Consider the following 560,253-nt stretch of genomic DNA (forward strand, 5'->3'; position numbering starts at 1 on the left):
CCACTCGATGTGTCCCTTTCACATCGATGTTTCTCTCTCTCTCTCTCTCTCTTCCTCTCTCTCCTTCCCACTCTACCTGAACAAAAAATGTCCTCGGGTGAGGATAAAAACAAAACAAAACAAAACTTGTGAAATTGACAAATTAATTGGTTAATCCACTCCTTCAGCCAATACGTACTGAGTGCCTACGAAGTGACAGGCCCTTTTCTGGATAGTGGGGATCTAGAAGCGAACAAACGTCTGCATGGAGCTAGATTCTAAACTTATCGCTGACATAGGATGAAGCGACGTTTGTGCTGGTTTAAGTACAAAATACATGACTGTGCTGCCAATGTTTAAATAATCCAAATAGTGTAAAAAGATCACTTAATAAATACACATTGCAGTTGACAGATATTCACTATCTTTGCCTAAAAATTAAACTTACAATTATAGGAATGTCAGGTTGTCCTTAGAGATTAAGTTTTTGTTTTTTTTAAAAATTGATTTTTAAGGAGAGAGAGAAAATGAGGGGAGGGGAAGAGAGAGAAACATCGATGTGAGAGCAAAACATCAATGGGATGCTTCCTGTGTGCCCCCTACTGGGGACTGAGCCTGCAACCTGGGCGTATATCCTGAGTGGGAATCCAACCAGCGACCTTTAGTTGCCTGGGACGACACCCAACCAATTGAGCCACAGCAACTAGGGATAGAGGTTAAGTTAATATTTTGTTCCTTTTCTTCTTAAGAAGGTTCCAGAAAGCCCTGGTCATGTGGCTCAGTTGGTTGGAGTGTTGTCTCATACACCAAAAGGTTATGGGTTCGATTCCCGGTCAGGGCACATACCTAGGCTGTGGGTTTGATCCCTGGTCGGGGCACATATGGGAGGTAACTGATCGTTTCTCTCTCACTTTTTCCTCTCTAAAAATCAATAAATAAACATATCTTTGGGCCGGCCGGTGTGGCTCAGTGGATTGAGCATCACCCCGTGAACTGAGAGGTCCCAGTTCCATTCCCGTCGGAGCACATGCCCGGGTTGCGGGCTCCATCCCCAGTAAGAGGCATGCAGGAAGCAGTCAGTTGATGTTTCTCACATCGATGTTTCTCTCTCTCTCTCCCTTACTCTCTTTCTCTAAAAAAGTCAATAAAGACATATTTTAAAAATATATATCCTTGGGTGAGGATTAAAAAGACGAAGGTTCCAGAAAGCCTTCTTGGTCTCACTGAGGGCTGCCCCTGCCCACCTCAGGGGAGTTTGCATTGAGGAGAGAGACTGATTTGGGTGAAGGGAATTGACCAGGGCCTCGGTCCAGGGGAAGGAATCAGATGCTCTTGTTTCACAGGTTAGAAGAATATAATCTGATCACCCCTCGGAGAGTCCCAGAGAGAAACAGAGGACGTTAGTTATTGTGGGGCTGCTGGGAAATTGGCCGCAGAACAACTCTGATGGGAGGTCTTGGGCCAGCTGGGCCTGAGATGTGGTCAGGTGTGTGCCTCACACCCTGGCCCGCCTGGAGGGGGAGGGAGCCAGACTGAGACCCTGCCTCTGTGCCCCATCCCACCAGCAGACTGGGCCTTCGAGCCCCTGGCTGGTCACTGCAGAACATGGTGACTTCCAGGCTCCCAGAGCAGTGCGGTCAACCCCAGTCTCACCTGGCACTTGAGAGTCCCAGGGGTCAGGTGGATGGAAATAGATAGTACAGGGGTGGGGACCCCAACACCTGCCACTGAACCGGGACATGGAAGGGGCGGGGAGGACTTGCTTACTTGGTGATTTAAAACATTGTGATTTTCCCCCCTCACCCAAGGACATTTTTGCATTTATCTTCAGATAGAGCTGGAGGGAGAGAGAGAGAAAAAACATCGATGAGAGAGAGACACATTAACTGGTTGCCACCCACACGACCCCAACCAGGGCGGGGACAAACCGCAGCCGAGTTACGTGCCCTTAGTGGGAACCGAACCCGGGACTCTCCGGTCCACAGGACGACACTTTAACTGCTGAGCCAAACTGGCCAGGGCCATTGTGTATTTTTTAATGGACACAAATTATTGGCTCCAGTCAGGCAAAACGCTGTGTGACCACCTAGAATGTTAAGGCCTTTCCCCACCTGCATACAGGCGCGTGTAAGCTAACGTGTGTTGGTTGAGGGGGTCTCATGGCCCTGGGACTTGATAAAAGCTCAGCTTGGGGCCCTTCCACGCCCTGAGCAGTTCCTGAGGAGTCCTGTGCAAGATTTGGCTTCTCCTGGTCACTGCTGGAGGCCACCCTGCTGGGTAAGTAAGCAACTCGGGCCTTTCCTTGTTACCCAGCCCCCCAAAGCCCACCCATGAGGAGGATCTCATCCCAGCAGAAGCAGCCCTGGCCGGTTGGGCTCAGCGGTTCGAGTGCCCACCTGTGGACTGAACGGTTGCAGATTCAAGTCCCGGTCAAGGCACATACCTGGGTTGCAGGTTCGATCCCTGGCCCTGGTTGGGGTCGTGTGGGTGGCAACCAGTCGATGTATCTCTCTCTCTCCCTCCCTTCCTCCCACTCTATCGGTCTATCTGAGAAAAATCAATGGAAAAATATCCTCCGGTGAGGATTAAAAAAACAAAACTTTACACTGATCCTTAGACCTGCCTCCCACCATCCTGCCAGTCCTGACCTCCCCCCACCAAGCTTCTCTGTCCCTCTTTCTTCGTTCTCTTCCCTTTCTGGAGCAAAGCAAGTCTCCCTTGTCTCAGACAGAACAACTCAGCCAGCTCTGAGACTGGGTGCCCGTCCCCTTCCCGGCTCTTGAATGTCACCCTTCCCCCAGCGCATCGCGGTGTGTTCCTAGGCAAGGCAGCCCCCTCCCAAGGGGCTCCTGCTCCCAGCTCTGAGCTGACGAGCCGCTTCCTTCCACCTGACATTGAACATCTGAGTCAGGACGCACAACTGGACATGGATGAGCGGTTTGATATCAGCCATTGATTTAATAACCACTGATAAGGTGCAAAAATATTGTATATGAGCCTCCGGAGATGTACTTGGGAGTTGGTTCTAATGGATATTTCGGAGGTTAAATTGGCGGAGACCATTTCCAGAGGTTGTACAACAACCCCTTAAAATTCAATGGGGGGGAATGCAGACTGGTGCAGCCGCTATGGAAAACAATATGGTGCTACCTCAAAAAATTAAAAATTGAACTTCCATTTGACCCAGTGATCCCACTGCTGGGAATATACCCTAAGAAGCCTGAAACACCAATCAGGAAGAATATATGTACCCCCATGTTCATAGCAGCACTATTTACAATAGCTAAGATCTGGAAACAGCCCAAGTGTCCACCAGTAGACGAATGGATCAAAAGCTGTGGTACATATACACAATGGAGTACTATGCAGCGGTAAGAAAGAAAGATCTCTTATCCTTTGAGACGACATGGAGGGACCTGGAAAGTATTATCCTAAGTGAAAGAAGCCAAGCAGAAAAAGACAAATACCACATGATCTCACTTATATACGGAATATAATGAACATAACAGTCTGAGGAATACAGTAGACCCAGACACATGGAAGTAGGGCACAGACTGACATCCCTCAGAAGAGGGGATGGGGGGTGGGGGGGTGGGAAGAGATAAACCACAGAACTTATATGCATGTATGCATGACCAATGGACATGGACAACTAAGCCGGGGACAGGGTGGAGGGGGTGGGGTGGGGGGTGCCAATGGGGTAAAAAGGTAAAATATCTGTAACAAAAAAATAAATAAAAATTCATAAAAAAAAAAAAAAAAAAAAAAAAAAAAAAAAAAATTCTATGGGGAATTGTACACTTTAAGTGGTGAATTGAACGACACGTGAATTATATCTCACTAAAGCCGTTACAAAACAGCACAGTTCTTTGGCGGCTCTGACGTGTTCTCCCTCCGCCAGCCAGGCCCCGGACACCTGAGTATCCTTCCTCCCGCTGCAGGAACAAGCACCAGAACGCCGCGGCCTAACCGCAGGTCTGCCCTGCAGTTCTGTCCTGCGACATGGGTCGCACTGCTGCAAACCAAAGTGTTGGCAGGGCGGCGTTCCTTTCGGAGGCTCTAGGGAGGATGTTTCCCTGACTTTTCCAGCTTCTAGAGGTGTCCACATTTGCCTCCATTCAGGGCCCCTTGTCCATCTTCAACCAGCGAGGTTGCTTCTCTGTGCCTCCTTCCGTAGCCCCTAGCCCTCAGACTTACTCTCCTGCCTCCCTATTCCACTGTCCAGGACCCTAGTGACTGCATTAGGCCCACCAGAGAGTCGCGGGTCATTTCCCCATCCCAAGGGGCCCCTCTGATCTGGTCAGGTGGTATGGAGCATTAACCGCAGGCTCTGCCCCTTCTCCAGCGCCCCCATCCACTGCAGGAAGGGGCAGAGCAGCCTGGTGCAGAGCCCAGATGGCTTATGTTGGGCCACAGTGGGAGGGAGATCCAGTCACAGAGGGAGGAGCCCAAGCTCCTGGATGGGGACTGCTTGGGACTGGAATCAAGCTTCACCCCCTGGGAGCCAGGGGAATCGCGTCCCAGCCACACCCAGCTGCTGGGACACTTTGTCTGCCCAGCCCCTTTGGGAGGGCGAATCCTGCCCCAAGCTAAGCAAGTGGTCCTCATGGGGGGGTAGGAGGGGTGACCATCAAAGACCCCTGAACTCTGGTCACCGTCAGTTGGCCTAAGGTGAATCCTGGACCCCAGCTAGGCCAACTGAGGTCCATCCCTGGGATATGTTTCGACTGCAGTTCCTCTCTTGATGGTAGAGTTGGGAGGAGAGAGGTGTGGAAACTGCCAAGCTCAGGGTTCTAGCAGGTCTGAGAGAATTCAGCTGACCCCTAGCGAGAGTGAGAGAGTTGATGCAGGAAGGGTCCCTGCGGTCTTGGTGAGGCTGATTCCAAGGACCCCCCACCCCCGATGCCGGTTTTCCCTGGTCTCTGAGGTGTCCGGGAGTTCTCCTTTCTGCAAAGCAGTGGGAGATCACTGGCTTCACCTCTGCAGCCCCAAACTTCACCCATCAGCAGACAATAGGGTGAAGGCCAGGCCTAGGTCTCAAGAACTCTTGGAGGAGCAGCGAGAAGAACTGGAGAGCAAGGACCTGGGGGCAGCAAGAGGAGAGGCCCCTGGAGTTCCTAGGCAGAGGGAGCACCAGCCTGGAGGAAGAGGGGTCCTCCCATGTTCGGGGAGCCAGCCCCACAGGGTCCCAACCCTCATCCTCCAGTTGGGGACTTTGCAAGAACAGGATTTTTGACAGAAGGTTATTAAAAAGGCAGGCAAGTGTCCTGGCTGGTTTGGCTCAGTGGTTAGAGCATCAGCCCACGGACCAGAGAGACCCGGGTTCAGTTCCCACTAAAGGCATGTACCTCGGTTGCAGTTTGTCCCCGGCCCTGGTTGGGGTTGTGTGGGTGGCAGCCAGTTGATGTGTCTCTCTCATGTCAATGTTTCTCTCTCTCTTCCTCCCTCTCTCCCTCCTGCTCTATCTGAAGATAAAGGCAAAAACAAAAATAAAAAATGTCCTCAGATGAGGATAAAGTAAATAAATAAATAAATAAAATAAAAAGGTGGGCAAGGGCCCGGCCAGAGTGGCTCAGGGGTTGAGCCTTGACTTGTGCACCAGGAGGTCCTGGGTTCGATTCCTCACCAGGGCACATGCCTGGGTTTCGGGCTTGATCCCCACCCAGTAGGGGGCGTGCAGGAGGCAGCCAATGGATGTTTCCCTCATCATTGATGTTTCTATCTCTCTCTCCCTCTCCCTTCCTCTCTCTGAAATCAATAAAAACATATTTAAATATAAATTAATAAATAAAAAGGCAAGCAGGGGCCCACGCCATGAAGTGCCCAGTCAATCTCCGCCTGCCTCTTGGAAGGACATTGTGGTAACAATTCTCCGACAACAGCAATACGCTTTGGGTCTTTTTGCTTTGCTTGAAAAGAAAAAAAGTTATAACCAACCCCATTGCAAAAAATCACTCATAAACTGTCAAGAGGTAGAAAAATGCTTGCTTTAATTAATGTCCTAGCGTTCAGTCTAATACGACAGATGCAAGGTATTGGGGGAGATAAACCTAACCCAGTGACTCTCAGTGTGGCCTCAGGAACAGCAGTAGCAGCAGCTGGGAACTTGTGATAAGTGCTCACTCTCAGGCCCTACCTCAGATCTTCTAAGGTAGAAACAGGGTGGGGCCCAAGCTGCTCTGTGTTTTTATTTTTTTTTAAGAATTGTTGTGAGTTTATTTGAGCCAAAACTGTCCACAATTGTCGAGAAGCAAAATCTCAATGGATTGAGATAATGGCAGTTTTGCACCTTATTTTTAAAATTTTTATTGTTGAAAATATTACAGATGCCCCACCCCCACCCCCGCCGCCGCATTGACCGTTGACCCCCTCCTCCCACTCCCACCCTCCTTAGCCTGCTGTGCTTTAACAAACTGATGAGCTGGTCTGGGAACCACGGGGTTCAACCTTGGTCACCCCATGCAGTCCTGGCACGTGACCACCAGAGGGCACCAGCAGGCTGTGGTTTTCCCTGCCGTGCCCGCTAACTGAAAGACCTCCTTAGACTTCTTTCTTCTTCTTTTTGAATAAAGAATAATCGATGATTAGTTGAGAATTATTGGCTGACTTTAAACGCCACCTTGTTTGGACCAAATTGTACTGTCATTCCGGTTCTTGCTGAACTGTGGTCCCAGTGTGTTTCGGTGACGGTGGAACATGGTGGACAGCTGGTTTTGTTAGAAACATAAAGAAATGTAGAAGTATCAGGGTCAGCAACAAAGATGACCTAATACCTAATAAACATTTATATTCTACAAAAAGCAGGATAGAGCTCCATTGTGACCCGTTCCCTCTTTTTCTTTTCCAGTGGTCCCTGACGTACTTCTTTCCTCCAGGAGCTGAGTCCCCAGGGCTGAGCGCCCGGCTGTCATCCGTGACTCACCTTCCTGCTTCTCTCTGGTTACCTCTTTTATTTTCCAACCAACTGTCCTGAGATATAATTTACATATGAGAAGTGTGCCCATTGGAAGTGTTCAATGTGTTTTAAATTCATTGAATTCTGACAAATGTAGCCACCACCCCACTGAAGTTTTAAAAAGTGAAACTTGTAATAGACCTAGTTGTTTGTGTCTCCTCTGTCCCCACTTTAAACACAGGCTTTGGCTGCTGTGTTAGCGCCTGAGGCCTCTGAACTTACCTGTGGGAGGGGGAGCTCCAGGCAGGGGAGGCTCCCTTGGAGGCGCGCTGTGGACCGTTTGGAGAGCAGCCCACAGAAGGACAGGTCCAGGAATGACAGCGGATCCAGCCGGCGCTGCCTCCCTGGGGCTTCAACTTTCTCCTTCACGGCTCTGAGTCCCCCTTTCTGAGAACAATTCAGACTCCAGCGATTTCTCTGAGTAATTCGCAAAGCCCTCAGACACCTCCCTGAGATCCCAGGCCTTGAGTGTGTTTTTGAAATTTGCTGGTAACTGAGTGGTTACCCGAGACTGGGCTGTAAACATGATTTATTCACTGGACAAATATTTATTGAGCATTTGTCATGTTCTAGATGTTGGACTTTCAGTGAAAACAAGACAAAATCCTGCCTGATGAAATTTACATTCTAGAGGGAAAGGAAAGCAATAAAAAAAATAAGCACATAATATAATGTTAGAAGAAAAACAATGCAGGGTAAGGGGTAACCAGTGCGTGGGGCGTTGAGGTAGGAAGGTATTCCTGACGAGACGGTCGGGGAAGGCCTGTCTGAGATGTTGGCATTTGAACAGAGATCTGAATAAGCAAATCCACTGTGAAGATATCTAGGGAAATTGTTGTCCAAGCAGAGAGAACAGCAGGTGCAAAAGCCCTGGAGTGAGAATGGTCACTTGGGCTTCTGTGTGAAGAGAGGGGAGTAAGAAAGGAAGCATGGAGACCTACTAGGAGTCTTTTGTGACTGTCCAAGCACGAGACAGAGGTGGCTTCAGCAGGGTGGGAGCAGAGCAAGGGCAAGATGTGGTCAGATCTAGGATGTTCTTGGCAGATGGGGTTGATAGCATTTGCTTCTGCATTAGCTGAGTTTAAAGCTCTGTACTTAGCCCTGTTGGTGTGGCTCAGTGGTTGAGCGTTGACCCATGCACCAAGAGGTCACTGGTTCGATTCCCAGTCAGGGCACGTGCTCAGGTTGTGGGCTAAATCCCCAGTGGGGGGCATGCAGGAGACAGCCAATTGATGTTTCTGTCTCTCTCTCCCTCTCTCTAAAAAATCAATAAAGAAAACAAAAAAACTATCCTCCTTAAATTCTGTTCCTGTGAAATATGGTTTTACATGAAATAATCATAACCTAGGAAAGACGATAGCTTCATAGTCATTCCTGTATTCAATACCCTTTACCAGCTCAGCCCGTGAACATTTTATTGTTCTTTTGGTCATTTATTAAGTATTAACTGTGCCGTCAGCTAAGGAACTCAATGGCATCCAATCTCCACCATAGCCTTCTGGATTAGGGGTCACTTCCACTTTACAGATAAGGAACCGAGGCTGAGAGGGGCCGAGAATTGACAGCCACACGTATCCTGAGATGTTTGTCTCGTTACAGGAGCTACCCCAGGGTGGGCACGTTGCCAGAAGGCAGATAGAAGCAGTGAGCCAGGGAAATGGACTTTGCAGAATCCTAAAGGAAGTCCTGAATCTCTGATAGTGACAGTGACAGAGATGGAGAAGCCATTTCTGTTGTTTTTGAGCATTGAGATGGGCAGGGAGGAAGCCCTGGCTGGGAAGGAGTGTTTTCTAGAGGGGTCTCTCCTTAACGATGGCCTTCAAATGAGAGCTGCCCCGAACAGTCCTTGTTTCTGAGACCATCTCAAGGGACAGAAGCCAGCACCCCTAGGCCAGACACTTTGGTTTCACTTGCTGATAACAGAATGTGGCCTGCACACGGTCCCCTGCTCCTACTGTGAACGCCACCCCCAGAGTCACCCCAGGGTCTCACCCACCAAGAGGCACCCAACTTCCCCTCTTCAGGATCAGCCGAAGGCTTCAGTTTGCCCCTTGTTTTCACAAACTCTCGCTGAGCATCTAAGACAAACCAGGCAGGACACTGAACTTCAAAACCACACAGACCCACCCGTCCTGGCCCTTGAGGGACTCACAGCTGCTTTGGGGCTGGCAGAGCATCGGCTCTGCCCAGGCTGGGAGCTGATAGCCCTCTGGCATCTGTCAGCAGGTGTTGAAGCAGAAAGCCTTTGTCATTTGTGAGGACTGTTGGGAGGTGTTGGGTGGGTGTCAGGACAATCAAAGGACAGAGATAAGAGTGTGATGAAGAAGGAGAGGATGGCCCGGGGTCATCTGCTCCCCCCCCAACATGGATCGACTTCAGGGCCCGAAGGCCTGAGCTCTGGTGGCAGCAGCTGAAGGAGCAGCTCACCGAGAAGGCCGACCTGGCCCAGAATCACCGCTTGGAGACCCAGAGCCTCGTCTCACCCCGTCCCGAGTCAGGGTGGCCCCAGTGGGGAGTTCTGTGCCCCCACAGAGCAGCGTCCCTGGGGGGTACTGACAGCATGGCCTCTGGGGTTTCCCTGGGACCAGGGGTGTGTCTATGAGGGGGTGGCACGGTCCTACAAGCTGTGGGCATCCATTCAGTTGTCCTGTTAATGGGGCTGGGAAGCCTGCCCCTCTGGCAATCAGAGCGCCATGTTTGCGGGGCACGGAGCAAAGGCCCAGACATGCTCCTCTCCGGTCCCCCTCACAGCAGCCCTCCCACGTGGGCTGTTGCTCCCACTCCATGGAAGAGGAGGCTGTGGTTTCAAGTGCCAAGGCTCCCAGCTGGCAGGGGTGGTGCCAGGAAAGGGGGCCAGGCTACCTGACACCTGGGCCGCCCGCACACCTGTGCGTGCAGCTTCGCACACACCAGCCCTGGGACAGGCCAGCACAAACAGGGCTGGGTGCCGATACCTGATTTCATTCCGAGTCTTTTGAAAATTTTGAACCTTCTTTTTAAAGTAACAGCTTTATTGAGATATAATTCACATACCACACAGTTCACACATTTAAAGTGTATAACTCAGTGGTTTTAGTATATTCACAGAGTTGGGCAACCATCACCACTATCAATTTTAGACTTTAAAAAAAAAAAAAAAAGACTTTTATTGATTTTTAGAGAGAGAGGAAGAAAGAGATAGAAACATTGATGTGAGAGAGAACCATGGATTGGCTGCCTCCTATACACCCCATACTGGGGATCGAGCCCAAAACCCAGGCATGTGCTCTGACTGGGAATCAAACCAGCGACCTCTTGGTGTGTGGGACGATGCTCGACCATTGAGCCACACCAGCTGGGCCAGACTATTTTCTTAACTCCCTAAAGAAATCCCACATCGATTAGCAATTATTTCCTACTTCCGCATACCCTTCCACTCCAGCTCTGGATGACCACTCAGAATGGACTTTCTTTTTTGGTACATTTGTCTCTGGAGGGCCTTTTATGTAGATGGAGTCACACAACATGTTACCTTTTGGGTCTGGCCTTTTGCACTTGGCCTAATGTTTTTTGCTTTTCGTTTTAATCCTCACCCGAAGATGTTTTTGTTTATCATCAGATAGAGTGGGAGGGAGGGAGGGAGAGAGAGAGAGAAACATTGATGTGAGTGAGACACATCGACTGGTTACCTCCTGCATGACCGGACCAGGGCCAGGATGAACTGCAATCGAGGTATGTGCCCTTGTGTGGGAGACCATTTGCATGGTATCCATCTTGTTAAAGTCTGCTCTGCTGTCTCCGGCCCCAGGGCGGGGTCTCTCCGCGTGCAGTGCCTCTCCACGTGCAGTGCCTCTCCGCGTGCAGTGCCTCTCCGCGTGCAGTGCCTCTCCGCGTGCAGTGCCTCTCCGCGTGCAGTGCCTCTCCGCGTGCAGTGCCTCTCCGCGTGCAGTGCCTGCATTCCTCCAGATAATTGTTTACTCCATTCTTTGCTTATCATTTGTTCCACCTGGGGTATTTACTGGAATTGGCTTCAGGTGGGATACTCATGAACTGTTTCACCTGTTTTCCCCCTATATATAATGTGAACTCCCCCTGAATAAACGAGACTTGATCAGAATCCTGTCTTGTCTCCATTTCTCGTGTCTCTTGTCCCACCTCATCCTCACTCCCCCTCTAGAGTCCTCGTTGATCGACCTGCGGGCCGGGTCACCCTTGACCAGAATCAAACCTGAGACTCATTGGTCTGAGGGCCAATGCTCTAACTGCTGAGCCAACCGGCCAGGGCAATTTACTTTATTTTTAAAAAGTTGCCAAGTAAAATCCCATTTAATAGATATACCACCGCTTATTTATCCATTCACCAGTTGATGGACATTGGGGTTGGTTCCACTTTTTGGTTATTGTGAATAATGATGCTATGAGCATGTGTTTGCACACACACACACTACCTTTTCATTGCAAACAAGACAACCATAATTTAAAAAGTACAAAAAATAAAAGGTCAGAGTCACCTGGAATCCCCATCTAGAGATAGTAGCTGTTGCCTTTTTGGCAAACATTCTGCCAGATGTCACCCCATTTTCAGCCTCAAAAAATGATCAAAACCTTTTCCTTGAGTTTAGGCCCAGCTTCCCCCAGTTTCATGGCTGGTGCAGGAGCTGACAGCATCCCCCCCCCCCCCCCAAGGCCTTCTATGGAAAGGCCCTGAGGGCTCTTGGAGTCTAAGCTATCTCCAGCTGTCTCCTCCACCTGGGTGTGGGTGTAGCTCAGGGCCTGGGAGGAAAGAATGAGCATATATATAACCGTATAGGTCATTTTATTAACACAGAAGTGCTTGTATTTATTTTTTTAAATATGTTTTTATTGTTTTTTTAGAAAGAGAGGATGGGAGAGAGAGAGAGAAACATCGATGTGAGGAAGAAACATGGATCAGCTGCCTCCTACACCCCTGTACTGGGGAGCAAGCCCACAGCCTGGGTATGTACCCTGACCGGGAATCGAACCAGAACCTCTCAGTTCATGCTCAGTCCACTGAGCCACACCTGCCGGGCAGAAGTGCTTGTATTTAAATAAATACTTACACCCAAGTTTTTACTGATGGGGTGCTTGAGGCCACAAGTTTGCCCAGGCTGCGCTGGGTCATGAAAGGAGGTAGGTCCCAGCCACTGGTTCCTGCAGGGGCGTGTCCACAGGCTCCCATCCTGTCCCCGGCACCAGCCCAGGGTCCGGGCTGCAGCGTGCCTGCCTTGCTCTCTTTGCCCCCACCCAGAATTCACCCCAGCACTGGGAAGGACGCCAGAGCCGCGTCCGCAGACCAACTGACCGGAACACCAAGCCAGGAGAGGGAGTCGCGCGGTCTTCCCAGGGTTCAGAGCCCCCCTGTGGTCCCTCATCTTACCGTGCGCACCCAAGCTTGCAGTCCACACCCCAATCGACGCATGCTCCACGCGGCACCTTGACGTCCCCCACCCAACACCTTCAAACTTATCTGCCTTTGTCCGGGGGAACTGTTGATCCTTCCAGAGCTGTCGCGCCCCCTGGTGTCCAACTAGGTGCGGAGCGCCTGCGGATCCTCCTTGACGGTACGCACAGGACACCTGGAACCTGCTCCCAGCTCAAGGCTGTCACAGGGCTCCGTAGGAGATGACACGAAGCGCGTGAAGACCTCGGAGTGACACCTCGGAGAGTCGGCCAGCCCCGGGGATGACAGATCTGTCCTTTCTCCAGTCCCTCATCTGCGGTCCCTCGATCAGAGCAGGATGCGCAGCAGCTGCGTGTTCCTCGCCGGGCGCAGCGTAGAGACGGTGCTGCAGTCCCGCTGGTGAAACGGAAGGGTTGGCAAACCAGCGTGATGCACAGCACGCAAACCGCTCCTACACGCGCGCCACATACACGCGCGCACCCGCACACACGCGCGCGCACACACATGCACACACATGCACACACACACCATAAGCTGCTGGGGGCAGGCAGTGGGCGGAGAAGCCAGCCGGGACTAAGAGATACATGTGCAGTGGGGCCCCCGTCCGGGAATACAGTTAGGATGGAAAATCCAAATATCTGGTGGAAATGGCGCAACAAAAAGAAAGCCGAAGAAATTTTGGAGAGAGGATGTTTCCGTGGTTTTAACAGTGCACTTAAGGAGAGCGTCCTCAGAGGATGGTGATGGAGCCTAGAAAAGGCAGAGGAGGCCAGGGAAGCAAAAGGGCTACCTCTTCTTTCTCCCTGGTGAAGGAGCCCAAAGCTATTTTTTTTTGTGATGGTGCTATTCATAATAATATAAATGTGTGTTTAATAATTTTCATGAAAAATCGAATGAAACCACTAACAAAGACAGGATGTCTTCTTTCCAACTCATTGCAGAAGGTAAAAGCAAGCACAACAGTCTACAGGAAAAAATAAATAAAAGGTAACAAAAAATTAAAGGACCCTAAAAAAACACAAAGTTAAAATTCAGGTGAAGTCAACCCAAGCACAAGCAATAATGACAATAAATGTAAACAACCTAGTTTTCCTTATTAAAAGGCAACATGTCTCAAATTACATATATTTTAATTCAATACCTTATTAACATACCTAAATACAAAAAAATACACATGAAGGGAAAGAATAAAAGTGTGGGCAAAGATATCAAGGGCACATAGAAATGAACAGGGGGGATGTTCACATCAGATAAAACAAACTTTCCTAGGAACTGAGTAGCACACAATGAAGTAACCATTTACGTGGTAGGTATGAGTTGGTACAGATGCATTCTTGTCCCCAAGATGTGGGTCTCCTCCAATTCTAGGAACAAGTAAGCCATGGCCATGTGACTTGTTTTGGCCAATCAGTATGAGTAAGTCTCAGGCATCACCTCTGGGTAGAAACCCTTGGTTTCTATTTGACTTCCCAGTATGTTCTCTTCTATGCCCATGAATGGAGGAAACATTCCTGCTTTGGAGGTGCGACACTGAGCCACCCTGTGGTGAGGAGCTGCCCAGAGCTACCAGACTCTGCGTGAACCAGAAATAAATCTTTATTTTAAGCCACTGGGGTTTGGGGGTTGTTTGTTACCACAGCCAAACCTCACATATTGAATCTCACAGACATATCAATACTGAACCTTGATGTAATGAGTAAATAACTATATAACTAATAAGCTATACGGATAAAACAAACAAATCACAGTGCATTTTTCCAACATCATTTATCAGTCTTCAGTGAATCAAACAGAGAGAGGGCTAGAAGATTTGGGCATAGTACTGTAAAAGGTGAAATGGATTAAATGTTTATAGAATTTCAAACTGTGCAAACACATATCCATCTTATTTCCAAAGTATCCATAAAGCATTTACAACATTGATTAAAACATAGGAAGAAATAATTTAATAAAGCAGAAAATTTACAAGCATTGAACCTAACCTCAATAAACCTAAAATTAACAATATAAATTAAGAAACAATTAAACTCCACTTTGAATTGTTTAATTAAAAATCAATTCAACAGACTACTTAGAAGATAAAAAAAGTGAGAATGGAATAAGTCAGAACTTTGGGTTAGGAATATGGCCATATTCAGAAATAAATGTTCAATTAAGAACTTAGAAAAGGTACAAAAAAGTGTTAAGAAAACCAATATAAACACCAGTATTAAGTAAAAAAATATGTAAGCAAAGATAAACTATTTAGAAAATAGCAAAATAATGACATTAATATAAGACCTTGTATCCTGGTATTTTGAAAAAGGGAAAAAAAGAAAAAAATGAACCTCCGCTCCTCACAAATCTAAATAGAATTTGTTAGCAAAACAGTGCCTGGCTCCAAGCTGCTTTGGAGGAGCCACATACTCAGGAAGGTGAGACGAGGACCCAGACTCACAGCATCCAAAGTGACACTGCCGGGCAAGGTGAGGCCAGAGCCAGGAAGAATCAGGAAGAAATGACACTAATCAGATGCCAGAGAGAGGAACACCCAGCCCATCCTTGCTTACGGCCCCTGGGCCAAATGCCTTCATCAGGATCAAGCAAACATCCAGCTCCCCAAGGTCTTGTCTCCACTCAGAGCCACAGGCTCTGAACCACCCGGAAGTTGGTCAGGGACTCTCTGATCTCCTAGGTGATACCTTGTAAGTATCAGGCTATTTTCCTGCCATTTCTGAGGTTCTGCCACTTTCCCAACATCTTTCTCACACCTTCAGAATGTGCAGGGGACTGGCCTCTGAAATGCATTTGCAGAAGGACCGAGAAGAAAGTTCAGGAAGTTGTGGTGCATTCTACACAGGGTGCAGGAGGATGTGGTGTCTATGAATGAGGAGCTGGAATGAAAAGGCAACAGAGTCAGAGGAAAAGGGAACAAGATGAGATGAAAAGCGAATGGGAGACATGAAAAACTTTCTGCAAAGAAATGAAAAAAATGCAGACAATGCAATGGTTGGGCTCGGGCAGGCTACTTTATGTAGGTCTGCCCTGGAGGGGACTGGCACTGGGGACTGGCAGGAGCTCACCGGGTACCCTTTCTGCTCCTGTCCCTTCCCCGCAGAAACAGTATCTGTCCAGAGCCCGGACCAGGATAGGACAGAGAACATCAGGCAATGCGCCACCGGGGAGGGGACCTTGTTGACTGGCACTCCCGGTGGGCATGGAGGGAGGAGGGGTGACCCTCCAGGAAGCTCAGTGAAGCTGGGCCCTCTCCCAGAACCAGAGCTGAGGTCACACAGTCACACGGTGGCCACACTTCTGCCCCAGCTAATCCTCTGTGTCCTGCCATCAAGACAAGGGACTGGCTCTGGGGAGGAGCCCTCAGCCCCCCATCTGCCAAAGGGAGACGCACCCCTGCTGAGACCAAGGCCCTCTGGGGCTGTTGAGTCTGTTTGCCCGGCACCTCCCTGTCCTGAGGGCTGAGGCCGCATTGCCTGACCCCCTGCGGGCTGGTGCCTGCTGGGTGCAGCCAACTGGACACACCAGCAAGGGGAACTTGGGTATTTCCCCCTCATTCTGCCCTGCTTTGGCCATGCATCCTGCATCACGGTGCAGCTCCCTCAGGATGACCCCTCCACCCGGGTCCCACCCAGGGACAGCTCCCTGCCTTCACCTAGCGGAGAGACTGGCTTCCCACAGCGCTCCTGGGTCGGCCCTGCCCCGCCTCAGAAAAGCATCATCCTGTGAACCAGCTGAGTCAGATTCCCGTTCTGAGGGACTCTGACTGTTGTTTCCTAACCGAGGGTGGGGTACCCTCAGTCACCACCCCACCAGCTGCCTGAGGAGAGCTCTTCCTACAGAAGGGCAGGCCTCTGACCACCTGCAGGCCCCCCCTCCCCCCCGCTGTGCGTAGCCCCAGGTCTTGGGCAGTGGGGGAGGCAGGCTCCTGGAACCATGTGCCCAGCAGAGGACCCGGAGGCCCTGCCTCCCCCACACCCCATCACCTCGTGGTAGGGGCTTGAGAGACCGGGCCTCTGCTGCACTCATGTTTCGTAGCCTGAGGTGGGCTCCTGGGCCCAGATCTGCAGGGCTCCTCCATGTCACCCACTGTGGCCCAGCACCAGGACGCCTCCACCAAGCAGGGTCTCCGCTCCTCTCCCTGCTCCACCCTGAGTCCCCAATAACCGAGCACCTCAGGGAAGGGAATGGCTTCCTCTGGGACACCCTGAGGCCTAAGGACTTCCAGCACCCAAAGTCCTCTTTGCCTCCGCCCAGCGCCGCTGACCCTTCGCAGGGACCCTGTAACACTGTGGAGTGCTGTCTGTCCCTGGAGCCGTTTCTCCCAGCTGGTCCTGGCTGCTGCGGTCACCCGTGTTCGTGTTCGTGTTCGTGTTCGTGTTCGTGTTCGTGTTCGTGTTCGAGAGAAGCTGCAGGTCCTCCAGGCTGTGGAGGGGAGATGCCCGTGCCGAGGGAGGAGGCAAGACCCCTGCCAGAGGACGGGAGGCTCTTGGCTAAAACCACCTGGGCCATCTTTGGAAGTTTCCAAACTCTTCCTGATCCTTAGGGGATATTTGTTGATCCTTCCTGGCTTTCCAGCAGAAATTCCTGGCTGGATGACATGACCCTCTGGTTGCTAAGGAAGCAGTCTCGGGATTTCAGGTTTGCATGTCAAAGGAGAGCTGGCCTCCAGTGACATTCTAACAGCAGGCTGGGGGGCGGAAGTTGGCACGAGAGGGTCGTGCATGTTGTTGTTCGCGGGCAATCGAGGTGATGCGAGTCTCTTGGGAGGACAGCGTGTGCAGCCTAGGCCCGAGTGTCCTACTAGCCCCAGAAACTGTCCACAGGAAGAACTTAGCTTCTGGAGGTGGCTCCCTGAGTCCCAGATTTGCCACCTCTGTGTCACTAGACTTTGGGAAGATGTGCCTGACTCGCCACCAGCAGAGCCCACAGGGCACCCGCTTCCTCTTGCCACTCCCTCCCTCCCGCCCTCCCTCCTTGCCTCTGGGTCGCCCACACAGGTCTGTGCACAGCACCGGGAGCTGACCCACGGGGGACCTGGGCGCTGGAACCCCTCTCCCGGCTCTCACAGAACCCGAGTTCTGTCCCCTGCGGCAGTGGTGGAAGCTGAGGATATGGGAAGGCCTGGAATCTTCCCCAGTCAGAACTTCTTTTAAAATTTTTATTTATTTATTTTAAAATATGTTTTTCTTTATTGATTTTAGAGAGAGGAAGGGAGAGGGAGAGAGAGATTGAAACATTGAGGAGAGAGAACATCAATTGGCCGCCTACTGCATGCCCTCACTGGGGATCGGGCCCACAACCTAGGCATGTGCCCTGACTGGGAATTGAACCAGTGACCTCTTGGTGCCTGGGTCAGCACTCAACCACTGAGCCACACAGGCTGAGCAGAACCTTTCTTAAAAGTGGTTTCCTTGCCTGGGTGAGGTCACTGTGTTGGCCACCCACGCACCTGAGAACCGGCTGCTGGAGGATGACTTGGGAACAAAGGTTATGGGGCTCAGATGCCAGCAGGAGGGCCGGCTCACTGGCCACCTCCCCCAGAGCTGATTTTCCTCTGGAACTGCTCAGCGGGGCCTATGACGCCATGATCCTGGGGTCACAGCTCCCAATGCCCTGAGTGGGGTCAGGCCCACCTGCTGTAATGAGCCTGAAGGCTCTTAATGTCCCCACTTTTACCAAATGGGGGGCAGAAGACATACGAGGGAGGCTGTGTCAGAGTGTCACCATATCAAGGATGTAGTGAGATTACCTGGGAATTACTTCAAGTTTCCTGCTGGTTCTAGGAAGAGATCCTAAGTACTCATTTCGCATTCAAGGCTCCGTGGGCACAGGAACCATAACTGTCAGCGGCTTCGAGTGGAAAGAAAAACCACAGCCCCCTCGCACAGCACCCCTCGCTGTGCAAGTGTGATACCGGGGGTACGTCCCCTTTCTCTCCCAGGGCTGGGACCCCCTCCCACACTGACCATGGCATTCCCGATGAGGTAAAAACTGCCCACCCCGTGCTTCCGTGAGCAAGTCTATGACAGAATTGCTAAGCTTCATAAGGTGACCTGACCAATTCTGCAAGACACAGGGGAACCTTCGAAATCTCCCCCAAACAGAGGGAAGGTGCAATAGAAATAGAGGACCCTCAGTCAGCTAAATCCAATTTTAATTGAATTAATGGCTTCTGACCTCCCAGCTGTCAGGTGCTCTGGGCAGGGCTTCTTGACCTGGTCACCTGATCAGAACCATTCGGGACAGGATCCACAGGCCAACCCCATCCCGGGAGACGCAGATTCAGTAGATCAGGGATCTGGTACAGAGAAACGCAGAACCGGGAGCCCTGCCCTGAGATCTGCTGAGGCAAAAGGCCTTGTCTTCTACACTTCCCTCTTGCTCAGACTACTTCCTGCAAGTAAATGCAATGAGTAAATAAAGACAGTTTCAAGTTGTTCACGGAATGAGTTTTTTTTACACTTTTCAACTAGATAAGACAAAAACATTACAATGGTTGACTTCTTTCATTTAGTTACATAAATAAAATTTTTATAAATATCTCTTTATAAACAATATAAATAGCTTTACAACATAAATACATTTATGCATGACATGAATTTACAAACAGCAATGTTTACAGCTGGTTTTGTCAGTCTCTTAAAAACTGTCCCTTGTCATGTCGGTGTAGGTGTGTTTCATGTATATCATATATATATATAATATATAACTTTTTATTTTTCATTTTCAAAAACAAACAAACAATAGAATCATACCCCCCTCCCCAAATCATAATAACACAGCTGGTGTCGTGTATTCCCAGTACCACAAGGGGGAAAAAAGAGAGAAACGTAAAAGCCACATTGCCTTGGAGGTTCTTCCCCACGACCACGGATGACCTCAGCACAACGGAGCAAGTTCCCAATCCTGAAACACAGAGGGGACACGAGACGCTCAGTGCTGGTCCCTTAGCTGAGAAAGCCCAGCCTGCCAGACAGTTCTAGAACCTTCCTCCCCTTTCCCGAAGCATCAGGAAGCAGTGTCCCCCAACCTGTGCCCCTGGTAGAAGGAGAGGGGCCCTTTGCTCTGCCTTTTTCAAGCCGCACCTCCCCTCCTGCTGTGAGCTCTGCCCTTCCTGCCCCAGCCCAGGTGGAACCAGGGCTCCTCCCGCCCCAGCCCTCTCCCCTCAGCTAACTGCAGGGAGGAGGAGGGAGTGGAGACGGCCCATCTCTTCCTTCCCTGCTATACCAGACCCTCGTGAGGTCCTTGCCTCGGCTTCAGGTGTCTGGGTGCCAGTGGCGGGAAAGAAGCATCCGAGGAGTCAAACCTCAGCTCTGATATTTATTTCCTGGACAGCCCTGGAAAGCTTTGGGTATCGCTTTCCTCACCCATAAAATGGGATAATAGCCACTTCCCAGGACCGGCTTTAAGATTCAACAAAGGGCCATGCAGAGCATCTGGGTCACAGCTGCCACTCAGTAAACAGCTTCCTTCCCCAGCTAGCGTCACCTTGAAAAGGGTCTCCTGCAGAGGCAGAGGAACTGGTGTCTCACCAGCCTTGGGAAGTGCATGGGCACACCGGGTTTGCTGGGGTTAGTTATCAGTCATTGGATGAGGCCCGTGCAGCTTTGCTAATGGGCGCACAGGTGCCCGGGGCTGCAGGAAGGCTCCTCCTGAGATGCCGCGGTGCCCCATAGAGCAGCACGTGCCCTACAGAGCAGCACGTGCAGAGGGGCCCGGGCCTCAGCGGCCTGAGGACCTCTCCCACAGCTCCTTTCTCTGGCCATCTCATGTGTTTAAACGGATGACAGATGTCTGTGATGTCCCTGGAGCCCTTAGGCAAGGTGTTCATTCAGGCATGGGCCACACCCTGTCTCTGTCATTAGTATTTTATAATCAAGACTATAACCATCAGCGACAGTCATTATGGTGGCTGCTTAGAGCTAAGGCCACAGGGATGGGGTGGTGGTGAAGGTGGGATTCAGAAGGTTAAGGGCATTGCAGGTGGGTGTTCAGCTAAAATAACTTTCAGAGGTTGACCAATTTCCCTGGACAAAGGGGCTGAGAAGTCTTAGCAATCTGGAGCCTCCTGCACAGCGCCCATTGGATCATCATCTGGTACCAACAGCCGCACCCAAGAACAAGGAGCCCGTGGGGACATGCATGCCAGGTACCTTCCAGGCCCTCATCTCATCTGCTGCTAACCCACGGAGTAGCATTTGTTTACATTCTCAAGTTTGAGCTTGGTGCTTAATTCACAAGTGAAAAACTCGAAGCCCGTGTCTCCAACTCTTTGTTGTTTAGACTGGAGAAAAGAGAGCAAAGCCATTGCAGTGGTAGCTACCAGAGTCTGGGCCCCAAGTGACAGAATCATCTATCTTCGTGCAGGGCTGAGTCAGACAAACAAAGCAAGTCTGGCTGCAGAGAAGAAAGGCACCAGCTAAAACCTAGGGCAGGTGGGGGAGGTGTGCCCCTGAGCTGGGTGGGGCAGGGTTCTGTGAGGTCACTGACACAGGGGTGCTGCAGGTCACCTTCAGTTGCTCATGGATTATCTGAAGAGGCAACTATAGCTGAGGTGACAAAGTGTTCTGGTTGTGTGGACAAAAAAGGGGCGCTGTAATAAATGTAACAAAATGTAACTTCACAGAGTGGTCTGACCATAAATTCCTAACTGGGCAGGTCATGGTGGGCAGTCACCTCCCAGGCCTATAACTACCCTAGTAAAATGTTTATCTTTGCTCTAACCAGACCTGCCCATTTTTGTGCATCCAGCTTAACACCCCTTGGAAATGCTAGAGCAATCCTCTTTAGACCCCTCAGGGGCGTAACCACCCTCAAGAGAACAGTAATTCTGCCCTGGCCGGTTTGGCTCAGCGGTTAGAGCGTCCGCCTGCGGTCTGGAGAGACCCGGGTTCGGTTCCCGCTAAGGGCATGTACCTCAGTTGCAGTTTGTCCCCGGCCCTGGTTGGTCGTGCGGGTGGCAGCCACTCGATGTGTCCCTTTCACATCGATGTTTCTCTCTCTCTCTCTTCCTCTCTCTCCCTCCCACTCTGTCTGTACAAAAAATGGAAAAATGTCCTCGGATGAGGATTAAAAAAAAAAAAGAGAGAACAGTAATTCTGTTAACTACTCTGTAATCCATCCCTGCCTTGCTGTCTCCCACCTTCATGTACTCTTCTTCAGTTCCCTCCTTAATTCCACGTGCATAAAAGAAACTACAAATTGTCACTCTCTGGAGCATTTGAGACCTTGCTTCCTGGCAATGTTGTCAGTTTGGCTCAAATAAACTCATACAAATTCTCTGCAAATTTGGACGTTTCTTACATCAACATGTACTTGGCATTGTTGGCAGGATTCTGAAGAAGCCCACCCAGAACTTCCCCACAGACCCAGACCCAGTGCTTGGTACCAGCATGGGCCCCTTGTACCCCACCGGCTCCTTGTTTCAAATCAGGTGAACCTGGATGAGTTTTCTCTTGGAATTCCGGATCTCCTTCTTTAAGTAGCAGGTCCTGTCTTTTTATTTATTTTTATTTTATTTTTGCAGGCCCTGTCTTTATTCGAGCTGTTCTTAGAAAATCCTCAAGGTAAATAAGGATTGGGATAACCCAAGAAAAGGATAAGAAAAATGGGTTGCTGCTTTTCATTTCCGTTTTTAATTGGATAGATCACTGAAGGTCTGAACAAAATCTGTGCAGGTTAAATGAGAGACAGAACTCTCTTTAGCTCCAGAAGAGGAAGGACACTTGCTTCCCCAGCCCGAGAGCCAATGCTGACGACAGTTGCTGCAGATCCCAGTCCGAAGGGTGGAGATGGGCTCTGTGAGGCGTCCAGGGCAGTAATGCAACCCGTCCGGAGAAGCCAGTGGGAGCCCTGGGGGAGAGTTCTTTGTGAAGGGAGGGCACCCCGAGAGAGGGACCCATGCTTGGGGAGCATCGTGGTTCTGGTGGCTTCGGGAAGCTCTTGCTGGCCCTTGCTCGGGTATTTTTAGATGACTAGGAATCTTTGAGGGGTTGCCGGAGGGAAAATTCCCTGCAGAGCATGAAGCAGCCCTAGAGGGATTTCCACAGCATTTGGCTCGTCCAGAGACGGCACGTGAAGGCTGGTTTTCCCTAGAAGCTTGTTCAGACTCTACAGATCTCAAAATTAACAAGGGAAATTGTGCCTCTGAGGCCAACAAGCCCACAACAGTCAGCCTCCCACTGTCGTGCCTGTAGCAAGATGCCTGAAATGAGGATCCTTTCCATACTTCTAAATTAATCTCGTGAGTGCACAATTAGAAAAAGCTGACTGTAAAATTAGGGGGAATGAATGGAAAGCATATTTTAATCGGTTTCTCAAAGTTTCAAAAAAAAAAAAAAGGATCAACCTATGTTGTTTAGGTGGTAACTCAATTCTTTGAGGTATTAAAAACCAGCTGTCCTTGCCTGGCTGGTGTGGCTCAGTGGATTCAGCACTGTCCCATGGACTGAGAGGTCCTGGTTCAATTCCCAGCCCGGGCACATACCCGGGTTTTGGGCTTGATCCCCAATGGGGGGCGTGCAGGAGGCAGCCGACCAGTGTTTCTCTCTCATTGATGTTTTTATCTCTCCCTTCCTCTCTCTCTAAAAAGTCAATAAAACATATTTAAAAACAAAAACAAACAAAAAACCAGCTGTCCTTATTTTTAAACGAGGAAGGTCATTTGCAACTTGACTTGTCAAGGACAGATACAAATTGTGTCACAAAATATGGATCCACTGTTTTTTATATAAACTAGTGATATTTTTCTCATGGCTAAAAGGTCTCTGCATATGTGTGTGTACATTGTAAATATGAGATGATTTTCTACCTCTGGAAGGTATTGTTAAAATTAATTTAATAAGTTAATTGATTTGAAAGCAAACGCTTATAAGGATTGAGAATTCTAAAATTCTTAGAAATAAAGAAACTAACCCATTTTTTTTCTCAAGTTCATGTGATCTAAGATTCACCTTTAGTAAAGTTAGTTTAAGTTTGTTGGCTTAATCCATGTTACTAATTGACTTTAATGTTTATCAAATACGTTTCTAGAGTTTATAAAATGTCTTCATAAATGACTTGTTTGTTTCCATTAGAAATTGAGGTTTTTAAGGTTTAAAATCTCAATATACCTTTGTAATTAAAACTACAGTAACTTTGCAGTATTCCTGAAGGCCCTGCAACACCTGCAAAGATTTGTTTTTATGTAATACTGCGTGGGCTGCTTTGGAAATAAGTGACTTGGGAGATGGGAACCCCAAACAGCCGCCTGCTTCTCCAGGCGCCCTGGCACACCCCCATTTTCCAGATTTGTATTCCTTCATGCACCATAGTGGATTCCAAGCCGTATGTAAATGAGATGAAGGAACTTATGACCTGACATTATTGAAAGGAGGCATCATACACTATTGCAAAGTTTTGATAAAATACTTCAAGAAAATGCTAAATTGATAACAACTTTCTTTCACAGAACGCTCCCTGAAGACAAAGAGTCCAGATATTGTTTTTTAGAAAGGACATCAAATAAAGGGACACTCTCCAACATCCTTGGAAGGGACCTTCTCAGGCACCTAACCACGAATGACACCTACACTTGCCTCCGCCTACAAGGCACACAAAGGTACCTGTAGGATGTGAAGCTGTTGACAGCAGAGGCAGACAGCTATACCAAGACATCAACAAGGTCTGAATACCTATGGATTGATGTTAAAGTCAGAGACCATTTTGTTTGATTGCTAACGGTATTAGCCATCAAAATAGTGATACTTATTCTTTGAGTTATAGTCCAACTATTTAAGATTACTGAACATGTACAAAATAACTGTTGATACTCTTTTTATGGCTTATGTAAATGTTACATTAGATGCTAAATTCAGAAAAATAAGACAGACAGCAAAACTCGTATCATGATAGTTCACAGGATAGAAATGATCCAGAGTGTTTTTTCACAAGGTAGGCCACACAACCTGACTGTCTTCCATTTACCTGCCCTTTCCTTTTTGGGAAAATTCATCCTCAGCTGACCTCCCATGGCTACAGTATTGCCCCATCCCAAAGGTCAACAAGAGGCTCTCGATACTGAGACTAGACTACCTAGGACTGAGACTTCTTAGTGCTGTGAGACCAAACTATCCAAACAAAAGCCTGGCCATCAGTGCATCCTTCGGATTGATTTATAGCCAAAACGGGGAATTGTGGACAAAGAAGGCGCTCTGTGGAAAGTAATGTCACAGGATAATATGATCATAAATTCCTAACTGGGCCGGTCATGGTGGGTAGTCCTGCCTCAGGCCTATAACTTCCTCAGTAAAAGGTTATCTTTGCCTTAAGCAAGCCCTAAACTCTGCCATTGTTTCTGTGCATCTAGGTTAACACCTTTGAAATGACTCTTTCAGACCTCTCAGAAGCATAACCGCCTTCAAGAGATCATGTGATCTTGTTAGCTGTCCTGTAATCCAATCTATGCCTTGCTTTCTCCCACCTTCATGTAATTTTTAGTTCCCTCCTGAATTCCGAATGTAGAAAATCAACTGCAAAACTGTTATTCTTCAGAGCGAGATTTGAGATCTTGCTTCCTGGCAATGTTGTCAGATTGGCTCAAATAAACTCATAAAAATTCTTTACAGATTTGGACATTTCTTACATGGACAACCGTAAAAAAAAAAAAGGCTTAGGCAATGTGCTGGAGCGTTTCATAAAGGGTGTGCTTGTTACCCTCTGGGGGAACAGAGCGTGGACACTGCTCAGGCTTCGTGGGTGAGAGAACAGCGTGGCCTGGAGTGGAACAGACAGGCTGTGTGTGGGGTAAGGAACGGCAGCAGCCGGGCTGCAGGAAGGCTGGAAACCAGCAGCAGTCAGATTCTAAAGCACTGGAATGTCGATTTTAAAGATTGGGATGTGGCTTTTCCTTGGGCACTGACTGGCAGCAGGAATGGAAAGAAGGTAAGGAGAGGAGGTTCTCTAGTCTCTTTTTCCTTGACCTGAAATAGTGCCACAGACACTGAGGTTCAATCCTGAAGTCACAGGGGCTGCAGCAGCATCAGGACCCTGGACAGACCAGTTTGCCCACAGTCACTGTTTAGAGAAGGGACAAGAATCAGAATGCTCTGGAGGCAGAAAAGCTCTCTGGTGATGCCAACAGAGGGCTACTCTCTCTACAGTGAGGAGGCAGATATTTCTCAAAGTCTGTCCCACTTTAGGAACAAAAGACCTAGGAAGCATCCTGACCTCTGGGCTGCCTACTGCCTGGTACCAGGATACAGTGGTTGGCAGATCAACTTACCCTGGGCTTGTGTGTATGCCTTTCCTCTCTGTTCCCACAAACCCAAGACCGTCCCTCAATGTTCCCATTTGGCAAATTGGAGCCAGTGCTGCGGATCTACTTATGGTCCAGAGCCCTACTTATGGGTTGGAGCCCTCCAAACTGTCTGCTTCTCCAGAGGAAGCCAGGTGGGTTCAGCCATCCTGGGCCATTTCTGACCTTTCGAAAGTTCCCTCACTACTTCATCCCTCACTTCATCCATCTGTAAAACGGGATGATAAATAGGGTTGGGGGCAAATGCGTAGCACACACACGTCATCTCATGACCGTATAGCCTGGTTCCCCTCCAAAGGTCACTGGGAGGCCTACCGATCCCGGGGCTAGGGGATCAGAGGAACGGCCTGCGGGTGGGGGTTCAGGCTAAGTTCTGGCGGGCGCTGCGGGGGAGCTAGGTGTGTAGGAGCGCCAGGCGGCCAGGTTGGTGGTACTCACCGCCGCCAGGGGTCGCCGCACTAACATCCCAGGCCGCTCGTGGAGCCGATCCGGTCCAGCTTGAGGCCGAAGCAGCCCTTGGACGAGCCCTTCTTGGTGCCTTTGTTTTTGCGTGAGTTGGAGTTCTCCTGCAGAAGGCGGGCCCATCGAGACTTGGTGTCCACGCGCAGGTCCCGGAGCAGTCGCGACTGGTCGCCCCTGATGTTGGCGCCACCGCCTCCGGGAGTCTTGTCGCGCTTCTTCTGACCGCCGCCCTCAGCATGGGACACGGCTGACACCTCCCCTAGCGGAGTTCGCGGGCCCTGTCCGAGGAAAAGAGCATGTAGGTGAAGGGACGCACGGCCGGGGACTTTGCGGGGCCCCTGATGTTCCAGCCTGACGCGCCGGACAGCGCAATTTGTCCCTTCCGAGTCCTGAGCGCGCCTCTACAGATGCTGGACAGCTCGGCCCTGCATCCACCTGCCACGCGGCCGCCGTTTTCCGCTCCCTCGGGGAGCCCCTTACCCTCCCTTCCTTTGCCACTTGCTCGGTTGGCCACACTGGGGTCGGGGCTGCGCATCTGTCGACGTTCTCCCGAGGCTGGGGACGTAGACCGCCCCCCGCCCCCGCCCCGAATCTGAGCTTCCAGGGCTCCCGACTCTCACCCGAGCGCATCTCAGGAAAGGGGGGCACCTTACCGCCCTCTCTGCTTCCCCTTGTAGGCCGCATCCTCCTAGACGCCCCAACCCTCCCACACAACCCTCTCACAGTCCCGACATCCCCGCGACTGCACCCACCTTCGGCGCCACACCGGGCTTGGCTTCGGAGGGCCAGAGCGAGAGTAGGGTGAGCAGCAGAGCGCAGGCCAGCAGTTGAGAGAGGTGCATGGTGCTCTTGGGGCAGAGGGGCACACGCCGAAGGCAGCGAGGGCAGATGCTCAGGCAGAGGCGGAGCGGGCTGGCGGGGCTGCTGTGCGGACGCGGGTCCCAGAGCTGCGCGGCGCCGGCTGAGTGCGCTCTGAGCCCGCGGCTCGTCTCGCGCCTTTATAATCCAACCTGCCGCTGATGTCATCCCCCCGCCCACCCGGCCGCCAGGGCCAATGGCACGCGCGCCGACGGCTGGGAGGGGGCCGCGGGGGCTCCCCCTCTGCCCCCACCCTCGTCTCACCCCAGAGGGATCCCGCAGCTAGGCCGGCTCTCTCCCGACTGCACTCAGAGCTGCAAAGTGGCGCGCACAAGGGAACTCCATTTGCAGCAAGCGTGCGCCCTGGCGTGCCAAGCGTCGGCGCTCCGGATGCCCTGCATACACGCTTGGACCTCAGTACACACCCTCTCCTGGAAGGGATCACTTTCCCGCTTTGCAGGTGCAAAGACAGACTCAGAGGAATTAAGTCACTTGCCCGAAGTCACACGGCCAGAAAGTTGGCACAGCTCGAAATCTACGCAGATCTGCTTTGTTGCCAAACTCTTCCCAGGGTGCCTGACAGGCTCAGACCTGGCGCTGAGGCTCCTCGTTTATCTGCTCGCCAGGAGTTCAGATCGCGCGGAAGCCTTTGGAATGGGGAGGCAGAGAACGGGGTCGCGGTCTTGGGCGCAGGGGTAGCGGGGTTTGCCCTGGGCCGCAGGGGGGAGCGCAAGTCCTACATTGGAGAGTGCAAGCTTTTCGCCAGAGGTGTGTTTGAGAGCAAAGAGCAACGGGGTGGGCCACCAGGGCAGGCCGGAGATGCAGGTGCCTCCGCGTGTGTTCGATAGCATCCTGTGCCCGCCACTGTGGTTCCAAGTGCTCCTTCAGCCCAACTCCGTCGTACAGACAGTCCCTGTATCTGACCCTGCGGTGGCTTTCGTCTGCACCGACGGGGGCGCACCTGACCCTGTCTGCACCCACTCGAGGATCCACAGGGTGGGGTTGTGCGCTCCAGTGTCCTGTGCACCTGCACACGCTGGAGAGGGTTCTTTAGCCAGTCTCGAGCCTAGTATGGCTCTGGCAAGCCGTGGCAGGTGGTTGCCTTCGCGTTTTCGCCATAGAGAAGCTCTGTTGTAGCTGCTCACGACTCCCTCTCTTCGGGCAAAGTGTCTGATCCTTCGGGTCTGAGGAGTTCCTTTGAATGGGCCACGGAGGCGGGGAGCCCAGCCGCTCACGAACTGAGTGGGGTGCGGAAAACCATGCCTCAGCTGCCTCTCAGCAGGACTGGGCTGGAGGGAACCCGGGAGAGGGAGGAAGCTCCAGGTGGGCTATGGAATTCCCTCTCCTCTTTGCCTGCTGAACAAAGAATGTAGCCAACCTGGAATTTCTCTTTAGACCTGCTTTATTTACATGGATTTAAGGAGCCCAGCAGACTGACTTTAGAGCCAGGCACTGGGCTAGTTTACAGGGGTCAACAGCCAGGGCGTAGTGACAGTTTCCAGTCTGAGACCCCGGGGTTGTGGGAATGAGCCTTTTTTTCGGGACAGGAAGCTGCACCAGAGGAGGAAGGGCAGCTGGAATCTAGAGATGTGGGAGAATCAGGTACTAGGAGGTGGATCTGCAGCAGCTCCTGGGCCCAAAGCTGGGAGGTAACGGCTCTCTACATCCTACCCTGGCACACTGAAAATGCCACCAACCAACCATGCTCTAGGACCCTCTGTTTAAAATAACCTACACCTGAGGTCTGAGTTTGGGTAGAAAAATCTCCTGCATTTGAAGAGGATCCAGACACAAACAGGCTACCCTACATGAGTTCTGGAAAGTTGATTCACCACCTCTATGCAGCCCCCTCAGATTGCCTCTTCAAGGTAACATCAGTAGAGTGGCACCACTCTTTTATTGGAGGAGAAAGGAAGAGGAAAGATCTACAGATGGGCAATGAAAGCCCTCTTTCCTTTTTGCCTACTGGACAAAAAGGAATGTAAGCAATCTGGAACTTAACTCTAAGACTTGCTTTATTTACACGAGCTATGTTGGGCAGACTGTCTCTAGGGCCAAGCACTGGGCTGGTGTCTGGGGGCAATAGCTACATCCTCTGAAACCCCTTATTAAGGACAGTTTGGAAGCTTCCAGTGCTCCATAGTTGCCTCCTTCTGTCTGAATGTCTGTAGGCTGGTTCTTCTTGTCTTGTGTCTCTTGGATGTGCTTGGTGACAACAGGTAACTATCCAGGTCTCCCTGTCTTTGAGCTTTGAGAATAAATTAGAGTGAATTGTGGAGCAAGGCTTCCCTGGGGCAGGCTGTACAGCAGCTCCTGCTGAGCTGGGGCCTGGGAGGTGGGGTGGGTGGACATTCTAGGCCTGGGCTGGAGGGACTCTCAGGGAGGGAGGTGGTCAGCACATGACTGCAACAGAAGTTTTCACCTGCCCTTCCCTCTTGGTTTTGTCACACGAGAAGCTGCAGAGAAGACTCTGTGTCCCTCCTGGGCCTAGACTGGGCACTCAAGTCCCTTCCAGCTTTTCCTTTATGAGATTCACTTCTTCTGCTCTGGCCTCAGGAGCCAGTCCTGGGAAAGTTGGACCCACTGAGCAGCGGAACAAAAGCTGTTCGTGGCACTTTATTGAATGCTCAGTGTGAAAAGTCCTGGTGGCAAAGGAGAGAGAAAAGGCCTGGCAATTCTGCAGGGAATCCTGTCATTTGTCACTTTTCCACCCACTGATTCCCCAAGTATCCACTGAGTATCCCTGCAGCCTGCAAAGTTCCATCGGCTGGAGAGAACCCCAGGAAGCAGACACTAGCTCTGTAAGGATGAAGAGGATGAGGCAGGGAGGGAGGGCAGCTCCCCCAGCCTGGACTACAGCATGGTCTTCCTGGAGAGGGAAAAGCCTGCGCCGACCCAGGAACGGAGACCCTGCAGGAGGAAAGAGGGGGATTCTAGATGGAAAACAGCAACTTCCCTTTGGGCTGAGGGAGAATGCATTCAGGTTTAGAGCGGGTGCATAAAAGAAAAGCAATCAAATGAGAGCTTGCCCTTGCTAAAGGGCAGCCCAGCAAAACTGAGGGAAGCAGGAGGGCAGTGATGTTGCAGAACCCAGAGTGCCCAGACCTAGGGAAGCAGGGGCGTTAGCATTCAGGTAGGGATGAACAGAGGAGGCAGGCTTGAGAGAGAGGCAAGTCTGTGGTGGACGGTTCTGGAGGCAGGATATGTGATAAAGTTGGGGAAGGGGCTTGGCTTCCAAAAGTGGGAGCCTACTGAGCTCTTGGAATGGGGTGCATAAAAGAGGAGGCTGAGAGAGAGTGGTCAGTTGTGGGGGACACAGAGAGGGAGCAGGGAGTGGGGAAGTCCGAGCCAGGCTGAAGCGTGCCAAGCCCCAGGCATTAGAGAATTGCATGCCGGGACCCTTCTCCCTCCTGGACTTCTGAAAGGTGGTGACATGGAGAGAAAAGATCTCGTTCTTGTGGGTCCCTTTTCCCTTTTCCCCTCCTCCACAAAGGGCAGGTGCACCTACCATGGACAGGCCCTTCCTTGGGACAGTCAATGTTCAGTTTTTTAGCAGGACCCTGTGGAAGACGAGAGGGCCTTGATGAGGGTACCTGTGGTGAGAAAGGGGTACATAGGGCTTCTGGGAGGCTGGGGAAGGGATGGCTAAGGCAGGATTGTCCTGCCCCCCTTCCCAGAAGGTGGTCACCAGGTCCCTGGGGAACAGCGCCCCCTCCTGGCCCTGGGGCCAAACAGGAGGGTTCTCAGGCACACTGAGGAGGGGAGGATTGCTCAGCCGCCCATCTGTTTTCTCTGCAATTATTTCATCCCAGGGGCCTCCTTCCAGCTGCATAACTTCCCAGAGAGGACACTGAACAGGCGGTGAGCAGATCTCATGAAGGCCGGGCAGGGAAATTGCAGCAGGATCCTGGCCAAGTCCCATCACTGCATGGGGCCTTCAGTTTCACCACCTATAATTGGGGAAAAGCAGAGTGAGTGCGGAGGCCGGATGAGAAGCTCTGACCCCTGCATGAAGCAGGACAAAGCAGCTGTGGCAGAAGAGAGCTCCGAAAGTTAGTGCACAGACACACACACTCCGGGCTCGGGGACCCTGCACCCTTGAGACTCCCCGAGACTGTTTGGTGGCGGGGACCCATGGAGGACACAGAGACCACGGCCTGGCCAGGTCTCCTTGAGCTTGGAGCCTCCTCCAGGGGTCCTGCACCTACAGGGCTTGGCCTTGGAGAGGAGTTGGAGGCCAAGGAAGTGTCATCCATCCTTCCTGGGCCAGAAATTCCAGGAAAGCTTAACCTCATCGTGACATGAGGTCTTTGTCTGACCCCAGGACACCCCCACCTGATGAGCCAGCTGCTCTCCTTTTCCTTTCCCAGGGGCCCTGCCAGCACCTGCTGCAGATGGCCTCCAACCCTGCTGTCCTACGCAGGCCCATGACGTCAGAGTTTATCCCTCCTTTCCCACCCCCACCCCTTTCAAATAAAAGACAGAGAAGCTCCACAGATAGCCTCAGCAGACAGGTTCCGCTTCCTGTGAGTGGGGGGACAACTGCTCCCCACGAGACTATCAACCAGCAGGCGAGGCAGTAGTAGCTGAGGCCTAAACCCCGAGGAAGTGAGCAGGGTGGTGAGGGAGAGGGGCCCTCCCCCCAGAGGACAGGGCGGCATCCTACCTCAGCATGGAGCATGCACCAGTTGTCTGCAGAAGGAATGGATCTGCTGCCCGCCCCTGTGCCTGGGGGCCTGGCTGGGCTGCGGAGCTTTTCCATGTAGGGGGCCTCCCCTTGCTGCTCTGGGGGTCCCAGCAGTGAGTCCACCTTGGTGTGTACCTGGAGGAAGGTGTCTATTGTCTGGTCTCGAAGACCGTGTTTCAGATTTGTTGGAGATCAGTCTTCCAGGAAGGGGGCTTCTCCCTGTGGATAAAAGGGGCCTCAAAGAGTTCAGGGATGGGCCTGCCAGGGTCCAGGGCTACCAGTCAGCTCCGGGAGCCACACCTCTGGGTTTTCCAAGCCAGAGACTCCTCTGTAGATTTCTGCCCCAGGAGTGTGTGATCACCAACTATTTTCTGGTGAGAAGTCAATTTCTAAAATGAGAATGACCAGAAAACACTAGCAACAAAGAGATAGTCAGATGCTAATGAGGGTTAGGGAACATATTTTTTGCAATCTTGGTTTCATGGGAATTGGAAAATACTTTTAAGCCTCAAGCCAAAAAAAAAAGCCCATAAATTGTTTGAAAACCACCCTTGTGCTTGTGTGACTTCTTTCTGGGCCCAGTGTGCAACATCATACAACAAACCTCTTCTCCTGGATTGCCTGGGAGGGGCCCTGCTTCCCAGTGCTGGCTGGGCAAGGAGAAGGGTCCTGCTCTCCAAATGATGGCCTCTGCCTTGTGGGTGAAATGATTTCAGAGAGAAGGCCTGGGCTTAGAGTTCAGCAGGGTTCAGAACTTCTGAGAAGCAGCTGATGGGGGAGCCTGGGCTCCATGAAGGTGGAGAGAAGGGGAGGCAGTCTGCGTGTGCAGTGGACACATCAGTGTGTTTTTCTGTTTGTTTGTTCTGCCTGGCTTCTCAGCCCGCTGCAGAAGCTGAAATGCCAAATGCTTGCTTGCCTGGTCACCCCTGCCTGATCCCTGGGGCCACCCATGGCCTCAGTGCCAGGTCACTGCTTAATCTTTCCAACATTTCCTTCCTGAATACCAGGCTGCCAGAGCCCAGCTGCCCAAGACAGCCCCTGATGTGAGGGTGAGCACAGGGGCCTCTGCCTGCCTCTTCCATGAGGCTGGAGGGCGGTGGGGACCACATGGAGAGAAGCACAGTTGGGAGGGACCGGGGGTCCTCCACGGAAAGAGCGAAGCAAATCATCTGGACGTCTGATGATTGGGTCCAGGCTGACCGTGCTGGCCGTGTTGTCTAGAAAAATCATGTTTTAAATTATTTTATGGGGTGATTAAAAAGATCACACTGACGCTATAGCATGAGACAGTTCCTGACCCTAGCTCACAGCCTGGTGAGGGAGAGTTAACTTGGGTGAAATGAATGTAACATATGCTCATACATATTACAAAACTGAGCAAATATTTCTAACTTCAGCACCTTCTTACCCCATTAGACCCAAATGTGTTTCTCAAGCAGAACAGGCTTCACGGAGCTAAGAGAAATGGTGTGATGAGTGATGTGTTATGAGACAATCCAGAAAGCTGGGTGGTGGCTGAGCTGAGAAGTGGGGGTGGGAGGGCTGGAGTCTGTGGGCTGGGCTGGGGGATGGGGCACCTGGCTGTAGAGTGCCCAGACCACGGAGCCCAGATAGTAGGGTCCTGCCCCTTCTTTTTAGCCCAAGAGATCTCGGACTCCCAGGGATTAAGTGTCATACTCTGGACATCCTGGCCCCACACCTCCAGGTGCTGCAGTCATCCTCTCTGTCCCTTCGAGTTTTCATTGGGTGCAGACCGGATGACCGCAGGGCAACCGAGCAGTGGTCAGAGTGGGGGGCGTGCTCAGGGCTGCTCACCCAGAACCTCGTGGGTGGTGAGGCTCATGAAAAAGATGTGTGACCCTCAGGACAGTGTCTGAGCCCTGCCAACACAGGAGACCCTCCAGGACAGCCTGGTTTCTGGCAGAAAAGCCTGGCCAGGACCTGAAGTGATGCGGGGCGGCCTGCGTGTCTCTTGGTGTGATGACACTGCTGAGCACTGAGGCTCGTCCTGGGCCTGTTGGTTCCCACGGCCTTCCCCTCTGGTTCAGCAGAGACAGTGGGGGAGCCTCAGCCTCGGAGTGCCACAGCCCTCTGAGTGTGTCACTGTCACAGCCCTAATCCCATGGGGGCCTCCTTCTCTCCCTCTGTCAGCCTTCTGGGGGACTCCTGGATCTATCTCAGGAGCCCCAGCTCCTTGCACACTGCCTGCCACACAGTAGGTGTTTAATAAATGAACAGGGACTGAAGTCCAGCACTGCGCTAGGTCTCAAGGGGACAGCAGGACAGAGACAGCCTCTGCCCTCACAGAATGAGGGTGCTAGCTAAGTGACCAGTCTCCCCATTTTGCAGATGGGGTTGCAGAGGCCCAGATTGACCACCCAATCCGCCCTGAGCCACACACTGGGCTCGGCAGGCTGCTCTGGCCTGGGTGAGCTAGCTGAACTCCAGTGAGTCATGGGGATCGGGCTGGGGAGCAGCGCCCCTGCTTCGTTGGAGAACATCTGCTGAGAGGAACAGCTGTCTCCACCCTGCGCTGAGCGGCTCCCGTGGGAATGTGGTCTGTGGCTTGGCAGAGAAGCGGACACAGCTCCTGCGCCACCGGTGGCCATTTTTGGGGTGGGGGTGCTCAGAGTTCTGGGGCCTTTGTCATATCTGCCAGCGGCCCTTTCTCCGCGACTGCTCTGTCTCCTCTTCCCATTTTTTCCTACTTTAATTTCTGGGAGGTCTGGAAAGGGCAGGGCCAGGTTGGTTGGGAACACAGTGGTCGTAGGTTTGGGGAGATGGAGAGATCTAATGTCAGGAAACCAGCGTGGCTCAGGTGGTCTGGGGCCAGAGCTGGCTGGGACAGGGTTTGAAAGGGTAAGGATGGTTGGATTGGGGGGTAGGGGGTAGGGAGTGAGTACCCTCCCCTTAATTATCCTTGAAGAAGACCACTGGGACTCACCTTGAGTTCCCACAGTGAGGGCCTGGCACAAAATAAGATGGAGTGAATAAACCAGCTCTGACCCATTAGACAAACTGCACCCCCACCGGCCGTGGGATGGGAGGTGGAGCTGAGGCTGCAGGGAAAGGAGGCTGGCACCTGGGCAGCCTGTTTCTGCCCTGGGGATCCTTACAGCTTCTGATTCTCCTTTCTAGCCTCTCCTCCGGCTGACACTCACCTGGGAGGTAGCTGCCGAGTGTGGGACTGAGATACAAACGAGACAGTGGCTCAGATGGGCGGGGTCTGGACTCCCAGAGGCTGAGCAGTCCCCAGACCAAGGCAAGGCCATGATGGGGATGGAGTGAGTGGGGGGTGTGGGGGCAGGGCTGGGTGGGGAGGAGGGCCTGTTCAACCCCCAGGATTTCAACTGAGCTTCAGCCCTCCGGCTAAACAACCCTCTGTCCAATGTGGAACCACAGTGTGGGAGTCAGGGCAGCTCTGTCTCCTGGGGGCACAGGGCAGGGCAAGAGTGGGAAAGGAGCTACCCCCGAGCCAAGAACCTGCCAAGCAGTGCTGAGCTCACTGGCACCCACATAGAGCTGGGTGGTGACAAGAAAGAAACAGCAGACCTGGAGGCCTGGAGCTTTCAAATGAGCTCATGCGATAAGATGCTCCCCAGGTCTGGCAGGGCAGGTGTCCCGAGGAGGCGCCCTGTCGGCCGTGCCAGCTGCTGCCCTCCACACACCTGCTCTCACGTGCGTGGGAACCCTAGGGGTCCAGCCTTGAGATGACCTGGACCGCGTATAACTATTTGAGTGATGTGATGAAAGTTTTTTTTTTAATTGATCCTTTTATTTTTTGTATAGACTATTTACCCAGTGTTACAGTGCAAAAACCCCCATAAATGTGAAACGAACAGAAAATACACCAGTATCTCCATCAATATAACACAACATGCCTATTACTCTCCTAGGTTTTCAGGTCCTCCCGGAACAGTGCGTGCCTAGTTGCAACCTCAGTGCACATGATATCTTGTGATGGTCTTTTCCACGGAACGTTATTGTGTAACCTTTTCCATGCATCTGTGTCGTCTGCAACAAAACAGTTCACAGTCAGAATTTTCGCTGTATTTAGTGTCCTGTGCTTACAAAGTACACAGGTGGAACCATCTCTACACAAATTAAGGTTTTTCTCTTTCCCTCCCTCCCTCCCTCCCTCTCCCAGCCCCTTCCTTCCATCTCTCCTGGCCTCTCCTGTGGTCAGAGGAACACTGGGGCAAGGGGCTGTGGACGGGAAGCAGCGGCTGGCGGATAGGCTCCGGGCTGGTCGGCGGCGGGTATTTAGGGTACTTCTTGCTGTGCCCCTTTCTGTGTTTGCTAGGGATCCTCAGAGGTGCCTTAAGTTGTCTTCCTCTACCTTCTAAGGACTTTCTTAAATATTTTTATCAGTTTGCTAGGTATTTCGACATTATTATCATTTTTCACATTTACCATGAAGTATTCTTTCACACCATTGCTTTTCTGTTTATATACGGATGTTTACACATCTTTAAAATGCATTATATTCTTATAGCCACCTGTACCTTTTTTTTAGAAATATGTTTTTATTGATTTTTTAGAGAGAGGAAGGGAGAGAGAACTCTCACATCCATTGGCTGCCTCCTGCATGCCCCATACTGGGGATCGAGGCCCTAACCTGGCATGTGCCCTGATCGGAAATCAAACTGGGACCTCCCAGTCCTTGGGACAACGCTTAGTCCACTGAGCCACACCAGTTGGGCAGTACTTTTTTTTTTTTTTTAATGATTTATTTTTTTAATCCTCATGTGAGGATATTTTTACACTTATCTTCAGACAGAGTGGGGGGGGGAGGGAGAGAGAGAGAGAGAGAGAGAGAGAGAGAGAGAGAGAAAGAGAAACATCGATGTGAGAGAGACACATCAATTGGTTGCCACCCGCACGACCCCATCCGGGGCTGAGGATGAACTGCAACTGAGGCATGTGCCCTTGGCTGGAATCGAACCCAGGACTCTTTGGTCTGCAGGCCAACGCTCTAACTGCTGAGCCAAACTGGCCAGAGCAGGCTGTACTTTTCCTTAATTTTGTGCTCAGTTTCTTGACTCTGATCTTTCTCCTTGAGGCCATCTGTTCTTAGAGGCACCTCCAGGCATCTGTCTATCCAGCCTGGGGATGTCCACTCCAGAGGCTAAAAGTGTGGACCACAGAGCGGGCTCAATTCTTATGAACTGGGTGTTTTTGTTTACCTACATCATAGATAGGAAGCTGAGCTCAGAGATGCTAAATGTTTGAGTAAGCGCCTCAGGTGGGACCGAAACTCAGAGATCTGTCTGCTCTCAAACCCACACTTTGTCCTGACACCCGTCTCAGCAGATTGAGTGAGCATACACTTTCATGTTCTTGTGTTGTGGGTTTTTTTAATGCTGTGTGTGTGTGCATACCTGTGTATATTAAACTTCAACCTGTCTGGAATGTTCTGTGGTAAATGGTATGAGTAAGGATTCGCTATTCACATCATTATTATCTATTTAGCCATCCCATATGAACGTAGTGATACTTTTTCTTTCATTGTATTTGCACTTGATGTGTTATACATTGAACTCAAATACATGTATTCACATCTGCTCTACCGTAAAGTTTTGACAATGGCCACATGTGTTCTACAGACTGGTAAGTAGGTATTTTCCTGGTTTTGCCTTAAATAAAAAATTTTCTGAACAGTTGTTTTTCCATATAAATGTTTTTATTACTTTATAAACTTTTACAAAATGAATTTTATTTTCTTATGGATTTTTAATTTTATTGCATTGTGGTCAGAGAATAGAACTCATAATATTTCTGGGATTTGAATTTTACTGAGATTTTCTTTGTACCTGAATATGTTATTTTTATAATGATTTCCTGGGCACTTAAAATAGGGCTATTCTTTGTAGTTCTACATAACTACATATGGGTTTATGTCATCATTTCCCATGGCATTCTAATGTATGGTGGCCTCATAATTTATTTAGTCACTTCCTTATTGATGGATTTGTAGGTTGTTTCCACATTTTTACTATTATAAATGTAATGACATGACCACAGATGAGCTTAGATCTTGTAGTATATTGTGATTATCTGACTGGAGCCAGAGACTCAGACCCCATCCTGGTCTGGGGGGAGGGGCTGCTCCTGCAGTGACAGGTATTTCTACTGTCTGATAATGACCTGGGGCAGGAAGTGAAGAGTAGGGAGGGTAGTGGAAGGACATGTCATTTTGGAGCTGATGATCATTTGGCCCTGGCTTTGCCATCAGGAGAGGCCTGGGCAGCTCTGGAGGGGGTGATGCCTGCCTGTGGCCACATGAAAGCAGGTACTTCCCATGAGTGACCCTGGGCTGGGGCTCAGCCTGCAGTGGCCATTAGGTTGCTGTCTGTGCTGTGCTTGTTGTCTAGTCTCCAGCACATTCCAAGAGCCAGCATAGAGCTGTATGGCATCCTGAAGGGAAGCCCAGCCTGTGGTCACACTGAGAAACATCAATTTCTTTTAAAAAAAATTTTCAGATAGAGTGGGGGTGGGTGGGTGGGGAGAGAGCAAAAGAAACATCAATGTGAGAGACACATCGACTGGTTGCCTCCAGCATGACCCCGCCAGCGCCAGGGACGAACCACAACCGAGTTACAGTGCCCTTGACCGGAATCGAACCCATGACTCTTTGGTCTGAGAGCCAAAGCTCTAACTGCTGAGCCAAACCAGCCAGGGCAGAAGCATCAATTTCTTTACCCTAGTCTAGGGAATCGAGTCTTCCAGGTCAGGAGCTCACTCCCATCCTGTGATCCCCCAAGAGTGCTGGCGCGGGACGGGCAGGGGCCAGGCCTAGAGGGCTTGGCTGTGTTTGACTTGGAAAGGCTGCTTTGCCCTGGGGTGCTGGTGTTCTTCCTGGACACCTGGTCACATGGTGTGTCGGGGGGCACTTCTTCCGTCTGCTCTCACCTAAGGGGTCCAGAGCCGGGGGAGGTCTGGTTTCATGGTGGCAGCAGAGATGGTGGAGCAGGCAATGGCACCCTGAAAAGAGACCCTACACCTCTTAACCATCAACCCCGATTCTCCCATGCCTCCCAGGCCTAGGCAACCACCAGCGTTTTTTTGTGTCTATAGATTTGTCAGGTGGTTTTAATAAACAGAGAAGACACAGTTGCTACACTGTCAATCTCCAAATGTATGTGACAGAAATTTTATTAATGACTACAAACTCTGGAACTAGACTTCCTGGGTCTGAATGCTGGTTCTGTCATTCCTAGCCATGTGACCTTGGAGAAATTACTCAACCTTGCTGGGCCTCAACATCCTTATCTATGAATGTGTGGTCTGATGCGTCAGACTTCTTAACATAATGGTTTTAAGACGCAGCTATGTTGTAGCATCTATCTGTACTACAATATTTTTTATGGTTCAATAATATTCCATTGCATGGACATGCCCCATTTTGTTTATCTATTCATCAGTTGATGGGCACTCGGGTTATTTCCACTTTTCAGCTATCATGCCACTATGAATATACATGTACAAATTTTTCCATCAACATATGTTTTCACTTTCTTGAGTATGTACCTAGGAGTGGAATTGCTGCGTCTTATGGTAACTCCATGTTTAACTTGGAATTGCCAACTTATGTTGGTAGGTTAAGCATGTCTATACATTCTATTTTCTGTATATGCAGTAGCAGCAAACTTTCAGGATTGTGCAAGTGTAAACGTATCCCAGTCTAATAAAACTGTGGTAAATTACATATAGTAAAATCTAAACGAGAGATGTTGCTACATATACTTTCATGATGCTCTTTGATCGTCACCTTTCACACAGTGAAAATATCTCCACAGATCCTGCACCATTCTCCATTGTGAGCAGTATCAACACAGACACTGGTGAAGAGTAAAGTGTGGGGAAACTTGGAAGGAACAATTTATTATATTGGATTTTTTTCTTTATTGATTTTAGAGAGAGAGGAAGGGAGAGGGAGAGAGAGAGAAACATCGATGAGAGAGAACACTGATTGCCCGCATCCTGCATGCACCTCCCTGGGGATCGGGCTCACAACCTGGGTATGTGTCCTGACCAGGAATCAAACCAGTGACATCTTGGTGCATGGGTCGATGCTCAACCACTGAACCACCCTGGCCTGACTCATAATGGATATTTTTAAAAGAATGCTTGATCGTGGCCTGTTTGGTTTAGCGGTCAGAGCATTGACCTGCAGACCAAAGGGTAGTGGGTTCGATTCCTGGTCAAGGACATGTACCTGGGTTTCAGGTTCGATCCCTGGTCCCTGTTAGGGTCATGTGGTAGGCAACCACTCCATGTGTCTCTCTCACATTGATGTTTTCTCTGCCTCCCTCCCTCCCTTCCACTCTGTCTAAAAATCAATGGAAAAATATCTTCAGGTGAGGATTAACAACAACAACAACAAAAGAATGCTGATTGTATAGGACAGGTACTGTTCTAAGTGTTCACTAAACACTAATTATTATTATTATTTTAAAAAATATTTTTTTATTGATTTTTTTTTTTTTTTTAAGAGAGAGAGGAAGGGAAAGATAGAAACAGGAATTGAACCAGGACCTCTCAGTCCATAGGATGATGCTCAATCCACTGAGCCACACCAGCTGGGCGAGACGCTCATGATTGACTTACTTCATCCTAGTAGCTATTTTCACCTCATTTTGTAGATAAGGGCACTGAGGCACAGCAAGGTTGAGTAATTGGTCCATGGTCACATAGCTAGGAATGGCAGAACAGGGATTCAGGCCCAGGAAGTCTAGTTCCAGAGTTTGTACTTATTAATAAAATTTCTGTCACATACATTTGGGAGGTAGACAAAGTGTATCAAATGTGTCTGCTCTGTTTATTGAAATCATCTGGCAAACCAAACCTCTTGTAAAACTGGGACAAACTAACTCCCAAGGATCATATAAAATTGCCTCAATTCACACTATGGATCCCCAATGACCCCAGTGAGGTTCTCTTCCAAGACAAAGAAGGGACTGATGACCTTAGAGCAAGAGTGAGACAGCTTCTGACTTCTTCCTGGCTTTTGCGTCTCTCCAGGGTTGGCTAGCCTGCTGCTTTGGGCTGCCTGATAGCCTTTAAAGGCCCATCTCATACTTGCAGATGAAAGTGTGCTCAATTTACTGACCGTCTGTTAGTAAGAGGTGAGAGAAGATATACACCCCTTGAGGCATGCCTGGAAGAACTTGAAGAAAGCCTCATAGCCAAACAGTTCCTAATAGAATTTGAAAGAAGTTTGACCTCCTTAAACCTTCGCAAAGCAGTAATCTCACCTGTTCATCCCAAAGGCAGTTTGTAGCAAGGATGGCTTTGAAACGGAGCAAGGAAATAGAGATGTGTGTTTTGGGGGAGGAGAGGAGCAGGGACAGGAGGAGAATGCCATGAAGGATGGTGGAAGCAGGCGTGCCTAAACAGCAGAAAGTCAAGGATGCTCACCCCAGGATAGACATCGAAGGGACATCAGCATTCCATCAAAGCACCATCTCACCCCAGGTTCGTTCTGTGCATCATCCATCAGCACTACCAGGTTATGCTTGAATTATTTTGCAAAGAATTGTTGGTTAAGATTAGTCTATCTGCATTTGGAAAAGCGTCTAAGAGACAGGACATTTCTCATTCTTCAGTGACTCTAGCCACTGAAATATTTATGTATTTTTAAAATTTTTGCACATTCTACTTTAAAAAATTTATATATTTGATTTTTCTGGAATGTATTTGGGTTTAAAGTGATGAATACAACGATGTTTTCCCTGGATAGGTCACCAGTTGCCCCAACATCATTTGTGGAGTTTTATAGCACATTTGTTGAGTTTTTCTCTCAACAATTAAAACTTACATTTTTCTTATGCTGAATTCTCATTATACTTATGTAAAGTTTTGGACTCTGTTTTATTGCTTTGCCTGCTTATTTCAAACCATACTGTTTTATTCACTGTGGTTTTAAAATATGCCTTAACATCTAGTAGGGTGTATCACTCCTGAGATTCTCTTCTTTTTCAGGATATTCTCTACTATTTTTCAATATTTATTTTCCAGAAGAACTTTAGGATAATTTATTCAAGTTCCCCAAATATCCTGCTATGAGTTTATTGCAATTACACAGAAGTTAAGACAATTTGACTCCCATTCAATATTGAGTTTTTTAATCCAAGGAAAAGGCATGCCTTTCCATTTTCCAAGCTTTAAAATTTCCTCATATCGGTCCTACACATTTTTATTAAGTTATTCCTGGCTTTTTATAGGTTTTGTGGTTATAATAAGTGGAATTTTAAAAATGCTATTTTTTTAACTGAGAATTTTTATAAGTAACTGGTTATTGCTGATATAAATAAAGCTATTAATGTTTACATATTAATTTTTTTATAATCCTCACCCAAGGATATGTTTTCTAAAAAATTGATTTTAGAGAGAGGTGAAGGGAGAGAGAGAGAGAAACATTGATGTGAGAGAAAAAAATCAGTTGGTTGCTCCTGTACACACCCCAATCGGGGATTTAACTTGAAAACTTTTTGGTGTACATGACGATGCTCCAATCAACTGAGCTACCCGGCCAGTGCTGCATATTAATTTTAAATTTAGATTGATAACTAAATATTTGTATTGTATTAATAGGTGTTAATTCTACTCTCTTGGTTTTCTTTTTTTTTTTTTTTTTTTGGCATACAATCAAATCATGGTAAATAATAGTAGTATGGTTTTCTATTTTCCAAGTCTTATCCTTATTATTAGGTTTAAAAAACCATTTAAAGGAAATATAAAAGTAGCCCTACACAAAAAACATTTAAAAATATTTTCATTTATTTTTTAGAAAGAGAGATAGAAACATCGATGTGAGAGAGATACACTGATCAGCTGCCTCCTGCACGCCCCTTACTGGGAATTGAACCTGCAACCCGGGCACGTGCCCTGACTGGGAATTGAACTGGGACCTCTCAGTCCATGGGATGACACTCAATCCATTGAGCCACACCTGCTAGACCACAAAAAAATTTAAAAAAATCAAATACTTTCCTTTATGACAATAACTCATCAGCAAATACATCTGGAATGCTCATTAACAATAGTCATATAAAAAATTAAACATAATTTAATGTTATGGGACATAAAAGAACACTTGACTAAATGAAGAACTGTAGCATGTGTCTCCATGGGAAGACATGCTATTATAAAAATGTTAATTTCCCCCAAAATACTGCATAAATTTAACATGACCCCAAACAAAATCTCAGTGGCTTTGTGACTGCTGAAAAACTGATTCTAAATTTTCTCAGGAACTGTAAGTTCATGAAAATGGTCAAGAAGAATTTTTCAAAAAGAAAAATCTTAGGCGTATATGTCCTCTTAGATACAGAAATTTATTATATATGCTAATTAAGAATGTGTTACTGGTAAAGGACTAGATAGGTTTTTAAAAAAAAAACACAGGAGGTTCAGAGTAGACCAAGGTTATTGAGTAGGTCTCAACTATCTGGAGCAGACAAACATTTAAAATAATAATAGCACATTGGCAAAATGTCCATATATAAATCATAAAACGTATTAAGGCATCCTCTGTGAACCAGTGACACATCCTGTTGCTGTACTGGGCATCCCTGCTCACTCTGCCAGTCTATGAAAATAGACCCTTTGGGGGTTCCTCACAGCCAGTTCCAAGAGAAATACCTTAGACCCTGGAAGGCCATGTCCTAGGTACGCAAGGCCATTAGCTTTGCAGCTGAGATTCTACTAAAGTCTCAGTTCTCGGTGGAGCTGCTCCCTAGGTCCAGCTAGTGCAGTTCCTCTGACCTGGATGGAGTCGTCTATACTGCACCTGGAGAGAAGGGAGGTGGGTGTCCCTCCCAGGCCTGGCTACCTGCACTTTCAAATATTGGGCTGGTGGTGCAGGGAGCCAGCAGGCGGTGTTGGGGTGGTGAGGAGAAACCTCTCAGCTTCCTCTTGAGGCTGAGTGGTTTGGGGGACAGCCTTGTTATCTCACAGGTGGCAGGAGGAACCAAGGGCAGGAAAAGGGGGAGTGACTAGTTCCCCCAGATGCACCAGCATCCTGTCTTGCCCTCTCAAAGACCCCTCCACCCCTCAGAAGGTGCCCCTCCCTCAGGTTTGCTTAATGTGTTCAGTAGCACAATGAGAACACTGTTAAAAAATAATGTGTTTGGATATAGGTATTTTCAGACCAAAAACTTGCTTTTCTTTGCAGACAGAAGGCTCAGCTGGTGAAAATGTTGGCCAGTATTTGCAGTGTTCAGTGACTATTTTTCTTCAAGAAGAACAAAAAAGATGACACATGAATTAGGTGCATGAGTTCATTGTTTATCTTAACTTTTTCCCCCGTGGCTGAATACTTGCCATCCATAACTTTGAGACAAAACTGTAAATGTTTTTACTGCGTCTGACAAGATAAATCTGGTGAATATGAAGTTTGAGAATTTGGTTAAAAGTTCTCACAACCAGCCCTGGCTGGTTTGGCTCAGCAGGTAGAGCGTCAGCCGGCGGACCAATGAGTTGCGGGTTCAATTGCAGCCAACGGCACGTACTTTGGTTGCGGTTGTCTCCGGCCCCGGTCAGGTTGTGTGGGAGGCAGCCAGTTGAGGTGTCTCTATCACGTCAATGTTTCTCTCTGTCTCTCTCTCTCCCTCCCTCCTTCCCACTCTATCTAATGATAAATGGAAAAATATCCTCAGGAGAGAAATGAAAAAAAAAAGGAAAAAGAAAAAGTTCTCACAGTCAGTGTGAGGCAGGGGAAGGTCCCAGCTTCCACCTCATGGCTATCTGCAGGGCCTGGCCCTGTGGACGGGCTTCTGTGCAGAGGGAGGAGAGCACATGGAAGATTCTAGAGCAGCAGCAAGAGAAATAGCATGATCCACAGGGGGAAAGAGAAGGGCGAACCAAGATGCAGAACTAAGGGGACGCTTGAGCAGAGCCCTGGAGGACAGGCAGCGTCGAGCTTGTTCACATGGCATCTTTAGGACCCAGGTCTCTGCCAGGTACCTCATCTCCATGTCCCAGCTGAGGAAACTGAGGCTTGACCAAGTGGTTTGCCCAAGGCCATGGGCTGTCGGAGGTAGAGGTGGGATTCAAACCTCTCTGAATCATGGTACCTGCTTCCTTCACACAGAGCAGGCAGCATGAAAATGCTGATGGGATGGAGGGTTGGATGATGGATATTGGGGTGGAGGAAAGTGCTAACAGAGAGGGGACCTGAGTACTGTTGGACAGGGATAAAGGAAATCTTTTCACTAGCTGGTACCTTCTGAATTTTGCACTAAATGAGTGTAATACTTCTAAACACAAATCATAAAATAACAAGGACTAATATCTCCCAGGCAGAATAGAATAAAAGGCTACTTTTGAAGGATTGGAAATAAGCTTAGCTTTAGTTTTCATTTTTTTCCAAAATAAATCTTCTAAGCCCAGCATGACGCCCTGGCTGCTGTTATATTCTTGTACATTAAAAATAAATGAGGCAAAATGAACAGGAAATTGTTTACACAAAGAATGACAGAAAATGGTTAACATTACATTTTAGTAAGAGACTTTACAAATTAGTTCATTTGAAGGCCTTAATAGAAGATTCTTTAAAGTCATGAAAAAACAATATACTCAGAGTACATTTATAGCATTGAGAAGTCAAAACATCTCAATAATCATACAAATGTATTAAAACATAAATTAAATGCTATTTTCAATCACTAAAGTGATTTTTTAAAACTAAAATATCAATCTGACAAAGTTTTGACCAAACTTTGGTGTACATTGTTTGGGGGCACCATTAAATTGGTACAATATATATTTGAAATATGAATTAAATATACACCAGTTGTCAAAATAGTGTTTATACCTTTTGATTGTGGAATCTCAAGTTAGTATATTTTATCTAAGGAAATTATACAAAAGGAGCTTAACCAAATATACAAAAATGTTACTATACCATTATTTATAACGCTTAAATACTAAATGAAATAATTGTACATAAACAATGGAATATTATACAGTCTTTGAAATTAATACAAATAATTTTTTCAAACAAAATAAATGAATGCATGTGCAAAGATTTAGTTGCATGAATGTTTATTAAACATTATGATAACAAAAGATTGAAAATAGCCTATATATTTAACAATACGGTGTAATTTTTGTCAAATAACTAATGGAAAATTTATAATGTGGAATACTACATATTTATTTAAATTAATGCTATAGTATTATATCTACTGACATGTTAATGTGAAATTTTTCAAGTTTATGAATTGAAAATGTTACAAAACAATGTTAAAGTCTTCCATTGGAAGGCTTTCAATTTGAAACTTACTATAAAGCTATAGTAAGCAGGACAGTGTGGCACTGGCATACAGACAGACAGATCAGTGAAACAGAATTGAGAGTCCAGAAATAAACCCATATATTTATGGCTAATTGATTTAGACAAGAATACCAAAATCATTCAATGAGAGAATAGTCTTTTTATTTTTTTTAAAATATTTTTATTTTTTAAAATATATTTTCATTGACTTTTAGATAAGAGGAAGGAAAAGGGAAAGAGAGAGATAGAAACATCTATGAGAGAGAAACATCAATTGGCTGCCTCCCACATGCCCCTCACTGGGGATGGAGCCTGAAACCTGGGCATGTGCCCCGAACAGGAAACGAACCGGTGACTCTTGGTGCATGGGACAATGCTCAATCCACTGAGCCACACCGGCCAGGCGAAGAATAATCTTAAAAAAAAATTTTTTTTTTATCCTCACCTGAAGACATTTTTCCATTTTTTGTTCAGATAGAGTGGGAGTTAGAGAGAGAGAGAAACATCGATGTGAAAGGGACACATTGAGTGGTTGTCACCCGCACGACCCAATCAGGGCCGGGGACAAACTGCAACCGAGGTACGTGCCCTTAGCGGGAACTGAATCCAGGTCTCTCCGGACCGCAGGCCAATGCTCTAACCACTGAGAAAAACCAGCCAGGGCGAAGAATAGTCTTTTTAACAAATGGTGCTGGACAACTGAATAACCTCTCCTAAAGTTAGACCCCTATCTCATACCATAAACATAAAGTAAACTAAAATGGATCAAAGATGTAAATGTAAGAGCTAAAAATATTAAACTCCTAGAAGGAAACATAGGTACAAATCTTCATGACCTTACATTAGGCAGCAGTTTCCCAGATATAATACCTAAAGCACAAGCAAGATAGATAATTTGGAATTCATAAAAATTAAAACTTTTTTGGCACCAAAGGTCATCATTAAGAGAGAGAAAAGACAACCCACAAGATGGAAGAAAATATTTGCAAATCATATATTTGATAAGGGCCTACAATTCAACAATAAAAAGACAAATAATGCAATTAAAGATGGGCAAAAGACTTGAATAGACATTTCTCCAAAGAAGATACACAAATGGTCAATAAACACATGAAAAGATACTCACCATCACTGGTCAAAAATGCAGCTACAATGAGATACTACTCTACTAGATGGGATACTACTCCAGTAGAATGGCTATAATAATAAAATGGACAATAATATGATCATGGTTAAAGAGAAATTGGAACCCCATACATTGCTGGTGAGAATGTAAAATGGTGTAGCTACCATATGATTTAACCCATATGACCCTGCAATTTCAATCCTATGTATATGTATACCCAAAAGAATTGAAACCATATGTGCATATAAAAAATTGTACTTGATGCCCGGCTGGTGTGGCTCACTGGTTAGAGCATCAACCCATGCTCTAACCAAGAGGTCGCCAATTCGATTCCCGGTCAGAGCACATGCCCAGGTTGTGGGCCGAATCCTCAATGGGGAGCATGTAGGAGGCAGCCAATTGATGTTCTTTCTTATTGATGTTTCTATCTCCCCCTCTCCTTTCCTCTCTCTAAAACCAATAAAGAAAGAATATTTAAAATAAAAGTTGTACTTGAATGTTCACAGCTGCATTAGTCATAATAGTCACAAAGTGGAAACAACCCAAATGTCTATCAACTGATGAATGGATAAACAAAATGTGGTTGTATATACAATAGAATATTATTTAGCCATGAAAGCAATGAAGTACTGATTCAGGCTACAATATGAATGAACCTTGAAAACATTATGCTAAGTGAAAGAAGCAGTCATAAGGGACTGCCTATTGTCTGATTCCATTATATAAAATGCCCAGAATAGGGAAATCCACAGAGACAGAAAATAGTTCATTAGCTGCCTGGGGTGGGGGGGGAGGAATAGGGGAGACTGTTAATGAAAATGGTGTTTTGGTGTGATGTTCTAAAATTGATTGTGCTGATGACTGTACAACATTGTGATTATACCATAAATTACTGAATTGTACATTTAAAAATGATGAATTTTATGTTATGCAAATATCTCAATTTAAAATTTTTCAAAAAGTATATCCAATCAACTACAAATGTCTGTTTGTCTATCTATCTATCTATCTATCTATCTATCTATCATCTATCTCTGGGTGGTGAAATTACACATACATTTTTACTTGCTTCTTAATAATCAAATGTACTATCTAGGTTATTGCCAATAAATATTTATCATTTGTATAAGAAAGAAAAAGAGATAAAAGAAAACAGAAAATACTAAAATACTAAGATATAATTTAAGAAAGAAGGGTTGTGAAATAGTTATACATTCTGCAATTGTGCAACATAAATGTATAATACTGGGAAGTAGAATAAAATAAAAATAATTATGTAAAAGTAGTAAAATTATGTATGAAGTAGGTTATTTTTGGAAATTCTTTTTGTTTTTTTATTTTTTTATTTTATTTTATTTTTTTATCCTCACCCGAGGACATTTTTCCATTTTTTTGTACAGATAGAGTGGGAGGGAGAGAGAGGAAGAGATAGAGAGAGAGAAACATCGATGTGAAAGGGACACATCGAGTGGCTGCCACCGCACGACCAACCAGGGCCGGGGACAAACTGCAACCGAAGTACGTGCCCCTAGCGGGAAACAAACCCGGGTCTCTCCAGACCGCAGGCCAACGCTCTAACCGCTGAGCCAAACCGGCCAGGGCTCTTTTTGTTTTTTTAAATACTCACCTGAGGACATTTTCCAATTTGTCTTCAGATAGAATGGGAAGGAGGGAGAGAAAGAGAAACATTGATGTGACATTGACTGGCTGCCTCCCGTAGGGCCCCAACCAGGGCCGGGGACAAACCGAAACCCAGGTACATGCCCTTGACTGGAATTGAACCTGTGACTCTGGTCTGTGAGCTGACGCTCTAACCACTGAGCAAAGCAGCCAAGGCTGGAAACTCTTTTTGTATTGTCATCATTATCTTTATATTTGTCTCACAAAATGAATTTGTGTTTTGTTTATTTATTTGATATTGAAAGTGTTAATGATAACATTATCAAGTCTAGGTGCTTTTTTCTAAAAATTCACTCATTCATTCTACAGATCTTCACTGAATATTTTCCCTGTTTGTTCTTTCCTCTTACTTTTGCTATTCTTTTCTAGTTTGACCTGAGATTGCTTTTCTTTTTTGTGTTAATTTTATTCAAAATTGTTCATGTTCTTTAATATTTTAAACTATGGTTTAACTTGGAATGGTATTTCCTAATAATGTAGTCTTTTGAATTTTGTTTCTCTAGTCTTCTCTTGGTTATACCTGTGGTTTGTAAATATTATATTAATTATATAATTAGTTATCTCACTTTTTCATATTAAACATATTATTTTCTAATTTCTTTATTTCATATTTATTATTTTTACCTTTTAAATTTGTTATTTGTATCTTTGAAATTTAGGTGTGGATTTAGTTGATTTTTTTCTCTTTTTCTTTCATATTACCATAGGCATGAAAGATACAAAAGTTCCTCCAATATAGTTTTAACTGTGTGGCCTGTATCTTCCTTTCTTTGTCTTTAAAATAACATCCCCATATTTGCTGTTGTCCTTTCAACTCATTGTTCCACCACAGAGTCTTTCTTCCATTCTTGCTTGGTCTTGTACATACAGGTGGTGCATCGGATTTCTCTCCAATATTATTGTATGGAAATCTGAGAAAGTATGTATGAAATTTTTGTGTGCTTATTGTGAATATCTTTATCTTGACAATTGCAATTTTTGTGGAAGCTTAATGTACACTTGAGAAAGCTCTGTATTTCCCAATTTTTCCTCTTTGGAGCAATTCCTCCAATCGCCTCCTTTTGCAGAAGAAATGGACGTACAGGGGCTTGCCAAGGGCCCCTCAGTGAGGCTGGGCAGGGCTGGTGTGTGGGGCCAATGAATGGAGTATTGTGGAGAGTTTACTCCAACATGCTCCAACAACACCCTTCCCCTGCTGGTGCCCTGTTCTGTTGAAAAGCTCCAGAGAAGGCTGGCTTAGGCCAAACAGCTTGTTTTGCTGGAGTTCTGGGATGAACATAACATCATCAGTCAAGCTGGGGCCCACTACGCTGGCTTTGCAAGCAGGAGCCAGGCTTTTAAATTCTTCTATCTCCCTGTTTTTAAAATGTGTTTTTAATAAGATTCATAGGTGTAGATTTTGTCTTTTAAATCCAGTCTATGATTCTGTTTTATAAATAGGAGAATTTAGTCCATTTCCATGTAATCGTGTAATTGTCATAATTGTGTGATTCTGTGTTTTTCTCAATTAGTCAAATTTGTTGTTTCTCTTTAACTTAATATAGGATTTCTATTGATGCTGGTTTTTTATTCATTTATGTGAGATCAAATGTAACATTTTCTGAACAACCCAATTTCCTAGTGTTTTACTATGTTTTCACTTACCTAACAAAATACAGACTGTGTTCATTTCGTTATATCTGTTCTAATTAAAAAATTTTTTTCTTATAAACAGGTTCAGAATTATTTTGTCATTCACTCACCTTCTCTAAGTCCTCCTTAGTCAAATCCTCTTAGTTTTGTTTTTGCTTTCTGAAGTTTTTTTCTCGTTAAATAATTTAAAATATAATCATCATTTAATGACAACTATTCTTTATATCCTTGCTACTAAGACTAGGATACGATTATCTGTCGAGATAGGCTATATACTGCATAAAATGATCACACACAGAGCCACTAAGGAAGGTGTAAACCTGAGCAGTCATAATTCTACTGGGTGTGCCTGTTTGCTTGGCTCAGCTAATAGGCTCCAGTGGACCTCTAACCCAATTCATAGGCTGGCCTGAGCCAATCAGATGTTTTCTGTCTAGAATTCTAGAATGCAAAGACACAGTCAGTGCTGGGCACTGGAAAAGGAGTAACAGCAGACTCAGCTTTCATTGAAATTGTTCCCCACCCCCACCCAACATGCACACATGCACAGCATGCCACCCCTCACCATGACTCTTTTGGAGGAGTGTTGATATCTGAAAAAACATCAGGGTTCTGTTAGGAAGAGAGACTGCCAAAGAGCAGTTTGGTAGGCTACAATGTTTGCTATGAGAGGAAGAATGAAAGCTGCTCCATCAGGACCATCATCCACAAGATATTTGGTTGTTTTATACCCCTGAGAGTGTCTGCTATTTAGGATAACTTCTTATTAAATCGGCATTTTAGCAAAACATACATTTACTATATGCCAGGCACTGTTCTAAATGCTTTACATATATTGATTCATTTAAACCTCACATCAACCTTATAAGGTGGTACTGTAATCATCCACATTCTGTAGGTGAGGAAAATAGCCACCGAGAGGTTGAGTCACTTGCCCAAGGTCATACAGTGAGGAAATGGAGAAGATGGATTTGAACCCAGCAGTTTGGTTCCCCTTGTCTTAAGAGCTATGTTGCATTGCTGCTGTATGAGGATTACAACATGAGAGAGATCTTTATAGCTTCATATGAGGTTAGTATCTGGCAGAGGGCAAGGTATAGGAGAAAAGTCAAATCTTGTCCTATAAAAACCTCCCACTGCAGTGAATTCTCCCACACAACAAGGGTATACGCATTCTGGGATTGGTGAATTTAATGCCATTCTTTCTCTATTTACGTGTATTTATTTTTAATCCTCATTCATCTGAGGATATTTTTCCATCTATCCTCAGAGAGAGAGAGAGAGAGAGAGAGAGAGAGAGAGAGAGAGAGAGAAAAGCATCGATTGGTCACCTCCTGCACGAACCCAACCAGGGCCAGGACAAACTGCAACCCAGGTACGTGCCCTTGACTGGAATCGAACCTACGACTCTTTGGTCCGCGGGTCGACACTCTACCGCTTAGCCAAATGGGCGAGGGCCATTCTTTCTCTTTTAAAGTGTAATAGCTGTTAGATGCCATTTGTAGCTGCTGCGATGCATCTGTGATTCAAACAGAAAGTTTGAGACCAGAAAAAATCTGCAAGATGATGGATCAGAGAAAGGAAACATTAAAATAGGACAAGAAAAATATAAAAATGAAGACAAAATTTAAAATGTGGGAAAGTTTAAAAAGATTAACATTGCATATGAAAAAATTTTTCAAAAGGTTAAGAATAATATGTTGATAAAATCCCGACAGAATAAAATTAACAGTTAAAATTTATTTTATTTTATTTTTTATTTATTTTTCCTCACCCGAGGACATTTTTTCATTTTTTTGTACAGATAGAGTGGGAGGGAGAGAGAGAGAGAGAGAGAAACATCGACGTGAAAGAGACACATCGAGTGGCTGCCACCCGCACAACCAACCAGGGCCGGGGACAAACTGCAACCGAGGTACATGCCCTTAGCGGGAACCGAACCCGGGTCTCTCCAGACAGCAGGCCGATGCTCTAACCGCTGAGCCAAACCGGCCAGGGAAACAGTTAAAATTTTAAATAGGAACTAGAAGGTAAAAGAGAAATTAAGGTAAAGGCTAAGTAAGACCTATTAGGCAAAAGAAAGGGAAAAAAAGGGGACTGTCTTAGAAGTATTTATATTTAAGAACTTAAGAGAAAAACAATACTATAAAGGTAGAAGGAAAAGAAGAATCGAGTTTTTAAAACTGAGTTTAAAGTGAGACCAGAACCAAAACAGGCTATACTCAGACAGAGCAGCAGGTGGGAATAGTGGTCTGGGTGGGCCCAGTTGCTGCAGTGAAGGAGGCCAAGACAATGGATAGGGTGTTTGATGAGAAATGTTTTCTGCTTACCCACAGCACTGTCAGCACACAGCACTCAGCCTGCAGAGGTAAAGACGGGGCTCCTGGCACTTTAATGCACCCCACAACTGAGCTGGGGCCTTCCAAAGTCGCAGCCCAGGCCAGCGAACACACTTTTACTTTTGGTTCATTCTACCTTAGTTTTTCTTGAATCTATTTAATAGGTCCTTTCATTATCTTTTAGTTTTTTCAAGGTGAAATTAGCATGTGAAAGGCAAGCAAAACAAGTTGTTGAGTAACTTTATTCCACCTTTTTATTTTTATTTTTTATTCTTTATTGACTTTAGAGAGAGAGAGGAAGGAAGAAGGAAAGAGAGATAGAATCATTGATGAGAGAGAAACATCAATTGGCTGCCTCCTGCATGCCCCCCACTGGGGATCAGGCTCACAACCTGGGCATGTGCCCTGACCAGGAATCAAACCGGCGACCTCTTGGTGCATGGGTCGACGCTCAACCACTGAGCCACACCAGCTGGGTGACTTTTTTCCATCTTATCTCCTTAAGTTCTTGTGGTGTTGGTTATTACACTGTTTTCATACACGGGCACAAAAACACAGGGACTGCCTTTATCACCTGGCTTCATCTTTGAGGTTGCAACACTTCTTACTGATTCTGAGTTGCTTGGTTATTTGTTCCTTTCACTGCAACTGGTGGCAGTGGAATTGGGTGGGGAGGATGAGACAATCTACAGGACTTGTTCTTGGACTAGGCTGTTAGAGTGAGGGTGAGGTGGTGAAGGAAAGTAGGGGTGTCAAGAATGACTCCTGGGTGTCTGCCTTTGTGACTTGGTGGATGCCAGTGTAGGAGAAAGCCAAGTAAGTGGCGGTGGGGGTTAGGAATCAGGGGTGGGCTGGCACTGGAAAGCTCTGGGGCAGTGATAGCTGTCTGTAACCCCTCAACTCAACTCCCCGGAAGGCTTGGACAGACACAATCCCCGAAATGCCAAAATGGAATTCTCTGGAGGCAACAGATGGCTTACTTCATATACAAACAAGGTGTGATAACCCTGGTCCTCCATTTGTATATTGGGGGCATTCTTCAAAGCATTTTGCATCATTAATTGGCCATCATCAATCATCCAAAGACCAAAGTCAGACAAAGCACCTCACCTGAAACCTTCCATGCCCTCCTCACTGTCCCGAAAGTACAGACTTCACCCACAACTCTCTTCAGTTCTCTAAAATATGCCCTTTACACCTTTTTACACCATATATAAGAATGAACTCAAAATGGGTTAAAGACTTAAATGTAAGACCTGAAACCATAAAACTCCTAGAAGAAAAGATAGGCAATACAATCTCAGACATTTCTCTTAGCAGTATTTTTTCTCACATATCCTCCTGGGCAAGCAAAACAAAAGAAAAAAACAAACAAACAAATGGAAATACATCAAACTAAAAATTTTTGTGCCCTGGCTGGTTTGGCTCAGCAGTTAGAGCGTGGCCCACAGATCAGAGAGTCCCAGGTTCGGTTCCCGCTAAGGGCATGTACCTTGGTTGCAGTTTGTCCCTGGCCCCTGTTGGGGTCATGTGGGTGGCAACCAGTCGATGTGTCCCTCTCACATCGATGTTTCTCTCTCTCTCTTACTTCCTCTCTCCCTCCCACTCTATCTGAAGATAAATGCAAAAATGTCCTCTGGTGAAGATAAAAAAATAAAATAAAATAAAAAAATAAAAGTTTTTGCACAGCAAAGGAAACCATTAACAAAATGAAAAGATGACAGCCTATTGAATGAGAGAATATATTTGCCAATCTTACATCCAATAAAGAGTTAATATTCAAAATTTATAAAACTCACAACTTGCCCTGGCTAGGTAGCTCAACTGGCTGGAACATCATCCTGTACACCAAAAGACTGTGGGTTTGATTCTCGGTCAGGACACATACCGAGGTTGCAGGTTCAATCCCGGTAGCGGTGCATACAGGAGGCAACTGATCGATGTTTCTCTCTCACATTGATGTTTCTTACTCTTTAAAAATCATTAAAAAGAATATATCGCCCTGGTCAGTTTGGCTCAGCAGTTAGAGCATTGGCCTGTGAACTAATGAGTCACGTGTTTGATTCTGGTCAAGGGCACGTACCTCGGTTGTGATTCGTCCCCGGCCCTGGTTGGGATGGTATGGGAGGCAGCCACTCAATGTGTCCCTTTCACATCAATGTTTCTCTCTCTCTCTCCCTCCCACTCTATCTGAATACAAATGGAAAAATGTTCTCCAGTGAGGATAAAAAAAAAGAACATATCATCAGGTGAGGATTTAAAAAGAAATCTTAACAAAAATCTTAAAAATAAGGAACTCACAACTCAATACCAGAAAAACAAGCAACCAACTAAAAAGTGGGCAGAAGACCTGAATAGACACTTCTCCAAAGAAGACATACAGATGACCAATAGACATATGAAAAGTTGCTCAACACCACTAGTCATAAGAGAAATGCAAATCAGAACCACAATGAGATACTACCTCTCACCTGTCAGTATGTCTATCATCAATAAATCAACAAACAACAAGTGTTGGCGAGGATGTGGAGAAAAGGGAACTCTAGTGCATTGTTGGTGGGAATGCAGATTGATGCAACCACTATAAAAAACAGTGTGGGTGTTCTTCAAAAAATTAAAAATAAAATTGCCTTATGATCCAGCAATTCTACTTCTGAGACTAAATCTGAAGAAACCCAAACCACAAATTTGAAAGAATATATGCATCGCCATGTTCATTGCAGCATTTTTTTACAATAGCCAAAATATAGAAGCAACCCTAGTGTTCATCAATAGATGAGTATATAAAAAAACAGTGGAATAGATACATACAAGGGAATACTACTCGGCCATAAAAAAGAATGAAGTCTTACCATTTGTGACAGCTTGGATGGACCTAGAGGATATTATGTTAAGTGAAAAATAAGTCAGACAGAGAAAGAAAAATACTATATAATTTAACTCATGTGTGGAATCTAAAGAACAAAACAAAACAAAAAAAACCCAGACTCATAGATACAGAGAACAGACAATTGACAGAAAGGAGGAGGATTGGGGGTCTGGGTGAAAAAGGTGAAGGAATTAAGAGGTACAAATTGGTAGTTACAGAATATTCACTGAGATGCAAAGTACAGCATAGGGAATAGAGTCAATAGTATTGTAATAAGTATAGATATGGGGCCAGATGGGTACTTGAAATATTGAGGGGACCACCCTGTAAAAAAATACGCCCTTGCCCTGGCTGGTTTGGCTCAGCGGTTAGAGTGTCAGCCTGGTCCAGAGAGGCCCGGGTTCGGTTCCCGCTAAGGGCACGTACCTCCGTTGCAGTTTGTCCCCCGTCCCTCTTGGGGTTGTTTGGGTGGCAACCAGTCGATGTCTCTCTCCCACATCGATATTTCTCTCTTTCTCTTCCTTTCTCTCTCCCTCCCGCTCTATCTGAAGATAAAAGCAAAAATGTCCTCAGATGAGGATTAAAAAAAAAAAAATGCCCTTGACTTCCGGTCAAGATGGCAGTGTATGTAAATGTGGTACTTGGCTTCTCTAACAACCACATCAAAATTACAACTAAACAACCATCATTCAGACCTGCATGACATTGAGCTGAAGGGAAGTCCTACAACTACAAAATTAAAGAAGCCACATTGAGACTGGGAGGAGGGGCAGACGTGGGGACAGGCTGGTCCCACACCTACGTGTGGTGGATTAAAAACCAGGAGGGCTAACTCAGCTGTGAAGGTCCTCCCTGAGGAGTGAGGGGTCCCTGTCCCACACCAGGCCCCCCAGCTCAGGGTCCCAGTACCAGGAAGAGAAGTCTCCAGAACTTCTGGCTGTACAACCAGGGGGAACTGAGGCTAAGGGAAGCTGAGGCTTCTGGAGTCCCAGGCAGCTCCTATTAAAGGGACCGCACATGGACTTATTTGGACTGTCACCCTCTGGGCTCCAGCATGGGGGAGGCACCTTGAAAGGCACCAGAGACATAAAGGGAGGAACTGAATTGTTTGGCATCGGGGGCGAGAGCTGGAGAGGCAGCTGTCTTTAGGACAGAAGTGCTGGTGGAGGCCATTGTTTCTTTGGTGAGCCCTTCCCCCACTGTGCAGGCAGAGGGGCACCATATCTGGGACTCCAGCAACATGGCTCATACTGTTGGCCCTGCCCTGGTCATTCCCTGAAGATCTGCCCCATCCAAGTTTCGGGCCTACACAAGCTGTTTGCGGTGGCTTTACCATAGGTTTGGCCTGTCTCGGCTCCTGCTTCAGATTTTCCTAAATTCTCTCAAACAAGCAGCATCTGGCCTCAGCGAGCCCCAGCATCTTGCTAAGCAGCCCAAACCTGGCACTAGAAGCAGCCAGCCTTGGTTCACAACTTTGCTTTGCCTGGACACCTCCAAGCCCAGCACAAGAAGCAGCCATCTGCAGATCACTTTGTAGCTTATGCCGGGTGGCTCCAAGTAGAACACAGGCAGTGGCTGACCTGGCCCCAGAGCCAGCACACCCGGTGGACAGCTTCAGACCACATTGAAACACCACCACCCAACCACCTCCACAAGTGACACACTCAGTGAGTGGACTCAGTGGGTACCAGAGCCCTGCTGAAGTAAGTCTTGCTCTGTGTGGTGGGCCCCTGCACAGCTGATCCTCCAAGGTACTCAGAGGTCAGAGGTCAGTGGGCACAACCAGTCCTTGCAGTTGATCAGCCTGAGTAAATCCCTCCCATTGATGTGCCAACAGCAATCAAGACTCAATTACAGCAGAAGGGTGGACAGTCCACAGGAGGGGTACAATTCAAGGGCCCAGCTGGGGTGATCAGGGAGGCTGCGCCACTCGACCCTACAGGACACCTACTACCACAGGCCATCCTACCAAGCCTAGGAGACAGAGCAACTCGACCTAATACATAGAAACAAACACAGGGACGCAGCCCAAATGAGGAGACAAAGAAACAAGTTCCAAATGAAGGAACAGAATAAAACTCCAGGAAAAGAATAAAATAAAATGAAGATAAGCAATCTAAATGATGCAGAGTTCAAAACATTGGTTATAAGGATGCTCAAGAAACTTGGTGAGGACCTCAAGAGCATAAAAAAGGACCAGTCCAAAATGAAGGATGCACTAACTGAAATAAAGACCAATTTACAGGGCATTAGTAGAGTAGTTGAAGCCAAGAAGAAAACCATCGATTTGGAATATAAGGAATCAAAAAACACCCAATCAGAACAGCAAAAAGAAAAAAAGAATTAAAAAAAAAATGAGGATAGTATAAGGAGCCTCTGGTACAACTTCAACAATAAAGATAAAATTTTAAAAATATATGCCCTTCATAGCTATAAGTTTCTCTCTCTCTTTTTAAAATCTTTATTGATTTAGACAGAAAGGAAGGGAAAGAGATAGAAACATCAATGTGAAAGCCCTGGCTGGTTTGGCTTAGCAGTTAGAGTGAGGGCCCATGGACCAAAAAGTTGCAGGTTTGATTCTGGTCAAGGGCACGTACCTCGGTTGCGGTTTGATCCCTGGCTCTAGTTGGGGTCGTGCAGGAGGCAACCAATCAGTGTGTCTTTCTCACATCAATGTTTCTCTCTCTCCCTCCTTCCCACCCTTATCTGAAAATCAATGGAAAAATATCTTCCAGTGAGGATTAAAAATCAATCGGCTGCCTCCTGCATGTCCCACACTGAGTATAGAGCCTGCAACCCGGGCATATGCCCTGACTTGGAATTGAACTGGGACCTCTCAGTCCATGGGGCAATGCTCAATCCACTGAGCCACACTGGACAGGCTCTTTTTTTTTTTTTTTTTGTTAATCTTCAAAGGAGAATATTTTTTCATTGATTTTTAGATATAGAGTGGAAGGGAGGGAAGGAGGGGGATGGGGGAGAGAGAGAGAAAAAAAAACATCGACATGAGACACATTGATTGGTTGCCTCTTGCATGACCTGGAATGGAGCAGGGATTGAACCTGAAACCCAGGTATATGCCCTTGTCCAGGAATCAAACCCATGACCCTTTGGTCTATGGACCAATGCTCTAGCCGCTGAGGCAAACCAGCAGGGGCTGTAGCTCTTGAAGCACCATTGAAATCTCCCAGAACTCCAGCCATGTTGAGCCTCATGAATCATCTTGCTTCTTCAACAAAAGTTTTTTTTTTTCATGGCACCTTCCCTCTGCTTGTATCTGTCCATATTACCCCTCTGTATAGGGCCCACTCTGATGACCTCGTATTACTTAACTTGGTTGACTCTGCAAAGACCCTCTTTCCAAATAAAGTTCTGTCTGAGGTCCTGTGGGTTAGGGTTTCAGCATATCTTGGGCTCCAACACAGGGAGGGCCACTGGACTGGAACTGTGTGGGGACACTTGGGATTTGGATGGCGCTCAGGGTTTTTGCTGAGTTGCGGCCACGCAGGATGGTGGCCATCTTACTCCTTCCCAGGGCTCTGGGGAGAGGTTGCAGTCCCTCCCTTGGAGATCAGAACAGTTCTTTAGAATAGGTGCTATATTCAAGGCCGCTGGGAGAATGTGGGATAAGCTTCACCTACTATACTTCATGTATTTGGGTCTTCTTTTTTTTCCACCTTAAAGGCTGACTTTGCCCCTTCTGCTCACATAATTGATTTAACTTCCTTTATCAAATTATAACAGTTTTCTGGTTCTGCCTTGCTGGTGTTATATCTATGCCCCCTTGGCTGATATTTCAGGTGTTTTTAAACTCTTCAGCCACACATTTAGAATTTTGTGGTTTATTTCCACAGATGGCTGGTGGAATAGATTTATAGTCTTTCAGAGAAGACTATTCCTCTTTTGGTGGCGCTTATTGTATTATTTGATATAATGGAAATGCACTGGAGTTAAGAACTAGAATACACTCGTGAGGCAAGCCTCTCCCTGCAAGTCACTCCAAAGTGTATTGTGGTTTTCCTTTGGCCCACATGAGGACGTACTGGGCTCACTGGACTTAGATGTCGGGATCTACCCAGCCCTGCAAAGGAGACTTCACACTGGCTGACACCATACTTTCTGCCAGATGGCCGGCCAATCAGAGCGGGATCAGCTTGTTGAACTTATGTACAATGATTGTCCTTCCTTGCCCGGCAGGAGTGGCTCAGTGATTGAGCGTGGACCCATGCACAAAGAGGTCCCGGGTTTGATTCCCGGTCAGGGCACATGTCCAGGTTATGGGCCCGATCCCCAGTGGGGGGCGTGCAGGAGGCAGCGAATGGATGTTCTCTCTCATCTATGTTTCTCTCGCTCCTTCTCCCCTCCTTTCTCGCTAAAATCAATAAAGAAAAAAAAAAAATTGTCCTTCTTTGCTCTTGTATTCTTGCTTCTATCCTGAAATTCTGTCCTGTCTTGCCTTATCCTCAGAAGTCCTTCAACCCAACATGGGTCTGGCTGCTGTTTGGAGGTTCCTCATCCTTTGTTCACACCCACAATGTTTCCTTCGCCAGGTTCCACCCTCGGCCATTCTTTCTTCTCTAGGCACGTCCCTGCGTGCACCACACTGGCCTTTTCGTGGGGGTCTCCCCTGAGCCTACTCTGACCTGAAGCACTTTCTCCCTTACCCTTTTTATGGATGTCTCCACCATCAGCGTTCCCCACCTTGGGTCTGGATAGGCCCCCTCGGGCAGGCTCAGGGAGTTGTTTTCACTTGGCCAGCCTGGCATTCGGAGGGCAGGGACCTCGCCTGGGTCGCCTCCTCTGTATCCCCAGTGCCAGCCCTGCCCCTAGCCCTGAGCAGGCGTCGTGGAGTAAAACCCTGTCATCGGAAAGGGGGCCAGAGCGGGTGAGACGCCCCAAGACTGGCGGCGCCTGCGGGGTGAGGGTCGGCCCCAGTTCCGAGGGCCTGGGCAGAAAGGCCCGGTCCCAGAGGCCGCCTCGCTAGAGCCACCGGCTACCACCCGGCGCCGCCGCGGGGGCTCCCGCCCGGACCCCGCCGCCGCGGAGCCGCAGAGCCGCGGAGCCGCAGACCCCCGCCTCCGCCGCGCACGCCCGCGCCTGCGCTCGCGCCCGGGCCCTTCCGGCCTCCGTTGCGCTCTAGGGCGCCCGCGACCCGGAAGAGCATTCTCCTTAGCAACTGCGGGACCGCGGCGGCGCCGGCCTCCCGGGAGCTACGGTGAGGCCTCTCGTCCCCGCCCCGCGAGCCCACCTCGACCCCCGCCTCGACCTCTTCCCGAACCGGCCGGGTCTGGCCTGCGGGGCGTCCGTGGCCACTCGGGGGCACCTGTGGCGCCCCGGGCGAGCGCCCTCCGCCTCTGGCGTTTCCCGGGGCCCTGGCGTCGCCCCTGCCCGCCTCACGCCCCCCGCTCCCGGCAGACGCGGCCTCCGGGCCCCGGCTCCTCGCCGCCAGCCCTCCTCGTGGCCCGCGTGGTGCGCGGGGAGGAGACCGGCCGGACAGCCGGTGGCCGCGTTCTCCCGCGTCCTGGCGCGACGTTCGGGGCGGGCAGGCGCGGGGCGCCGCCGGAGCCGGAGGGCAGCCGCTCAGCCCTATTACTTCACGTCTGCCAGCCGCTTTGTCGATCGTGGAGACTCATTTAATTGAGTATTTTGTACCGGGCGTTTCCCCGGGAAATTAGCTTTCCAGTCTCCAGTGGTGTGCAGTTAGTGTTGTGTAGCTAAGATTTTGTATTTTCCAATTTTCTACGTGGGGAACTCTTCCCTGGGACTGAGTAGGTTTAGGAATTTGCTACGTTGAGGAAAGTAGGGACAGGTGTTGTTAATGTCTTTGATTTACATTTGAAAACAGACTCAAAACAAGCTGTCAAAATCCCAGCCCCCCCCCCCCCCCCGGAAATCCACAAACTGAAATGTATATGGAACTACTGTACAAGGGACTAAACCACTTCCCTTAACTGAGTATGAAGGAGTGGCAACGCTGTTGGATAATAACTTGTGTTTAATCCAATTATGATGGAGCCAAAACAGGCATATGAACAATTTTTGGGAATGACATTATTTGGGAATAAAAAAACAAGAGTTCGTATCTCAAAATTCTTTGCTCAAAACAGTATAATTTCATTTCAGGTCAGTAACTATTTATTGCCCTGGCTAGTGTGGCTCAGTGGTTAGAGCATAGTCAGCCGCATACTGGAGGGTCAAGGGTAGGGCGCTCAATACCTGGGTGCTCTCCCACCCTGGTGGAGACACATATGGGAGACCACCAATGGATGTGTCTCCTCACGTGGATGTTTCTCCCTCCTTCCCTTCCACTCTCTAAAAATCAGTGGAAAAATATCCTGGGGTGAGGATTCACACCCCCCCCCCCACGCCCCGCCAGCTATTAAGCACCTACAGTGTTATGTACACCTAAAAGGATACATGTAAGAAATGAGACTGCACACATTACATTTTAGGAAAACTATAAAATCACTTCTTTTTAAATGCAAAATCAGCCAGAGTAGAGATCAGTATGGGGCTGAGATTTCAGGAACATGTTTTGGATTATATCTCTGAAGTATAGATACTATTTTTCTCCTTTTTAAAATATAGATACAACCTATATTCATATTGGAGGGTGATGGAATCCTAAATAGTTTCTTTCTTTATATTCTTAAGTGTTTGGGAAATAGTCTCACCTGATATTTTGTAGTATTTATTTAAATTTTAAGGCCACTTGATTGCAGTATCTATTTCTTCCACTCTTAGTACAAATCTATTTGGCATTTTTTTTGTGTTTGAGACCTAATATAATGAGGCTAATAGAGAGTGCTTTGCCACTAGAGATTCTTTCCTGTGCTTCTGCAGTTGATCTTTTTTTACATAAGACACCACAGTTTAAGTAGAGTTACTTACTGTTTCATGTTTACTAGTCTTGTGAAATGTTGCTCTTTCTTCATTTGACAGGTATTTCCAGAATGCTTACTGTGTATCAGGAAATATTAAAAACAACAGTTACTCAGCAACTAATTGCTCTGCTTTACTTATGGTGTGTGTGTGTGTGTGTGTCTGTCTGTCTGTCTGTCTGTCTGTGTGTGTTTAAACTACCTACCTTGGATGCTTAGTATTTGCCTAGAGACACAGAAGGGCTAGAGAAATTTATACAGGTACACCTCATTTTATTTTGCTTTGTTTTATTGTGTATCACAGGTTTTGCATTTTTACAAATGGTAGGCAAGACCCTCCACCAGCAAAAAGCGGGTGACTCAGTTTATTGTGTGATTTGCTTTATTATGGTTGTCTGGAATTGAAACCACAATATCTCCAAGGTATGCCTGCATGTGCATCTGAATTGACTTATTTTTCTTTTTAAAGAGTTGAATAGGGCCCTGGCCGGTTTGGCTTAGCGGTTAGAGCGTCGGCCTGCAGTCCAGAGACCCGGGTTTGGTTCCGCTAAGGGCATGTACCTCAGTTGCAGTTTGTCCCCGGCCCTGGTTGGGTCCTGCGGTGGCAGCCACTCGATGTATCCCTTTCACATCGATGTTTATCCCTTTCCATCTCTCCCTCCCTCCCTCCCTCCCTCCCTCTCTGTCAGAATGGAAAATGGAAGAATGTCCTTGAGTGAGGATTAAAAACAAAAAACAAAAAACAAGTTGAATAGGGATTTTAGACTCAATTGCTTTTGGCATTCTCCAAAAATTCCTTTTGTGAAGATGCACACTCTTAAGGAGACCTAGTTGTTTCTTACAGGTTTCGTGCCCATTTATTCACTTAGTCAACAAATTGAGTGCTTACTTGGTACGAGGCATTATGCTTGGTCTAGGAAATGGGGGAGAGTGAGTGCATACAAGGTGCCTGTCCTCAGCAGATGATATCATATAATCACACGAATATAAAACTACAACTGTGACAAGTATTTGAATTAGGGAAGTCACAGAAGTGACATTGGACTGAAATATGAAGGATGCACAGGAAGGAAGAGTGTTCCAGTCAGAGCAACCAGTAAGGGCAAAGACTCTGTGATGTCACAGTTCATGAAGAGGCCTAACGAATTGCAGTGCAGTTCTAAGTATGGAGCAGGAAAAGTGTAGAAGAATCTGGTGGGAGAAGAGGCTGGAGAGGTGTCTTGGAGGGTGCCAGGCCTTGTAAGCCGGTTGAGGAGTTTTTCTTTATCTTTGGAGTAAAGAGAAGCCTATATATGGTTTTATTTAATGAATTTAGGTTGGATTATGGGTGGGGATGACACAATTAGATCATGTTTGAATAGTCTGCTTTGTATTTCTACTGTTGCTTAGTATTTGTATTGTCTTTTCTTTCCTTGTTTTTAAAAACATATGTCCTACTAGCAAGACATGTTCACGTTTTTTTTTTTTTTAATTTGGAGAAAAGGAATTTTAGGGATTAGGATTGGACACTAGAAGTTAGTTGATTTGAAATATTTTTGTGTTAGTGTGACCTCTAGGACACTAATTTCTGTGACTTCTTTTCATTTTTTGAACAGAATTTAATTTATTTTTGTTACAGATGTTTCTCCCTTTTCCCCCATTGACACTCTCCTTCTGTCCTGCCCCTCCTTCACAGCATTGTTGTGTGTGTCCATTGGTTATGTTTAAAAGCGTAAGTTCTTTGGTTTATCTCTTCCCTCCCCCCGTACCCCTCCTCTGAGGTTTGTCAGTCTGAACCCTACTTCTATGTTTCTGAGTCTATTTTGTTTATAAGCTTATTTTGTTCATTATATTCCACAAATAAGTGAGACTGTGTGATTCTTGTCTCTCTCTGACTGGCTTATTTCACTTAGCATAATACTCTCCAGGTCCCTCCATGTTGTCTCAAAGGATAAGAGATCTTTCTTACAGCTGCATAGTATTCCATTGTGTATATGTACCACAGCTTTTTTATCCACTCATTTACTGATGGACACTTGGACTGTTTCCAGATCTTAGCAATTGTAAATAGTGCTGCTATGAACGTAGGGGTGCATATATTCTTTCTGATTGGAGTTTCAAACTTGTTGGGATATATTCTTAAAAGTGGAATGTGGAACATCTGTAATACATTTTACATCCAACAATAAAGATTTGAAAAAAAAAAAAAAAAAGTGGGATCACTGGATCAAATGGCAGTTCAATTTTTTTTTTTTTTTTTTTAAATCCTCACCCAGGGGCATTTTTCCATTTTTTGCTCAGATAGAGTGGGAGGGGGGAGAGAGAGAGAGAGAGAAACATTGATGTGAAAAGGACACATCGAGTGGCTGCCTCCCGCATGACCCAACCAGGGCCGGGGACAAACTGCAACCGAGGTACATGCCCTTAGCGGGAACCGAACCCGGGTCTCTCTGGACCGCAGGCCGACGCTCTAACCGCTGAGCCAGACCGGCAAGGGCCAATTTTTATTTTTTGAAGAAACATCATATTGTTTTCCATAGTGGCCGCACCAGTCTGCATTCCCACCAGCAGTGTACTAGAGTCCCCTTTTCTCCACACCCTCGCCAGCACTTGTTTGAAGATTTGTTGATGGCAGCCATTCTGGTAGGTGTGAGGTGATACTTCATAGTTGTTTTAATTTGCATCTCTCTGATGATTAGTTATGTTGAGCATTTTTTTCTTTAAAAAATTTTATTTTGATCCTCACTTGAGGATATTTTTCTATTTATCTTCAGATAGAGTGGGAAGATGGGAGAGAGAGAGAGAGGGAGAGAGAGAGAGAAATATCAACATGAGAGGGACACATTGACTGGTTGCTTTCTGCTCAACCCCGGCCCTGGTCGGGGACGTATCACAACTTAGGTACATGCCCTGGACTGGAACTGAACCCGTGACCCCTTGGTCCACAGGTTGATGCTCTGACTGCTGAGCCAAACTGACCAGGGCCTCTGCCCATTTTTAATTGGATTATCTGTCTTTATATTTTAGAAATTCACCTCTTATCTGATGTATCGTTGGCAGTTATGCTGTCTCATATAGTGGGTTCCCTTTCCATTTTGATGCTTGTTTCTTTGGTATGCAGAAGCTTTTTAGTTTGATGTAATCCCCTGTATTAATTTTTTCCTTTGTTCCTCTTGCCTTAGGCGTTGTATCAGTGAAAATTCTGCTGCTAGTGATGTCTAAAATTTTGTTGCCTACATTTTCTTCTAGGATTTGTAGGGATTCACGAATCACATTTAAGTCTTTTATCCATTTTGAATTTATTCTTGTGTATGGTGTAAGTTGGTGGTCTAGTTTCTTTTTTTTTTTTTGCATGTAGCTGTCCAATTTTCCCAACACCACTTATTAAAGAGGCTGTTTTTATTCCATTGTACGCTCTTGCCAACTTTATCAAGTATTAATTGAACATAATGTCTTGGGTCAATTTCTGGGTTCTCTGTTCTGTTCTGTTAGTCTATATGCCTGTTCTTGTGCCAGTATCAGGCTGTTTTGATTACAGTGGCTTTGTAGTATAACCTGATATCCGGTATTGTGATCCCTCCTACCTTATTCTTCTTTTTCAAGATTTCTGTGGCTATTCGTGGTCTTTTTTTGGTTCCCTATAAACTTTTGGAGTGTTTGTTCTAGTTCTGTGAAATATGTTGTTTGCATTTTAATGGTGATTGCACTGCATCTATAGATTGCTTTGGGTAGTATGGACATTTTAAGGATGTCAGTTCTTCCAATCCATGAACAAGGTATATGCTTCCACTTTTTTATATCTTCCTTTATTTCTTTTTTCATTGTTTTGTAGTTTTGTGTGAACAGGTTCTTTACTTCCTTGGTTAAGTTTTTTCCTATATATCTTAATTTTTTTTGTTGCAAAGGTAAATGGGATTTTTTAAAATTTCTCTTTCTCTGTGTTCATTATTGCTGTATAAAATGCCAATGATTTCTGGATGTTGATTTTTAGATCCTGCTACTTTGCTGAATTAATTTATTAAATCTATTAGTTTTTTGATGGAGTCTTTAGAGTTTTCTGTGTACAGTATCATGTCATCTGTGAATAATGACAGTTTCACTTCTTCCTTTCCAATTTGGATCCCTTTTATTTTTTCTTCTTGTCTGATTGCTGTGGTGAAGACTTCCTATAGTATGTTAAATAAGAGTGGTGAAAGTGGACATCCTGTCTTGTTCCTGTTCTTAAGGGAAATGCTTTTTTTTGCCCATTGAGTATGATGTTGGCTGTAGGTTTGTCATACGTGACATTTATTATGTTGAGATATGATCCTTCTATTCCCACTTTGCTGAGAGTTTTTATCAAAAATGGATGCTGGATTTCGTCAAATGCTTTTTCAGTGTCTGTTGATATGATCACATAATTTTTATCTTTCATTTTGTTTATGTGATATATCACATTTATTGATTTACGAATATTGTACCAGCGTTGCATCCCTGGGATAAATCCCACTTGGTCATGGTGTATAATTTTTTAAATATATTGCTAGATTCGATTTACTAAGATTTTGTTGAGGATTTTGGCATCTGTGTTCATCAGGGATATTGGCCTGTTATTTTCTTTCTTTGTAGTGTCTTTATCTGCTTTTGGGATTAGGATTATGCTGGCCTCATAAAAAAGAGCTTGGAAGTCTTCCTTTCTCTTGAATTTTTTGGAGTAGTTTGAGGAGAATAGTTTGAATAGTTTGAATGTTTGGTAAAACTCCCCTGTGTAGCAGTCCGGGCCAGGGCCTTTGTTTGCTGGGATTTTATTGATTACTTCTATTTCCTTAATTGTTACTGGTTTTTTTAGGTTTTCTGACTCTTCCCAGCTGAGTTTTGGAATAGTATATGATTCTAAGAATTTGTCCATTTCACTTAGGTTGTCGAATTTGTTGGCATATAATTGTTCATAGTATTTTTCTTACAATCCTTTGTATTTCTGTGGTATCCATTGTTACTTCATCTCATTTGTTTCTGATTTTATTAATTTGGGTTCTCTCTCTTTGTATCTTGGTGAGTCTGGCTAAAAGTTGATCAGTCTTGTTTATCTTTTCAAAGAACCAGCTCTTGGTTTTATTAATCTTTTGTATTGTTTTTTTAGTCTCTATGTCATTTATATCTGCTCTAATTTTTATTATTCCCTTCCTTCTACTAACTCTGGGTTTTTCTTTTTGTTCTCTTTCTAAATCTTTAAGTTGTTGGTTTAGATAGTATGTTAGAAATTTTTCTTCTTTCTTGAGATAGGCCTGTATTTCTATGAACTTCCCTCTCAGGACTGCTTTTGCCATGTCCCATAGATTTTTTAATTGTTGTGTGTTCATTTTCATTAGTTTCCAGGAAGTTTTTGATTTATTTCTTGATCTCATTGGTAACCCATTTGTTGTTTAATAACATACTATTTAACCTCCATGTATTTAAATATTTTTGAGTGTTTTTGTTGTAATTGATTTCTAGTTTCATGCCATTGTGATCTGAGAAGATGCTTGATATGATTTCAATTTTCTTGAATTTGTAGAGACTTACTTTATGTCCTGACATGTGGTCCATCTTTGAGAATGTCCCGTGTGCATTTGAGAAGAATGTATATTCTTCAGCTTTGGGGTGAAATGTTCTGTATATATCAGTTAAGTCCAACTGATCTAGTTCATCATTTCAGGACTCTGTGTCCTTGTTTTTGTCTAGAAGATCTATCCAGTAGGGTGTTAAAGTCACCCACTATGATTGTATTGCTATTGATTCTCCCTTGAAGTCCTCCAGAAAATTTTAAATTTTGGTACTTTTATATTCGGTGCATATATGTTTTTCAGGGTTGTATCTTCTTGTTGGATTGATCCTTTTAATATTATGTAGTGACTTTCTTTGTCTCTTATTATGGCCCTTGTTTTGAAGTCTTTTTTATTATTATTATTATTTTTATTTATTTATTTTTTATCCTCACCCGAGGACATTTTTCCATTTTTTGTTCATATAGAGCGGGAGGGAGAGAGAGGAAGAGAGAGAGAGAGAGAAACATCGATGTGAAGGGACACATCGAGTGGCTGCCACCCTCACGACCAACCAGGGCCGGGGACAAACTGCAACCGAGGTACATGCCCTTAGCGGGAACCGAACCCGGGTCTCTCTGTACCGCAGGCCAACGCTCCAACCGCTGAGCCAAACCGGCCAGGGCGAAGTCTTTTTTATTAGATATGAATATCTAATTCATATCATCATTAACTACACCAGGTTTTTTTCATTTCCATTTGCCTGGAAATTTTTTTTCCATTCCTTCACTTTCATCCTGTGTGAGTCTTTTGTTATGCAGTGGGTCTCTTGTAGACAGCATATATATGGGTCGTGTTTTCTTATCCAACCAGCTACCCTATGTCTTTTGATTGGAACATTTAAGCCATTTACATTTTAGATTATTATTGATAGATACTTATTAGTTGCCATTTTTATTTTATGCCTGTGTTCTTCTCTCTCTATTTCTTCTTCTTACAACAGTCCCTTTAGCATTTCTTGCATTGCTGGTTTGGTGGTGGTAAATTTCTTTAGCTTTTTTTTTTTTAATCTGTAAAGCTCTTTATTTCACCTTCAATTTTGAATGATAGCCTTGCTGGATAGAGTAGACTTGGATTTAGACCCTTGCCTTTCATTACTTTGTATACTTTATGCCACTCCCTTCTGGCTTTGCAGTGTATCTATTGAGAAATCAGCTGACAGTCTAATGGGAGCTCCCTTGTAGGTAACTTTCTGTCTCTCTCTTGCTTCCTTTAAGAGTCTTTCTTTGTTTTTAATGTTTGCCATTTTAATTATGATGTGTCTAGCTGTGGGTGTTTTAGGGTTCATCTTGCTTGGTACTCTCTGTGTTTCCTGGACTTGTGTGACTTTGTCGACAACTTCACAAAATTAGAGAAGTTTTCTGTCATTATTTCTTCAAATAGGTTCTCTATTCCTTTCTCTTATTCTTTTCCTCTGGTACCCCTGTGATGTGAATGTTGTTATGTTTCGTATTGTCCCAAAGCTCCCTTAAACTCTCCTCCTGCTTTTTAATTTTTTTCCCCATTTGCTACTCTGTTTGGGTGTTTTTTTCTACTTTGTCTTCTAACTCACTGATTTGGTCTTCAGCTTCTTCTAAACTACTATTGAATCCTTCTAAGGTAATTTTCATATCAGCTATGTTATTCTTTATTTCCACTTGATTTTTATTCATAGCTTCTACCTCTTTTTTTATGCCTATGTAGTTCCCACTGAGTTTTTTATAATTCTAAGTTGCTTGTAGTTCTCACTAAATTGTTTGAGTGCCCTTAAAATCATTGCTTTGAATTCTTTATCTGACAAATTGTTTGCTTCCATTTCATGTAGTTCCTTTTCTGGTGATTCCTCCTTTCCTTTCATTTGGTGATTGTTTCTTTGTCTCACCATTTTAGCAGTCTGGTAGTTCCAGGCCTTGTGAGGGATGTTGGGATGTGTATGCAGGTCAGTGTGTATCAAATAAGGCTGCTGCACCTCCCAGACTGTTTTGGTGCATGGTGCCTCTTGCCTGCCATGAGTCCTGGAGGATTGACAACTGGTGGCTGGTATTGGTCTGTTGTGGTAGGTGCTTCTGGGGTGTGGGTCCAGCTGGTGTGCTGCTAGGTTGCGCTGCTGCCTGGTGGGGTTCAGCTCCTGATCAGTCGCTGCTGATGCTGCTGGGGGCGAGTGTCAGCTCCCGGTTGGTGCTGCTACGGCTGCTGCTGTTGTCAGGGGGTGCTGTCAGCTCCCAGTCCTCTGTTGCCATTGGGGGCTGAGGATACTCAGCTCCCAGGACTTGCTACTGCTAGGGGAAGGGCTCCACTCCAAATCCACTGCTGCAGTTGTCAGGGGTGGGTCTCTGCTGCTCGAGCCTTGCTGCTGCTTGGGCTAGGGCACTGCTCCTGATCAGCCTGCTGATGCTGCTGGGGATGGGTCTCAGCTGCCGATCTGCACTGCTGCTGCTGCCTGGAGATGGATGTCCACTCCTGAGCCTCTGTTGCTGGGGGTGTGTCTCGGCTCCCTAGCCTCAGTTGCTTTTGGGAGTGGGGCTCCACTCTTGCTCAGTCACTGCTGCTGTGGGGGAAGGTACTGAGCTCCCAAGCTGGTGCTACTGCTGCTGCTGTGGAGGATGGTGCTTGGCTGCTGAGCTGGCACTACTGTTACTGTGGGGTATGATGCTCGACTCCTGGCTCGTGGCTCCTGCAGCAGGCACCTTGACAGTGCCACTACTGTGTGCTGGTCCACATTGACACAGCGGGGTCCACTGGTCCAGTGGTGCAAGGTGCCCTGGTGGACTCAGGTTGCTCAGCCTTAGCCTCTCCCCACTGCCTCCTCCTAGAGAAGACCAAAGGATCTTCCAGAATGGCGGGCCTTCCAGCCGCACAGGGGGAAGTGCCCTGACAAGCCACTTAGCACGGTAGCCAGGTACTCCCTGGTCTACAGCACCAGAACCCTCTGCCCCACGTTTCTGCACTGCTTGAGGTTGCTTATTGACTCTCACGTCCACTTATACTCTCTCTTACACTCGCACACACTCACCCTCACTCTGGTCTTGCCTGCTGCCATCTTTTTTCTCCCTTTTCTTTTTTGTTTTAAAAAATATTTTTTCTTTGTTGATTTTAGAGAGAGAGAGAGAGAGAGAGGTAGAAACATCGATGAGAGAGAATATCGATGACCCCCTCACTGGGGATTTGGCCTACAACCTGGGCATGTGCCCTAACTGGGAATTGAATTGGTGACCTCTTGGTTCATGGGTCGACGCTCGACCACTGAGCCACACTGGACGGGCATCTCCCTTTTCTTTTTAATTGTGGTAATAAAAATATTAAATTTACCCTCTTAATTATTTTGCAGTATATAGTTCTTTGGTGTTAACTATATTTACATTGTTGCATAATAGATCTCTAGGACTTTGTCATCTTGCAAAATGGAAACTCTACCTATTTTTTTTTTTATCCTCACCCGAGGACATTTTTTCCATTTTTTTTGTTCAGATAGAGTGGGAGGGAGAGAGAGAGAGAGAGAGAGAGAGAAACATTGACGTGAAAGGGACACCGAGTGGCTGCCATCTGCACGACCCATCCAGGGCTGGGGACGAACTGCAACTGAGGTACATGCCCTTAGTAGGAACCGAACCCAGGTCTCTATGGACCGCAGGCTGACGCTCTAACCACTGAGCCAAACCGGCCAGGGCGAAAACTCTACCTATTGAACAACCAACTCCCCAATTCTCCTTCCCCTAGCTCCTGGCACCCACCCTATTACCTTCTGTTTCCATGATTTTGACTACTCTAGATATATAAGTAAAATCGTACAAGGTATGTTCATTTTCACCTTCATGCTCCTTCCCTGGAATATCCTTTCTTCTCTCATAGTCAATTTTAATCCTTCTAGTTCTTTAAGGCCCATTTCTTCTTCCTTGTTCTTCAACTTGGATTAATAGACCCAGAGTGGAATGGGCCTTAGAAATTTTCTTGGTGAGAAAATTGAGTCTTGTAAAAGTTTCAATGATTTGCTTAGGGACAGACATCTAATGAGTTGGGCAAATTTGGGACTAGAGCTCTAGTTTTTCAACTCCTGCGTGGGTGCCTTTTCTGCTTCAGCCTGCTTACATGTTGTGATTTACTGCTCTATTCTTTCTTTAAAAACTTTATTTATCTTTATTGTTGAAAGTATTACAGATATCCCTCCTTTATTCCCCCATTGACCACCTCCTTCTTATTCCTGCCCACGCCCTGCCTTCACCACACTATTGTCTGTGTCTATTGGTTATGCATATAAATTCTTTGGTTTATCTCTTCCTGCCCCTCCTTCCCCTTCCCTTTGAGGTTCCTCAGTCTAACAACTTAATCCTTTCTTAATCCTTTTACATTTTTCACCCATTCCCCAACCCTCATCCTATCTAGTAACCAAAAAAAGTTCTTCGTATGTATAAGTTTGTTTCTGTTCTGCTTGTTCTTTTGGTTTGTAAATTAAATTGTTGATAGATATGTATTTATTGCCATTTTATTCATATTTCTGATCTTTTTAAACAAGAAGACACTTCAACATTTCATATAATGCTGGTTTGGTTGTGATGAACTCCTTTAGCTTTTTCTTGTCTGGAAAACTCTTTATATGTCTATCGATTCTAAATAATAGCTTTGCAGGGTAGAGTAATCTTGGTTGTAGGTCCTTGCTTTTCATCACTTTGAATATTTCTTGCCTGCAAAGTATCTTTTAAGAAATCAGCTGATAGTCTTATGGAAGCTCCCTTGTAGGTAACTGCTTTTACAATTCTCTCCTTGTCTTGACCCTTTTGCTTATGATGTGTCTATGTGTGGGCCTCTTTGAGTTCATCTTGTTAGGAACTCCCTGTGCTTCCCGGACTTGTATGTCTGATTCTTTTACCAAGGTATGGAAGTTTTCTGTCATTATCTTTTCAAATAGGTTTTCAGTTTCTTGCTCTCTTTCTCTTCTCTTTCTGGCACCCCCATGATGTCAATGTTGGTACACTTGAAGTTGTCCCAGAGGCTCCTAACACTATTCTCATATTTTTGGATTCTTTTTTCCTTTTGCTGTTCTGTTTTTACTTCCTTATATTCCAAATAGATGGTTTTCTTCTCAGCTTCACCTACTCTACTAGTGATTCCCTGTAAATTAGTCTTTATTTCAGTTAGTGTATCTTTCATTTTTGACTGGTCTTTTTTATGCTCTTGAGGTCCTCACTAAGTTTCTTGAGCATCCTTATAACCAATGTTTTGAGCTCTGCATCATTTAGATTGCTTATCTTCATTTTATTTCATTTTCCTGGAGTTTTATTCTGTTCCTTCATTTGGAACTTGTTTCTTTGCCTCCTCATTTGGGCTGCGTCCCTGTGTTTGTTTCTATGTATTAGGTCGAGTTGCTCTGTCTCCTAGGCTTGGTAGGATGACCTGTGGTAGTAGGTGTCCTGTAGGGTCGAGTGGCACAGCCTCCCTGATCACCCCAGCTGGGCCCTTGAATTGTACCCCTCCTGTGGACTGTCCACCCTTCTGCTGTAATTGAGTCTTGATTGCTGTTGGCACATCAATGGGAGGGATTTACTCAGGCTGATCAGCTGCAAGGACTGGTTGTGCCCACTGACCTCTGAGTACCTTGGAGGATCAGTTGTACAGGGGCCCACCACACAGAGCAAGACTTACTTCAGCAGGGCTCTGGTACCCACTGAGTCCACTCCTTGAGTGTGTCCCTTGTGGAGGTGGTTGGATGGTGGTGCTTCAAGGTGATCTGAAGCTGTCCAACGGGTGTGTTGGCTCTGGGGCAAGGTCAGCCACTTGCCTGTGTTCTACCCGAGGCTACCAGGCATAGCTTACAAAGTGATCTGCAGATGGCTGCTTCTTGTGCTGGGCTTGGAGGTGCCCAGGCAATGCCAAGGCTGGCTGCTTCTAATGTCGGGTCTTGGCCACTTAGTGAGAGGTATGGGGCTCACTGAGGCCAGATGCTGCTTGTTTGAGATCATTTACAAAAATCTGAAGCAGGAGCCAAGATAGGCCAATCCTAAGGTAAAGCCATTGCAAATAGCTTGGGTGGGCTTGAAAGTTGGGTGGGGCAGGGCTTCAGGGAATCACCATGGTAGGCCAACAGTGTGAGCCAGGTTGCTAGAGTCCCAGATATGATACCCTTCTGCCTGCCCCTTGGGGGAAGGGCTCACCAAAGAAACAAAGGTATCGATAGCACTTCTGTCCAGGAGAAAACTGCCTCTCCAGCTCTGGCCCGATGACAAATAACTGTTCTTCCCTGTATGTCTCTGGTGCCTTTCAAGCTGCTCCCTCCCCTCCCCCAACGCTGGAGCCCAGAGGGAGCCAGTCCGAGTAAGTCCATGTGAGGACCCTTTTTAAAAAACATTTTTTTTCTTTATTGATTTTAGAGAGAGTGGAAGGGAGAGGGAGAAAAAGATAGAAACATTGATGAGAGAGAACATCGATGAGAGAGAACATAATTGGCTGCCTCCTGCATGCCCCGCACTGGGGATCTGGCCTACAACCTTGGCATGTGCCCCAATTGGGAATCAAACCAGCGACCTCTTGGTACATGGGTTGACGCTGAACCACTGAGCCACACCCGCCCGGCCATGTGAGGGCCCTTTAAGAGGAACTGTCTGGCACGCCAGAAGCTTCAGCCTCCCTCAGCCTCAATTCCTGCTGGTTTTTACAGATAGCAGTCATGGGGACTTCTCTTCCTGGCAGTGGAACCCTGAGCTGGGGTTCCTGATGTGGGACAGGACTCCTTACTCTTTAGGGAGGACTGTCACAGCTGAGGTATCCCTCTTGATTTTTTATTCACCACTGGTGGATGTGGGACCAGCCCATCCCCACTTCTGCCCCTCCTCCCAGTCTCAGTGTGGCAGCTTCTTTAATTTTGTAGTTGTAGGACTTCCCTTCAGCTTGATTTCAGGCAGTTCTGAAAGATGGTTGTCCTGTAGTTTAGTTGTAATTTTGATGTGGTTGTGGGAGGAGGCGAGTACCTTGTTTTCTTATGCCACCATCTTAACTGGAAGTCTAGTGCTCTATTCTTCAGTTAAGTCAGAAGTACCTCTGAGGCACAGAACATTTTCCTATCTCCATAACATTATCCTAAAGCATATTAGGTACCTAGGAAATTTGTTCATGAATTGATTATCTTCAAGACTTTGTTGCCTTAAGAGTGACCCTACAGAAAATTTTGAATTGCATTGATTTTTTTTTTTTTTGTAATCCTTAACCTAGGATATTTTTCCATTGATTTTTTTTTAAGGGAGAGTGGAAGGGAAGGAAAGCAAGAGAGGGAGACAGATCTATTGGTTGCCTCCCACACGACCCCAACCCTGCCTGGGGATTGAACCTGCAACCCAGGTACGTGCCCTTGATCAGAATTGAACCCATGACCCTGCTGTCCATGGGCGATACTCTAACCGCTGAACTAAATAGCCAGGGCTTCATTGATTTTTAGATCTTTGATTATGTTAATCAAATTTACATTAGTCCCTCTGCAGTTCAATAATTCTTTCACTTTTGCAATCAGAGTTTAGGCTTTCTCACCTTTTCCTGACGCTTTCTATATTGCATGTATTTGTTTATGGCACACGTACTTGGGTTTCCTTGAAAATTTTGATGAAAATCTAATGAAAAAACAATCTGAAATGAAAAACTTGATGCATTAAACTTTTTAGGTTAGCTGACTTATTTTGAGGCAAAGGTTTAATGCTTCTGTGTGAGCTTTATTGCTGCTAAATATTTTGAAAAGAATCATATTTGTACTACTCTTTGTAGTGCTCATCTCAGACTGCCTATGGATCAGTTGATTTTGGGTATTGGAGATATGGCTCAATATTTTTAGGGCTAAAAAAGTGTAACAAAACATTTTCTTATGTGAGGAAGATTTGTAAACTTTTATTTTTAGTTTCCCCATTTATCCCAGACTTTGCTTTCCTGTAATGTATGACCAGCCTTATAGAATCCAACTTTTAGAATATCCTCCTATCTTAACCTTCAAGAAAGTTTTTTTGTTTTATATGGGGAATTAGTGTGAGAAATAAAGTTCATTTCACTCAAAAACTACTGAGCCACATGTGCACATCAAACTGTGGGCCTGGAATGGGTCCATAGATCCCTCTGAGGTCTAGCCATCTAAACCATTGTCGGTGATGTCCGGGAGACTTGGCCAGAATTCTTGTTGTCTTGATTAGACTGAGGGTGGTGGTGGAACTACACGAAAAATGCTCCTTTGCATCATGTGACAGGAAATAGAAAGATTTGACAATGAGGATTTTTCAGATAGTTTTTTTTGGAACCATAGCAAGAACTTGATGCCCAAGAACTTGGTACCCCAGAGTTGCAATTATGTGATTAACTCTTGTGTTGAGGCTAGAATTGGTCAAGTTTAGTCAGCTGCTACTCCAAAAAAAAAAAAGCTACATTTCCCCCTCTATATTTAAAATGATGGTGTATTGTGGGAATTATAATTGATGGATCCCCTCCTATGTGTCCAGTAACTCACATACATTGTGTCATTTTTTTTTTAAATCCTCACCTGAAGACATTTTTCGATATTTTATTCAGATAGAGTGGGAGGAAGAGAGAGAGAGAGAAACATCGATGTGAAAGGGACACATCGGGTGGTCGCCACCCACATGACCCAACCAGGGCCAGGGACAAACTGCATATGTGCCCTTAGCAGGAACTGAACCTGGGTCTCGGACCGCGCAGGCTGTTGCTCTAACCGCTGAGCCAAACTGGCCAGGGTTGCGTTGTGTCATTTAATACCAGTATTTGTCTAATGAGAAAGTTGATTAGACTCTTATTGATAAAATTGAATCATAAGGCAATAAGTGTTAGAACCAAAGTATGGATTCATGCCTGTCTGATGCCAAAGCCCATATTCCTTTCATTACACTAAATCATGCTACTCCCCTATATCAGGTTCTGATTTCAGTATTTAGACTGGTCATGAGAACATAAACATAAATATTGTAGTAATAATAAAGAAAAGGATAGGTAGTGAAATAGGCTGATATAGTAGGAAGTTACCTGTTCCCTGTGCCTTAAAAAAATCTTTCAAATGAAGTAAAGTAATTGTTGGAGTATCTGGTAGACTTGGGAGCTGGGTACCTAAACCAGGAGGAGGCAGGAAATTATATAATGCTAAGTGAAGAATTCTGTTCTTTAGGTTCCTCTGTAGGGTTCCTTTCATGAAATTGGATTGTTTCTCCCATTAGGCTTTGATGAGGAGGAGAGGTTTGTGGTGATTGTGTAGGTGCTGAGGGATTCAGAGAGAAGTCCCAGACATTTCTGTTTAACTTCACCACATTTAGAGAGTATTTCATCATGGGTAATAGTTGCTCCTTTCTCTCTTTGCCATGATCAGCTTAAATCAGTTACAGAGGATTGACGATAAAATTGTAGCATGCCGGGCCAGTGTGGCTCAGTGGTTGAGCACTGACGCATGCACCAAGAGGTTGCTGTCAGGGTACATGCCCCTGTTGCAGTTTGATCCACAGTGGGGAACATGCAGCAGGTGGCCAGTTGATTAATGTCCTCTCTCATGATGTTTCTGTCTCTCCCTCTCTTTCCCTAAAATAAATAAAAAATATATTTAAGCCCTGACCAGTTTGGCTCAGCGGTTAGAGTGTCAGCCTGCGGTCCAGAGAGACCCGGGTTCCATTCCCGCTAAGGGCACGTACCTTGGTTGCAGTTTGTCCTTGGCCCTGGTTGGGTTGTGTGAGTGGCAACCACTCGATATGTCTCTTTCACCTCGATGTTTCTCTCTCTCTCCTACTCTATCTGAACAAAAAAATGGAAGAAAAAAAAAATATATATATATATATATATTTAAGAAACAAACAAAAAACTAGCAGCAGTTATACCAGAAAGAAGATAATAGCACATGGTTCTTTTTGTTTAATCCTACTTAAAATAAAAGAAACAGTTTACATGGTTTGTTATTATTTTTTAGTTATTTTAGGTTTTTTTAATGAAAAAATTTTGTTCAGAGATCTTTTGCATTTATTTTCTTTGATTTACTGAATTTTGCCAGTTCAACTCAGTCTTTCCTAATAGTATGGAAGTAAGGATGGCCTATGAATTTTATGACAAAATATACATTAACAAGGAACAATTATTAATGAATGAATTAGGGCCCAATTTGTATTATGGAAGATTATTAATTATTGGTTAAAGCCTTATTTGTTAAAAGCTGATTTATTGAGGTATAGTTGACATACTACATAAACTCTACATATTTAAGGTGTATAATTGGTTAAGTTTTGATATACAAGACCATCATTACAAACAAGAGGGTGAACATATCATCCACAAAGCTTTCCTCATATCTTGTCTCTTTGACCACCATCCCAGACAACCACTAATCTCTCATTTCCTAGAATTTTTATATAAGTGGAATCATATAGTATGTAGTTATACTTGTTTCATTCAATATCATTATTTTGAGTTTTATTCATGTTTTTAGTATATCAGTAGTTCTTTATATATTCTGGATATAAGTTATTTATTTCCCTTTAATTCTGAGTAATATTTCTTTGTATGTATATACCACAGTTTATTAATACATTCACCTATTGATGGACATATTCCCAGTTTGGTAACAAATAAGGCTGCTGTAAAACTTTGTGTACAAGACTTTGTGTGGACATATACTTTTATTTCTCTTGGCTGCATAAATACCTAGGAGTAGAGTGGCTAGATCATATGGTAGGTATATGCTTAACTTTTAAAGAAACTATCCAAGTTTTTCAAAGCAGTTGTACTATTTTGTATTCTCACCAGCACTGTATAAGAGGTTCAGTTCCTCCACATCCTCATCAACCCTTGGTATGTTCAGTCTTTTTTTGAAAAATATATTTTTATAGATTTTTAGAGAGAGAGAGGAAGGGAGAGGAGATAGAAACATCGATGTGAGAGAGAAATATTGATTGGCTGCTCTCTGCACATGCCCTACTGGGGATTGAGCCCACAACCCGGGCATATACCCTGACTGGGAATCAAACCGGGACCTCTCAGTCCATGGGACGATGCTCATTTCACTGAGCCATCCTGGTGGGGCAGTTTTAAATTTTAGACATTCTAATTTGTAGTGGTATCTCACTGTGGTTTTAATTTGTATTTCTCCAACAATTAGTGATGCTGAGCATATTTGCTATTCATATAACTTCTTTGGTGAAGTGTCCACATATTTTGGTCCATTTTTAATTGGGTTTGTGTTTTCATATTACTAAGTTTTCAAAGTTATTTATATATTCTGGATGTAAGTCATTTTTCTGATATAAGATTTGCAAATATTTTCTTCTACTTTTTCCATTCTCTTAATAGTGTCTTTTGAAGAGAGATACTCATAATATTGATAAAGTCCAATGTATAATTTTTTCTTTTATGGATTGTGTTTTTATTGTTTTATCTAAGAAATTTTGCCTAAGTTAATATCACAGAGATATTCTCCTGTATCCTAGAAGTTTTAGTTTTAGTCTTTACATTTAGATCTGTGATACACTTTGAGTTAATTTTTATGTATAGGGCAAACTATTGATCAAGTTTCATTTCTTTCATATCTTTTCATATGGAATACAGTTGTTCTAGAAAAAAGATCAATTGTTGAAAAGACCAGTCCTTCACTAAATTGCCTTGTAGGTTGAAAATCTATTTATATATGTGTAGTTTTATTTCTGGACTCTCTTTTCTGTTTCATTATTGGTTTAGTTGTCTGTCTTAATGCCAATACTTCACTGACTTGATTACTGTAGTTTTATAAGAAGACTTGAAGTCAGTGCAAATCCTTCATTTTTGCTGTTTTTTTTTTTTTTTTTTTCAGATTTGGCTCTTTGAGATCCTTTCATTTGTATATTAACTCTAGAATCAGCTTGTTAGCTTTTCCAAAAAATCTGCTTGAGGATTTGTTTGGGATTGTATTAAGCACGTAGATCAATTTGGGGAGATTTATCATCTTAACAATGTTGAATCTTCTAAACCATGAACATGCTATCATCTCCATATATTTAGGTTTTCTTTTATTTCTCTTAGTGATATATTGTAGTTTTCACTGGGTAAATCTTGTATATTTTTTGTCACAGTTATGCCTACATATTTTATATTTTTGATGCTATTGAAATAGTTTTTCAAATACATATTTTTAATTATTGCTAGTATATAGAAATATGATTGATTTTTGTACATTGATCTTCTCTGTCAACCTGGTTATGCTAATTTATTCTAGTAACTTTTTTTATAGATTCCATTGGATTTTCTACATAAAGATTATGTCATCTGTGAATACAGATAATTTTATTCCTTTTTTTCTGATTTTTTTTTTTTTTATTGCACTGGCTATAATTCCCAGTAAAATGTTAAATATAAGTGGTGGGAGCAGACATATTTTGTCTTGTTCCTGATTTTAGGAAGAAAGCATTCAGTATTTTATTATTAAGTATGATGATAGCTGTAGGGTTTTTGTATATGCTCTTTGTCAGTCATTCCTAGTTTGCCAAGAGTTTTTATCAGAAATAAATGTTGGATTTTGTCATACTTTTCCTGAGTCTGCTGAGATGATCACCTTTTTTTTGTTTGTTTTTAGTTTGTTAATATGATGAATTACATTGACTTTGAATTTTTCTTAATATGTTTATTTTTGTTTTGATATCAGAGTAATGTTGGTAATCTTGAATGAGTTGAGAAGTACTATTACCTTTCCTTTAATTTTCTGGAATAGTTTGCATCTGTTATTTTCTTTCTGCTATAAGTGCTTTCTTACTGTTTCTGTTAATACAGATTTGCTGGTGATGATTATTTAAGCTTTCACATGTCTGAAAAACTTTTATTTTGTGTTAAAATTTTTTTTATTGATTTTAGAGAGAGAGAGGAAGGGAGAGGGAAAGAGAGAGAGAAACATTGATGAGAGAGAACATCTATTGGCTTTCTCCTGTGTGCCCCCTACTGGGTATACGGCCTACAACCTGGGCACGTGCCCTTACTGGGAATAACCTCTTGGTGCATGGGTCGACGCTCAACCACTGAGCCACACTGTCCGGGCTTGCGTTTGTTTTTGAAAGATATATTGTCGCCCTGGCTGGTTGGTTCAGCAGTTAAGAGTGTCGGCCCCTGGAACTAAAGGGTCACAGGTTTGATTCTGGTCAAGGGCATGTACCTGGGTTGCAGGTTTGATCCACAGCCCGGTCAGGGTTGTGTGGGAAGCAACCAATTGATGTGTCTCTCTCACATCGATGTTTTTCTCCCTCCCCTCCTTCCTCCCTCCCTTCCATTCTGTCTAAAAATCAATGGAAAAATATCCTTGTATGAGGTTAACAAACAAACAAACAAAAGATATATTTGTTGCATAAAGAATTCTAGATTGACAGTTTCTATCTTCTACTTTCCTTGTTTGCGACAAATCTGACATCCTTATCTCTGTTTTCTGTACCTAATATCTCTTTTCTCTGCCCTGCTTTTAAGTTTTTCCCTTTAAACTTTTTTTTTTTAAATCCTCACCCGAGGACATTTTTATATTCATCTTCAGATAGAGCTAGAGGGAAAGAGGGAGGAAGAGAGAAACATCGATGCGAGAGAGACACATCGATTGGTTGCCACTTGCACAACCCCATCTGGGACTGAACCGCAACCCAGGTACATGCCCTTGGCGGGAATTGAACCCGGGACTCTTTGGTCTGCAGGCAGCACTCTCACCGCTGAGCCATACTGGCCAGGGATAAACTGGTTTTAAGAAAATGGATTATGATGTGTGTGGGTATAGTTTGCTTTATGTTTCTTGTGATTTGTGTCATTGGACTTTTTGGATTTGTGGTTTTATAGGTTTTTATCAGGTTTGGAAAATTTTCAGCTATTTCTTCAAATATATGTTTTTTTCTCTACCTCCCTCTCTCCTTACTTTTGTAGATTTCAGTTATATATGTATTAGGTTGCTTGAAGTTGTTCCACAGCTTACTGATGCTTTCTGTTCATTTTTCTTGCTGTGTTTTATTTTGGGTAGTTCCTAATGCTGTCATCAAGTTTACTAATTTTTTTTCAGCATTGTCTAATCTGCTGTTAATCTCATTCAGTCTGTTTTTCATATCAGGCATCATAGTTTTTATCTCTAGAAATTTGATTGGAATCTTTATACCTTTGATGTTTCTTAACTTGTTTAGTCTTTCCTCTTACTTTGTGAACATATGGGATACCTTTCTAATAACTATGTTCTTTTTATTCTTCCCATATATTTTTGAAGTCTCTCTCTCTCTGTCTCTCTGTATCTCTCTCTCTCTGTGTCTCACATAAACACACCATGTATTTAAAGAAGTAATGCAAGTTACATAATAATCTCCCTATTTTTGTATTTTGAAATAAGCTTAAGAAAGTTAGGTAGTTTGGTTTGGTCAAGGTCAGACAGTTCAAATTTAAATCTAGGTTTTTCACAACTTCTGCTGTTTCCTTTACTCCTATTTCAGTAGAAGGGATAAGACAAGTATGGAACTAAAACAGGAGTAAGAGTAGGGAAGGCACCATAATAGAAAGAGAAGAGTTATGAAAGATCATAAGGGAGCATGTAGGCTATAAAAGACTTCCAAGGATGCAGGAAGATTTTGGGATGAACCTCGAAGGACAGGTCAGATTTTGCAGGTTGCTCTAAGGAGGGTAAAACATCAGAGGAGAAGAGTATACTGCAGAGTGGGGTTGGAAGAATGGGGCATGTGTTAAGCTGAATTGGGTGTGAATATGGAAAGCAGATGACTAGGGAGGTTGGACAGAACTGGGGAGTATTTTCGATGTCTGGCTTTAACACATCTTTTTTATATATGTTGTCTCTTCAACTGCTGCATGCTTCTCACAAAGGAATGGTGTCTTAAATTTTTCTTTCATTACTTAGTACAGCCTTGCACATGATTAATTTACAGGTTTATTGATTGATTAATAACATTTTCATACTGTAGCATTCTTAGTTTTACTTTATTAGTATTTGTGATTGCATTGTTTATTGTATAAGAAGTCTTAAATCCGTATTCATAAAATTCGTTCCGAGGAACTCAGCATACTTGATGCTAGTTCATTTATTAATTGTCTCAGCAGTCAGCTTATCATACTCAAAGAGTAACCCACTTCCTCAGGCATTCAGAAGAAGCCTGCTTCAATTTACGAGTCATTGTGTCATCTTGTACTGTTCTAATGAAAGGAATGCTCAGATGATAGTGTTGTGGGTAGAGCCTAGGCCAGTTCTATGGGACTTTTTAACTTCTGGCTGGTAGGAAGGAGTATGTTGGTACTGTCCTTGAACTCACAACTACCCACCACATGCAGAATTGGCTCTGACAAGGCAAGTGCTCAACTGGACTCACTCTAATCTTTGTATCACAAAAGAATTGAGGATTGAGGTTTCAACTACGGCTTCATTGAATTTGTATCAGTTAAAAATAATAAATGAAAAAATATCTTACTGTTCAAATCAATCACATCATTAGTCCTGCAGTGCTTTTGATTATTTTATGCAAACCTTTTGACTCTTGAGTTCTGGCAAGTGCCCTCTTTGCTGGAGCTCCCTGAAGTGAATGATAATTGTTCTCAGTGAATTTGATCAGAGTGCTTTACTCTTTGCTGTAAGCCCTCCCTACCCCCATGAATCTCCTTGTTAATGCAACTTCAGAAAAAAAGATGAAAATCAAGGATTTTGCTAATTCCTAACAAGTAACCAGTTAGGAGGACATGATAGAATCATACAGATTTTCAGTGGCAGAAATTAAATCTAGAATTAAAAGACTACCTGTGTCTTTACATGCATTCTGTACAGTCTTATTTATTTGTTTTAAAATTGTGGTCTTTCATTAAATACTGAAAAGTTAAAAAATAATGTATGTAAAATACATGTAAGTTATACAGAAATAATACAGTAGTGGATACTCATGTACCCAGACATTTAGTTTAAGGAAAAATAATCATTGCTATTGAAATTCTCTATGATTCTGTTCCTGATCCTACCTCTTCCCCTTTCAGAGGTAACCTGAGTTTTGGTATTTTCTTCATACTTGAACCACATACTTTATATCCTTAAGGTGTTTAATTTTGCATGGTTTTGAAATCTATAAAATGGAATCACAATGCAAATGTTTTTCAGTAATATTTGAAAGTAAGTTTTATACACCAAACAGCCTGTTGTCTTAGAAAATTGGAAATGAGAGTTTAGAGGAAGCCCTGTTAAGTTATCTATCCTTCAGGCCAGGTAAGAATGTGTTTCTTCCAGTACATTCTTTAGTGCTTGGTCCAGTCTTTGTTAATTGTCTCAAAGAAAGTGTTCCACTGTTTCAGAAAGAAGGTAGTTTTGTAATCTCTGATCTGTCTGGGAGTTGTTCTTTGTAATTAGATATGGAAATTAAAGTATGCTTTATTCTTTCTAAATTTCTTTTAAGGTCACTACCATCTAAAGTAATACAGAATACATGTATATGGATTTGCCAAGAGTACAGTTGCTGTGGGAATCATAACTTTGGATTTCTTCACATCTGAATCAATGAATTGTGCTCTGTATGAATATAGGTTTTATATTTAACGTGCATATATAGGAAGCAAGATCTTAGTGATGTAGCTTCCCCATAAATGACAAGTTGAACACTTGCAGCATGAAGTTTTAAAATAATCCTAAGATCCTGTCTGTACTTTGCTGTAGAGCCAGTGTCCCACACTCTGCTCCTCTGCTCAGGAGGCTTGCATTGGCACTGGGAAACTGGGGCTCTGGATTGGAAGTAGAGGCCTAGCATACTTCCCTGGCACCCATGGGCTTCAGGTTCATTTTGTCTCCCCAAGAAGCAGGGATTCCAGTGTTGCTGTTTTGAGTTTTCTTTTAGAAGCAGCAAGGAGAAGAAAGGCCGCAGGTTGTCTTAGTTGCATTTCAATATTTTTGGAGTTATTTTGGTTAACTGTTGATTGCCCGATTTCTCGCTATTTACCTGAAGTTATTAACTATTAAATTCATGGTGATGCCCTTGTGGGTGGTAGAGGTTTTTATCTGGGAAATGTAGAATTTTATTTATTTATTTTAATTTTAATTTTTTTGTTAATCCTTACTTGAGGATATTTTTTCCATTGATATCCTCCATTGATATTCCATGGAGAGAGAGAGAGAGAGAGAGAGAGAGAGAGAGAGAGAAAGAGAAAGAAAGAGAAACAAATATCGATGTGAGAGAGACACATCGATTGGTTGCCTTCTGCATGATCCTGACTCAGGCTGGGGATTGAGCATGCAACTCAGGTACATGCCCTTGATGGGGAATCAAACCCAAGACTCTTTGGGTCTCAGGCTGCCGCTCTAACCACGGAGCAAACTGGCCAGGGCAACACCATGACATTTGAGTTACCCTGTATTATAACCTTGCTCCATAAAATTTATGCCTTATGTAAGTAAAAGCCCTAAGTGATGATAGTAGTTGTGAATAGAATATTTGCCATTTATGCCTTGTAATTTAGATTTTTTAAAAGGGGATTTAAAAGTCTTCCACATGCTTCAGTATAATTTACTGAATTTACAGTATAATGGGTATGTGTATGTGGGAGAGATGAAGTGTGGGTGTGTAGGAGATGAAATAATATTGACTAATTAGTTGGTAATGGTTGAATTTCAGAGATGAGCCTGCAGTCATTACATCATTTGTTTACTTTGTATGTGTTTTTAAATATTGAAAATAAAAAGATTAAAAAAGTAATTAAGAAAAGGGGTAAGATCCCAGACAGACTTTATCTGATAGAAAGGACTTAAGAGTTAATGGAATAGATATCACTATTTTCAGTACCTTCTACAGTGGCCTTTTCAGTGCTGCTGAAGTACTGCCCCTGAATTACTTCAGGAGAGAGAATATCATTTTATCCTGTTACTGCCCAAGTATACTGATCATGGCAGAGATATTCCAGTGTGACTGCTCACACATTATGAAAATAAAACCTTTTGTTTTTATATAAGACCTGTTCTTTTGCCATTTGGAACTGAGCATGGATTCTAACCTCAGTGGTGCCTTCCTGTGCTTCTTTAGGCTCTGACTTCCATTAAAAACTAAAGTTTTAATTTGGTTCCCATTGTCTTATATTGCCCAGGTTTCTCTATCTGTTCCTTTCCTCCACTGGATAAAGAGACATTTCTTCTAGTCTCTAAAGCAGTGGTTCTCAACCTTCCTAATGCCTCCAACCTTTAATACAGTTCCTCATGTTGTGGTGACCCCCAACCATAAAATTGTTTTCGTTGCTACTTCATAACTGTAATTTTGCTACTGTTATGTCTTAGGCGACCCCTGTGAAAGGGTCGTTCGACCTCCAAAGGGGTCGTGACCCACAAGTTGAGAACTGCTGCAAGTCTAAAGATACTTGTGTTTAACTTGAGCCTTTTGCTGCTTTGTCTAGAATTTGTCTCCAAAGCCTTCCTAAAAATAGAAGATAAAATAAATTTTACTGGGTTGGAAATACCAATTGGTATGAAAGTCTTTAAAGCATAAGAAGTGATCTTATTTGTTCTAATTTAGTAATTCTGTAGATAACTTTAATTGTAGCAATAAAATATGGGAGAGAAACATGAAGTTGAATTTAAAATAAATACTGTACAAAGTACACATGAGAAATGAAGCTATTTGTTGAAAAATGAAGCAATTTTCACCTCAGCGTTTTGGGGCCTTATTTGGTAGTAAAGATTATATTTGAGAAGACCTCTTTCAGTTTTGGTTTTGTATGCTGCCTCATTGCAAATCTTATTTTGTTGTGTTATTTATGACCAGAACTCTGATACTTTAGTGACAGAAATATGATTCTGTCTTGCTTGGCAGGTGTTGCTCAGTGGTTTGAGTGCCATCCCTTGGACTGAGAGGTCCCGATTTGATTCCTGGTCAGGGCACATGCCCAGGATTCAGGCTCGATCCCCAGTAGGAGGCGTGCAGGAGACAGCTGATTGATGTTTCTCTCTCACATTGATATTTCTATCTCTCTCTCCCTTCCTCTTTTTTAAAAAAAATCAATAAAAACATATCTATCTGTCTATGTCTATGTCTATGTCTATGTCTATGTCTATGTCTATGTCTATGTCTATATCTATCTATCTATATTTTTAAAGATGATTCTTTCTTTGTTAGGCAGGGAGATGATACTTAGGTTCACCCTAATAATATCTTTAATATATCTCCTGCCTTTACTAATGTGCTCCTGCATATTATCAAGGTGTGAAAATATTAGACTCCAGCATTCATATACCTTTTATAATAGGCACTGTGATTTTAGAGTGTATACAAATTTATAAAAGAATTTTACAAGCAGGGGAAAGATAGTTCAGTTGTCTTTAAGGGTTTTCTTAAATCCTGTAATAAATATGGGAAAATGTTTTAGTATTTTGAGGACAACTGTTATTATCTTTTGAAATTAGAGTTAAGAAACATACAGGGGCTTTTCATTCTTTTTCATCAATGTCAAGGTATATTGTCAAATTGTGTCTTTTTAATTCCATTGTGATATTAGGCCACAGTCATCATCATGTTATAAAACTTATTCAACATATTTTTTCTAGGGGGCACTCTGTATAAATAGGCATAAGACATAGTCCCTACTCTTCAATAATTTATAGTTGAGGAGGAACAGAGCATTTCTTAATTACTTCATTCAATAAACATTTCCTGGGTGTCCACCCTACTAGGCACTGGGGATACAGTGGTGAACCAGACAGACAAGGCCCCACACTCTTGGAGCTTACATTCTAGGATCTTAAATATTTAATGCTAAATGATGTAATTATTCAGGACTTTACAGGGGAGGTTTACTTGCTCTGGTATGGTTAGAAAAGGTTGTATTGAGGACATGAGTTGGACAGGAAGAAGTAGGATGTTCATTTCCTAGTGTGTATTCTGTGGAACCTACTATTAAAGGTTTTGTAGTCAAATAAACGTGGAAAACATAGTATACCGTGGGGTGGCAGAGAAGGGATCCCAAGAGCTAGAGAAATTAGGTGAGATTCACAGAGGGGAAGGGCATGCATGGAATTTGAGCTGTTCTTTATTGGGTATAATTTTAAGAATGAGGTTGGAGTGGAAAATGAGTGAATTGTGTGAGCTTGAGGGTATAGGACATGCTGGGGGAGTACTAATCAAAATATCCTCATTCCCTCCCTCCCCTCATTGAAGGTATCATTTATCCTTGGCCCCACCTTCTCAACTCTTCCTTCCTATCAGTATTTGAACACACTCAAGGTTCTTCTTTAATGAAAATAATAGCATCAACAACAAATGGAAACTAGTTTTTTATTTTTGTTATTTCACCTGACCCTCTTCATAGCCAATCATCACAAAGAGTCGACTATGCTCATTAGTTCTACATCCTCTCTACCCATTAATTCCTCAGTTTATTTCTGTTTGGTTGTTATTCTCATTGCTTTACTAAAACAGATCTCACCAAATTTCCTGTGACATTCATGTTGCTAGGTCTAATGAACACTTAATTTTTTATTTCACTTCTTGCCCACTAAATTCTTGAAACCTTGATTTTCTCGACAACATATTCCCAAATTTTCTCTTATATATCCTTCTGAGACCATTCCTTCTTTATCTTTGCAATTTTGATTTTCTTTTTCCTGGCTACTGAACTTTGAGGCTCCTCAAGTCTCAGTTCTAGGCTCCTTCTCTTTTTTACTCCATACACTCTCCCTAGGCTGATCTCATCTGTGTTCACAACTTCAACTACTGTTTGTTCTCCTGTGGCTCCCAAATTTGACCTTAGCTCAGATGTTCTGAGAGCTCCAGACTTGTATATCCAGCTGCTTGTTTGATATCATCTGTTGGTGTTGCAAAATTACCTCATTCTCAGCATGTTCAATACTGGGCTAATGATCTCTATCCTACCCCAATCCAGTAATCCTGTTCCAGTGAATGTCACCATCATCCATCCAATTGTATAAGCCAGAAAATATGAAATTATCCTTGATCATCCTTTTCTCTTCACCTTTACTGTCTAACGCCTCATCACGGTTTGTTGATTTGGTTACCTAAATATTTCTTGATTAACATTCCTTGGTCTTAATATAATTTTTTTTTTTTTTTATCCTCACCCGAGGATATTTTTCCATTTTTTGTACAGATAGAGTGGGAGGGAGAGAGAGGAAGAGAGAGAGAGAGAAACATCGACGTGAAGGGACACATCGAGTGGCTGCCACCCGCACGACCAACCAGGGCCGGGGACAAACTGCAACCGAAGTACGTGCCCCTAGCGGGAACCGAACCCCGGTCTCTCCGGACCGCAGGCTAACACTCTAACTGCTAAGCCAAACTGGCCAGGGCTTACTATAATTTTTTTACATGGACTGCTCAAATACTCTTCTAACTGGGGGTCCCATTCATTCTTGCCTCCCTATTTCCTGTGCATTTTCTTCCCTAAAGCTAAAGGGATCTTAGAGCCCTGGCCGGTTTGGCTCAGTGGTTAGAGCGTCGACCTGCGGTCCTGAGAGACCCGGGTTCGGTTCCCGCTAAGGGCGCGTACCTCGGTTGCAGTTTGTCCCCGGCCCTGGTCGGTCGTGCGGGTGGCAGCCACTCGATGTGTTCCTTTCACATCGATGTTTCTCTCTCTCTCTCTGTTCCTCTCTCTCCCTCCCACTCTACCTGAACAAAAAATGGGAAAGTGTCCTCGGATGAGGATAAAAAAAATAAATAAAGGGATCTTAGAATATAAATCTAATCATGTCATCTTCCTGATTGAACTACTTCAGGACCTCCCCATTGCTTGTAAGATAAAAAAAAAAAAAAACACACCAAAATTCTTAATCTCCCCTGCAAGTTCCAGCATGGTGTGACTCCTGCTTTCCCTCCAGTCTAATCCTGTCCTATTTGCCTCTTTGTTCTCTAAGCTGTAGCTATGCTCCTTGAGTGTGTTGTATACCCTCCTACTCCAGGGTATAAGTTTCAGTTTGAAATTATGCATCAATTTGTATAATTGCTTGATGAGCATCTTTCTTCTACCCTAGACTGTAAGCTTCATGAGAGGAAGCTTCATGAGTCTCTTTTTCTTCTTCTTTTTCCCCATTGTATTCTTTAGGGCCATGCATAATACCTGGTCCAATGTAGGAGTGCAATGCATTTTTGTTAAATGAGTGAACAAGTGAATGGTTCAGTCAAAATAATAAGACATGAAAGGATGTATGAAGTGAAACAAAAGTAGCAAGTAATGTTAGCAGATGCTGAAGGCTCTTCTGAGGCAGTGCATGAAATTTAATTAGGGTGATGACATGATCAGAGCCACACATTAGGAAAGGTAAACTGGCTTTGTGATTAGGGTATTAACAAAAATTTCAGAAGAAGTTAAGAGTTTTATTCACATATAATTTATAAATCAGGGCATGTTGCCCTCAGTATGAACTGAAGATACACTCTGAGGTGGGAGCTGGAGAATAGAGTTTTTGAAATGAATAAGTTGCAAGGAGCTGATCATTAAAGAGAAGGATTGCTATAGGTTATAAACTTATATCATTCATTTTCTGATTGGTGGGGGACACTGAACTTTCAATGGTAAAAAAAATGGGTAACATATGAGTAAGTATTTATCATTGTCCTGGTTTTAGTTGTGGCTCACAGAACAAAGGCTTTTGGTAGCAGTTCCAGTATAGGAGGTGTTGCTTACCAACCACACGATCACTGCAGGGAGGCTGTTTACCATGCAGGCAGTTTAGAGTTCAAAAGACTGAAGTCATGCCTTGTATGTAGCTTTAGAGTTTAAACTACAAAATGTCCACGTTGGGCAACGAATTATCATATTAAAGCTCCTATAAGTTCTAATTTCCCCCTTTCCATCAAACTTTGCAAATTGCGATGGTGTTGATGAATTTGGGTTTTGTTTTGCTTTTTAGTCCCATTATTGTTGCCAGAGTGGTATGGGCTCCCTGATCTGCGTCCCTCTTATCCTATGTGGAGACCAAAGTTCAGTAGAAGTTTTAGACCTGGTGGCCGAAGTCTGTAAAGGTTGAATTACTGGGATGCAAGAAGTTAAAAGGCAGTCTGGCCGGTGTGGCTCAATGATTGACTGTCGACCATGCACCAAGGGGTCACTGGTTCAATTCCCGCTCAGTGCACATGCCCAGGTTGTGGGCCTGATCCCCAGTGGGGGGCATGCAGGAGGCGACCAGTTGATATTCTCTCTCATTGGTGTTTCTATCTCTCCTTCTCTAAAATCAATAAAGGAAAAGATAAATTAAAAAAACAAAAGTTAAAAGGCAGAAGATAGAAGACTTTAAGCAAAATGGATAGCTAAAACATGAGGGAATAGCTAATTAATCAGGATTATAAGAGTTCAAGTGACAGCTGTTGCCTTAAGGCAGGGGAGCAGGCCCTGGGCTAAGGGGTCTAACTGTTGGTTCTAGTACCCTATGCGGCAATATAGTCCACCTGGGGGCTTAGTACACAAACCTAATTCCTTTTATTAGTGAAAAGAGAGAAGGGAAGATTATAATTCAGATGTCCTAGTTTTGGTGCCTATGTTAGTTCTTTAAATTACTAAAATGTTATTCAGCCTTATTCCATTGTAGGGGGTCTGGAAAAGAGGCTTTCAAAAGCTCATATAAGGGTTGGGAGAGTAAAGAAAAATTGAAGCCAATTACAGTAGTACCCTGCAAGTCTCAGGAACCCTCGATATTGCCCTGGCCGGTTTGGCTCAGCGGTTAGAGCATTGGCCTGTGGTCTGGAGAGACCCGGGTTCGGTTTCCGCTAAGGGCATGTACCTTGGTTACAGTTTGTCCCCGGCCCTGGTTGGGGTTGTGCAGGTGACAGCCACTTGATGTGTCCCTTTCACGTCGAAGTTTCTCTCTCTGTCTCTTCCTCTTTCTCCCTTGCACTCTATCTGAACAAAAAATGAAAAAATGTCCTCGGGTGAGAATAAAAAAAAAGAACCCTCGATATTAAAATGGGGGACAAATTATTTAGAGCTTTGATAGATACAGGAGTCCTCAACCCTGATGCCCTTTCAATGTTCTCTCCCTAGAGTCAAAAATATGTACAAATGCTGGGGGAAACTAATAATGCTATGACAGTCCTCAAATCTTTACCTGTCTCTTTTCAAATAGGACCCCCTCTCTGATACTCATAAATTTTCACTTGTCCCTTCCACACCAATTCATGTGTTAGGAAAAGATTTTCTAGAAGTCTATCAAGATCATATTTCATTTTCTCCAAAAGGAGAGATATTGGATATAACCACCTTAAATGATAAGGCAAAATCAGAAATGAACCATTTCCAAACCCCTACCTATACCTTAATTTTATTTGTTTCCTCACCCAACCTTCCAAGATCTGCCTATCTCTGGACACAATTCTCCACTGATACAGAGAAAATACATTTGGCACTGCCCCTCCCATCAAGATTCAGATAGATCCTAATAAACCTTTTCCTAACATAAAATAGTACCCCCTAAATCCTAAGGCACTGGCAGGAATTCAGCCCATAATAGAGGAAATTTTAGTTCAGGGACTCATTGTTCAGGGACTAGTCCCTGTAACACTTCTATCCTCCTGGTTCAGAAGCCTAACTGAAGGGAATGGCGATTTGATCAAGACCTTAGAGCCATCAATAGTATAGTTATACCCTGGCATCCTGTAGTTCTTGATCCCCATACCCTCCTGTCTAATATCCCTCCTGAGACTTCTTTTTTTCTCTGCCATAGACCTCTTAAGTGCCTTTTTCAGTATTCCAGTTGATTCAGAAAGTCAATATTCATTTGCTTTCACTTGGAAAAATCAACAATATACCCCCACTGTCTTACCCCAGGGGTATACGGAAAGCCCTACTTACTTTTCTCAGATTCTTAAGGCAGATATCACAGATATTGTATTTCCCTATAAATGTACCTTACTTTAATATATAGATGGTCTACTACTCTGCTCCCCCTCTGAACAGGTCTAACAGTCTCCATTTACTACATATTCTAGCTCTAAAAGGACTTAAGGTCATTAAAGAGAAGCTTCAATTCTGCCAGCTTTCTGTAAAATTTTTGGGGTATTTTCTTACCCTAGAGATCCTAAACCTTGACCATTTCTGGAGTCTGTTTCTATTTTGTTTGTTAGTTCATTTTGTTCATTCCATTCCACATATGAGTGAAATCATATGGTACTTGTCTTTCTTTAACTAGCTTATTTCACTTAGCATAATGCTCTCCAGGTCCATCCATGCTGTCATAAAGGGTAAGATTCCCTTCTTTTTTTATGGCCAAGTAGATTTCCATTGTGTAAATGTACCACAGCTGTTTTATCCACTCATCTACTGATGGATACTTGGGCTGCTTCCACACCTTGGCTGTTGTAACACTGCAGTACACATAAGGGTGCATATATTCTTTTGAATTAGTGTTTCGGTTTCTTTGGATAAATTCCCAGAAGTGGAATCGCTAGGTCATAAGGCAGTTCCATTTTTAATTTTTTGAGGTAACTCCATACTGCTTTCCACAGTGGCTGCACCAATCTGCATTCCCAGCAACAGTGTACTAGGATTCCCTTGCCAGCACTTGTTTGTTGATTTATTGATAGCCATTCTGACTGGTGTGAGGTGATATCTCAGTGTGGTTTTAATTTGTATTTCTCTGATGATTAGTGACTTTGAGCATCTTTAAAAAAAATGTTTTTATTGATTTTTTTAGAGAGAGAGGAAGGGGGAGAGAGAGAGAGAGAGAAACATTGATGTAAGAGAGAAATATCGATTGGCTGCCTCCTGCATGCTCCCTACTGGGGATCCAGCCCACAATCTGGGCATGTGTCCTGACCAGGAATCGAACTGGACCTCTCAGTCAATGAGATGACCCTCATTCCACTAAGCCACACCAGCTGGGCTTGAGCATCTTTTCATATGTGTATTGGCCATCTGTATGTCTTTTTTGGAGAAGTGTCTATTCAGATCTTCTGCCTATTTTTAAAATTGGCTTTTTTTTTTTTTTTATCCTCACCCAAGGACATATTTTCATTCTTTATCCAAACAGAGTGGGAGGAAGAGAGAGGAAGAGAGAGAGAGAGAAACATCGACGTGAAAGGGACACATCGAGTGGCTGCCACCCGCACAACCCAACCAGGGCTGGGGACAAACTGCAACCGAAGTACATGCACTTGGCGGGAACCGAACCCGGGTCTCTCTGGACCGCAGGCCAATGCTCCAACCGCTGAGCCAAACCGGCCAGGGCTTTGGTGTTGAATTTTATAAATTCTTTATAAATTTTGGATATTAACCCCTTATCAGATATATCAGTGAGTATGTTCTTTCATTCAGTGGGTTTTTTATTTTGTTGATGGTTTCCTTTGCTGTGAAAAAACTTTTTAGTTCGATGTAGTTCCATTTGTTTATTGTTTCTTTTGTTTCCCTTGCCCAAGGAGATTTATGAGAGAAAAATATTGCTAAGAGAAATGTCTAGATTTTACTGTCTATATTTTCTTCTAGGATTTTTATGGTTTTGAGTCTAACATTTAAATCTTTTATCCATTTTGAGTTGATTCTTGTGTGTTGTGTAAGAAGGTGGTCTAATTTCATTATTTAACAGGTATCTGTCCAGTTTTCCCAGTACTGTTTATTGAATAGACTATCTTTACCCCATTGTATGTTCTTACGTCCTTTGTCAATATTAATTAACCATAAATTAAGTGGTTAATTAATATGTATTTATTTCTAGGCTCTCTATTCTGTTCCATTGCTGTTTAGATCACTGTGGCTTTGTAGTATAGTTTGATATCAGGTAGTGTGATTCCTCCAACTTTGTTGTTCATTCTCAAGATTGCTGTTGCTATTTGGGGTCTTTTGTGGTTCCCTATAAATTTTTGGAATATTTGTTCTAGTTCTGTAAAATATGCCATTGGTAGGAAAAAAGTTGAATCTATAGATTGCTTTGGATAGTATGGACATTTTATTAATGTTAATTCTTTTTATCCATGAACATGGTATATGCTTCCACTTATTTGTATCTTCTTCAGTTTCTTTCTTCAATGTCTTATAATTTTCTGAGTACATGTCTTTTACATCCTTAGTTAAATTTATTCCTAGGTATTTTTGTTGTTGTTGTTGAAGCAATTGTGAATGGGATTGTTTTCTTTTCTGATAGTTCATTGTTGGTGTATAAAGTGCAACTGATTTCTGGATATTTATTTTATATTCTGCTACTTTACTGAATTCATTTATCAGTTCTAATAGTTTTTTGGTGGAATCTTTAGGGTTCTCTATATACAGTATCATATCATCTGCAAATAATGACAGTTTTACTTCTTCTTTTCAATTTGGATGCCTTTTATTTCTTCTTCTTGTTTTATTGCTGTGGCTAGGACTTCCAGTAAGTACTATGTTGAATAAGAGTGGTTAAAGCGGACATCTCTGTCTTGTTTCTGATCTTAAGGGGAAACACTTGTAGTTTTTGCCCATTGAGTATGGTGTTGGCTGTGGATTTGTCATATATGGCCTTTATTATTTTGAGGTATGTTCTCTTTATTCCCACTTTGCTGAGAGATTATATCATAAATGGGTGCTGGATTTGTTTGTTTTTTTAAAAGAGAGTGGAAAGGAGGGAGGGGGAGGGGGAAGAGAGAGAGACAAATAGATTGGTTGCCTCCTGCACATGGCCTGACTGGGGCGGGGATTGAACCTGCAACCCAGGTACATGTTCTTGACTGGGAATTGAACCTGTGACCCTTCAGTGTGTGGGCTGATGCTTTAACCACCGAGATACACCAGCCAGGGCTGGGTGCTGGATTTTATTGAATGTTTTTTCTGCATCTATTGATATGATCATGTGATTTTTATCCTTCATTTTGTTAATATGGTGTATCACATTTATTCATCTGTGGATATTGTACCAACCTTGCATCCCCAGAGTAAATACCACATGGTCATGGTGTATGATCTTGTTAATGTATTGCTGGATCCAGTTTGTTAATATTTTGTTGAGGATTTTAGCATCTGTGTTCATCAGGGATTTGGCCTATAATTTATTTCCTTTCCTCCCTTCCTCCCTCCCTCCCTTCCTGTTTTTATTGATTTTTTTTTTTTTTTTTTTTTTTAGAGAGAGAGAGAGGAAAGGAGAGAAAGATAGAAACATCCATGTGAGAGAGATACACTGATGGGCTGCCTCCTGCATGCCTTGTACTGGGGATTGAGCCCACAACCCAAGCATGTACCCTGACTGGGAATTGAATGGACCTCTCAGTCCATGGAATGATGTGCAATCCACTGAGCCACACTGGCCAGGCTAATTTTCTTTTTTTTTTTTAGTGTCTTTATCTGGTTTTTGGATTAGGATAATGCTGGCCTCATAAAATGAATTTAGGAGTCTTCCCTCTGCTTGAATTTTTTGGAATAGATTGAGAAGAATAGGTGTTAGTTCTCCTTTGAATGTTTGGTAAAATTCACCTGTGAAGCCATCTGGTTCAGGTTGTTTATTGGGAATTTTTTTGATTAGTACTTCAATTTCACTAGTTATAATTAGTCTATTCAGATTCTTTGATTCTTCCTGATTCAGTTTTGGAGGATTGTATATTCCTAGGAATTTATCCATTTTGTCCAGTTTGTCCAATTTGTTGGCATATAGTTGTTCTTAAAATCCTTTGTGTTTCTTTGGTATCAGTTATTACTTCTCTTACATTTCTGATTTTATTTATTTGGGTCCTCTCTCTCTTTTTCTTGGTGAGTCTGGTTAAAGGCTTGTCAGTCTTATTTATCTTTTTAAAAAATCAGCTCTTGGTTTCATTGATCTTTTGTATTTATTTTTAGACTCTGGTTTATTTCTTCTCTGACCTTTATTATTTCCTCCCTTTTACTCACTTTGGGCTTTGTTTGTTGTTCTTTTCAAGTTCCTTTAAGTATAAGACTAGATTGTTTAAGTGATTATTCTTTAATAGGGGAAATGTCCCCTTTATTTCCCTGGAACATCTCTATTTTTGTGCTCCAGCCTGCAACTCGCGGCTGGCCCTATCTGATGGAGCTGTAGCCATTATATTTGTGGCAGTCCTTTTAAAAATGCCCTGACCTTTCACAAAAGAAGCACGCCTTTGGATCTGGGCCCTGGGTATTTTTATTATTTGATGGGTTTACCGTATTCCTCAGACTGTTATGTTCATTATATTCCACATATAAGTGAGATCATGTGGTATTTGTCTTTTTCTGCTTGGCTTATTTCACTTAGGATAATACTCTACAGGTCCCTCCATGTCGTCCCAAAGGATAAGAGATCTTTCTTTCTTACAGCTGCATAGTACTCCATTGTGTATATGTACCACTGCTTTTTTATCCATTTGTCTACTGATCTGTTTCCAGATCTTAGCTATTGTAAATAGTGCTGCTATGAACATGGGGGTACATACATTCTTTCTGATTGGCGTTTCAGGCTTCTTAGGGTATATTCCTAGAAGCGGGATCACTGGGTCAAATGGCAGTTCAATTTTTAATTTTTTGAGGTAACACCATATTGTTTTCCATAGTGGCTGCACCAGTCTGCATTCCCACCAGCAGTGTATTAGAGTCCCCTTTTCTCCACACCCTCGCCAACACTTGTTGTTTGATGATTTGTTGATGGTGGCCATTCTGACAGGTGTGAGGTGATCCTCATTGTTGTTTTAATTTGCATCTCTCTGATGATTAGTGATATTGAGCATTTCTTCATATGTCTCTTGGCCATTTGTATGTCCTGTTTGGAGAGGTGTCTATTCAGCTCCTTTGCCCATTTTTTAATTGGGTTCCTTGTCTTCCTTTTGTTGAGTTGTATGAGCACTCTTTATATATTGGAAATTAACCCCTTATTTGATATATCATTGACAATATTGTTCTCCCATATAGTGGGTTGCCTTTCCTTTTGATTATTGTTTTTTTTGCTGTGCAGAAGCTTTTTAGTTTGATGTAATCCCATGTGTTCATTTTTTCCTTTGTTTCTGTTGCCTTAGCTGATGTATCAGTGAAAATTCTGCTCCGTATGATGTCCTCTTGTTTTTGAAGTCTCTTACTCAGCTGATAGTTATTTTCATGCAGAGAAACTATACAGTGGCCTCTGGTTTCTTTTGGAAGTTTCAAAATACCTATTGAACAAAGCTTCCCATGGCTTTTGGGAGGCCTAGAAACCTCTTTGTTTTAATTGGGCCCTTAAATAAACTAATTTAGGAATATCAAAAGACCCAAGAAGGGCTAGTTTAATTTAAAGTCATCATCTCAGGTGATTTTAGTCCACAGACCCAGCTGGTTGCAGATATCAGTCCTATAATGTTTTGCATGTACCCTGTAGGGGTGCTGGATGAGTAAGGGTTACCCATTTAGAGTAAGGGTTATTTGTTCCCAATACTTATCAGATGAAGTTATCTCTTCAAGAGCAACCTGGAGACAGACTATATAGCCCAGAACCTTATGGGTTGAGTCTAACTCTTGTGATCCCTTATGGAGGCATCATCCCCGCAAAACCTAATAGAGGAGTCCCTCCCTTAAGAAGAAACATCTCAGATCTTTACTGAAAGAGTAGATAGAGGATTTGAGAGGACTAACCAGTGGATGCCTCCCAATGGCAGAAGAAGACAATTTGAGCTCTAGGGGCTCTGCAAGTACCTGAATGCATTAAGTTCTCTCCTGGGAAGAGAGATCAGGGGGTCACTTTAAATCACATCCTTTGTCACCAGTAATGTTAACCAAAGTTCCTGAAGAAATTAAAAGAGAGTTTTATTTATACATCATTTGTAAATCAGAGAACATAGCCTTTGGTATGAACCGAAAACAGGTTCTAAGGTGTGTGTGTGTATGGAGAGGGAACAAGATTTTTAAGATGCATAGGTTGTAAGGAGCTGATTATTAAAGAGAAAGGTTGCGAGTGTGGACAAAAAGGGGATGCTGTAATAAAACTGACAAGCCAGTGACAGAAAGTAACCTTACAGATGATCTGGTCATAAATTCCTAACTGGGCAGGAATTTTGCTGTTTTTCTAAATTGGTTGAGTAGTCATACCTCAGGCCTATAACTTCTTTAGTTCAGATCCCTAAGAAGCATAACAACCTTCAAGAGAGCATATTAAGCTTGTTAACTGTTCCATAATCCAGTCCCTGCCTTGCTTTCTCTCACCTTTATATAATCTTCTTTATGATTCCTCCTTAATTCCATATGTGTAAACAGAACTGCAAAACTCATTATCTCTGGAGCATTTGAGACCTAGCTTCATGGCAATGTTATCAGTTTGACTCAAACTCATAAAAATTATCTATAGCCCTGGCCAGTTTGGCTCAACAGTAGAGTGTTGGCCCGTGGACCAATGAGTCTCAGATTCGATTCCGGCCAAGGGCACATACCTCAGTTGTAGTTTGTCCCCGGCCCTGGTCAGGGTTGTGCTGAAGGCAACCAGTTGATGTGTCCCTCTCACGTTGATACTTCTCTCTCTCTCACTCTACCACTCTCACTCTGTCTGAAGATAAATAGAAGAATATCCTTGGGTGAGAATTAAAAAAAAATTATCTACAGATTTTGATGTTTCTTACATCGACACTAAGGAAATACATGAACGTACATCATTCATTTTCTGATTGGTGAGGGCAACTGAACTTTCAGTGGTAATGATACTGAGATGGGCTGCTGGCTGCTTGAGAGACTGGTGTTGATGATGTAAGGAAAGATGGTTTATTCAAGTGCTGGCAGCCTGAGAAGATGGACTTCTGTCCTAAAGATCATCTTAACATCTTAGTGCAGGCAGCATTAAAAAAAATTTTTTTTTCTTTATTGATTTTGAGAGCGAGAGAGGAAGGGAGAGGGAGAGAGAGATAGAAACATCAGTGAGAGAGAACATCAATTGGTTGCCTCCTGCATGCCCCCCACTGGGGATGTGGCCCACAACCTGGGCATGTGCCCTGACCAGGAATCGAATGGGCGACCTCTTGGTGCATGAGTTGATGCTCAATCACTGAGCCACATCAGCCAGGCCTCTGTTTTATCCTTAACTAGCTAAGTGGACAGGTAAGAGGGACTTATATATATAATTACTTCATTTTAATGACATTGGCTTAACACCATTTACCTACAACCTATCATTTTAGGATCTTTGTGAAAATGTTCAGGGAATTAAACTTAAGCTTTTCAGACCCCCAGGGCCGATTTTGGGACTGCTGATAACAATCAAGGTTACTGATTTTTTTTCAAAAGCCAATTCATGTACTTGTGAACAAGGCTGACACCGAATCATCTTGAACTCTAGCTTTCAAAAGCTTCTCTAACTTGTAAAGTATTGTAATGCTTAGTAGAATTTAGGTTTTTATAGTTTTGTTTTTTGTATGTTTGTTTTCTTTATTGATTAGAGAGAGAGGAAGGGAGAAAGAGAAGGAAATAAAAACATCGATTGGCCGCCTCCTGCATGCCCCCCACTGGGGATCGGGTCCACAACCTGGGCATATGCCTGACCAGGAATCGAACTGGTGACCTTTTGGTACATGGGTTGATGCTCAACCACTGAGCCACACCAGCCAGACTATTTTGCTGTTTTTCTAACTCTCAATCATGATGGCTGTCTTCCTCAGGCTTTCTTCCTCATGTATTTTGTAAGCATTTACCAGGCCTTTGTGAGAATATTCTGAATTGGATAGGTCTGAGAGGAGGTTTTTTTTTTTTTTTTTATCCTCACCTGAGGACATTTTTCCATTTTTTGTTCAGACAGGGCGGGAGGGAGAGAGAGGAAGAGAGAGAGAGAAACATCGACGTGAAAGGGACACATCGAGTGGCTGTCACCCACATGACCCAACCAGGGCCGGGAACAAGCTGCAACCGAGGTACATCCCCTTAGCGGGAACTGAACCCGGGTCTCTCCGGACCGCAGGCCGACGCTCTAACCGCTGAGCCAAACCGGCCAGGGCTGAGAGGAGTTTTTAATTCAGCCAGCACCCTGGAATTCTACCAACCTAGGGTCACTTGAAGTTAGTGTATGTGCAGTGGATGTGACACTTGTCCTTAAAAGGGAGGAGTACGATCATCTTTTGTTTTGCTGTCATGTCTGCTAACCAAGTAGAGAGGCTCAAGAAGAGGGGGAATGTTCAGCTGTGTCAAGTGCTACAGTAAGGTCAAGTAAGACCAAGACTGAAAACTGACAGTGGTATTTCACAATCTTTGCCAAAGAAGTCTCCATGGAACAGAGGGGGAAGAAACCTACTGGGATTTTGTTTTTTTTAATACTCACCCGAGGACATTTTTTTTTATGCATTTAAGATAGAGGAAGAGGGAGAGAGAGAGAGAGAGAGAGAGAGAGAGAGAGAGAGAGAGAGATCGATGCGAGAGAGATACATCGACTGGTTGCTACCCACACAACCCAACCAGGGCCAGGGACAAACTGCAACTGAGGTACATGCCCTTAGCGGGAACCGAACCCGGGTCTTTCTGGACTGCAGGCCAATGCTCTAACCACTGAGCCAAACCGGCCAGGGCAAGCCTACTGGGTTTTTTAATCTCTGGGAAGAAGAGTCTTATCCAGGCAATTCCCATGTTTCTCAGAAAGCAAGACTTGTTTATAAGTAGGTGGCTATTTATTTTATATTCTCTCATTTTAGTTCTGTCTGGGTTCCAACCCTGCCTTTGGTCGATTATCTTTGTCTGTAATAGAAACTGGACTCAGTCATCAAGTGTAGGACCTGTCCAGTGTGTGCCTATCCTTAAAGCTTTCATTTTATCTCCTCAAATGAGGTAATCAGAAGACTGATATGGTAAGAGCTGAGCTGGGGTGTGCAAGTAGGAGAAAGAAGGTATGAGATACTGCCAGTTTTAACATGAAGTTCTGTTTTGTGGAGTTTCCAAAAATTTTTATGAAAAATGCCCTGGCCAGTTTGGCTCAGTGGTTGGAGCGTCAGCCTGCGGACCAGAGAGTCCTGGGTTTGGTTCCCGATAGGGGCACATACCAAAAAAAAAAAATTTTTTTATGAAAAGTTTTAAATATACAAAACTAAATAATAGTTTATCACCCCCCCATTGATCTATTTCCCAGATGCAAGAATTTTTGCACATTTGCCTCATTCATCCCTTTTTTATTTCTCTTTCCTTTGTTGAAATATTTAAAAGAAATCCCTGACATCATTTATTGTACTTTCATGTCCCTATACATATACATGCTATGCAATATGATAGTTGTTATCCACAATCGTAATGTCATTGCCATACCAAATACAAAATTGACAGTTCTTTGGTATCACCTACTATTCTGAGAGTATTATTGAGGCTTTAAAAAAAACTTTGAACATGCTGAGATTGTTTTTCCTTTGTTGTTTTTTGTGCTTGTCATGCCCTCTGCCAAGAAGGCTCTACCCCAGACCTTCACGTGGTGGACTTCTCATCATTTGGATCTTGGCTACAGTATTTTTTCCTCAGTAGAGGCTTTTTCTAATCACCAAAGCTAAAGTAGTGCCCTCTTTCCCCATTCCATTTGTCACTATCTCATCAGTTTGTTTCATGGCCTTGTCTGTTTACTCGTCTTCTTCACTCCTTAGATTGTCAGTACCATGTGAGTAAGGACTTTGTAGGTCATATTGTATTTATTGCTCTTTGCCCAGAGCCTGAAGAGGTTCTAGCTTATAGCAACGAAGCACATGTTTAGAAACAAGTCAGCTATTACATTAATAAGAAAAGATTCCAAAGTTTTCTTAATATTTTATAACCATTATCTCTTCCTACAACTGAATCCCATTCCAGAACTTTTCTTTTCTCAAGGGCTTTAACCAACAGCTGTGTTTGCAAAAAGTGCTGGATTGTTGTCCCTTTCAGGACATTTAATCTTTTAAATCCTCAAAATATTTTGTAAAATGTGAATAAAGTCACTTCTGACCTGTTGAGAGGCAGTATTTTTACTGACATAACTCTCATTTGAGATCACTTTATTTGAGCTTGCAGCTAATAAATCTGTTTTGTCCCATATGAAACAGGATGAAATGATTTTGTAGCCCACATATCCTTAACTGGTTATTTGAACTTTTTAAAATTTAGTACATCATTTGTATTCTCTGTTAAGGGGGTGTTTTAATTGTTATATTGTCAGTTGTTGGGAATGTTCTTTAGCATGAGAAAAAATGTAACTCAGTAAACAGATATGATTTTATAATGAAAGACTTGGATTCTTGTTGGAAACATAATTTCAGACCTACAGAAATGATTGAAATCAGGAAATTAACATTGATGTAATGCCATTGATGTAATATATAGGTTTTATTCAATGTCTTCAAGTTTCTCAATCATGTTTTTTTTAAATCATTTTTATTTTATTATTTAAATTAATTAATTTTTGTTGCCGATGTTTCTCCTTTTTCCCCCATTGACACCCTCATCCTGTTCCTGCCCCTCCCCCCAGCATTGTTGTCTATGTTCATTGGTTATGCTTATATACATACGTTCTTTGGTTTATCTCTTTCCTCTCTCCCGCTTCCTCCTTTGAGGTTTTTCAGTCTGAACTCTACTTCTATGTCTCTGTGTCATTATATTCCACAAATAAGTGAGACCTTGTGATATTTGTCTTTCTGTGACTGGCTTATTTTGCTTAGCATAATACTCTCCATGTCCCTCCATGTCATTTCAAAGGATACGAGATCTTTCTTTCTTACAGCTGCATAGTATTCCATTGTGTATATGTACCACAGCTTTTTTATCCACTCATCTATTTAAAATTTTTTTCTTTATTGACTTTAGAGAAGAAGGGAGAGGGAGAGAGAGATGGAAACATTGATGAGAGGGAATATCGATTGACTACCTCCACTGGGGATCTGACCTACAACCTGGGCATGTGCCCTGACCAGGAATCGAACTGGTGACCTCTTGGTGCATGGGTCGATGCTCAACCAATGGGCCACACCAGCTGGGCTTATCCACTCATCTATTGATGGACACTTGGGCTATTTCCAGATCTTAGCAATTGTAAATGGTGCTGCTATTAACTTGGCGGATATATATTCTTTCTGATTGGAGTTTTCGGCTTCTTAGGATATATTCCTAGAAGTGAGATCACTGGGTCAAATGGCAGTTCAACTTTTAATTTTTTGAGGAAACACCATGTTGTTTTCCATAGTGGCTGCCCCAGTCTGCATTCCCACCAGCAGTGTACTAGAGTTCCCTTTTCTCCACACCCTCACCAGCCCTTGTTTGATGATTTGTTGATGGCAGCCATTCTGGCAGGTGTGAGGTGATACTTCATAGTTGTTTTAATGCATCTCTCTGATGATTAGTGACGTTGAGCATTTTTTCATGTCTCTTGGCCATTTGTATGGCCTGTTTGGAGAGGTGTCTATTTTGGTCATCTGCCCATTTTTTAATTGGATTGTGTGTCTTCTTATGTTGAGTTGTAGGAGTACTTTATAAATTTTGGAAATTAACCCCTTATCTGATGTATCATTGACAATTATGTTCTCCCATACAGTGGGTTCCCTTTCGTTTTGATTCTTGTTTCTTTTGCTGTGCAGAAGCTTTTTAGTTTGATGTAGTCCCACTTATTAATTTTTCCTTTGTTTCTCTTGTCCTAGGCATGTATCAGTGAAAAGTTTGCTGTGTGTGATGTCTGAGATTTTGCTGCCTACATTTCTTTCTAGGACTTTTATGGATTCACAAGTCACATTTAAATCTTTTATGCATTTTGAGTTCATTCTTGGGTATGGTGTAAGTTGGTGGTCTAGTTTCATTTTTTTGCATGTAGCTGTCTAGTTTTCCCAACACCATTTATTAAAGAGACTGTCTTTACTCCATTGTATGCTCTTGCCACCTTTGTCAAATATTAATTGAGCATAATGTCTTGGGTCCGTTTCTCTGTTCTATTCCATTGACCTGTCTGCCTGTTCTTGTTCTAGTACCAGGCTGTTTTGATTACAATGGCTGTGTAAAAATGATTTTTTATTTTTTAAAATGTGTTTTTATTGATTTTTTTTTTAGAGAGAGATGGAAACGTCAATGTCAGAGAGAAACATTGATTGGCTGCCTCCTGCATGTCCCACACTGGGGATTGAGCCCACAACTTAGGCATGTGCCCTGACCAGGAATCAAACCGGGACCTCTCAGTCCATGAAATGATGCTCAATTTGCAGAGCCACACTGGCTGAGCTCAATCATGTTCTTTCTTTCTTTTTTTTTTTTGGTGGTATGTGCCCCTAGCAGGAACCGAACCCAGGATTCTCTGGTCTGCAGGCTGATGCTCAACCACTGAGCCAAACTGGCCAGGGCTCAGTCATGTTCTTTACATGAAAAGAAAATCCTGGCCTGGGCCTGTGTGGCTTGGTTGAGCATCATCTCATGCACTGAAAGGTTACTGATTCGATTCCCAGTCAGGGCACATGCCCACGTTGCCGGTTTGATCTTTGGTTGGGGTGTATATGGGAGGCAACCTATCGTTGTTTCTTATATCGATGTTTCTTTCTCTCCCTCTCCCTACCTTTCTCTCTAAAATATATATGTGTGTGTGTGTATACATATGTGTATATACATATATGTATGTATATACAAAAGATATACATATATATGTATACATATATACAAAAGATATATATTTATGTATATATATTATATACACACACACACACACACACACACACACATATGAATGAAAAGAGCCTTAGCTGGTTTTGCTCAGTGGTTAGAGCTTCGGCCCACAGACCAAAGGGTTTTGGGTTTGATTCTGCTCAAGGACATGTACCTGGGTTGCGTGTTTGATCTCTGGCCCCAATGTTATGCTCGGGTGAGGATTAACAAAAAACAACAACAACAACAAAAAGAAGAAAATCCTGGATCACAAGTAGCATAGAGTTGTCATGTGTCTTTAGTCTTTCTTAATTTTAGCTTTTATGAATTCAGCGTTTTTGGAGATTATAGGCCAGTTATTTAGTAGCAGGTGTAATTCATGTTCACGAGTGACATTTTTTTTTTTAATCCTCACCTGAGGACATTTTTGCATTTATCTTCAGATAGAGCAGGAGGGAGAAAGAGAGGAAGAGAGAGAGAGAGAGAAACATTGATGTGAGAGAGAGACATCAACTGGGTGACACCCACATGACCCCAACCGGGGCCAGGGACAGACTGCAACCGGGGTACATGCCCTTAGCAGGAACCGAACCCGGGTCCCTCTGGTCTGCGGGTGGACACTCTGACTGCTGAGCCAAACTGGCCAGGGCCACAAGTAACATGTTTTTTTAATATATCAGGAGGCATGTGATGTTGACTTGTCCCATTATAGGTGTCTACTTTGATTACTTGGTTAAGGTGGTCTGCCAGATTGCTCTACTGTCAAGATATGCTTTTCCTCTTTGTAGTTAATAAGTATCTTTGAGGCTATTTTGAGACTATTTAATATGTTTTTACTCTTCAAAAATTTTACCCATTAGTTTTAAGCATCCATTGATGAATCTGAATTAATTATGATGATGTCGATTGTCAGTGGTAATTATCTAATTCTATCATTTTTTTCTACATTTACTAGTTGGGATTCTGATATAAGGAAGAACTTTCCCCTTTTATTTATTTATTTGTTTGTATCAATATGAACACATGGATTCTTACTTTATTTAATGGGTTACATATAAGCCGTCATCATTTAAAATATTTAATCCTTAAATTATCATATATTTGGCCAGTAGGAACCTTTTCAATTGTTTCCTGTAAACTTTTGTCATGTCCCCATCATTTTTTGAGCGTTTCCTTACTTGTTGGAACAACAAGATATTCTAGGCCAGGACTGAGCAAACTTTTTCTGTAAGTGGCCAGATAGTAAATATTTTTGGCTTTATTGGCCATACAGTCTTAGTTGAAACTACTTAATTCCACCCTCACAGCAGGGATGCAGCCATAGGCAGTATGTAAGTGAATGAACGTGGCTGTGTTCCAATAAAAGTTTATTTATAAAGAAAGGTGGCTGTCTTGCCCTGGCCGGTTTGGTTTGGCTCAGCGGTTAGAGCGTCGGCCTGCGGTCCTGAGAGACCCGGGTTCGGTTCCCGCTAAGGGCGCGTACCTCGGTTGCAGTTTGTCCCCGGCCCTGGTTGGTTGTGTGTGTGGCAGCCACTTGATGTGTTCCTTTCACGTCGATGTTTCTCTCTCTCTCTGTTCCTCTCTCTCCCTCCCACTCTACCTGAACAAAAAATGGAAAAATGTCCTCGGGTGAGGATAAAAAAAAAAAAAAGAAAGGTGGCTGTCTGGATTTAGCCTGTGAGCTGTAGTTTGCCAGTCCCCCTCTAGACTCACATTGTACTTTCCTTAAGCCAGTCTCAAAGTTGGCCATTTTTTCTAAGGAGCCCTGGATCCTTTTTACAGTGAATAGTATTCAGAAACTGAGACCTGGGTTCTAGATATGTTCATTGCTACTGGGATGTTGTTGATTCTAGGCCCTTTTAGTAGAGAATATAAGAATATATACATAACTTGTAAACATTTGTGTGTATGTGTGTCTGTGTGTTTGTGAATAGACACATCTGTATTTCTGTATCTTTTTTCATGTATTATAAACCATTGAGTTATAATGATATCCCCAATTCCATTTCAATACCACAGATTTTACTTTAGTTTTTATACTTTCTATATTTGTACTTTCTTTCTCACATTGACAAGTCTGACTCCTATTATCCACACTATATTTACTTATTTGTTGACTCTTAGAATATACAGAAAGTAGTTTTAGAATTGCTAACCCATACCTCTGTGAAAAACCATTAATTTGAATTTAATTTTTATTTACTTCATTTTTGTCTTTAACCTTAGGGTTTAAATACTGTGTTCAAAAGGTATTTGGGTTAGTTCTCCCCTATCACTGTAGTATGTTATGTTTTTCATTTTAAATATATTTAGGATCATTTGTTTTTTATTTGCATTGCAGTTTAGGCTATTTCTGCCATTTTTATTTTGTTATATGTTGATTTGTTTGATTATGTGAAACATGAATGTATTTTCAAAAGTCAGAACATGCAAAAAGGCATGTACAGTGAAGTTATTCCATACCTGTTTCAACTTATCCTCTGTAGGTAACCATTCTTATTAGTTTAATTTATTGTTCTGTGTGTCTTTTTTTGCACAAATGTATGTGTGTGTAATTCTTGTTTTATCTTCTTTAAAGGAAGCACACTGTAGATAATAGATCCTGTAATTAATTTACAAGCCCTGGTGAGCCACTCTTATTTGGATTGGAACACTGAAGGGCTACCATCGACAAGTAAGGGCAAACTGGATGTGTGCAGGTCCTCAGAGGAACTGCAGCTCCACTTTGAATACATTTAAGGAGTGGTTATTGAGTACCTGTTCTCTCTTAGGTACTGTGGGAACCAATGGGGTTGTAATGATGAACCCAACTAAACATTCCTTATCTTTCTGAACTAGAGTTATACCAACTGGGATATTTGCCATGAAGGAAAGTTACAGATGCAGCCAACCTAGGGGCATTTAAGTTGAGATCTCTGTACCTCCATCTCACTTAACTGGCAGTAAATGCCCCTTAATTTTAAAGTCTTGCCTACATCAGGACTTGCTATGAAGTGCCCCCTTTTCAGTTCTGGCCCTTGTTTGGGATTGTCTTTCTCCTGCTTGCAGTTTGCCCCTAAACATTTGCCCCTACCCAAGGCTGCTATTCTTTGTAGTCTTATTTGGTAGTGGGTGCAAACCCTGACCATAAACCTGTCTTAGTTATTTTCTTCCTTGTGTGTGTGTGTGTGTTTTTTTATACATCTGACTTCATTGGTTCTTTTCCTATATCCTATTAGCTTCTTTGTTATATTTTCTACTTCTTCCTCTTTGCATTTTCTAAAAGTTGCCCTAACCCAGATTTTGTCCTAGGCACTCTTCTATATGGTTTACCCTTTCTTGGCAATCTCATCCATTCTAGAAAATTTTGGGGTACCATCTTTATGCAAATGGCTGGCTAATTTATCTCTCTAAGATATGCTCTAGTTTCTAAGTATTTGGTGTAGAGTTGTAGGTAAAAGTATATATCTTCATGTATAGAGTTATTTATAAAGTTATGTATTTCCATATGGAGGTATATAATACCCCAAGTAGAATTCATCATCTTCTCTAAGTGATGTTATCATTCCTCAGTCTCCTTGTTTGAAATGTCACACAATTACCACATTCTTACTGTCCTCCACATCTTCCTGGTTGCCAAATGGTGCCACTCTGTCCTGTGTAATAGCATGTTAAGGGTCTCGTTGTTTCAGTGTCTGCCTGTACAACTGTAGTTCAGGCCTTCCTTTTCCCCAGTCTGTTCTAGTTCTTTCCTAAGATGCAGCTGCTGCTAGATTTTCTCAACTGCAGATGAATCCTACATAGGTTAATTTTTCCTGAAACACAACCCTGATCTATCTTCTTTTCTGGTCACTCAGAAATTCCCTACTGCTTTTCTAGATCTTCCAACTTGTTTTTTTTTTTTTTTGTTAATTCTCACCTGAGGATATTTTTTCATTGATTTTTATACAGAGTGGAAGGGAGGGAGAGAGAGAGAAACATCAATATGAGAGAGACACATCAATCACTTGCCTGCCACACGACCCCAACAGGCGCCAGGGATTGAATCTGTAACCCAGGTACGTGTCCTTGACTGGGAATCGAACCTGCGACCTTTGGTCCTCGGTCTGATGCTCTAACCGCTGAGCCAAACCGACCAGAGCCCAACTTGTTTTAATTTCTTTGCCACTGTTTTCCTTCATATAGGCTGGGCTTTGTCCAAATGGAACTAATGTTGCAAGAACGTGCCTCTTTTTTTCTGTTTGTGTCTTTTTTTTTGGTTTCCTTTTGCCAGCAGTATGCTTTTCTCACATCTCAGTTCTTCCTTAAATTTTTTCCTGAGGCTCTCTTGGATTTCCTGACCTGGAGATACCCTTTTTCTCCCAACATATGTACATTTACCCATACTTAGAAAAAATTTAGTGCTATCACTTCCTAACTTGTTAGTTCAATATGATTTTTATAAATTAACTTTTGAATCCTTCATTGTGCCTAGTGCAGTGCCTTGCAGAAGTATTTGTTGAATGAATGAATGGGTGAATGCATGTCTGGATTCCTGTATGTGCCTTTTCTACTACCTTGTTGTTTAAGACAGCAATTTTCAACCAGTGTGCCACTGCAATACCAGACTATTTAGTCAGGGACACTGACCCCTTTTCCCTTAGATTATCAAATAAAAAAATGACTGCAGCCAGCCCAACAATAGCCATCCACTGTGAATAAATCAAATTATACCTATTGTTTTTGTCAGATAGGTAAAAATATATTTTTTGATGTGCCACAGAATTTTAATAATCAGTTTATGTGTGCCATGAGATGAGAGAGGTTGAGAATCGCTGATCTAAGACCATCTATTTCTCTCCCTTTTTGCACTTTTTGACTTTATCTCTGAATATGTATCACTAAATGGCCTATTAATTTTTGTCTCTTGCTTCTCTTCTCCTGAGTTACATTAATTTCATTTTAAAGAAAAATTACATCATTTTGGTAAGGATGTTTGTGGGAAATTTAGAGGAAATGGAAGCTAGTGTTCAGAAAGACATCTTGATCCATTTTATGGGAAAGCATAAAGGCTGCTTACCAGGATTTTGGAAATTTGCAAGTATAGGCTTAAATCCTGGGCTGGTGGCCAGCAGAGAGTAAAATGTAGAAGTTGTGATGACATGTTCAGTATCCAGGTGGAAAGTCAGGGGGCCAGCTGCAGGGCCCCATATTCCAGTCTGTTGATCCAGGCAGCTGCTTTGTATTCCTTAAAAGCAGCTGTCCAAGCTTCTGGTCAGATGACTGGTTTGAAGTGATGGCAGGTAAGCATAGGGTAATAGATGCTAAACTACAATATTACTATTTTTTGAAAGCTAGTAAACCATCTGGGGTTCCCTCCATAGTTCTGGATTGTGATTATGGCAGTGAATTAGGTTTTTTTTTTTTTGTTGTTATTAATCCTCACCTGAGGATATTTTTCCATTAGTTTTTAGCTAGAGTGGCAGGGAGGGAAGGAGAGAGAGAGAGAAAAACATCGATGGTGCCTTTGACCAGGAATCAAACCTGAGACCTTTTGGTCCATGGGCGACGCTCTAACTGCTGTGCCAGATGGGCCAGGGTGGGTTTTGTTGATGAATTCTAAGAAATTGATTACTTGGTTTCACAGAAGAATGTCATTTTGTCCAAGGTTAAACTTAGTTAATGCCATGTCTCTTGAGCCCTAGTTTAGTACCTATTTCACTATAGAGTTTAGATTCAAGATCTTGAAACCATTTTTCAAAATTGTATTCCCTGCTGCTCTTGTGCATTTCACAAGCTGATAGAACTGCAGAACTCCTTAATTTCCACCTCATTGCCCATTTGTGGAAGTTTTTAGTTGAAGTGTCCCGAACAAGCAAGCTAGTGATACCTGTAAAGGTGAATGCTTTGAAAAGAAACACAGGACAGATGGTGTGCTTGACTAACTTGCCCAGGAGAAAGTGACGCCAGGACCCAGAAAGGGCACCACATTGCCTTTGCCATCCAAGTACTAAATTTCCAAGAGCACAGAGGAGGCTACAGGTTAATTGCTCTTCAATCACCCGTTTCTCTTTGGTTTCAGCTTGTGACAGCCAAGCTGCTCAAGGCAGGAAGAACTCTGAGCCTGAGCAGTGTAGCCGCCCTGGATCTGGAGAGAAGAAGCAACCTTGGAACCAGTAATGAGCCATCCTGACTGCAGGCTGAACCTGGGGACCCTCAGAGGTAGCAAAAGGAAAATAGAGTCTACTCTAGTAATTAGAGATCTGAAATACAAATGAAATGGAGGCACAGGGCGGGTCTTAGGACTGAGGGGGATTATAATTCTTTTGATGACTTGTTAAATATTCTCCTGTTTTATTTATTCTATGGTTTCTTGTCTTAATTTATTGTTATATTGAGCACAGCTATTTAATTTCCTCTTGAAAATGGCAATCTTTTAGTAATTCCTATTTTTAAAAAGTTTATGTCTATAAACAGAAAACATATTAAACTCATTATTTAGATTATGTTCCATGCATATTGTGGTGCTGATTTAAAACTCAGGTCTCATCTGTATACATTTTATTCATGTTTTCTTACCTATTCTTTCCTTCTTGTGATTGTTTAAAATCTTTATCATAGAGCTTCATTTTTTTTATTGGTCTTTCTAAATTAAAAAGAGAAACGTTGTCCTGGCCAGTTTGGCTCAGCGGTTGAGCGTCGGCCTGCGGACCAGAGAGTCCCGGGTTTGGTTCCCGCTAGGGGCACGTACCATAAAAAAAAAAAAAGAAAAAAAAAGAGAAATGTTAAATGTCTTTAGTTTTAAAAATACAGATTGATTGAGGAAAGAATTGATTACTGCCTCATGTTTCTAGGTGTGTCCTCTGTGGTTGGCCCACGTGGTGTTGGTACTTCGCCAGGTGACAAAAAGTCAAAGAACAAGTCCATACGAGGGAAGAAAAAGAGCATATTTGAAAATTACATGTCCAAGGAAGATGTTTCAGAAGGCTTGAAGAGAGGAACACTTATCCAGGTTCTTAATTTATACTATAAGGCTATTCCTTGAATATGTGGAATCAGAAGTAATTTATTTACTCAGTAAAGTGTTTATTTTTTTGTGCTGTGTGTTTTGAAGAAATAATGACATAACAGGCACAGGGCTTCCCACTTCTTAGACCTACAGTCCAATTAGAGGTAATAGGTGCCCCAAGACAGAGACAGCATAATGCTCTGAGATTTGAGAGGTGGGAGCTGTTACTTCCAGTTAGGATTGTCCAGGAATGTTTTATTGGAAGGGATTTTTTTTTTTTTTTTTTTTTTAATCCTCACCCGAGGACATTTTCCCATTTTTTTGTTCAGGTACAGTGGGAGGGAGAGAGAGGAACAGAGAGAGAGAGAGAAACATCGATGTGAAAGGAACACATCGAGTGGCTGCCACCCGCACGACCGACCAGGCCGGAGACAAACTGCAACCGAGGTACATGCCCCTAGCGGGAACCGAACCCAGGTCTCTCAGGACCGCAGGTCGACACTCTAACCGCTGAGCCAAACCGGCCAGGGCTGGAAGGGATATTTTTGATCTAGGCAATGGATTGGTGCAATTTGACTAAGTAAAAATAAGAGAAAGAACTTTATCTCAATCCTTTTTTTTTTTTAATCTTCACCCGAGGACATTTTTCCACTTTTTGTTCGGATAGAGTGGGAGGGAGAGAGAGGGGGAGAGAGAGAGAGAGAGAGAGAGAGAGAAATATCGACGTGAAAGGGACACATCGAGTGGTTGCCACCCACATGACCCAACCAGGGCTGGGACAAACTGCAACTGAGGTATGTGCCCTTAGCGGGAACCGAACCTGCATCTCTCTGGACTGCAGGCTGATGCTCTAACCGCTGAGCCAAACCAGCCAGGGCAAGAGAAAGAACTTTATAAATGGAGGGACCAGTGTGAACTACTCAGACAAAAGTGGGAAATAGGGTTTGGCTGTAAGAAGCATTGATAGTTCAGTTTGCTTTGAGCACATGAAAGCTGAATGATGGAGAATAAGGCTGAAAAGGAAACAGCAGCAGACAATATTTGTTGAGTGCTTTATAGTTTACAAGGTACTTTTACAAACTTGTACAGCAGTCTGGCTCAGCAAACGTTTATTGAGAATCCACTGTTAGCCAGGCACAGTTTATAGTTAAGAGCATACACGTGATTGCTCTGGAGATGAAGGTGGCTGAGGCTGCCTTTGTGTACTTTGAGCTGGCAACCCAGTGAGGGGCAGGCAGTCATGTGAATAGATGATTTGGGGATAGATGTTAAGTGCTCAGATGAAAGTGTGACCAGGGAGTATGGGAGAATGGTTGAAGGAAACTGTGAAACTGTGGGAGCTGACATCTGCTGTGGATATTGAAAGATGACTAGTTTGGCTCTATTAAATGAGTGATATGTGTGTGGGAAGAAGCTGTGGAGAGTAGTGGCACTAATGAAAACATGAATTTGTGAAACAATGTGGAATTAGGTCTCCTTAGTGAGATGGAGAGGTGGGGAGAGCCACATATGCTTTGACTTAAGTTCATTTCATAATTCTTGGATTAGTAGAGAAATAATTGCCATGCATTACCTGGCTTTCTGGCAAATGTTGGCTGTGTTCCATTTTTTCTCATTCTGAGAACTCAACTTCTCTCTGTTTTTGGCTGAAGAGCTAGTCATTTAATAGATACTATATCTTCTTTTCCTCTTTCTCACCTTTTTGTATTTACCTGGGGTCAAGTGCACATGTGATTAATATAGACTCTTGAATGGAAAACTGTTTTTAACAAATGAGTTGTTCTTTCTGACTTTAGAACTCCTACAGGCTTTCTTTTTTTTAGCTTCCTTTGGATTTCTTTGACAAAGCCTCTCTTAGGAGAGTTAGACATTTGCTCATTCATTAATCCACTCATATGTTGTTTATCATTCTGCCCACACACTGAACTCCAGTTTATCTACAGTTTCTTGACCTTTATATTATTCCATGTAGAGGACCTGTTGTGCATTTCCCATTCTTATCTCCCACACTGCCCTCCAGGTACGGTCTGCTCCATTCACCCTGGTCTTCAAACTTTTCCTGTAAAGCTCCTACTCTTTGATTGCTCTGTGACTCTATACATGCTGTTCCTGGTGCTTAGAATGCCTTCTCCCATTATCTTGATGTCATTTTGCTTGACCTTTAAGTCCCTATCTAAATGTCACCCCTCTTTGAGAGGCCTCACTTTAATTCTCCACAGAATCTGTCATTACCATGTTCCTTAAGTTGACTTCTTAGTTTATCTTTATTTTAAACCTAATACCATTTCCTAACATTTATGTTTTGTTAAATAGACTGTTCCTTCCTTGTGGGCAGGGTCATGTCTTATTCCTGCATACCTGACATTTGACTGATGTGTAATGAGTTTATATTGAATAAATATTTATTTATTGACTGAATAAAGGATCAAGGTACTTACTGTCTTTAAGTGAGGGGAATCTCAGTTGTTATAACTTGAAAGAAAAGTTGCTTATAATTTTGGTTATAGAATTTACATATAACATGAGGGAAATATTCTGTGATTGTATTAGTTTTTGCTTCCTCTTATTAATTTTTGCTTTTGAAGCAACTCTTTGCTGATAGCAAAATAATACAACAAAAACCTCATCAATACAACAACTCTCATTTCCAGGAGTTTTTAAGTGATTACTCCTGGCCTGTGACATCATGAGACTCTAGCCAGAGCCTCCCCCCACAGATGTGAACAGTTGTTCTTTGCAGATGGGGAAAGGAATGGGTTCCAGATATGAGGTCACTGTGTGAAATATACAACACTGTAAATAAAATTTTCTTAGGCAAAGAAATAGAATCCATCTGCTTTCTGATATAAATTTTATGTGTGCAGGCCTTGATGGGTAAGGTAAAGAGCCAGACAATAAAAGATCTTTGAATGTTGTAGGAGAAAATTAAGCTTATTATATATACTTATAAGCATTTAACTTTTGTATTTAAACATAAGTATATTGTTACATCCCTTTTCTTTACCCCATCCAGAGGAGCAGCTTTTAATGAGAGATATTGAGATATTTTAAAATAGGAATAGAATAGTATTTTTGTTTCCTTTCAGTACTTCAACCGATGATAATTTGACATTTCATTGGTGTTTTGTCCTGTGTGGGGAAGAGGACCAAGAAGTCTCTTTCTTGTATTTGAACTGGGCAGCAGTAACCCATGATTATGTTCATGTAGTTTTGAAAAAATTTTTTTGTCAACAAGTCCTCACATCAAAGAATGTATGCCCTTTCTCTCTCTATAGGTATAGTGTTGGGAGGTTGTTATAGGCAATGTTGGGAGAAATTGAGAGTATGAGACAGTCTTGGAAGGGGCTCAGGTTTGGGGTGATGACCAAGGTGATATGGGTAGGAAGATGGTAGAATTAGCTGGTTTTATAATCCCAAGTGTTGCTTTGTCTAAAGGTGGTTCAGGCTGAGCCCCCAGAGCTGCCCAAGACATGATGTCAGAGTTCCCCCTAGGGAACTCTGTTGGTGTAAAACTATTCTATTGGTGTAAAACTTTTATTGGACCTCAAAAGAAATCCTAGTTCAGGAAGACAGAACAGGATGGCCTAGTTTGTAGGACCTTCGTCATTTGTTAAGAGTGAAATCCGCTGGAGAACATTTGGGTGTGAATTAAAGAGAAGAACAGAGGTGACATTACAGTGGACTACCCAGTCATTTAGAAGGAACAGATGACATTCATAACATTAATGCTAGGAGTGGTGGGAGAACTTAAACTCTGCAGACAATTAATTAGCTCAACGAATGTTTCTTGACTGCCTACTAAGTACCAAGCATATAACAGGCAATGTACTGGGGAGATAGGCAAAAACAACTAAAGAAATAAAGAGGAAATTACAGCCTGTAACAAGAGCTGTAATTACCTCTGAGAAGGTAATCTCTGAGTTGAGATCTGAAGGGTGAGAGTGAGTTGACCATTTGAAGAATTAGGAAAAGAACATTATAGGCAGAGAGATCAGCTAGTGGAAGAATAGCCAGCAGAAAAAGGCTTGGTATTTTTGAGGACTAAGGAGGAAGCCTATTGGACATGGTGAGCAAAGGGATTTACCATATGGGAATAAGTTAGAGAGTTAGGCAGCTCCCAAATTATGTAGGGTCTCTGGGTTGTGTTGGAGAGTTGGATTCTATTTAAAGACAAGTAGACTAGAGTGGAAGTGGAGAGACCATGTAGAAGGCCATCAGAGTACACCAGGCAAGAAAATATGGAGATGTGAATAAGCCAGTGAAGAGGAGAGAAGTGAAGGGATGTAGAGCTAGAACTGGCATGACATGATGATGGATTAAATGTGGAAGGTGAGGCAAAGGGAGGAATAAAGGATGGCTCTTAAGTGTTTGAATCGAGCAACTGGATGGATGATGTTGCCATTCACCAAGATCGGGAAGACAGGGTTAGAATTGGTGCAGGTTTTAGGGGGGAAGAGAGCAGATGGAATAAGTGAGTGAAGAGGCCCTGGGGGTGACCATGGCAAACAGAGAGGCAGTCTGCAGTAGTTAAGAGCAAGGTCTCTGGAACCAGACTGCTTACGCTTGAATGTGGTGTGAAAGTGGGCACCTCTCAGTGTCTCAGTTTCCTTATTTGTAAAAGAGGATAATAGTACCTACTGCATAGGGTTGCTTTGAAGGCTAAATTAGTTCAATAAATATAAAACTCCTACAACTATGTGTGACACCTAGTATATTGGTATAAGTGTTTTTTGCGATTGTTTTTATTGCTATAAGGGAAGCATTTGTTATTAAACTCAGGTGGTTGTTGCCATGTGGGGTTAGTTAATGTTTCAAGAAAATCTGGAAATACATATTTGTGTGTAAAATTCTTCAGTTTTGAGTATTTTCAAATATCCTCTAAGCCAGCGGTTCTCAACCTGTGGGTTGTGACCCCTTTGGGGGTCGAACGACCCTTTCACAGGGGTCACCTAAGACATAACAGTAGCAAAATTACAGTTATGAAGTAGCAACGAAAATAATTTTATGGTTGGGGGTCACCATAACATGAGGAACTGTATTAAAGGGTCATGGCATTAGGAAGGTTGAGAACCACTGCAAGTTAAGCCAAGTAAAAACATGTTTGTAATTGCCAAGTTAGGCTAATTAGCCCAGTTGTGTGGCATTTTTCTACAGTAACATTCAGCTCCACGGGTTTAGGAATGGAGAAGGCAGATAGTTGGGGTCAGCTGAGAGTGAGGTTTTGCTAGTTGCATATAAAAGGAAGAGTGGACCCAAGGCTCCAGGTTTGCAAAGGCAGGAGGTAATGACAGGCCATGGCAACTAGGTAGCCAAGGAAGGGAATAAACATAATAGGAGAAGGATGAATGGTCAGGTCCATGGGTTGGAGGTCCTAGTGAAGACAAAGAATTGTTGAATTAGTGTTTCTATCCTAATTGAGGTGGAAGGCCAGAAGATTTTAATTAGAAAGTGTGATACTTGATTTTTTTGTGTTTGGAGGTGGTATCATTAGCAATGATTACAAGACACAGGCTGTAAACATGGGAGAGAGTGAGTAGGGTTGGGTGGAGGAAAAGGTGACTAGAGTGATTGGTTGGAGTTGCCTGGTCCTTCATATGGATGTGAATGCCAGGCCCGTGTGGCTCAGTGGATTGAGCATTGTCCCATGGACTGAGAGATCCCAGTTCGATTTCCGGTAGGGGCACATGACCAGGTTGTGGGCTTGATTCCCACTAGGGGGTGTGCAGGAGGCAGCTGATCTATGTTTTTCGCTCACATCGATGTTTCTATCTCTCCCTTCCTCTCTCTTTAAAAAAGAAAATCAGTAAAAACATATGGATGTGAAGTCCCATTAGGTGTTAATAGGGTAGGGAGTGGAGAGGAAGACAGTGAGCTACAAATCAAAGCATTAGTGAATTAGGGATATGATCAGTTTTGAAGATGACAGCACTAGGAGATATGGCAGGAGCTAGTAACATGAACTTCAAAGGATCTGGGGGCTTTGAAAGAGAATGGAGGGGAAAAATGTTAAAGCCACAATGGGGAAGCAAGGGGGAAACATTTTTTCTCTGGGACCTGAGAGACATGGATTAGGAGAAAAAAAAAAAGGTTTCCTTTGAGAGCCCCCATTCAAGGAAAGTAATTGTATCAGAGGATGGCCAGGTTTCAGTTAAGTCAAGGAGGCTCAGGAGCATTCAGAGAAGAGATGGACATGTTTTACTGACAGCTTCTTCCATCAGGCTGTGAAGGTGACTCTGGTCTGCTCAGGACCCTTGTTAGAGTGTCGTTCGTCCTCCTTAGTGTGCTCTCAAAGTGGTCCTGAGGGCCAGTCCTTAAGAGTATACTCCAGTGCAATTGCAAATGTTTCCCTAGTACAAGGCTTCTATACTTCCCTGGATGCTTTTATACATTAGGAAGTTTGGAATAGACAATCAAGAGGAGAATCTTTAAGTTCCTTTTGATATCTATTCTTTTAAGTAGAGCCTAGTTATAGCCCTGAGCAACCTGTCTCTCCCCTGAACCTAGCCTTGACCTCTCTAAGTGCTCTGTAATTAAAGGCACATTCAAAGCAGAGAGCATTGTCATCTCTATCTTCATGTACTAACCATTCACTGAGCTAGAAGGGATGAAAGAAGAATAACAACTGGAAAAAATAAAAACTTAGGTCAGAAAAAAAAATGACTGGAATCAGAAAATAAAATTTAAAAATTAACTTCAATTAATTTACTTTTTAAAAATTGATACATTATTATTAACTAAAGTCCATACTTTACATTAGGATTCACTCTTAGTGTTGTACATCATATGGGTTGACAAATGCATAATGTCATGCATCCACCCATCACAGTGGCATACAGAATAGTTTCACTGCCCTGTGTTCCCCCTATTCATTCCTCCCCTCTTCCTCTGGACCTTGGGCAACCACTGATGATTTTTATTGTTCGAAGTATTACAGATGTCCCCCCTTTTCCCTCCATTGACCCCCTCCTCCATGCTCCCATCCCCCTTCTGCTTTCCCCAAACTATTGTCTGTGTCCATTGGTTATGCATATATGCATATAAGTTCTTTGGTTTATCTCTTTCCAACCTCCCCACCCCCCTTTCCTCTGAGGTTTGTCAGTCTGGTCTCTACTTCCATGTCTCTGGATCTAGTTTGTTTATGATATTCCATAATAGATTAGGTGGTACTTGACTTTCTCTGACTGACTTATTTCACTCAGCATAATACTCTCCAGGTCCCTCTATGTTGTCTCCAAGGTTAAGAGATCTTCCTTTCTTACAGCTGCATAGTATTCCATTGTGTATATGTACCACAGCTTTTTAATCCACTCATATACTGATAGACACTTGGGCTTTTTCCAGATCTTAACAATTGTAAATAGTGCTGCTATGAACATAGGGGTACATATATTCTTTCTGATCAGTGTCTCAAGCTTCTTAGGATATAGTTCTAGAAGTGGGATCACTGGGTCAAATGGCAGTTCAATGTTTAATTTTTTGAGGTAACACCATATTGTTTTCCATAGTGGCTGCACCAGTCTGCATTCCCACCAGCAGTGTATAGGGTCCTCTTTTCTCCACACCCTTGCCATTACTTGTTTGATGATTTGTTGATGGCGGCCATTTTGGCAGGTGTGAAGTGATATCTCATAGTCATTTTAATTTGCATCTCTCTGATGCTTAGAGATGTTGAGTGTTTTTTCATGTCTCCTGGCCACTTGTATGTCCTGTTTGAACAAGTGTCTATTTAGGTCCTCTGCTCATTCTTTAATTGGATTGTTTGTCTTCCTTTTTGTTGAGTTGTATGACTACTCTATATATTTTGGATATTAACTCCTTATCCAATATATCATTGGCAAATATGCCATTTAACCTAGAGAGTGGGTTCTCTTTTATTGTGATGCTGGTTTCTTTTGTCATGCAGAAGCTTTTATCATTACTCTGAACTTTACATCTGATAACTTGCTTATTTCCATTTCATTTAGCCCTTCTTCTGTAGAATTCTCTTGTTCTTTCATTTGGGATTTGTTTCTTTGTTTCACCATTTTGGCTGTCTTTGCAGGATTTGGAGCCTGCCAAAATCTCCCTGTGGGTATTGATGTTCTACAGATTGTGGCTCCCTCTGCTGCATTTGGATGAATATGGAAGGGCCAAGCCGAACACCAATGTCTGGTATTACTTTCCTGGGTAGAGTCACAGGCCAGGCAAAGATTCAAGTTCTGACAGTTAATGAGTCTCAAGTTGTAGTAGTTCTGTGCTAGATGCTGGGTGAGGTTAAATTCAAAGGGTGGGTCAGTTGCTTCTCCTGCCCCCTGGCTATAGCTGCTTTGATGGACTCTGCTTGAGAAGAATGTTCCTGTAGCCTGGGTTAATGGCTCAGCACAGGGGACCCAGAGCTCATTTGAAAGCTCAGTCCCCAGAGCCATGAAACCCAATAACTGAGAGCCAGGTCCAAGACTCAAAGCCTTCAGAGACTCCTCTCTGCCTATGGGCTGGTTGGTAGTCTCTGGCAGTTAGTGAGCCTCAGGTTCAATGAATTTCCTTTTTTTTATTTGGAGTGTCTTCCACTCATTAGACTGTAGGTTCTATGAGGGTAGAGACTATTATTACTCTCCATTGTGTCCTTATGACATAGTGTAGTGCCTGTCATGCTGGTCATAAGGAGTATTTTTTGAGTGAGTAGATGAATGTTTAGGACAAGGTTTTCCCCTCCTTTATCCCAGCAGGAAACAACTGTCCTAGAAGTGAAATTGCTTTGACAATCATGAAAAGGGTCTGGCCTCAGCAAGCTTTGCCAGCCTTTTCTTCCAGCCCCTCTGTCTCTTATCCTAAGCAGAGTTACAGCATGAGGAGAAGAGCATTTGCCCTCTTTTTAAAATTTTTCTTAAGTTCCATCCAAAGATATGTTTTTATTTATTTTTTATTGGTTTTTAGAGAGAAACTTTGATGTGAGAGAGAAACATCAATCAGTTGCCTCCTATACATGCCTTGACCAGGGATTGATCCTGCAACCTAGATATGTGCTCTAACCAGGAATCGAACTTGCAACCCTTCGGTGTACTAAGGATGCTCCAACCAACTGAACTACCCAGCCAGGGCAGCTTTTGCCCCCTTAATCACTTTTGCTTACAGTGTCCTCTGCCTGTATTTCTTTCTGATTTACTGGCAAAATTTTTTTCTCTATCAAGGACCAGTTCAGACACTGTTTCTGGAGCCTTTCCTAGTGCCTCCAGCTGAAAGGAAGCTGCACCCTGACAGCATTTATGTTTTGCTTTAAACAAGGACTGAGCTTGGTTATCATTCTCTCTCCCACATCTCAGGATCTTGAACATAGTCAGAATTCAAGAAATAATTATTGAATTAAGGACTGAATGAGCATTTGTAGTAGTCTTATTGGGATGTTAACTGTATTAGAAACTGTTGCATGGAAATTTAAACATGGTGTGTCAATGAAAGAAAGAATTATTTTCTGCTTTATTTTCTGCCCTCACCTATTTTGTTAATTATGTATCTTTGAGTCTTTCAACCTTTTAGGGGGAAATGTTATTTAAAATCTTTTCTCAAGACACTCTTTGAGTCTGGCTCTTAAGAAAATAACTGCCTCCATCCATGTGTTCCAGTGGCCTTCAGATGCAGCTGGGACGTGGAGAGGGTTACAGCTTCCTGCAAGAGCCTAAAATACTAAACTGTTATTGAAGACAGCCCCCACCTGCACCCCTGTGCATAAATAGAAGCAGACCCTGATTTGGTGCTGGAATAACATGAAGTTGAAGGCAGACTGGGTGGCCTGGCTGTTGGAGCCAGGATTCCCATTTATATTAAGAACTGGTTCTGGACCATTCTAAATCATTGACTCATTCAGCTCTGCAGAGGGGCCAGAGCAGAAAATATGCATCTGATCCCTCTAGGCTAAGTATCCAGGTTGGAAATCAACCTGCGTCACTTTGAAAATTGCCCCAGAAACAAGCAATTGTGGAAAGGTCTTAGAGAATTAAAAATGTCATTATTTAGTGAGGCATAATTTCCTGATCACCTTGTTCTTAAAGTAAAAGTTTAAATTTGAATTCTAGCATATAGGGGCATATAAAATCCCAATAGCTGCCACTTTTCCACTCCACTCCAGGCTCTGTTGCTTCTCACATCTGCCTGTTCACAGCAAGGCGCTGGTGAGAGCTTTCCGATTTTGATGGAACCCTGTGTTACAGGTACCAATATAAATCATGTTTCATGCTCTTAATGAATAGTTCTCAGAATCTAACTTGTTTTCTAGAGTGTACTGTTTAATTAATTTAAAAACTGTTTATTGGAGAATAACATAAGTATGGAAAAATCATGTGTGTATAACTAGTTAACTTTTCTTATATTTTTAAATTTTATTTTAAAGGGTGTATTGAGAATTAATCCAAAGAAGTTTCATGAAGCCTTCATTCCTTCCCCGGTAAGTTCAATAATTTTATAATAAACTTAATGTCACATTCAATTTTTTAGATGTGCTCTGAAACTGAAATAATATGTTCTAACTAAAAAGTGGAGTAGTAAAACGAAATTGAGAATGGGCAAGGATTTGTTTCAAACTTAAATAAGGAAAATTTGCCTTTGGTTAACAACCCTTTCTGCCAGTCTTAAAATTACACTTCAAATGAAAAGCGTGGCATTTGTTACTAGGCTGCAGAGCAACTGAACCCACGCAGACACCCACCAGTTTGTGTAATTGGATGCCCTTGGTTTATAGTTTAAAAGGATTTATGGGTTTTCCACTGATTTACATTAATCTTTCCTAAACAAATATACTATCTACTTTCGATCTACTGCATGAGCTAATCTGCAAATTTGTCCAAAAATATGTGTAATGCTTTTTTTTTTTTTATAGTCAGAGTTTCTCACATCACTTTTATGCAGGTGATAGGACTTGGTACAAGGCTCTTTACCATTGGGTTTTTAATACTCTTTCTTATGTTCATGACCTCATTTTAGCAGGCTCTCTCCTGTTAAGGGAAGTTCACCCTGACATATAGTTAGCAGCAGACCTCTGAATAAGGCTTGATTGTACAAAGCTGGGAGAGCAGTGTTCTTAAATTCCTGACCTAACTTTTCCAGGACACCATAAATAGGATAGCAGTAGAATTACAGAATTTTCAAGGCGGAAGAGACCATAGGAATAAACTTGCTTATAGATGAGAAAATGGAATATATATATTTCAGTTAACATATTTCATTATGTTACATGACAGGTTTAGTAAGAATACAAGTTTAGTCATGTACTTCATATTTATTGTTATTGTTATTAAACAAACCTTAAGACCTATTCTTAAGCTCAGTTTAGTTCTGATTTTTCCTTCTCCAGAAGCCAAGGATTCATTTGTATCTTAGGTTCAGGTCTTACCCTTTGGATTAGATAAAAAGCATTACTGACACAAACAACAAGTGTAGGTGAGAATGGGGAGTAAAGGGAACCCTTGTGCACTCTTGGGAGATGGTGCAGCAACTATAGAAAACAGTGTGGAGGTTCCTTGGAAGGGAGGCACATGGAGTGGTGAGGGGCTGCACATGAGCGATGAGGGAGGAAGGGGATGCCTGCCTAGCCAGCCAGATCATCTGAATCATCCCTGGTGATCAGTGTGGTGACAGATATCACAGCCAGATTGCCCTCACATCCAGGGCTGTATCTTTTGGCCTTAAAAAGTAGTTAAGGTGGATGACTTAAACTTTTAACATTGAGTTGTTTTCATGTTTTGTATCTTTAAAATAAGAGATTCTGCAATAGATATAGGCTTCTGAATGAATGAAGTAAGAGCTGAGTAGTGATGCAATATTTATAGATTTGTGTGTTGTCTGAGGTTCAACTCAGCTCTGCTTCTCTTGGTTTCCTGGGATAGAAACATGACAATACCAGCGTCTTGTTATCTTAAATCTCTGAGCTGTCTAAGGGTGATGTAACTGCTTTTGAAAGAGGCATATCATTGCATATGTTTTGACACATGATAATGGGTTGGATGACCTACATGCAGACAGCTCTTTTTTCATTCTTAGGAAGTCAGAGACATCCTGTTGCTTTATAAATTGCAGAAGGCAGGGATTGATGATGTTGTGCCACACTTCAGTCGTTCACTGTCTGTGTACTGGTTGCCTCTTTCTTATTTCTCAGAGAAGCTTATCTTGAGGTCAACTGCAGCAGTTCTGTCTTTGTGGCTAACATAGTAGCTGTTCCACAGGGACGAGGGTGGGTCAGGTTTGGCAGAGTATGCAGGCCACAGCTGCCAGCCATGGCTAGATTGGAAGTTGAACAGAAAGATTGTTCTAAAAGATTTCTAATGGTTTGTAACCAGAACCTATAAAAACTGCTGAGTGTCTAAAATCCCACGAGGGTGGTGAATTTGGAATGCTAATTTTAACTTTGACTAAAATGTCATAGTAATCACCTGTAGTCATCTGTTGAGTGTTAAATCTATTCTGTATCAAGTGTCTATTAGAAAATTTTGAGTTTCCAAGCCTGCTTGCTATTTAAGAAAAATGGACAGTTTATTTTTCTCTTATCCTCTGAAAATAAGTATATAGTATAAACTTTTGGAGGGATAAAAGGATAAGAGCACATTTTGAAAATACTTAATTTTGCCACTTACTCTTGAAGGCATGCTTTTCCTTAGCTGTGCTTTCCATTTAAGTGTTTTGGTAAAATTTAAGTGTTTTGGTAAAATTTAGCTTATTTTTGTAAAGTAATCTGGCACTAATTTAAGTTTAGCAATCGACACCTGGGAGTTTTTTGGGGGCTTAAAGTGGGTTGTTTATAAACATGTGATTGAGGGTAAAGGTGTCTGTGCCTTGTATTCAGTTTGGAGTTTTACCCTGCTCCTAATCAGTGAGAGGAATGTGAGAATGCTCTATGAATGCCATTGTATGTCCCTTTCCTTTTCTTCTTCGCTGTCTCCTTAGGTCTCCACAAAAACAACCCCAGTTTTCTCTCTGCCACTTTCTTGGGGTGTGTCTTGGGAGAGTATGATTTTCCTGGTTTCTTAGAGAACCCAGAGCTGGTTGCTGCCTCCTGTTCTCGGTGTTCTTGAGGGATTATATGTTGTTCTTCTGTTTTCTTGTAAACCTTGTGTTTTATTTTACTCTTACCATTGTTTAAAAAAAATTCAGCTAGTGTAGAAAAGATATCAGCATGCTTTATTTTATTTAAAACAAAAAAGGTTAGCCTAAGGATAACCTACTCTTTTCTTATTTTAGTTATGAAAGCATGCAATCCCAGTTTTTTGCTTCATGTGTTTCTGTTTGTTTGTTTTTGGCCTGCCTGTAGTACATCTTCTCTTACTTGGTGATTTGTTGTTATTCTTTTAATCTGCTCTTATGTGCTCATCACCATTTCTATTAGTTCCAAAGGGACTCAGCTCCCTCTAGGTCTGCTTGTGGCTATGGACTAGTGTTCCTATTAAATCGCTGGACAGATTGTGGAGTCTGCAGTTTTTTATTTGTTTGTTTGTTTTCTATTTATTTTTTTCAATTTTTATTAATTTATTTTTGTTACAGATGTTTCTCCCCCCTCCCCTAGACCTACTCTGCCCCATCCTGCCCACCCCTCAGCATAGTGTCTATTCCATTGGTTATGCATACATGCATGTAAGTTCTTTGGTTCATCTTATCCACCCCCCACCCCCACTCTGAGGTTTGTCTGCCCGAACCATACTTCTTTCTTTTTCTTTTTTTCCTCACCTGAGGACATTTTTTCATTTTTTGTTCAGATAGAGTGGGCGGGAGAGAGAGGAAGAGAGAGAGAGAGAGAGAAACATTGCCATGAAAGGGACACATTGAGTGGCTGCCACCTGCACGACCAACCAGGGTCGTGGACAAACTGCAACCAAGGTACACACCCTTAGGGAGAACTGAACCGGAGCTCTCTGGACCGCAGGCTGATGCTCTAACCGATGAGCCAAAGAAGCCAGGGCATCCATACTCCTTTCTATGTCTCTCGGTCTATTTTGTTCATCAGCCAACCTTGTTCATTATATTCCACAAATAAGTGAGATCATGTGGTATTTGTCTTTCTCTGACTGGCTTATTTTGCTTAGCATAATACTCTTGAGGTCCCTCCATGTTGTCTCAAAGGAGAAGAGATCTTTCTTACAGCTGCATAGTATTCCATTGTATATATGTACCACAGCTTTTTTATCCACTCATCTATTGATGGACACTTGGGCTGTTTCCAGATCTTAGCAATTGTAAATAGTGCTGCTATGAACATAGGGGTACACATATTCTTTCTGATTGGCGTTTCAGGCTTCTTAGGATGTATTCCTAGAAATGGGATCACTGGGTCAAATGGCAGTTCAATTTTTAATTTTTTGAGGTAACACCATATTGTTTTCCATAGTGGCTGTACCAGTCTGCATTCCCACCAGCAGTGCACTAGAGTCCCCTTTTCTCCACACCCTCGCCACACTTGTTGTTTGATGATTTGTTGATGGCGGCCATTCTGACAGGTGTGAAGTGATACCTTATCGTTGTTTTAATTTGCATCTCTCTGATGATTAGTGATATTGAGCATTTCTTCATATGTCTCTTGGCCATTTGTATGTCCTGTTTGGAGAGGCATCTCTTTAGGTCCTTTGCCCATTTTTTAAATTGGGTTCTTTGTCTTCTGTTTGTTGAGTTGTATGAGCACTCTATATATTTTGGAAATTAACCCCTTATCTGATGTATCATTGGCAATTATGCTCTCCAATACAGTGGGTTCTCTTTTTTTTTTTTTTAATTCTCACCTGAGGACATTTTTGCATTTATCTTCAGATAGGGAGGGAAAGAGGGAGAGAGAGAGGGAGGAAGAGAGAGAGAAAAACATCGGTGTGAGAGAGACACATCGAGTGGTTGCCATTCACACGACCCCAACTGGGGCCGGGGACAAACTGCAACCGAGGCACGTGTCCTTATCAGGAACCAAACCAGGTCTCTCTGGATTGCAGGCCAATGCTCTAACCGCTGAGCCAAACCAGCCAGGGCCAGTGGGTTCCCTTTCTATTTTGATGCTTGTTTCTTTTGCTGTGCAAAAAGCTTTTTAGTTTGATGTAGTCCCATGTGTTCATTTTTTACTTTGTTTCTGTTGCCTTAGGTGATTATCAGTGAAAATTATGCTGCATATGACGTCTGAAATGTTGTTGCCTACATTTTCTTCTAGGATTTTGATGGATTCACGAGTCACATTTAAGTCTTTTATCCATTTTGAGTTTATTCTTGTGTATGGTGTAAGTTGATGGTCTAGTTTCATTTTTCTTTTTTTGCTTGTAGCTGTCCAATTTTCCCAACATTATTATTAAAGAGGCTGTCTTTACTCCATTGAATACTGTTGCTACTTTTGTCGAATATTAATTGAGCATAATGTTTTGGGTCAATTTCGGGGTTCTCTGTTCTATTCCATTGACCTACATGCCTGATCTTGTGCCAGTACCAGGCTGTTTTGATTACAGTAGCTTTGTAGTATAACCTGATATTCTATATTGTGAACCCACCTACTTTGTCCTTCTTTTTCAAGATTGCTGTGGCTATTCGGGGCCTTTTTTGGTTCCATATGAACTTTTGAAGTATTTGTTCTAGTTCTGTGAAATATGTCGTTGGTATTTTGATGGGGATTGCATTGAATCTATACATTGCTTTGGGTAGTATGGACATTTTATCAATCTATCTATCTATCTATCCTCATCTGAGGACATTTTTCCATTTTTTGTTCAGATAAAGTTGGGAGGGAGAGAGAGAAATATTGACGTGAAAGGGACACATGTAGTGGTCGCCACCTGCACGACCCAACCAGGGCCAGGGACAAACTGCAACTGAGGTACATGCCTTTAGTGGGAACCGAACCCAGGTCTCTTTGGACTGCAGGCTGATGCTCTAACCGTTGAGCCAAACCGGCAAGGGCAGTATGGTCATTTTAATGATGTTAATTTTTCCAATCCATGAACAAGGTATGTGCTTCCACTTTTTTATATCCTTCTCTGTTTCTTTTTTCAATATCCTGTAGTTTTCTGCAAATAGGTCCTTTACTTCTTTGGTTAAGTTTATTCCTAGGTATCTAAATATTTTGCCACACTGGTATATGGCATCTTTTTTTAGTTTCTCCTAGTGAGTTCATCATTGGTGTATAAGAATGCCGTTGATTTCTCTCTCTCTCTCTCTCTCTTTCTTTCTTTCTTTCTTTCTTTCTTTCTTTTTCTTTCTTTCTCTCTCTCTCTCTTTTCTTTCTTTTTCTCTTTCTCTCTCTCTCTTTTCTTTCTCTTCTCTCCTCCCCTCGCCTCCCCTCTTTCCACCTCTAGAGGGAACTGAACCCAGGACTCTCTGGTCCGCAGGCCGACGCTCAGCTGCTGAGCCAAACTGGCCAGGGCAGAATGCTGTTGATTTCCTGATATTAATTTTGTCTCCTGCTACTTTGCCAAATTCATTTATTAAGTCTAGTAGATTTTTGATGGAGTCTTTAGGGTTTTCTATGTATAATATTGTGTCATCTGCGAATAATGACAGTTTCACTTCCTCCTTTCCAGTTTGGATCCCTTTTATTTTTTCTTCATGACTGATTGCTGTGGCTAAGACTTCCAGTACTATATTAAATAAGAGTGGCAAAAGTGGCCCTGGCCGGTTTGGCTCAGCGGTTGGAGCGTCGGCCTGCGGTACAGAGACCCGGGTTCGGTTCCCGCTAAGTTCACGTACCTCGGTTGCAGTTTGTCTCCGGCCCTGGTTGGTCGTGCGGGTGGCAGCCACTCGATGTGTCCCTTCACATCGATGTTTCTCTCTCTCTCTCTCTCCCTCCCACTCTATCTGAACAAAAAATGGAAAAATGTCCTCGGGTGAGGATAAAAAAAAAAGAGTGGCGAAAGTGGGCATCCCTGTTTTGTTCCTGTTCTTAAGGGAAATGCTTTTAGTTTTTGCCCATTGAATGTGATATTGGCTGTAGGTCTTTCATATATGGCCTTTATTATGTCCAGATACAATCCTTCTATTCCCACATTGCTGAGCGTTTTTATCAGAAATGGGTGCTGGATTTTGTCGAATGGTTTTTCAGCGTCTATGGATATGATCATGTGGTTTTTATCTTTCATTTTGTTTATGTGGTGTATCACTTTTATTGATTTGTGAATATTGTACCAGCCTTGCATCCCTGGGATGAATCCCACTTGGTCATGGTGAATAATTTTTTTAAAGGATTGCTGGATCTGATTTGCTAGTATTTTGTTCAGGATTTTGGCATTTACATTCATCGGGGATATTGGCCTGTAGTTTTCTTTCTTTGTAGTGTCTTTTTCTGGTTTTGGAATTAGAATTATGCTGGTCTCATAAAACGAGTTTGGAAGTCTTCCTTCCCCTTGAATATTTTGGAATAGTTTGAGGAGAATGGGTGTTAGTTCTTCTTTGAATGTTTGGTAAAACTCCCCTGTGAAGCGGTCCGGGCCTGGGCTTTTGTTTGCTGGGAGAGTCTTGATTACTTCTTCAATTTCCTTAGTTGTTATTGGTCTGTTCAAGTTTTCTCTCTCTTCCTGGTTCAGTTTTGAGAGACTATGTATTTCTAGAAATGTGTCCATTTCGCTTAGGTTGTCTAATTTGTTGCCCTATAATTATTCATAGTATTTGTTAACGATCCTTTGTATTTCTGTGGTGTCAGTTGTTACTTCTCCTCTTTCATTTCTGATTTTGTGTATTTGGGTTCTCTCTGTTTCTTGGTGAGTCTAGCTAAGGGTCCATCAATCTTGTTTATCTTTTTGAAAAACCAGCTCTTTGTTTCATTGATCCTTTGAATTGTTTGTTGTTTTTTTTTAATCCTCACCCGAGGACATTTTTCCATTTTTTTTTTTTTGTTCAGATAGAGCGGGAGGGAGAGAGAGAGAAACATCGACGTGAAGGGACACATCGAGTGGCTGCCACCCGCACGACCAACCAGGGCCGGGGACAAACTGCAACCGAGATACGTGCCCTTAGCGGGAACCGAACCTGGGTCTCTCTGTACTGCAGGCCAACGCTCCAACCGCTGAGCCAAACTTGCCAGGGCTTGAATTGTTTTTTTGTTTGTTTTTTTTTTGTCTCTATGTCCTTTATTTCTGCTCTGATCTTTACTATTTCCTTCCTTCTACTTGCTCTGGGGTTTTCTTTTTGTTTGCTTTCTAGTTCTTTAAGTTGTGAGGTTAGATAGTCAATTAGGAATTTTTCTTGTTTCTTGAGGTAGGCATGTAGTGCTATGAGCTTCCCTCTCAGAACTGCTTTCGCTGCATCCCATGGATTTTGTGTTGTGTGTTCATTTTCATTAGTTTCCAGGAAGTTTTTAATTACTTCCTTGATCTCCTTGGTAACCCATTCATTGTTTAATACTGTTATTTAGCCTCCATGTGTTAAAATGTCTTTGCATGTTCTTGTTGCAAATAATTTCTAATTTCATGGCATTGTTATCAGAAGACGCTTGATGCAATTTCATTCTTCTTGAACTTGTAGAGACTTAGTTTGTGCCCTAACATTTGGTCTGTCTTTGAGAATGTCCCATGTGCACTTGGGAAGAATGTGAATTCTGCAGTTTTGGGGTATAATTCTCTGTAGATATCTATTAAATCCATTTGATCTAGTGCTTCATTAGAGTCTCTGTATTCTTGTTAATTTTTTGTCTAGAGGATCTATTCAGTAATGTCAGCGGGGTGTTGAAGTCCCCTGTTATGACTGTATGTTTACCAAGGTTATATTGGATAGATCCTTTCAATATTATGTAGTGGCCTTCTTTGTCTCTAGTTATGGCCTTCATTTTGAAATCTATTTTATCAGATATGAGTATTGCTACCCCAGCTTTTTTTCCTTTTTGTTTGCTCTGAAGATTTTTTTCCATCCCTTTACTTTCCACTGGATTTTTTTTGTGTGTGTGTGTGTGGTACGTGCTCCTAGCGGGAACAGAACCCAGGACTCTCTGGTCCGCAGGTCGACACTCAACCGCTGAGCCAAACTGGCCAGGGCTTCCATCCCTTCACTTTCAACCTATGTGAATCTTTTGTTGTGAGGTGAGTCTCTTGTAAACAACATATATATGAATCACGCTTTCTTTTTTTTTTTTTTTTATCCTCACCTGAGGACATTTTTCCATTTTTTGTACAGATAGTGTGGGGGGTGGGAGGGAGAGGGAGAGAGGGAGAGAGAGAGAAACATCGACGTGAAAGGGACACATCGAGTGGCTGCCACCCACACGACCAACCAGGGCGGGGGACAAATTGCAACCGAGGTACATGCCCTTAGCGGGAATCAAACCCGGGTCTCTCTCTACGCTCTAACTGCTGAGCCAAACTGGCCAGGGCTGCATCACGTTTTCTTATTTAATCAGCTACTCTGTGTCTTTTTATTCAGTCCATTCAATCCATTTACATTTAAGGTGATTATTGATATGTACTTATTTATTGCCATTTTTGTTTAGTGTGGTTATATTTTTCTTCCTATTTCTTCTACTAATTACAGCAGTCCTTTTAACATTTCTTGCTGGTTTGGTGCTAATATATTCACTTAGCCTTTTTTTTTTGTCTGGGAAGCTCTTTATTTGCCCTTCTATTTTGAATGTTAGCCTTGCTGGGTAGAGTAGTCTTGGATTCAGATCTTTGTTTTTCATGAACTTGATGACTTCATGCCATTCCCTTCTGGCCTGCAGTATTTCTGTTGAGAGTCAGCTGATAGCCTTATGGGTGGTTCCTTTGTAGGTCACCTGTTACTTATCTATTGCTGCCTTTAGGATTCTCTCTTTGTCTTTAATTTTTGGTATTTTAATTACTGTGTGTCTTGGTGTGGGCCTGTTTGGGTTCTTCTTACTTGGGGCTCTCTGTGTTTCTTGAATTTGAATGCCTTCTGCCTTCACCAAATTAGGGAAATTTTCTGTCACTATCTCTTCAAATATATTCTCTAACCTGTGCTCATTTTCTTCTTCTTCAGGGACTCCTCTGATGTGAATGTTGTTATGTTTCCAGTTGTCCCACATTTCTCTTAAGCTGTCTTTCTGTTTTTTTAATTGTTTTTTCCTTTTTGTTTTCTGATTGGTTGATTTTTTTCTACCCTGTCTTCTGATTCACTGATCCGGTCCTGATCCGGTTCTCAGCTTCATCTACTTTGCTGTTTAGTCCTTCCAATGTGTTCTTTATTACTATGTCATTCTTTATTTCCACTTGTTTGGTTTTCAATATTTCTATATCTTTACTTGGTGTAGAGGTCCTTATGTTGTTGAGCTTCCTCAGGATCAAGACTCTGAACTCTACCTCTGATAACTTGCTTAACTGCATTTCATTTATCTCATCTTCAGTAGAGTTCTTTTGTTCTTTTATTTGGGATTTGTTTCTTTGTTTCACCATTTTGTCTATCTCAGTGGGATCTGGAGCTTGCCAAATTTTCTCTGTGGGTGTTGGTGTTCTGCTGTTTGTGGCTCCCTTTACTGGGTTTGGATGAGTGTAGGAGGACTCATATTAAACACCACTGTCAAGTCTTACTTTCCTGGGTAGACTTGCAAGCCCAGGAAAGGTTCAGTTATCCTCTAGCGTTTTGCCTGGAGGCTATTAGTCTCAATTACTTGATGAGCCTTGGGTTGTATCCCTCAGCTGAATGGAAAACTCCCTCAGGTGTTCAGCATAAGAGAAATTCCAGAGGGTGGAGCAGATGCTGATTGTTAATGAGCCTGTTTGCATTTCTCTGGTCCAGCTGGGTCGGGTTAAATCTTTGAGGCAGGGGCTGCTGCTTCCCCCCAGAGCTCTGGGAAGGAGCAAGATGGCCACTGTCCTGTGTGGCCACAACTCAGCAAAAACTCAGTTCCCTCCAAATCCTGAGTGTCCCCACACAGTTTCAGTCTAGTCTGCCCTCCCTTTGCTGGAGCCCAAGGTGAGTGGCTGTAGCTAATTTAGTGCTGTGTCCTGGCCCTCTATGCTGTGGAGTTGGCTTTGGATTTTAATCCCGAGGGAGCTGCTCACAGCTAAAACCGCTGCTCTCTGTGGGCTCTGAGCCTGCCCTCTCATGCCTCCTCAGACCTACCAGGCTTGATTCAGTGTCCCTGGTTACATGGTCTTCTCCAGCTGCTTTTTTGTTGTCTTTGCCCGAGGATTTGTCTTTATTTTAGTTGTAATTTCAGTTTGGTCCTGGGAGGATATCTATGTAGATTCCTTTCACTCTGCCGCCATTTTGGAATCTGAGTCCACAGTTTTTTTTTGTTTTGTTTTGTTTTTTATCCTCACCTGAGGACATTTTCCCATTTTTTGTTCAGGTAGAGTGGGAAGGAGAGAAAGAGAGAAACATCGATGTGAAAGGGACACATCGAGTGGTTGCCACTCGCCCGACCCAAACTGCCAGGGACAAACTGCAACCGAGGTACGTGCCCTTAGCGGGAACCGATCCCGGGTCTCTCTGGACCACAGGCTGAGGCTCTAACCATTGAGCAAAACCGGCCAGGGCAAGTCTACAGTTTTTAAACCAAGGAAGTAATTTTTGGTTCCAAGCTTTGGTAAGCTGATTATTTTATTTCTGTCTCCAACCTAGGATGGTGATCGAGACATTTTTATTGATGGCATTGTTGCTCGTAATAGAGCCTTGAATGGGGATTTGGTGGTCGTGAAGCTGCTTCCGGAGGAACAGTGGAAGGTGAGTTAAATTTTTATTTTCTAATTATAGACTTTTCAGGGCCCTTTGCACCCATCGTGCATCAATGAGGCATCATAAACTGCAGCATTTATGGACCCCTGAGGCCCTGTGGTTGCCTCAGAAACAGGCCACATAATGCTTGATATTTAGAAGCTTCTGGTGACCAGACATCAAATGATTATAGTTGTTCTCCTTGCTCTCTCTCCTGTGATCTGTCTTCCTTGTCACATGCTTTGTAAATTATATAACCTGTCTGTGCCTCATATGCCTCATCTGTAAAATGGGAATGATCATAGTACCTACTTCATAGGTGTGTCATGAGGATTAAATGAGAATACCTGTAAGAATCTTAGAAGGGTGCCATATCAATGGTAGCAGGTCAGGAAATACTAATTCTTATTATTAACTGATCCAGAAATATGGAAAGTATTACTTTATACCAGAGCTTTGTTGAGGTATAAGTTTAATTCTTTTTATTTGACAGGGCTAGAGTGTATTAGACCTATGTGCCAGGGATTTGTAGGGCACAGGGAAATTAGTCATGATCAGAATGGCATAGTTTTTGCCTTCATAGAGCTTTCAGTCTGGTAGGGAATGCAGGCAGGGAGAGACACATACTAATCGCACTTATACAAATTAAAGGATAATTTAAAAGTATATTTTTCTCTATTGATTTTAGAGAGAGAGAAAGGGAGCAGGAGGGAGAGTTAGAAACATCAATGAGAGAGAACCTTGATCACTGCCTCCTGCACACTCCCACTGGGGATCAGCCCATAACCTGGGCATGTGTGACTTCTTGGTACATGGGTTCATGCTCAACCACTGAGCCACACCAGCCGGGCAGGGATAAATATTTTTAATTCTCACCCAAGGATATGTTTTTTAAATTGATTTTAGAGAGACACAGCTTATTGTTTTTCTATTTCACAGTTAATATCTGTAAAGTATTGCCATTGATACAGAGAAAGGCCAAGACTGTCAGGGAGGACCCTACCTTTTGAGTTACTGGTAGGAGTAGAGTAGGGGCAGTGTCAGAGGGCTGGCCTTGGTGTATGCATAGGCCTCTTCAGCTTTCAGAAGATTTGAAATGTAGAGGATGGTCCAGGGTTCCTAACTTGTACTGTTTCTGTGGAGCCCCTAAGGGTCTTTATGTGGCTGCCTGACAATTGTTTTTTGTTTTTAATCCTTGCCTGAGGATGTCTTTTATTGATTTTGAGAGAGAGAGAGAGAGAGAGAGAGAGAGAGAGAGAGAGAGAAAGAGAAACATCAATTGGTTGCCTCTTGTACGTGCCCTGACTGGGGTTGGAACCCACAACCTGGGCATGTACCCTAACCAGGAATCGAACCTACTACCTTTTTGTGTAGGGAAGGGCACTCCAGCCAACTGAAGCACACTGGCCAGGGCAACAGTTGCTTTTCATATTCAAGTCAGCCCCATTAGGTATGTCTCTTAGGACTCATTAGTTAAGAGTATTTCTCAGCTTCCCATTCTGAAGATGGGAACTCTTTTCCTGTAGCCTACACGGTTCAGTTGTTAGTGATGGGGTCAAATTAGAGAGAAGAGAATATTCAGACTGTCATCCTCGAGGTTGAATTTAAACATCTCAAAGCATACTGGTCAATTGTATTATAGGTTTGTTAGTACAAAAGCAAATTGTTATCAGAGGAATCTGTAGTCAGTGGTGTGAACAAATGTGAATTAATTGAATTATTCATCTTTGCTTCTTTATACTTGTGCTCACCCCTCTTGGATATGTAAACTACAGGGCCTTTGGGATTTTGGAAAAAAACAACAGTTCTTTTAGCTGTTGTAAACAGTCAATTTATTTCACAGCATGCTTTTTGGCAGAATAGACAGCTGTAAAAGTATCAAGCTGTGGGGCAACATAAAAAATAATTTGCTCATATATAACACTTTTAATTTCAAAACTATCCCACATTTTTAGTATTTATGAATTTTTTTTATTGCAGACATCTAATGAAGGATAGTTGAAGGGCAAATGATAGTTTATTTTCACGTTGTCAGAAGAGAAATTAAGTGGCTTCTTTGAGAACTTGGAGTTTTTGGCAGAACCAGAGAGTAGAATCTAGAATCCAGATCTTTTGACTTTTAGCTTAATGTTCTTTTCTTCCTTTGTTTTTTTGAGTGTGTGTGTGTGTGTAGGCTGAGCATCTGTGGCTTTCCTCAGGTTTTTAAAACTAGGGGGGCATGTTGCCAAAATGGTTAGGAGCCATGATCCTGATGTTTCTGCCTATAGCAGTGCAGGGTTCTAGGAGCTTCTCATCCTCAACCCATCTTGCTTTGTGCTAGATATTGGAGGTACAGGTTTGGATAGGTTATGAGCTTTGCTCTTAAGGACCTCGTAGGCTGGATGGAAGGGTATGGGAACAACTGTAGTAGAGTTTGCAGGATAGAAAGAGAAATGTATTGTAGAAGCATGAAACTATCTGAGTGAATTGAGGAAGGTTTCATAGAGGAGATTAGATTTGAACTAAGGTTTGATGGATGGGAATGGAGAAGGAGAGAGGATTTATTTTGTTTTAGGAGGAGAGTGATTTGGGCTGAGGATGATTTGGCAAGAGAGGATTATGAAAATTTCGCCTTTGAGGAGGAACATATGGAATAAAGCTTTTTTCTTTCTGCCATGCCATTGGCTACAGCCCCTCAACCAACTCTCCTAGACACTGGCAAGAGCAGGGGATTCCTAACTTCTCTAGATCCCGCCCTCCAGGAAGACAAGTGTCCTTGGCCCCCCTTTTACAGAAGCTCACGGAATACTGCATTTTGCTTTGTTAAGTCTTCTGTTTGCCATTTATTTGATCTTTATTCTGTCTTTCCATTCTCTTTCCTTTTCCTTTCTCCCATCAAGTTCACCTCCCATAGCTGTTAAACAAATGTGTCATTCATCCTTTTTGTTAACTATAAAAAGTTTAAACTATTATTTTTCTTCTCTTAATACTTTAATTATTTAGTTATTTTAATTCTCACCCAAGGACATACAGAGAGAGAGAGAGAGAGAGAGAGAGAGAGAGAGAGAGAGAGAGAGACAGAGAGAAACACCGAATGGTTGCCTTTTGGACGTTGCCCTACTGGGAATCAAACCCAAAACCCAGGTATGTGCCCTGACCAGGAATCGAATTGGCACCCCTTCCGTGAGCCACAACTAACTGAGCCACTCTGGCCAGACTCTTCTCTTAATACTTTAATACTTTACGTTACAAATAAGCAATGTAAATCTGTGGATGTTGCTGTTGATTGCTAACTTTTTAGTGCTTATTATGTACCAGGAACTGTATGTAGTGCCTCACACCATTCTTTAGTTTTGCTGTCATCTCTATCTCAGTTTTGTGAATGAGAAACCTGAGGCTTAGCTTAAACATCTTACTTATTTAGGGGACTAGGGAGTAATAGAGTTGGGATTCAGATTCACATCTTATTTCATGGTCTCATTGCTGCTTCTTAGTCCAGAGATATGAAGAAGAAAGATATTTGATCTGTAGATATTGTCAGGTATCACAAAAATCTGCATAAATAAAAAAAATAGTAATATATGCTTTCGGATTAGCTAATATTTTAAGTTGCCATCATGGGTAAAGAAGATGACTTAATTCAAAACACCAAAGGCCTAGTATTATTTTTAGGAAAAAAACAGTTTAGGAAAAAGTAATTAGAATTCTAGTAGTTCTATCTTAAGTCTAGAGAGGTATGATGGCTTCTCAGGGCATTACGGAGGCAGATGTTTAGAATGCCTCACAACCTTACCAGACACCTGTCATAGACAGTGGATCAGATATTGAGAGAGCTGACCCAATTCAAAAGTCTAATCAAGAGCTGGACAAGGTGCAGAGTCAAAGGGGTAACAGACCCAGATGCCATCCTGACTTGTTGGCAGCAGATCCCCCATTCATGGGGCATGCAGCACAGGTGTTCAGAAAGCAGGTAGGCAGTTGTCATGTAGGAGGTGGGTACTTCTGGGGCTTTGGGATAGGGTTCTAATTTCAGAAATGTGGGACTATTGTATTACAAACAGACTAGTAGAGGCAGCCACTGGGCTTGGAGTCAAGGGTAGGATTCGATCCCCAAGGTAGAATTTGCTAGAGCATTAGTAGGAGCAAGAACCAAAGCAGAAGACCAACCCTAACATTCAGAATTCTGGGCCTTTCTAATTGTATAAAGGAAATTTGGGAGCCCATATTCAGCTCTGATATATTGGATCTGAGAGATGGGTTAAAAGCTAAGGCCTCCTATAGGAGGAGCCTAAGCTGTTGAAATATTGCCTGTCTTGCTTGATTGGGAACTAGGGTGAGCAACCATAGTGAGTGACCCTGAGAACATTAGAGTGAAGGACGCCAATAAGAGCATATTAAAATTACACTCAATCAGGTAAAACTGTGTGAAAGAGAAGATGAGTAGCTAAAGAGTCAGGGTGGATTTCAAGTGAAATTTCTACTCATTGGAACTTAGCTTCTATATTCTTTTGTTTGAATATTTAAAAATATAGTAAGATAGCCTGGAATTGATTTGATAATTGATACCCAATGGAAAAGTATCATGCTATTCATTTATCCCCCAAGTATTTGTCGAGCCTCTGCATTGTTCTGACAGGATACAGTGCAAATCAATCAATCAAGCACTTTGTTAGTTAAGTCTAAATTTCTCTTGAGACAGGATTCTTTTACCTAACTTACAACAGAGCAAAGGCTATATATGAATTAAGGAGGGTGTAGAAGCAGGAACAGTTATTCTATATTTTCTAACATGTCTATTACCAAGAAAACATTTTTATTTAATGATGCTAACATATTAGCAAGGGAATAATAGTTATATGGATGGGTATTTTGGAAGAGATTGGCACAGAAAGAAAGAAATAACTTGAGTTTGGAAGAATAAAGGAAGCACTGATAGGAGTAACTACTCTTATTCTAAATTAAACAAACAATAGGGAAAATCAAAGTGCGCATTTAATCTCTGGTTTTCAACGGCTGTTCCAAACCTTCTTATGGTCACATGAAATTGGTCTAGTACAGTAAATTGTTTCCTTTGACAACTAACTTTTTCTTCAAATGATTGTTTTAAAGTTTTGTCTTCCAAGTTCTTCTTTAAATATGCACCCATCATATTAAATTATATTTAATCCAATCTCTTATATAACTACTATCATTTTGGATTGTCCTCAATTCCAGTGGAATTAGGATTTCTTAGAATTGTTTGGTTTCTTGGCCTGGATGGCAGGCCCAAAAAAAGACTTGGAAGGTAGTTAATGATGGAGGGCAAGGTCTTTGGAGCCTCCACCCACAGCAGTATGGTAGGTAAGGTATATCTACTACCATGATCAGATTTTCCCCAAATTGTTATATACACAAATCTATTTTTAACAACCATCTTTTCTTCTTCATTATTGCCAGCTCTGGGATCAAATACTTCAGGTTCTTTACTGCCTTAAACATGCTTTCAGATCTCTGTAATTGAAATTGAAATGTCTGAAATAAGGAATGTATCATTTAAGGATAGAGTAGCTTATTTGTGCTGGGAAACTCCCAATTAATATTTCAGGATTATTTGCTAGAAAACGAATTCATTCCTTCTTAACTTCATGAAGATGGTTTGATGAAATTCATGCTCATATTGTAAGGAGTGAGTCAGTATAGATAAAGTACTGACAGCAATGTTGACACATTATAAATGCTTGAGAAATGTCAGATATTACTATTGTATTCTTTTTTGAAATATGAGGACTGAGAGTCATAGTTTGGCCAAGATCATGGAATAACTCAAATTTATGGTTTCTTGCTCTTGAATTTACCACTGACGACATTTACTCATAGTAGAATAAAATATTGATGTAAAATGTTGACATAAAATGTTTACGATTTAATAAGCATTTCTTTGAAGTGCCTAAATTGCTGGACAATTATGTGGTAGGTAAGGTCATGCTGTGGAATGACTTGCCTTATTTCTTCCTCATGGTCCTTGCCCATCAAGATCATTTAGAGCTTTGTTCCAAGTGAATGGAACAGCTGCCATCAGGAGTATTCCCCTGTCCTGTGACAGAAGGAAAGAGAATCCTTGAGGGCCACATTTAAAATGCCTTTCTTGCCCTGGCCAGTTTGGCTTAGCAGTTAGAGAATCAGCCTGTGGTCCAGAGAGACCCAGGTTTGATTCCTGCTAAGGGCACGTACCTCGGTTGGTTTGTCCCCGGCCCTGTTTGGGTCTTGTGGGAGGCAGCCACTCAATGTGTCCTTCACATCGGTCTTTCTCTCTTTCTCTCTTCCTCTCTCTCCCTCCCACTCTATCTGAACAAAAAATGGAAAAATGTCCTCAGGTGAGGATAAAAAAATAAATAAATGAAATACCTTTCTTGCCTGGCCGGTGTGGCTTAGTGGATTGAGCATTGTCCCATGGACTGAGAGGTCCCGGTTCGATTCCTGGTCAGGGCACATGCCTGAGTTGCAGGCTCAATCCTCAGTAGGGGGCGTGCAGGAGGCAGTCGATCAGTGTTTCTCTTTCACATGGATGTTTCTCTCTCTCTTTCCCTTCCCCTCTCTCTAAAAAAACAATAAAAACGTATTTAAAAAAATAAAGTGCATTTCTCCAAAAGTGACTATCAGTTCTGCTCACAACTCACTGGCCAGAAAGAGTCCTCAAAAAGAGTTATATGTCATTGGTTGTTACAGAGATCAGGCAAAAGCTTGTATAACACTTACTACAAATTCATTGCCACTAATGAAAAAATAATTCAGAAGTACTTGAAAATGATCTAGATGGTCTCTCCTTTTTGGCATAGATTAAGCATTTGCGGTTACAGAAGCAGATCATCCTTAGTTATGTAATTCTTGTTTTAAAATACAATGGGTGATGCAGAGTAAATCTATTGATCTTTGAATTATGTTAATGGTGTAATTTTTGTAAATGAAAGGCAAGGAATGAAATGTACTGGCATTTATTTTGTAATATTCATAAACCATAAAGAGTTTGTAATTAATAGTAGTGTGATATTGTTGCTTGTTACTGCCGTTAAAATTTTGTTTCTTATTTTAAAAAGTTTCAATAGGTATATCTTATCTTATGTTTTATAGAAGCTAGTTATGATTTAGGGCATATATATAACTATATTATGAATTTAGGCTTCTGTCCAAGTAGGGGAAAGATGACAGCTTGAAAATGATTCATATAAAAGCTTTGTGCTCTTAGAAAATTGTTGGTTTAAAAAAGTTTACCATCATGAGACTCACCATTGGCTTAAATATAAAAAATAATAGTGCCACCAAACCCAGCATAAGACCCAAATCGAGATGACTTTAGAATAACTCTGTTAAGACTAGATTTTTTTTTTTTAAATAGATTTTATTTTTAGAGCAGTTTTAGTGTCACAGCAAAACCAAGCAGGAACTACACAGTGTTTCTATATATTCCTGTCCACAAACATACCTCTCCCACTATTAACATCCCCCATCAGAGTGGTGCATTTGTTACAAATGATGAACTTGCACATCATTATCACCCAAAGTTTATAGTTTACATTTGGATTCATTTTTGGTATACATTCTATGGATATTTATTTGTTTGTTTGTTTGTTTTTGTTACAGATGTTTCTCATTTTTCCCCCATTGACACCCTTCTCCCCTCCACCCCCCGCCCCATCCCCAGCTTTGTTGTCTGTGTTCATTGGTCATGCATACATGCATGTAAGTTCTGTGGTTTATTTCTTCCCCCCATCCCCATCTTCTGAGGCTTGTCAGTTTGTACCCCACCTCTATGTCTCTGGGTTAATTTTGTTCAGTTTATTTAGTTCATTATATTCCACAAATAAGTGAGATCATGTGATATTTGTCTTTCTCTGCTTGGCTTGTTTCGCTTAGCATAATACTCTCCAGGTCCTTCCATGCCATCTCAAAGGATAAGAGATTTCTTTTTCTTACAGCTGCATAGTATTCCATTGTGTATATGTACCACGGCTTTTTAATCCATCATCTACTGATGGACACTTAGGTTGTTTCCAGATCTTAGCTATTGTAAATAGTGTTGCTATGAACATAGGGGTACATATGTTCTTTCTGATTGGTATTTCAGGTTTCTTAGGGTATATTCCTAAAAGTGGGATCACTGGGTCAAATGGAAGTTCAATTTTTAACTTTTTGAGGTAACACCACAGTGTTTTCCACAGTGGCTGCACCAGTCTGCATTCCCATCAGCAGTGTACTAGAGTTCCCTTTTCTCCACACCCTCGCCAACACTTGTTTGATGATTTGTTGATGGCGGCCATTCTAAGAGGTGTGAGGTGATACCTCATAGTTTTAATTTGCATTTCTCTGATGATTAGTGATGTTGAGCATTTCTTCATATGTCTCTTGGCCTTTTTTTTGTCCTTTTTGTATGTCCTTTTTGGAGAGGTGTCTATTGAGGTCCTCTGCTCATTTTTTTTTTTTTTAATCCTCACCCAAGGACACTTTTTCATTTTTTGTTCAGATAGAGTGGGGAGGGAGAGAGAGAGAGAGAGAAACATCGATGTGAAAGGGACACATCGAGTGGCTGCCACCCACACAACCCAACCAGGGCCGGGGACAAACTGCAACCGAGGTACATGCCCTTAGCGGGAACCAAACCCGGGTCTCTCTGGACTGCAGGCTAACGCTCTACCGCTGAGCCAAACTGGCCAGGGCTCTCTGCCCATTTTTTAATTGGGTTCTTTTTCTTTTGTTGAGTTGTATGAACACTCTATATATTTTGGAAATTAACCCCTTATCTGATGCATCATTGGCGATTATGGTCTCCTATATAGTGGAATTCCTTTTCGTTTTGATGGTTGTTTCTTTTGCAGAAGCTTTTGAGTTTGATGTAGTCCCATGTGTTCATTTTCTCCTTTGTTTCTGTTGCCTTAGGTGATGTATCAGTGAAAATTCTGCTGCGAATGATGTTTGAAATTTTGTTGCCTACATTTTCTTCTAGGATTTTTATGGATTCATGGGTCACATTTAAGTCTTTTATCCATTTTGAGTTTATTCTTGTGTATGGTATAAGTTGATGGTCTAGTTTCATTTTTTTGCATGTAACTGTCCATTTTTCCCAACACCATTTATTAAGGAGGCTGTCTTTACTTCACTGTACGCTGTTGCCATCTTCGTCAAATATTAATTGAGCATAATGTCTTGGGTCCATTTCTGGATTCTCTATTCTATTCCATTGTTCTATCTGCCTGTTTTTGTGCCAGTACCAGGCAGTTTTGATTACAGTGGCTTTGTAGTATAACCTGAAATCTGGTAATGTGATCCCTCCAACTTTGTTCTTCTTTTTCAAGATTGCTGTGGCTATTCAGGGTCTTTTTTGGTTCCATATGTGCCGCAGTCCAGCTGCAGCAGGATCCAGGAGGTCCCGAAGGTGGGTAAGGCGGCACCAGGAGACAGATGACTACACGACTCAGAGGCAGTGTGACACTGTTCCGATTTATTGTAATTTTCTTTGTGATTATATACTCTCCTTTTTGGCATAGATTAAGCATTTGCGGTTACAGAAGCAGAAAGTTAAGTATCATAGTTCCAGGAGGTTAGTTTCAATTAGACAAAGGAAAGGAACAGAATAATAGGTAGACTTATTTTTGTAACAGTAAAATATTGGCACTAAGATACGATTTTTTGATTCTTTGTCTAAGGTTATTGATTAACTTTATTCTAACCCCTATTTCTTTTCTCTTTCTCTAGATCAGCTATGTTTTGTTTAAAATCTCCAAGGAGATAAGGGCAACATTTCTTATAATATCTATTCAATTGAAATAGAATCGAACATTCTTGTTTTTTGGACCATAGGCACCAGGGAGGACCTTGGCATGCTAACTGTTTCATGAAAGGCAAGCTAGTGTAAGGGACATGTAGTCCGTCTTTGTTAACTATTCTTAATATATTTTCATTGTATACTCTTGTAAAGGGCAAGGGAGGGTCAGGAATTCTTTGTGAAATACTCCTTTTATCTGGGGAGGAGGCACAGGAGTATAGGGTGCCTCCATTAGTTCTACTTGTTGCAATTCATCTATGACTTGTTTATTAGAGACTTTTGGGGGAAATATTTTACCTAATTGAATTAGTAAATTGTTAAAAGACATTCCGGTCATGCAGTGGTGACTGTTTCAGGGGAAGCTGGCATTTCTTCAGAATTTAATTGAAAAGGCAAGATTTCAAATATTTTGTTTGCTGTTCCCAGGTTAGTCATCAGGTAAATCAGAATAACAACTCTTAGTATATTTCCCGTAATACCAATTAGTCCCACTCCCATGCCATGTCCTCTTCCTAGCAGATGCATCCTTGAAGCTTTCCTCTCCATGTCCAGACCTTGTCAGACAACATGGTTAGAAGAGGACGCAACACATATGAACTTTTGAAGTATTTGTTCTAGTTCTGTGAAGTATGTCTTTATTCTTTTTCATTAATCTTCATCCTCTTGACACGTGCGGTTACCACCATCTTTCATAAACACTTCTTTGGTCATTTCTGTAGGAAGCAGTCAATCCTTTTTCTTGCCTAGAGCTTATACCATTGGAATGATGTTTACTTCTACTTAAAGATATTGGGGATATGCTTTGTGGTCCTACGTATGTCCAGGTAGCAGGGCAGTACTAGTGATGATAATTTTGAAAGTGTTTTATGAAGTGTCACCTCACTGTAAGGAGGAGTTAATTCCTGGTAGATGCCTTGTACATTATAAGATTTTGATAAATATTTCTTGGATTATACATTTTGCCAGAATAAAAAATACATATTTGGTATCATCAGTTGATAACTTCGGCTCATACTTTTGATGTTTCAGTTGAGTTTTGCTGGCCCCTAGATATAGATGCTAAGCTTGTTTGGGTACAAAAGAGATTTATTTGGTTTACATACTTACATGTAGTAAAATTTACACTTTTTAGCATCCAGTTCTGTGAATTTTAAAACATGTATAAATTTGTGTAACCACTACCACAGTCAAGATAGAAAACAGTTCCATTGTACCCCCAAATTTTCCTGTGACCACTTCTAGTTAACACTTCCCTTTACCCTACAACTTCTGTCAAATACTGCTATGTTTTATGTCCCTATGGATTTGCCTTTTCCGGATTGTCATATAAATGGAATTATTTTGAGTCTGGCCTTTTTATGTTAGCATAATTATTTGAGATTCATTCATGTTGTTTAGGATTTTTGAATAGCGTTCCATTGTATGCATGTCCCAGAGTTTGCTGAAGGACATTTGGATAATTTCCAGTTTTAGACCATTAAGAATAAAATTGCAGTGAACATTGCAGTACATTTCTTTGTATGGACATATGTTTTTATTTCTTTTGGTTAAATACCTAGAATTGGAATTGCTGGGTCATAGTAAGCATATGTTTATCTTTATAAGAAACTATGCAGCTGTTTTCCAAAGTAGTACACCATTTTTCGTGCCCATTAAAAATGTATAAGAGATTCAGTTTTTTCACATCCTCACTGGGACATAGTATTATAATTTTTACCATTCTGGTGAGTGTATAAGTAATATGTACTTTTTGTTGTTATCATTATTTGTTGTCTTTTGTTTTGCATTCCCCTGTTGACAAAAGGATGCTGAACATTTTTTGCCTGTGTGTTCATTGGTCATTCATATATATATATATATATATATGTGTGTGTGTGTGTGTGTGTGTGTGTGTGTGTGTATGTATATAGTGTTTTCTGAAGTATTTGTGCAGTCTTTTACCCATTTTTTAATTAGTTTGTCTTAGCATTGATGAGTGATAAGTCTTCTTTTATAACACAGATGGGATATTATTCTGAAGCTGCTGGGATCCTTCTTGACACTGAGGAGGGAGGCCACTCTGGGAATGGAGCAAATACTGAGGAAATCTGAGCGCGCGCGTCCTCTCTCTCTCTCTCTCTCTCTCTCTCTCTCTCTCTCTCTCACACACACACACACACACACACACACACACGAGTCACACATTCCTACAAATATCAGCTAAACCTCTCAATCTGATCAGATTAGCTCAATAGCCTAAATCAATAAGTTACTTTAAAAAAGCCAATTCTGTCTGGTTTTTCTGTCTCTACCAGCTAAAACGATCATAATTAATACATTGTGTATGTTTTAAAGACTTAAGTCAAAATACAATAAAGAGTAAGAATCAAACAAAAGCAACCATGATGCACAGTTACATGTACATGCATATATTCTTTCTGAGTAATCATCTGTTCCTTCCATGAGCTCGATTGAAAGTGCTCTCTCTCAGGAACTCATCTTTAGGACTTGCCTTCCCTGATTTGTCTCTATCCAGCTTCTTTTCTGACTTTTTAAAAACTGTTGCTGAACTTCAGAACTTGGTGTTATGGTCTCCCAAATTCTCTTCCCTACCTCTGTGCTCATTTCTGGCGTCAGCATATTTATCACCTTGTTACTGAGATTGCTCTAGTTGGATTCTGCTGTATTCTGTGAACTGGGTTTCCTCTAGGGGATGCATACCTGCTTTTTACTCTCCTTGGAGACTAGGTACAGAGACTTGGTTGTACCAGAGTTAGGTTGTAGTTAGTTGTTTGTGGTGGCCATGCGGAAGAGAAAGGAAGACACATGTTATAGGACACCCTTAATTCTGATTCAAGTCCTGTGACCTCTTAGAAACAATGTCCAGAAACCCAAAGGCCTGATGACTCATACTTCTGCATTCTTCTCCTAAAACCCAAGCATGGTCTTCTCCTTGACAGATAGATGTCATTGTTGCAGGAACCCTCTTCTTTTTTCTCTTAAAATAGCTAAACCATTTTAAAAGAGAGTTATATAGTTTTCCTTACTGCAGTCACAGAGAAGTAGAAAGAGGAAGACAGATTATATTGTTCTAAGTTGTTAGAAACCTATTCATGGATTGCTGTGATCTAAGCCAGGAAAGAGTTTGCAGTTGTCTCTGATCAGTTTATAATGGAAAACATTGGCAGGTAAGGTTAAAATAGTTAAAAGGTCAGTGGACATTGAGAAGGTCAAGGTCTTTGAATGGTAAGCCAAAGAACAGTTAGTTTCTCTAGGGAAGAGAAATCTATAGAAATTTTTTGAGTCAGAAGATAATTTAATCAGATATTTATTTCTAGAAATTTGTAGGATAGTGGCATTGAGAATACCGGGGAATTTGTGGAGATATAAGAGTGCTTGTAAGCCCAGCTGGTGTGGCTTAGTGGATTGAGCATTGTCCCATGGACTGAGAGGTCCCGGTTTGATTTCTGGTCAGGGCACATGCCTGGGTTGTGGGCTCTATCCCCAGTAGGAGGTGTGCAGGAGGCAGCTGATCAATGTTTCTATCTCTCCGTTACTTTCCCTCTAAAAAATAAAAACATAATAAAAAACAAAAATATAGTGCTTGTAAAAAGACAAGTGAAGGGTTTGGTGAAGCAGTATATTCAGTAGTAGGAAGAGTCAAATGTGGTTGTAGGTTTGAAAGGTTTGAAAAAGTGGTCCATGTGGTGTTAAAAGGAGACCAGAATGGGAACTTCTGTGAGAGGAAGGACTAGAGTAGTTTTTGATGCTTTGAATGTAAGGAGATAGTAGCATATAAAGATGGAATTGTCTAGAAGACACTGTGTTAGGTACTATGTTCAGTGTTGGGCTAGAATAGTGAGCAAATAGGCAAAAAATGTCCCTGCCTTCATGGAGCTTGCATTCCACTGGGACAGACATAATAATGTAAATACAATTCTATGCTTAGTGTGCTCAATAGTGATAAGTACTGAAGATGAAAAATAAAATAAGAGAGATAAGAATTTTGGGGATGTGATTGAGATTTTAAATAGGGTGACTGAAGAAGGCCTCATTGAGAAGGTGACTTTGAGTAAGAACCGAAGGAAATGAGGGAGCTGTCCTTGTGGTAACCTTGAGGAACAGCAGATATGAGCCTAATGTGTTCAAAGGACAGCAAAGAGGCTGAGCTGGAGAATAGTTGAAGATGACATCAGAGGGCTCGTGGGGTTGGGGTATATAGATTAGGTAGGGGCTATGTATCAGTTAGGAGTTGGGTTTTAGCTCTAATGGAGGTGGAAAGCCTTGGGGGATTTAGAGTACTGACATGATAGGACTTGTGTTTCTCTGTCTGCTTTGTTGGGAATAGACTGAAAAGGGGCAAGGGTAGAAGATCCCTTACAAGGCTGTTACCTATATCCAGGTGAGAGAGGTGATGGACCATGGTGGCAGTGAAGGTAGAATTGACAGGATGAGCTAACAGATGTGATGGTGGTGGTGGTGGTGGTGGTGGTGTGTGTGTGAGAGGGGGGGAGCGAGAGGGGGTGGTTAATTGACATAGAAGGATAACAGGATTTTGGCCTAAGTAACAGAAGAATGGAGATAATTTGTTCTGTTCCTATTAACTAAATAAAAGGTATTTTTGGAACTACCTTAAGTAAACAAAGTTCCCAATAACAGATACGCCTTTAAGAATGTCTGTAATACGTCTTTAAAACGATAGTGTTCATGGTCATATTTTATAATGAAAGAAGCTATTGGCAAGCTTTGTCAGGAATTCTCTGTGGAAATATCAATTGCTTTTCTTGGCTCCAAGGTATTTCCTGAACAGTGTATTATACTTTGTCCCAAGTGTGCCATTAAGGGATTTGAAAGTTTGTTCAAACATGTGTGGCATGTGAGTGCTGTCACTTAAGCCTGGCTGGAGGAGCCAAGCAAAAAAAAGTAGTTCCTAGGTGGACTTTGACATGCATTAGGTCTGAACCAGAGGCTCAGGTAGTGGGATGGGCAGGGCATTATCTCCTGTGCACAAAGTCTCCAGCCAACACCATCTAAATTAAACAGCCCTGTCAGCAGAAAGTGTAGGTGGACAGGTATATGTCAATCTTCTAGAAAAGCTCCATTATACCAAGTTGATAGCAACCCCCTTGCTAGGGGAATGTAATAGAATTTATTTGCTGGAACAGAATTTTCCAGTGCTAATATAGACTTTCTCTTTTTTTTTTTTTTTCCTCATTCGAGGACATTTTTCCATTTTTTGTACAGACAGAGTGGAAGGGAGAGAGAGGAAGAGAGAGAGAGGGAAACATCGATGTGAAAGGGACACATCGAGTGGCTGCCACCCGCACGGCCCTACCAGGGCCGGGGACAAACTGCAACCGAGGTACATGCCCTTAGCGGGAACAGAACCCGGGTCTCTCCGGACCGCAGGCGGACGCTCTAACCGCTGAGCCAAACTGGCCAGGGCGACTTTCTCTTTTTTATAAGATTTAAAATAGCACTCTTCAAAGATGGCTTTTATGTCAAGGAAGGGCTTTTCTATATCAGTAAATAAGGAAACTATGAATTGTTTCACGTTTGGAGTTTGGGTAGGCCATGTGTGATGGAAGAGTTACTTGGCATTTTTATTTGGGATTCCATTGGAATTGTTTGGTTACAGGGACTCTTTCTGTTGCTGTCCAGTGCAATACATGATTACTATATTAATTTTAAAAAGAAGGGGATGAAAATCTAATCAATATCAAACAGTTTTGAAGTGGCCAGATTATTGATTCTGGTAAATTTCAGTTGCTATTTGCAGTTGATCTAATTTACAGCTCAGTGTAATTGTCCCCCTCTCCCCTCCACCCTTCAGGGAATGGATCGGTCTTTACAACTCTGAAGGAATCAAGAAATGCCCTTGGAAGTTGTGCTCAGATCTATACTTTCTCTTTATGTAGGCATTTGTGACTTTTCTTGTTAAAATAGTTTGTTTTTTCAAATTGGGGAATGGTCAACTGTATGGTTACTTTGAGTTTATATTGAAATTGGAGTTATAATTTAGATATGAAGCTCTAGGGTTATTTTAGAAAAATGCATTTATTTAAATGGCTTCCAGTTTTATTGATTTGCATGTATTTATATTTCCTTCTTATGGTGATAAATTTCAACAGTGATAAAATAACTGATGACTCCTGGTCTCCAGACATGGTTCATGGGGGAGAGTGCAGTATCGTGCTGACAAGCATCTCAGGTTAGCTGACTCTTGCTGCTTGGTGGTTATTTCACTCATATCTTGCAATTTTTAAAGAATGTTTCTTTTAGAGCTGATTCAAGCCTTTCTCATTCCCTTCAGAAGAAGAGAAAAGGAAACCAATTTTCATTAAGCATGTTTTATATGCCAAACATTTTGGGACCCTCTGGGCAATATAAAAATGAACGTGACATGGTATGCTGCCTGGTTGGAAAGAGAAATATGCAAATTAATAAATGGAATATAACCTGGTTAAGAAACCTTAGGATGAAAGAATAGTTAAGGAATAGCAGTGAAACATGGGAAGGAATAGAATATTTCTTAAGAGAGGGAGAGTAGTCAGAGACACATTCACAGAAGAGCTGGGACTTGAATGTTGATTATTTGCCAGTCAGACAAAAGATTGAGGCATTGTGTGCAGTGGATGTTAGTGGTGGGGAGCTGTCTGCAAAGCTCACTCTGAATCTATTTGCAGGAAATCTCTCATAGGAGTGTCCAGCTTCAGAGCATTGGACCTTGAGCCCTAGATATGTGTGCTTGTCACAGCTCTGCTATTTATTAGTTGTGGGGTTGTTTTTTCCTTTGTGAGATGGAGATAATTATTCTCCTCTCTATCACTTGGGGTCATTGTGTGGGTCAAATCAGTTAGTATATGTAAATATTAAGAGTGATAATAAAAGCCTTAGTGTTTATTATGATTAACATATTTATAATTATATTAAAATGATCTCTACTTCATTAACTCCTCTCCCTTGTTGAACTTCTATATTTTAGTCTTTAATCAGGGCCATAGTCTCAGCTTCTCTTTTCAGTTGACACTTGGCCCTGAGACACCTTTACTTTATTGTTAACCCACTGTGGTTAGTTCTCTAATCTGGATTTTGGTCCCCCAAGGCACTCTTCCATCTTCATACCTACATTTCCAGCTGCCACCTGGATGGTCCTTTATCACCTGGAATTCTAAGGTCTAAAAACTGAATTTGTATAAATTCACTTATTAAGCTCCCTATCATGTTTCATGTACCTGTGCTAAGAGCTTTCATATATTATCTTAGTGTTCACAATAACCTTATGATATTGGATACTCTTGTCCTCATTTTAAAGCTAATGAATTCAAAGGGATTAAATAACTTTCCCAAAGTTATTTAATGGCTAGTAAGCGGCAGAGCCATGACGCAAACCCTGTTTGTGTACTAGAGTTCCTGCTCTTAACTACTTTTTTCTACTTCTTTACTTTAGTTGTTTTACAGTAGACCAGACTCATTAAGTTGGCATTCTGGACTTTTCATGTCTTCTTCATCCTCCCTTCTCACTCTTAATGTACATTTCAGTATTATTTGCCTTTCCTAAAGGAAAGTCTGAATTTTCTTACCTCCTTGATTTTGCATCTCTGTCCTTTCCCAGCTCAGTTTTCCCCTTTCCATGTGCTCACCTGTCAGAACCCAGAGGGAAGCAGGCCAGGGCAGCAGTCGAATGGCTCTGCTTTCTACACCTCACAGTCCTCGTCTGTTCTACAAAGGGCTGGGTTAGTTTACATTCATACCAGCACTATGTTGCTATACATTTTTGCTAACATTTGCTGTTGTCAAGATTTTTAGTTTTTGCCCAATTGTGGGATTATAGTGATATCTCATTGTGGTTTTATTTTGCATTTTTCTCATGATTAAGGAGGCTGAGCACTTTTCCGTCTTTATTAGCTATTTCGAATTTCCGTTTTGTGACATGTCTTTAAGCTTTCCCCCATTTCTCTCTATTGGGTTGTCTGTTTTTCATTGGTCTGTAGGCATTCTTTATACATTCTAGATATGAGCACTTCTATGGTTTATCTTTAAAATTTGTTTATGTTATCTTAGAATGAAAGGAAAATTTTAATTTTTAACGGAGTTGAATTTATTATTTTCTTTTATGGCAGTGCTTTTTATGTATGTTTAAAACATATTTCCCTATATATTTTCTCATATATTATTTTCTAAAATTCTGGAAGATTAGCATCTTCCTTAGCCATTTTCCACTCACATAATTGCATAGTGTCTCTGACTCAGCAAATGTTCTTGTCTTTGAAGGAGGGGGATTCTACAAGGCATTTTGCCATTCTATTTCTAACACTAGGTTTATGTTCCTCTTAAAGTAGAGAAGTTATGCTACACCTACCCAGCTTTTCCCAAAGGTCTATCTGTCTCCTCTCTTGGGTCCCTCAACTCAAGATTCTGACCTTAGGCCTCCTTCCTTTTCCTTTCAGTGGTAAGCTTCTCATAGCCTCCCCTCAACTTCCTCCCTAATGGTTTTCAGGGTTCCTCCCAGTGCAACTGAAGAGGCAAGATTATTGCTCTCCATCCCCCAGAGAGTGAGGATTGCAGCCTGATGGAGAAAGGGGATCACCTTTCCTTATCATAACTGCACACTACTCTATCACCCTGTTTTACCGTCCAAGAGGAGACAATAGTAGATTACGGATCTATCCTTGGTAAAACTAACTGTAGGTGTATCTAACATATGTTACTGAGTGTGTATATGCATATGTGTGTACACATTTGTGTTTGGGGAAGGGGAGTTAAAGGAAATTAAATTAAGTGTTGTAGAGTGCTATTTCTTGAGCATTTTTAGTAGCTGCAAGTGACACTTTAATTTCAGATCAGTACTCCCCAGTTGATCTCTCCTATATTTATACTGTTGAATTTTATTAGCAGGGTTTATGTGATGCTTATCCCACCCTGTTCATGGAACAAGACTGAGAGTGAAAAAGTTTTGTATGACCCAGTGATTTGATCTCCTCACCAACCTGTTTCTGTCCTGTCCTCCAGAGACTAGACTAACTCTCCAAGGGAGAACTATTCCCAGCTGCAGCATACACTTGGAATAATACATGCAGTCAGCTGCTTCACTGTCTCAGGCGTGTGGAGGAAACCAGAGGAATTTTTATTTTTTTTCATTATTTTATCTTATTTTTGTTACAGATGTTTCTCCTTTTCTCTTCAATGACACCCTCCTTCCAATCCCGCCCCTCCACCCCCAGCATTGTTGTCTATGACCATGGTTATGCATACATGCATATAAGTTCTGTGGTTTATCTCACCCCACCCACCCTGTCCCCCTCTTCTGAGGTTTGTCAGTCTGTACTCTACTTCTTTGTCTCTGGGTCTATTTTATTCATCTGCTTGTTTTGTTCATTATATTCCACAAATAAGTGAGAAATCATGTGATATTTGTCTTTCTCTGATTGGTCTTGTTTTGCTTAGGATAATACTCTCTAGGTCCTTCCATGTCGTCTCAAATGATAAGAGATCTTTCTTTCTTACAGCTACATAGTATTCCATTGTGTATAAGTAGCACAGCTTTTTTATCCACTCATCTATTGATGGACACTTGGGCTATTTCCAGATCTTAGCGATTATAAATAGTGCTGCTGTAAACATGGGGGTACATATATTCTCCCTGATTGGTGTTTCAGGCTTCTTAGGATATATTCCTAGAAGTGGGATCACTGGCTCAAATGGCAGTTCAATTTTTAATTTTTTGAGGAAACACTATATTCTTTTTCATAGTGGCTGCACCAGTCTGCATTCCCACGAGCCATGTGCTAGAGTCCCCTTTTCTCCACACCCTCACTAACACTTGTTGTTTGATGATTTGTTGATGGCGGCCATTCTGGCAGCTGTGAGGTGATACCTTATAGTTGTTTTAATTTGCATCTCAAACCAGAGGAATTTTTAAATTCCTAAGTTTACCAGGTCAGTAATGTATCCATTCTCCTCAGGCTCCTTGCCTCTTACTCGGAGCCCAGAGCTCTCCAAAATATTGACCAACCTGAACTGGTAGCCTTTAGCACCAGACTCTTTACTTTCCTTACTCTGTACTTGTTTACGGAGTATTTTCTCTCTTTTTGTAGATATGCATTTTTCTGTGGAGGAAGGGTTCATAACTTTTATCTGATCTCAGATTTAGGGATCTGCTAAACTTCAAAGTAGGGAACTATTGAACTCGACTTTTCAACTTTTTCTAGGTCAATCCCACAGAAGAAGCCCTCCTCCTTTACATATTCAAGGAAAATTGGGCTTCTAATTTCTGACTCACATACTCTTATATTTGGAAACTGTTCTGAAAGCTCTCTTTCATCCTGATGACCTTTTATATTTATTCATTGTTCTACCCATTTATTCATCTGTTTATTAACCAAATATTGAGTACCTAGATTGATTATGCAAATTGCTGTAGAATATACAAAGGTATAATAGGTGAGCATATAGTCTTAACAGATGAGGTAAATCATATATATAGATGATACTAATATAGTGAAGAAATTGAGAAGTGCCATAGAAGAGGTATAGATAAATTGCTTTGGGACTTCAGAAAAGGGAGAATTTATTTGCCTCAGGCAGGTGAGGGTGATGGGATGGGGAGGAACTGGAAGACTATGTGGTGGATTCTGGGTTATAAAAAATCCAAGCCATTTGGATTAGGTTTTGTGAGATGGATAGATCAATATATGGAAATGTTAGATGTAGTGTGCCATCTCTGGTTCTTTATTTATTCCAATGAGACTTGAGTACATGCTGTCAGGCCTAACCACAGTCACTTCATGGAGTTTACAGTTTATCAGGGAAGATCAATTCCATGTAAGTAATTTCTTAATTAATTAGTATATTCATTCATTCAATATATATATACATATATATATTTGAGTGATTACTAAATGCTGTTCTCAACTCTTGAAATTCAGCAGTGAGTAAAGTAGATAGCCTCTGTGCTCATGAAACCTAAATTCTATTTGGGAAACAGAAAGTAAGTAAGTATGTAATGCATTCGCAGGTAGTGATAAGTACAGTGATGAAAAATAAACCAGGGTGAGAGGGTAGAGTAATGACAGTGAGGTGGTGCTGTTTTAATTAATCAGGGAAGACCTTTCTGAGAGGAGGATATTTGAGCAGGGACCTGAACAAAATGAAGAGAGCCAGCCCTGTGAATAGTTGGACAAAGAGTTTTACAGATAGAGGGAATAGCAAATGTGAAAACCTCAAGATGGAAGGCTTTAATATTCTAGGAATAGAAAAACAACTCTAGGATTGTAATATAATTAGCAAAGGAAGAAGTTGTAGAAAGTGAGAATGGAAGAATAGACATGGGCCAGATTTGGCAAGGCCTTGTGGCATGGTGATAGAAGGCTGTTCGGAAGCCAATGGGAGAAGGACATGATCTGATTTATGTTTTAAAATGATCACTCTAGCTGCTTTGGTCCAAAATGGAAACCAGGAGACCAATTATTGTAGTAGTTCAACAAGAAGGTAAAGGTTGCCTGGATTTGTGTAGTAACAGTGGAAATGGCAGGAAGATGGATTATGAAGGAAGGGCTGATGGGCTCTTCTGATGGATTAGATATGAGGCATGAGAGGGAGATCCAAGGGTAATACCATGGTTTGGTGCCATTGGCTAAGAGAGGGAGTGCTGGGAGAGGAGTGGGTTCTGGTGAGGACCCAAGAGTTCTCTTTTTGAGGTGCCACCTGACATCCAAATGAATATCTAGTAGGGAATTGGATATGAGCCTGGAATTCAAGGAAAAGGTTGAGGATAGGCATTTAATTTGGGTAATTAATAGCACATAGAGACATTTAAAGCCATGAAACAGGATAAAATCACGTAGGGATTAAGTATAAAAGGATCCCTTTCCCTGGTGATGTTGCATGCGTTTCTCTGTTTCCTTTATCAAATCAGATTCAAGTTCAACTTTTGGGGGAAAGGTACTTCATAGTTAGTTGTATGTACTTCCGATTATGGTGCATGAGGAAGCACTTTGGTTCTTTCTTTTTTAAAGATATTTATATTGACTAGTGGGTTCAGGTATTGCCACCCTGGTACATCTGTTATAAAACCCTATCCCCATCAGGTTATGACATTGATTTTAGTAATCATTGATGATCATATCCTGAATCCATTATTTCAATAGGTATAGTAAAATGGTGGTATTGAATGTCTTTCCTTCCATTTTAATTAGCTAAAACTCTTCTATGAAGAACCACTTTACTTCATCAACTATTCGGTTAACTTGAGATACAGGAGTTAGGATAAATACTTGGAATTTTCTAAGGTTGACCACAGAGAGCCCTTTTATGATGATTCCTAAGTCCTTTAGACAAGATTGTATTAGCCTTTGATAATTTCCTTGTTTTCCTGTTGTGATAAGATGGTCCAGGATAATCTTGTTTGTTTTCTATTCCAGACTTGAATTAGCCATTTCTCTAAGGAACCCCACAATCCTCACTCTTAACCAATATGGAATGGTTTTAGAGTACCTTTTGTGTCCTGTGATCTTATGATGATTTCCCCCTACCCCCAAAACATGTGTTCTATTCTTGTGTGTATTGGGATAACTCAATAAGAATGAAAGTACATTTAAAATGCAGGATATTAATTTATATTTTAATTTTTTCTCTTTATTGATTTTAGAGAGAAAGGGAGGGGGAGAGAGAGATAGAAACGTTGATGAGAGAGAACATCGATTGGCTGCCTCCTGCATGCCCCCCACTGGGAATCGGGCCCACAACCTGGGCATGTGCCCTGACCAGGAATTGAACTGGCAACCGCTTGGTACATGGCTTGATGCTCAACCACTGAGCTACACCGGCTGGGCTTAATTTATATTTTATTTTATTTTTATTTTTATTTATTTTATTTTATTTTTGAATATCTTACAATTTTATTTTATTTTTTAAAAAATCTTTATTGTTGAATGTAGAATGTGTTACAGATGTTCCACATTTTCCCTCATTGACCCCCTCCTCCCCACTCCTGCCCCTCTCCCGCCCTTTCCCATACTATTGTCTGTGTCCATTGGTTATGCATATAAGTTCTTTGGTTTATTTCTACCCCCCCAACCCGTTTCCCTTTGAGGTTTGTCAGTCTAGCAATGAATTTGTACTTCTTAATCCCCTCACCTTTTTCACCCATTCCCCCACCCCACTCCCATCTGGTAACCAACAAAATGTTCTCTGTATCTATGAGAATGTTTCTGTTCTGTGTGTTCATTTTGTTTGTAGATTCTATTGCCGATAGATATGTATTCATTGCCATTTTGTTTGTTCATATATTTTATCTTTTTCTTCAAAAAGACTCTTCATCATTTCATGTAATAACGGTTTGGTGGTGATGAACTCCTTTAACTTTTCCTTGTCTGGGAAAGTCTTTATATGGCCATCGATTCTAATGACAGCTTTGCAGGACACAGTAATCTTGGTTGTAGGTTCTTGCTTTTCATCACTCTGAATATTTCTTGCCACTCTCTTCTGGCCTGCAAAGTTTCTTTTGAGAAATCAACTGACAGCCTTATGGGAACTCCCATGTAGGTAACTAGCTGCCTTTCTCTTGCTGCTTTTAAGATTCTCTCTTTGTCTTGAACATTTTGCATTTTGATGATGATGTGTCTTGGTGCGGGCCTCTTGGGGTTCATCTTGTTTGGGACTCTCTGTGCTTCCTGGACTTGTATGTCTGTTTCCTTCACCAAGTTAGTTTTCTGCCATTATTGTTTCAAAGAGGTTTTCGATTTCTTTTTCTCGCTCTTCTCTTTCTGGCACCCCCAAGATGCGAATGTTGGCACGCTTGAAGTTGTCCCAGAGGCTCCTTACACTATCCTCATTTTTTTAAATTCTTTTTTCTTTTTGCTGTTCCGATTGGGCGTTTTTTGCTTCCTTATATTCCAAATCAGTGGTTTGCTTCTTGGATTTGTGTACTCTACTATTGAATCTGTGTAAATTATTCTTTATTTCAGTTAATGCTCCTTCATTTCTGACTGTGCATCCATCATTTCTGACTGGTCCTTTTTTATGCTCTTGAGGCCCTCACTAAGTTTACTGAGGTTCTCACTAAGTTCATTGAGCATCCTTATAAGCAGTATTTTGAACTCAGCATCTATTAGGTTGCTTATCTCCATTTTGCTTAGTTCTTTTCTTGGGGTTCTGTTCTGTTGTTTCATTTGGGACCTGTTTCCTTGTCTCCTCATTTTGGCTGCCTCCCTGTGTTTGTTTCTGTGTATTACTTAACGAGAGGTATGGTGCTATCTGAGACCAGATGCTGCTCATTTGAAAGAATTTAGGTAAAACCTGAAGCAGGATCCAAGACAGGCCAATCCTATGGTTAAGCAAGTGGCAACAGCTTGGGTGGGCATGAAAGTTGGGTGGGGCAGGGCCTCAGGGGCTCACCAGGGCGGGGCTACCAGTGTGAGCCAGGTTGCTGGAGTCCCAGATATGGCTTCTGTCTGCCGCCCAAGGGAAGGACTCACCAAAGGAACAAAGGCCTCTGACAGCACATTTGTCCCGGAGAAAGCCCCCTCTCCAGCCCTCGCTCCAGTGCCAAACAGCTCAGTTCTTCCCTGTATGTCTCTGGTGCCCCTCGAGCTGCCTCCCCTCCAAGCTTAGAGGGAGAGAGTCCGATAAGTCCGTGCGCCGGCCCTTAAAGGAGCTGCCTGGGGCTCCAGCCGCTTCAGCTTCCCTGAGCCTCAGTTCCTGCTGGTTTTTCCAGCCAGAAGTTATGGGGATTCTCTTCCTGGCACTGGAACCCTGAGTGGGGCACCTGGTGTGGGATGGGGACCCCTCAGTCCTCAGGGAGGACCTTCTCAGCCGAGGTGTCCTCCTGATTTTTATCCACCACACGTGGGTGTGGGACCAGCCCGTTCCCTCCATCCCTCTTACCAGTCTGGATGTGGCTGCTGCTTTAATTCCGTAGTTGTAGGACTTCCATTCAGCTCGATTTCAGGCAGTTTTGAATGATGGTTGTTCTGTAGTTGTAACTTTGATGTGGTTGTGGGAGGACGTGATACCGCGTTTACGTACGCCGCCATCTTGACCGGAAGTCCCTTAATTTATATTTTAATTACACAGTTTCAAGTGACTTGATGTGTTCATTAATTACTGCTATTTTATTGAAACTATTTGACATTATGTAATGTTTTCTCTTTTTTTTTTTGTTTAGTGAATTATTCTACACATCAACAACTGCCTCACGCACATAGTAGACAGTTAATAAATCTTTGCTTAATGAAGGAAAGAGTAAAGAATAATTGCAGTGCTTACATCCTGGTAGCTAGACATGTAGATTCTAAATGAGTACATATTCTTCCTGATTGGTGTCTCAGATTTCTTAGGGTATATTCCAAGAAGTGGGATCACTGGGTCAAATGGCAGTTCAATTTTTAATTTACGTTATTTTGGGAGAAAAGAATAAAACTTACTAATAATTGCTTAAGTTTCTAAGTTTACAGAATTATTATATTGCTATATCCTGCCTCACATAATATTTTTTTAATTTAATTAATTAATTTATTTATTTATGCATTTTTATTTATTTTTTTGTTACAGTTATTTTACCTTTTTACCCCATTGGCACCCGCCACCCCACCCCACCTCCGCCCCGTCCCCGGCTTAGTTGTCCATGTCCATTGGTCATGCATAGATGCATATAAGTTCTGTGGTTTATCTCTTCCCACCCCCCCACCCCCCATCCTCTCTTCCGAGGGATGTCATATTTCCATGTGTCTGGGTCTACTGTATTCCTCAGACTGTTATGTTCATTATATTTCGTATATAAGTGAGATCATGTGGTATTTGTCTTTTTCTGCTTGGCTTCTTTCACTTAGGATAATACTTTCCAGGTCCCTCCATGTCGTCTCAAAGGATAAGAGATCTTTCTTTCTTACCGCTGCATAGTACTCCATTGTGTATAAGTACCACAGCTTTTTTATCCATTCGTCTACTGGTGGACACTTGGGCTGTTTCCAGATCTTAGCTATTGTAAATAGTGCTGCTATGAACATGGGGGTACATATATTCTTCCTGATTGGTGTTTCAGGCTTCTTAGGGTATATTCCCAGCAGTGGGATCACTGGGTCAAATGGAAGTTCAATTTTTAATTTTTTGAGGTAGCACCATATTGTTTTCCATAGCGGCTGCACCAGTCTGCATTCCCACCAGCAGTGTATTAGAGTCCCCTTTTCTCCACACCCTCGCCAACACTTGTTGTTTGATGATTTGTTGATGGCGGCCATTCTGGCAGCTGTGAGGTAATACCTCATTGTTGTTTTAATTTGCATCTCTCTGATGATTAGTGCCTCACTTAATATTTTTAAAATTTTTATTTATTTATTTATTTATTTTGTTACAGATGTCCCTCCTTTTCCCCCCATTGACACCCTCCTCCCCACTCCTGTCCACCCCTGCCTTCACCATATTGCTATCTGTGTCCATTGGTTATGCATATATGCATATAAGTTCTTTGGTTTATCTCTTCCCACCCTCCCCCACCCTCCCCCACCCTCCCCCACCCCCTCGAGGTTTGTCAGTCTGTTCCCTACTCCATATCTCTGGATCTGCTTTGTTCATCAGCTTATTTTGTTCACTATATTTCACAAATAAGTGAGATCATGTGATATTTGTCTTTCTCTGATTGGCTTATTTCACTTAACATAATACTCTCCAGGTCCCTCCATGTCATCTTAAAGGGCAAGAGATCTTTCTTTCTTACAGCTGCATAGTATTCCATTGTGTACATGTATCACAGCTTTGTTATCCCCTCATTTACTGATGGACACTTAAGCTGTTTTCAGATCTTACTATTGTAAACAGCACTGCTGTAAACATAGGGGTGTTTATATTCTCCTTGATTGGTGTTTCAGGCTTCTTAGGGTATATTCCTAGAAGTGGGATCACTGGGTCAAATGGCAATTCCATTTTTAATTTTTTGAGGAAACTCCATATTTTTTTCATAGTGGCTGCACCAATCTAATGCTTCATTCTTATTGCTGGTGTAAATGTCCATCAGTTGTGTGCTTTCTGTACCCATTTCTGGCCTCAGAATGGAGAATTAAGAGTTTATGTTTTATATGAGAACATTTTGTAAACTCTTATTCACACGTAACTTTGTTTTTGTGGCTTCATTGGGAGTGCAATGACATGCTTTGTTGAGTTCTTTTAACATTACCTAGCATACTTGTTGGTCCCATGTGATGAAACCTTTTGAAGCAGTGTGATACTTCTGGTACTCGGGGCCTTTAAGGGAGAGGGGGTGAAAATGCATGTCAGGAAAATGAGAAGTGGATGTGGCATTTATGTAGGGTATCTTGTAGAGCTGAGTGCCAACCTGGCGTTGCTGCATCGCTCATCTCCATAAGGTAGTCTGTGTCAAAAAATAAAAATCCTTTTTCAGACTACATGGTGACTGTCCAATGTTGGAGTTTCTGAATGTGTAGTTTTTATCCTTAGGAAAGAAAAATGAAAAAAGAAAAATCTGCTCTTTTCCTTTCTTCCCTCTAGTGATTTACTAGAACTTTTCTATTTTCTTCAGGTAATTAAACCAGAGAGTGGTGACAAAGAAACAGAAGGTGCCTATGAATCAGATCTCCCTGAGGAGCTCTGTGGAAGCCATCTCCTGCAGCAGTCCCTGAAAGGCCATAATGACAGTCCTGATGTCATTACAGAGGCTCAGTTGGATGACAGTGACTCCGAAAATGGACATGGCAACACACAAAATGTTGTGGTTGATGGTGTTAAGAAACACTCAGTTTGTGTTCATGAAAAAGGTGAGTACCGGACTGCCTTCTGACATTTTATTTTACTAAATTGATAATCTTAGGTATTGGAATTCTCTCTGTGCTCCAGAATTAATCACATAACACATTTGGTATCTTCCCAGTTTCTAACCTGTGTCAGCCTTTAGGAAAGAGGGATTGGTGACTGACTTCTAGCTGCTGTTTATGAAGCGGGACAACGATGCCATTGGTGGTTTGTGTGGTCAGTGGTGGCTTTTGCCATTTCCTAATAGGTTTTGGGTTGTATTGATAGCTAACCCTCTTCCCCATCACCCCCACCCCATACCCGGCTTGTTGTCCGTGTCCATCGGTTATGCATACATGCATATAAGTCCTGTGGTTTATCTCTTCCCGCCCCCCACTACCCCCTCTTCTGAGGGTTGTCAGTCTGTACCCTACTTCCACATCTCTGAGTCTACCCAGTTCCTTAGATTGTTCTGTACATTATATTCCATAAATAAATGAGATCATATGATACTTGTCTTTCTCTGCTTGGCTTGTTTCTCATAGGATAATATTCTCCAGGTCCCTCCATGTTGTCTCAAAGGATAAGAGTTCTTTCTTTCTTACAGCTGAATATTACTTCATTGTGTATATGTACCACAGCTTTTTTATGCATTCATTTACTGATGGACACTTGTGCTGTTTCCAGATCTTAGCTATTATAAATAGTGCTGTTATAAAAATGGGGGTACATATATTCTTTCTGATTGGTGTTTCAGGCTTCTTAGGGTATATTCCTAGAAGTGGGATCACTGGATCAAATGGCAGTTCAATTTTTAATGTTTCGAGGTAACACCATATTGTTTTCCATAGTGGCTTCACCAGTCTGCATTCCCACCAGCAGTGTCCTAGAGTCCCCTTTTCTCCACACCCTCGCCAACACTTGTTTCATGATTCGTTGATGGCAGCCATTCTGACAGGTGTGAGGTGATACCTCATTTGTTGTTTTAATTTGCATCTCTCTGATGATTAGTAATGTTGAACATTTCTTTATATGTCTCTTGGCCATTTGAATGTCCTTTTTGGAGAGGTGTCTATTTAGGTCCTCTGCCCATTTTTTAATTGGGTTCTTTGTCTTCCTTTTTTTTTTTTATCCTCACCCAAGGACATTTTTCCATTTTTTGTTCGGATAGAGCGGGAGGGAGAGAGAGAGAGAAACATCGATGTGAAGGGACACATTGAGTGTCTGCCACCCGCACGACCAACCAGGGCCGGGGACAAACTGCAACTGAGGTATGTGCCCTTAGCGGGAACCGAACCTGGGTCTCTCTGTACCGCAGGTCGACGCTCCAACCGCTGAGCCAAACCAGCCAGGGCTGTCTTCCTTTTGTTGATTTGTATGAGCACTTTCTCTCTATAGATATAGGAAATTAATCCCTTATCTGATATATCATTGGCAATTATGCTCTCCCATACAGTGGGTTGCTTTTCCATTTTGATGATTGTATCTTTTGCTGTGCAGAAGCTTTTGAGTTTGATGTAGTCCTATGTGTTCATTTTCTCCTTTGTTTCTGTTGCCTTAGGTGATGTATCTGTGAAAATTCTGCTGCGTATGATGTCTGAAATTTTGTTGCCTACATTTTCTTCTAGGATTTTTATGGATTCATGGGTCACATTTAAGTCTTTTATCCATTTTGAGTTTATTCTTGTGTATGGTGTAAGTTGATGGTCTACTTTCATTTTTTTGCATGTAGCTGTCCAATTTTCCCAACACCATTTATTAAAGAGGCTGTCTTTACTCCATTGTATGCTCTTGCCTCCTTTGTCAAATATTAATTGAGCATAATGTCTTGGGTCCATTTCTGGGTTCTCTGTTCTGTTTCACTGGTCTATATGCCTGATCTTGTGCCAGTACCAGGCTGTTTTGATTACAGTAGCTTTGTAGTATAACCTGATATTCTATATTGTGAACCCACCTACTTTGTCCTTCTTTTTCAAGATTGCTGTGGCTATTCGGGGTCGTTTTTGGTTCCATATGAACTTTTGAAGTATTTGTTCTAGTTTTGTGAAACATGTTGTTGGTATTTTGATGGGGATTGCATTGAATCTATACATTGCTTTGGGTAATATGGACATTTTAATGATGTTAATTCTTCCAATCCATAAACAAGGTATATGCTTCCACTTTTTTATATTTTTCTCTACTTCTTTTTCAATGTCCTGTAGTTTTTTGCAAATAGGTCCTTTACTTCTTTGGTTAGGTTTATTCCTAGGTATCTTAGTATTTTGCTGCAATGGTAAATGGGATTGTTTTTTTAGCTTCTCTTTCTGTAACTTCATCATTGGTATATAAGAATGTCATCGATTTTTTGACGTTAATTTTGTATCCTGCTGCTTTTCCAAATTCATTTATTAAGTCTAGTAGATTTTTGATGGACTCTTTAGGGTTTTCTGTGTATAATATCATGACATCTGCAAATAATGACAGTTTCCCTTCCTCCTTTCCAATTTGGATCCCTTATTTTTTTCTTCATGTCTGATTGCTGTGGCTAAGAATTCCAGTACTATGTTAAATAAGAGTGGCAAAAGTGGGCATCCCTGTCTTGTTCCTGTTCTTAAGGGAAATGCTTTTAGTTTTTGCCCATTAAGTATGGCTGTAGGTCTTTCATATATGGCCTTTATTATGTCGAGATATCCCTCTATTCCCACATTGCTGAGCATTTTTATCAGAAATGGGTGCTGGATTTTGTTGAATGCTTTTCAGCATCTATGGATATTATTATGTGGTTTTTATTCTTCATTTTGTTTATGTGGTGTATCACATTTATTAATTTGTGAATATTGTACTATCCTTGCATTCCTGGGATGAATCCCACTTGGTCATGGTGAATAATTTTTTAATATATTGCTGGATCTGATTTGCTAGTATTTTGTTCAGGATTTTGGCATCTATGTTCATCGGGGATATTGACCTGTAGTTTTCTTTCTTTGTAGTGTCTTTTTCTGGTTTTGGAATTAGAATTATGCTGGTCTCATAAAACGAGTTTGGAAGTCTTCCTTCCCCTTGAATATTTTGGAATAGTTTGAGGAGAATGGGTGTTAGTTCTTCTTTGAATGTTTGGTAAAACTCCCCTGTGAAGCGGTCCGGGCCTGGGCTTTTGTTTGCTGGGAGAGTCTTGATTACCTCTTCAATTTCCTTAGTTGTTATTGATCTGTTCAAGTTTTCTATCTCTTCCCAGTTCAATTTTCAGAGACTATGCGTTTCTAGAAATTTGTTCATTTTGCCTTGATTGTCGAATTTGTTGCCATATAATTGTTCATAGTACTTGTTAACGATCCTTTGTATTTCTGTGGTGTCAGTTGTTACTTCTCCTCTTTCATTTCTGATTTTGTGTATTTGGGTTCTCTCTGTTTCTTGGTGAGTCTAGCTAAGGGTCCATCAATCTTGTTTATCTTTTTGAAAAACCAGCTCTTTGTTTCATTGATCCTTTGAATTATTTTTTTGGTCTCTATATCTTTTATTTTTGCTTTGATCTTTACTATTTCCTTTCTTCTACTTGCTCTGGGGTTTTCTTTTTGTTTGCTTTCTGGTTCTTTAAGTTGTGAGGTTAGATAGTCTATTAGAAACTTTTCTCGTTTCTTGAGGCAGGCCTGTAGTGCTATGAACTTCCCTCTCAGAACTGCTTTCGTTGCATCCCATAGATTTCGTGTTGTTGTGTGTTCATTTTCATTGGTTTCCAGGAAATTTTTAATTTCTTCCTTGATCTCGGTAACCCATTCATTGTTTAATAACATACTATTTAGCTTCCATGTGTTCCAATGTCTTTGCATGTTCTTGTTGCAATTGATTTCTAGTTTCATGCTATTGTAACCTGAGAAGATGCTTGTGTGATTTCAATCTTCTTGAACTTGCAGAGACTTAGTTTGTGTCCTAACTTGTGGTTTATCTTTGAGAAGGTCTCATGTGCACTTGAGATGAATGTGAATTCTGCAGTTTTGGGGTGTAATTCTCTGTAGATATCTATTAAATCCATTTCGTCTAGTGCTTCATTTAGAGTCTCTGTTTCCTTGCTAATTTTTTGTCTAGAGGATCTATCCAGTGATGTCAGTGGGGTGTTGAAGGCCCCTGCTATGACTGTATTGCTGTCGATTTCTCCTTTGGAGTCCTCCAGAAGATTTTAAATATATTTTGGTGCTCCTATATTGGTTGCATATATGTTTACCAAGGTTATATCTTCCTGTTGGATAGATTCTTTCAATATTATGTAGTAGCCTTCTTTGTCTCTAGTTATGGCCTTCATTTTGAAATCTATTTTATCAGATATGAGTATTGCTACCACAGCTTTTTTTTCTTTCCGTTTGCTTGAAAGATTTTTTCCCATCCCTTCACATTCAATCTATGTGAGTCTTTTGTTGTGAGGTGGGGGTCTCTTGTAAACAACATATATATGAGTCATGAGAATTTCAATCTAGGCACTGACCAGGCCAGTCATTGAAAGATGATGAATCTTTTTTTTTTTTTTAATCCTCACCCGAGAACATTTTTCCATTTTTTGTACAGATAGAGTGGGAGGGAGAGAGAGGAAGGGAGAGAGAGAGAGAAACATCGATGTGAAAGGGACACATCGAGTGGCTGCCACCCGCACGACCAACCAGGGCCGGGGACAAACTGCAACCGAAGTACGTGCCCTTAGCGGGAACCGAACCCGGGTCTCTCCGGACCGCAAGCCGACGCTCTAACCGCTGAGCCAAACTGGCCAGGGCGAGTCATGCTTTCTTATCCAATCAGTTGCTCTGTGTCTTTTTATCGGAGCGTTCAATCCATTTACATTTACGATGATTATTGATGTGTATATATTTATTGCCATTTTTTGTTTAGTGCGGTTATATTTTTCTTCCTAGTTCTTCTACTAATTACAGCTGTCCTTTTAACATTTCCTGCAGTGCTGGTTTGGTGCTAATGTATTCCCTTAGCCTTTTTTTTTTTTTTGTGGTCTGGGAAGCTCTTTATTTGTCCTGCTATTTTGAATGATAGCCTTGCTGGGTAGAGTAGTCTTGGATTTAGATCCTTGTTTTTTATGACCTTGATTGTCTCATGCCATTCCCTTCTGGCCTCTAGTGTTTCTGTTGAGAAGTCAGCTGAGAGCCTTATGGGGGTTCCTTTGTAGGTAACCTGTTGCTTATCTCTTGCTGCATTTAGGATTCTCTATTTGTCTTTAATTTTTGGTATTTTAATTACTATGTGTCTTGGTGTGGGCCTGTTTGTGTTCTTCTTACTTGGGGCTCTCTGTGCTTCTTGAATATAAATGCCTTCTTCCTTCACCAAATTAGGGAAGTTTTCTGTCACTATTTCTTCAAATATATTCTCTAACCCTTGCTCATTTTCTTCTTCTCCGAGGACTCTTATGATGCGAATATTATTGTGTTTCCAATTGTCCCACAGTTCTCTTAAGGTGTCTTCCTGTTTTTTAATTTTTTTTTCCTTTTTGTTTTCTGATTGGTTGATTTTTTCTATCCTGTCACCTAATTCACTTATCCTGTCCTCAGCTTCATCTACTGTGCTGTTTAGTCCTTCCTATGTGTTCTTTATTTCTGCTATGTCATTCTTCATTTCTTCTTGGTGGTTTTTAATTTCCAATTGGTTGATTTTTAATGTTTCTAAGTCTTTACTCATGGTGCTCATGTCCTTACACATGCTGTTGAGCTTCATCAAGATCATTGGCACCCCCATGATGCTAATGTTGGTATGCTTGAAGTTGTCCCAGAAGCTCCTAACACTATCTTTATTTTTTTAGATTCTTTTTTTTTTTTTTGCTGTTCTGATGGATGTTTTTTACTTCCTTATATTCCAAATTGATGGTTTTCTTTGCAGCTTCACCTACTCTATTATTGATTCCCCGTAAGTTAATTTTTATTTCAGTTAGTGCATCCTTCATTTTTGACTGGTCCTTTTTTATGCTCTTGAGGTCTTCACTAAGTTCCATGAGCATGCTTATAACCAATGTTTTGAACTCTGCATCTGTTGGATTGCTTATCTCCATTTCATTTAGTTCTTTTCCTGGAGTCTTTTTCTGTTCTTTTATATGGAACATGTTTTCTTTGTCCTTCATTTTGGCTGCCTCCCTGTGTTTTTTCTATGTATTAGGTAGAGTTGCTATGTCTTCTAGGCTTTATAGGTCCAGTGACACAGCCTGTCTGATCACCCCAGGTCGGCCCTTGAGGTCCACCCTTCTGTTGTAATTGAGTCTTGATTGCTGTTGGCACATCAATGGGAGGGATTTACTCAGGCTGATCAGCTGCAAGGATTGGTTTTGCCCACTGACCTCTGACCTATGACCACCTTGGAGGATCAGCTATGCAGGGGCCCAAGACACAGAGCAAGACTTACTTTAGCAGGGCTCTGGTACCCACTGAGTCCACTCCTTGAGTGTGTCACTTGTGGAAATGTGGTTGGGTGGTGGTGCTTCAGCATGGCCTGAAGCTGTCCACTGGGGGTGCTGGCTCTGGGGCCAGGTCAGCCACTGCCTATGTTCTTCCTGGGGCCACCAGGCGTAAAGCTACAAAGTGATCTGCAGATGGCTGCTTCTTGTGCTGGGCTTGGAGTTGCCCAGGCAAAGCCAAACTGTGCACCAAGGCTAGCGGCTTCTAGTTCTAGGCCTGGGGCCACTATTGAGGAGTGTGGGGCTCACTGATACCAGATGCTGCTTGTTTGAGAGAAGAGGAAAATCTGAAGCCAATATAGTGGTAAAGCCACTAGAAACAGCTTGGGTGGCCCCAAATTTGGGTGGGGCAGGGCTTTAGGGAATCACCAGGGCAGGGCTAACAGTGTGAGCCAGGGTGCTGGAGTCCCAGACATGGCGCCTGTCTGTCTGCCCCATGGGGGAAGGGCTCACCAAAGGAACAATGTCCTCTGCCAGCACTTCTGTCCAGGAGAAAGCTGCCTCTCCAGCTCTTACCCTGATGCCAAACAACTTAGTTCTTTCCTGTATGTCTCTGGTGCCTTTCAAGCTGCCTCCCCCACACTGGAGCCCAGAAGGAACAAGTCGGAGTAATTCTGTGTGCGGGCCCTTTAAGAGGAACTGCTTGGGACTCCAGAAGCCTCAGCCTCCTTCAGTCTCAGTTCCCGCTGGTTTTACAGCCAAAAGTTCTGGGGATTCTCTTCCTGGCAATGGAACCCTGAGCTTGGGGCCTGGTGTGGGACCGGGAACCCTCAGTCCTCAGGGAGGACCTTCCCAGCTGAGGTAGCCTTCTGATTTTTATCTGTCACACGTGGATGTGGGACCAGTTCGTCCACCTCTGCCCCTTCTACCAGTGTCCATGTGGCTTCTTTTTTTTTTTTATCTTCACCTGAGGACATTTTTTTGCATTTATCTTCAGACAGAGCAGGAATGAGAGAGGGGGGAAGAGAGAGAGAAACATTGATGTGAAAGGGACACATCAAGTGGTTGCCCCCCACATGACTCCAACTGTGGCCGGGGACAAACTGCAACCGGGGTATGTGCCCTTAGTGGGAACTGAACCCGGGTCTCTCTGGTCTACAGGCTGACGCTGTAACCACTGAGCCAAACCAGCCAGGGCTCCATGTGGCTTCTTTAATTTTGTAGTTGTAGGACTTCCCTTTAGCTCAATGTCAGGCAGTTCAAAATGATGGCTGTTCTGAAGAGGCTGCTACTTTCTCACTGGTGGTGGGAGGAGGGAAGTACCTTGTTTTCTTATGCCGCCATCTTGACTGGAAGTCTCAACCAATCTTTAAAATTCTTACTAAAAGCCCTTCATTTCACCCTGTATTTTTCTTTAACTCTGCACATTTGAAAAGTATTTATGTAATTGGCAGTGGGAATGGATCACTTTAAATTTGATAAGTAGATTATTTTTATGTCGATGAAAGAACATCCAGCCTAAGAAAAAGTCTTACAAGAGTTTATTTGAGCCAAACTTATGACAACTCTAGGAGGCAAAATCTGAACAGATAGAAAAAATGTTCCAGAGAATGGCAGTTTTCCAGCTCATTTTATACATGAGAATCAGGATGGAGACATTACGTGGTTTACATGAAATTCATTGGTGGTAGATTAAGGGGGTAGGAGAAAGCCAAGCTGGGAAACCTCTGAGATTGGATAAAAAGCAAAATGAAGAGACACATACTTTTTTTTACTGGTGGGTACAGGATAGTTAACATTTACAGCACCTAGAGATGGTATGCAGGGGAACAAGATAACAATGAGGGGTTCTAGGGTCTGGAAAAGAAGACTGCTCTGAAATTTCAAAGGTATTTTGTTTTAGATGCACAAAGACAGTGGACAATTTCAAAGTTAAAGATTGATCTTTGTCAAGGAAGCAATAGGCCTAGGACATCACTACCTACCATGACCCAAGCACTACCCACCATGTCCTACTTTTATTTTTATTTTATTTTTTTTATCCTCACCCGAGGACATTTTTCCATTTTTTGTTCAGATAGAGCGGGAGGGAGAGAGAGGAAGAGAGAGAGAGAGAAACATCGACGTGAAGGGACACATCGAGTGGCTGCCACCCGCACGACCAACCAGGGCCGGGGACAAACTGCAACCGAGATATGTGCCCTTAGCGGGAACTGAACCCGGGTCTCTCTGTACCGCAGGCTGACGCTCCAGCCGCTGAGCCAAACCGGCCAGGGCCCATGTCCTACTTTTAGTTAGGAAGTTTTACACTGAGACCACCCTGTATGGTTACTTTAGGTCTCTGAGTTTGTAGGGCTGCCATGTAGGCCTCCTCATAGCTTATCAGGTTTAGTATGTGACCCCTTTTTCTATCACATTTACAAAGTATTGTTTGATTTCAAACCTTTAAGAAAAAACTAGTCTTATTTTTTCTGATCAAAATCTAAGCCATGGGTCCTCTGAATGCAGAAGATAACAATTGCAAACACATGGCAAGGAGCTCTGATCAAGGGCTCTACCTGACCACACACTGGGAAATGTAAGGGAAAGTAGCAGTGAAAATTGGAATATTTCAATGTATAGATTTCTAAGATGTTTTAAATTCAGGGTGGATATTTTCCAGCCAAATTGAGTTTTATGTATATTATGAAATGGAAAAGATTGACTTGGCTAGACCGACTAGATTATTAGTTTTTTTTATCAGGAAGAAGTTTCTGGCACAGTCCCCATGAAAGGCTAGAAGAAATGCCAGAAGATTACTAATGGAGGATATTCAGCAGACACCCTGTGATAGGGACTGGTGAGCACACCTCATTGACATCCTGAATAAAGCAGGGGGTGATTTCAGGTGACTACAGAAGAATCAGGCTGTTTCTCCACTGCTGACTAGCTAGTGACCTAGGGCAGCGAACATTTCTGAAAGCATGTATGGCTTAACTTTCCAACTTTGCAATTCTTTTTGAATGAAGAGGCTGCTATTTTCTCACTGCTCTACCAGGTGTGGTGACCTGAGGGCACCCAGGTTCTTTTTGTTTTATGGCCTGCTTAGATAACTAGTGGTTTCACTGTTCAGGGCCCAGCCAATTTTCTTTGGATGTCATCCTTTGACATTTCATTCTTCTGTTGTTGTTGTTTTTTTTCTTCTTTTAAAAACGATTGGATACTGTGACCCTCTTCTGAGAGTGCATATGTATTATCATAATGGCGTCAGTACTGTGAGTCATGTTTTTTCTATGAGAAAAGAGGGAAATAACCAGGACCCTAACTAGCCAAATCCTTCATCATTAAGATCACCAAGGGAGAGAGATACTTGCAGTCCAAAGTCAGGCAAAGGAGCACTTTAAAACTTACTGAGTATTTGGCCCAAAACTACTTCATGCAAATGGAGCTCTGATGATTGGACTTGGCAAACCTCAGCAGCCCCTTTCCCCCTGGGCTCTGAGGTGAGTGGATAAGATGCCTTGATTTCCTGTTAGTGGTTGGTACCAATATAAGGGCAAGGAAATATTGATGGATGGAAGTTGATGGCAAAATCGATGCCTGCGGTGGATACTAATAATTCACTTTGCCTTTTGTTTGTGGAAATGTGCTCTTGATTTGCCCTCTGTTGTAATTCCCCTCCTTCTCTCTTACAAATAAATATCATTGAGTGCTTTACAAGTCCACCGTATGCATGTTTTTTCTTTACTCTTTTTACGGTCTTTCTATCCTACCGTTATTTATATTGCTTCCTTACTAGCCCTGACTGAGGGAACAGCTTAATCCTTCCCTCAGTATCTGGTACAAATTTCTCTTTCCTGCTAGCCTCTAAATAGAGAGTTTGTGAAACCACATGGCTGTTTCTCATTTCTTGCCCTCTTGATATTTAGGAAAATTGCAATTTGCTCTTTTAAAAATCACGGTGTTTTTTAGGATATTTTAACCAGATTCTCTTGTCTGGATAATATAAAATCTGGTTACAGTTAAGATGTTAGTACTTTTTGCACCATTTAAGGTTTTGAAATTTGTTATTGAAACAAACCATAACCTTAAGAACATTATAAACTTTTCCTTAGACTTCTAGAAAGGTTCTTTGCTTTGTGTTGTAATTGCAAAAGGATTATTTATCCTATTTCACACTTATGTTCAAAAGAGTGTTTTTCATTTGCTTACTTAAAAAAATTTTTTTTCCCTTTATTGATTTTACAGAGAGAGGAAGGGAGAGGGAGAGAGAGATAGAAACATTGATGGGAGAGGACATAGATTGACTGCCTCCTACCACCACCCCCCCCCCCCCCGCCCCCAATCAGGCCCAACAACCTGAGCATGTGTTCTGACCGGGAATCAAACCAGCGACCTCTTGGTGCATGGGTCGATGCTCAACCACTGAGCCACACTGGCTGGACTGCTTACTTTTGTTTTAATATTATGTTTCTTTACCCAAAGCAAACGTTACATAGTGCATGTGTATGCATTATATATCCCTGTTTGCCCAGGAAACATTCATATCTTTAAGATAACTGCCAGTTTCTCTGGTAAGTGAGTAGTTGCTCCAGCTGTCTGCAACAAGTGCCTGTTGTTGCTTTAAGAGAAAAGTTTCTCTGGGCATCTCAGACCTACACAATAATTTTTTCTAGGAAGACAGCAAGATCTGCATCATCCTTAGTCCCTGAGAGACAATGGGTCAAAGACCTGGGTCCCTTTTGTAGGCCCAGTCCACATCCTCCTGACTCTGAGTTTTACCACTTCCCAGGCAGTAGTGTTTTTGTCAGCACAGAAATATGCCATCTGTTTAGAGATTGGAGACAGTCCAAATAAATTTTCTTTGGTATCAAATGAGTAGGTAATGGTTGCCTGATTTGCAAACTCCAAAGAATAAAAATCATCATGGCTAAGTGATACAGCTTGCCCATTGTAGCTCTCTGTGTTTTTCATCATCAGAATTTTAAGAACAGTTTTGGCTTCTGAATCTTGGTGACTATGCTCCAATCAGGTTCTGATGTACATTTCCTCTTATTTTCCTAAGTAGGGTCTACAAAAGATCTTGTTCAGTTTTTTGGTCTGGAGATAAACCTCTGCCAGTACCCTGATGACTGAACATGGGTTTGAATGTGGAGTTGGTGACCCATTCACTATTCTCTTCTACCTCCTGGCCACCGTCAGCTCTTTTCTGAAGGGCCAATCTACATGTAAATTCTTGATCCCTTCTGAGGTTTGAATTGATCTACTACTGACTTCAGGATTCAGGATGAAGCTTTTTTCTCACTCAAGATTCATCATCTTTCTTTTTCCCATCTTGCAAGATGGCGGGGGAAAAACCTGAATAGCCGGACACTAAGGAGAAGAAACCTGATACTAAGGAGAAGAAACCTGGAGCCAAGAAGGCTGATGCTGGTGGCAAGGTTAAGCAGGGTAACCTCAAGACCAAGACGTCTAAGAAGGGGAAGCCCCACTGCAGCCTAACCCTGTCCTAGTCAGAGGAATTGGCAGATATTCCCGGTCGGCTATGCATTCCTGAAAGGCCATATACAAGAGGAAGTATTCCACAGCTAAACCCAGGATTGAAAAGAAAAAGGAGAAGGTTTTTGCTACTGTCACAAACCAGTTGGTGGCGACAAGAATGGTGGTACCCGAGTGGTTAAACTTCGCAAAATGCCTAGATATTCTCCTACTGAAGATGTGCCTCAGAAGCTGCTAAGCCAGGGCGAGAAACACTTCAGCCAGCATGTGGGAAAACTGCAGACCAGCATCACTCCCAGGACCATGCTGATCATCCTCACTGGGTGCCACAGAGGCAAGAGGGTGACTTTCCTGAAGCAGCTGAGCAGTGGCTTGCTACTTGTGACTGGGACTCTGTCCCTTAATTGAGTTCCTCTGCGTAGAACACATCAGAAATTTGTCATTGCCACCTCCACCAAAATTGGTATCAGTGGTGTGAAAATCCCCAAATATCTCACTGATGCTTGCTTTAAGAAGAAGAAGCTGCGCAAGCCTAGGCACCAGGAAGGTGAGATCTTCGACACAGAAAAAGAGAAATACGAGATTACAGAGCAGCGCAAGGCTGACCAGAAGGCCGTGGACTCGCACATTCTGCCAAAGATCAAAGCTGTTCCTCAGCTCCGGGATCCACCTCTGCTCTGTGTTTGCTCTCACAAATGGGCTTTATCCTCATAAAATGGTGTTCTAAATTTCTTACAAAGAACCTAATTAAATAACTGATCTATTGTTAAAAAAAAAAAAAAAAAAAAAAAAGCCCTGGCCGGTTAGAGCGTCGACCTGCAGTCCTGAGAGACCCAGGTTCGGTTCCCGCTAAGGGCATGTATCTCGGTTGCAGTTTGTCCCCGGCCCTGGTCAGTCGTGCGGGTGGCAGCCACTCGATGTGTCCCTTTCACATCGATGTTTCTCTCTCTCTCTCTGTTCCTCTCTCTCCCTCCCACTCTACCTGAACAAAAAAATGGGAAAATGTCCTCAGGTGAGGATTAAAAAAAAAAAAAGATTCATCATCTTTCAATGACTGGCCTGGTCAGTGCCTAGATTGAAATTCTCATTCCTTGGATAAAAAGTAACTGTATTTCCCTTTGGCTGAGAAAACAGACCTATATAATTAGTCTTCTGTAGATACTTCAGGCTTACTGAAATCCCAAGAATCCTTTCTTCCACCTATCAGGAGCCCTTCTTCTTTCTTGGAGATAAATTTCTTCTTCTTCTTCTTTTTTTTCTGCTAATATTTAAAGATTCTGAAATTAAATTTTTCCTATTCTTTCTGTTTTCCAGCTCTCCACTGCGTATAATGATGATTATTACAACAGAATGCACTCATGTTTGCTTCAGAAATTATATTAAAAATTAAATATATAGCATTTCTCATAAACCACAATTTTTGGACAGTATTTTGTGCCAATGTTTTAAAATCTTATAAAAAATGTAAATCCTTGTCGAAACCTATGTTAGAAAGATACAGTAGGAGTTTTTGCTTCTCTCTCTTTTAGATTGAGTGGAGAGTACAATTATATCAGTGTGATTTAGGTAGAGATGAATGGTTAGGACCTATAATGTCTAAGACCTAAATCCTGTAGTAGACCAGCCATTTTTCCCTGTTTCCAAACAAAATATATGCACAGAGAATAAGCAAGTCAGAGGAGAATTTCTTTATTAACTGAGGCTTTGACTCAAGCCAGAGTGATTATGCTAGTCTGTACTTCCACTGCCAGTACATGGGGCTGTTGATGTTTCCTCAGTCCTGACAACAGTCACAATTATTCACTTTTGTCATTTTTGTAGTCTAGATTAAGTTCTGTTAATAGCCTTTTTATATCATTTGCTTATTGTTCTCTCCAGGTTACTGTTCTATTGTTGATTTCAGGTATTTCTTATATATTCTTTACAGCAGTCCCTTTTCCATTTTAGACATTACAAATATCTTTCCCATTCTGTCATTTAGTCATTTGCCTTTTTGTCTATGATGTCTTTCATTGAACAAAAATCCTTAATTTTAATATGATAAAATTAATCCTATACTTTATGGGCTTTAAAAAAGTGTTTCCCTGTTCCTAGCTCACATAGATATTCTCTCATGTCATCTTTTATTAATTCCACAGTTTTGCCTTTTTTATGATGCTGATTCTTTAATGATTGAGATTGTCATCTGGTTTCTCTCTTCTAAATCTAATTCTGATGTTGAACCATCCTTGAATTCCTAGGAGAAACCTACTTAATCCTGATGTATTATTATTTTAAAAATGCATTCTTGGATTTACTTAGATAATATTTAGTGTAGGATTTTTGTGTCATGTTAAATGGACCTGTCATTTTCTTGGCATTACCTGATTTTTAGAATCAAGATTACATTAGCTTTGCCCAGCAGATGTGGCTCAGTGGTTGAGTGTTGACCCATGTACCAAGAGGTTGCTGGTTCGATTCCTGGTCAGGGCACATGTCCAGGTTGTGGGCCTAATCCCCAGTGGGGGGCATGCAGGAAGCAGCTAATCAGTGTTCTCTCTCATTGATGTTTCTTTCTCTCTCTCCCCCTCTCCCTTATTCTCTTTCTAAAAATCTATAAACAAAATAAAACAAAAAAAGATTACATTAGCTTCATGAAATGTTCTGGTCATTTTTGACTATTTTCTATTTTTCCAGAACAGCTTGTATAAGACAGGAATTAACTGTTCCTTAAAATTTAATAGAACTCATTGTGAAATTGCCTGCACCTGCTGTTTCTCAGAAGGCAAGATCTTTGCTTTTTTAATCTCATTCATAATAATTGATCTGTTCAAGTTTTCTCTTTTTGTGCCAGTTTTGGCATAACTTAATGGGAATTTATCCACTTGAATTTATTAGCATATAGATATTCCTACTCTTTAATATTCTCTAATTATTAAAAAAAAATCTGTGTCTGTACTTTTGCCTCCCTTTTCATTCTGTATTTTAATTATTTGAATCTTCTCTCTTGATAACTCTTGCTTGCCAAAGATTTATCTTATTAATCTTTTTAAGGAATATGCTTTTTAGTTGTGTTATTTTTCTCTGTTTATAGTTAATGTTATTCTGTATATTATTGATATTTGCCTTTATCTTTATTTCTTATTTGGGGGGGTTGCTTTTTTGCCCTCTTCCCAATTTCTTGAGTTGAATACTTATTATTTCTAACCATTTTTGTTGTCTTAAAGGATTTCCAAAGTTATAAATCTCACTCAAAATACTTTTTTAGGTGTATTCCACAGATTTTTGACTTGTAGTATTTTTATTATTAGTTTTAAAAATTTTTTCTATATATTTGAAAATAGAACTAGAATTGTTATTTATTAAGGCTGTTTTATTTCTTTTTTCTTTATTTTGCTATTCTTTTGATGTCAGTGTTTAATTTTTTTCATACTATCAGAAAAAAGAGTCTGTTATGTTGTTAATTCCTTTTTTATTTTTTTGTTAATCCTCACCCAAGGATATTTTTTCATTGATTTTTTTTTTTAGATAGAGTGGAAGGGAGGGAGGGAGGGAGAGAGAGAAACATTGATGTGAGAGAGACACAACAGTTGGTTGCTTCCCACAGGATCCTGACAAGGGCTGGGGATCAGACCTGAAATCCAGGTATGTGCCCTTGACTGGGAACTGAACCTATAACCCTCCTGTCCATGGGCCGATGCTCTAACCACTGAGCCAAACCAGCCAGGACGTTTTTTTTTTTTTTTTTTTTTTTTTTAATTCTTATCTGAGGACATGTGTAGAGAGAGGAAGGGTGGGGGAGAGAGAAAGAATCATGATGAGAGAGAGAAACATCAATTGGTTGCCTTCCACACGCACCTTGATCGGGGATCAAACCTGCAATCCAGGTACGTGCCTTAACCGTTAATCAAACCCCAGACCCTTCGGTGCGTGGGCCGACTCTTCAGCTACTGAGCCACACTGGCCAGGGCCAGGTTGGTATTTTAAAAAAACTCTCCAGAGCCCTGGCTGGGTGGCTCAGTTGGTTGGAGTGTTGTCCCATATGCCAAAAGGTTGCAGGTTTGATTCCTGGTTAGGGTGTGCATACGATAGGCAGCCAATCTCTCTCTTATTATCTCTCCCTTCTTCTCTCTAAAATCAATATACATATCCTCAGGTAAGGATAAAAAGTAAAAAAAAAATACAAAACCAACTCTCTAGAGATTCAAGAATTCTACTACATAGCCAGAATTGAACAGTCCTAGACTTATCCTTTTAACCATTATGCTGTATCTCTCCTCATATAAAACAGTGCACAGAGCACAGGTTAAAACATTTCATGGCAGTCCAACTCTCAGTGTAATAATTGAGCCTGTCAAGATCGTCAGTAGATACTAAAACCATTGGGTGAAAAGTTGTTGGAGACTAAGACATTCACATAGACTCAAAGTATCATGCCACAGTTGACTTACTTAATTACAGAGGGCAAAATGTCCTTTTATCGTGGACAGATTTGATAGACACTATTTTAACCAACTGGTCAAACTTAGCATCACTAGTAATAGGACAGCCAGACATTTTGTGCCTCTGATGGGACGCATTATTACACAACACAGTCTGTGACATGTTCATGCCAAAAATGTTTCACCTGAATCAAGCCTCTAGCCCTCACTTCTAATATACTGGAAATGTAGGGCATGCTAGAACAAGTTCAGTGACACCATGGGAGAAATAATGAGGTGGATCCAGTGTGTGGAATAATCTATAAGACAACTAGCTTGTACTGTTCAAAAAACATCAATGTCATGAAGAACAAAAAATAAGGGGAACTGTTCTTGGGGAAGAGGGACCAAAGGGAACATAATCAGAAATAATATGTGAACTTTGATTTGATCTTGGGTTGAGAAAAAAATCATGGTTAACAACAGTTGGGGAAGTTTAAATTTAGGTTGTATATTAGATGATGTTTTGGAATTATTGGAATTTTCTTAGTTATGATAATGATATTGAAGGTATATATAGGAGAATGTCCTTATTCATCTGTACACTCTTAAAAATTATTGAAGACCCCAAAGTGCTTTTGTGTATATAGGTTATATCTATCAGTATTTCTGTATTTAAAATTAAACTAAGAAACATTTAAAATATTCTTGCAAAATGAGTGTACTTCTAGTTGTATTTCTGTGTACATTTAAGAAAAACTTCAGATTTCAAAATAATGATTCCTTGGATGTTAATGAGATTAATGAGATGATAGTAGCTATAACCACAGTTGAAATACTGAGGAAAAAATGGAATTAATCTCTAAAATATTCTTGTTTATACTTTAAACCTAATCTCTTAGAAAACACAAGAATACATAAGTACACATTCCATTAGTCATTCAAGCAGGGACTAGCAAAGGTATTCTGTAAAGGGCCAGATAGTTCATATTTCCAGTATTGTGGGCCACAGAGAGATAGACTTCTCTGTCACAACTACTCAACTTTTGCTGTTGCCTGAAAGCAGCTGTAGAGAATATGTAAATGAATGGACTTGGCTGGATTTTACCAGCTGGCCAGTTTAGTTTGCTGATCCCTACTTTACACTCATGAGAGAATGAGAACCAAAAACGAGAGAGAGAGAGAAATAATGTCTTAGTATTATTATGAAGAGAGTCTTGACCTGTAGACCCTTTGACAAGGTCTCAAACCACACTTGGAGAACCACTGGTTTAAGCTATTGAAATTGATAGTTGATGCTTAACAGGACTTTAGTGCATGCCTTAATTATTCTTTACTCTTAGGATATTCAACACTTCAGTTCCTTAGTTTTAAGTGCTTATTGCTTTTTTCCCCCTTGTTTACTCTTATGGGATGCTATTTATAATAATTTAGACTAAAATCTCTTGCCTCAATTCTTTCACTCAATTGTGGGACCTTTTTTGGGGACTGTTTGTGCCCTATTTTGCTGTTTTGGCTATAGCCTAGGTACATCTTCATTTATCAAAACTAGTCATACTGTGAATCATAGACTCTTAGAACTTCTTAATATGTATAGTAGTTTTTATATAGCATTGTCTTGCATATTTCTTATTAGAAAAACCTTGAGTATTTTGTGTTTTTTGGTATTGAAAGAAAATTTTTTCTAGCATTTTCCACGGGTCATTGTTGATATATAAAAAAGCTGTTGGGATTGTTTTTGTGTATTTTTTAACTTAATGTGTGCTCTTATTATTTCTAATAACTTTTTAGTTGGTTATTTTGATTTTCTTATTGTAAAATAATTTTATCTGCAAACAATAATTTTCCCCTTCCTTTCTAATTTTGTGCTTCATATTACCTCATTCTATTGGCCATTGCTTTAAGAACTGTATTACATAATAGTGGTGATTGCTTTCTTCCGGACTTTAATGGGACTGCTTCTAGTATTAAACCCTCAAGCACAATGCTGGTTGCTGGCTTGAGACCAAGTTAACCAAGTTTCCTCTTTCTTTTTTACTAAAAGTTCCTATTAGGAGTGGATATTGAAGTTTTTTTTCAAGTGTCTTTTTAGCTTCTTTCAAAATGCTGTTTTTCCCTTTGGCTTGTTTGCATGATGACATATAACATTGAATAATTCGTGCATCCCTCATATGACCATGACCCTCATTTGGTCATGGTATATAACACGTTTTGTAACTTGGTTCTGTTTGCTAATTATTTATGGTTTTTGTACTTATAATACAAAATGTGAGATTGGTCTGTGGTTTATTTCTATTGTGGTGTCTTTGTTGTATTTTGGTAGCAGGCTCTAATAACTTTGGAGGAAGAATTGGGGAGCCTTTCTTTCTCAGTGCTTTGGAGCAGTTAAATAGCATTGAGAATGGTCAACTATTCTCAGTGATTGAAGTGTTTAAGAACTTGCACTTGAAACATGGGCTAGGGCTTTCTTTAGCTGGCAACTTTTTCCATCTCTAATGATTGTTGGTTTCTGTAGGGATTTTTTTTCTGTTTGTGCATTAATTTTGATGATTTATGTTTCATAGGAAATCATATATTTGAACCACGTATTCTAATATATTAGAATAGAGTTGTACAAATTTTCTCAGTTGTTTAATTTCATGTGCATCTATGATCACAACTCCTTTCAGTTTTCCCCTTATTTTTTATTATACTAGCTAGTGATCTAATTTTTAACAGAACTTTTTTACTCTTTATTTATTACAAATAACTAATTTCTAATTTTATCTTTTATTACTAAGAACTTTCAGACTCAAGTCTGAGGTGATTGTATGTAGTTGAAAATGCAGGTTGAAGTTTGTGACAGAAATTTGACAGAGGATGCAGTTTAAGGAGTCATTGGCATCTAGTTAGATCCTCAAAGAACCCCTCTATTCTAAGAGTTCCTTGAAGAGACTGAGAGGACAGGGGCCTACCTGTTCTCTTCTGCCCCTGGGTTCCCCTTTGTGAAAGCAATAAATGTTGTTTATCAAACTACCGCCTGCCCTAGAGGCTCTGTAACAGAGACTCTTGTGGGTTCAAAAATTGTTGTGTGTGTGTGTGTTAAAAGATTTATACCATAAATTTTGCCATTTTAACAATTTTTAAGTATACAATTTGGTTGCGTTAATTGCATTCATGATGTGCAACTGTTACTACTGTCTATTTCAAAACTTTTTCATCACCCTAAATAAAAACTCTAGAACCATTAAGCCATAACTCTTCATTTCACCTACCCTTATCCCTGATAACCACTGCTCTACTTCTTCGGTGTAAACTTGTCTGTTCTCAATATTTCATATAAGTGGAATCATACAATATGTCTCCTTTTGTGTCTGGCTTATTTCATTTGGTATAATGGTTCATCCATGTTGTAACATATATAGGAATGTCATTCCTTTTTATGGCTGAATAATATTCCATTATACTGTATTTGCCACATTTTGTTTATCCATCCATATCGATGGACACACTTGAGTTGTTTCTACCTTTTGGTATTGAATAGTGAGTAGTGCTGAAATGAACGTTCATGTACAAGTATCTGAGTACATGTTTTCAATTTATTTGGGTACATACCTTGGAGTAGAATTGCTGGGTCATATGGTAATTCCGTATTTAGCAGTTTGAGGACTGTGGGTTTTTAAAAAGGATTTTTGATATTAAAATTATATTTATTAAAAGGGTTAATAGAAATATAAAATCATGGTGAACTATAAGACATTTTGAAACAATAATAATTACATCTGTTCGTTATTGAAATATAACTGAAGCTTGCCCAGTTCTTTTTCTGGCTTGTCCTTTTCACTTCCTCCTTTTCCCTTTTTTTTAAAATCATGGAGTTACTTCTACCTAATTGCCTACTTTACCTTTGACACATCAGCAGACCTAGGGGGCTTGGGTTTCAGAACAATTTTTTTACATTACAAGTAGTTTATTTTATAAAATAAATAAATAAAGTACCTAGGAACAGACATGTCTGTAAGCCTTCTTGCTGGCAGCTTTAACACAAAATTTTTGGAATAGAACTTTAAATAAAAGGAAATAATAATGCACATCATTTATACTAGTATTTGGAAATGGGAGTTTCCAGGCCTCTAGCATGTCAGTCACTATGTGTGCCTGCCCTTCTCTTCAGTCGAGGTGAATGAAGACTTGAAGGTGTTTGAGGTCATCCTCCCTGTGGTCCTTCTGGCATCCTTTTCTCTATGGTACTCCTGATTCTCTTGCTTATTGTTCACTTTTAGCTTTATACTTGGTCCCTGGACTATTTAACCATCCACTTTTCTTGGACTTACTAATAAAAAGGGAAGATCAACATCTTTATGTGATGGTATCATTTTCTTCTTATTTTTTTCCCTTACTTTGTAGATTTCAGTCCTTGTGGTCTTTCTTACCAGTCCATCCACTCATTCCCCTCTGGTACTTTCCAGACTGGGCAAGGTTATGTTAGTGACAGGGGTCATAAATATTTATAGTTACATTGTCATAGAAATAATAGAATTTTGGACCTGTACAGGTTCTACATGATCATGTACTTGACATGTGATGGTCTACCCCTAGGGACTTTCAGTGGAGCCTTTGATATTATTTATAAATATTTCATAACACTAAGTGAAAATAATAAATTTGTTTTCAATAAGACTGCAAGGTAAACTTATTTCACTTTTGATACAAATGATGTCTGCCCACCATTGTAACATTAACTTTTTTTTTAGCTGATTAGAAGCTCTAATTAACAGTTATATATTTTTGGTAAAAAAACAGGATAGCAAATTAATTTTCAATGCAGTTAAGTTACTAAAAATACTTCAAATTGTGAGATCTGGGCAAAAATTAATTTTTAAAATGTACTTATAAAAATCTGCTGTGATTAAAAGGTCAGAAACAACTGATCTAGTTCATCCCTTTTGTTTTACAGACGAGGAAACTGAGACTCAGAGAAGTTACTTGGCTTGTCCAGTGTCCTGCAGGAAGTTAGTGAGTTCATAAAAGAAAAATACCTTATAATATCAACAGACAATTTCTATACACGTGGGTCATATTTTTTGAAGAGCAAATCATGCCAGATCAGTTGAATATCTCTTTGTAAGAAGATATTGGACATTGTTCATTGTCCACCTTCTGTCTGTTTCCCCTTTTCCCATTCCCATATATTCCCAGCTTTCATCTGGACATCTTTCTTTCCTAATTCCCTCTACTTTAGGCAAAGTTGACCCCGGCTGCCGAGCTGAGTCTTGGTTGTCTTATATGAGTTGCTTGGTATATGCTTGGTTACCTTATGCTAATAGAACTTTCCACAGCAGTGCAGCAATGGAAATGTCCTAATTTGTACTGTTCAATACTGCAGCTAATAGCCACATGTGGCTGTTGAGCACTTGAAATGTGGCTAGTGTGACTGAGAAACTGAATTTTTAATTTTAGTTAATTTTATTTTAAATAGCTATATATGGTTATTGGCTGCTGTATCAGATATTATAGCTTCATATCATTCTTCTTCCCATAGACACATGATCTAAGCAGTCTAATCATGGTGACGTCTGCTAGGAGTTCTGGGATGTAGGTAGTTTCCTGATGGATATGAACAGGAAACATTTATCTTTAATTGCTATTGCCAGCTATTTTATGTCTTGCTAAGTGTTGTGGATAGAAGAGTGGAGAACCAGGAAAAAAACTGGGCCCCTAAGTGGGTCCTGGATCAACTGACCTTGAACTTTGCCTTACCTCTGGACTTCCAATTGCATGACCCAGTGAGCCATCTCAAGTAAGAGTATCTAAGAGAATACAGAGAGAGGGACATGCCAGGTATTATGCTACTTGCTGGGAAAAGAAAAATGAATAAAGATAAAAATCTAGATGCTTGTCCTTGAGGTAAAATGAGCCTGTAAGAGGAGTTACAGTAAAGACATGTGTTCTGGGTCTTGCCTGCCTTTGTTCCCTTCAATAGGAATTGCCTTTTACTAAAGCAGTACATACCGTCTACCACTGCCTCTAGGTCTTGGTTAGACCATGAGTGGATTCCTGACCCAAGGACCATCAACACATGGACAGGCCAGTGACCCATTAGATTTTTTCCTTCATAGCTTGAAGACTCTGAAGCTAAAATGTCACATAGTGTGAGGGCTGGAGACAGTCTTTAGGGAACAGAGGCTGCTAGTAACCACACAGTGCACACAGAGAAGAGAAACTGATTAGCAGAGGGAGGGAAGAACCATACAGAGAGGAGGGTGGAGAACAGGAAAGGAGGAGGGGAAGAAAAGGGAGAGAAAAAAGACAACTTGTTCTCTGGGCCTTGAAGGATGTATAGGGTTTGCCAGGTGAAGAAGGGTGAAAAATATTTTTGGTATGAACAGGGGCACAGAGTTGGATGGTAGGTAGAGTAATATCTATAGTGGAAATAGTGCAGGATGCTCAGTGGGGAGTCTGGAGAGGAGGTTAGAAAAGTAGGCTCTAGTGACGTTTTGCCCAGTTACCTGGCTGCTAAGAGATCTGGGTCATCCAAGAGTCTTGGATCCAAAAATCATGCAAGGTTGTTAAGGAGAGAAGACTGATTGATTATTAGAAATAGGGAGAAATTGGGACACAGCATGGAACCAGTTAAGACTAGAGATGCTTGAAGACCTGACTGAGAGCAGTGGCAGAATACAGAAGGGGTAGAGTTGCAAGCTGTTTCAGAGTTTAGTGGCAGATCAGATACGGGACTTAAAGCAGAGGAACATTCAAGAATGAGATTAACTTGCTATCTAGCTTAGCAACTGCACAGGTGCTGAAATTCTTAAATGAGAAAAAGATGATCAGGGATAAGAAGGACTGTGAATTCTGATCATATATTGGATTTGAGTTACTGGGGGGACATTGAAGTCATGACATCCAATAGGCAATTAGAAATAGAAATGTAGATCCAGAAGATGGAGGGTGAGAGTTGTAGCTCTGAACATTATCAACTAAAGCTATGGGAAATCAATGAGATTATCAAGTATGTGGCTCAAAGTTGGAATTACATGTAGCAGTCATTGTCCCATGAAACCAAGGCATAAGCTGGTAGATATGGAAAACTCAGGGACAGTGGTGGAGGTTGGGAAGTAACACTGATAAAGATTTTGAGTGTTGTACAGGATCTAACAGAAAAATGTATAGAGCTAAGAAGGAAGTGATGAGTATTTTCAAGAAATGAAAGAATGTCTCTGTTTCAAGGGTATCAAATGATTAAAGATTATTTTTATTTAAAAAGACTAATTCTCGCCCTGGCCGGTTTGGCTCAGCGGTTAGAGGGTCAGCCTGCGGTCTGGAGAGACCCGGGTTCGGCCCCCGCTAGGGGCATGTACCTCGGTTGCAGTTTGTCCCCAGCCCTGGTTGGTCGTGCGGGTGGCAGCCACTCGATGTGTCCCTTTCACGTTGATGTTTCTCTCTCTCTCTCTCTCTCTCTTCCTCTCTCTCCCTCCCACTCTATCCGTGCAAAAAATGGAAAAATGTCCTCGGGTGAGGATAAAAAAAAGACTAATTCTCACAATTATTTTAAATCAACTTTATTCAGGGAGGGCCCTTCTCTCTTTTGCATTTAAACATTATTTTGGAAGAATGAATTGCAAGAGAAAAGTTCAATTTGGTTATTATTGAGCTGGGAAACAGAATCGACTGTGGATGGGGACTGTTAATGTCTTCATCCCACTTTCTTCTGCCTGGGATTCTGAGCACTGCTGCCTGTGAAGTTAGTTTTCAGGTCTTCACACTTCAAGAAGGGAAGGCCTGATCAGGTAGATCTTCCCGATTCATCCCTTTGGTCAGCAAGTTCCAGTTTTATTCAGTTAAGTAATGAAGCCTTTAAAAAATTTTTAAGCCCTGGCCAGTTTGGCTCAGCGGTTAGAGCGTCAGCCTGCGGTCCAGAGAGACCCGGGTTCGGTTCCTGTTAAGGGCGCCTACCTTGGTTGCAGTTTGTCCCCGGCCCTGGTTGGTTGTGCGGGTGGCAGCCTCTTTCGCGTCGATGTTTCTCTCTCTCTCTCTCTCTCTTCCTCTCTCTCTCTCTCTCTCTCCCACTCTATCTGAATAAAAAATGGAAAAATGTCCTCGGGTGAGGATAAAAAAAAAAAATTAAGTGTTTAACATGCTTCCTTAAGGGTTCATGCATTTTCCCCCCTTTGTTAGAGACCCTTTCATTGCCACTGTGCAGAATTACGTGCCTACAGATTCATCTTAATGGCATTGATTTCCCCTTTGGATCACTCTAAATCAGTGGTTCTCAACCTGTGGGTCACGACCCCTTTGGGGGTCAAACAACCCTTTCATAGGGGTGGCCTAAGACCATCAGAAAACACATATTTCCGATGGTCTTAGGAACCGAGACACCGCTCCTCTATCCGTCTCCAGGTGGGTTCGCCCACATGCAGATACACCCACATACAACATAAGGACCTGTGTTAAAGGGTTGCGGCATTAGGAAGGTTGAGAACCATTGCGCCCGTTCTCCCTTAAGAACTACCAGCTAGGTTTTTCAAGTCATGCAGAAACATGTCAGGGGAAATCTTTGCCTGACAAATAGAGTAATGTTGAAGATTCCAACTAAGCCTGTTGGGGAAAGAAAAAGAAAAAAAGATAAAACTGTGTCTTGTGGCTCTGGATGGGGAGAGGAACTGACAGCTGTCGTACTCTGGGTATAAAATGTCCAACATTAAGGACAGATCTTACTTAACATTTTATGGTAGAAAATTGTCCCTGGTTTTCTGATATTAGTTTAAAAAACCCTAAGAAATGAGTGAGTTATCCATATCCCTTTAAGTGGAACCAGCCTCCCCAACCCCCACTCTTTCATTAGCCCCCTGAGTGAAAGCTCAGCTTCATGGTAAAGTCTGTCATCTCTGCTCCCAGTTGGCTGACCCCCATTTGGCCAGCACTCCCCACCCCCACCCCCAGCTCTGACTCATTTGTTTGAGCCAGAAGCAGCAATCGAGTATGAACTTGATAGGCTTGACTTTGGCTCTGACGCTTATTTTGACCCTTCTTATTTCAAAGCCCCTTTGATACCAACTTCTGCAGTTGAGACTACATTCAATACTCTTGACTGTTCAGTACACTCGGGCCTCATTGCACCTACTGTTTCAGGTACAAATGCTCCTTGGGCCCTCCACCCTGGTGCTTTGGTGCCTGGATCCAAACCTGCCTGGCTAGCCCTGTCTAAATCTCTACCAAGAAAGGGGAATCCAACAAAATGTGGCAGCACTTTTAGGGAAAAAAAGGTACTGAACAAGAGCTTTTGCCAGTCTTATTTACTCTTAGTGCTTGTATTTCTTATTTGTTAAACACACACACACACACTCACACACACACAACCTTCATAATAAATACTTCCTTCTTGGCTTCTTCATAGGCTCTTGCATAAATCAGTGAGGTAATGGAAGGGATAGTGTCTTAAAAAGGAGAAAGCATAACATTCCATTATGGGCAGCGTTCTCCTGTCAGCCTCTCTGGCATGTGTTCTTGCACCTGCCCATTCAGACCTTGGGTCCAGTCACACCAGACTTTGTATTGTTCCTAAGCACACTCTTCCCTCTTCTGCCATTGTGCTTCTGTGTCTCCTTCCTGCCATGAATACTACCTGATTCCTCATCCCCTGTGAAAATTCTTCCAATCTTCAAATGTCAACTGTCTTTTTACATGTGTATTAATTATTTATGGCTGTTCCATAAATGGAGTGGCTTAAAACAACACATTTATTATCCTGCAAAATTTTCTGAGTCGGTGTAACATAATAAGAAATATTTATTTGGCCTCTGCCTCTGGTTCCTGACATAGAGCTCTTAAAGCCTTTGTAATTTCCTGAGTGATAGCAGTGCTAGGAACATGTTTTGTTCTAATATTTGGTCTTTGACCCTGGTTCCCGACACAGAGCTCCTAAAACCCTTGTAATTTCCTGAGTGATACGCACATCTATTGTTCTATGAGGCAACCCTTGGTGGACTTCTAGACAGCTTCAGGATGGAGGCTGGTCACCTGAACGACAAAGCCATGATTAGAAGCTTGACCTTTTCAGCCCCACCTGCCATCCCCCAGGGAGGGGAGAAGGACTGGAGATTGAGTTAATAATTGATCATGCCTACATGATGAAATTGATCATGCCTATGTGAGTTCATAAAAATTTCTGAACTATGGGGTTTGGAGAGCTTCTGGGTTGGTGAATTCATCTATGTGTTGGGAGGGTGGTCTGTCTCTTCTTCACAGGGACAGAAACTACTGGGCTCAGGATCCTTTAAGACCTCACCCTGTGTATTTCTTCATCTAGCTATTTATCTGTCTTTTATTATGTTCTTTGTATTAAATCAGTAAATGTAAGTTATGTGTTGCCCTGAGTTCTGTGAGCCATTATAGAATTATTGAACCTAAGGAATGGGTCATGGGAATCCCTGCACCAATTTGTAGTGAACTCAGAAGTCTGGATAACCTAGAGACCCATTTCTTGCATTTGGTATCTGAAAGGAGGTACAGTCTTGTGGGACTGAGCCCTTCACTTATAGGGCTGTGCTAACTCTGGGTATTTAGTGTCAGAATTGAGTTAAAATTGTAGGACACCCAGGTGGTGTCTGTAGAGAATGAGAGAATTACTTGGAATGGAAAACCCATGTATTTGGTATCTGAAGTGTTGTGAGTAGAGGAAGGAAACAAGGTTTCCCTTTGGACATGGCTCAGCTCCGTCCTCTGCTTCAGGGTTTCTCATGAGGCTTCAATCATGGTGTTGCTCATCTGAAGGCTTGACTTGCAAAGGATCTGCTTCTGTGATTGTGGGCCAGATTTAGTTCCTGTGGGCTTTTGGACTGAGGACCTTGGTTCCTTGCTTCATGGACCTCTCTATATGGCAGCTGGATTCATCAGATCCAGAAAGGGAGAGAGTCTGCTATCAAGACTGAAGTTACAGTCTTATGTAACCTAATCATGGAAGTGACTGACATCCCATCATCTTTTCCAAATTCTGTTGATTAGAAGCAAGACACAGGTCCTTTTCACACTTGAAGGGAGGGGATTATACAAGGGTGTGGACACTAGGAGGTGTGGGGAGCATTTGGGGCCATCTTAGAGTCTGCTCACTATAAGATGTTTTCTCCACAAGCCTTTGCTAATTTATTCCAACCAAAGGTGTGATCTGTCCTGTGGCTCTTATTCATAGGTACTTTTTTTTTTTTTTTTAATATTCCATGACTGATATTATAGTTGAATGTTTTTATTATTTCCTTCATGTAACTTTTGGCTTATCTTTCATCCACTTGCAACTCCCAGAACAGAGCCTTGTATTTGCAACTGTTCTGCAAAAGACTCCCCTTCCTTCCCTTTTTTATTTTTATCCTCACCCGACGACATTTTTTTTTTTTGCATTTATCTTCAGAAAAAGTAGGAGGGAGAGAGGGAGGAAGAGAGAGAGAGAGAGAGAGAGAGAGAGACATTGATTGGTTGCCACCCACACGACCCCAACCAGGGCCGGGGACAAACTGCAACCAAGGTACGTGCCCTTAACGGGAACTGAATCCGGGACTCTGTGGTCCACGGGCCAAAGCTCTGACCGCTGAGCCAAAGTGGCCAGGGCCTTCTTTCCCTTTTTTGAAACTAAAGAAGGACCAGGCTAGTCACTCTCCTGGTTAACACCTAAGTCCTTTTTCTCCACAGTAGCCACATAAGTAAGATCCATTATAAAATTTTTAGATTTGCCAATTTGGCATCAGAAGCAATGACTCATCCACATCTATATAATCTGGCCTTAGTCTGATTTGCATTTAGAGCTTCATATGTTACCTTATTAAGGAGTAGCAGTTTTCCATCAAAGATGCTTCAAACATGAGCTGTTTCTGAGTGGTGCATTGTTCTGTTTCCTAGGTGGCCTGATGGATCTCAGAAGTGATTCAGTCTATAAAAATCAACTTCTTTAAACTCCTTTTCTATTTTGTCTGGTCAGGATCACTTTGGTCCTGCTATTGTAAATGAATGATGAAGAAGACCAGCTCTTAGAGAAGCAGTATTTTCATTTTTTCCCCAAGCAGTGGGCTGGATCTTATTATCTGTTGTAGATATTTGGTAGGATGAAATAGTGCATGTGCTTTAAGAGTCTTGGAACATAGGAGAGATATAATGCATGTTTGATATATATGGGATCACATACTCAGAACACGGCAAAACCCATCTAGTTTAGCTTCCCAAGCTTTGAGCCATTCTCTAATTAACTCTTTAAAATAGCTTAGCACCTTTTTCTTTTCTTTTTTCTTTTCTTTTTTTTGAAGTTCTGATGGATAGGTAGTCCTTAGAAGGCAGATAAAGAAATATCAGTTTGATTTGAGTAAACACTGTTTCTGGTGTTGAAATGATCACATCACAGCAAGATGTGAAGCTTGGCTTCTTTAAGGAAAACCCATGGGAGTCGTTCATCTGTTGGGAAAGATGCAGAATTAGTAAGTTAAAGCCAGCTATAGATGGGAACACAGAAGTATGTGTGCCTACATTTTGGGTCTTTTGGGAACCATGAGGCTAAAAGCCAATTAAAGCTTTAGTAGAGAGAAATTTAAAAGTGGTTTCTCCTGGGCAAGAGAAAGATTTGGAGCAGAGAGTGCTCGAGAAAAGCAGGGGGTGTTGATGATGTAATTAATACACTTAACAGCTGGGAATGGAAGTCAGTTCAAAGCCCTGTTTAAGAAGATGACCCTGTGAGGTACTCAGGCTTGGGCCTAAAAGCCACGCCATCCAGGTCTGGGCTCCAGCTCAGGAACCTGAAGGCATCTGCATGGTCAGCCTGATGAGATGGTGAGTAAATCCTGCCACAAAGAGTACCTCCTTTTTTAAATCTCTCACCAGTCTGTAAATCAGAACAATGCAGGAAAATTGGGTAGTAAAGGGATTTTTTTCCTCTTAATGCTTGAATATTAATTTTCATTCATTTAGATCTTGTTATTCTTAGTATGTGAAGTCCTTTCTTCCTCAGTCTCTACACATGTGTCTACTTGATGTTATCATCTAATTGATATTTCCAACCTCTACCCCAAGACGTAGAAACATGTCTTCAGCTTGGTTAGAGGACATCATCATACTTACATTTCATTGTCACCCCAAACTCGAAATGTACACCAGAGTTGATTGACTTCTCCCGGGCATGTTGTCATCACTCGGGCATGTTTCTCCAAATTCATGTGTTCTTCTCCATTCTCACTTCTGTCAGTCCTGTGCAGATCTTGAGGGTTGAATGGCATCATGGGAAGAGGGTGAGGTTTCAGCATTCATGAGACTTAGGTTTGAATCCTGTCCTGCCATTCCCTAGCTGGCAACCATGGGCAAACATGTTATTTGACCTTTGTGAGCCTCATTTTCCTTATCTCTGAAATTGGTATGATAATATCTTCCTACCTTTTTGGATTATTGCAGAATATTAAATATGGTAGTATATGTCAATCACCTAATTGTGCCTGGCATGTTCAGGGCCACTGTTTTGAGATGCCATTTGCATTTGATTCTCACCTGGAATTGCAGAACCCAATTTTGAATGTAGCATGGATCCTCTACCTCCCCTAGGACTTTCCGACAAGATGAGTTTGGCTTCTATGTTTCAGAGAAAATGAAAGCTGCCTCCGTGTGCCCCCTCAGCTTTCGGCTGCCAGACTTACAAAATGGCTTGTGTCTAAACTTGTCCCCTCCTCCATTTACTTAGATACAATGTAGTTGGCATCTTTCCGTCCTTGTGCCTGAAGTTAATCCTTTCCTCTGGGATCTGGATCCCATCCCTTCCTTCCCAGGGACCTCTCCCTTTCCTAATTGTGCCCTCTTTGACCGCACCTTCTTTAATGGATCCTTCCTATCAGCAGTGAACCATGTCCATGCCTCCCTTATCTTAAAACAAAACAAAACAATAAAAACCTTGTCTCTCTCCCTCTAGAGCTAACACCCTGTATTATTCCACTTCTTCTCAGCAAGACTTCTAGAGCCTAGTTCACACCGTCATCTCCACAGTCCACCTCCCACTTAATTCTTGGAGCACGGCATTCTGACTTCACTTTTTTCTTTCTTTACAATTAGTCTCACTAGGGTCGCCTGTTACCTTGTCAGTAAGGCCACACTGCTGACCATGTTTTTCCTATGGAAACCTTTGCTTCTCTGACCCTACATTAGCCTAATTTTTCTCAATATAACCTCCACCACCTCCAGTTCCCCACTAGCATATAAACAATCTTGTCAGGTGTACCTTCTAAATACGTCTTTATCCAGAACCATCTATCCCCTCTGCCACTGGTCTGATTTATTGCAACCTGCTAACTGGCCTTTCTGCCTCCAATCTCACTTCTCCTAAATTTGTTCCCCATACAACAACCAGTGTGAGCTTTTTAAAGCATAGATCCTGTTAGTCTCCTGCCTACTTTCTTTCATAGCTCTCCATTGCCCTTGGGATAAATCCACACCTTTAATGTTGACCTGGCCTCTGCCTACCAGATAGCACCACCTCTTGCCTCTCCTTACTTTGCACAGAATGCACCAGCCATACAAAAGGTATGTGGAATTTGAGTATATGTATTATATAGTAGTTATTGAGTACTTACTGTGTTCTAGCCACTTTAGCACTTTTACACACATTAATTTTATTTAATCTTCCCATTAACCCTGTAAGATGAGTTACATTTTACAGATGATGAAATGTGACTCATTTATTTATTTTAAAAACATCTTTTTTTCCTTTATTGAGTTTAGAGAGAGAAGAGGGAGAGGGAGAGAAAGAGAGAAACATCGATGAGAGAGAACGTCAATCTGCCGCCTCCTGCGTGCCCCACACTGGGGACTGGGTGCACAACCTGGGCGTGTGCCCTGACCGGGAATCGAGCTGGCGACCTCTTGGTGCATGGGTTGATGCTCAACCACTGAGCCACACCAGTCAGACGTGTCTCATTTTATAATATAGCTGTTGTTCTGTACATTAGTACTGTTCAGTTGTGAATAGGGATGGATTCACTCAAAACTTACTTTGGGAGCTAACTACAACAACAACATTAATAATATCCACACTACATGTAAACAGAACTCATGTAAACTATTCCTGATTTACAAAGGAGGACATTCAAAGGAAAGAAATAACTTGTTCAAAGCCACACGGTTTTGCATTTAGGTCTTGTGTCTCTAAAGCTCATACTTTTAACTTTGTCATCTCTATGGGTAGAAACATTGAAATTACATAGAGAACTGTTTGTCACTTGGCATCTTCTAAAATTTAAAATTCTTCCTTGTCTGTCTGTAACTGAATTATGAAATGTTCAGCAATCCTCCCATTCTCATTGGGATGCACCCATCTTTCCTCCAGATCTCATCATACTGTGGTGGGAAGAGTTTGGATTTGGAGTCAAACTGGCTTATGACTCCCCCTCCACTAGCCATCTCCTTGGATGAACCCTGGGATAAGTTACTTTACCTCTTTGATACGCTGATTGCTATTCTCTGAAACTCAGAATAGTAAGACTTTTTTCATGGGGTTGCTGAGAAAAATAAATGTGTAGATACCTGCCTCTTTTCTCTATCCCTTGTGTTTCTGCCTTAGTGTAACACTGGGCAGTTTCATATTAGCTTCCTTACTGTTTTCCTGTTGTGTTTTCTTCACAGATTACTGTGGTTCCCTACCCTGACCTCACCCCTGTCACTGCTCCCTAACTATGCATTACACTGCCACCTGAAACACATTTCTCAAACAAATAAACAAACAAACAAACAAACAAACAAACAAACAAACAAATCCTAGGTACTCTCTGTGAATAGTAACGGTGGGCTGTTATTCAGACACATACCCTCCCACTGAAACAAACCAAAATACAGTATTTGGATAAAATACAAAAAAATCCACACCCTTTCTTTTTAAAGCATCAAAGATCTGACAGGCGTTGCCAGGTTATAATTGGAATGGAGAACCCAGGTAGCATTGCAGATTTGACCAGCAGTTATGGGAAACACAAATAAAGCCCAGATTCCTCACATGAAGGTGGGACCCCAGATGGCTATACACCATCAGGGTGAGGGTAAACCTGAAACCTACCAGCTCTTCATGGAATTGTAGCCCAGATTCAAACTGATTAGGTCAAGCAAGAGATCACAAGTCTTGATGGGTTTAAAGGCTGGGTAGTGCTTCCAGGTATCTGGCAAAATCAAGTGGAAGTTTTTTCAAAAGGAAAATTTCCTCAACCTAGGCATCAAATTATTTAGTAGCCAGCACCCAAGGAAACCATAAGGGCAAGAAGCATCAGCAACCACAGACAACAGAAACAGCCTTTCATAAGCATCATCAGATATTGGAATCATCACCATCTATTTAAAAAAGGTGGCTGAGGGGGGGAGTGGGAAGAGATAAACCAAAGATCTTATATACATATATGTATAACCAATGGACACAGACAGTAGTGTGGTGAAGGCGGGGTGTGGGGGAGTGTGGGGTGGGAGCGTGGAGGAGAGGGTGACTAGTGAGAAGAAGGGGGACATCTGTAATACTTTCAACAATAAAGGTAAAATTTAAAAACTTAAGAAATAGCCCTGGCCAGTTTGGCTCAGCGGTTAGAGCGACGGGCTGCAGTCCGGAGAGACCTGGGTTCGGTTCCCGCTAAGGGCACGTACTTCGGTTGCAGTTTGTCCCCGGCCCTGGTTGGTCGTGCGGGTGGCAGCCACTTGATGTGTCCCTTCACGTCAATGTTTCTCTCTCTCTCTCCCTTCCTCTCTCTCTCCCCCACTCTATCTGTACAAAAAATGGAAAAATATCCTCGGGTGAGGATAAAAAAAATAAATATAAAAACTTAAGAAATAAAAGATAAGTTTGAAGATATCTGTAAAGAATAGGATAACTGTGAAATACAACAAATTGGAAAAGGAATGAAATAAAACTTCTAGAAATAAACATAACTGTAATGAAATTAAAAACTCAATGAATGAGGAAAAGTATGTATTCAAGTTTAAAGAACAATACCTCAGCCCTGGCCAGTGTACACAACTCAGTGGTTAGAGCATCGGCCCTAGGCACTGAAGGATTGTGGGTTCGATTCCTAGTCAAGGGCACATACCTGGGTTGCAGGTTTGATCACCGGCCCTGGTTGGGGCATGTGCAGGAGGCAACCAGTTAATGTGTCTTTCTCACATTGATGTTTCTATTTCTCTGCCCCTCCCCCCCAACCTGCCGCACACTCCCTTCTACTCTCTCTAAAAATCAGTGGGAAAAATATCCTTGGATGAGGATTAACTAACTAACTAACTAATTAAATAACTGAATAAATAAAAAGAAAAGAACAAAACCCCAATGGATGGATTTAACAGAAGATTGGATAAAACTGAAGAGGAAACTAACAAACTGGAAGACACCGAGAAAAAAATTACCAGAGACACAAATAGACAGAAACTGTCTATTTGAGGGAGAGAGAATAGAGTAAGAAAGTCTTAAGTTTAATTAGAATCATAGGAGGAGATGAGAAAGAAAATGAGCAGAGGTCAAATTTGAAGTTAATGGCTGAAATTTTCCTTAGCAGTTGAGATACTAAACTAAAGATTTAGGAAGACTAGAGATCGCAAGTATAATTTTTTAAAAAAAATCTAAACTTAGATATATCAAGATGAAGCTATAGAAAATCAAGGGCCAAGAGAAAATCTTAAAAGCAGCTAGAAAAAAAGATGACCTTCAAAGGAGCAATAGCCTGACAGTTGACTTCGCACGCTATTCTTAAAATTTTCAGTGGCTGTCCATCCCTAAAATATAAAAGACATACTCTTCAGCATATGAGGCCTTTTGTGGGCTGGTTCCTGCAGCTTGTTTAGACACAACCTTCCTCCTTCTCACTTTACTTCTGATGGTGTGCCTTTGCAAATGCTCTTCTCTCTTTTCTGGAATGCTCCCCATGCCCATTGTGTAGCCAACTCTTACTCAGCCTTCCCATTTTACAGCTCAGGAGTTCACTGTCAAACTGCCTAGCACCCTTGTTACTGCTTTTGAGCACAGTGTTTGCTAGCTGTCATCAACACCATGTACTTCCAATGTTTGTTGTCATCTTTGTCTCATTACTAGCACATGAGCTCTCTGAGGACAGAGACAGGGTAGTTTGCAGTGCCTTGCACTTTATAGTTACTTAGGACATTTACTGGGTTAACTCCAGCATTTCAGGGGATCCCATCACCACTTACACAATATCTTGATGTGGATTTTCATGGCTCTTTCCATGGTGCTCTGATTCTGCTTGTATGCAGAACTGGTCACCATGGTCAGCACCAGGAATCTCTGCATACTGTCATGGACTGGGTCTGTCTGTTCATTACTCTCATTTCCTTGGCGAAACTGTAATAACAATATCCACTCTATCCATAGTATGAAGTTGTGGTGTGGATCAAATGAGGTAATATATGTGAACCCACTGTGAAAACTTTCTGGCATCATGCAATTTCATTAGCTTTATTTCAGAGTGAGAGACTTGTTTGGGTTGGGGATTTTGTGAAGAAGAGAACTCATTGGTGTCTGAGCCTTGGTCCTGGAAAGGGTTAGATGTGGGGTCCTAGAAGAATCATCAACACTCACTATGCCTTGCAGACTTGCAGCATAGCAAATGACTACAGCATAAGTGTTACCTGCCTCTGTGAGGACAGGTGTTGTCATTTCTACATTTCATTGGGGAGAGGGGCTCATAAAATACATTTTTGTGGTTGATGGATTTTGAGAGATCTGAAGGGACATGTTTTCATTTACAGAAAACAACCACAGTTTTCATTGAAAGTTGTACATTTCTGTGGCCCTCATTCAGAGATGGAAAAAGCTTAGATTTGGCGGTTTGTTACTTTTTTCTTTTTGTCATAACCAGGTCTTTATTTAAAAATCTGATATGGAATCGATGCTCAGCCACGGAGCCACATCAGCCAGGTTGTGGGCCCAAACCCTAACGGGGAGCATGCAGGAAGCGGCCAATCAGTGTTCTCTCTCATCAATGTTTCTATCTCTCTCGCTCTCCCTTCCTCTCTCTCTAAAAATCAATAAAGAAAAAAAATTTTTACATCTGATCTGCCAGCTTAGCGTTTTTCACCCACACGGGGAGCAGAAACCTTCACAGGCTTCATAGTCTTTTGCTTAGGTGCTGCCTTTGTGGAAGCCTCACAGCAGCCATTGCTGTCTTTTAGATGCTTGCTTAGCCTTTTTTTGCTTCCTTGGCAGCCCTGATAGCCTGTTCTTTCTTTTTAATTCTCACCCGAGGACATTTTTCCTTTTTTTTATTTTTTTTTATTTTTTTTTTATGAATTTTTATTTATTTTTTTGTTACAGATATTTTACCTTTTTACCCCATTGGCACCCCCTACCCCACCCCCCCTCCACCCTGTCCCCGGCTTAGTTGTCCATGTCCATTGGTCATGCACACATGCATATAAGTTCTGTGGTTTATCTCTTCCCACCCTCCCCACCCCCCATCCCCTCTTCTGAGGGATGTCAGTCTGTGCCCTACTTCCATGTGTCTGGGTCTACTGTATTCCTCAGACTGTTATGTTCATTATATTCCGTATATAAGTGAGATCATGTGGTATTTGTCTTTTTCTGCTTGGCTTCTTTCATTTTTCCTTTTTTAAATTTTGTTCAGATAGAGTGGAAGGGAAAGAGAAGAAGAGAGAGAGAAACATCGATGTGAAAAGGACACATTGAGTGGCTGCCACCTGCACAACCCAACCAGGGCTGGGGACAAACTACAACCCGGGTCTCTCGGGACTGCGGGCAGAGCTCTAACCACTGAGAAAAACCAGCCAGGGCCTGATAGCCTGTTCTTGTTGAGCTTTCCTAACTTTAGGTTTCTGATTCCTCTTGGCCATTATATCAGCAAGAGATGCACTAGTGATGGCCCTCTGGAATTTGACTGCGCAGCGTGTTCTTTTCTTTTGAATTTCTTCCAACTGTCCCTGTTTGTGCTTCCTTCTGTAGAGGACAGTCCAGTTATCTGTTGAGGATTCCTCTTGGAAAGAAATGCCGATTCTCATTTTGCATTAAGAAATTGGAAAACATTCCCGTCGGTCCTGGCGTGGCACCTCCCATGTCCAGGATAGATCTTGTACCCTCTGAAACTGTACAGCTGGATCCTGTAACAAAAGCCACAGCCCGTCAGGGAGGATGTCTACAGCAAGGACAAGCTATGTGCGGGATGCTATAGAGGCAATCCGCCCAAGATGGAAAAGGATTCAGTTTGTTACTTTTTTTTTCTTTATTGATTTTAGAGAGAGAGGAAGGGAGAGGGAGAGAGAGCTAGAAACATCAATGAGAGAGAACATCGACTGGCCGCCTCCTGCATGCCCCCCACTGGGGATCGGGCCCACAACCTAGGCATGTGCCCTGACCAGGAATCGAACCGGGGACCTCTTGGTGCATGGGTTGACGCTCAACCACTGAGCCACACTGCCGGGCCAGTTTGTTACTTTTTTATATTGGATAAATTGAAACACCTTTTTGCACAATTCCTTGCTTTTCTCTTCATATTGCCCCCACTTAGCATCACAGGCTAGTTATCTGAAAGCCTTCTGATGTGTTTATAAAGTTTTAAGAATTATCAGACTTGTCAGTCTACTGTTTATTTATGAGAAGGCCGAATCAGAATCATTTTGCTTACCAAAATAGATGTTGGGTTTGTATTTGTTATATGTAAGTGGCAATGCCAACCCCAGCAAACCATGACATTTTATTTTATTTTATTTTATTTTATTTTATTTTATTTTTATTAATCCTCACCCAAGGATATTTTTTTTCCATTGATTTTTACAGACAGAGAGAGAGAGAGAGAGAGAGAGAGAGAGAGAATAAATGAATAAATAAGTGATCTGTGATTAAACAATGCAATAGATTCTCTCATTGATTTGGCAACTTCGCTATTCAGGGTGGTGAAACGTAGTTATGGGAAACCTATTAAGGTGATTCACCTTTCTAACCTGGCATTGTGTTTCTTCATATTTATTGAACATATCTGTAATGCCCACCCGCAGGGCTGTAAACTTAGTCTAATTTAATAGTTCAACTCCAAAATGCATCTTTGTCTGAACAAAGCCTTATTTTTGCCAGGATATTCTTATGAACATAGACCTGAAAAGGTCATGTTCAGGTGTGATATCTGAAAGTAATGATTAGGCCTACTGCCATGGCTTGCTCCTTTTCTTTGGATATAGCCTATCATAACCTTTGCAACTAAGACTTGCTTGTTGATGGGGTGGAATTTAAACCAGCAGTCATAAGATGGAGCCATCAGTGACTGTCACAGAAAGCTGCATGCACAGGATTTGGGATGCCTTGGGAAAACCCTCACTACCTATTTTGACTGCCAGCTCTTGAGTGCAGGTATTAGATATCTAGGTAGACTGTATTTCTTCATGATAAGTCCAGCCTCCTGATCCTGAATTACCTTGTTCTGCAGAACACATCAGCAAGATATATATGGAACAGATCAACACCATGTGTGGGTTTTTCTCCCAAAGAGTATTAAGAGGTGGTGTTCTGGAAGCATCTATTGATTTTTGGAATCCTGAACTGTGGTCTAAAATAAAAGATGAACTTGGATGGTGCTTCTCTTTTGCTAATGGACAGGATGATCAGCAATGGGAATGTTTTTGTTTGTTTTTTTCTTTTTGGAAAACAATGAGAATTTTGCTTTCAGTGGGCACTATGGTAGGTACATTTCAGCATAGATGGAAAAGCAAACAGTTGGTCATTCTTAAGCCTCAGTAGGTCAGCTCATGTCAGTGTTTCCAGAGTATGCTCACAATGGCAAAAGTTGGCTTTGAGGCTTTGCTAAGAGGCAGCTGGTCCTGAGAAGGATTTATTTATTTATTTTGGCCTTGGTAATGTCTAAATGATGATAAGTACAAGCCTTTCTTAGCTCTCAGGAGTGGGTCCCACATGAACTGGTTGTGACCCCTAGAATCCAGAGACTCCAGTATAGTTGGCTAAGAATATTCTGTGGTATGGGGGGTAATCTAATATAACACATGAAAATACAAAATATTAAATGTTCAGAAGTGTATAATTTGCTGCTTTTGTTCATGAGTGGTTTTTAATACTTCTGGTACTGAGCCTAACGCTCTTTACTGGGGCAATGTGGTTTCAGTTTCTTGGGTGAATGTGCATTTTATAAGTTTTTAAAGAAAGGAAATTAAACATTAAAAGACTTTAAGTACTTTACTCTTTATATAATGTAACTAGGAAAGCCAGGAAAATCAGGGTTGGCATTTTCATTTATTTATTTAATAAATATAATCTGTTTTCCACTATTTTGTTTGTTATGGCTGATACCAAAGTACTCTTGAAAGTTAACATTTACTTTGATTTTGTTTTATTTAAGCAGATGTGCATAATAAATTAACCTATCTCTTGTTCATTATGGGCAGGGCAGTATTTAACATCTAGTTTTTTCACATTTTGACACACAGGCGATTGAATTTAATTAAACAGCTTGATGCTCTCCACATGTATGATGTTTAGCATGTGAATAATGTTAAGTAGATAAAATGTGGCTTGTTGAGTGTGAGCATTAATTGAAGTTGGTGATTGACCTCAGCCAAGTCACCTAACCACTGGGGGCCTGGATTTCCATTTTCATAAAATGAGTAGTTTGGAGTAAATGGTATCCAAGAATCCTGTAGCTCTGAATTAAAAAACCCTATGAGTCTCTATGCCTAGCAGATTATGTCTAATACATATGCATCTAACTGATTCCTCCTCTTCTCTTTCTTTCTGTTTTTAATGAAGGAAAAGAGAGTGCTGGTGCGCCAGTCACAGAAGACGAGAGCACCTCCATGGCACAGGACACGAGTGCTTTACCAGAGAAGTCCCTGCAAAGAGCAGCAAAGGTCATTGCCTGCACATTTCTCCATTTGTCTAAAATGGTTGTCACCTGAGCTACCTGTCAAAGGTCTCTCATGTGACACTTAGGACTGTAGTTGGTCAGTTAATCAGAACAGTCAGTGGAAGCAGGGTATCATAAAAAGTGAATCTTTTTTATAGCTGTAAACATGTACATATATATTAATTTGCCTGTCTCTGGATGATAGGCCAACATCTTTTCTTTGCATGTGGGTATGTTTATTCAAGTTTTGCATTACTTTGTTCTGCTTAAACCACACTTGTAATGGGCATCTGTGGTTTCTAGTTTGGGTTATTTTAAGTGGAGTGAAGGAATCACTATTAATGTTGATTCCTTCTAGATTTTTATACTTTTTTACTCCATTGTTATATGTTGTCCATCCTCACCTGAGGACATGTTCATTGATTTTTAGAGAGAGGAAGGGGGGAGAGAGAGAGAGAAAGACAAACATTGATCGGTTGCCCTCATATGTGCACCAAAACAAAGGATCAAACCCGCTACCTAGGTATGTGCCCTGGCCAGGAATCGAACCTACAACCTTTTGATGTACAACACTCCAACCAACTGAGCCACACCAGCCGGCACGCCATTGTTTTTAAATTATTGTCATGTCCATATCTAATTCAAAAGTAAGCTTTTAAGAAGTCTTTTTTTAGTTTTGCCAAAGTATTTAATTATTTTAAAAACAAAAACAATTGCTTTTGTTGTTTTGCATAACTGAATTTTATTTTTTAATTGCATGTGCTAGTGTCATAGTCAGATATGGAATCAAACACAGCTGACCCCAGCTAAATAGCTCACGGTGGAGGAAGTGGTACTCGGCAAAGAATGAAGTGGCGGGATGGCGTGAGGCTTCCTCGCCCGAAGCATGGGCAGCACGTTGAACTGGGGAATGCAGTTTTACTGCTCGGCCTAGTGAATTGGTTAGGAGAGTGTCTCCTCATAGTGACATGAGAAATTTCTAAATTATATTGCATACATGTTACCCACAATTGCCTGTCCAGTTATCTAGATCTTTATTTTAATAAGCATTTGAATACTAACCATATGACAGGCAGCATGCTAGGTGTGGAAGATTATAGTGCATGGAAAGCCTATGGGCTAGATCTGGCTCACAGACTTGTGTTTTGTTTGATCTGTGCAGTATTTAAGAATTTTGACTTGGTAGCTTACATGAAAAAAAAATTGGAGCATTCACATAAAAAAATTAGACTTCTGGCTCCTCCTGACAAAACAAAACATCCGGCAACACTGGGCCACATTCTGAAATGACTTTAGTCAGAGCTGAGGAGAGGCAACCCTCTGGGGATGGAACTTGTGTTCTGTAATTTGCTGCTGCCCTCCAATGGTGCCCTCTCTCTGACTGTTTTCTTTTTTTGTTGTTGTTAGGTAGAGGGCAGGGGATAATTTCTTAATGAATCCAAACTAAAATTACAAGGCCGAACAGCACTTGTATGCAAAACCTACACCGTGGTCAAGTCATTTCTATGACAACTAACGTATGAATCATAAGTAATGTCAAGCTGCTTTATACACTTCTCATGCTGTCAAATATTAAAATAAGGAGCAAGGACTTCTGGTTCAGTCAAGCTGCCATAGACTCCCTTCTTGCTCTTCCCTGTGCTAAGTACAGCTATGAACCCTGGAAAACAACAAGAGACAACCAAAGGAGAATTCTGAAAGGGACAAAGAGGAAAGCAACTAGTTAGGGACCCCAGGACTAGAGGAACAAACATAGCAGCAGGGGACTTCACAGTCCCCCACCAACAGTAATAGTGATTCCTTAGTAACACAGCTTCACTGAGAGGCACTTCACGTGGACCCAGCTACTTGACTAGACAGTTTCTTGCTGACTTCTCCCAACTGTTACCCAGTTCTGTAGATAAACAGCATTGAGTATATCTTTGGTGTTTGCAGGTGGTTTACATTGTGGAGAAAAAGCATTCCCGAGCAGCAACTGGCTTCCTCAAACTCCTGGCTGATAAGAACAGTGAACTGTTTAGGAAATATGCCCTGTTTTCTCCCTCGGACCACCGAGTGCCTAGAATATATGTGCCTCTCAAGGACTGTCCCCAAGACTTTGTGACCCGGCCTAAAGATTATGCCAACACACTGTTCATCTGCCGCATCGTGGACTGGAAGGAGGACAGCAATTTTGCCCTTGGGTAGGTGAGCTCTGGCAAGAAAACCACAGATCCCAAACAGAACTTGGTTTAAAGGGCCTTTAGGTAAACTTTTATTTGGTATATTGTAATTATTATTATTTTTATTAAAGCATAGGTACTTGACAGATTTTGGTCCTGATTCTTAAGAAATTGACTTGAGCTACTACCTCAGATGGTCACCTGTAGGTTCCTTGAATTGCTAGGCAACCACCTTTTTGGTTTGTTTTTGTTTGTACTTGTGAACTGCAAAGAATTCATCGCATCAAACAATCAGATCCTTCCTTTCAGATTCTAGTGTTAAGTAGGCAGATTCCAGGTATATTCAGGAGGCCCCTGTCTCCATGCTTTAAATATGAATATGAAGGTGTGTTTGAATGATGTGCTTTTTTGGTATTGCCGATCAGAGGTTTCACATATGGCATTAAAAACTAAATAGCCTTTCTGTAAGTAGAAAAATGGTACCATTTTTTAACAGAAGCTGTCAGAAACCAATCTAACTTAAATATAGATAACCACTTTATTTTGATTTGAAGAAACTGCTGAACCAGCTGTTTGATCAAATGCTGTCCTGTCTTCTTTTTACAAAAACCTTTAGCTTTTTATTATTGATGGTGTCTGGTTTATATGTCACAGGAAATGAAAATAAAAGCATACAAGCTAGAAAAGAGTTTGTTCTGACACTTTATTTTGGTGACTTGTGTGTTGGTCATCTAACTTGTATAGGATGGAGCCTCCTGGGAATGTTCTGTGGTGGTGAGTGCCAATAATGTGCTGCTTTGCTCGGGTTTATCCTGTACCTAGCTGCTTATGCCTAGTGAAGTAAGGCAGGTCAAATCTGTATGTCATGCCCAGTGCAATTTAGGGAACGCTGTCCCGTGCCACTCTTTCAGTGACATGCAGATCAGTATGATTTACATGATCTCAGACCCACTCAGGAGCAGTTGCACTTTCTTTTTTGCTCTCAAGTGGTATGCTTGCAATGTCATCATTTTTAAGCCTAATTCATTATCCAAAAGTGACGTCAACCCCTTCAGCCCTAAATAGTCCTTCTTCAGAGGCTTGCCAGATTCTCACCATTCACTCAAAAGGCCCGATAGTAGCTGTGCCACCTGGCCTCTGTTGATTGTGGCTGCCACACTCTGCTTGGCAGTGAGAAGGGAAGGCTTTCACATCACAGCAGGAAATCCAGCCTTGAGTTTTATCTGCCTTTCTGTCGCGTCCTATTGTGTGTACTTGATTGGATTTTCCCTTAGTTTTCAAGTTGTAAGGGTGTAGTCAGGAAATCTTCAGGGTGTGAGTTTCTCTTAGTGCTTGAATGGTCTTACAGGCGCCCCCCCCCCTTTTTTTTTTTTTTTACAGCTGAGCCATTACTTCATCAAGATCTCTTACTTGTGAGTTAAAGTACAATAATAATTGAAAAAGGAGTCAGGTCTTTGAAGCAGCGAGGACATTTGCCGAAGAAAGAATATTTAAAAATAATAACCGTATGTTAATTATGTACTTTTCAAAAGAAAAGAAATGGAAGATTCTCATATTAGATGGAAAACTGCTAACTTTTCCTCTACTGTCTTACTATAAAGACCTTAAAAATGATATTTTGTGGAAATATGCCTTTTAAAATCTTTGAGTAAACGTATCTTAAATAAAATGTGGCAGGTCTTCATGACGCAGTTCTCAGATGACGCCTGTCTCATGAGGGGAGCGGGCTGCAGCTGCTGAGCATGTTGGTGGTCGCCTTGCCTTTGGTTCTGGCTATCAGTTACTGATCTTTAGGGACTGAGGTCACTGTTTCCCAATCAGAACATGCTGTGCTGGGACTGCCTGGGTTCTTCCCTCCTCCCGGCCAGACTTCGACCAGGAGCGTGAAGGTAGTACTTGATGTGGGTTTGAATGTGTCTGGTTAGCTTCTGCAGAAACTATGCCTAAAAACTGAATTAAGCCAAAACGGTTTTCTTTTGAATTTTTCCCTGCCCCTACACTCTACCTTTAGAAGTATTAAACTTCTCCCAAGTCATTTACTTCTGTAGTTAAATTTAGGTCATGAGACAAGTGTTGATCAACTGTGTGTAAGTCACTGTGCTCTATATTATGTGAGAAATAGAAAGGTAGAAAGCTATGGTTTCTTTATTCAAAGAAATTATTGCCTAATGCAGAAGGACTTGTACATAAATGTCACAAGATTAATTTGATTCTAAGAAATGGAGTCCTACTTGAACTGGTTTAAATAAAAGTGGTGATTAATATAAGAGACTGGTGGTTCTCCTAAAACCCAGGGCCAGAAGTATTGACAGGTCTCATGAGGAACTCAGAACTAACAAGGCAGCAAAGGAATCACAGCTTCACTCTCAACCACCCTGACCAGTCAGCCTCCACATGGTATCATTTCTCTACCCCTTTCTACACACAGGCTGTATTATTCTGCTTCTTTCTTCACAGTAGCCACCTACCTGTGAATGACATACATGGCCCCAAAATGGCACAGTTGGGCCTCTGCAGGTCACATACTGAAGTCTGGATCACAATACAGAATTTCTAGGGTTGAAAATATTACTGATCTAGCTTGAGACAGTTATTTGCCCAGGTCAGTAGTTTTAACCGGAGGTAGGAGTCCAAGGTCCGATGACCCACTGCCCAGTTAGCAGGGACTGTGGGACTCAACTCTGTATAAGAGAGTGTGGATAAAGCAGACAGATGGAATGGCCTGTGCCTTTGAGCTCTAATTATAGTACAAAAGAGAATGTTCTAAATTCTTTCACAGGAACAAAGTAATTTTCTGGAAATTTAGAGGAGATGGGTGAAAAAGGAAATCCAGGATTGTTTCTTGGAGAATGGAAGCCTCTTTGCTGAAAGATTAGTCACTGAGAGTCCAGAGTGGATGAGAAGGGACATGACTAGAATCAAGCAGTCATAATGGGCTATTGCAGGAAGGGGAGATGGGAGAACCTGCAGGAAAGGCGTTGCAGTGAAGAAAACAAGAGAAAGGAAAAGATTCAGGGGAGATGAAGGTCAGTTCTCCCAGGCATGATGACCGATTACAAATGGGGCATGAAGAAGAAGGACAGAATCTTGGATGGACATTCAGGCTTCCAACTTGGGTGATCGGGAAGGTGATTAATGCATTTAACCATGGTTCTCTGAGAGCAGCCTCAGCTCCTACCATTCCCTTCACTTATGCCTCATTGCTTGCTGTTTTGTTTCCCAAGATGACTATGTTTGTTCATAGCTCCAAACTTTTGCACACTGGACTTCCTTTTCCAACAGTGGTTTTCTCCTCTCAGAGTTTGTTTAGTGAAATACTCAACTTTTAAACTTTTATCAGCTGTCCAGCCGAAAAATGTTCCCTGACTCTGAGTCCTCCCTCTTGGCTGCTCCCAAAGTTTATCTAATAATACCATTATTGTATCTCGTCTGTTTGTATTATAATTGCTTATGTAAGTTATTTACTTGGCCATGGGAACCTTTAGGACAGAATACTCAGTGAATGTTTGCTGGCTGGTCAGATGGGTAGGTCAAAATGATTTGCTGGCCCCCTGACATTGACTAGGAAGATGTACTAATAAAACAAGCTAGAAAATACAGGATAAGGTGTTTGGAACAGAAAATGATGAGAAACAAGGTTCTATGATTTCAAAATCAGCACTTGTTAACAACATACAACTAGTATATAAACTCAGGTGGAGAATCCCTAATTTAGAATCTTTAACAAGAAGTTTAAATAGAAGCTACACATTACTAGAGTATGTAATTTCTTTTGGAAGGGGTCTTCAGGAGGCCATCAATCTTGGTGACCCCTTTGGCGTAAGCATTGCTTTTCTGGCACTCCCAGTGGCACTCTGGTGTCTCTAGTTAAGGGAAGCCCCAAGATTAGTGTTGTACTGGAAACCTCTAGTTGTTAGAAAAGTTGTTTTTCATCTTGTTCTCAGAATTGTCATGAGAGATCTCAGTTGAGCCTTGTTCACCTCTATACCTCACCCCTACCATGTTTTCGTGAATCTTAGTCCTATAATGTTATTAAAAAAAAGCCTAAACGTAATCATTCTTGATGAACCCTTGCTGGCTTTTAGAGATTGCAACATATTTAGTACTTGTCATATTTAGTACTGGATAGTCCAGGATATTTAAAAAGCCACGTTGACTTCCTAGCTCAGATGATCTGTAATTGTGTGATCACATATACAGCTCTATGAGCTTCCCAACCTTCTTAAATCATCTTTCCCTGTGAAACCCGTGCAGTGGAATTCATGCCTGTATTTTCTTAGACCTTTGTGAAATCTGTTGTCCCAAAGTCTAGAATTTATAATTTCATATTTCCTTTCCAGGAGATATTATATGGTCTCTTTCTCCTAGATTTGTCATGGTTTCTTTTTCTTGAATATTTAATGATAAATCTTGAAGAAAATTGAAGAGTTTTACAGCAGCTACTGTGGGGAACATAATAGTGTTTCTTGGCAGCACTGAAGACTAACTGAAGATGTACCACATGAATTGACCTAGAGCAAATTGACATATTTATATTATTTTCTCTAGCAAACTTTGGTAGCTGTAAGGGATGGGGAGGAAGGAAAATGAATAGGTCAGTGTAGGTATAGCAGGGTTGAAAAAATTTTGGTTGAATATGGTATGGCCTAGGCTTAATGGGAGGCTGTTGAAATGAGAAATAGAGAATGGGTCACAGTACTGCTCACTTCAATGAGAGTGAAGGACAGCAGGTGCCATTGCAGAGAGTGCCTGGGCGCAGTGAAAGAAGAGGAGGGACGTTCTGATTGACGATGTGTGTGGCGAGGGAGGCAGTGTGGCCAGTGGAGGGAAGAGGGCGTCTGTTCTGGTATTTTCTTCATCTCTCAGTTTTGTACTCATAAGGTGTTAGTTATTAGACAATCAGAAATATGTGTTGACTGATGGAACCAAATACTTTTATTATTCCATTCAGTTTTGATAGACACTGAATTTCTTATAAGGTAATTATGAGTTGGGGAGGTGGTCATTAAATTACATTAAATTGTATTTAGTAGGAAAATGAAAGAGTAACTAGGTTAGTATTAAAAAACAAACAAAATAGCCCAGCTGGTGTGGCTCAGTGGTTGAGCATTGACCCATGCACCAAGAGGTTGCCAGTTGGATTCTTGGTCAGGGCACATGCTCAGGTTGTGGGCCCCATTCCCAGTGGGGGGCATGCAGAAGGCCGCCAATAGATATTCTCTCTGATTGATGTTTCTATCTCTCCCTCTCCCTTCCTCTCTCTCCCTAAAATCAATAAAGAAACAAAAAAATTTTTAAAAACCCCAAACAGAATAAATTAGTTTGTTTCATCGAGGCATAGCCTACAAGATTAGCAAATTGAAAAAAACTCTCTCCAATCTTTCTTCTTGTGCAAGAGGACTAGTTCACCTTTTTATGAGTATGTTTTCCTTATCTGAAGATTTTTCTGAGGAAGAGGCTGAGTTATGAAGTCCTATGAACTTGCGTTATCAAACTTAGATGTTGTATATCCTTTCCAGCGGGTATGGCTCTAGCTGGCTAGTAGACAAAAAGCAAATCAGGCTGAGGAGGGGGCTCTCTTTTGTGACTGTTGGGCTCCACCTGGTGGCCTGCAAGGGTCAGCTTTGGAGAAAGATTCTTCACATCGAGAGCATCCTCACTGGTCAAAGTAGAGCAAATGTTAAAGGAATGGAGGAGAATGGGCCTGATCCAGGCTTTGATTACCAAATTGTTCCTTTCCTCGCACTGTGTGCAATCATTAACACACCATCACGGTTGTCAGCTTCACCCACAATTTCTAGTGCATCTTCTTGAATATAGTAGTATAAAGTGTAAGAGAATTTTACTACCATCAGCCTTCTCTTTTATCCTTAAATGCTTTCAGCTTTCTCTGTACTCCCTTTATATCAGCATTAAATTCTTCATTCTCAAGCTTCAGGGTCTTTTCTAAAATCATTCAGTATTGTTGAGCCTTGCTTCTTTTCCACATTCTGCAGTCTGTTTCATTGATCTGCCCACAGTTTGCCTGAAGTCCCTTTCCTTACTTGCTGCCTTTTTCTATGTCATAATATGGAGCCAGAAAAAGGGGGAAATAGCATGTTCTCTCCTCCTGATTATAGGAAACATTATGTAAATATATGCAGCCAAAGACATTGTGTATTTGCCACACTTGGTTTTCACTATGTTCTGGGCCCTCTGTGTGCTGATGTTCAATTGCTGTCCACTTGCAGGTTCTTATTGTATCTGTCTGCATGGAGTTTTCAACATGGACTAATATGCATGAGAGCATTTATTTAGGAGCGATGATGACAGTGATAATCACTACAAGGATATATGACTACCTTCCTGGGTATAGCCTAGTTCTAAGGCTGAAACGTTTAGGAATATGTGGTAGAGAAAGGAGGATGAATGACTTAGCACACTAATGACTTTTTTTTTTTTTTTATCCTCACCCGAGGACATTTTTTGATATTTTGCTCAGATAGATAGAGTGGGAGGAAGAGAGAAAGAGAGAGAGAGAGAGAGAGAGAGAGAAACATCGATGCGAAAGGGACACATCGAGTGGCTGCCACCCACACGACCCAAACAGGACCGGGGACAAACTGCAACCGAGGTACATGCCCTTAGTGGGAACCGAACCTGGGTCTCTCCAGACCGCAGGCCAACGCTCCAACCACTGAGCCAAACCGGCCAGGGCACACTAATGACTTTTAAGTGCTCCTATTTCCTTAAGGTAAAGAGGCCAATTTGGAGGTTTTCTTGTCTTAATTTTTACATCTATAGCTGGTTCCTTCCCTCAAGAAGCTTTTTACGTGCACATCACCCAAACAATGGACCTAATGCTTATTTATATAGAATTTTTACACACACACCCCACTTATCATCTACAGGAAGTTGGGAATATTGCTTCAATATTATCTTTTTTGTTTTGTTTTATCCTCACCCGAGGACATTTTTCCATTATTTGTTCAGGTAGAGTGGGAGGGAGAGAGAGGAAGAGAGAGAGAGAGAAACATCGATGTGAAAGGGACACATCGAGTGGCCGCCACCCGCACAACCCATCCAGGGCCGGGGACAAACTGCAACCGAGGTACGTGCCCTTAGCGGGAACCGAACCCGGGTCTCTCTGGACCGCAGGCCGATGCTCTAACCGCTGAGCCAAACCGGCCAGGGCCAATATTATCTTTAAAGTAGGACCCGATTGTAATATCATTGACTATTACTGGGAACAGTATTTATGGAGGAGTTCTGGTGAGTGAGAAATTTTGAGGTGGTGATCATTATAAAGTACTCTAATGACTAAAGTTTTCTATCTCACAATTATTTATTATTGCAATATCAAAATTAGGAAAAATTTAAAATTTTTTCAAATACATATATATTATATATTTATTATCAAAATTATTTAAAACATATGCTATAGAAAGCGAAAAATTCCATAATTTCACTTTTTTTATTTTATTTTATTTTTTTACCCTCACCCGAGGACACGTTTTCATTCTTTATTCAGATAGAGCAGGAGGGAGGGAGGGAGGGAGGCAGGGAGGGAGAGAGAGAGAGAGAGAGAGAGAGAGAGAGAAAGAGAAACATCGATGTGAAAGGGACACATCGAGTAGCTGCCACCCACACGACCAACCAGGGCCGGGGACAAACTGCAACCGAGGTACATGCCCTTAGCGGGAACCGAACCCGGGTCTCTCCGGACCGCAGGCCGACTCTCTAACCGCTGAGCCGAACCGGCCAGGGCCATAATTTCACTTTTTTGAAATAATCACTATTAAGAGTTTGGTATATATCTAAAATGTGTTTTAAAAATATTTATTAACAATTGCAAAATATGTTTCACAGATAAAAAATATGTAACACTTATGTAATTTATTTAATTTTATTTTTATCTTTATTATTGAAATTATTACAGATGTCCTCCTCTTCCCCCCATTGACACTTAGGTAATTTTTTAATTCTAATATTAAAACCAACTCATGAACTTACCACCCAAATTAAGAAATATAGCACAATGCTGTTGAAGATCCCTGTGTGTTCCTTTTTATCGTAATCCCTAATTTTTTCTGAACCATGAGTGCTATCTCAAATATGCTAATTGAAATGTGCTTTTCTTTTTAATTTATCCACATTTAATATTCCTAAAAGTGTTAGATTTGTTTGTTTTTTGAACCTTTAAAAAAAAATACCATGTTAACCCTGGTTGGGTAGCTTAGTTGGTTAGAGTATTGTGTACAGTATGCCAAGTTGTGGGTTCCATCCCCAGTTAGGGCATATGTAAGAATCAACCAATGAATTCATAAATAAGTGGAACAACAAATTGGTTTCTCTCTCTCTCTCTCTCTCTCTCTCTCTCTCTCTCTCTCTCTCTTCCTCCCTCCCTTTCTCTCTTCCCCTTCCTCTCTCCCTAAAAAGAAATCAATAACAACGACGACAAAGAATACCATACTACAGCCCTGGCCGGTTTGGCTCAGTGGTTAGAATGTCGGTCTGTGGTCCTGAGAGACCCGGGTTCGGTTCCCGCTAAGGGCATGTACCTCGGTTGCAGTTTGTCCCCGGCCCTGGTTGTTTGTGCGGGTGGCAGCCGCTCGATGTGTTCCTTTCACATCGATGTTTCTCTCTCTCTCTCTCTCTGTTCCTCTCTCTCCCTCCCGCTCTACCTGAACAAAAAATGGAAAAATGTCCTCGGGTGAGGATAAAAAAAAAAAAAAGAATACCATACTACATATATTCTTCTGTGACTTGCTTTTTTATTTAACATTATATTTCTAAGATATATATTTCATTCTTTTTTTTTTTTTTAATCCTCACCCGAGGACATTTTTTGATATTTTGTTCAGATAGAGTGGGAGGGAGAGAGAGAGAGAGAGAGAGAGAGAGAAGCATCGATGTGAAAGGGACACATCGAGTGGTTGCCACCCACACGACCCAACCAGGGCTGGGGACAAACTTGCAACAGAGGCACGTGCCCTTAGCGGGAATCAAACCCGGGTCTCTCCAGACCGCAGGCCAATGCTCTAACCGCTGAGCCAAACTGGCCAAGGCTATTTCATTCTTTTTAATTCATAATATTCCCATTTTCTGACATATACCATAATTTATCTCAGTGGATAAAAAAAAAAAAAAAAAAAAAAAAGCATTGCTGTTATAAACAATGCTTTTACAAATATTTAAGTGCTTATGAACTCAAGTTGCTCTAGACACTGAGTATAGTTATTGTATCACACATATATGTACATGTTTAACTTTATAATTTTATAGCCAAACCATTTTCCAAAGTGGCTGCACTCATTTTTAGTCCTACTGGCATTGTATAAGAGTTTCCATTGCTTCACATTGTTATCAACACTTGATATTGTTACTCTTCAGTTTTTGCCAATCAAGTGGGTATAAAATGGTATCTCATTATTATTTTAATTTATATTTTCCCAATTACTAATGAGATTGAGCATCTTTTCCTATAGTATGGTCATTATGTTTCTCTTGTAGAAAATGTTGTGTCTTTACATTTTTTTCACAGTTAATTTTTTTGTTTAGATAATTTAAATTTACAGAAATTTTTAAAATGGCACAGAGAGTTCCTATATATCCTTTACCCAGATTCTTCTTATGTTAACACCTTAAATTACCTTCGAATACTTATCAAAAGAATACTTATAAAAAGAAATTAACCTTGGTACAATACTCTTAAATAAAGTATAAAATTTATTCAAATTTTACCAGCTTTTTCACTCCTATCCTTTTTCTGTTTGAGCATCTGGTCCAGAATCCTACATTGTAGTTACTTGTGATGTTGCAGTAGTTTCTTCAATTGTGATGATTCCTTACCTTATCTTTCATGACCTTGATACTTTTTTGTTGTTGTTATCCTCACCTGAGGATTTTTTTTCATTGATTTTTATTTTATTTAATTAATTTATTTTTTAATTTTTTAAATTGATTTTTTAGAGAGAGAGGAAGGGAGAGAGAGAAAAATATCAATGTGAGAGAGAAACATTGATTGGCTGCCTCCTGCACACCCCTTACTGAGGATCGAGCCTGCAACCCAGGCATATGCTTTGACCGAGAAATCAAACCAGGACCTCTCAGTCCATGAGGCGATGCTCAGTCCACTGAGCCACACAGGCCAAGCTCCTTTGATCTTTAGACAGAGAGGGAAGGACAGAAGGAGAGAGACAGAGAGACAGAGAGACAGACAGAGAGAAGCGATGCTCAATCCACTGAGCCACACAGGCCAAGCTCCATTGATCTTTAGACAGAGAGGGAAGGACAGAAGGAGAGAGAGAGACAGAGAGAAGCATCAGTGTGAGAGACCCTGCACGACCCTGACCAGGCCGGGGATCAAATCTGACTGCGGGCCAATGTTCTAACTGCTGAGCCAAACTGGCTAGGGCATGACCTTGATACTTTTGAAGAGTACTGGTCAGTAATTTTGTAGAATGTTCCTCAGTTTGGGTTTGTCTACTGATTTCTCATGATTAAATTGAGGATCTGCGTTATTGGGAAGGGTACCACAGAGCAATGTGCATCGCATAGCGGGTACATTGATGTTGATCACTTGGTTAAGCTGGTATCTGTCAGGATTTCGAACTTATTTTTTCCTTGTAATTCCTATACTATATTTTTGGGAAGATTTTTTTTTTTTGAGACTATGCAATTATTCTGTTTCTCATTAAGCTTTCACCAACTCATTTTAGTATTCACTTTTAATTGGGCCCTTTGGCATTTGATTTTTTAGACTTAAAAATATTCTAGAGCCCTGGCCGGTTTGGTTCAGCAGTTAGAGCATCAGCCTGTGGTCCCAAGAGACCCGGGTTCGGTTCCCACTAAGGACACGTACTGTTGCAGTTTGTCCCTGGCCCCAGTTGGGGTTTGGGTGTATCTCTCTCACATCGATATTTCTCTCTCTCTCTTTTTCTCTCTCTCTCCTTCTCACTCTATCTGAAGATGAATGCAAAAATGTCCTTGGGTGAGGATTAAAAAAAAATTATAGAAAATAATCCTTCTAGCCCTGGCCAATTTGGCTCAGCAGTTAGGGCGCCAGCCTGCAGTCCCGAGAGACCTGGGTTCGGTTCCCACTAAGGGCATGTACCTCGGTTGCAGTTTGTCCCCGGCCCTGGTTGGATCATGTGGATGGCAGCCACTCGATGTGGCTCTTTCACGTCGATGTTTCTCTCTCTCTCTCTCTCTCTCTCTCTTCCTCTCTCTCCCTCCCACTCTATCTGCTCTCTCTCTTCCTCTCTCTCCCTCCCACTCTATCTGCTCTCTCTCTTCCTCTCTCTCCCTCCCACTCTATCTGAACAAAAGTAAAAAAAAAGGAAAAATGTCCTCAGGTGAGGATTAAAAAAAAGAAAAAAATCCTTCTAGCAGTTACTACATGGAAGATACCTTCTCAGTTTATGAGTTGTCTTTTCATGTTGTTAATGTTAACTTCTGAAGAACAGGATTTTAAGTTGCATTTTCTAACTTTTTAGTACTGGTGTGTAGAATTACAATTAATTTTTGTATATTAATTCTAGCTCTAGCCATCTTACTATATCCCCTTATTAATTACTTTAGATATACTGTTGTTTGCTTTGGATTTTTCTATGTAGATAATCACATCATCAACACATAATGACAGATTTGCTTCTTCCATTCTAATCTCTATAACATTTTTTTCTTATCTTACTGAACCGGCAACTCACAATTGGTACTTTCCACACCAGTAAATGAGAGCAATAGAGCAGGCATTTTTTCTTATTCCTGATATTTTTGGATTTGTTAATAATTTTGATAATGTGGCAACTGGTTATTAAAGGACTCAAAAGTTTACCTAAATACCTGTCCTTGGGTTTTGTTTGCTTTATTATCTTCAATTTTCTTAGTTTTCCTTTGGAGTTTCAAGGAAGATGAGTATGCCTTTTCTCCCCAGGCTCAAAAGCATTTATTTATTCAGTTGTTCACTCAACCATCATGTAATGAACAAGTCTTGTTGTAAGATACAGAAATGTTTATTCTCTTTAGTGATTATGGTATCTCCCCTGACAGGTAAGTATAGAAATGTTTATTCTCTTTAGGATGATCCTCCTCATCTGTTGGTAAAGAAGAGATGCACCAAAAAACACTGTAACACATCTAGAAAGTGGCATGTGCCAGGAAGGAGATATAACCAGAGGAGAGTGATAGTACTGAGGGGAGAGATCTGTTCTGGGGGACAGGGATGACTTCCTGGCCTTCCTCCTATATCCCATGAGGTGAAATGAATTTGATTTATGTTTTGTGGTTTGAGTTCAACATGAAGTCTTAAAGGGAGTGTCTTTAAGATAGTAATATAGCCTTGGCCAGTTTGGCTCACTGGCTAGAGCATTCACCCTAGGACCAGAGGGTCATGGGTTTGATTCCCAGTCAATGGCCTGTACCTCAGTTGATTACATCGGTTGTGATTTGGGTTGTGCAGGAGGCAACCAGTTGATGTGTCTCGTGTCTCACATAGATGTTTCTTTTGCTCCCTCTCTGTCTACTTCCCTTCCTCCCTGCCTCCCATTCTATCTGAAAAACTCAATGGAAAAATATCCTTGGGTAAGGATTTAAAAAAACCCAGCTGGTGTGGTTCAGTGGATTGAGCATTGTCCCATGGACTGAGAGGTTTGGGTTCGATTCCAGTCAGGGAACATGCCTGGGGTTTGGGGTAGGGGGCGTGCAGGAGGCTGCCTATTGATGTGTCTCTCTCACATTGATGTTTCTATCTCTCTATCCCTTCCTCTTTCTCTAAAAATCAATAAAATGTATTTTTAAAAAGATAGTAATATATTGCGTTAGGAACAAGCCTTTATAGAATTTTTATGCTGTAGAACCAGCAGTACTGTGTCAGTGTGTACAGTCCTGAGATTCTATTTTTGGTAGTAAGAGCTTTACCTTTTCTGCTGTAGAGTGAAGGAAGGGAAAGGGAAGTTTTCTTTTCATGGAAGATATTTTATATTTGTCAGGATGCTTGTAGCACCAAGTGATAGAAAACCCTAACCCAAATTGACTTTAATAGTAAAGGAATTTATTATCTCACATATGTGGGAATCCAGGCCCAGTAGTTAGCGACTTCATGGTGTTATCAGGTGGCCTTTGTGCTCTTCAGTGATCTAGTTATAGATTCCCTAAGGCCACATAGACAGCGGCTACATGTAAGTATGGTCAGGCTCTATGTGCTTTTTGACCACATCCAACAAGAAAGGAGTAAAATGCATCTGCCTGTCATGATATTGATTACAGTCCCCAAGGGAGACATGCACTGATTTTATTAGAATAATGAAGCTCTGCCTTTGAAACTGAAGATGAGATGAAAAATACTAGGTTTCTGTTAGGAGAGAGGAAAAGGGGAATGAATCTTAGATAGAAAACCAATACTGGGCACCACAGTTTTTTATTAGATTATAATAAATGTTTCTGTAATTTTAAATAAGCAATGTTACAGTATTAAAGGAAGTGTGGAAAATAGAGAAGAAAGTCACTCATAATCCTCCCTCTATAAAATAACTAACACCATTTTTAGGTATTCCCTTTTAATCTTATCCTGAGTTTTTTTGCATCTTAAAATTATACTATACCTACATACAAATTCTTTTCTTTCATTTTATGTCATAGTCATTTATTATGTTGCTATATCTTCAAAATTATTTTTCTAAAATGCATAATAATTAATTGAACAAATATACCATGATGGCACATGCCCAGGTTGTAGGCCAAATCCCTAATGGGGGACATGCAGGAGGTGGCCAGTCAATATTTTCTCTCATGGATGTTTCTATCTCTCTCTCCCTCTCCCTCCTTCTCTCGCTAGAATCAATAAAGAAAAATAAACTTTATTTTTAAGAATAATTTCAGATTTACAGAAAAATTGTCAAGATAGTACAGAGAGTTCTCATATACCCCTGCATCTACTTTCCCTATTATTAACATATTAGTATGTTGAATTTATTTGTTACAATTTATGAACCAATGATGCTAAGTTATTTTTAACTGAAGTCCATACTTTTATTCAGAAATTCTTGATTTAAAAAAAAAACACTTTTTTTTTTTTTTTCTGTTCCAGGCTCCCATCCAGGATACCTATATGTTACATTTAGTTGTCATGTCTCCGTAGGGCCCTCTTGACTGTGAGGATTGCTAAGTTATTTTTGAAAGACATTTTTAAATGCAGAGTAGGCTGAAGTGTGGTTTTTAAGAGAATGGGCCAGACCTTTTGTTGCAACAGTTAATTAGAGTTGTCCTAAGCAATTGTTGCCATTTCTTTAGACAGTGAATAGAAGACAGAGTACTTCAAGAGCTATAATATTTGAACTGTAACACACAAAAGGGTAAGTTACTTTAAGTATTCATTTTAAATGAAATTAACACTGAAATTAAAATATAAAAACAAACTCTTCTGTTAGACAACTACACAATATATGTCAGTTCCCTAGTAGATTCTGCTTTTGTTTAGACCCTAAGATATTCTGCCTTTTAGGGTGATGGCAGAATTTATGCGCAAGTAGACAGCGTGGGATTCTTTCTGGAGGCATCTAAGGCCCAAATGCATGAGCTTTTTCAGCATGCTGACCTTTTAAATTTTTATCTCCTGCAAACTGCCCAGTCCGTGCTGCTATCAAATAGATCTCCAATGAAAATCGATAATAAATTTATTTAAATAAGGTACTTGAGAAATGTTCTCTGGAACTTAGTAAAATAAATGTTAATTACTATAATAGAAACTTGGAGTCATTGATCACATTTGGAAGCCATACCGAAATGTAATTTTGTCTTTATGAGCCATGTTGTACTTTCAATAAATAAATCAAACTTCTTTGGATTCAGAATATAACCTGATGACAATTTTTGCCAGGACACAAAGTGCCAATAAAATTGAAAAAACAAAAGAGCAGTTTATTTTTCTTTAAATTTCAGTAAATGTCCAATGACTGGTATGACTTATTCTGACAATTAATATTAGATCTATCTTCACCTGCTTTCTGTTGTCCTGCTTCTTTTCACCTGCCCACCCACAGAAGTGATCCAGTAGTAAGCACCAGTCTTCTTGGAGAGACTTCTCCACATCTTGGTAGGCCATAGTTCCTCATCCAGTAGTTTCTCAAAAAAGGTTTGTGAGAACTATATTCCCTGAGTTCTTGCATTAAAATTGTCATCTTCGAAATCCAATAACTTCACTAGAATATGTTCCAGTGGTGATTTTCTGCATTAGTTTTTTTCCTGAAACATGGTATACCCTTTCTGTCTGTAAAATTTCTTTAATTTCAGGAAAGTTGTCTTAACTGGTATCTTGGAAAATGGTTTTCTGTTCCATATATCTGTTTCCTTCCTTCAGGGATACAGTTATGCCAATGTTGGATCTCCTTCATCTGCCTTTAGTATCTGTTTTCTCTATAATCTTTTAAAAAACTTTTTGTACTTTTCAATTTTATTTTTCTCACTTCTCTCAAGCTTTTTCTCTGTCATCCTTATTTTTTCAAATAGTGTCAGTTATTCATTAGTTATCTCCAGTATACACTGCATGTCTGTGATGGTTTTATTTTTCCTTTCTTCTTATTTTCTAGGTCTAAAACACTAGTTCTTGCAAATATCTTTGGTCAAGATAGTCATTTCTATGACCACATACTTGTAACTATGTTTTATCCTTCTGCCATTTCTTTTGGTGGTTCCTTTCTTCCTTTTTGCATGTAGTACTTTTTGTTGTTGTTAATCCTTACCCAAGGATATTTTTTACATTGATATTTTTTAGAGAGAGTGGAAACGAGGGAGGGGCAGAGAAGGAGAGAGAGAGAGAGAGAAACATTGATGAGAGAGAGAGAGAAAGAGAGAGAGAGAGAGATATCAATTGGTTGCCTCCTGCATGACCCCCGGCTGGGGCTGGGGATTGAACCTGCAACCCAGGTAAGTGTCCTTGACAAGGGAATCAAACTCATTACCTTACAGTCCACAGGCTGATGCTCTAACCACTGTGCCAAATGGCTAGGGCATGTAATTCTTTTTAATAGAGCACCTGGGATGGCTCCTCCTTCCGTCATCCTTAAATAATGAGTTCTTCATGGATGTTACTATTATGCTTTAAAAGTTGGACGTTATAAAATGCCTTCTGTTTAAGTGTTTTAGGCCCTTTCTTACTTCAGGCATATGATAGTCATTTTTGGCCACTCCAGCCTCACTGGGTAAGAGTAGGATGGCCATTGTGTTTTAAGTCTGCCTCACAAATACTGTTACTGAGACTCCCAACACATACAAGAATGTATTTCTTTGAGTATTAGTCTAATTCTCTAATAACCTCTGTATGCTGTACTTCATTGCTTATACTTTTCCAAGAAACTATACTATCTGATTATATATGTGGTTAATTATTTTATGTGATTTTTGATGCTGTAGGGTAGAATCATGTGAAATTGTATTTTACAGGTAAAAAGGGTCAAATATATTGGCAATTTCATATTGTCTCAACATAATATGTGAGTTGCTTCTTTATATTATTACTTGCCATTCTTGGATCCTTACTTCTGAGTCATCTCTCAGCTGGTTTGAGTTGCAAATGTTTTTTCAGGAAGGAAGTGGGCAGTGTATTTTATGCCTTGTTCTATTAGTCAGGTTTCTTAGAGTCTTAGCTTCCAATTCAGAGGAACCACTACTGTGTCCTGGAGGTACTAAACCTTTCAGCTATGAAGGTGAGTATTATTGTGATTATTGTGAGTGAGTCTTAAGTATGATATTGAAAGGGTCAATTCCTCCCTGCCCAGACCAAGGGCACAGCTCTAGTGTATTGAGAGCAATGTTCTATGTGAAGGGCAGTACTGCAAAGATGTTGCTTACCGATTTTGTCCATCAGTATACCATTGCACCATTCTAATTGGAGAATTCAATGGGCTGTGCTAATTCTATGAGGAGAAATTGTTGACTACAAACAATGTTGAATGTGATAACATAATGGCTTAAGAGATATATGGTAAGTCTATGGATTATGGTATTTATACAAGCAAGGTAGGTAGAACCAGTGAAGGTAGCAAACCTAAACCCAGAATGAATGTTGTTGTTTTTATTAATGGAGAATACTACCCTCTCCATCACAGAAGAGCTCAGCAAACTTAACCCGCTATCAAGTAGTTGGTGGGTCCTCCTGCTGTGCTTTTGTGTCAGAGGCTCAGAGTTGGTGGCTGGCACTGGCAAACTGGCATTCTGCAAGGGTGCTGGCCAGGTCATTGTTAGTGAGAGGAAGTTCATACTATGGAGATCATTTCCTGCTACCATGTACTTTGTACTGATGTCCATTGAACAAGCACTGCAGTGACTGGGGAATGAGGTTGGTTGACTTTCTTAGGGCAGGTTATTCTGCCTCCAGAATGGAAGTCTTTTGCTGAGCATTCTCATGGAATACAAATAGTCATGCTCTGGGCCCATTCCAGTAGGCCCATTTCATCCATATGTCTCTTCCCCAGGTGTCCTTGTCAACTTGCTTCTTTCAGGTCCTTATCCCTCTGGCTAAACTTGTAGCCACTGCCCATCAGGCCATCTTTCCTCCGCCAAAGTAGACCATGGATATATTGCTTGAAGTTCTGTTGCAGGGAGAAAGTTTCTGCTCTGCTGTGTCTTTAGAGATCACCCTTAGAATGGATACAATGGTATCATAGTCTACTTATGACTTGTGACAATGGAAGGTCAGTTGGAACTAACCATCCTCCAATACAATATCGTGTGTGTATGTAAATCTGTTTCTCTGAGTCTAACTCCATCTGATTAGTACCCCCACTTCTCACATAAAAAACTTAGTGAAACCCTGACTTCTATGATGTAACCATTTATCACCCTTTTAATTTTTTTCCATCTTATCCTGTAAGAGGTTCAGAGTATCTTTTTGATATACATAGAAAGTCCCTGAGTTTCCCATTAGCCTGGAATCAAGAATTTAGAGTTTGAACATGTAATTCTTTGTTTCCACCCCCTTTTCAGGTTCTCCAAGTCTCTCACGATTTCTGTGAGCTCTTTGATATCTTTCCAATAAATTCCTTCCCCAACCAGAGTTCCACTAAGAACCTAGACAGGTAAAGGCGGTAGTATTAGGAGATGTATGTAGAAAACAGAACCTCAGTAACCTGTGAAAATAATAAATGGTTTTAGATGGGTTAGAGGTAATTCAAGTTTCATTAATTTTCAAAATACTAATGAATTTTCAGAATGCCCTTCAAACTTCAAAGACAGTGACAACAGACTCCCCAGATACTCAGTGAGAACTTCATTCTAGAGAACACAGGTAATAATGTAGTCATTTTGAAAATTAATTAACATTTTAATTAATTAACATGAATGAGACCTGAATCTTTAACTGTCTTGATTTTTGGTGCAAACAAAAGAAACCAACTGTGGTTGGAAAAGGAATTTATTGGAAGCATACTGAAGAGTTCACAGAAATAGTTGAGTCTTGAACGCCCTGAAAGAGTCATGTGTAGGAACCAAGGCAAATCTACAGAGGCAAGAGCAAGAAGTCCTGCCATCGTCTTTTTATCAGGATTAGTTTGGCCATGATATCAACAATTCTTACTGCTGCCTTTTCAGAACAGCACTGCCACCAGACACTGCTAGGCCACTACTTTCACTAGAAACCACTTAAGAGACCATGAATGAATCCTAAGCACTTCTTTGTCTTTGTGTCATTCTCTTCACATTCAAAGTCTTGAGGCAGAGTCCAAGTCATACGCAGCATGCTGGCTCCAGGACTTTCAAAGAATGAAAATGTCTTCTATAAAGAGTCCAGGCATTATGTAGGAGGTTGGCCACTTCTGTAATGGGAAATGGTAGTCCTTTGGCCCACTTACATGCATTGTGGAAGTCATCCTTTCCAGTTTGTATGCCTTTTCTTTCTTTTTCTTGCTTAATGGCATTCTCTAGGACCTCCAATACCATGTTTAATGGTATCGGTGAGACTAAACACCCTTGTCTTTTTCCTAATCCAGAGGAAAGGTAATTTAGTCTTTTCCCATTGAGTTTGGCATTAGCTCTAGGGTTTTTATAGGGCTATTAATCAAGTTGAGGATGTTCTTCTTTATTACTCATTTGCTGGGAGTTTTGATCATGGATTGATGTTGAATTTTGTTAAATGCCATTTCTGCATCTTTTGAGAGGATTATATATGTTTTCTCATTGTTTGCTAATATGATGAATTATATTGACGTTTAATGTTGGACAAACCTTGAATTACTTGCTCATGATGTATTATTCTTTTCACATATTGATGAATTCTATTTGCTAACATTTTATAAGAATTTCACATCTGTGGAACTTAAAATATAAAAACTTACTCAAGCCCGGCCGGTGTGCCTCAGTGGATTGAGTGTTGTCCCATAGACTGAGAGGTCCTGGTTTGCATATGCTTGGGTTACAGGCTCAATCCCCAGGATGGGGTGTGCAGGAGGTAGCTGATCAGTTTATCTTTCTCACATCAATGTTTCTATTTCTCCCTCTTGAAAAAATCAATAAAAACATATAAAAATAAAGACTATCAACTATTTTTTAAAAACTTACTCAAAATTTAGAAACTTATTTATGAAGGATTCTTGGTCTGATTTTGGTATTAAGTTAATACTGGCTTCATGAAACGAGTTGGAAAGTATTTCATTCTATATTTGAAAGCTTGTGTGGAATCAGTAATAATTTTTTCTTAGATACTTGGTAGCATTCGTCAGTGAAGACACCTGGGCCTGGAGTTTTCTTTGTGAGAAGGTTTTAAACTGTGAATTCAGTTTTTGGTTTTTTTTTTAATTCTCACCCGAGGACACTTTTGCATTCATCTTCAGATAGAGCAAGGGGGGCGGGGAGAGAGAGAGAGAAACATTGATGTGACAGAGACACATCGACTGGCTGCCACCCCCACAACCCCAACAAGGGCCAGGGACAAACTGCAACTGAGGTACGTGCCCTTAGCAGGAACCTAACTCAGTTCTCTCTGGACCGTGGGCCGATACTCTAACTGCTGAGCCAAACCAGCCAGGGCTGAATGCAGTTTTTAAAATAGATACAGGAATATTTCGATATGGGTTTCTGCCTGAATAATCTTAGGCAGTTTTATCTTTCAAGGAGAGTATCCATTTCATCCAAAATGTTGAATTTATTGGTTTAAAGTAATTTATAATTGCTTTTAATGCTTGCAGGATCTAAAATGATGTTGCCTCTCTCATTCCTGATATTGGTCATTTGTGTCTTTCTTTCCTTATTTTTCTTGATCAGTCTCACCAGAAACTTATCTATTTTCTTTTCTTTTTAAAGAATCATTTTTTTTTTAGTTTATTTGGTTTGTTGTTGTTGTTTATTCATTTCATTTTCCATCCATTGATTCTTGTTTCTTATTTTCTTCTTTCTACTTACCTGGGATTTAATTTCTTTTCTTTCTTACAGTTTTTTAAGGTAGAAGCTTAGTTCACTGATTTGACACATTTCTTTCTTTTTTAATCTCATCATTTATTGTTCTAAATGTTCCTGAAATCACTACTTTAGCTATTTTTCACAAATATTGATGTTTTGTTTTAGTCAGTTCAGATTCTCTCTTTAGTTCTTTAACTCATGGTTTTATAATTTCCAAATATTTGTGGATCTTCCAGATAGCTTTCTGTTATTTTTCATCTTGTGTATTTGCTGTCTTTGGCTTTTTTTTTTTTCCCTCACCCGAGGACATTTTTCCATTTTTTGTTCAGGTAGAGTGGGAGGGAGAGAGAGGAACAGAGAGAGAGAGAGAAACATCGATGTGAAAGGAACACATCGAGTGGCTGCCACCCGCACGACCAATCAGGGCCGGGGACAAACTGCAACCGAGGTATGCGCCCTTAGCGGGAACTGAACCCGGGTCTCTCCGGACCGCAGGCCGACGCTCTAACCGCTGAGCCAAACCGGCCAGGGCTGTCTTTGGCTTTTTGATGTGCTTTCTGGAAGATCACCATCTAGGTTTGAGGAGAAGACACTGGTCGGAGCCCACATTGTATGCAAGGAGCCTACAGGCTTCCTGGAGCCTATGCTGGTAGGCAGGTGGATGTGTCGACTCTCTTGGCTGGCATGTGAGAAATGGGACCAGCCCTGCTGCCACCACTGCTGTGTTCTAGTAGCAAGGCTGAAATAGAAATTTCAGCATATGAGGCAACCACCTCCCCCACTGTGCTCCTAAGTACTCTGGCAGGCATTTACCCTTAGATCGGAAACAGACTCTTTTCCAAAGAAGGCCCTAATGTAACCCCTTGCAGAAAGAGCTGAGGGCGGATTTCTGGTTCACCCTGGTAGACCTACAAAAAAGATGAGGTAGCCAACCTTGGTCTCCCCAAAACCCTCTACAAAGACATCTGCTTCATATATTGCATTTCCTATGGACTGTTTGTATTTAACATATAACTTTAGATTTGTGGCCTGTATATGGTGTGCCAATATTTATGAGAATGGGAATGATCAGTTTTGACACATGTATAGATGACCTACAGATAAAGAGTGAGATCTGCCCCTTAGAAGGTGGAACCCTACTCATGATGTCAGAACTATCTTATTACATGCAATCTTACTTTTAATGGACCAGAACCCTAAAATGTGAATAGTATTTTGCCAGGTGACTGGATTACAGATAATTTTCATCTTAGTGCATTTCTGTCTTTTCTAACTTTTCTACAGTGAACATATATTACTTTTGTGTTCAGATAAAATATTTAAAAATATTAAGGTAAACATTTGTAGAATTATGAAATATAAACATCGAATCTTATCTAGTGAGCATGACTTAAGGTATAGGCACTGTGACACTATTGATCAACCCAGTTTGCTGTTAAATCATAATTGTCTCTGAAGGTGTTTGCAAGGAGAAACAGACAAAACTTTTAACAATATCAATTTGACTTCTCCATGAAAAACAACTGCAGGACTCCCAAGGAAAGCTGTCTGGCCCCATTTCCCAGGTCAGAATTCCTGAAGAAAGGTAAAATTACACTGCAGTCAAGGGTTTACAGGGCAAGAGGATCATTGTCTCTTCTGCTGAGCCCCAGTTCACTGATGATGGTGTTCCTGCTGGGGAAGGGCGGGAGGTTTTGAAGACTTTCCTACTACCCTCTGTTTTAGAGAAGAAATGGGTACTTATCTTCCAGTGACTCACTAACACACTTGTTTCTCTCTGTCCTGTCCACAGGCAGCTGACTAAGAGTCTTGGGCAGGCTGGTGAAATCGAGCCTGAAACAGAAGGAATACTAACAGAGTATGGTGTGGATTTCTCTGATTTCTCTTCAGAAGTTCTAGAGAGTCTCCCTCAAGGCTTGCCCTGGACAATACCACCAGAGGAATTCAGCAAGAGAAGAGATTTAAGGTAAAGATCTGAAACTCTTTAAGAAAAACATGTTTCTACCTTTCTGCTTTCTAACTTAACTTTCCTAAGAGCTGGGCTCAGATGTTTCCATCTTTCCATCAACATTCAAGACCAGTTCAGCTGAGAATTAAGATCTCTGTACCAGAGGTTGTCAAATTATGGCTTGCCAGCTAAGTCCAGCCCACTGCCTGTTTATGTACAGCCCATGCGCTAAGAATGGTTTCATAGTTTTAAATCATTGGGAAATAAATCAAAACAATAATGATCTTATGTGAAATGCAAATTTCAGCATCCATAAAGTTGCATTGGAACACAGCCCTGCTTATTCAGTATGTATTGTTTCTGGGTGTATTTTGACACTACAGTGGCAGAGTTAAATAGCTGCAACAGAGACCTATAGCCTGCAAAGCTTAAGAGATTTGCTCTCTGGCCCTTTATAGAAAAAGTGTGCTGACCCCTGCTCTAGACCATCCCGATTTCAAAAGATACAGTTGCCACCTTCCTTTCTCATTGCTCTGCACTGTAGGTCTGGTCGAATAAAGACACTGTTATCTGGTTAGAAGTGCCTTCCTTTAAATGGGCCTCTTCAGGCACAAAGCAAAGGATTCAAGACTCTGTGCTTGGAGCTTCATTTTAAAGCTTTACTTTTAGGTCTGGAATTTGTTGGAAAGTACTTTTGTGGTATTTTTATAACAACATCTTCTTTGAAGATGTTTCTTCATTGTGGGATGTTAGTTCTTTTCTGATATTTCTCTTTAGAATTTGGTTTCAGTACTGGCATTCATTTTGGATGCCACATGGAGATAGTTAGAACCAAGAAACTTTTCAGACAACCCACTGAGGCTGTGGAAGGTTTTTTGCTAAGGTCATCCCGTGTCAGAGTCTTTTCCACCACACTTGCTCACTTTATGCAGCTGAACTTATGATACCTTCAGCTCTTGGTGCCCATTCCTCCACGTAGTTTGAGAACCCTCCCTCTGTGCTCCCTCTTGCTATTGTATCTTTTAGGAATTTACTGCCTTTTTTTCTTTTCTTGCCGAGGGTACGCAAGGAAAAGGAGATGACAGTTAGTCCCCTTTTCTACTGGTTAGTAGCTCTGGTGGAACACGTTATATCTGAAGTTCGTTAACTGAAGTTGCTATCCTGGTTTTCAGCAGTAATCACCATTCTTGGAACTCCTGCTGGCCCGTTATTTCGTCTTGGGGGCTTTGAGATCTTGAGCCCATAACCTTACATTTTCTGAATCTTTGTTTTCTCAGATATAAATTGAGGAGATTATTTTCTGAGACCTTTTCTTAAATCTAGGAATCTATAAAAAAAATGTAATAAGAAAAGGTCAGAGTGAATGGTTGAACTTCATTGTTTGAAATATAAGTTACTATAGCTATTCTGTAGTCACTACCAACATTTTAAATGTACCTACCATTTTACCCCAAAACTCCACTTCCAGGAATCCGTCCTACTCAAAGACATATACAAGGTTGTATGTCCATTATTGTAAAGGTGATACCTCTAATGACTATCAATAAAGGATCATTAAATAACCTATGTCATATCAATAAGTTAGCATTCCCTATAGCTACAAAAAAGGAGCGAGATCTGTGTGCTCCTGAAATGATGGCTGTTACAGATTGTGAAGGAAAAGAAACAAATTTCAGAACAATAGGAATATGAGCCTTTTTTTATATAGTCAAATAATATAAAATCTATATAAATGTATATGCATACATATACATATATATTTACACATAAAAGTATATATACATAAAAATTCCTGGAAAGAAATCTAGGCCTTTTTCTATGGTTATTGACAGTGATTAGCATGTGTGGACTCAGTAGAGTAGTAGGAGGTAGGGAGGCAATATTTTACTCTTCATTTTATAAATTGCTCTATTATTCAGATTATTTTGAAATAACTTTTATAACTTAAAAAATTATAAATGGGACTATCAGAAAAGAGAGGTACTCAATCATTTCTAGTCTTACTCCTAGCCTACAGAAAAACACGGCACTTCAACAGTCATAAAGCCCAGTGTTGCTCTCAGTCCCCTCTCCTGGCTCCACCTTGCCTTTTTCTTTGGTCCCCATTGCCTTCTAGGTAGGACACAGAGTTAGAGGCCTTGCTCTGCAGAAAGCCTCTGTTGAAATATACCATGTGGCCCAGCCAGTATGGCTCAGTGGTTGAGCATCGACCCATGCACCAAGAGGTCTCTGATTCGATTCTTGGTCAGGGCACATGCCCGGGTTGTTGGCTCAATCTCCAGTTGGGGGCATGCAGGAGGCGGCCAATTGATGTTCTCTCTCATCGATGTTTCTATCTTTCTTTTTTTTTTTTTTTTAATCCTCACCCGAGGATATTTTTCCATTTTTTTGTACAGATAGAGTGGGAGGGAGAGAGAGGAAGGGAGAGAGAGAGAGAAACATCGACGTGAAGGGACACATCGAGTGGCTGCCACCCGCACGACCAACCAGGGCCGGGGACATACTGCAACCGAAGTACGCGCCCTTAGCGGGAACCAAACCCGGGTCTCTCCGGACCGCAGGCCGACGCTCTAACCGCTGAGCCAAACTGGCCAGGGCGATGTTTCTATCTTTCTTCCTCTCCCCTCCTCTCTCTCTAAAATCCATAAAGAAAAATAATTTAAAAATAAAATAAAATATTCCAATGTGTTCTGTGAAGGGCTCCAAAGATACAGGGCCTTATGGGGTGCTCCCTGCTGTTAGCATAACAACAGAGATTTTTGTTGTTGTTAATCCTCACCTGAGTATATTTTTTCATTTATTTATTTATTTTTAGTAGAGTGGGAAGGAGAGAGAGAGAGAGAAACAGTTATGTGAGAGAGACACATCGATTGGTTGCCTTCCGCACAATCCTGACGAGGGCCAGGGATCAAACCTGCAACCCAGGTATGTGCCCTTGACCAGGAATCGAACCCAAGATCCTTTGGTCCATGGGCCAATGCTCTAAACTGCTGGGCCAAACCTGCCAGGGCAATAACAGGGATTTTTAAAAAAATCACTTTAACCTCCATATTTTTTCTCCCTTCCTAATCTCTCTAGAATTATGTTTCTAAAATTCAAATCTGATTTTTTTTTTACTCCTTTGGCTTAAAATCTTTTAACTGCTTTCTGATGCCCTAAAGTAGTAATCTCTAAACTTTGTTAACATGCATTCCCAATGGTATATGTTTCTTTATTTTAAAATTATATGCATACTTGCTACTTTACTAATTTATTGTGTGCATTGTAAATTTACATAAAGTAGAAAGATAAGAATGAAATAAATTTTAAAATATTTTTATTCTACTTAGAAAAGCCATAGAACACTTCATATTAATAATTTTCCTTTTGATGAAAGTAATATGATTGAATACTCTTAAAACATTTTTTTGGTTTAACAATTTATGATATGGAAATGCGAAGGTTTGATGATAAGTACATTTGGTACTTAGTTTTGCTTTTTTATCCTCACCCGAGGACATTTTTCCATTTTTTGTACAGATAGAGTGGGAGGGAGAGAGAGGAAGGGAGAGAGAGAGAGAAACATCGATGTGAAGGGACACATCGAGTGGCTGCCACCCGCACGACCAACCAGGGCCGGGGACAAACTGCAACCGAAGTATGTGCCCTTAGCGGGAACCGAACCCGGGTCTCTGCGGACCGCAGGCCGACGCTCTAACCGCTGAGCCAAACTGGCCAGGGCCTTAGTTTTGCTTTTAATGGTTATCATGATTAAAAAAGATGCCTGAACTTACTAAATCAGTGTTCATTTTTCATCCTATTCACTAATTATCTTCAGAGTCATTTTGCAATTCAGCTGATAAATTTCTATCGTTCATGTCAGTTCTTGTGAACTAATTTAAAAGTGCTGCATTTTTGCCCTGGCTGATTTGGCTCCGTGGTTAGAGCATTGGTCTGCGGACCAATGAGTCGTGGGTTCCATTCTGGTCAAGGGCATGTACCTCGGTTGCAGTTCATCCCCGGCCCTGGTCGGGTCATGCTAGAGGCAACCAGTGGATGTGTGTCTCTCACATTAATGTTTTGTTTTGTTTTTTAAAAAAGTGCTGCATATTTAGATTTTTAAAAAATGGGTTCATAATCCTTGGTTGTTCTTTAGTTGGCATCTTTAAAAACTAGTTAGAAAATTATGTTAGGATGTCTAAGTGTATAGATACAAGTAGTTTTTTAGTTTATACACTTAGATCATTTTAGGCCCCCAAATTGTATAACAGTGGAAACATTTCAAAAGATCAATGTAAAAATTTTTATCTTCAATGCTTGAATTTCTTGTTTTTTTTTTTTAAATAACTTTTTTTTTTCTCATAGTTATGTCACTTTTACCTTGAAGTGTGTTTCATTTTGTCTAAGTATCTGCTCCATAGCATATGATTGACAGTCATTGTTTTAAAATCATAATGTAACTGATTATGAATTTATATTAGGAGAAGCTATGTCAGCTCTGCTATTTTCCTGGTGTTGGTACTATTAATATCATTATTAGTTTAGTGTCATTTTAAATCTGTGGATCTTTGCAATAATCTCTTTTAGCCACTTGCCTATTTTGTAAGGATTATTTTGACTAAAACTGGATAATTTCTATAAATACCCACTGATGCCTGAAAGCATAGGAACTAATGGGAGTGCCAATGTCATTGCCTTGGTGTTTGGGAATGCAGACTTTTCATCTATACACCTCACTTACCACTTGACCCATACACCTTGTGAGGGCTCCATGTGGTTATGTCATCATGGTTAAGTTTTTATTTTTTACAATAAAAACATAAAGAGAAGTTCATAGTATGCTGAAGTATTTGGATCTGATTACTTTTCCCTTCTCTTTGACTGCTCTTGTGATATCTTTATTCAATTTTTAAAGTAATAGGTATTTACTGAACACCATACATGGGCAGTAGAGAATCGACCAACAAATATAGACATGGTCTCTGTTCTCATGGAACTCTCAGACATAGTAGAAGAGCATGAATCAAAGGTGTTAAACAGTGGTCAGATATGGACTTGTAATGGAGGACAGAGATACTTGGTACAAGGGTTTATAATACTATAATTTCTTCTGCCCCGAGATTCAGTACCTTCACAGAGTTTTTATGAATATTAATTTCCCTAGGAATGTCAAAAGAACTAGGAATGAGTCCCAGTGCATACTAAAAAAACATATGCTCTGAATAAATTAATGCATAGTCCTTAAATTCCTAAATAAAACCTTCTTTTCCCTATTCTTCCTTCTTCCCTCCTAAATACATTTATTTACATGTATGATGTATGTATATGTATATCATATATGCCAAGTAATAAGTTAGTCACTGGAAATACAAAGACAAGTAAGGCCCAGCCTTTATTCTTCAGGACTATACTGTTTCTCAGGGAAACAGATTTATACTCAGATAAATTACAGCAGAATATGTCAGGTGCTATAATATCTGTGAACAAACTGCCAAGGTCATTCATTGGTGCTTGAACTGAGATCTGAGAAATGAACACGCATAGAGAGAACTAGAGTGACTAAAATAGGCTTCATTTTCATGATAAGCTATGGCTGCAGAAAAGGTAACATGTTCCCTAAGACTCCCAGCTCCTTCTGTAACAGGGCTCCCAACTCCTCTGGTTTTGGTAGCTTTTTGACCCCCTCTGCTGGGCCACCCTGCCATGGAGCCAGCAGTGTTACTCTGCCTCTAACTATGTAAGGACTTCAACATACCCGTTTAAGTTTGGTATTTGAACAATTATATTTGGAACAGAAAAGTTCCATCAATCTTTAAACCTCATAATCCAATTATGTCAGTAAAATTCCAGTTTTTTAGTCCAGTGGAATTGGGGTAATATTTTGCAAACTGAAGTTGAGAGAAATAGTGTTTATTTTGAAAAGAAAAATGGTTGGTTAGCAATTTTCAAGAAGTAAGGCTGGTGTGAACTCCTAGGGGCGATCTGGCCCTTCTGATTGGGAGCACCATTTTTCCGGACCTTAGGCTCCATGTCTGGAGAACCCCTGCTTACATGACCTAGACCTGCAGCTCTCTTTAGCAGGGCATCTGAGGTTAAAAAAAAAAAAAAAAGCACCAATACTGAAAGACTTTGGGGATCAGGAGGAGAATGCATCCAAGGAAACCGCTTAAAGGGGGTTGCACCAGAAGTCCAAGAAACCCCAAGGTTATTTCTGAGACTGGCTCTAGTTATTTCTAATTTCACTGATATTGTTTTGTTCCTTTGTTTTTAAACTGGAATAGGAAACCAAAGCTTAAAAGCTCAGTTAAAGTGGAAAATGAAAACCTAAATATTGGAGGGGGAAAATACCACGCTAAACTGATTTTTATATTTTCCTATAGTTAGTGATATTGTGGAATTTTGGGCCACGTCACTTTTTGGTAAAACTATGAGTTTCATTGAAGTGGAGGTGGTTTCTATAGTTTTTCACAGGAGAACTTGTGGATATCTATTTCTTTACTATTCCCTCAATAAAAGGAAGCCCAGTGACCTCCACCAGACCATTACAAATGTGAAACTTGGCACTTAAAATTGCTTGCTCTAAATTTTCCAATTGCTTTCTTTTTTTTTTCCATTTAATGTCGTTCTGCCAACTAGTGATTTTATTATTATAAACAGGACATTGTATTCACTTTTAAGAAGAAATATGAAGCTGGAGGTAAAATTACAAACTGTAGCTTCTTGACTGCCAAAATAGAAAACAATGAGCTAAAAATACTGAGCATAGAAAGGGTGTTGTGGTAAGAAATATTGAAATATCTTCAAGATGGAACTGTTCCAAACAGACAGAAATTTCCTCTCACTCCAGGTAAAACCAACCTTGAAATAGCAACTTGAAAGCAGAGACATAATACTGACCTCTTTCGGGTCAACTCTTATGTGGGAAAGCTTTCAAACATAACTAACATTAAATGACTAATAATCTTGCTGTTTATCAGGAAGTCCAATGTGATTAAATTGCCATTAGAAAAGGTTCCTCTGGTAAGGGAGTGTGGCAGCATCGAAGGGGCATAAAATAAGTCCTCATTCTCCCAGGGACTAGCTGAGTAACCCTGGGAAATCAGTGAAACTTGGAAAGGCAGACATAGAGAGCAACTTTAAGTTTAGTTAAATGGATTACTTGACCAGGTTAGGATTTCCCAAAAGGTATTGGTAGGTCACAGATTCTTTTGGATTTTAATAGGTGTTATGTAGTAAAAGGGGTCTATAGCCATGTATTTTTAGAAAACAGTGGGTTAATAGATTTCTTAGAACTTTTTCTCATGGATCATCTCATGGAAGTATAGTTTTCCTTAGAATAAACTTTGGGCCTGACCAGTGGCTCACTGATTGAGTGTCGACCCATGCACCAAGAGGTCACCAGTTTGATTCCCAGTCAAGGCACATGCCCAGGTTGTGGGCCCGATCCCCAGTGGGAGGCATGCAGGAGGCAGCCAATGTTCTCTCTCATCAATGTTTCTATCTTTCTTCCTCTCCCTTCCTCGTTCTCTAAAATCAATAAAGAAAAAAATTTTTTTTAAAAAGAATGCACTTTGCCCTGGCCAGTTTGGCTCAGGGTTAGAGCATTGGCCTTTGGACCAGAGAGTCCCAGGTTCGGTTCCCGCTAGGGGCGCGTACAAAAAAAAAGAAAAAAGAATGCACTTTGAAATTGCTAAACTAAATATTTCAAAATGTACCAGCTCTAACAGTGTGTGACTGTGTTTGAGATGCTCATTCTGAGTTATTCAGAGCCATCTCATTCTTTTTAAAAAATCCTCACCCAAGGATATTTTTCTATTTATCTTCAGATAGAGTAGGTGGGAGGGAGAGAGAGAGAAACATTGATATGAGAGGGACACATGGACTGGTTGGCTGCCTCCTGCATGACCCAACCAGGGCCTGGGACAAACTGCAACTGAGGTACATGCCCTTGACCGGAATCGAACCTGTGACTCATTGGTCTGTGTGCTGACACTCTAACCACTGAGCCAAACTGGCTAGGGTACCATCTCATTCTTGGATTTGAAAGAAAGTGGTATCTTGTTGGTGACTATCTGCTCATTTATATTACAAGTGAAAATTGACAGTACCTCATCATGGGCAACACAAAAAATTCAAGGATTATGCTTTAAATCTCAGCTCCTCCACTGCCAAGGCAACCCCTTCTTTCCTTCCCTGGAAGAAAGCAAGATTAAATTATTCTGCATTGAATGGGAAAACTGTCATAGCATTCGAAACTACTGGCAGTATTACTCCTTTCATGCAAATCCCAACTCACTGTAACGAAGATTAATGGGTTGTAAAGCAGATACACAATTGGATATTCTCAATTGTAAGTACATGAGTAGTTTGTCAACTCATACAGTTTGTTGACAAATAGCACTCCTATTAGATAAGACATATATTCCAGATCAGTAGATTACATCTGAACAGGTAGAAAAATGCCTATTGGCAGAGAAGACAATATTTGAATTTATACCTAAAAATAACTTACAACATTGTGGAAATGTAAGTTCACAGGAAAGATAACTACTTTCTTGTTGTTTTTTTTAAGTCCTCACCCGAGGATATTTTCCCATTTATTTTCAGATAGAGTGGGAGGGAGGAATAGAGAGAGAGGAAGAGAGAGAAACATCTATGTGAGAGACACATCGATTGATTGCCTCCTGGTCAACCCCAACCAGGGCAAGGCATGAACTGCAACTGAGGTATGTGCTCTTGACTGGAATCGAACCTGTGACTCTTTGGTCTGCAGGCCGACGCTCCAACCACTGAGCCAAATTGGCCAAGACAAGATGACTACTTTCTATACATTCTAAATAAAATATGTTTGGAAATTGTACTGTAATGATATATATAGGTTGCCTAGGATTGGAGTAAACTATTGGGGTATAGAGTAGTTAAATATCAGGGTGGCAAAGTCTTTTCACTTTTTTATTTTTTATTTTGAGATATTAAAATACCATAAAATTCACCTTTTTATTTTTTTTATCCTCCCCCAAGGACATTTTTCTATTTTTTGTTCAGATAGAATGGGAGAGAGAGACAGAGACAGAGACAGAGACATCTACGTGAAAGGGACACATTGAGTGGTTGCCACCCGCACGACCCAACCAGAGCCGGGGACAAACTGCAACTGAGGTACGTGCCCTTAGCGGGAATTGAACCCGGGTCTCTCCGGACCACAGGCCGACACTCTAACCGTTGAGCCAAACCGGCCAGGGCAAAATTCACCTTTTTAAAGTGTAAAATTCAGTAGTTTTTTTGTATAGTTTCAAAATTGTGCATTCATCACCACTCATTCCTGAGCATTTTCATTACCCCCAAAAGAAATCCCATACCCATTAGCTATCACTCCCCATTCCCCTTACCCTCTAGCTTCTAGTAACAACTAAACTACTTTCAGTCTCTATGAATTTTCCCTATTCTGGATGTTTTATATAAATGGATTCATATAATAAGTAGCCTTTTGTATCTGGCTTCTGTTACTTGGTATAATGTTTTCGAGGTTCATCCATGTTTTAGCATGTATTACTACTTCATTCATTTTTATGGCTGAGTAGTATTTCATTGTATGGATATACCACATTTTATTTATCCACATTTTATTTATCCATTTATTGATAGACATTTGGATTGTTTTCACTTTTTTTTTTTTTTTTATCCTCACCCGAGGACATTTTTCCATTTTTTGTACAGACAGAGTGGGAGGGAGAGAGAGGAAGAGAGAGAGAGAGAGAGAAACATCGATGTGAAAGGGACACATCGAGTGGCTGCCCCCCGCACGACCAACCAGGGCCGGGGACAAACTGCAACCGAGGTACATGCCCTTAGCGGGAACCGAACCCGGGTCTCTCCGGACCGCAGGCGGGCCCTCTAACCGCTGAGCCAAACCGGCCAGGGTGGATTGTTTTCACTTTTTGATTGTTATGAATAAGCCACTGTGAATATTTGTGAGCAGATTTTTGTGTGGAGATATGTTTTCAATTTCTGGTATATATACCTAGGAGTAGAATTGCTGGGTCATGTAGTCCATCTAAATTTAACCTTTTGAGTAACTGTCAAACTATCTTTCAAAGTGGCTGGACTGTTTTTCATTTCTACCAGCAATGTGTGAAGGTTTCAATTGCTCCATATCCTCACCAATAGTTATCTCTATTTGTAGTTTTAGCCATCCTTAAGGGTATAGAGTAGTAGCTCATTGTGGTTTTAATTTGTATTTCCTTAATGATTAATGAATGATGCTGAACATGTTTTCCTGTGCTTATTGACCATTTTATATCTTCTTTGGAGAAATGTCTATTCAAACCCTTTGACCATTTTAAAGTTGGATTGTCGCCCGGCAGGTGTGGCTCAGTGGTTGAGCATTGATTGACCCATGCACCAGGAGGTCGGTGGTTTGATTCCCAGTCAGGGCACATGCTTAGGATGTGGGCCCAAACCCCAGTGGGGGGCATGCAGGAGGATGCCAATCGATGTTCCCTCTCATTAATGTTTCTATCTCTCTCTCCCTCTAAAAATCAATGAAGAAAAAAATAAATAAAAAGACTTAATAAAATTGGATTGTCTTTATATTATTGTTATGAGTAATTTATATATTCTGATACCAGTTCTTTTTCAGATATGTGATTTGCAAATATTTACTTTTATTTGTAGATTGTCTTTTCACTTTCTGGATGCTGTTCTTTGAAGCAAAAAGATTTCTAAATATGTCGAAGTCTAATTTACCTGTATTTTCTTTGGTTGCTTGTGCTTTTAGTGTCATACCTAAGAAACCATTAACTAATCCCAGATCACAAAAATTCAAACCTGTTTTTTTCCTTAAGAGTTATAGTTGTAGCTCTTTCATTTAATGTTTATGATCAATTTTTTAGTTAATTTTTATGATCAAACTGTAGGGGTCAAACTGTATTATTTTGCATGTAGATATACAGTTGTCACAGCACCATAAGAAAAGAAGGTTGTTCAAAAGATGATTCTTTACCCACTGAATTATCTTGGCACTCTTTTGAAAAGCAATTGACTATAAATGTATGTGTTTATTACTGGACTCTCAGTTCTATTCCAATGATCTATATGTTCGTCTTTATGTCAATACCACACTGTCTAGATTATTGTAACTTTGTATTAAGTTTTGTTTGCTTGTTTTTTGTTGTTGTTTTTTTTTTTGGTACCTGCCCCTAGCAGGAACTGAACCTGGGACTCTCTGGTTCACAGGCCGACGCTCCAACCACTGAGCCAAACCAGCCAGGGCTTGTTTTCTGTTTTTAAGAGAGTGAGAGGAAGGGAGAAACATTGCTTTGTTGTTCCACTTATTGATGCATTCATTGGTTTATTCTTGTATGTGTCCTGATAGGGGATCAAACTCAAAACCTTGGAGTATCAAGACAATAATCTAATCAACTGGGCTACCTGTCCAGGGCCTGTATTAAGTTTTGAAATAGGAAAGAGTGAGTCTTCCAACTTTGTATACCCCTACCCCACAACTATTTTGGATCACTTGCATTTCCATATTAATTTGAGGATCAGTTTGTCAATTTCTGCCAAAGGAAAAGAAAGGATTTTGATAGGGATTCTGTTGAATCTGTAGATCACTTTGGGGAGTATTGTCATTAAATTTTTAAACCCATGGAAATTAGATCTTTCATTTCTTTCAATGGTGTTTTATAGTTTTTAGTATATAAGGCTTATGCTTCTTTTGTAAAAATTTATTACTAAGTATCTTTTTCTTTTTGATGCTATTGCAAATGAAATTGCTGTCTTAATTTTAGTTTTATTTATTATTATTATTTTAATCCTCACTCAAGGATATTTTTCCATTTATCTTATTTTTATTTATTTATTTTTTATCCTCACACAAGGACATTTTTGCATTTATCGTCAGATAAAGCGGGAGGAAGAGAAACATCGATGTGAGAGACACATCAACTGGTTGCTACCCACATGACCCCAACCAGGGCCGGGGACAAACTGCAACCGAGGTACATGCCCTTAGCAGAACCAAACCCGGACTCTCTGGTCTGCGGGCCTGTGCTCTAACCACTGAGCAAAATCGGCCAGGGCTTAATTTTATATTGAGAGTGTTCATTGATAACATACGAAAATAAAATTGATGTTTGTATATAAATCTTGTATTGTGAAACCTTACAGAACTCATTTTATTTTTTTTTAGCTCTAATAGTTTTTGTGGACGCCTTAGGATTTTTTATATTTAGAAGACTGTCATCTGCAAATAGAGATAGTGTTACTCCTTCTTTCCAATCTGGATACCTATTTATTTTCATTTCTTACCCAGTTGCTCTGGTTAGAACCTCCAGTATAATGTTGAATAGGAGTAGCAGCAGTAGACCTCCTTGGATTGTTCTTGATCTGATGAGGTAACCATTCCATCTTACAACATTAATTATAATGTGAGCTGTGGGGGGTTTGTAGATGCCTTCTATCAAGGTGAAGGCAGTTACTTCTATTTCTAGTTTTTTTAGTGTTTTTCTTATGAATGTTGCTGGATTGTGTGAAGTGGTTTATCTGTATTTATGTAATTTTTGTTCTTTATTAATATATTTCATTGATTGACTTTTTTTCTCCTCATTTGAGGACATTTTTGCATTTATTTTCAGACAGAGAGGGAAGGAGAGAGTGGGGCAGAGAGAGAGAAACATTGATATGAGAGAGACACATCGAGTGGTTGCCACCCACACGACCCCAGCCGGGGACAAACTGCAACCAAGGTACGTGCCCTTAGTGGGAACCAAACCCGGACTCTCTGGTCCATGGGCCGACGCTCAAACCGCTGAGCCAAACCAGCCAGGGCCATTGAGTGACTTTAATATGTTGAACCAACCTTGCATTCCTGGGTTAAGTCGCACTTGATCATGATACATAATCCTTTTTATGTAGTTAGATTCGGCTTGCTAGTGTTCCGCTGAAGATTTTTGCATCTACGTTTCTAAGGGATCATAGTCTATAATTTTCTTTCAATATCTTTGTTTAGTTTTTGTTTGCGGATAATGCTGGCCCCATAGAATGAGTTTTAGAAGAGTTTTTGAAGAATTGGTGTTAATTCTTCTTTAAGTGTTGAGTAGAATTTACCATTGTCATTGTCATCTGGCCCTGTGCTTTTCTTTATGGGAAATTTTTTATTATTAATTCAGTTTCTTAACTTGTTATAGGTCTATTGAACTTTTCTGTTTCTTCTTAAATCAGTTTCAGTAGTTTATATCTTTCTATAAATTTGTCCTTTTTCTTGTTTATCTAAGTCATTGTTTTTCTTTCTTTGGTTTCAGTTACCCGTGGTCAGCTGTGGTCTGAAAATATTAAATGGAAAATTCCAGAAATAAATAATTCAAAAGTTTTAAATTGCACACCATTCTGATTAGTGTAATGAAATCTCACGCCATCCCACCTGGGACGTGAATCATCTTTTCATCCAGCATATCCATGCTGTATATGCTGCTTGCCCATTAGTCCCTTAGTAGCCATCTCAACTGCCATGGTATCACAGTGCTCATGTTCAAGTAATGTTTATTTTACTTAATGGCCCTAAATTGCAGGAGTAGCGATTTGGATGTGCCAAGTACACAATTTGGATGTACCAAATATAAAATTAAAGTGCTTCCTTTAAGTGAAAATGAAAGTCCTCAACTTAATAAGGAAACCAAAAAAATGTATACTGAGGTTGTTAAGATCTACAGTAAGAATGATTCTTCTAGTTGAGAAATTGTAAAGAAGGAAAAAGAAATTTGTGCTAGTTTGCAGAGGGTGGGGGGAGAGAGACAGGGAGGGAGGGAGATCCATATTCTCATAACTTTTATTATAGTATATTGTTGCAGTTGTTCTGTCTTATTATTAAAATTATTAATCTCATACGATGTCCAGTATATAAATTAAACTTTATCATGGGTGTGTGTGTGTGTGTGTGTGTATGTGTATGAAAAGACAGTATATATAGAGTTCGGTACTATCCATACTTTTAGGCCTCCACTGGGGGGTCTTAGAATGTATCCTCTGTGGATATGGGGCTATTATTGTGATTCGAGTCTTCTCTCTTTTTTCTTGGTCAGTCTAGCTAAAGGTTTTTCTACCTTGTTGATCTTTTTACATAACCAGCTTTTGGGTTTATTTTCTCTCCTGTTTTTCTATTCTCTCATTTATTTTTGCTTCGATTTTTATTATTTCCTTCCTTCTGCTTGCTTGTTTAGTTTGCTCTGCTTTTGCTAGTTTCTTAAGTTGGCAGATTATGTCACTGAGTTCAGATCTTTCTCCTTATCTATATAAGTAGTTAAAACTGTAAATTTATCTCCAAGTACTGCTTTAATTGCATCCCATAGGTTTTGGTAGGTTGTGTTTTTTGTTTCATTTTTTTCATTCATCTAAAAATACTTTATAATTTCCTTGTGATTTCTTTGACTCATTAATTATTTAGAAGTATGTTAATTTTCATATATTTGTGAATTTCCCACGTTTCCTTTTGTTATTAATTTCTAATTTTATTCCATTTTGGTTGGAGAATGTACTTTGTATTATTTCAGTCTTTTGAGATTTATTGAAACTTGTTTTATGGCCTGGAGAATGTACTGTGTGCACTTGAAAACAATATGTGTTCTGCTATTGTTAGATGGGATGTTCTATAGAAATATGTTAGATTGAGTTGGTTGATGGTATTTTTTAAAAATGTTTTTATTGATTTTTTTGGAGAGAGAGATAGAAACATCAATGTGAGACAGAAACATCAGTTGGCTGCCTCCTGCACGCCCTCCACTGGGGATTGAGCCTGCAACCCAGGCATTGCTCTGACTGGGAATTGAACTGGGACCTCTCAGTCCATGGGATAACACTGAGCCACACCCGCCAGGCAGTTGATGGTATTTTTCAAGTCTTCAGTTTTCTTGTTGATCTTCTAATTGTTTTCTCTGTGTTGAAAGTTGAGTATTGAAGTCTTGAACTATTATGCTTTTCTGGTGGTTGTTTTGTTTTTGTTTTTTGGTTAATCCTCATCCAAGGATATTCTTCCACTGATTTTTAGAGAGAGTAGAAGGGAGGGAGGAAGAGAAACATTGATGTGAAAAAGACACATTGATTGGTTGTCTCCCGCATGTGCCCCAACCAGGGCCAGGGATCAAACCTACAACCCAGGTATGTGCCCTTGACCAGAATCAAACCTGTTTTCCTTCAGTCTGAGGGCTGACGCTGTAACTGCTGAGCCAAACTAGCCAGGGCCATCTGTTATGTTTTAATTGTCTATCTCCTTTTGTTCAGCCAGTTTTTGCTTCATTTGGTGGCTGTTTTAGGTGCATATATGTTTATAGTTATGTCTTCTAGATGATTGACCCTATTATCATTTTTAATTGTCCTTCCTTGTGTTTAGTAACACTTTTTATCTTAAAATCTATTTTTCTATTTAGCTTCTTCAACTTTCTTTATTACTGTTTGCATAATATATATCATAAAGATATGTATATTTATTGCATTTAAAATAATGTAATATGCACAACTATTCGACACGGACATTAAGCTGGGGAAGGCAGGAGGTGGGTAGGAGCAAGAAGGAGGAGGTCAATGGGGAAAAAAGGGGGACAACTGTAATACTTTCAACAATAAAAAATAAATAAACACCAATAAATAAATAATATAATGTGGAAATTCTGAAAATCAGATCATCTCCCCAAGGTTTGTTGTTGTCGTCACTGTTTGATTTTGCTGCTGTTTGTGACTTTCCTGAACTAATTCTGTAGGGTCTGTATTTGTTCTGTGAGTTTCTGCTTGACTAGCTTAGTGATCAGCTAATGAACAGAGATTTTCTTAAATGTTTAGAACCAATAATCTCTCAGCCTTTGCTAAGGGCCTCTGTGCATGATTTGGGGCATACCGTCAATGCTCAGACATGAACTTTCCAACTCTGCCTTAGTCTTCACTTCCTGCCTGGTGTCAGTTTTAAGGTCAGCGATAGGTGAAAGCTTAAGGCCTTATTGTATCTGGTTTTTCTTGGGCATGTGCACAGCTCTATGGATGTGTGTGCTGTCTCCATCCCCAGGAACATGTCAGGCCTTTTTTTTTTTAAATCCTCACTCGAGGACATTTTTTCCATTTTTCGTTCGGATAGAGTGGGAGGGAGAGAAAGAGAGAGAGAAACATCGACATGAAAGGGACACATCGAGTGGTTGCCACCCGCACAACCCAACCAGGGCCGGGGACAAACTGCAACCGAGGTACGTGCCCTAAGCGGGAACTAAACCCGGCCTCTTGGGACCACAGGCCGATGCTCCAACTGCTGAACTAAACTGGCCAGGGCCATATCAGGCCTTTTCAAAGCTCTCTATGACTTATTAATCTCCAACTTTAACATTTAACTCTTTTTAAAAAATTTTTTCTTAATTGATTTTAGAAAGAGGGACAGAGAGATAGAAACTTCAATGAGAGAACATGGATTGGCTACCTCCTGCATGCCCCCCACTGGGGATCAGGCCCATAACCTGGGCATGTGCCCTGACTGGGAATTGAACCAACAACGTCTTGGTGCATGGGTCGACGCTCAACCACTGAGCCACACCAGTTGGGCACTTCTAACTTTTTTGGTGAGCTTTTTGTTTGCCCAACGGTTATCATCACCTCAGAAATCTGTAATGTGAAATAACTGCTGTGAAATAAGCCCTAGGTCTATAAGGCTATTTGCAATATGATTGGGGGTTTTCAGAGACCTGCCCGGTAAGTCAAATAACGTCAGTTCCTCTGGAATGCTGTTTTTGGTGAGCTTCTAAATATATTCTGCCCCCTCCACTGGCTGATAAGCCACTGGTTTTCACCCTATTAGAAAGCTATTTGTTTTCAAGGCGTTTACAGGGCTGGGGAGAGAGACATGGAAATAAGGTAATAAAAACCTTACAAAGCTCACTGTTGTTACTACAATCGAGCCATTTCTCTTAAATAAATTTACATCAGATTGTTACAAGCCTTTGGTAATTTTCAGAGTTGTGAAAAGGTTGATTTGGACAATTCTGCCATTGTTGTCAATGCTTATGTGGAGTAGTGGCTTTTCAGAGGTCCATACTCTGTCTGCCAGTCCCCCTGATATAACTCTCAAGTCTCTTCACTTTCTAATGTTTAGGTTGGAGATAAGAGAACTTCAGTTGAAAGTTTTGAAAAAGGAACAAGCCTCTGATTGAAGATAACAGAGAGAGGGAAAGGATGATATAATTTGAAAGTAAAAGCCATGAGAAGTAAATAATTGTATAGGCAGATTTTTCTTAAGATTAGGAAATGTTGGATAACTTGACTGTCCTATCAATGCAAGTGAAAAAATGAAATTATGAACTTAATTGATAGTCGGAAAAGAGGGAAATAAATTGTTTTGCTGCTGTGCAATATCCTTGTTCTGTGTTCAACCCTTCATCTTTCCCCAAACATTTCACTCTTTATCAGAGGTCTGTATCTTGCCCATGCCTTGCTCTGTACTTCCTTCATTTTGCAGGGGCGATCTGAACTTCAGATGCGTTTGCTATGTCACTCTGGAAGAGTTAGTCATGCCCCAGTCTCCTGTCCCTTGACTGTTTATTCATACCTGTATTACAACACTTGCCATACTGTAATCTAACTTACCTGAATGCCACTCTGTCCTCCTGGTGGACAGCAAAGTCCTCAGGAACAAAGACTAGGTCGTACTTGTCTTTCGATTTCTAAGAGCTAACTCAGTACTTGGTATATAATACATTTTATGGAGTATTTCTGCCTCATCTGTGGGGGATATGCTCCAAGACCCCCAGTGGACGCCTGAAACAATGGATATTACCAAACCTTATATATACTATGTTTTTCCTACTCATACATATATACATACCTATGATAAGCTCTAATTTATAAACTAGGAATAGTAAGAGATTGACAAATAGTAGTAATATTATAGCAATATACTGTAGTAAAGTTATAGGGATGTGGTTTCTCTCTGATAAGCAAGACGGCTTACTAAGTGACTAATGGGCAGCAGATACCATGTGTATGCACTGGATTGGACAAAAGGATGATTCTTCTTCAGGTGGGACAGAGCCGGATCGCATGAGATTTCATCATGCTACTCAGAAGAGTGTGCAATTTAAAGCTTATGAATTGTTTATTTCTGGAATTTTTTATTTAATATTTTTGGGCCGCAGGTGCTGGACCACAGGTGACTGGAACCATGGAAAGTGAAACTGTGCATAAGAGAGAACTTCTCTGTGTAAATAAATGTGTATAGGATAAAAGAAGGGAGAAAAAGGAAAAGGACAAGGTTATGTTTAGATGTTTGCAGAATATTTATTAATTTATTCCATATAATGTTTTTAAGCAAGTGCTGGGATTCATTCTTGTTTCTCTGATATTTCTAGGAAACAATATTGTTAAAATACAGTCCAGTGCCTTTAAAGTGGTTGCTGTGTAGTGTGAAAATTAGGTAGGAAAACATCTTAAAAGAATTAAAGTTATTCTAATGAAATGACGTACAACTTCTGTTTCTGACCAAGCTAGAGTATACCCATTTCTGCTGGGCCTTTCTTCTTACAGGTGAAATATGGGCACAACACAACAAACAAGCATGGTAGGATTCTCCCAGAAAAGAAGACAGGGCTGCCTAGGGGTCTCAGGACTTGAGGAACAACATGCCAGTTGTTTCCCTGAGTTTCTTTTATTCCTTCCATATATCCTAGACAGGGCACTGCTGAAGTCGCCAACTTGGAATGGCCAAAGGCACAGGAAACATCATCTCCAAGAGAAAGCTTTCTCCTCTGTCTAAAAGACCAGGGGAAGGGTGGTCTAACAACAGTAAAAACTTTTTTTTTTAATCCTCACCTGAAGATATTTTTCCTTTATCTTTAGATAGAATGGGAGGGAGGGGAAGAGGGGGAGAGAGAGAGAGAGAAAGAGAAAGATAGATGTGAGAGAGACACATTGATTGTCTGCCTCTCGCATGATCCCTACCAGAGCTGGGGGCAAACCATAACCGAGGTCCGTGGCCTTGACCGGAATCGAACTCAAGACTCATTGGTCGGCTGGCCTACGCTCTAACCACTGGACAAAACCACAACAGAAAAACTTTTTGGCAATACCCACCATACTCCAGCCAAATACCAATGGAAAAGATACACACACGTGCACTCACGCGCGCGCACACACAGACACTCGCTTACTCACTGTTGTTCAGTGGGGCCAAGCGAGATGTTAATATTCCACACACACCCATCCTACCCCATGAAATCAAGCAGCAATGCTCCAATTTCCCTACCTGGTGGTGTCTGTGGAGCCAGGCAGTGATTTAATCTTCCATCTTGTCTGCCACACTCCAGTTCTCCCTTTGGGAGGTGTCAGCAGGTCTGAGCAGGGAGCTAACCTTCCCTTCCCTAAACAACAGAGACAAATTAAGTCCACAGTGAAATATAAGTATAGTACATACCTGACAGAAAGGCTAAAAACTAAAAGGAAAAAGCAAAGTTGGTGAGAAGTTTCCAAGCAATAACAAATGCCTGCGGATGCAGAGAAAGCAAATCATTCATACACTGCTGGTGGGAATGTAAAATGGCACAGCCATTCTGGAAACACTTTGCAGTTTCCTAAAAAACTGAACACAACCACCATACAGCCGGGTTATTGCATTCCTGGGCATTTATCCCAGAGAAATGAACACTTATGGTTCGCACAAAAACTACACAGATTTTCATAGCAGGTTTATTCAAAGCAGCACCAAACTGGAAACAACCCAGATGGCCTTCCACGGGTGAGTGGTTAAACAAACTATGGTACATCCATGTCATAAATGATATTCAGCAGTAAAAAGGAATGAAGCAACTTGCATGAATCTTTAGGATATTATGCTGAGTGATAAAAGACCAATCTGAAAGGTTACTTCTGTATGATTCTATCTATATAACATTTTAAAGAGACATATTTTATTTATTTATTTTATTAATTTATTTTTGTTACAGATGTTTCTCCTTTTTTCCCCATTGACACTCTCCTCCCCAACCCCTCCAACCTCGTCCCCAGCTTTGTTGTCTGTGTCCATTGGTTATACATACATGCATATGGTTTATCCCACTCCTCACCCTTCTGAGGATTGTCAATCTGTACCCTACTCTATGACTTTGGGTCTATTTTGTTCATCAGTTTGTTTAGTTCATTATAGTCCAGAAATAAGTGAGATCATGTGATATTTGTTAAAGAGATGTGTTTTAGAAATGGAGAATAGATCTGTAGTGGCCAGGAATTGAGGGAGGCAGGGCAGGAAGGAGTTGGATATGGTTATTATTAAAAGACAACTAGAGCCCAGCTGGTGTGGCTCATTGGTTGAGCATTGACCCATGCACCAAGAGGTCGCAGGTTCGTTTCCCGGTCAGGGCACATGCCCAGGTTGTGGGCCTGATCCCCAGTGGGGGGCATGCAGGAGGCGGCCAGTCGATGTTTTCTCTCATCGATGTTTCTATCTCTCTCTCTCCCTTCCCCTCTCTCTAAAATCAATAAAGGAAAAAGGGAAAAGAAAAAAAAAAGACAACTAGAGGATCCTTGAGATGATGGTAGTTTTCAGTTTCCTTCCTGAGGTAGTACTTACTGAACCTACACGTGACAAAATTGTATAGATTTAATGAGTGCAAGTAAGAATGGGAAATTAAGATCAGTGCATTCTATCGACGGCAATATCCTAGTTTTGATGTTGTACTATATATAATTTTGTTAGATTTTACCACTGAAAATTGGGTAAAAGGTAGATAGCATCTCTCTATTATTATTATTATTTTTTTTTACCACTACATGTTAATTGACAGTTATCTCAAAATAAAAGGTTCAGATTTTTCAAAAAAGGAACCAGGTGAGAAAGTAGTAATTAATTTTGCATGAGGAAGCTTTAAAGCCAGGTAATCTTTGAACTTGGCCTTGAAGGATGAATAGGATTTTCATAGGCTTTTGCCTTATTATTATTATTTAAAAAGAAGAGAAAGCAGCTAACACTGTTATTGATATCCTCTGAAATGACCTCTCAGTAGGGGATGTGCCTGTATGGCCCTTGAACTGTGTCAGTAACCTTACACCAAGGTGAAATTCAGGAAAATCTGAGATTGTGAGTTAAAGGTCAAGAACAAAATGCTTGCCCTGGCCGGTTTGGCTCAGCGGTTAGAGCGTCAGCCTGCGGTCCACAGAGACCTGGGTTCGGTTCCCGCTAAGGGCATGTACCTTGGCTGCAGTTTGTCCCCGGCCCTGGTTGGGTCGTGTGGGTGGCGGCCACTCGATGTGTCCCTTTCACATCGATGTTTCTCTCTCTTCCTCTCTTTCCTTCCCGCTCTATCTGAGTAAAAAATGGAAAAATGTCCTCAGGTGAGGATTAAAAAAAAAAAATTAAAAAAAAAAAAAGAACAAAATGATTGAATGGGGAAGTGTGGGTAAAATTTAGATATTAGGGGCCTAGAATACCAAAAGGAGATGTCCAAGTGGCAGTAAGAAAAATAGGCTTGGCACTCAGGAAAGAAGTCTGGGCTGCAGATAGCTATCAGGTGCATACAAGTAGGAGTCAGAGCCACCGAAGGGAACAAATATACCTAGTGAGCATGCGGTCTGAAAAGGAGAGAGGACCATGATGGGCTCTGGAGAGCTCCAGTGTTTAAAGGGGAAACTTCTTAGGAAAAGTGGAGTTGGAGGGCGCAGAAGGAGGCTATTAGAAGAGGGAAAGAATAGGAAAAGCTAAAGTTCCAAGCAAGGGTGAGCTTCCCTGTGCTCTGCTGTAGTGAGGTCAGCGAGGACAGAAGCCACTCCTTTTAGCCATCAAGTCCTTTTCTTTGTCTTTTGGATTTTCACCAGTTGCTTTAGTGGAGTGATGGGAGCCAAAGCAGATTGGAGTCAGTTAAGAAGTGGAAAGGAGGTGGAAAAGCGGAGATACTAAGTATAAACATCTTTTTAAGGAGCTTTTTGGTGCAGAGGAGGTGAGAGAGAACCTGACAGAAGCAGGGTCTTGAGGATGTTTTTGAGAATGAAGAGTCTTTGAGCTTGCTGGCAGGCAGTGGGGAAGGAGCCAGGGCAGGACATACACATTTTTGGACTCCTCTTCGGAAATTGCCTTCAGAGCCTAAGGCATATTTTCAACAATGGCAAATCTTCATCTTTTGAGAGTGGCTTTGATTTTTGGAAACAGCCTAGTCAATTTAGAGCCAAGAGTGGTAAATCAGGTGGTGATCAAGCTGGATAATACAACTTCAAAAAAAAAAAAAAGTATAATTATAAAGTAGTAAAACTGATTTCTTGTGAAGCTCATGAATTGGCTTAGAAAGTAGTTCTTAAAGAATTCCAAAAACCTTTCGAGCAGTTGTGGCATTATGTGAAGAAGTGTCCTCAGAGGAGGACACCGACGTGCACAGAAGTTCTGTTATATGTGTCAAGAAATCAGTCTTGTTATTTTATATTCACTCTTAATGTGCAAATGTAAAGTTGCCCTATAATCTTTTTGCCTGAGAGGTGACTTAGTGGAATTACACCAAAGTTTGTATATGGGAGAATCAGGAGTTTCAAATTGTGATTGTTTAAACAGTTCTCCTGTGGTCTTACAGATGTAATTAGAATTCCTAGGATAGGAGTGTTCCCACAAGCATAATAATACTTTAAATGTGTGTTCAATTATCCTTTTCTATAGTCATATTTAATCTTTTTTTTTAAATAGAGTTACTTTGAACATATTAAATCACTAGCATAATTGCGACTGTCAGACCTGGGACAGTGCTGGACATACAGTAGGTCCTCACTGAGTGTCCCTCTCCTAGCTCCTCTGCCTTGGGGCTTGACATACACCAGAGGACACACCAAGAAAAAGAGCAGCTCTCTAGTAGTAGATCATCTCCAGCCCAGAATATCCAGATAAAGAAATTTAGCTTTGTTGTTAATGTGACAAATATACACATACCAAAGTGTGTCATTTATCAAATGCTACTTTTATGTCTTTTTATACAGATTATCTCATTTAATTATTTTATACTCATGTAATACCTTATTTGGTCATTAAAACGACCCTGTGCAATAACTTGCCCAGTGTGCAGATAGAGAAACTGTGGTCAGGCCAGTGCGGCCACTCGCCCAGGTCTCCTGCCGAGAAGGGCAGAGCTGGCGCTTGAGTTCAGGCCTGCAGTCAGGAAGCTCTTATTTGCCATCCGCCTGTGTCTCCACCATCTTAAGTCCACACCCTTAGTAAACATTTTAAAATAATCAATCCAAAATACCAAATCAATCAAAAACACTGCACACTTCTCCTCCCACATATTAAGGAAAAAGTTCGAGCCTTCTGCAAATCCCTACTGGCCAAAATATGGTATAGCACTGTACTTTGTGTAATTTGAATTATAAAAGCAGTTTTTTTTAAGTTGATTTGTTTTATAAATAGAAACTTAATATTGCTATTCTGTCATGCCCTCCCTCTGCCTCCTCACACCTCAGAGTCTCATCGCGCCCCCGGAGCGGGCAGTGTGGAAGCATCAGTCTAACCTCCTGCATGGTTTGTTAATGAGAAAGCATTGAGAGAACCAGTTAGCCCTTCTAGGAAACTTTCATAGCTGTTAAGCTGTTACATTCTTTAAGACTTCTTTGGTCCCAAATAACAGAAACCACTGCAGCTTGTCTAAGCAGAAAGAGGAATTTAAGGATCCTGTGCTGACACCCAGACCCAAGGCGGGGACCCAAGGACTGAAGAGAGGCAGGGAGACCCTGAAGGGCTTCTTTCTTCATCTCTGCCTCTCCTGCTCTTCACACCTGATCCCTTTTCCCCTTGGCTCAGACCAGCCTCTATGCTTCCTACTCCTCATTGGGATGGCTGCTACCCCACAGTTACACAGCCCCGCAGGAGCAAGGTTTCTCTCTCCCTTTTGTCTCCTCACATGCCTTCCTCCATATCTCCCTCCCTCTTTCAGTCCCAGTTCAAAATTCTAGGCCAAGCATCATTTTGTTCTGGTTTGGGTTCCATGCTGGTTTGGAAGAGGGAGTGTTAGGACAGATAACAGTCTACCACAGCTGTGTGCACTGGTTCTTTTTCTATTTCAGGAGTTTGAAAATTCTAAATGACCCTGATATCACAGGGCCGAAATGTAAGAAAGTAGATTTTAGAGACAAATTTGGCTTGAATCCTCACTCCCTCTGCCACTTACTAGGTATATATTCTTGGGTGAGTTACTTAGCTCCTCTGAGCCTTACTTTGTTTGCAAGTTAAAAGGGATGTACAGGTACTATCTTTCTTGTGAGATTGTGACATGGATAAAATGCAATAATGTGTATAGTGCTTAGCACAGGGTCTAGCATGTATTAAGCTTGATAAAACATTGCCCCTTATGTTGATGTTTAAGTCATATGTAGAGTAAACATTTCGAACTACCTTCTGTCCTCAAATTCTGTTTCCTCTTAGCCCCATTTTTTTTGGTTCTGTTTTCATCTACCCTTAGGTTCTAAACCTAGAAAATTCTCTTGCATCATGTTCCCAGCCCATGCCTAGAGGTCCCAGGACATCATCTGAAGTGAATTCTACTTTCACAGATGTGTTGGTGCTACTGGTAAAGGGACTACTAGGTAATAACCATTCATGACTCAGCCATAGCCCCAGTCTTTTTCCAGTGGTTGGAGTTGAAAGAACCTGATTAAAGATCCAATTCAGTAAATATTTATTATCTCTACTATTTGTAAGATCCTGAAATATATATTGTTAGAATTGAAAAATACATAATTGAGAGAAACAGTTCTTTCCTTCAAAGAAAATAAAATCTAGAAGAGATGATGAGTCTATAAGAATCACTAATTCAGGATGTTTAGCAGAACTGGTTTGTTAAGGGCATCTTAACATGTTAATGAAGGAGGCATCTTAAGTAAGAATGGAAGAATAGTTTGAAACCAGAGCGTGAAGGATACTGAATGCCAAGCTGAGGACTATTGTGTCAGGGTAGCTGGAAGCTAGTGAAGGTTTTTGAGGAAGGAGCATAATCTAACACTATGTTTCAGGAACTTCATCCTGGTAGCCAAATGCTAAAGGATCTGAAAGGAAGGAGAGAAGGAGAGGAAACTGGAGTCTAGTTGGTAAGAGCTGCTTCTGTAGGAAAAGAGGGTGGGATTATGAATTCAGGACCAGTCCAAGGTCTGGGTGATGAGGATTGGACTGAGATGGAGTATGCTGGGAGACTTGACCCTGGAAGGGCAGGAAGAGGTGCAGACCTCTGGGGTCACCGGAGTCACTCCTGAAGATGGGGTGGTAGTGAAGAAGTAGTTCTCTGTTTCACTGAATGTATTCTGCAGCCAAGGGCATGCTTATGGTAACTGGGGTGCTGCTATTAGAGCTGGACTTGTCCTGCCTGCCCCCCTTACAGGGAGATTTTTGTTGTTGTTTGTGTTTTTGAGAAAGGAAACCTAGATGAATTTCATTGCCTTATTTGGAAATTCTCCAGAGCAAACAGTAATTTTGAACACAGTTTCATCTCAAAATCTAAGTATTTATTATTGTTATTATTATTATTTTTAAATCTTTATTGTTGAATGTATTACAGATGTTCCTCATTTTTCCCCCATTGACCCCCCTCCTCCCCCCTCCTGCCCCCTCCTGCCTTTTCCCACACTATTGTCTGTGTCCATTGGTTATGAATATAAGTTCTTTGGTTTGTTTTTTCCCACCCCCCAACCCCTTTCCCTTTGAGGTTTGTCAGTCTAGCAATGAATTTGTACTTCTTAATCCCCTCACCTTTTTCACCCATTCCCTCAAACCCCTTCCCATCTGGCAACCAACAAAATGTTCTCTGTATCTATGAGAATGTTTCTGCTCTGCCTGTTCCTTTTGTTTGTAGATTCCATTGTCGATAGATATGTATTCATTGTCATTTTGTTTGTTCATATATTGTATCTTTTTCCTCAAAAAGACCCTTCATCATTTCATATAATAACGGTTTGGTGGTGATGAACTCCTTTAACTTTTTCTTGTCTGGGAAACTCTTTATATGGCCATCGATTCTAAATGACAGCTTTGCAGGATAGAGTAATCTTGGTTGTAGGTTCTTGCTTTTCATCACTCTGAATATTTCTTGCCACTCCCTTCTGGCCTGCAAAGTTTCTTTTGAGAAATCAGCTGACAGCCTTATGGGAACTCCCTTGTAAGAGCTGCTTCTGTAGGAAAAGAGGGTGGGATTATGAATTCAGGACCAGTCCAAGGTCTGGGTGATGAGGATTGGACTGAGATGGAGTATGCTGGGAGACTTGTAGGTAACTAGCTGCCTTACTCTTGCTGCTTTTAAGATTCTCTCTTTGTCTTGAACCTTTTGCATTTTGATGATGATGTGTCTTGGTGTGGGCCTCTTGGGGTTCATCTTGTTTGGGACTCTCTGTGCTTCCTGGGCTTGTATGTCTCTTTCCTTCACCAAGTTAGGAAAGTTTTCTGCCATTATTGTTTCAAACAGGTTTTCGATTTCTTGTTCTCGCTCTTCTCCTTCTGGCACCCCCAAGATGCGAATGTTGGCACGCTTGAAGTTGTCCCAGAGGCTCCTTACACTATCCTCATTTTTTTAAATTCTTTTTTCTTTTTGCTGTTCAATTGGGTGTTTTTTGCTTCCTTATATTCCAAATCAATGGTTTGCTTCTTGGATTTACGTACTCTACTATTGAATCTGTGTAAATTATTCTTTATTTCAGTAAATTATTCTTTATTTCAGTTATTTCTGACTGTGCATCCATCATTTCTGACTGGTCCTTTTTTATGCTCTTGAGGCCCTCACTAAGTTCACTGAGGCCCTCACTAAGTTCATTGAGCATCCTTATAAGCAGTATTTTGAACTCAGCATCTGTTAGGTTGCTTATCTCCATTTTGCTTAGTTCTTTTCCTGGGGTTTTGTTCTGTTCTTTCATTTGGGACCTGTTTCTTTGTCTCCTCGTTTTGGCTGCCTCCCTGTGTTTGTTTCTGTGTATTATTTAACAAAAGGTATGGGGCTATCTGAGACCAGATGCTGCTTGTTTGAAAGAATTTAGGGCCCTGGCTGGTTTGGCTCAGCGGTTAGAGCGTCGGCCTGCGGTCTGGAGAGACCCGGGTTCGGTTCCCGCTAAGGGCACGTACCTCGGTTGCAGTTTGTCCCCGGCCCTGGTTGGTCGTGCGGGTGGCAGCCACTCGATGTGTCCCTTCACATCGATGTTTCTCTCCTCTCTCTCAGTTCCTCTCTCTCCCTCCCACTCTACTTGAACAAAAAATGGAAAAATGTCCTCGGGTGAGGATAAAAAAAAAAAAAAAAGAAAAAGAAAGAATTTAGGAAAACCTGAAGCAGGATCCGAGACAGGCCAATCCTATGGTTAAGCAAGTGGCAACAGCTTGGCTGGGCCTGGAAGTTGGGTGGGGCGGGGCCTCAGGGACTCACCAGGGCGGGGCTACCAGTGTGAGCCAGGTTGCTGGAGTCCCAGATGTGGGGGCTGTCTGCCGCCCCAGGGAAGGGCTCACCAAAGGAACAAAGGCCTCTGACAGCACGCCTGTCCCGGAGAAAGCCCCCTCTGCAGCCCTCCCTCCAATGCCAAACAGCTCAGTTCTTCCCTGTATGTCTCTGGTGCCCCTCGAGCTGCCTCCCCTCCGAGCTTAGAAGGAGAGAGTCGGATAAGTCCGTGCGCGGGCCCTTTAAGGAGCTGCCTGGGGCTCCAGCCACCTCAGCCTGGTTTTTCCAGCCAGAAGTTATGAGGGCTTCTTTTCCTGGCACTGGAACCCTGAGCAAGGTGTCTGGTGTGGGACGGGGTCCCCTCAGTCCTCAGGGAGGACCCTCCCAGCCAAGGTGTCCTCCTGATTTTTAATCCTCCACACATGGGTGTTGGACCAGCCTGTCTTCCTCCGTCCCTCCTACCAGTCTTGATGTAGCTGCTGCTTTAATTCCGTAGTCGTAGGACTTCCATTCAGCTTGATTTCAGGCGGTTTTGAATGATGGTTGTTCTGTAGTTTAGTTGTAACTTTGATCCTAAGTATTTATTATTAAAATCAGCCAGGAAGTCATTACCAGCATGTTGGTATTTTTTCGAAACTATAGAATCAGCTTTGTAAACAATGAAACAGAACTTTGGCCTGAAAATGAATATTTAAAAGATATGCAAGACTAGACTCGGCTTTCCCCATTAAATAGAAGAAAGAATTCACTTTTTTTTTTTTTTTTCCTGTTAAAAGCTACAGAGTTTTACTCATATTAGCCAAAGTAGTAATAATGAGTCCCTGGCCATCCTGAAATACAGCTGACATTTATTTAGGCATTTTTTGTTTGATATATTCAAACAAAATATTCAAGTTGTTATTTTGAGCAGTAATTTTAATTAAAATGCTAAAATGCGTGTATGTATCTCTTAAACAAATCTCTCACCTCACCAAACTGGGATTCTAATAAATGTTCTCAGTATTTTACAGAACTGTGCAAGGTCTGTTAAGGTCTATTCATGGTGCTTTAATCATCCTTTTAATAAGAAACAATCATTTGGGAATACATTTTCCAGGCAGTTCCTCTGCCTCCCAGGGAGAATATTTTGAGGCCTCCCAGTGACCACAGGATTAAAAGCCTTGACAGGGAAGCCCTAGAATTCTTGAAGAGCTGGGCTTTTGAAAGATTCATTGTTGTGGAAGCTCCCTTTGAAAGAGACCACTTTATCTTTCTCCCAAACATCTATAGGACAAACATAGCACTTTCTGAAAAGAAATTCTGGGTAATGTAGAACAAACGTATGTAGGTAATCCAGTGTGGGTAGTGTGTAATTTGAAGAATGATAGTTCCATTTTTATGGTTGCCATAACAATCATACAGTTGTGCAAAATATGTGTATAGCTTTTATAGAAGGGAGCTGGCACCATTGTAATGACTCTTCTCATATCAGAACAACTGTTTTCAGATCTGAAAAATAGAGGTGGCTTAACCCTTCCCCAGTTAGCTCAGCATGTTCCCTGAGAAGGCTCTTTGGAGCTCCAGGGCTGTTGAAATGTATTCACCACTTACATTTGCATTTTAGCCTGATAAATGGATTGAGAATTAAGGATGATGATCCTTTCAACAGCAGGTTCTGAATTCCTAGCTTGGGAATTCAAAGGATGAGAAAAAAAATACTGTTCCTCAAATAGAAATCTAGGAGCTATGTCTAGACATAGTTAATTCCTTGACTTTGTGACTATTCTTAATTCTGCCCACTAGAATTTAAATCTGTTAAAAACTGGCCTTTACCCCACTGTGTTTAAGTCTGATAAAGTCATAATAAAATTTGGTTATAATTTCTGTTTTATTTGTACATATTAACTATGTCGCTTCTGGAAATTGTATAGCAAATTCAAAAGTGTAGTATATTTAAGTGAAAATATTTTTATGCATATTCTTTTTTAAGCTACTTTTCCCTATTTTTGTATATTCTTTCCAAAAGAATACACAAAAGTTGACTTTCTCTGACAAACGAAGGAATATCCATTTTGAATAAATTTGATATCAGAACTCTATGTGTGAATTTTCAGGTTGAAAATAAAAAGTTGTCGGATTTGAATTTGGTACCTAAAAATGAAGTCATTGTCAGCTTAGTCAGAGTAGCTTTCTCTGGAAGACTTTTTGGTAGTTATTATTATTATTATTTTTTTTTTTATCCTCACCTGAGGACATTTTTCCATTTTTTGTTCAGGTAGAGTGGGAGGGAGAGAGAGGAACAGAGAGAGCGAGAGAAACATCGATGTGAAAGGAACACATCGAGTGACTGCCACCCGCACAACCAACCAGGGCCGGGGACAAACTGCAACCGAGGTACACGCCCTTAGCGGGAACCGAACCCGGGTCTCTCAGGACCGCAGGCCGACGCTCTAACCGCTGAGCAAAACCGGCCAGGGCGGTAGTTATTATTTTTGCCAAAATGTTTCTGGGATGTTTAAATCTTAAGATAAAGTATGGAACAGAGGATAACTAGAAAATAGGTCAACATCCATTGAAATAAAACTTCTCAGTCTAGAGCATAATTGCCAATGATATATCAGATAAGGGGTTAATTTTAATTTCCAATATATATAGAGTGCTCATAAAACTCAACAAAAGGAAGACAAAGAACCCAATTAAAAAATGGGCAGAGGAACTAAATAGACACCTCTCCAAACAGGACATACAAATGGCCAAGAGACATATGAAGAAATGCTCAACATCACTAATCATCAGAGAGATGCAAATTAAAACAATGAGATATCACCTCATACCTGTCAGAATGGCCGCCATCAACAAATCATCAAACAACAAGTGTTGGCGAGAGTGTGGAGAAAAGGGGACTCTAGTACACTGCTGGTAGGAATGCAGACTGGTGCAGCCACTATGGAAAACAATACGGTGTTACTTAAGAAAATTAAAAATTGAACTTCCATTTGACCCAGTGATCCCACTTCTAGGAATACACCCTAAGAAGCCTGAAACACCAATCAGAAAGAATATATGTACCCCCATGTTTGTAGCAGCACTATTTACAATAGCTAAGATCTGGAAACAGCCCAAGTGTCCACCAGTAGACGAATGGATTAAAAAGCAATGGTACATATACACAGTGGAGTACTACGCAGCTATAAGAAAGAAAGATCTCTTATCCTTTGAGACTACATGGAGGGACCTGGAAAGTATCATCCTAAGTGAAACAAGCCAAACAGAGAAAGACAAGTATCATATGATCTCACTTATTTGTGGAATATAATGAACATAACAGTCTGAGGAATGGGGTAGTCTCAGAGACGTGGAAATGAGGTACAGACTGACAATCCCCAGAAGAGAGGGTGGTGGGGGAGAGATGAACCACAGAACTTATATGCATGTATGCATGGACAATGGACATGGACAACAAATCTGGAGACAGTGCAGGGAGGAAGGGGGAGGGGAGAATCAGTGGGGGGGAAAAAGGAGAAACATCTGTAACAAAAATTAATTAAAAAAAAAACTTCTCAGTCTAATTCACATCTTTTAACACCCACTCCTTTGAATTCCTTTCCCATTCAGTCAAACCTCTATAGCTGTATGACCTTAGGCATGTTACTTAATCTCTTTGAGCCTCTTTCCCCATCCACAAAATGAGAGTAAAAAATAATACCCACCACTATTATAATACTATTTTCTCAAGAGGTGATTTGTAGGAGGTAGAAAAAAAAAAAGTTTTAATGAGAGCAAGGGCCCTGGCCAGTTTGGCTCAGCGGTTAGAGCGTCGGCCCGTGGACCAGAGGGACCCGGGTTTGGTTTCTGCTAAGGGAACGTACCTAAGTTGCAGTTTGTCCCCAGCCCTGGTTGGGGTTGTGTGGGTGGCAACCACTCGATGTGTCTCTCTCACATCGATGTTTCTCCCTCTCTCTCTCCCACTCTATCTGAAGAGAAATGCAAAAAAAAAAAAAAAAAAAAATGTCCTCGGGTGAGGATTAAAAAAATAAATGAGAGCAAGTTTTCCATATATTAAAGATCTCTAATATGTTTGTATTCTGTGAAGATATTGTACACCGTATAGCACTTTTCGTGCTTAAACTCTTAACACTGTAGATATGTAGGCACTTAGAAATGTGATCCCTCTGTGGGAGCATTTCCTGGAAGCTTACTGCTACCTCATTTTGTCCAATTTTAAAACTTAATTTATATCAATCAGTATTCTCATAGCCTGTTTTAAAGGAACCCCAATCTGATATTTTAAATCTGGGTTGTAGGAAAACCCTACTACCAGAGGTAAAAGAAGAAAAAGAGGTGTTCAGTGAGAGCTTAGAAAAGATAGGAAGACTTTGTGGCTGTAGTGGGACGCGGCTGCTCTTGCTCCCCTGCGCAAGCCCAGGTTAAAAGAGAAAGTAAAAGCTGTGCCCAGTCGTTCCCTGCCTTCAGGTAAACTAACTTAGTGGATTCTGGACCTTGGCACCAGCTCTTCTTTTTGCCCAAGTCTTTCTTCCACCAGATAGCCACAGATCACTTCATCATCTCCTTCAAGTTATCCTCAAGTGTCATCGGCCTGCCCTTCCGGTCCTATTTATAATTGTAATCAGTGCTTCAAACCCTTCTTGCTGTGTTCTGCTCCCCCTCCCCCCAGTACTTAAGTACAATACTGTTCATTTTCTATCTTCTTTCCCACTCCCACTAGAATGTAAGTGGATAGGAATCTTTGTTCTCAAATGTGTCCCAAACACCTAGAACAAGCAGTAGACGCCCAGTGAATATTGAAGGAAGGAATTCTGGCCGCCTTTCTTTTGACCTCTGATACCTTCTTTTTTTTTATCCTCACCCGAGGATATTTTTCCATTTTTTGTTCAGATAGAGTGGGAGGGAGAGAGGGGAAGGGAGAGAGAGAGAAACATCGACGTGAAGGGACACATCGAGTGGCTGCCACCCACACGACCAACCAGGGCCGGGGACAAACTGCAACCGAAGTACATGCCCTTAGCAGGAACCGAACCCGGGTCTCTCCGGACCGCAGGCCGATGCTCCAACCGCTGAGCCAAACCGGCCAGGGCTCTGATACCTTCTTCACACTGATACTTCACTGGTCCTTAAAACTTTGATTTTATCTGGACCCAAAATAAGTGAACATTTATGAAAAGAACTACAATTACGCATAGTTATAAACCATTCAGAACAAGAAAGGGATGGGTCTGTTTCTGGGGGGAAGTCATGTTTGAAGGACTGCATGGTGAAAGAGGGAGCCAGCTAATTCTTCATGGCTGCAGAGAGCTGAATTATGAAGTTTCTCAGAATCAGATTTTTTTTTTTATCCTCACCCGAGGACATTTTTTCATTTTTTGTTCAGATAGTAAGGAGGGAGAGAGAGGAAGAGAGAGAGAGAGAGAAACGTTGATGTGAAAGGGACACATCGAGTGGCTGCCACCCGCACGACCCAACCAGGGCCGGGGACAAACTGCAACCGAGGTACATGCTCTTAGCGGGAACTGAACCCAGGTCTCTCTAGACCGCAGGCCCATGCTCTAACCTCTGAGCCAAACCGGTCAGGGCTCAGAATCAGATTTTAATTCAGAAGATGAAGGTACTTTCTAGTAGTTAGAGCTCTCTAAAATTAAATGGCCTGCCTAACGAGGCCATGAATTCCACCACCCCATCCCAGGTATTCAAGAGGAGAGTTGATCTGCTTGATTTTGGTTTGCAGCATTTTGAGGATAAGATTTGGACTATGGTGACCTTTAAGGAACTTCCAGCTCTGATGATTCTAGGATTCTGTTCCCTGAACTGATATGGAGTAATTCCCAGGATTTATTGTTAAGTGAAAAAGCAAGTTGCAAAAGAGAATTTATAGTATTCAACTGTTTGTGTAGGAAAGAAGAGAAAATAAGAAATCGTGTATATCAGAAAAAAGCAAAAGAAAGGATAAACCAGAAAATAATAAAAGTAGTTATCCATAGGGGATAGGTAGGATCAAAGTAGAAGGATAGAGATGAAAATAAGACTCACTCTAACTTTGAACCATTTAAATGTTTTAAATATCCAACAGTAAAATTAAATCAAACCTAAAAGGGGATAAAAGCATAATCTTTCAGACTGACATAAAACAGAAACAAATGATTCTAATGTTTAGCAAGTGTGTAGCATCACCACATACAGAAAAAGGAATTAATTCACGTAACTTTTGGGTACTGTACATTTGACCATTTTGACTGTATACCCTTAGTGACTATATTCTAAAGATAAAACTCCAAGGAATTCTTATACTCAATAGGTTCTTTGTTGCTAGTGGTATTGGGATTAAAATTCTGAAACTATTTTGAATATGAGACTATTGGTAGCTGAGGTTCTTACTGGGAAAATAAAGATATAAATATGGAATTAGAGAAGATAAGGAAGAACTCTGTAGTATTAGATTTCAGTTGGAGGTGTCAGTATGAACTCATGAGTTTTAAGGAGTAGCTTAGGTTGAACCATATGAAATTGCCAGTTTTCAGGCCATAAGTAGTCAAATCTTAGCAATTTCATATGCTTTAACCCAGTATTTTCTAATTCTGCTCATTGAATGATATTGTGGTTCTGTAGAAGAATGTCCTTATTCTTAGAAAATGCATGGTAAAGTATGGTAGGGTAAAGTATCATGATCTCTGCAACATAATTTAAAATAGTTCAGATGTGAAAAAAAAAAAAAAAAGAAAGCAAGCTGTATAAAGGGAGGGACACAGGGAAGAGAAAAAGATAAAGCAAATATGGCAAAGTGTTGACATTTGATGAATCTTGATGAGAAGTATGTGGATGTTCATTTTGCTATTCTTTCAACTTTCCTGAAAGTTGGACACTTTTCAAAATGAAAATTGAGGGAAGGAAAGTGAATTTCAGCATAGTCTCTGAATTTAAACCATGACTCTCCTGGACTGTGCCATAGCCTTGGGCTCCCACAGTACTAGGCCAGCCTTGTCCTGTGGCCTCTGCTCTAGAGGGTCATATTTTGAAGTATGAAGAGAGGTTCAGTGGTGAATGAGGAAATGAATGTAACAGGAGAGGTTATTTCAGTCAGTTCTGATTCAGTCTTACCGTTGTCCTTCAGAAAGTAACCACTTGGTCTAAAATTTTGGTAGCACTTGAGGTAGACCTTCCACGAACCCCAGATGCAAACCCTTGGTCAGGTGAAAGAGCATGCCCTGAGCATTGTATCATTTCTTTCTGCTCACTCCATGCCTCATATGTGTCAGGACATCATTTGAGGGAAAGAGGGGACAGATGGACCAAGGTCTCTTTCTACTTTCAATAGAGTAAGTCTTTTTATGTTCTGAAAATCTGTGATTTGTTAGCATCTGTTGTGGCAATAGAGCTCAGTGAAAGAGTGTGACCATGTCCACGGCTGCCATCAGAAAAAATAGGAGGTCCAGCCCCACCACACCAAGGGGGCAGACCTAGGTTTGAATGATGATCCCAACTCCCTCTGCCTGCAAGAGGAGAGGTCAGCCCAGCCCCGAGGAGAGTCAGGGTGAAATGGAAGTGCGGGTGAATTCAACATCTGACTTGACTGGACCGTCCTAGCACTCACCTGGCAAGGCTCACCCCATGGCAGTCCTTAGGGATATGTAGTTACTATGGATGAAGTCCTCCAGCTGTTTTTTCTGCGGCAGTTTGCATAAAAATTTCTGGTTTCTTTATAAACTCCAATACCATCTAGTCTAAAAAAGCGTTTGAGTAAAAAAATTATTTTTTATTTTCTTAAGGTTATTTCATACATTTTTCCATTTCTTTTCACCCATTCACCAACACTGACCCAGATCCTCTCAGCAAAATTGCTTGCTAGCAAGGAGATAAACCCAGAGTCATGGACCGAGGAGGGCCTCTATAAATTTTGTTAGTCTACAAATGGTCCCTGAACCGCAGTGTGTAAAACACTGTTTTATGAGAAAAGAAGATGGGATAAAGACAGAAAAGGACACCCTTGGAAACAATAACACTGTGGTGTGACCACAGGTTTGGATGCCAAAAGGTCATGAGTTCTAATCCTAAATGTATTTCCCAAGACATAGTGGCAAAATTGAATGGAAAAATGCTAAAGAGAGCCCTTTCGTCATTTTTTTCATTCACTTATCCATGAACTATTCATTACGTGTGTGCCTTCAGTATGCTGGAAGAGGTACAGAGACAGGCCAGTATCACAGCCAGACCTTGAAGAGTTTCTAGCCTTGTCACTGCAAGAAGACATATCCATAAGTAACCACCAGCATGCTGGGGCTTGCCAGTGCTGTCAGAGAGAGACAGGTCGCAGGTGTGGGCAGGGCAGGCGGGAGAGGCGGCTTCCACTCTGGAGCCATGAAGCTTCCCTGGAAAAAAGAGGGCGTTGCAGCCAAGCCTTTAAAAGCTATGTAGATTTTAGACATTGGAGCTTGGTGGGGAACTGTCCCAGTGTTAGGGACAGCACAAACAATGTCTCAGAGACTAGAGGGCATAGAGAAAAGTTTGGCACATAAGGTACATGTTGGAAGTGTGCAGTCTGGAAAAATATAATTTGGGACCCTATCTCAAAGGATTTGAATTCTAAGTTGAATTTCAATTTTACTCAGTAAGGAATTGATGATAGTTTTTGACCAGATGCATGCTTTAAGATGATGAATCTGGCAGCACCGTGACCTTGGGGAGAGCAATTTCTGTGACGTGGTACAGGCCATGGCCAAAATCCAGTGAGGTGAATAGTGACAACGGGGTGAGTAAAAATTGCTGTAGAGACTAGACAGCTGTTCCAGCCGCAAGGAGGTGGATGGAGATGTTGGTACTTGAGGAGGAAGAGGATACAAGGTCAAAGGAAGAGTGTGTGAGTGACAGAGGAACCAAAGTTCTTTCTATGCTTTTGTGATTTCTTGGGATTCTTGCTAGGTCTTAAGGGATTATAGAAGGCTTTTAGTTATTTTTCATGTGTTCTTTACCCAACCCAATGGCTTTATGTAAAACAATCTTAGAAGTTTTCTGTCACTTTAAAAAGTTCTACTAAGCCCTTCAGTCACGTGCCTTCAGAAATTACAGTTACATAACATTGCTCTGAATTGGAATTCTGCAGCCTCATGACCTGGAGTCTCATCCTTTCCCTCCCCCACCTTATTTTCTGTGGGTCGGGGTAAGTTTCTTTCTAACCATTGTTGCAGAACTCCTTAAATATTTTGTCTCACAGGTTCTAAAATCTGGCAGGCCAGGCTGCTCCCTGCAGGTTGTGAGACCAAAGCCTTCCAGAAAAGGAGCCAGTAAAATCCGAAGCATGTTAACAGAGTGTAACAGCTGCATGGTGCACTGCCCCGTGGGGCCGGGCTCCCAAGTGCTGAGGCCAGCAGCTCCAGCCGCTGCGGCCCACAACCAGAAGGAGCCCTCATGCACCAACCACATCGTGGCTGGTTCATAATTGTGGCGATGACAACAGATTAAATCACTGGCTCTCAGCACTGAGGACTGGGGTTTGTCAGGGTCACTCACTATTCCCTTGCTTCTCCCAATTTTCCATAGTGAGAGAACAAGTTGGAGTCCACTGCTACAGTACAAATACGTGTTAGGAGTCTGCAAGGTTTGCTCTGTCTAGAAGTTGGTTTTCTTAGTTGTTCATACTGAATGTCTCCTTTTCGTCTCACATTCCTTCAACATACATATTTTTTTAAATTATAACTTGTTGTTTTTATTAAATGATTTAAGGCAGCTTGCAGATGTACATATAATGCAGTGAATTTAAAAATATTAGGATATGGGGCAAAAAGAATATATACATAGAAAAATTAGGCACAGCCAAGGTAAAGGTTAGTTCACAGAGTTCATACTACAAATAAGATCCTCTAGAGGCAAGCCATAAATGTGTTTCTGAGCTTCCTGGCAGTCAACCAGAGAAGAAAATCTAAAAGGATGAAATTCACATGTCTGTAATATGCAAACAAACCAGCAGCTCAGAAGAGTGAGTCCTTGTATGAACTTCCCTCATGAAAGGGGCTCTGAGTGATGAAATGGACAGGGCCCCCATCAGCTTCCCTGCAGTGAGTAGCATAGCTATTTGGTTGACTTCTTGAAGCATCTCTTAGGTTAGGCTTGGTGACAAGGCCCCATGTGGAACAAGGACTCCACTGGAGGCTTGTGCAGGGTGTTTCTGTGCAGTTATCATTGCTCAGATGGTACTGTCCTGAGGTACCTTGCATCTGGGAGATGCTCTGCCATAAAAAGTCAAGAGCAAATGAGTCTGGCAAGAACTGTACCATTCCAGCTATTGAAGGCTCTGTGAAGCCCTACAAAATGATGATGGAAGGAGATATGATTTGGGATGGTGAACATACCCTACAATATACAGGTGAAGTATTATAGAATTTAACCCCTGAAATGTGGCACATTGGGAAACATTGATCTAAAACAAGGGTCAACAAACTTTCTGCTAAGGGTCACATAGATATAGTTTAAGCATACAGTACTCAACTCGGCCATTGTACCAAAAAAGGGTAGATCTCTTTCAATAAAGCTTCATTTATGGATACAGAAATTTGAATTTCATGTAGTTTTCACATGTCATGAAATAATATTCTTCGTTTGATTTTTTTCCAGCTATTTAAAAATATAAAAACCATTCTTAGCTTGCAGGCCATTCAAAACAGGTGGCAGGCCCCATTTGGCCTGTAAGCTGTAGTTTGCCGACCCCTGATCAAGAATAATGTTTGGATGGCATGTTTTTCCAGCAAACTTTCCTGAGGACTGTTCCTCGGAGTTGTTTTAATTTAGACTTTTATGTTTCTGGTTTAAGAGCAGATATTTTTTAAAAAGTAGAAAAGAATTGTTTTGAGTGCTTACAGGTTAGTCTAAGATTTTTCTCAGAAACAATTTTGTGGGTCCTCTCAAAGAAGACATTGACAAACTAAAAATGAAGCCTTATAGTTTTACTCTGTTACATATGGCTGAATAAATTTGAGGCTGGAAATGTTTTAATGGGAATTATCATTCATTCATAGAAATAAAAGTCTCAAGTTACTCAGAGACTTTTAATTTTAAGAAAATATAGCTGCCCTGGCCAGTGTGACTCAGTTGGTTGAGCACACTGTCCTGTGCACCCACTGAAAGGTTGCCAGTTCGACTCTTGGTCAGAACACATGCCCGGGTTTCAGGCTCAATCCCTGGTAGGGGACATGCAGGAGGCAGCCAAACTATGTTTCACTCTCACATCAATGTTTTTCTCTCTTTTAAAAAAAAGGAAATAGCTTTCTAATCAACTCTACAAGTAAACCGGTAAACTGTGACCTCCACCAAGCTAAGTGTGTTCTTTATTTTGATTAGAGGGATGCTCTTTCAGCTTCTTGTGATGTCATTATGATGAAAGGAGGAGGACTAGATTATTCCCACCACCAAGTCTAACATTTCAGTTATAGTTCAACAAGTATTTATTGAGTATTCAATACATATAAACCATTTTGCTAGCTTTGATGGCGGACACAAAACAAAGTGAGAAGCAGACAGTTCCTTCAATTTTTTTTTGTTAATCCTCACCCAAGGATATCCATAGATTTTTTTTTTCTTTCTTTTTTTTTTTAGATAGAGTGCAAGAGAGGATTAGTTGCCTCCCACACAACCCTGACCAGATACCTGCAACCTAGGTACAGTACGTGCCCTTGACTGGGAATCGAACCTGCAACCCTTCTGTCAGCAGGCTGATGCTCTAACTGCTGAGTCACATGGACAGTTCCTTCTTTACTTTGTGAATCAAGTTCAAGATTCTCACCAGTTTAGAAGCCATTACTGTTGTGTCAGGATTAATTTCACCTCCCTGTCTCTTCCTGTCAGCATTTATTTATTTATTCATTCATTCAACAAACTTTTGTGAGTTGCAGTCTATGTTCATAGCACCGAAACACAGCCTTGGGTGGCTTGCTGAACACCCAATCTCCTGGCCAGTGCCTGGGGAGAAAAGGTCAGAGGTATGGAAAATTGAGGCCAGACTCTGCCCAGATCTTTAGGTATTTACATGGTAGAAATGGCTTGGTTGGGTGGGTCATGTTATTTGAGAAACTTTAAAGAAAAAAAAAAAAAAATGGCCGGGGGCTTCACAGAGTAAGAGTGGAATGTGCATAGGGATATGGTGTGTGACATAAATGGACAGAGGGTGTACCTGATGATAGGAGCTTGGGCGAGGTTTATAATTATTCCATGGAAACAAACTGTGATTAGGATCCTTTCAAGTAGAATTGTATTACGGCTAACTGTATGGCTTAAAGTTTTTTGCAAAACTCATTCTTGGGTCCCCTCCCCTATGTCATAACAAGTTAGGTGATTTGTCTTTCAGCACACCCCTTTTTTGGGAGCTAGGAGACGAAGCACTACATTATCCTCACATAGATCCTTGAAGGACAGGTTGCCATCAGCCACTGAGGAAAAGGGAAGCAAAAATAAGAACTCATAGAAAGGAGTACGGTTCAGACTCACAAACTTCAGAGGAGGGGTTGGGGGAAGGGCATGAGATAAACCAAAGAGCCCGGGTTGCAGGCTCGATCCCCAGTAGGGGGTGTGCAGAAGGCAGCTGATTGGTATATCTCTCTCTAAAAAAAAAACAATAAAAACATATTTAAAAAAATTAACATTGGAGTAATACTATAAAAAAAATAAAAATAAAAAAGAGCTGACCATTGAAGAGTGATTTACCAAAGAGACTTGCCCCTCTTGTCAGCTCTTCTTGGGAAGCCTCGGTCCTGGATGCTGCCTGACTTCCACCTTCTCACCTGTTCCAGTTCAGGGTCAAGGAGAAGTGGGTGCCAGTTCACAGAGAGAGAGAGAAAGACACTCAGAGGCAGTCTGAAGTCTCCCCATTGTCTCTCCCAGTCTCACTGAAGACCCCTTCCTCAGAGAGACCTTACAGGAGTTACTCTACACTGTGTATACCATTTACACATTTTCAAAATAAGTGTTCTTTAAAGCTATACTACAGTAGGGTAAAGTTTCTATTATCTGTGGCATCACTAATTATATTTTCAATCTTTTCTAGAAAAGATTGTATCTTCACCATTGACCCATCAACTGCCCGTGACCTCGACGATGCCCTCTCCTGCAAGCCACTTGCTGATGGTAGGATGGAAATTTCTGTATTGTTCTGGGTAGCAGACAGTGTGCATGCCTTTGTGATTGGCCTGGCTGCCGTGTATACCCTGGGCAATGTAATGTTCAAACTTGGGTTTGCCTTGTTCCTGAACTTGCCATAGATCCCTGAGGCTACACAAGTATGTGACCTAAGGATTGTGTTCCTGTGGTGACTTTGGTGAGGGTGAGAATAAGAAATGTCCTCTTAGTAGGATCCTTCTTAGGCCTCAGAAGAGGCAGCAGAGAGCAGAACTAATTCCAGGCCTAGGCCCTTGAGGAAGTTCAGTTTGGGTGAGATGTGTTAAGAAGAAAGCCCCGAAGCGCTCTGCTTGGCAGAAGCATAGGACTCTTTACTTGAATTGAACAACAAATGGGGTGAGTCAAGGGGTGCTTTCCAAAGGCATGCTTAGCAATGGGTGTTAGGAATACCTCCCCTGAGGAATGCCCCTCAAGCAAGCTGGAGAAGCCTGCGCCGCTCCCAGTAGGTCTTCATCTATCCAGCAGATTTCAGAAGACAGCTGTTAGGGACTCTTTCAACATTCTTTTGGGATGGAGCTAAGCAGGAAAAGGTGAGATTTGAGGCCAGCAGTCTTTGAAAACTACAGTAGGTGGAAATGAAAAGTGGGGGTGTGAGAAGAGAAAACCCTATCAAAACAAACCCTTAAAAAAATATATGTTTGTTTGTTTGCTTTTTTATTGATTTTAAAGAGAGTAACAGAGAGGGAGAAACATCGACCTGCTGCCTCCTACACTGGGGATCGAGCTCACAAGCAACCCAGGCATGTGCCCTGACTGGTAATCCAACCTGTGACCTCTTGGTGCAAAGGATGATGCTCAACCAACTGAACCACACCAGCCAGGCCCCAGACCCCATTTTAATGTCTCCCAGATATGCTACTTAAAGTTTTAGTTACTTCTTGCCCCATCTAGGGTGGTGTCTGAGTGACTGCTTTGTCTTTGGTCATTTTGGGTATGGATTTGGTACTAACATGACCTGGGACTTGCCCCTGATGGATATCTACCCTGTGGTTTCAGTCTGCAGCGAAGTGTCCATGGCCTAGTGGCTTAGTCTTTTAAAACACTGCAGAGGTGTTCACTTATTCCATTGATGCAAAACTGTATAGGTTCAGCATCTGATCTCTTCTCTACTATAATAGACAGTGAAACTTAGTAGAGAGAAGCCAGAGAGACAGAAAGCATCATTGCCTAAAAGTGCTTTTAACTTCGTTTAGTGGGAGTCCTCTTTGAAACTATGCACAGAATAGCTCAGTATTTTCAGCTAAAGAAAATCAAAAGGGAGATAAAACATACAGAGAGAAAAGTTCCCATGGAAATTTTTGAGGAATTATATATTTTTAAAATCCAAAATTTGAACAGCCTACTTAAAAAAGCAAATACAGTGAGTCCTCGTTTATTGCGGTTAATCAGTTCCAGACTCTACTGCGATAAATGAATTTCTATGAAGTAGGATTCTTTATTTATACACAGTTGTCCCTTGTCACTTTGCACTTCGACTTAGAGTGAAGCCGCGAAAGTCGAAGTGCAAAGTGGCGAGGGATGACTGTACTCATTTGGTTTCATATGTCCTGAGCCACCTCTGCTGCATGCAAGGCTTGGGCATATAGCGCTCGTAATGTGAGCTCGAATCCCCTGAGCCCCAGTGTGAAAAGTGCCCCCAGGCAGAAAGCCACGTGGCATTGGACCACATTTGCTGTATTGCCCTTCTCTCCAGGTTTACAGCCCTGCTCTGTTTGTAGCCTGATGCTTGAAAATAGTTGCTTCATTTATTGTGTCCACTTCTATAGTTGTTCATGGCAGAAGGATAGGTCGAATACCTGTTACTCCATCTCTGCTGGCCCCAATGATATTCGCCTTTCAGGGAGGGATACCAGGGAGCTAGCATGCTTCCTGCCCCACTAGTTTCTTGTGGACCAGGTCACTGCAGAGGTTTCATATAGGGCAGTGGTAACAGATAAGGCAAGAAAGGTAGATTGGGACAAATTGTACATTTTTGTAAATTTCCAACCAAAGAATATGCTCTGTCAGATAGTCCAGACAAATTGTTTCCAATCTGTCCTTCCGGGAGAACAGTGAAAAGGGGAAAACAATTTCGCGGCACAACATGAAGGGTAGGAGAGGAATTAGAGGCAGAGCAATGAGTCAGAGAAACACTGTAATTGGTTAGGGGTATAGGTCGGTACTAAGGAACTGGACCGGAGATGGTGGCAGTATTGATGAGGGTGGGGAGGATAGATGTGAAAAAGGGGTGACAACAGAAGAATCAATGGAAAGGGACGTTAGAGTTCAGGGACAGGAGTTCAAGATGGGGCAAAAGTTTCAACCTGGATGCTGTCTGATGATATGTATTTATATAAGCTGCTGCAAATCCTTTTCAGAGGAGGTGGGGTGCAAAGAAGCTGCATGCATGTGGTCCATGAGCTACATCCGGAGAGCCCTGAAGAAAAGCAGAGTGCACCAAACGCAAACAGTGATTTTATTGGGATGATGGGATCATAAGTGATTTTTCTCTTTTCTCTAGTTTCCAAATTTTTATAATGTGGTAATAATAGTTTTATAATGAAAAAAATTTTGTAATAAAAAAATATTATGAGGTGCCAGAAATCCCAGGGCTGCCGAGTAGCGCACTGCACCAGGTGACTAGATACCTTCCATCTGCTTAGATACTCTCACATTCCTGAGGGTAATTAACATCTGGTCATTTGGTAGAGCCACAGAAAAAGGACATGGAAAAGGAGTCAGGGAAGAATCTGAAAAGGCCTCAGTTGGCCTCAAGCGTTTTTATGGTGGCACTTCTACAGTTGGCCTTTGTGACAGCAGTTTCTGCCAAGGCCATTTATCCAGGCAGCTGAAAAGTAAAAGTCAGTTCCAGTTTGGATGGGGGTGAGGTTGGCTAAGTTCAGGTTCCGTTAGTTACCAGTTCCTGTCAATTCTTACTTAGAGGAAAAAATGTTTAATGTTTCAAAGAGCAAATAATGTTTTCTGGCCATATTTACATCATCTATAACCATTTTTATTGTAGTTTTTATTGAATTTATTGGGGTGACATTGGTTAATAAAATTATATAGGTTTCAGGGATACAATTCTATATATAAACCATTTTTATTAAAAAAAAAAAGAAAAGTCAGACTTTTCTTTGTTCCTGTTGAAATCATCTGAATGACTGCGGTCAGATATAGCTTATTTAGGCCTCACTCCCTTTCGACGGAGTTCATATGTAACCCAGAACTTGCTACCAGTATCTCCTGCAGGTACAAGACTGAGTATACAGTCTTCAGATAAGTTCTGCAGGAACACTGTGACACCTGTTCTCCAGTAGGTCCTGATTAGGTTGGAGGCTGACGGGGGTGCCCCTACCCTTGAGCAATCTGAGCTTTTGAAGGGATCCTACCAGTCATCTAGCCCAGTAATGCTCTGCCTCCTGTAGCTATAAGCACACCTGATTGCAACATTCCTGTGACAATTCCCAGTCTGCTACCTTCCTCAAGAAAATACTTAATAATGCAAGTGAATAAGAGTGGTGTTATAACGAGAACCCCAAATCTAAAGACAGTAAATCACACACTTCAGTTTTTTGTTATTGTTAATCCTTACTTGAGGATCTTTTGCCATTGATTTTTAGAGAGAGAGTGACAGGGAGAGAGAGAGAGAGAAACATCAATGTGAGAGAGGCACATCAACTGGTTGCCTTTCATACTACCCTGACTGGGGCCAGGGATCGTGCCCTTGACCAGAATCGAACCCACGACCCTTTGGTCCACAGGCCGACGCTCTAACTGCTGAGCCAAACCATCCAGAGCTAGTTTTATTGCTGTAACAGATCACTTGCCACACACCTCACAGTTGACCTCATCAGTCAAGTATGGGAATGCCACAGTTATCATACCACCTTCTCTTTTTCAGATGACCTCTAAAGCATCACTTATTGAATATCCAGATTGCATTTAACCCTCTACCTCACAGGCAGCCCTTTGGCCTGAAGGTTGCATGACTATCAGGAAATCCTTCCCTGTAATGACCTAAAATACTGCTGTCTTCCTGTAATTTTCCACCCATTAGTCCCATTTATGCCCCTTATGTGACAACCCTTCAGACACTAGATAACAGCTGTCACATTTCTCTGAGTCACAACTTCTCAGCTGAGCATCCCACATATTCTTCCATGTCCGGTAGCTTTTGTAATTCGAGCCCATTTCCCATGTCATGGAGTTTCTTCTGCCTTTTTGGGGTTTGAGGTACATGGCTGTCTGTACCCAGACTTCTCCTCCCTGGCGGCCAGGGCACAGTGAATCTCCCAGCCAGTTCCTCCTTACTGGATAGAACTGAGTCTGGAGTAATAACCGCCCATTCTGTTCAATTAAAGAAGCATTATTGCTTTGCTCTAGTCTCTGAGAGACATTGTTAGCCAGACAAGCAAGACCTTTATTCAGCTTTTAGCTGTTCAGGCTTCCAGCGGATCCTAAGGAAATTGATGTTCACCACTTCTCTATCATCTTGTTTCTCTAATGTTTTCTTCTCTAATGGTGCTTTACCACTGAGCATGTCAGGATTATCTTAGCCACGCCTTAGAAATGCAGGATTGGAGCTAAGGAGTTGGGGCATGAGGAATAACTACTAATAAGTTTGGGGTTTTTTTTGGGGGGGGGTGATAAAATGTTCTGGAATTAGTGTTGATGATTACACAACTTTGTGAATATACTAAAAACCACAGGGGTGGGGGGGGGATATGAGTGTATGGATGAATGAATAAGAAAAATAAACAAGCAAATCCACCCATCCTTGAGGCTTTTTTGGAAATTGAAATTTACACCTTAACCACAACTTAACAGAAGTCTTGATGGAATGCCTAGGCTGAATACCCATAGTCACATCCTTCTTTGTCTCTCCTCCTTGCTTTTCTATCTCTCCTTGCTGCTTTCATCTCTGAAACAAAGGAGCATACTCTTCTGTTCAGCCACTTGATCATATTTCCCATCCCCACAGAGCATAGCCATCTGACTCAAAAAGAAGAATCTGTCCTACTGTCCAGGTGTAAGAAAATGCTCAGGTAAATGAACATCATCTAGCCTAAGGAACCTCAGGAATGCAAATTACCTACTGTGCTCTAGGGGGCGCCAGTCTTCCTGCCTGGTTTGCCTCTGTTGCTTCTCTGGTTGCATGGTTTTCCCTTCCCTGAGGAAGATGGACTAGGGTGCTCTGTCCCAGGGAGCCCTTCAGTAGCAGAATAGGAACGAGAGACTAGGAGCAAAGCCTGTAAGAATTTCATAGAATTCTAAACTGTCACTTCCCCGCATGCTTGTATTTGTCACCTGCGAAGAGTTTCTTGTCTCCTTTGAAGGCAGGGAGGAGGTAAGAGCTGGAGAGACTTCCTCCTTGTCCCTCAGACGTGCGGGCTGCTTCTGCCATAGCACTTTTGCATGTACTGTTCCCTCTGTCTGGATCCCCTCCTGCCAGATTCCTCACTACTCTTAGGTTTGCTCAAATGTCATCTCAGAGAGGCCCTTCCTGACACCCTCTCACCATAGTCTTCTTTACCCTTCACCCTTTTAAATTTTATTTAAGGTGCTTGTGTGGGTCTTCCCCCCTGGATAATAAGCTTTATGGGAGCAGGGATGTCTTTTTGTTCATTGTTGAACCCTCAGTGCCCAGAACACTATGTGTTACATGGTTGGCACACATGAAAATGTTTGTTGAATGAACGAACGAACGAATGAACGAAAAAACTTTTGATATTGGGTATAAGAGAGGAATCTAACATGTCATCTAAGTTTCTGGCCTGGGCACTGGGTGGAACATAATGCCATTCAATAGGAAATACTGAGGGGAGCTGGTTTGGGGTGGGGGGAGATGGGGAGTTCAGATATGTGCATTAAATTTGCAGTCCCTGAAAGACATCCAGGTAGAAATACCAAGGGGACAAGTGAAAGGAGTTGGGACTGGAATGGAGATGTGGAAGTAATCAGTGCATGGGCCTGGGGGTGATGATCCAGAAGAGAGGAAGACCCAGGTCCGGACCCCTGGGAGAGATGATCCAGGAGTAGTCACAGACTGAGGGGAAGATCCAGGTTGGACCCCTGGGAGAGATTCCCAACAGAACCAATGAGAACGTGGGATTGGAGGCAAAGCAGAGAAAGGAGAGGGCAGAGGCAGAACAGGCTGAATGGTGAAGTCTTAAAGGACGTAGGAAAGTCAGGCAGAAGAGAACTGTAAAAGTCCTTGGGTTTGGCAACTGGGATGACCTTGGTGAAACTTGTGTCAGTGGCTTTGAGGAGAGGAATTCAGACTGCAGGAGGTGGAGGAGGGAGTGGAAAGCAGGAATGGAGATTGTTTTCTGTGGAAGTGTGGCTGTGGAAGCGAGGAGAGGCCGGGAGGGCAGGGCGAGAGGGGGCTTTTTCTTTGTTTTTAGGATGGAAGTGATTTTAATGTGTTTCTATATTGAGAGATAAGAGACATTGGAAAAGAAGTGAAAAAATAGGAATGAGAGGAATTGATTATTTTTGCAAGGTCTTGGAAAAGAAGGTGGGAGTGAATTCAGAGTACATATGGAAAGTGAGCCCAAGACTTGGAGGGTGAACACCGCTTTCTTTGAGATGAGAGACAGGTCATAGGGAATGGGCTGCTGCTGCTGTCTCCACACCTGAGAATATCTGCTGTCGCTGTGCCAGAAGCAGCCACCTGCTGAGGCAGGACTGGTCGGGGAGGGCACCAGAGAAAGGGCTAGGGAACGGAATGGACCAGAAACCCACCACATGCATAACCAGATGCACCGTCCAGGTATGCTGAGGGGGGATTACTAGCAAGTCTGGGAAATTTTCTTCAAAAACCCTCAGCCTCCTAGGTTTGGGAGCAGAAGTTGCAATGATCCAAATTTAGAGGTTTACTGGGAGGGAAGGCATGGCCAGCACCATGACAAGGGTGCTGGGACCTTGCTTCCCCTCTGAACCTGTTTCTTCTTCATCCTCTACTTTTATGAAGGCCACCTGGTCAAGCAAACGTTTTTTACAGAAAGAATCCTGGAATTATATTTGGCTCCCCTTCCTCAGCACCGTCACGGCCATTTCAGTAATTTCCTCCTTCTTCCTGTCCACCTTCCACATTGCTACCCTGTTATCTCTTCTATTATGTATGCACAAGGACCAGGTCATGTTGCTTTTCTGCTTGAAAATCTTTTAAAAAAATTTTTATTTATTTTATTGATTTTTAGAGAGTGAGGAAGGGAGAAGGAGAGAGAGAGATAGAAACATCTATGAGAGAGAACATTGATTGGCCTCCTGCGTGCCCCTTCCACTGGGGATCGGACCCACAACCTGGGCATGTGCCCTGACCAGGAATTGAACCAGTGACCTCTTGGTGCATGGGTCGACGCTCAGCCACTGAGCCACACTGGCCAGGCTGCTTGAAAATCTTCTTGTACCTATAGGTATGGTCTACATTTTTTTTTTTTTATCCTCACCCAAGGACATTTTTCCATTTTTTGTTCAGATAGAGCGGGAGGGAGAGAGAGGAAGAGAGAGAGAGAGAAACATCGATGTGAAGGGACACATCGAGTGGCTGCCACCCGCACAACCAACCAGGACCGGGACAAACTGCAACCGAGGTACATGCCCTTAGCGGGAACCGAACCCGGGTCTCTCTGTACCGCAGGCCGACGCTCCAACTGCTGAGCCAAACCGGCCAGGGCGGGTCTACATTTTTTAGCAGAGCTTTGTTATCAGACCCCTTTGAGATCAGTCCCCAGCTTCCTCTCCCACCTTCCCCACCTCTCAGTGCCACTTCCCCAACACACACACACACACACACACACACACACACACTCACACAATCAATCAATCTCTCTCTCTCTCTCTCTCTCTCTCTCTCTCTCTCTGCATTTTCCACTGTACTCTCCTCTGGACCTCTGCTTGCCCTTTGCCCTCTGCTTAGAATGCCTGGCCTCTCTGCCTACTTCTGTGGAGGCTGAAATCCCCCTGAAGAACAAGATAAGACCTGCCGTGCTTTCCTTTCCTCCTGGCAGAATGACTTGTCCCTGTCTGAGCAGCACATTTTCTTCCTGTCACTAAGACAGTGGTAAGCATCATTGCTTCTGGATTTAATTCCCCTGTGTGCTTGTTTCCTAAGGGCAGGGAGTGCTTTGGATAGCTCTATATCCTGAGTATCAAAACCTGTGTTTAAAAAACATTTGGTCTAGTCAGTCTAACCAAACAACCTTCAGAGATGTATTCCCTCAGAGTTCACTCCTTCGTCTGTTTCTTACCGTGCCTTTTTTGTTTTGCTCCTTAAGCCTGTGGGTTGTCTATGGGCTTATATGCTGACATATAAGCATACTACTTTCTCCTAAAACAGTATTTATTTTTGGAATCTGGTGTACCTTTCCATCATTACAATCAAGTCTTTCAGTCCATTTTATCATGTTTCAGTGATACTATGAGATCACTGAGTTGCAGCTTGTGTTCCTGACATGTTCCGTGGGTATGTGATTGGCATATCTGAGCCTCACTCCTTCCCCCTTGTCTATCATAACTGTAACAATATAAGCCCCCTCTACTTTCCCCCAAAATACATAAGACAAATAACCAAAGTCTACTGTGCTTTTTATGCATGTCATAGGGAAAAACAGAGTTTCTTTACTCGAATGACAGAAATTCCTATTTCCACTTTTGGCCCTGCCAAAACGGAACTCGTAAAAAGTAGACACAACATATCAAACAGGTATTAGACCTCATTTTTGTTTTTCTAGTATTAGAGTGCTATTTATTGTCAAACTCAGGGTATTTTACCAAAAACCATTAATGTCTGAAAACATTTTGGCATGTTAGGATTTAACTTTGGAATATATGAACATGTACATATGCTTTTTTAATATTCAGTTTCTGCATTATTTTTATATTTATAGCGTTCATGTTCCATGAACATTTCAAATATCTTTTGAATAATAATAGAAATATAGTAAGTAGCTTCCAAACTTGGAGAGGCAGATGGAATGAGGAAAACACACAAAAACACCTCAGTATAAAAGAAAGCATAGCATGAAAAAAAATGTATAGAAAGCCACAGAACAAATAAAAAGCACATATTAAGGTGCCAAAAAATTAATAAGCACATTAAATTTAACTCTGCAGTTAAAAACCAAAGACTGTTAGACAGGATAAATCTAGCTATATGCTCTTTTTTTTTTTTCAGACATATTTAAATCATGAAGACACAAAGATTGAACATAAACCAGGCCCACCTAGGTTTAGACCCGTCCCTGCCCAGGCATCACCCAGGCACCACACCTCAATATCTGTCACAAGTCTAGAACTAAGAGGTTCTAGGGAGAGGCCTTGGGCGTACTTCTTGCATTTCCCATCAGAGGACTTGCCCCTTCCAAGGAAGAGAAACACTGGGGTGGTTCATTCCCTTTACGGAAAAATATGCCCATGCTTTGTTCTGTTGTTGGCGCACTGCAGTAGCAGTGGCATTGCTGCAAACGAACAGAAGCTGAAGGTCATTGGTTCTGCATCAAGTCCGAGACCGGGTCTCCTGCTTCTCCTGCTACACATGCAGTGAGATGACTTAATGACAGCACTGCATTCCATTGTATTCTGTGCCACTCCTAACCGTGCACAGCATGTATACCACATCCTTAGCTCTGGCTGAACCCCTCCTTACCCCCCATGCCCTCACATGTCCCCTGTTGACAAGGAATAGAAATATAGAATCAGAGAACCCTTTGCCCTTGTCAGTTAGGCTAGTGGGTAGGAAATAGGCTGTACAGTCAGAGCCTTACTTCAGGCACTGCAGAAAGAGCTGCCCCTGGTTCATCCACTTCAGCATGCTGGGCCCTGAAATGCCACGTTCCAAGAGATGCCCTTCTTGAGCACTGTACTGCAAGAGGCAACTTAAACTTAATTTGGAAAGTTGAATCTATTAGATGTTGGAAACACGCCATATGTATCTTAAAAATAAGATATATGTGCAGCATTTAATTTAACTAAAAGAAACTATGTTTAAAACCTGTTCCTTGTGTTCTAGAAGAGAACACTTGATAAATCTTCCATAGATTTTTGGAAAAGAAAAATTTCACATCAGGGCAATTTTCTACCTGGATCCATTTCTGGGTTTTGTCTCCGACACCTTCGTGATGACCAGCGCTTTAAATACTAGTCTTCCTACTCTTCTCTTCTTTGTGAAGTCATTTCTAATCCCAGTTTTGAAACACTGATTTTTCCTCTTGCAGTCTCTTATGTCAGAGGGCATTCCGACCTCAGGCAAACGCAGGGCAACTCAAGTACTTCATCTGAGACAAAACCTTATTTTTGTGGTATGGCTCTTGATAATGAACCTGGGAAGAAAAATGGAAAATTCTGTAGAGTGGTCAGCTCATAAAGAAGTGCATGTCTTCTTCATTCATCTGGGGCATCGGTGAGTGAACAATTTTAACTGTCCTTGTAGTATGATCATTTTTTTACTGAATCGTACCTGGACTTGAAAAATCCAAGTAACTGAATAGTCATGCGAGTCCTCTGGCATGGAAGTGGGCTTCTGGGATGCTTGCCAATGAGTTCCTGTTTTGAGGACACAGAATCTAAGTGGAAAGATTAAGTGGAGAGACAGCTCCACCCCTCTAAGTCTTGTTCCTATGTTCCATTTGAATCTTCTAGCCTAATTTCTGTGGGGTCTGGGCTTCGGAAATTCTCCTTTTTCATGGATGTCTCAGTGCACCTTGTTAAACCAAATTTGGACTGTGGCCTGTTCATCTGCGTCCAGCTCTGCTGATTGGTTCCAGTTTCCTTATTCATTAAAGCCAAGATAATCTGGCACCCACCAGTCAGGCATCCTCAAGGATCTGGCACCAAGGTGAACCTGGAGGCTGGTTAAGAAGTCACAGTGATCCAACACGCTCATTGCATGATGAGAGGCAGTTGTGGTATACCAGAAAGAGCACTGGGGTGGGAGTAGGAGAGCTGGGCTCTTCTCTCATCTTTGCCTCCACTGCATCATGTAAGTTTGGACATGTCTGTGGTTTCTCTGAAATTCTCTTTCCTCGGCTATATGGGTGTTTGGACTAGAAAGTTTCTCAGATGTCTTCCAGTTCCAAAATACTGAGCATATGAAAAGCTAAAGGAACAAAGCTCCATTTATGCTTGTTGTTGCAAAAACACCACCTAGCTTTAAAGATATTAACAGTAGCTGCCAAAGTTTACATATGCTACTGATGCTTTTCCATAAAAAGTAGATAGTATGACCACAAATTGAGAAGAGGCACAGTCTTTATTTCAGAGGAGGAAAATTAACCTTTCCATGCTTCACATTTCCCAATCCATAAAATGGGGACAATAGCACCTAGTTTAAATTGCTGGGAAGGTTAAGTGAGATAACCCCTGGCACTTAGAACTGTGCCGGACAAAAACTAAGTGCTCAGTGAAAATTATTAATATAAAATTGCAAGATTAAGTTGACATGGAATTTTAGTAAGGTCATGCTGAAATAATGTATTCAGTTGCTGTTCCAAAGTCAAGGTGGATACACAATAGAGAATCCAGAAACAGACCCACATGTATGATCACCTGTTTTTTAACAAAGGTGTCACTGCAGTGTAGTGTGGAAAAGATGGTTTGATCAGTAAATGATACTAGATCAATTGGCTATCCATATGGAAAGAAATGAACTTTGACTTTTACTGCATACCATACATAAAAATCAATTTCATGTGAATCACAGATCTAAGGGTGAAAAGGTAAAATAGTAACACTTTTTGAAGTGCTACACTTCCAGAAGATAACATAGCAGAGTAACCTCTTGACCTTGGGAACAAAGATTCCTTAAGCAAGACACAAAAAACACTACCTTAAAGGACAAGAATGATAAATTAAAATGAAAAAGCAAGTCACAGAGTAGAAGATACTTGTACTCTCTCCATCAAAGGGCTTTTGTAAAGAGTTGAACAGTCACTTCATAAAAGAAGCGAGCCAATAGTCAAAACCATATGAAAAGTGAATAATATCATTAATCCATGGGGAAAATGGAAATGAAAACCACCATGACAAACTACTATGTTCCTATCAAAACCCGACAATACCAATGTTAGTGGGGATGCGAAGCAATTAGCACTCTCATACCTTGAGTATGAGTGTAAGTTGGCATAACCATTTTGGAAAACCGTTGTATGGTTCATAATGGAACTGAAGAGATTCCTTCTCCTTAACCCAGCAGTTTTATTTTTAGATGCCCACAAGAAACAAGTACATATGTACAAGAATGCTCATAGCAACATTATTCACAATAGCAAAAAACTAAAAACAAAGCAAATGTTATCAATAAAATGTTATATTTTCGGATATTCTTACAATGAAATACTGTACAACAAATTCAAAACACAATATGGATAAACCTCAAAAATATGTTGACAGGACTTCCGGTCAAGATGGCAGGTAGGTAAACGCGGTATCATGTTCTCCCACAACCACATCAAAGTTACAACTAAACTACAGAACAACCATCATTCAAAACCGCCTGAAATCAAGCTGAATGGAAGTCCTACGACTACGGAATTAAAGCAGCAGCCACATCGAGACTGGTAGAAGGGCGGAGGGGACGTGCTGGTCCCACACCCACGTGTGGCGGATAAAAATCAGGAGGACACCTCGGCTGGGAAGGTCCTCCCTGAGGACTGAGGGGTCCCCGTCCCACACCAGGTGCCCCGCTCAGGTTCCAGTGCCAGGAAGAGAATCCCCATCACTTCTGGCTGGAAAAACCAGTGGGAACTGAGGCTCAGGGAGGCCGAGGTGGCTGGAGCTCCAGGCAGCTCCTTAAAGGGCCCGCGCACGGACTTTCCGGACTCTCTCCCTCTAAGCTTGGAGGGGAGGCAGCTCGAAGGGCACCAGAGACATACAGGGAAGAACTGGGCTGTTTGGCATTGGAGCGAGGGCTGGAGAGGGGCTTTCTCCAGGACAACTGTGCTGTCAGAGGCCTTTGTTCCTTTGGTGAGCCCTTCCCTGGGGCGGCAGACAACCCCCACATCTGGGACTCCAGCAACCTGGCTCACACTGGTAGCCCCGCCCTGGTGAGCCCCTGAGGCCCCGCCCCACCCAACTTTCAGGCCCACCCAAGCTGTTGCCACTTGCTTAACCATAGGATTGGCCTGTCTTGGATCCTGCTTCAGGTTTTCCTAAATTCTTTCAAACAAGCAGCATCTGGTCTCAGATAGCCCCATACCTCTCGTTAAGTAATACACAGAAACAAACACGGGGAGGCAGCCAAAATGAGGAGACAAAGAAACAGGTCCCAAATGAAAGAACAGAACAAAACCCCAAGAAAAGAACTAAGCGAAATGGAGATAAGCAACCTAACAGATGCTGAGTTCAAAATACTGCTTATAAGGATGCTCAATGAACTTAGTGAGAACCTTAGTGAACTTAGTGAGGGCCTCAAGAGCATAAAAAAGGACCAGTCAGAAATGATGGATGCACAGTCAGAAATAACTGAAATAAAGAATAATTTACTGAAATAAAGAATAATTTACACAGATTCAATAGTAGAGTACGTAAATCCAAGAAGCAAACCATTGATTTGGAATATAAGGAAGCAAAAAACGCCCAATCAGAACAGCAAAAAGAAAAAAGAATTTAAAAAAATGAGGATAGTGTAAGGAGCCTCTGGGACAACTTCAAGCGTGCCAACATTCGCATCTTGGGGGTGCCAGAAGGAGAAGAGGGAGAACAAGAAATTGAAAACCTGTTTGAAACAATAATGGCAGAAAACTTTCCTAACTTGGTGAAGGAAAGAGACATACAAGCCCAGGAAGCACAGAGAGTCCCAAACAAGATGAACCCCAAGAGGCCCACACCAAGACACATCATCATCAAAATGCAAAAGGTTCAAGACAAAGAGAGAATCTTAAAAGCAGCAAGAGAAAAGCAGTTAGTTACCTACAAGGGGGCTCTCATAAGACTGTCAGCTGATTTCTCAAAAGAAACTTTGCAGGCCAGAAGGGAGTGGCAAGAAATATTCAGAGTGATGAAAAGCAAGAACCTACAACCAAGATTACCCTATCCCGCAAAGCTGTCATTTAGAATCAATGGCCATATAAAGTTTCCCAGACAAGAAAAAGTTAAAGGAGTTCATCACCACCAAACCATTATATGAAATGATGAAGGGTCTTTTTGAAGAAAAAGATAAAATATATGAACAAACAAAATGGCAATGAATACATATCTATCGAGAGTGGAATCTACAAACAAAAGGAACAGGCAGAGCAGAAACATTCTCATAGATACAGAGAACATTTTGTTAGTTGCCAGATGGGAGGGGGTTTGGGGAAATGGGTGAAAAAGGTGAGGGGATTAAGAAGTACAAATTCATTGCTAGACTGACAAACCTCAAAGGGAAAGGGGTTGGGGGTTGGGAAGAAATAAACCAAAGAACTTATATGCATAACCAATGGACACAGACAATAGTGTGGGGAAAGGCAGGATGGGGTTGGGAGGAAGGAGGAGAGGTTCAATGGGGGAAAAATAAGGAACATCTGTAATATATTCAACAATAAAGATTTAAAAAATAATAATAATGAACAAAACAAAACAAAAATATGTTGACAAAAGAAGCCAGATACACACACACACACACACACACACACACAGTACATACTGTGTGGATCTATTTCTGTACAGTGCAAAGACAGGCAACACTGATCTATGATCATAAGTGACAGAGGTCAGAAGAGTAGTTATCTTTGGTAGATTTAAAGACGTAGAGAAACTTCTGGAATTCTCGTTATATTCTGTTTCTTGAACTGGAGTGTGATTACCTAAGTGCATTCATGTTGTAAAAATTCACTGAGCTGTATACTTAAGGTTTGTATACTTTTTGTATTTTATGCCTCAGTAAAAGGTTTATTTTAGAAAGTAAAGGAACACAGAAAAAATGGAAAGAACCCAAATGTCTGTCTGCTGATGAATAATATTTAAATAAATGTGGTATAGTCACACACTAGAATTGTATTCAGCCATTAAAGGAGTGAAGTACTGATACCTGCTGTAACATGGAAGAACCTGAAAAACATTGTCCTGAGTGAGAGAAGACACATAGTGTGTGATTCCTTTTATATGAGATGTCTAGAACAGGCACAGCTATGAGACAGAAGGAAGAGCAGTGGTTGCCTAGTCCGGGAAGGTTGGGGAGAAATAGGAGTGCCTGAAAACAGATATGGGGTTTCTTTTAGGGGTGTTGAAATGTCTTGAAATTGATTTTGGTGGTGGTCGCACAATTCTGTATATTCTAAAAGCCATTGCATTGTACACTTTAAATGAGTGAGTTGTAGGGTACGAGAATGAAATCTCAATAGAGTAGCTATGAAACAAAAAGCTGAGGGATACTGATAACCATGGAGTGATTACAGTCCCTTAGGAAAAGGCTGTACCATGTGGCCCTGTAGCAAGGTAGTGAAGAACACTGGTAATGGAGTCCAACAGTATTCTAATCCTGGCTCTACTGTTTTCTACATGTGACAGCAGGTAAAACACCTATGCTCTCTTGAGCCAAATGTCTTCCTCTGTAAAATATGAATATTAATAGTATCTACCCCCATAAAACTTTTGTGAAGGTGATTCATTAATCAAGAATGTATGCGAGTATCTTGCACGTGCCAGGTCGAATCAGTGACAACTGTTGTTATACTTAGCCAAGAGGTTTTGCACCTGAAGAGTCTTGCTCCGTTTTGGTGACAGTGTCTAGTAAATTTGAGAGCATGTCCTGAGGCTAGGACAACTTTACCCTTCTATACCACATCAACACCTTTTGCAAAACACAGAAGAAATGTTCATATTAGTGACCCTGAGTTATTAATATTGAATTATATTTTGCTATTAAGAAAAGGAAGCACATAATACGTTTATAGAAGACTTTCATCCAAAAGTATTAAAACCATAAACAAATGATGAGTGAAGGGTTGGCATTCAGTTACCTAGAAAATTTGGCAATTCATAATATATGAAAACTTGGTTTATGAAAGAACTGGAAAACTGAGTTATAACTGTAATCGATATATGAATAGTTCAAAAATAGAAAGTAACCTTTGGTTACAGGAGTGCATGACAAGGTTTTGATTTCAGTCAATGTTTATTGTCCTCACAAAGGAGACTTTTGATCATATTGAAAATCATACTATGTTCTATTTAGTTGTTTTAAAATGGGTGTTCTGCCCTTTTTAAATGTTGCATTGACAGTGCTTGTAACCTACAGGAGTTGAGAAAGAAGCAATTATAAGTTAGTCAAATACCTGATACTAAGGGATGAATTTCATAAAGTAATGATTCAGAGCTTGGTCTCGGGAGCCAGACTTTGATGCAAGGAATCTGATCTCCCTGGGCTTCACTTTCTCATCTGTAGAAAGAGATCTCATAGCATTGGAAGGATTAAATGAATTAATACAACACGCTCTAAAAATCAAACAGCCAATACGCTGCTGTTGTGGGATAACCAGTATGGTGGATTCATATTGCAAGCATTCATAAATTATGGATATATTTTTTGTTAACTTTTGGGGAATCAGAAAAAATTCTTCTTCATGCAAGAAGATTAATTAATGAAACTGAGTAACTAGATCTAAAAAGAGCTAATTGGGTTAGTAATAGGAACCCACAAAGGCATCTCCAGAATGAGATAAAAGCTACTGAGAGGTTTCATCACCAGGATATAAACCATTTTTTTTTTATCCTCACCTGAGGACATTTTTCCATTTTTTGCTTAGATAGAGTGGGAGGGAGAGAGAGAGAAACATCGATGTGAAAGGGACACATCGAGTGGCTGCCACTCGCACAACCCAACCAGGGCCGGGGACAAACTGCAACCGAGGTACATGCCCTTAGCGGGAACCGAACCCAGGTCTCTCTGGACCGCACGGTGACACTCTAACCGCTAATCCAAACTGGCCAGGGCCAGGATATAAACCTTTTAAAAGCTTTTGCCTCTCAGAATTCAAGATGAGTATGAAAATTGCTTTAATTTCAACTGAAAGGAAAGCTGGGATCGGACTCAGCAGTTGTTGATAATAGTTAACATTTAGTGAATCAGCATCTACATACACACATGTTTATATTTCCTCAAAACTGGTTGAAAATTATATTCTTTTCAGTTTGGCTATTATAGACTTATAATTATGTTTTGTTAATAATAGAAGGGTTTTTTTTTTTTAATAGAAAAATTTACAAATGAGTGTGAAAATATGCTGAAATTTCGTTTCAAGCCTACGTCTCTGGGAAACCAGTGTGCTGGGATCAAACAAGCATTCCTTGTGCCCTACAGGCAAGAGAAAGAACAGGGTCCTCATGCCAGCCACACACACTGAACCTATACAACAACGTCAAAAGACACAGGCTGCCACAAACGAGTCACATTTCTGGCATGAGAATAGTTGTTTCCTCTTCAGAAGGGGTGTACCCAGTGCCTGGTACTTCATTTATTGAGCTAACCCAAACAGAAGTTGCCTGCAAAGAGTTTAGTTGCCGCTCTCCATCAGGAAAGTTGTCAGGGAGCCGCCACCTGCTTGTGCCTCCTGCGCAGGCTGGCCAGTGGGGCTTTCTCATGCTGTGTGGTGGGGAATCATGAGAGGTTGGGGCACACAGCATTTTGTTGGTGTGTTTTTATTTTCTTAAAAAACAAAACTGTAGCCCTGGCCAGTTTGGCTCAGCGGTTAGAGCGTCGGCCTGCGGTCCGGAGAGACCCGGGTTTGGTTCCCGCTAAGGGCACGTACTTTGGTTGCAGTTTGTCCCCGGCCCTCGTTGGTCGTGCGGGTGGCAGCCGCTCGATGTGTCCCTTCACATCGATGTTTCTCTCTCTTTCTCCCTTCCTCTCTCTCCCTCCCACTCTATCTGTACAAAAAAATGGAAAAATATCCTCAGGTAAGGATAAAAAAAAACACAAAAAAAACTGTAACCTGGCCGGTGTGGCTCTGTGGATTGAGCATCATCCCATGGACTGAGAGGTCCCGGTTCGATTCCTGGTTAGGGCACATGCCCGGGTTGTGGGCTCGATCCCCAGTAGGGGGCATGCAGGAGGTGGCTGATCAACATTTCTATCGCTCTCCTTTCCTCTCTCAAAGACAAAAACAGACCTGGCTGGTTTGGCTCAGCGTTTAGAGCGTTGGCCTGTGGTCTAGAGAGACCCGGGTTCGGTTCCTGCTAAGGGCATGTTGCAGTTCGTCCCCGGCTCTGCTTGGGTCGTGTGGGTGGCAACCACTCGATGTGTCCCTTTCACATCGATGTTTCTCTCTCTCTCTCCCCCTCCCACTCTATCTAAACAAAAAACGGAAAAATGTCCTCAGGTGAGGATTAAAAAAAACCAAAAACAATGAAAACATTTTTTTTTAAACTGTAAAACAACCCATTTATGATAGAAAATTTAGAATTTACATATAAGCAGAAATTAAAATTCCTAATCCTACCACTCAGATATTTTCAAGCCAGGTTTGCATTTCTTATTTTATATTTTTTATCATTATTGCTTTTCCAGCCTTTGAAAGCTGGAAATTTTCCAAGTGTATATAATGCAGAAAGGAACAGTCCCCGTATCCTCAACTTCCAGAGACCATCACTAGGGACATTTTAATTCTGCCCTTCTTAAGCAGTAACCCTCTCCTGCCTCTATTGGCTTGTCTTTCTTTTAATGCTTGTAGCTAGTTTTACTTAACTGGATTTTTCCTGCTTAAACTTTTTTTCCTTTCCTTGGCTTCAGTCACTGCAAACTCCTTTATTTTTAATTTTTGGATAGAGAATTTTGAACATGCACAAAAGTAGACAGAATGGTATAATGAAACCCTTGTTCCCATCACCCAGCCCCGGGGTCCCTGAAACCATGGCCAGTCCGCCCCATTCACACTCATCCCATTCCCAGCCTTTATCATCTCGATTTGCTAACTCTATAACTACCTCTAGGGCTCCTTTTTGGCCCATCTGACTTCACTTTTATTTGGAAATAAGAAAGAACCGAATGCCTTCCCTCCTCCTCGTGAGCCCGTGCTCAGCTCTCGGTCCCAGGCCTGACCAGGTGACCTGGGCTTTCCCCACTCACTCTGAAATGCCCGGCAACTCCCAGGCGTTGGGTGTGCCAGCTTCACGTGTGCAGCTCCTCATTCTCCTTCCTGTTAGTGAAGGGGGCCATTGCTCGAATCCTTTGGAAGAGGGGGAAAGTGGAACTTACTACCTGGGTGTTCCTCTTTCGTGCTGTTCATATAAATTTAAACTTAGATTCCTGAGAATTAGATTGAACATGACAAAAATTGCTGTGTGGGCAATTCAGTTGAGTACTTGCAGATTGATAGAGCCCTTTGTAATAACGAAGGAAAAAGGTTCCCTAAGCTGTTTAGTTCCAGAAGGTGAGCTCACCAGTTAAAGAGTTTGCAACTAAAGGTCCTCATCAACCCTTTGTTAGATGGCAAAAAGAACAATTTTAAGGGTAGTCTGCAGACTCTTCAGATCCTGGCTTTCTGAAGAGCCCGAGAAATCATCTTGTACAGCCCTCCACATACATGGGCTCCTTGCATTGCATTCAGATTTATTTGTCCCGGAAATTTTTCTACTTAAACTCCTTTTAAGTTTATGAAATATCCTCAAACCATCACCACGTCATGGCCAGGGAGTACTGCCATGGCATGCTGCACCAGTGGTCAACTTTTGTGTTTGATTACATAACCAAATACCACACAGAACTGGAAGACGTCAGAGTTTGAGTTGTCCCTCTTACCTAGCAACCCAATCAGTGTTTCCAGCGAAGTCAGGAAATTTGCTTACCCCAACTAAAAGATGGAGTTTGTTGTGTGGCCATAAGGTGATCCAAGCCTAGTTGTTTCTCAGCTATGGAGTCTGTCTCTAAAATTCAGTGGGACCAGACTAAGGCCAGGGCCAGCATCCTGGCCAGATGTGCTACCCTGTGCAGCCCGTCACAGCTGGGAACGTCTGGACAGCAGAAAGTCCCTTTCTCTCAGTTCTCTCCAGAGGGTTACCCTTTCTGAGCTTCCAGAAGACTGTTTTCTATCTTTCTAAGGCTCATGTTGCTGAGAAGACTGGCCACAGGGTCAAGAGGGTGATCCAAGCAAGAACGCTGTGTTCCTGTTGTGCCGGCTGGATGGAAACCAGTCTGTGGGGTGGGAAATCCCACTTCTGTTGTGTCTGTCAGCATGTCTGTTAGGGTTTGCTTCCTTTCACCATCTGCCTTTGTTCACCAAACATCTCACTTCTTTGAAGGACTGATTTAATTTGTTTGCTTGTCAGCATTATTCCTAAGGGATGGTCTTCTTCAGGCTCGTTGTTTTCAGTTCAGTGTGGCTTAGACTACATGAGTAAAACCATCGTGTGCAGAGTGAAGGAGGTGACAGCATGAGAAAGTGAATATAGCATTTTCCATTAATGTCACTTCGCTGCTTATAACTCTCCAGTGGTTTCCCATTGCACTTGAAATACTGGTATTCCCACCTGGAATAGGACAGTCACCTGCCACCAGCTAAAGATCTGTAAGCTAGAAATTCAGACAGGGATTCTTGGATCTCAAGAGCTTATAATTAAATAGAACTAGAGTTGATGGCTTAATGGTTGCTCTAGAATCAGGCCTTGCTACAAGTGGCCAAGGAGATTGGCAGGGGGAGCCAAAAGGCCTCTGCAGGGTAAGGGATGTGGCTGTGAGCGAGGCTGAGGGAAGTCCCTGATGGAACTTCTGAATCCATAGCGATAATGTGGCTTCTGTTTAATCATAAGAGGTAGGGAAGCATTTCTGCCTGTGGTCCACTGAGACAAAAACTTGGGATGCATCATGTCCTGGAGTTACAGTGACAGTGGCAGGAGTGAGGGGTGGTAATAAAAGGAGCAAAGGCTCTGAATCTGACCTGGTTTTGAATCCAGGGTTTATTACTTACCAGCCAGGTAAACTTGGACCAGTGACTTGGAATCTCTGAGCCTCAGATGATTCATCTGTGAAATATGGCTTACATGCTATTGCCAAAGTTACGTTTATGTGTGTGGAGGCCCTGGCACAAAGGGGACATTAAATAAATGGCCACTGCTGCTGTCCTTATTATCATTTTTGTGATCATCATTGTCAACATGTATTTATGTTGTTATAAATTATAAAACACTTCACATGTTCTCACTGAAGTAAAAACAGATTTCAGTTCAACTCATTTCCATGCAGTGAGATTTTGTAACCTTCCTCTTTCATGGCGCTAGTAACACCATAGTGTCACCACATTGGTCTCTCTGCCAACCCCATTAGGCTGTGAGCTCCTTACACAGAGGGATTGCCTCTTAGGAGGTCCAGTGCTGAAATGAACGAGTGCTCTATTTCCGTATATCATGGATCTGAGCGGGGAAGTGCTTACTCACAACCAAAGCTCTTCAGAAGTAGAGCAGTGGCTTCATAATGTGAGCTCCACCCCCTTGAGGTTGTGTCCGGGGCCACCTGGCAGGGACACAGCTGGGAGCGGCTGAATGGCTGAGAGGCTGGCGTAGAAGATGGTTCTTAAGCCCCTGCTGTAGGTTCTGTTCATGTTTTAATTACATGAAGCAGTTCTGATGTCCTCTGAAATGTATTCACTTACGTTGATGGGCCCTGGGCAGAGTTAGCCAGGTGTGGCTGGCCTTGGGGGCTGTGACCTCTGTGACCTCTGCTTCCACCGCTCTTCAGAACTCCCAGGGCTCACCATAGCCCCAGGAGATGAAAGTGCTTTAATGTAAAGAAAATTTTCAAAGAATCCTTTTATATGGAAGAGGTATTTTTTTAAACATCAAATTTGTCCTAAATGTTTGGGTGGCATATATTATGTAAATTTTTGGATTTATATTGTCTCTTTCATAGAATAAAAACTACAGTACAACTACCTCAAGAGTTCTGCAAGTTCACATTATGTAAATATATGTAATAAAATATTTACTTAGGGCTTCCATAAAAAATGTCCAAAGGAGAGAATAAGAGAGCTTCCCTTTGCTGGTTTTAGAGGCTCTGCTGGGAGTTCTGAGTGAAATTTAAGCCTCTCAGATATGTTTTGATTGGTCTCCTTCATGTTTTATCTCCTGTAATGAACTCTTTGTCAGTTTGTCAATTTTGAGTAAGGACAGAAAGTTCATGTGTAGTAACAACACACAGACTGAATTTAAAATTATGCTTTAAATCATGATGTAATAATCCTCTCTCTTTTCCTTTAGTCAATATTTACCTGTTAGGCCAATATATTATAATTCTGACTTCAGAAGAAGACACTTCATTTTGCCTTCTTCAAATGTTGGTTTTAGATACTTGTAATATCAAAATGGGAAGTCGAGCCGTCTGAGACTCTTGGCGACGTTCTCTTGGGGTTGAGTTCCTCGATCATCGCAGAGGAGGTTCACTGTTCCCCACGACCCAACAACACAGCTGCGTGGCTCCCACAACGAGGCAGCTGAACTCTGAGCCACACTGGTTTCTCTCAGCCCTCCAGACAGCCCTCTCTCCTCTGTGGGCAGTCGGTCTATTATCCACTGCAGCCAGGATCTCGTAGATGCACTTAGGTTTTCTCTGATGTATTAGTGTTACACACTGGGCAGGAAAACCCAGTGAATGCCCAATAGGAGGGTGGTCTCGGACTATGAGACAGATGAACAATGGGGGGTCATAAATGCTTTTCCTCCCCTGAACCCCAGGTTTAAACGTTTTTTCACTTTAAAAACTGAGGGAAGAATCATCCCCCAGTGAAGAAGGAATAGGAGGACACTAAATAGCTACAGGATTTGCAGATAAATGGGTGCTACCTTAGGACTGACTATCCAGGTAACCAGAGGAGCGGTGATACGTTAGCAGACTCTTCAGTGAATCGTCATAACCGAAAGGGAACTGACTGATTCATGAACTGCCCAGTCCACAGTTAGACCAGCTGCAAGTTCATCTGGATCCTGGAGTTCAAATGAGGTCATCGTCTTTCTTCCTTTATTTCTTAAACCTATTATTTTACTATATTGGCATGATTATGTGACAAAGATGTTTGGTTGGCAGTTCCTGACTTACAGTGGCCCTTACTATCTCCGAGATCCTGAAGATCGACCCCTTCCTGAAGTCCATGTCAGTCCTTGGAAAACAGAAGGGATCCACTTGAGTCAGTTGCCTGAGCCTAGACCAGTAACTGTGAACAGGGATGAGGTATAATAGAATGGCATCAAGCATATATTTAAATTTAAGCAAATTCACCTTTGTGCTCCTGTCATCAGTGTACTTCTGTCTGCCCATGATGCTTTCTTCTACACACTTATTTTGTATGTGTACTCTTTTTTATATTCTGTTCATTTTCTGCATTTTCATACATATATATATATATATATGTGTGTGTGTGTGTGTATATATATATATGGAAGTGTGTATGTGTGTGTATAATTACATATTATATATTTGAAATATGATTTATAGGATGTTCAAGAGTAAATCTTAATTATAACCTCACTGGCCCCCAGCCCAGCTTTAGGTGCAATTCCATTGGCCCAAATCATCTGACCATCTTTGGTGGAAGTGATAGGGAAGACAGAGCCCGTTGAAAAACAGCTCCACCAATAAGGGAAAGGGCAGTTCTAAAAGGGAAAACAAGCAGGGTCTTTTGCTAGAGGGGAAAAGGCAACAGGCAAACCAATGATTGATTTATACACTCAGATGGTATTATTGAGTGCTTACTATGTGTCAGGCATTACTCAAGGCACCGGGCCTACAACAGTGAAATTGACACACCAAGGCCCTGCCTTTCTGGAGCTTACACTATAGGGAGAGAGACAGACACTGGAGTCACCCAGTGCAGATGCTATGATATCTGGTAGTGACGAGACCTCTGAAAAAAAGGCCATGGTGAGCATCCTCAGTTGTGGATTAGGTGCTTTAGCAGTGCAGGTGCAGGAAACAAGGCAGAGAATCTCTTCTTCTGGGATTCTCTTCAGTTGGCCCCTATAAGGTAAGAAAGATTTTCACAGGCAGGTCCTGTTGATATTATCCCAAGGGTAAAAATGCATGAGCCAAGCCAGCATCTGAGTGGGATGAGGCAAGATACGTTCTGGGAATGGAAAGAGGTTTCCCATGACAGCTGTGTACAGAGCATGTGGAGGGTGAGGTCTTCAAGGCTGGTGTGGTAGGTCGGGGTGAGACCACTCAAGGACATGAGGAGCAGGCCAGGGAGTGGCGTCACTAGATCCGTGGTTACAAAGATGACTAGCAACAGTGTGGAAGGTTGGGTAAGAGGGGCCTGAATCAAGGGAGGAAGCCCAGCTGTGGGGCTGAATACAGGCTGTGGCCAGAGGGACAGGCCGGCAGAGCTTTCAGGGGCACAGTCTGCAGAATTTTGGGGTCATCTTGCATCTAGTGACCTGAAAGGATTTGTTCATCATCCAAAGTGAGTCTTCTTATTCAGGTCTACTGACATTTCCTCAAAGATAAGAAGCCTTTAGAAATGGGAAACATTGCCCAGCCAGTGTGGCTCAGTGGATTGAGTGGTCCCGGATCGATTCCTGGTCAGGGCACATGCTTGGGTTGTGGGCTCGATCCCCAGCAGGGGGTGTGCAGGAGGCAGCTGATCCATGTATCTCTCTCACATCGATGCTTCTATCTCTCTCTCCCTTCCTCTCTCTCTCTAACCAAAAAAAAAAATCAATTAAAAAACACATTTAGAGATGGGAAACATTTTCTGAAAATGGTTTATGTTGTTTGTTCATGATAAAGATCTCATCAAGTGACAACAGTGGAGTCACAGGGGTAGGTGGATTGCCCTGGGAGACTAGAAAGGGCCGCCTGTGGCCTCTGCAAGTGACATGCGTTCTTGGGGCAAGTCCTGGGAGGGGTCACGGTTGCCTTCCAGACCAGGCCAATGGACCTGCTTGTGTCTTTACAGGCAACACCTATGAAGTGGGGGTTCACATCGCTGATGTCAGCTACTTTGTTCCTGATGGCTCTGAATTGGATCAAGTGGCTGCTCAGAGAGCTACAAGTGTCTACTTGGTTCAGAAGGTAAAAATTCGTGTCCAGTTTCTTAAACAAAAAGAATTCCTGAGGAATAGCAACCTTATCTGAACATCTTTTCTCACATCTAATAAGGTCCCTGGGAAAATGCTTGCCCTCGGTTATTGCATGTTTTCCTGATAGGTCTTATCTGTTCAAGAGGAACCAAATTGAAGAGATCCAAGGCCAGACACAGTGCTCGTCTCCGGCCTGCATACTGGCCCTGCCACGTAAGTAACTCAGACGAGTAGTCAGCCTCAGCAGGAAGTGAGGGAACAACTGCCTGCAGACTCGTTTCAAAGCAGCGCGCAGCACGCTTTGCCCACAGCAGCCAGGTTTTACCAGGTTTATTGTGACACAACCATGCCCATTCACGTATGTATTATCTATGGAATGGTCATACTATAGGAGAATGGAATGAAGGTTTGCTACTGGCCTTTTAAGAAAAAATTTTGGCCCTGGTCAGTTTGGCTCAGCAGTTAGAGCGTTGGCCCATGGACCAGAGAGTCCCGGGTTCGGTTTCTGCTAAGGGCATGTACCTCATTTGCAGTTTGTCCCCATACCCGGTTGGGGTTGTGTGGGTGGCAACCAGTCAATGTAGACACATCAAGGTTTCTCTCTCTCTCTTCCTGCCTCTCTCTCCCTCCCACTCTATCTGAAGATAAATGCAAAAATTTCAAAAAGAAAAAATTTTGACCCCTATTCTAAAGGGTAGTGCTCATCTGCTCCTGATCTGCCCTTTACTAGATAACCTGGAATCTCAGAGGGAAAAGCGAAGGGAGCCAATGCAGGGCTGGGCTTTTCCTCCTTGTCCTGACTCTGCCACTCCTGGTGAGGCACTGAGTCTCTAGACCTCCTTCAGCAAGTACTCCGTGGGCACTCGTGTCTGCCAGGCATTGCCCTAGGCCCTGGGGACAGTGATGAGTAATTTCTACCCCCTCACGGGAGCTCATGGATTCTTCCAGTTTTCTTTCTCTTCTTTTTTTTTTAATCCTCACCCAAGGATATTTTTCCATTGATTTTCAGATAGAGTGGGAGGGAGGAAGAGAGAGAGAAATATCAATGTGAGAGAGACACATCGATTGGTTGCCTCCCACATGACCCCAACCAGGCCTGGGGATTGAACCACAACTGAGGTACATGCCCTTGACTGGAATCAAACCTGCAACTCTTTGGTCCATGGGCCAACACTAACTGCTGAGCCAAACTGGCCAGGGCTCTTTCTCCTCCTTTTGACACTCTGTTCACCTGCTTATTTGGGTCATCTTATGTTTCTGGCTATATTGTGACTTGCACTTCCTACTTTGCCTCCTTAAACCCTGTGGTCCAGTTTTGAATTGGCACCTATACTAGCTTGAACGTTCCCTCCTCCCATGCCCTCAGGACATGACTTCTCCTGTTTATTCTTTGAATGCACTAAGGTGAGAGGTATATCCCTACCAACCACCCACTCACATGTACGTGGGAATTGGGAACCTTTTACCTAGCCCCATCTCTCAGGGCCAAGAAACCAGCCCAGATGCCAAATCTGTGCTATTCTGGGAACTTCCAAATGTCATCATCTAGGGAGAAGATATAGAGGCCCAATCTCCCTCCACTGTCTAATCTGATTGGCAGTGCCCCTGCCAGCATACCTGTGTACCCACATGTCTGGCAGAAGGAAAAAAGCAGGCTCTCAGCACCGCCCTCGAAGGAGCATATCCTGGTAGGCCACTGTGCTTTTGGCTACCGCCTCTCTAACTTCGGGGGAAATTCATTGTGCTGTCTACCCCAGATAGAAGTGTTTAGATGAGTGCTGAGCTATAGGTTTGAGAAAACCACTCACATAGGGGTTCTGAAGAGGCCCTAGAAAGCCCCCGACCTTTCTGAACATCTTGGCACAAGCATTGAGACACGTCTGTAGGACAGCATTCCTTCTCTTAGTTATCGCTGAGCTCTCTTCACTATCACTCACTCCTTCAAACCAAGGGCTTGAGAAATGTGTGCTCCTGGCCACCTGAACCTCTCCCTCCTGCTGCTTCCCAGAATGGACTGGCCCTTTCATTGAATACCTCACCCCTAGGGTCCTAGGAACCCAACCACATGCCTGGTCCCTGGCCATAGGGAAGGATGAGTATCCTGGCATTGCTGACTGTGGTAGTGGATTTCTATAGGAGCCTGTGTTCTCCTGGGCTGAAAATGGTCACTGACTACTTCATGTCAGTCCTCCTGGATGGCCCTGTAGCACCACATCCACACCTTCCCCTCCCCATCACACCATTGCCCAGGATGTGCCATCTGCCGAGGTATTCAGATACAGAGACGGAGGAACTGTGCCCATACCCCAAATGCATAATTGGCCTGGGGCCCAAGGCTTGTAAGACCATCCAACTAGTATAGTATACAGTCAACCCTGTATCCACTGGTTCTCTATTCTTGGATCCGGCCAACTACAGATCAAAAGCATTCGGGGAAAAACAGTTAGGTTGTTGCTAACATGTACTATATAGTTGGTCCTGTGATGGTTGTGTCTGTACTCAACATGTACAAACTTTTTTCCCTTGTTATTCCCTAAATAATACATGTAAATAGCACCTATTTACATAGCATTTACATTGTATTAGGAATTATAAGTAATCTAGAGATGAGTTAAAGGATGTATGTAGGTTATATGCAAATACTATATACACCATTTTATATAAGGGACTTGAGCATCCTTGGGTTTTAGTATCTGCTGGGGGGGTCCTGAAACCAGTCTCCCATGGATACTGAGGGTCGACTGTACTTCCTTTTCAAGTCTGAAACCAAGGCTTTCTACAAATAGAGACGTCAACTGTGTCTGGGTTTCTTAGCCTCCCCATCTTTGCTGTGGAGCCCACCTCTGCCAGGACGTCTGTAGCTTCATCGGCCATCATGGAAAGTTCCCATTCGTTCCCGCAGACCCAAGACTTCCTGCAGCTGTGCTCCAGGGCTCAGGATTGGGACACCTGCACCCTTGGCCCTAGTTGGCAATGCTGTGCCAGGTCCAATAAACAACGCCATTTGACCTTTGAGTGCCCCGGCCATGTGCTAGCAATGCGTGGACTACGTTTACTACAACCTCAGGTTGGAGACTTCTCAGTCATATGCCCTGCCTGGAAATGCAGGGCCTCTTAAGGAAGAGAGATGAAACTCCTAAAATCACTTTTTAAAAAAAATCCTCACCCAAGGATGTTTTTCTATTTATCTTCAGGTAGAGTGGGAGGGAGAAGGAGAGAGAGAGAAACATCTATGTGAGAGAGACACGTTAACTGGTTGCCTCCTTTCTGTACGACCCTGACCAGGGCCAGAGACGAACTGCAACCAGAGATGACTGCACTCGAACCCGCAACTCTTTGGTCCGTGGGCTGATGCTCTACTGCAGAGCCAAACCAGCCAGCGCTCCAAAACTACCATGTTATCATGGTAAGAGAAACAGAAGTGGCAATCTCTTTAAAGATCATATAAAGTGAATAAATGAGAAATGTTCTCCCCATGTATAAAAGCTGAAGTCTGCTCCTCAGATTCAAATATTTAGAGATTTAGTCACAATGAGAGGTTCTTCTTCTAAGCAGGTGTCTTTCTCTTACTTAGCTGCTTCATTCTCCTTCTATAACCAGAAATGACAAAATAAAATTGGGTTAAATAACCAAGTTTGTTTTCTTTTCTGTTCTCTTTACTTTGGTTTCATGATTGTCACAGTTCTAGAATTCTACTTGGGATTCGGCTCCTAATCTCTGAAAGGGGGAGCTGGGTGGAGGAAGGGCCCTCATGCCTCTGAGTGGTTGTGGGCTCCTGCCGCCCGCCGGCACTGCCCCCAGCCTGGCAGGAGCGAGTGGCGCCGGCCCACAACCTTGGACAGCAGCAGCTGTGCCTCCGGAATCCTTGGAACCATGGCTCTGACCTTTCTTCCTACTCATTTTTGTTTCTTAAAGGACTGTGTCCAGGAACTTTTCTGCTGTTTTCACTTTACTTCGCCTGTAAAGGTCTTCTTAAAAGCTGGACGAACTGCTCTCCTCCTGCAAATCCTGTGCTCGCTCATTTGGCAGAATCATTGCCCCAGCTTCATCAGATGGGGGAGGGAATGTGTGGTGGGGACGGGGTGCCAGTTGTTTTCCCACCTGGAGGGAATGTGGCACTGATTCCATTTATTCAGTGCTACTGACCTGCAAGTGACTGATGTCAGAATCGCAGTCTAAGCAGGACCCAGGGAATTCTCCCATAGTTGAGGACAGCATGCAGTGCCGCAGGGCCGGGGCCAAGTACTGTCCACTGCTTTATAAATGGAATTCTTTCTGTGGGGACCTTATTCACAGAAAAAGTGTTTGGTTACTTTTGTTAGCACTAGGGTGTACTCCGGAGGAAAGATATAGTTAAAGATTGTCCATTTAAATTCCTTGAAAAAACATCTTTTTTGACAAAAGATAGATAAGTTAGGATAGGAACTGTGTACCCCTAACTTAGGCCTGTCCTTCTCAGAAGGACATGACATCTACCCAGTTAATGTCTCCCAACTGTCTTCTCTAAGAGGGAAATACAATGTAATTGTAAAATGTAAGGTAATTTTTTTAAATAAGTGAATTGAGTTTTAAAAGTAAAAGAAAACCTAAACAGTTGAAACCTAAACCGAAAATTTCTGCCTGTTGGCCCAAGCACTCGTGTTATTTTAGGTGTGAAACAGCTCAAGTGAAAGTTCGCCCATAAATCTCTACGATATTTTATTGGTACTGCTTTATAATAGAGATCAAAGATTGGAATTGGAAGCCTGTCTTAATGTGAAGTCCAAAGAGTTTTAAGATGTTCCTTTCTGACCCCAGCAGGTTGTCAGAATGTTGATGTTTTGTTAATGTCAAACTGTGTAGCACAGAGTTGATCAAATTCGGAATTCATGGAAGTGTTGATGTGAAAAAGAAAACTCTTTAAACAGATGTTGGCTGGCAAGTGAATTATCTCTGTCCTTTAAGTTTTTTGCGCGTGCGAGTGGGGAGCTAGCTGAGTGAACCTCATTGTTAAAATTCGAAGTCCTCAAAGAAAAGGAGAAAACTCACCAAGTTCCCAGGCTCAGATAGCCAATGGGCACTAAGGGTGTGAGGGAGGTTTGGGAGCCAGCGGTGGCCTGAGCCAAGGGGGGCAGAAGAGGCCTCTGTAGCCCCACACAGCTCTAGGCCCCCGGGTGGATTGTTGACAGCTGGCCCCCTCGAGCTACAGCTGGCCCCCTCGAGCTACCGTAGCCCCTTGTCGCTGCTAGTCCCTCCTGTTCCTCCTTGCCTAGATGGTTGATTCTTCCCCTCTGTGGCCCTTTCTGTTGGTCACAGGGCTGTCCTGGCTAACCCGTTGCTGAACTTGGCCAGCTTGCCCGCTGTGGCTTTTGCAGATGTTTCTGCTCTCTGGGGCTGATAGAAGATTTTATAGTCTTGTTGGTACCCCCGCCCAGCGGCCTTGGGCAGTGATGTATTTACCTAAATGATCAATTTCTCTCAGCTCTCTTAAGCCCTAGGCCAGAATGCTTAGAAAGTCAGTGTCCTGTCCTCATTGTCTCTTTTATCCATGACAAGCTTTAAGCTCTGACCTGACCCAACTTTGATTCTGGCTCTGAAACATGCTTAAGAAGACTCAGTACCCTTTAAGCCTCTTTCCTTTTCTGCTGCTTGAAGTGCTATCCATCCAGTTAGCATTTATCAAGCGCCAGCTGTGTGCCAGGTGCCAGGTATATAGAGATGGCAGAGATGCTGCTATTGCCCTGGGACGTCAGAGGAGCTGGGCATGTAACAGACAGTTACAGTACTCTGGGCTACCTGTGCTCGCTGGTGAGCAAGTGCTACAGAGGAGGGAGAAGTTGTGTTTGCCTTGCTTGGTGGTAGGACAGGAACTTCCATAACAGCCAAAAAGGCTTCGTCAAGCTATTGATTTTTGAGCAGTGTTTCAAATTGTAAGTAGAAAATCTCTACATAAACCAAAGTGGATGGAGGGCTTTCCAGGCCCAGGCTAGGAAAAGCATGGAACTTTTCAAGGAACAGTGTATAGTTTAGAATTGCTGGGGTGTAAGTTACAGGGACTGCCAAGAGATGAAGTTACAGAGAGAGCTGGGACTTCATTTTGAGGGCAAGTAGGGAAGTGACATGATCTCCTTTGACTAAGAGAGAACATCACCTTAGCAATCATGTGGTTGAAGAATAGTGAGGCCACAGGCAAGAAAATTGTTATTTGTACCAGAGCCCTTTCCCTCCGTCATGGCCCCTTGAGGCTCTGCGTGCCCCCCACAGTCTCTTAGAGAGTCTACTGATGTGTTGGAGTCCAGCTGGAGCCCAGGAGAACTAGAGCAATAGATATCTTCAGCCTGCGGCCAAAATGGACATCCTAAGCATAGGGTATTTCACATTTGCCCCCAAATTGCCTTCCCTCCCAATCTCGTGATCCGTCTCATACAGCAAAGAGTGGGGCTAGGCAAATGGGAGAACTTAGCTTCCCACTGTTACTTTTGCTGTCTCCTTCGAGGTAGGATCCAGAGGCTCTGTGCCAGCTTCTCCTGGAGAACCCTTGGCCACTGACCATGCTTTATCAAAGACTTCTTGGCCCCATTAAAAGTATTTGGGCCCTCCCTTATTAGAAGGATAAGTAAAAAATCAAATTACCTGCCCTGGCCAGTTTGGCTCAGCGGTTAGTGCATCGGCTTGCAATCCAGAGAGACCCTGGTTCAGTCCCGCTAAGGGCGCGTACCTCGGTTGCAGTTTGTTCCTGGTCCTGATTGGTCATGCAGGTGGCAGCCACTCGATGTGTCCCTTTCACATTGATCTCTCTCTCTCTCTCTCTCTCTCTCTCTCTCTCTCTCTCTCCATCTCTCCATCTCTCCCTCTCTCCCTCTCCCTCTCTCTCCCTCCCACTCTATCTGAATAAAAAATGGAAAAATGTCCTTGGGTGAGGATAAAAAAAAAATCATAGCTCATCAACTATTGAGAAAGGTAAGGCAGTGTGTCCTAATATAAGTGGAATTGGGTGCAGTTTAGTAAGAAGATACAGAAATCTGGAGCCTAATAAGGAATTTTGATCCAGAATAATTCCCACTCTAGAACTCTGCTATTGGTTTAGGAGACTATTAGAAAACATCCTGAGAGAGATAAAGGCACCAACACTTGAGCAGTGGAGATGGAGAGGTAAAAACTCTCTTGAGAGAGATTTAGAATGTAAACCCTACAGGACCTAGGAACTGAGGGATGTAGCAGGGGGAGAGGAGAGTGAAGGAATCAAGAGGTAACACCTGGCTGTGGTCTGTGGGAGTCGCGTGCATGAGCATGCGCGTGTGTATTTGTGTGTGCAGTGTTTTTGTTGTTTACTTATTTAACTGGGACAGGGCTGCTCTTAACAAAGAAAGAACATAAAGACACAGGAACAGGTACAGGGACAAAAATGTTGACCTTTGTCTTCTACATGCAAGTTTGAGGTGGGCCTGGGACATCCAAATCAAGGTGTACAGAGGGCAGTGTAATCGAGGGGTCTGGAGCTACCAGGAGAGGAGAGGCAGGGCTAGAGGTGCATATATAGATGGGATTCATGTATCAGTAGTCATGCACACCCAGGGATGAAGGGGCTTCTTGGGGAGAATGTGCAGAGAGAGGATGGAAAGCAAAGCCCAGAGGGCGAGGAGCACTGACGTTGAGGGAGCCAGCGGAGGATAGGAGGCCAGTAAGGACTGATACAGGGGAGATCTGAAAGTGCTCACTAGTTTTGTGTTTTCAAAAATATATGCACCTATAATATGTAATATTTTACCTGACATATAGTCGTTTTTGTTTATTCTAAGGCATGGGGCCTCAAAATTTTTGTATTCTTATGTTTTGGTTTGTTATCTAAAATTTCTGCAATGAACACATTTTTGCAATTTAAAAATGTACATTGGCTTGAGAAGTGAAAGGAAGGTGAAAAATGAAGATAGGAAGCGTAAACTATTTTGAGAACCTTACATAAGAAGTGAAGGGGAAGGCTCCCAGGGAGGAGACCTAGATTGGGGAGGGGAGGGTTGTCTGTTGTTCTTAAGACTGGGAGACTGGCCTTGTATTTATGGTCTAAAGGAAAGATCTGAAGACCAGCAGAGCAGGTAGCTGATTGAGAAGAGTGTTGGTGGGAAGGGGTGGATCAAATGCCCAGACAGAAGGCCAGGCTTTGGACAGGGAGAACACTTGGGAGATGTCAGGGAACTGAGGCACTCAGGTAAAGTTAGAGGGGATGGAGGCTAGAGAAACTGGCTGAAGGAAAGGGCTGGAAAGATGTTTGGGAGCAGGTGAGCCTGACGTTCTCACTTTCTCTGTACAGAAGAGTCGAGGTTTTCTGCTGAGAATGAGGGAGAAGGCAGTTGGGCAGGAGGTTTGAGCAGAGTAATGACGTTTTTGAAGAATCTGAGGGGCATAGAGGAAGGAACTAAGCAAAGATGAGTGAAAGGACTGCCGGCCTCCACTGGGTAGGAGCTGAGGCTGGTGCACCTGCGCCCGGCCCAGCGATTTCCTCTGTCACCACTCAGCTGCGAATGGCAGAAGCAGGAAAGGCAGATTGCGAGATGGGCAGTGGGTTTGTAGGCTTGGGACAGTGAAAGTGAGGGAGCTTGAGAACTTTGAAAGAGTTATCCACGTGGTCCATACTGAAGACAAGGCAGGGCTCTGCTGGGGACAGCTCTGCAGGCGTCCACACGATGCTAATGACAGCCAGCAGTTTGTCAACTCCCAGAGAGACCTTTCTTCTCTTTCCCAGTTACATATCATGCATCGCCCCTGCCTCAGTCTCCAGGTACCATGGCAGACCTCACGCAGCCACTGAGTGCATGTATGGACTGCTGTGCAGTTGTCCGGGCAGGTCTTTCTGAAATGCCAGAACTGTAGGTGAAGAAGCAGCTTCTCGGGAGCAGCTGCCTGTCTCCCCAGTCCCACCTCCCTGGGCTCCCTGCTGTGCTCTGGACTGGACACATGGGCCATGTGTCATGCAACATATTCCCAGTGACCCTGCAGAAATCAGGCTCGATTTGTGAGAGGCCACGACATGCCAAACCACAAATGTGATTATGGTCCATTCATTTTCCTTTCAAAGACAGAGAAATAACCATTTATTTACAAAACTATGTGGACATAAAGACTGTTTTCTCTGAATCCCATTTGAATTCTGCCCTAAGATCTAGTGAAAATTTATTAAAAGGAATATTCTTTTTTTTTTTTTTTTCCATTTTTTGTTCAGATAGAGTAGGAGGGAGAGAGAAACATTGACGTGAAAGGGACACATCGAGTGGCCGCCACCTGCACGACCCAACCAGGGCCAGGGACAAACTGCAACCAAGATACGTGCCTCAGCAGGAACCAAACCTGGGTCTCTCTGAACCGCAGGCCGACGCTCCAACCCCTGAGCCAAACCGGCCAGGGCAAAAGGAATATTCTTTAAAATTTAAATATAATTATACTACCTGAAAAGTTTTAATGTTTGGCTTCTTCCTGAGAACATAGGGTCTTTGGCATCACATTGCAGTGTGAATATTAAAATGTTGTCTTCTGTAAAATACAGAACAAGCAGTGCTTATATATAACTTGGGCAGCCACTGAGTGTGCCCATAGTCTTTAGGAGAGAGTAGCCAAAACAGTTTATCTTATACTTAAAGTACTAGCTGCCTATGAAAATATTTTTAAGGATGTTTTAGAAGTCTGCCATGTAGTTCATAAAATCTTCTATGTGATGCAATAAACAGTAAACAGGAAAAAGAGGTGACTCATTTCCTGGGCAAAAGTCAGTTATTCATTTGATAACCAGAAGTGCCTGCTGCGTGTCGGGTGCTGGACAGAGAGACAGGAGCGGGAGCTGGAACTAGTCCTCATTCCTCAGGATTGTGTGGTCTGGTGGAGGGGGAGGCACAGAGAGAAGCAATGAGGATGAGTGTTAAGGGTTACGGAAGTACCATGAAAGAGCAGGAAGGATGGAGTAAGTGGTAGACATTCAGGACTGCCTCCAGTCCTTTTTGAAAGAGCAGGGGTGGGGTGGGGGAGTACACAGAACACAGTGCACACTCCACCTGGGTGAATCTGTATAATCCTTTTAGGGATGGTGATGAGGTGAATCTAAAAGGATAAAAGTTGGCCAGATGCAAAACATCCTTACAGGTGTTCCAGAAAAAAGGAACGAGAGCTAGAGCAGTGAGCAGGCCTGGCAGCTAGAGGGTGTGCAGTGAGCAGGTCAGCGTGGCTCTGACGCGGGTGTGGGAGGGGAGCACCAGGTCAAAGCCTGGTGGGGAAGGCTGAGCCCGGTGTCCAAAGGCCCAGTAGTCTGTGGGATGGCCAGTGAGATGACTTTATTGGGCATCTTCAGTATTGTTTTACTAATGAGAAAACCAAGACTCAGAGAAATAGACCAGCTTACCCAATTTGTACAGGAAGTAGTGGACCCCAGGATTAGATCTCAAGTCTATCTGGCTTCAAAGCCTTTGCTTTTTTCCCTGCATTTTGCTGATGACGAGTCTGCACTTTACTGTATTGGTTAATGGTATTTAGACAATGAGCCTTTTTGCAAATAAAATCTTAACCTCAAATTCCAATATATAGTGTTATCTGAACAGATCTGGCTGTATTCATTAAGATAAACTTCTTCCATATTTAAATGCATGGCACTTAGGAGATCAACTAATAAAAACAGTGGCTTTCTTTTTAATAAGCTCTTTTATTTTGGAATAATTTTAGATTTACAGAGAAGTTGCAATAATAGTACAGAGAGGTCCCACACCCAGTTTCCCCATGGTTAACATCTTCACATTATCACGGTACATTTTCTATAACTAAGAAGCTGACATCAGAACATTACTATTAACTAAAGTCTGTACTATATTTGGATTTCACCAGTTTTCCCGTTAATGTCTCCTTTCTGTTCCAGGGTCCAGTCTAGGGTACCACATTGCATTTAGTTGCAGTGACTTTCTTTTGACAAATACTAACACATGGAGTTAGGAGTTATGTTACATTCTCAGATGCTCAGCTTTGTGATTCATGATAAGATACTGACTTGCACACATAGAGGAAATCCTAACAATCTGTAAAGGTAATAAGCCTGGACTGCAAGCCTGCAGAGTGAGCAGCCTGCTATCAAAATACAGTTGGTATAATTATCTGATAATGCATCCCAGAGAGGAATCCAAGAATGCACCCCCCACAACTTGATTTAGACTGTTTTACTCAGCTTGGGCTGTCACACAATATACCTTAGACCGCTTAAACAACACACATTTATTTTTTCACAGTTCTGGAGGCTAGAAGTCCCAGAAGGAGGTGCCAGCCAATTTGGTTCCTACAGAGGACTCCCCCTGGCTATAGCTGTCTGTCCTCACTGGCCTTTTTGGTGTATGTGCAGGGCAAGGAGGAGTTTATCTCTTGCTATACAATCAGAGACCCACCCTTATGACCTCATTTAACCTTGATCACCTCCTAAAGACCTCACCTCCAAATACAGTCAATTTGAGGGTTAGAGCTTCAGCATAAAATTGGGGACAGAGACACAATTCAATTCATAGCATAGTCCAAAGGCTGAAATTACAATCATGACACAATATGAAACTCTCTCCATTTTGTTTATGTGTTTATGCAGGTAAAAAGTATTACTTTGTAAAACACTTGATACATACAAGAAAAAATATTTAGGCCACATTTTAATACTTTCAAATGTTAAAGAAAATATAGTGTTATCTGAACAGATGGTACAAAGGTAATGATGAGAAAAATGTCAAAAGTGGCTATCTTATCAAAGCTGTTACTGGATGTTTCCAGGTGGTTATTAGATTGCACACAGATGTTTAAAAGATATGGCATTCTTTAGGATAATGCCAAGTAGTGCCATACAGTTAGTTCTTAATTATTTGTTAGTGGTGTGGGCCATGAGTTCTGGAATTTATTCCTCCATACCAAAGTTTATTTACTGGACTAAAATGGTACAGGTACAAACACTTCAGACAGAATAAGAAATCACTGAGGTTTGTCTTGCCTTTGCTGACACAGAAACTTAACTAACTTTATGTCAACTAGTACCTAGTTGCCCCTCTTACCTGTTACTCCTCAGTTACTCCACACAGAGTAGCATGTTACCTGTGCTTCACTGCAAATCAGGTAGGTCCACAGTGTGTTAAATGAATGGCTGTTGCTGCTGCTATTTGTAGTTTGGGGGAGAGGTGACTGGTAATGCCATTCATTTAGAAAACTGGGAGAAGGACCAGAGCCAAAGGCAGGAGGGGGAGAGTTTGAAGTGTCTTCAGGAGATCCAGGTAGAGATATTCATTTTATCTCTGGAATTCTAGAGAAAAAAAGTAACATTCTAGGATAGCTATAAGTCATCATTTGAAAATAAATCGAAGAGAATTTTTTAAATTAAAGAGGGTATATCATTGAATCACTTTATTAGAGGATAGATAGATCAGTAAAGAGAAGAAATAATTTATGCTTAAAACACTGCAAAATGAATGACTAGTTGATCACAGTGCTTGTCTAGGGAACCTGGATTTATGACCCTTTCAGGAATATTTCATTGGAATATCAATAATGTTCGAACGTGTGATTTGGTCAGTTGTGTTATTTTCAATTACTGCAGCATTGATTCAGCAATTTTACTTTGACAAAATTCTGTCATAAGTTTATACTCAGCCCTTAGGTTGTTTTCATTATCTCCAGCTTTATTGAAGAATAATTGACAAATATAATTGTATATATTTAAAGTGTACAGTGTGTTGATTTCATATACATTGTGAAATGATTGCCAAGATCGAGATAATTAACAATCCAACACCTCATGTAATTAACTCTTCTGCATGTAAATGGTGAAAGGTCACTTAAGGTCTGCTCTCAAGGACATACAAATGGCCAAGAGACATATGAAGAAATGCTCAACATCGCTAATCATCAGAGAGATGCAAATTAAAACAACTATGAGGTATCACCTCATACCTGCCAGAAAAGTTGCCATCAACAAATCAACAAACAACTGCTGGGGAGGATGTGGATAAAAGGTAACCCTAGTGCACTGTTGCTGGGAATGCAGACTGGTGCAGCCACTATGGAAAACAGTATGGGGTTTCCTCAAAAAATTAAAAATGGAGCTGCCATTTGACCCAGTGATCCCACTTCAAGGAATATATCCTAAGAAGCCTGAAACACCAGTCAGAAAGAATATATGCACCCCTATGTTCATAGCAACACTATTTATAATTGCTAAGATCTGGAAACAGCTCAAGTGTCCATCAGTAGATGAGTGGATGAAAAAGCTGTGAAGGATTTACACAGTGGAATACTATGCAGCGGTAAAAAACAAAGATCTCTTACCCTTTGAGATAGAATGGAGGACCTGGAGAGTATTATGCTAAGCAAAATAAGCTAGTCAGAGTAAGACAGGTATCACATGATCTCATTTATTTGTGGAATCTAATGAACAAAATAAACTGACAGACAAAATAGGTCCAGAGACATGGAAGTAGGAAACTGACTGACAAACCTCAGAGGGAAGGAGAGAGGGAAGGAAGAGATAAACCAAAGAACTGATATGCATATATGCATAACCAGTGGACACAGACAACAGTTAGGTGAAGCCAGGGAGTGATGGGAGTGGGAGGAGGAGGGATCAATGGGGGGGGGGTGGGGAGGAGGGACATCTGTAATACTTTCAACGATAAAGATAAATTAAAAAATAAAAATAAATAAATGAAAATGGCCAAAAATAAATAAATAAATAAAGGTGTGCTCTCAGCAAATTTCAAGTATGCAGTATCTTATTATTAACTGGAGTCACCATGCAGTACTTTAGATCCTCAGAATGTATTCATCTTATAACTGAAAGTATATACCTTTTGACTAACATCTCTCTCTCTTCCCATCCTATCCCCTCACCCCCACTCCCAGCCCCTCGCAATCACCATTCTACTCTCTTTCTGTTCTATGAAATGGGCTTTTTTTTTTTTTTTTAATTTAACGTATATGTGATATCATACAATACTTATATTTGTCTGTCTTATTTCACTTAGCATAGTGCCCTCCAGGTTCATCCATGTGGCAGGATTTCCTTGCAATGGCTGAATACTATTTCATTGTGTGTGTGTGTGTGAATAAATGTATGTAGCTCACAATTTTTTAGCCATTCATCTGAGACACACACACACACACACACACACCCCTATCTCACATTGTTTCAATCCATTTATTCATCAGCAGACACTTAAGTTGTTTTCACGTCTTGGCTATTATGAATAATACTGTAATGAACATGGGAGTGCAGATATCTCGTTGAAGTACTGATTCCATTTCCTTCTACTATATACCTAGAAGTAGGATTGCTGGATCATATGGTAGTTCTATTTTTAATTTTGAGGTAACTCTGTACTATTTTCCATAGTGGCTGTACCAATTTACATTCTCACCAACAATGTATAAGGGTTTCTTTTCCTCCAATCTTCGCCAACATTTGTTACTACTTGTCTTTTTTTTTTTTTTTTTTTATCCTTACCCGAGAACATTTTTCCATTTTTTTGTTCGGGTAGAGTGGGAGGGAGAGAGAGGAACAGAGAGAGAGAGAGAGAAACATCGACGTGAAAGGAACACATCGAGTGGCTGCCACCCGCACAACCGACCAGGGCCGGGGACAAACTGCAACCGAGGTACATGCCCTTAGCGGGAACCGAACCCGGGTCTCTCAGGACCGCAGGCTGATGCTCTAACCGCTGAGCCAAACTGGCCAGGGCACTTCTTGTCTTTTTTATAATAGCCATCATAATATAGATGTGAGGTGATATAGAAATAAAGAAAGCAATCTCACAGTAGCATCAAAAACAATACAAATACTTAGAAATAAATTTAATCAAGGAGGTGAAAGACTTGTACACTGAAAACTATAAGACAGCAATAAAAGAAATTGACAAAGACACAAATAAGTGGAATGATATCTTATTGTTGGGGTGGAAGAATTAATATTGTTAAAATGCCCATACTCTCCAAAGTCATCAAATTCAGTGTAATCCCTATCAAAATTTTAATTGAATTTTTCATTAAAATAGAAATAAACTATCCTAAAATTTATTTGAAATCACAAAAGACCCTAAATAGCCAAAGCAATCTTGAGAAAGAAGACAAAGCTGGAGGCATCAAATTTCTGATTTAAAATATACAAAGCTATAATAATCAAAACAGTATGGTACTAGCATAAAAATGGACACATAGATGATGGAACAAAATAGATTGCCCAGATATAAACCCATGGATATGTGGTCAACTAATCTTTGACAGGGGTGCCAAGAATACACAACGGGGACAAGATAGTCTTTTTCAATAAAAGTTAGGAAAACTAGACAGCCTCATTCAAAACAATGAAATTGGACCCCTGACTTACACCATGCATAAAAATTAACCAAAAGGAATTAAAAACTTAAATGTAAGACCTTGGGTTTTTAAGAATATAGTTCAACTTAAATAGTTACATCCTCAAGTATAAGTCATTCTTGAGTCTAGAGTTTCAATTTCAGTATATAGTTATTGTAGTTGTTTTTCTTTGTGCTAATGTATCTTTTCCCTGTTACCAATTATTTCTACCTTTCAGTTCATATTCCTGTTTGACTTTAGAGCAGCGGTTCTCAACCTTTGGGTCGCAACCCCTTTAGGGGTCGAATGATCCTTTCACAGGGGTTGCCTAAGACCATCAGAAAACACATATTTCCGATGACGATTCATAACAGTAACAAAATTACAGTTATGAAGTAGCAACGAAAATAATTTTATGTTTGGGGGTCACCACAACATGAGGAACTGTATTAAAGGGTGGCGGCATTAGAAAGGTTGAGAACCACTGCTTTAGAGGCTCATGGAAAAGTATCACATAGTGTGGTCTTTCTGATAGTCTTTGGGGAAAAGAGCTGCCTCCATCTTCAGCTCTCTCTGGAAGCTCAAGCTGCTCACCAAAACTCTGCTGTGTGGGATGCTTCTAAGCCTGTGTGAACTCCTATGGTTTGGAAAGGTGCTCATGGTTCTTTCTTTCTTTGCAGGTAGTCCCCATGCTTCCCAGGGTGCTGTGTGAGGAGCTATGCAGCCTCAACCCCATGACTGACAAACTGACCTTCTCCGTGATCTGGACGCTGACTTCGGAGGGCAAGGTAACAACTTAGACTTGTGTCCATTCCATTCAATGAGTCCCTGTTAAGTCCCCATTGGCTGGAGTCCCAAGGTGGTAGGTGAGGGCGATATAGGGGCAGCCACCATAGAGGAGAACATATAAGATCTTCTGTTTCTGAAAGCTGTTTGTCCATTTACATCAAGACAAACCCTAAGCTTTCAGAAATGAGTTACTTGTTTCTTGTCTTTTGTCAGGTGAAGGAAACACTTGTGTAAGCGAAGTCACGTGGGAAGGCGTAGTGCAGCAGAGGGTGTAAGTGAAGTGGATTGGCAGTGGCAAGAGGAGCAGCCTGAGCTGCAGTGAGGACAGCAGGCTCTGTCTGAAGGATGACATTTAGGGAAAAGGTGGTGACTTAGGGTAGGTGGGGTGGAATCAAACTATGGGGAGCCACATGTCAGTCACAAGTGAATTGTAGGTATTGGGGTTCCTCTGAAGTGTCATGAGAAAGGCAACCTTTAGAAAGATTAGTGCTGTATCATTGTGTGGGATGACCTGGTGGCTTAAAGATGAATTAAATTATTTTTTAACTTATCTTTATTGCTGAATGTATTACAGATATTCCTCCTTTTTCCCCTATTGACACCCTTCCTGCCCACTCCCGCCCCCCTCCTGCCTTTCCCCACACTGTTGTATGTGTCCATTGGTTATACATATATGCGTATAAGTTCTTTGGTTTATTTCTTCCCACCCCCAACACCCCTTCCCTTTGAGGTTTGTGAATCTTACAACCAATTTGTACTTCTTAATCTCTTCACCTTTTTCACCCATTCCCCCAACCCCCCTCCCATCTGGCAACCAACAAAATGTTCTCTGTATCTGTGAGAATGTTTCTGTTCTGCTTGTTCATTTTGTTTGTAGATTAAATTGTCAATAGAGATGTATTTATTGCCATTTTGTTTTTTCATAATTTTTATCTTCTTTTTCTTCAGCATTTCATATAATAACATCTTGGTGGTGATGAACTCCTTTAGCTTTTTCTTGTCTGGGAAACTACATGTCCATTGATTCTAAATGATAGCTCTGTGGAATAGAGTAATTTTGGTTGTAGGTTCTTGGTTTTCATCACTCTGAATACTTCTTGCCACTCCCTTCTGGCCTGCAAAGTTTCTTTTGAGAAATCAGCTGACAGTCTTATGAGAGCCCCCTTGTAGGTAACTAACTGCTTTTCTCTTGCTGCTTTTAAGATTCTCTCTTTGTCTTGAACCTTTTGCATTTTGATGATGATGTGTCTTGGTGCAGGCCTCTTGGGGTTCATCTTGTTTGGGACTCTCTGTGCTTCCTGGACTTGTATGTCTGTTTCCTTCACCAAGTTAGAGAAGTTTTCTGTCATTATTTTTTCAAATAGGTTTTCAATTTCTTGTTCTCTCTCTTCTCCTTCTGGCACCCCCATGATGTGAATGTTGGTACGCTTGAAGTTGTCCCAGAGGCTCCTTACACTATCCTCATTTTTTTTAGATTCTTTTATCTTTTTGCTGTTCTGATTGGGTGTTTTTTGCTTCCTTATATTCCAAATTGATAGCTTGCTTCTTGGCTTTACCTACTCTACTATTTAATTTTTGCAGATTATAAGATGAATTAAATTTGCACAAGGTAGTGCCATAATCAAGGCAAAGGTGATGAAACTGCAGAGTGAGAACAGAGAAGTGAAGAATGTCAGCAAGCATTCCCTAAACAGAGAGAATAAATGAGACAAATAAATCAAAGGTGACTCTAGGAAAAGCTAATTCCTTCCCCCAAACAGAAACAACTCTAAACACTCAAAAGCAGGGTAATGATTAAGTATGCTATGGTTCCAACTCAATAGAATGTTATGCAATTACTAAAGCTGTTACAAAGACCATGTAGAACATGGGAAATGTCTATGCTGTAAAATTAAATGAAAGAAAAAAGAAGATATTTAATTATGAAGAGGTTCCAAATAAAGATGGAGGATCAAATACCCACATTTGCTTTCATTCCCTCCCAAAACCTCACTAAAACAACAGTGAAGAGATTTTTTTAAAAAGACATAAACCCACAAGGACAAAGAGAATGGGAGAGGAGACAACGGCAACAACATTCTGGAAGCTGGGAAGCAGATGGCTGCGTGGTAACTGACTTAGCAGTCCTGAGAAAGCTGAATCCTGTGCCAGCAACAGAGAAAGCCAAGAAACAACCCAATTTACACAGCAGAACCCTAAAGAAATTCAGAAACTGGCAGCGCCAGGTAACTGTAAAGTGGGAGAGAGGTGGGTGAAAAGAAGACTAACTCTACTGATTGGAAGCTTATTTAAAATATTGCCTGTCCCATGATTTAGAAGAAGACCAGAAATTTATTCTCTGGACAGGATAAAAAGTAAGGGTGTTTGAACTAAGGGACACCAAACACACCATGGCGGTGGTCCCTTAGCAGAGGTTGAGTAGACGCTGGCACACCAAATGTTAAGAGTCCCACCTGCCCTGGCCGGTTTGGCTCAGCGGTTAGAGCGTCGGCCTGCGGTCCTGAGAGACCCGGGTTCGATTCCCGCTAAGGGCGCGTACCTCGGTTGCAGTTTGTCCCCGGCCCTGGTTGGTCGTGGGGGTGGCAGCCACTCGATGTGTCCCTTCACATCGATGTTTCTCTCTCTCTCTCTTCCTCTCTCTCCCTCCCGCTCTATCCGAACAAAAAAAATGGAAAAATGTCCTCAGGTGAGGATAAAAAAAAGAAAAAAGAGTCCCACCTTTCTTTCCCCAACCAATCCCAGAATTCTGGTAGCCACGCCTATACTCTGAATCAGGAGATAGCAAAGCAGATTTAACGATAATAGCCTCAGGGTTTCTGAACCAAGAGCCCAGCTTTATCTCCTATAGTCAAGTTTACAAGCAGTCAGCTCCACTCACACAAGCAGAGTCTTTTAGGGTTTCACAAAATATCAGCCTTTTAGTATGTCACTCATGTATGAAGAGACTACCAAGAGGAAAGCCTCTAACACGATATCGAAAACCAAAGCAAGCAAAGAGAAAAATCGCAACTGGAACAAAAAAGACTATAGAGGGAAACAAAACTGTTGTTTACATCCTTGGAGAATTGTTTTTAAAAGAAAGTGTCCAGCCCTGGCCGGTTTGGCTCAGACGTTGGAGCATTGGCCTGCGGTCCAGAGAGTCCCAGGTTCGGTTCCCACTAAGGGCATGTACCTTGGTTGCAGTTTGTCCCCGGCCCTGGTTGGTCGTGTGGGTGGCAGCCACTCGATGTGTTCCTTTCACATCGATGTTTCTCTCTCTCTGTTCCTCTCTCTCCCTCCCACTCACCTGAAAACAAAAACAAAAAAAAACACACACAAAAAAAAACTGGAAAAATGTCCTCGGGTGAGGGAAAAAAAGAAAGAAAGTATTCATATCACAAGATCTAAATACTTTTATTTTTTACTTATTTATTGTTTTGGTTAATTCTCACCTGAGGATACTTTCCCATTAATTTTTAGATAGAGTGGAAGGGAGAGAGGGAGGAAAGAGAGAGAGAAACAGCAATTGGTTGTCTCCTGCACAAAATCGTTAAAATACCTGTGTGTCTGAATTTCTGGAACAGTGATGTGCACCGGCACTTCTCAGGCTTTTGGCCTCAGCATCTGCTGCACTAAAAATCACTGAGGCTGTCCAAGAGCTTTCATGCGGATCACCACTGCTTACCCTATTAGCAATCGAACTGATTACATTTTAAATACTTATTTTAACTTAATGAATTCAATTCATTATATGTTAACATAAATACCCTTTTGTGAAAAATAACTATTTTCTGAAACAAAATTAGGAGAAAAGCTTTTTTTACATTTTTGTAAATCTCTTTCACATCTGTCTCAGAAGACAGTGAACTGAATTCTCACGTGTACATCTATATTCAGTCTGTTAAGTTCTTTTGATTGAAATATGTGAAGTAAATATGGCTTCAGACAGATATGTAGTTGGAAAAGAAAGGAGCGTTTAAATAGCTTTTTCAAATAATTGTGAATATTTGTTTATCTTTGTACTACACCAGAATTTGACAGTAATTTCTTAAAAGTTAATTGCAGAGTCTGAAACCATATCTATTATGGACTGAATTGTGCCTCCCTCCTCCCCAAATTCATGTGTTGTAGCCCTAATCCTTGATGTGTCTGTATTTGGAGGTAGGTCCTTTAAGGAGATAATTAAGGTTAAATGAAGTCATAGCCCTGATAAAAAAGATAGGATTAGTATCCTTATAAGAAGAAATCAGAGAGCTTTCTCTTCCTTCCATGTGAGAACATGTTTAGGTGACCATCTGCAAACTAGGAAGAAATATCTCACAAGATTGCCAGAGCCGAATCAGCTGGCACCTTGATCTTGGACTCCTGGCTCCCAGAAATAAGAGAAATAAATATCTGTGATTAAGCCACCCAGTCTGTGGTATGTTGTTATGGCAGCCCTAGCAGACTAATATAATATCAATTGACTTTGTTTTGTACTAGGTTACATTCAAATCTATTGGTCTTATACTCTGAATGGATCTTTTACCTATGCTTAATTTTTTATTATGTATTTAGAAATTTAGATCATTTGGAAAATATTGGCTTATGCTGGTCTTCTAAATGTGGACCATTTCATTATATGATATCAAGAAATCATATTTGTTACTATCACTGCTGCTCATAGACAGGTCTTTTAGTATTAGGAAATGTGTGTATTCTGTGTCAGATACAAGATTTCCAAAATTTCAATTTTTGTGAAAGTTTAACTTTTATCATTGGCAATAAATGATGTCAGCTGTTTTCCTTGAAGTGCCAAATAATCATAGTTTGTGTGTCAGTTGTTTCTTTAGGTAAAAGTAGTATTGCATAAAAAAGCAATCAGCTTAGCTCACAACTCAGTTATATAAATGCTTTTCCTCTATATAATCATCGTACTTTGGCATGCAGCGTAAGTGATTAAAAAAGTACTCAAGGGTTGAGACATAATAAAGTTAATAACTTTTATTGCTTCATCAGAAACATTCTTAAGTGAACTAGCTTTTTCCCCCTGCTAGTGTGAAGTGGTGATGAGTACCCTGACCACTGGTACCCTTTGTTGCCATGGCCAGATTCATGCCAAGGCAACAACAGTTTTCCCCACCAGTGATTTTATACCATTGGTATAAATGTTAACACATGGAAAAGGGCAAATAATGCCTTAGCACTATTATGAAAATAGTTCTGATCTCATGGGTCCTTGAAAGGGTCCCAGGGTTCCCCAGGAGTCCACAGACCATGCTTTGAGAACCACTGCCTTAGACAGTTGGTACAATTTGGGATGGATGAATGTACATAGTGTACAGAAAAACCAAGCAAATTAAAGCAAGACAGTTATTGCCCTGGCCCATGTGCTTAGTGGTTAGAGCATCAACCCATGCACAGGTTTGATTCCCAGTCGAGGGCACGTCCGGGCATGTACCTGGGTTGAAGATTCAATCCATGGCCCCAGTCGGGGTGCATACAGGAGGTGGCCAGTCGATGTGTTTTTCTCACATTGATGTCTCTCTCTCGCTCTCTTCCCTCTTTCCCTCCCTTCCACTATCTCTAAAAATCAATGAAAAAAAATATCCTTAGGTGAGGATTAACAAAAACAAAAAAACCAAGACAGTTATTAATTCCAGTGAAAATAAAAAATGTGTTGGAAAGAAAAGTAACTTAGTATGTACATAATCATAATAGTTAATTCTGATAGTTTATGATGTAACTTTATTGGGAGAATCAGGGCCTAGACTGGTTGTGTGGGTTTGGTTAGGAGAGGAAAGTATGTGGAAAGAAAAATAAATTTTCTTCTTCTATAGTGAAAAATTTGTGAATAATGCCTAAAACTGAAAAATCAAGAAATATAAATCAAGCAGGATATATTAGAAATATGAAAGTAATGACAGAATAATCTGATCTGCTAAAAGAGGTGGTTGGGGCAGGAGGGAGGGGGTGGACAAAGGCTGCTTCTTTCCATAACAAGCCTTTAAAACTATTTGACTGTGTGAACTATGGATACTTTAATCTTCTAATTTTTATTTTGTAAAATTTCAAACATATAATAACCCCACCATGCCTATCTCCCAGATTTAACTACTATCAACATTTTTTCCTTTGCTAAAATACTTTAAAATAAACCACAGACATCATGTCATTACACTCATACATATTTTGGTATGTGACTCTGAAAAATTTGGACACTTTCTTACGTAACCACAATGCTATTAGCACACCTAGCAATAATGCTGGTGCCTCGGTGTCATACCCCACATCCAGTCCATAATTACATTTCCAGGATTGCCTCCAGTTGATTTGTCTGAACTGGAATCAAAGCAAGTTACACACGTTACATTTGGTTTTTATGACTCCTATGTATCTGATAATAAGTTCCTCTGTAAGAGTCAAGAAGCAAACCTGATCTGAAATACAAAGAAGGAATTGTGAACATAGTGTGCCAGCAATCATATTTTGGTGGGGGTGGGAACATGCATGGGGAAAAAATGAATGGAAAAAGACCAGAAGGAAATAAAATAGAATGCCAATAGTGGTTGTATTTGGGCAGTAAGACTATGAGTAATTTTTTCTACTTTTTTGTGTTTTCTAATGTTTTTTGAAAGCACGTATTTTATATTTTTATAAGTGCTTATTTTTGCAAAAATTTAACTAAATAGAAAATAAAAGCCCATAGAAGAAAACGAATTTGAGTCAACAGAAAAGAACGTTGAATCTGAATTATGCCTGCCAGGGTCAGACCCAAGGAATAAAAAGCTGCCTGATCTAATGAGCTTCTAAAATATGAGGGTCATAAAAGAAGCACTAGAAAGAGGCACTCTGAAAGCTCAATTGGTCTTTAGGGTTTCTGTTGGAGGCAGTGTCTAGTAACCAAGCCTTCTGGCATGAGGGTGCTGCGGAGCAGGTGTGAAGTAGGCACAGGGTCCAGGAGGGGATGCTGGGCCTCTATCAGACCAAGCCAAATAGGAAGTGCAGGGATTTGGACTGGAAACAGTTGTGGAGCCACTAACCACACTTCTTGTACTGTGGTCACCCAAGCACCCTACCAGACCAAGAGAGCACATGGGGGGTGAACCTGGCTGGTTAGTCCAGGCATGTAGTGACAAATGAGTATCTCTTACAGTGCAGATGCATGAAATGGGGCTGGGGGGACAGATAGGAGGGTCAGGGAGCCAGAGCAGGCCAGTGAGGAACCTGAACGAAGGAGGAGGAGGGTGGCCAAAGCCTGAGGCTGGGTTTGTATGTAGTGATGGCTTCTCGTGGTATAAGCCTTGGACTCAGAAGGAGCCAGAGCAGGGCAAACAGCATCACACCACTGCTACGACATGGCTACCAATCCCACCTGGAGTTGAAGTGGAAAAAGTTTTTTATTTTTCCTTAGGCTGTGGGAAAGTCTTACTGGAGCAGGCATGGTCTGCTATAGAAAGGCTGTTTTTAAAAACACCCACTAGCCCTGGCCAGTTTGGCTCAGCGGTTAGAGCGTTGGCCTGCGGTCCGGAGAGACCGGGGTTCGGTTCCCGCTAAGGGCACGTACCTTGGTTGCAGTTTGTCCCCAGCCCTGGTTGGGTCGTGTGGGTGGCAACCACTCGATGTGTCGCTCTCACGTCGATGTTTCTCTCTCTCTCTCCCTCTCACTCTATCTGAACAAAATATCGAAAAATATCTTCGGGTGAGGATAAAAATAAATAAATAAATAAAATAAAATAAAAACACCCACTAGAGTCCTGGCCAGTGTTGCTCAGTGGTTAGAGCACTGACCTGAACACTGAGAGGTCACAGGTTTGATTCTTAGTCAAGAGCATATGCCTGGGTTGCAGGTTTGATCCTTGGCCCCGGTTGGGTTACAGAGGCACTAATCAATTCTCACATTGATGTTTCTCTCTTTCTCCCCCCGTCCCTTCCTCTCCCTCTCTTTCCTACTAGATTTTTTTTAAACATCAGTAGAAAATCTTGGTCATATATGCTTTAATTAATCCAGTGCCCAGAACTTTAGATCAGTGAACTCTGAAGGGTCTATTTTTGGCATTTTTCTCACATATTGGTGGTAAGAACATTGTTCTTGGGTCTAGATGTCTGTGACTATATACTGTCATAGGGAAACAAGCACAACTAAATCTTGAGCTTTGGAAGATCCAACTAGGGTACCATGAAATCCACTTTAGCCATGTTAGTCCAGAGCCCTTGTTATATTCTGAACACTTCTGTCTCACTTGGCACTAAGGTTCTACAAAACAGAAACCTAAGTGCCCCACTCATCCGAGGCATCTTAATTTGAAGTCACTTTTATAAAATCACTGATCTTAACACTTTAACGGAGGTCAAAAGCAATGAATCTGACTTGATAACTAAGTTCTTAGATCTTAGAACCATAATATCTCAGGGTCACAGGTTGGAACAATGGAGGAGTATCTCACGATTACAGTAGCTATTACAGCTTGCCTCTCCAGCATTGTCCCTGCCATGTACTGTCCTTCTCCATTAGAATGTGAAAGTGGCCCTGGCTGGTTTGGCTCAGCTGTTAGAGCATTGGCCTGTGGTCTGGAGAGACCCGGGTTTGGTTCCCGCTAAGGGCATGTACCTCGGTTGCAGTTTATCCCCGCCCTGGTTGGGTTGTGTGAGTGGCAACCACTCGATGTGTCCCTTTCACATCGATGTTTCTCTCTCTCTCCCCCCCCCCTCCCTCTCTATCTGAACAAAATATCGAAAAAAATGTCCTCAGGTGAGGATAAAAAAAAAAAGAATGTGAGAGTGTACTCCAGAAGTTGCCCATTTCAACCTCAATCTGTGACAATCCCATTCCAGCCATTTACGCAGGCCAAAACCATGGTGCCATTATTGACTTTCTCCCACCCCTCCCATCCAATCCACCAGTAAATCCCCTCAGTTTTGTCTTCTAACTGCCTCTAGCGTTTGCCCCCTTCCTCACCGCTACCACATGCGTCACCTGTGTCTAAGCTGCCATCCCCTACCTGGACTACCCTGGCTTCCTGACCGTTCTCCCAGCTTCTGCTCCTGCCCTTCTCATCTTCTCTCCACGCCGCAGCCAGAGCGGGCCTTCTAAATCAGAGATCAGGGCTTGTCTCTCCTTTTTGTTTTGTTTTTTAACTCTCCAGTCTCTCTTCCAGAAAAAAATCTGAGAAGTCTTCACAATGGGATTTTCCCCCTATTCTTTTCTCCCTGTCTTCTCTGCTATAAACGCATGAACTGCAGAGTCTGCTTGGGACTAGAGTCTCTTCCCATTTCCTAGAGCATCTTTGCTTTGGGAAAAGCTGGCTTTTATTGGACACCTGAGCCCTTCACAATGTAGCAGCTCCCCACCCCAGTTTCCATGACCCGACTTCAGTCAAGGTCGCACTTTTCTAAATGCCACCTTAGAACACCCTTTATGTCTCTGCCCGTTCCTTGGAGTTCTAGGAAAATCTGTCCAATCCCCGCCACTCTCAACATTGGACATTGTAGGGGAACTATGCTGTATATCAGTCCAGGCTTTCTTCAGCTGGACCTTCAATGTGCTGCTTAGAAAGCCTTTCATTTTGCTGGTATAGCTGTTTCAAACCTTTATTCTTAGATCCAGGCTTCAACTTTGCCTTCTACTCCTCTTTCCTTCGAGATCCATCATTCCCCTGGGAGATTTTCAGTTCTTCTCGGAAACCAGTCAAGATGACCTGCTGAAGTCCCCACTTCAGAGTCAGAATTCCACTCTTCCTTTCCTCCTCCTCCCCCGTCTCTTCATGCAGAAACACTGTCTATTCCAGCCAGGGTTTAAGCCCCACCTTCTCTAGATCTGTTAATGGCCTCAGCATCCTCCGAGCCACTCAGACTCAGCCTGTAGCCTGCTTCCCATCCCAGCAGTTCCAAGTGCTGACAGCTCTACCTTTGCAAAGTGCCTCTAGTTAGCCTCTCTTTTCTGTCACACAGTCACTGTCCTGCTCAAGTCCTTGCCATCCTCCTCTGCAATGGCTGAGAGAAACTGTTCATGACCTCTCCATTCTATTTCCTCAGTCATAGGAGATGCTTTTCTAGAAGGCAGATCTGGTCTTATTACACTGTTGTTTAACATCCTTCGATAGCTGGACAGTGAGTTGTGGTTATCCACAAAAGTCTCATCTCCAAAGCATGACATGCAAAGACCTCACCAACTCTGCATGACCATCTGCCACCATTCTCAGTCCCTTCGGCCCCTACTCCCTACTCTTGCTGGGTTTGTTTGGCCTAATATGAAATTGTTACACTTCTGAGACCTTGCATATGCTTTTCCCTTTTCTTAGACTGTTCTTCCCTCATCTCTCCCAGTATGAATCCTACTTATTCTTTGAGATCCAGCTAAAACACCATTTCTATGAAACTGTTAGTAGTCCATTCATTCATTTAGTGAATAGTTATTGAATATTTTCTCTGTTAACACAAGGTATTGAAGATACAGGGATTAAATATGTACCAAAATAGAAACAGTACATAGTTATCTCCTGATGGTGGATTGATAGGAGATTCTTTTTCTTCTCTTTTTCCCACCTGTATTTAACTTTTCTGCAATGGATGCATATTGCCATTGTAGTAAGAAAAAAGTAAGAATTCTTTTGTGATTTTTTTTTTTTTTTTTGATAAACACACGAGAGATATTGGAGTTTGTTTGTAGGCTGCGTCAGAAGGTGCATACAAATGGGGATATTGAAGATGAGGAAAGAAGAACAGATTTTTAGAGCCAGGTCATGAAGGAAGTGGGAGACTCAAGACCCAAACCCCAGGGTGGGGCAGGGAATTGCTCCCAAGAGGAGCACAAGGACCACCGACTCGCCAGCCTAGAGGGAGTAAGATTGGTGGCCCCTGCCGGAGTCTGGGAACGGTGCAGGGTAGATGACTGGTGATGGGCGCAGATGGGAGGAAGCCGTCTTCCCTGTCAGAACCATTTCCCCTCCACCCCTGCAGAACCTGGGAGCACTTTGTGCACAGGTCTGTGGTGCTGTTAGATTTTTATATCCTTGTAAGCAGAGCCCAATTTTCATTTTTTATCTCCTCCTCCACACACAGTGCCATGTACCCCCACCCAAAATACTCAAAAATTATTTCATAATGTGAATTACGTATCTGTTTTCACAGTTCTCTGTTGATTTAGTCTGCTTAATTAGGTTGGTGTTCCCCTTGGTAAGACATTTGTATACACAGCAGCCTCCTGGGCACTCCTGAGCCCAGTCCTGGGAGTGGAGGAGGGCCTTCCACAGCTCACGCCAGGAGGGCGCACTGCCTGCGCCTCCGGACGACCCCTCCTCAGAGGTGCACCCCCACGTTTCTCCATGCCCACCCTGCCACTGCCCCGCCAGCTGCCAGCCATGGAAATCCTATGAAACGTGAAAGATAAAAGAGTGTGTCCCTGGCCGGTGTGGCTCAGTGGTTAGAGTGTCAGCCCACACACTGGAGGGTCTCGGTTTAGATTCCCAGTCAAGGGCACGTACCTGAGTTGCAGGTTCCATCCCTGGCCCCAGTCAGGGCTTGTCTGGGAGGCAACCAATCAATGTGTCTCTCTCACATTAATGTTTCTCTCCCTCCCTACCTCCCTCTCGCCCTCTCCCCCTTTACCTTCCACACTCCATTTTTACATTTTTTAAAAATTCTCACCCGAGGATATTTTTCCATCTATTTTCAGACAGAATGGGAGGGGAAGAGAGAGAAACATCGATATGAGAGAGAAACATTGATATGAGAGAGACACATTGATCGGTTGCCTCCAGCATGACCCCGACCAGGCTGGGGACTGACCTGCAGCTGAGGTACATGCCCTTGACCAGAATCGAATCCGCAACTCTTTGGTCCGAGGGCCAACACTCCAACTGCTGAGCCAAAACAGCCAGGGCCCTTCTACTCTCCCTTAAAAAAAAAATCAATGGAGCCCTGGCTGGTTTGGCTCAGCGGTTAGAGCGTCGGCCTGCGGTCCAGAGAGACCCGGGTTCGGTTCCTGCTAAGGGCAGGTACCTCGGTTGCAGTTTGTCCCCGGCCCCAGTTGGGTCACGCGGGTGGCAGCCACTCGACGTGTACCTTTCACGTCGATGTTTCTCTCTCTCTCTCTCTCGCTCTCTCTTCCTCTCTCTCCCTTCCACTCTATCTGAACAAAAAATGAAAAAATGTTCTCGGGTAAGGATTAAAAAAAAAAAAAAAAATGGAAATAAATATCCTCCAGTGAGGATTAACAAAAACAAAACCAGTGTGCTCATCCAGGGTCATCCTGTCTGCTGGCAGAGCTGAGGCTCATGCCCAGTGTTGTGTGACCTGGCTTCAGTCAGTGGTGAAGAAATGCGTCTGGGGTTGTGTCAGTCTCCCTCTGTCTCAGGCCTGTAAAGACCACCAGGGACCAGAGCAGTCTTTGGAAAAACTCTTCTGTGTTCTTGGTCCCCTGTGTCCCAGTTTGCTAATGAAGGCGCCAGGCACTTAGAGGCTTATCTGAGGTCACTTCAGGGTAACAGCAAACTAAACCTGGACACTGATTTTGCTGTGAATCCTTGGGATTCAAATACATTCAAAGTAAAATATTTTCTTTTTTTTATCGTCACCTGAGGACATTTTTGCATTTATCTTCAGATAGAGCTGGAGGGAGAGAGGGAGAAAGAGAGAGAGAGAGAGAAACAGCGATGTGAGAGAGACATATTGATTGGTCGCCACCTACACGACCCCAACCAAGTTTGGGACAAACTGCAACCAAGGTATGTGCCCTCAGCAGGAACCGAACCCGGGACTTTCTGGTCTGTGGGCTGACACTCTAACTGCTGAGCCAAACCGGCTAGGGCTCAAAGTAAGATATTTTCAAGAAATAGAAAACAGCCCTGGCCGGTTTGGCTCAACGGTTAGAGCGTTGGCCTGCGGTCCTGAGAGACCTGGGTTCGGTTCCCACTAAGGGCGCGTGCTTCGGTTGCAGTTTGTCCCCGGCCCTGGTCGGTCGTGCGGGTGGCAGCCACTCGATGTGTCCCTTTCACATCGATGTTTCTCTCTCTCTCTCTGTTCCTCTCTCTCCCTCCCGCTCTACCTGAACAAAAAATGGGAAAATGTCCTTGGGTGAGGATAAAAAAAAACAAAACAAACAAACAAAAAAGCCCTGGCCAATTTGGCTCAGCGGTTAGAGCGTCTGCCTGCGGTCCGGAGAGACCCGGGTTCGGTTCCCGCTAAGGGCATGTACCTCGGTTGCAGTTTGTCCCCGGCCCTGGTTGGTCGTGCGGGTGGCAGCCACTCGATGTGTCCCTTTCACATCGATGTTTCCCTCTCTCTCTCTCCCTCTCTCTCCCTCCCACTCTGTCTGTACAAAAAATGGAAAAGTGTCCTCGAATGAGGATAAAAAAATAAATAAATAAAATATAAAATATTAAAAAAAAAGAAAACAGCCCTGGCCGGTTTGGCTCAGCGGTTAGAGCGTCCGCCTGCGGTCCGGAGAGACCCGAGTTCGGTTCCCACTAAGGGCATGTACCTCGGTTGCAGTTTGTCCCCGGCCCTGGTTGGTCGTGTGGGTGGCAGCCACTCGATGTGTCCCTTTCACATCGATGTTTCTCTCTCTCTCTCTCTTCCTCTCTCTCCCTCCCACTCTGTCTGTACAAAAAATGGAAAAATGTCTTCGGATGAGGATTAAAAAAAAAAAAAGAAATAGAAAACAAAACAAAAAGACATTCATCATTTATTTATAAGACTGTCATGCTAAAAATGATTTTTAATCAACTTTTCGCCTGCATTTTGATATTATTAATAGTGGATGTGGCTTAAATCTTAAGGACTTGAGTCCTGAGGTTAATAAAAAACATAGCAGGTCACTTTGCTGGGTGTCTTTTAAAAAAGGATGTACCTCTATTTGTGAGAGCTGGCTCAGGTTGGTCCTGTGGAAAGGCTGGAGCTCAGTTAACCTTCCTGTCCCTGGACATCGGATTCTGTTTCCTGGGTCTGTCTGAAGCCGCTCCTCGGAAGGTTTCCTCTGTGGCTCTCCTGCACTTCCCGCCCTCCCCCCACCTCCGACTTCCCGCAGCCCTCAGGCCTCCAGCCTGTCCACCCTGAGATTCCCTGCCCCTTCACACCCTCACACAACTGTCCGTGCTAAAGGGAACACTTCTCAAGGACTGCTCAGGCCTGGGGCCCTCACCACTGTCACAGGAATGGAATTCCAGTCTCCTGACCACATCTGGGACCGGAGGCTCCTCTCACGTTCCTGCCGGTTCCTACAGTTGCAAGGCAAACCTTGAGGAAGTTTCCTCATTTCCCTCCTCTTGGGCTTGGAAGTTTAGACAGGTCAAGATGGAAAGGGGCCCATTGGAGTCTAGAGGCCAGCAGACTAGGCTGATGGCAGATGACGTGAGACAGAAGAGCTCACAGTTTACTCAGTACTTTTTTCATACAAATCTTGCAGAAAATTCTAGTACATAAACAGACTGCCTTATAAATTAAAACAGGCTGGAAGATACATGGCCCAGGCCCAGGCCCCCTCCTCCAGCACACTGGGCAGAGGTCTCTGGGGGGCCCAGTGCACGTCAGAGCCTCTCCACACAGTAAGAAAGGACACAGCTTGGTCTAAGCGAGGTGACTTGCTGATGTTACTTCCATCTGCTGATTTACTCTCTAATCCCACCGCAGTTTTCTCTGTTCTTTAAGAAGTGACCTGCGCCTCACTCAGTGGGCCTAGCAGAGGGTCCCTGCTTCTCCTCAACCAGCACCACCCCACTGCCTCTGCTCACCGCAGGCCGCAGGGCCCCCATCACGTACATGTCGGCCTCTCCCAGCTGCCTTCAAGCCCCTCCTCCTCGTGCCCGGTTCCTTTCCAGACGTGTTCTTCTCCGGCCCTTTGACATCTCTCACTGCTGTGCCCCCCACCACCATGATGATCGCCTCCTGTCCCAGGCAGCGGAAACCCCCCACCCCACCCCTGGCCACCCCAAACTGGTTTTGTTATAGTCAGGAAAATGTTTCCTCCTAAGATTGTTTTTAGAAACATATTTTATTATACAGAGCCCAGAGCTGCTGTAGAAGTAATTTTGCATCTATATACTTAAAATTATGAATTTACCCATTAGCAGTGTTTTGAACCAGAGACATTTTTTAGAAGATAAATATTAAAATATATTTAAAAACATTTTTTTTCCTTATTGATTTTTTACAGAGACAGGAAGTGAGAGGGAGAGAGAGAGAGAAATATCGATGAGAGAGAAATATCGATGAGAGAGAAAATTGATTGGCTGCCTCCTACATGCCCCTTACTGGGAATTGGGCCCACAACCTGGGCATGTGTCCTGACCGGGAATCGAACCGGCAACTTCTTGGTGCACGAGTTGACGCTCAACCTCTGAGCCACACTGGCCGGACTAAAATATATTTAAACAGAACAGGTTTCAAAGGTGATGGTGTCCTCACAACTTGGTATCTATAATGTGAAGAAAGCGTGTAGGAGGCACACTTCCTTTCCTGGACTCCACCATCAGTCTCGTCTACATGTGACCTTTAGCTAAAATGTAGTGAACGTAACACTAGATTCTGAGCCTTACGTCTGTAGACATGAATCTGCTCCTGGCTGCCACTTAGAAGTCTGTGTGACTCTTCACAACTCCCAGCCTGTTTGCTCAACTGTGAAGCGGGCTGAAGAGTGCTGCAACCCCCAACGTGTTCAAGACTGTGAAAGGGAGTTCGTGCAGGGCCAGGCCACGTGCTCCCCAGTGGTGTTCACAACAGCGTTGTTATTTCCTAGCCCACCTGGTGCCAGAGAGTAGGTCATGAGGTATAGAGTCTCTGCTCCTTTCTTTTTTTTTTTTTTTTTTTTTTTTTTTTTTTTTTTTTTTTTTTTTTATCCTCACCCGAGGACATTTTTCCATTTTTTGTTCAGGTAGAGTGGGAGGGAGAGAGAGGAACAGAGAGAGAGAGAGAAACATCGATGCGAAAGGAGCACATCGAGTGGCTGCCACCCGCACGACCAACCAGGGCCGGGGACAAACTGCAACCGAGGTACGCGCCCTTAGCGGGAACCGAACCCGGGTCTCTCAGGACCGCAGGCCAACGCTCTAACCGCTGAGCCAAACCGGCCAGGGCGAGTCTCTGCTCCTTTCTGATCAGGTTTCTTCCTCGTCATATGCCTTCAGAAGGCGTTGGCACAGGATTCAGTCTGACCTTCTCAACACTGGTGTCCCAGAGTTAATGCAGGAAGCTTGTCGCCTGCAGACAGAGGGACCCAAGTCCTGTGACTAAGCAGAGGAAAGAGGAAGGATGTGATCTTCTCTCTGAAGGGTTTTGTTTACTTTTTCTTACTTTTTCCATGAAAAATTCTTTGTCCTTTTGTCTTCTGCCACTGGCCCTGGTTGTGGACAGGGCGTTGATGTGAATACAGCTTCCAAATTGGAAATTAATGAGGTGTTCCATCCAGAGGCCTTCTTCCCATACTGCGAGGCCGGCCGCCCCTGGGAACCCCACTCTTGGTCTTTCCCTGCTTCCCTTCTCTGTGAGGCTGTGGGGCATCCTTACTCCTCTGCCGCCTCCCCACAAGGTGGTTTCAGGCTAGTTTTCCTGGCCTAAGGATTTTTTAATCCCTATCGGTGATTTCCAGAATCACTGGATCGTGTTAAAGCAGGGTAGGTTCTGTTGCCCGAGGCCACTGTCACGAGGCCAGGAAGTTCTTGGTGGCTCTTCCGAATTTTCACTTCAGCCCTTTGTGTGCCCAAGAAGAAGGTTGGCACAGGTTCTCTGGGTGCAGGCGTCATTGGGAACTTCTCATCAGCCTGTAGTGTCCGATCTGGCGGTGTTCATGGGTGCTGTTAACATGGGTGTTGGTGGATAAGAAAACCAGCCAAAGGAGCCGGGGTGCCCGTTAGGAAGAAGTGGCCCAAACTGAGAAAGTGCAGGCAGCATGTGTTGCTGGGGAGCTCTGGTAGGGAGAGCAGCCTTCCGATTTTGCCAGGTCTCAGTGCATTTTAAGAGCTGCTCAGGAAGCGGCTCCTGGCCAGGGCTCAGCACTGCGACCAGTGGGTCTGCAGGGAGCCGCAGAGCTCTGCTCAGAGGCAGGATAAGTGGGCTGGGGGTGGCAAGGCATCTAGGAACCTCCTAGAACTTACTGCAGAACTTTGTGCATAGATATTTCAGGGGAGAAGGCTTGGAGCGTGCAGATTTTTCTTCAGTTACAGTTCACATGCAGCATTATTTTGTATTGGTTTTAGGTGTATAGCACAGTGGTTAGACAATCATATACTTTACCAAGTGTTACCCCCAAAATTTCCATTACCCACCTGGCATCCTACATAGTTATTGCAATATGCCCTATGCTGCACTTTACATCCCTGTGACTGCCAGTTTGTACTTCTTAATCCCTGCCTCTTTCCCTCAGCCACCAGACCCCTCCCTCCGGCAGCTGTCAGTTTGTCGTCTGGGGCTATTTCTCTCATTAGTTTTTTTCCTAAGCTATTATAACTAAAGCACTCAGGACAGTATGACACGTATTAAGTGCTACTATTTTTTCCCACCTCATTGACTCTTTATATTTTCTAAAGAGTTCCTTGAATTTCCTTCCATATTATCAACTTGTCTAGTTGTCCAATTCATTATTCAGAACATGTATTAATTTTTTTTTTTTGGTTGGGGCAGTTGTATTTTTCTTTTAATCCTTGCCCAAGGGCATGCTTAGAGAGAGGAAGGGAGAGAGAGAGAGACAGAGAGACATTAATTGGTTGCCTTTCTTGCCCTGACCGGGGATCATATCTGCAACCCAGGTGTGTGCCGTCACCGGGAACTAGGAACTGGACCAGCAACCTTCCGGTGCACAAGATGATGCTCAACCAACTGAGCCATTCTGGCCAGGTTCTTATTAAGTTTTTAAAGTAATTCTTAACCCAGCAATTTACATGAAAATAGATGCCTGATCATGGTATGAGTCTCCCTGACCTGTGTGTGGTGGTTACCTGTGTAAGTAGGCAGTGGTTTCCTGTGTTCTCTAGGGAAAGGGGACAGACCCCAGGCCAGATATCCTGTGACCTGGATGCCTGAGGGAGCCTGCGAGGTGACATGTAAAGTGTGTAAAGGAGAGGGGTGGAGTAGAATGGAAGGAAAGTTTCCCTAAGCATGCCAAAGACAGACCATCAGACAAGATGTGGACACACAGGAGGGCACTGACTGGAATGAAACGGAGAGAAGGAAACAAGCTGGATCTCCAGGGAAACTTGGTGACCTCACAAACGAACAGGCCAGGACCCTGCATTCTAGAAGGGGTGGGAGCAGCCCATGAGCAGGGAGTTTTCAGGAAATGTGGACGAGGCAGAAGAGAACACAAGGGCTGACCCTGCAAGGTCTCTCTTGGAGACCTGTGGTGCTACCTCCCCACCGGGCTCAGACTCAGCTCTACAGTTACTCTTGCATGCAGCTCGCACAGACACCTGCGAGCCCAATCAGGACCCACTGGCCTCAGCAGAAGAGTCGTGGGCACGATATTTGTTTGAATCACATATATATTTGGAGAGGAGTAGTTCTTGGCATAATCCAGAAAGTATAGTTTGAGGATTTTTATTTTAAGAAAAATTAAAGTCTGATATTACAGATCTAAGACTCTTTATTATAATAAGGCTCTTTGCACTGAATCAAAGAAAAATGTGAGCAGTTGCTACCCCTCTTCCTCGGTGCCCAGGTGGCCGTGTATCATTTCTCTCTCAAAGGAAGGTGAGGGAGGGTGTCAGAGGCAGCTCTGTAGCCCCCAGGGTGGGAGCTGTGTCCCCAGAGGCTTCGAGCTGTGGACAGCTCCTCTGCATCTGGCGCTCCAGTCCCTGAGGCTGTGAGCAGAAGGCTCTGGCTGGTGAAAAGGAGGGCAGGGGCTGTGTGCCAGCCTGGGCGGGAAGGCTCCTCACTGACTGGTGCCCCTCCCTTCGCCCCAGCATGCTCTGCTACTCAGCACACCTGGCTTTGCCTTGCTTGCGCGTCGCATTCCAATGGCCTTGACCGCAGAGCTTTTCCGCTGTCCTCAGGCCCTTGAGTCCCACTCAGCCCCCTCACTCTTCGCCTTCTACCTGCCTGTCTGGTCTGAGTACTCTTGGCTTGCCTCTTCCTCCCCACAGGCTTGCCTTTCTCGCCTCCCCTGTCCTTCCCGCCCCCCTCCAGGCTCCCGCTCCTCTCTCAGGGACGGGTCACCTTCTGGGATCCTTTGGCCCAGGGTCCATTTGTTCCCCTGCTCATCAGTCTTCCTTTTGTACTGGTTTCTTCCCTCACTCTATGGCCAGCAACAGCCCTGTCCCCCGTCCTTGTGGAGGCAGCGTCCACAAATCGCTGCCGCTGCTAGCCATCCACCTCTCCTTAACCGCAGACTTCCGAAGCTTTTCACAAGCCTCCCTAAAGATCACAGTAAGCAAGTGCTCAGTACAAGGACCTCCCCTTTGTTTTCATCCTCCCGGATGTCCAGGTGGCATCTGACATAGTCCAGTGGCTAGGAGCTTGGGCTCTGGGTGGGATTGCCTGGGTTCAGCTCCTGGCTTTGCCATTCGTTCTCTAGCAGGCCACTTAACGTGTCTGGGCCTTAGCTTCTCATTTGCAGAATGAGGATAGTAAAACAGCTACCTCACACAGCTGCTGTGTGGTGAAGTAGCTGCTATACGGGAAGTGTGGAAACAGTGCCTGTCCCATCACAAGTGCAGCATGACTGTCTGTTGTCTCTTCTAAGCATGCCTTTCTTCTAGCCCCTTCTCCTGTTCTTCCTAACATCGGAAGCTTCTGTTTTCTGCTGTCTCTTGGAGCTCTCTGGGTTTTATTTTCACCCTCCAGCTTTTCTTTTTGTTCGCTAATATGGAGGAGTTGGAGAGTGCAGCCTCGACTTTTTCACTTGCCTTCTCTTTCTTTCGGGTCCACGAGGCCATCTCCCCACCTCCAGACCAGTCACTGCCCCAAGCCACAACCCAACTGCCTGCTACATAGGCCCACTCGGGTCTCCTCCCTGCACCTCAGCTTCAGGAGTCCCCCAAATAGTTTAAGGTTTATTTTTGTTTTAAAAGGAATAAATGCACCCTGGCCGGTTTGGCTCAGCGGTAGAGCATCGGCCCGCAGATGAAAGCGTTGCGGGTTCGATTCTGGTCAAGGGCACCTACCTCGGTTGTGGTTCGTCCCCAGCCCTGGTCGGGGTCGTGTGGGTGGCAACCAATCGACGTGTCTCTCTCATATCGATGTTTCTCTCTCTCTCTTTCTCCCTCCCACTTTATCTGAAGATAAATGGAAAAATATCCTTGGGTGAAGGTTAAAAAAAAGTAATAAATTCTGATTATAGAAAATAGACACAAATTGAAAGGATAAAATACAAATCAGTGGTAACCCCACCCCTCAGCACATACCACTGCTCAACTTGGGTGTATCTGCTTCTAGCCCAGTAGGTCTCAACCTGGGCCGATTACCCCAGGGAACTTTTGACAACATCTGGAGACGGTTTTGGTTGTCAACTAGCAGGGCTGGGGAGAGGTGTTACTGGCACCTTATGGGTAGAGTTCAAGAATACTGCTAAACATTTCACAGTGCACAGGACAGCCCCACAACAAAGAATTAGCCCAGCAGTGCTGAGGTTGAAAAACCCTGTTCTGCTCCTCTGTCTCTACATCTGTGCCCCAAAGAGAACAAGTTGGAATTTTCTTTTTCTTTCTACTCCATCCTGTTCTCTGTTTCTGTCAGAGCCCGCCTTCCTCACCCATATCAGACCCATCACCGAGCCCACAGATTCCCCACCTGTCATGTCTGTGGCATCTATCTCTTCTTCTCTCTCCCAGTTTTGACATTTATGACCACTCAACCCAAACTAATGAAAAAGCCTCTAACGTGCCCTTCACCTCAGTCTCCTGCTTGGCCTGGCCTGAGCCACCTGTGCTTGGAGACCTCTGTAGACTCCATGCCTGTCCAGTCTGTGTCGGATAGAGTCTGCGCTCACCGAGGGCAGCCCCTTCCACACGGGATCAGTCTTTTTCACTTGCCTTTACTAGCCGGTACCCGACACCATTCTGAGAAAAAGTCAGTGCTCGGGGAATCTCTGTAGAGTGTGTGTGGGTGAAAGGTTACACAGCAGCAAACCTGAAAGCCATTCTCTTCACCACTGTCCCTCTGCAGATCCTCAGTGAATGGTTTGGCCGGACCATCATCCGCTCCTGCACCAAACTGAGCTACGAGCATGCACAGAGCATGATTGAGAGCCCGACTGAGAAAATCCCTGAGCAGGAGCTGCCCCCTATCTCCCCGGAGCACACCAGTGCGGAGGTGCACCAGGCTGTCCTGAATCTCCACAGGATTGCTAAGGAGTTACGCAAACAGCGGTTTTTGGATGGTGCACTGCGTTTGGATCAGGTCAGTCACTTCCTTTTTTCCATGTAACCAATAGATTTGCCTCGGGCCTGAACCCAGTGTGCATGCAATTCAGCATGGCAGTCTTGGCTCTTCCCTCCTCGTCCTCTCCCAGTCACTGCACTGAGACTGTTCCCTGAGGCAGGCGGGAACTGACTCCCACCCCCTCCTCGCTCCACAGACACATGAGGCCCAACCTATGAGCCCAGGCAAAGGGTCGAGTCTGTCTAGGTAGCTGTGAGGCCAGAGTCTGACTGGGGAAGACTGTGTCCAGTATTTGGTCCCCAACTTGGTTTCTACCTCTAATCCCTCTTAATTGAGCTGGGAACAGGGAACATCGAAGTTTAGAAGTTGCTGACCAGCACCTGATTGTGGGGCTTAAAGAAAAGAGTATTTTTTCTTATCCCTTGTCTTCCCAAAAGAGTTACGTTGACAAATTCCAGGTTGATACCTGAAGAAGCTCAGACCTGGGGAGGCAGGGGAATGCTGGCTGTTGAGGAAGAGCCGGCCCGAGGGGTGAGAGCTCTGGGCAGCACAGCCATGCCGCAGCCCTCAGGACTCGGGCTGTCCCTCAGACCTGCCGGCCGCCATGTCGGACAGTCAGTGACTGTTATGATCCAGGAATTCTGTCCTGGTTACTTGTCAGTACATTCTAGAGAGGAGCCTGTGTTCCGTGTCGTATGATTTTTCTTCTCTTTTATATTTCTTACCAAAATCCTAGACAACTCACTGTCTTTCCCTTATGCTGTGGGGCGACTCTAGGCATTTGGAAGGTGAGTTGGGCAGCAGGACTGGCTGATGGAGCTATTGATCAGACCACTGGCAGAGTGCAGCCTCCCCGAGAATTCTTTCTCTGAGCCTTTCAGCTTGGCGAGGTCTCAAAGGCCTTGTTTTAAAACCTTTTAGTTGAAGATTTCATTTCATCCTGCCTTTGGTGATAAACTCACACAAATGCTTCTCAGCAGGCATTGCAAATAGTTGCTGCCCTGGGCCCAGGAATAAGGCAGCAGCTCTCAGGGGAGGGGGTAGTCTGTTTTGCCTGTGCTCGGGAGAGTCAAGGATTCAAGGTATCTTCTGGAGTTCTCCTGCTCCTGCCTGGGCTCAGACAGCCTGAGCTGGCCTCTCTGCGTGAGAATGCTGATGGGGGGCAGTCGGCAGACAAGTCTGATAGAAGAGGGACTAAAGTCACAGGAGATGACAGAGCCTTTCCTTCCTTCAGTGAAATCAATTGGGAGTATAAACACACTCAAATTCTCACTCACCAGTGGCTGCCTGGCAGTCAAATCCAGGGATGCATCTCAGTTCTTGCTTGCTAGACTGCTCTTCTGCATTGGCCCTTTGAAGCTTACCACCTCCTGGTTCTCTGTTTTCCTTCATTCATCTCCAGTAATGTCCTGCTGGTCCCTTTGCAGAAACCTCTTCCTCTGCTCACCCTTTTCGAGTTGGCATTCCTTGGGGTCTAACCCACCCCATTTCCCCCTCTATCCATACTCCCTCCCTGAATGGATTCCTTTACTCTTGTGATTTTAACTACTAACTGGATGCTGATAACACCAAAATCTGTCCCTCCAGCCCTGCCCTCCCTCCCTCCCTCCCTCGGCTCCAGATAAGCCTCTCCACATGCCTTCTTGAACTCAGTGCCTGGATTCCCGCGCTCTTCCCAGCCAGGGCCTCGTTCTTCTGCAGGACGCGGCGACCAGTGCTCCCGCCGGGCGCCGCCTGTGTCACAAGTCAGGCCCGTTGACTCCCAGACCTGGTTAGGCCAGTTGTATGTGCTGTTATATTTATGCAGTTCCTCAGACTGTTAGGTAAACTGATCAAATAATAGCATAAAAACAAAAGCTGTTGTTTCTGTAAAAACTGAATTAAGTGGTTTGGAAAGACTTAATGAAGCTGAATATTCAAAAGTTCTGCAGTTTGGGTGTGTCAGCGATAAAAGAATAGGGACAGAATCATAAAATTCAGGAAGAATTCTGTACTCAGATTGCCTTACAAATAAATGTCGAACTTCTTTCTTCTAAAGAAACAAAAACTATGAATTATAGACAATGAATTACGAGTGCAGTTTATTCAGAAAAAATATGTAGAAATTCAATTAACATACTCTTGAAAAGACATTAAAAAATAGTTAACCTAAGTTCAAATAAATGTTTGGCAACATATGTATCTCTTCTGTATGGTTCCCCTCTGTTTGGCCGGCTCCTGGAGTCACTATCCAACCTCCTCTTCCCATCTTCCAGCACATCCGATGAGAGAGTTGCTGTTACAGACCTTCCCCGTCAGATCATTACATGGCTTGATTGATGTAAATATGTGAAATACTCTAAACACTATAAAAGGCCATTAGTCATCTCAACTCACATTAGAAGAGATGAGTATCAAGGTAGAAGAATGATCACAGATTATTGATTGGTACTGATCTGTTGGCATGTTTTAGAATCAGAATTGTATTGCTGAAAATAACTGTAGGTGTCTGCATCTCACTGGCCCTGTCACTTTATAAGTTAGAAAGCTGAAGCCCCCAAAGGTTAAATAAGTTGCTTATATGCAAGAAATCCAGATAGCTGGCTCTTTGTTCCCTTTTCCTCCATTTACACCATGCTGACTTAAGAGAAAACTTTTCCTTTCAAGTGAGAAAAACAAGCCCTCAAAAGTCCTAATTAGGTTCCAGCTAATGAAGGTTTGAAAATAAGGGATTTGCATCCTTGGAGTTGATTCCTTGGTTCCCTAGCTGAGTGTGTGGACCACTGCTTTAGGAGGAGGACATCTGTCTCCAGCAGCAGGGCCACGGTGAGAGCCTTTCCAGATGGGCCCATTCCACAGTCCCGCGGCGGGCCGCAGTCAGAGCCTGGATAGATCGGCTCAGGGGCCCATTCCACAATCACTGCATTTGTTCTCATGTGCCAACTGCCTGCACTTGCCCTCATGAAAATCCGTTTTTCTTGGGGCTTTTGGCATAGCCTGCTGTTTGAGTTGCTCTCTGATGCTATGTTTGCCCCAGTTCACTATGTCCACATTTCTGGTGGCAGTCCTAAAAAATATATATGCGCTTTTTACACAAGCCTCAATTAGAAAGGCACCGCAAGAAGCCTCTGTAAGAGGGAACACACCGTCCATGGCACACAGCATGCCCTTGAAAGCAGGATAAATTGGCTCACCCAGAAGTTTCTCTCCTCCAAGGAGTCAGTTTACCATGATGACCTTCAGAATGAAGGCGGTGGAGGACACTAGTATGGTACCTGTTTGTTGGGTCAGGGACCCAGTGGTTTGGAGGTCATCATAACCTCCGAAATACAGAGCAACTTGACCACTGGGTGATTGAGTCCACACGCTAGACTAGAGCACACCTCACCCACGTCTGAAATAGGACACCCTCAGCCCTCTGGCCGCCTGTGCTTGGTTTCAGCCCCTGGGGACCACCTGTTAGCTTACCCTAGCCTGTTACAGAGTATTAGCCAGTTCTGTGTGTACTGGGATGTGAAACAGATCAGGAAGCACTGCCTTCGAGGTCGAATTACCTGCTCCCAGTGTCTCTCTAACCTGCAGCTCAAACTGAGGCTCTAACCTGCAGCTCAAACTGAGTTCTACAGAGATTCCAGCTTGGGGAAATGACACTCCTTTGTGACCCTGCCTGAAAAGCAAGTGCAGGTGCTGAGTGTGTCCTCTGTGCTTTCTGGTTAGATGAGCTGAGCGACAGCCCTTCCAGGTGGTTTCTTCCCACCTTCGTGTTTTCTGCTGCCGTGTTAATTCTAGAATTTAACACATGCTCATTTTATTTATTTATTATACATATGTCACTCCTGTTTCTTAAATAGAGCCTCCCATAAAGGGACTTTTTTTGTGTTTGTAGTCAAAGTAATCAAAATGGTTTATAATAATATGCAAATCTGAGCTCTGGAAGGGCAAGCCGTGGGAAGCTCTCGAACCCTGCTCAGGTTCTTGCTCGGTGAGGAGTGTGCAGAGCTCCCTGGCCCTCCGTTCTCCCAGGCAGCCTCCTTTCCAGGGAGGACGATGCCGTTGCTTGACTGTGAAGTGACATTCCGTATCTTAGCTGTCGCCTTCAGAAAGGATAGCAAGGGAGGGTAACAGGGTGCTAAAAAGAACCCCAAACAGCCCTGGCCGGTTTGGCTCAGTGGTTAGAGCGTCAGCCTGTGGTCCAGAGAGACCCGTGTTCAGTTCCCGCTAAGGGCATGTACCTCAGTTGCAGTTTGTCCCCGGCCCTGGTTGGGTTGTGAGGGTGGCGGCCACTCGATGTGTCCCTTTCACGTCGATGTTTCTCTCTCTCTCTCTCCCCCACTCTATCTGAACAAAATATAAAAAAAAAAAGAACCCCAAACAAAACCATCTTAGGGAACATTGGTTGTTTTCAGGAAATTACATGTTCAGCTTTCTGAGGCTTTCTCCCCAGCCTTCCATCCCTCAGGGTGGTGACAGCACATGGAGGGAGGCCCTCTGTGGGAGGGCTTCTGAAAACTGGGCCACTTCAGGGTCCCCAGCAGGTGGGTGCAGGGATGCGATCAGCTCCTGATGAGCCTTTGACTTTCTCAATTTAGAGAAAGTTGTAGTGAAAAAATTCATTTTGATCTTCTTAGGCAAATTCCTCCAGACTAAAGGGGCCCTTACTAATTTCCCAACCAAGTCTTATATGAATCGTACCTGGCATGATTTTGAAGCTCCAAACTTGAGGCCATTTCTTTGAGCGAACTTGATTGTAAAGATAAACTTATTAATGGAAATAATTTTTAAGTGCCTTGGGGTCCAAGCTGCTGTGGAATGCTGTTATGGATGACCTTAGTCAGGGTTCTGCAGACTTTTGAAGTGCCAGATAGTAAATAGTTAGGCTTTGTCTCAAGTACTCAACTCTGCTGTGGTAGTGCGAACTGTATGCCAACATTTAAGGACACTGCAATTTGAAGTCATGTAATTTTCATGTCACAAAATAGTATTCTTCCTTTAATCGTTTTTCAGTTATTTAAAAATGCAAAAACCATTCTTAGCTTGTGGGCCATGCAGAAGCAGGGGGAAGGCCGGAATTGGCCTGTGGTCCATGATTTGCTGGCCCTGCTTAAATGAATTCAGCCATTACCCAGTCAGCTCTTAGCAGCTCATCATCACTGCACTGGGGGACCCGGCTGGGTAATGGGAACAGTTGTGCTAAGTTAGCTCTCAGGATGGTTTCATGCAATTAAGTAAATTATTCCTTTGATTAGTACCATGCTTAGCTGATCCAATTGGAGGCCAGTAGTAGAGGAATAAATCAGTTTAGCACTAGTTCCCTTACCCTATTTACAGTCAGGTAGCTTTAATTAGCCTGAAGCAAAAAGAGCATTGGTTCTAATTTCCCACCTCTGCAAGCTCAGCAGCTTCTTCACAGTCAGGTCCCCTCCTGCCCTGCCCATGTCCCCGAGCCCACTTGCAGAGATGCTGGCTCTACCGTCCTGTTGGGTACAGTGAGGGTTGGGATTGCTCTTGGCAAAACATGGCTCTGATGCAACAGTATGGCATTCTCCCCCCCACCCCTATTGCTTATGTAACAATAAATGTTGTTGAGTCATGCATTAACAAATTATAGCTAAGAATGTTTCTATTTCTTCTCTCCAATATAGTTGTTTTCAAGAAGTGAGCATTCCAGCTCTCTGCTATTTAATTTTTGTACAGTGTGGTATTTGGCACAAGACAAAAAGGGCAGGCGTAATCGTCCTATCTGGCTCTTCTTTGGTCTTATTATTTATGTCGTCATTTATGCATAAGAATAAGCTGTTGGTCAGGTGGTTGGATATGTTTGTAGAATCAGCTTCTATCCTCATAGTTACGGGAGTCCTTCATTCAACATGTCTTCAGAGGCATTCTTTGGTGCTGGAAATGAAGGATGGAGGAATATGGCTTGGTATAGTGAAGAAGCCACCAGACCACCCAGAAAATGAGAAGTGCTGGGACGGACCTCTCACAGAGTGCAGTAAGGCTGTCCCAAAGAGACCGACCTGGTCCCAGGGCATCAGAAGGTTTCCTAGCAGGACCAGTGTGTACATGAGGGCTTCCAGAAGACTTAAGGAACTCACCAAGCTCTGAAGGCAGGGGTGTGCATTTCAAGGAGACTACTGGTACAAGCATAGGAGGGGTGACAGGTAGCAATGGCCGACTGCTCCAGATTATGTGGTATGGAGTGTGAAGAGAGGGAGCAGCTAGGGAAGGAGGCAGAGGCTGGCCTTGAAGTCTGCGGGAATCAGCTAGGGGAGCCATGGAATGATTTAAAATACAGAGGTGATGTGATCAGAACTGTGCTTTAGAAAGAGTTTACTGGCTGTAGTATGAAGAGTAGACTGAAAAAGAACAAAATAAAGGATGCTTATATTCTAAGAGAGAAATGACGAGGGCCTGACATAGATAGAGACTGAGGGCAGGGGAGAATTTACAGATTCAAGAGAGGAAGGAAAATTGGCAAGCCTCACCCAGCCAGTGTGGCTCATTTGGTTGAGTATCGACCATGCACCAAGAGGTCATCAGTTTGATTCCTGATCAGAGCACATGCCCAGGTTGTTGGCTTGATCCCCAGTAGAGGGTGTGTAGGAGGCAGCAGATCAATGTTTCTCTCTCACTGATGTTTCTCTCTCTCTCTCTCTCTCCCCGCCTCTCCTCTCTCTGTAAAATCAATAAAGAAAAAAATATTTAAAGATTATAAAAGCAAAAGAATATTCTTACACTTATATAAAAGTATGTAAGTATACTCTAATGTTAGAAAATTTAGAAAATACAAAAGTATAAAGAAGAAAATCAAAATCACCTATAGTCCCATCACCCAGAAACCCCAGTTAATGTTTTGGTATATGATAATTCCATATGAATTTCCCTCTTACCACTTAATGGCAGGAAGGAAGAGTGGTTAACATAGCATACATATAATTTTTAAATTCTGCTTTTTAATATTATATTATAATGAGTTTTTTCCATGTCACTCAGAACTCTTTTTTTTTTTTATGCACATAATTTAATTTTAGGGCATTTCCACCTGCCCAAGGTTGAGGGAGGTGGTGGGACTCATACCCTGGGCTCTGCAAACACCTTCCAGCCTTCCAGCCGGCCCATCTTGACCAGGGCGGCCGTCATGCCCATGTACGCACAGGCTGCAGCTCCGACCCCATAGCTGTGGGTGCGTGCTCCCAGGGTCAGACCTCCGGCACAGCCTCCAATAAAGTAGTTCAGGGGGTCGTCGGGTTTCTCGCGGACCTTGGCACTGACGCAGGAGGCAATGCCAAATATGGCACCAATGGCAGCTGCGATAAATGTGTACCGTCCAGTCCTGGCCACTCCCTCCAGGAAGGAGTCAGGGGGCTTGAGTGCAATGCTATAGGCGGAGGCGATCAGGCCAACGTGTCACTCAGAACTCTTAAGACATTATAATGCCCATGTAATATTCCATCATGAATATGCTCTTAAACATATTTAAATACACATATTGTAGATATGCAGATTCTGATTTTTTGATACTATAAATGATAGTGCCATAGTCATCTGTGTTTCTGAATCTGATCTCTGACTATTTCCTTAGGACATTCCTGAAACAGTGATGATAGTGTCAGAGATACAGGCATATTTAAGAATCTTGAAATATTACCACATTTCCTTCTAGAAAGGTTGTACCAATTTATACAGAGGGAGGAAATACTGGCAGGATTCTCTGCCTACCTGGGGGTGTTGTGTCTAGTCTCTCTCTCTAGCTCTCTCTCTCATGTCTAGGTCTGAAATGTCTCAGTGACTGTGGTCTTAAGTTATTCCTTCATCTTTCACATTGTTTATACCAAAGACTCTTCCTATTTGCATTAGCCATTATAAGAAATACTCCATAGGGTCCTACTATTTTAAATGACTGAAAGAGGTGGCTGAAAGCCTCTTGCTAAGCTCTTGCCAACATTGAGAGTGGAGATAGGTCTCCCGCCCCAAATTCCAGGCCTTCTTCCTACTCTCATTAGAGTAAAGAAGCCCACTGTATTTGGAATGGTGCTGAGAACGCTCATTGCATTTTTAGATCCTCAGAGAACATTTATACCTTCACTAGCCATTTTTGGTACCCTTCCCTCCTGTGTATAACAGCTTTCAGGCATTGTTTGGGTTAGCCACACATGAACAGTCATAAGAAATCTAATTGAATTAAGACTGAGGAGAACAAAGTCACCCTTTGTAACCTGTACCATCCGAAGAATGGTGCCACTGCCCTGGCCGGTTTGGCTCAGCGGTTAGAGCGTCAGCCTGCGGACCAGTGAGTCGCAGGTTCAGTTCTAGTCAGGGGCACATACCTCGGTTGTGGTTCATCCCCAGCCCTGGTTGGGTCATGCAGGAGGCAACCAGTTGATGTGGCTTTATCACATCGATGTTTCTCTCTGTCTCTTTCTCTCTCTCTGTCCCTTCCACTCTGTCTGATGATAAATAGAAAAATATCCTCAGGTGAGGAATGAAAAAAAAAAAAAAAGAATGTGCACTTCTCGTTAAGGCAGTGACACATGGGATAGGAAGAATTCTAGAAAGTCAGGCCTTTCATTCAAATGTTGACCATGCATTACTTCAGCCATGTAAGTAGATCTGGGATCAGTAAGCTTGAAGAATATTTATCACCCTGTCATGTTTTCCCCAGTAACTAGTTTCATAAGAATCATATTAGGAAATTTTTTGTTTAGGTTCATTCATCTCATTTGCAAATAAATCCACAGCTAAGACTGTGCTCTTTGGAGCCCTTAGTCCCAGGTTTTCTGGGATGGCCTCTGGAGGGGAGCGGAGCAGCTGGGGAGCGGACACGCCACGGCCTCTCCGCAGAGGACACGGAGCTCAGGGATTCCCGGCCCCCGGGCATCAGATCTGTCCTGTGCGGGGAGAGAGAGGTCGAGTCAGTCATCATACTTTAATTTTTTTTTTTTTTTTTAATTTTTTTTTTTCTTTATCCTCACCCGAGGATATTTTTCCATTTTTTGTACAGATAGAGTGGGAGGCAGAGAGAGGAAGAGAGAGAGAGAAAGAGAGAAACATCGACGTGAAGGGACACATCGAGTGGCTGCCACCCGCACGACCAACCAGGGCCGGGGACAAACTGCAACTGAAGTACGTGCCCTTAGCGGGAACCGAACCCGGGTCCCTCCGGACCACAGGTCGATGCTCTAACCGCTGAGCCAAACTGGCCAGGGCATACTTTAATTTCATGTGGAATCAGGGAAAACCATCCATATTTATGCATCCCATGGCATGAACAAGAGACAGACTTGAAAACTTGACCTCGTTGTATGTAACTAACACTAATTACAGCCACTTGTGCAAGTTGATCACTATTTGTGGCTTGTTAACATGCGCATAAAAACTAGCCTATATCATTAAGTTTCAGAGTAACTCCGCTGAGCAGCTTGTTATTACAACCCTAACTCTCCATGTACTCCCTCTTCCTTGAGGCACGTCACATAGTCATTTACTCATAATTTTCAAAAATTATAAGGACTACAGGTAGTATTATTCTGGAAGTTGTTAAAAATACAGACTGAGACATGATCTTCAAGCCTCACCAGATAGATACTTCTTGAGTTCCTGTTGTGTAACAAATTCTGCTCATTGTTCTACGAAGGAGCCTTAGGCAGTGGAAGACAGGCTTTCTACCCCAGAGCTACACGGTGACTTTGAGAAGAGCACTGTATTTACTAGAAACTCCAACAAGGTAAAGCCAAGGGCCTCCCTAGTCAGTTGACACAGGGCTGAAGGAATACTAAGCCTGGTGGTTCTCAGGCAGACAGGATTAGTGAAAGGCGGCTAGTGAAAGCTTGGGAGGGAAGCCCCGAGTCACAGGTGAGGGGAGTGAAGGTGTGACTGGGAAGAAGAACTGAAAGACATGGGGTGCCCACCCTGATGAGATTTCAGGGATACACAGTCATTCTCGGTGTCCTGGTTCCAGGACAACCCCACAAGTACCGACATCTGCAGGTGTTCAAGTCCTTTATATAAAATGGCACAGAATGATACATACAGTTGGCCCTCCATATCCGAGGATTCCCAGCCCTGGATTGAAAATACAGCTGGTTGAATCCATGAATGCAAAATGCACGGATTTGGAGGGCCGACTATATTCCATCATGCCCCTCTCTCCTTTGATTTCTGAACCCACTGAAAAACAGACATGCAAATCAGACCGAGATAAAATATTCCATCCATTACTGACAAAGTTTGGGCTAGAGAAGCAGCTTGAGCAGGTCCAGTGTTTTGCACAGTGCTTGAAACAGCCCAGAAGAAATTCCTATTATAAAAAGAAACTACTTGGAGTGATTAGAGGGAGCAGAAGGTAGCCAGAGACAGAGAGAGAAGCATGCCCTCTGCCAGCCACACCAGGCACTCCAGGGATGGTCCTAGCGTGACCTTCGCTGCCAGGTGCCCTCAGTCTGGTGGCTGCTGGTGAGGACCAATAGCTGGTGCTTCTATTCCTGGTCAGAATGGCCAGTACAGATCTTTAGCACAACCCCGAAGACTGCTTTCTGTATAACTTTAGAAAGTAATCTTGGCTCCTACCCGGTTCCAGAAGCTTTTTGCTTGCTTTCCAGTTCTTTCTGCTTGCCTATACCCAGCTCATTTCTTATTGGTGGGAAAAGCCCTTCTCATACCCTGCCCCGCCCCTAGAAACCTCTCTTAGCTTCCAGGAACCTGAGCACGAACTCCACATCTTGCTGCAGAGGTTTGCATGACCCGCCTTTTCATTCCTTCCCACTCGGGGGCCCCTGGCTCTTTCCTTACACCTGTCACCCTTCTTGATCACTGTCACGTTGCCTTGTCGTTTTTCATTTGCTTCCCTGTCTCCTTCTCTAGACTGAGTTCCTAAAGGGTAAGGACAGAGTCTTTTCATCTTTTGCTTGTTGTAGCCAGCCGTTTCAAGGTCTCTGAGCATCTGTGTACATAGGTCTTTTTGAAGCGATGTGATGATTGCGACCTGGGAGAGGGGCTGGAGCTCTAGAAGAGAGGTGTGTTTGTGGAGGAGAATTAAGTGCACATTATGAATCAGAGAGGCTTCCTTCCCTTCTGAATAAAAGGGTTGGGTGTTTGATTACTTGCCAGGGCATACGGGGCTTAGAACAAGGTGTAATGAGGACTTTCTCAAGGTGGAGCTGCCTGGACAGGTGCGAGGAGCCAGGAAGCTTCAGCACCCCAGGGGGCTGGCAGTGCTTCTGAGGCGTCCTGAGCAGTCTGTGTTCACCTCGGTATCCTCAGACCAAGCTGTGCCCCTTGGGGAGCCTGGCACAGGCAGCTCTCTGGGAGAAGGACAGAGACCCCCAGGTGCCTCCCTGGGAACGGAGATGCCCAGGCTTGTCCGAGGCCTGGCCTGCCTGCACGGAAAGGTGGGGGAGGCACCAGATGCCCCGCCTGCCTGTCGAAAAGATTCCCTCCAGGGTGAGCTCATGGGAGCTGCTATCCCCACCCCCGTGACAACATGGAAACAATGTGTATGCCCCGGTGGGAGCCCCAGTCCAGTGCTCCCTCGGAATTCGGATCAGAGCCTGGTTTTGCTTCTACTGGAAGTGGTTTCCACAAGATAGGTCTGTCCATTGCTGCTGGACTGTCTGAGAAGATAACTCACATCACAGTGGGAGTTGAGAGTGTGCCCAGATGACAAACTGAAGTCCTTGGAATTTCCAGAGGGCAGTGAAGTGAGGCAGAGGGCTCTCACGCTGACCAGATGAGGGTTAAGACCCTTCTGGGGTCGAGCAGGGCAGCGGCCGGCCACTCCATGCTCCTCTCGGAGGCGCCAGCCTTGAGGTCAGTGGCCTTAACAGCCGAACAGATTTAGCTCCTCTGGGCCTGTCTTTTGGGTAATTGTACTCATGATTAGGAAGCGCTTGGACTCTCCTCTTTCTCTTCACGGGACACTCTGCACTTCACTGCCCTGCCCCCATGTCACACCCCACGTCACTCAAGTGTGAGCCAAACAGCTACATAAGAGTCATGGAATCCTTTGACGTTAGTAAGACCTGCGTTGAGGCAAGGGCGTCCTTGCAGCTGACCCTTGGATTCGCACCATGACTGCTTCTTGGGGCAGGCCCAGGCCCTCTCAGTTCTTGTGGTTCAGTGGACTGGGGGCTCTGCTTCTCTTTCTTTTGCTGTCTGTCCTGAGCCCCGCTCTCGGAGTTCCCCCAAATGTGCTTTTGCCTGTCACTCGAGAACCTATAGTCTCCTGAAATAATTTTCATGGACCAGTTAGATTTCCTTAAATATTCGAGGACAAGATACAGAATTGCTAGGTTTAAATCTTGCCGAGCAAGAACATTTTCCTAAAAAGCCAGTTACCATCTACTATCTCCGTGATTTTATAAATGAAAACATTTTAGCACCAAAATGAAGGAAAGTCATAATTTCACAATATGGGGCTGTCTTTTACATTGCCTGAGCTTTGTGGAAAATCTTTTCTCGTTTTGTTTATCTCTGACCAGCCTTTGAAGACGACTGACTCACTATCAGATTCAAAGAGCTCCTGGCTTTGGAGGCTCTCTGTGATGTCCCTGTTTGGTGTTCCCCGTTTCCCAGCTACCCCTGTACCTTCCTCTCTTGTCCCTCCCTGCCTCTTGCAGCCCCGGCCTCCACGTGCTGCCCAGGTCCGCCCCACAGACCTCCTTCCTCCAGAGCCTGCTTCAGGGAGGCTGCCCCTGCCCACTCTCCTTCCCCGGTGGCGCCCAATGGGTACTTGGTAGGTTTGCATTTTGTAGTTTCGTTCCTTTACTCCCTTCCTGCTCCCTCCCGCCTGCATTCTTGATCACCAGCTGTGTAGATGGCAGACACCTCGCTGTCGCTTCTCTCTCACCCATAAATCTACATGCTGGCACATGGGGGCATGCTAAAGGCTCTTCCCAGCACTCCAGGGCACGGGGGGTGGGGGGGGCAGTGGGTGCTTGAGGACACTCTGCCCACTTTACAGTCTACAACTTGAAGATGTGGGCCTGTTGTTTCTCAAGAAATTTCCACCTTTGTAAAGAATGGTAATATTGCAACAGGTTTGTTTTGTTTTGTAACATTTTTACTATTCCCACTTCAAATGACATATTGAGGGCATTTTCTGACTAAGGAGAATTGAAGTACCTTAAAATTACTTTGTAACTTAAGAATATCCCTGAGTGCCCCAGCCCTCAGCCTCCCTGCCCTCAGCCCTCAGTGCCCCGGCCCTCAGCCTCCCTGCCCTCAGCCCTCAGTGCCCCAGCCCTCAGCCCTCAGTGCCCCGGCCCTCAGCCCTCAGTGCCCCGGCCCTCAGCCCTCAGTGCCCCGGCCCTCAGTGCCCCGGCCCTCAGCCTCCCTGCCCTCAGTGCCCCAGCCCTCAGCCCTCAGTGCCCCGGCCCTCAGCCCTCAGTGCCCCGGCCCTCAGCCTCCCTGCCCTCAGCCCTCAGTGCCCCGGCCCTCAGCCTCCCTGCCCTCAGCCCTCAGTGCCCCGGCCCTCAGCCTCCCTGCCCTCAGCCCTCAGTGCCCTCAGCCCTCAGTGCCCCAGCCCTCAGCCCTCAGTGCCCCGGCCATCAGCCTCCCTGCCCTCAGCCCTCAGTGCTCTCAGCCCTCAGTGCCCCAGCCCTCAGCCCTCAGTGCCCCGGCCATCAGCCTCCCTGCCCTCAGCCCTCAGTGCCCCGGCCCTCAGTGCCCCGGCCCTCAGTGCTCCTTAGTGCCTCATGGAAGAAAGAGACCCCTAGAACCCTGAACATGCTGAGTTGGGCTATGTGGAAGTGGCTACTTGGGTGTTTTACATGATGCCAAATGTGGTATGAAGGAGCCACTTTGAAAATTTGATTACGGACAAGGTCATTCTGATTTGAAAATGTCTACCAAATCGAAATTAGTTGTTTGCTGTATAAAGATGCTAGAAATTCTGAAAATAAATTAGACATTATTAAATCACCCCTTGAATCGTGACCTTCTGAGGTCCCAGAAATCTGCCTTGTGAAAGAAAATGTGTGCAGACCCAAAGGGTGACACCCAGGAGGGGAATCCTAGCAGGTCCTCTTCTGCTTGTCGGCGTGAAATTGGCCGTCTTCTGCATAATGTTTGCTAGTGATTCAGTCTCCTGGGTTTGAAGAACTCCTAACAGAGCTGTTACTGAGCTCTGAGAACTTGAGCTTGGCCATCAGACGGTTTGAAACTGATTTGCTGCAATCAGTTTCCTTCTGTAAATATAAGGCGCTCTCGCCTTCATTCTCCCGCCCTCTGCCCCAGCCAAGGCCTGGGACTGAGCCCTTCCTGCACGCTCCCGGCCAGCCAAGCTCCAGCCTTGCCTGTCCCCCTGGCCGGCCTCGGAACATACTTGTAAGCCCAAGCAGAGGAGAGCAGAGCATGGCCTGAGTTTTGCCCTTTCCTCCACCTGCCTGGCTGCCCAGCTTCCTGGCCGGGGTCCCTGACTCCTTGTTGCCCAGGGCTTCTTGGTCCCTGTAGAGACCTGTCCTGTGTGCCCAGAGGCCTAGCTCTGAACTCCTCTTTGGCAGGTGTTTCTGCTCCGGATGGCCCCAGCCCCAGGGTCATCTCTCCTGCTGCCACCAGCTTCAAGTAGTTACAGAGCACTGAGCTCAAGAGCACAGACCCTGCCTCAGACCACTGGAGTTCAGGGCCTCAGTTTCCTAAGGTAACAATGGGCAAAAAGAGATAACATGTTCTGAGCTAACAATTGGTAAAATGGAGATTTTACCACCCCTATACCATAGGTCAGTTGTTAGGTAATGAGTTGTACTCATAAAACACTCAGAACATGCCTGACACACAGAGCCCCGCAGAAGTTAGCTGAGTGGCCAGAGGCTGAGAAAGGCCCCGTCTCTGTCCTCACAGAAGAGCCACCTCTAACAAAGAACCCAGCAAGGGTTATTGTACAGGGGTGGTGGCCACCAGAAGAAAAGAAGTATCCTCGTTAGTGATACTTCAGCTGGTCTGGTCGGAGGGAGAGGATTTGAAATGCAGGTACAGGGGCGAGGAAGGGTCCTCCCTGGCTCCTCAGGGAGCGGCCATGGCTGGGCATGTGCAGGGAGGGCGGCAGTCAGAGCCCAGACTGGGCCGGGCCCTAGAGCCTCGGGAGTGGGCCCGGGATTCATTCACAGGTCACCACGCAATTCTGTGAGCAAGGGAGGGAAGGACAGGAGTTTGGCACATCACACTTCAAGTCCCTCAAATAGGACTCCATTTGTATAAATCTATCATGGTTTATATAGCCCTTCCCTGATGCTGTCATAGGTAGTTTTTAGTTTTTGCTATTGTAAATAACATTGGCAATATTGTTATGCATAAAATTCAAAAATCATTTCGGATTATTTCTTGAGAGGTACATTTTTAGAATTACTGGATTGAAAGGAATTGACTTTTTTTTCTGTGATACATTTCTCTTTTTTATTAACTTTCATTATTTTATCATAAAAGTAATGTATGTTTGTTTTATAAGAACTTAGAAATCAATAAGTAAGCCAAAAATAGCCGTCGGTCAGTTACCCATCACCTAGCAATAACATTTTTCTATGTAGCCTAAAGAGTATACATTTTCAGAACTTTTGATACAAACTGTCAGATAAATTTCCAGAAAGGTTAGACTACATTAGGCTTTCCCCAGCCGAGAACAATGGTATATTGTCACTGCCTCTCACTGAATCTAGAGTTTGTGGTTTTATTTAATCTTTGTTAATGTGATAGGTTGAAAATGGTGTTTTATTAGTGTTTTGACTTGCATTTGTTTCATTGTTTGTGGGCTCGATCAACTCCTCAGTCCCTTACGAAAGGGCAGATTTTATACACCATCATTTCCTACACCTTAAATACTAGACCCACCAGCTGCATTTTTAGCCAGAATTACTTTTTTTCCCTAGTAAGGTGTAATTTACACAGAATAAAATCCATTCTTTTTAATGTACTGGTCTGCAGACTACACATACCACAATCAAAATACAGAACGGTTGTGTTGTACCAGAAAATTCCTGCTAGGCCAGCCCCTCCCCTCTTCTAGCCCCAGGCCCTGGCGATCACTAATCTGGTTTCTATGCCTACAGTTGTACCTTTTGCACAATGATGTCCAAGTGGACTCGTTCACTTGGCATCCTTTAGAATCTACCTTCTTTCACTTAGTATCACATCTCGGAACATCATCTTTATGGTTGTGTATGCATCCGTTCCTTTTACTGCAGAGTAGTAGTCCATGGCGGGGATGTACCAATTTGTTTATCCATTTACCAGCTGAAGGATACTTGGTTTGCTTCCAGTTTTCGGTGATTATGAATAATGATACTATAAACATTTGCCTACAGGCTTTTTTGTAACCATTAAGTTTTCATTTCACTTGGGTAAATACCTAGAAGGGGAAATTGCTGGGTCATATGCTAAATGTATATTTAACTTTATGAAACACTGCCAAACTGTTTTCCAGAGTGGCTCTACAACTCACCAGCAATGTGTGAGAGTTCGGGTCTTTTCTTTTCTTTTCTTTATTGATCTTAGAGAAAGAGACAGTGAAAGGGAGAAAGATAATAGAAACATCGGTGAGAGAGAACATCAATTGGCCACCTCCTGCATGCCCCCCACGGGGGATTTGGCCCACAACCTGGGCATGTGCCCTGACCAGGAATCAAACCAGTGACCTCTTGGTGCATGGGTTGAAACTCAACCACTGAGCCACACTGGCCGAGCAGTTCTGGTTTCTTTATATGCTTACCAGTATTTGGTATTTTCAGTTTCTTATTTGTTTGTTTGTTTTTGAGCCATGCTAGCAGGGGTGTGGTATTACCTCACTGGCTTCATTTGCATTTCCCTGATGAGGAATGATGCTGAAGATGTTTTCATGTGCGTATTTGCAGTCTGCGTATCTTTTTTGATGAAGTGTCTGGTCAGATCTTTTCCCCATTTTTCAAATTGGGTTGTTTGGTTTCTTATTAGTGAGTTTTGAGAGTTCTTTTTATATTTTGGTATAAATCCTCTATCAGATATAAGATTTGCAAATATTTTATTTCAGTCTCTGGCTTGTCTTTTCGTCCTTCTTTGAGGAGCAAAACTTTTAAACTCTGATGAAGTCCAATTTCTCAAACTTTTTTTAAATGGCTTGCATTTTTGACTAAGAAATCATAGACTAATCCAAGGTCACAAAGATTTTGTCCTTTGTTTTCTTCTAGAAGTTATATAGTTTTAGGATTTACATTTAAGTTCTCCCTTCCTTTTCAAACACTTTTTTCCTAGGCCCAGAAATGTCTTTAGGAAAACAGTTTCCATTCCAGAGACAGACCCACCTGAAAAGATTTGGGATGGAGTCAGTCCCAGGAGCCTTGCCAGGCATAGTGCCCCCAGGAACCATCTGAAAGGGGGGTGTGGGCATCAGGAGCTGCCCCAGGGGTGGCTGCTAAACAGATAGGAGGCTTCACTGGCTTAAGACTTGGCGTAATAGTGAAGATTATATCTTCCTAAAGGAGGTGCTGATGATAAGAGAAAACCCTCTAAACTTTCTAGATAATTCCTCTGACTGCCGCACAAAGTCAGGATGCTGGGTGGTGCCAAGCACAGGACTTTGCCGATTACATGCAAACACCCATGTCAGTGACTCACCCAATCACGCTTTAATCTCATAACCGAGAGGCTTTTAAAAATTATAGTCAACAAGGCAGCTTGCTAGCTGTGACTGCCATTGAAATCAGGTTTTCTTCAGAACAGCTGGAGTGCACTGTGGTGGGAAGAAAGCCTGATGTGGGTGAGAGGCCAAGGATCGCCTGCCTGGGAAGGATGTGCAGCTAACGTGTGGTAGAAATCTGTGAAATGACCGGCGCAGCCAAGCTAAGTAGAGGCCTGCCATCGTTCACCCATGGGAAAGTGCACTGCAGCAGCAGTTCTCAGGACGCGGCACTGGCGGCCGGCTTTGTGTCAGCCCCTGCACAGCAGATAAGCCACGGCCCTGTCTCCCAGAAGTGCGCAGTCCTGATCGTGGTCCATGCTGGGTGCTAGGAGCTGGGAGAGTCCTGTATTAGTAAAGGGGAGCAGTTGAGAGTGGGTTGGGAATGGCTGTTCCAAGGATGTCCCAAGGCAGAGCAGTGTGGGGGTTTGATATGTCCGGGATATGCGTGGCTGTGTCACAGGAAGGGCTTATGGGGTGGCAGTGGGAAATGTAATCAGAGGTGTAACCAGGGCCAACCTTGAAGGACCTTGTTTGCTTTGCACTGAAATATGAGTGTTTTGAATTCAACTTTGTACCACTGAAGCATTTACGTAGGGGAGTGATGGGGTGGGAATTGCGTTTTATTTATTTTATTTATTTATTTTTTATCCTCACCCGAGGATATTTTTCCATTTTTGTACAGACAGAGTGGGAGGGAGAGAGAGAGAGAGAGAAACATCGACGTGAAGGGACACATCGAGTGGCTGCCACCCGCACGACCAACCAGGGCCAGGGACAAACTGCAACCGAGGTACGTGCCCTTAGCGGGAACCGAACCCGGGTCTCTCCGGACCGCAGGCCGACGCTCTAACCGCTGAGCCAAACCGGCCAGGGCGGGAATTGCGTTTTAGAAAGATCTCTCTGGCAGCTCTGTAGAGAATGAATTGGAAGGGATCAAGGTGAACACAAAGGAAGCCAGTTGGATAGCTACAGCAGTAATCCAAGTGAGGCCCACTGAGGCCCTAACTTGAAATCATACAGCTGACAGGAAAGCCCAGGTGAGAGAGGCACTGAGGAGGTGGGACTAGAGTCCAGGAAGTAGAGGAGTAGCATCTGGATACTCCTGGGTTGCTCTGACTAGGCAGCTGGCCGGTTATGGTGCTACTCAGGAGAGTCCCCCCACACCCTGGGAGGAAGAGCAGGCATCAGGTGGGGACCCTCTGGGCTTGAGGTGCACTGGGGCCATTTGGTTAAAGAACCCACGAGGCAGCCCTGGCCAGTTTTACTCAGTGGTTAGGGCACGTACCTCATTTGCAGTTTGTCCCCGGCCCTGGTTGGGGTCATGTGGGTGGCGACCACTTGATGTGTCTCTCTCTCTCTTCCTCTGCCTCTCCCTCCCACTCTATCTGAACATAAATGCAAAAATGTCCTCGGGTGAGGATAAAAAGGGAAAAAGAACCCACGAGGCAGCTGGCTGTGGAAGCCTGGCGAGCCTCTGCCCCTGCCAGAGGTGCCTCCTCTGCCCCAGCTGAGCATTTCTGGAAGCGTCAGAAACGTGCCTGCCTCCCAAAGCACAGTGAGCAGGACCAGAAACGATATGAAGACCAGTGCAAGAGGCTGTGGCGAGCACACACAGGCCCCAAGGAGCAGCACATGGCACACCTCTGTCCCCCCACCATGCGCCAAAATGCCGGAGGAACGCGGGGCTCGGCAGAGCAGGGGAGCAGCGCTGGCTCTGGCCTGCTGCCTCCGCCTCCCTCCTTCCCGCTTCCCAGCGGAGCCCTCGCACTGGCTCAGAAAAGAGTGAATTCACTCACAGTCCTTTTGAAACCCAACATGTCAGTGATAGATGAGGCGGCATTCTTTCACTTCAAAGGAGAAAAAGTGAGTGAGTGAATGTGCGCCAGGGGAGTTGAAAAGTCCAAGGGAACAGGATACACATGGGGTGACCCCACCATCAGGAGGAGCGACCTCCATCCCACCCCTGCTGGTGCCATGCAAAGGCACAGACAATGCCACTTTTAATAAATCATGAAGGGCCCTGAATACCCGTTTTTGTCTGTTTTCAATGGGCCTTGGGCATATTGCTTAAGATACAGCCAGCCATTTGTGCTGGGTTCCCAGCTACTCAAAGTGCCCTCTCGACTATGTAGTGGAGACTTTGCATATGTGATTTTGGGGGAGATTTCTTCAGATTTCTGTAGCTAGTCATAGTAAAGGTGACCTCGTGGGTAGTGTGGGCCATTGTCACCCTTCACACATGCAGCCTTTGAGTGATGCTGAGCTTTGTGGGGTATCCATGCAGCACCTAATTCAATCACGCATCTGACCCTTGCCTCTCTGGGGCACTCTCCCCTCTCTGTGCTCAGTGTGCTTCGGGGGCCTCCGCACAAACCCTGCTGTCCTCTGGGGGCATCGGTGCTGAACAGAGAATGCTGGGCCATTTTTCCCACTTTCAGAATTCTAGGCCCCCTGGCGACTGTGGCATGGGGAGTGGCTGCTCGTTCTCAAGAGGGTGTGCACATGAAGACACCGTTGGAAGGGCCTTTTAAACGCCCCTGCTTGTTTCCACAGTGGAGTCTTGGGAAGCAAAGGGAAGAATAACCTAGGGTCATTTAAGGGCTGACTGGTCATTTCCTTAATCGTCTGTGACCGTTAAGAACCTGATTTTCTGTAAAGAGGCACAGCAGCTTCATTGGCTTATTGATAATAGCAAACAGCTAGAATTTATGGAGCACCTGCCTCTTGCCAAGTGCTTTCACATGTTACCTCATTCAGTCCTAAACCTTATACCCATTTTTACAGATGAGGAAACCTTGACTGGAGTTAAGTAACTTGGTAAAAGTCATATCATTAGAAGTGGCAGACTAGGATAGAAACAGTCCTTATTTGGCTTAATTTTTAAATTTCTCTTGTTGGTGGTGGCATTTGTTTTATATGCATCTACACATCTAAGAAATGGGTCCACTCTAATCCTAAGATAACTTTGAAGAGCTATTTTAAAATACTGTTATGATTTTATTTATATGACATTCTTGAAATGACAAAATTATGCAGCTGGAGAACAGGTTGGTGGTTGCAGGAACGAGGGATGGTGGAGGGGAGGTGGGTGGCCTAGAGGAGGTCGAGGAGGTCTTTGCGATGAGGAAACAGTCCCATATCCAGATAGTAGCAGTGCTTACATCTTTGCATGTGACCTAATGACATAGGACTAGACAGACATTGCGCCTATGTCAGTATCCTGGGATTGATGTTGTAGCATAATTCCAGAAAGTGTCACCTTTGGCAGAAATTGGGTAAAGAGCACTGGGGAACTCCCTGCACTATTTTTGTGATTTCTGTAAATCTATAATTATCTCAAAACAAAAAGTGGATCCTTTTTTTTTTTTTTAATCCTCACCCAACTGGCTGCCTCCCGCACGACCCCAACCAGGGCCAAGGACTGAGCCACAACCGAGGTACACGTCGTTGACCGGAATCAAACCCACAACTCTCCAGACCATGGGCTGACGCTGTAACCGCTCACCAAACCAGCCAGGGCAAAAGTGGGTCTTTTTATTCCCTTTTGTGGGACACAGGCATTGCACCTCAGAAAAGGCCAGGTCTCAGCTCAGGTAGTGCCTGCTCTCAGAAAGCAGTCCCCATCTCACAGACGTAGGTAGCCTAGGAGGGGAACGCCACCTAGAAGAGGGTCCAGGTGTTAGCCTCTGTCAGGTGTAACCTGAGGTTCTGTTGTATGAGAAAGACCTCACCTGAGTTAGGGACCCTGGGCTCCAGCTGCAGGGCTGCAGTTGTGAGCTCCGGGACAAGCTTCAAGACTTCTTTGTCCCCAAATGTAAAGTAGGAATGGTACCAGCGCCCACCCTCTGAGGTTATTGAGAGAATCCAGCAAGAGAACACATTAATGTTTTTAACACAGAAAGAGTTCTTTTTTTTTTTATCCTCACCTGAGGACATTTTTCCATTTTTTTGTTCAGACAGAGTGGGAGGAGAGAGAGGAAGAGAGAGAGAGAGAGAGAAATATCGACATGAAAGGGACACATCGAGTGGCTGCCACCCGCATGACCAACCAAGGCTGGGGACAAACTGCAACTGAAGTACATGCCCTTAGCGGGAACCAAACCCAGGTCTCTCTGGACCGCAGGCCGACGCTCTAACCGCTGAGCCAAACCAGCCAGGGCCAGAAAGAGTTCTTGAGTAAGCTCAAAGTCTTGACCATTTTTTTTACCATCATCAATATTACTTCATTCCCAAGGTGTACTCTGCACTCTGCAGTCAGACCAGTTGCATATGTATTCGCAGGACCATGCACTTTCATTCTCATTTTTCTGCTTTTGGTCATTTATTCCTTCAACAGTTATTTCTTGAGCACCTACTTTGCTGAAGCCAAGGTATGGGGGATACAGTGGGTGGTCTGTGCCCTAGGAGACTTAAAGGTCTTGGTTTTTCCTGTTACCTGGAATCTCCCATCTGTGTCTTCCAAATGCTCACTTTCCTGCCAGGCTTACCCCAGGCCTCACCTACTGCACACAGGTCACCCTACCAGCTCCTTCCCTGGCTCTGACAACACTGGAGGCGATGTGACTCAGTCACCTCTGCCAGCCTGGACTGTCCTTTCCCCATCCCATCGTTTCTGGCACGGTACCAAGCAACACAGAACCATGTGCAACAAGGGCTTGCTCTCCGAATTGTAAACTGGGTGGATAGCCACAGGAACCAAAGGGTGATCTTTTCTGAGGCTTTCATTTTACAGCTGAAGTCGTGGATAGAGGCCCCTGACTTAAGTAATAGAAATTGGCTATATGAACCCTCATACCATGTTTTCAATAGGGTAATAATACATCTTATATTAATCTTAGTTTTTGTTGTTTTTGCTTTTTAACATCTTATTTTCTTCTTGCCACCCTGTATTTTGACTAGCTAACTGGTGTTTCTTCTCTTAGCTTTTCACAAACCCTGAGTGTAAGAAGCCCTTGACCTTAGTTCTGGTCTTATTATTAATTAGCTTTGTGATGGAGTGTGTCAGCCAGAGGGTAGTTTCACTGAATTGGAAAAGTGGAGCCAGCCCATCTCTCTCTTTCTCCTTTGCTGTCCCTTGAGTGGGCTGACCTGGCACCTCCAGTCTCCATGCAGGACACTGAATCTGGCAGGCCCACCCAGGTGTCCACGTCCTCCAGTCCAGCTTCTCCTCCTGAAACGGGGCAGGTCGATCTGCTCAGGCTCCTCACTGGACAGAAGAAATTCCCACCGTGGTCTTCAGTAATGCCTTTGCCAGTGAGCCTAGGAGGGCTGACACTCTGAACGCCATTTGCTGTCCTTTGTTATACTCTAGATGAGAGAAGTTAACTGTTGGAGCCCCCTGTTTGTGGGACAAGAAATTGCAGGTGTGGCCCGGTGGGAAATGCACAGATTTTAGTTACATGAGTTTGATTCCATTTCTGGGTCTGCCAAGTGTTGCCTGACCTGGAGTAGGCAAGGTACCTCAATTCTCTGAGCCTCAATTTCCTCACCTTTAAAACAAAAATAGTGGCATTTGTACACTGAAGTTCTTGGTACGATGTCTGGTTGAATATGGAATCTATTATTCTCACTGTTTATTGCAGGGCTCTCTATCACCTAGAAACCCTTTATTTAATAAAGGCTTGTGGGATATCACAAAGAGTAATCAACTGGAATTTTTCTATTGGACTTTATAATCTATAATAGGTAAACAAATATACAGCTAGAGATATGTCCCAACTTGAGGATAAATGAAAAGAATCAGACCATGATAGAAGGTATTTTTTTGTCTCTGGACTGTCAGAAGCCAGCCCTCCGCCTTGCTGTAGTAGGTCGCTGTGGCATCTTCTTTTCCCAAGGAGAGAGTTACAGGCAAGTTGGTGCCAGTGCAGAAGTACTGGGCAGCCTCCAATGTTGAGGCATCTGCCAACCTGGCACGGTCTTTGAAGCTTTTCTTTTGAGTAGTGAGCCTCTTTTAGGGCACAGCAGCTTCCCTGCCTGCTGCCTCAGGAGACCTGGTCACCAGAGAGTACAGTGGGCTGCCCTGTGACAGAAGCCCTGTATCAGCATGGCTCCACAGCGCTGGAAATGCCGGTGGGCTGTCCAGGCAGACAGATGACACATGGAAGCACTGTGTCCTCCTGCTGAGTGCCACGGTGCTCCTGCACGTACAGAAGTGGCTGCCAAACAGCTCCAGCTTAGGTTTTAGAGTGATCACACTTGGAACTCTTGAGTCCCAGTCAGCTTGTCCCAGTGTTTCATCTTTTAAATTTTGATCTCAATGCATTATAAGAAATAAATGCCTTATTACATCAGAAACATTTATAGAATGTTTGCCATAGCCAGGTACTGTTCTGATGTGGTTTTTCCCATTTGATTTTCACAGCCCTATGAAGTAGGTACTGTTATTATCTCCATTTTCCAGAGGAGGAAACTAAGGTACAAAGAAGTACAGTGACTTTCCTGGGGTTAGCCAGCTAATAGGAGGTAAAGCCAGGATTCAAAATTAGATGGCCCAAAGAGGTTGTACTTTTACTTCTATTCTGTGCAGCCTCTTGGCATTGGTGGTGTGTGTAAGAACACCTGTTCACATTTCCTCCCTGATACAGTAGCCTGTGTCCCAGGCAGGGGTTACAGCAAAAGCACTAACCAAAGGAGTGCTAGAAAGGGAACTGGGGCCGTCTAATGGGCAGAAAGTTAGACCAGAGGGTCCCCAAGATCTCTGCAGAGCGTGAGAACCTGGACTGTCCCTAAGTCCCGCCCAGAGCCCCTGGAGAGATTATACAAAGGTCGAAAGGAAAACAAGTTTCTCCTTAATGAAAATGTTCCTCTAAGATTACTGTGAAACCTTTTTTGAATGTTTCATAAATGATTTTCAATTACGTTTGATTATCTACCAATTCTTTGTTTACCAAAGCTGATTTTTCTGTTAGCAGGGCAAATAGAAATTCTGTTCATTTTCCTTATTACTGGATCCTGGTACTTCCGAATACCCTCAACTAACCTCTTTCCTTTTTTTTTTTTTTTTGGTTTTTGTATTTCAACTTAGCTGTAAACTTCTTTCCGTACTTTCTTTAAACTTCACAATACCCATATGTTCTTTGGTTGTTCTAGAAAGAAAATGGCTACTTAAATTATTTTGGATGAGAATAGGAACCTCGGTTAAGCCCAGGTATGGGTCTCCTAGGTGGTTCTGAGCCATTCAGATCAGCAGGCATTGTGGGCCTGGATGGGGGTCCACAGCTATTCTTCCGCCAGGAGGTGCTGCCGAGCCCACCGCTGCAGGGCGACAAGTTGAAGCCAGGCAGCAGGATCAGGGAAGAGGGGCAGATTGGCTGCCCTAGGACCAGAAAGGCCCTTAGATGTTGTCCTGAGATATGTTGTCCAGACATTTGATCTTGTCTGGGAGGAAGGAAGTAGAATCATCTATGTTTCTGTCTCTCTCTCCCTCTCTCTTGCTTCCTCTCTCTCTAAAATCAATAAAGAAAAAAATTTTTTTAAATAAAACACTCAAAGACATGAGCACTGGTCCCTCTGAAATCCTCAGAGCTTCTTTCTCACAGATGGAGCAGGGACATGTTACAGGTACTTTCTTCCAGTAAACCTAGAAAGTATCTCACATTCATCCATAAAACAAACCATAAGAACGACCATAGAGGAACTCAGTTCCGTTTTACAGGTGGGGAGGTTAAGACCATTAGAATCCCACCACCACCCTGGAGTATGGGAGAGAACAGAAAGGCTCAGAGCTGCTGGCTCCCAGCTTGGGGTTACATAACTCTCCACTTCTCAAGTCCCTAGAAACTGAGGCCAATTCCCTGGAAACTGAGGCCAATTCCCTGGAAGATCATCCTGTTCTTTCCTGTTTTTTTCAAGAGCAGAGCCAGCTTGATTACAGCTCTGAGGATTGTATGAGACTATCACTATCCCGTTTTCTCTCTTCCATGAACTGAATGACTACCATCATGATCATTGTTTTACGAGGTTGTATTCAAACCTGCCTAGATCTCAGTTTCACATACGTTTGCCTTATATTTTGAAGAACCTTATTTTATTTATGTATGTCCTCATCTATCTCCAAAAAGAATTTGAGAAGACTTACAACAAAGGAAATGACCCATGAAATGAATACAATAGAAAGAAAGACAAGGAGAATAAGGAAAGGAGACAGAAGGATCCTGCTTTGAGTGGGTAGGGAGATTTTCATAAGATTATTTCTTATAAAAACCTCATTGAAAGTCAAGGGATACTTTGCCTAGCTCTCAATGCACGTTCTCCTGTAAGACTTGATATTGAGAACATTAACTGTTATAGTGGACAGATTTTACATTTATGACAAATGAAGAAGGGGTTTTATAAGGCTGTTTCTTAAAACAAACTTTGGTGAAAGTTGAAGGATGATTAAAACAGTTTGAGGAAGGCAAGTGAGCCAGTGCGCGCATGTCGTCCATATCCGTGACTCCACGCGAGAAGCTCAGCTCACCTTGTGGGAGCCGGAAGCCGGTGGCCTCTAGGCTGCCTCCTCCCTGCTTGTGCGCAGTGGAGCTGCCAGCAGACTCTGACACTGGAGGCTCCGCAGGGTCTCACTGTGTGAGGCAGGGCCTCAGCTTCAGGAAGCAGATAGCTCTTCTAAATGCAAAGGGACCCGGACAACACCCACCGTGAGGGGCCAGATGCAGTCCCCGCAGTCAGCACCAGCACTTTCCCTTGGGAGCAGCTTTGGGTGACTCCAGTCCCCGCACAGTGACTGGCTGAGATGGTCCCAGAGATCTGAGCTAGTAGCGTCCCAGCACAGTCACCCTCTTTGGCCATGCAAATCATCAAAAATGCTTCAGCTTGAGTAGGATGAGGAGGCTGGTTGCAGGCCCTGCCTCTGACTGCACGTGACACAAGCAGACTTGCTCCCCATGCCTTGTAGTCACCATGTCACCTTGCCCAGAAATGGAGGGGCAACAGTGTGGCCCAGTACCAGGTAAGGCCTGTGCAGGAAAGCTGAGGCAAGGGGACCCCTGTTCTGCTAAAGGAGACCCTGGGGTAGGGAATGACTTCTTTGGGGCTGTTCTCACCCAGTAATAGAGGCAGAGATGGTGTGAAGCAGTGGTCAGCAGAGCCCCACGGGCCTGTCCTTGGCTGGCGAACAATACTATAACCCTCAGAGGAGTAGGCAGCTTGAGAGGTGGGCAAGGGAAGCCAGGCTTCTCTCCTGGGACTGGCTTGTTGACCGAGGTGAAGAGAATGAACCAACTGGTTTGGCCTGCGAGGCTCCTAACTACAGAGTAGCCTTTCCTATGGGTTGACTATAGCAAGAGGAGGCTTTTCTTCTGAGCAAGTAAAACCCCAGCATTGAAGAATCCTCATCCTGTCATTTTTAACCTTAATGAGAAGAGAACGAGCCTCTGGAACAAGGTGCAATGGAGTCAGGACAAGTGGCCTTAAGTGAAAACACAGCTGTGGGGTTTACAGACAGTGCCGCAGGGAGGCGTCATCCAGTGGGAGCGGCCAGACTCACTATAGACTTTCCAACACTAATGAATCGGGAACTCCATGCTGAACAGGATTGAGTTTGATGGGCCCCTGTGCCAGCAGATGGATGTATTTTTCTTGAAAGACCAAGGTGCCAGAAATCTCCATGATTACGTTACTGGAGCAAGGTTCTTTTTTGTGGTTTGTGAAGTTGAGCGTCAGGACTCTAAGATTCTCTTGCTCTTTCTCACTCTTATTTTTTCCAGGTCAGAACCAGAGCCTGGGGTGGGGAGGAAAATCCTGCTGAATGAGCAAGTTCTTTCTTAAAAAGCTCTCTCCAAGTCCAAAAAGACTTCAGTGGACTTAGGAGAAAGAAACTTAATACATTGCCATAGAATCATTGTGAACTAAGTGAAAGCCAAGTCCACAGCATCTTTGTCTTATAAAAGAAAGCAAAGAGGAGATGGAAAAAAAGAAATAATGCTTAGGAAATCCAAACCAAACAAGGAAAACTAAAGAAGAAAAACTAAAGATCACCTCAGAGAATGTGAAGATTTCCTTCTAATAAGATTTTTCAATTACAAAACCAGGCTCAGGTAGAGTGCCTATTCTGTTCATTCTGAGTGCCCATAACTGGCATACCTGAAATGTTTGAAATGGGATGGGGTTTGCCACTTTCAGCTTCAGAGAGAGTTGGACACCCTGCAAGACCAGTAGACTGTGTGGGGAAGAGTCAACCATGGAGCGGCTGGAGGCTTCCCAGGATGGTCCTTGACCCACGTTTGAACCTTGGTCCTAATAGCTTGCAGATTGAAGCAAGCTCACAGGCCTCCCGGAGAACCCATGGTGGTTTGAACTCAAGCAAGTCTGGCCACAGAACTAGCACTCTGCTTTTACCAGCTACCTCTCTCCGTGCACCCCTGTGAGAGGAACTCAGAGCTGGACTCTGAGGTCACCCCTGTGTGATCATGGAGCAGCCTACAAGTGCCATCCAGGCCACTGTCAGAGAGAGACCTGGTTGCCCATCAGAGGTCATCTTGGAGCTGTTGTGGACACGACAGGCAACACCTAAACTTAATGGATTTTTGCCCATCCAAGACCAGGCCAAGTGTTTTTTGTTTGATTGTTTGTTTTCAAATCCTTACCTGAGGATGTTTTTCCATTTATCTTCAGACAGAGTAGGAGGGGGAGAGAGAGAAACATTGATGTGAGAGAGACACATCGATTGGTTGCCTCCCGCACGACCCCAACCAGGGCCGGGAACCAAACCACAATCAAGGTACGTACCCTTGACCGGAATCAAACCTGCGACTCTTTGGTCCCAGGGCTGATGCTCCAACTGCTGAGCCAAACCGGCCAGGGCAAGGCCAGGTGTTTTGTTTTGGTTGTTTTTATCCTCACTCGAGGACATTTTTCCATTTTTTGTTCAGACAGGGTGGGAGGGAGAGAAAGAAAGGGAAACATCGACGTGAAAGGGACACATCGAGTGGTTGCCTCCCACACGACCCAACCAGGGCCGGGGACAAACTGCAACCGAGGTACGTGCCCTTAGCGGGAACCGAACCTGGGCCTCTCTGGACTGCAGGCCGACGCTCTAACCGCTGAGCCAGGGCAAGGCCAGGTGTTTTTAAAAGCAGCAGAAGCTCTGAGCTGGTGGACTTTAGTGCTAAGTGGCCTGAGCATAATGTTCTCTGGGAACATGCTGTTCGGGAAAGCCAACCATGCACCTGAACAGATTGAAGGCTGCTTGCTTTCGACATCTGGGACATCTGGCACGCCACCCTTAGTCACCCTTTCCTGTCTCATCCTGTCACTCCTTTTTGGTTAGCCTTGTGAAAATGATCTGGCCTTTCGGCTTCACTGGGTTGGCTTCCAAAGTTAGGTCCCATTTCCTTTAGTGGGTACATTCAGTGACTCTGTGCACCTTTCTCCTGCTCAGCCTGGGGCATTTGTTCTTCCCCTGGGTTCGCCTGAAGGGTCTTCCTCCAGCAATATCTGCGAACCTGAGGAAGACCCAGTCCTGAGCGAGTCATTCTTGTTGCCCTCCTTTGCCACCTGCTGGGAGAATGGCTCTGCTGCCTCTCTTGTCCCTCAACCCCAGTGCACAGGGCATGAGGCAGGCCTCTTGTAGTTCCAGCAGCCCCAGCAGGGCCTATGACTGGAGTGTGGAGAAAGGCTCTGCCCTCCGAGGGCCCCAGCCCCTTCCACTCACTCCAGACCTTTCCGCTCACCCACACTCTGGTTTCCCAGGGGCCCACGCTGTAGCAGGAGAGCTGCTCAGAACGGGCCCCAGCAGGAGTCCCACACTCTCCCTGCCCGAGCCTGCCCTCCTCTGTGAGCCCTTGAAAGTGGAAGGTTCACCCTGGCCAGTGTGGCTCAGTTGGTTGAGTGTTGTCCCCTACACCAAAAGGTCAACGGTTCAATTCCCGCTCAGGGCACGTGCCCAGGTTTCGGGGTCAATCCTCCGTCAGGGTGCTTGTGGGAGGCAACTGATTGATGTTCTCTCTCACATCAATGTTTCTCTCTCCCCCTTCCTCTCTATCTAAATTCAATAAAAATATTTTATTTATAAAAAAGAAAAGCAAGTGGAAGGCTCCTCCATTTCCTGCCCAAGGGAGATGGCTTGTTCCTTGTTCAGAGGAAAGCCTTTCCTCGAACCAGCCCCATCCAAGGCTTCCCCTGCTGCTGCCGAGTGGCCCTGTTGCTGCCCTTTGGGCCCTTAGCTGCCTTCTCTCCTCACTCAGTGCCAGGAATTCCACGCAGTCAGAACGGTCTGGTTGACTGGGGCGGGCTGTTCTGCTTGACGTGGCAGCTGCCTCTGGAAAAGGAAAGATAGACCTCACGACGTCTCCGATGGCTGTCATTCTGGCAGGCTGGCTCTCCAGGCTGAGCCTCTCCATGGGTGGGTCCCTACAGGCCTGGGCTAGAGCCAGCACTGACACAGATGGCAACCTGGCTCCTAGGGCGGGTTAAGTAACTACTGTTGAGTGAAGGACTATGTGTCTCTTTTCAAAGGCCCCAGTGAGACAGGAGCACCTGGGCACTGTGAGCCACTGCACAGTTACTGAGTGGGGGCAGATGTGCGGCAAAACTTCCTAACTGAAGCAAGAGGAATAACAAACTCAGAGGTGAAATCGGATGACTAAAGATCTGTTCGACCAGATCAAAATGTGCGCAGGGGCGCAGCAGCCTGCAGGGAGCGTGGGTCCAGGTCTGTGAATCAATGACTAGAGAGCACTGAGTGGGTAATAGTAAACAAGAGGTTCTTTTTGTTTGTTTAATCCTTACTCGAGGATATGTTCCTTTATTGATTTTTAGAGAGAGAGGAAGGGAGAGAGGAGAGAAACATCGATGTGAGAGAGAAACATTGATCGGTTGCCTCCCGTATATACCCCAACAGGAGATCACACTGACAACCTAGGTATGTGCCCTGACCAGAAATCGAACCCACAACGTTTTGGTGTACGGGATGACGTTCAACCAACAGAGCCACCAACCAGAGACTACTGCCATTTTGATATCATTCCTTTCGGTCCTTCTTCTATGCAGTCTTTGTTATTTACATAGTTTTCTTGTATATAATCAAGTATGCATCGTGTTTTTTTATCTAACCCAGATATTTACCAGGTTAATGAAAATTCGTCATAACGGCTGCATACTATTCTGCATGTGACTCTGGTATCGTTTACTTAACCATTCTGCTATCGCTGGTCCTTTAGTCTTTCCAGCAAATAAGACTGAGGTGAACAGTTTTGCAAATAAAGGTTTTCCTCCTACACTTAAAATAATTTTTCTAAGCCATAAGTTTATAACTTGAATCACTGAGTCAAAGGATTTAAAAACTTCTAAGCAGTACAGTCTTTGAAAGACTAGATGAATATAGACCTGACATCAGCTGCTGCAAAGGGGGAGGTAAAGAGAAAAGGTTGTATTTAATTGATTGTTGTAAATAATGATTTTCTGTGTTACTGAAGGTGGGCTGGGAAGAACCAAGCAGGGCTCTGTAGGGAAAACACGCCTTTGACTTGAAGTTTCTGGCTTCATGATGGTCAAGAAGGGCTTGTTTCTGGTTTTGTATTTTCATCTGGGTCAGTAAAAGGACAAGCCATTCCTACGAGCTCGTTTCCCTCTAAGGAAGAGAAACCTTGTCCAGCATCTAATGATGCAGATCATTAGCTATGTTAACAGCCTTGTAGTTAGACAAAAAAGTTATAGTAATGTAGCCTCCCAATGTGCAGTTAATTTTAGTGAAAATATCCCTAGTGATTTAAAAACCCAGAGAATTTGTAAATCTGGTAATGCCTCTGCATTTGGAAATGTTAAAGCTGCCGTAGCCAACTGGGCTCTAGCAGGACACACAGAACTCCCTGAGCTCTGGCTCTGCGGTGACGCAGACGGGGTTCCACACTCACCTGAGCACTGCCCACCCCTACCCCACTCCAGAATCCGGAAAGAAACGGAGACTTCTTACCTGAGTCTTTGTTCCTGACCTTTCCTAACCAAAGAGCTAATGAATGCCTCCAAGTCAACATGTCCAAAATCAAACTTTTGGCTCCCTGTTTATATCCAAGTTCAGTCTTCCCACCCAGCAGTGGAACAGCCACCTGCCTGGTTGTTCAAATAAAAACTGAGCCATTCTTGATTTCTTCTTTTCTGTCCTCACCATTCCCTGACATCAAATCCATCAGTATATCTTGTTGATTCTTATTCTAAAAGTTCACTTCAAAGATAAATCTCAAATTGTTCCTACCTGCCCATCTTGCCTGCCCAGCCCCTACACCCAGCCCCGTCACTGCTCACCTACTCTTCTCAGCGGCCTCCTGCAGGGCCCTGCTTGGCTCTCCCACAGGCTGGTCTCTACGTGGTAGCTGAAGGGGTCTTGGTAAAACATAACTTAGATCATGTCGTCCACCCCTTCCTTAACAGGTGTCATAGTCCTTTCTTTGCTATTAAGGTGAAGGCCAGAATTTCTTTTTTTTTTTTTAAGAGGATTTTTTTTCTATATTGATTTTATAGAGAGAGGAATGGGGGGGGGGGAGGGAGAGAAAGAGAGAGAAATAGAAACATTGATGAGAGAGAACATGGATTGGCCACCTCCTGCGTGCCCCACACTGGGGATTTGGCTCACAACCTGGGCATGTGCGCTGACTGGGAATCGAACCGGTGACCTCTTGGTGCATGGGTTGACGCTCAACCACTGAGCCACACCGGCCAGGCCAGAATTTCTAATGTAGCAAGAAGGTTCTGCATTTTCTGCCCTGGCCCTCCTCTCCAGCATTACTGTATACCATGTACCCTAAATCTATCAAGTTCTGGCTTACCGCCATCCTTCAGTTCCTGAAACTCCTGCACCGTAGCCTCTGAGCTCTCTGCCAAGGAGAACCTTCTGCTCTCCCCATCCTTCCTCCCCATCATCAGGTAACCCTCTCCTCCTCTCCTCAGTCCTAGTCTAGGTCCAGTTATTTACTTCTCTATAAACACAGGAGGCTTTTCCTGCTTCAGAGGACGTATTTTAATTTGAAGTGTTTCTATGTATAGTCACTCATTAGTTTATGTGGTTGTTGTCCATCTCCTGCTCTGACTCTAAGATCCGTGAAAGAGGTTCCTTCTGCTGCTGTTCACTGTTCTTTCCCCACCAGCCAGCTCAGTGCCACAAAGTAGGTGCTTAATAAATAATTGGTTGCATGCTAAATGAATAAGTAATGTCCCTGTAAGGCATGGGTTCTTCCCAGGGGTGGCAGGCCCAGGTTCTCCATAACACATCAGCTGGAGGAAGTGCAATTTTACCTTTTTTGTCTCTCTCTCTCTCTCTCTCTCTTTTCTCATTTTAGCTGTCAGAATAAACAGAGTGTGCTGCCTAAAACTTACTTGTTTTTCTCTTCTCTCTTTATTCAGCTGAAACTTTCTTTCACTCTGGACCACGAGACTGGATTGCCTCAAGGATGTCACATCTACGAGTACCGTGACAGCAACAAGTAAGCCACTCGGTGGGAAAGGGTGTCATCTCACTGTGTCCCACAGGGGCAACACCTGTGGGCTTTCTTACACTGGGCCTCTCCCACAAAGGGATTGTCAGGGAGAGAATGACACTTTTTGCAACTGTACTAGAACACAGGTGACAGAGCCCAACCGGTGTGGCTCAGTGGATTGAGCGTCGTCCCGTGGACTGAGAGGTCCTGGTTCGATTCCCGGTCAGGGTACATGCTGGGGTTTTGGGCTTGGTCCCCAGTGGAGGGTGTGCAGGAGCCAGCCAATCAATGTTTCTCTCTCTCTAGAGAATCAATAAAAGCATATTTAAAAAGAAAGTAAGTGGCAGAAAAATATTTCTCCTGTAACATCTCTTTTGCCTCTAAATAGAGAACTTGAAGTACTTGTATAACAGCAGTTGTGATGTTTGACATGTGTCACAAAGCAGACCTTCTTCTCCAGGCTCCAGCTGTCCTCCAGCCCTGTGCCTGCGGATTTGGTCCCCTGTGCGACTTCAGCTCCCGTCGCAGTTCTGTCTGACTACACTAATGTGGGCAGGTTTTGCTGTGAGAGTCTGCCTTGTGAATTTTGTAGCTGTGGATTTCTGAGTACTTCCAGAGATTGAACCTGGTGGCCTTTTTAGAAAGGTGGCAGCTGGCATGCTTCTATAACCCTGCCTTTCTTCCTGGCAGACCGCCTCTGTGACCGTGTGTTTTTGTCTGAGACAATGAAAGTGGTGGTGAGTGAGGCAGAGGGCGCACGCCTGGATGACGACGATGAATGCGGGCAGCCGCCATGACGAGCCCCACTGGGTATTAGGCACGGCACTGACATATTACACTTGACTTGTACACTTGAATCCTCATGACAACCTGAAGACTTCTCTTTTTTTTAACTTTATGTTTTAATCCTCGCCCAAGGATATTTTTCTATTTGTCTTCAGATAGCGTGGGAGGGAGGGAGGGAGGGAGGGAGGGAGGGAGGGAGGGAGAGGGAAAGAGAGAAACTTCAATGTGAGAGAGACACATCGACTGGTTGCCTCCACACGACCCCGACCAGGGCCAGGAACAAACCACAACCGAGATACATACCCTTGACTGGAATCGAACCCGTGACTCATTGGTCCACAGGCTAACGCTCTAACTGCTGAGCCGAACAGGCCAGGGCCCAAAGACTTCTCTTACCACAGGTGCTGCCCAAGCGAGCACTTGAGTTTTCTTTCATTCTTGTTATATTTGCAGAAGCCGAGGTCAAGAGAACTTGCTTGTGGGCCTTGGCCACAGCTGTGGGAGGGAGAGTCGACATTACCACGGGCACTCTGGGAGAGAATGGACAAAGGAGCTGCTGTCCCAAGTGGCTGCCTGTGGGAACCCCAGTCAGTGACAGGAACAGTCCCAATGTGGACTTGAGGACAACATTCCCCAGTCTAAATGTTAAACATTCGAGCTATTTAATTTTATCCAGTGGAAGGAATTAGAGAGTCATGCCAATGGGACTGGACATTACCTTCCAGAAGAGAAACTTGTGTCTTACCCAAAACTCTTGCTTTGTTGTTGGTTGAGGTGGTTGCTGGGTGTCTTCATGATCAAATCTCCACTCGAGTTCCTTCAAGGCATTATCATCCTTTGTAATTTATTTTTAGGAGGATATCATGGTAAGCTGTTGTATACCCTCGGTTTCCACCAAATTAATCATTCAGGAAAGGCTGACCATGCATCTTTTAATATCATCCTTCCTCCTTTTGGATGTCACTGTTTCAGGCGTGTAGGCCATGGTGTCAGAACTACCATCTCAGCTTCTTGTAATGCTTAATTCAGCAGAGAAATCGGGCTGGACTTCTCTGAAGTCCAAGGACTGGCAGGGACAATTGAGCGAGGCTCTGGGTGGCAAGCATGAGCATCACTAGGGAGTTGGAGAACATGAACCTTGACTTGCTCAGCATGCCATTCTGCCCCCTGTTGTCAGTGCCACCCATGCCCCTGCCGCTGGCTGGGTAGCGGTGGACAGAAGCCCATGCATGGAGATCGTGGCAGCAGAGACAGACCTTTAAGCCAGGCGTGTTTACAGACTTCATTTATGGCCTGACTCTTCGCTCCGAGACAAAGGTTGCCAGAGTTTGGGTTCAGCTGGAGGAAGGCACTGGCCCTCCTTCCTTTAAGTTCATATGGTCCAATGACACAATTTAGGTTGTCTTTGAAGCTGAGAGGAGAAAATGCCTAGCCTGTTTCTTGACCCATCCCCTAGCTCCTAGTTTACGTATGTATCAGAGTAAGCAATGTAAGAGGAGAATTTTGGGGCCATAAATACTGATAAGCATGGGCCCCTAAATACCTGTAAAAGAAAACATTTGGATAGAAAGTATATGATCCAGTGCCTCAATGACCCCTCCCTGTGGTTCTGTCTTACTTGTTTTAAAGGCAGTGTTGGGGTTCATTCTCAATCCTTGGACAAATTTCCTAACCGCTCTGAACCTCAGATTTCTTCATCTGTTAAGAACAGTAGGACTGCCCTGGCCTGTTTGACTCAGCGGTTAGAGTTTTGGCCTGCGGACCAATGAGTCGTGGGTTCGATTTCGGTCAAGGGCACGTCCCTCGGTTGCAGTTCACCCCAGCCCTGGTCGAGTTGTATGGGAGGCAGCCAGTCGATGTGGCTCTATCATATTGATGTCTCTCTCTCCCTCCCTCCCTCCCACTCTGTCTAATAAAAAAAGAACAGTGGGACTAATGATACCTACTTAGCATGATTGTCACAGGGATTGAGTAGTATGACATGTTAAACATATCATCACTGGTCTAGTATATGGAATGCCCAGAGTAAGTGTTGATTGCTTCTCCTTCCCAAACAGAAAAGTCATCTCATGTGCTCCATTCTGCTTTCCCAGTGCAGCAGGGCTGTGTCCATGAACTCTGGATGCAGCTGACATCAGGGTATTGATTCGGGAGGAAGCTGGTGCCCATGCCTCCAAGAGCCCTCAGCTGTGTGCGACGCACTTTGTTTAAAGGCAGACTCCTTTCCCCACTTGGGACTGTGAAGTGAAGCACAGAGAACCCCATGAGTTTGACCGTGACTTTCTCTTCTCTCCCAGGCTCTGCCCTGTGCCCCTCTGTTCACTGTCAGAGTCATTCCCCCAGGAGTGACCCAGATCCCAGTATTGGTGTCACAGTAGTGTTGAGGAAATGAGGCTATTCGCCCCAAGCCCTAAGGAGTAAAACAAATAACATGAAGGTGGCAGCAGTGGAGAGATGAGGTTCTACATATGACAGAAATTAGCTTGATATCTCAGTATTGGTTTGTAATAATTAATTATTGAAACCACTGCTTGTTTGGTTCATTTCAGTACCCCTAGTGACTAGCCCAGGACCTGGCAAATCCTTTTAGAAAGAGAACCTAACTACTGGGAGTCTTTGTCTTTTTGTTTGTCGTAGGATTGTGATGAGGATTAAATTACTCAAGGCATCAGGGGAAACTGTCTCCTTGGATAGTTTGTGGATTCTAAAGAACTAACATGTAGAAGAAAGAAGCTATAAAAATTTGGTTTGGCTCTGTGAATATAGTAGTAAATATAGTTATTTACATCAACTGCCTACCATTTTTTGCCTGACAGTGAAGCACAGTAATAATTATGAAGAACAGTAATATGCCAGACAGACTTGCAGGAGCTGAATTTGGTTGCAAGGCTACACTTTGTTCACAGCCTCTCAGTTTCTGATCCATGGAGCATGAGAGTGATAGGAGTGGCCACTTCCCGACTGCCCACAACTCACCAGCACTGGGCTACGGGCTTACCCACTTTATTTTTAGTTTCAAAACCACTCAAGACAGATCTCTCTGTCACAGTCTTACAGATTACAAAATAAAAACAAATTAAGACTGAGAGTCAGAGAGGTTAACCTGCCCAAGGTCACACTGTGGTCAAGAGCAGAGCCTTAATTTTACCCGGCTCTAGTAGATTCCAAAGCCCAAGCTGTGCAATCACACCAGCTGCCTTGCTCCCCACAGCTCAGAGCTCGAGGGAGTTCTGGGTCCAGCCTCTTCTGAGCTGACCTGCTCCAGAAGCTCCTTGTCTGGAAACTTCGGGATTTCTAGTCCCTGCAGACCTCTGGGTGGATAGACAGCCTAGTGTGGTAGACTGGTCATTGTAAACCAGAGTCTGGCTGGTCACCATCTTTGGCAAGTCATCGTCCACTCTGTGATGCAGCCTACCCATCAGAAACACGAAGATGACGATACGTCCCAGGGTTGAGAGAAAATGGAACGAAGTGATGTGTGATATGGCTGTGGAAACTGGTGCTTGCCCTTGTCCCATGCACTGGGCCCTGGCAGACCCAGGCTGAAGCTTTGGGCTGCCCTCTCTGCCTCCTGTGCGCAACTGTACCTCGCCTTGGTCTAGAGACCAACTGACATCGACAGCCTGCTCCCCCACCTCCATCTTACCCTTGGGATAGGTTAGTTTGCTAAACAAATGAGATTAACTGTTTTGTTTTCCCTGCCTTGCTAGATGACTCATCTTGGCACCTTGATTGAAATCCATAGCATCAGAGTTAAGAGCTAACATCAAGAAGTAGCAGAGAGAGAGCTTTGTGTGGGATTGCTTGTCCTCAGCTGAAGTGCCTCCACTTCCTGAACCCGCACTGAAGGACAGCATCCCTGCAGCCTTCCAGAGGGCAGGGCAGGTCTGGTCCTCACATCCTTGCCTCTCCCAGCCTGTGGGCACCTCGTAGCTCAGGTCACTGGCTTTTCTGGGAGCAGCCAGGCTGAGGCGGGGCTCTGGACCCCTACAAGCCCACCTTGATTGTTTCCTCCAGCCCCGATTGCACAGTCAACCCTCCCTGCACCCCTCTGGGGGCCTGGCCTGCTCAGCATCCCCTTTGTCTGAGGACACTGTCTACACAGGTAGGGTAGACCCAGACAACAAAGCTTAGGTGGCACTGAGATTCTCCTTCTGCTGTTTTGTTGTCATCATAGAGGCCATGCCCAGTCAGTTCTGGTGCACTGACAAGAAGACTCGCATACAAGACATGTGCTGGAGACTGATGGGGATGAAGGGAGTGCACAGGAGCAGCAGGAGGCTGCAGACTTGCCCCTGTGACGGGGCGGGGGGGGGGGGGGGGCCTTCGGCCTGCAGCCAGGTTCTAAGAAAGCTTTGGCCAGGCCCATGGCTCATCCTTGAGCCTGAGTTGCCCACTGGAGGAATCACATGTCCCAGGGGAGCAGTCCTGCCTCGAGACCCCTGCTGTGCTCATTCGCCCTGGGCCTTTCTTCCCTGCAAGGAGCTTAGAAAGGAGAAGTGACTGGGACCAACTACCATCTCCATTACTACAGTGGAGGCCTAACTGGTCCTCATCCTCAGTTAGCGCCTCAGCAGGTCTTGGCAGCTTAGCTGTGGTGTGACCCAGACCTTCACTGCAAGGTTTCTGCGCCTTGGTTGTCATACCCTTCTCAGGCCCGGGATGACACATATGTCTGTTCACAGTGGGGCAAAGAAGTACAGGTTCCCTTGGGTTTCACACATCTTTCTCCATGCCTTTCTGATCTGGGTTGATTATCTCCCCCCACCTCCCCATGGCGACTCTTTCTCTTATCTGCTGACCCCTGGCTACATGCAGTCAAAGAATCCTGGCAGTAGCCATCACTGGTGGTTCAGAGGGACCCTTGCCGTTTCACCTCTGGCCTCCAGTATCTGTGGCTCCTTCACCCCCATGGGTGTTAATGAGCCCAATGCTGTGACTGCCTCTGCTGCAGGCCTCTCTGGCCTGCAGGGGAATGCACCACCAACCTCCTCAATGATGCTGGTGTCTCAGCAGTGCGTTTCTGATGACCCTGGTGAAGGGGGTGTCCGGCAGGCCCTCCCACAGGACACAGGCCGCTCTGGTGGGCCTTCTGGACTCAGTGACACGTCTAGTCCAGCATAGCCCCTTCCCTCAGCCTCCATTCCCACTGACTGCTGCCAGGCAGTCTGGCCTTGCCACTTCACTCGCCCTAACTGTCACTTTCTCCAGGCTCCTAAGGACGGCCTGGCAGCAAGTTTCCCCGTCTCCCAAGGTCTTTGCCAGGGCGTTGAATCCCACATTTTAAAAAATTACCCCCAAACCAATGAATTGCTGTTCATCTGATCTTATTTCCTGGCCCCCTTGATCAAGCCCCTCAATTAGCAACTAATTCTTTTCCCTCTTGGTATAAAATCTCTCTCCTCCCTATCAGGCCCAGCACATCCCCAGCTGGGTCATCCTGGCACTGAACCCTTGCTGTGGGCAGGCAGCCTGGGAAGGAGGCGGGGGTCCTGAGGAGAGGGGAGAGGCCTTGGCATGCGTTCCGGTGCAGGGCACTGCCAGCCTCTGAGGGAAGTGTGGGCCACCACTTTGTAAGCTGCCAAAGAGGCCCTCTGGCTCTCCCACTTTGCCTTTAGTCACTTGTTCAGGGCCCTCAGACTGTCACTGTCCCCTGCTGAACATCGACACACCTCACAGTAACCAGCCAACTCCACAGTGCTGGGCCTCCCAGGCTTTCAAATATTCCACTCATCACAGTGATCAGAGGCTTCTTCCCAGGTTGCCACTGGAGGATCTCTGAGCAGTTGTGCCACTGCTTTGTGCCAAGGACTCGCCATGCCCCACATACCGCTCAGAAGAGTGTTCCTTTCTGCCAGGTAGTAAGCGAGCCAGTCCCCAAATTCCATCTTTCTGTCTGTTTTCTCAGATCTGCTTCAGTACCACTTGTGTTAGTTCGGGTCTTTGAGAAGCAGGTACCAGGGCAGGATTAGATGTGCAAGAGATGGCCTGAAGGAAGGCCAGTGAGAAGTAGAAGGGAAGAGGACACGGCAGGGAGGGAGACCTCAGCACACATCTGACCCCTGGGAAGTAGCAAGGAGAAAGAGGACAGGGCAGGAAGGGTCTCAGGTTGCAGCCCAGGTTTAAGAAAGGTCCCCCAGGCTGATGAGAGGTCCTCAAGCCAGAGTTACCTGGTGGAGGAACCTCACATTTTGCAGGACCCTGGAGTGCTCAGTCTCACTGGCCGGCAGCAGCCCATGGGAAGTGTGCCCCGGCACAAATGCAGTGGTGGGTCACAGGGGCCGCAGCTGGACCATCAGACAGTTTATGCTCCCATGGCAGGAGCTCCAAAGGGCATCTTTTCTTGGCTGCCAAGTTGGGGAGGAGACAGAGAGCAGGGGCTCCTGGATAAACCCCTGCGTTTAATTTGTTTCCCCCTCTGCCTGGTTCTGTTCCCTTCCTTCAAATACATAAGCAGAGAGGATGGGTCCCAGCAGCTCTGACAACTTCAGCCAACTCCAACACTTGCCAGTTTTGGAGATGATGCTTTGTGTCTGCACCTTCAACCTGATGCCAGTTCCTCGGGCTAAGCAGTGATGTTCCCCGAAAGCCCCCGTCTTCCCACTGTCGCTTCCAGGTTAAAATGGAGGATGCCTTTCTTGTTCCTGGTGAAGCCCTCGGTTAGGAGAAAGGGGAGCTGAAAATCAGGGAGAGGAAGGGCTTTGGAGGAGATTGGAAGCAATGCAACCGGAGACAGTTGCCAGAAGTGACCTCATGAGAGCGAGCCTGCAGCTGGATGTAACTTGCACGTTCGAGTTGGCTGTTCCCATGCAGGTGTGAGCTCACTATTTCCCATCACAGCATTTCCTGCTGGGCATCGCCATGTTCAGTTGCTGGACTCAAGGTAGTGGTCAGAGAAGGATGAGCTTCTCCACCTTCCCTACCACGTGGAGATGGTGGTGGCTCTTTGTTCCCTCCCATTATCTCACTCCATGCAGCCACAATGATGATACCATGGATGGCAAAATGCAGTGTTAATTTGACCTCAGTTTTCCCTACAGGAAGGGAATGGGATATGAACACTCCCATCTTAGAGAGAGGGCAGCTGATTCTGAGAGGTGCCCTGCCCAAGGTCAAGCTATAAACCAGAGGTGGAGCCAGCAGGCTTCTTCCTGGGGTACTGCCTCCACCATGTGGCACACAGTGGAGTGGGCCTGGAACGCTCCACAGAGTGATGCTGAACTGCCCGTGGGCCCCGCACGGACGGCAGCAAGGCCTGGGTCAGCGTGGCTGCCTCCTGTGTTGCTTACATTACCTTGGGGTTGCAGTAACCCAGTCTCCCACAAATGCAATGTGGCCAGGGCAGCGAGAAGCTCTTAATCAGTTGTGTGCGTCAGCACCTCCCTGCTGCTGGGAAACAGGGGAGGGACAGAGCCCAAAGTCATGTTTTAAAGTACTGAATTGCCTCAGTAAAGAATTCCCATGCTGCTGGGTCAGGGTGCTGAGCCCTTCGTGGTAATCATTAGCTCCTCGGCTCCTGCTGCTTTCTGATGCTGGACTGATGATAGTGAGAAGACGTGGAAGCCAGCCAGTGGGGAGATCATACTGGACAGAAGCTGTGCAGACACATCAGTGCTTACACAGAGGCACCCTGATCAGTGTCTCGGTGTGTGTTATGACTTAACATTCACCCTCTCTTTCCTTCCATAGTGGGCACACTGGAAAACAGATTTTTACAAGAAACTCACTTCTATAAAACGTATTTTTGAATTATGACATGCCAAGAGGAAAGTACCCGAATCATATGCATCTAGTTCAGAGGAGTATTAGAATGAACACACCCACATAACTATCACCCAGGTCAAGAAATAGAGTATTTCATCACCCTAGGAGTGCCCCTCATGCCCTCTCTCTTGTCCCAAAGGAATCCATCATCTGCACTTCAAACACTACAGATTAGTTTTGCCTCGCTTTAAGCTTTATGTAAATGGAATTATTCAGTATATTCTCTTTTGTGTCTGAATTCATCTTTGTTGCTACATCTAGCTATGGTCCATTCATTTTCATTGCTGCAAGACTTTCCTTGTATGAATACCTGACAGTTTAACCAATCTGCATTAAATCAATCAACATCTGGGTTGTTTCCAATTTGGGGTTATTATAAATCTGCTTGTACGTGCCTTTTGGTGCATGTATGCATGTATTACTTTTGAGTATATAACTAGTAGTGAAATTGCTAAATTGTAGAGAAAATATCCATTTTATTCATTTTATTTTATTTTTTTATTGATTGATTTGAGAGAGAGAGGAAGGGAGAGGGAGAGAAATAGAAACATGGATGAGAGAGAACATTGATTGGCCGCCTCCTGCATGCCCCCCACTGGGAATCGGGCCCACAACCCGGGCATGTGCCCTGACCAGGAATCGAACAGGTGACCTCTTGGTGCATGGGTCGATGCTCAACCACTGAGCCACACCGACTGGGTGCGAAAATATTCATTTTAATGGATATTGCCAAACAATGTTCCCAAGTGGTTGTACCAGGTTAACACTTCCACCTGTAACGTATGAGACTTCATGTGTTTATTGGCTATTCAGTAGAGTGCCTTTTCAAATGTTGAGCCTATTTTTCTACTGGATTTTTTGTTTTACTTGTTGATTTCTAGTTCTCTCTCTTCTGGATATGAATCTTGTTGGTTTTATATGTCACACATATCTTCTACTCAGTAGTTTGCTTTTTGTTTGTTTGTTTTTATCCTCACTCGAGGACATTTTTCGATATTTTGTTCAGATAGAGCACATTTTTTTCTGCACAGACATCTAACTGATCCTGCATCATTTGTTGAAAAGACTATCCCGCTGGTCCTCAGTGCCACCTTTGTCAAAAATGAAGGGTGCACATAAGCATGGTTCTGTTCTGTGCTGTTTTGTTTCACTGATCTGTAGGTCTGTTCTTGTGCCAGTACCACACCGTCCTAATTATTGCACCTTTGTTAAAGTTTTAATATCCAGCCCAGCTGATATGGCTCAGTGGTTGAACGTCGACCTATGCACCAAGAGGTCACCAGTTTGATTCCTGATCAGGGCCCATGCCCAGGTTGTGAGCCAAATCCCCGGTGAGGAGCATGCAGGAGAGGGCCAGTTGATGTTCTCTGTCATCGATGTTTCTATCTCTCCCTCTCTCTTCCTCTCTCTCTAAAACATCAATAAAGAAAAAAAAAGTTAAAAATCGGCCATCCTTTAAAAAAAAAAAGTTTTGATATCCAGTAGAGCTACACTGTCCACCTCGCTCCTCTTCTGCAGCGAGCATCCAAACTGTTCTTGGCCCTTTCGATTTCCATATAAATTTTAGAATCAGATTGTTAGTTGCCACAAACATGTACACAGACTTCTGAGATTTATATTGAGGTTGCTTTGAATCTATAAGTCAGTTTGGGGAAAACTAACACTTGTACAATACTGCGTCTTCTACTTCACAGACGTGGTATGTCTCAGTCTTTATTTAGGTCCTCTTTAATTTTCCTCAGTAATGTTTTATAATTTTCTATGTAGAGGTCTTACACATCTTGCCTTAGATTACTCCTAGGTATTTGATATTTGTGATACTATTTTATTTTATCCTCACCCGAGGACATTTTTGCATTTATCTTCAGATAGAGCGGGAGGGAGAGAGGGGTGAAGAGAGAGAAACATCGATGTGAGAGAGACACATCCAGTGGTTGCTACCCATACGACCCCAACCAGGGCCGGGGACAATTTGTAACCGAGGTACATGCTTTTAGCGGGAACCAAACCTGGGACTCTCTGGTCCACAGGCCAATGCTCTAACCCAGGGGTTCTCAACCTTCCTAATGCCGCGACCCTTTAATACAGTTCCTCATGTTGTGGTGACCCCCAACCATAAAATTATTTTTATTGCTACTTCATAACTGTAATTTTGCTACTGTTATGAATCGTAATGTAAATATCTGACATGTGAGATATATTTTCATTGTTAACAAATTAAACAGAATTAAAGCATAGTGATTAATCACAAAAACAATATTAAATTATATATTGTGAAATATTTATTTCTAATTACAAATAAATGAAATTTTGTCTTGAAGCATGGTGTAGCATGTCTTAATATAACAATAGTAAATTACATTGCTACATTTTGTGACAGTATGGGCAAAAAGCCAACGTCAGTGTGAAGGTTGAGATTGCTTCTTTCTCACCAGATCAGAAATTCTCGGGGCAGTCTTTGCAAGAGCACAATGAAGATCATCTTCTACAACGAGTCTACTTCTGTATTTAGACTTGATAACCAACAAGCTGGAAAACCCTGTTTCACAAAGATATGTTGTTAGAAATGGAAGACGAAGGCTCAACACAGTCTCAGATAGAACAGGATATGACTGCAAACACTTGACCCAGAATCTTGTAACTGGCATTGTAGAGAAATCAGTTCTTGCTCTGTCGCTGTCAATAAGTTCAATGAACTCCTCTTGTTCCGTCTCAGGAACATCTTCAACTTTAACTGTGAATGGACTTCTGGCAAGTGCAGATGGGGTGTCAGGTAGATTTGGAAAGTATAATGAAATTTCGTCTGCAAGCATGTGCAAATGTTCTTTCACAGGAATTATCGTGATCCTTTTGTCTGGTTCAATGTCATGTTCCTCAAAGAAAGCAGATAAGGTAGGCAACATGTAAATTTTATTTTCATCCAATTTTTTTTTTTTTGCCAAAGTTGAAGTTTCATTTGGAATGATCGGATCTTTTTAGACAAATTGAGGCATATTGCATTTGGTCCTTGCATTGGTAAATTTAACTCATTCAAGATGGCAAAGATGTCACCCAAGTAAGCTATTTTCTGCAGTTCACTTTTATCACTGAAAAGTGCTTTGAACTGCAGTCTTGCTTTCTGATTAAAAAACGTTTTGAGTTCATCATGAAGCTCAAAAACACGTTTTAAAACTTTTCCTGTTGACAACCACCTCACTTCAGTGTGAAATAGCAAAGCATTGTTTGGCACATCCAACTTGTTGCACAGTTGTGAAAACAGTCGACTATTTAAAGTGCTCACCTTTACAAAATTGACAGAACTTCACTGCTTCTTATAACTCTTGTGGCAGCGTCTTTGTTGCTGATAATTGCCGATGAGTCATACAGTGAGTTCTGACTTTTGGTGACTTATTTAGTACCAAATATTGAAATCCAGACTGACATCCTAGCATAGCTGGGGCACCATCTGTGCAAACACCACAAACCTTTTCCCAAGAGATCTTATGCTCTTTCAGAATGAACCAACTGTGTCAAATATATCACATGCAGTAGTTGTCATTTCAAGAGGTTTACAAAAAAGAAACTCATCTTTAAAGTCGCCATCATTGCCCTGGCCAGTTTGGCTCAGCGGTTAGAGCGTCGGCCTGCGGTCCCGAGAGACCCGGGTTCGGTTCCCGCTAAGGGCATGTACCTCGGTTGCAGTTTGTCCCTGGCTCTGGTCAGTCGTGCGGGTGGTAGCCACTCGATGTGTCCCTTCACGTCGATGTTTCTCTCTCTCTCTGTTCCTCTCTCCCCCTCCTACTCTACCTGAACAAAAAATGGAAAAATGTCCTCGGGTGAGGATAAAAAAAAAAAAAAAGTCGCCATCATTAATATACCTCACATAAACCAGTAACTGAACAGTTTGCAACATCTGTAGGTTCATCAAGCTGGATGCTAAATATTGGAAGTGGAGCAGATTTAATTTCTGGATTACCTGATCAAGAATATCAGCAGACTTGTCATCTATTCTTCTGTGGACAGTGTCATTAGATAAGGAAATTGCACTCAATTTCGTAACAGATTCATCTCTGATCATGACTCGAACAATGTCTTTGGCTGCTGGCAACAGTAAATCCTCAGCAATGGTGTGAGGTTTCATAGCTCTGGCAATTCTGAATGTCACCAAATATGAAGCTTCAATGGCTGCTACATTTTGTTTATGGTACTTGCCACCAGTGTCAAGTCTGGCTTTCTTGAGTTTGTCAGCTTTGCTTCTAAAATAGTTGGTATCCTTTCTGGCAAAGCTTGGATGCTTGCTATCAAAATGGCATTTTAGTTTGTTTGGTTTCATAGATTTGGCTGATAGAACTTTATAGCAAATAACACATTGCAGTTTCTCATTTCCTGCTGTAATTATTGAGGTAAAACCATACTGTAAAAAATCATCTCTATATTTTCTTTTCTTAACGTTCTTCTCTACACGATCCATTGGTTTGCTAATGAAAATAATATATAACAATAGCTTTAATAATACAAAAGATGATACATAGCATATTTTAGTCAATACAGTTCATTAAAGTTACCTATGATTTACCATTCTGCGTTGTTGTTTTTTTACATACCTGTTACTATCACAAGGGGGCAGTATTCACATCAACCACAGCTGAATATAAAAAGACCGATCAGCATCCAAATTAAGTTCCCATGGTACAGATAATTTTTTTTTTTGCAGTAGTTGATGATTTTACATTTATCCAATAATTATAATTCATGAAGCATCGTTTTACCTCCAATACTGCTGCTTTCAACACAGTAGCTGCTTTTAACAGAGTAGCTGTTTTCTACACAGTAGCTGCTCTCTACACATGTGTGACTGGTCTGCATAAGTACATTATGGCGCCCTGTCACATACACCTGTATTTGTACGGGTTGTGTGTGATGGGGTTGGCGCCATGATGTCATCACGCCCGGTACTGGTATGTGGGCGTATCTGTATGTGGGTGTATCTACATATGGGCAAACCCTCCTGGAGACGGACAGAGGAGCCATGTCTCAGTTCCTAAGACCATCGGAAATAAGTGTTTTCCGATGCTCTTAGGTGACCTCTGTGAAAGGGTCTTTCGACCCCCAAAGGGGTCACGACCCACAGGTTGAGAACTGTTGCTCTAACCGCTAGCCAAACCGGCTAGGGCTGTGATACTATTTTAAGTGGTATTTATAAATTTCCTTTTCTCTTTATTGCTGATATATTGAAATGTAGCTTATTTTTATTGACCCTGTATCCAGTGACCTTACTAAATTTATTTAATTCAAATAATTTTTTTGAAGATTCTTTTTTATTTTTTTATATACCCAGTCATATCATCTGCAAATAGTGACAGTTTTACTTTTTCTTTCCAATTCTGACACAATGTATTTCTTTTTCTTGCTGTATTGTACTGTGTAATACTTAATGGAAATGATGGCAACAGGCATCTGGATCTTGTTTCTGATCTCAATGAGAAGGGTTATAACCAAAAGGGTTATACACTTGATTTTACTTGTCCCTGAGATGAGCTTTTAAGTTTGAAATGTGGTAGTGATGGTTTGTATGCTAGGAGCTAGATGAATAGAATCAGTTTTATATTTTAGAGAAAATGAGCTGATGTTTATCACAAGACTGTGGCTCTTTATTTTAACCTTGGGAAGAAGATTTCTGCCTTTTTCATTTCATAGAAGGATCTCATGGCTGCTACAGATGAGCAGGAATCCAAAGAGTTGTATTGGACCCAAAGCTCAGGCTGTTACTACTCCCCAGTTCGCTGGAAGAATATTGAATGTATAATCCCCAAGGCGACAAAAGTATCACTTTTGTCTTAGATCTCCAAAAGAAAAGTTGTTAAACTGCTTTATAGGTATATTTAATATCTTTTCCTTTCCCCTCGTCCACATCTCTTTATTATGTCACTCACTGTCATCTTTGTCCCATCCCACCTTCTCTGATTTCTGTTGCCCTGGAAGCAAATTTGGGTTTCAGTGAGTCTCACAGAAAAGGAGCCCTCCCTACCCCCTGGGACCCTGAAGGGCTGCACCTGCAGCTCTCCTCAGCCACCTGGCTGAGCCACCCACTGGGCCAGGTACAGGGCCTTCCGTAGCCTCTGCTACCATGTGTATACTTGTCTGATGCCAGAGGGTGGGAGGTGGCAACTGAAAGCTTCGCTCCTGGACAGGCTGCTTGGATCATGGCGCAGAACAGTGTATTTGTAAGCTCGTTATAGTCTCAGCTGTCCCAGTTTGAGGATTATGAATCCTGTGCAGATACACAGGCCTTTCTCTGCTGAGATCTGGAGAGAAGGAAGAGTGCAGGGAGCTGGCAAGGTGGGGATGTCCTTGTTATTCTCATACCCTCCTTCTGCAGTTCCAATAAGTACCCAAGGATGACCCAGGAGATTTCCCTGCAAGACAGAAAATTCTAGGACACCAGGAACTCTTGAGACTAAACACTTTGAAATTCTCAAAGACCTCATTAAAGAGAATAAATGTCTTCTCGGTTGATTTAACACAGGGTTACATTAAGCAAACAACTTTTTTTCCTTCTTAAGTTAAATTTTTTTTTTTTTACAACTCCGCCTTTTTCTTGACTCATCCTTTTGCGATGACTGCAGTTTTCTCTGTTCTGGGGCCTCCCGGCGCTGTAGCAAGCCAGTGTGACTTGGGGCCCTTTGGCTGTTTTTTTCAGGTGCTTTTTAGCACATGGTGACATGCTTTGACCCATGAGAGACAGTGGACAGAATTGGCATATTTATTTTCTCTGTATCTCTACCTCCCACATCTATATGTTTTTTCAGAATTTCCTAGCATGACTGGTGTCCATCCAGGGATTTGTATCCAGAGAGGGGGGTGGGGAGGGACAGCCCTTTGGTCCCTAAGGCTAGCTTTATGATCAGATGGCTAGGCTGGGCAGTTTTTAAACCCAAGGAGGTCTGCCCCTTTCCAAGATCTCTAGGAGTTCTAGAAAAGGCTGGTGATATTCAGGCTGCTCCCTGCTTGATGAATAGGCCCACTCAGTCCTGGCAGGTACGTGTGCCTCCGGCCCCCTCCGTGCCAGTGTTGTGCCAGACTCCAGAGCATGTGCAGATATTGGAGCAGCAAGTCCCTCTGCACAAACACCCTCTCTCTCAGTACCTGGAAGTCCAGAGCCCAGGCCCAGGCCACAGAGACCGGAGAGACTCTTAGGGTGGTTAGTCCACACAGGAAACAGGCCACAGGATTGTACGCTGGCTCCGAGCCTGAAGAAAGGTGCCCGTGGTTGTTACCTCCTGCAGCTGCCTGGCAACTGACCAGAACGTGCTTGGCTCTCCCAGCTTTTGGCTGTGTTCTCTGTGGGGAAGTGTTTCAGGCCTGTCCTCACTGCTACTCCCCAGCTCTCTGGGGCACTGTGGCTTTTTCTTGGTGGTTGGGCAGGAAGCCTCCAGAGCCTGAAGGAATTGCTGTGCTTGATGACAAAGGCCATCAATTGATATAAATCACTGAGAGGCTGCTGCATCGATTAAAGAGCAATTGAACGTGATTACTCTCTCTCAGCGCACTTCTCCAGGGGTCGGCACCCCGGTGAGCAGAGATCTCACTGAGGGACTCGGCAGGCGCCCAACTCCTGGCCACTGAGGCAAGCGAAAGGAGGTGGCGGACTTGCACAGCTCCTCTGAAGACCCAGCACAGCAAGGCCTAGCTGAGACACAGCACACACAGCACTCCGCAGACCCCGTGTCTTCCCCCAGGACGTGCCAGACTGCTGGGCCAGGCTCCAGGGAGAAGAGGAGGTGATATGGTGTCTGCCCTCCCAAGTGCAGGACGGTCAGTGCAGGGCAGGTTCCAAACATGAGAGTGTCCTGGCATGTTAGAGGGCACAGCTCTTTTCCTGGGATTGAGGACCCTGCTGCCATCACCCAGGAACTGAAGGGCTGTGGGGAGCACTTAGGAGAGAGGCCCTCAGAGGCAGGAGTGCCAACCCACCCTTTAGCACCTTCCTCCACCTTCCTCCCGAAAGGGCCCCGCTCTTCTGCAGCTTCTCACACGCCCTCTGGGTGTCTCCTCTCCGAGACTCCCAGCCATGGCCATTAGATAAACACCTTGACCTCCAAGCCGTCGGGAACCTTAGGAAAGGAATTGATCTGTAGAATCATATTTTCAGCTAGAAAGGGATTAATTACTTCAAGCACCAAAACTTTTAACGTGTACGCCTCCCATTTGCTTCGATGGTGTCAGCTGGACATGACGTAGCCCTTCTAAGACTTAGGATGGTGGTGTTAGAATATTTTGTGTGGTCAGCTATGTTGCGCAGTGCCCTCTGCCTCCATACACGCTCTGTGCCCCACATGCCAGGTGTTTCTACTTGACTTTACCGAGGCTCTGCCCCATCTGTATTGTGGCCACCTTTCCAGTCCCCTTTCACTCTCCACTGCTGTGCAGAAGCCACTAGCCCCCTCCAGCCTGGTGTGAGCGTGTGGCCTGGGGGGCGAGGGGGATTAGTTAGGAAGCCAATTGGAGGGTTAGAATTGTTCATGAAGAGAAAAGGCTTTGAGTGACTTCCCCGTGAGTCACGCTCCCCAGATGCCTGGCTCCCACACCTATGTTGGCTGCTCATAGTCTTTGTTGCTGGTTTTCCTGGTTCTCCCCACGTTTCACATACTCAAGATTGTGTGCAGCTGAGTTCCAGACAAGGGCAATGAGGCTGTGCTTTTGAAAACATCCTTGAGCTGACTTGTTTATGTTATGACAAACTTTCTAGCATTTGTCATGTTAGAAAGTTCTAGCAGCCCTCCAGTTTAATTTAAATCTGCTCTTCTCTGCCCTGGCCAGTTTGGCTCAGCAGTTAGAGTGTCGGCCTACAGACCAATGAGTCGTGGGTTCGATTCCCATCAAGGGCACGAACCTCGGTTGCAGTTCGTCCCCGGCCCTGGTCGGGTCGTTCTGGAGGCAGCCAGTCAATGTGTCTCTGTCACATCGATGTTTCTCTCTCCCTCCCTCCCTCCTACTCTATCTAGTGATAAATATCCTCAGGTGAGGAATAAAAAAATGAATCAATCAATCAATCAATCAATCAATCAATCAATCTGTTCCTCTCATTGGTCTTCAGTGTGGATCAAAGACCAGTTAGCTGCTTACCATCTTTTGTGTCATAAATATTCTAAGAAACCATCAGATTCTTCAGTGTTCTGTTCTTGCAATTCTTTTTTTTTTTTTTTTTTTATCCTCACCTGAGAATACTTTTTTCCATTTTTATCTTCAGATAGAGTTGGGGGTAGAGGGAGAAACATCCATGTGAGAGAGAGAGACATCAAGTGGTTGCCTCCCACACAACCCTGACCAGGGCCAGAGTCTGAACCTCAGCCAAAGTACTTGCCCTTGACCAGAATTGAACCCATGTGGAGTCGTGGGTCAGCGTTCTACTGCTGATCCAAACCGGCCAGGGCCAGTGTTCAGTTCTTGAAGCTGAAGGAATTCTTCACCCCCTTGGGCTTCCCCAGCTCTAGTGTCATCAGGGGGACTCTGTGACTCATGCTGTCATGTACCCTCAGGCCCACCAGCACTGCCCTGTGTGCCCTGGGAGGCAGGCTCCTGCCTTTGGCTTCATGGAAATGTCCTTGTGGGTGGAGGGTGGGGGATACGAGTAAAACCGCTGTGCTCAGGTCATCTGAAGGATCCATTTCCCGGAGTGCTAAAAACACGTTATGGGAATTCAGGAAATAAGGGCCCTAGGAAGGAGCCAGTTTATGATTCTCAGGAAATTCTGATGGGGGACCCGGAGGTGAGTCCGTGTCCATCTTGATTCCCTGTGCCCAAGGGCAAGGGCAGTGTTTCTGTCCCAGCCCCAGCACAAGGCCTGGAATGCTGCGGATGCCCAGCAAATGCTGAGCGAAGGGCTTCAGAGAGCAGGCTGCCCTGCTTTTATCCCCTCGTGGTCTAGGTTCCTAACATTTTTCATCACAGCAAACTCTTGACACCTTAGGGTGTTCATAACAATAATAGTGAATATTAAGGAATACTTAAAAACATGCCAGGCCCTAGATAAGAGTGTCACACATTTATCTCATTCAATCCTCGCAGAAGAAACTGCGGGGTAGGTCGTGGAGGTGGAGAGGTGACCCTGCTTCAGTGACCAGGCAGGGCGTGGCGGACAGCTCCCCACCTGTCCCTCACTTCAGTAAGCGAGAACACAGGAGGCCGCTGCTGGGCTGGGCTCTGCTGTAAGCGAAGCTGCCGTCCCCAGGGGAGAAGCCCTGCCCTCCTCGCTCGTCCTTCCCACCCATCCAGGCCTCCGTGGAGACCTGAGGCCAGGGCTGGTCAGGGCCCGAGAAAACTGGTCGGGAGCAGGAGAGCCACAGGAATCCGTAGGAAACACATATTCAGAATTGTGTGCCTTACCAGGTGGGTCATTCCCACTGCCGACTTAGAAAGTGACCCTGAGGAAATTTCTCTTCGGGACGTTTGCCCACGGGTCTCATGTCAGAGGACCAGTTACTGGTGTTTTCAGCTCAGACTAGACACCATTCCTTTGCTTGTTCGGCACACCTTTTTAGACCCCTGCTAGAGCCACTACTGCCTGAGCACAAGCGACAAGAAAGGCCCTCCACCCTGAGGCACACAGCCCATTGGGGAGGACGTGTGTAACACAGCATTCCTGAGCGCTGACAGCAGCCATGGTGTGCAGAGGATGTGGGGAGCAGGCTCCCGGTGACATGCCCTCTCTCCAAGGGCAGCTCGTGCAGGTGGGTGCCTGGGTGCTGGTTGTCCATCTCCTCTCACTGGGGAGTCAGCATGGGCGGCCTCGCCCACCCAGGAGAGGCAAGTGCCTGTGGCAGGTGTCAGCGTTGGGGACGGAAGCTAGGAGAGAAGAGGCTGGCCAGGCCCCGGCAAGCTGAGCTCAGAATAGAGAGCCGGCTCAGAGGTCTCTGCACTCTATCTTGTCAGGCTTTGCTGGAGAGAGAGGGACCTGCTAAGGGTCTTGGATGGCAGGAGAATGATTCTCCCCACTCCACCCCTCACCACCTCTACCTAAAACTCCAGGAGCATTCCCAGACCGAGCACATGAATGGGTTGCTTCCATTCGCACACGTGTGTGCACGGCTACTTGTTTCTTGGGACTCTCTGTGCCAGAGTACTAGGCCCGGCTTGCCTCGGTACTCGGGGCACCGGGCCCGGCTTGCCTCGGTACTGGGGGCACCGGGCCCGGCTTGCCTCGGTACTGGGGGCACCGGGCCCGGCTTGCCTCGGTACTGGGGGCACCGGGCCCGGCTTGCCTCGGTACTGGGGGCACCGGGCCCGGCTTGCCGCCTCGGTACTGGGGGCACCGGGCCCGGCTTGCCGCCTCGGTACTGGGGGCACTGGGCCCGGCTTGCCGCCTCGGTACTGGGGGCACTAGGCCCGGCTTGCCGCCTCGGTATTGGGGGCACTAGGCCCGGCTTGCCTCGGTACTCGGGGCACTAGGCCAACGCCCTGTTTTCTGGACTTGGGTCTAAGGTAGAGCTGAGGGTGGCACCTGGAAAGGGCTAAAGACCACACAGCCAGTGTCTGGCAGCTTTCACTGGCCAGAGACGCAGGGTAGAGATGGGGTGAACCAGCACTCTCCTTGTTTGCCCCCACCTGCCCTTTCCTATGTGCCAAGGGAGAGCCGGTACCTCCATACCCCCTGGATATTAGCTGTGTGTGTGTGTGGGGATAGGGACATGGCAGTGTTGGGGAAGCCCAAGGCTCTGGATGGGAGCACGTCCATTTAAACCACTCTGAACTAGTTTGTAAAAATGTGGGTCAGTATTTGAAAAGTCATGTAACTAATGAAGAGCTGCGCCAGACTCAACATACTGTGTCCCAGTGGGTGATAAGACAAGTGTTAGTTCAGTAGAAACAGCCAGGAAGAGAGATTTTTTTAATAGTCAGCTGGGTTTTATATTTACAGTGAGGCGGGCTGCCCTTGGACAAGAGTATTCATTGATCAGGTGACCAACAAATGTGCCCCAGTACACTGTCACCTCGTATTGGTCTAAGTGATAACCACCTACAGGCAAATAGGAATCTCACGAGAGCCGATCCAGCGAGTCCCACTAGGTCAGCAGAAGCTGTGTTAGCTCCCCTGCCGAGTACTCTGCCTGCCTTCCAGTAGGAATAAGCTGAAGGGAAGCTGCAGGAACCGAACTGCTGCTCCCAGGCCCTTCCGGGTGCTCTGCTCCCACTCCCAAAACAGGCCTTGTTTTCCCCTCAGCATGTTCTGTGGAACATCAAGCAAATCATGTCTCTGAAGCGCCTATTTGTTCCCCGTTTCATCAGCACCTACATGTGCCCTTGGCCCTGGGCCCTGGGGTAGAGGATGAGCAAGGCCTGCTCCCCAGACAGGACAACTGGTGATCCAGTGATGATCTGGGTCAGAGCTGAGCCTTGAAAGCTCCACGTGACTGCGTGGAGAAGGTGGACTAGGATGTGGCAGGCACAGAAAGCAGTGTGGAAGCCCCAGGAGGAATCCCAGAGAGTCTGGGTGCCTGTCAGCCTAGGGGAGGCCCAAAGACAGGGTGTGGAGGTGCCCATTTCCTCGTGACGGTGAGGGAGCTGGGCTGAGGCCAGGAGCCGGCCAGCAAGAGCCTACAGGGCCAGGGGCGCTGCAGCCGTTGATGCAAGAAGCCATATCCCCAGTGCTGAGAGCTTCCGCAGGCTTGCCACCCTGGCTGGCCCACTCTGGTGCCACCGCCCACCCCACCCTGCCTCTGTAGGTCTCAATCGCCAAGGTCAGTGGAGATACAGAAACATAGATTCCCTATTTATGGCTGAGGAATCACTACTTAGCTAAAGAACTCAGATTTTTGTTTTGCCCAGTCCAGAAAACCCTTCCTCCACTTGCACCAGGTAGGCCTGGGCCTCGGCTACCTGGGCACTCCCTCCCCACCTGCAGGTTGGCAGTGGAGAACGGGCTTTGGAGTCAGCGAGACCAGTCTCCAGGTCACAGTCCCCCCACGCTCTGCTTATGTGACCCATGTACTCATGACACTTGGCCTCAGACACTGTTCCTCTGTGCAGATTAGGGCCAGCGTGCCCCATCCTGCTCACGAGATACTGTGTTCTTGGTGAGAACTGCTAACTAGGAAATTTGATAAGGATTGCTCCCGGCATTGGTGGTTCAGTGGTGGAATTCTCGCTTCCCCTGTGAGAATTGCTCCCAGCCAATCCCAACTTCATTTCTTCTGAAGAGTAGACTTTTCCCACTTGGGACATCCTCACAGTGGGCCCGGGAGCCTTCCCTTCGATGAGATACTGCGCAGACAGCTCAGCCTGAGACCAGCCGCTGTTCTCCCTCGTAGCCGCTAGTGGCCGTGTGCCTGGCGGCCCTGCTCAGGGGAGCTGCCCCAGCGGCAGGAGGCCAGGGGCGTCTTTGGGAAGGAGAGCAAAGCATGCTCTAACTTGCAAAAACAAAGCAGCTTGGGTTCCCAGGCACATGTGTCTCATCCTCCCTTATCTAGCTGTCTTTTGTGGTATGTGCGTGTGTATGTACATGTGTGTCTGTGAGAGAGAGAGAGAGCAAACACCTGTGTATTCCGGCACACCCTTCTCTTTCGAAGAGCTTCATGCCCCAAGCCTAACTTTAAAATCAAAATTGACCCCTCCCAGTGTCACTGGTCACTTAGCTGGCCCCACAGAACTTGTCCAAGGCTACAGAGCCAGCCCCCATTGCTGGGCTGGGGCATGAAAGAGACCCCTGGCCAGGGAGTCCAAGAAGGGCAGCCAAGCTGCTGGGGGCCCTGTGGTGGCTCCCCAAGGTGGCTGGGCCTCTGTGCACCTTGGCCACACCTCCTCTGGTCAGCGGTTCCAATTCCAGCTGGACAGCGGCTAGAAGTAGAGAAAGGCATGTGTGTCAACACCATGGCAGACCCAACAAGCCCTCGTTGCCCGGCTCCGGGCCGCACAGCAGAAGCTGCCACCTGGTTCTGCTTAGGGGGAGCTTTCTGCCATGAGCACGCCCGGCACTGCCGCGTTCAGGCCTGCCCTGTGCCTCCCTGCGCAGAGCCCTGAACTTGTGAAGGGAGCGAGGCTTCTCTTTACGCTGACAAAGGGCTTTCTGCCTGTCAGCCCGGCTCCCCAGCAAGCCCCCACCCCCTGCCTACCGCAGCCTCTGGGCCTCCCTTTGGCAGGGCCCGAGGGCCCGTGCTCCGGAGGCCGAGCCTCTGGAGACTTCCTTTAGAGCTAGAAAAACAAGCAGCTGAACCGTGCCTCGATGCAGCTGGGCCCCGCCTGCCCAACCTATAGAAAGGCCTGGAGTGGATTCAGCCTCACAGAAGAGGAAACCTGGCTCCAGCCTCACCCACAGGGCCTGTTATGTCTGGCTCCAGAGACCTTCTCCTCTGGGGTTTTCCATGCCTGTGAACTAGACCCCATTCATTTCCCTGTGGTTTCATGGGAATGTCCAAAACGCTTAGAAGGTGCAGCGAGCCCGGAGGAGAGGGGTCAGCAAGAGGCCCGAGCTCTGACGTGTGGGCGGCCCTGGGGCCGAAGCACCCTCCACTCAGATGCTTGAAGTGGGGTGCCCAGTCGGCTGTGGGTGGGCGCCCATCAGTCAGTCTGCCGAATTTTCTCCAGTGGCCCCCCCAGCCTACTCTGCCTGCAGCTCCCTCTCCAGGCCTTCGCTTTCCAGCTCCGCCCTGGCCTGGCCTAGGCGAGGACTGCAGCCGAGAGCGTTTGTTTCCAGCCCAGTGGCTCGCTCTCCGGTGCTCCTCGGCGCTGACTCCCATCAGGCCCGGCACCCGGGATCCTCCAGTTTTCGGCCACACTACACTCAGTTTAGGGCTGCAGGAGAGCAGCAGGTTCCCCACAAGGGTGGCCACTGCCTCCGCCCCTGCAGACTGCTCAGCCTGGAGGAGGAGGGGGCCATGCTCAGGCACAAAGCTCCTGGGAGAGGCCCAGCCGCTTTTGTGGCCGCTGCAGAGCCCAAGGGCTCCAGGCCACTGCAAGGATGTGCCCAAGTGGGACAATCTGCTCTTCAGAAGTGAAGTTGAGACTGGCTGGGAGCAATTCTTATCAAATGTCCAAGTTAGCAATTTTCACTAAGCGCTAATTGAACAATCTCTGTGAGTGGCCTGATTCGATTTCATGAGACTCCCACCGAGTTATGACAAGTACCCTGGTGGCTGAGGGCAGAAGAGGCTCTTCTTGTCTCTCACTTGGTTTTGGTCTTTGGAAATTGATGCATTTTCAGGTTTGGGTAGCAGCCATGCCACTGCCCTGGCTGCCTGGCTTCCAGTCGTTTCCAAAGCCACTTTCTGAGAGTTCTGAATGTGGAAGGGGTGGGGCGAGCTTCTCATCTGCTTTAGCTGGTAAAATGGATCTGGAAACGGAGTACCCTCAGAGGCCCAGCCTCTCTTGCCAGGCAGGGTTGAGAGGGTAAGTGCAGAGGAGCAGAGAGCCGGAGCTCGAGGGCTCTGCACCGGCAGGCTGGGAAGCTGGCCTGCCTGCCAGCACCGCCCTGGGCTGGGGAGGGTTCTGCTGCCCGGGCACCGGCCTTCCTCTGCTGTCTGGAGGGCGAGTGCTGAGGGAGGGACAGCAGCCGCGGGCTGTGGGGCCTGCCGTGGCCACTGCACAGGACGAGTGCCCCGCCCGGGCCTGCGCGGAGGCGGCCCTTCTGTGGATAGCCCTCCCCCTCCAGTGCAGGCTGGCCCCGAGCTTTCTCACACTCGCTCAGCCTCAGGTGCTTTCTCACACTCGCTCCTTTACCCTGAAAGCATGTTTAGGTCTGTTGAATACTTTGGAAGGCAACCAGAAAACGTGACAGAAAAATTAGCCTCTGTAACTCTTGCCTCTTTCACCAGTAAATGTCTTGAGAGGTGTCTGCCCTTGCCGGTCTTCCTCACTCTCTGATCTGATTTTCTGAATTAACACCCCTCCCACACTGCCCCCCTCCCCCAGCCCCCCAGCCCCCCTTGGAGACTTGGGCTTCTACTTGCCCAATCCAGTGGCCTCTCCTGGCCCCTCCCCCTCTTTACAGCGCTGGCACTGGGGCAGCCTGCCCAGCTCCACCTTACTTCCTCCCCTCATGCCAGTTTCCTTCTTGGCCACCTCATCACCCTCTAAATCCCTCTTGTCTTATCCCTCTGTGCCTGGTGACAGTCCAGGGTATCGCTGGACTTTGGCACGACCTGCCCTTCTTGCTACCTGTGACTGACTGCTTCTTGCCGGCCCTCAGACGCTTCAGCTTCCGTCTTACTGCACGTGGCCTCAGGTCCCTGTCCACCATCACTGGGCCCTCCTTCAGGTCACACCTCGTTCTGCAGTCTCCCCCAGAGCCCTCAGATGAAGTCCCCTCCCCCACTGCACAGCCCTCCCTCCCTCGATGCCTTGTTTTTCAAATGTGCCTGCTGTTTTGGGTTTTTTGCCTTCGCACCTTTACTGTTTCACTCCTGAGTGTAAAGTATTTCTCTCTTCCTTGCCATCTCTTGGAATTGATCTTGTATTTCTGGACATATCTCCTCCCAAGGCTGGGGCTTCCGGAGCGCAGGCCAAGGCTCCCTGGTGGCAGCAGGGCCTTCAAGTCACATAGCCCTGTTCACGATCCTAGATGCTCTCAGGGCATAGTGGGGTGTGGGGGCACCCCCTTTCCTCTTTGTACCCACACATAGAGAGGGATTAAAAATGCCCCTCAGGGCTTCAGGAGGGTTTAGTGGCTGCACCGAGCATGTGCTACCATCTGTCACAGGCGCTAACTGGTGTCTTGTCCCCTTCTCTTGGGTCTGACCCACAGCGGCAGCTCAGAAAGGTTTGAGGATGAGGAAGAAACAAAGGAATGGCTCTAGTTGGGAGGTATGCATTCTGGCTTATTCTGGATGGCAGTGCTCTGTGGACTGCGGGGGTTGGGGCAGGAATAGGCTGTGGACTGCGGGGGTTGGGGCAGGAATAGGCTGTGGACTGTGGGGAGCGGGGGGCAGGAGCAGGCTGTGGACTGAGAGGGAGCAGGAGCAGGCTGTGGACTGTGGGGGGGGGAGCAGGCTGTGGACTGTGGGGGGGCAGGAGCAGGCTGTGGACTGTGGGGGGGGAGGAGCAGGCTGTGGACTGTGGGGGGGCAGGAGCAGGCTGTGGACTGGGGGGGGAGGAGCAGGCTGTGGACTGTGGGGGGGCAGGAGCAGGCTGTGGACTGTGGGGAGCGGGGGGCAGGAGCAGGCTGTGGACTGAGAGGGAGCAGGAGCAGGCTGTGGACTGTGGGGGGGCAGGAGCAGGCTGTGGACTGTGGGGAGCGGGGGGCAGGAGCAGGCTGTGGACTGAGAGGGAGCAGGAGCAGGCTGTGGACTGTGGGGGGGGGAGCAGGCTGTGGACTGTGGGGGGGCAGGAGCAGGCTGTGGACTGTGGGGGGGAGGAGCAGGCTGTGGACTGTGGGGGGGCAGGAGCAGGCTGTGGACTGGGGGGGGAGGAGCAGGCTGTGGACTGTGGGGGGGGCAGGAGCAGGCTGTGGACTGTCGGGGGGAGGAGCAGGCTGTGGACTGTGGGGGGGGCAGGAGCAGGCTGTGGACTGTCGGGGGGAGGAGCAGGCTGTGGACTGGGGGGGGGGCAGGAGCAGGCTGTGGACTGTCGGGGGGAGGAGCAGGCTGTGGACTGTGGGGGGGCAGGAGCAGGCTGTGGACTGTCGGGGGGAGGAGCAGGCTGTGGACTGTGGGGGGGGCAGGAGCAGGCTGTGGACTGAGAGGGAGCAGGAGCAGGCTGTGGACTGAGAGGGAGCAGGAGCAGGCTGTGGACTGTGGGGTGGGGCAGGAGCAGGCTGTGGACTGCGGTGGGGGGGCAGGAGCAGGCTGTGGACTGCGGTGGGGGGGCAGGAGCAGGCTGTGGACTGCGGTGGGGGGGCAGGAGCAGGCTGTGGACTGCGGTGGGGGGGCAGGAGCAGGCTGTGGACTGCGGTGGGGGGGCAGGAGCAGGCTGTGGACTGAGGAGGCAGGAGCAGGCTGTGGACTGTGGGGGGCAGGAGCAGGCTGTGGACTGCGGTGGGGGGCAGGAGCAGGCTGTGGACTGCGGTGAGGGGGCAGGAGCAGGCTGTGGACTGCGGGGGGGGGGGCAGGAGCAGGCTGTGGACTGAGAAGGGAGCAGGAGGCTGTGGACTGCGGAGGGGCAGGAGCAGGCTGTGGACTGCGGGGGGGCAGGAGCAGGCTGTGGACTGCGGAGGGGCAGGAGCAGGCTGTGGACTGCGGAGGGGCAGGAGCAGGCTGTGGACTGCGGAGGGGCAGGAGCAGGCTGTGGACTGTGGGGGGGCAGGAGCAGGCTGTGGACTGCGGTGGGGGGGCAGGAGCAGGCTGTGGACTGCGGGGGGGGCAGGAGCAGGCTGTGGACTGCGGAGGGGCAGGAGCAGGCTGTGGACTGCGGAGGGGCAGGAGCAGGCTGTGGACTGCGGGGGGCGGGGGCAGGAGCAGGATGTTGCTTCTTTCCCGCCTTGTTTGGGGGTGATCCCAGTCGAGAGCTTTGAATTAGTGACAACCCGCCTGGCCAGTGTGGCTCAGTGGTCAAGCGTCGACCCATGCACTAAGAGGTCAGTGGTTGGATTCCTGGTTAGGGCACACGCCCAGGTTGTGGGCCAAATCCCTAGTGGGGAGCATGCAGGAGGCAGCCAATTGATGTTCTCTCTCATCTATGTTTCTATCTCTCTCTCTCCCTCTCCCTTCCTCTCTCTCTAAAAATCAGTAAAGAAAAAAATGTTTTCTAATTCGTGACAACCTCTGTCAGCAAGTGTAAGGAGTCAGAAGTATGTGCCCAAGCAGAAAAGGGCATGGTGGCAGAGACCTAGCCCTCCCGACTCCTGAACGTGCCCCTTCTTCTGCACAGGTTTGTTGAGTGTCTGCACTGTGCCAGGCCTTGCACCAGGACCAAGGTAGTAGCATTGGGTGGGGAGGGGAGATCCAGCCCATGGTCAGTGGTGTGGACTAAGTGCCGAGATGGAATAAAATGGAATGGCCAGGGAGCACATAGGGTGGGCACCTTATGCCGCTTCCCCAGGGAGAGGGACATCTAGGATAAGTGGGAGAAGAGGAGTCCAGGATCCCAGGCTAAGGGAAGAGCAGTGCAAAGGGACAGAAGCCAGAAAGAGCCAAGAGTTCAGGAGATTGAAGAGGGAGGGCCAGGGGCAGGGAGAAGGGAGAGGTGATCTGGGCACATGACGAAAGCTTGGGAAACCTCATTTTACCAGGAGGTGGGACTGTCTTGAGGGCAGTGGTAGCTGCTGAAGGGCTTCAGGCAAGAGAGGAGAGTGGCCAGATTTACCCTCAAGAAAGAATACAGCACTTTGGGGGTGAAGAAGGAAACAGCAGGCGTAACTAGAAGTAGGGAGGCCCGTTGGTAAGCGATGAGGCCTGGACCCCGGTGAGGGTAGGGGCACTGGTGAGAGGACAGCAGACACCTCTGGGCGTCTTGCTGGTCAGCCCAGAGCATGGCGTTGGGGCTGCCTGGGTAAGTCCCATCCACAGTAATAATGTGATATTGAATCAAGGCCAGGCACTTGTGCATTGCATCCCCATTTTTCAGGTAAATAAACAGATTCAGAGAGGTTAAGAAATGTATCTGAAATCACACAGCTATAGAGCAGCAGGCTGCTGAGCTGATGACAAGTAGTCTCTCCTCCTCTCCAAGTGGCTTGGCCCAAGCAAGGAAGGAAGTAGGGTCAGGAGAGTTCAAGAACAGGCGCCTCACCATAGGACACCCCATCCCCCACCGCCTAACCAGAGGACCTTCCGTGGCCACAGACACAAAGCAGAGCCACAGCCTTCCAGAGGAGCAGAGGGTACCCGGTCCATTCCTTCACGACCCAGGGTGGGCAGCCTTCCTCTGAAAGGGCAGCGTTGTAGCCCAGTTCTCATGGAGCACTGCCTGACCCCTGTCAGATGGAGCGGCCTTTCCCGAACATCGCCCTTTAACATGCGACCCAGACAGGTTCAGTCGCCTGCGAGCCGCAACTGCTGCACGCACGCTGGCACCCTAAAGGCGAAGGGATGCCCCACACTAAAACTGTCAGGTAGACTAACCTCCCGCACTTCATGTATATTTATACTTCATTTTTTTTACATCTCCCCCCCCCCAGGATATGTTTTTATTGATTTTTTAAAGAGGGAGGAAGCGAGAGGGAGAGAGAAAGATCGATGTGAGAGAGAAATATCAATCAGTTGCTGCTCACACGCACCCTAACCAGGAATCCAACCCACAACCGGGGTATGTGCCCTGACCAGGAATTGAACCCTTTCAGTGTACGGGATGATACTCCAACCAACTGAGCCACACTGGCCAAGGCTACACTTTATTCTTTAAGTGACAGTAACACCTTTTTGGGAAACAACCATTCTAGACCAGTCATCTTTGCTGTGTGAGGAGTGTGTGTACTTTAAGTTGCTTGTGGTCTTACCTGCCATCTGCCATAGCAGGTGAGGAACTCTGACATCTCTAGGCTTGCTCAGCTCCTCCCTGGTGAGAAGCCCCTCACCTGTCCTTCTGCCTCGCCCTCCAGCGCCCGGGGGTCCAGAGCCCAGGTAAGTGGGATGCTGTGAGCACCTGGCCCCCAGCTGGCATGCAGCTCAGCAGAGCCCGCCCCAGACCTCCAGAGTGGTGGATCCCCAGTGGCACTGGCTCCAGGTGCTCCGCAGATCCCAGACCTGGGACTGAGTTCTCGTCTCCAAGGGCTTGGCTTGCTGTTCTGGAATGTGACCCTGGCTGGCGGCCATTCCTGAGCCCCTATTTAGAGCACTTGTCAGGCCGTTGCAGAGTTCCAGCTCACCCCCCTCACCCCCAACAGGACTGAGTGATCTCATGCCTGTGCCATGCTGGGAGGCATTGGGGGGAGGGACTATGATCAGGGCAGCGTGCAGGGCTTCTTCCTCATTCGGGTTACCAGAGCCCAGTGTGTGCAGTTTGCTCTCAGAGGTGTGTCGTAACCACCCAGAACAGCTCAGGGCATTGTCTAAGGCCTGGCTGTGGGCCTGTGTGTGCAGCACTGCCGCCCCTCCCCCAGAGAGGAAGATCAGGGTGAAGGGGTGCTTGCTGCTGGGGGCAACTGTCGGAGCTCCTCTTATAATCACCCTGCTGTTCATGTTCCCTGAGTGCAGCACTCAGCCTCAGAGCCGGCTTTGAGAAGGAAAAACACTGAATGGGAGCCAGAGACCCTGGACTGGAGGCTGCAGGGCTGCAGCTTATAAACCAAGGCTCTTCCCTGCCCAGAAGTTCCTGGGTTCTAAGCTGCTCCTGCCACGTCCCAGGTCCTGTGGAGGGAAGATATTCGGGGCCCCCTGCCGGTCCTTCCAGGGAATGACCTGTGGGGGACTTGTCGCTCTGGTGAAAGGGCCCTTTGCTGGCCCCAGATGAGAGCTGTGACACTCACCCCTGACCAGCACACTTCTCCCTGCCATGTGCCTGGCCAAGGTTTTGACAGAGTCCTGAACTCCGGAGTCTGGTTGCTGGCTGCTTGGCTTTCCCTTGGCCTTTCTGTTCACGCGCTCCGTAGGGCCCCACTGCCATCTGCGCTGCGCCCTCCCAGCCACCCCAGGGCTTGACCCCAGGGCGCTCCAGGCCCGCTCCTGCTTTCCCGTGCTCACACGTTGACGGGTTCTCTTTATCCCCACCCCTCACCTGTGGGCATGAGAAGGAACTGAAGGGTGGTTGTGGGGAGGTGGCCCCTGCAGCTGTCCTGAAACATGAATGTGCCGCAGCAGCACCAAGAGAAATGGCTGCTGCCAATTGGTGACACTGACATCTTTCTGGGGTGAACGCTTGGTATCAGTGAACTAATTTGGAGAGGATTCTCCAGGCTGCCCTCCTTAACTCCTGCCACTCTGTTGCAAGGGAGGGACTGAGGCACTCAAAGAGAACTGGAGCCCCCCCAGAGGCACCAAGGAACCTGTCCAAGGTCAGCCTCTATCCAAAGCTTCACCAGACTCTACTCTCAAGGTCAATAAGAGCACACTTGTTTTTCTCTTACCAGCCTCAGGTGATTTGCAGCACCGTACCGGGGGTCCAGGGAGGACAAGCAGTGCAGTCACTGGAGAGGCAGTTTGGCTGGGGTCTTTTGTCACTGCCTGGACATTTGGACATTGTTCTCACCCTTCTCACCCCTCCCCTCCTGTTCTCCTTACCTAAGACCTTGAGAGGTGAGGCAGGAACTGAGGAGGAGGGCTCTGCCTGGGGAGGCTGCCCAAGCATTCAGTTCCTTTGACTCAGGAGGGAAGAGCAGAGTGGGGGACAGGTTGAAGCCCAGTTCAGCCTGCTGCTTCGCCCTACAACCCTGCTGTGGGGACATGCTGCCCCCTGCTGGCCACACTGGCAAAACGCAGCCCAGGGTCTTCACCCTAACCTGCCGCTGGAGTGGAAACTGGGGGCCCCAAAGAACATCTGTGCCCCCTACCCACAAAGATTCTCAGACTGCATGGGGAGACAAGTCTAGAACTGCCTGGCACAGCAATGTTTGTTGAACAAACAAACAAATGTATGCATCTGAAGAATTCAGGTGATAATGGCCTGCAATGTCTGACCAAGAGCAGACAATAAATCAAATCAGACATTTATTGAGCAGGAACTGAGACTCCTCTTGGGTTGACAAGATCTAAATAAGAAAACTAAATATGAAGAGTTAGATGATGCTAGACTGACACAGAGGAAGGTAGAGCAGCAGCCCGGCTTCGGGGAGGCACAGATAAAGGGGGGGTGTAGATGGCAGAGATGACGGTCACAGGGCACCTGGGAGAGACCCGTGGCCACTTGGCATGGACAGCAGGGAGACAGAACGGCACCTCACGTCTTGAGGCTGAGGACAGGGCGGGCACTGGGTCTGCCCCTAAAATATACATTATTCCAGTAGTCTTCATGGCCACTCTGTAAAGCAGGTGCTATTTATTCTTTTATTCCTGCCCTGCATCTGAGAAAAAGGAAGGTCAGAAAAGGCCTGTGCCTTGTTCAGGGCCCTACAGCAAGAGCGCGTGGAACCAGGTCCAGACCTCCTCTTAGGAGATTTTCGGTGGTTGGGTTCAGGTGCTTGAACTCGGGTTTTCCAACAGGAAGTGATTTGCTGATGTGCTGAAGGACTGGTGGGGGGAGGGGGTGTCAGGATGCCACTTTAAAAAGGCTGCTAGGACGTCCCGATAGGAATGAAGAAACTCTTCACCCCCACGCTGGCTCCCTGCACCCTACACCCAAGCTGTACCCTTGCCCTACCATGGGCCAGTCCAAAGCAGCTCCCTAGAGGAGGAGCTAGGAGTGTAGGCCTGCTGAGAGAACTTCTGGGGGTGCCCGCTGTACTGCTGGGGCAGCTTGGCAGACCAGAGCTGCGCTCCTGCTGAGGCAGGCTTCGTGGAGGGGGCGGGGGGCTCTGCACACTCCTCTCCCCAACCCATCACTGGCTGCTTTCCTTTACTTTTATGCTGAGAGTCCATGTACTAAAGCTGGGGACAGTGAAGCAGGAGGCCTCGGACAGGAGCAGCAGGAGAGAGCCTGGGCGGGCTGCTCTGGCTCCTAGGAACGTCCCGGGGAGAAGTGAGCCTGGGCGGGCTGCTCTGGCTCCTAGGAACGTCCGGGGGAGAAGTGAGCCTGGGCGGGCTGCTCTGGCTCCTAGGAACGTCCCGGGGAGAAGTGAGCCTGGGCGGGCTGCTCTGGCTCCTAGGAACATCCCGGGGAGAAGTGAGCGGAGGCGGGGCTGCTGTCAGCTCCCTGGAGAGTCAGGGAAAGAGGGCCTTGGAGACAGGTGCAGGGAAGGTGAGCCCAGGACAGTCTGCCGCTGCCCACTGATCCCCTTGGTGCAAGTCTCGTGGAGAATCTTAGAACTTAGGAGATGCATGCCGGAGAGGGGAGAGGCATGGGCATGCTCCCGGGGGGAGAGCACACCTGGCTGCTTTGCCTTCCAAGAGCTTGGCGAGGTGACCAGGCTAACCCTGCAGCCCTGCCCACACCTCCAGAAAGGGGGAGTTCGTGCCTGCCTCCGGCTGCTGCCTGGCCTGCTGGAGCTCCCTCTCTGACCTCTCCTGCCTCGGTGGGAGAAGCACAGGCTTGACATGCAGCCTGGGGTTCAGATTAAAGGCAGGGGAGAGTCTCCTCTTCTGGGCAGGACTTTTCCCACTCAGGGCGCTCTGGCCTCCATGGCACCAGGTCATGCTGGTGCCCCCTTCTCAGAGGCCTCAGCTCTTGTACACATGTGTGATCCATGGGAGCCCCAGGTGGGGGAACAGCACATAGGCTGCCCCAGATTGGGGTGGGGGTGCTGACCTCGGGCCTCTGTGATCCAGCTTCCCACTTTGCCTGATTCCAAGCCTGGCATACTTCTCCATCCTCCATCCTGGGTCCTTGGTGAGCCGTATCTGTTCGTACTTGGTGATCCGAACTACACTAAAGTGAACAAAACGACAGTGTTAACTCCTAAGAGGTTGACTGGGGTTTGAACACCCCAACAGCACCTTTGCCTTGTCCCAGGATGTGTGACTTCACTCTTGCTGTCTGTGACTTTCCCCTTTGCCCTCAGAAACCCTCCTCTCCCCAGGAGGGAGGGAGCCCAGCACTCCTGGGAACAGGGCGCCCTCTGGGTTCTTGGGGCGCATTGTTTTCTTACAGCTGGGGGTGCTCCTGAGTGTTCTGAAAGGCTAGTCACTCAGCACAGATCTTTTTTGAGCACTTTCTGTGACTCAGGCGGGGTGCCAAGCCCTGGGGTGACAGCGGAGAACGAGACAGACCCCGTGCCTTCTCCCCAGGAGCCCTGGCCAGAAGGGAGAGAGCACACAAGCTAACACTGCAGAGAGGCGTCGGCAACTGATTAGTACAGTGAAGGGGTGAGAGAGGAACAAAGTAGGTTGGGTGGCAGGAGGGCCTCTCTAAGCTGAGACTGAGGGTGCAAGAGAGCCAGCCAGCAGACAGCTGGGGCAGAAAGAATGGGCAGCAGCCCTGACTGCTTCTGCCCCCTGCAGGCTCGTGGAGGAGTTCATGCTCTTGGCCAACATGGCGGTAGCCCACAAAATCTACCGTGCCTTCCCCGAGAGGGCGCTGCTGCGCAGGCACCCCCCACCCCAAACCAAGATGCTCAACGACCTGGTGGAATTCTGTGACCAGATGGGGCTGCCCGTGGACTTCACCTCCTCTGGGGCTCTCAATGTGAGTGCGGGAGCTGAGGGGTGGAGGGAGGCAGGGAGAGGCCCTATTTGGGGGAAGCAGAGGAAGGCCTGGAAATTGGGGGTGCAGCAGCGTCTACTTTTCACCAGGATCTGGTCCTCTTCAGTCAGGATTCCTCCCAAAAGGGAGTGAGGAGGCTCTGAGGAGAAGGCCTCTGAGTCCCCAAGGCCCTGGCTGTGGGCTGTGCTCTCCACCAGGTCCGGGCAAGGGAAGCCAACTGAGGCTCAGCTGTGGGAGGGGTCCTGGAGTCAGGGGTGGGATACAGGCTTTCAGTAGGGCTGGGGCACTGGAAGCCAGAGAGTGTTTTATGGTAAGTGGTGTCAGATGTTCCTGGCCTGGAGCCAAGCCTCGGGCAGCTCAGGACTCCACTGCCTCAGCTCCGATTCCCCCAGGAGGGAGACTGTTTCCACCTGTGCCCCAAGCCGAGTGTGGGCCGAGCGGTGCCTTCAGTCAGGCGGCTGGAAACCATCCAGGCCAGCCAGCTACAGGTTGAAGGGACTGACCTCAGAGCTGCCGCCTGAGGTAGGCCCAGTGTGGGACACGGGCTGGGGGCTGCTGGCCCCTGCACCCCGCCCATGGCCATCTGAGCAGGGCTGGTTCCTTCAGCAGACCCTCACCCCAAGCCTGACTGTATATCACATGGGTTTGCTTTAGAAAAGTCTGACTGAAATATTTGGAGATGATAAGTACTCACTGGCCCGGAAGGAGGTGCTCACCAACATGTGCTCCCGGCCAATGCAGGTAAGGAGGGGCCTGTCCCCCATTCTTCTCCCCTCTCCTAGGAGTGCCCGTGACCTCTGCATACAAGTAGGGAGACATCCCCAGGCAACACTGGAGACAGGTGGGCCCAAGGCTGAGCCGGATCTGCTGCCTCAGCTCAGTCTTGCCTGCTTCACCTGCTCAAGGACAGCTTGATTGGGCCTGGTAGAGGGCCCGTTTGAGCCCTGCTGCCCCCCCTTCGTGGCCTCTGGGGCTCTGTTTCCCGACAGAAGACAGGGAGCCGCCACAGGGCATGCACCAAGCCTTCAGTGTCCAGTCCCCACAGACCAGACCAGGTTGGGGGAGGGAATGGGGGTGGTCAATAACTCGGGGCCAGATGGGGACCCTGGAGGGAAGAGTGTTTCCCAAAGCAGCCTGCAGAGGAGAGCGGTCCTCGGCCCCCACTGCGGCTTGTGGACCCCAGGTAGACAAGTCTCCCTCTCACGAGCCGGGAGAAGAGGCAGGCCGTGGGCTCGTGTGCAGGCAGGGTGATGGGCCAGCAGCCTGGGGGAAATGATGGCTTGCTCCTGGCAGCCTGGACACCCCTGCAGCCCAAGCATCTTCGGAAGGAGCCAACCCACTGGAGTGTCAGGCCAGCAGGAGCTGCACGTGCTACTAGGACTAGCTCTGGCTGCAGCCGGCTGGGGGCAGTGACAAACCTTTTCTCAGAGGCTTGCTTACTCAGCATTCATTCTTTTCCTAAGAACCAGATTGCCCCTTTTGGCCACAGACGGTTTATTTTCTGGCATTTTACAGCTCTGCTAGGATTGGAGTCGTCAGGGCCCATTTAGGTCTGACTGCCCTTACCCTGCCCCACACCAGGCACCTTAAACCCCACGGGGGTAGGGTGTGCCTATGGCCACAGGGCTCAACACGCTCTGCCCTCCAGTTGCCCCTAGGTCCCAAGAACTGCCCCCTGGCTGTGCTGTGCAGTGCCAGTGGGCCCTCATTCCCTGCCCCTAGAAGCCAGCCACCTCCAAGGCCAAGCCAGCTCTGCAGCTCCATGGGAAGGAGTCCTCTCCCGAGTCACCAGAGCCTGAGAGAAACTGGACTTCTCTTGTCCTTTCCTGCCAGTGACCTCAGAGGCCAGCCTCTGCCTTGGGATCTGGTGGCAGGGGGTGAGCAGAGAGTCTAGTGGCCCTGTTCTCCCAGCCCCAAGAACTGGGTGGGACAGGCAACTGGGCAGGGGTAGCAGCAGTAAGCATGCAAGTCCTGAGCGAATTGCTGAAACAGGACACCAGGGCTGCACCAGGGAGGGCTGTCACAGTGGAAAGGCACAGTCCCCACCCATCCCACCCTGCCCAAAGACACCTCTGCCAGCCAGGAAGGGAGCCATGGCCTTCTGTCCTCCTCACCCCAGCTCGTCTGGGGATTGGGGCCACCTCTGAAAACAAACGCGGCTCAGTGTGGAGGCAGCTCCCACCTCCCCCTGTGACTTGCCCCGGACATAACCCAGGGCCCAGCAGGAGCTGGAATAGAAGCCGAGTGGGGGAGCCGAGCAGGTCACCGCCAGCTGCACCCCGGGTTCCAGGGCCTCTGTACACAGAGGAGTTGGAGCGGCTGTCCGTTTGGCTGGGCGAGTGCACTGGAAGGTTGTGAGAGTGAGAGAGCCAGGCAAGCAGCCAGGGAGTGAGCAAGTGAACACCCAGGGTGTGACTTGGGAACCTCTTCCAAGTGAGGAACCTGTTCATTTGCTCCCGGGCAGCAGGGCGTCCTTGATTCCCAGCCCTGAAAGCCCCTGGACCCAGGACAAGCAGCTTCAGGGCCTGTGGCCAGGTCTCCCGAGATCGCAGGACTGGTCGGGCCTGAGACTGTTTGCTGGGACCCTAGAGCAACTCCGTGTCCCTTCTGCACCCCAGTCATAATTTCTGCCCTTCAAAGGGCCTTTTGAACTCAGACCTGGGTCTTGGCTCCAGGACAGATTATCAGGGACAAGAAGGGCTGAGGCTGGCAGGCCCACAAACCGTTGCCTCCCTTGGCTGGCCAGAGGTTGAGAGTTGGGGGCAAAGGGTTTGGAGTCCCTAACCCAGCCCGGCCCGGCCAGGCTCTGAGACACTCCGCGCCCCCTGCAGATGGCGCTGTACTTCTGCTCCGGTATGCTGCGGGACCGGGAGCAGTTCCGGCACTACGCCCTCAACGTGCCGCTCTACACGCACTTCACCTCGCCCATCCGCCGCTTCCCAGACGTCGTGGTGCACCGGCTTCTGGCCGCCGCGCTCGGTAAGGGGCTCGGCTCCGGAATGCTGGCCTGGGCCCTGCTGGGTGGGGGTGCCCACCGCACAGAGCTGGTGCGCGAAGGCTGCGCTGCTGCGGCTGTGGAAGCACCAAGGAGTGGGCAGCCCCAGCCGCAAGGAGCCTGGGCCTGAAACTTGCCGCATTAGGGCTCATTAAAAACCCAAACGAAAGGCCACCCACCATTCTCAGCCTCTGGTGCTGGGCAGCAGGAGGCCTCTGCCCTGCAGGGTCCCACTTTGCCCAGTCCAGGAGCACTATGCTGCCCATAACCCAGTCATGGCTGTTGTATACATAGCACTGCCCCCCACCCACAGCCAGCAGCCCCCTAACCACGCTCTTTCCAGGCTATAGGGAGCTGCCAGATGTGGAGCCCAGCGTCCTGCAGAAGCAGGCCGACCACTGCAATGACCGCCGCATGGCGTCCAAGCGCGTGCATGAGCTTAGCACTGGCCTCTTCTTTGCCGTCCTGGTCAAGGTGAGGCCACCATCCGGACACCCCTCCCCTGTCCTCTGCCCCATCTTCTCTCCTGGGTGGCTGCTCACAAGGGCCCTGGAGGAACCCAGGGGCCTTCAGCAGCCAGGGTGGGCCCTGGGGGATGCCACATCCCGTGGCCAAGCCTTAGCTGGAGCTATGCCATGCTCTGCAGGAAAGTGGCCCCTTGGAGTCGGAAGCCATGGTACTGGGCGTCCTGAACCAAGCCTTCGATGTGCTGGTGCTGCGCTACGGGGTGCAGAAGCGCATCTACTGCAATGTGAGTGTGCGGGTCCCACCAAGCCAGAGCCAGCGACCTGGGCAGGCAGAGGCCAGCTCCAGGGCAGAAGCACACTGACTGACATGATGGCGGGGCTGCTGTTCCTGTGCCCTCCGCCTCAGACACTGAGCCGCGACCACCTAGCACACTCTTTTCCCCCTGCCTGTCCCTGTTCCCCCAGTTTGGGTCTCCTTCCTGCTTCCCTAGTGTCTGGGGCTCCTGGCCCAGAGACAGCCCTTAGTGGACACACGAGCATGGAGATGGGAGCACAGGCCAAGGATCCTGCTGTCCCTATCCACACTGGGGATCAAAGCTGTGGTAATGACACTGCACTGCGCCCTCAGGTGTGGCCCATGCTGGCACACGGTGGTAGAGGGTATGGAGCCCCTGACCTTGCTCCCTTCCCCCACCAAGCACCAAACCCACCCATGGGCCCTGCCTGGGATGGGGGATCCAGGTGGGGGGTCAGGCTTGGTCTGCTCCAAGGACCCAGGCAACCAGAAAACAGGTCCCTCCATAACCGATACAGGATGGCAGGGTATGCAAGCCTTGTGAGATTTTTTATAGGAACATAGGGGAAGAAAAGATCAGAAAGAATGGCCACTCTGGAAGTGTCCCCTAAACAAAAGGAGAAGGCTCAGTGTCTGGGTATTCCAGCTCTTGGCGCCTGTGTAAGGCCACCTGACAGCTGTTCTGCCTACCTTGTGGTTAGCATCCAGAGCACTTTGGGGAGTGCAGAGCCCAGCACTAATGTGGAATAAACATGATACTAACAAAATGGAGTAAAACAGAAGAGACAGAATAGAGACCAGCTGGAACCAATCAGTGTTCTTGTCCTTAAGTCCTAACGTTCAGCGGGACAGAAGTTCAGGTCCAGATCATCTCTGCAGACAACCCAGCTCTCAGTCTGTGCTAACATCTAGCACCAGCAGGGGGCAGCAGCCCTCCAGCCTCAGGTGCCTAGTCCATCTCGGGCCCAGGTCCTGATGAGCCAGGACAGACCCACCATTTCCCCCAAATAACACACACAGCCTAGGAACTAGCTGGCCAGAGGTGAAGAAGGGGGTGGTCCCCCTGGAAAGTCAAGCAGCTAGTTACTGGGCTGGGCGGCAGGGCAGGGAGCTCCCTTGAGGCCAGTCAGAGGTGAGCGAAGACAGGAGACCTCTTCTCAGCACCAGGGCTTTGCAGGGTCAAAGGTTAGGAGGAGGTACCCAGAGCCCAGGGCCTGAGACCCAGCTGTGTGCACCCCCAGGCCCTGCCCCTGCGGTCCCACCACTTCCAGAAGGTGGGCAAGAAGCCGGTGCTCACGCTTGTCTGGGAACCTGAGGACATGGAGCAGGAACCAGTGCAGCAGGTCAGAACCTGGGGCTGGGCAGCTTTCCCAAAGCACCACTGTCCCTGTCCACCCAGTGCTTGGCGAGCCCTCCTCCTGCCTCCGAGGGCACCCTCCCCTGGCCTCCCAGCACGCAGGCTCCCAAGTGGGTGGGCACCGGCTGACCAGCACCCCCCCCCCCCAGCTTTCTGGCACCTCCTTCTTTCCCCTGGGACACCCTCTGTGGGGAGAGGCAGGGGTGGGGGGAAGACTCTGCCTGCCTCTTTAAAACAGGGCCCTTAACTTTTGGGGTCCTTTTGAGAATCTGATGAAAGCTATGGACCTCCTCCTGCCCAAGAACTTCTGTACAACAGTTTTTACCTACGACGTGCTCCCAGACCCCAGCTGTCTCCCTCACTGAGTGCCGGGCACCAGGCCCGTGGCCTCAGGACTTGAGTGGGTGCGCTCTCAGACTGGCGGCAGAGGCCTGAAGAGGCAGAGCGAGTGGTCCCAGGGCCCCGCTGGACACATAGTGGCAGAGCTGGACTTTGCCCATAGACCCCTGACCCTCCTGTCCCTGGGCAGCCCCCCGAGACCCACCTGTGTCACTGTGCTGAGCTTCGTTCTGCCACAGGTCATCACCATCTTCAGCCTGGTGGAGGTGGTGCTCCGGGCAGAGGCTGCAGCCCTCAAGTACAGTGCCACCCTGAAGCAGCCGGGCACTGAGGACCTCTTGGGCCTGCAGGACAAGGAGGACTGTGACAGTGACCCTGATGAGCAGGAGGACTGAAGCCACCGTCCAGCACACCCCACCTACCTGCCTGTCCCACCCACTGGCTTTTAGGAATAGGACCTTTGACACCAAAGGGGATTTTTAATTTGGTTTTTAACAACTCAGGGTTTTGTTTTTATTTTTTCTTTTTTTGCAGCTCAATTTTTAAATGAACTAGAGGGGAGAGGGTGGGGCTGGACAGCAGGCTGAGGCCTGGCCAGTGCTCACCAGAGCAGAGTGGTACCCGGTCCTCCTGGGAGGCCAGCCCCCTCCTGCCAGGCCACCCACTGCTTTCCCTGCCCAAGAAACGGGACTTTCAGCAAATCAGTGTCATGGAATAAAATCAAGTGTGAAGTGCAGTCTGGTGTGTGGGGCACCACTGGAGCCCGGGGCAGCCCGGTGCCCTTGGGCCCAGCACCAGCGGCCTGGTTCAGGCTCCACCCTCACAGCTGAGCAGGCTCACCACCCTTTGGAACCTTCTTGTCAGTTCCAGGATGATTCACAGAGCTGGCCACGTGGCCGATTGACGCCAGCGTGTCGTCCTGGCTGATTAGAAATGTAATTAGTATTCAAGGCGGCAGCTCACCCACCAGTGGCTCTGTCCTCCCCTACCCCCACCACCACATCCTCTCTGCCAGCCAGCCCACTGGGCCTCAGGATGGGGAATGGATCCTGTGACACCCCTCCCCCTCTTCCTGGGCCAGAGCTCTGGCCCTGTCCCTACCCCTTGAGCCAAGCCGGTATCTCAGCACCATCAGTCCCAGTCTTGCCCCCTGGCAGCATCGAGGGAACCTGGGAACAAAGTGAGGGCTGTGGACATGAGAGGAGCCCCTCAGCCTGGCCTTTCCCACCAAGGAGGGGAGACGGGCACCTGGTGCCTGGTCACCTGTCGGGCATCCTGACGTCCACTGATGCCGCCATCTTGGGGGACGCAGGGGCAGAGATGGCAGGCCCCTGGACAGCACTCCCCAGCGGGCCTGACCACGGCCTGTGCTCCTTCCCCACCAAAGGAGGGAACCCCAGGAGCTGCCAGCAACGAGTGAAAACCGTGGTGACCAGGGCTCGGCTCGCACGGTTTCCCAGGGGTAGTATTAACAAGCGCACTTGGTCTAGTTAGAGTAAATTTGCTTCCAATAAAAATTCAAGCCCTGGCCGGTTTGGCTCAGCGGTTAGAGCGTCGGCCTTCGGTCCTGAGAGACCCGGGTTCGGTTCCCGCTAAGGGCATGTACCTCGGTTGCAGTTTGTCCCCGGCCCTGGTTGGTGGTGTGGGTGGCAGCCACTCGATGTGTTCCTTTCACATCGATGTTTCTCTCTCTCTCTCTGTTCCTCTCTCTCCCTCCCACTCTACCTGAACAAAAAATGGAAAAATGTCCTCGGGTGAGGATTAAAAAAATAAAAATAAATAAATAAATAAATAAATAAATAAAACAAATAAAAATTCAACACAGGCCCTGGCCGGTCTGGCTCAGCGGTTGGAGCATCAGCCCCGGACCAGAGTCCCAGGTTCAGTTCCTGCTAAGGGCACATGCCTCGGTCGCAGTTTGTCCCTGGCCTGCGGGGTTGTGTGGGTGGCAGCCAGTCGGTGTATCTCTCTCAAGTCGATGTTTCTCTCCCTCCCTCCCTCCCTTTCTCCCTCTCGCTGTATGTGAAGATAAATGCAAGAATGTCCTCAGGTGAGGATAAAAAAAAAAAAATTCAACGCAGTCCGTGTAGGAGGGCTTCGCAGTGACTGGCACAGCTGCCTTGTCTGTCACCGCGGGCTGTGGAGCATTGTCCGACCAGCACTGGGCCGGCTGCCAGAGCGTCAAAGGACACGTTTCTGTGTGTGCCCCGTGCCTTTCTCTCCTCCTCTAACACCTCAGTCAGCCTTCAGTCTGTCCATCCTGCCCTTTCCAAGATGTCCCAGGGGCCACCATCCCCTTTCTGCTCCTGTCCCCAGAGCCTCTAGAACCGAGTATGTGGAGAAGAGAGGTCAGCGTCTGGTGGTTTGGTATTTGGATGAGGTTTCCAGGTTCTGCTCTGGCCTGGGTGGTCTAACAGTGAGAGCCCAGGGGTAAGACATCCCAGCCCCGTCCCCAGCCCCTCCACTGCCCACCCTGCGAGGAAGAGCCGCCATCCTCTCTGGTGGTGCCCCCAGGGCCTCCCGCAGGGGCTGGGAGCCGAGGGAGAGCAGCGCCCCGTGGGGCGGGAGTGGGTCCGAGTACTGGGACCCCCTCGTGGGCAGCACGGACCCAGACCAGACACCCCTCCATGTGCCCCGACACCTCCAGGCCCCGTGCGTAGCCAGCAGGGAGACTGCTGCCTGGGCTTGCTCGGGAGGCAGAGGCTGGCCTCGCGCTGACGTCCTTAGAGCCACAGGGGCCATAGCAGCCTCGTCCCACCACCACCCCATGTGATAGGATGGAAACTGCACCCAGAAACGAGGCAGGTCCGTGGCCAAGGTGACATAGCAAGACTGCCCAGCCAGGACGAGAGCCAGGCACGTGCCCTCCACCACACCCACTGCCTGGGCCCTCCTGCACCCACACAGGCAGCCATGACTCCGCCCATGTGCAGGGCGAGGGCGGGACCATGCCCACGGGGCCAGGAAGGAAGACAAGCCTCTCTGCGGCCTCGTGCTCACAGGGCTGTTGGCAGAAGGGGTGAGGAGACACCACATCAAGGAAGACTCTCAAAATAATAATAAAATAACCAAAAAAAGCGGATAAAAAAAACCTGAAAAAGCCCTGGCTGGTTTGGCTCAGCAGTTTGAGCATCGGCCTGCGGACCAGAGTGTCCCGGGTTCGACTCCAGTCAAGGGCAGGTACTTCGGTTGCGGTTTGTCCTGGCCCCGGTTGGGGTCGTGCAGGTGGCAACCCATCCATGTGTCTCTCTCACATCGATGTTTCTCTCTCTCTCCCTTCCATTCTGTCTGAAGATAAATGTAAAAATATCCTCGGGTGAGGATAAAAAAACACTGAAAGTAAAGAAAAAAGATAAAAAGGAAGACTTGTTCCTTCCCTCAGCTGGCGCAGACCCCTGCATGCGCACAGGCTGAAGCCCAGGGCACAGAGCTGGGCTCTTTTCCTTAGTTGCCATGGGGGCGGGAGCCATGATGAAGAAATGTCACCACCTAAGGTTCTAGCAAAGTTCCAAGTCTGGGTTGCGTGTTCCCAGCCGTGAGGGACAGCACCCAGAAAAAAATGGCTCAGGATCCGAGGCTTAAAGGTTCTTGAATCTAGTGCAGGTCTGAGGTTATGAGGCGCAAAGTGATGCTGGAAAGGCAGGGGCAGGTGGTCACCCCGAACCGCCCGAGTTTGCAGTCTGTCCTCTGGACAGCGCAGAGCCTTGGAGGTTTCTCATCAGGACTGTGACACGATTTGACCTCTTCCTTCGCTTATTTTTCACCAACAGTGAGCCCACGGTTGCCGGTGTTCTCAGGAAGCTGCCAGGCAGGAGGGGGTGTCAGTTTCTAGTGTGGCAGGTGGCAGTGATGACATGAAAGGTAAAGGGGGGAGGAAGCAGCCTGGTGGCTGTTTGCAGGCACAGGCCTCAGGCAGGAGTGTGTGGTCAGTGGAGGGGTGCCAAGGGGCAGAGCGCTGGGGTGGGTGAACTCTCCAAGGCCGTTCAGATAGTCGTGAGGACTTCTCTTGCAGGACTGAAGCGGAAGAGGGGCACGAGTCAGCACCCTGAAGCTGCATGCTGAGAATAGACCTGGGCTCTGTGTGGAGGCTGGGGCCAAGGTCCGGGCAGGGCTGGAGGGCAGGAGCCATAGGGGCAAGAAGCTGGAGCAATGGTAACAGACTAAGGATTGGATGTGGAAATGACAGCAGGGAGCACGGTGCTCTGGCCCGGGTGGGGAGGGGGAGGGACTGTAAAGGCAGAGGCTGGACTCCTGGGAACAAGGGAGCCTCAAATGGTGCTGCTGGGAGTTCAAAGAATGAGGCAGAGGGTGGGGTTAGGAGAGTGCTTACAACCCAGCAACTGGGCAGCAGGTCCTCATGATCAAGCCGAGATAAGGACACAACTCAAGTGTCTATCTGCAGATAAATGGGTAAAGAAGATGTAGTACATATAAGAAATGGAATATTATTCAGCCTTTAAAAAGGACATTCTGCCCTGGCAGGCATGGCTCAGTTGGTTGAGCATCTTTTCATGCACCAAAAGGTTGCCAGTTTGATTCCCTGTCAGGGCACATGCCTGGGTTACAGACTCAATCCCCAGTAGGGGGCATGCAAGAGGCAGAAAATTGATGTTTTCCCCTTTCCCTTCCTCTCTAAAATCAATAAAAACATATTTTGAAAAGAATAAATTAAAAAAGAATCCTGTCATTTATGACAACATGGATGAACTGGAAGATATTATGCTAAATGATAGAAGTCAAGCACAGAAAGACAAATAGCGTATGTTCTCGTATGTGGAATCATCTAAAATACAAGCAGAGAGCCCGGCCGGTGTGGCTCAGTGGTTAAGCATCAACCCATGCACCAAGAGGTTGCCAGTTCGATTTCCGATCAGGGCACATGCCCCGGTTGTGGGCCCAATCCCCAGTGGGAGGCATGCAGGAGGCAGCCAGTCTGTGTTCTCTCTCATCGATGTTTCTCTCTGTCCCTATTTCTCCCTTCCTCTCTCTCTAAAATCAATAAAGAAAAAATAAATAAAATACAAGCAGAGAGTAGAATGGTGGTTCTCGGGCGTGGTGGTGGGTGGGGAAGCATCGGGGGAGGCAGGTCACCGGGTAGAAGGTTTCAGTTAGAAGATGCGTTCAGGAGATCTAATGTGCAGCATGGTTATGTAGGTAACAGTGCTGTGTTATGTGCTTGAAATTTGCTAAGAGGGTAGCTCTTTTTTTTTTTTAATTTAAAAATTGTATGTATTGATTGGTTTTTAGAGAGAGAGATCAATTTGTTGTTCCACTTATTGATGCATTCATTGGTTGATCCTTGTATGTGCCCTGACCCAGGATCAAACCTGTAACTTTGGCATATCAGGACAATGCTCTAACTGACTGAGCTACCTGGCCAGGGCCCAAGAAGGTAGATCTTAAGTGTTCTTATCACAAAGAGAAAATGGTGACTATGAGGTAGATGACGGGCATGTTAATTAGCTTGATTGTGGTGATCATTTCACAGTGTATGTATGTATGTATCAAAACATCACGTTGTACACCTTAAACATATACAATTTCTATTTGGCAATTATACTTCAGTGGAGCTGCTAAATAAATTAATTAAATAGAAATGGAATCTATGTCCCCTCCCTTGAACCTGGACAGGCTCTGCGGCTGCTAATAGGCAGAAATGTGAGAAAGTGACAATGGGCCACTTTTTGGGCTCAGGCCTTAAGAAACCGGCAGCTTCTTCCTGTCTCTCGGAACCCAGCCGCCAGGTTACAGGGAAGCTAAGGCGGCCTGTGGAGAAGCCCACACGCAGAGGAGCCCGTTTGTCAGCCTTGTGACAGCCACCTTGGGGAGTGGATCGCAGCTCCTGTCCCACTACCCCAGCTGAGGCCTCACAAAGCAAACACAGCTGTCTCCCTCAACCCCTGCCCCAGTAGCAGGTTTGTGGTCAAATAAATAAAGGGTTGTTGTTTAAGGTTGGTTGAGGATGGTTCGCTTCACAATAGGTAAGAACAGAATCTCAACACAATAGATCCATAGATAGAGCTTACAGTTAAAAAAAATGAACAAGTGCAATAGATCCATAGATAGAGCTTACAGTTAGAAAAATGAACAAGTGCCCGGCCGGTGTGGCTCAGTGGATTGAGCTTCATCCCATGGACTGAGAAGTCCCAGTTCAGTTCCTGGTCAGAGCACATGCCCGGGTTGTGGGCTCCATCCCCAGTAGGGGGTGCGCACGAGGCAGCCGATTGATGTATATCTCTCCAATTGATCTTTCTTCCTTCCTTTCTCTCTAAAAAAAAAAAATCTGTTCGGCTGCTGTGGCTCAGTGGTTGAGCCTCGACCCATGCATCAAGAGGTCATTGGTTTGATTCCTGGTCAGGGCACATGCTCAGGTTGTGGGCCAAATCTCCAGTGGGGGGCATGCAGGAGGCGGCCAGTTGATGTTCTCTCTCATTGATGTTTCTATCTCTCTCTCCCTCTCCCTTCCTCTCTAAAATCAATAAAGAAAAAAATTGTTTTAATTTAACAAATAGGCCTGGCTGGTTTTCACAGTGGTTAGACCATCAACTGGCAAACTGAAGGGTCACAGGTTCGATTCCAGGTCAGGAGCACGAACCTGGGTTGCAAATTCGATCCCTGGCCCCCCATTGGGTCCTGCGGGAGGAAACCAATCAATGTGTCTCTCTCACATGGATGTTTCTCTCTGTCCCTCTCTCTCTCGCTCCCTCTCTCTCTCTCTCCCTCTCTTCCTCCCTTCCACTCTATCTAAAAGTCAGTGAACAAATATCCTCAGGTGAGGATTAACAACAAAAATGAAGTATGTGATTTAGAAACTGGTAAATGTCAAAAGAAAAAGCCAAGAGAGCCCTGGCCTGTTTGGCTCAGCAGTTAGAGCATCAGCCTGCGGTCCGGAGAGACCCGGGTTCGGTTCCCGCTAAGGGCACGTACCTCGGTTGCAGTTTGTCCCCGGCCCTGGTTGGTCGTGCGGGTGGCAGCCACTCGATGTGTCCCTTTCACATCGATGTTTCCCTTTCTCTCTCTTCCTCTCTCTCCCTCCCACTCTGTCTGTACAAAAAATGGAAAAATGTCCTCGGGTGAGGATTAAAAAAGAAGAAAAAGCCAAGAGAGGGGAAGGGATGGCCTCCCAGGTGGGGAGCCCAGGGAGAAGGAACTGCTGTTTCTGTTTTGTTATAACAAACACGGATCTGTCTGATACTTGGTTCATGGGTAACGTGGGTGAACATTAAATCTAAAACAAAATTTCTTTTCCTCAGCAAGAATGGATCTACAGTGGGTTTGAAAGGCTTCTTGTACATTCAGCAACGGGTACATCAAACTCCATCACTGCGGTAAATGAGATAAAATGTCTGCTGCAAGCGCCCTGATGCTCCCACTCCGTTAAAATGCTGCCTAAGATTTTCAAGGTTTTTGGCTTGAAGACTCAGGCGGCCCTGGCCGGTTTGGCTCAGCGGTTGGAGCCTCGGCCTGTGGACCCGGGTTCGGTTTCCGCTAGGGGCACGTACCAAAAAAAAAACTCGGGTGGTTCTCGCGGCCAGAGTTGTCCTGTTTGCCTTTGTGGGGCCCGTAGGAACTGTGTGTGTTGTTCTGCTCAAGACCAGGGAGTGTGGGGTGAGGGGCCCCTGGGCAGCTACCAGCCGGGGGCAGCATCCTGGCCCGGGCAGGGCAGGGCTGAGACAGGCTGCTGCCCCACTGTGGAAGCTCTGCCCCAGAGGCTGCCTTCCAGGGTCAAATCACGGATCTCGGGGGTAGGAATTGGGGTGTTCAGGCAGATTGAAGATTCGAGCCCTGGTGAGTGGGAGGATGGCTGGTGCCGTAGACCACCATAAGCAAGGTTCTGGGGATGGGAGGAGGCTGCATTCAGCACTTGGAATCAAGAGTTCGAATCTACACATAACTGAGTTAGGTTATGAATTTAAAGCCTTTTTGTAATCTCTCTGAGCCTTCCCTGTCTTTTTATGTTTGTTTGTTTTTTATGGTGGGAGGGGTGTATATTCTTTTGATAGACTGTGGGGAGGGAGAAACTTGACCCTCAAGGTTCTTTCAGCTGCTCCAATCATCAAATAGACATGAGACAGATTTGCAAGAGAAAATGACCAAACTGAATACACAAGTGGGTATGGGAACCCCGTGTCCACAGAGTCCGAGACCCCGCCTGCACCAGAGGGTCAGACAGAAAGGAAGCATGACACGCTGGCCTAGGGGTGAGGGACGGTGCCTTGGGGGCTTCACAGGGTCACTGCAGGGTGAACAGAGCAGATGTTTAGTCCATGGAAGTTTGCCCTGCCTTACAGGTGGGTCAGAAAGAGATTAGAGCTGATAATCTCTCTCTTTTTTTTTAATCCTCACCCGAGGATATTTTTCTATTTATCTTCAGACAGAGTGGGAGGGAGAGCGAGAAAGAAACATTGATGTGATAGAGCCACATCGACTGGTTGCCTCCTGCATGACCGGACCAGGGCCGAGACAAACCACAACCAAGGTACATGCCCTTGACCGGAATCGAGCCGTGACTCATTCGTCCACAGGCCAACACTCTAACCACTGAGCACAACCACCCAGGGCTGATAATCTCTCTTTTTTTTTTTTGGTACGTGCCCCTAGCGGGAACCCAACCCGGGACTCTCTGGTCCACAGGCCGACGCTCCAACCGCTGAGCCAAACCAGCCAGGGCTGATAATCTCTCTTAATAGCAAGGCCCCTAATTCATGTTCCTTTAGGCAAAGGGAGGGCAGAAGTTTCCATAGAACCCGAAGCTAAAATCGCCCTTAGCTTGAAACAGTCGACATGCCACAGAGGCATATCTTGGAGTAACTAGCTCTGAACCCCCACATATCATGGGCTGTGCTTTTCTCTTTAACACCTTCTAGGTTCTGGCTGGTCTAATAATCAAATTGACATGAGACAGGTCAGCCACAGAAAACAAAAATTTAATAACGTGTATACCTCCTATAGACATGGGAGAGACCCAGGGCAACTGAATAGTAACTCACCCAAACTGGACGTCATCGCCTTACGTACCATCTTGACCTACGGAGAGAAGATGTTGACGTGGGAGTCAGGCATGGAGGGTGACTGGGAGAAGCACAGCAAACAAGAGCCAGGTCATTGTGCAGGTCTAAGTGTCTGCCTCCTCCATTGTTAACTTGCCCTCGTTAGAGCCTCAGTGGTTAGAGCCTTGGCCTGAGGACTGAAGGGTCTCAGGTTTGATTCCCGGTCAAGGGCACATTCCTGGGTTGCAGGTTCAATCCCCTACATCGGTTGGGGTCGTATGAGAGGCAACCAATCAACGCGTCTCTCTCACATTGATGTTTCTCTCTCCCTCCCTCCCGTCTACTCTATTAAAAATCAATGGAAAAATATCCTCTAATGAGGATGAACAACAACAACAAAAGAAGCAGCCAATGAATGCATCAGTAAGTGGAACAACAAATCTCTCTCTCTAAAATCAATAAATAAAAATGTTTTGTAAAATAGAAGTTTCCCTTACAAATGTGAACTTTTTTTTTTTTTACAAAGAGTAACTTCTACTTGGTTTTCAGAGCTCCTCCAGTGTCTGCTATTTCTTAAAGTTAACCAGCTTAAAGAAATCCACCACCCAAAGAGGCATGTTTCGGGGTGGCAAACTCTACTCTCCTTCAACAGGAAGACAATGCAGGGAGTAGAGAGAGGGACAGGCCGGGGTGATGCCCCCCTGGAGGTGAGATTTTCTCAGTAGAGGGAGGAGGACCCAGGAAGGCTCTGCAGTTGGGAAGTGAGGCCCAGCAGGGAGATAATGGGTGGCGAGTGCAGGTGTCCCGAGATTTGGGGACCAAGTCCATGGCTCAGGCGGGGAGGAGGACCCAGTGGCAAAGGGAACTACTGTGGACCTCTGGGGTGCGCAGAGCTGGGAAGAAGGGTCATTCTTAAAATATTAATTATGGTAAAAAGCACAACATAAAATTTATCATTAACCATTTTTAAGTGTACAGAGTGAAATAACTAACAAGATTATGTGCTCTCTTGAGGGTTAATCCTCTAGAGCTCCCTTAGAGGGATATTACTTCGGATATTAACCCAGATGCACAAGAACAGTGGGCATGACCTGCCCAGCTGGGAATGTGTGGTCAGATTGCCCGGAGGGTGCTCTCCGTGGAACCCCACTTCCGCCCACAGTGTGGATCTCACATTTTGTCCACGCACTTGTTGGTGGACATGTGAACTGCTTGTCCCTGTCACGGGGAGGAGAATATTATTCCCTCTTCTACCCTTGAGCTCTTCATTCTGGACGAGTAAGAAAACAATAATAACAGACACAAGGCTAGCTTAACAGGATGTTAACGAAGACTTCAAAATGAATTAAAAGAGCCCTGGCCGATTTGGCTCAGCGGTTAGAGCATCGGCCTGCGGTCTGGAGAGACCCGGGTTCGGTTCCCGCTAAGGGCATGTACCTCTGTTGCAGTTTGTCCCCGGCCCTGGTTGGTCGTGCGGGTGGCAGCCACTCGATGTGTCCCTTCATGTCGATGTTTCTCTCTCTCTCTGTTCCTCTCTCTCCCTCCCACTCTACCTGAACAAAAAATGGAAAAACGTCCTCGGGTGAGGATAAAAAAAAAAAATGAATTAAAAGAGAGTTTTAGATTTTTTAAATACTGTAATTTTCTTTAAGAAACATGTTAGGTAAAGGAAAAGGAACTGAAAACAAGTGATCTGAGGAGTCTTCCTCACCTCTGGGTCTTGTGCTGTCCGCTCTCTCTGAAGCAAGCACAGGACATACTTGGTGTCTCACGTCTCAGGCTGCTGCCCACCAACGTCCTGCGTTACTTTGGGTCTTGACGAGGGAGAACAGTAAAGAAAGAGAAGCCACAGGGTGCACTTTGCTGTGTTTTTAAAAATAATTTTTATTTTTTCAATTACAGTTGACATACAATATTGTATTAGTTTCAGGTGTACCACATGGTGATTAGACATTTATATAACTTATGAAGTGATCACCCCAATAAGTCTAGTACCCACTTGACACCAAACCTAGTTATTACAACATTATTGACTATTTCCATGTTATACTTTACATCCCATGACTGTTTTTATAATTGGTAATTTGCACATCTTAATCCTTTCCCTTTTCACAGAAAAAAAAAGAGAGTTTCATTCAGATACGATTTGCAAATCAGGGACGCAGCCCTCAGTGGGAACCAAGACCTGTTCCAGAGCGGAGGGGACAGAGCCAGGTTTCCAAAGCTGCTGCTGGGGCAAGACCACAGCCCTTGGCCCTCGGTTCTGGGGCGGGGACTCAGCGATCCGCAGGGGACTGTGGTCCAGGAACAATGGGTAAAAGCAGGAGGGTTCGTCGGGGCCCTGGCTCCGGTTCAGAGCCCTGGGTTACCGTCCCGGGAAGTCAGCACGGAGACGGGTCGTTCCGTCTCCGACCGCAGGCCCGGGAGCACAGTCACGCTCTGTAAGCAGCCTCTCTGTTCACGCTGCAAAAATCCAAATGCTGGGACACAAATCAGGACATTAACGCTCTGATAAGTCCTCAAGGAGAAAAACCAGTTTAACGTGTGCGTGCGAGAGACTCCCAGTACGATGCTCAGATCAGAAAACGAGGCTCAAGGAAATGGTCGAACCAGGCACCTTTCAGACTTTTCAGATGAACACGTTGGTGAGAAGCAGACAGGACAGAGAAAGTCGCTGCTCGTTAGGACAGCAAGCAGGGCTGGGGCGCGGGCTTGTTCACACAGCTTTCCCGTTACGACGCCTGGCTGGGGGTAAGGCTGTCTCAGCCCTCTGGAGCAGGGACGCACCTGTCCCGGGCGCAGGTGCCGCCTGCTTTGGGGGCAGAGTGGAGAGCTGGGCTCCCCTGGTTCCCGCTGCCTCCAGGTGACTGCAGTTGGAACTAATCACTGGGCCACGTGGGCTATCAGGGGTGGCCAGCCCCGGGCCCCGACACACCTTTTGGCGGTGGTTGATAATGCTGCTGTGAATGTGGGGGGTGCAATTATGTCTTGGAGAGCCTGCTTTCTGTTGTTCTGGGAGCACACCCAGAGCTGGGATTGCCGGATGAGAAGCGCTCTGAACCCAGCCTGGGGCCCCTGAAGGCTCTTCACTCCAGATCAGAGGACCGCAGACTCATACCTGGGCTCCAACCCCTGTCCCAGGGAGCACAGGTCAAGAGCACATCCCGGGCACAGTGCCCCAGGCCTGCCCCCTGCAGGCACATGTGGTACCAGGCAGGGCACCTGGCCGGCCCGTAGCGTGTGGGTTCTGCACTTCGTGCAGGAAACAGTTCACAACAGGAGTCCAGGTGCATTTCAGGACGTTATCAGAGCTGGGGGCAGTAGACAGGAAAGGGCTGGGGAATGAGCCCAGGCTGGGCTGCTTTGGCTCACTGAGAAGTCAGGGAAAGGGGGTCTTGGGGACAGGTTCAGGGCATTTGCCTGAGACAAACTACCACTGCCCAGTGCTGCCCTGGCTGTAACCTCCTGGGGTCCCTTAGAGCTGAGGAGATGCTGCCTGCAGGGACTCCTTGTGTGTGTGTGTGGGGGGGTGCTCCTGGGGAGGCGAGGCCTTTGTGTTGAGGGGTTTTAAAAGCTGGGCGTTAGCCCGGCCAGTGTGGCTCAGTGGTTGAGTGTTGACCCATGCACCAAGAGGGCGCTGGTTTGATTCCCGGTCAGGACACCTGCCCAGGTTGTGGGCCCGATCCTCAGTGGGGGGCGTGCAGGAGGCAGCTGATGGATGTTTCTCTCTCCCCTTTCTTCTCTCTAAAAAAAAATCAATAAAATATATTTAAAAAAATAAAGTCTGGGCCTTTAGGGGAGATCTTAGGGGATGATCCAAATAGAATATTCCTCAGCTTTATGCTGATGCACCAGAATGAGATTTATTCTCTTAACTTCGTCTGTCCTTGGGTGTGGCTGTTGAATGGCTAACGGGGTTTCGCTCCCTGTCCCTGAGCAGGGTGATTTAAGCTGTTTACCCTCTGGCTGGGGAGAGTGCAAATTGTTTACTCTTAGGTGTCCTTGGTTAGGGAAGATAGGATTTTGCGATTTACCAGGTGGTTGTAAACTACTTAGCCACTTAACTGTGTCTCAGTTTCCCTATTTCCCTCTTCCCGGCTCACTAGCCTGTGGCTGGCAGGCAGGCAGGCACTGCAGGGCTGCCCAGCCCAGCCAGGGTCACTGGACACACAGACCAGGTCCCGCTCTGTTGTCACCACCATCCCACCCCTTTCCACAGAACAGGACTCTGGGCCCAGGCTCACGGGCACACCCTGCGGCCCAGCGCCTGTCCACCTGCCCAGGCCAAGCCATGTGAGCTCCAGGGTGACATCAGGAAGCCAAACCAGGTCCCAGCCCAGGCTCTGGGCCTGCACCCCACCTCAGCACCAGGAACCAAGCCTGGGCCCAGGTGACGCACGGAAATACTGAACAAATGAAGTGAAGGAAGAAATGGCAGGTCCCAGGACTTCCGGAACAGAGGGTGGGGTGGCCCCATCAGGGCCCTGCAAGTGCTCCTCACCTAGAGAGCAACTGCCTCTCCTGCCCACCCTCCCCTGGGAGACACCAGGCCTGCCCTATGCACACGGCCCACCATTTCAAGACCCCTGCTCAAAGGCTCAGTCACACCCTACCATTTCCTTGTACCACGGGGAGGGGCTGACTCAGGGTGGCTGCCTGGGGCACAGGGAGGGACACAGAGCCTTTTACAGCTGGGGATAAAGGCCTCCCCTGGTCTGAGTCCCAACCGCTTCTCCAGAAGCTGGTACTTGGGTGCCTCAGCCTTGCCTCAGTTCCAGCCTCACCAGAGTCCCAGCTCCGCCACCTTCCCGCCATCCCGCAGGCATGCAGGGAGCCTGGGCGCTGCTGCTGCTGGGCCTGAGGCTACAGCTGTCCCTCGGTGTAATCCCAGGTAATGGGGCACCTCCCAGCCGACCCCACACACAGGGCACTCCCCCAAGGCTAACCGGCCTTCCTCTCCCCCAGCCGAGGAGGAAGACCCAACCTTCTGGAACCGCCAGGCAGCCCAGGCCCTGGACACTGCCAGGAAGCTACAGCCCGTCCAGACAGCCGCCAAGAACCTCATTCTCTTCCTGGGTGACGGTGAGTGTGCGGGGCCGTCCACGCCCCAGAGCCCCACGGTCCTGGCCCAGGGCCGCCGATGCACACGGCCAGGCCTGGCGGCTCGGACCTGACAAAGTTCTCCTCCCGCAGGGATGGGGGTGTCCACGGTGACAGCAGCTCGGATCCTCAAGGGGCAGTTACAGGGCAAGCTGGGACCTGAGACCCCCCTGGCCATGGACCAGTTCCCATACTTGGCTCTGGCCAAGGTAAGATCTGGGGGGCCTCAGGGTGCTCCACGCCACAGGGGTGGGGTAGGCCTAGGGAGCCTGGTAGGAGGCCTTCGGAGGATGGGGCCTGAGTTAGGGGCCCAGAGCTTGGCCACGATCTGGGTGTCTGTCCCAGAGGAGAGCTGAGGGTGTCTCTGTCCCCAGACTTACAACGTGGACAGACAAGTGCCAGACAGCGCAGGTACAGCCACGGCCTACCTGTGTGGGGTGAAGACCAACTACCAGACCATCGGCGTGAGTGCCGCAGCCCGATATAACCAGTGCAGCACCACACGTGGCAACGAGGTCACCTCCGTGATGAGCCGGGCCAAGAAAGCAGGTGGGCTCGGGCTGCCTGGTGGGCAGGGTCAGGCCCAGAGACCACAGTAGCTCACGCTGACCTCCGTCACCCTCAGGGAAGTCAGTAGGGGTGGTGACCACAACCAGGGTGCAGCACGCCTCGCCAGCCGGCACCTACGCACACACGGTGAACCGCAACTGGTACTCGGATGCCAACATGCCTGCCCAGGCGCTGCAGGAGGGCTGCCAGGACATCGCCACGCAGCTCATCTCCAACGTGGACATTGACGTGCGTCATGAAGGGCAGTGGGGACCCGGGCAGAGGGCGTGGGCCCCACGCTGGCCACAGTCCCAGCAACCCACAGCCTGAGGCCTGGGGCCTGGCAGAGTCTCTGGGGACTTGGGATGGTGGTGCAGAAGGTAGCGGCAAGCCAGGCCATTGCCACAGACCTGGTGGGGGGACCTGGGATTGTTTGACCAGGAGGCAAAGGGCCAGCCAGGTCCCAAGCTCACCTGCCCTAATCCTCTGGCCCCAGGTGATCCTGGGAGGAGGCCGCAAGTACATGTTTCCCGATGGGACCCACGACCCTGAGTACCCTGGTGATGCCTCTCAGAACGGAGTCCGGAAGGACAGGCGGAACCTGGTTCAGGAGTGGCAGGCCAAGCATGAGGTGACGGGCCTGTGGGAGCAGGGGGCAGAGCAGGGACGAGGGCAGAGCAGGGCCAAGAGCTGTGGGCTGAGGCTGCTTCTGTCCCTCCCAGGGTGCCCGGTATGTGTGGAACCGAACGGAGCTCATTCAGGCATCCCAGGACCCGTCTGTAACACGCCTCATGGGTAATGACCGCCCCCTCCCTGCCCTGTCCTCCCGGATCCCCGGACACCAAGCCTGTGTGCACGGGTGTGTGCACGGACCCCCCTGCACAGCTCCTGGGTCACTGCCGCCCCCTTCCCCACAGGCCTGTTTGAGCCAGGGGACATGAGGTATGAGGCCCACCGAGACACCGCACAGGACCCGAGCCTGGCAGAGATGACAGAGGCGGCCGTGCGCCTGCTGAGCAGGAACCCCCGAGGCTTCTACCTCTTCGTGGAAGGTGAGGGAGCGGCAGCCCCTCACTGGGCAGAGGGAGGGCTCTCAGGGCAGCTCCCCACCCCCACCCACACCTCCGTGGTCTGTCTGCAGGGGGCCGCATTGACCACGGTCATCATGAGGGCAGAGCCTACCTGGCGCTCACCGAGGCCGTCAGTTTTGACGATGCCATTAACAAGACCTTCCAGCTCACACGAGAGGAGGACACGCTGACCCTTGTCACTGCTGACCACTCTCACGTCTTCACCTTTGGCGGCTACACTCTTCGTGGCAGCTCTATCTTCGGTGGGTCTGGGGAGGGTGGCAGGCGCTGTTCCCTGCTCCTGGCAGATCCTGCTTGAGCCTGGTGTGTCCTCCGTGGGACGGGCCGTGACAGCCATAAGCTCAGGGCTGTAGGCGGAGGAGGTCCCCGAGCAGGCGGGACGCGCCTGGGGTAGCGCCCAGGGGGGCAGAGCTGTGGCGGGGCCTTCACGGGTGCCCTCGTCCCCGCAGGGCTGGCCCCAGAGGAGGCGTCGGATGGCCAGGCCTACACCTCCATCCTGTATGGCAACGGCCCCGGCTTCGCAGTGAACGGCGGCGCCCGGGCACAAGTCAGCTCCAGCCAGAGCCGTGAGTGCGGGCGGCGGGCGGGCGCGGCCTGGGCGGACCGCGGGAGGGGGAAAACCGCCTGCCCGCCCGACCTGAACCCCGTCCTCTGGCCAGGGCTACCCAGCTATAGGCAGCAGGCGGCCGTGCCCCTGTCGTCCGAGACCCACGGCGGCGAGGACGTGGCGGTGTTCGCGCGCGGCCCGCAGGCGCACCTGGTGCACGGCGTGCAGGAGCAGCACGTGGTGGCGCACGTCATGGCCTTCGCCGCCTGCCTGGAGCCCTACGCCGCCTGCGGCCTGGCGCCCCCCGCCGGCACCCCGGGCGCCGCGCCCCCCAGGCCGGCCGCAGGCCCCTCGCTGGCCCTGGTGACCGGGGTGCCGCTGCTGCTGCTGCTGGGGACCGCCGTGTGCTGACCACCACTCCCCACCCTGGAACCCCACGTCCCTCAAGGTCCTACGCCAACAGTGAGCCACACTCGCACCCCAAGCCTCCAGCCCCAGACTTTCACCTGCTGGCTGCCGGCTGCCCCTCCTCTTGGCCGCCTCTGATGGCCGGACTGTGCGCGCCCTGGGGGCTGAGGTGGTGGCCTGTGAGGCACCCAGGGTCCCCTGCGCTGCTCTGGGCTCCCAGCCCCAACTGCCCGGAAAAGCTTTGTAGCACTTGGGGACCTGAGGACTCCCGCACATGTTGGGGTTGGTATCCTGGAGATGAGCAGCGTCCTGTGTCCCCACAGCCCGTCCTGCAGGCACCTCCTGGCCCAGGGGGCTGCTGTGGCCAGTACACCCGTGGACATGAAGCCCCGGGCTGCCTCACCTCGGAGCCCAGTGGTGCGATTTCACAGGAGAGGGGCACAGCGGAGAGGAGGCTTGTCCCCAGCCAGGAAGCTGCTGAGCTGGTCACCTCCCAGCAATGCTCAGCCGGGCTGACAGATTCCAGGAACAGAAGGCCAGCGCAGAGCAGCCCGTGCCCCACGCTGGAGCCCCGTGGGCACGGCGCACGGATTTGTGAATAGTCCCTGCCCTCCCTGGGCCTCTATTCTGGAAGAGACACGGAAAAAAAATAAAACTTATACAATGTAATGCCAGTGCTGACATGTCCTAGAAAGAGAAATCCTTCGTGTTGGGGGCAGGGAGTATGTGGTCGCAGGGGAGAGGTAACTGCGGGAGGAGGGCTCGGCCGATGGAAGGGCCCGGAGCAATGCTGGCGGGCGCCCTGAGGCCAAGAGCTCGATCAGACGGGGTCGGAGGGCAGAGATGAGGGGTGGGGAGGACCTCAGAGTTTATCCAGACTGCGGTGTGTGAGCAGAAGGCTTGGCGCAGGGACATAAGATAATTCTTAAAAATAGCACCCTGGCTACTGAGGGGAGAAGACTATTCTGTGCCGTTGGAGGGAGGGAGCAGAGGAAGAGGCAGGAAACGGGGTGGGGGGGCGGGGCGCAGGCTGCCAATAGAAATGCTGCCTGTGTCACTGTGCTAGCTGGCGAGCTTCCTTACGGTGCTGTCGTCTCCACCGAACAGCCACGTGCCTTCAAGGCCTGGCCCTCAGGGAGGTCATTCAGTCCTGGATCTATCTCAGTGGCTGTCTCAGGAATGAGCTCCATGGAAGAAGGGCATCGGTAGCTGGGCTCACTGGATCGTCACGCTCACCGGGAGCTCGCCCACCCACTGCAAAGGTCGGGGTTAGAATCCACTACTATTTGTCTTCCCTGTTGCCGGTCAGTTGTTCTCACCAACCAGCGGGAAGGCGCCACATGTTAGTTCCATAAATGTACTCAAAACCCAAGGCAACCCTGCACTTGAAAGCTACAGGTTTTAGAAATAGACTATTCTAGAATTGGTGGTGATGGCCACACAACTTCAAACATTCTAGAAAACATTGAACTGTACTCTTTGAAAGGGTGAATTAGCCCTGGCCAGTTTGGCCAGCGGTTAGAGCGTTGGCCCGCGGACCAAAGGGTCGTGGGTTGGATTTCCAGTCAAGGGCATGTACCTGGGTTGTGGGTTCCATCCCTGGCCCTGGTCAGGGTTGTGCAGGAGGCAACCCATCGATGTTTACCACTCTTTTCCTCCCTCCCTTCCACTCTATCTAAAAAAAAAAAGCCCTGGCCGGTTTGGCTCAGCGGTTAGAGCGTCGGCCTGTGGTCCAGAGAGACCCGGGTTCGGTTCCCACTAAGGGCATGTACTTTGATTGCGGTTTGTCCCCGGCTCTGGTTGGTCATGCGGGTGGCAGCCACTCGATGTGTCCCTTTTACATCGATGTTTCTCTCTCTCTCTCTTCCTCTCTCTCCCTCCCACTCTATCTACAAAAAATGGAAAAATGTCCTCGGGTGAGGAAAAATAAATAAAATAAAAATTAAAAAAAATTAAAAGGGTGAATGTTATGTATGTGAATTAGATCTAAATTTTATAACACAGTTTCTGCTTCCAAGTTTTTTGAATGTGTAGGTACGAGAGGGTCACTGTCAGACACATCGTTGGCCGCAAAGTCAGGCGTCCATGGAAAGGTTCCTAACATCTGTTTGATCGGCTTTACCTTGAAGGGGCAGATGCATGGAAAGTGTGTTTTTTAAGGTTTTTATCTGGTGCCTAAGACTGGCAGGTCTGGTCACTGGGGACAAACCAGCACATTGGTCCTGCAGCAGGAGGGGAGTCAGGAAGCGAAGCAGGAACACTCATGAGAGAACTTTCAGTACTTTGCCATAAAGATGACTCGTTCTTGATCGTCTATGAAGTTTTCATGGTCACACGCAACCTTGCTAGTGCGAGCAGGACAGCTCACTGCGCAGGCGCTGCTCACCCGGAGCCGCTGGGGTGGACGGGCCCGGGGCCTCCAACACGAGCCTGCAATTGCCCCAACTTTTGGTCCGATAGTGTGGTCTTAGAGGGCTCAGAAGACTCATTCCTGGGAAGTCTTAGCATCACCCTCTTATTAAAATGGCAGGCCCCTGGGGAAAGGGCAGCATCATGACCACTGACGTGAGTTGAGGCCACAGTTTCCTCACAAGGAAAGGGCGGGTGAATGGACGGCAGTCAGGTCACGTGACCTTCATTGAGAAAACACTCGGTCATTTCTGTCCTATGAACTATCATGGTCCTGGTTTTGCTGTCTGTCTCACTGTCTGTATTTTGCATCTAGTATAATATTTACATAAGCTGTAAAGAGTATTAACAGTTATCTTGTACATCTTCAGTAGTCATAAACAGACTATATAGAAAAACTCAAAGAATAAATATAACTATTATGATAACTAATATCATTAACAGACTGGTAAAGACTATAAAAGAAAATGGATTCTGGTGCTGGTCGGTGTGGCTCAGTTGGTTGAGCATCAGCCCGTGCACCAAAAGGTTGCCAGTCCAATCCTTGGTCAGGGTGCATACTGATTGATGTTTCTCTCTCACATGGATGTTTCTCTCTCTCTCTCCCTCCCTCCTTCCTCTCTCTCTCAAATCAATAAAAACATACTTACAAAAAGGAAAATGGATTCTGAGTTCAATATCAATCTATAGGTTTACAGGCCTTGTCAATGTCTTGGGATAACTGTCTGCCTCTGATGTCAATAGCTTCTCATCCTAGAGGAATCTTTGATGTCCCTTGTAGGTACAGGCAAGTGGCAGAGACGGGGCAGATGTCCACTTGGCTAGGCACCTTTTTAATATATATTATATATATATTAGAGTGGGAGGGAGAGAGGGGGTGAGAGAGAGAGAAACATCAACGTGAGACCAGGGGGACAAACTGCAACCAAGGTACGTGCCCTTAGTGGGAACCAAACAGGACTCTGGTTCTGCAGGCCGATGCTCTAACCGCTGAGCAAAACCAGCCAGGGCTATTTTTATATTTATCTTCAGATAGAGTGGGAGAGAGGGAGAGAGAGAGAAACATGTGTGTGAGAGAGACACATTGACTGTTGCCTCCCGAATGACCCCAACCTGGGTCGAGGACGAACCGCAACTGAGGTGCGTGTGCCCTTGACTAGAATTGAACCTGTGACTATTTGGTCCACGGGTGGATGCTCTAACCACTGAGCAAAACAGGCCAGGCTAGGCACCTTTTTTGTTTTATTTTTTATTTATTTATTTTTATCCTCACCGGAGGACATTTTTCAATATTTTGTTCAGGTAGAGTGGGAGGGAGAGAGAGAGAGAGAGAGAAACATCGACGTGAAAGGGATACATCAAGTGGCTGCCACCCGCACGACCCAACCAGGGCCGGGGACAAACTGCAACCAAGGTACGTGCCCTTAGTGGGAACCGAACCTGGGTCTCTCTGGACCGCAGGCCAATGCTCTAACCGCTGAGCCAAACCGGCCAGGGCAAGGCACCTTTTTTAGATGAGAAAAGGTAAATCTGTGAGTTAGCCCCTTTAAGTTTAGTTGCACACAACAACAACAACTTTTTTTAAGGTTTAGTTGCACATGGATTCGATACTAACACCTGATCTGGTCTTTTCTAGTGAGAGGTTGGAGAGTCTGTGATGTTTTCAGTAGACGGTCTCCGCTGGTTATAAGCCACGGTCTCTGAAGTCTTCTTTCCTGGGAGTGCAATGAAATGAATCATCTACTAATTTATGCATTTTTTTCAAACAGAATCTTTTGTTGATTTAGCAGGGAGCAAAGAACATTCCTGGGCCCAGCTTATTTGATTACTCATGGCTGCTTGTTTAGTTGCTGCGTCAGCGAAATGATTTTTTTTTTGTTTCCGTGCTGGTAGCTTTAGCATGTCCTGGCATCTTGATTATTTCCAATTGTCTTGGTCGTTGTATGCCGTCTAATAATTCTGCAACCTGTTTTCCGTTCTTTATGGACTGCCCCGAGGAAGTTAAGAAGTCTCGCTGCTTCCATAACATTGTAAAGTCACGAGCTACACCAAAGGCATAGAAACTATTCAGTGTAAATATTGACTGTTTGCTCTTTGGCCAATGAACAAGCTTGAGTTAGCAATTGATGTGGCTTGTGGGGCGGAGCTTATATGACTGCATATCCAGCTGAGTTATGTCCCTGTTCATCTTTGAGATAAGATCCACCTGTAAACCCAAATAAGTCAACACTATCCATAGGAGTTTTCTGTAAATCATCCTTAGGAGCAAGAAGGTGGTCAGTAAGTAAAATGCAATCGGTATTTTCATCCTGTAAAGAAAGTAGTACAGTTGCTGGGTTAAGACTGTTACATTACCCTGGCTGGTTTGTCTCAGTGGTTAGAGTGTCGGCCCTCAGACCAATGAGCCCTGGATTTGATTCCGGCCAAGGGCACGTACTTCGGTTGCAGTTCGTCCCAGGCCCTGGTCGCGGTCGTGAGGGAGGCAGCCAGTTGATGTGTCCCTCTCATGTCGATGCTTCTCTCTCTCTCCCTTTCTCTCCCTCTCTCTCTCTCTACCTGAAGATAAATGGAAAAATATCCTCGGGCGAGGATTAAAAAAAAAAGACTGTTACATTGAGCAACGGTAATATTAAGTGTAAAAAGCAGGCATACACATAGGAAGCCAATTGAGTAATGCTGAGTATGGAGAGAGTTTAGCAAAGATTCGACAGAATAAGGAACATAAATGGTTAAATGTTTGTTTGTATAATGTGGCTGCTGCAGAGATTGCCCTCCTACAGGGAGGGGGCCTTTTGGTATCCAGTCCAGTGCTGACTATAATATCGTCTAGAACTATGATGCTCTCCGTATTTACAGTATTTCCTTTATTTTCATGGATAAAAGGGAAGAAAGGAAGTTTATAATTAGGGGGTCCCAAAGTGAGAGCTTCAGATAATTCTTCCTTTAGCATCTACACCCCATTTCCCATCAAGGCTACACTAAATGGGATCAAGTCAATCTGATTTTAATGAGGATTGTAGAGGCTGCACCATTAATGAAAAATTTGGAACCCAATTGTGACAGTATCCAGATATCCCCACAAAGCCCCTAAGCTATTTCTTAGTTCTTGGAAGAGGAAATGACAGGATTCATCTGAGTATTTCAGGGTTAATTAGTAGCCCATCTTTAGACGGAGGATGCCAACGTATTTCACTTGGGGCAAACAGAATTAAAGTTTGTCTTTTGAGACCTCGTCTCCTTTTATAGCTTATATGTTACAATAGTTAAGCTGTGTCCTTTTGAGAGTCTCGTTATGACCTAGAGAATGAAAGTAAATCATTTACATATTGGATTAGAATGGAATCTCTGGGAAAATCAACATCATTTAAATCAGCCTTTAGTATTTTTTTTTTTTTTTTATCCTCACCCGAGGACACTTTTCCATTTTTTTGTACAGATAGAGTGGGAGGGAGAGGAAGAGAGAGAGAGAGAAACATTGACGTGAAAGGGACACATTGAGTGGCTGCCACCCGCACGACCAACCAGGGCCGGGGACAAACTGCAACCGAGGCACATGCCCTTAGCGGGAACCGAACCCGGGTCTCTCCGGACCGCAGGCGGACGCTCTAACCGCTGAGCCAAACCGGCCAGGGCTAAATCAGCCTTTAGTACTGAGAGAAATGGGTGGGCCTCGCGGCATCTCCCCATGCATTCCCTTCCAAGTACACTGGAGCTCTTCCGGGGGACGGGAAGAGAGGCCGACGGCTTTCCACGGGAACGCTGGAAAAGGCACTGCAGAGGTCTAATGGAAAAGAGCAAGTCCCCAGGAATGGCTGATACTAGGGTACGTGGAGTTGGAACCACAGGATGTCTGGGAATAACTTTTTTTCAATACTCACCTGAGAATATGCTTGTATTGCTCTTTAGAGAGAGGGGAAGGAGGAGAGAGAGAAAAAAACATCAACATGAGAGAGAAACATCTATCAGTCACCTTCCATATGTGCCCTGACTAGGGATCGAACCCACAACATTTTTGATGTACAGGATGATGCTTCAACCAACTGAGAATCCTAGCCAGGGCTGGGAATAACTATTTATAGCTCTGAGGTCCTGTACAAATCTCTGGCCTTTTCCATTAGGTTTCTTTACTAGAAGGATGGGAGAATTACAGGGACTCATACATGGAATTATAAACCCCTTTTAAAGTAATCTTGTACAGTGGGCTTAGTTCCAGCCAGCACATCAGGTCTCAAAGGACATTGGCAAATAGTGGGCAGAAGCAAAGTGCTGTCAGTAGCTGTTCTGATAGGAATGGCTGAGCTGATCTTCCTGATATCTGGACTGGGAGGAGCCCAGAGCGCCACAGGGAGGCCCTGACTCAAACATCTGGTCTCAGGGTTAGTTTCCCCTTGTGGAGGTTCCTTTAAAACCACCTTCCCACTAGATTCAGCAGCTGATTCACTTCGCTGCAAACACATCTCACCTTCTGAGAAAAGAATATGTGGGCCTCGTGGGTTTGAAGAAAGTCTCAGGTGAACTGGGGCAGATTTGATTAGCAAAACGATCTGTTGCCCCATAACACTCGCTGGTTGGAAGGGGACGGGTTCTGATTTAAAAAGAGAATTGGTTGATTAGCCAGCAATACCTAAAATTTGTACGAGGGGGAGGGGTGCAGGGCAAGTTTACCGGGTACGGTTAAGAACAGATAAAGTAGCCCCAGTATCTACAAGGGCCTTGTAACTTTCCGTTTTTGTTTTTTTTTCTATCCTCACCGGAGGACATTTTTGCATTTATCTTCAGATAGAGTGGGAAGGAGAGAGGGAGGAGGAGAGGGAGAGAAACATCGATGTGAGAGAGACACATCGAGTGGCTGCCACCCACACGACCCCAACCGGGGACGGACAAACTGCAACCAAGGTTCGCGCCCTTGTAGGAACCAAACCCAGGGCTCTTTGGTTCGTGAGCCAACACTCTAACCGCTGAGCCAAACCAGCCAGATTTTTTTTTAATCCCCACCCGAAGATATTTTTTTATCTTCAGATAGAGTGGGAGGGAGAGAGAGAAACACCTATGTGAGAGGGACACATCAACTGATTGCCTCCCACATGACCCCAACCAGGGCTGGGGACAAACCACAACCAAGGTACGTGCCCCTGACCGGAATCCAACCTGAGACTCTTTGGTCCGAGGGCCGACACTCTATCGCTGAGCCATACCAGCCAGAGCAGTAATTTCCCCTTTCATGGTGATGTCAAGTTCTTGTAAAGCATTGATGAGGACAAAGGGAAAGAAACACTGTTCAGCCCGGCCGGTGTGGCTCAGTGGCTGAGCGTTGACCCATGCACCGAGAGGCCACTGGTTCAATTCCCGGTCGGGGCACATGCCCAGGTGGTGGGCCAAATCCCCAGTGAGGAGCATGCAGGAGGCAGCCAATTGATGTCTCTTTCATCAATGTTTCTATCTCTTTCTCTCCCTTCCTCTCTCTAAAATCAATAAAGAAAAAAAAAAATTTTTTAAAGAAACGCCATTCATAGTCCTCAGAAAAGCCCCATGCTTGCTCCTGTCTCTCTCTCTTTTTTTTCTTTCTAAATCCCATTTCAGTTTTCTACAATTTTTTTACAGTAGAAACAGGCTTTTTATAATTTTTTTTTTAACCTCAGTGGAAAGTCTTTCGGGGACTCTGACCTGATTGCTTAGCTGCTGAAGCCGTGAACTCATCATTTTGGTAGATTTGTCCTTTTCTTTCCTTTGAATAGTTTTAAATAAGCGATGGGCCAGAATTGCTAACATACGTGGTTGACCAGTTTAGTTCACGTTGTTTAATCGGTTACAAGCCCCTCACTAGTCCTTCAAGAAGTGCTGAGATAAGCTCTGGACCATTTGATGATCCTCAAACTGTCTGCAGACAATCCTGAAAGTTATTTGAAGTTTTTTCAAAACATCCGAAGAAATCAAGTATGTTTTTCATCAATATTGCTGAATTTTCATCCACTCTATTTTCGGGGGGGGAATCTCAGAGCTGGTTTGGTGAAAAAGGTGGGCTTAATTCCCTGCATTTTTCTTGGCCTGTTTCTCTGTTGTTGTTTTTTAAAATGTGATTTTATTGATTTTTTTGAGAGAGAGAGAAAGGGAGAGAGGGAGAGAGAGAAACATCGATCGGCTGCCTCCTGCATGTCCCCCGCTGGGGATGGAGCCCACAACCCGGGCATTATATAAACAATTTATTTAAGCCAATTAAACAGCTCTGTAAACTACTTCTAATATCCTCTGCAGGTAGATATACATACACATACACATTTATAGTCAGACACAACCAAATAGTTTGATTTAATTTATTATTATTATTTTTATTTTTTAAGGGAGGAAGGGGGAAAGGAGGAAAGGGGGGGGAGGGGAAATAAGAAAAAGCGAGGCAGCGGCCCTTCGGCGTCCGCTCGCGGGGAAGGCTGGGGAGGGAGGGCAGAGGAAGAAGAAGGCAAATAGTTCGATTTAAAAAACATTTTTTAAGCCATGAGATAGATACAATAAGATAAAACTTATTAATTTATCACAATTGAAATAAGTTTATTCCTTCAGATGGCTAAGTCTTTAAGATTTTATTTGTCCTTGATATGTTTCTCTGTTTTTAAAAACAATCCTCTATCGGAGTTTTCCAGCAGACCCTACTTGGCCATTCTGCTGCTTTGCTCTCAGAAGCCAATCGTCGTGCCCTGGACAGTGTGGATCAGTTAGTTGGGTATCATCCTGGGCACCAAAAGGTTGCTGGTTCGATCCCTGGTGGGGGGCATATAGGAGGCTGCCCATTGATGTTTTGCTCTCACACTGATGTTTCTCTCTCTTTCCCTCTCCCTTTCCCGCTCTAAAAGTTAATAAAAAAAAAAAATTTAGCCAGGCCAGTGTGGCTCAGTGGATTGAATGTCATCCCAGTTGGATTCCGGGTCAGGGCACATGCCCTGGTTGTGGGCTCGCTCCCCAGTAGGGAGCATGCAGGAGACAGCTGATTGATGATTCTCACATGGATGTTTCTATCTCTTCCTCGCTTTCTAAAAAAAATCAATAAAAACATATTTTTAAAAATAATAAAATAGCCCTGGCCGGTTTGGCTCAGCGGTTAGAGCATCGGACTGCGGTCCAGAGAGGCCCGGGTTCGGTTCCCGCTAAGGGCACATACTTCGGTTGCAGTTTGTCCCCGGCCCTGGTTGGGTCGTGTGGGTGGCAGCCACTCGATGTGTCCCTTTCGCATCGATGTTTCTCTCTCTCTCTCTCCCTCCCACTCTATCTGAACAACAAAAATAAATAAATAAATAAATTAATTAATTAATTAATTAATTAATTAAATAAAATAATAATAAAATAGCCCTGGCCGTTTTGGCTCAGCGGTTAGAGCATCGACCCGAGGTCCAGAGAGATCTGGGTTCGGTTCCTGCTAAGGGCACATACTTCAGTTGTCCCCGGCCCTGGTTGGGGTTGTGCGTGAGGCAGCCACTCGATGTGTCCCTTTCACGTTGATGTTTCTCTCTCTCTCTCTTCCTTCCTCTCCCTCCCACTCTGTCTAAAACAAAAATGGAAACATGTCCTCGGGTGAGGATAAAAATAAATAAATAAATACTACTAATAAAAATCAATAAAATAATCTTTTTAAAAAAGAAAGAAACTGATAGGTGTATTAGTTGGAACAGGTCACAGGATGTGGAGAGAGGGGAGGGCCGTGCAGAAGGGGTGGGGCCCTTGGAGAAAGAGGCACTGGGCAGCCTCAAGCCTCCTTCAGTTCACAGACAGTTTCTAAAAGTTTCTTATTAACTTCCTTAACGAGAAAAAAATTTAGTCTTTTAAATGTTCTTCAATTCCCAAAGAGATGAAAGTTTACCTGTGTTCCTTTTTTTTTCTTTTTTAATCCTTACCGGAGGATATTTTTCTATTTATCTTCAGACAGAGGGAGAGAGAGAGAGAAACATCAATGCGAGAAAGACACATTGAGTGACTGCCACTCACACGACCCCAACCAGGGCCGGGGACAAACTGCAACCGAGATACATGCCCTTAGCGGGAACCGAACCTGGAACTCTCTGGTCCACGGGCTGACGCTCTAACCGCTGAGCCAAACCGGCCAGGACCACGCTTCTATTTTCTAATCAAAGTAAGCACCTTATTAATTCAGTTCAATATTAGAGCCTGCTTTTTCCAATTTAGTACACAAAAATTAATTGAGAGGTATCAAAAGAGCCCCATTCTGCTCATCTTAAGCTGATATCACTTTTAGTGAATTCTCCCCATTTCTGTAAATGCTCGCAGGTCAAGGCTCCGTACAAATGGCACGTAAAGCTTGCTGGTGCACTGAAGGGACAGGCTGCCTATCAGGCACTTGTCAACCTTGGAGGCACAATTTCCCATGTTAATTTTCATTTTTCTTTTGAGCCAATTAAAAACAACTGAAATAGGTTAGAGTGTTGTCTTGTACACCAAAAGGTGGCAGGTTCGTTCCCAGTCAGGGCACGTGCAGGAGGCGACCGATCAATGTTTCTCTCTCACATCCACCTTTCTCTCTCTCTCTCTCTTCCCCATCCCATTCCTCTCTCTAAATTTAAAAAAAACAACTCTTTAAATAAATAATAAATAGAAAGAACAAGTCAAATGCGGCCAGGAACTGCTACCTAAAGCAGGTAGTTTAGGGATTTCAAGAGAAGACTCACCAAGATCACCTAACGAGAATCAAAGAGCCCAAAGAGCACACTGGTCCCTCACACCTGGTCCGGGTGTGCGCGTGCTCACGGGCGAGCTTACGCAGAATCCTGCCAGCTGCACCAACTGCAAGCTGATGTCAGAGTGTCTGAACCTGCAGAGAATCTTCATGAAGATGTATCTGAGCCAAACAAAGGATATACGTGGGGGCACGATCTGAACAGACAGAGGTGCTTCCAGGAATGCCAGTTTGCAGTTTCTTTCATACGTTTGGAATTGAGGAGGAATTGTAGGAGGATTCCATGGAGCAGAGAGAAAGCAAGACAGGACTGGATTACAGGGCAGGTAACAAAATTATGGGCTCCCGTGAGGATGGTTTTCCTTCTGGGGCTCTGAAAAGAGGCACTTCAGAGACGTGTTCACCCAGATGCACAGAAACGATGGATAGGACTTGCTTGAGGCAAATACAAACCTTTGACTTCAGAAGTTATTCGCTCACCGTTCTCTGCCGGGTTAAGAACGTACGATAAGATCACCCTGTGAGGTTACCACCTGCCTTGTCCGCACACTCCACCTCCCTCGGCACCCAGAAGCCAACCTGGCCCCCATCTGGCTCAAGGAGAACACAGAACAAAATGAGGTAAATAAACGAGTGATGGGTCCCGATGACTGTGGCAGCAGAAAGTTGGGATGACCCCACAGGACCCTTCAAATGCTCCTCACCAAGAGGGCATATACCCCCTGACTCCACTCTACCCTGTGCGACAGCTGGGGCCTGTCCAGTTCCAGATGGCCCTGCCTTGTCCAGGAAGTGTGCCTTAGACTTTGCCACACCCTACAGCCTCCCTTTTGTAAGCAGGGCAGGGGTGGGGTCAGAGTGGGTCCCAGGGGCACAGGGAGGGACACAGAGCCTTTTACAGCCGGGGATAAAGTCCTCCCCTGGTCTGAGTCCCAACAGCTTCTCCAGAAGCTGGTACTTGGGTGCCTCAGCCTTGCCCCAGTGCCAGCCTCACCAGAGTCCCAGCTCCGCCACCTTCCCGCCATCCCGCAGGCATGCAGGGAGCCTGGGCGCTGCTGCTGCTGGGCCTGAGGCTACAGCTGTCCCTCGGTGTCATCCCAGGTAATGGGGCGCCTCCCGGCAGACCCCACACACAGGGCACTCCCCCAAGGCTAACCGGCCTTCCTCTCCCCCAGCCGAGGAGGAAGACCCAACCTTCTGGAACCGCCAGGCAGCCCAGGCCCTGGACACTGCCAGGAAGCTACAGCCCATCCAGACAGCCGCCAAGAACCTCATTCTCTTCCTGGGTGACGGTGAGTGTGCGGGGCCGTCCACGCCCCAGAGCCCCACGGTCCTGGCCCAGGGCCGCCGATGCACACGGCCAGGCCTGGCGGCTCGGACCTGACAAAGTTCTCCTCCCGCAGGGATGGGGGTGTCCACGGTGACAGCAGCTCGGATCCTCAAGGGGCAGTTACATGACAAGCTGGGACCTGAGACCCCCCTGGCCATGGACAAGTTCCCATACTTGGCTCTGGCCAAGGTAAGTCTGGGGGGCCTCAGGGTGCTCCACGCCACAGGGGTGGGGTAGGCCTAGGGAGCCTGGTAGGAGGCCTTCGGAGGATGGGGCCTGAGTTAGGGGCCCAGGGCTTGGCCACGATCTGGGTGTCTGTCCCAGAGGAGAGCTGAGGGTGTCTCTGTCCCCAGACTTACAATGTGGACAGACAAGTGCCAGACAGCGCAGGTACAGCCACGGCCTACCTGTGTGGGGTGAAGACCAACTACCAGACCATCGGCGTGAGTGCCGCAGCCCGATATAACCAGTGCAGCACCACACGTGGCAACGAGGTCACCTCCGTGATGAGCCGGGCCAAGAAAGCAGGTGGGCTCGGGCTGCCTGGTGGGCAGGGTCAGGCCCAGAGACCACAGTAGCTCACGCTGACCTCCGTCACCCTCAGGGAAGTCAGTAGGGGTGGTGACCACAACCAGGGTGCAGCACGCCTCGCCAGCCGGCACCTACGCACACACGGTGAACCGCAACTGGTACTCGGATGCCAACATGCCTGCCCAGGCGCTGCAGGAGGGCTGCCAGGACATCGCCACGCAGCTCATCTCCAACGTGGACATTGACGTGCGTCATGAAGGGCAGTGGGGACCCGGGCAGAGGGCGTGGGCCCCACGCTGGCCACAGTCCCAGGCAACCCACAACCTGAGGCCTGGGGCCTGGCAGAGTCTCTGGGGACTTGGGATGGTGGTGCAGAAGGTAGCGGCAAGCCAGGCCATTGCCACAGACCTGGTGGGGGGACCTGGGATTGTTTGACCAGGAGGCAAAGGGCCAGCCAGGCCCCAAGCTCACCTGCCCTAATCCTCTGGCTCCAGGTGATCCTGGGGGGAGGTCGCAAGTACATGTTTCCCGATGGGACCCAGGACCCTGAGTACCCTGGTGATGCCTCTCAGAACGGAGTCCGGAAGGACAGGCGGAACCTGGTTCAGGAGTGGCAGGCCAAGCATGAGGTGACGGGCCTGTGGGAGCAGGGGGCAGAGCAGGGACGAGGGCAGAGCAGGGCCAAGGGCTGTGGGCTGAGGCTGCTTCTGTCCCTCCCAGGGTGCCCGGTATGTGTGGAACCGAACGGAGCTCATTCAGGCATCCCAGGACCCGTCTGTAACACGCCTCATGGGTAATGACCGCCCCCTCCCTGCCCTGTCCTCCCGGATCCCCGGACACCAAGCCTGTGTGCACAGGTGTGTGCACGGGTGTGTGCACGGACCCCCCTGCACAGCTCCTGGGTCACTGCCACCCCCTTTCCCACAGGCCTGTTTGAGCCAGGGGACATGAAGTATGAGGCCCACCGAGACACCGCACAGGACCCGAGCCTGGCAGAGATGACAGAGGCGGCCGTGCGCCTGCTGAGCAGGAACCCCCGAGGCTTCTACCTCTTCGTGGAAGGTGAGGGAGCGGCAGCCCCTCACTGGGCAGAGGGAGGGCTCTCAGGGCAGCTCCCCACCCCCACCCCCACCTCCGTGGTCTGTCTGCAGGGGGCCGCATTGACCAAGGTCATCATGAGGGCAGAGCCTACCTGGCGCTCACCGAGGCCGTCAGTTTTGACGATGCCATTAACAAGACCTTCCAGCTCACACGAGAGGAGGACACGCTGACCCTGGTCACTGCTGACCACTCTCACGTCTTCACCTTTGGCGGCTACACTCTTCGTGGCAGCTCTATCTTCGGTGGGTCTGGGGAGGGTGGCAGGCGCTGTTCCCTGCTCCTGGCAGATCCTGCTGTGAGCCTGGTGTGTCCTCCGTGGGACGGGCCGTGACAGCCATAAGCTCAGGGCTGTAGGCGGAGGAGGTCCCCGAGCAGGCGGGCCGTGCCTGGGGTAGCGCCCAGGGGACGGTGCCTTCACGGGTGCCCTCCTCCCCGCAGGGCTGGCTCCAAAGGAGGCGTCGGATGGCCAGGCCTACACCTCCATCCTGTATGGCAACGGCCCGGGCTTCGCAGTGAACGGCAGCGGCGTCCGTCCCAACGTCAGCGAGGACCACAGCAGTGAGTGCGGGCGGGGGGCGGGCAGGGGGCCTCCGCGGGGAACTCCCGCGGTGGGGGCGGGGAGTTTGCCCCAGTCCCCTGCACCGCCACCCTGAACCCCCATTGTCCGGCAGATGATCCCAGCTACAGGCAGCAGGCGGCCGTGCCCCTGTCGTCCGAGACCCACGGCGGCGAGGACGTGGCGGTGTTCGCGCGCGGCCCGCAGGCGCACCTGGTGCACGGCGTGCAGGAGCAGCACGTGGTGGCGCACGTCATGGCCTTCGCCGCCTGCCTGGAGCCCTACGCCGCCTGCGGCCTGGCGCCCCCCGCCGGCACCCCGGGCGCCGCGCCCCCCGGGCCGGCCGCAGGCCCCTCGCTGGCCCTGGTGACCGGGGTGCCGCTGCTGCTGCTGCTGGGGACCGCGGTGCCTTAACCGCTCACCTCCCCTGACCCCACTCCTCCTGGTCTCCCACCCGTGGTTCAGCCGCACCCCTGCCCAAAGCCTTCAGACCCAGGACCCACCTCCAGCCTCTGTGTTCTGCCCTTTACCTGTGGGCACACATGAGCCTCAGGGGAGCAGCGGTGCCCGCACCCCACCGCGCGGCCGACCACGGGGCTCCCTGGAGGCTGAGGAGGTGGCTTTCCTGCTGCACCCACGGCCCTCTAGGCGGCTCTGGACTCCCCACCCCCAAACTGGGCGACCTGAGACTTGAGCAGTCTGGAGCTGCCCTGGTAACAGTGGCTTCCTGTCACCCTGTAACTGGCCCTGAGGGCACCTGGTGGCAGAGGAGGCTGCTGGGTCACATGGTGGTGGTGGTGGTTGGGGACTGACAGAATCACTGGGCCAGGCCTGGTACCATTACACAGAGGAATAGACAGAAACACAGAAAAGAGCAGCCCGTCCCAACTCCTCTGCTCTGACACGTCACTTCCAATGCCCATTCAGACTGGCAGAGCCGGAGGTTTGGGCAGCCCCGAACAGCCCTTGCCCCTATCCTGCACCTAGATTGCCTGCCTCCCTGGGCCTCTGTCCTGGGAGGGACACAGGAATCAACTAAACTGTTATACAACCGATGCCAACGCCGATATGTTCTGGAAAGAAATCATTAGCACGTGGGAGCAGAGTGTGTGTGTGAGTCAGGGGAGGGAAAGGTACCTCTGATTAGGAGGTCAGGGAGCAGGGAGAGGCTCCCCGAGGAGCAGACAGGTGTCCAGAGACTGAAAGCAGGAGGATTGAGTAATGCTGAATGAGCAGCCTTGCAAAGATCCTGAGGCAGCAATCCAGTGAGGCTGGGGGCCAGTCACTGGATCAAAGGAGATAAAACCCGACGATGGGGAGCCCCAGGGGGGAGGAGCTCAAACCAATCCACAGCCTGGTGTGTGATCAGAAGGCTTTGAGCACCGGCATAACATGATGCTTGAAAATATCACCCTGCCCTGGCCAGTTTGGCTCAGCAGTTAGAGCGTCGGCCTGCGGTCCAGAGAGACCCGGGTTCAGTTCCCGCTAAGGGCATGTACCTCGGTTGCAGTTTGTCCCTGGCCCTGGTTGGTCGTGCGGGTGGCAGCCACTCGATGTGTCCCTTTCACGTCGATGTTTCTCTCTCTCTCTCGTCATCTCTCTCCCTCCCACTCTGTCTGAACAAAAAATGGAAAAATGTCCTCGGGTGAGGATAAAAAAAAAAAAAAAGAAAAGAAAATATCACCCTGGCTACTGTGTGGACAAGACATTCTGTTTTGTTGGAGGGAGGGGGGCAGAGGTAGGAGATGGGAAGCCGGAGGAGAGGTGCAGATGCCACACCTGTCTGACCTCCACCCCAAGGCTAACATTCGGAGCACCCACTCTAGTATAGCTACACTTACTGAGTATCTAACCCACCTAAAGGGAACTTTTGGAAGAATTCCAGACAGGTGAAATCAACCATACTTTTCAATGTATTTTAACAGAATTACAAATTTATTTGCACATTTACACAAATGCAGAAAACAAATTAGCTCTCACTAGAAATACTAAGATGATGAAGCATGCTTCCTTGTTTACTGAAATCTCGATTGGACACCAACTTGAAGGCCTGGCTCTCGGGGGATTATTCCAATCCTGGATCTTTTTTCTCTCTATAGAACTGTTATGTTCATGGAAAGACTTCCCATTGTAAGTTTATTGGTTTATGAGTTGAAATGAGGTCATGGAGTTATTATTAAAAATAAAAAATGTAGCCCTGGCCGGTTTGGCTCAGCGGTTGGAGCGTCGGCCTGCGGTCCAGTGAGACCTGGGTTCGGTTCTCGCTAAGGGCATGTACCTCGGTTGCAGTTTGTCCCCGGCCCTGGTTGGGTCATGTGGGTGGCAGCCACTCGATGTGTCCCTTCACGTCGATGTTTCTCTCTCTCTCTCTCTCCATTTCTCTCCCTCCCGCTCTATCTGAACAAAAAAATAAATAAATAAATAAAATAAATAAAAAATGTAAATGCATACTTTCTGATTACTTTCTAAGATGAATTATTGATATAATGAGAAATTACTAACTGGATTTTAATGAAAAAAACCTTTATGATATTGGTGAATGGGATTTAAAAATTAACATTATTGTTTAATAATGATGCATTTCTTTCATCTGTATCTTCATATTGGTACAAAATATTGTGTGTGTGTGTGTTTTTACTACAATGGTGTTAAAAAGCAAGGTTTTGAAATAAAGTGGACTTAAAACTCAAATATTCAAAGTTGTAGTTTTAGACAAAAGTATCTTTAGATATAAAATGATACACTGTACTGGAGGGAAAGCTGAAAAATATTCTCTACCAATGGGCAAACGTTACCCTTTGTTAGTGCATATTCTCTGCCAAGTTATTAAGCAAACAGTAGAGGAACCAAAACCATTTGGAGAAATCTGGATGAATTACCACTGGTTCGTTCGAACTGGCTTACTTTCCCCTTGCAGCACATGTATAAATTCATCATGTACAGAAACACTGAAATGGTTAAACTTGCAGAAGACTTTAAAAGACTATTAAATCAGCTTGTCTCTCTCGAAACAATTAAGTCCTTAAAATTGCATCTGTATCTGAAGTGGTGCAGAAAGTACGAAGTTTATTCTTTTCTTTTTAAACTTATCTTTATTGTTGAATGTATTACAGATGTCTCTCCTCCCCCACCTTGACCCTTCCTCCCCACTCGCACCCCCTCCTGCCTTCCCCACACTATTGTCTGTGTGTATTGGTTATGCATGTATGCATAGAAGGTCTTTGGTTTCTCTCTTCCTGCCCCAGTCCTGGATCTTAGTGGCTGTCACAGAGCTTGATGGAAGAAGGGCATCAGTAGCTGGGCTCACTGGATCATCGCGCTCACTGGGAACTCGCCCATCGACTGTGCAAAGGCTGGGGTTAGAATCCAGCTGCCATTGATGTGTCTCTCTCACATTGATGTTTCCCACTCTCTCTTTCCCTCCCTCCCTTCCACTCTATCTAAAAATCAATGCAAAATATGCCCTGGCCAGTTTGGCTCAGCAGTTAGAGTGTCAGCCTGAGGACCAAAGAGTAGTGGGTTCGATTCCAGTCAAGGGCACGTACCTCTGTTGCAGTTCGGTCCCCAGCCCTGGTTGGGGTCATGTGGGAGGCAGCCAGTCAATGTGTCTCTCTCACACTGATGTTTCTCTCTCCCTACCTCCCACTTTATCTGAAGATAAATAGAAAAATATCCTCAGGTGAGAATATTATATATATATATATATATATATATATATATATATATATATATATAAAATCTCCTTGGTGAGGAGTAACAAAAAAGTAAAAATAAATAAAAGGGTGAATTTTATGTATGTGAATTAGATCTAAATTTTATAACACAGTTTCTGCTTCCAAGTTTTTGAATGTGTAGGTAGGAGAGGGTCACTGTCAGACACATCGTTGGCCGCAAAGTCAGGCGTCCATGGAAACATTCCTAACATCTGTTTGATCGGCTTTACCTTGAAGGGGCAGATGCATGGAAAGTGTGTTTTTTAAGGTTTTTATCCGGTGCCTAAGACTGACAGGTCTGGTCACTGGGGACATGCCAGAACATTGGTCCTGGCGCAGGAGGGGAGTCAGGAAGCGAAGCAGGAACACTCGTGAGAGAACTTTCAGTACTTTGCCATAAAGATGACTCGTTCTTGATCGTCTATGAAGTTTTCATGGTCACACGCAACCTTGCTAGTGCGAGCAGGACAGCTCACTGCGCAGGCGCTGCTCGCCCGGAGCCGCGGCGGTGGAAGGGCCCCGGGGCCTCCAACACGAGCTGGCGAAGAGGAAGAGTTCTTGCCAAGTCAGACACCAGGGTCTCTACCTGCGGAGCGCAGGGGAGGCCGAGTGGTGAGGGTCTTTCCTAAATTTGTATTAGGAGAAAATATTTGTGGAACTAGTCTTTGGGCACAGTGACTGTTGGTGTTTTGGTATGAGTGCTTTTGGTTTTTATCACCCTTCCCTCGGGGGCTGGCTGTTGCTGTGTCCTAAGGGCTTGGCGTGGCTGTCAGCCTGCTGGAGACAAGCCCGCTGTCCAGTCCCTCTGGCTCTCAGAGGGAATGCCTGGGGGTAGTAACCTCTGCACCCTCTGGAGGCCATCAGATTGTACAATACTGCCAGAAATACTTACTGTTTGTCCTGGCTATCTAACAAGACACATGAAAGGATTTTGGCCAAATTGAAAGCTGAGATTCAAACCCTGATAGGCATTTTTTAAAATATGTTTTTATTGATTTTTTTAGAGAGAGAGGATGAGGGGGAGAGAGAGAGAGAGAGAGAGAGAGAGAGAGAGAGAGAGAGAGATGAGAGAGGAACATCAATTGGCTGCATCCTGTATGCCCCCTACTGGGGATCAAGCCTGCAATCTGGACATGTGCCCTGACTGGGAAACGAACCAGCAACCTCTTGGTGCACCGGCTGACGCTCAATCTACTGAGCCATACCAGCCGGGCAAAGCACACCTATTTTCGATATTCTCAATTCCTAAGACTGAAGGAAAACAGAGTGGGGGAGAAGTCTAAAAACAAAACAAAGCAAATAGCCATAGAAACACTCGCCTAAAATCTAGCCCATAGCTTTCATAAGTCTCAGGTTTGATTCCCGGTCAAGGGCCCATGCCTGGGTTGCAGGTTCGATTCCGAGCCCTGGTTGGGGTCATGACTTATCGATGTGTCTCTCTCACATCAAGGTTTCTCTCTCTCCTCCTCCCTTTCACTCTCTAGAAGTCAATGGAACCCTGGCTGGTTTGGCTCAGTGGTTAGAGCGTCGGCCCGAGGACAAAAGAGCCATGGGTTCGATTCTGGTCAAGGGCACGTACCTCAGTTGCGGTTCGGTCCCCAGCCCTGGTTGGGGTTGTGCGGGAGGCAACCAGTTAATGTGTCCCTCTCACATTGATGTTTCTCTCTCCCTCCCTCCCACTCTATCTGAAGATAAATGGAAAAGTACCCTCAAGTGAAGATTAAATAAATAAAGGTCAATGGAAAAAAATATCCTTGGGTGAGAATTTAAAAAAAATAAAGTTTTAAGGAATAAAATGTTATATATATATATGGTCAAAATGACCAGGAATGATAAGGGAAATAACTTTGAATGTAAGGAAATGACATGTTTTTTATAAAAGAACATACAGGAAGTTATTAGCACATGCAGATGCAGACCCAGGAAAGTCCCCGAGCCTGATAATCTACATCCATAGTGGAGGTCAGGGAAAGACTTCAGTCTGATAATTAATAGAGTTTATTAAGGAAAACTACATAAAAGGCATTTTTGTGTGTATGGCTGCAAGATGAAAGGGATCCCCGTGTCGCTTGGCAGGTACCAATGACTCCTACAAGATAAAAGGTGGGGAGGGGAAAGTCATGAATAGTAGTGTGAGAATACTTCCAGGTACAGAAGTTACTTCATATGCTTGACCAGGTCAGGACAATGGCCTGTTCCAGGAGCCAGCATGTAGTGGGAGGCAGGGGAGGGATGTTGACTTATGTCAGAACAAACGTTGACTAAGATCAGTCTCTAAGGCAGCCAGCTCGCCCCCTCCTGGCCAGGTCCAGCCTGCGGGTCCAGCAGCAGTCACATCCTGGAACAGCCTCTCCTCCCTCCACACTCCACCCCTCTTGCCCCCGCTCTTCCCGTCACGCACCACCCTCTTCTGCACAGTGCCCACGTGGCCAGTGAGAGGTGTCAGGAGCATGGCAGTAGCTCGCTTAGTTGCCAGCTGACCACACTGGAAACACAACCCATGGCAACAGTGCAGCCACATAGAAGAAAAGAGACATAAAAAACAGTCTAAATATCAGTAACAATTTTCCTGTCATGTCACATGGGACCCAAAGCCATGTTTTAACAAATCCCCTAGGCCTAGGGTCAGGTGATTTAGGGCATATGAGTTTTCGTATGTGCAAACGAAGAAATATTGACAAATATATTTGGAATAAAACCATAACATTTGGTTTGGATGATGGCATGGGTGCCCCCCTGTAACTGGACACCACAGGAACAGCGGAAGGAGAAGGTCGGAAAGACAGGTATTTAGTGGGAAGTCTTCTTCAATGAGAATTAAACTCGTAGCCTGATCTTGGGTGTTGAAGTGAGCGCAGCCTTGGGAACTCGACCAGGCTGTATCACCCATACAGTGGGCCAGAAGAGGTGGTGCGTTCCGGTGGGGAAGAGGGAGTGGGAGGGGAGCAGGTCAGACCAGGGCCTCCCTTCTCCTCTCTCAGTGCATGTCCCAGGCCGTGCAGCGTGCCTTCCACGGGTCCTGACTGCTTCGGGGTAACAGGATCTCACCAGAGACAACAGTTCCTCCCCGCCCAGAGGCGTGAAGTGACTGACCCACCCCAGTGGAACGTTCCATTGCAGATAGCAGTAAAGTGTCCCATTCCAGAGGCAACAGGTCTCTGCTGTTACCACGGCCTCATTACCATGGCCCCTTGGTCCATCGCGAGGGTCAGCGCTGGTGCCGTGTCCTTTGCTTTCAACACCTTTAGCAGGTTGGCTGCTGCCATCCACGTGCTCAGCCTGGCGGAGGGATCAGCAGGCCTCACGGGTTGGTCATTTCAGTGTATTGGGAGAGCTCTTTGTCCAGCCAGCAAGGTGGCTTTTCCACTTAGTCATTTTATCTGTTGCTTAAGGACATTGTTCTTCCATTCTACCGACCTGCTGCCTGTGGGTGGTAAGGAAGGTGGAACCTACAGTCAATGTCACATTCTTTTCCCTGTTTCTGTACATCCTGTCCTTTGAAGTGTGACCCCTGTCACTAGTCACCAGGGGTACCCAATCTGCAGTGTCCACACACGGGTCGGTTGCTCAAGTGATAGTCTTTTTTTTTTTTTTGGTACGTGCCCCTAGTGGGAACTGAACCCGGGACTCTCTGGTGCGTAGGCCGACATTCCAACCGCTGAGCCAAACTGACCATGGCTCAAGCGATATTCTTGCCAAATCACCCGCTTCCTGATTACCTGGATGTACAGACTCCTTAGGGTCAGGGTCATGGAACACAAACAGATCTGTCTCAGGCTCTTGTAGGCGAGCCCAAATATCTTTCCACGTCTCTGGTCCCCACAAAGGTTCGCTCATAACTATTCCCCCCTCTATTTCCCATTGTCCAAGCCACAGAATCAATCCTTTCAAAACAGCCCGGTGTTTAGTACAGGATCAGAGGTCAAGGTTCATGTGTGATTACCAACCAGATGGCTCTTAACTCAGTCCATTGGCTACTGTGATTTGTTCCTGTTTCCACACAGTATCAGCAGACCGTTGGGTGGTGAGTGCCGCCCGGATACACAGATAGCTGGAGCCATCCGAGTACCAGGCTCCAGTCAGGATTTCCCCTGCTCCTTCCTTGCAGGTGGCAGGGGCCAACCCAGCGACAGGAACGGGAGCATTCGGAGGTGGGACTCCCCTGCTGTAGGCGAGCGCCGTTAGTCAGTGCAGGGGTCGGAGCCGAGGCAGAGGCAGGCTGGTGGGGCCTGTTACCCATCCACCCCTTGCTGGGAAGGGAACTTCTCACTGTAGCTGGCTGTTCCATCAGGGTGTATCTGACCTCTGCCCCCTTCCTCGTTGGGACCAAAATCCAAGGGGCACTCTCTCCCTTTGCTGTTTTGGCTCTAACGCCCGCCCAGCCCATCCTTCCAGGGTCACTGAACCGTCCAATCCAGTGGCAGCCCCGCCCATGAGCTTCTGAGAGCCTTAATCTGTATGGCTGGTATTTTTGCCTGCTGTCTGCCCCCCCCCCCCCCATTTCCTTTCTGAACTAGGCATTACACTCAGCGGGGTACAATACTTCACCAATAATTCCCACAAACGCCTGGACTTCTCCATTTTTGATACAGGATAGGAGTGTATTTTGCCTATAATAGTCTCAGAGACAATGTGGTTCTTACCTGACCACATGACTCCAAAAACTCCAAAACATGGTGCCTGAACCTTGGGTTGTCTGTGGATTCACGGCCCATCCTCTCTGTTGTAGGTGGTCCAGCAAAGCTTATATTTTCTGGCCCTGGCCGGTTTGGCTCAGCGGTTAGAGCATTGGCCTGCAGACCGGAGAGTCCCGGGTTCGGTTCCCGCTAAGGTCATGTACCTCAGTTGCAGTTTGTCCCCGGCCCCGGTTGGGGTCGTGTGGGTGGCAACCAGTTGATGTGTCTCTCTCACATCGATGTTTCTCTCTCTTCCTCCCTCTCTCCCTCCCGCTCTACCTGAAGATAATTGCAAAAATGTCCTCGGATGAGGATAAGAAAAAAATTTTTTTCTGTAGCAGAGGCAAAACGTGGCAGGTTAGCATTATGTCATCAATATAATTTCACAGAGGGCAGGAGGGAAGACAAAGTCCTGGCGGGCAGGGGACTGTTTGGAAGGTCCACTGTCGTTGCCCTTCCTGGGTAAAGGCAAATTGATCTTGGGGCCCGAGAGGCAGGGATGCTGAAGACACTGGCCCGGCCTAGCCCCGCATGAACCGTTCCCCAGCGACCTCTCTGATAGAGGGCGCTGTATAAACAGGAGGCGCCACCTCATTCCGCTCCCTATAGTCCGCTGTCACGCTCCAGGGCTGTCTGGATTTTTTACCGGCCACGCTGGACTGTTCACACACTGTGTTCAGGGCATTCAGTGCCCATACAATAGAGCTTTTGAATAGTTTGCCCTGTTCCCTTGTTTCCTCGTGGCAACAGGTGTTACTTGACATCGCCACTGTGGAGGAGGTACGTCCATAGCCTCTTAGTACTGATTTGATCACTCGTACTCAGAGGCGGAGTTTTCCTATAGAGGCTTGTAGAGTCTGGCCTTGCAAAATGTCAACAGCCAGAATGTTCTCCAGGACTGGGGAGATTAAGACATCATATTGCCAAAGGGGAGAGCACCCACTTTGCAGAACCAGGGAGGATCCTTCTAATCATTATCCTAGCTATTTATAGCACTGAGGAGACCAGACAACTTGTTTAGGATGACCAGGTGTCAGGGGTCGTTCAGCATCAGTGTGAACCAAAGCAGTTACTCTTCCTGCATTTCTGGGGGGCCAATGAAGGGTGTGTTCCATGTGAGAACTCCAGTCACCCCTTATGGCCCCACCTGAAGGTGATCTTGACTTTCATCCTATACTGGTGGGGGGAGGCACCCACCGGGGGTAGAATGAAATCCCAGAGGGCTCCTCCTGTATGGGGTGGTGCCCTCCAGAGGCTGCGGCTATCGCTGCAACGCTTGTCTTAGAATCAAAGGTCAGGCGCACCAGGTGTGTCCTCTGTCTCACTGTTTTTATTACCCCCGGAAAAACTAACCTGGGAAACAATGTAAATTAAACAAAGAGGGCTATGGGAACCCCAACCAGCCACTAGCTTCTTCCCCCATCCCTAGCAAGCCCCATTTTGAGGTTTGTGCATGTCTTCATCCACCATAGCGCATTTGAGCTGGACTTCATCCCACTGACACTCAGTACAGGTCATTGAGATGTTCTCATTGTGGTATGTTTTCTGGACGGGCAGAAGCCTTCCCCTGCCACAAGGCTGATGACCTCACTGTGGCAAAGAAACGGTCAGAAAATGTGTTTCCCACTCGGGGTCTGCCTTCCACTATCTCCAGTGACTGAGTCGCCCGCTTCGCTGAGCAGATCACGTGAACCTTGATGAACAGCTCTGCAAACCTATCGGAAGGATGACAGACCCATCACCCTCAGACACCAGGCAAGGTGGAGGGAACTAATTAAAAACAACTGGATTCAAGAAGAAGTCTTAATTACATGGGACTGAATGAGGATAATTACACTTTTATGACCTTTTGTTTGTTTAGTGTGTGTGTGTGTGTGTGTGTGTATTTTTTAATCCTCACCTGAGGATATTTTTTCATTTATCTTCAGCTAGAGCGGGAAGGAGGAAAAGAGAGGGAGAGAGAGAAACGTCGATGTGAGAGGGACACGCCAACTGGCTGCCTCCCACACAACCTCGACCGGGGAACAACCTCAACCGAGGTACGTGCTCTTGACCAGATCAAACTCACGACTCATTGGTCCGCAGGCCGACGCTCTAACCGCCGAGCCAAACCAGCCAGGGCATGATCTTTTGTTTGAAACACTGCTGGTTCTTTAATTTTTTTTTTTTTGTTTTGTTTTCTTTATCCTCACCCGAGGATATTTTTCCATTTTTTGTACAGATAGAGTGGGAGGGAGAGAGAGGAAGGGAGAGAGAGAAACATCGACGTGAAGGGACACATCGAGTGGCTGCCACCCGCACGACCAACCAGGGCCGGGGACAAACTGCAACCAAAGTACGTGCCCTTAGCGGGAACCGAACCCGGGTCTCTCCGGACCGCAGGCTGACGCTCTAACCGCTGAGCCAAACTGACCAGGGCTGGTTCTTTAATTTTTGTTTCTCCAGATACAAGGAGATTTTTTCTCTTAAATTAACTAAGACTTACAGAGATTTGGTAAATTATACTTTTGTAAGCAGAATTGAAACTCTTCTCTTTTTCTTTCCACTTACTCCCTCCAGAATTCAGAAACTTTGCATTTTCATTTTCATGGAAATACTGTCATCTGCACGAGTTCAATGGGAATTTTGTTGCCCTGGCCGGGTAGCTCGGTTGGTTAGAGCATCGTCCTGATACACCCAGGTGGCGGGCACATACAAGAACCAACCGATGAGTGCCTGCCTTCCCTCCGTCTGAAGGTGATTCCTGCCAGACATCCAGAAATCTCCTTGCTCCGATCATTAACCACTGTTTTCCTTCTGTTTCCTTCGAGATGCCCCTTATTAGGTACCTGACTGCTTATACCATAGACCTAACTTTGGGGGCAAAACTGTTTAACTGTACTGACCAGTTCTCAAGACAGACCGGTTTCATGAGATCTGGAACAATCGATCAGCCCAACTTCTGGAATGTGGGACTTCTCAGGAGTTCCAAAGGCAGGACTGAAGGGGTTCTGAACAGGCCTCCCCAACGCGTGCCACTTTGGCATGTGAATTATTTTCAGCTGAAGGCCTTCCAGGCTCGTGAGAAATGTTTCCCTCTCCCTTAAAGAATTTAAATTAGGGGGCTTGCCCATGACAAGAGTTATCATCAGATATAACATTTTAGACCCATCTATAGGACGCAGTTGCTGAACATCTACTCTTCTTAGTCCTTTGAATGACCTTCCTCCCCTCTGATGCCCCAGGCGCCTTATCTCGGCCCTAGCTCAGAATATCGGCTGTACTTCATTTTCCCTTTCAGTCTCTGAACGTCCCATGTCTGTGGGGGTCTCTGACTCTCATGTATGTGGGGTTCCCATCTGTATGTATGTAATTAAATTTGGTCACTTTCTCTTGTTAATCTGCCTCGTGTCTATTTGATTATTAAACCAGCTAGAAGAGTCTAGAAGGGCAAGTTTCCACCTCCTCTATATTACCAAGTATCATACGGCTTCAGCACTGCTAGGACACTCTTGGTTTTATAAAGTTAATGCCACGGGCGGCTCCACAGCATTCTAGCCCTTTCCTGCGGTGTCTGACTGTGCCTGGGCCCCTGGGTGGCTTTGGGGGGCTGCTAGCTCCGTGCCTGTTCCTCATCCAGAACCCTTTAAAGTACAAAATCCTCTCTGAGTAACTGTTCTATCAAAGGGTACACTTACACTGTTCTCCCCACATGACATTGTTTTTATTAAACAAGACATTTACTGTTGGGAATAGATCTTCTCTGCTGTAGCTTTCCTTTAGTGGCTCATGAAAAAAAATTGGTTTGTGGATTTCATTATTGAAACAGAATTCAGCAAATACCTTAAGCTGAGATGTGTTGGAAACACCGCCCCCTGAGCCACGCACAGCAAGCCTCCCACGCGGGGTAATTTGCGCTAACGCTTCCTCACCTGCGGCAGTGTGCTCTCTGCATCTTCCTGCGGTATTTGCTGACGAAGAAATGCCTCTCGGTTTGCCGACAGATCATTTTCTGTTCATTGTTTCTGCCGTTTTTACTGCTGCAGAAAGAGTAAGTGCCTGGCGGTAGTTGTTTTTTGTCTTCTGCTATTATGTAAGAAACTTTAAAAGAGTTTTCCAAATATTTATCATTGCTTAGGGAAATATCAAGAAGGACTAGTTGAACAGCTTGTAACTAGAAACATCGCTGGGAAAGGTTGCGGGGGTTCGTCTCCGTGTTCTGAAAGCTTACTTTTTAAATGCCTTGCTCGCGCCCGGCCGGTGTGCTCAGTGGTTGAGTGCTGACCCGTGCACCAAGTGGTTGCTGGTTCGATTCCTGGTCACGGCACATGCCCAGGTTGTGGGTTCGATCCCCAGTGGGGCGCGTGCAGGAGGCGACCAATCGATGTTCTCCCTCATTGATATTTCTGTCTCTCTCTCCCTGTCCCTTCCTTTCTCTCTAAAATAAATCAAAGAAAAAATATTTTAAAAATAAAAATAAAATAATAAATGCCTTGCTCACCATGAGGATTTTATGTTGTCACTGACTAATATCTCAAGGCACAAGGCACCAGGGCAAGCTTCACCAGTGACGATGAGGGTGGGGTACTGCAGTTTATATATATCTATAGATATAGATATAGACATACAGATGATATAGATACAGATGATATAGATGTAGGTGTAAATGTAGATGTAGATATAGATGTAGGTACAGGTATAGATATAATTTGAGGCTGACTTCTCTCCTGGTCTATTCCAACGCCAGTGACGAGCATGTATCAGGAGAGAGAAAGTGTCTGCTCCTGTGGGTGTTCACCTGGATGTGGATTACTGTTATTATTTGCAGTTTCTTTACAGGAGTATTTTGTAAGCCACCTAATGATTTGGGAGAATCAGTTTGTTTAAAATTAGATCGTGTAATCCCAAAACCCACGCAGACAGACACACTAAAGTCTGCAACCCACTGAAAGCGAGTAAATGGGGTGGGGGGGTGCGGCACCCCCAGGACACCCGACAACCATGTTGGGTAGGTGCCAGGCTGACAGGCAAAGGTGGCAGCATGGAGCTAGCTGGATTTTATTTATTTCATTTTATTTTATCCTCACCCCGAGGGCATTTTTTGATATTTTGTTCAGATAGAGTGGGAGGGAGAGAGAGAGAAACATCGATGTGAAAGGGACACATCGAGTGGTTGCCACCCACACGACCCTGGTTCCAGGGACAAACTGCAACTGAGGTATGTGCCCTTAGCGGGAACCAAACCCAGGTCTCTCCGGACCACAGGTCCGACGCTCTAACTGCTGAGCCAAACCGGCGAGGGCGAGCTGGCTGGATTTTAAACACGTATGAGTAGTGCTTATCACCTCATCTTAGCGTGCCCCTCCCCAGGGACGGGGCGAGGCTGCAATGAGGGGAAGCGATTCCCGGACACACTAGGCACTCAGGAAGACCTGCTGTCCCTTTCACCGAACCCCCCCTGAGACCCTGATGGCACACCAGCAGTGCTTGGGCCCAGACCAGACTCTCAGGCCCAACAACTCCCTGCAGAGCTCAGGCCGGGCTCTAGAGGGCGCCCTAGGTCCAGTCCCAGCCAGCCCAGGAAGCCCCTGCCTTGGGATGCCCCTGGGAGCCCTTGCCCCTGCACCCAGCCCGGCTCTGGCGACCGACATGGGAGCACCCTGATAGGTAAAAGCAGGCACTGCCTCACAGACTCCAGGGACAAGGCCTGCGAGCCGTGCCTTGTCCTGGCCTTGGGCTGACATTGCCATCAGACTCCACCGTCCCCCTGGTTCCAGCAGCAGGTCTTCCCACCTGGTCAGCATGTGACAGGCCGTGGCGCCCTGGAGGGTGCCTCCGGGAACCCCTCCTCCCTGCGCGAAGCTGCACGGCGTTTCCCGCTGCACCCTCGGACCCCAGGCTCCAGGCCCCTGACTGCAGCGGAGCAGGCTGCGCCTTTGCACCGGTGCGCAGACCAGGCGGCAGCCCGACCGGCCGGAACAGCCGGGTTCCCCTCCTATTACCGCTCGCTGGGGATGCTCAGTCCGCCGCCACGCACTTGGCGCGGGGTCCACGAACCAGTCGTGTGTCTCCAGAGCTGCCCGTCACGGGGCCAACAGCTGCCCCTGCACCAAAGTGTGAGCCACCGTGCAGCCCCTTTCTTTGCTCACCGACTTGCAAGTTCCTGGTCATCAGCGGCACAGCACGCCCTCCCCTCCGCCAGCTTGGGCTTCTCAGTGAGACGGACAATAGCCGGCCTGGGGCCCTTCCGCGCAGACCCCTCCAGCGCCCCTGCAGCGGTTTGGTCCCGCAGGAAGGTGGGGGAGTTTTATTATTATTAATGCAAAGTATCGGCAAGGAGAGATGCGGCATGACCAGCGGACAGCGGCTGGGGGGTTTGCGCTGCCTGCTGGCCCAGGGGAGCAGCCTGGGCCGCTGCCAGAGGCTCCTGTCCTGGGCGGCAGCCAGGGGCCAGGTACTGCCTCATGCCCTCTGGCCGGATGAGCTCATGCTGGACGCCAGCCCACGCACGGGAGTCACTCAGAGGAACCTGGACCCAAGGGACCCGCAGGGAGGCTGGGAGGAAGCAGCATCCAGGAGGAAACCCACGGGGCCAAGGTATTTCTGCTGCAGCAGAGCACCCTGCGGAAGGGTGGAGTGAGCTGGACACACCCTGATAGCAGAGGGGCACCATGGCCAGGGAAGCATGTGGGGTGGAGCCTCAAAGATGGGCTGTAAGAAAGTGAGGGCTGGGAACCTCCAACTCAGGCAGATGAGCAGGCCCCAGAATGAGCGGTAACCCATGTCATGTGAACCAGCCACAGCTGGGACAAAGGCGGGTGCTGGGCCTGGAGGGGTCCTCCTCAGGCTACAGGAGAGGGGCCACGGGGCAGGGACCCCACCAGGACACCAGGGGTGGCATCTAGTTCATTCTAAAGACTGAAGGAAAGACCAGGCCAAGGCACAACTAATGTTCCCCAAAGGGAGGGGTGCCTAGGGACATGGAGTCCCCACCCACGGGACCCAGGGACAGACTGCAGAGGAGCGCTGCTCCTTAGACACAGGTGAAGTACCTGCCAAGGTCCCACTCAGGAATGTGCCATCAAATTTGTGGACTCCATGGTGACAAGTGAGGTTAGAGAGCAGGGACTTCCTTTGGGAGGATGGGCTGTTTCCTATTGTTCTCAAGTCCTCAATAAGCACACGAAGGAATTATAAATACTAGCTCACGCTTAGTGGCCTGCATTGTTCTCAATAAAATGCTCCCAAAGACCGCTCAGTATGGTCAACTGCAGTAAGTGAGACCCAGGAGGACTGCCTGGTTCCAAAGCCTATCGAGTCTTGATTTCTCCAGAAGCCCCCTTCGAACGCCCCCAGGCTGGGGTGGTGATGGAAGGGATGCAGGAAGGGGAAACACCATTGAAACAAAAATGGATTGTAGTCCCTTCCACTCTGTAAGGGGTGGGAGGTGACAAAATTTACACCTGTAATGATCAACCCCTCCTAGGCAGCCTTGCTCCTACAGAGGCGTGGGGACGGGAAGGCAAGCTGGACTCTCAAGCCCCGCCCACTGCCGACCGTCCTGCTGCAGGATGGCCCAGGGGACAGCCTTGGGGATACAGAGGGTGCTCCGGCCCTGGGCCAGGATGGAGCCAGCAGAGAGAAGGGGAAATTGTTCTTTTTTTTTCTTATCCTAACCCAAGGACATTTTCTCATTTTTCGTTCAGATAGAGTGGGAGGGAGAGAGAGGAAGAGAGAGAGAGAGAGAGAAACATCGACGTGAAAGGGACACATCGAGTGGCTGCCTCACACATGACCCAACCAGGGCCGCGGACAAACTGCAACCAAGGTACACATCCTTAGCAGGAACCGAACCGGGTCTCTCTGGACCGCAGGCCTACGCTCTAACTGCTGAGCCAAACCAGCCAGGGCAGAAATTGCTCTTTTTAATAAATCAAGAAAAAGGGGGCTTCTGAAGCTTGTTTCAGGAAGGGGTGAGAAGTCCCGAAAGGGGAGAAAAGAGAGAAGGAGGCAGTGAAGGGTTATGCCCCCTCCAGCACCCCAAATCTCCAGCAAAGCCCGGGACTTCACCCCAAACTTCCGGCCAAGCCAGTGACTTCACCTCAAACTTCCAGCAAAGCCTGGGACTTCACCCCGAACCAGCAAAGCCAGTCTGTGCAGTGGTCCCCGGGGGGGGGAGGTCCTGCTCAGCATGGGGTGGGTAAAGGCCAGCCTACCAAGGGGGCATGAGGAGAAAGCCAAGTCCCCTGAGAACCCGCCACTGGAGGTATTTGCAGAGAGAGACCTGGGCTCCCAGCACATTTGGAATAGAGTCTCAAGCCATTTAAAGATATCGTACCAGGGCACCTCACAAGCTGGAGCACGTGGGACCCCAGGACGCTGGACATCTGGTCACATAGAAGCAACCACACGGTGGCAGAAACCCAAATCTGGGCTCCACTGAACGGGTTAGAAAAGCCTGGGGCTCAGGGCTGCTCAGTGGCACCAGACCCCCTGAGCTCCTTTGTGGGTACCGTGGAAACCCCAGGTTGCTGACACCATGTCTCTTCTGAGACTCTAGGCAGGGAAACTTGGGCACAAGTTTGACTCACCAGTTGGCTTCAAGTCCTTCCCAAATCTGTGCAAAGCTGGTCCTCACAGGGCACCCCAGCTGAGGGCGACCCCAGCACACCTGGCCCTGAAGACTCAGAATTGGACAGGGGTGGGGAGGTGGACAGGGGTGGGGCAGACCTTAGCCACACCCCCAGGTCTGCTGATAATCTTCCTGGGGCACAGAGACAGTGAGTCACCTGTCAAGGTCACCCAGCAGCGCCCCCTGGGCTCGAGGCTGCGGATGGCTGAAGGGGCTGATGCAGAGGCGGGGAACCTGGAGGCCCTCTGTACACGGCACACAGGTTCCAGTTGTCAGCCACCCGAGCTCCTGCGTTCCCTGCTATGAAACGCCCAGCCGAAGACTGTCTGTCTTCCCGGGAGCTGCGCCGAGGACACCTGCGTGGGAGCCGCCTCCGGGAGCCGGGTGCAGCCAGCCCCGCAGCAGCCCCAGGAGCGTCTAGACTCCGCATCCCGGCTGTGCTCATGCTCTTCGCTTAAAAGGGACCTGAGGCCCAGGGGGCAGCTGTGCCGTTTGCTCCCGCCCCCACCCGGCAGAGCGGCTGCTGGTTCGGGCCTGGCAGGTGGCGCAATGGCCATGCTGCGCCGTGACGCTTCCTGAAGGCCATGACAGAGCTGGCGCTGAACGTGAGGGACACCCAGAGCTCGAGGACTTGGTAGCGAAGACAAGCCCATCAGCCGACACAGCACTGTGACCTTGGAAAGGGCACAGGACCCCCTCAGTTTCCCCATCTGTTGAAGGGGCTGTCCCTGCCACTCTCCACCTCACTGAGCTGCGGTGACGATGCTCTTGAGGTCTGTCTGGAAAAGCAGTTTGGGAACCAGTGGGTGACACAGAATGTCACATCCATGTCCTGCTGGGCCAGCCTGTGGCTCTGCATGCCACGGCTGTGTCTGAGTGTCATGGGCTGCGTGTAAGCAGCAGGTTCTGTCTTCCAGATGTCCTCAGCTTTCACTTCCTCTGACGTGCTGGTCTCCCCCAGTCTCCCCCCAGCCTGAGGAGCCCCAACATCAACACTGAGCCCAGTGGGGACCCATCAGGATGAGGGGTCTCAGGTGGCCTCATGGCCAATTGGACACAACCCTGCCAGCCAGTTGCACACTCTCCTGGGGGTGCATCGGGCCCCCAGCAGCTGGCAGCTGAGGCTCACAGGGCATCCTAGGCCCCGCTCTGGACCAGCTGCCACGCCAGGAACCTTGTGTCCTCTTCCAGGGACTCCTGGGCCCACCCTCCCCCACATGGCCATTCCCCAGACGGCCCCTCAGCTGGGCACAGACAGCAGGAGGTATCCAGGCTCTGCACACTTCTCACCATAAAGAAGTGACCCCATCGGGCCTCTGGAGGCCCCCCTAAGCCAGCAGGAGGGATGGGCCTTGGGTAGATCTGGAGAACTTGGGGAGCCCATGGCGGGGCAAGAGGGTAGGCCTGGGGATTCCAATTCCAGCCAGGATGCCAGGCCAGAGGGTTGGGTGGGGCGCAGGGCTCAGAGGGTCCCGACCCCAGGCCCCACCCAGATGGGTGGCAGTTAGGGTCGAGAGAGAACTGTCTGCCCCAGCTGCCTGAGGGCATGTGCTCAGCCCGAGGGAAAGAGGCTTTGAGGGGAAACCAAGGCAGGCTCGTATCAGCACCTCCATGTGGCCAGACCCTGTGGGCTCCACCTCCACCCTTGAAAGGCAGCTCTGAGCAGGGCCCATGTCCTGGACTGATCGGTGTGGCCCTGTGCAGTCTTTCCCGAGGAAGAGTCCCTGCCCCGGGGCAACTCAGCCACTCCCATGGGTCCTGCCTCTCCCGGGGAGCCCGCCCGCTCCGCCCCACTCACTCCGGCTCAGTGCCGTGGCCAGTGCGGCTCAGTGCCGTGGCCAGTGCGTTTTCTGTCTCTCACTCCCCAAGGCCGGTGTGCCCAAGGCTCAGATAACGGGCTTTTAAAACTCCACCCCAGGCTGGGAGTCCACTCAAGACATTCTCTGAGCATCGTACCAGGAGCTGGGCTGGCAGGGGTAGGCCCACTTTGGCGGGGGTGGGGACAGGCACACTGGGAAGTGTTCGGGGGGGGGTGGGGGGTCTGAGCCCGCTAGGCCACCCCTGAAGTGAAGAAACAGACCCGAGGAAGAAGGGCAGGTGGCCCACTGGCCCCATCACTGCGGGTGCCTGGGGTGGCCAGGGGGCTGCCCACAGGACATCCTGCAGCTCCCTGTCCCGTCGTGACAGGCTGCACTTCCTCCACCCCTGCACTCCGGCTGGAGGGGCGGCCTCCACCTCTGTGTAGTGAGAGCCAGGGCCCCGCGGCCAGGGCCCCTGCAGAAACTCCCCCTGGGGAGTCGGGGAGGCACCACTTTGGACTTTTGGGGAAGCGGGTCGGCATCATACGCGAGGGCAGCTCACTGGGCTGGGTGTCCCAGCACGCATGAGGCGGGTCTGGGCCCCCCAGACCTGGGCAGGAGCCTCGGCAGGACTTGGGGGGAGGGAGAGTGGGTGGCTGGTAAAAAAGACAGAAGAGCCTGGGGAGGCAGGATAGAGGCAGTTCAGCCAAGGTCACCAGGAGGGGACAAGGTCTCTAGGGTCCTGGTGGTGCTAAGGGCCTGAGCCTCCTCCCACAAGGGACCCTGCAGCCCCACCTTCTCCGGGGCCCCTGAAGAGGCCGAGGTGACAGTGCAGCAGGTTTATTGACCAGACAGAGCAGCGAGAACACAGCAAAGGTGGGGCCTGGGCAGTCCCGCCTGGCCACGCGCTCTGGCTGCCCAGTCGAGTCTGGGACCCCAGCGTCTCTCCCCATGCCTTCCTGGAGCCCAACCTCATCCCTGCTCTGAGTCCTCCCTGAAATGAGGGACAGCAGGGGGCCAGGTCCTGGAGGGGCTGGGAAGGTGGGTGACCCTTCGGGGCCAGCGCCAGGGCCAGCGGCCAGCAGGAGGCAGTCGTGCAGGGTGGTGGGGGCGTGCGGGTGGGTGGGGAGCAGCTGGCTCACCACACAGAGCACTTGTGAGCAGGGTTCATGGGCGAGTCTTTGGGGCAATGGAAGGCCCGGCCAAACTCCTCGAACTGGGACACGCTGCCCAGCACCCTGGGGTGGGAGAAGAGACCCATAAAATGTGTGTCCCCGCTCACCCCAGCCGTCCCTTCGCACTCACACCTGCTCCCGTCCCACACACGAGGAGGGGGTGAGGCCAGGCGGCCGGTGTGCATACCTGTAGTGCTCAGGTGCATGCTTGTCGGTCAGCACCTGCAGGTAGATGGACTGTGACCGCCGTTTGATGCACCAGTTCTGTGCCCGGGTTGGAGGTGCGGGGGAGAAGAGTGGGATATGAGGCCAGGAGCCCCCTGCCCAAGCCTTGCAACACTCCTTCCCACAACCTCAGCACGCTAGAACCCACAGGGCCATGGTCCCCACCCCGCCCCCTGCCAATCCCCACATGGCCCACCTGGGCAAAGGCAATGAAGAAGAGCTGGTTGTGTGTGTACTTGAGCCGGTGCAGCGGGTGTTCCGGGCCGTGCTCCCGCACCCACTTCTGATAGGCCTGGGGTGCAGAGCATGGAGCTGCAGGGCCCACAGTGGGGCCACCTGACTCACCCTCCACCCACAGCCTCCAGCTTCCTGCCTTCCATGCTCTCCAAGCTGTGCTTCCTCCCAGGAAGGCTAACCCCAGCAGCTGGCATCCCCTCCAGGCAGCCCTCCCTCCCTCTCCAAATGCAGGGCCTGGGAGTCCCTCCTTTTCCTGAGGACAGTGTCTGGCACAGGTCCCATCCCCTAGGCCAGAGGGCAGCAAGACAGGGAGGAGGACGTGCCTACATCTGGCGAGTCCCCCTCAGCCCCACCCTTCCCCTGAAGGGACGGAGGGCCAGGCCCCGGCAGCTCACGTAGTAGGCCAGCTTGAGCCCCCCCATGTCCGCGATGTTCTCGCCGAGTGTGTGCTTCCCATTCACCTGCCAAGAAAACAAAGGCCAGGGACGCCATGGGGCCCACTGACCTCCCTCTGGCCTTGCACCCTGGGGCCCTGCCCCCTTCCCTTTGTGCCCCGTGGCCCTTGTGAGTGTGTGAGCTCGTTCGTGTGCCCGTGCGAATGTGCACGCAACCCTGGGCGTGTGTACAGGGACCTGCACGGGGTTTGCTCGGGCACAGGCGTGTGCGTGTGGGTGTGCATGCTCCAGGCCCGTGCCGAGCGGGCGAGGGGCCGGGGGCCGGGGTCTCACCCGCTGGTTGTAGACGGTGAAGTTGTCGTAGAGGTGGACGATGCACTCGGCCTTGCGCAGGAAGCGGCTGTAGGAGGCCTCCGTCCACCAGTGCAGCAGGTTGCCCAAGCGGTCGTACTGGCCCCCTGTGGGGAACAGACTAACCCTCACCCCGGGGCCCCTGCCCCACCCACCAGCCAGTGAAGACAGAGGGGCCCTGTGGGGTCCCAATCAGCGCATCACCACCTGCCCCCCACTGCCTGTCTTCCCCCTCCCCCACCACCCCCTCAACCCACAGGCCTCACCCCAGTCGTCATAGCCGTGGGTCAGCTCATGCCCGATGATGGTGCCAATGCCCCCGTAGTTCAGAGACCTGGGTCCACGGCAGCAGCGTCAGGCCCCGCCTGTGTTCTGAAAGCGCCCCGCTGCTGCCCAGGCCCAGGGGGCCCTGGCGGCGAGGAGGTGACCCAGGGGGCTAGAGTGGTGTCTGCGTGGTGCCGGGCACTCCTGCCTCAGCTTCCTTGTGGGGTGTGTAAAACGGGCCATTTTTACCTGTGCACCTGCCTTTTAGAAAACAACATCTCACAGAGCTGGATGGGGGGGGAGGCAGGGCTGGAGGGAGGCAGGAGGGAAACTGAGGCACCCCACTTGGGATATGCCTTTTTCCTCATCACTAGTGTCGCCCCACTTTTGAAACACCTAATGAAACCTCAAACTAGGTAAGGGGGGATTGCGGCATTAAAAAGAAAGAAAAGAAAACCTACACATTTCCATAAATAACCAAGGATGGGGTAGGACTATGGGGACCCAGGGTCCACAGATGTCATGGCTCCTGGACCCAGCCCAGGTTGGGGGCAGTCTGAGCAGCCCCCACCCACCTCCCCGACAAGGCCCGGTTCTGTACTCACTGTGGAAAGTCAGGGTCATACAGGGTGGGCTGCAGGATACCAGCAGGAAACACTACAGGGAGGGTGTGGTCAGCAGGAGACCTGCCCACCTCCAAACCCCGCCCCTTTCGGGACACGCCCCTTACCCATCTGGTTCTTGTTGGGTAGATAGTAGGCATTGAGTGCTTGTGGAGGAAGCAGCCACCTGTGGAGGAAGGCTGGGGTCAGCTGTGGGGCCCACACCCCACTTCCTAGATAATTTCTTGAAGGCTGTTCTGGTAGCCCAGCCTACAGCCATGTCCTAGGCCTCCCTCAGGTTCCCCAATGATCCCCAATGCTGACAATTCCCACCCACGACCTGTGCAGGCCTTGTGCCCCCCACACCAGCATGGCATGAAGCAGTTTGCCCCACCAGCCTCTTGGCTTTGGTAAACACTCCCCATGGCACCGCCCTTCCCCCCCACCTCCACCCCCACCCCCACCCCCAGCTCTGGGCCAGGCACCCACGTGGACTTGTCCACCTCCTGCCGGATCTTCTTTACTGAGAGCTGGATACTAAAGCGGATGCTGTTTAAGATGTTCTTGAAGTAGGTCTTCTCGTGGACCTCAAACTACACAGAGGACAGGCAGCACTCAGAGGCAGGCCCCGGGCAGGGCCAGGGCCAGGGCCAGACCAGCGCCATGCAGGCACGTGCCCTGCCAAGGCCCATCGGCTGAGGGCTGGCTGTGGCTCCCTTTCTGCAGGGGTGGGGGGGTCTTGGCCAGGGGCCTGGAGAAGCGCAGCTGGTCAGGCTGGGCAGAAACAGGCCAGGGGGAAGCCCACCTCATACTCCTTGTCCACAGCCTCGGGTTTAAGCAGGAAGTCTGGGTAGCCCACCATCACCATCATGTACTGGAGCTGTAGTTAGAGAGCAGTGAGCGTGGGCCAGGACCTCAGGTGACTGCCCCCACCCACCAGGGAGAAAGCTCCAGCTCCAGCTGAGGGGTGGGGTTCAAAGATCAAGGAGAGCCGGCCAGGTGATGCCAACTCCATAGAAGACATCTCTGTCTCTTGTTACCCCAGCCCTCGACACACGTAGGTGCATAGTAAGTGTGGAACAAACAAATGGGAATAGGACCCCACTTCACCTTGGCCCGAGCAGCTGCCTTGGTCTCAGCATCCATCCAGTCCAGCTCCTCCAGGCGCTGGCCCAAGATGTACTTGATGTCTTCCACCAGCTGCTGCACCTGCAGGGTCAGGGTTCAGGGCTCAAGGATCAACCCAGGAGGTCTTAGCTCTGGCCCCCAGCACCTGGCATGAAGGGTCCCCTAATCATGCAGCACCTCTTCCTAAGTTCAAGGCTGGTGCTGAGCACCAAGGGGAGACCTTGAAGGTGGGAATCTAGGCCCTGCACCTCAGACGAAAAGCTCCCAGTCTGGAAGGGGGCAAAGTGCCCAGCAATGATCACATACATCCCTAAGGCCATGCCGACTGAGCATGGCAGAGAAAGACGGGCAGGAGCTTCGTGGGGAGGGCCTGCCATGGCTGACAGACCAGGCAGGCTTCCTGGGGGAGGAGGTCTGTTGAAAGCAGCCTGGAGCCTCAGAAAGGGCAGAGCTCTAAGCTGAGCCTGCTGCCCCCAGCTGCAGAGGGATGTGTGGGGCTCCCCACCCTCAGACTAAGGCCATGCAAGGACTCCATGCCCTCACCCCCAAGCCCGGGGCAGCCTGACCTTGGCCTTGCTGGCAGCGGAAAAGTGCTCATGTACAAACAGGGCACCAAGAGCCATGCCAAAGTGGCGGTTCGCCTGGCCCAGGCAGACACGGGCCAGCTCCTGGGGCTTGTCGCCGCCCTCCATCTCGCGCGCCAGCTCATGCAGAGCATCTCGGAACGGCGGTGACAGGTGCTCGCTCAGGACCACCACCACGCGCCACACCAGGTAGTTGTGCAGGATCCTGAGGGCCAGGTGAAGCGACTGGGTGTCCAGATTAGGCTCACATGCTTGGGCCACCCCAGTGCACCTATACTCCTGAGCCTGGGGTTGGACCTGGCATCCAGGCGTGAGGGTCATTCCAGGCACATGAAGGCAGAACCTGGAGCGGCCTAGCCAGGGAGAGGGGCTGAGTCCACACACAGCAGGGCTCACCTCTGGCCACGGAGCAGAGCTGACAGGTCACAGGCCAGCATCGTTTTCTGACTTGCTATTGGGTGGGAGAGTGGGCACTTGTGGTGACTGTCTGCCCCAGAGCTGGCCTTGAGAGGCCTCTGCTCCTCCCCAAGGTGGGCAGAGAGCAGGGAGTCTTTCCCCAAGCGTCCCTGGGGTGGCAGAGCTGTGGCTACACTTGCCCTTTTTCATGTCCAGACCCACTTGAGCCTCACTGTCCCTAGGTGAGGAAACTGCAGCTTGGGAAGCTCACGCCCTGCCCAGGGTTCCACGGAGTAGGTGAGAGAACCACGTGAACCTACGGACCAGGACTCCTACTCCAGTGCTCCTCACACCCACCCATTATAGCTCCTGCACAGAGGTGGAGGTAGGAGTTCAAAGCTCACCAGGAACGTGGGTCTGGGGCACAGGGGTAGGGCCCGGGTGGGTGGACTCCCTGCTCTCTGCCCACCTTGGGGAGGAGCAGAGGCCTCTCAAGGCCAGCTCTGGGGCAGCTGTACCTTCGGGGTGTGGAGTGGATGAGCTGGGACACCTGCTGCATGTAGTCCGTGGCCAGCAGCACCACCTCCTCATCCTCTGAGAAGTCCTCCTCGAAGATTTGGTCCAGCAGCCACTTCCACTGCAGCTGTAGGTCATGGGTGGGAACAGTGGGGCTGGGTGTGGCTGGGACCACAGAGCACAGGGAAGGGGTCAGAGAGATACAAGAGGACACCGGCGTCCTGGGGAGGGGATGACCCAGCAGTACCAGGATCAGCACTGCCCCCACCAGGGCCAGACCACACTCACGTGGGGGGTGATCTTCTGCAGCTGTCCCAGTGTCACCTTGTTGTACATGGAGCTAACGTCTCGACGGAGGTCGTCATACTCTGACACTGTGATCTGGGGTGGAGATCAGGTTGACCCAGCCACGCTGCCCAGTGGTCCCCTGCCCCTAGCCCACTGCAGTGCCCTTGCTCACGTTGGCCAGCCGTTGCTCCAGCTGCAGAATCTCCTGAGCCTTTTGCTCTACAGCATCGGCACCCAGCAGGCTGAGCAGGCGCTCCATGAACACCCGGTATGCTGCCAGGATCTGCACCAGGAAGGGGCACAGCAAGGGCAGGGGTCAGAAGCCTGTTCATCGCTCCCAGAGCCCCGGGCCTTCCTGGCAGCCCCACCCCATGCCCCACACCTTCTCACTCTCTTCATCCTGAGCTAAGTATAGGGTCCTCTCTGGCAGGGTAAGCCCGTCCTGGTCAATCTGGGGAGAAAGGAGGGGGTCAGAGGTCAGAGGTCAGCAAGACAGGTTGAGTCCAAGGGGTTGAAGTCCCGCTCAAATGCCCAAACAAGCAAGACATCCATCATCACAGCCCCAGGGGCACAAAGACACCAGCTCCTCCCTCTATCCAGAGAAGAGGACGCGGGAGCCCCCAGTCCTACTAGTCTAGCCCGGGAATGATAGAGGTGGTTCCCTCCCAACCCTTCCTCCAGCAACCCTTCCTTTTGTCCACCGTGAGGGCATTCGCGGGCCGTACTGACATTCGGGGCCGGCATCTGGCCTGCCCCAGCCCTGCAGGGCTCAAGGGCACACACCTCCCTCCCGGCTCTCCGCCCGCAAGAGGGCTGGGGAATTGCAGCTCCCGCGGCTCCGCTAAACAACGCAATTACTCGAGGGAAATTACTCGCGCCCTCCTCCCGTGTTCTACCAGCCCACGCTCCCTTCCTCTTCGCTCCCCTCCCCTTCTGCACGGGTCTCCGGGATGCAGGGCCCTGCGCCCTGGGTCCCCGGCCGCTGGCGGGTGCTTGGGAAGCCGGGGACACTCACGCGGATGACATAGCGAGAGGAGTTCCTGTCGTCAAGGCTGACCGTGAGTGAAAAAAGAGCCGCGGCGCTGTACACGCCCTGCGCCTTGTACAGCAGCCGGTTGAGATCCCAGCGAGCCGCGGACCCCGGGCGCTCGGCGGCGCCACCCAGGTCCCAGCCACCGCAGTCCTCGATGACCTCCAGCATGGGCCTCGGGCCGAGCCTCTCGATCTCGCGCATGTCGAGGCACGAGCGGAAGAAGGCGCGCACCTTGCGCTGGGCCGCGCCCCCGGGTCCACCGCCCGGCCGCACCAGCAGGCGCCGCAGCCGCTCCTCGTTCTGCTCGCCGATGGCTGCGATGGTGCCGTAGGTGAGCTTGTCATCGGGGATGGCGTGGCGCCGTAGCCAGCCACCGCACGCGAAGGAATAGAAGTCCTGACACGGGTCTATGCTGGCGTCCAGGTTGGCGGCCAGGAAGCGGGCGGCTCGCGCGAAGGCCTTGCGCTCGGGGCAGCCCTCGGGGCAGGTGCCGCTGCCTGCCGCGCCCGGGCCCAGGTACTTGAGCGCCAGCATGGCCGCCAGGATGGCGCAGAGGCCGGCGGCGAACACCAGCCCCGACAGCAGGCACACCTCTCGCCGGTTCCAGCGTGGCAGCCCGGCCCGGGCCCCCGAGGCACTGCGCCCAGCACTCAACGGAAAGCCAGGGGGCAGCGAGGTCCCGCGCGCGCCCCCGGTGCCACATCGGCTCATGTACTTGACCTCCTGGAACTCGTCGTAGTGCGCAGTCATCGAATACGGGGCCTCCATGGCGCTGCTCGCACCGCCCTGCAGCCCTTAGCGATCTCGACTACAGGATGCACCCGGCCGCCGGCCTCCTGTCTGGCCTCGGCATGGTACCCCGGGTTGCAGCTGCAGGAAGGGTAGACGCAGGCTTAGAGAGGCACTGGGGCCATATGAAAAGGGGTGTAGGCCTGGGTCCAGAGGCTGGAGGTCACCTGAGTCCCCAACAGCGCGCGGGCCTGGCTCCTGGCCTCCCTGCGCCACTGAGAGAACGAGGGAAGGGCAGGGCTCAGAGTGGACACCACCCCCCCGCTCGTGCAGTGGCATCCTTTGACCTTTCTCCTCTTTCCCTGAACACCTATGCCCGTCGTCGATTTGGGAGGCCCCTGGTGGAAAGCTGGGTGTACCAGGTACGGGGCCTGGCACGTAGTAGGCCTTCAATAAAAGGCTGTTTCTCTTCCCTGTGCCTTTCTTGTCCACGACCTGCTCTCGCCAAAGCCCAGTGGGGGAGGGGGAAAGCGGAGGCTGGAGAAAGGAGGTGCGGTCAGGTGCACGTCTATGCGGACCCTTCAGCTCCCTGCGCTGGAATTAGACGATTTAGAAATCGGCTTTAAAAAAACAAACTTTGCCCTCGCGGATGTCAGCAGGGCCACCCCCAGCCCCGGCTCCTTCTGTTCAATAGCTAGAATGCCCGCGAGCCCCTTTCCCAAGCGTCGTGTGCCGGCGGCCCAGGAAGGGGAGGACTCCCCCGACGGCTCTAAGAACCTGGACCTAGTACCGCCCCAGCCTCCTCATCCCCTCCCTGGGCTACTCCCGGCTTCAACAGGTTCTCCCTGGCACCCAAACTTGGGCGAAGTTTCACCCCCGGACGCGGAGGGCTTCCCGTGCGCTGAGCTCTGAGCCCTGAGCCTCCCGCGCCGCGCCGCGCAGTCCGCGGAGCCAGAGAGCAGAGCCCAGGAGTCGCAGCCGCAGCCGGAGCCAGGGCTGCGAGGACGCAGACAAAGCCGAGAGGCTCGCCGCGGCGGCGAAGGTGGCTGCGTTGTGGCCGCGGCAGCAGAAGACTCGAGTGCCACTTACCCATCAGGTGCGCGCCCGGGCCCAGCGGGAACAGAATGGGTCGAGCCCGAGCCGGAGCCGGAGCCGGAGCCGGAGCCGGAGCCCGAGCCGAGCCAGAGCGGGGCGGGCGGTCGCTCTCTCCGTGCGCCCGCTGCCTCCTCTGCTACCGCGCCGCACCGCGCCGCCCGCCGGCCCCGAGGGAGGGGACGCGCCGGCGGCTCCACCCTCCTCCTCCCGCCCCCCCTCGCCCCCTCCTTCTTCCTGCCTCCATCCGGCTACCTGACAGCTCGGTGGCAGCTCGGGGGAGGGGACGACGGCTGTGAGGACGTGCTCCTGAGGGTCTTGCACCGACTCTGGGTTCGGGGATTCCAGTTCCAACAGCGTCCCGGGAAGAGTGAGGGCGCCTGCTAATTTCGAGATGGGGTCCCCTCCGATCCCATGGCCCCACCCGGGGCTTTCCACCAGCCCGCCGGTAAGGGGATCGGGCTGGGGATAAGGAGCGTGGGCCGTCGCAGCAGAGCTCACAGGCCTGGAGCACCGACCGCCCAAGGAGGACGCCCGGAAAAGCTGCAGGATGTGCCTTTACAGTGGCGCCGAGCTGACTTCAATAAGGGGACTATCTGGTCCTCCCCTTTAGCCCCCCACCCCCCAGGCCTGCCCTCCCCAGGGGTTTTGGTTATCTGTGCAACTCTCACCCAGCCCCTGATGGAGGGAGAGCCCTGGAGGCTGCTGCAGGAAGAGAGGGCTTCAGGAGTGAAACCGCACCCCTCCCGCAAACCTCGACTGGCTTTGGCACCCATTGCGCAGGAAGCCCCTGACCAGAGAGGAAGAACCGGACTGGAGAGTAAAGAGAGGCCTGCTCTGCCCTGCAGCCCCAGTTCTGACAGCCCTGGGCCTCAGGACCCTGGTATGTGGACAGGTGGGAGGACAGGGTAGGCATGGTGGGGACTCTGAATTCATCAGCCATTACTTCTTCCCCTGCAACTTGCTTTGTAATGTGGAACTTCCTTCTCTTGCTCTCAGCCTCTGAGGCAGAGCCCACTTCTGCCTGGCTCACCACCGTACCCCCAGGGCCTGGCCCATGTGGGGCACAGGGAACTTCTTGGATGAATACTACTGTTCCTGGAGTCTCTGCTCCCTCTGCCCTGCCCTAGCTGCCCCCTCTGCTCTCAGTGTCCCCAGCAGAGGACTCCACAAAGCAGCACACACCCAGGCCTGCGGGACTGGACTAAGCAATACTAGACAGCTTAAGACTGCCATGGAGCCCCAATGATAAAACTCGTGACAAAGCAAGGACTCAAAGGACCCATCACCCTGTCCCCTCTCTGAGGATTCTCATCAGCCCAGCCACTGGGTCGCTGGCCCTCAGTTGCCACCTCTGTCCCCATTCTTCCTGTTTCATGTCTGTCCACCTGTCCATGTCTAAGCCACTGCTCTGGATACTCTCTGCCTCCAACTCTGGCCATCCTCTGCCCCTTACGTTCTTCTTGGGTGCAATTAATTCTACAGAAGAGAGGTGGAATTATGTAAAATGTGGTGATTCCATAAAGGGGGAGGGGAGGGCAGGGCGGTGGCAAAGTGGCTCTTTGTGCTTTTAATCTGCATTTTTCCTCCACGTTTTGTCTCCAGGAGGATAATTTTCCAGCCTTTTCAGGCCCTGATTGGTATCATTTCTCCAGCAATGACAGCTTTTATTTTCCCCGAAATGAATGTCTTGAAATTTCCAAGAAATATAAAAATGGATATTGTCTCAAGGAGCTGACTCTCTTCTGACATAAAGGCAGAAAGGCCCAAAAGGCAAACATGCTTTCCCAGGGACCTTGCGTGCTGGCCCCTCCTGTGCCCCTCCCTCCTCCCAGGTCAGCTGTCTGAACCTCCTGGCCACCCTCTCCCCGGCTCAGCTGCCATTGATCTGTCCATCCACCTCCCCATTCCTGCCAGGCCACCCTGCCTGCAGGCTCCAACTTGGCTTGCTCTGTACAGACTTCATCCTCCCCGCACCCAGTCCTGAGCTCAGCAGCCAGCCCCCCACCCCTCTATTGGGCCCACGGCCACTCAGTCCTAGTGGCCCTAACGCTCACCAATAAGAGCAGCCAGGTCTTGACTCCTTTGCTCCTCCACCCTGTCTCAGGAGGGGACACCAACCAAGCAGAGGTGAGTGGGGCTCCCTCATGCTCTTTCTCAGGCTTCCAGAGGCTTCCAATCTTCCCTTCCACCCCATTGTCAAGGCGACCCCCTGAGAAGCAAGAGAATGACTGCATACTGCAGCCTCCAGCCAGCCCTGAGCCAGGGCAATGGATGCCCCAGCTTGGGGGTGGGGGAAACAGGAGTGAGCCCATGGGCCAGAGCTGCCTTGGAGGGAGAAGGCCTGAGGGATACAGAGGGCAGAGGTTAGGGATTCTGGTCAGCTCCTGAACCCCTTACCTCTACCCCTTCCCTAACCACGGCCCAGGTCGTAGCCCACCCTGCTAGGGTGGTTGAGGAAGAGCAGCCCTCGGTGTGGGATAGCATTCCTCGCACTGACAACTCATCCATCGCTTTCACCAAGTGAGGTGCTAAAAGCTCCACAAAGGGGGGCTGAAGCCGGGCCCTATGATGCTCAGACACATTTATGTGCCCCTCTGGCATGCACATGTTGGGGGACATACCGGGGGCCCATCTGCCTGCTGCTTGAGCCCCTCAGAAGCGGAATCCCAAGTCCTGTCTCTGCTCTGGGAGATGCCCCTCCAGCCTCCACCCTGCCCAACCAGCCCTCATTCTCCACCCCTGACAGTTCCGTGGGATCTTCTGTGCTCTGGTAAACATCCCCAACCAGCTTCTGTCCTCTGCCCGGCCTCTCAGGGCTCATCCCATCTATTATTCACAGCACAAAATGGATTTTTAATTTGCGAAATGAAATGACTCTCCCAAGTGGTTGGGGTGGTGGGGAGGGGGTAGGGAAGGCTGGAGCCATGAGGTGGACACCATGGTGCTGACTCAGGCTGTTATTGGGAATCTGGGTGCCCACAGCAGACCCAGGGACTCCAAAGGCCCACAAAACCCACTGCCCAGCCTGTGCCTTCATTCTGCCCTGTTGCCATGTGCCCTGTTGCTATGACCAGAGCGGGTGAATGGGTACCCGTCAGTCCTGCCTGAGCAGTGGGCTCTGCTCCTGGCCCAGAAAGGGTTAGGGAGGGCTGGACCCTGTGCTCCACTTACTTCAGGTTCCTGGGCCTCGAGGGCAGCCCTGGGCTCCCGGCCTGGTCCACCTCCTCCCCAAGCTCCTTGGATCTCACTGTGCTGATCTGAAGAGTTGTCCCTGTACAGGTCTTAATGCCATGGGATGCCCACTTCAGCCTGCACAGCTGCCCTGGCCTCCCTGCACCCCCTCTTCACCCCTCATGATAGCATTCACACACTTAGCATGGCCACGAAGTGGTGGCCTCTTCCTTGTCCTTTCTGTCCACCCCCTACCTCTCTCTCCTCCTGGTCCCTGTGATCTACTTTCATCTCCCAGAATTTACCAAGCTCGAACACAGCTCAGTGGCTTAGCACTTGCTGTTCCGGCCGCCTGGAACGCCCTTCTTCCACCACCTCTTCTGTTGGCCAATTGCCACTCATCCTTCTTGGAATGTCAGCCTCGCTGTATGGTCCAGCGCCGCCTCTGCGGGCTGTGCACTTGCCCTCCCTGGGCCCCTGCTACACTTCCTGCATCTCAATCAGCTGTGTAGCCCAGAGCCTGGCACAGAAAACAAGCGTGTCTGAGAAGATCTGAGCCGCAGCGATGTGTAGGGGCAGGTGTGCAGGCCCTCCTCACATGCCCCCTCCAGACCCTCCCACGGCGAGTTGAGGTAAGCTCTGTGACCACTTTAGGGGAGCTTCTAGGCCCTTGGGAGCATCCCTTTCTAAAAAACAAATACAGTTTAGTGCCTTGTGCCCACAGGCCTACACTGGCATTTCCCACACAGAAGTCCTCAGCATCACTGTCCCTAGGGGACACTTTGGTTGTCTTGATCACATCTGTCTGGTCTCCAAATCCTGAGGCCTTACCTGGTGTCCTGCCTCTTGCCTCCCTCTGGGCCCACACCCACCCCACTTCTCCATCCCCTGGAGGCTGTGCCCAGGTGAGGGCCATGGCTCCTGAGTCTGCCTTTTGACCCCAGATTGCACCTGTACCCGCCCGCACCAGGAGCCTGTGGCACCCGTACCCGCCCACATCAGGAGCTCAGGGCACCCGTACCCGCCCGCACCAGGAGCCCGGGCACCCGTACCCGCCCGCACCAGGAGCCCGGGGCACCCGTACCTGCCCGCACCAGGAGCCTGTGGCACCCGTACCCGCCCACATCAGGAGCTCAGGGCACCCGTACCCGCCCGCACCAGGAGCCCGGGGCACCCGTACCCGCCCGCACCAGGAGCCCGGGGCACCCGTACCCGCCCGCACCAGGAGCCCGGGGCACCCGTACCCGCCCGCACCAGGAGCCCGGGGCACCCGTACCCGCCCGCACCAGGAGCTTCTCCGCCTTAGAGAGGCTTCTCACTTCCTCCGCTTCCTCTTCTTCCTCCCTCCGTCCTCTCTCCGTTCTAGCCCGCAGTCCTCCCTTCCCTACTGGAGGAAGGAGATCTCTTCCCCTCGCCCCCAGGCATTGCTGCATCCTGCCCATTTCTGCCCCACACCCTCTGTGACCCCTCCTCATGGCTTTTGAGGCCTCCTCCATCTGACCTCGGACCCCCTTCCAGCCACCTGGCTTGCTCTCCCCTGAATGTCCCTCCTCCTCATGGGGATGGCATCCCCACCTCTGTGCCTTTGTTCCAGCCCCCAGTCCCCTTTGCCTAAGCACCTCGTTCTCACCCTTCCTGTCCTCCTTCACATCCCTGTCGAGCTTCCAGAATCCTGACAGCCTTATGGCTGCACAGGTCCCACCCAAGGAACCTGCCTGAGGCCTCTCCCTTCAGGGAGAGATGTGTCCCCTACGGAGCCCAGCCTGCACGGTGCTGTGTGGCCTGGGCTGGCCGGAGCAGGCCCCCCTCCAGTCTGGACGGGCCTCCCACAGTGTGGGTGGAACCCCCTCCTAAGTGCCATGCTCTGTGCCAAGCTCTCTACCTGCTTCACCACACTGACTGTCCCAGTAACCCCCGAGGGGGCCATGTTGTTGCCCCAATTTACACAGGAGGAAACTGAGGCCAAGAGAAGGAAAGGAAGTTGCCCAAGTTCACCCAGCTCACTAGTTCTGAAGCTGAGCTTTGAACCATGTCTGCTGCATCCAGGGTCTGAGCCACATGCACGCTGTGGCTGGGACTGAAAGGACAGCTCCGCTGTGCTGGGGGACAGGCAGGGCTCTCAGAGCCCAAGTGAAAGCAGTGCAGGGCCAGGAGGCCACGGTGACGTCAGCCCAGGAACTATGTTGGGGGGATGAATGGGGGGGGCGGGTTGGTAGGAGCATGTAGGTGTCAAAGCTGGCTTTGCCCAGAGACCTCAAGAGGAATCTCAGGGCCTACAGCTGGGCCTTGACCTCCCTTCTAGATGTCCCCACCTCCGAGGGCCCTGCCTGGATCTTCCGTCTGAAGTGCCCAGTCGTTTTCTGTCTGTTGCTCAGCGTACATCCTGTACCACATTCATCCCCACCTGTCCTTAGCATGCAACTTGGTATTTTCACAGTCTCTCTCACTCCTTTGGGATCTTAGGTTTTTCCATCACCCCATCCTTCTTGCCCGGCCTGAGTGGCCAGACCTCAACCGCAAAGCAGTTGAGGTTGGGGCCAGATTGACAGAGCTGAAGCAGGGTGGTGGTCAGAGCGGGTAGGAAGGTGAAGGGGTGGAGAGTCTGAGGCCTGCGCACCTCCAGCTCTGACAGCCAAGCCCCAGGGGTTCACCATTTGATGGACAGGCCGCTCAGCAACTCATGCAAGATGCAAATAAGGCCACAGGGGCTGGGGGGGGTGTAGGAGGGTGGGTCCCTTCCTGTCAGGGTTACCACTGGCCCTTGCCTGGTCCTACAAAGGAAGGGGGAGGCTTGGGACCTAAAGGGCCTCTTCCTAGCCTCCCAGGGTCACTAGGAGGTCCCCTTCTCCTGCACTCCATCATCATTTCAAGTGATTGGAGCTGAAGGGGATCGTTAGCTAATTAAAGCTGAGACCACTAATTGTCCCTTGTAGGAGAGAGAGCAGGGCTGCCGAGGGGAGGAGACAGTGGGCTCAGGGGGGCTCAGGGGGGCCCTGGCCCTGGGTGGAGCCTCCTGCTAGACTGTGTTTTGGAGGGGATTGTAGCCAGAGTGTCCTCAAAGTGGAACTGTGGGATAGGGGACAGGAGCGCCTGATCTGGAGGTCCCACCCAACACTGTCACTGCCAGCCTGCCTCTACAGTTGGGGGGCTGGAATGACGGGTGGAGAGGGTTCCCATGGACATCCTATGGAGGCAATGACAGGTCAGATAGGAGACCAGCAGAAGGATGCCAGGGCCCCAGCCCCAGGCTGGCCCTGAGCAGGACTCCTAGCTGCCAAGTCTCTGCCTTCCCCTCTGCCCCTCAGAGGGACCAGCAGCTGGTGCACAGCCGCTCGTCTGAGTACCAGCCTCACCTGGGGCTGCCCTCAGCCTGGCCTGGATGTGTCCCCTGGCAGGATGTCTCAGGGCCTTCCATCAGAACTACCAAAGAGGGTCATTAGTTTCCTATGGCTGTGTCTCACCACAACCTTAGCAACTTAAAACAACCCAAATTTACTATCTCCGCTTCTGCACAGCGTGCCTGGATCCTCTGCTCAGCCTCTCACGGCCGACGCCGGGGTCAGCCAGGGCCGATCTCACCTGGGGTTCAGGCTCCTCTTCCAAGCCCACTGGTGGTAGCCGAATTCAGCTCCTTCGGTTGTAGAGTCAACGTGTCCATCCTTTGCTGGCTGTCAACCTGGGGCTGCTCACAGCTCCTAGAGGCCACCTACCTCCATGGCATGTGGCCCCTTCATCTGCAAAGTCATCAATGGAAAATCTCCCCTGAAATCAAGTACTTGTCATGCTTGGGGTCTAGCACCAGCCAGCCAGAGCAACTCATCTGTGTTTGATTGGGTAACAGGGGCAGTAGGTACACACAGGGGCCAGGAATCTTGGGGGCACCTTAGAATTCTGTCTACCGCAGAGGCCGTGGGTCAAAGAGCAAAGACCGTGCTAAGAACACTAGTACCTGACTTCTGGGCCAGGCCCTGGGTTTCCAGTGCTAAGTTGTCCCATTGAACCCTCACAGTTCTGGGCGCAGGTCCTATTAGCCCCATTTTGCAGAGGCAGCAACTGTGCCCTGCGAGGTTTCCCCAAGTCACACAGCTGGTAAGCGGCCAAGCTGGGATTCTCGGGCAGCGATTTTCAACCTTTTTCATCTCACGGCACACAAAAACTAATTACTAGAATTCTGCGGCACACCAAAAAATGTATTTTTTGCTGACTTGAAAAAAATAGGTATAATTTTGATTCATTTGCACTGGACGGCTATTGCTGTGTTGGCTGTTGTCATTTTTTTATTTGACAGTCTAGGAAAAGAGGTCGATGTTCCTGAGTAAATAGTCGAGTCTTGCATGTTTTAAATTTTTTTGTAAGCCCTGGCGGGTTTGGCTCAGCAGTAGAGCGTCAGCCTGCGGACCAATGAGTCGTGGGTTCGATGCCAGTCAAGGCCAGGTGTCCAAGCTCTGGTCAGGGTTGTGCGAGAGGCAACCAGTCGATGTGTCCCTCACATGTTGATGTTTCTCTCTCTCCTTTTCTCTCTCTCCTTCCCACTCTATCTGAAGATAAATAGAAGAATATCCTCAGGTGAGGATTAAAATATAAATAAATTTTTTTTACGAAACACCAGTTGAAAATCACTGTTAACACAAGTTCTGACCCAGCATTACTGTGTGTTCTTGGGAAAGTTGTGTAACCTCTCTGGGCCTCTGCGAAAGGAAGGTACTGAGGTGGTTCCCTATGGACAGGTAGGCCAGTCTTCAGGCCCATGTCAGAGGATCAGTAGGCCTGGCCCATCTACAACCAATGGGCATGAGGGGTGTCTGATTGGCACCTATGACACCCAATGAGATGAAGTGGGATGGCATCCCTGATGTCAGCTGTCTAATTGCAGCCATTCTGGCCTCTGCAACCCAATGACACTGAGGCTGGGAGGCTCATGGTTACCAGGGTAGCTCTGGTCCCAAGATTAATGGTCAGAAAACTGCTGCTCACCTGAGCAGGCTGGGCCCCTTAGAGAGCCCAATAGGGGCTTTCAGACCTTTGCCTAGAGGTGGGTGTGTATGTTGTAGGGGTGCCCCCCTCATTTCTAAGCTCTTGCTCTCTCCACTCAGCTGGGCAGGCTCCTGTTGGAGGGGGAGGGGACCGCGGCCGTAGCAGCTGCCTGCTCCCCCCTCCCCGTGAGAAAGGTTGTCAGTCAGCCCCTGCGCAGCCCCCACCCACAGTCCACAGGAGGCCTCCCCTGTCCCCACCCCCGCCCCATGCTTGAGCTGCCTCCCTCAGTAATGGGGCTTAATCATAACATGCATTAGCTAGAGCCTGCTGCCTGCAATTACCGCTTCAATCAGCCACCCACCACCTGCCGCCCCCAGTCTCCGGCCACCTGTGGGGACACCCGCCCCACCGTCCCAGGCCCCCTCCCCAAGTACAGCACAAGTGCCCCAGGCTGTGCACAAGGACAGAGAAGTGACCTCTGGCCACGGGGGCCCAGGGCGGGGCCGGCGGTGGACCTGCTCAGGGTCACAGACAATTATGGTAAAAGCCCATTGGAAGCGGCACAGCTTTCCCAGCGCAGCGGCTCCTCCCAAGGGTTGCACGGCCCCAGGTTGCAGACACGCTTGTGTGCACACACGGGTGTTTGCACGTGCTGGCCGCACACTCACACAAGACGGGCGAATTCCTGGGCACACAGAGATGGCTAGTGGCAGTCTCCAAGGTAAAGATGCACAGGGGGCCCTCCTGAACCACCAGCCCTCCACCTCTGGGGTGTTCCTTGCAACGCCCTTGGCACCCCCTGCTGTGTCCCCAGCACAGATCATCTCTTGTTCTTTGTCTCCCCCACCCCAGACCTGGTGCACAGGGAGCCTGAGCTGAATCTGAGGACTCCCTCAGAGCTGGGGGTGGGGGGCGCTGAGCCACGGGGAGAAGGCAGGCCTGGCGGGGGAGTGGAGGAGGGGATTGCTGTTGTGCTGTGATTCTCTCTAATTGCTGTTTTGCTGAGAGGTAATTAAAATCCCTTTTTATTTCACACGTCAGAGCCCTCACCAGCCTGTGGAGAGGGCGCAGGGGGAGGCTGGGAAGGGGGGGCCCTGGAGGGCCACACAGGCTGGCACAGGGAGGGGATGGAGAGGTGGGGCAGCTGAGCCCAGCCTGCCAGCCCTGCCTGCCGGAAGGCCCAGTGACAGGAGTCCCCAGCCCGGCCCTTGGTCCAGCCCATGAGTACAAAAGTCTGACCCTGGCCAGGATATGTGCAGTCCATCGGAGCCAACAAAAGCCATAAGAATGGAGTCAGTGACATCTCCAAGTGCCTACTACATGCCAGGTGTTTTCCTGAGCTCCCAATGTAATGATTATTTAAAAAATAACTACTACCAGGTAGATGCCAGCATCATCCCAGGTGTGAGGACAGTGATACAGCTGAGAATCAGAGAGATGAAGAAAACGCCAAGAGCCCCCATCTTGTCAATGGTGGAACTGGTGACCCCAAACTCAGAAGCACTGTGCCAAACCGCCCACTCCAGCCCACATAACTCCTCCTGGAGAGCCTGCCAGAGTTCCACAGCTGTACCTTCACCCTCCTCTGAGTCTTGAGAGAAGGTCCACAGCCTTGGGACACATGCCCAAGGCCCAAGCACCAGTGCCATGAAGTTACTCTGGTCCCCACGGTCAACTGCTGATGGGTTCATTGGGCCAGGAGACTCGGGGCTCGCCCTGTCCATCGGGAACTGTGGATGTTCCCTAGAGGCCTTGGTGAAGCCAAGAGGCCATGGCCGGACCAGAGCCTGGACTAATGTCCAGCCACAGTCAGGCTGGAAAGGAGCAAGGCCCCACCTTTTCTGGTCTGGCTGGGGACGGCAGGCTACCAGGAGCTGGCCTTGCTGGTGGAACAGGTGAGAGCACCTGAGCAGCACCTCTGTGCTTCACACCCCATCTCTCTCTGTTCTCTCCCTTCATGTGGGCCCGGAGGTGCATCACCCCATCCTTTCCATCATCCTCGTCCCCACCACCATCATCGCCAACATCCACCATGTCACCATCAGCAGCATCACCATCACCTTCTCTATCGTTATTATTTTCTCCAAATTTGCCATTGTCATCACATCATTATATTCCTTTTCATGAAAGTCATCATCATCACCACCACCGTTATTACCAGGATCATCACCACCACCTTCTGTAGTGTAATTTTTGCCAAATTCATCATCATCATCTCCATCCACCATCATCACCATCAACAAATTATGACCATCACTTTCTCAATGATCATATCATCATCATTTTCACCAAACTCGCCATCATCATCACCATCATTGCCATCAGGACTCACACTGTACGAGGCACTGTTCTAAGACAACAGGCATTGCATCTCATTGAATCCTCACAATACCCAAGAAGCAGGTGCCAGAATTATCTTCCTATTTTATAGATGGGGAAACCAAGGCTTATAGCAAAGGAGCTCTCCCAAAGTCACAGATCCAGGAAGGAGCAGAGTACTAGACTGCCTGATACCAGTGCCTAAGTCATAACCACTACACTCACCACCTCTCAGCCGCGGAGCTGGGGAATCAAGCCAGAAGACATGGGGAAAAGAGAGACACTGGTCTGCTCAGGATTTAGCAACCAGAGGCATCCCCTCCTCCTGGCCCAGCTTCCTGAAAACCCAGCAGCAGCAGCTGGCCCCCTTGCTGTCCTGCTGGCGGCAGGCTTGCCCCCAGCATCCCCTCTGGTTGAACTTCGCCAGGGCTGGCATAGGAAAATGCTCAAAAGGAACTTTTATGTCTCTAGCCTGACAAAGGCCAGACTGCCCCGTCTTCCCCAGCCTCCCCTCATATTCTGAACTACAGCTGGCTCCAAGGGCTTATTCACCTCTGTGGATAGTAGCCAAACAGGTGATGGGCAGTCAGGTCATGGGCAGAGGGTGGGGAGGTGGCAGCCCTGGAATGCAGAACATGCAGCACCCAGTGGGGACTTGGTGATGTCTCAGGACACAGGACTAGATTGTGGCCAAGAGAGAAGAATCCTCCCAGCCCACCAGCCTCCCTCTCTTCAGCCGAGGGCACTGGCCTTGATGTCTTGGTCAGTCAGGGGCCGAGAGGGCAGCCATATTCTCAGGGATCAGCCAGGGTAACCTGCCACTCTGTCTGAGGTCTGATGGGAATGGGCGATGAGGGGCTGGGGACTGCAGAGGAAGGACCAGAGGGTCCTGAGGCCCAGTAGCAGATGCCTCAGTTTCTCAAGAGCAGGCATGGTGACTCCTGTGTCCATGTAGCTCGGTGCACTGGTATCTATATGTAAGTAGATCCAGGCAGTGAGGGAGGAAGGGAAGAGGATTGTCGAGTGTGCAGAGGCGTCCAGGGACTGCTGTCTGCAGAATGAGTTAGAGCCGGTCTCAGCTGCCTGCAGCAGCTGGGACTGGGGGCAGGGAAGGGTCTTATTCATTGTGTGTCCCCAGTGCACAGTGCTGGTGCTAGGAAGTACTTAATATTTATGGAATAAAAGAATGAATGAAAACATTTTCAGAATTAAAACTGTCCCCTAATAGGACACCAACAGTGGGGCAAAACAATGAAAACCTTGGGCTCTGTAACCTGGATTAAATCCCAGCACCACCATTTCCTATCTGTTCACAGGTCACTTGGCCTCTTTAAGCCTCAGTTTTCTCATCCAAAAATGGGGATAATGAGGTCTATCTGAGATCATGCACAAGGAGGAAAGGGGAGAGTCTAGTCCTAGGACCAGGCTCCTAGGCTGAGGAATGACCCAGGTGGGAAGTCCTCCTCTAAGCAACCACAGGAGAGAAAGCTGGGGCCAGCCAGAAGCTCTGGGCCTCCCTCCCCCATCCTCCTTCAGGCACCTAGTGACCTCCTTCCCATACCTCCTTTGTCTGCACTGAGGAGCACATGGCTGATCCCAACAAGACTCCCTGGCCAGCTGCCCCAGTGCAGTGAGAACCCCGACGGGGCAGCCAGAGGCAGAACAGAGGGCACAGACTGCAGAAAAACGTCTCCTTCAGTTGTCGGGGTGTGGGGGTCCTGGCACACCTGGGAAGAGCGCTCCATAGAAACCAGTTGAATCTCAGCCCAGGGGTGAGTCCTCTCCCTGCCACCCACTGAGTGACCTTGCTCAAGCCCTTCTTGTCCCTGAGCGTCCGTTTCCTCATCTGTTTCATGGGAATAATCACAGGGCCACGCTCGCAGGGCTGTTGTGGTGCTTGGACGAGCTGAGGCTGTGAAAGCCCAGCAGCAGGTCTGCCCCGCGGCGGGCCCTGGCCACGCCCACACCTCCTGGAGCCCCTCCCTCCGGCCCCTTCCCTGCACATCTGTGGCAGAAAGCACACCGCTTTCCCTCCTGTCAATGTTCCCTGCCAGCTAATGGGGCCAATCTTTTAGCATTACGGAAATTTGGCCAATTTGGCCGCCCTGACAGAAAGGCGCAGTGAACAGCTGCCTGGGGGCGGGGAGAGGTCTGTAAGTGAGGATGGGAGAGGAGGAGGAGAAGGAGAAAGAGAAGAGGGCAGTGGGCAGCCACATCTCTCAGGCTGCTCCCAGCTGCCCCTCCAAGTCCTGGGTAAGGGGAGTGGAGCAGTGGGGTGACTGCAGACATAATTACCCCACTTATGCCCCCCGACTGTGTACAGGCCCTGTGTTAAGCACTTTGCATATATTTTCTATTTTAATTCTCCAATAACCCTATGAGACCAGTCTATTATTTGCGCCATCCTTTCTGGTGTGGAACTCAGGCACAGGAGCTGGGAGCTGGCCCAAGGTCACAGCCAGCAAGTGATGGAGCTGGAATGTGAACTGAGGCAGAAAGCCAGGCCTTTTGACCATAACTGAGCTCAGTTTTTACCCAAATGTTGAGAATTAGGCCATGACCACCCCTACCCATTCACCCACCTATTCACCCCCCCCCCCCAACAATCTCCAAGAGCTTCAGCCTCTCCAGTGCCTGGGAATCCCCGTCCAGCACACATGTCCTTCCCCTCCTGCCTCAGCTTGGAGACCCCCAGATCTCTGCAGGGAAAGCCCAGAGCAGCACAACTGCCAGGCGTGGGTAGGGGTCCCAGCCCAGAGCTGGGCTCTCCCTTCCTGCCCAGGCTGTGGGCTGGGGACCACTTGCCAGCTGTGGCTTCTGGAGCCCCCGCTCCTGACATGAGTGCCAGACTGGAAGTGGGTATCAGCTGTGCCCTCCACCACATACTCTGGGCCCTCTGGGAGCAAGGAGGCAGATCCGCCAGGGAAAACAGGGAGGGGAGGAGAGAGGGAGGGGACAGCCTCTGGGCTGGGGGAGGGGCTGCGGAACTCCGTGCATTAGCGATCAGAGAGCACAATATTTCATCGCTGGCGACCGCAGCCAAGACATCAACTACTTGGGGAGAGCAGCCTTAAAAGCCTTTTGATTTTATTTCTTCCACTCCATTTTTTTTCCCCTTTCCTTGCTGGTGTCCTTGACAAGGCCTCCCTTCCCCCTCTGCTGCCCCTTCCTCAACCCACTCAGGAGGCCCTGGAGCCTAAGGAGGGGCTGAAGCGGGGGGGGGGGGGGGGCTGCATGTGTGCGCACTTGTGAATGCAGGGGTGTGCTTGGGATGCTGGGAGGCACTGCTGAGGGTCCCTGCTTCCCTGTGTGTGCACCTGGAAGCATGCATCCTGAGAGTTGGGTGCCCAGTAGGCCCTCTGTGCACACTTGTGTGTGCATCCCTGGGTGTTTATGCACATGCATGGACCTCACTCTGCACGCACCCAGCAGAAAGCTCCACCAAGGTAAGAGACACGGGGCCAGGGCCAGGGGAGGGTGGCAAATTCAGAGGCCCAAGAGGACAGAGGAGGGCTGGGACGAGAGAAGGAGGAGGTTACACTCAGGAGTCACCCTAGTTGGGCCAAACCGCGGACCCAGTGGAGACCTTCGAGGCTCAGGACGTCCCCCAAAGGTGTGACGCACGGACACACAGGTGTGCACAGGCACACACAGCGCATACACACTCTAAAGCACGCACTCGCTGCAGAGGGCGGGGGCGGGCCTGGTCGCTGCGGGACTCCTGGCCCGACGCCCAGGACGTCAGCGACCCTGCCGTGACGTCACCGCCCCGCCCCCGCTCGCGGGCAGCTCCCTCTCCGCCTAATGGCAGGCGGCGCGGAATTGCACATCTGTCTTATCGGGAATTAGTTAATTGAATCAAGCGGCTCGAGCTGCCGCAGCGACCTCGGCCCTAGCCCGGGATGGGGGCTGGGCCGAGGGAGGGGAGGGCTCAGCCTGGAGGGCGGCGCTCACGGAGAGTGGGGCGGGGAGACCCAGCTCTCGGGGGTGTTCGTCCGCGCCCCAGCTCTCCCGCCCCCAACCCACTGAGGACAGAGACCGAGGGCCCGGCGCCCGCCGGCGGACCTGGGGGCTGACTGCGGCCCGCTGTCCCTCCCCAGCCCTCCCGTGCCCCAGAACACTCGGGCCGCCGGCGCCCGCGTCCCTGCACCCGCCCGGGCCTGCCGGCTCCGTCTGTCCTCGCCTCTGCCCGACGGTGCCGAGAAAAGGCACTGATTCCCGAGCCCACCCCGCGGCGGCGCCCCCCTCCTCCCCGGAGCGCTTTCCCAGGGCGCCTGGGGACGAGGAGCCGCCACCAGGCAATTTGTCGGAACCGTTTACGCGCCCTGGCACTTTGGCTGCCTCTCCCTCCTGTCCCCTGACCCTGTGTCCCTGACCTCAGGCGTTCCCGGGCCTGTCCTGCGGGGTCTGTCCTCGGATCTCCCTGCCTCTCGCTCCCCCACCTCCATCCTTGGGTCACCCCTCCCTCCCTCCTCTCTTCTTCCTAACTCGTCAGTCACAGCAGGGGAAAGATGTCAGACTGTCGGAGACCCCGGTCCAGGCTCAGCTCTTCCTTTTCTGAGCTGGGAGACCTTGGCATGTCACAGCCTCTCTGAGCCTGTTTCCACATCTGACACCTGGACTAGTAAGAGGAGCCTGTCTCACTGGGTAAAATTTAATGATGCATGTAAAGGGCTCAGAACTTATGGATTCTGGTAGCCAATACATTTCGTTTTATAAGGGGGAGACAGCCCTGGCAGGTTTGGCACAGCGGTTAGAGCGTCAGCCTGCGGTCCGGAGACCCGGGTTCCTTCCCGCTAAGGGCACGTACCTTGGTTGCAGTTTGTCCCCAGCCCTGGTTGGGTCGTGTGGGTAGCAACCACTCGATGTGTCCCTTTCACGTCGATGTTTCTCTCTCTCTCTCTCTCCCTCTCACTCTATCTGAACAAAATATCGAAAAATGTCCTCGGGTGAGGATAAAAAAACAACAAAACAAAACAAAAGGGGAGGCAGAGCTGTATGGGGATCTAGAAGGATCCATGGGCAGTGGATGACAGAAAGCACCGCAGTGAGGACTGTGGAGATTTGAAGGGCCGAGGAATCTGGATGGTACTGCCAGGTGGGCAAGGCCCAAACCAGGGTTCCCACCTGGAACCCAGGATTCACCTTCCTTTGCTCCTACCCAGCCTCAACAGTGCCCCGCTGGCACACCTTTGCACAGCCCTTCATGTCTCACAGATTGACAACTTAATCCAAAATGCTTAGTCCTTGAGCATTATCATCCCCATTACACAGATGGCAAAGCAGAGGTTCAGAAAGGTTAAGTGACTTGCCAAAGACTTCACAGCTATGACATAGCCTAGCTGGGATTTGAACCCATGTTCTCTGGCCTCAAATGTCAGCCACTCTCCACTGCTCTGCCTCCCCCTCTGAAGACCACTCAGTTGCTAGGAGACAGCAAGCCAGTGGTTACTATGGGAACTGGGCAGATGTGGAAAGAGTTGGTGTCCAGGCAGCAGTGGGAAGGCTCCAGGTGGACTCCACAGCCTCTTCCCTGCCCCTCCCATGGAGTAGCATTCAGCTTCCAGCTCTGGGGTCTGGGTTCCAGATCCAGGGTTCCAGGTGGCAGATGCCCAGTGACAAGGCCTGAAAGAGGTGTGATGATGATGGGTTACTCTGGACAGTGCTCCTGCAAACCAAGAGCCCTGGTGGAGGATGTGATCCCAAAGATGGGGCTGAGGGGCAGGCAGATCAGGCCAGGGAGCCTCACATTCCTGCTTCCCCCAAATCGGCTGCAACCATACCTGCTCTGCAGAAAACAGCGCAGAGCTGAGCCTGTCCCCGGGGAACAAGAGAAAGGGACTCTAGACCTGGGCAAAACCTTGGTTTTCGCATCTCTAGGAAGGGACTGATACTAGCCCCTCTCCCAAAGCTACTGTATTGGGACAATTCACAAAGATTCAAAGCACTGTGTTTGACACAGATTTCACTAGCTGTGTGGCCTTGGGCAAGTCACTTAGCCACTCTGAACCTCTGAAAAATGAGGGTAAAAATAGTGCTTACCTCAGGGTTGCTATAAAAATTAAATGAGCAAATACGGGTAAAGGGCTTCAAACAGGGCCTGGCCAGCTTTCAGGACTAGATAGAGTGTTGGCTGTTCTGTTTTTGTAGTAAATCCTCAACAGCCCCCAGGGGTCCACGTCACTCAGGACCAGCTCCTTTTCTCTCTCTCTCACTCTCTCGGGAAAAGCACGCCACCACCCCGACCCCTTGCCGGGCACTTTGAGGAGGAACAGAATCTAGAAACAGGAGTCTAGAGCCTCAGACCTCCCTACTCAAAGTTCAGGGACCGGGAGCCTGGGAGGCTGGGGCAGGAAGAAGTGAAGAGGTAGGTGGTGCTGGCAGCTAGATGTGTTCAACGAACCTGTCAGCCCTTAATCTGATCCCCAAGGAACAATGCAGAGGCTTCACTCTGGATGACAAATGAGAGAGGGAGAAGCCTGCCCTGCCTGGACCGGGTGAGTAATGGCCTTGCATTAAGATATTAGGCCTGGACAAGAACTGTGCTCCGGCTTCCCCTCCATCCCACCGGGGCCGGGAAGAGAGCTTGGGGAGAGGAGGAGGGGTTCGAGCTGGGGCTTGGGAAGCAGGGTGGAGGGCACACAGAGAGAGAAGAGACACGGAGACACACAGAGGGAGGGAGGGCGGGAGAGAGACACGGGGAATGAGGGTGTCAGAGAGAGACAGAGACACAGACTCGCCGAGACAGAGAGAGGGGCAGGGGTGGCAGGGGGAGAGGGACAAAGTGGGAGGAGAAGAGGGACAGGGATAAACAAGGACTCAGAGAGGCCGGAGAGAGAGAAGGTGCCTCTCCTCACACAGGGTAGGGCCGGCCACCAAGGGGGCCTCCATCTCCAGAGAGGGCCAGACTAGAGGCCCAGCTTCAAGGCTGGCCCTGGTCTTTGATGTCTCTACTTGATCCTGAGCCTCCTCGGCTGGGAGGACCCTGGGCGGAGGTGGTGGCCCTCTCGAACTCGCTTAGACCAACAGGAAGGGCCTCCAGCCATATGGACAGCACCCTTCCCTGGGCTGCTTGCCGCTGGGAGGAGAGGGGACCAGATCTCCCAGGGGGTGTCAGGACAGGGGCCAACACAGAGGGTAAGCCCCAGGGCTAAGCTCCTGCATTGCTCAAGGAGCCCTCGCTCACTGAACCCCAGGTGCCCCATAGTTGAGGTCCCCTGATGCAGGACTGCTGGGGGTGGGGAGGCTCTGGAGGAGGAGATGGGGCCGGGCCCAGAGCAGGACTTAGAGACAGTGTGGCTCAGAGATGACAGGCAAAGAGAGAGCACAGCGTGGGGGAGATGAACCCAGACAGACCTCGGGACAGCCTGTCCCTCTGTCACCACGGTCAGCCGTCCCTGGCATTCTCAGAGGTACAGCGTGTACTGGCTCAGGCAGAAGACCTTGCCTGCTGATGTCCAAGTGCTGGCTCCACCTTTCTGTGTGACTAGAGCAGGTCATGTGACCTTGCCGGGCCTCACTCCGCCTCAGTCTGTAGAGTGGGGTGATTGTGGTCCTTACTGCACGAAGCTTCTGTGAGGGATCCCTGGGGCAGTACCTGCAGGGTGCCTAGAACGGGTCTGGCACATGCTAATGGCTCAGTGAACTTCACAACTGTTAGTTGTATTGCTGCCTTCGGGCCCAGCCATGACCTGTAAGCAGGGTGACCTGGAGCAAGTCTGCTCAGGGATTTGCAAATCCCCCCAGTGGTTCACGCCCAGATCTGGAAACCCCCAGCTCACCTTGGGAGGCCATCAACCTCTCCATGCCTCAGTATCCTCATCTGCAAAATGGACATGCTGAGAGCTTAGTGGAGCTGGTACATGTAATCACTTAATGAAGCTCACAGAGGCCTGTGCCAATGCCCCAGCCCTCTGCTCTGAGGACCTCCCTGACCAGGAGTGTACGCCATGCGTATACTGGTGGGGGGAGCAGGGAAGGTCTGGGAGCCTCCCAGAGCAGAGATGCTCAGACACAAAGATGAGGTGAGGGGGTCCCCAAATCCCAGGCCCAAAGCCTCTTGCGTCGGGGAGTAGAGGTCGGCAGCCCAGTTACCGGGACCCTCTGCACCTCCTGCCTCCAGCACCTCCCTGGCCTGAGGCCCTGGCCTCTGGTCCCACTCAGGTTCCTGGATGCCCAGCTCAGACAACCTGCGTAGTGTAACTTGCTGCCGTTGTCTCCTTGAAATTCTTACTATTTGTCCAACAAGGGGCCCTGCAAGTTATGCAGTCGGTCTTACACTTTCCTCAGGCAGGGTTACCTGGGTGCGCGGGGTTGTGGCTTGGGCAGCAGTGGAGCCCTTCAGGGAACAAAGGGGCTGCCTGGGGAAAGAGGGGGCAGGGCGGAGAGCTCATGGCAGGGGCAGAAACCGCAGGAGACTCACTCCCAGGACCCCAGAAAAACACAGGACAGAACACAGGGCAGAGGCTGGTCTGCTGGGAACAGGTGGTGCCGCCATTGGGACTGTGCTTCCGAACCGGACTCCCACAGTCCATCGCGGGGGGCGGGGGGCGGGGAGGGTCCCTGCGGGGAGCCACAGTCACCCAGAACTTCCTTCAACGGTACTAAAATCTCCCTCTGAATCTCCCAGTTCGAATCCCTTGTCCCAGCTGGGCGACCCTGTTTTACTTAGTCCCCCACGCCTCCCCGGGGAGCTGAGACGTGGTCCGTGTCTTCCGTGTCCTCCAAGGCCTGCGTGTCTCACGGGACGCCACCAGGAGGCGCCCCACACCTGCTCGGTCCTCTGGGCCCCGACCCGCGGGGCCTGAGCCATGGGGAGGAGGGGCCTCCTCCGGGTCCAGCAGGGGGGGTGTGCGGTGCAGGCCCGGAGGAGCTCGTGCAAAGCCCCCAGCCTTCTGTCTCCTGACCCCAGCCGGCAGGCGGCTGACCCACCAGACACTCTCCCCCGGGAGCTGCTCTGGCTGCGTCCGCGGTCCTCTGCGAGCGCTTAGTCCTGCGCCTGGGGCTGTTGGGACCACACCAGGGTGAGTCACTTCTGACACGCTGATCCCTGAAGGTTCACGCATTAACTGTCCCTAAGTCGGGTTTGTTCAGAATGGGCCAGCCAGCGCTGGAATAATTATTCCCGGGCCACCTCAGCTTGAGGGCGGGCCTGGAATCAATCAGTTTCACCAACTCCCCGCCCCTGTGCTTCTGGCTCCTTCGAGGAGCCTTGGCCCTCCAGGAAGAAACAAAATTACTTAATTGCTTACAAAAATTAGGCGCTGGCCAGGTCGCTCAGTTGGTTAGAGCATCCTCCAGATATGCCAAGGTTGCAGGTTTGATTTCAGTCAGGGCACATACGAGAATCAACCAATGAATGCATGAATAAGTGGAACAAATTAATATTTCTTTCTGTCTGTAAAATCAACAAATAAACTAAAACATTTTTAATTTAGTAGAAAATACATCCAAAATAAAAAGCCTTCCTGCCATCCTGTCCCCATTCACCTGATTTCCTTCCCCCGCCCTTCCATATACTCCCCCCAAGAGGCCAATTTTTAAAATGTATTGTGTAGTTTTCTAAAGAAAATAAAAATCTATGCTTCTACTTTTCTTCTTATACAAAAGATAATATACTGTGTACACTGCTCTGCATTGTTTTCACTAAATTTATCTTGACATAAACAAAGTCCTTACTCCTTTTATACAGCTACATAGTATTCCATTGTGTGGCTGTGTAGTTTATTTAACTCAGTTCTTTCTTTTTATTGATTTATTTTTATTTAATGATTTTAGAGAGTGAGGGGGAGAGATTGGTTTGCTGTTTCACTTGTCTATGCATTCATTGGTTGATTCTTGTATGTGCCCTGACCTGAAATCTTGGTGTATCAGGACAATACTGCCTGGCCAGGGCTCAGTACCTTCCCAAGTAACTGGGTGATAGTTCCTTTTTACTCTTACTAACAATGTTGCAGTGAACATATTTGTATATCCATCATTTCATAAGCCTGCTTTTATACAGATCTGTAGGCTAGATGCCCTGAGTGGGAGTACTAGTTACAGAATGAAAGTGTAATTCGGGTAGGTATTCAGCAGGTAATGCCAACTGCCCTGCATGGGGCTTGAACCACTGGGCGCTCCCCAAGCAATGATGAGACTGTTTCGCAGCAGCCTTGCCAACAGAGTGTACTGCCCAACTTTTGGGTTTTCCCACAGATCCAGTTGTATTCAGTGTCCCCAGGAGGCCTGCCTTGACTTCACTGCCTGTGTCACCCCAGAAACAATAATGATTTATATATTATGTCATTATTATTTCTTCAGTATTTGCCTACTCCAGCCTATAAGCTCCGTGCAGACAGGGACTGTACCCTAGCTCCTCGCACAGCATGGCTACATCAGAGATAATGAATACCCTTTTGTTGGCTAGGACAGCCCCCGTGTGCCCCGCACCCTTGCAGGCACTTTGCCTGGCTGGCCCAGCTGTGCCTGTCAACCTCTTTATGCGGGAGGCATCGGAACTAGCTCCACTGAACAGATGAGGGACTGAGGCTCAGAGATGCGAGGTGAGTTGTTCAAGGACTCAGCTGGCCAGTAGGGAAGCCCTTCTCCTTAGCTTTTGTTTCTCCTCCTGAGACCCCGACTTGGCTTCCCCATTTGCCCATGGGGGCCCCCAATCACCAGGAGCAGTCAGAACCAGGTCAGGAGCACTCGAAGCTCAAGACTGACCCTAACCCACTTGCACCACCAGCCATAACAGGGAGCCAAGCTGGGGGCTGGCCTGAGCCCCTGGGGGCCTTGTTGGTTTGCAGGCTCAGCCCCCCTGGTTTGCAGGCAATGCCAGGGCCATAGTGACCCCAGCAGGCATGTAGTGTCCAGAGCCCTTTCCCGGAGGCCCCACGACTGCGCTGGCTTTGTGCCCGACTGTCACTCTGTTCCCCGGTGGCTCTTTGTGGCGGCTGCCTGCCTCCCTGTCTCCCATTAGTCATGTGTGCAGGATTTATTTCCTCCAGCAATTTATTTCAGCAAATGCAATCTGGGTGTGCCCGCAGGTGGGCAGGATGCTCTGCTGCTACCAGTCACGGAGCTTGGCTTTATTGTCAGGCTGACAGGCGCGACTTGCCAGACACCAGGCCTGGCTGAGCCCTGGGGTGGGACACTAGGGTCCCTGGGGATCAGCCCCATCCCCACATCACCATGACCTCGGGGTCCCAAGCAGCCCCACTTTCTTTACTGGGGCTGTGCTGCCCCTACCAAGGCTAGCTGACTGAGGGAGGACAGGGGGTCCTCAGCCTGAAAGGGGCATTCAGAGGCCTTTTCTGAACACCAGGTGGTGCTCTTTTCAACGACCTGATCTGGGAAAGAGGGTGTGCTCCCTCCCAAACCCCCTCCTCCCTGCCACTGCTGGGCAACCCAGCCCTGTCTCCATTACAGTCACAGAGGGAAAAAATCAATGATTTCCACTCTGCGACCCCATCACCAAACCCACACATGTGTCCTCCCTCCTGGGGTTCCCTGGGCCCCTCTCTTTAGGCTGTCAGCAGGATACAGCCCCGAGGCCAGGACAGGAGAGGGAGCTGCTCAGCAGTGAGTTCGGATCCTGAGTCAGTGCTCCTGGTTGTCTGTCCACTTCTGGGCCTTGGAAGCGGGAAGGAAAGGGCTAAGAGCACCACAGGGCAGGGGCTGTCCATCGGCCCTGGCACTCACCCAGCCCTTTGCAGTCTCTACCATGCCTCCCACCCCACAGCATGCCAGGGGCCCAGGCCCGAGCCCATGGCACCTGCTTCCTCTTCCGGTCACTCCCAGACCCAGCCTGAGTGCCTGTCCCCAGCCAGCTCCTCCCCACCCAGCCTGGCTGCTTCTAATGCTGCAGATAATTCCTGCTGTCCCAAAGCCATTACCCTGCAAATGGGCTGTGCTTTCGTGTGTGAGTGCGTGCGTGCGCGTGTGTGTGTGTGTGTGTGTGTGTGTGTGTAGGGGGTGGCTGCAGGCAGGCAAAGGCAAAATGCCTTGTTTATGCCTCACTCACCGCCATAATTGCTTCAGGGGATATACTGGCTTCATCCCACCTCCCTTGCCTCTGTCCCCCCATGCTCTGGCTGCGGCCTCTGCTGGCCCCTGGGTGACGGGACCTGGAGCTCTGGGCTGGGGGCCCACATGCCCAGCTGGAGGGTGGTGAGGCATTGCTGGGCAGTCCCTGGTGTACGTGCACTCCCTGATGAGTCCCACTGCACTCCATGCCTGGCAGTGGGACTCAGAAAGAGGGGCTGAGGCACCCCCAAACGCCCCCAGACCTGAGGGGTCTTGGGAAGTAGAGCTGACCAGAGGTACAAGGTGGATGCTGGAGAGATTTTGGTGGCATCGTGGTCCTGGTTGCTCCTCTTCCTCCTCACTCCAACCCCTCCGAGCCCCTGGTCTCCCACTGTCTGCTTCACAGACACCCCACCCCACCCCAGCCCCAGGTGCTGTCACAGCCGCTCCACCTCACCCCTGCCTTGGCACAGCCATGCTTTCCCAGCGGGAGGCAAACGCTCCACCCTTTCTTTTTTATTATTATTAATTAATTATTTTTTATTGTTGTATTACAGATGTCCCCCTTTTTCCCCTCATTGATCCCCTCTTCCCTGCTCCCACCCCCTTCCTGCTTTCCCCAACCTAATGCACTCCACCCTTTCAAGAAGACCTTTGATGTTTGTGTTGAGCCCTGGAAAACACCCACAGGTGGCCACAGTCTAGGAGCATCTGCAGACTCAGGAGGCAGAGCTGGGTTGAGGTCAAGGCAGTGGCCTTCAGCCACAGGCAGAATTGTTTTTAATCTCTGCTCCTCCAGTTTCTAGTGATGGGGTCTTGGCCATATCACTCAACGTCTCTGAGCCTCAATGACCTTATCTGTAAAATGGGTCTGATAACACCCGCCTCAAACAGTTATTCTAAAGGTTTTTAATACATGGCACCACATGAAATTGCCTATATTTAATCAGTTTTTGACGTTAATATTTGTTGGGTGAAATATTGCAGCTATAGGCTTTGTACTGTTGATAAGGTTTCTGCGTGAGGTCCTGCATGTTTCTCATATACTCTCCAGGTTTTGCATTTGTACAGATGCTACCTGCTGGTTTTAAAGAGTTTGAGCAACGTGGGAAAGCACAAAGAAGACAGTAAAAAGGGAAACAACATGAAAAGAAATCTCCCTCGCAGAAATAGCCAGGATAAATGAATCACCACCATTTCCAGAAATCTCTTTTGCATTGATGCAGACAGGAGTTCAGAGAGATAAGTTGTCAGAAATGTTACTGTAAGAAGGGATCTGATTGAATAGTTTAACTATAATTTATTAAATCTAAATTTATTTTAACAAAAGAAAATAAGTGGAAGTAACACAAAGGAAGCAGTGACTCCAGTGAATATCACTTCATCAGAGATGGTGTTTCCTAAAAAACCATCTCATGTTCACAGAGAGGTCTGAAAGAAGCAAGAATAAAAAACATTAGGGAGGCCCTGGCCACTTTGACTCAGTGGTTAGCGTGTCTGTCCGAAAACCAAAGAGTCTCGGGTTCAATTATCAGTCAAGGTCACATACCTCGGTTTCGGGTTCAATCCCTGTCCCTGGTCGGGGTCATGCAGGAGGCAATCAATCAGTGTGTCTCTCTCATGTCAATGTTTCTCTCTCCCTCCTTCCCTTCTAGTCTATCTAAAGAAATCAATGGAAAAATGTCCTCAGGTGAGGATTTAAATATATATATATATATATATCTAAATATATGGGAATGTATCATATAGGAGGAGCAGAGGTTGGAATATTATAGTAGAAATTGAAGGCATTAAACGAACAGGTTTCAGAAAAACAGGGCTGACAGCAAGGTTGAGAAAAGGGAAAGAAAACCGATGGAGAGAGATCCCAAGAAAGAAAGACAGAAGATACAAAAGAGGAGAAGCACTAGGCAGAATTGTGCAATGGTTTGCATTTCTTCAGGCACAAGGTTGAACAGTGATATTCAAAATCTTGTCCATATTGAACTGCCCTCCTCACCTACAGGTTTCCATCAGGGTTAAATGGAAGAAAGACACGATTTCTGGAATGTTGCAACTATTGATATGTTTATTTTTATTTATTTTTATTTTTTTCCATTTTTTGTTCAGATAGAGTGGGAGGGAGAGAGAGGAAGAGAGAGAGAAACATCGATGTGAAAGGGACACATCGAGTGGCTGCCACCCGCACGATCCAACCAGCGCTGGGGACAAACTGCAACCGAGGTACGTGCCCTTAGCGGGAACCGAACCCGAGTCTCTCTTGGACCGCAGGCTGATGCTCCAACCGCTGAGCCAAACTGGCCAGGGCCTATTGATATGTGTAAATAAAGCTGTGTCAGCATTCCTGAAGGTATCTCATCCCTTTGATGGAAAGAATGGTAATTTCACATGGTTCAACCTTAGAAAGAAAACACCCAGCCCGCAGTGGGTGCTCACCCTGGCAGCTCTTGGGTGTCTCTCTCCCACTGGCCTTTGCCCACTCCCCTGGTGGGGCCGGGGAGGTCAGGCTGGTCTGGGATGAAGGGAGGGGCGAACATGGTCATGATGTGGAGGGTCCTAAGGAGGAAGGAAGCGGAAGGTCCTCGCCCAGAGGACAAGCGGAGAGACCTAGAAAGACAGCTTCTGTCTCCAGGTGGTGAGCACCTGGGTCTCCTCCCCATTCCCAGAAGCTCAGGGTCCCCCACGCCATCCTCCTCTGAACACGAGAGGGCTCCATGCCAGCAGGGGGTGCAGGGCTAGCTCAGCCACGGGATGCTCCTGACATGCGTCTGCGGGTTTTCCAGAGATATCCTCAGAAGAGGTAGAAGACTTTGCCTCTCTCTGTGGGGGGATGAAAAGGGGGCACTGTGGCTTTGGGGCCAGGGCAGACACGGCCAGCCCCTCCCAGGCAGGGGACTGAGCCTGGAGGAGAGGCCGAGAATCCAGGGGCTGCAGCTGTCACTGTCTCTCCAGTCCCTTCTGCAACCCTCCTGCACCCTGACAGTCAGCCTGCCCCAGCCCTCCAAAAAACTGGGGAAGCAAAGAGGAAAGAACACGGGACCAGCAGAACAGGGGAGACCCCAGCTCTGCCCCCTGAGGCTGGGTAACCTCCCTGGGCCACATTCCTACCGCAAGTTCAGAGACAACCATGTAAAGTGCTGGTACCTACGGGCCGCCCCAGGCAATGTCGCCTCTCTCCCCCTGGGGAGAGGAAAGGGGCCCAACAGGCTGGATGTGGACGTGCATGAGAAGGGCAGCAGCCCAGGCCCTTCCCTGCGTGGGAAGGGAGCTGACAGGGGAGGGGAGCCCCCAGCGTGGCTCTGGGCAGACGGAGGGAACTCGGCCCTGGAGCAGGAAGAGGGGCCAGTACTGATGATCGCTCAGGTCTTCGTTTGTTTAGCAAAGAGTGTGTGAGGCTCCGTCCTAGGTGCCGGGGACACTACCAGGAGGAGACAGAAACCCTGCTTCCCTATGACAGACAGACAAGCGAGCAGTTCACACTGCCAGGGGCTCTCGCCAGCTGACTGGACGCTCTCCGCTCATCGGGATGTAGATTTAAAACGACTTCATTTTTCCAGGCAGTGCCCCAACTGTGCTGGGCCCGGCTCCTTTCGCTGGAAAGGGCAGCTTCCTTCCCAGCATGTGGCCAGATCAGCCTTCCCCTCCCACCCGCCAGGTCAGATCTTCCGCTGACCACAGGCCGCCGAGGCCCCAGTCTCCTGCTTGATGCAAAGCCCCTTTCCTTCTGGGCCCCCAGGCGAGTGGAAGACGCTGCAGTGAGGGTGGAGTGCGCGGGGGCTCCCCCACCCTCTGCCCTGTGATAGGGAGGGAGGAAGGTGCACCTGCTCCTGGCCTGCCTGGGCCAGTAGCCCCAGAACCTCCGCCACGGCCCTCTCCGTGCTCTAGCTCCTTTTCTGTGAACACCCCCAACAAAGCTTCCTTTGGGGTGGCTGCCAGGGCACAGGGCCCCACGCTCAGCCTGGCCCCCGACCTGGTTTATTGTTCTGCTGCCACTGTCTTTAAATTCTTAGTTGTGGAACAAAGGACCCTGCATGGTCTTTTTTTTTAATCTTCACCTGAGGACATTTTTTGCATTTATCTTCAGATAAAGCAGGAGGGAGAGAGGGAGGAAGAGAGAGAGAGAAACATCGACGTGAGAGAGACACATCGAGTGGTTGCCACCCACACGACCCCAACCGGGGCCGGGGACAAACTGCAACCAAGGTATGTGCCCTTAGCAGGAACCGAACCCGGGACTCTCTGGTCCGCGGGCCGACGCTCTAACCGCTGAGCCAAACCGGCCAGGGCAGACCCTGCCTTTTCATTTACACTGGAACCCCAGGAAATTATGTGGCTGGTCCTGCCTGGCAGACATGTATGTACAGCAATATCCAGCTGGCAGTGTCACACCCAGTGTCCGGACCCCTCACATTGCAGCACTCTCTCATCCACGCCCTCAGGCCTGTGGGCACACGTGGGACCACCGGCTGTCAATTCTCAGGGGCTAGGACCCTCTGCTGCAGCTCCACCCACCATCACTGCAGCAGTCCCTGGATGGTCAGTGTGTCCTAACCGAGCGCTGACGTGCCAGCCTCTGCCTCTGGCCAGCTCCCTGGTTCCTGAGCAGGAACTCCTTGATTCACCCAAGGACCCCTCGGCTGGAGGAGTGAGGGAAGATGCTCCCCCGCCAACCCAGTGCAGCCGGAAGGCCCCCTGTCCCTTGGAGGAGGGGCTGGGAGGGCAGGGGTTCTGACTGGCCCCTCTTCCTGCTCCAGGGCTGAGTCCCTGCCTCCTGCAGTCAACCTCCACTGGCCCAAAGCAGCCCTGGGGGCTCCCCTCCCCCATCAGCTTCCTTTCCACGCAGGGCATGAGCCCCACAGTGGGAGAGAAGGTCTGGGGGAGCTGCCCACTCAAGTAGACTGTGGGAGACCGAGCCCCTGAAACAGGCAGGAACCCCGCTGGGTAGCCTGCAGTGGAGAAGTGTGCTCTGGAGGAAATACAAGAGGATGACGGCCGAGAACAAGAGGGCTGCTGGGACAGTGGCCCGGGGGCCTCTCCACCACGTTCCAACAGGCGAAGCAGTTCAGACATTAGTGCACCCATCGCCGTAACAAAGCAATGTCACCAAACATGGATTTAGATTGGTCTCAAGAGGTGATCTGTGGAAGTGGGTGAAATTGACCAGACTTGGAGAGGGCTGTGACCTAGCCATAGGCACAGAAAGTGGCAGAAGAGACAGAGAAAGGGGAGCTGAACTGCAATCCATGCTGTGAGGTCCCGAATGTTTTTTGTCCGTGGTGGGATTTTACCTGAGACCAGTAGGGTCGGAAGGGACAGCAGAGAGACAGCAGCTCTGGGTCTCTTGGTCCTCTTGCCTCCTGCACTGAAGACCAGAGGAAGTGGGGGGAGGGGAGGCATGCTGTGGCCTGTCCCACCTGGCTCTGGCAGGATCCAGGCAGCTGAAGGATCTGGGTGCAGAATGGGCAGGAAGTACACACCCTGAGGAATTACCTAGGGGCGTGTCCATGGGGGCTCCTTCTCTCGCAGGGCGTGCTCTGGGCTTCATCCCTTCAGCTCCAATGCAAGGATCTGTGGGTCGATCTTGGAGGATAGGTCAAAGCTATTGATCTATCCACCCAGAGGCTGCAGGTATTCCCATCACCTTCTCTGCTTTCTGGGTCCCTTACCTTGATGGCTGTCCCATGAAACCCCAGATAATTGTCCTTTGCACATTTTCTCAAAACTCTATTTACGCTTCAAATATAGGCATGTTGAACTACCACCCCACCCCTGCCAAGAATTTGGAGGTTATAGATGAAAAGATAGATATACCCCATCCAGATATGCTTTCCATCTAGATGGATAGACACTCTGATGAATCCAGGTCATTTCTGACTTCACAGTATTCACTCACAATAACCCATCCCGGGCAGTATGTTCACGGCGTCCCTGAATCAGAGGCGCAGTCTTTACGAAGTGTGGTGGCGCCCGGGAGCGAGCGTACAGAGGTGTGCTGATAAATGTGAACACTGGCTCTCCAGGGAAAAGAACTCTGCTCCGCTGCGTTCGCTGGTTTCCACGGTGTGAATATGTGCTTGATTTCAAACTCTGAATGTGATGTTACCAAATGCAGATTTGAAGGAGATGCCAGTGGGGGTCTCTCAGGAGCCCCTTGACCGGCTCCAGCACACCACTGGAAGGACGGCAACCTCCAGTGGAGTTCCAGGGGGTGGGAGTCTCTTTGTGGTGAGAGCCCAGAGAGGTTGGGGACCAAAATGATGGTGTTGCAGCGATCGGGGCAAGTTTCAATGAGGATGAGGCCGTGCACACTCTCCGCTGCCCGGCGGCAGGAGAAGCTGCTGGGTCTGGCTGGCTCATCTCTGCACCTCACCCACCACCTCTGCAGGTCTGAGGCTCTGTCTTACAAAGTGGGGCAGCTTCCCACCAGAGGCCTGTTCACCTGTGCGGAAGGAAAAAGGCTGGAGAGGAGATGTCATGACAGAATCCTCTCTGGAAAAGGACCAGGCCTGCCAAGCCACCCTGGAGTCACCAGCATGAACTGGGGGGACAGGATTCTTTGTTTGGCCCCAGGACAGTTTGTGGGGCAGAAGGGCACCTCCTCTCTGCCCCAGATGGGGACCCTGTCCCAGGAGAGCTGCCCATTTTGGGTCCTTCCCGTGAGACTCCAGAAGGCTCCCTCTGCCAGACCCGGGTCCTAGCAACTGAACAATGCGGGACAGGCCCTGCGCAGGGGCTGGGGGTCTGGGAGAGCGTCAGAAGCTGCTGGGGCCTGTCCTCCCCAAACTGGGCCCCTGTGGGGCCTTTCATCTCCCGCCTTCCTCTCTGGGCCACTCCAGTGTCCGCCTGCCTCTGCCTCTTCCCACCCCACTACCCCCAGTAGGGCAATTACGGCACTAATTAAGGCGCTTTGATCATCTTTAGAAATGGCCACGTTGGGGAGGGACGCTGCCAAGCAATTAGGGGCAGAGGAGCTGGGAGCTGGGGCTGGGGCTGCCCAGGACGCTCAGGCACCCCTGCCCTCCTCCCTCCTGTGTCTGCCCCCAGCACAGCAGTGAACTCCTAGGGGATCGAGGCAGATGGGACGCCTCCATCTGAGCCCTGTGACGGGGCCAGGCCCTGAGGTTAGCCCCCCTCTGCCTGGCCCCCAGCCCAACCGTCAGCTCTTCTGGGCTGTCCAGGCCCCTTTGATGGAGCCGCAGAAACAAGGGCTCCTTTGACAGACGTGGGGGCCTCAGAGCCGGATGGTGAGACTTCAAAGGTGAGGGTTGAGCCCACTACCCTGTGCCCTCCCTCAACCCTGGCCCCCTCCCATGTACCCCCCTACTCGGTCTGTCCTCTATATAGCCCCCCAAGCCCCATTCCCCTGTGGGCTCCGGGAGCTAAGGGCCAGGTAAGGGACGACCAAGGCAAGTGGTAACTTTGATGTAAGAGAATAGGGTCCGATGGTGTGAGGGACAAGAATTCAGTGTCTAGGGACAGAAAGGCAGGCACCACAGGGTAAGCGCCTGGAGGGTGGACCCCAAGTGGGAAACAACAGGGTCAGGGCCCTGGCTCCTGGTCACCATGCTGCTGGCTGTGCTGCTGTTGCTGCTGCCCCTCCCAGACTCACAGTCTGCCCACGGGCACCCACTGTACATGCGCCTGCCCCCCAGCACCCTGCAAGGTGAGCCCGGGCTGGTCTGAGGGAGCGGCCAAGGGGAGGAGCAGAGAGGAAGTGGGTCTGGGCAGAGGAACATGAGCTTGCCACTCGCATTCACAAGGACTTTTGGCATCTTCCGCCCACCCTGCTGGGCGAAGGGGCCAGGAACACAGGTAGGAGGAGGAGGAGGAAGATGAGGACAGCAAGGGAAGGTGAGCCAGCAAGGGTTTGTGTGAGGGAAGTTTCCAGGCTTAGCAGGGAAGAAAGGGCCCAGAGCATCCCCTTGGAGGGCAATTCAACCCTAGTCATTTTATGTCAATAAGTCTGAGTTCCGTGATGTTGTATCTGCAGGGTGCTGTTTTCCTTCTAAGTTTTTAAGGAAAGGCCCCTTTCGAAGATTCCAGCGCAGCTCAGTTGTTACAGAGATGGCGTGGGCTGAGATTCCCCAGCCACGGGCTCTGAGTGCTGGGCCGGGGCCCTGGGGCTCTGTCTGCCCCGATTCCAAGCCAGCGCTCCTGAGCCCCGCCTGCTTCCTTGTGGTCCCCCAAGGCAGGGCTCTGGGCTGGGGCAAGGAGGACAAGCCTGTGGCTCTTCCCCAACCACACACGACTGTGCCCATGTCCCAGCAGCTCTGTCAGCCCAGGGAACAAAGGCGTTGCGGGCCGCCCAGAGGAGCGCCCGGTGGGCGGTAAATCTAGTGGCAATGGAGATCCAGCATCGATTGCATGAGTGCCGAGGCTGTGCCAACCACACCACCCCGTGCATGGGTGAGCTTGCACCAAAGACTCTGGGCCTGTTCTCCTGTCCATCCTACGCCCCCTCCAGACTTGACTCCCTCTTGGAGACAAAGACCGGGTGGGGCTGCAGCCAGAACAATGCTTATGAAGGTCTCTCTAAGTGGGAAGGGCATGCGCGCCAGGCTTGGACACAGCTTGTGCAAGGGCAGGAGGGAAAGAACAGTCTGGGCTCATTTGGTGACAGTGAGAAGTTCATGGCTGCGGAGACAAACACTGACTGCGGGGGTGGGGGTGGGACGAGAGCAGGGGAGCCCAGGGCAGAGAGAGGGCCTGGGCACAGCTTGGGGTGGAGGAAAGGCGGGAGGGCTGCAGTGAAGCTCAGAGTTGTTTCCCAGCAGGCCCTGGGCGCCCCCGGCCTCAAGGACCCCTGCTCCGGGACTCACCTGAATCAGGTGAGGCTGAAAAAAGTTCCAAGGGGGCAGGGCTGAGAGCAGGCGAACCCCCGAGGGGCCTCGATGGTGAGAGCCGCCAGGACTTGTCGGTCATGACGGCGCTTCCATCTTTCTAGGGCCGTGTGGCGAGAGGCGCCCCGGTCCTGTCAATGTGACGCAGGCACACGGCCGCATCGTGGGGGGCAGCGCGGCGCAGCCCGGGGCCTGGCCCTGGCTGGTGAGGCTGCAGCTCGGCCGGCAGCCTGTGTGTGGCGGCGTCCTGGTGGCGGCGTCCTGGGTGCTCACAGCCGCACACTGCTTCGCGGGGTACGTCCGGCCCCAAGGCCCCTGCCCACCCCCGGGTCCGACTCCTTCCAGATCCTGGGAGGGCGACACGCGCCAGGGCGAGTGCCTGCTGCCCCCTGGCGGCGCCAGCCCTCCTCCCTGGCTCCCCGGCCTCAAGGCGCCCGCGCGGCCCAGCCGGGGCGCGGATTCAGCCCACGCGCGGCAGCAGCCCCTCCCCAGCCCGCCCTCCCTGCCTCCAGGCAGGGAAACCCGGCGAGTGGGCTGGCTGGCTGGTGCCCGTGGGCGGAGGGCAGGGTCTCCAGGGAACCGCTGCTCGCCCCGCAGTGCCCCGAACGAGCTTCTGTGGACGGTGACGCTGGCCGAGGGGCGCCGGGGGCAGCAAGCGGCGGAGGTGCCGGTGAACCGCATCTTGCCCCACCCCAAGGTGAGAGGGCAGCCCCAGGCCCTCAGCGCCGGGAGCAGCACCTTCACCCCACGCCTCGCTGACACTGCGTCGCCACCCCCTCCCTAGTTTGACCCGCGGACCTTCCACAACGACCTTGCGCTGGTGCAACTGTGGACGCCGGTGAGCCCGGCAGGGGCGGCGCGCCCCGTGTGTCTGCCCCAGGGACCCCGGGAGCCCCCCGCCGGCACCGCCTGCGCCATCGCGGGCTGGGGGGCTCTCTTCGAAGGTACAGGCAGGGCCTGACCTGGGCCAGGGGCGCTGGTGCGCCTACGAAGAATGGGGTCCGGGGTGATCCGGGCTGGGGAGGCTGAGTTGTAAGAAATCGGACCTGCGCCTAGCAGTCTTCGCAACATGCTGCCCGATCTTGACAAGAGGAGGAATCAAGGGGGACATTGAGACAGGGGACCCTCAAAGCAGAGCCCCTAGCCTCCTGGTCTGAGCCCCATCCACCGCTTCCCTGTAGACGGGCCCGAGGCTGAGGTGGTGAGGGAGGCCCGTGTGCCCCTGCTCAGCGCCGACACCTGCCGAAGGGCCCTGGGGCCCGGGCTGCGCCCCAGCACCATGCTCTGTGCCGGTTATCTGGCGGGGGGAATCGACTCATGCCAGGTATGAGCCCCAGGTGATCGGAGGGCGCTGGGTGGGCTGCTCTCCAGGGGCGGGACAGCCTACCCTCCTCCTACAGTCAGGCTGTCACTCAGCTTCTCTGAGCCTCTATATCCTCGTGGCTAAAATGGGCACAAGAGTGGTAACCCCAGTAGAGCTGAGGTACCTTATCCTTCCAGGTGGAAGGATAACATACGGGGTGGGGGCGAGGGGTCGATGCAGCGCCCTCTCTCTTGGCTCGGGTCCCCACAGGGTGACTCTGGAGGCCCCCTCACCTGTTCTGAGCCTGACCCCCGCCCCAGGGAGGTCCTGTATGGAATCACCTCCTGGGGGGACGGCTGCGGGGAGCCCGGGAAGCCTGGGGTCTACACGCGTGTGGCCGTGTTCAAGGACTGGCTCCAGAAGCAGATGAACGGTGAGTGCTGAGTTCCCACTGCCCCTCCGCGGTGTCCCGCCCACAGCTGCGGGACGAGCCCAACTCGCGTCCATCCCGCCGGCCCCAGCCCCCGTCCGCTTCTGGAAAGCCTCCCTCTGGGACAGGACTTCAGGAGCTAGGACCCCAAACGGGGGGTGAACTGGCCCCTGCTGCTCTCCGCAGCAGCCCCCTCCAGCCGGGAGCCCAGCTGCAGGGAGCTTCTGGCCTGGGAACCGCCCGAGGAGCCACTGGCAGAGGCCGTCCCGCCCTGCGCCTTCTACGCCCACCTGTGCCCGGGGCCCAAGGGCGCCTGTGCGCCCCTAGCGCATCAGCAGTGCCTGCAATGCCGACGGCGATGCGGTCAGTGTGGTTCCCGGGGCCGGGGAGCAGGGGGCCTCGCCCGGTGTATCTGCCAACCGCACCCTTGTCCGGCCCGCAGAGCTGCGCTCGCTGGCGCACACACTGCTGGAGCTGCTGCGGGGCGCCCAGGGGCTGTTCGGCCCGCGCCCGGGGATGCGGCGCCTGGCCCCGGCCCTCCTGGAGACTTCTGGGCACACCGCCCGCGAGCAGCGGCTGCACCCAGGTACTGCGAGGCCTCGCAGCCCAGCCCGGCCCCACCCCCGCGCGGCCGCGGCTTTCTCCTAATCCTGCGTCTCCCCAGAATTGCCGGCAGCAGGCGCCGGGTTCCCCTTACCAAGGCCAGAGCAGCGCGGAGATGCGCACGGTGATTACGCCCCCTGCCGGCCATCGCCAGGCTGTAGGCCAGGAGCTGGCCGCGGCCCAGAGGGGATTTTCCTGGGATCCGCACTGGGTTACCCATGGGGCAACGGGTAACTACCCCTCCCCAGAAGCAGAAGGATGACTCTTTAGGGCTAATTGTGGTTTTGTTCCCTCATCAGTGTCAGAAAATTCTCGGCTTTGTGTTATCACTTAACCTCTCTGAGCCTCAGTTTCACCATCTGTAGCATGAGAAGCTGCCCCCTGGGAGTTGATCCTGAGGTACTGGTGGGAACCCACCCCAACTCCGTGCCGGTGTCTCTCCTTTCCTGCAGATTGTCCTGGCCTGGAGCCCCTGTGGCAGAAGATGGCCACCCTCCAGGACACCCATGCCTGGATCCTGCAGGTCCCCTTAGAGCACTTGGCCATGGACTTTCAGGAGGTAGGTCCCCAGACTTCCCAGACTCCTTCACAGTGGCATCTGAAGGCAGACCTGGATCAACCCTGATTGGTAGGGGGACAGAAGGGGCACCCTCCCCAGCAGGAGGAAGGACCTTCCCCCCAGCAGCCTGTGTAGGGGGGGGGAGAGTCCAAGGGGAAGGGGTGGGGAGGGCAGCTGTGTGTGAGCTGGGTGGGTGTGAAGGTTGGTGGGAGGGGGAAAGGTGTAAGTAGAGGGGCTTGTGGAGGTGTCCATGTGAGCAGGTAGTGTGCAGCACTGTGGGGTTGTAAGGAAGGAGAGTGGTTTTGGGGGAGAGTTTGGGGGGGTGCCAGGAAGAGGGGACCAAGAGTAGGGTTCTGGGCCCCTGAGCACCCTCCTCCTTCTGCAGGTCCTGGCCGATCTGAGCTCCAAGACGATAACGGGGCTCTTCCGAGCCTGGGTTCGGGCAGGCTTGGGGGACCAGCATGTGGTTTTTGGTGGCCTGGTGGGCCTGGAGCCAGCCACACTGGCTCGAAGCCTTCCCCGGTTGCTGGTACAGGCGCTGCAGGCCTTCCGCTTGGCCGCTCAGGCCAAGGCAGAGCCCCGGGGAGCAAGGATAGGTGCAAGGCGGGGCTGGGGGCTGGGAGGGATGGGGCACCACGCACTTAGCCTTCAGGTTCCCCCAGCCAGGCAGCCATAAGCCACGTCTAGGCCCCCAGCCTCTGGTCAGGGCCTATGCTCCCAGGGGCTGGGAGGGTTCAGGGAGCATGATGACAAATCATCACTGCAGCAGTTGGCCAGATGCGTGGGGTGGGGTGGGGCTCCTGGGCCCTGGGCTCCCTGTGTCTTCCCACATGTTTCATCAGAAAATCACAGTTGCTTTAATAAATGTTATTTATGATGTATGGAGGCAACTCTGAAGCTTTCTTGGGATGGAAACTGGGTGAGGGGACCAGCTCTCTGGTAGTGGGGTCCAGGCAGGGCAGGCCTAGCCTCCAGAAGCAGTTGGCAGAGGTCACAAAGACACAGGAAAGGGCTGCTAAGCCCTCATCTGAGCAGACCTGTCTGCCTCCCAAGAAATGGCAGCTGACCTGCCTGACCCATGGCTGACATCACCGCCCCCAGTGTCCAGTGCCTCTACCCAGCCCTCACCCCCACAGCTAGGTGTGGCCACTCCTACTTTGGGATCTTCGCCTCATGTCCTTGGGCTTCTGCCCTGACAGCTAGTCCCTGTCCCCACCCCCTCATCACCTGCCCCGGGTTCTCTACCCTGCAGCAGAGCCTAGAGGCATCAGATTGCGTTTCCGGCTGCCTCTTTCCTGGGCTCTTCCACCCCACTCTGCACCTGTCCCCTCTGCCACTCACCCACATTCCCCAGCCCCGGGGACAGGAGGAACAGAAGCGGGACCTAGTTGGAGAGACAGGATGGAGGGGCCTGTGTTAACACTGGGGCTGCTGGCCACCCTGGTCGTGTGTGGTAAGACTGGACACCGTCCCGCCCTCCCAGCCCCTCTACAGCATGGTGCCCTCCTGCCCCTCCTACGTGGAGCTTCCTCCCCAGGCCTCAGGACCCCTCCCCTCTCCCACACCATTTCTCCCTGGAGGGCTGATCACCACGGCCCGCTCCAGGGAGTGGTTTCATGCCCCGCGGGACCCCAGAGCAGCTTCCTTCCTGGGTCCCTGCCCAGCACCCACCCCGTCCCCATCCGTGCCCAGGCAGCTGGGGTCTAAATGAGGAGGAGCGGCTGATCCGGTACCTGTTTAAGGAGAAGAGCTACAACAAGGAGCTCCGGCCCGCCGCTCGCAAAGAGGACAGCGTGGAGGTCTCGCTGGCCCTCACCCTCTCCAACCTCATCTCCCTGGTGAGCAGCCCTCTGTGGCGGGGCTGGGGACTGGAGGGCAGGGACAGCTTCCTTGAGGCCTGAGTCTCCCGGACTGGGATGGCCATGGAGGAAGCTCAGGCCCCAGACAGGCCTGTGGCAGCTCCTCTCTCTATGCCCTGTGCTGCCTCCAGGCCTTCGGCTGGTGTCCCTCCCCTCCAGCTGCCACTCTGGGGTGTGCCCATATCACACCCTTGACACACCCCAGAGGCCTTGTGTTCTCCCTGCTCCCCGGGCTGCCCACCGGCTCCTGAGCGCCTGGCAGGGGAGTCTGGCCAGGCCCATGGCCACGGTTTCCCTGGGTGGCAGCTGGGAGGAGGTGGCTGGTGGAAGAGTGAGTCAGGCCCTGGGGACAGCCTCCTGTTTGATTCCAGAAAGAAGTGGAGGAGACTCTCACCACTAATGTGTGGATTGAACACGTAAGGAGAACACCCCCTCACAGCAGGGGTTGTGGGTGAGGGTGCAGGGCCTAGGCTCCCCTGTGCCCGCTTCTGCTTGGGGCTCCCCCGCCTGCCTGAGACATTTTCCCACAGGAGGCGCTGGCTCCTGCCCGCAGAGGAGCCCCAGCCAGCTGCCCTTCCCCCCAGTGCAGCCACCAGCCCCGACAGAGCCTCTGGGTGGGTTAGGATGCTCCGTCTGTGGGAAATAAAATCTGTATCCTGGTTTTTATTTTTGTTTGTTTGTTTGTTTGTTTTAAAATCCTCACCAGAGGATACTTTTCCATTTATCTTCAGGTAGAGTAGGAGGGGGAGAGAGAGAGAGAGAAACATCGACGTGAGAGAGACACATCAAGTGGTTGCCTCCAGCACAGTCCTGACCAGGGCCGGGGACCAAACAACAACCGAGGTACGTGCCCTTGACCCGAATCGAACCCGCGACTCTCCGGTCCACGGGCCGACGCTCTAACTGCTGAGCCAAACCGGCCAGGACAGTGTCCTGGTTTTGTTAGAAGACACCCTGTCAGAAGGTCACAACGTAAACGAGTCTTTTCCGTCCATGGTGGAGACAATGTCCCCCTTAGTTGTGTTGTATGCGACCTACACAGCGGCACATGGCAGACCGAGTCCCATTCTGTCCCCACCTCCCCAGACCTCCTCAGTCACAGCCCTGGACCCTGTCCTGTCTTCCCTCGGGGAAGTTAGGGGGAGCGAGGGGCCAGGACCACAGCAGAACCCACTGCTGACACTCCCGTGGGCCTCCAGGGCTGGACGGACAGCCGGCTGCAGTGGGACGCCAAGGACTTTGGGAACATCAGCGTCCTGCGCCTGCCCCCTGACATGCTGTGGCTCCCCGAGATTGTGCTGGAGAACAAGTTGAGCGCAGCCCTCCCTGGCCACCCCTCAGCACTCGGCCTCCCTTCCTTGAGCCTCCTGAGCCTCCCCGCCCTCCTCTGCATCCCCCCACCCTGCCCAGTGGAGGCTGGGCGTGCTCACTGCGGCCTCTGTTCTGTCCCCTAGCAATGACGGCTCCTTCCAGATTTCCTACTCCTGCAACGTGCTCATCTATCCTTCGGGCTCCGTGTACTGGCTGCCCCCTGCCATCTTCCGCTCTTCTTGTCCCATCTCCGTCACTTACTTCCCCTTCGACTGGCAGAACTGCTCCCTCAAGTTCAGGTGCAGCCTCTGCTCCAGCCACCCCTCCCCCCAGGGCACCTGCCAGGGGCCACTGTCAGGCAAAAGCTCCTGCTCTGTCCAGATTAGAGCTCCCCTCCCCCACAGTGGCCTGTCTAACCGTGGGGCACTTCCCATCGGTGGCCCAGCCAGTGGCTGAGGACCACCCTCTGCCCGCTGCCCTCCCCAGCTCGCTCAAGTACACAGCCAAGGAGATCACCCTGAGCCTGAAGCAGGAGGAAGAAGAAGACGGCCGCTCGTACCCTGTGGAGTGGATCATCATTGACCCCGAGGGCTTCACAGGTGCTGGGAGCAGCAGCTGGCGGGTGGGCAGGTGGGCAGGCCCCTCACGACCTCTCCACAGATGCACATCAGTCACGCGACACCCCCGAGGTGCACATCTGCGCACCCGACACGCACACACACTTGCACCTACTGACAAAGCCAGTTCGCTGAGAGGGAACGAAGCCCGATGGGGGGGCTGCATCCCAAAGGCAGAGGCAGATGGGCACAGTGCCCACCCCACCTCTGCCCAACCCAGAAGACTCTCTGGGTCTGAGCAGGGTCCCTGGGGATAGATGGAGCTGACAGGTGAGGGGGTGGTTAGTCTTCCTGTCCGCAGAGCACCCAGGGGTATGGTGGGGGCCTCCACTATCATCCTGATAGGGTATATGTCACTCCTCCCAATATCCCTCACGCCCTATTTGTGACCAGGCTCAGGTCTTTTAGGGGCTCCCAGAGGAGACCCACATCCTGCTGCTCCATCACACGTTGGGGGAGGAGGTTCTTACCCTCACTGCCTTGTTATCCCCAAGACTTCTTACTGGGCCACGTATGGCCTCAGTTTTTATTTTTTTCCAAAGAGAAAAAACAATCAATCCCAGAGGAAAATGTCTCCCTTGAAGATGGGAAATCTCCATCTCCATCCCCAGGGAAAGACCCGCAGAGAGAACCTGACTGCACCAGGGCCTTGCACACAGGCCTGGCTGCACCTCTGGGTGGCTCACTCCACCAGCCCCTCATCCTGCCGCGAGGCCCCTGTGGCCCCCTTGCCCAGCCTGACCCCAGGCACGCGTGTGCTGCCCGCAGAGAACGGGGAGTGGGAGATAGTGCACCGACCAGCCAGGATCAACGTGGACCCCAGTGCCCCGCTGGACAGTCCCAGCCGCCAGGACATCACCTTCTACCTCATCATTCGCCGCAAGCCACTCTTCTACATCATCAACATCCTGGTGCCCTGCGTGCTCATCTCCTTCATGATCAACCTGGTCTTCTACCTGCCAGCTGATTGTGAGCCTCAGCACCCAGCACCCATGACCCAGCACCCATGACCCAGCACCCATGACCCAGCCCCAGCCTCAGCCCCCAGCCCCAGCCCCCAGCCCCAGCCCCCAGCCTCAGCCCCCAGCCCCAGCCCCCAGCCTCAGCCCCCAGCCCCAGCGCCCAGCCCCAGCCCCCAGCCCCAGCCCCCAGCCCCAGCCCCCAGCCTAGGCACCCAGCCCCAGCCCCCAGCCCCAGCGCCCAGCCTCAGCGCCCAGACCCAGCCCCCAGCCTCAGTACCCAGCCCCAGCCCCCAGCCTAGGCACCCAGCCCCAGCCCCCAGCCTAGGCACCCAGCCCCCAGCCCCAGCCCCCAGCCTCAGCCCCCAGCCCCAGCCCCCAGCCTAGGCACCCAGCCCCCAGCCCCAGCCCCCAGCCTCAGCCCCCAGCCCCAGCCCCCAGCCTCAGCCCCCAGCCTAGGCACCCAGCCTCAGCACCCAGCCCCAGCACCCAGTTTCAGCGCCCAGCCCCAGACCCCAGCCCCAGCCTCAGCCCCAGCCCCCAGCCCCAGCCCCCAGCCTCAGCCCCCAGCCCCCAGCCCCCAGCCCCAGCCCCCAGCCTCAGCACCCAGCCCCAGCCCCCAGCCCCAGCCCCCAGCCTCAGCACCCAGCCTCAGCACCCAGCCTCAGCACCCAGCCCCAGCGCCCAGCCCCCAGCCTCAGCACCCAGCCCCAGCCCCCAGCCTCAGCACCCAGCCCCAGCCCCAGTGCCCAGCCTCAGCACCCAGCCTCAGCACCCAGCACCCACGACCCAGCACCCAGCCCCAGCCCCCAGCCTCAGCAACCAGCCTAGTTGCCTGGCTCTGGCTCCCAGGCTGTCTGGGCAGCTTCGTCCCATGCCCACGGTCACCACACAATGGCTACCCAGCCCAGCCTCTCATTTCCTCCTGGTAGCCACCTGGGGGTCATCACTGCCCAGGGCCCAGGCATGAGGGGCATGTTGCCAGCTGGGGGGAGGGCTCTTTGACCTTGTCCCATACCCCTTAAATAGACAGGATCTCTGAGGGTCCTGTCCCTCTTGGACCCTACTTCTCCTTCTCATGACAAGCTCTCCAAGGACCCTAGGCAGTCTCTCTGCCAGAGCAGAAGTCAGGACTGCCGTGGTCACCGTGTGTGTTTGTGGGCCTAGCACACAGGAGGCCATCAGCTGTTGGGTCAATGTGGGGACATGGGACCTCTAGGAAGCCAGGGCGTGGAGACATATCCATGCCCCCTGGTTCTAGAAGGGCACGTGTCACGTACGCTCACTTGGCTCCAGAATATTTACTGTGAGCAGGCACAGCAAGTCCGAGACAAATGCCACCGACCCGTGCCCTGCTTGAGACAGGTGGAGAGGGGCATTGCACATGGAAAGGGTGAGGGGCAGGGCCACAGACCCGTGAGCACAGCGGCCACTGCAGTCTGCTCAGGGCTCAGGCAGGAGGCGCAGGGCTGTGCTGAACTGGGGCCTTTGAGGCTGGGCTGGGAGCTGGAGTGTCACTCTGGGGCTGTCTGTCAGGGAGGGACACACACGGACCTGTGATGTAGGAGGGCTGAGTGGCAGGGCATTGGCCATTGGTGACAGTGGGTGTTGTTTGAGGTCTTATCCAGTGCCAGGAGGCGTGACCAGTGTTTAACACACACTTTCACTTGGTCCTCATCACATCTAACAGTTGAGAAAACAGAGAGGTTAGGCTCAAGCCCAGGGTCACCGAGCCAGGAAGTGTCAGAGCTGGGATTTGAACCCAGACACGTTAGCTCCATAGCCTGTTATGTTAATTAGGGCACCATGGCATTGTAAACAATGGTGCACCGCCACCGCGGGACCCTCTGGGACCAGAGGTCATCGCTAAGTCCCGGCTCCCCCAGGTGGTGAGAAGACGTCGATGGCCATCTCAGTGCTGCTCGCACAGTCTGTCTTCCTGCTGCTCATCTCCAAGCGGCTGCCCCCCACGTCCATAGCCGTCCCCCTCATCGGCAAGTAGGTGACCCCCTTCCTCCCCACACACCCGCCTCTCCCCACCCACCACGCTGCGCCATGTCCTGCCCCACCCTGGAGGCTCCAGGCTCAGTGTGTGCCCACAGGTTCCTGCTCTTTGGCATGATACTGGTGACCATGGTCGTGGTGATCTGTGTCATCGTGCTCAACATCCACTTCCGCACACCCAGCACCCATGTGCTCTCCGACGGGGTCAAGAAGGTGAGGGCTGTCAATAGCCCAAAGCTGGGATTGCCCACAGGTCCCCTGCAGGAGTCTGGGTGAAAACCGCGGTGTGTCATGTGGGGCAGCGCCCCCTGGCGGTGCCAAAGCGCCACTGCTGCTCCGCCCTCCCGCCCGCCCTCCCGCGGGAAGGCTCCCCCAGGAGTAATGTGACTTGAAAGACGCCAGGCGCAAAAGAGCACCGACTGTGCAATTTCCTCTGCGTGAAGTTCAAGGGCAGGCAAAAGCAGTCGTTAGGATAGAAGTCAGGATGTGGTTCCCTCTGGGGGGGAGAAGAAAGGAACCCTTTGGGGATAATGTTCCATAGCTCATCTGGGTGGCGTTTACGCAGTTGAATGCGTAAATCTGTAAAATTCCGTCTGGCACTTTGTGGCAGCTAGAAACGGAGTCACAGACGCTTGGATGTGTGAAGGTAACCCATGTTGTTTAAATGACCTTCCTGTGTCCCCCTGACCTGCTGCAGCTTTTCCTAGACACCCTGCCCAGACTCCTACACATGTCCCTCCCAGAGGAGGACGGACTGGGCCCTGGGGCCCTCGTCCGGAGGAGCAGCTCCCTGGGTTACATCTCCAAGGCCGAGGAGTACTTCTCGCTCAAGTCCCGAAGTGACCTCATGTTCGAGAAGCAGTCAGAGCGGCATGGGCTGGCCCGGCGCCTCACCACAGCACGTGGGTCCCCCGTGGCATGGGGCTTGACCCAGCCCAGGAGATGGGGTGGGGCGGGCCTCGTGCCCACCTCTGGCTTGTATCCCTAGGCCGGCCCCCAGCAGGCTCTGAGCAGGCCCAGCAGGAGCTCTTCAGTGAGCTGAAGCCAGCTGTGGATGGGGCCAACTTCATCGTCAGCCACATGAGGGACCAGAACAATTACAACGAGGTGAGTAGCCACAGGTCGCCTTGTACAGGTGTTCAGATAGTGCACTGATCAAGGGTAGCCTGTCTTAAGGGGGCAGTTTCCCCCAGAGACACATACTGACTTAGATGAAGGAGTTCACAGTGGGTACAGAATGCAGGCCCCCCAGAAACGGGAAGCCCCTGCCTAGACCCCCATAGCAGCACACTGGGCCAGGCACACACTCAAGTACACACACAGGCACACAGCTTCACATTCCGGACATCCCTTAGGGTCCCAGCTGCCAATCATTTTCTGTCCCTGCTCAACTCCAAGTCTGATACCCCAGACACAGCCAGACCTTTAACGGGAGGCCTTCTGTGGTTGTTCAATATAACACAACTTTCTAAATTTTCTCTGGAAAATTTCCCAGCTCACATAGGGGCTAGCGGCAACACTGCGCGTCTGGACGCTCCGTCTCCTGGACGGACAGAATGACGGCCCTGCCTGTGGCCAGAGGAGGGCCTGGGTGGGCCCTTGCTGGGGACACACACCTCAGCCCCTCTGCTATAAGCCCGAGGCAGCCCTCACCTTGCACCAAGGCCACGCCTGTCACTGGGCCCCAGCTTGGGGCACGGGTCTGTGGTCTGAGGGCCTCCTCACCCCACTGTCTCTGCCCCCACTCTGTCCCCAGGAGAAGGACTGCTGGAACCGGGTGGCCTGCACAGTGGACCGACTCTGCCTGTTTGTGGTGACTCCCGTCATGGTGGTGGGCACGGCCTGGATCTTCCTGCAGGGCGCCTACAACCAGCCCCCGCCCCAGCCTTTCCCTGGGGACCCCTTCTCCTACCTGGAGCAGGACAGGCGCTTCATCTAGAGTGGGCCCACCCTGCCCGGCCTGGCCCGCTCCCAGGGCAGCTTCGGTGGGGCTTTTGGCCTGAAAGGGACAGGCTTCGGGGGTGGCAGGAAGCTGTGTGGACAGGGGTGCCTGAGAAAGGACAAGCTCTCCCTAGGGAGGCAGCTCCTGGCCGAGACTTGAGCCCAGCTGGTCCTGCAAGGCTGGGTGGAGGGGAGCCGGGCCTCCGGAGACCAAGCAACGGAGGGGAAGCCCCGCTCCTCGATAAAGACGGCGCCACCGAGAACGTCTGAGGGTGGACACTGGCTGGCGAGTGGGGCAGGGCGCTATGCGGGAGCCGGGGCCGGGGGCCGGGCTCAAGGGCCAAGGAGAATGCCACTCAGGCTGGCCTTGTGAGACCCCTCTGTGAGAAGGACAGAGGCTCTTTTTGCCTCCCCCTCCCCCAGGTTGGGGCAGAGCAGGTGGGCTCCTGGGCCCTCACTTCCTGATTCCCCAAGCTACCCTGTTCCTGCCAACCCCTCAGCCCTGGGCTCTGAGCCCCACCTGGGGCTTCCCTCTGCAGACCCCTTGGGGCAGGAGGTCCTGGGCGGGGTGGGAGCCCTTTCGCCTTGGCCACTCTGTCTGGTCCCTGGGGGAGCAGCCACAGAGGCCAGAGGTCAGCCCGTCACCCTCAGCTCACATGGGTCACCGTGGGGCCCAGAACTCAGCCCTCCCCCAGCAGTGTCCCCTCTTGCTCACCTTCTCCAGAGTAGGGTTGCCAGGCAGGATTTGGGACATACTTCCATGGAAAAACCATTCACATTTATCTGAAATTCAAATTTAACTGTGCATTTTCTATATTTATTTGCTAAAACTGGCCACTCTACCCCAAAGTGAGCTCCCACTAATCTTATCCCAAGGGTGGAAGCCCGAGGCTGGAGGAACTGAGGTTCTGTGAGGTACCCCACCTCCAGGGTGGCGCCAGTGATCCCTACCTCCTATCTTCATGCCCCCGTGTAGTGCCCTCCACACCATGCCAGGATTGGTCTGTGTGACCAGTAGAATGACAGCGATGGTATGTCACTTCCCCTGCTAGTCGTAGACGACATTGCTGCGCCCCCCCACCCCGCTCTTCTCTCGCTCCTTCGCGCTCACTCTCCCGTGGGGAAGCCAGGAGGCAGGACGGACACCCAGTGGGAGCCCCACGAGGCCAGGAACTGAGGCCTCCTGCCAACAGCATGGGAGTGAACTTGGAAGTGGATCCTCCAGCCCCAGCAGGACCTTCGGATGAGATCACAGCCCCATGACAGCCCCTAATCCAGAACCACCCCACTGAGGTGCTCCTGGATTCCTGAGCCCCAAAACTGTGGAGATAATAAATGTTTGTCACTTTAAGAGACAAAGTTGAGTAGTTTAGCTTGAAGTAGTGTGACCTTAGATGAGGTTTTTCATCTCCTGGTCTTTCAGCTTCAGTTTTTTCATCTACAAAATGTGCGTAAAATAAGTCTTGCTTACCGGATGTTGCAAAAATCAAATTTGCTAGTCGGGGTGAATGTACTTACATGTGTCCTGCAAATTAAGGGGTGGTGATTTATCTCGTTCCTCATTTGAGGACCTCAGTCACAAAGGATGGGCTCTCTTGAGAGTCTCCTACCTCCCAGCCTGGTGTGGTGACAGGGTTGGAGCAGGCTCAGAGGGCCCCAATTACTCACCTCCTGAGGTCCAGGCTTAAGGTCTTCACAGCTCAGCCCTTCTCCCTTGGAGGGTGTCCATGACCTCATGAGCTGAGCTATATGGAAGATGATATGTTTAGTCTTTCAATGAAACTGAGAGAAAAGACCCAAATTGGCCCTACTTACTTCTGCCTTCCAATATAAATCATCCACAAATTCAAGGTACATATTTTTCCCTTTGAATAGGAAAACTAGCTTGGACTTACACCTGTCCAATGGGCAGGAAGTCCGGGCCTTCCCTGGAATCATCCACAGATGCCGTCCACCAGCTCCCACAGGGTCCCGATCTCATGCACAAAGGTGAAATGGGGCCTGGATTAGAATCCTCAGCCACTGCCATTGCTTCTCTCTGCCACATGGTGGTGCTGTTGGCAGGGGGTTTACACATCCCGATCCACAGGTGAATGCTCAGTGGTGGTAGGCCCAGTTCAGGTAGCGTGAGCCTTCCAGAAAAGACAATCCCAAATGCCACACCCAAAACTGCCTGTTGTACAGGTTCCCAGAGTGACAGTGGGTCCCCAAACAGCAGCCACTCCCCCAGCACTCCAGCTTCAGGGTGCTGTCAGGACTGGGTCACTCTGGGTGACATGAAACTCTATCATCCTTCCCCCATAGGAAGTCACACCCACAGGGGTCAGCTTTGCATGAAGCCAGGGCTGTCCCTACACACTCTCCCCAGACCAGCTGCGCTGCTCACCCTCTTTCAAAGTGTGATGAATCTGTTAAGAATGCATTGGGCCCTGGCCAGTTTGGCTCAGCGGTTAGAGCGTCGGCCTGCGGTCCAGAGAGACCCGGGTTCGGTTCCCGCTAGGGGCACGTGCCTCGGTTGCAGTTTGTCCCCGGCCCTGGTTGGTAGTGCGGGTGGCAGCCACTCGATGTGTCCCTTCACGTTGATGTTTCTCTCTCTCTCCCTTCCTCTCTCTCCCTCCCACTCTATCTGTACAAAAAAATGGAAAAATGTCCTCGGGTGAGGATAAAAAAAAAGAAAAAAAAAAAGAATGCATTGGGCTGCAAGGAACAGAAAACTCCAAGAACCAGGGTTTAAACAGGCAAGGTTTCCTCTGTCTCACATAATAAGAATAGCAGGGCAGTGGTGGCAACATTGGCTCAGCTGTCCCACAAAGCTATTAGGGACCCAGGCTTGTTGCCCAGGTTGCAAGCTGATGGCCACAGCCCCGCGCTTGACATCTGTGTTCAAGGCATGGAAGGGGCCAGCTGTTTCTGATCCCTTTCATCAGGAAACAACAGTTCCCTCTGAAGCCCCTCAGCAGATGTCTGCAGACATTGGTCAAGAGGTTACCACATGGCCGCTCCTATCTGCAAGGGAGCCTGGGAAATGAGCATTTCACTTTTCTAGCTCTACAGTAGAAGGTGGTGATGGTGTAGTTGTTAGACAATAAATGATGCCTACAGAAGTTTCTCTCTTGATGGGTCCCAGACCGCCCCCTGCACCCCTCCAGGGTGGAAACCACCACTCCTGAAAGGTGATGCACGCTCCTGAGGACCAAGGAGACCTCTCAGCCTCTCTCCCGGAGCAGAGAGAAGGGGAGAAAACAAGAGTTGAAATCTTCATACCGAGGGAGGTGGCCTAATTCAAACCAGAGGGAAGTCAGTCTCCATCATCCCCTTTTCCCTCCCTCCCAAACACTTGTGGAGAGGAAGAAGGCAAAGTCAGAAATGTTGGGGCATCAGCTGGACCACCTGTGCCTGGGGTGGTGCTGGGAAAGGGAAAGGGGAGGGGGAGGGGGGAGGGGGGAGGGGGGAGGGGGGCCCGTGGTTGAGCAGAAGCCATTGTGATCTTTGGCAAAGTGTATTTTAGAGGGGAGTAGAGAGGGGGAGAGATATCGCTATGTAAAATGGGTGAGGGAATTGAGTCTGGGGGCACCAGAGGGCGGAGTGGGGAGGAGGGGCCACTGGCTTTGTAAATTCCCGAAAAAGTAGCCTAGATGCATGGAGAGATCAAAGCTGGGTGTGGGGAAGCTGTCAAGGAAAACCGAGTGTGGGGCCCAGAGCAGGACTGAATGCAAGGATGGCAAAGGACCACCCACCACGTAGCACGGTAAACACAGACTCCAAGGAGGCCGCTGCCACCACTACCACTTCACCTCCAAGTCCCGGTGAGGACAGGAGGGACTTGTCGCCTGCAACAGGGGGCTGAGGTCTGAGCCAACCTCTCCTTTGGATCTCCAAGGACAGGGCATGTCAGCTGGCTTCTGGTTTACTGACACACATCGAAATGCCACAGACATCATTCATTTGTGGGGTGGGTGGCATGTTCTCAAGTGGTGCTTCCCTCCAGACCACAGAGGCACCTGCCACCCTGTCCCCTAGGATGCTGAAGGGTGAGTGGCGTGAATGGGGACCTGCATTCTCTGTCTTGCCCGTGAACTGGGCCATGCTGACCTGTCTGCTTGGAGTAGACCGTCAGAAGACAGGTGGCCTGGGCACCATCGGCTCCCAGACCAGCCTCAGCCCCGCCCTTCCTCTGACCACAAACCATAAAGAGGATGGAGCTTGTTCTCCAGCCCTTCTAGGTTCCTCGCTGGACTCTCGGGGGGCCATGACTGCAATCTTGTCCTCTGCCCGGCTGGACTGTGCGTTCCCGCGAGCAGCTCAGGTGTGTTCCGAGTCCCCCAGCCTAGCGCTGTGCCGGCCGTATAGTGAGGACACTCTATACGTCTGCGGATGATTCATCAGTACTGAGGCCCCACGGAGGAGCCCTCGCTCAGGGGCCATACTATTCACAGGGCCCCAAGTTTCAGGTCTTTCTCAGCCCTCCTTCCTACAAAGCTTACCAGGCTGGGACCCGTGTCTCAGAGACGCGGAGGACACTGATCGCACACCCTAGTCCGTGTTCAGGTGTCAAAGCCTGGGGGGGATATAATGCATCTTTCCTGTAGGCAGTGTCTTAGCCCAGTGGAGTGACCCATTAGATGCCGGGCTGGTGGGAGAGGTTTGGGGTCCTCAACCATGTCATGGAGAAACTCAGGTACAAAGCGAGCCTAACCAAAGCCTTCACACCTCCTGCTGGAGGCAGCAGGGGAACAAGCCTTCCTAAGCACTCTGCCTTCTCTCCACACCACATGGCCCTGGCTACAGCCCCAGCTCGCCAGCTGGACCACGAATCTGGGACAACTGAGTCTGAATGGGGATGGAGGCTGGACCACCTCTGTTGGGGCAGACGGGGCCCCTCTGTCCCCTCCCCAGCCCACGTAACCTGAGCCTGGCATGCTGTCCATCCTAGAACAGCTGACAGTGCTGTGGTCAGACAGCTGGTGGGGCTGGGCCGGCCTGGCCGGGCTGGCTGGGGTGGGAGTGTGGGCTGTTACATGAGACCCAGAGTCTGCATCTCTTGCCTCAGACCTGGGGAGCTGCCGTCCCCCCGTCACTGCGGAGAACTGTGACACCATGCACGGGGCTCGGGGGCAGCTGTTCCTCCTGCCGCTGCTGGCTATCTGCCTGGGTGTGGACACAGGGCTGGGGGCCCGGGGAAGACTGGAGCGGGGGTCCAAGGCCTCAGGAGATGGCGGGACTGGAGGGCTGTTGGAGCCTGCTCCCTGTCTTTCCAGGTCCCATCCTCCCGTGGTCTCCTCCTTTTTCTGCCCCCAAGTCCGTGCACCAGGCTCACGCTGTCTGTTGCAGGAGCCCGAGGCCGGAACCAGGAGGAGCGGCTGCTGGCCCACCTGATGCACAGCTACAACCCCCACCTGCGGCCCGCTGAGCGGGGTACCGACGTGGTCAACGTCAGCCTGAAGCTCACCCTCACCAATCTCATCTCCCTGGTGAGCCGAGGGCCTGGGGCCCAGGGAGGAGGGGCCGGGGTGCGGGGCCTGGGACCTGCGGGGGGGGGGGGGGGGGGGGGAGAGGGCGGGGCTAGCCCCAGCAGTGGGGGAGGCCCACAGGGGAGAGGCCGGGATGCTGGAGCACTCCCATGGAGGCTGCCCAGAGGCTGGGGTCCTGTGGGACCCAACAATGACCTGTAGGGACTGACATCTGAGGAGGGCAAGTGATGGGGGTTATACCTTATTCTGTACCCCCAGAATGAAAGAGAGGAGGCCCTTACCACCAACGTTTGGATAGAGATGGTAAGAGATCACCTCGTCACCCTCTTTCCCTCTATCAGGGCTCCCCGCAACAGAGCCCCAAGGCCCCCCCTCTTCTGTGCCCCCTGGGCTGGGCTTCTGCTCCTGGGGGTCTGGTACAGCAGACAGCAGGGGCCTGGCCCCCTTCTCCCTGCAGCAGTGGTGTGACTATCGCCTTCGCTGGGACCCACAAGACTATGAAGGCCTGTGGGTGCTGAGGGTGCCGTCCACCATGGTGTGGCGGCCAGATGTCGTGCTGGAGAACAAGTGAGGAGGGGCACGGGCAGGGGTGGGGGGACAAAAGGACACAAGGACAGGCCTAGCAGGACAAGGGAGTGTCTGGGGAAAGAGGTGACAGGGTGCAGATCGGAGGCCCTGCAGGGGCAAAGACTGCTGGACAGAGCAGGTGCAAAGGGCCAGCCGGGGCCACAGCTGATTGTAGGCCCTGGTCCATCACCTCTGCCTGGGTGGGCCACTGCCCTCCCTCTCGCTTGGGATGAGGGCAGCTCCTATAGCAACTTCGAGAGTCTGCAAGAAGGACAAGCGCTGCACGCAGCCCTGGCACCTGGCACCTGGCACGAGATGAACAGGTGTTCGTGGCTATTTTAACCACCACTGAAGAGAGCGGGGAAACAGGGAGCGGCAGTGATGGGATGGGGACCTGGGGAGCCTGGTGGGGTGGGGGTGGCGGGAGGTGCTGGGGAAGGGGTGGTTCCTGTGGCCAGGTGGGGACAGGAAGGGGCGTGGCCCCGGGGAGGGGTTGGTGTCCCCAGGCCCAGGCTGTGCTGGGTGGGGGCTGGGCTGGGGTGTGGGTCTCAGCAGCCTGGTGGCCGGCCTGCCCGCAGCGTGGACGGCGTGTTCGAGGTGGCCCTCTACTGCAACGTGCTGCTGTCCCCTGACGGCTGTGTCTACTGGCTGCCTCCTGCCATCTTCCGCTCCTCCTGCCCCGTCTCCGTCACCTACTTCCCCTTCGACTGGCAGAACTGCTCTCTCGTCTTCCAGTGAGGCCACTTACTGGGGCGAGGGAGGTTTAGGGAGCTGCCCTAAGAGGGGCCCTGTCTGGGTGGGGACTCTGGCCAGGGCCCTGGCTCCATCTCTCTGGGGCATCAGTGCATATCTCAGATGCAGACACCTGCAGACACCTACATCCCTCCCTCCTAAGCCCGGTCCCCTGGCTCGTCCTTCTTGACTGCCTCAGTTTCCCTGCTTGTGCCCCAAGGGGAGAAATGAATGTCTGGGGTGGGTGTGTGAGAGGGTATACACATGCCACAGCATACATCATGCACACAATGTGTGCACCACACAAGACCACCACACCCCACAGCCCAGCGGAGAGGTGGGGCTGCCTCAGTTTCCCCATTCATACTGCGGAAGGCGCTCTGGGGGAGGGTCCTGTCTAGTTTAGAGAAGCAGTCTTTTCATGGGAAGACCTTGCAGGGAGACCCTCCTCAGTAAATAGACGAGAGGTCTTCTCTGTTCTGACCGTTGGCCCCTCCTGCCTGAGAGGCCGTGGAAGAGTAGAACGCAGTAACCCTGGGCCTTGGACACAAGGTGACCACACTGTGCTACAGCCTCCTGTCCCTTCCTGTCCATGGGGCCCCAAAGAGCCCCAATACCCCTCATCTCACTGTCAGGGTTTTGTGGAGAACTTGGAAATTACTGGCTTCACTTTTTTTTTTAATCCTCTCCTGGTGATATGCCTATTGGCCTTTAGAGAGAGGGAAAGAGGGAGAGAGAGAGAAACATCGATGTGAGAGAGAATATCGGTCAGTTGCTTTCCGTATGTGCCCTGACCAGGAACCAAACCCGCAACCTTTGTACGGGACGATGCTCCAACCCACTGAGCCTCACCAGCCAGGGATGGCTGCACTTCTGGGGCAAAACTGCGCACAGATGACTATACCGTGCACCTCACAGGTGGGCCTATACACACTCAGGCGTCCTCTCTGCCCCCCGCCCCCAGATCTCAGACCTACAGCACCAACGAGATCAATCTGCAGCTGAGCCAGGAGGATGGGCAGACCATCGAGTGGATTTTCATTGACCCTGAGGCCTTCACAGGTAACCTCCACCCAGGGCCCCTATTGGACCTGGCTGTAGGGACGAGCTAGACCAAGACCACACCCCCTCCCATATAACTCAAGGTGAAGACTAAGCGAGCCATAAAGTGGGGTTTCTAAAGACCCCACAAAGTTCTGATCTTCCTCGTGATAACGACTCCCATTTGGAGGGAGGGGGATTAAGTATCTGATTTCCCTCGCTGTTTCTGCCCCTCGATGGCGACGCTTTGGTCATACGAACGCGGCAGGGGTCTGCCCAGCCCACTGCCCGTGCCCACCCTCCTGCTGCCCACAGAGAACGGCGAGTGGGCCATCCGGCACCGGCCGGCCAAGATGCTGCTGGACGCTGCGTCCCCGGCAGAGGAGGCAGGCCACCAGAAGGTGGTCTTCTACCTGCTCATCCAGCGCAAGCCCCTCTTCTATGTCATCAACATCATCGCACCCTGTGTACTCATCTCCTCTGTCGCCATCCTCATCTACTTCCTTCCTGCCAAGGGTACCTGGAGCCTGCGGGAGGGGAGCCCTTGGCCCCAATCACTGGGGACAGCTGGCAGGGCAGAGTGGCACCAGGAGCCAGGACCAGGGGCAGTGGGCTCCTTGTGGGGGGAGGTGCCCCACAGCAGGGAGATTGGGACCTAGTCCTGAAAGCCTCTTGGTCACCCGCAGCGGGTGGCCAGAAGTGTACCGTCGCCATCAACGTGCTCTTGGCCCAGACTGTCTTCCTCTTCCTTGTGGCTAAGAAGGTGCCCGAGACCTCCCAAGCGGTGCCACTCATCAGCAAGTAAGGCCAGTCCTCGAACCTGCCATCCACCTCCTCCCCCTCCCTTCTTGGGCACTGCCCTCCTGCCAACCCCCGATGCTGTCCCCTCACCCAAGGGATCTGGAGGAGCAGCTGCTAAGGGTGGGGTTGGCCTTGGGGATGAAGTGCTGAAGGGCCAGCCCCGCCTCCTGCCCACCTCACCCCGGCAGGTACCTGACCTTCCTCCTGGTGGTGACCATCCTCATTGTCGTGAATGCTGTGGTCGTGCTCAACGTGTCCTTGCGGTCCCCACACACGCACTCCATGGCCCGCAGGGTCCATAAGGCAAGGCCCCGCCCAGTCCGCTGACATGCCCCTCCCTCAGCACCCCGTCCCTGTGCATGTTCTTCACACGCCACATTCAGCAGCAAATCTGCCCTGGGTGTTTCTTGAAGTATGTGCCCAATGAGTAACAATAATATCACGTGCTCACCAAGGGGCAGGCACATTACACATGCTAACTTATTTAATCTTCATAAAAGCCCCGTGCAGTGGGTATTAGTATCATCTCCAGTCTTCTGATGAGGCACAGAGAGGTTAGGTAGCTTGCCTAAGGTCACACAGCTAGAGAGTGAAGGAGGCAGTCTGGTTCCAGAGGCTGTATGATCTGCAGCCCACCTGCAGCCTTTGTCACTAATGCAGATTCCCAGAACCCACCACATTGCGGGCCAGAACAGCGGGGTGGGGCCCAGGAGCCTGTGTTTGGAACATGTGCACTGGTGATTCTGATGTGCACAAGAGTTTGGGGACATCCTCTGGGACAGAACAGCCGAGCTGTATCAGAGCCAAGCCACTGCCCCTAGTGCTGCCCCCCCGCCCCCCCCCCCCCCACCTCTCGCAGCACGAGCCTTTCGTGCCACCGGTCAGCTTCTGCTCCGAAGCAGCCTGGATGAAAGCCAGGCCACCCAGAACATCCCTTCTGCAGGTGTTCCTGCGGCTCTTGCCCCAGCTGCTGCGGATGCACGTGCGCCCGCTGGCCCCAGCCCCGGTGCAGGACGCCCGGCCCAGGCCGCAGAATGGTTCCTCCGCCCGCTGGCCAGCCCCAGGCGGGGAGGAGGCGGCCGTCCGCCTGCCTCGCAGTGAACTCCTCTTCCAGCAGTGGCAGCGCAACGGGCTGGTGAGGGCAGCGCTGGAGAAACTAGGTGAGGCAGAGGGTGTGACACCGGGCACACTCCCCACGGACTCCGGCAAAGCACCAGGCACCACAGAATCGTGCTGGGCCAGTGTACAGGTTGGGGAGAGAGGGGCGGGGGTTTCTAAGGAGAGGCCGCCTTCTCTGCCTGTTGCTCTTCCATTCATTCAGCTCACAAACCTGACCCTCTGCTCTCATCAGAGAAAGGCCCGGAGCCAGGGCAGAGCCAGGAGTTGTGTGGCAGCCTGAAGCAGGCCGCCCCGGCCATCCAGGCCTGTGTGGACGCCTGCAACTTCATTGCCCGTGCCCGACACCAGCAGAGCCGCTTTGACAGTGTATGCAGTCAGGGGAGGGAGAGGGCTGTGACTGCCTGGTGAGAGGCTGGGAGCTGACATGGGGGCAGGATGAATGGGGCGACCATGGTAGGGCAATGGGATGGGAAAAGAAGAGTTGGGAGTGGGGAGGAATGGGGACATCAGGGCCAGGGGACCATGGAAGAAGCCCGGTTGAGGCTTGGAAGTAGGTGAGAGGGGCCCAGGGAAATGGAGGCCTACTGGAAGGCCGAGGATGGTCCAGGGATCCAGGCCAGGCTTGGTGCCACCGCTGGCCATCCCACACCCTGCCTCCCACCCTCAGGGGAACGAGGAGTGGTTCTTAGTGGGCCGAGTGCTGGACCGTGTCTGCTTCCTGGCCATGCTCTCGCTCTTCGTCTGTGGCACTGCTGGCATCTTCCTCATGGCTCACTACAACCGGGTGCCTGCCCTGCCATTCCCTGGAGACCCTCGCCCCTACCTGCCCTCGCCTGACTGAGCCAACCAACTGCTGTTAGCCATTCGGTCTTATCAGCTGTGTTCTTCTGCTGAGGTCAGGAGTGTGCATTTCGGGAAGCACGCTTCAGGGCCGTGGAAGCCAAACAGCCCTGAGAAGAGCTGGAGAAATAAAGAGACAGAGCTGGAGTCCTGGAGTGATTGGGGATGGGCTGTGGCAGGGTGTGCTGTGGGGGGTCCGCATCCGTGTGACAGTGGCTAGCTCATCCTGGCACTCCCCTTACTTCAGCAAAGCATTATCAACTCTCATAATTCCTCAAGCCCTAACGACCCCATTTTGCATGATGCCCCCAACCAGGTAAGGTTCTCTCTCTCCAGGCCTGGGCCTTCCTTCCTTTTTGAGTTCCCTGCAGGCTCCTGAAAGAGGGAAGTCAAGAGAAATGTGAACAGTAGCAGCCAATGCTCTCTCAAAAGAAGATGGCAGCCCACCCCAACTGCCATCTCCCTCCCCTGCCTTTGGGTGCAGTAAGCACCCAGTACTCATCTGCACCAGTGATCTTTCTATTCATGTGCATTTTTTGCCATTGATCACAACATATGAGTTTTATTATTTTTTTCTATTAAGAGCTCCTCACAGCATCATGGAAAAGCAACAGTCACTATATACTTATGCTTCAGATGGACAAATTGGGGCCCAGAGTAAGAGGGGCTTCCCAGAACACTGGTGGCTTTATGGTTTGGAGTCCATAATTCCCAACTCTGACCCAGTTGTAGACATTCTAAGAAAGAGTCCACAGCCTGGAAAACAGACTCCTCTTCCTTCTCTTCTCAAAGGCCAGGGAATTTACACTGGTCCCACCAGATGCTTAAGGAAGAGCTAGGTAAGAAGGCTGGGAGGTACAGGGAACTGCTGGGCTCTGCCTTTAGGGAGGAGAGACCCTGGCCAACCCTGCTTTGAGAGTACAGATGAGCCCTGGCCGGTTTGGCTCAGCGGTTAGAGCATCAGCCTGCGGTCCGGAGAGACCAGGTTCGGTTCCCGCTAAGGGCATGTACCTCAGTTGCAGTTTGTCCCCGGCCCTGGTTGGTCGTGTGGGTGGCAGCCACTAGATGTGTCCCTTTCATGTCGATGTTTCTCTCTCTCTCTCTCTTCCTCTCCCTCCCACTCTATCTGTACAAAAAATGGAAAAGTGTCCTCGGGTGAGGATAAAAAAAAAAAAAAAAAGAGAGAGTACAGATGAACCCTGATAGGGTAAACTCGAACAAGTCATTTGTGGCCCCTGAGTCTGTTTCCGCAACTGTAACTATGGGCACAGATATCAGTTCCTATCTACCCTCATCACAGGGTCAAAGGTGTGGATGAAGGCGATTAAAAAATGTGGAAGTGCCATATAAAGACTTGACAATGAGACAATGTTGGGGGGAGGGTAGAGGATCCCGGAAATAATCCCTTCTTCCAATGGTTTGGGGGCTCAATCGCCTGCGGGTTCGTTTCCTTTAGTCCAGTGTGTGCGTGTGCGCGCCCGCTGCGTGTTTGGAGCAGAGACCTCACCCAGGGGGCAATCTGATGATGGCGGAACCAGCTCAGGTTCCCGAAAGCCTAGTACGACCTTTATCACCTGGGATGAGTCTCTGGCCCTGACGGCTTCAGGGGACGGAGGTTAGTTCTGTACCCCCGGCCCAAGAAAGCAACGATTAACAGCAGCTACCACTCCTTTAGGGAGAGGAAGTCTAGCGCCTGACACTGATTGTCTGGTTCAATCCCACGGCAACCCGAAGAGGCAGGTACCACAGCACAGAACCGCCCGTCTCAAAGGAATAAACTGCCCCGGACAGGTTCGGAGCCCGGGATCGTTGGGCCCGCTCTGGGGCGGGGGTCGGGAGGCGAGTCCAGGGCCGGCGCTCCGGCGCCGCTTTCCCGAGCCTGCCTGCGGAGGGCCGAGCCCGCGGGCTGCGGCGGGTGAGTCCCTGGAGCGCAGGGCGGGCGCCGCCGGGTACCGCCGCCGAGTCCCAGCACTGCGCGCAGCCGCCCTGGGCGGGCGTCCCGGGATTTCCGCCCCCACCGGGCCGGCGCGCCTACGTTCCGCCGCTCCCCGCGCAACCGGAAGTGGCCGGGCCCTAGGCGGAGGGACCGGCGGAGCGGAAGTCACTCCGTGAGGCAGTGGCGACGGCGAGAGGATGAACAACAAGTTCGACGCGTGAGTGGCGTGCGGCCGCCTCCTGGGCCCCTTCCCCCAACCGTTCCCCGCGCGCCTGGCGGCGCCGGCCTCCCTCCGGGCTCGGGCTGCGGGCTGGAGCCGGCCCAGGCGGCGGCGGGAGGACGGAGCTGGGGAGGCAGGGTGCAAGGGTCCCGGGGACCCCAGAGCAGTCTGGACGGACCGCGAAGCGCGGCGGCGCGGACGGGGCTGGCTGTGCCGCCCGGACGGCGACTTTCGGACGCCGCGCCCCGGGGTGCGGGTTGCCGGCGGCGTGGAGGGTTTGGGTGTTTCCTCTGCCCGGCTGCCTCGGGGTTTCTGAATCCAGCTTTCGTCACACACCCCGGCCTGGGCAGGTCACCGCTCCCCTCTGAGCCTCAGTTTTCTCGTCTGCAAATGGGGGCGGCAGCAGAGCCCGTGGTCGCGCTGTGGAGACGCGGCGGGGTACTGCGGCGGCTGCGCTCTGCACGGTGGCTGCTGCTGGCCGGAGCTCTCCTTCCTGAGACTTCTTCCCACTTCCTCTCTCCCCTCCTCCTCCCTTCCACACCCTCCCCAGGGCTGCTCAGTTTCTTGCCCAGCGGGTATACTTGTCAGGGCCCCATTCCAGACTTCTGTAGCTCTCCCACCTGTTTTCTGGTTCCAGCAGCAAACGACCAGGAGGCGCAGAAAGGAAATAGAAGTAATTTGGCGTATTTCTCTCCATTGATTGCATCTTAAAGTAGATTATGTCCTTAGCTCTTCTAGTAGTCTAGTAAATCTGACTGCGCTTTCCAATCCCAGACCCACCAGTTACTAGTTACCTGACAGCAGAAAAGTTACCCAATCTCTGAGCTGGGGTTACCCAAGCCACATTAGTGGTTGTACCCCGCTACCATACAGGGGTGTTATAAGGGTCAACTTACTTTCAGCTTTGCTTAATGGTATTTTGTAAGTTGCTACATGGTGATGTATAAATGTAAAGTGGAATCACTATTAATTTAGGTCGGCTGCTGATATGGGGAATTGGGTTTTTTCCAGTACAGTGAATGGTGGTGTGCATATTCAGAGATCCTGGGTTCCAACACTCCAGGCAGCTCCTCAGAAATGGGTCTTGGTTGTGGAGAGGGGCCTTCTAGGAGTCTGGCAGAGCACCGCTGCATCTGCTGCTTAGCTGAGCCTCTCTCCTCCCCTCCCCATCATAAACCCTGCAACACCCAGCGCAGATCTAAGGCCTGCCTCAGTGGAGCTGTCTGCCTAACCTGTACCCCTTTATCCGCTAAATTGAACAAATCAAAATTTTATCCAAAGACACTTTAAGGGTCATCTGACCCAGTCCTACCCAAATCATTTGGAGGTCTGCAATAATCTAATTTAAGAATGGCGGTAATGACTTCCAAGGGCTGCTTGCTAGGTACATTTCTTATATTATTTCTACGTCTAACAACCCTGCAAAAGGGGATCTTATTACCTCCTTTTACAGATGAGGAAATGAGGCTCTCTGAGGTTAAGTAGCTTGCCCACAACAGAAAGGGTCATATGGTGGGATTCAAACTCAGATTTGTTCTTTACCCTTGGCTCAAGCACCTCTTAACAAAAATTAACCAGGGTCACCCGGCTGGTGTGTGGCTCAGTGGTTGAGCATCAACCCATGCATCAAGAGGTCTCCAGTTCGATTCCTGGTCAGGGCACAAGCCCAGGTTGTGGGCCAAATCCCCAGTGGGGGGACATGCAGGAGGCGGCCAATTGATGTTCTCTCTCATTGATGTTTCTGTCTCTCTCTCTCCCTCTCCCTTCCTCTCTTTAAAAATCAATAAAGAAAAAAAATTTAAAAAAAAATTAACCAGGGTCATTTTTAATTAGTTGTAATTATTAACTATTCCTTATAATGAGCCAGACTTTTTTAACATCTGTCTTCTAGCTATGCAGGAAAAGAACAAAACTTTCTTTCATTTGAAATTAGCAATCAAAGATAGCACTCCTGCCCCTAGTTTTGCTTTTGTTGTTTTTGTTTTCACAAAAACTGCAGTTTTTAGACCTTGTTGCATGTTGGCTTCTGTACGCTTCACCAATGGTTCCTAAGGACTTGGTTCAATTTGCCAGAATCCTGAAAGTCCAGTGCCTGGGGCTGAATACTGAAGTCTAATCTGATGGGCTCCGATTAATGAAGAACTCGAGCCCCCTTTACTGTGTGGGTTCCACTTCTACAAAAGTAACTAGAGACTGTAATTGCTCCCTGTCCCCTACATCTATCAAGTCATTAGCCACCATTGCCATTGAGCCTATTCACATTCAAAACTCTAAGATGCTTTCACTGTACTGCAGTCCCTCTGTGATTAGCTTGGTTTTCAGATCTAGATGCCAGACTTGATTTTGTCCCTCCTCTGTCTTTGTTAGCTTTGGCCCGTTCTTAACTGTCGTCTGAACCACTTATTTGGCACTCGTCCTATTCTGCCTTGTATTGCTTTGATTTTAGAAAGCCATTCACTAAACATGTTTGTTTTCTGCCGCTGTCTGGTGCTAGACATATAAAGATAAATTAGACCAAGTTCTTACCCACAAGGAATCTGTCTAGTCAGAAAGTATGAGGACATACCTGTGCTAGAGCTTGGTGAGCTAATTAGGTGCCACTCAGTCTGGACAGCTTCAGGGATACTAATTGCCCACCTGATTTTTCAGTCTGGATTGTATTTTGGCTCAATTCCAGCTTAACACTTCGAAGGGTAACCTCTGGAAGCTAGGAAGCAAATGGCTTGCCTTAAGTGTAGGCTCAGAGGGTAGGTGGCTGGTTAGCTCCACCCTGAAGAAATAACTGGCCAAGATGAAGGTCCATAGGATGTCGGAAAATATGGTTCGGGGATCACACTAGTGCTGTTTCTTCTCGACATGATTATTTTTGTTGTTACTTTTCTGTTTTCTAGCAGTAATTAGCAGCACAACCACTAAAAAGAAAGGAACTTACATGTGTTGTTTGGAATAGCAAAATGAGAGGTGCTGGAGGACATAGTGGGGTTTAGGAGCTGAGAAGGGAGGGAAATGGTTCAAGGCCCTGAAGTAGGCTCTAAGAAAGAGTTAGGAGCTCTTATGGACCGAAGCAATAGAAAAACCCAGATGTTCTTTTTTAAAAATTTTTTTAAATTATTATTATTTATTGATCTTAGAGGAAGGAAAGGAGAGAGAAACATCGATGGGAGAGAGAAATATTTATCAGTTGCCTCCCACAAGCACCCCAACCAGGGATCAAACCTGCAGCCTGAGTGTGTGCCCTGACTGGGAGTTGAACCCGCTGCCTTTTGGTACACAGGAGGATGCTCCAGCCAACTGAGCCACACTGGCCAGGGTGCCATGAGATGTTCTTAATCAGGAGACAAAAAACTGGCCATGACAGTACAGCTGGGACAACTACAAACATTTATTAGGGGAGGTCCAGAAGAGGGGAGCCTAGGTTCGGTCTAGGGAGAGATTAGGAAATATTTCCAAGAGAAAGTGGCCCTCACTCTCAGTCTTGAAGGACAGTTTAAGTAGGGGAAGAGGGATCTCTGAGAAACCACCTAATGAGCTTAACAGAGGTGAGGTTAGAGAACTGCAAATAGGTTGATCACTACAGTGAAGGGAGTCTGTTGGGACCAGGCAAGAAGTCTTATTGGCACATGTAGGTAGAGCAGGGGCCTTTGTACCATGCTGAGGCCTGAGTGTGTGTGTGCCTCCTCAATCAGGTCCTTGGGGACAGGCACTCTGTAGTGTCTGATACCAACAGTAGCTGCTAGACTTGCGTGCTAGACAGGCTCCTTTGGGAAAGGAGATGAAACCAACTCAAGTTTCATAAGGGGAAGGGATATCCCAGAAATCCAGGGAGGCCAAAGGAAGCCAGTGAAATGACAGCATCACAAACAAAGCCAGTCTCTACTCTCTCTGCTCCTCTGCTCCATTCCTTTCCCTGCAACTGGCTGTCTCTGCTTTCACTCATTGTCTTTATTCCCTTGTGGCTTTTCTTGTGTGAGACCCATATGCCTGCCCCAACTCTGACTCTTGTGTGATTGTTCATCTTTTAGATGAAAACTGAGGAAGGAATCTGCTCATAATTTTGAGCAAGGCCCTGAGGCATAGGTTATTGGCCAGGTTAGACTGCCCATTGGTCAGGTGCCCTTCATAGTCATGTCTTTTCTAAGATGGGGATGGGGACATTTATGGCACAGTGCCTGGTCAGTCACCTGGGTATATCCTGTAGCTAGGGCTGAGAAATGGGCAGAGCAGGGACCCCAACACATGGCTAGCTCATGAATTCTAATATTTATTGAATGCTTTTTATGTGGTAGGCAGTGACGATTCATGGGCAAAAAAAAGGTAAAATTCTTTACAAAAGGTTTCTGTATCTGTGCAGGGTAATATGAGTTGTAATTTGAGCATTTCTAGTACCTTTCTTGAGAGTTGCCTAATTCCATTTGACTAGATAGTCATTAGGGCCAGAAAGGTGATTTCAGAGAATATCCATGATAAATTAATGGTCCAACTCTAGACTAAGCATATTTCTTTTATTTTTTTATTTTTTGGTATGTGTCCCTAGCGGGAACCGAACCCTGGACTCTGGTCCGCAGGCCGACGTTCCAACCGCTGAGCCAAACTGGCCAGGGCTAAGCAGCATTCTTATTATCTTTGTGAATTCACCTTCTGCTTTTCTTTTTGTGTGAACCCAGTGAACTTCAGGTGTACCTGAAAGCCTTAGGGTAGTTTCACTTGCTCCTAAAAAGGTAGCTTCTGCAGTATATTTGACTGTACTTATAAGGCAAGAAGTCATTCATTTCTTCTAATTTCTTTTTTTTTTTTTTTTTTTTTTTTTTACATTTATCATTGATTCAGCATCTTCCTGTCCTACGTGCTAGAGGTACAAAGATTAATAGACACTGTGGGTGGACATCAAAGAGCGAGGGACAATTAAGAGTTTTAAGCATGGAAGTGAAACGGGCCGTTTGCACTTAGGAAGGTCATGCTGGTGGATATGTGGAGGATGGATAGTTGATTCGTGTTGGGAGACCATTTAGGAGTTTATTGTAATAATTGAGATTACAAGAAGAGGGCCTGGGCTAAACCAGTAGCAGTGGGGAAGGACAGGAGAGATGGTCAGAAGTGGCAAGAAGGATAAGTAAGTTTTTAAACTTCATTTGAATTGTCAAAGCAGTTACTTAATCCAGACACTCTTCTGATTATTGACTGTTTTTGGTCAAGAAAACCATCCCTTAAACTATTTACCTCTTGCTTTTTTGTGCAGCCTGTTAGGCAACTGGAAAATGGTACTTTCTGGAATTCACATGTTAACTGATGGGCCTTTCATTTTTGTTTAATCCTCCTCGTTGACTTTCTACATTTCCTTGCCCTTTTCCCATCTCATTGGCAGTATTTTGAGTGACTTCGGGGCAGTTCCACGGTAGTTCATTTGACCTGGTGGCTTTGTTAGTTAAGCAAGAATCAGTTCAGTCATGGGATAACATTGTTTTGCCTCTCTGCTTAGATTGAAAGATGATGACAGTGGGGACCATGATCAGAATGAAGAAAACAGCACACAGAAAGATGGTGAGAAGGAAAAAACGGAACGAGACAAAGGTCAGAGCAGCAGCAAGAGGAAGGTGAGTTTTGTTCTGCACAGAGATAGTTGCCTTGGGTCTTGAGACTTGGTTATCTCATGGAATCTTTATCTGGAAGATACCAGATTAACTGGATTGCACACTGTTTGTAATACCTGATTTTGTTCTCAAGAATCACTGGAGATCATTTTGGGGCTCAGAACTTTTCCCTACCACAGAATCTTGAGATGCCACCTTGCTTTCCCCCTGCATTCTGCCCGAGATAGGGGGGAATGACTCTGGAGATAATAAGGCGTTACTTGCTGCCGAGTATTTCAAATCCTGCACGTCCCATGAAATTTTAGACTCTTTAGTCAGTAATAGTCTCACCAGGAGTGGGGAAACTTTTTTTCTCCCAAGGACCATTGGATATTTATATTCGAGAGCCATGCAAAATAATCAACTTAAAAATTAGCCTGCTGTATTTGGTCAGGCTAGTTTGGTGAGGTGTGTGGGGTTAGCTGGTATTGATTTTGTGGGCCTTATGTGGCCTGAGGGCTGGTCATTTTGCACCCCTGGAAACTAGAAGTGACTTGGGAAAGAGAAAATATAGCCCTGGCCAATATGGCTCAGCGGTAAGAGCGTTGGCCCCCAGACCAAAGAGTCTCGGGTTCAGTTCAGCCAAGGACACGTATCTCAGTTGCACTTCGTCCCCAGCCCCGGTTGGGGTTGTGCGGGTGGCAACCAATTGGTATGTGTTTTTCTCACATCGATGTTTCTCTCTCTCTCTCTTCCTCCCTTTCTCCCTCCATCTCTATCTGAAGATAAATGTAAAAAAATATATCCTCAAGTGAAGATTTTAAAAGAAAGAAAGAAAGAAAATTTAGAGAATGAGAAATAGATGGATCAAATTCTTTCTTGAAAAATCAAAGCAATCCTTAATTGCTTTATTCTACAATATTGAGTACCCTCCAAATACATGCATTTTAGGTGCTAAGGGGACACAAAGGTGAATGAAACTGGATCAAGGAGCTATCATTTAATAGTGGAGGTGATAGTAGCTGACATTTATTGAGTACTTCCTGTGTGTCAAGCACTGTGCTAAGCACTTTACATCTGTTAATTTATTTAATCATCTCAGCACCCCCATGAGATGATGATTATTATTTACCCCACTTTTCAGATAAGTAGCTGAGGCACAAACAGGTTAAACAACTTGCCTTAGGTCACTAGCCAGTAAGTAATAGAGTCTCAGAGGAGGCAGTGCTGGACCTGGGAATATGTTGAGACAAGATACAAACACAAATATCTATGTTATGACGTAGAAAGTTACAAAAGCCATAAGAACAGAGGTAAAATGCTACAGGAACTTAGAATCAGTTAACTACCATAGAAATGTGCTGTGTGAGCAGAATCTTGGGTACATTGCAGGTAATTGATCACGTATCCTTTTAAAATGGGTGTTGCTGTAAAATGTTTTCACAATCTCAGAGCATGTGAAAGTGGCCAGGACTAACACATCTTCTTTACAGGCTGTTGTCCCGGGACCAGCAGAGCATCCCTTGCAGTACAACTATACTTTCTGGTACTCCAGGAGAACCCCCGGCCGACCCACTAGTTCACAGAGCTATGAACAGAATATCAAACAGATTGGCACCTTTGCTTCTGTGAGTACTTAGTGAACCTTAGTAATAAATTTGAAGTGTGTATTTATATCATGTTTCTTTATCCTCCTAGTAACCTGTAGGACACTGGTTTCCTTAGTCAACTGACCTGAATCCCTGAGGCCAGATTTGTTCATTATTAGGTTTCTCATTAGATATCCATAGGTAACTAGTATATGAATTGGGGAATTGATCAGAAGGAGACAACACAAAAATACAGGTTTAAGTCGATATTTATTGAGCCCTTACTATGTGCAAAGTGTCTGGGTTGTGAGGGATATAAAAAAATTTTTTTTAGCCTGGCCAGTGTGGCTCAGTGGATTGAGTGTCGTCCCATGGACTGAGAGGTTCTGGTTCAGTTCTCAGTCAGGGCATATGCCTGAGTCGTGGGCTCAATCCCCAGTAGGGGGCGTGCAAGAGGCAGCCAATCAATGTTTCTGTCTCTCCCTTCCCCTCTCTAAAATATCAATAACTTTTTTTTTTAATTTTTTAAATTGATTTTAGAGAGCGGGGGTGGGAGGGTGGACAGGAGAAGAAAGAGAAACATCAGTCAGCTGCCTCTGATTGATGTACAAACCCCAGCTGGGAATCAAACCTGCAACATGGGTATGTGCCCTTATGGAATTAAACTCGAGACCCTTTGGTGCACGGGAGGATGCTCCAACCAACTGAACCACACTGGCCAGGGCTAAAATTTTATAGTACATGGTGTCTGTTCTCATGAACCTTGATGGTTAAGTCAAGAGTAAAGTTCAAAAGTTTCTTTTGTATTTAAGAACCTTTCATTAGAGTTTTGGATCTGTTAGTGGTTATGTATCAAGTAGCATTTTTTTCCTGTCTTCAGAAAGAAAATGAAATCTTGCCCTGGTTGGTTTGGCCCAGCGGGTAGAGCGTCACCCCTTGGAATAGAGCTGCGGGTTTGATTCCGGTCAAGGGCACGTACCTTGGTTGCGGTTCGGTTCCTGGCCCTGGCCAGTGTCATGCGGGAGGCAACCAGTCGTTATATCTTTCTCATGGTGATGGTTCTCTCCCTCTTTCTCTCTTCCTCCGACTCTATCTGAAGATAAATGGAAAAATATCCACAGGTGAGGATTTAAAAAAAAAAGGAAAATGAAATCTCTAATAATTGCTTCTGTGGATACTGTCTTTTCTCCCTCCCTGGTAGTTAGGTTTTTATTCCGAGAAACTGTCTGCAACTAAAACCAGTCGTGTTCAACAAAGGTCATTATGCACTTCCTATGTGCTATACATTCCCTCTCTGGGCAGAACCAAATGCAGGCTTTCTTATTTTCTTGAAATTCTTGGGGTATCTGCCCTGTTTAGAATACAGACAGTAGAAAAGGGAACTGTAATAGGCAGCAAATGTAGCAGTAAAGTAGTCCAGGGGAAGGACACAGTAATAGGCACTTTGTGTAACTTCCTTAGATCATTATGATAGTCTTTTGAGGTCAGTAATATTCCCCAGATTTCACAAATAAGAAAAGTGAAACTTGTTAAGTGCCTGATCTAAAGTCCCAAGTCAGTTGTAATTTCCTTGACTGAGTGGAGGAACGAGTACTGAAACTCACGTTGGGCAGGCGGTAAAAGCTCCATTCCAAAGCCGGTGTCCTCTCACTCTTGCAGTGTGTCAGAATGCGTGACACAAAGTTCCAGTTATTGTTTGTTTGTTTACTTACTTATTTTGTTAATCCTCACCTAAGGATATTTTTTTATTGATTTATAGATCAGGAGGGAGGGAGGAAGAGAGAGAGAGAAACATCGATGTGAGAGAGACACATCAATTGGTTGCCTCCCAAATGACAGCGACCAGGGCTGGGGATTGGGATTGTACCTGCAACCCGGTATGTGCTCTTGACCCAGAATAGAACCTGAGACCCTTCGGTCCAAGGACGGATGCTCTAACTGCTGAGCCAAACCACCAGGGTGAAGCTCCCGTTTTTAAAATGTTTGCTTACTAGACAAGCTATATTTATTTGTTTATTGTTAACCAGGTGTATTACACATATAACTGATGACCAGGTCATCTGATTACTGTACTGAGTTGATATATGCTCCCTTATCACTGGTAAATTTAAGCTCTTTTGAAATACTAAAAATAGCTTGTGCACTGGTGCATTTTTGGTTCAAGAAATGTTTGTTGAGCCCAGCCGGTGTGGCTCAGTGGATTGAGTGTTGTCCCATGGACTGAGAGGTTCCAGTTCAGTTCCCAGTCAGGGCACATGCCTGGGTTGTGGGCTCGATCCCTAGTAGGGGGCCTGCAGGAGGCAGCTGATCCGTGTTTCTCTCTCACATCGATGTTTCTATCTCTCCTTTCCTTTTTCTCTAAAAAAATCAATAAATACATATAAAAATAATAAAAATAAAGACTATCACCCTGGCCAGTTTCGCTCAGCGGTTAGAGCATCGGCCTGCAGACCAGAGAGCCCTGGGTTTGGTTCCTGCTAAGGGTACGTACCTCGGTTGCGGTTCATCCCTGGCCCCGGTTGGGGTCGTGGGAGTGGCAGCCAGTTGATGTGTCTCTTTCACATCGATGTTTCTCTGTTTCTCTTCCTCCCTCTCTCCCTCCCGCACTATCTGGAGATAAATGCAAAAATGTCCTCGGGTGAGGATAAAAAAGAAGAAAAAAACTATCACACTGTTTTTAAAAACCTTACTCAAAATTTAGAAACTTATTCATGAGGAATATTGATCTCATGAATTCTTTGTCTGATTTTGGTACAACCCAGATATGGACCCTTGACTGAAATCGAACCCATGGCCTCTCAGTCAGTGGGCCAATGTGCTAACCACTGAGCCAAACTGGCCAGGGCTTTCCCTCTTAAGAAAAGTATATATGAAGTTACCCAACCTGTGAAAGGAGGGTTTTTGTTTCCTTCTCTTTTGGCATATATATTAAGTTGAATGGAGTTTGTCATTAGCATCATCTCGGGTTAATGCTGCTTCAGTGCTCACTGGATGTGTGGCAGTGTCTAAAGTCCACTGTCAAGAAAATTCCAAATATCAACGGCTTAAACAAGGTAGAGATTTCTTTCTTGTCAGTGAAGCCCAGTTTAGCAACCTGGGCTGTTAGGATGACTGCTGATCTGGGAGTGCCCTCATCTGCCTCCACTCTTGATGTGGGCTGTACATCACTTCCACACAAAAAAATAAAGTCCACTGTCATGTAATTCATTAAGAAAAGCGAAATAATTTTATTGGAAAACCTTTTATTAAATCCAAAGCAGTATTTCCCATTTGTCCTTAATTCTAGTGTTTAACAACAAGTAAAAGTTCTTGAAGTCAAGGTGACTAAGAAGGCAGTGTTTTAAAGTGGGAAGAGCGCTGGACACGGTGGGGGTGGGGGGGTCACAAGGCTTATCTATTCCCGTGCTTGGTCATGTGAGCTGGGGCAAGTTCTGAAACCATTGTTTCAGCTCTACAATGAGTAAGGTAGCTCTGAGATCTTTTCTGCACCTCGTATTCTGAGTCTAAACACTTTCATATTTTTGTTTCGATTAAGAGTTTCAGAAACCAAAATTGCCTAAAGAGAAGGAAAAAAAATCTTTCAAAATTTAATAATGTTTCTTGAGCTGCTTACTTCATCTCTCATGGTTTAGATATGAGATTGTGACTGTAAGGTTGAATAGTCTGGCTGTAAGGTTGGAGGAGACCAAACCATTAATAAAGGAATGATTGATTGAGGAACTAGGGATAGTTTGTGTACCTTTCTTCCCCACAGCCTCTCTCCAATTTCTAATTCACAGTGAGCCACAGTTTCTACCGTGTACACTTGATTTCTTTCCACTGTGTTCAGGTGAAAAAATATTGCTCATTGTATACATATGACCACTTCTTATCCCTTACACAGTTAAGCATAGCAGTTGCTGAGATGAGACACTGCATTAAAGTCCTACAAATGGTATTCATTGCTGACTTCTTTGTAACACGAGACTGCCTGTGTTCCTGTTCTGTAGAGGCACTGAAGGGACAGCCATTTCACACGGTGTAAGGTCTCTTTCTCCTCAGTTGCTGCCCAGATCTAGAAATACGACCTGAATCTCTGTGTACTCAATACCCATTTTCAGCTACACAGTCTGATGTCTTGCTGTGAGTTTGTTTAGAGCCTCCTGGGCACTGTGTTGGCAAAAACCAACGATTTCTCTCTAGACTGTTCCACATCTCTTTCCTCTTAAAGTTGCCTCTTCACTGGCCAGGACTGTAGGTGTCCTCTGGGAGTCACAGGAATAGGGAGTCATGTCTCAGGCACCACTGAGGAACAGGACTAGCGCGGAGTATGAAGAAGCATACATTTGGTAGGGAAGTGTGTCTGCTTCTCTAACAGGACTATAAAGGAGGGGCAAGGAGAAGAATGTTCTGGCTAAGAGGGACTTAATAGAACAGACTGTTGTCAGAGGGGAGGGGGTTTGGGGGCTGGGTGAAAAAGATGAAGGGATTAAGAAGTGCTAATTGGTGGCTACAAAATAGTCATGGTGATGTAAAATACAGCATAGGAAATATAGTAACAAATACTATAATAACTGTAAGGTGCCAGGTGGGTACTGGAAATGTCAGGGTGACCACTTTGTAAAGTGTATGGTTGTCTAACCCGTGTGCTGTATGCCTGAAACTAATACAGAATAATATTGAATGTAAACTGTAAATGAGTGTGTGTGTGTGAGTGAGGGACTTAGACCCTCAGTATGAGAGGCTAAGTCCTGCCTGCTTTTGGACTATCCTGGCCTTAGAAAGAGGCACCATGCTGTGGCCTAGTGTGTGTGGTTGATTCTATCACAGTGCTTAGTAACTAAGCAGAACTAAAATGTGTTTCATTGTAGCTAATGCTATATTTGAGTAAACAGTCTTTGATCAAGAGGTGATTTGGTTCTAAAAAAATACATTCAGACTGAGGTTATGTGGCACTTAATATATTTCAGGACTAACGGTTTTCCACTGTGTAAAACAGTCTTACAGATTTCACAGTTATCCTGTGGTCTCTGCGGGAGGGAGCGTATTGACTGGTGTGACTTCACCAGCTGAGGATCCTGGCTGAGGCTGGCATTTATCACCTCGAGAGTTCTTGTATCAACAATATTACGTTTTTATTTTATGCAAATATACCATATGCTTTCGTCTAACATGCCTTTCCTCCCACACAGTCCTCCAAATGAAAATGTATCCGTCAGAAGTATAGCCTGTAACAGTGTGTCTCCTATGTTTATGCTTTTCTCTTAGATAAGTCTTGCATTCAATGAAAGAAAAATAAAAGTCATATCTTCTGTGCTCTGGCACCCTCTCTTCACAGGTGGAGCAGTTCTGGAGGTTTTACAGCCACATGGTACGTCCCGGGGACCTGACAGGCCACAGCGACTTCCATCTCTTCAAAGAAGGAATTAAACCCATGTGGGAGGTGAGGACTGGGGGCCTCAGACTGCTTTTCTGAGCAAGTTGGTTTTTGTTTTTGGGGTTTTTTTTTTTTAGCCCTGCCAAAGTTAAAAGTACTGTACAGTCTTCTCTCAAAACTGCATCACTGTTTGGTACATCCTTAGAACTGAGGCCTCCAGGAAAAGACACTGGTGCAGTGGCTTGTCTGGGTGTGTTGGTGCTGGGTGGTTTTGAAAGATTGTTTCACCTCTAAAGTGGTACTGTAACATCATTAAAGGATGGGGTTTGTTTTGTTTTAATTACCCTTATTCCCATTGAACTGGCTGTGTGTGTAGGATATTACCATAGTATACTTATGATCAAAGTGGGTAAAAAATAAGCTTACAGGCAGTAACTGGAGACCCAGAGCTGAACTTTGTGCTCTCTTCCCCTTTGCTAAATCCATCTTTTATTCTGATGCCATGGCCTTCTTCTATTAGACAAATGTGATCACACACACCCCAAATAAAAATTTTAAATGTTATGCAGTTCTCCATTGCTCACGTGATCTTGCAGCTAATCTACCCTTCAGGCCCTGTCTCCCATCATCTCTAGATCTTCCTTCGGTGCTGCTGGACCTTCCTTTGCCTTTCCCTTCTCACACTCAGAGTCTGTGCACAGACATGTTCTTCCCAGTGCGGCAGCTCCTTCAGCCTGCTCTGCCTGGCTGACTGGGTCCCGCAAGACCCAGTGTAAACGTTTCCTCCTGAGTGTTTCTGGCAGTCTCATTCTTCACTGCGCATCTCTGATGCAGCGCTCGACAGACTGTACTGCTGCAATTGATGTTCTTGTCTATCTCCTCAGCTGGACTGGGTCTGGGAGAGATTGTGACTTCCTGTCTGTTTGTGGGACATGATGACACCTAGTCAGTCCTTAGCAAACAAAGTGAGGAATGATCTGTGTTTGAAATCTGACCATTTCATTTTGATTCCTAAAGTAGTTTCAAAAAAGAGGATTCTTTTTTTTTTAATCCTCACCTGAGGATATGATTTTATTGATTTTAGAGAGACTGGAAGTGGGGGGAGAGGGAGAGAGAAACATTGGTCGCCTCCCATATGTGCCCCAACTGGGGATCAGAGCCACAACCTAGGTGTGTGCCCTGACCAGAAATCGAACCCACACCTTTTGGTGTATGGGACGATGCTCCAAGCAACTGAGCCCTCCAGCCAGGGCAGGATTCTTTTTAAAGGGTCATTTTTTGTAATGGCTTTTATAGGGATCTTGTTTTTCCTTCTTTTTTTAATTATTATTATTTTTTTAATCCTCACCCAAGGATATTTATCTGTTTATCATCAGATAGAGTGGGAAGGAGAAACATTGATGTGAGAGAGCTACATTGACTGGTTGCCTCCTGCCCGACCTGACCAGGGCTGGGCATGAACCACAACTGAGGTATGTGCCCTTGACTGGAATCGAACTCGTGACTCATTGGTCCGTGGGCCGATGCTCTAACCATGGAGCAACCAGTCAGGGCTTGTTTTTCTTTCTTTTCTGTCTCTTCTCCCTACCAGCATTTTTTCTATGAAGTTGAATAATTGGAAAATGACAAGACCTCTTAGTGTTCATGCAGAAGAGAGAAGAGCTGTGAAGCCACATTAATACCTTACTGCTCTCTGTCTTCTTGTAGGATGATGCAAATAAAAATGGTGGCAAGTGGATCATTCGGCTGCGGAAGGGCTTGGCATCCCGTTGCTGGGAGAATCTCATCCTAGCCATGTTGGGGGAACAGTTCATGGTTGGGGAGGAGATCTGTGGGGCTGTGGTCTCTGTCCGGTTTCAGGTAAGGTCTGGGGCAGGTCTGGTTTCATGTGTTGCCTTTGCTCTCCTTGCTGCCTTCGGTTGTTTGATGAGTCCCTCTGTTCCTCCTGTAGGAGGACATTATTTCAATATGGAATAAGACTGCCAGCGACCAAGCAACCACAGCCCGAATCCGGGATACACTTCGGCGAGTGCTTAACCTACCTCCCAACACCATTATGGAATACAAAACCCACACCGACAGCATCAAGTATGTGTTGGGGGGGGTTGGGGGTGCATATCCCTAACCTTAGCAGAAGTAGGTTCTTAGTTGGGTCCAGAGGAATATGGTCATACAGGAGACTGACGGATGGAGAAGGGACAGACCAGTCTTCCCCTCTAGTGCTTCTGGCCACTTGTAGCAGCTCTTTGCTGGCGAGGTCCCGCACCCCTTGCTGTGTCATAGCCCTCTGCACAGTCCCTGGGCTTGGGCTTGCTTTACTGCCACAGGCTGTCTTGTCTTTCATTGGCTAACCACTATCTTAAAATGAAAGACAAAATGCTCTTCTTTTTCTTGCCATTTTTTAAGATAATTCACTGAACAAGAAAGTCTTCCCTGTCTGCTCCTCCCCCCACTTTTGCATGTCTTTTTAACCTATTAGTCTCAGTCTGTTTCTTTGTCCTGGGAAAATAACTTCTTATCAGGAATGTGACTCCATTTCCTCGTGTGTAGAGCTGAAATCCTAGAGGAAGCAGAGTAACAGTGTTTGTGAGAGTAGTCTCTAAGAGAAACGGGAACACCAGCAGGAAGTAAGCTTCTCTTCACGCCCTCCCCAGGACTAGGGCAATGGAGCCAGACATCCACACAGAGAGCCACTGTCCGGGCTGCTCCTTCAGCGCCTGTGTCACAACTAAGTTCAGGTTACTAGGGAGAAGTTGTGGGGAGTGGCTCTTAGGTTTTCTCAAAACAGGATGGAGAGCTGGCCAACTAGGAGTCAGGACTGTTAGGGTTAGTTCTCTCCTGTGACTCCAGCATCAATGTGTGCCTTTGGCAGGTCTCTGCCGCTCTGCTTCAGTTTCCCCATCTGTAAAATGGGGGATAGTGATACTTTACCTAGTGGGGTTGTTGGGAGGCTGATTGAATCTTTGTAATGGGAGGTCCTCAGATGGAGACTGCTCTTACAGGGCCGAGTATTATTGCTATCATCATCATCACTAGAAATAATGTCGTCATAATGTTATTCTTATTAAAGACTAGTAATGAGCCCAATGATGGTGTTCAGCAGACAGACCATTTGGGAGTCTTTTCCCATGCATTCACAGATAATGTTGTGGGTGGAGTTAGCTAAAACTAGCCGAGGGCCAGTTTTTAACTGGAACACTGCCATAGGACTTGGTCCATAATCAAACGGCTGGGTATGACTCATTGTAGCCACCCAGAGTTATTAGCTGGCCGTGGTTCTGGTTGCTTGACTTAGCAGTCCTGTGTTAGCATGTTTTGCTCTAAGCACATTTGTCCTATTCTTTGTTCTGGGGTAGAAGTAGTTGCTGTCCTCCAGCCAGACTCAGTCCAGGCTGGAACATCTACACCTGCCTAGGACTCTTACATTCAGGGTTCCCCGAATACCACCTTCCATACCCCCCGAAAAGCAAGCTTTCAACCTGGATAGGAAAGGGAAAGAGGTATTTTTCAACTCTCCCTTCCCCACTTTCTCCCTCTCTAAACCCCTGAGGCAGTTCTTCCCAACTTCTATAGAAATGTTCAAGTCCTTACAGTCTAGGAGAGCCTGTGGGCTTTTGCCTTAGTCTGCTGCTCGCTGCTTTGTCCAGAGGTCTGCCTAGTGCTCCAGCCCTGCAGCTACAGGGACCAGAACACCCTCCTTGACCCCAGATGCTGCTTTTCCTTGCGCCTCCCTCTTTCCTCTCCCAATGTGCCAACCTTTTGCACTTCCACTAGAATGCCAGGCAGGCTGGGCCCTCAAAGGCTCCTTTTTCAAAACCTCTGGAAGCCGCGGTTGAATGTGCCATGACCCTCTCCCTCTCTGGATGGCACCATCATTGAAGCTGGCATCATCGGAGTCTCTTGTTCTGTTGGCGTGCTACCTGGAAGATCCTTCTGTCCTGGACAAGAGGAATTGGAAGAGCATTTTATGTTTTAAGAACAGGCTGACACGCAGCAGCTACTACAACAGCTGAGATCACTTAATAAATGGTGCTAAACTAGCTTGTCTCATGCTCTTGCTCTTTGTGGCGCATCAAAGAAGTGGCCTTTCAAACTGACTGTCACCATAGTAAGGAATGGCACAGACTTCTCCATGGAGGGCCGTCTGGGGATGCAGCCTCATTCCCATAAGCCCATTGTACAGGGTCACGTGGTGTTTTGCTCCACTTCTGCTGAGGTCTAACATAATGAGGTGACATCTAGCTCTCAACATGAGACCCCATTTTCTGGTACTTGAATTTCAGTTTCCATCTAGTCACGCTGATTAACAAGAACAGTGATTTCTGAAGTAGAATCTGCTTGAAAGGCGTTAAGGTTGGAAAGGGGGATCCTTGGCCTTTGCTTCGCTGACTTCGTTTGCTTTTACTTCAAAGGAATCTCTTGCTTGGAGGTCAAGTTTTGCTTCCGCCTGGTGGCTGTCCGCATGTGGCTTCCTTGCTTGGTGTGAGGGGTTCTCACTGCCAGAGCTGCCCAGGCCGCAGGCTCTTCGCCAGGCTCTCCCTTCCGCTCTCCCTTCCGAGCCAGGTCATCCTCTTTGAGCTAGCTCTGCTCGCAGGGTCTCAAGGTCCTGTCCCTGCCCTGTCTCCCAGGGTCACTGTGCCTCCGGATCGGAGTGGGCAAACGTCTTCATCCTCCGTAAGGCTGCTCCTCGGGGTATCTGACGCGGCACGTGCCAGCCCCTCACATGCTCCGTGGCTCGGCTGTGTGGCCTGCGGCTCGGCCTGTAGGCCCTGACCTGCGTGTACAATCGCAGCAAGCCCCATGTGACTGGGCTTTCTTGGGAGCTACCACCAAAACCAAAAAACCAAACATTTTTGCAGACACTGGTCGGGTTGCCTGATGGCACCTGTGACAGTGGCTGTGGGCGTGATGTGGAGGTTTCCAAAGTGGCTGTCCCATTCTGGCAACAGCACCCTGTGCTCGTACCATCCTGACTGACCACCAGGCTCCATGTGGCCCGGGATCCCACAGAACACACACTGGGCAAGCACCCTGGGCCCAGCCCTCTGGAGGTGTTTGTGTCATTGCTTTGTTGATTGCATAGACAAAATGGGTTGACGTCCCTAGAAAATGGGAGATGCGTTGGTATGTGGAAGTGCCTGTTCTCTGTTTTCAGCATTTGTCAGAGAATTGCCTCTATGGCCTTTTCCCTCTTGCCTTCCACTATTATGTTGTGTGTATTGACCTTAATTTCAGCGAATATAACTGGACCAGGGGATGGGCTTGACATTACCTTCCTAAGAATTGATCAGAAAGCATCAAACTGACCTTGAGCCCCTCTGATCCTTGCCACATGTGAACAGCAGTCAGAACTGTTCTGCTTTGCTCTCTCCCTATGGCTCACACAGGGATGGCTTTGTTTGAGCCAAGGAGCAGCAGCTGCTAGGACTTGAGAATTCAAGGGAAATAAAGGAAAAAAGTCTTCTGGAGATTAGGGCTCCTGAATATGGCGAGAGGATTTTTTAGGAGCGGCCTCGATTTCTCAGTCAAGTGTGCCTCCACCTTGCTGTGTGTCCAGCGTCCTTTTCCAACTGTTTGATGTCCAGCCTGCCCCTAATCACACTGCTTGTGGCCTTCCCTGCTGCGCTCCTAAGTGAGCTGAGGCAAACACTGCCGCACACGATGCCAGGCTGCTTTGCTGCAGAGGGCACGCCTGCTGGCGCCTCCTGCCCGGGCACTGCCAACAGCAGGTCCCGTTGAGAAATGGGAGCTTGTTCAATGGAGTGTTCGCTCCAGGTGCATGGCTCCTTCAGTGAGGCCAATTGTAGTTGAGGTTTTATAGGTTTTGGTCCCTGTAGGCATCAAGTGACTCACTGTGTCCTCTGTTCTGAGAAGAAATCTCCTGACACAGACAGACTTGCAGCCCAGAATCATGGGACCAGCAGGATAAAACTGGGCACAGCCATATAAAGCAGCACTGTCTTTTGTGAGGCAGTAACTCTCTGGAATGGTCCCACTGACTCCCTTTGTACATCTGGCCCGGATGGAAGAGGGGAAGACAGGGCCAGCTTCACTCAGTGGGCCACAGTGTGAGGGAAGTGACCAGATGCTTCTGCAGAGAAAGTCGAGGGTAGGTGACTTCTCTTTATTTCTTTATTCTAGAGGAGAAACGGGTCAAATTGTGGGGAATTTCCTTAACCTTGTCTAGATTTCATTATTCTTAAACATTGTACTTAGTAGGCAAGGGCCAGCCCTCCCTTCTTTTGGGGCTAAATTATAGCCTGGTGGCACTGGGCCATGCCAGTGTCGCTGCTGGCCTGGCTTATGAAAGGTACTCCTACTGATGTTCAAAGTAAAGAAAGCTCCAACTAGCAGGAGCCTGGTGTCCATGCGTATGGCGGGCCAGCTGAATGCAAGGCTGTGAGCTAGGCTTTGGGTGGGTGGGTTGGGGGCGAGTTGAGAGTTACACAGAAATGAGGCCTCTGCTCAGGGTTTGCTTTCTGGTAAGTGAGCTGAAACAAGGGTGGTCTTTCAATGACTCGGTGAATGCTGTCATTTGAATTTGTTCAGAGTTCCCTGTAGGCTATAATCTAGGCAACTTTTTTAGAAACTTCATTTATATGACAGAACATTTAACTTGTTCTCTTATTTATTATTATTTTTTCACCTTTAGAAGAAGCAAGTTTTAATATTACCTGATAGGCCTGGGGTGCCAGATGGAAATAGCTAGAGTACTCGACCTAGCTGTAGGCAGTTGATTCGCTCTCAGCCAAGCACTGGCCCACAGGAGTGAGTGAGTGAACCAGTGACTATGACCAGCTATTTTATTTCCACTGAATCCGTGTGAGGAAATTTCTTTACCCAGATTGTTCCTGTTGAGGTTTAACATCTGAGGAAGATACTTCTGAAGAAAGTGGAGGGCAGTTTAATATCAAAATGGGCTGGGCTGGAATCAGTGGTAGGTTCTTGGCACAGAACTACCACTGGACTAGTGCAGGCCTTTCTGGAAACTAAAGGATAAATGAGACGAAGCTTCAACACAACCATATCATTTCTTGTGGACATTTAAGTTGCTTAAAATAGAATTTAACTCTCACTGTTAAGACGAGAGAGGGGTTTCCTGGTCATTGCTCAAGCATCGGAGTTGCTTTGCCCTTCTCTTAATTTGAAGTGAAGAGTGAATGGCCTTCTGACGTCACTCTTGGATTCGCAAAGCTCGTCGTCATCGTGTCACCATCACCAGAGTGGGCTGTGGAGCAGATGTCTTGCTGTGGAAACTGCTGGTGCACCGAGAGACGGGCTCGCTGGTTTGGTGGTCTTATGTTTTTCTTCAGTTCCATTAGTACATGTGTGTCGTTTTGGCAATTCTCTCTGGAGAAACCATTAACTGCACACCAGCCTCTTATTCTTAGAGGTAGATCGTGAACTTAACCAATGCTCCTGTTCAAAAGAGGGAAATACTGATGAAATGCATAAAAGTATCGCCTGGAAGAGTGAATTGTGCCAGGTCTCTGTTTAATCCCTCCCTATTTAAGAAGAAGAAGAAAAGTTGCCTGTAGAAAGCTTGGTCAAGGTGTATCTTAGTGGCCATAACCCAAGCCTGTGGTGAGTGACACAGTACATTGTCACCTCTGTAAACCAAGGATGGAATAATTGACAAAAAGGAATTTTAAATTTAGAAGTCCCAAATGACCCATTATATATAATGACCAGGGGACTTGCTAGACATTTTGTCCCCAGTGGGGCTGAAAAGTGGCCCAGGCAAAAGGTAGGACATCAGTTCCTCTGCAAAAGCTGGAGGTGGGTAGGGATTCTGGGGTTCTCTTCGCTGAGCACCACCCTGAGAGACTGAGTACCCTCAGTCACATTCTTATCCCTTCCTAACCCCCCGTTTCTGAATTGAGTTAGTCAGCATGGAAGTTGTCAAGAGCATTGTTCCCCGGAAATTTTTAACTGCTGTGACCTACACGGTCTAAATTTTAAGATAATTACTTGGGTATATTCAGAAACAACCTGGTACAAATTTGGGGTCAGAAGGTTGGGAATGTGGAAACAGAAAGCAGCACAATTTCCCCATTGCGTCTTCAGACATCACAATGCTGCTGGGAACCTGCCTTGACCCTCCAGGTGGGGCCTGATAGGAAAGGTAGTTCCTGCCACCTGTCCTCAACCCGGCTGCTGCCCTTCACTCCAGAGGATCGGGAGCTTTCTCCCGTGGTGGCTGAGCTTAGCTCTGACCTCGGTGGCCTCCCTGGTAGACTTGTTGAAGGAGTGGATACAAAGTCTTTCGGGAATAGTGAGGGCCAGCCTTCGCCAGTGGAGCAGCCAGGACAGCTGCCAGCTGTCCCTAAAGGTGCTGGCCATCTGCGAATCCAAGGGCAAGTCCAGGTGGGGGACGAGCTGCTGTGCTTCCAGGGGCTGGGCAGCACTTGGCCTTGCGGGTATCTGACGTGGGTTGTGGGGCTGTGTGTCTGCTCTCTCTTTGTTAAAAAGCTTTTGATCTGAACGTGCTGTTGTGTTTTTTGTCTCTGGTTTGCCAGGGCCTGGGAGGAGTTTCATGGCCTGGTGAACAGCAGCGGCCGCTGATCGGACGCTCCCCTCTGTCTCTCACACTCAGGGTAGGGCCTTGTCTATCTTCTCTGTAACCTTGTGACATACCTCTCAGCCATAGGACCCCTCTTCCCAGGGGCTGCACCTCCTCACTTACCCCCAGCCTTGTTCTGCCAGCATGGAGTCAGCTCCAGCTTCTCTGACTGACAGAAGAACACTGAGTCCAGACATGTCCCCTGGTGAACCCTGGGCAGGCTGCTTAACCTCACTGTAGCTCCGTTTTCTCCTTTGGAAAGTGAGGGTCCATGGGTTAGTGTGTTTCGGATCTTTCCCGATGCCAGCATTTCACAATTATAAATGGGCCACGAATCCTTTTTCTTTTGCCCACATGTGGCCATTTTTAAGCCATCTGGCAGTGTCCTGTGACTAACATGGGGTGGTGAGAGGTATGTCTTGTTTGCTGGTGGTGTTTGTCAGTTGTGTGGACCCAGTGATAGAACTTCGGGGTCTCTGCGGAAAAGGACTGGGGCAGATGCCAGGCTCTGTAGGGGACAGGGCTCCGGGGTGTGCTGGAACGGGACCGTCATGTGTTTCCTGGCAGGGAGGGCCTGCGATGGCAGAGGCTGGGCCGGCTGACGCTCACTGGAAGAACGTGGGCTTCAGTAGGAGAGTGCCAGGTCCCTGCTGCTGCTGCGGAAGCTGGGTGCCTTATTCAGGATGAGAGGAGTGGATGGAAGGACTGTCCGCGTGGGCTAGACCCCAGAGTGCTTTCCTGGGCACGGGCCACCCCGCCCGGCCCGCTAAGACCGAGAGACTGTGAGAGTGCAGCAGAACAGCCAGCTGCAGTGGCTGCTTCAGGGCCCCTCTTCCCAGGACGGAAATGGGACTTTTTCAAGAAGAGGAGACCTACGTCCTGCAGACAGGCTAGAAGAGAGGATGGCACTGTGAGGGGCAGAATAGGTGGCCATGGGTCCGAGGACTCGGGGTAGACAATCAGTCCCAGAACTCCTGCAGACACACGTGATGCCACTCATACCTCTTTTTATAATAGTTAAATTCCCACATTATAAATTCTGTTTTGATGAGAATACTAGATTTTTTAAATTGAAGTTTGAAAGGTTTCTCTATAGTCAATGTGGAATTCGAAGACGGTTGCTAATACACAAGGGATGAAAACTCATCAGCTGAACGATACATTGATTTGCAGGCTGCAGCTTGGATGCGTAGAGTAAATTAGGTTTAGTTTCCGGAGGCCTGGTGCTATAATGGAACTGTTTTAATCATATTACCATATGTAATTATTTCTAAGGTCCCCCCCTTTTTTTGCTTTTAATATTCCAAAAATTGGAATGCTTACAGTGAATGCGATAGATTTTTGTCACCGTTTAATTGGCAATGTTTACTTCTTAAAGTACATAAAACGATGATACCTTTAAAAGTCAACAGTATCTTAGGTTCCATGAAAAAAAGGCTTTAAAATGAAATTGGAAAAGTCAGAATGGAACAAAACTTAAAATTATTCCCTCTCCATAGCTAACACTAAATGCCCTAGAAAAAATTTTCAGAATTGCTTCGGAAAGTCCTAGCTGAGCATGATTGCATCTTGCAGACTTTCCTCCACCCCCCGCCCCCAGTTTTTGTTATGGGCAGATGAAGGGGGCACTCCTGCTCCTTGAAGCATGGACTTGGGCGTTTGACAAGAGTATTAGAATCTAAACAACATAAGAACCCCAACTCACTCCGTTGTCGTAATAGACCTGAACAGGCCCTGTCCCCCTCCGTGGCTGTGACCGTGGAGGGGGCGCCCGGAGGATGCGCACCGAGCTTGTGTTGCCGGAGCTCCGCTTCGGGCGCCCTGGCCTGCGGCCTCGCGGCCTCTGCGTTTTCCTTCCAAGTCGATCGTGGTCTGAAGGAACACAAACTGCTGTTTAAGTAATTCTTACTGAACCACAAGTGCTTTTCCTCAGTTTATCTGATACTTTATGCTGTTATGTATGACTGCTAATATCGGAGGACTATTTCATTTGACCCCCATTACAAAGAAGTACTGCCCTTTCCACCTCGGCCTCGCTAGGAGTCCCCGTGCGCCGCTGGGAGAGGAGCTGGCTGTTCCGTGTCTGGGCTGGCAGGCGCAGAGCCGTGGGCTGTGGTTTCGGGGAATGAGGTTGGTGTGGTCACTCAGTGGGAGATTAGACATTGAAACTGACCCACTGCACCTAGGAGGTTTGCTGTTTTAATACACAGGAAGGAGAGAGGAGAGCCAGAACTGGCCTGGAGTGGACAACTGCTAGCCAGGGAATGTTCCCTGAAGAGCTTGGATACTCAGTGTGGGCCGACTTGTGACTGCGCTCCCAGAGGCCCCGCCGAGCAGACACGCAGGCAGGGCTCCCCCCGGGTGGCTCCCAGCTCCCAGCTTTCCTAGACGACCAGCATCACTGTGCCCCTGCTGAAACCCGCACGGGGCAGGTTTCTGAAAGAGCAGGAGGCAGTCTGCTGAGGAACCGACCACCCAGCTCCCGATGGCCCACCCTCAGGAGCTCACTGCCTAGCTGGTTCTTTCTGGAGTCTACACTCATCCATTTCTCCAGAAGTACAAGAATGTGATCATTTTGAGGCAGAGTAGATGGGAAAGCTGTTTCAGAGTATTAGGGCCGCAGTTTTCCCCAAGTTACCTGGGAGTGTGAAGTTAGAAGCCAATTTTGATGGAGCTCTGTTTTTTCTGGGGCCCTGTCATAGGACAGAGGGTCATCCAGGAGAGAGAGTCCCTCTAGCCCCCATGTCCTGTGCCTGGCATGTAGAAGCCTGGAATGAGTTATGATACAGTGGAAGTCTTGACGTCTGAAAGCCCCTTTAAATCAATACACTGGGCTCAGTCCCAATGCTTATTTTACATAAATTCACAGATGAGAATGTAAAATTTTCCTTACTCTCTGACAGATCTTTAGAATTAAAAACAACAAAACCTTCCCCGTAGCTCGTGCACCGTCCCAGCATTGCTAGGTGGCTGGAGGGGCTAGCTTTCAGGAGCTCACTCGGGATTTTCTAAATTATGGTTTGCTTTTCAAAGAACAGAAGCCCTTCTTTTTATTAAAAACACAAACGTCGCCTGTGGCCTCTGCCACTTCCTGTCTCCATTCTCCCTCTCCCTCTCCTAATCTCTGCACTACAGCTGGGTGAGGGACAGGACCCAGGATTAGTTCCCAGCTGGTTTGAGTGAGCACATTCTTCAGACTAGATTTGGCACCAAGTTAGTTCTCAACCCTCTTCTTTTTTAGAAAAGCTGGACCAAAGCCACCAACTGCCACCAGCCTGTCATTGTCAGGAGCCTGTCACCCACCCTGTCCTCTTTCTTTTCTTCTGTACCAGACTGAGAAGCAGCTGACTCTCCTGGCTCCTTTACTCTCCCCTCTTCCATTTTGCAGACAGACCTTAGAATGCTTGTGGCCCTGAGGTTTTCTGACTCGGAAGAGATCTGTGACAATGGAGGTCATTAGAGTAAATAGTAAATACCCAGACGGGGACTTATTACAGAGCTCTCCAGTCTGCCCACCTAACCCCAGTACAGTACGGGGTTCTTCCAAAAGATGGTCACCTGCTTATGGTGGTGACATCCTGAAAATGCTCTTCGGTGCATCACTGAGCAGGTGAAAGGGCTGGTCCAGACCCTTGTCTGCCATCTCTCTTACTCCAAGGGAGGGCATTCTCCATAGTCAGGAAATTCTGATTCTGTTCCCGCACCCCCCCCTTCTAGTCACCCATCCTATTTCTCCCTGCGGATGACCTTCATCATACAGTTGCTCAGTGGGAATAGCGGTGACATCAAAAGGAGGAGGTAGAACTGAGCGAACCATTCCTTCCTAACCACTCCTTTGTTAGAGTGTCCTCCGTCGCGTAGACTTGGTGTCAGCGCGTCGTCCCGAAGGGGGCTCAGAAGTAGCATGCACACTTCAGCCAAGGTTGCTTTTCTCTGTCTAGGACCAGGGACGTTCCTTATCCTTTGCTAACTCCTTGTGGTACCTCAGTGGGGTCTGTCCTTTTGCAAGGCCTTTTTAAAACGATGCTCACCCCCATTCAATTCTCTTTGTGTTAAGCCTCAGCGCCTTAGAAATTACTGATGTGTTCAGTATCCATTGATAAATGAGCTCTGTGGTCATGCATGTCAGTTACAGAAACACCAGTGGGCTTTTGAGATAACATCGGCTTCTTCCTAGGCAGAGCCCGCCCACCCAGCTCATTCCCCGCCCGCCCGTGTGCTTGTCTGCACTCACACTCTGTGTGGTGAGGCTGTTCGTCACGGTCAGCCCGCCACCAGCACTGGCAGCCCCGTCGGCAGGTAGCAGGAGGAAGCTGCTGGTGGCGGGGCGAGCATATTCTTTCATCTGGACCCATCGCCCTCTGCCCCCTCAGTTACAGTCATTTTAAGATAGGCCTGGGAAAGACAATGTTTCTAGAATGTTCCATTAAAATTAAAGGGAAATAATGACTTCGAAATCAGGTTAATGTTCCAGAATTTCAGACATTTAAGTCTTAAGCACCGGGCCACAGCAGTGGGTAAGGTGAGGTAAACTTTTAAGCCCCTTCCGGCCCTTAGATTTCGGGATTCAAATGGTGGTGTGAGCTGCTGAGGTGTCAGATTTGGGTGGGAATAGGGATGGGTGCCAGTGGGTGGCAGCACAGTGCATCCAGCAGAAGCAGATTGCAGTGCACGGCTCTGTCTCTCACACTCTTCTCTTTCAAGAACCAGAGCTACGTTTCTAAAGCGGAGGGTACCCAGATCTCAGAAGTTTTGAGCCTTGCGAGGGTTATTTGGTTGGCAGGTTGGTTGATTTTTTAAAAAAAACAATACATAATACAACCATATGGTTCAATTTCATTTAAAAAGTGTGTGTAAGAAAGAGAGGGGTTTCCCTCCTTCTTTGACTGCCCAGTTTGCGCTGTGTCCCTTCCCCCGCCCCCTGGTAACGACTTCTGTGGGTGTCTTGTGATGAGCCTTACAGAGTTGCTTTATGTATATACAAGTGAACATGAACTATGACCTTAGCTCCCCCACCCCCACTTACACAAAAGGTAGCATACTGTGTGCACACACCTTTATGCACCCTCACTTACCCATTTCTCCTGGAGATCTTTCCGTATTAGTAGGGAGCTTCCTTGTGTTTTTAAGCCACACAGTGTCCCACTGTATGACTGTGCCATTATGTTAATATTTAACTAGTCCCCTGTTCATGTGCATTTGGGTGGTTTCAATCTTTTGCTATTGCAAACAGTTGAGTCGAAGTGTTTGGAGGGATTTGGGAGGCTGGCTGCTGTGTTGGCATCAGATTAGTAAGGAAGGATGGTCCTGGGCTGTGTCATGGTCACGGTCACGAGGGCCCCAGAGCTGTGAGTTCAGGTCTCCCCTGTGTGTGTGTTGCCTATAGATGATCTGTGTATTGAATGCTCTATTTTCTCCATTTTTTCTTTCAGGGACAATTCAAGTTTTCGAAATACAAAAATCACATTGTGAAAGTACACAAGCTGGCAATAATCCCTTTCTGTGTGTGTGTTTGTCCGAAACGGAGGGGAGGTCTCCAGCTGGTCCTTCCGTCTGCTCACTGAAGTGACGTCCCTTTTGCACTCATTCCTGGAGGACGGATCCTGCTAGACAACCTCCAGCATCGCTGACTTTATAAAGCGGAAAAATGGCAAACGTGACTTTGTAATAGACACTCTTTTTTTCAAGGGGTTTCTGTGGGGGGAGTCTAGCCTTTCGTTTTGCTGTGTGCTGTCCAGATGCCTCTCGGGCCTTCTGTCGTGCTCCTCCCTGCTGTCCGAAGGGTGTCGTGACCACGTGTACAAGCCGGAGCTGTCAGCTGAGACGTATCAGTGTTATGAATGTCTGTGCATCCAGGAAACACTTTTTGTTGGAGGTCCCGGGATAGCTGTAAATGCTCTCTTCTAGCTTTGCCATTAAATTATTGGGACATTTTTGTTTATTTTGCTCCCCTCTTCCCCCCAGCCCACCACCTTCTGAAAATGTGTACTGATTTTGTGTGGTCTCCTGCCTTATGCCCTCCAGTCTTCCCTCGTGTGGGACTCTTCTTAGGCACTGCTGCACTTAAACTTGTAATCCAGAGCGCTCAGAGGCACGCCTCTGCTAACTGCACCGGAGCAGACCAGTGTGCTAGGAGCAGGCTTACGGCAGAGGTCCCAGGGCAGATCTGCAGCTGAGGGCAGCGTCTGAAACCATTCCCCAGATGAGCAGGGCCTCCCTGTCCAGCCTGCTTCGGTGGGTTCGTGCATGCCCCTCTCTGAGGAAGGGAAGCAAAAGCTGGTCACTGACAGGTATTGACAGGTAAATTCTGTGATCCCAAAACTGGGACATCCGAAGAAAAGGTGACCGAGGTGGGTGGCTTTCTTTGCCTGTCTGCAGTGGATGGAGACCTGCTTGCAGTCCTCGTCACCTGGTATGTGTGTTAGGCTACTGCCGGCTTATAAATGAGCAGGCGCGCCTCAGAGAAGTGGGTGATCCGACCGGACTGCCATCGAAGGTCGAAGAGCACCTAGGATGGGAGTAAGTACTGAGTGCAGTCCTACGGCAACCTCCAAGGAGCACTGTCTCACTAGGCTCTTGTGAGCAGAGAACGAAGTACCTTAAATTAAGGTCTCCTAAAACCTATCCTTGCAGGCCAGGGGCCTTCGCCACCCGGCCTTAGAGAAGTCATATGAGTAACGGGCATTTCCTTGTATTTATATTACTCTCCGACTTTCCATCTCCTGAACGCCCTCTAATTGCCGCGGTCTTGGGTGCTTTTTCCTAAAAGAACAGAGGAGTACAGGGGCCAGATGGGGTGACTCCATGATAGGTGAAGTTAAGCTCCAGGAACATGACTCAGATTCCAGGGATATGAAGAAGATGCCAGTGCCTGGACGGTTGTGAAGGGCTCAGGCAAACAGCGTAGGAGCCACACTGGCGGCAACGGGAGCAGAGGCTGCCTCCCGAGGTGTGTGCAGACCCGGGCGGGCTTCGCTTCGGCCTAAACTCAGATTTGCCATGGAAATTCCAAAGAGAGCAGACATTAGATTTGCCCTCCTTTGGGCCTCTACCCGACTCGCGTGTGTGCGCATTGTGTCCACGAGTGAGACTTTGTCACCCCAGGGCTTCAGTGTATTGTCTGTATTCATGCTGTTGCTTTTTGGGGGCCTCATTTGTTCATTTTTGACTCTTGTGTTTTCCAGAGCGGCTCATGTCTCCCCTTTCTCTTTGTCATTGCAGTATTTGAAAGTTGTTTTTTTTTCTCACCAAAAACGGGCTGCCCCTGTGCTGGGTGAAACCAGAGGTATCTGGTGGGCAGCATCTTCCCTCAGAGCTCCGGTCACTCCTGACGGCTGAGTGGGAGCTGGGAGTCTGTTTCTCCAGCCGCCCGTCCTCCAGCCTGGCTTCAGAGGCCTCGCCCCGACCCCGCAGGCCTGTGCTATGCCGACGTGTGACACCTGTGGCATCGCCTGCTCTAGAGACACGGGAGAAGGTGCACCCAACCAACGTGGACGTTGCTGCTGGAAGATGGGGCGTCTTTCCATGTGCACGGGCGGGCTGTCTTCCCGTGACCCCTCTGTTGAGCTTTCCATTCAAAGCTGGCCCCACTCCTCCAGGGCGCTCCTCATTCTGCCCTTCGACCCCTGTGTGTGTTTCCTTGTGGCTGGCAGTGGCGGTGATTTCCCACCGAGAAACCTGCGGCCCACGATGCTCTGAGATGAGCTCCATGTGTCCGCCAGCGGAGGAACAGGCCCCGGCAGGAGGGCCTCCTTGCACTTTCTGAGCAGTTGCCCACTGCAGTAATAAACGGAAGTATCCGCAAGATCCAGGTGTGGCCTCTTCAATGCGGGGGCACGGGGGCACTGCCCTTCGGGGCCGGCTCTTCTTTAAGTGCATTCCAGAACAGTGTGCGGATGGTCCAGAGATGCCAGTATCGTGGACATAACTATTATAAAAGTATTCTCCAACTGCTGAAACTCAGTTTACGTTTTTAATAGCCAATGTAGTTGTTAATTTTAATTCTTCTCAACTAGGGGAAAGGAATATTGGAGTGGAAGGATATTCAAAGAATTAGATTTTGAAGTAAGAAATCACTCCAGGCCTAGGCTTGGAATGTTGATTCAGATTCAGTAGCTTAGCCCAATGGTGGACACATGGGGCGCACTGATGCCCGGGGCACCTGGGGCGCACTGATGTCCCAGGACCCGTGGGGAGCACTGATGCCCGGGGCACGTGGGGCGCACTGATGTCCCAGGACCCGTGGGGAGCACTGATGCCCGGGACACCTGGGGCGCACTGATGTCCCAGGACCCGTGGGGAGCACTGATGCCCGGGGCACGTGGGGAGCACTGATGCCCGGGGCACGTGGGGAGCACTGATGTCCCAGGACCCGTGGGGAGCACTGATGCCCGGGGCACGTGGGGAGCACTGATGCCCGGGGCACGTGGGGCGCACTGATGTCCCAGGACCCGTGGGGAGCACTGATGCCCGGGGCACGTGGGGAGCACTGATGCCCGGGACACCTGGGGCGCACTGATGGCCAGTACCCATGGGAAGGAAACACCAGGAAAAAAAGAAACTTGCAGAACCTCAGTTATGTGTCTGAAGGATCTAAAACAATAGTCTTTTGTTGTTGTTAATCCTCACCCGAGGATATTTTTCCATTGATTTTTACAGAGTGGAAGGGAGGGAGGGAGGGGGAGAGGGAGAGCAGGAGAAACGTCCATGTGCGAGAGACACATTGATTGTTTCCTCCTGCACGCACCCTGGCTGGGGCCGAGAATCAAACCTGCAACCCAGGTACGTGCCCTTGCCCAGGAATCATGGGCAGGAACCCATGACCTTTTGGTCCTCAGGCCAACGCTCTAACCATTGAGCAACACTAACCAGGGCACAATAATCTTGAGGCTCTGTTTCAGTAGATAGAAATATCTCTGTGTGTATCAGTCATGGTCCAAATAGGAGACAGAAACCTTGCAAGTTATTTTTATAGTACAGTAGGATTGTAGACTCAGTAAGAAAAAGGGCAAAAAGAAAACACTAAAATATCAAGGAGGCAGCAACTCCAGGAGGAGCTGCCTCTGAGGTTGGATGCTGCCCACCTGGTGCTGGTATCTGAGTGGATGAAGCTGGTGCTGAGCTTGGACATGCCGCGGGGTTCGGCAGGAGCGCGGCCCCTTTCTCCCTCCAGTGCGAGGCTTCCCTAAGGGCACCCCACTGGAGAAATCCCAGGTATGCCAGCTGGCAAAGCAGGATGTTTGCCCCGGTCTATGCCCAGGAAAGGCTGAGAGGAAAGAGCTTAGTGATTGGTACATTTCTCCCCTTAGCCCCCCCCCCCCCCCGCATCTGTGCACACCCTCTACACATATTTAAAGTAATAGTACCACTTCCGCTCTGATGGCGGGTAGGTGAACGCGGTCTCCGTCCTCCCACAACCACATCAAAGTGACAACTAAACTACAGAAAACCATCATTCAAAACCGCCTGAAATCAAGCTGAATGAAGTCCTACGACTACAGAATTAAAGCAGCAGCCACACGAGACTGGTAGGAGGGCGGAGGGGACGGGCTGGTCCCACACCCATGTGTGGCGGATAAAAATCAGGAGGACACCTCGGCTGGGAAGGTCCTCTCTGAGGACTGAGGGGTCCCCATCCCATACCAGGTGCCCCGCTCAGGGGTCCAGTGCCAGGAAGAGAATCCCCATCACTTCTGGCTGGAAAAACCAGTGGGAACTGAGGCTCAGGGAGGCCGAGGCGGCTGGAGCCCCAGGCAGCTCCTTAAAGGGCCCGCGCACGGACTTATCGGACTCTCTCCCTCTAAGCTTGGAGGGGAGGCAGCTCGAGGGGCACCAGAGACATACAGGGAAGAACTGAGCTGTTTGGCACTGGAGCGAGGGCTGGAGAGGGGGCTTCCTCCGGGACAAACGTGCTGTCAGAGGCCTTTGTTCCTTTGGTGAGCCCTTCCCTGGGGCAGCAGACAGCCGCCATATCTGGGACTCCAGCAACCTGGCTCACACTGGTAGCCCCGCCCTGGTGACTCCCTGAGGCCCCGCCCCACCCAACTTTCAGGCCCACCCAAGCTGTGCCAGTTGCTTAACCATAGGATTGGCCTGTCTTGGATCCTGCTTCAGGTTTTCCTAAATTCTTTCAAACAAGCAGCATCTGGTCTCAGATAGCACCATACCTCTCGTTAAGTAATACACAGAAACAAACACAGGGAGGCAGCCAAAATGAGGAGACAAAGAAACAGGTCCCAAATAAAAGAACAGAACAAAACCCCAGGAAAAGAACTAAGCGAAATGGAGATAAGCAACCTAACAGATACTGAGTTCAAAATACTGCTTATAAGGATGCTCAATGAACTTAGTGAGAACCTCAGTGAACTTAGTGAGGGCCTCAAGAGCATAAAAAAGGACCAGTCAGAAATGAAGGAGGCACTAACTAAAATAAGGAATAATTTACACAGATTCAATAGTAGAGAAAGTAAAACCAAGAAGCAAACCATCAATTTGGAATATAAGGAAGCAAAAAACACCCAGTCAGAACAGCAAAAAGAGAAAAGAATCCAAAAAAATGAGGATAGTGTAAGGAGCCTCTGGGACAACTTCAAGCGTGCCAACATTTGCATCTTGGAGGTGCCAGAAGGAGAAGAGAGAGAACAAGAAATCGAAAACCTATTTGAAACAATAATGGCAGAAAATTTCCCTAACTAGGTGAAGGAAACAGACATACAAGTTCAGGAAGCACAGAGAGTCCCAAACAAGATGAACCCCAAGAGGCCCACACCAAGACACATCATCATCAAAATGCAAAAGGTTCAAGACAAAGAGAGAATCTTAAAAGCAGCAAGAGTAAGGCAGCTAGTTACCTACAATGGAGTTCCCATAAGGCTGTCAGCTGATTTCTCAAAACAAACTTTGCAGGCCAGAAGGGAGTGGCAAGAAATATTCAGAGTGATGAAAAGCAAGAACCTACAACCAAGGATACTCTATCCTGCAAAGGTGTCATTTAGAATCAATGGCCATATACAGAGTTTCCTGACAAGGAAAAGCTAAAGGAATTCATCACCACCAAACTATTATTATATGAAATGTTGAAGGGTCTTCTTGAAGAAAAAGCTAAAAAATATAAACAAACAAAATGGCAATGAATACATAGCTATCAACAATTGAATCTACAAACAAAATAAACAAGCAGAACAGAAACATTCTCATAGATATAGGGAACATTTTGTTGGTTGCCAGATGGGAGAGAGGTTGGGGGAATGGGTGAAAAAGGTGAAGGGATTAAGAAGTACAAATTGGTTGCTAGACTAACAAACCTCAGAGGGAAGGGGGGTAGGGGATGGGAAGAAATAAACCAAAGAACTTATATCATATATGTATAACCAATGGACACAGACAACAGTGTGGGGAAAGACGGGGGGGTGGGGAGGGAGTGGGGAGGAGGCGGTCAATGGGGGAAAAATGAGGAAATCTGTAATACATTCAACAATAAAGATATATATATATTTTTAATCCTCACCTGAGGACATTTTTCCATTTTTTGTTCAGATAGAGTGGGAGGGAGGGAGAGAGAGAGAGAAACATTGATGTGAAAGGGACACATGGAGTGGCTGCCAACTGCACGACCAACCAGGACTGGGGACAAACTGCAACCGAGGTACGTACCCTTAGCGGGAACCGAACCCGGGTCTCTCTGGACCGCAGGCCGATGCGCTAACCGCTGAGCCAAACTGGCCAGGGCAATTTTTAAAAAATTAAAAAAAAATAAAACGAAAACTTAAATAAATAAATACAGTAATAGTAATGCCCGGTCGGTGTGGCGCAGTGGTTGAGCGTCGACCCATGCACTAAGAGGTCATGGATTCGATTCCCGGTCAAGGCACATGCCCAGGTTGTGGGCCCGATCCCCAGTGGGGGGGCCTGCAGGAGGCAGCCAGTTGATGTTTCTATCTCTATCTCCTCCCTTCTTCTCTCTCTAAAATCAATAAAGAAAAAATGTAAAGTAACAGTACCACAAAAGCAACTCTGTTTCTGCCCAAGATAGAATTAATTGCAGTGTGTCCCCTCCCCAAACAGGAAGTGCAGAGCTCAACAGTGTGGACCTCTGGCCTATGGATTCTTCTAATTCAGTCACAGTCTCATCTGAACAGAATATAGAACAACAGAATGATACCTGAAGACCAAAGGGTACATTAACTTCCAACAAAACTTGCATGAAGTAGTGAGGAAAGATGAGTTTGTGTGTAGCCACTCCAGGAGGAGCTGCCCTGCGTGTCAAGGCAGGGTGTGCGGAGTCTAGCTCATGAGGCTGGAGCTGGCCTTTAATCATGTCAGTGTCCACTTCCCGGTGTGTTTCCTGTGCCCCTCCCGGGTCTCAGCTGGTCAGGATTCTTCATTCGCCGTGGTGGATCCACACCTTTATTCAGAGGGTCTGAACTGTGCGGCCTTTATTCATTAGCATTTTCCATTCATTTTTCTGTTTCTAGAGCACTGGTTCTCAGCCTTCCTAATGCCGTGACCCTTTAACACAGGTCCTCGTGTTGTACATGGGCGCATCTGCACGTGGGCGGACCGCCTGCAGACGGATAGAGGAGCCGTGTCTCGGTTCCTAACACCATGGGAAATATGTGTTTTCCGATGGTCTTAGGTGACCCCTGGGAAAGGGTTGTTCGACCCCCAAAGGGGTCACAACTCCCAGGTTGAGAACCACTGTTCTAGGGGCTCCTGGAGGTCTGTCACCGGGCCAGCCCGGCCCTGCCGAGCACGGGGCTCCTGGCCGAGCACGGGGCTCCTGGGGGTCTCCAGGGGCTGTTTGCCCAGGTCTGTTTGCCCTGCTGTCCCGCTCACAGTGCCCACCGTGCCCCAGCTCCAGGCACCCTGGCTGAGGTCCTGGCCGACTCATTGCCAGGTTCTTTGCTGTCGTTAATTCTGCCAAATATCTGCCTCAGCTCTAGGTTTAAGAAAAGCTTCTTGATTATTTGAGCTGCCTAAAACTGGAGTGACTGGCTCAGGCAGCAGGTGAGCAAGCAGAGGCCGAAGGGCCACCTGTCGGGGGATCGACCCAGGAGAGCCAGTGGCACACGAGGGTAGACCAGATGGCCCCCTTCAGCCTTGGGATCTAAGAGTCAGAACTGGGGGGGGGGGGGGGAATAACCTCCCCCACCTTCCACAGTTGCCCTGGCCCACAGTGGTGTCAGAGGCTCCAGGCTGTTGTCGGCTGGTGAATCATTCCCTAGTGCCCGTGGCTCCGGCAGCCTGCCAGTTTGGCCACGAAGGTGCTAAATGTCCAGGCTCTGAGCCCCTGGCCTCCTGAGCGGTGCTCGGGGCTGGGCCTTTCCAGCTGCAGCTGCCAGGAAGGGGTAGTGGGTGTTTTGAAACCCACCATGAGCCAGACAGGAAATTCCTCCAGACACAGGTCAACATGACGTGACATAAGATGTCAACTGCTTCTGCACCTGTCGTGCCTCCGCCTTCTCTCCGGGACCCAGAGGCCCAGGGCTCCAAATAAGTATCTGCCACGCTGCCCTGCCGCAGCCCCGCCCTGTCCCCCACCACCCCTCCCCTCGCGATGCCCTGTTCATCTCCCCTTTACCATCTACACACTTTTTCCTTGTGCCTCTTCTCCCCCAAATATGCTTTATCCCCTTTTCTAAAGGAAGGTTTCTTTCCTGATTCTAAGCATGCTCATTAGACAGACAAACTGTGTATATGCATACAATGAGATATTATTCAACAGTAAAAAGCAATGAGCTCTCAAGCCATAAAAAGACAGGGAGGAAACCTATGTGCATATTACTCAGCAGAAGAAGCCGAGCTGGAAGGCTGCACACTGTGAGTCCAACTACGCGATACTCCGGAAAAGGCAAAACTATGCAGACAGCATGAAGATCAGTGCTTGTCCAGGTCGGGGGCCGGATGAACAGGCAGAGCACGGGATGTTAGGGCAGTAAAACGACTCGGTGATACTTAATGGTGGACACGTGTCATCATACACTTGTTAAACAAAGCCCATGGAATGCACAGCACCAGGAGTGAACCCTGATGTCAACCAGGGGCTTTAATAATACCGGCTTCTCAGTTGTGACAAATGTGCCACACTAAATAAGATAAAGGAAATGGGGGGGCAGGTAGGTATACTGACTCTGTACTCAAATTTCCCTGTAACCTTAAAACTGTTGTTTTCACATTTTATTTAGAAATAATTTTAGAGTCACAGGGAGCTGCAGAAATAGTAGAGAGGTCAGGGTACCCCTCCACCAACTTCCCCCACAAGTGACAGTTTATGCAATGCTAGTACAAAATCAAAACCAGCCCGGCCAGAGTGGCTCAGTTGGTTGAGCTTCGTCCTGTTCACTGAAACACTGTGGCTTCCTTCCTTAGTCGGAGCATGGACAGGAGACAGCTGATCAATGTTTCTCCCTCATACCTATGTTTCTCTCTCTGTCTCTCTCTCCCTACCCCTTCCTCTCATTAAGCATCTCCTCGGGTGAGGATTGAAAAGAAAAAAAATCAAAAGCAGAAACTGACATTAGCATATTTGTACATTTCCTCTGGTAATGGGCTTTGTTTATGTAACTGTATCATGAACATCTTTCTTTTTTTTAAAAAAAATGTTTTTAATTGATTTTTATTTATATTTTTTTTTAATCCTCAACCGAGGACATTTTTCCATTTTTTGTACAGATAGAGTGGGAGGGAGAGAGAGGAAGGGATAGAGAGCGAGAAACATCGACGTGAAGGGACACATCGAGTGGCTGCCACCCGCACGACCAACCAGGGCCGGGGACAAACTGCAACCGAAGTACGTGCCCTTAGCGGGAACCGAACCCGGGTCTCTCCGGACCGCAGGCTGACGCTCTAACCGCTGAGCCAAACTGGCCAGGGCTTTAATTGATTTTTTAGAGAGGAAGGGAGAGAGAGAAATATCCATGAGAGAGAAACACTGATCGGCTGCCTCCTGCTCACCCCCTACTGGGGATCAGGCCTGGGCATGTGCCCTGACTGGGGATCGAACTCACGACCTCTTGATGCACTGGACAATGCTCAACCGACTGAGCCACACCGGCTGGCCATTGTGAACATCTTTCTATGTTAACGGTTACATTTCTGTAGGGTTGTGGAGTTTTGGATGGCCATGTACTAATTCATCATATGACTTGCTATAATATTTTCAATAGCACCTATGGTTGGATGTTGGTTTATTTCCAACTCTTTGCTGTTATCAACTGCACTCATTTTTTTAAGTAGCTTTCATGTTGTTTTTAGGTTTTTTTTTTTTTACATATAAGATCGTGTCATTTGTGAATGCAGATAGATTTACTTCTTTTGTCATTTGAATGCCATATATATATATATATATATATATATATATATATATATTTGATTAACTGCTCTTGGCTAGAACTTCCAGTAAAATATTTTATAGCAACAGTGAAAGGGGGCATCCTTGTCTTGCTCCTGATCTTGAGAGGAAAACATCTAGTCTCTCACTACTGAGTACAGTGTTAGCTATGGACTTTCCACAGATGCCCTTTATAATATAGGAACATTTCCTTCAATTTCTAGTCCCTTGAGTATTTTATTTTAATCATGAAAAGGTGTTAAGTTTTATCACATGCCTTTTTCTGCATCAACTGAAATAATTATATGCTTTTTTTCTTCATTCAATTAAAATGGTGTATTATATTGATTGATTTTCCATGTGTTGAATCACCCTTCCATTTCTTGGATAAATCTTACTTGGACTTGGTTTGTTAGTATTCTGTGGAGGGTTTTCACATCTATATTCATAAGAGTTATATTTGGTGCATTTCTTTTTGTGTGGTATTTTTATCTGGCTTTGGTATCAAGGGAATGCCGTCTTCATAGATGGAGTTAGAAAGTGTTTACTCCTCTTTCCCAAGATCGCTAAGGTTAATGCCAGTTAACATCTAAGCGATTTTACTCTGTGTGTGTCCCTGACAGAAGCCCTTGGGTACATTGACTCGTTTGCCCTCCAGCACCCGAGGCAGGCACTGATGTGCCCCCACTACAGAGGACAGCGCAGGAATGACGCACCGCCCAGGCGCCGCGGAGCCCTGTGCCCGGAGGAGTGGGCGCTCTCCCTTAGGGGAACGTCTGTCATCAGAAGTGCCTGGCGGCAGGGACGCATCTCGTGTCTGCTGCCAACAGCACGGCACCCAGCTCACAGTGCACTGGTGCCCTTGGCCTCTGGCATCCGCGCCTCAGGCCCAAGGCTGCTTTTGCCCTGTGGACGTCCGTCTCGGCTTTAGGACTTGTCTCTGGCTGCGTGAGCAGGCCTACCAGCACACGGGCACCTGGAGTCCCAGCTGGGACGCCCCTGGAGGCGGCCTCCATCGACCGGTGGGGAGCTGGTCCCTTGACTTTAAAAAAATAATAATTTTTCTTTATTGATTTTAGAGAGACAGGAAGGGAGAGGGAAAGAGATAGAGACATCTATGAGAGAGAACACTGATTGGCCGCCTCCTACATGCCCCCCACCGGGGATCGAGCCCACAACATGGGCATGTGTCCCGACCGGGAATTGAACCAGTGACCTCTTGGTCTGGGTCCACGCTCAACCACTGAGCCACACCAGACGGGCTCCATTTCCTCTTGATTGGGAAAACATGGACGTTCTTTTTATGCCGTATCCCTGAGTTCTCAGGTGGGACTGAGCTCCAACAGCACACACTTCCCTCCCTTCTCACTTCCACGGCATAAGCCACTTGCACTGACTCCATGTCTCAAGGCTGACTTGCCTCTAGGGAGACCCACACCAAACAACAGAGAGAATTTTCTGACACACAGACCGGAAGGTCCAAAGGTAGAAGAGGCTTCTGGGTTTCTGTGACTCAGTGGTCCCACAATACTGTCCAGAACCCAGTCCTTGTCTTCTCTCCAGTCTGCCTCCCTCAGGACAGCTGCATCCTCGGCACCATCCCTCATGGTGACAAAATGGCTGCAGCACTTCCAGGGTTCTCAGAGCACTCCGGTTTTTCCAGAAAAGGGGAGAGAACGGGAGTCTGAGTGCTCATGCCGAAGGACAGGGAATCTTCTTTCCCTATAGCCTCAGCAAACCTCCCCATGAGTCTCTTTGGCTTGAATAGGGTCAAGTGGCCAAACCTAAAGCAGTCACTTGGCCAGGAAAGGTAGCTGGGTTACCTGGCCCATCCCTGTGGGAGGAGTGTTGGCTTATCCTAATTGGATTAAGATGCTCACCCCTGGTTCCTTCACAGTACAAGGCAGGGATATTAGGAGTCATAAGATGAACAAGACACTTTTGAAAGGTTTTTTTGATGTAGCCCGGCCTGTGTGGCTCAGTGGTTGAGCACTGACCCTGCACCAAGAGGTCACCAGTTCAATTCCCGGTCAGGGCACATGCCCAGGTTGTGGGCCAAATCCCCAGTGGAGGGCATGCAGGAGACAGCCAATCTATGTTCTCTGTCATCGATGTTTCTATCTCTCTCCTTCTCCCTTCCTCTCTCTCTCAAATCAATAAAGAAAAAAAAAATTAAAAAAAAAATAGAGAGAGAAAGAGGTTTTGATGTAATGGTAACTGCCCCCCGGAGAAAGGCTGTTTACTTGCACATGCTCCTTCTCTGGGTTTATTATTATTTTTAAATCTTTGCCTATTTGATACGCAAGAAATGGTATTATTCTGTTTTGGGTATTGTATTTGTTGGGTATTCATATTGTTTTTCTTTTGTAATTCTCCTACATATGCCCAGAGACAATATTTCTATTAAAATAAACATCTTTTTAATTAATTTTTGAAGAGCTCTTCAGTGATTAAATATACTAATCTCCTGTCATATCTGTCACAAATATTTTTCCAGGTTACATTTGCTTTTGAATTTTATTTATGGCATTAAAATTTTTGCCTGGATAAGTTCATTAAATATTTCTTTGTTCTTAAATTTTATTTATTGATTTGACAGAGAGGGAGTGGGGAGGGAGAGAGGAGGAGAGAGAGAGAAAGAGAGAGAGAGGTTTGATAGTACACATTTATTGGTTGATCCTTGTATGTGCCTGACCGAGGATCTAAACCATAACCTTGGTATATCAGGACAGCACCCTAACCAACTGAGTTACTCAGCCAGGGCATCGATATTTCTTTATGATGTTTGCTTAGTTCCCCTATTCTAAAGTTATGTAAACATATAATGTGTTTTCTTCCAATAAATCTGGTGCTTTTTATTTGTTTTTTGTATTTAAATCCTTAATGAGTTTGGCTTATGATAGTAGATAGGCATCTAACCAACCCTATTTGCATTCTATGATGTTAGCCAGGTTTTTTAAAAACACACATTTGTTAAACATTTTCTCCCTAAGAACTTGAAATGCTTCCCTGTCACATATTAAATGATCGCATATGCATGAGCCCACTTGTGGATTCTCTGTTCAGTTCTGTCTCTCTGAACGGCTGTTTCTATGCTGATAACACATGACTTTAATAACCAACGTTTAAAAGTCTTCTGTAACAACTCTCTTTAAAAATTTATTGGCTATTCTTATATGTGTTACAATTCATTTTGGTTGGAGCATCACCCTGTACACTGGAAAGTTGTAGGTTCGATTCCCCGTCAGGGCATATACCAAGGTTTCAGGTTCAGCCCCCGTCAGGGCACACATGGAAGGCAATCAATTGATGTTCTCTCTCACAATGATTTTTCTCTCTCTCTCTCCCTCCCTCCCCATCTCTCTCTCTCTCTCTCTCTTAATCCTTACCCAAGGATATTTTTCTGTTTACCTTCAGATAGAGTGTGAGGGAGGGAGAGAGAGAGAGAAACATCGATGTGAGAGAGACACATTGACTGGTTGCCTCCCGCACAACCCTGACCAGGGCTGGGGACCGAACCATAACCGAGGTATGTGCCCTTGACTGGAATCGAACCCACGACTCTTTGGTCAGAGGGCCAACGCTCTAACTGCTGAGCCAAACTGGCCAGGGCCCTCCCCATTTCTCTAAAATCAATAAGCATATCCTCGGGTGAGGATTAAAAAATAATCGCAGAATCCATTTTCATGTAGTGATTAAACTGAGTATGGAAGTAAAATCTGAATACGTTGGTAACACTGGATTCTTCCCGGGCCACATTGCAGATCCTCTCCAAGTCCGCCAAGTCTCCTGCAGAGTTTGATTTTTTACTTTCATTTTTGTTTATTTTAAAATCAAGGTCATATCCATTTTGTTAAATTCAGTCCAAGGTACTTTATATCTCTTGTTGCTATTGTGAATAAACTTTTTCATCATATTTTAACTGAAATTGTGGTAGACAGAATAAGTATTATTTCTGTATATTTCTCTATAATTACCTTTTACTGAAAACCAGCTTATTAGTTCAAAGTTTATGGTTTTGTAGGATGTGTGTGTATGTGTGTGTAGAGTAGTTGACTCTTTGGAGGTCCAAGTAGATGACCAAAATCACCTTCAAGTCATGATCATTGTGGTCACCTCCTTTCCCAATATTTATTCTGCTTTATTATTTCCTGTGTCACTGTGGTGACCAGAATGTCCAGAAAACTTGTCAAATGATTGCACTGGTACTGGGCTTCCTTCTTTGTTCTGATTGAGTGGGATGCTTCTAAGGTTTCCTACAAGTCACCTGAGATCGTTTCTTTTTCCATCCGATCAAGGAACCATTCTGTCGCTAATGTACTAAGAGTTGCTAGCAGAAATGGGTTGGCTGTCATTAACTGCTTCACAGGTATTAAATGACCTTTTCTTTTCCTGTACTATATCAGTGTGACAAATTCATGAATAGGTTATCTACTCTGGAACCGTCCCTGCATTCCTAGAACAAGCCTACTCGGTTACGAGGTTTCATTATTGAAGTACAATGCAGGAGCTGAGTAACATCGAAGGCTTTCCGCCCCTGCTGCGGCTTGCTGCCTGGTTTCCCTCCTCCGCCCTGGTTTCTCTCCCACTTCCCGAGACCCCAGCCTCCTCCTTCTCTTCCCTGCTCCCAGACTTGAACTGAATGCTGGGGCCAGCAGGAGCCACTCTCTCCCGACCCGTGATCCACCGGAACCCCTCTGCACTCTCTGGTCGGGGGAATAAGCGGCTCACTGGGCTTTCTGTCCCCTGTCCTCCAGTCGGACTCCATCTGCTCCCTCAGCCCTGAGCCAAATCCTCCCCTTTCTGATCCTCTTTCTTACCGCCTCTCCCACCACCAAGGATCTCAGGTTGGTGTCACCTGGGGTGGCCAATCACTTGTTTCCCTTCCCACCCGCCCACCAGACACGAGATTCACTGTCGCCCAGATTCCACAGGTCTAACATAGAATCACCCCCTTCCTTCTTCCAGCTCCCCACTTCCCCAGCTCTGCAAGACAGAGAACCTCCCACATGCTGGACTCAGAAACCCTTTAGGACAGTTGGTTCTCTGGGACGTGCCTCTGCCAGCTGCCCCTTCCCTTCCCTGCATGGCGCCCTCTTCCCAGCGCTGACGTGTTTCCTAGTTGTACCTTCAGAACAGAGTGTCCTTCTACCCTTCCCAGCCCCCACAGCCAGGTAATTGTCACCCCATTTCACAGAGAAGGAAGCTGATGATCCAGGAAAGGAAACAGCTGATCACACTGGGCATCTGCTAATTGCAGAGTCTAGGAAGAGGTGGGGGTGCACCAGGCCCCCAGTCCTCAGCAGACCCTCCCTCCAGGGTCTGTCCCAGCTCCCCAGAGGTCTCACTGACCGCTTTGTCTCATGCTCCATTTTCTTCCTCGGCTGGTGATGGAGTCAGACACCCAAACACTAAGCTGAAGCTCCCCCAATCTTGGCAGAGTGTTAAAAAATTAGGGACCAAGTCACCAAGACTCTGTGGACCCCAAAGCCCCCTGCCCCCTTTCACCACCGGGACGTGGCTTTTCTGCCCCTGAGTCCCCGGTATCTAGGAAAACACCTTGGACGCGGAAGTTTAAACCTGAGAGCGAGCAGCGCAGGGCAGGTGGAGGGGCACAGGTTTGGGGTCAGGCGGCTTTGCTGCCTGCTAGCTGTGTGACCTCAGGCCAGTCACTGCATGGCTCCGAGCCTCGTCCTCATCTGGGAGGGTCATGATTCCCAACCCCATGAGTTTCCGTCAGCATCAAGTGAGCTCCAGTCCGGAAGAGCTGGGCGCAGTCCGGACAAAGTGGGCATCAGTGAACCGCCAGGATACTAACAAATGTTTGTGCCAAGGGGGCCGTTCTTTGCCTGAGTCTCGGGCGGGGGCGTCCTGTGCGCAGCAGCGCCATCTGGTGGGCTGCCATCTGGTGGCGGCTCGGCTTTGCCACATCTCGGCCCACTTTAGGCGAAGGAACAGGAGAGAAAGTGGAAGGCCAAAGGGACCCCAGGGACCGTTTACCCAGCAGCCCCAGACTCTGGGCGCTGCTGCGAGGGGACGGGCAGGGCTTGGGCTATATGGGTGTCACCTGGGGAGTACAGGCTCTGTTCTTCTGTTCCCACCCTCTTTCACCTGAATTCAACAGGTCTAGAAGCTTGCCCCGGAACCTCTCACTTTTAAATGATTCTTCAAGTTGCAAAGCTCCTGAATAGACCTTAATGTACATGTTACACTTCAGCATATGCTACGGCAGCATTTCAAGTCACTGAAGAAGTCTTACTCAATAAAGGGGCCGGGATGATTAATTTAATTAACTATTAAAAATAAAATCTCATCCTCTTCTTTTTATTTTTTATTCCTTACATGAGGACATGTTTATTGATTTTTGAGAGAGAGGAAGGAAGAGAGAGAGAGAGAGAGCAAGAGAAACATTGATGTGAGAGAGAAACATCCATCAGCGCCTCCTGTCCAGGAATCAAACCTGGGACCTTTCGGTGTACGGGACGATGCTTCAACCAACTGAGCCACACTGGCCAGGGCTCTTCTCCTTTCCTTTTATTAAATATTAATTATTGGTGCCCAGCCAGTGTGGTTCAGTGGTTGAGCATCGACCCATGCACCAAGAGGTCGCCAGTTTGATTCCTGGTCAGGGCACATGCCCAGGTTGTGGGTCAAACCTCAAGTAGGGGGTATGCAGGAGGTGGCCAATTGATGTTCTCTCTCATCGATGTTTCTATCTCTCTCTCCCTCTCCCTTCCTCTCTCTCTAAAATCAATAATATATATATACGCATATATAAATATATACATATAAATTATTGGCACCATTTCCCCTTTTATGAAAAAGACATGAGGCAAGTCCACATGAGGTGGTTGGCCTGGGGTTGAGGGGTTTCGAATGGGGGAAGGTGCCCATGCATTGGGGGACTTTGTGTGAAGGGGTAGCAGTCTGTAGGGTTTGGGAGAGTAGTCATGGGGGGAACAATGAGCAAGTAAGCAAACCTGCGAGGGCAATGGGAACAGGTTCCTCACTGTTGGAAAGAGATTGGGCTGCTGACTCAGATGGAAAATGACCAGAGAGGCAAGACCACAGGGCGCAGTGTGCAGCCCTGAACTGAAAACTTTGCCCTACATGATGACATCACTGGCATGACCGGGGAAATGAACAGTCTCCTGCTGGAGGATGTGTAAGAGACCTTTGTACTATTCTTGCAACTCCTCTGTAACTTTAAAGCTATTTGATATTAAAATGTTAAAAACAATTACAGGGTCCTGGTCAGAGAGCTCAGCTGGTTAGTGTTGTTCTGATACGCCAAGGATGTGGGTTCATCCCAGGTCAGGGCACACAAAGAATCAACTAATAAATGCATAAACAAGTGGAACAACAAATCAGTCTCTCTCTCTCTCCCTTCCTTTCTGTCTAAAATCAATACATGAAAAAAATTTTTTTTTAAAGAATCTATGCTTCCTGTCCTTGGAGCATCAGGGGACCATCTCACATGTTTCTGCCAGAAACTAGACAGCTGGACAAAATGCCACCGACACTGGGGACAGGCAGCACAAGAGAAGAGGGAAGGAGGTGAAGTGAGTCCTCTCCTCTCCCAGGCTTTCCCCCTGAGGCAAAATCCAGACTGGACACCAGGGAGGGAAAGCCACGCAATGCCCAGCGATCTCACAGAACGCGGACTGTGGGGTGGCCAAGACAGCAGGAACTGGCTGGACAGAGGAGGCAGGAGGCAGGAGAAGCAGAGAGAGAATTCCAGAAATCTGCACAGAGTCCCTGACACCTTTGGATGAAGATTCCACCCTCTACACACCAGGCCCTGCTGTCTGACATTTTGTTTAATTTCTAACTTCCATTTCAGGAGGAATGCCACCTCCTATGGGAAGCCTTCCCTGACTATCTAGGTCAGTCTCCTGTAATATGTTCTCATGCACTGTTCTTTCATCTTGGACATTTATTAGTTTGTGTGAATTTATGTGAATGTTTTATTAATATTTATCTCCCCCTGTGAATGCTCTAAGCCCAAGAACTGGGGTCGGGTGTGTTCCTTGAATCTCCAGCACGAGGTACAGTGCCTGGCACAGGGGTCATCCATAAATATTTGCTGAATGAACGAATAAATACATGAGCACATGCTGTGGGCATAATTTTATTCAGTCTTTGAAGCCATTTTTGAGAAAGTCACTGACAAACCGGTTGTGTCCAGAAGAGGGCGCTCCAAACTTCCGATGAAGTGGAACCGGCCAGGCTTAGCCCTAGGCAGCCTTCTGGAAAGCACACCTGGTGCAGGTAAATATTTCACTCGGGTCTGACTCCCTTTTGACGGTTCATTCTTAACGGAGGCTTTCTCCCAGTCTTCAGGTCACGGTCTGTAACGTTGAGGGCAGTGTCCTCAGGCGAGAGACCGTCCCTAAACATTAAAAGGACGTTGCAGTAGGTGCTCTTTAAACCCCCTTTCAACCTTGGAAGTCTGTGGTTTTCGCAGTCAATTTTTAAAAAAAATTCAGCTTCGGCCCTGGCTGGTTTGGCTCAGCGGTTAGAGCGTCGGCCGGCGGACCAGAGAGACCCGGGTTCGGTTCCCGCTAAGGGCACGTACCTCGGTTGCAGTTTGTCCCCGGCCCTGGTTGGGGTCTGGTTGGGGTCGTGTGGGGGGCAACCACTCTGTGTGTCCCTTTCACGTCGATGTTTCTCTCTCTCTCTTCCTCTCTCTCCCTCCCGCTCTGTCGGAAGATAGAATGCAAAAATGTCCTCGGGTGAGGATTAAAAAAAAAAAAAAATCAGCTTTATTGCGGTATAATTGGCATTTAAAATGATAAAATATTTAAAGTGTACCTCGTGGTGGGGTGATATATGTATACCTTGTGAAAGTATTCCCCCAATCTAGTTAATTCACACTTCTATCACATCATCATTGTTGTTCATTATTATTTCGTGAGAACATTCATTGAGGTTTTACTCCAAGCAAATTTCAATTCCTTGACCATTCGGCTTGGCTGCAGTTCAGTGTAGAAGGCGGCAGTTTCTCAATGCCACCACTAGGTGTCACTCGGAGTCTTACATTCCCTGCCCGGCGGGAGGTTTAAACCCTCTCCCCTCTAAACCTGCCCTCGGGTTGTCTTGGTAGAAGAGGGAACCGGTCATGAGAACCTGTAAGCAATCGGGAGGAGGGGTGTTGGAGGCGCGCACCACCGGACTCACCTGGGACGTCGGCGAGAGGCGGCCCACGCTCCCCC

At 46.6% G+C, this 560,253-nt stretch overlaps 10 protein-coding genes and 2 pseudogenes across 28 annotated transcripts; 8 read left to right on the forward strand and 4 right to left on the reverse strand.

Moving 5' to 3' along the window:
• Positions 1-19,095: 19,095 nt before the first annotated feature.
• NPPC (natriuretic peptide C) lies at positions 19,096-27,021 on the reverse strand. Its single transcript, XM_036254887.1, has 3 exons — positions 26,841-27,021; positions 26,065-26,366; positions 19,096-19,238 (listed from the first exon to the last, which is right to left on the reverse strand). The coding sequence occupies exons 1-2, from the start codon at positions 26,928-26,930 to the stop codon at positions 26,085-26,087; spliced, it is 372 nt and encodes a 123-aa protein (XP_036110780.1). The 5' UTR covers positions 26,931-27,021; the 3' UTR covers positions 19,096-19,238; positions 26,065-26,084.
• A 33,692-nt stretch (positions 27,022-60,713) lies between these two features.
• On the forward strand, positions 60,714-400,795 carry DIS3L2 (DIS3 like 3'-5' exoribonuclease 2). Of its 14 annotated transcripts, none has more exons than XM_036253315.1 (21): positions 60,714-60,775; positions 111,402-111,541; positions 112,174-112,331; positions 122,692-122,745; positions 133,815-133,916; positions 161,195-161,429; positions 200,375-200,475; positions 202,407-202,654; positions 224,793-224,966; positions 265,329-265,408; positions 290,299-290,414; positions 306,424-306,531; positions 327,581-327,814; positions 360,753-360,832; positions 394,249-394,432; positions 395,105-395,191; positions 397,282-397,429; positions 397,789-397,919; positions 398,092-398,196; positions 399,449-399,550; positions 400,143-400,795. In XM_036253315.1, exons 2-21 carry the CDS (start codon positions 111,499-111,501, stop codon positions 400,296-400,298), a joined length of 2,646 nt encoding a protein of 881 aa, XP_036109208.1. In that variant the 5' UTR covers positions 60,714-60,775; positions 111,402-111,498; the 3' UTR covers positions 400,299-400,795. The 14 variants fall into 14 exon arrangements, 11 of the variants coding, with proteins under 11 accessions (XP_036109208.1, XP_036109207.1, XP_036109211.1 ...); XM_036253314.1 differs by lacking the exon at positions 60,714-60,775 and adding an exon at positions 104,462-104,509; XM_036253317.1 differs by lacking the exon at positions 60,714-60,775 and adding an exon at positions 104,478-104,502.
• On the forward strand, positions 172,813-173,966 carry LOC118624972 (annotated as a pseudogene).
• Positions 196,675-198,584, reverse strand: LOC118625529 (annotated as a pseudogene).
• On the reverse strand, positions 334,788-335,179 carry LOC118625530 (NADH dehydrogenase [ubiquinone] 1 alpha subcomplex subunit 11-like; the record flags this gene model as incomplete). Its single annotated transcript, XM_036254567.1, has 1 exon — positions 334,788-335,179. A coding segment is annotated over one exon (333 nt), but the record flags the coding sequence as incomplete, so codon positions are not given.
• A 12,922-nt stretch (positions 400,796-413,717) lies between the features above and the next one.
• Positions 413,718-416,591, forward strand: LOC118625066 (intestinal-type alkaline phosphatase-like). Its single transcript, XM_036253363.1, has 11 exons — positions 413,718-413,784; positions 413,859-413,975; positions 414,087-414,202; positions 414,368-414,542; positions 414,619-414,791; positions 415,039-415,173; positions 415,265-415,337; positions 415,460-415,594; positions 415,684-415,875; positions 416,083-416,199; positions 416,293-416,591. Exons 1-11 carry the CDS (start codon positions 413,718-413,720, stop codon positions 416,589-416,591), a joined length of 1,599 nt encoding a protein of 532 aa, XP_036109256.1.
• A 12,117-nt stretch (positions 416,592-428,708) lies between these two features.
• LOC118625395 (intestinal-type alkaline phosphatase-like) lies at positions 428,709-431,606 on the forward strand. Its single transcript, XM_036254353.1, has 11 exons — positions 428,709-428,775; positions 428,850-428,966; positions 429,078-429,193; positions 429,358-429,532; positions 429,609-429,781; positions 430,030-430,164; positions 430,256-430,328; positions 430,463-430,597; positions 430,687-430,878; positions 431,075-431,194; positions 431,308-431,606. The coding sequence occupies exons 1-11, from the start codon at positions 428,709-428,711 to the stop codon at positions 431,604-431,606; spliced, it is 1,602 nt and encodes a 533-aa protein (XP_036110246.1).
• A 19,523-nt stretch (positions 431,607-451,129) lies between these two features.
• On the reverse strand, positions 451,130-458,049 carry ECEL1 (endothelin converting enzyme like 1). 2 transcript variants are annotated; one of them, XM_036254530.1, is made up of 17 exons: positions 457,168-458,049; positions 456,535-456,603; positions 456,325-456,435; positions 456,153-456,245; positions 455,867-455,991; positions 454,935-455,157; positions 454,351-454,449; positions 454,046-454,120; positions 453,736-453,833; positions 453,369-453,427; positions 453,244-453,295; positions 452,641-452,708; positions 452,357-452,481; positions 452,024-452,089; positions 451,588-451,683; positions 451,354-451,430; positions 451,130-451,229 (listed from the first exon to the last, which is right to left on the reverse strand). In XM_036254530.1, exons 1-17 carry the CDS (start codon positions 457,951-457,953, stop codon positions 451,130-451,132), a joined length of 2,322 nt encoding a protein of 773 aa, XP_036110423.1. In that variant the 5' UTR covers positions 457,954-458,049. The 2 variants fall into 2 exon arrangements, with proteins under 2 accessions (XP_036110423.1, XP_036110422.1); XM_036254529.1 differs by having other exon boundaries at positions 453,730-453,833.
• A 30,822-nt stretch (positions 458,050-488,871) lies between these two features.
• Positions 488,872-494,003, forward strand: PRSS56 (serine protease 56). The gene is made up of 12 exons (XM_036254703.1): positions 488,872-489,145; positions 489,751-489,888; positions 490,254-490,310; positions 490,427-490,616; positions 490,920-491,019; positions 491,107-491,266; positions 491,504-491,646; positions 491,896-492,058; positions 492,242-492,418; positions 492,498-492,641; positions 493,111-493,217; positions 493,603-494,003. Exons 1-12 carry the CDS (start codon positions 489,046-489,048, stop codon positions 493,891-493,893), a joined length of 1,770 nt encoding a protein of 589 aa, XP_036110596.1. The 5' UTR covers positions 488,872-489,045; the 3' UTR covers positions 493,894-494,003.
• Positions 494,004-494,568: 565 nt separating this feature from the next.
• Positions 494,569-503,230, forward strand: CHRND (cholinergic receptor nicotinic delta subunit). 2 transcript variants are annotated; one of them, XM_036254027.1, is made up of 12 exons: positions 494,569-494,670; positions 494,910-495,055; positions 495,448-495,492; positions 496,276-496,385; positions 496,531-496,686; positions 496,874-496,986; positions 497,773-497,973; positions 499,850-499,961; positions 500,066-500,180; positions 500,665-500,869; positions 500,956-501,074; positions 501,724-503,230. In XM_036254027.1, the coding sequence occupies exons 1-12, from the start codon at positions 494,619-494,621 to the stop codon at positions 501,904-501,906; spliced, it is 1,557 nt and encodes a 518-aa protein (XP_036109920.1). In that variant the 5' UTR covers positions 494,569-494,618; the 3' UTR covers positions 501,907-503,230. The 2 variants fall into 2 exon arrangements, with proteins under 2 accessions (XP_036109920.1, XP_036109921.1); XM_036254028.1 differs by lacking the exons at positions 494,569-494,670; positions 496,276-496,385 and having other exon boundaries at positions 494,992-495,055.
• Positions 503,231-506,990: 3,760 nt separating this feature from the next.
• CHRNG (cholinergic receptor nicotinic gamma subunit) lies at positions 506,991-512,480 on the forward strand. The gene is made up of 12 exons (XM_036254665.1): positions 506,991-507,060; positions 507,240-507,379; positions 507,638-507,682; positions 507,837-507,946; positions 508,525-508,680; positions 509,643-509,740; positions 510,035-510,235; positions 510,406-510,520; positions 510,709-510,823; positions 511,464-511,680; positions 511,872-512,005; positions 512,307-512,480. Exons 1-12 carry the CDS (start codon positions 507,006-507,008, stop codon positions 512,478-512,480), a joined length of 1,560 nt encoding a protein of 519 aa, XP_036110558.1. The 5' UTR covers positions 506,991-507,005.
• A 2,072-nt stretch (positions 512,481-514,552) lies between these two features.
• Positions 514,553-543,495, forward strand: EIF4E2 (eukaryotic translation initiation factor 4E family member 2). 4 transcript variants are annotated; one of them, XM_036254401.1, is made up of 8 exons: positions 514,553-514,632; positions 520,112-520,226; positions 521,696-521,830; positions 527,109-527,213; positions 528,855-529,007; positions 529,099-529,235; positions 535,667-535,744; positions 541,143-541,198. In XM_036254401.1, the coding sequence occupies exons 1-7, from the start codon at positions 514,613-514,615 to the stop codon at positions 535,710-535,712; spliced, it is 711 nt and encodes a 236-aa protein (XP_036110294.1). In that variant the 5' UTR covers positions 514,553-514,612; the 3' UTR covers positions 535,713-535,744; positions 541,143-541,198. The 4 variants fall into 4 exon arrangements, with proteins under 4 accessions (XP_036110294.1, XP_036110296.1, XP_036110293.1 ...); XM_036254403.1 differs by lacking the exon at positions 535,667-535,744 and having other exon boundaries at positions 541,143-543,495; XM_036254400.1 differs by lacking the exons at positions 535,667-535,744; positions 541,143-541,198 and adding an exon at positions 533,022-533,328.
• Positions 543,496-560,253: the final 16,758 nt, after the last annotated feature.

Source organism: Molossus molossus, unplaced genomic scaffold (genome assembly GCF_014108415.1).
Source record: "Molossus molossus isolate mMolMol1 unplaced genomic scaffold, mMolMol1.p scaffold_m16_p_11, whole genome shotgun sequence".
In the NCBI taxonomy this organism is placed as follows: Eukaryota; Metazoa; Chordata; class Mammalia; order Chiroptera; family Molossidae; genus Molossus; species Molossus molossus.

Excerpts from the sequence above, each read along its gene's own strand:
- PRSS56 (XM_036254703.1), top strand. The coding sequence starts at position 489,046 with ATGCTGCTGGCTGTGCTGCTGTTGCTGCTGCCCCTCCCAGACTCACAG. Across the intron at positions 491,267-491,503 it reads CTGGGGGGCTCTCTTCGAAG|ACGGGCCCGAGGCTGAGGTG; the intron begins GTACAGGCAGGG and ends GCTTCCCTGTAG. Across the intron at positions 492,642-493,110 it reads CGAGCAGCGGCTGCACCCAG|ATTGTCCTGGCCTGGAGCCC; the intron begins GTACTGCGAGGC and ends CCTTTCCTGCAG.
- NPPC (XM_036254887.1), bottom strand. The coding sequence starts at position 26,930 with ATGCACCTCTCTCAACTGCTGGCCTGCGCTCTGCTGCTCACCCTACTC. Across the intron at positions 26,367-26,840 it reads AGCCCGGTGTGGCGCCGAAG|GGCCCGCGAACTCCGCTAGG; the intron begins GTGGGTGCAGTC and ends TTCCTCGGACAG.
- LOC118625066 (XM_036253363.1), top strand. The coding sequence starts at position 413,718 with ATGCAGGGAGCCTGGGCGCTGCTGCTGCTGGGCCTGAGGCTACAGCTG. Across the intron at positions 413,976-414,086 it reads CATTCTCTTCCTGGGTGACG|GGATGGGGGTGTCCACGGTG; the intron begins GTGAGTGTGCGG and ends CTCCTCCCGCAG. Across the intron at positions 416,200-416,292 it reads AGTCAGCTCCAGCCAGAGCC|GGCTACCCAGCTATAGGCAG; the intron begins GTGAGTGCGGGC and ends TCCTCTGGCCAG.
- LOC118625395 (XM_036254353.1), top strand. The coding sequence starts at position 428,709 with ATGCAGGGAGCCTGGGCGCTGCTGCTGCTGGGCCTGAGGCTACAGCTG. Across the intron at positions 428,967-429,077 it reads CATTCTCTTCCTGGGTGACG|GGATGGGGGTGTCCACGGTG; the intron begins GTGAGTGTGCGG and ends CTCCTCCCGCAG. Across the intron at positions 429,782-430,029 it reads TCTCCAACGTGGACATTGAC|GTGATCCTGGGGGGAGGTCG; the intron begins GTGCGTCATGAA and ends CTCTGGCTCCAG.
- CHRND (XM_036254027.1), top strand. The coding sequence starts at position 494,619 with ATGGAGGGGCCTGTGTTAACACTGGGGCTGCTGGCCACCCTGGTCGTG. Across the intron at positions 499,962-500,065 it reads GCCGTCCCCCTCATCGGCAA|GTTCCTGCTCTTTGGCATGA; the intron begins GTAGGTGACCCC and ends GTGTGCCCACAG. Across the intron at positions 500,181-500,664 it reads TCTCCGACGGGGTCAAGAAG|CTTTTCCTAGACACCCTGCC; the intron begins GTGAGGGCTGTC and ends GACCTGCTGCAG.
- EIF4E2 (XM_036254399.1), top strand. The coding sequence starts at position 514,613 with ATGAACAACAAGTTCGACGC. Across the intron at positions 520,227-521,695 it reads AGAGCAGCAGCAAGAGGAAG|GCTGTTGTCCCGGGACCAGC; the intron begins GTGAGTTTTGTT and ends TCTTCTTTACAG. Across the intron at positions 527,214-528,854 it reads GAATTAAACCCATGTGGGAG|GATGATGCAAATAAAAATGG; the intron begins GTGAGGACTGGG and ends GTCTTCTTGTAG.
- CHRNG (XM_036254665.1), top strand. The coding sequence starts at position 507,006 with ATGCACGGGGCTCGGGGGCAGCTGTTCCTCCTGCCGCTGCTGGCTATC. Across the intron at positions 507,380-507,637 it reads TCACCAATCTCATCTCCCTG|AATGAAAGAGAGGAGGCCCT; the intron begins GTGAGCCGAGGG and ends CTGTACCCCCAG. Across the intron at positions 512,006-512,306 it reads AGCAGAGCCGCTTTGACAGT|GGGAACGAGGAGTGGTTCTT; the intron begins GTATGCAGTCAG and ends TCCCACCCTCAG.
- DIS3L2 (XM_036253315.1), top strand. The coding sequence starts at position 111,499 with ATGAGCCATCCTGACTGCAGGCTGAACCTGGGGACCCTCAGAG. Across the intron at positions 306,532-327,580 it reads CGCTGACTTCGGAGGGCAAG|ATCCTCAGTGAATGGTTTGG; the intron begins GTAACAACTTAG and ends GTCCCTCTGCAG. Across the intron at positions 394,433-395,104 it reads CCTCCTCTGGGGCTCTCAAT|AAAAGTCTGACTGAAATATT; the intron begins GTGAGTGCGGGA and ends GGTTTGCTTTAG.
- ECEL1 (XM_036254529.1), bottom strand. The coding sequence starts at position 457,953 with ATGGAGGCCCCGTATTCGATGACTGCGCACTACGACGAGTTCCAGGAG. Across the intron at positions 455,158-455,866 it reads ATCCACTCCACACCCCGAAG|GATCCTGCACAACTACCTGG; the intron begins GTACAGCTGCCC and ends CCTGGCCCTCAG. Across the intron at positions 451,431-451,587 it reads TCTTCATTGCCTTTGCCCAG|AACTGGTGCATCAAACGGCG; the intron begins GTGGGCCATGTG and ends ACCCGGGCACAG.